The sequence below is a fragment of the Pleurodeles waltl genome, chromosome 2_2, assembly GCF_031143425.1.
Source record: "Pleurodeles waltl isolate 20211129_DDA chromosome 2_2, aPleWal1.hap1.20221129, whole genome shotgun sequence".
Lineage (NCBI taxonomy): Eukaryota > Metazoa > Chordata > Amphibia > Caudata > Salamandridae > Pleurodeles > Pleurodeles waltl.
Window position 1 is genome coordinate 110,035,697 of NC_090439.1, and position 576,716 is coordinate 110,612,412.

A 576,716-nucleotide genomic window follows, 5' to 3' on the forward strand; every position below is an offset into this window, starting at 1 on the left:
ATGTGTCCACGTTGCGCTTTGGGGCGTTTCCTGTCGGCGGCGCTAGGCCTACCCACACAAGTGAGGTATCATTTTTATCGGGAGACTTGGGGGAACGCTGGGTGGAAGGAAATTTGTGGCTCCTCTCAGATTCCAAAACTTTCTGAAACAGAAATGTGAGGAACATGTGTTTTTTTAGCCAAATTTTGAGGTTTGCAAAGGATTCTGGGTAACAGAACCTGGTCCGAGCCACACAAGTCACCCCATCTTGGATTCCCCTAGGTCTCTAGTTTTCAGAAATGCACAGGTTTGGTAGGTTTCCCTAGGTGCCGGCTGAGCTAGAGGCCAAAATCTACAGGTAGGCACCTTGCAAAAAACACTTCTGTTTTCTTTAAAAAAATTGGATGTGTCCACGTTGCGCTTTGGGGCGTTTGCTGTCGCGGGCGCTAGGCCTACCCACACAAGTGAGGTATCATTTTTATCGGGAGACTTGGGGGAACGCTGGGTGGAAGGAAATTTGTGGCTCCTCTCAGATTCCAGAACTTTCTTCCACAGAAATGTGAGGAACATGTGTTTTTTTAGCCAAATTGTGAGGTTTGCAAAGGATTCTGGGTAACAGAACCTGGTCCGAGCCACACAAGTCACCCCATCTTGGATTCCCCTAGGTCTCTAGTTGTCAGAAATGCACAGGTTTGGTAGGTTTCCCTAGGTGCCGGCTGATCTACAGGCCAAAATCTACAGGTAGGCACTTTGCAAAAAACACCTCTGTTTTCTTTCAAAAATTTGGATGTGTCCACGTTGCGCTTTGGGGCGTTTCCTGTCGCGGGCGCTAGGCCTACCCACACAAGTGATGTATCATTTTTATCGGGAGACGTGGGGGAACGCTGGGTGGAAGGAAATTTGTGGCTCCTCTCAGATTCCAGAACTTTCTGCCACAGAAATGTGAGGAACATGTGTTTTTTTAGCCAAATTTTGAGGTTTGCAAAGGATTCTGGGTAACAGAACCTGGTCCGAGCCACACAAGTCACCCCATCTTGGATTCCCCTAGGTCTCTAGTTTTCAGAAATGCACAGGTTTGGTAGGTTTCCCTAGGTGCCGGCTGAGCTAGAGGCCAAAATCTGCTGGTAGGCACTTTGCAAAAAACAACTCTTTTTTCTTTAAAAAAATTGGATGTGTCCACGTTGCGCTTTGGGGCGTTTCCTGTCGGCGGCGCTAGGCCTACCCACACAAGTGAGGTATCATTTTTATCGGGAGACTTGGGGGAACGCTGGGTGGAAGGAAATTTGTGGCTCGTCTCAGATTCCAGAACTTTCTGCCACAGAAATGTGAGGAACATGTGTTTTTTTAGCCAAATTTTGAGGTTTGCAAAGGATTCTGGGTAACAGAACCTGGTCCGAGCCACACAAGTCACCCCATCTTGGATTCCCCTAGGTCTCTAGTTTTCAGAAATGCACAGGTTTGGTGGGTTTCCCTAGGTGCCGGCTGAGCTAGAGGCCAAAATCTGCTGGTAGGCACTTTGCAAAAAACACCTGTTTTCTTTAAAAAAATTGGATGTGTCCACGTTGCGCTTTGGGGCGTTTCCTGTCGCCGGCGCTAGGCCTACCCACACAAGTGAGGTATCATTTTTATCGGGAGACTTGGGGGAACGCTGGGTGGAAGGAAATTTGTGGCTCCTCTCAGATTCCAGAACTTTCTGCCACAGAAATGTGAGGAAGATGTGTTTTTTTAGCCAAATTTTGAGGTTTGCAAAGGATTCTGGGTAACAGAACCTGGTCCGAGCCACACAAGTCACCCCATCTTGGATTCCCCTAGGTCTCTAGTTTTCAGAAATGCACAGGTTTGGTAGGTTTCCCTAGGTGCCGGCTGAGCTAGAGGCCAAAATCTACAGGTAGGCACCTTGCAAAAAAACACCTCTGTTTTCTTTCAAAAAATTGGATGTGTCCATGTTGCGCTTTGGGGCGTTTCCTGTCACGGGCGCTAGGCCTACCCACACAAGTGAGGTATCATTTTTATCGGGAGACTTGGGGGAACGCTGGGTGGAAGGAAATTTGTGGCTCCTCTCAGATTCCAGAACTTTTTGCCACAGAAATGTGAGGAACATGTGTTTTTTTAGCCACATTTTGAGGTTTGCAAAGGATTCTGGGTAACAGAACCTGGTCCGAGCCACACAAGTCACCCCATCTTGGATTCCCCTAGGTCTCTAGTTTTCAGAAATGCACAGGTTTGGTAGGTTTCCCTAGGTGCCGGCTGAGCTAGAGGCCAAAATCTGCTGGTAGGCACTTTGCAAAAAACACCTCTGTTTTCTTTAAAAAAATTGGATGTGTCCACGTTGCGCTTTGGGGCGTTTCCTGTCGCCGGCGCTAGGCCTACCCACACAAGTGAGGTATCATTTTTATCGGGAGACTTGGGGGAACGCTGGGTGGAAGGAAATTTGTGGCTCCTCTCAGATTCCAGAACTTTCTGCCACAGAAATGTGAGGAAGATGTGTTTTTTTAGCCAAATTTTGAGGTTTGCAAAGGATTCTGGGTAACAGAACCTGGTCCGAGCCACACAAGTCACCCCATCTTGGATTCCCCTAGGTCTCTAGTTTTCAGAAATGCACAGGTTTGGTAGGTTTCCCTAGGTGCCGGCTGAGCTAGAGGCCAAAATCTACAGGTAGGCACCTTGCAAAAAAACACCTCTGTTTTCTTTCAAAAAATTGGATGTGTCCATGTTGCGCTTTGGGGCGTTTCCTGTCACGGGCGCTAGGCCTACCCACACAAGTGAGGTATCATTTTTATCGGGAGACTTGGGGGAACGCTGGGTGGAAGGAAATTTGTGGCTCCTCTCAGATTCCAGAACTTTTTGCCACAGAAATGTGAGGAACATGTGTTTTTTTAGCCACATTTTGAGGTTTGCAAAGGATTCTGGGTAACAGAACCTGGTCCGAGCCACACAAGTCACCCCATCTTGGATTCCCCTAGGTCTCTAGTTTTCAGAAATGCACAGGTTTGGTAGGTTTCCCTAGGTGCCGGCTGAGCTAGAGGCCAAAATCTGCTGGTAGGCACTTTGCAAAAAACACCTCTGTTTTCTTTAAAAAAATTGGATGTGTCCACGTTGCGCTTTGGGGCGTTTCCTGTCGCCGGCGCTAGGCCTACCCACACAAGTGAGGTATCATTTTTATCGGGAGACTTGGGGGAACGCTGGGTGGAAGGAAATTTGTGGCTACTCTCAGATTCCAGAACTTTCTGCCACAGAAATGTGAGGAACATGTGTTTTTTTAGCCAAATTTTGAGGTTTGCAAAGGATTCTGGGTAACAGAACCTGGTCCGAGCCACACAAGTCACCCCATCTTGGATTCCCCTAGGTCTCTAGTTTTCAGAAATGCACAGGTTTGGTAGGTTTCCCTAGGTGCCGGCTGAGCTAGAGGCCAAAATCTGCTGGTAGGCACTTTGCAAAAAACACCTCTGTTTTCTTTTAAAAAATTGGATGTGTCCACGTTGCGCTTTGGGGCGTTTCCTGTCGGCGGCGCTAGGCCTACCCACACAAGTGAGGTATCATTTTTATCGGGAGACTTGGGGGAACGCTGGGTGGAAGGAAATTTGTGGCTCCTCTCAGATTCCAAAACTTTCTGCCACAGAAATGTGAGGAACATGTGTTTTTTTAGCCAAATTTTGAGGTTTGCAAAGGATTCTGGGTAACAGAACCTGGTCCGAGCCACACAAGTCACCCCATCTTGGATTCCCCTAGGTCTCTAGTTTTCAGAAATGCACAGGTTTGGTAGGTTTCCCTAGGTGCCGGCTGAGCTAGAGGCCAAAATCTACAGGTAGGCACCTTGCAAAAAACACTTCTGTTTTCTTTAAAAAAATTGGATGTGTCCACGTTGCGCTTTGGGGCGTTTGCTGTCGCGGGCGCTAGGCCTACCCACACAAGTGAGGTATCATTTTTATCGGGAGACTTGGGGGAACGCTGGGTGGAAGGAAATTTGTGGCTCCTCTCAGATTCCAGAACTTTCTTGCACAGAAATGTGAGGAACATGTGTTTTTTTAGCCAAATTGTGAGGTTTGCAAAGGATTCTGGGTAACAGAACCTGGTCCGAGCCACACAAGTCACCCCATCTTGGATTCCCCTAGGTCTCTAGTTGTCAGAAATTCACAGGTTTGGTAGGTTTCCCTAGGTGCCGGCTGATCTACAGGCCAAAATCTACAGGTAGGCACTTTGCAAAAAACACCTCTGTTTTCTTTCAAAATATTGGATGTGTCCACGTTGCTCTTTGGGGCGTTTCCTGTCGCGGGCGCTAGGCCTACCCACACAAGTGATGTATAATTTTTATCGGGAGACGTGGGGGAACGCTGGGTGGAAGGAAATTTGTGGCTCCTCTCAGATTCCAGAACTTTCTGCCACAGAAATGTGAGGAACATGTGTTTTTTTAGCCAAATTTTGAGGTTTGCAAAGGTTTCTGGGTAACAGAACCTGGTCCGAGCCACACAAGTCACCCCATCTTGGATTCCCCTAGGTCTCTAGTTTTCAGAAATGCACAGGTTTGGTAGGTTTCCCTAGGTGCCGGCTGAGCTAGAGGCCAAAATCTGCTGGTAGGCACTTTGCAAAAAACACCTCTGTTTTCTTTAAAAAAATTGGATGTGTCCACGTTGCGCTTTGGGGCGTTTCCTGTCGCCGGCGCTAGGCCTACCCACACAAGTGAGGTATCATTTTTATCGGGAGACTTGGGGGAACGCTGGGTGGAAGGAAATTTGTGGCTCCTCTCAGATTCCAGAACTTTCTGCCACAGAAATGTGAGGAACATGTGTTTTTTTAGCCAAATTTTGAGGTTTGCAAAGGATTCTGGGTAACAGAACCTGGTCCGAGCCACACAAGTCACCCCATCTTGGATTCCCCTAGGTCTCTAGTTTTCAGAAATGCACAGGTTTGGTAGGTTTCCCTAGGTGCCGGCTGAGCTAGAGGCCAAAATCTGCTAGTAGGCACTTTGCAAAAAACACCTCTTTTTTCTTTAAAAAAATTGGATGTGTCCACGTTGCGCTTTGGGGCGTTTCCTGTCGGCGGCGCTAGGCCTACCCACACAAGTGAGGTATCATTTTTATCGGGAGACTTGGGGGAACGCTGGGTGGAAGGAAATTTGTGGCTCCTCTCAGATTCCAGAACTTTCTGCCACAGAAATATGAGGAACATGTGGTTTTTTAGCCAAATTGTGAGGTTTGCAAAGGATTCTGGGTAACAGAACCTGGTCCGAGCCACACAAGTCACCCCATCTTGGATTCCCCTAGGTCTCTAGTTGTCAGAAATGCACAGGTTTGGTAGGTTTCCCTAGGTGCCGGCTGAACTACAGGCCAAAATCTACAGGTAGGCACTTTGCAAAAAACACCTCTGTTTTCTTTCAAAAATTTGGATGTGTCCACGTTGCGCTTTGGGGCGTTTCCTGTCGCGGGCGCTAGGCCTACCCACACAAGTGATGTATAATTTTTATCGGGAGACGTGGGGGAACGCTGGGTGGAAGGAAATTTGTGGCTCCTCTCAGATTCCAGAACTTTCTTCCACAGAAATGTGAGGAACATGTGTTTTTTTAGCCAAATTTTGAGGTTTGCAAAGGATTCTGGGTAACAGAACCTGGTCCGAGCCACACAAGTCACCCCATCTTAGATTCCCCTAGGTCTCTAGTTCTCAGAAATGCACAGGTTTGGTAGGTTTCCCTAGGTGCCGGCTGAGCTAGAGGCCAAAATCTACAAGTAGGCACCTTGCAAAAAACACTTCTGTTTTCTTTCAAACAATTTGATGTGTCCACGTTGCGCTTTGGGGCGTTTGCTGTCGCAGGCGCTAGGCCTACCCACACAAGTGAGGTATCATTTTTATCGGGAGACTTGGGGGAACGCTGGGTGGTAGGAAATTTGTGGCTCCTCTCAGATTCCAGACCTTTCTTCCACAGAAATGTGAGGAACATGTGTTTTTTTAGCCAAATCTTGAGGTTTGCAAAGGATTCTGGGTAACAGAACCTGGTCTGAGCCACACAAGTCACCCCATCTTGGATTCCCCTAGGTCTCTAGTTTTCAGAAATGCACAGGTTTGGTAGGTTTCCCTAGGTGCCGGCTGAGCTAGAGGCCAAAATCTGCAGGTAGGCACCTTGCAAAAAACACTTCTGTTTTCTTTAAAAAAATTGGATGTGTCCACGTTGCGCTTTGGGGCGTTTGCTGTCGCGGGCGCTAGGCCTACCCACACAAGTGAGGTATCATTTTTATCGGGAGACTTGGGGGAACGCTGGGTGGAAGGAAATTTGTGGCTCCTCTCAGATTCCAGAACTTTCTGCCACAGAAATGTGAGGAACATGTGTTTTTTTAGCCAAATTTTGAGGTTTGCAAAGGATTCTGGGTAACAGAACCTGGTCCGAGCCACACAAGTCACCCCATCTTGGATTCCCCTAGGTCTCTAGTTTTCAGAAATGCACAGGTTTGGTAGGTTTCCCTAGGTGCCGGCTGAGCTAGAGGCCAAAATCTGCTAGTAGGCACTTTGCAAAAAACACCTCTTTTTTCTTTAAAAAAATTGGATGTGTCCACGTTGCGCTTTGGGGCGTTTCCTGTCGGCGGCGCTAGGCCTACCCACACAAGTGAGGTATCATTTTTATCGGGAGACTTGGGGGAACGCTGGGTGGAAGGAAATTTGTGGCTCCTCTCAGATTCCAGAACTTTCTGCCACAGAAATATGAGGAACATGTGGTTTTTTAGCCAAATTTTGAGGTTTGCAAAGGATTCTGGGTAACAGAACCTGGTCCGAGCCACACAAGTCACCCCATCTTGGATTCCCCTAGGTCTCTAGTTTTCAGAAATGCACAGGTTTGGTAGGTTTCCCTAGGTGCCGGCTGAGCTAGAGGCCAAAATCTGCTGGTAGGCACTTTGCAAAAAACACCTCTGTTTTCTTTAAAAAAATTGGATGTGTCCACGTTGCGCTTTGGGGCGTTTCCTGTCGCCGGCGCTAGGCCTACCCACACAAGTGAGGTATCATTTTTATCGGGAGACTTGGGGGAACGCTGGGTGGAATGAAATTTGTGGCTCCTCTCAGATTCCAGAACTTTCTGCCACAGAAATGTGAGGAAGATGTGTTTTTTTAGCCAAATTTTGAGGTTTGCAAAGGATTCTGTGTAACAGAACTTGGTCCGAGCCACACAAGTCACCCCATCTTGGATTCCCCTAGGTCTCTAGTTTTCAGAAATGCACAGGTTTGGTAGGTTTCCCTAGGTGCCGGCTGAGCTAGAGGCCAAAATCTACAGGTAGGCACCTTGCAAAAAAACACCTCTGTTTTCTTTCAAAAAATTGGATGTGTCCATGTTGCGCTTTGGGGCGTTTCCTGTCACGGGCGCTAGGCCTACCCACACAAGTGAGGTATCATTTTTATCGGGAGACTTGGGGGAACGCTGGGTGGAAGGAAATTTGTGGCTCCTCTCAGATTCCAGAACTTTTTGCCACAGAAATGTGAGGAACATGTGTTTTTTTAGCCACATTTTGAGGTTTGCAAAGGATTCTGGGTAACAGAACCTGGTCCGAGCCACACAAGTCACCCCATCTTGGATTCCCCTAGGTCTCTAGTTTTCAGAAATGCACAGGTTTGGTAGGTTTCCCTAGGTGCCGGCTGAGCTAGAGGCCAAAATCTGCTGGTAGGCACTTTGCAAAAAACACCTCTGTTTTCTTTTAAAAAATTGGATGTGTCCACGTTGCGCTTTGGGGCGTTTCCTGTCGGCGGCGCTAGGCCTACCCACACAAGTGAGGTATCATTTTTATCGGGAGACTTGGGGGAACGCTGGGTGGAAGGAAATTTGTGGCTCCTCTCAGATTCCAAAACTTTCTGCCACAGAAATGTGAGGAACATGTGTTTTTTTAGCCAAATTTTGAGGTTTGCAAAGGATTCTGGGTAACAGAACCTGGTCCGAGCCACACAAGTCACCCCATCTTGGATTCCCCTAGGTCTCTAGTTTTCAGAAATGCACAGGTTTGGTAGGTTTCCCTAGGTGCCGGCTGAGCTAGAGGCCAAAATCTACAGGTAGGCACCTTGCAAAAAACACTTCTGTTTTCTTTAAAAAAATTGGATGTGTCCACGTTGCGCTTTGGGGCGTTTGCTGTCGCGGGCGCTAGGCCTACCCACACAAGTGAGGTATCATTTTTATCGGGAGACTTGGGGGAACGCTGGGTGGAAGGAAATTTGTGGCTCCTCTCAGATTCCAGAACTTTCTTGCACAGAAATGTGAGGAACATGTGTTTTTTTAGCCAAATTGTGAGGTTTGCAAAGGATTCTGGGTAACAGAACCTGGTCCGAGCCACACAAGTCACCCCATCTTGGATTCCCCTAGGTCTCTAGTTGTCAGAAATGCACAGGTTTGGTAGGTTTCCCTAGGTGCCGGCTGATCTACAGGCCAAAATCTACAGTTAGGCACTTTGCAAAAAACACCTCTGTTTTCTTTCAAAAATTTGGATGTGTCCACGTTGCGCTTTGGGGCGTTTCCTGTCGCGGGCGCTAGGCCTACCCACACAAGTGATGTATAATTTTTATCGGGAGACGTGGGGGAACGCTGGGTGGAAGGAAATTTGTGGCTCCTCTCAGATTCCAGAACTTTCTGCCACAGAAATGTGAGGAACATGTGTTTTTTTAGCCAAATTTTGAGGTTTGCAAAGGATTCTGGGTAACAGAACCTGGTCCGAGCCACACAAGTCACCCCATCTTGGATTCCCCTAGGTCTCTAGTTTTCAGAAATGCACAGGTTTGGTAGGTTTCCCTAGGTGCCGGCTGAGCTAGAGGCCAAAATCTGCTGGTAGGCACTTTGCAAAAAACACCTCTTTTTTCTTTAAAAAAATTGGATGTGTCCACGTTGCGCTTTGGGGCGTTTCCTGTCGGCGGCGCTAGGCCTACCCACACAAGTGAGGTATCATTTTTATCGGGAGACTTGGGGGAACGCTGGGTGGAAGGAAATTTGTGGCTCCTCTCAGATTCCAGAACTTTCTGCCACAGAAATGTGAGGAACATGTGTTTTTTTAGCCAAATTTTGAGGTTTGCAAAGGATTCTGGGTAACAGAACCTGGTCCGAGCCACACAAGTCACCCCATCTTGGATTCCCCTAGGTCTCTAGTTTTCAGAAATGCACAGGTTTGGTAGGTTTCCCTAGGTGCCGGCTGAGCTAGAGGCCAAAATCTGCTGGTAGGCACTTTGCAAAAAACACCTCTGTTTTCTTTAAAAAAATTGGATGTGTCCACGTTGCGCTTTGGGGCGTTTCCTGTCGCCGGCGCTAGGCCTACCCACACAAGTGAGGTATCATTTTTATCGGGAGACTTGGGGGAACGCTGGGTGGAAGGAAATTTGTGGCTCCTCTCAGATTCCAGAACTTTCTGCCACAGAAATGTGAGGAAGATGTGTTTTTTTAGCCAAATTTTGAGGTTTGCAAAGGATTCTGGGTAACAGAACCTGGTCCGAGCCACACAAGTCACCCCATCTTGGATTCCCCTAGGTCTCTAGTTTTCAGAAATGCACAGGTTTGGTAGGTTTCCCTAGGTGCCGGCTGAGCTAGAGGCCAAAATCTACAGGTAGGCACCTTGCAAAAAAACACCTCTGTTTTCTTTTAAAAAATTGGATGTGTCCATGTTGCGCTTTGGGGCGTTTCCTGTCACGGGCGCTAGGCCTACCCACACAAGTGAGGTATCATTTTTATCGGGAGACTTGGGGGAACGCTGGGTGGAAGGAAATTTGTGGCTCCTCTCAGATTCCAGAACTTTTTGCCACAGAAATGTGAGGAACATGTGTTTTTTTAGCCACATTTTGAGGTTTGCAAAGGATTCTGGGTAACAGAACCTGGTCCGAGCCACACAAGTCACCCCATCTTGGATTCCCCTAGGTCTCTAGTTTTCAGAAATGCACAGGTTTGGTAGGTTTCCCTAGGTGCCGGCTGAGCTAGAGGCCAAAATCTGCTGGTAGGCACTTTGCAAAAAACACCTCTGTTTTCTTTAAAAAAATTGGATGTGTCCACGTTGCGCTTTGGGGCGTTTCCTGTCGCCGGCGCTAGGCCTACCCACACAAGTGAGGTATCATTTTTATCGGGAGACTTGGGGGAACGCTGGGTGGAAGGAAATTTGTGGCTCCTCTCAGATTCCAGAACTTTCTGCCACAGAAATGTGAGGAACATGTGTTTTTTTAGCCAAATTTTGAGGTTTGCAAAGGATTCTGGGTAACAGAACCTGGTCCGAGCCACACAAGTCACCCCATCTTGGATTCCCCTAGGTCTCTAGTTTTCAGAAATGCACAGGTTTGGTAGGTTTCCCTAGGTGCCGGCTGAGCTAGAGGCCAAAATCTGCTGGTAGGCACTTTGCAAAAAACACCTCTGTTTTCTTTAAAAAAATTGGATGTGTCCACGTTGCGCTTTGGGGCGTTTCCTGTCGGCGGCGCTAGGCCTACCCACACAAGTGAGGTATCATTTTTATCGGGAGACTTGGGGGAACGCTGGGTGGAAGGAAATTTGTGGCTCCTCTCAGATTCCAAAACTTTCTGCCACAGAAATGTGAGGAACATGTGTTTTTTTAGCCAAATTTTGAGGTTTGCAAAGGATTCTGGGTAACAGAACCTGGTCCGAGCCACACAAGTCACCCCATCTTGGATTCCCCTAGGTCTCTAGTTTTCAGAAATGCACAGGTTTGGTAGGTTTCCCTAGGTGCCGGCTGAGCTAGAGGCCAAAATCTACAGGTAGGCACCTTGCAAAAAACACTTCTGTTTTCTTTAAAAAAATTGGATGTGTCCACGTTGCGCTTTGGGGCGTTTGCTGTCGCGGGCGCTAGGCCTACCCACACAAGTGAGGTATCATTTTTATCGGGAGACTTGGGGGAACGCTGGGTGGAAGGAAATTTGTGGCTCCTCTCAGATTCCAGAACTTTCTTCCACAGAAATGTGAGGAACATGTGTTTTTTTAGCCAAATTGTGAGGTTTGCAAAGGATTCTGGGTAACAGAACCTGGTCCGAGCCACACAAGTCACCCCATCTTGGATTCCCCTAGGTCTCTAGTTGTCAGAAATGCACAGGTTTGGTAGGTTTCCCTAGGTGCCGGCTGAACTACAGGCCAAAATCTACAGGTAGGCACTTTGCAAAAAACACCTCTGTTTTCTTTCAAAAATTTGGATGTGTCCACGTTGCGCTTTGGGGCGTTTCCTGTCGCGGGCGCTAGGCCTACCCACACAAGTGATGTATAATTTTTATCGGGAGACGTGGGGGAACGCTGGGTGGAAGGAAATTTGTGGCTCCTCTCAGATTCCAGAACTTTCTTCCACAGAAATGTGAGGAACATGTGTTTTTTTAGCCAAATTTTGAGGTTTGCAAAGGATTCTGGGTAACATAACCTGGTCCGAGCCACACAAGTCACCCCATCTTAGAGTCCCCTAGGTCTCTAGTTCTCAGAAATGCACAGGTTTGGTAGGTTTCCCTAGGTGCCGGCTGAGCTAGAGGCCAAAATCTACAAGTAGGCACCTTGCAAAAAACACTTCTGTTTTCTTTCAAACAATTTGATGTGTCCACGTTGCGCTTTGGGGCGTTTGCTGTCGCAGGCGCTAGGCCTACCCACACAAGTGAGGTATCATTTTTATCGGGAGACTTGGGGGAACGCTGGGTGGTAGGAAATTTGTGGCTCCTCTCAGATTCCAGACCTTTCTTCCACAGAAATGTGAGGAACATGTGTTTTTTTAGCCAAATTTTGAGGTTTGCAAAGGATTCTGGGTAACAGAACCTGGTCCGAGCCACACAAGTCACCCCATCTTGGATTCCCCTAGGTCTCTAGTTTTCAGAAATGCACAGGTTTGGTAGGTTTCCCTAGGTGCCGGCTGAGCTAGAGGCCAAAATCTGCAGGTAGGCACCTTGCAAAAAACACTTCTGTTTTCTTTAAAAAAATTGGATGTGTCCACGTTGCGCTTTGGGGCGTTTGCTGTCGCGGGCGCTAGGCCTACCCACACAAGTGAGGTATCATTTTTATCGGGAGACTTGGGGGAACGCTGGGTGGAAGGAAATTTGTGGCTCCTCTCAGATTCCAGAACTTTCTGCCACAGAAATGTGAGGAACATGTGTTTTTTTAGCCAAATTTTGAGGTTTGCAAAGGATTCTGGGTAACAGAACCTGGTCCGAGCCACACAAGTCACCCCATCTTGGATTCCCCTAGGTCTCTAGTTTTCAGAAATGCACAGGTTTGGTAGGTTTCCCTAGGTGCCGGCTGAGCTAGAGGCCAAAATCTGCTAGTAGGCACTTTGCAAAAAACACCTCTTTTTTCTTTAAAAAAATTGGATGTGTCCACGTTGCGCTTTGGGGCGTTTCCTGTCGGCGGCGCTAGGCCTACCCACACAAGTGAGGTATCATTTTTATCGGGAGACTTGGGGGAACGCTGGGTGGAAGGAAATTTGTGGCTCCTCTCAGATTCCAGAACTTTCTGCCACAGAAATATGAGGAACATGTGGTTTTTTAGCCAAATTTTGAGGTTTGCAAAGGATTCTGGGTAACAGAACCTGGTCCGAGCCACACAAGTCACCCCATCTTGGATTCCCCTAGGTCTCTAGTTTTCAGAAATGCACAGGTTTGGTAGGTTTCCCTAGGTGCCGGCTGAGCTAGAGGCCAAAATATGCTGGTAGGCACTTTGCAAAAAACACCTCTGTTTTCTTTAAAAAAATTGGATGTGTCCACGTTGCGCTTTGGGGCGTTTCCTGTCGCCGGCGCTAGGCCTACCCACACAAGTGAGGTATCATTTTTATCGGGAGACTTGGGGGAACGCTGGGTGGAAGGAAATTTGTGGCTCCTCTCAGATTCCAGAACTTTTTGCCACAGAAATGTGAGGAACATGTGTTTTTTTAGCCACATTTTGAGGTTTGCAAAGGATTCTGGGTAACAGAACCTGGTCCGAGCCACACAAGTCACCCCATCTTGGATTCCCCTAGGTCTCTAGTTTTCAGAAATGCACAGGTTTGGTAGGTTTCCCTAGGTGCCGGCTGAGCTAGAGGCCAAAATCTGCTGGTAGGCACTTTGCAAAAAACACCTCTGTTTTCTTTAAAAAAATTGGATGTGTCCACGTTGCGCTTTGGGGCGTTTCCTGTCGCCGGCGCTAGGCCTACCCACACAAGTGAGGTATCATTTTTATCGGGAGACTTGGGGGAACGCTGGGTGGAAGGAAATTTGTGGCTCCTCTCAGATTCCAGAACTTTCTGCCACAGAAATGTGAGGAACATGTGTTTTTTTAGCCAAATTTTGAGGTTTGCAAAGGATTCTGGGTAACAGAACCTGGTCCGAGCCACACAAGTCACCCCATCTTGGATTCCCCTAGGTCTCTAGTTTTCAGAAATGCACAGGTTTGGTAGGTTTCCCTAGGTGCCGGCTGAGCTAGAGGCCAAAATCTGCTGGTAGGCACTTTGCAAAAAACACCTCTGTTTTCTTTAAAAAAATTGGATGTGTCCACGTTGCGCTTTGGGGCGTTTCCTGTCGGCGGCGCTAGGCCTACCCACACAAGTGAGGTATCATTTTTATCGGGAGACTTGGGGGAACGCTGGGTGGAAGGAAATTTGTGGCTCCTCTCAGATTCCAAAACTTTCTGCCACAGAAATGTGAGGAACATGTGTTTTTTTAGCCAAATTTTGAGGTTTGCAAAGGATTCTGGGTAACAGAACCTGGTCCGAGCCACACAAGTCACCCCATCTTGGATTCCCCTAGGTCTCTAGTTTTCAGAAATGCACAGGTTTGGTAGGTTTCCCTAGGTGCCGGCTGAGCTAGAGGCCAAAATCTACAGGTAGGCACCTTGCAAAAAACACTTCTGTTTTCTTTAAAAAAATTGGATGTGTCCACGTTGCGCTTTGGGGCGTTTGCTGTCGCGGGCGCTAGGCCTACCCACACAAGTGAGGTATCATTTTTATTTTATTGGGGGAACGCTGGGTGGAAGGAAATTTGTGGCTCCTCTCAGATTCCAGAACTTTCTTCCACAGAAATGTGAGGAACATGTGTTTTTTTAGCCAAATTGTGAGGTTTGCAAAGGATTCTGGGTAACAGAACCTGGTCCGAGCCACACAAGTCACCCCATCTTGGATTCCCCTAGGTCTCTAGTTGTCAGAAATGCACAGGTTTGGTAGGTTTCCCTAGGTGCCGGCTGAACTACAGGCCAAAATCTACAGGTAGGCACTTTGCAAAAAACACCTCTGTTTTCTTTCAAAAATTTGGATGTGTCCACGTTGCGCTTTGGGGCGTTTCCTGTCGCGGGCGCTAGGCCTACCCACACAAGTGATGTATAATTTTTATCGGGAGACGTGGGGGAACGCTGGGTGGAAGGAAATTTGTGGCTCCTCTCAGATTCCAGAACTTTCTTCCACAGAAATGTGAGGAACATGTGTTTTTTAAGCCAAATTTTGAGGTTTGCAAAGGATTCTGGGTAACAGAACCTGGTCCGAGCCACACAAGTCACCCCATCTTAGATTCCCCTAGGTCTCTAGTTCTCAGAAATGCACAGGTTTGGTAGGTTTCCCTAGGTGCCGGCTGAGCTAGAGGCCAAAATCTACAAGTAGGCACCTTGCAAAAAACACTTCTGTTTTCTTTCAAACAATTTGATGTGTCCACGTTGCGCTTTGGGGCGTTTGCTGTCGCAGGCGCTAGGCCTACCCACACAAGTGAGGTATCATTTTTATCGGGAGACTTGGGGGAACGCTGGGTGGAAGGAAATTTGTGGCTCCTCTCAGATTCCAGAACTTTCTGCCACAGAAATGTGAGGAACATGTGTTTTTTTAGCCAAATTTTGAGGTTTGCAAAGGATTCTGGGTAACAGAACCTGGTCCGAGCCACACAAGTCACCCCATCTTGGATTCCCCTAGGTCTCTAGTTTTCAGAAATGCACAGGTTTGGTAGGTTTCCCTAGGTGCCGGCTGAGCTAGAGGCCAAAATCTGCTGGTAGGCACTTTGCAAAAAACACCTCTGTTTTCTTTAAAAAAATTGGATGTGTCCACGTTGCGCTTTGGGGCGTTTCCTGTCGGCGGCGCTAGGCCTACCCACACAAGTGAGGTATCATTTTTATCGGGAGACTTGGGGGAACGCTGGGTGGAAGGAAATTTGTGGCTCCTCTCAGATTCCAAAACTTTCTGCCACAGAAATGTGAGGAACATGTGTTTTTTTAGCCAAATTTTGAGGTTTGCAAAGGATTCTGGGTAACAGAACCTGGTCCGAGCCACACAAGTCACCCCATCTTGGATTCCCCTAGGTCTCTAGTTTTCAGAAATGCACAGGTTTGGTAGGTTTCCCTAGGTGCCGGCTGAGCTAGAGGCCAAAATCTACAGGTAGGCACCTTGCAAAAAACACTTCTGTTTTCTTTAAAAAAATTGGATGTGTCCACGTTGCGCTTTGGGGCGTTTGCTGTCGCGGGCGCTAGGCCTACCCACACAAGTGAGGTATCATTTTTATCGGGAGACTTGGGGGAACGCTGGGTGGAAGGAAATTTGTGGCTCCTCTCAGATTCCAGAACTTTCTTCCACAGAAATGTGAGGAACATGTGTTTTTTTAGCCAAATTGTGAGGTTTGCAAAGGATTCTGGGTAACAGAACCTGGTCCGAGCCACACAAGTCACCCCATCTTGGATTCCCCTAGGTCTCTAGTTGTCAGAAATGCACAGGTTTGGTAGGTTTCCCTAGGTGCCGGCTGAACTACAGGCCAAAATGTACAGGTAGGCACTTTGCAAAAAACACCTCTGTTTTCTTTCAAAAATTTGGATGTGTCCACGTTGCGCTTTGGGGCGTTTCCTGTCGCGGGCGCTAGGCCTACCCACACAAGTGATGTATAATTTTTATCGGGAGACGTGGGGGAACGCTGGGTGGAAGGAAATTTGTGGCTCCTCTCAGATTCCAGAACTTTCTTCCACAGAAATGTGAGGAACATGTGTTTTTTAAGCCAAATTTTGAGGTTTGCAAAGGATTCTGGGTAACAGAACCTGGTCCGACCCACACAAGTCACCCCATCTTAGATTCCCCTAGGTCTCTAGTTCTCAGAAATGCACAGGTTTGGTAGGTTTCCCTAGGTGCCGGCTGAGCTAGAGGCCAAAATCTACAAGTAGGCACCTTGCAAAAAACACTTCTGTTTTCTTTCAAACAATTTGATGTGTCCACGTTGCGCTTTGGGGCGTTTGCTGTCGCAGGCGCTAGGCCTACCCACACAAGTGAGGTATCATTTTTATCGGGAGACTTGGGGCAACGCTGGGTGGTAGGAAATTTGTGGCTCCTCTCAGATTCCAGACCTTTCTTCCACAGAAATGTGAGGAACATGTGTTTTTTTAGCCAAATTTTGAGGTTTGCAAAGGATTCTGGGTAACAGAACCTGGTCCGAGCCACACAAGTCACCCCATCTTGGATTCCCCTAGGTCTCTAGTTTTCAGAAATGCACAGGTTTGGTAGGTTTCCCTAGGTGCCGGCTGAGCTAGAGGCCAAAATCTGCTAGTAGGCACTTTGCAAAAAACACCTCTTTTTTCTTTAAAAAAATTGGATGTGTCCACGTTGCGCTTTGGGGCGTTTCCTGTCGGCGGCGCTAGGCCTACCCACACAAGTGAGGTATCATTTTTATCGGGAGACTTGGGGGAACGCTGGGTGGAAGGAAATTTGTGGCTCCTCTCAGATTCCAGAACTTTCTGCCACAGAAATATGAGGAACATGTGGTTTTTTAGCCAAATTTTGAGGTTTGCAAAGGATTCTGGGTAACAGAACCTGGTCCGAGCCACACAAGTCACCCCATCTTGGATTCCCCTAGGTCTCTAGTTTTCAGAAATGCACAGGTTTGGTAGGTTTCCCTAGGTGCCGGCTGAGCTAGAGGCCAAAATATGCTGGTAGGCACTTTGCAAAAAACACCTCTGTTTTCTTTAAAAAAATTGGATGTGTCCACGTTGCGCTTTGGGGCGTTTCCTGTCGCCGGCGCTAGGCCTACCCACACAAGTGAGGTATCATTTTTATCGGGAGACTTGGGGGAACGCTGGGTGGAAGGAAATTTGTGGCTCCTCTCAGATTCCAGAACTTTCTGCCACAGAAATGTGAGGAAGATGTGTTTTTTTAGCCAAATTTTGAGGTTTGCAAAGGATTCTGGGTAACAGAACTTGGTCCGAGCCACACAAGTCACCCCATCTTGGATTCCCCTAGGTCTCTAGTTTTCAGAAATGCACAGGTTTGGTAGGTTTCCCTAGGTGCCGGCTGAGCTAGAGGCCAAAATCTACAGGTAGGCACCTTGCAAAAAAACACCTCTGTTTTCTTTCAATAAATTGGATGTGTCCATGTTGCGCTTTGGGGCGTTTCCTGTCACGGGCGCTAGGCCTACCCACACAAGTGATGTATCATTTTTATCGGGAGACTTGGGGGAACGCTGGGTGGAAGGAAATTTGTGGCTCCTCTCAGATTCCAGAACTTTTTGCCACAGAAATGTGAGGAACATGTGTTTTTTTAGCCACATTTTGAGGTTTGCAAAGGATTCTGGGTAACAGAACCTGGTCCGAGCCACACAAGTCACCCCATCTTGGATTCCCCTAGGTCTCTAGTTTTCAGAAATGCACAGGTTTGGTAGGTTTCCCTAGGTGCCGGCTGAGCTAGAGGCCAAAATCTGCTGGTAGGCAATTTGCAAAAAACACCTCTGTTTTCTTTAAAAAAATTGGATGTGTCGACGTTGCGCTTTGGGGCGTTTGCTGTCGCCGGCGCTAGGCCTACCCACACAAGTGAGGTATCATTTTTATCGGGAGACTTGGGGGAACGCTGGGTGGAAGGAAATTTGTGGCTCCTCTCAGATTCCAGAACTTTCTGCCACAGAAATGTGAGGAACATGTGTTTTTTTAGCCAAATTTTGAGGTTTGCAAAGGATTCTGGGTCACAGAACCTGGTCCGAGCCACACAAGTCACCCCATCTTGGATTCCCCTAGGTCTCTAGTTTTCAGAAATGCACAGGTTTGGTAGGTTTCCCTAGGTGCCGGCTGAGCTACAGGCCAAAATCTACAGGTAGGCACTTTGCAAAAAACACTTCTGTTTTCTTTAAAAAAATTGGATGTGTCCACGTTGCGCTTTGGGGCGTTTCCTGTCGGCGGCGCTAGGCCTACCCACACAAGTGAGGTATCATTTTTATCGGGAGACTTGGGGGAACGCTGGGTGGAAGGAAATTTGTGGCTCCTCTCAGATTCCAAAACTTTCTGCCACAGAAATGTGAGGAACATGTGTTTTTTTAGCCAAATTTTGAGGTTTGCAAAGGATTCTGGGTAACAGAACCTGGTCCGAGCCACACAAGTCACCCCATCTTGGATTCCCCTAGGTCTCTAGTTTCAGAAATGCACAGGTTTGGTAGGTTTCCCTAGGTGGCGGCTGAGCTAGAGGCCAAAATCAACAGGTAGGCACCTTGCAAAAAACACTTCTGTTTTCTTTCAAAAAATTGGATGTGTCCACGTTGCGCTTTGGGGCGTTTGCTGTCGCGGGCGCTAGGCCTACCCACACAAGTGAGGTATCATTTTTATCGGGAGACGTGAGGGAACGCTGGGTGGAAGGAAATTTGTGGCTCCTCTCAGATTCCAGAACTTTTTGCCACAGAAATGTGAGGAACATGTGTTTTTTTAGCCACATTTTGAGGTTTGTAAAGGGTTCTGGGTAACAGTGCCTGGTCCGAGCCACACAAGTCACCCCATCTTGGATTCCCCTAGGTCTCTAGTTTCAGAAATGCACAGGTTTGGTAAGTTTCCCTAGGTGGCGGCTGAGCTAGAGGCCAAAATCAACAGGTAGGCACCTTGCAAAAAACACTTCTGTTTTCTTTCAAAAAATTGGATGTGTCCACGTTGCGCTTTGGGGCGTTTGCTGTCGCGGGCGCTAGGCCTACCCACACAAGTGAGGTATCATTTTTATCAGGAGACTTGGGGGAACGCTGGGTGGAAGGAAATTTGTGGCTCCTCTCAGATTCCAGAACTTTCTTCCACAGAAATGTGAGGAACATGTGTTTTTTTAGCCAAATTTTGAGGTTTGCAAAGCATTCTGGGTAACAGATCCTGGTCCGAGCCACACAAGTCACCCCATCTTGGATTCCCCTAGGTCTCTAGTTTTCAGAAATGCACAGGTTTGGTAGGTTTCCCTAGGTGCCGGCTGAGCTACAGGCCAAAATCTACAGGTAGGCACTTTGCAAAAAACATCTCTGTTTTCTTTCAAAAATTTGGATGTGTCCACGTTGCGCTTTGGGGCGTTTCCTGTCGCGGGCGCTAGGCCTACCCACACAAGTGAGGTATCATTTTTATCGGGAGACGTGAGGGAACGCTGGGTGGAAGGAAATTTGTGGCTCCTCTCAGATTCCAGAACTTTTTGCCACAGAAATGTGAGGAACATGTGTTTTTTTAGCCACATTTTGAGGTTTGCAAAGGATTCTGGGTAACAGAACCTGGTCCGAGCCACACAAGTCACCCCATCTTGGATTCCCCTAGGTCTCTAGTTTCAGAAATGCACAGGTTTGGTAGGTTTCCCTAGGTGGCGGCTGAGCTAGAGGCCAAAATCAACAGGTAGGCACCTTGCAAAAAACACTTCTGTTTTCTTTCAAAAAATTGGATGTGTCCACGTTGCGCTTTGGGGCGTTTGCTGTTGCGGGAGCTAGGCCTACCCACACAAGTGAGGTATCATTTTTATCGGGAGACTTGGGGGAACGCTGGGTGGAAGGAAATTTGTGGCTCCTCTCAGATTCCAGAACTTTCTTCCACAGAAATGTGAGGAACATGTGTTTTTTTAGCCAAATTATGAGGTTTGCAAAGGATTCTGGGTAACAGAACCTGGTCCGAGCCACACAAGTCACCCCATCTTGGATTCTCCTAGGTCTCTAGTTTTCAGAAATGCACAGGTTTGGTAGGTTTCCCTAGGTGCCGGCTGAGCTAGAGGCCAAAATCTGCAGGTAGGCACTTTGCAAAAAACACCTCTGTTTTCTTTAAAAAAATTGGATGTGTCCACGTTGCGCTTTGGGGCGTTTCCTGTCGCCGGCGCTAGGCCTACCCACACAAGTGAGGTATCATTTTTATCGGGAGACTTGGGGGAACGCTGGGTGGAAGGAAATTTGTGGCTCCTCTCAGATTCCAGAACCTTCTGCCACAGAAATGTGAGGAACATGTGTTTTTTTAGCCAAATTTTGAGGTTTGCAAAGGATTATGGGTAACAGAACCTGGTCCGAGCCACACAAGTCACCCCATCTTGGATTCCCCTAGGTCTCTAGTTTTCAGAAATGCACAGGTTTGGTAGGTTTCCCTAGGTGCCGGATGAGCTACAGGCCAAAATCTACAGGTAGGCACTTTGCAAAAAACACCTCTGTTTTCTTTCAAAAATGTGGATGTGTCCACGTTGCTCTTTGGGGCGTTTCCTGTCGCGGGCGCTAGGCCTACCCACACAAGTGATGTATATTTTGTTATCGGGAGACGTGGGGGAACGCTGGGTGGAAGGAAATTTGTGGCTCCTCTCAGAGTCCAGAACTTTCTTCCACAGAAATGTGAGGAACATGTGTTTTTTTAGCCAAATTGTGAGGTTTGCAAAGGATTCTGGGTAACAGAACCTGGTCCGAGCCACACAAGTCACCCCATTTTGGATTCCCCTAGGTCTCTAGTTGTCAGAAATGCACAGGTTTGGTAGGTTTCCCTAGGTGCCGGCTGAGCTAGAGGCCAAAATCTACAGGTAGGCACCTTGCAAAAAACACTTCTGTTTTCTTTCAAAAAATTGGATGTGTCCACGTTGCGCTTTGGGGTGTTTCCTGTCGCGAGCGCTAGGCCTACCCACACAAGTGAGGTATCATTTTTATCGGGAGACTTGGGGGAACGCTGGCTGGAAGGAAATTTGTGGCTCCTCTCAGATTCCAGAACTTTCTGCCACAGAAATGTGAGGAACATGTGTTTTTTAGCCAAATTTTGAGGTTTGCAAAGGATTCTGGGTAACAGAACCTGGTCCGAGCCACACAAGTCACCCCATCTTGGATTCCCGTAGGTCTCTAGTTTTCAGAAATGCACAGGTTTGGTAGGTTTCCCTAGGTGCCGGCTGAGCTAGAGGCCAAAATCTACAGGTAGGCACCTTGCAAAAAACACCTCTGTTTTCTTTCAAAAATTTGGATGTGTCCACGTTGCGCTTTGGGGCGTTTCCTGTCGCGGGCGCTACGCCTACCCACACAAGTGAGGTATAATTTTTATCGGAAAAAATGGGGGAACGCTGGGTGGAAGGAAATTGGTGGCTCCTCTCAGATTCCAGAACTTTCTTCCACAGAAATGTGAGGAACATGTGTTTTTTTAGCCAAATTTTGAGGTTTGCAAAGGATTCGGGGTAACAGAACCTGGTCCGAGCCACACAAGTCACCCCATCTTGGATTCCCCTAGGTCTCTAGTTTTCAGAAATGCACAGGTTTGGTAGGTTTCCCTAGGTGCCGGCTGAGCTAGAGTCCAAAATCTACAGGTAGGCACCTTGCAAAAAACACTTCTGTTTTCTTTCAAACAATTTGATGTGTCCACGTTGCGCTTTGGGGCGTTTCCTGTCGCGGGCGCTAGGACTACCCACACAAGTGAGGTATCATTTTTATCGGGAGACTTGGGGGAACACTGGGTGGAAGGAAATTTGTGGCTCCTTTCAGATTCCAGAACTTTCTGCCACAGAAATGTGAGGAACATGTGTTTTTTTAGCCAAATTTTGAGGTTTGCAAAGGATTCTGGGTAACAGAACCTGGTCCGAGCCACACAAGTCACCCCATCTTGGATTCCCCTAGGTCTGTAGTTTTCAGAAATGCACAGGTTTGGTAGGTTTCCCTATGTGCCGGCTGAGCTAGAGGCCAAAATCTGCTGGTAGGCACTTTGCAAAAAACACCTCTGTTTTCTTTAAAAAAATTGGATGTGTCCACGTTGCGCTTTGGGGCGTTTCCTGTCGCCGGCGCTAGGCCTACCCACACAAGTGAGGTATCATTTTTATCGGGAGACTTGGGGGAACGCTGGGCGGAAGGAAATTTGTGGCTCCTCTCAGATTCCAGAACTTTCTGCCACAGAAATGTGAGGAACATGTGTTTTTTTAGCCAAATTTTGAGGTTTGCAAAGGATTCTGGGTAACAGAACCTGGTCCGAGCCACACAAGTCACCCCATCTTGGATTCCCCTAGGTCTCTAGTTTTCAGAAATGCACAGGTTTGGTAGGTTTCCCTATGTGCCGGCTGAGCTAGAGGCCAAAATCTGCAGGTAGGCACTTTGCAAAAAACACCTCTGTTTTCTTTAAAAAAATTGGATGTGTCCACGTTGCGCTTTGGGGCGTTTCCTGTCGCGGGCGCTAGGCCTACCCACACAAGTGAGGTATCATTTTTATCGGGAGACGTGAGGGAACGCTGGGTGGAAGGAAATTTGTGGCTCCTCTCAGATTCCAGAACTTTTTGCCACAGAAATGTGAGGAACATGTGTTTTTTTAGCCACATTTTGAGGTTTGCAAAGGGTTCTGGGTAACAGTGCCTGGTCCGAGCCACACAAATCACCCCATCTTGGATTCCCCTAGGTCTCTAGTTTCAGAAATGCACAGGTTTGGTAAGTTTCCCTAGGTGGCGGCTGAGCTAGAGGCCAAAATCAACAGGTAGGCACCTTGCAAAAAACACTTCTGTTTTCTTTCAAAAAATTGGATGTGTCCACGTTGCTCTTTGGGGTGTTTGCTGTCGCGGGCACTAGGCCTACCCACACAAGTGAGGTATCATTTTTATCAGGAGACTTGGGGGAACGCTGGGTGGAAGGAAGTTTGTGGCTCCTCTCAGATTCCAGAACTTTCTTCCACAGAAATGTGAGGAACATGTGTTTTTTTAGCCAAATTTTGAGGTTTGCAAAGGATTCTGGGTAACAGAACCTGGTCCGAGCCACACAAGTCACCCCATCTTGGATTCCCCTAGGTCTCTAGTTTTCAGAAATGCACAGGTTTGGTAGGTTTCCCTAGGTGCCGGCTGAGCTACAGGCCAAAATCTACAGGTAGGCACTTTGCAAAAAACATCTCTGTTTTCTTTCAAAAATTTGGATGTGTCCACGTTGCGCTTTGGGGCGTTTCCTGTCGCGGGCGCTAGGCCTACCCACACAAGTGAGGTATCATTTTTATCGGGAGACGTGAGGAAACGCTGGGTGGAAGGAAATTTGTGGCTCCTCTCAGATTCCAGAACTTTTTGCCACAGAAATGTGAGGAACATGTGTTTTTTTAGCCACATTTTGAGGTTTGCAAAGGATTCTGGGTAACAGAACCTGGTCCGAGCCACACAAGTCACCCCATCTTGGATTCCCCTAGGTCTCTAGTTTCAGAAATGCACAGGTTTGGTAGGTTTCCCTAGGTGGCGGCTGAGCTAGAGGCCAAAATCAACAGGTAGGCATCTTGCAAAAAACACTTCTGTTTTCTTTCAAAAAATTGGATGTGTCCACGTTGCGCTTTGGGGCGTTTGCTGTTGCGGGAGCTAGGCCTACCCACACAAGTGAGGTATCATTTTTATCGGGAGACTTGGGGGAACGCTGGGTGGAAGGAAATTTGTGGCTCCTCTCAGATTCCAGAACTTTCTTCCACAGAAATGTGAGGAACATGTGTTTTTTTAGCCAAATTTTGAGGTTTGCAAAGGATTCTGGGTAACAGAACCTGGTCCGAGCCACACAAGTTACCCCATCTTGGATTCCCCTAGGTCTCTAGTTTTCAGAAATGCACAGGTTTGGTAGGTTTCCCTAGGTGCCGGCTGAGCTAGAGGCCAAAATCTGCAGGTAGGCACTTTGCAAAAAACACCTCTGTTTTCTTTAAAAAAATTGGATGTGTCCACGTTGCGCTTTGGGGCATTTCCTGTCGCCGGCGCTAGGCCTACCCACACAAGTGAGGTATCATTTTTATCGGGAGACTTGGGGGAACGCTGGGTGGAAGGAAATTTGTGGCTCCTCTCAGATTCCAGAACCTTCTGCCACAGAAATGTGAGGAACATGTGTTTCTTTAGCCAAATTTTGAGGTTTGCAAAGGATTCTGGGTAACAGAACCTGGTCCGAGCCACACAAGTCACCCCATCTTGGATTCCCCTAGGTCTCTAGTTTTCAGAAATGCACAGGTTTGGTAGGTTTCCCTAGGTGCCGGATGAGCTACAGGCCAAAATCTACAGGTAGGCACTTTGCAAAAAACACCTCTGTTTTCTTTCAAAAATGTGGATGTGTCCACGTTGCTCTTTGGGGCGTTTCCTGTCGCAGGCGCTAGGCCTACCCACACAAGTGATGTATATTTTGTTATCGGGAGACGTGGGGGAACGCTGGGTGGAAGGAAATTTGTGGCTCCTCTCAGAGTCCAGAACTTTCTTCCACAGAAATGTGAGGAACATGTGTTTTTTTAGCCAAATTGTGAGGTTTGCAAAGGATTCTGGGTAACAGAACCTGGTCCGAGCCACACAAGTCACCCCATCTTGAATTCCCCTAGGTCTCTAGTTGTCAGAAATGCACAGGTTTGGTAGGTTTCCCTAGGTGCCGGCTGAGCTACAGGCCAAAATCTACAGGTAGGCACTTTGCAAAAAACACCTCTGTTTTCTTTCAAAAATTTGGATGTGTCCACTTTGCGCTTTGGGGCGTTTCCTGTCGCGGGCGCTAGGCCTACCCACACAAGTGATGTATAATTTTTATCGGGAGACGTGGGGGAACGCTGGGTGGAAGGAAATTTGTGGCTCCTCTCAGATTCCAGAACTTTCTTCCACAGAAATGTGAGGAACATGTGTTTTTTTAGCCAAATTTTGAGGTTTGCAAAGGATTCTGGGTAACAGAACCTGGTCCGAGCCACACAAGTCACCTCATTTTGGATTCCCCTAGGTCTCTAGTTGTCAGAAATGCACAGGTTTGGTAGGTTTCCCTAGGTGCCGGCTGAGCTAGAGGCCAAAATCTACAGGTAGGCACCTTGCAAAAAACACTTCTGTTTTCTTTCAAAAAATTGGATGTGTCCACGTTGCGCTTTGGGGCGTTTCCTGTCGCGAGCGCTAGGCCTACCCACACAAGTGAGGTATCATTTTTATCGGGAGACTTGGGGGAACGCTGGCTGGAAGGAAATTTGTGGCTCCTCTCAGATTCCAGAACTTTCTGCCACAGAAATGTGAGGAACATGTGTTTTTTAGCCAAATTTTGAGGTTTGCAAAGGATTCTGGGTAACAGAACCTGGTCCGAGCCACACAAGTCACCCCATCTTGGATTCCCGTAGGTCTCTAGTTTTCAGAAATGCACTGGTTTGGTAGGTTTCCCTAGGTGCCGGCTGAGCTACAGGCCAAAATCTACAGGTAGGCACTTTGCAAAAAACACCTCTGTTTTCTTTCAAAAATTTGGATGTGTCCACGTTGCGCTTTGGGGCGTTTCCTGTCGCGGGCGCTACGCCTACCCACACAAGTGAGGTATAATTTTTATCGGAAAAAATGGGGGAACGCTGGGTGGAAGGAAATTGGTGGCTCCTCTCAGATTCCAGAACTTTCTTCCACAGAAATGTGAGGAACATGTGTTTTTTTAGCCAAATTTTGAGGTTTGCAAAGGATTCTGGGTAACAGAACCTGGTCCGAGCCACACAAGTCACCCCATCTTGGATTCCCCTAGGTCTCTAGTTTTCAGAAATGCACAGGTTTGGTAGGTTTCCCTAGGTGCCGGCTGAGCTAGAGGCCAAAATCTACAGGTAGGCACCTTGCAAAAAACACTTCTGTTTTCTTTCAAACAATTTGATGTGTCCACGTTGCGCTTTGGGGCGTTTCCTGTCGCGGGCGCTAGGACTACCCACACAAGTGAGGTATTATTTTTATCGGGAGACTTGGGGGAACGCTGTGTGGAAGGAAATTTGTGGCTCCTCTCAGATTCCAGAACTTTCTGCCACAGAAATGTGAGGAACATGTGTTTTTTTAGCCAAATTTTGAGGTTTGCAAAGGATTCTGGGTAACAGAACCTGGTCCGAGCCACACAAGTCACCCCATCTTGGATTCCCCTAGGTCTCTAGTTTTCAGAAATGCACAGATTTGGTAGGTTTCCCTATGTGCCGGCTGAGCTAGAGGCCAAAATCTGCTGGTAGGCACTTTGCAAAAAACACCTCTGTTTTCTTTAAAAAAATTGGATGTGTCCACGTTGCGCTTTGGGGCGTTTCCTGTCGCCGGCGCTAGGCCTACCCACACAAGTGAGGTATCATTTTTATCGGGAGACTTGGGGGAACGCTGGGTGGAAGGAAATTTGTGGCTCCTCTCAGATTCCAGAACTTTCTGCCACAGAAATGTGAGGAACATGTGTTTTTTTAGCCAAATTTTGAGGTTTGCAAAGGATTCTGGGTAACAGAACCTGGTCCGAGCCACACAAGTCACCCCATCTTGGATTCCCCTAGGTCTCTAGTTTTCAGAAATGCACAGGTTTGGTAGGTTTCCCTAGGTGCCGGCTGAGCTAGAGGCCAAAATCTGCTGGTAGGCACTTTGCAAAAAACACCTCTGTTTTCTTTAAAAAAATTGGATGTGTCCACGTTGCGCTTTGGGGCGTTTCCTGTCGGCGGCGCTAGGCCTACCCACACAAGTGAGGTATCATTTTTATCGGGAGACTTGGGGGAACGCTGGGTGGAAGGAAATTTGTGGCTCCTCTCAGATTCCCAAACTTTCTGCCACAGAAATGTGAGGAACATGTGTTTTTTTAGCCAAATTTTGAGGTTTGCAAAGGATTCTGGGTAACAGAACCTGGTCCGAGCCACACAAGTCACCCCATCTTGGATTCCCCTAGGTCTCTAGTTTTCAGAAATGCACAGGTTTGGTAGGTTTCCCTAGGTGCCGGCTGAGCTAGAGGCCAAAATCTACAGGTAGGCACCTTGCAAAAAACACTTCTGTTTTCTTTAAAAAAATTGGATGTGTCCACGTTGCGCTTTGGGGCGTTTGCTGTCGCGGGCGCTAGGCCTACCCACACAAGTGATGTATAATTTTTATCGGGAGACGTGGGGGAACGCTGGGTGGAAGGAAATTTGTGGCTCCTCTCAGATTCCAGAACTTTCTTCCACAGAAATGTGAGGAACATGTGTTTTTTTAGCCAAATTTTGATGTTTGCAAAGGATTCTGGGTAACAGAACCTGGTCCGAGCCACACAAGTCACCCCATCTTGGATTCCTCTAGGTCTCTAGTTGTCAGAAATGCACAGGTTTGGTAGGTTTCCCTAGGTGCCGGCTGAGCTAGAGGCCAAAATCTACAAGTAGGCACCTTGCAAAAAACACTTCTGTTTTCTTTCAAACAATTTGATGTGTCCACGTTGCGCTTTGGGGCGTTTGCTGTCGCAGGCGCTAGGCCTACCCACACAAGTGAGGTATCATTTTTATCGGGAGACTTGGGGGAACGCTGGGTGGTAGGAAATTTGTGGCTCCTCTCAGATTCCAGAACTTTCTTCCACAGAAATGTGAGGAACATGTGTTTTTTTAGCCAAATTTTGAGGTTTGCAAAGGATTCTGGGTAACAGAACCTGGTCCGAGCCACACAAGTCACCCCATCTTGGATTCCCCTAGGTCTCTAGTTTTCAGAAATGCACAGGTTTGGTAGGTTTCCCTAGGTGCCGGCTGAGCTAGAGGCCAAAATCTGCAGGTAGGCACCTTGCAAAAAACACTTCTGTTTTCTTTAAAAAAATTGGATGTGTCCACGTTGCGCTTTGGGGCGTTTGCTGTCGCGGGCGCTAGGCCTACCCACACAAGTGAGGTATCATTTTTATCGGGAGACTTGGGGGAACGCTGGGTGGAAGGAAATTTGTGGCTCCTCTCAGATTCCAGAACTTTCTGCCACAGAAATGTGAGGAACATGTGTTTTTTTAGCCAAATTTTGAGGTTTGCAAAGGATTCTGGGTAACAGAACCTGGTCCGAGCCACACAAGTCACCCCATCTTGGATTCCCCTAGGTCTCTAGTTTTCAGAAATGCACAGGTTTGGTAGGTTTCCCTAGGTGCCGGCTGAGCTAGAGGCCAAAATCTGCTGGTAGGCACTTTGCAAAAAACACCTCTTTATCCTTTAAAAAAAATTGGATGTGTCCACGTTGCGCTTTGGGGCGTTTCCTGTAGGCGGCGCTAGGCCTACCCACACAAGTGAGGTATCATTTTTATCGGGAGACTTGGGGGAACGCTGGGTGGAAGGAAATTTGTGGCTCCTCTCAGATTCTAGAAAATTCTGCCACAGAAATGTGAGGAACATGTGTTTTTTTAGCCAAATTTTGAGGTTTGCAAAGGATTCTGGGTAACAGAACCTGGTCCGAGCCACACAAGTCACCCCATCTTGGATTCCCCTAGGTCTCTAGTTTTCAGAAATGCACAGGTTTGGTAGGTTTCCCTAGGTGCCGGCTGAGCTAGAGGCCAAAATCTACAGGTAGGCACCTTGCAAAAAACACTTCTGTTTTCTTTCAAAAAATTGGATGTGTCCACGTTGCGCTTTGGGGCGTTTCCTGCCGCGAGCGCTAGGCCTACCCACACAAGTGAGGTATCATTTTTATCGGGCGACTTGGGGGAACGCTGGCTGGAAGGAAATTTGTGGCTCCTCTCAGATTCCAGAACTTTCTGCCACAGAAATGTGAGGAACATGTGTTTTTTAGCCAAATTTTGAGGTTTGCAAAGGATTCTGGGTAACAGAACCTGGTCCGAGCCACACAAGTCACCCCATCTTGGATTCCCGTAGGTCTCTAGTTTTCAGAAATGCACAGGTTTGGTAGGTTTCCCTAGGTGCCGGCTGAGCTACAGGCCAAAATCTACAGGTAGGCACTTTGCAAAAAACACCTCTGTTTTCTTTCAAAAATTTGGATGTGTCCACGTTGCGCTTTGGGGCGTTTCCTGTCGCGGGCGCTAGGCCTACCCACACAAGTGAGGTATAATTTTTATCGGAAAAAATGGGGGAACGCTGGGTGGAAGGAAATTGGTGGCTCCTCTCAGATTCCAGAACTTTCTTCCACAGAAATGTGAGGAACATGTGTTTTTTTAGCCAAATTTTGAGGTTTGCAAAGGATTCTGGGTAACAGAACCTGGTCCGAGCCACACAAGTCACCCCATCTTGGATTCCCCTAGGTCTCTAGTTTTCAGAAATGCACAGGTTTGGTAGGTTTCCCTAGGTGCCGGCTGAGCTAGAGGCCAAAATCTACAGGTAGGCACCTTGCAAAAAACACTTCTGTTTTCTTTCAAACAATTTGATGTGTCCACGTTGCGCTTTGGGGCGTTTGCTGTCGCGGGCGCTAGGCCTACCCACACAAGTGAGGTATCATTTTTATCGGGAGACTTGGGGGAACGCTGGGTGGAAGGAAATTTGTGGCTCCTCTCAGATTCCAGAACTTTCTTCCACAGAAATGTGAGGAACATGTGTTTTTTTAGCCAAATTGTGAGGTTTGCAAAGGATTCTGGGTAACAGAACCTGGTCCGAGCCACACAAGTCACCCCATCTTGGATTCCCCTAGGTCTCTAGTTTTCAGAAATGCACAGGTTTGGTAGGTTTCCCTAGGTGCCGGATGAGCTACAGGCCAAAATCTACAGGTAGGCACTTTGCAAAAAACACCTCTGTTTTCTTTCAAAAATGTGGATGTGTCCACGTTGCTCTTTGGGGCGTTTCCTGTCGCGGGCGCTAGGCCTACCCACACAAGTGATGTATATTTTGTTATCGGGAGACGTGGGGGAACGCTGGGTGGAAGGAAATTTGTGGCTCCTCTCAGAGTCCAGAACTTTCTTCCACAGAAATGTGAGGAACATGTGTTTTTTTAGCCAAATTGTGAGGTTTGCAAAGGATTCTGGGTAACAGAACCTGGTCCGAGCCACACAAGTCACCCCATCTTGAATTCCCCTAGGTCTCTAGTTGTCAGAAATGCACAGGTTTGGTAGGTTTCCCTAGGTGCCGGCTGAGCTACAGGCCAAAATCTACAGGTAGGCACTTTGCAAAAAACACCTCTGTTTTCTTTCAAAAATTTGGATGTGTCCACTTTGCGCTTTGGGGCGTTTCCTGTCGCGGGCGCTAGGCCTACCCACACAAGTGATGTACAATTTTTATCGGGAGACGTGGGGGAACGCTGGGTGGAAGGAAATTTGTGGCTCCTCTCAGATTCCAGAACTTTCTTCCACAGAAATGTGAGGAACATGTGTTTTTTTAGCCAAATTTTGAGGTTTGCAAAGGATTCTGGGTAACAGAACCTGGTCCGAGCCACACAAGTCACCCCATTTTGGATTCCCCTAGGTCTCTAGTTGTCAGAAATGCACAGGTTTGGTAGGTTTCCCTAGGTGCCGGCTGAGCTACAGGCCAAAATCTACAGGTAGGCACTTTGCAAAAAACACCTCTGTTTTCTTTCAAAAATTTGGATGTGTCCACGTTGCGCTTTGGGGCGTTTCCTGTCGCGAGCGCTAGGCCTACCCACACAAGTGAGGTATCATTTTTATCGGGAGACTTGGGGGAACGCTGGCTGGAAGGAAATTTGTGGCTCCTCTCAGATTCCAGAACTTTCTGCCACAGAAATGTGAGGAACATGTGTTTTTTAGCCAAATTTTGAGGTTTGCAAAGGATTCTGGGTAACAGAACCTGGTCCGAGCCACACAAGTCACCCCATCTTGGATTCCCGTAGGTCTCTAGTTTTCAGAAATGCACAGGTTTGGTAGGTTTCCCTAGGTGCCGGCTGAGCTACAGGCCAAAATCTACAGGTAGGCACTTTGCAAAAAACACCTCTGTTTTCTTTCAAAAATTTGGATGTGTCCACGTTGCGCTTTGGGGCGTTTCCTGTCGCGGGCGCTAGGCCTACCCACACAAGTGAGGTATAATTTTTATCGGAAAAAATGGGGGAACGCTGGGTGGAAGGAAATTGGTGGCTCCTCTCAGATTCCAGAACTTTCTTCCACAGAAATGTGAGGAACATGTGTTTTTTTAGCCAAATTTTGAGGTTTGCAAAGGATTCTGGGTAACAGAACCTGGTCCGAGCCACACAAGTCACCCCATCTTGGATTCCCCTAGGTCTCTAGTTTTCAGAAATGCACAGGTTTGGTAGGTTTCCCTAGGTGCCGGCTGAGCTAGAGGCCAAAATCTACAGGTAGGCACCTTGCAAAAAACACTTCTGTTTTCTTTCAAACAATTTGATGTGTCCACGTTGCGCTTTGGGGCGTTTGCTGTCGCGGGCGCTAGGCCTACCCACACAAGTGAGGTATCATTTTTATCGGGAGACTTGGGGGAACGCTGGGTGGAAGGAAATTTGTGGCTCCTCTCAGATTCCAGAACTTTCTTCCACAGAAATGTGAGGAACATGTGTTTTTTTAGCCAAATTGTGAGGTTTGCAAAGGATTCTGGGTAACAGAACCTGGTCCGAGCCACACAAGTCACCCCATCTTGGATTCCCCTAGGTCTCTAGTTTTCAGAAATGCACAGGTTTGGTAGGTTTCCCTAGGTGCCGGATGAGCTACAGGCCAAAATCTACAGGTAGGCACTTTGCAAAAAACACCTCTGTTTTCTTTAAAAAATGTGGATGTGTCCACGTTGCTCTTTGGGGCGTTTCCTGTCGCGGGCGCTAGGCCTACCCACACAAGTGATGTATATTTTGTTATCGGGAGACGTGGGGGAACGCTGGGTGGAAGGAAATTTGTGGCTCCTCTCAGAGTCCAGAACTTTCTTCCACAGAAATGTGAGGAACATGTGTTTTTTTAGCCAAATTGTGAGGTTTGCAAAGGATTCTGGGTAACAGAACCTGGTCCGAGCCACACAAGTCACCCCATCTTGAATTCCCCTAGGTCTCTAGTTGTCAGAAATGCACAGGTTTGGTAGGTTTCCCTAGGTGCCGGCTGAGCTACAGGCCAAAATCTACAGGTAGGCACTTTGCAAAAAACACCTCTGTTTTCTTTCAAAAATTTGGATGTGTCCACTTTGCGCTTTGGGGCGTTTCCTGTCGCGGGCGCTAGGCCTACCCACACAAGTGATGTATAATTTTTATCGGGAGACGTGGGGGAACGCTGGGTGGAAGGAAATTTGTGGCTCCTCTCAGATTCCAGAACTTTCTTCCACAGAAATGTGAGGAACATGTGTTTTTTTAGCCAAATTTTGAGGTTTGCAAAGGATTCTGGGTAACAGAACCTGGTCCGAGCCACACAAGTCACCCCATTTTGGATTCCCCTAGGTCTCTAGTTGTCAGAAATGCACAGGTTTGGTAGGTTTCCCTAGGTGCCGGCTGAGCTAGAGGCCAAAATCTACAGGTAGGCACCTTGCAAAAAACACTTCTGTTTTCTTTCAAAAAATTGGATGTGTCCACGTTGCGCTTTGGGGCGTTTCCTGTCGCGAGCGCTAGGCCTACCCACACAAGTGAGGTATCATTTTTATCGGGAGACTTGGGGGAACGCTGGCTGGAAGGAAATTTGTGGCTCCTCTCAGATTCCAGAACTTTCTGCCACAGAAATGTGAGGAACATGTGTTTTTTAGCCAAATTTTGAGGTTTGCAAAGGATTCTGGGTAACAGAACCTGGTCCGAGCCACACAAGTCACCCCATCTTGGATTCCCGTAGGTCTCTAGTTTTCAGAAATGCACAGGTTTGGTAGGTTTCCCTAGGTGCCGCTGAGCTACAGGCCAAAATCTACAGGTAGGCACTTTGCAAAAAACACCTCTGTTTTCTTTCAAAAATTTGGATGTGTCCACGTTGCGCTTTGGGGCGTTTCCTGTCGCGGGCGCTACGCCTACCCACACAAGTGAGGTATAATTTTTATCGGAAAAAATGGGGGAACGCTGGGTGGAAGGAAATTGGTGTCTCCTCTCAGATTCCAGAACTTTCTTCCACAGAAATGTGAGGAACATGTGTTTTTTTAGCCAAATTTTGAGGTTTGCAAAGGATTCTGGGTAACAGAACCTGGTCCGAGCCACACAAGTCACCCCATCTTGGATTCCCCTAGGTCTCTAGTTTTCAGAAATGCACAGGTTTGGTAGGTTTCCCTAGGTGCCGGCTGAGCTAGAGGCCAAAATCTACAGGTAGGCACCTTGCAAAAAACACTTCTGTTTTCTTTCAAACAATTTGATGTGTCCACGTTGCGCTTTGGGGCGTTTCCTGTCGCGGGCGCTAGGACTACCCACACAAGTGAGGTATTATTTTTATCGGGAGACTTGGGGGAACGCTGTGTGGAAGGAAATTTGTGGCTCCTCTCAGATTCCAGAACTTTCTGCCACAGAAATGTGAGGAACATGTGTTTTTTTAGCCAAATTTTGAGGTTTGCAAAGGATTCTGGGTAACAGAACCTGGTCCGAGCCACACAAGTCACCCCATCTTGGATTCCCCTAGGTCTCTAGTTTTCAGAAATGCACAGGTTTGGTAGGTTTCCCTATGTGCCGGCTGAGCTAGAGGCCAAAATCTGCTGGTAGGCACTTTGCAAAAAACACCTCTGTTTTCTTTAAAAAAATTGGATGTGTCCACGTTGCGCTTTGGGGCGTTTCCTGTCGCCGGCGCTAGGCCTACCCACACAAGAGAGGTATCATTTTTATCGGGAGACTTGGGGGAACGCTGGGTGGAAGGAAATTTGTGGCTCCTCTCAGATTCCAGAACTTTCTGCCACAGAAATGTGAGGAACATGTGTTTTTTTAGCCAAATTTTGAGGTTTGCAAAGGATTCTGGGTAACAGAACCTGGTCCGAGCCACACAAGTCACCCCATCTTGGATTCCCCTAGGTCTCTAGTTTTCAGAAATGCACAGGTTTGGTAGGTTTCCCTAGGTGCCGGCTGAGCTAGAGGCCAAAATCTGCTGGTAGGCACTTTGCAAAAACACCTCTGTTTTCTTTAAAAAAATTGGATGTGTCCACGTTGCGCTTTGGGGCGTTTCCTGTCGGCGGCGCTAGGCCTACCCACACAAGTGAGGTATCATTTTTATCGGGAGACTTGGGGGAACGCTGGGTGGAAGGAAATTTGTGGCTCCTCTCAGATTCCAGAACTTTCTGCCACAGAAATGTGAGGAACATGTGTTTTTTTAGCCAAATTTTGAGGTTTGCAAAGGATTCTGGGTAACAGAACCTGGTCCGAGCCACACAAGTCACCCCATCTTGGATTCCCCTAGGTCTCTAGTTTTCAGAAATGCACAGGTTTGGTAGGTTTCCCTAGGTGCCGGCTGAGCTAGAGGCCAAAATCTACAGGTAGGCACCTTGCAAAAAACACTTCTGTTTTCTTTAAAAAAATTGGATGTGTCCACGTTGCGCTTTGGGGCGTTTGCTGTCGCGGGCGCTAGGCCTACCCACACAAGTGATGTATAATTTTTATCGGGAGACGTGGGGGAACGCTGGGTGGAAGGAAATTTGTGGCTCCTCTCAGATTCCAGAACTTTCTTCCACAGAAATGTGAGGAACATGTGTTTTTTTAGCCAAATTTTGAGGTTTGCAAAGGATTCTGGGTAACAGTACCTGGTCCGAGCCACACAAGTCACCCCATCTTGGATTCCTCTAGGTCTCTAGTTGTCAGAAATGCACAGGTTTGGTAGGTTTCCCTAGGTGCCGGCTGAGCTAGAGGCCAAAATCTACAAGTAGGCACCTTGCAAAAAACACTTCTGTTTTCTTTCAAACAATTTGATGTGTCCACGTTGCGCTTTGGGGCGTTTGCTGTCGCAGGCGCTAGGCCTACCCACACAAGTGAGGTATCATTTTTATCGGGAGACTTGGGGGAACGCTGGGTGGTAGGAAATTTGTGGCTCCTCTCAGATTCCAGAACTTTCTTCCACAGAAATGTGAGGAACATGTGTTTTTTTAGCCAAATTTTGAGGTTTGCAAAGGATTCTGGGTAACAGAACCTGGTCCGAGCCACACAAGTCACCCCATCTTGGATTCCCCTAGGTCTCTAGTTTTCAGAAATGCACAGGTTTGGTAGGTTTCCCTAGGTGCCGGCTGAGCTAGAGGCCAAAATCTGCAGGTAGGCACCTTGCAAAAAACACTTCTGTTTTCTTTAAAAAAATTGGATGTGTCCACGTTGCGCTTTGGGGCGTTTGCTGTCGCAGGCGCTAGGCCTACCCACACAAGTGAGGTATCATTTTTATCGGGAGACTTGGGGGAACGCTGGGTGGAAGGAAATTTGTGGCTCCTCTCAGATTCCAGAACTTTCTGCCACAGAAATGTGAGGAACATGTGTTTTTTTAGCCAAATTTTGAGGTTTGCAAAGGATTCTGGGTAACAGAACCTGGTCCGAGCCACACAAGTCACCCCATCTTGGATTCCCCTAGGTCTCTAGTTTTCAGAAATGCACAGGTTTGGTAGGTTTCCCTAGGTGCCGGCTGAGCTAGAGGCCAAAATCTGCTGGTAGGCACTTTGCAAAAAACACCTCTTTATCCTTTAAAAAAAATTGGATGTGTCCACGTTGCGCTTTGGGGCGTTTCCTGTAGGCGGCGCTAGGCCTACCCACACAAGTGAGGTATCATTTTTATCGGGAGACTTGGGGGAACGCTGGGTGGAAGGTAATTTGTGGCTCCTCTCAGATTCTAGAACTTTCTGCCACAGAAATGTGAGGAACATGTGTTTTTTTAGCCAAATTTTGAGGTTTGCAAAGGATTCTGGGTAACAGAACCTGGTCCGAGCCACACAAGTCACCCCATCTTGGATTCCCCTAGGTCTCTAGTTTTCAGAAATGCACAGGTTTGGTAGGTTTCCCTAGGTGCCGGCTGAGCTAGAGGCCAAAATCTACAGGTAGGCACCTTGCAAAAAACACTTCTGTTTTCTTTCAAAAAATTGGATGTGTCCACGTTGCGCTTTGGGGCGTTTCCTGCCGCGAGCGCTAGGCCTACCCACACAAGTGAGGTATCATTTTTATCGGGAGACTTGGGGGAACGCTGGGCGGAAGGAAATTTGTGGCTCCTCTCAGATTCCAGAACTTTCTGCCACAGAAATGTGAGGAACATGTGTTTTTTAGCCAAATTTTGAGGTTTGCAAAGGATTCTGGGTAACAGAACCTGGTCCGAGCCACACAAGTCACCCCATCTTGGATTCCCGTAGGTCTCTAGTTTTCAGAAATGCACAGGTTTGGTAGGTTTCCCTAGGTGCCGGCTGAGCTACAGGCCAAAATCTACAGGTAGGCACTTTGCAAAAAACACCTCTGTTTTCTTTCAAAAATTTGGATGTGTCCACGTTGCTCTTTGGGGCGTTTCCTGTCGCGGGCGCTAGGCCTACCCACACAAGTGAGGTATAATTTTTATCGGAAAAAATGGGGGAACGCTGGGTGGAAGGAAATTGGTGGCTCCTCTCAGATTCCAGAACTTTCTTCCACAGAAATGTGAGGAACATGTGTTTTTTTAGCCAAATTTTGAGGTTTGCAAAGGATTCTGGGTAACAGAACCTGGTCCGAGCCACACAAGTCACCCCATCTTGGATTCCCCTAGGTCTCTAGTTTTCAGAAATGCACAGGTTTGGTAGGTTTCCCTAGGTGCCGGCTGAGCTAGAGGCCAAAATCTACAGGTAGGCACCTTGCAAAAAACACTTCTGTTTTCTTTCAAACAATTTGATGTGTCCACGTTGCGCTTTGGGGCGTTTGCTGTCGCGGGCGCTAGGCCTACCCACACAAGTGAGGTATCATTTTTATCGGGAGACTTGGGGGAACGTTGGGTGGAAGGAAATTTGTGGCTCCTCTCAGATTCCAGAACTTTCTTCCACAGAAATGTGAGGAACATGTGTTTTTTTAGCCAAATTGTGAGGTTTACAAAGGATTCTGGGTAACAGAACCTGGTCCGAGCCACACAAGTCACCCCATCTTGGATTCCCCTAGGTCTCTAGTTGTCAGAAATGCACAGGTTTGGTAGGTTTCCCTAGGTGCCGGCTGAACTACAGGCCAAAATCTACAGGTAGGCACTTTGCAAAAAACACCTCTGTTTTCTTTCAAAAATTTGGATGTGTCCACGTTGCGCTTTGGGGCGTTTCCTGTCGCGGGCGCTAGGCCTACCCACACAAGTGATGTATAATTTTTATCGGGAGACGTGGGGGAACGCTGGGTGGAAGGAAATTTGTGGCTCCTCTCAGATTCCACAACTTTCTTCCACAGAAATGTGAGGAACATGTGTTTTTTTAGCCAAATTTTGAGGTTTGCAAAGGATTCTGGGTAACAGAACCTGGTCCGAGCCACACAAGTCACCCCATCTTAGATTCCCCTAGGTCTCTAGTTCTCAGAAATGCACAGGTTTGGTAGGTTTCCCTAGGTGCCGGCTGAGCTAGAGGCCAAAATCTACAAGTAGGCACCTTGCAAAAAACACTTCTGTTTTCTTTCAAACAATTTGATGTGTCCATGTTGCGCTTTGGGGCGTTTGCTGTCGCAGGCGCTAGGCCTACCCACACAAGTGAGGTATCATTTTTATCGGGAGACTTGGGGGAACGCTGGGTGGTAGGAAATTTGTGGCTCCTCTCAGATTCCAGAACTTTCTTCCACAGAAATGTGAGGAACATGTGTTTTTTTAGCCAAATTTTGAGGTTTGCAAAGGATTCTGGGTAACAGAACCTGGTCCGAGCCACACAAGTCACCCCATCTTGGATTCCCCTAGGTCTCTAGTTTTCAGAAATGCACAGGTTTGGTAGGTTTCCCTAGGTGCCGGCTGAGCTACAGGCCAAAATCTACAGGTAGGCACTTTGCAAAAAACACCTCTGTTTTCTTTCAAAAATTTGGATGTGTCCACTTTGCGCTTTGGGGCGTTTCCTGTCGCGGGCGCTAGGCCTACCCACACAAGTGATGTATAATTTTTATCGGGAGACGTGGGGGAACGCTGGGTGGAAGGAAATTTGTGGCTCCTCTCAGATTCCAGAACTTTCTTCCACAGAAATGTGAGGAACATGTGTTTTTTTAGCCAAATTTTGAGGTTTGCAAAGGATTCTGGGTAACAGAACCTGGTCCGAGCCACACAAGTCACCCCATTTTGGATTCCCCTAGGTCTCTAGTTGTCAGAAATGCACAGGTTTGGTAGGTTTCCCTAGGTGCCGGCTGAGCTAGAGGCCAAAATCTACAGGTAGGCACCTTGCAAAAAACACTTCTGTTTTCTTTCTAAAAATTGGATGTGTCCACGTTGCGCTTTGGGGCGTTTCCTGTCGCGAGCGCTAGGCCTACCCACACAAGTGAGGTATCATTTTTATCGGGAGACTTGGGGGAACGCTGGCTGGAAGGAAATTTGTGGCTCCTCTCAGATTCCAGAACTTTCTGCCACAGAAATGTGAGGAACATGTGTTTTTTAGCCAAATTTTGAGGTTTGCAAAGGATTCTGGGTAACAGAACCTGGTCCGAGCCACACAAGTCACCCCATCTTGGATTCCCGTAGGTCTCTAGTTTTCAGAAATGCACAGGTTTGGTAGGTTTCCCTAGGTGCCGGCTGAGCTATAGGCCAAAATCTACAGGTAGGCACTTTGCAAAAAACACCTCTGTTTTCTTTCAAAAATTTGGATGTGTCCACGTTGCGCTTTGGGGCGTTTCCTGTCGCGGGCGCTACGCCTACCCACACAAGTGAGGTATAATTTTTATCGGAAAAAATGGGGGAACGCTGGGTGGAAGGAAATTGGTGGCTCCTCTCAGATTCCAGAACTTTCTTCCACAGAAATGTGAGGAACATGTGTTTTTTTAGCCAAATTTTGAGGTTTGCAAAGGATTCTGGGTAACAGAACCTGGTCCGAGCCACACAAGTCACCCCATCTTGGATTCCCCTAGGTCTCTAGTTTTCAGAAATGCACAGGTTTGGTAGGTTTCCCTAGGTGCCGGCTGAGCTAGAGGCCAAAATCTACAGGTAGGCACCTTGCAACAAACACTTCTGTTTTCTTTCAAACAATTTGATGTGTCCACGTTGCGCTTTGGGGCGTTTCCTGTCGCGGGCGCTAGGACTACCCACACAAGTGAGGTATCATTTTTATCGGGAGACTTGGGGGAACGCTGTGTGGAAGGAAATTTGTGGCTCCTCTCAGATTCCAGAACTTTCTGCCACAGAAATGTGAGGAACATGTGTTTTTTTAGCCAAATTTTGAGGTTTGCAAAGGATTCTGGGTAACAGAACCTGGTCCGAGCCACACAAGTCACCCCATCTTGGATTCCCCTAGGTCTCTAGTTTTCAGAAATGCACAGGTTTGGTAGGTTTCCCTATGTGCCGGCTGAGCTAGAGGCCAAAATCTGCTGGTAGGCACTTTGCAAAAAACACCTCTGTTTTCTTTAAAAAAATTGGATGTGTCCACGTTGCGCTTTGGGGCGTTTCCTGTCGCCGGCGCTAGGCCTACCCACACAAGTGAGGTATCATTTTTATCGGGAGACTTGGGGGAACGCTGGGTGGAAGGAAATTTGTGGCTCCTCTCAGATTCCAGAACTTTCTGCCACAGAAATGTGAGGAACATGTGTTTTTTTAGCCAAATTTTGAGGTTTGCAAAGGATTCTGGGTAACAGAACCTGGTCCGAGCCACACAAGTCACCCCATCTTGGATTCCCCTAGGTCTCTAGTTTTCAGAAATGCACAGGTTTGGTAGGTTTCCCTAGGTGCCGGCTGAGCTAGAGGCCAAAATCTGCTGGTAGGCACTTTGCAAAAAACACCTCTGTTTTCTTTAAAAAAATTGGATGTGTCCACGTTGCGCTTTGGGGCGTTTCCTGTCGGCGGCGCTAGGCCTACCCACACAAGTGAGGTATCATTTTTATCGGGAGACTTGGGGGAACGCTGGGTGGAAGGAAATTTGTGGCTCCTCTCAGATTCCCAAACTTTCTGCCACAGAAATGTGAGGAACATGTGTTTTTTTAGCCAAATTTTGAGGTTTGCAAAGGATTCTGGGTAACAGAACCTGGTCCGAGCCACACAAGTCACCCCATCTTGGATTCCCCTAGGTCTCTAGTTTTCAGAAATGCACAGGTTTGGTAGGTTTCCCTAGGTGCCGGCTGAGCTAGAGGCCAAAATCTACAGGTAGGCACCTTGCAAAAAACACTTCTGTTTTCTTTAAAAAAATTGGATGTGTCCACGTTGCGCTTTGGGGCGTTTGCTGTTGCGGGCGCTAGGCCTACCCACACAAGTGATGTATAATTTTTATCGGGAGACGTGGGGGAACGCTGGGTGGAAGGAAATTTGTGGCTCCTCTCAGATTCCAGAACTTTCTTCCACAGAAATGTGAGGAACATGTGTTTTTTTAGCCAAATTTTGAGGTTTGCAAAGGATTCTGGGTAACAGAACCTGGTCCGAGCCACACAAGTCACCCCATCTTGGATTCCTCTAGGTCTCTAGTTGTCAGAAATGCACAGGTTTGGTAGGTTTCCCTAGGTGCCGGCTGAGCTAGAGGCCAAAATCTACAAGTAGGCACCTTGCAAAAAACACTTCTGTTTTCTTTCAAACAATTTGATGTGTCCACGTTGCGCTTTGGGGCGTTTGCTGTCGCAGGCGCTAGGCCTACCCACACAAGTGAGGTATCATTTTTATCGGGAGACTTGGGGGAACGCTGGGTGGTAGGAAATTTGTGGCTCCTCTCAGATTCCAGAACTTTCTTCCACAGAAATGTGAGGAACATGTGTTTTTTTAGCCAAATTTTGAGGTTTGCAAAGGATTCTGGGTAACAGAACCTGGTCCGAGCCACACAAGTCACCCCATCTTGGATTCCCCTAGGTCTCTAGTTTTCAGAAATGCACAGGTTTGGTAGGTTTCCCTAGGTGCCGGCTGAGCTAGAGGCCAAAATCTGCAGGTAGGCACCTTGCAAAAAACACTTCTGTTTTCTTTAAAAAAATTGGATGTGTCCACGTTGCGCTTTGGGGCGTTTGCTGTCGCGGGCGCTAGGCCTACCCACACAAGTGAGGTATCATTTTTATCGGGAGACTTGGGGGAACGCTGGGTGGAAGGAAATTTGTGGCTCCTCTCAGATTCCAGAACTTTCTGCCACAGAAATGTGAGGAACATGTGTTTTTTTAGCCAAATTTTGAGGTTTGCAAAGGATTCTGGGTAACAGAACCTGGTCCGAGCCACACAAGTCACCCCATCTTGGATTCCCCTAGGTCTCTAGTTTTCAGAAATGCACAGGTTTGGTAGGTTTCCCTAGGTGCCGGCTGAGCTAGAGGCCAAAATCTACAGGTAGGCACCTTGCAAAAAACACTTCTGTTTTCTTTAAAAAAATTGGATGTGTCCACGTTGCGCTTTGGGGCGTTTGCTGTCGCGGGCGCTAGGCCTACCCACACAAGTGAGGTATCATTTTTATCGGGAGACTTGGGGGAACGCTGGGTGGAAGGAAATTTGTGGCTCCTCTCAGATTCCAGAACTTTCTTCCACAGAAATGTGAGGAACATGTGTTTTTTTAGCCAAATTGTGAGGTTTGCAAAGGATTCTGGGTAACAGAACCTGGTCCGAGCCACACAAGTCACCCCATCTTGGATTCCCCTAGGTCTCTAGTTGTCAGAAATGCACAGGTTTGGTAGGTTTCCCTAGGTGCCGGCTGATCTACAGGCCAAAATCTACAGGTAGGCACTTTGCAAAAAACACCTCTGTTTTATAAACAAAAATTTAGATGTGTCCACGTTGCGCTTTGGGGCGTTTCCTGTCGCGGGCGCTAGGCCTACCCACACAAGTGATGTATAATTTTTATCGGGAGACATGGGGGAACGCTGGGTGGAAGGAAAGTTGTGGCTCCTCTCAGATTCCAGAACTTTCTTCCACAGAAATGTGAGGAACATGTGTTTTTTTAGCCAAATTTTGAGGTTTGCAAAGGATTCTGGGTAACAGAACCTGGTCCGAGCCACACAAGTCACCCCATCTTGGATTCCCCTAGGTCTCTAGTTTTCAGAAATGCACAGGTTTGGTAGGTTTCCCTAGGTGCCGGCTGAGCTAGAGGCCAAAATCTACAAGTAGGCACCTTGCAAAAAACACTTCTGTTTTCTTTCAAACAATTTGATGTGTCCACGTTGCGCTTTGGGGCGTTTGCTGTCGCAGGCGCTAGGCCTACCCACACAAGTGATGTATCATTTTTATTGGGAGACTTGGGGGAACGCTGGGTGGTAGGAAATTTGTGGCTCCTCTCAGATTCCAGAACTTTCTTCCACAGAAATGTGAGGAACATGTGTTTTTTTAGCCAAATTTTGAGGTTTGCAAAGGATTCTGGGTAACAGAACCTGGTCCGAGCCACACAAGTCACCCCATCTTGGATTCCCCTAGGTCTCTAGTTTTCAGAAATGCACAGGTTTGGTAGGTTTCCCTAGGTGCCGGCTGAGCTAGAGGCCAAAATCTACAGGTAGGCACCTTGCAAAAAACACTTCTGTTTTCTTTCTAAAAATTGGATGTGTCCACGTTGCGCTTTGGGGCGTTTCCTGTCGCGAGCGCTAGGCCTACCCACACAAGTGAGGTATCATTTTTATCGGGAGACTTGGGGGAACGCTGGCTGGAAGGAAATTTGTGGCTCCTCTCAGATTCCAGAACTTTCTGCCACAGAAATGTGAGGAACATGTGTTTTTTAGCCAAATTTTGAGGTTTGCAAAGGATTCTGGGTAACAGAACCTGGTCCGAGCCACACAAGTCACCCCATCTTGGATTCCCGTAGGTCTCTAGTTTTCAGAAATGCACAGGTTTGGTAGGTTTCCCTAGGTGCCGGCTGAGCTATAGGCCAAAATCTACAGGTAGGCACTTTGCAAAAAACACCTCTGTTTTCTTTCAAAAATTTGGATGTGTCCACGTTGCGCTTTGGGGCGTTTCCTGTCGCGGGCGCTACGCCTACCCACACAAGTGAGGTATAATTTTTATCGGAAAAAATGGGGGAACGCTGGGTGGAAGGAAATTGGTGGCTCCTCTCAGATTCCAGAACTTTCTTCCACAGAAATGTGAGGAACATGTGTTTTTTTAGCCAAATTTTGAGGTTTGCAAAGGATTCTGGGTAACAGAACCTGGTCCGAGCCACACAAGTCACCCCATCTTGGATTCCCCTAGGTCTCTAGTTTTCAGAAATGCACAGGTTTGGTAGGTTTCCCTAGGTGCCGGCTGAGCTAGAGGCCAAAATCTACAGGTAGGCACCTTGCAAAAAACACTTCTGTTTTCTTTCAAACAATTTGATGTGTCCACGTTGCGCTTTGGGGCGTTTCCTGTCGCGGGCGCTAGGACTACCCACACAAGTGAGGTATAATTTTTATCGGGAGACTTGGGGGAACGCTGTGTGGAAGGAAATTTGTGGCTCCTCTCAGATTCCAGAACTTTCTGCCACAGAAATGTGAGGAACATGTGTTTTTTTAGCCAAATTTTGAGGTTTGCAAAGGATTCTGGGTAACAGAACCTGGTCCGAGCCACACAAGTCACCCCATCTTGGATTCCCCTAGGTCTCTAGTTTTCAGAAATGCACAGGTTTGGTAGGTTTCCCTATGTGCCGGCTGAGCTAGAGGCCAAAATCTGCTGGTAGGCACTTTGCAAAAAACACCTCTGTTTTCTTTAAAAAAATTGGATGTGTCCACGTTGCGCTTTGGGGCGTTTCCTGTCGCCGGCGCTAGGCCTACCCACACAAGTGAGGTATCATTTTTATCGGGAGACTTTGGGGAACGCTGGGTGGAAGGAAATTTGTGGCTCCTCTCAGATTCCAGAACTTTCTGCCACAGAAATGTGAGGAACATGTGTTTTTTTAGCCAAATTTTGAGGTTTGCAAAGGATTCTGGGTAACAGAACCTGGTCCGAGCCACACAAGTCACCCCATCTTGGATTCCCCTAGGTCTCTAGTTTTCAGAAATGCACAGGTTTGGTAGGTTTCCCTAGGTGCCGGCTGAGCTAGAGGCCAAAATCTGCTGGTAGGCACTTTGCAAAAAACACCTCTGTTTTCTTTAAAAAAATTGGATGTGTCCACGTTGCGCTTTGGGGCGTTTCCTGTCGGCGGCGCTAGGCCTACCCACACAAGTGAGGTATCATTTTTATCGGGAGACTTGGGGGAACGCTGGGTGGAAGGAAATTTGTGGCTCCTCTCAGATTCCCAAACTTTCTGCCACAGAAATGTGAGGAACATGTGTTTTTTTAGCCAAATTTTGAGGTTTGCAAAGGATTCTGGGTAACAGAACCTGGTCCGAGCCACACAAGTCACCCCATCTTGGATTCCCCTAGGTCTCTAGTTTTCAGAAATGCACAGGTTTGGTAGGTTTCCCTAGGTGCCGGCTGAGCTAGAGGCCAAAATCTACAGGTAGGCACCTTGCAAAAAACACTTCTGTTTTCTTTAAAAAAATTGGATGTGTCCACGTTGCGCTTTGGGGCGTTTGCTGTTGCGGGCGCTAGGCCTACCCACACAAGTGATGTATAATTTTTATCGGGAGACGTGGGGGAACGCTGGGTGGAAGGAAATTTGTGGCTCCTCTCAGATTCCAGAACTTTCTTCCACAGAAATGTGAGGAACATGTGTTTTTTTAGCCAAATTTTGAGGTTTGCAAAGGATTCTGGGTAACAGAACCTGGTCCGAGCCACACAAGTCACCCCATCTTGGATTCCTCTAGGTCTCTAGTTGTCAGAAATGCACAGGTTTGGTAGGTTTCCCTAGGTGCCGGCTGAGCTAGAGGCCAAAATCTACAAGTAGGCACCTTGCAAAAAACACTTCTGTTTTCTTTCAAACAATTTGATGTGTCCACGTTGCGCTTTGGGGCGTTTGCTGTCGCAGGCGCTAGGCCTACCCACACAAGTGAGGTATCATTTTTATCGGGAGACTTGGGGGAACGCTGGGTGGTAGGAAATTTGTGGCTCCTCTCAGATTCCAGAACTTTCTTCCACAGAAATGTGAGGAACATGTGTTTTTTTAGCCAAATTTTGAGGTTTGCAAAGGATTCTGGGTAACAGAACCTGGTCCGAGCCACACAAGTCACCCCATCTTGGATTCCCCTAGGTCTCTAGTTTTCAGAAATGCACAGGTTTGGTAGGTTTCCCTAGGTGCCGGCTGAGCTAGAGGCCAAAATCTGCAGGTAGGCACCTTGCAAAAAACACTTCTGTTTTCTTTAAAAAAATTGGATGTGTCCACGTTGCGCTTTGGGGCGTTTGCTGTCGCGGGCGCTAGGCCTACCCACACAAGTGAGGTATCATTTTTATCGGGAGACTTGGGGGAACGCTGGGTGGAAGGAAATTTGTGGCTCCTCTCAGATTCCAGAACTTTCTGCCACAGAAATGTGAGGAACATGTGTTTTTTTAGCCAAATTTTGAGGTTTGCAAAGGATTCTGGGTAACAGAACCTGGTCCGAGCCACACAAGTCACCCCATCTTGGATTCCCCTAGGTCTCTAGTTTTCAGAAATGCACAGGTTTGGTAGGTTTCCCTAGGTGCCGGCTGAGCTAGAGGCCAAAATCTGCTGGTAGGCACTTTGCAAAAAACACCTCTTTTTTCTTTAAAAAAAATTGGATGTGTCCACGTTGCGCTTTGGGGCGTTTCCTGTCGGCGGCGCTAGGCCTACCCACACAAGTGAGGTATCATTTTTATCGGGAGACTTGGGGGAACGCTGGGTGGAAGGAAATTTGTGGCTCCTCTCAGATTCTAGAACTTTCTGCCACAGAAATGTGAGGAACATGTGTTTTTTTAGCCAAATTTTGAGGTTTGCAAAGGATTCTGGGTAACAGAACCTGGTCCGAGCCACACAAGTCACCCCATCTTGGATTCCCCTAGGTCTCTAGTTTTCAGAAATGCACAGGTTTGGTAGGTTTCCCTAGGTGCCGGCTGAGCTAGAGGCCAAAATCTACAGGTAGGCACCTTGCAAAAAACACTTCTGTTTTCTTTCAAAAAATTGGATGTGTCCACGTTGCGCTTTGGGGCGTTTCCTGCCGCGAGCGCTAGGCCTACCCACACAAGTGAGGTATCATTTTTATCGGGAGACTTGGGGGAACGCTGGCTGGAAGGAAATTTGTGGCTCCTCTCAGATTCCAGAACTTTCTGCCACAGAAATGTGAGGAACATGTGTTTTTTAGCCAAATTTTGAGGTTTGCAAAGGATTCTGGGTAACAGAACCTGGTCCGAGCCACACAAGTCACCCCATCTTGGATTCCCGTAGGTCTCTAGTTTTCAGAAATGCACAGGTTTGGTAGGTTTCCCTAGGTGCCGGCTGAGCTACAGGCCAAAATCTACAGGTAGGCACTTTGCAAAAAACACCTCTGTTTTCTTTCAAAAATTTGGATGTGTCCACGTTGCGCTTTGGGGCGTTTCCTGTCGCGGGCGCTAGGCCTACCCACACAAGTGAGGTATAATTTTTATCGGAAAAAATGGGGGAACGCTGGGTGGAAGGAAATTGGTGGCTCCTCTCAGATTCCAGAACTTTCTTCCACAGAAATGTGAGGAACATGTGTTTTTTTAGCCAAATTTTGAGGTTTGCAAAGGATTCTGGGTAACAGAACCTGGTCCGAGCCACACAAGTCACCCCATCTTGGATTCCCCTAGGTCTCTAGTTTTCAGAAATACACAGGTTTGGTAGGTTTCCCTAGGTGCCGGCTGAGCTAGAGGCCAAAATCTACAGGTAGGCACCTTGCAAAAAACACTGCTGTTTTCTTTCAAACAATTTGATGTGTCCACGTTGCGCTTTGGGGCGTTTGCTGTCGCGGGCGCTAGGCCTACCCACACAAGTGAGGTATCATTTTTATCGGGAGACTTGGGGGAACGCTGGGTGGAAGGAAATTTGTGGCTCCTCTCAGATTCCAGAACTTTCTTCCACAGAAATGTGAGGAACATGTGTTTTTTTAGCCAAATTGTGAGGTTTGCAAAGGATTCTGGGTAACAGAACCTGGTCCGAGCCACACAAGTCACCCCATCTTGGATTCCCCTAGGTCTCTAGTTGTCAGAAATGCACAGGTTTGGTAGGTTTCCCTAGGTGCCGGCTGAACTACAGGCCAAAATCTACAGGTAGGCACCTTGCAAAAAACACCTCTGTTTTCTTTCAAAAATTTGGATGTGTCCACGTTGCGCTTTGGGGCGTTTCCTGTCGCGGGCGCTAGGCCTACCCACACAAGTGATGTATCATTTTTATCGGGTGACGTGGGGGAACGCTGGGTGGAAGGAAATTTGTGGCTCCTCTCAGATTCCACAACTTTCTTCCACAGAAATGTGAGGAACATGTGTTTTTTTAGCCAAATTTTGAGGTTTGCAAAGGATTCTGGGTAACAGAACCTGGTCCGAGCCACACAAGTCACCCCATCTTGGATTCCCCTAGGTCTCTAGTTTTCAGAAATGCACAGGTTTGGTAGGTTTCCCTATGTGCCGGCTGAGCTAGAGGCCAAAATCTGCTGGTAGGCACTTTGCAAAAAACACCTCTGTTTTCTTTAAAAAAATTGGATGTGTCCACGTTGCGCTTTGGGGCGTTTCCTGTCGCCGGCGCTAGGCCTACCCACACAAGTGAGGTATCATTTTTATCGGGAGACTTGGGGGAACGCTGGGTGGAAGGAAAGTTGTGGCTCCTCTCAGATTCCAGAACTTTCTGCCACAGAAATGTGAGGAACATGTGTTTTTTTAGCCAAATTTTGAGGTTTGCAAAGGATTCTGGGTAACAGAACCTGGTCCGAGCCACACAAGTCACCCCATCTTGGATTCCCCTAGGTCTCTAGTTTTCAGAAATGCACAGGTTTGGTAGGTTTCCCTAGGTGCCGGCTGAGCTAGAGGCCAAAATCTGCTGGTAGGCACTTTGCAAAAAACACCTCTGTTTTCTTTTAAAAAATTGGATGTGTCCACGTTGCGCTTTGGGGCGTTTCCTGTCGGCGGCGCTAGGCCTACCCACACAAGTGAGGTATCATTTTTATCGGGAGACTTGGGGGAACGCTGGGTGGAAGGAAATTTGTGGCTCCTCTCAGATTCCCAAACTTTCTGCCATAGAAATGTGAGGAACATGTGTTTTTTTAGCCAAATTTTGAGGTTTGCAAAGGATTCTGGGTAACAGAACCTTGTCCGAGCCACACAAGTCACCCCATCTTGGATTCCCCTAGGTCTCTAGTTTTCAGAAATGCACAGGTTTGGTAGGTTTCCCTAGGTGCCGGCTGAGCTAGAGGCCAAAATCTACAGGTAGGCACCTTGCAAAAAACACTTCTGTTTTCTTTAAAAAAATTGGATGTGTCCACGTTGCGCTTTGGGGCGTTTGCTGTTGCGGGCGCTAGGCCTACCCACACAAGTGATGTATAATTTTTATCGGGAGACGTGGGGGAACGCTGGGTGGAAGGAAATTTGTGGCTCCTCTCAGATTCCAGAACTTTCTTCCACAGAAATGTGAGGAACATGTGTTTTTTTAGCCAAATTTTGAGGTTTGCAAAGGATTCTGGGTAACAGAACCTGGTCCGAGCCACACAAGTCACCCCATCTTGGATTCCTCTAGGTCTCTAGTTGTCAGAAATGCACAGGTTTGGTAGGTTTCCCTAGGTGCCGGCTGAGCTAGAGGCCAAAATCTACAAGTAGGCACCTTGCAAAAAACACTTCTGTTTTCTTTCAAACAATTTGATGTGTCCACGTTGCGCTTTGGGGCGTTTGCTGTCGCAGGCGCTAGGCCTACCCACACAAGTGAGGTATCATTTTTATCGGGAGACTTGGGGGAACGCTGGGTGGTAGGAAATTTGTGGCTCCTCTCAGATTCCAGAACTTTCTTCCACAGAAATGTGAGGAACATGTGTTTTTTTAGCCAAATTTTGAGGTTTGCAAAGGATTCTGGGTAACAGAACCTGGTCCGAGCCACACAAGTCACCCCATCTTGGATTCCCCTAGGTCTCTAGTTTTCAGAAATGCACAGGTTTGGTAGGTTTCCCTAGGTGCCGGCTGAGCTAGAGGCCAAAATCTGCAGGTAGGCACCTTGCAAAAAACACTTCTGTTTTCTTTAAAAAAATTGGATGTGTCCACGTTGCGCTTTGGGGCGTTTGCTGTCGCGGGCGCTAGGCCTACCCACACAAGTGAGGTATCATTTTTATCGGGAGACTTGGGGGAACGCTGGGTGGAAGGAAATTTGTGGCTCCTCTCAGATTCCAGAACTTTCTGCCACAGAAATGTGAGGAACATGTGTTTTTTTAGCCAAATTTTGAGGTTTGCAAAGGATTCTGGGTAACAGAACCTGGTCCGAGCCACACAAGTCACCCCATCTTGGATTCCCCTAGGTCTCTAGTTTTCAGAAATGCACAGGTTTGGTAGGTTTCCCTAGGTGCCGGCTGAGCTAGAGGCCAAAATCTGCTGGTAGGCACTTTGCAAAAAACACCTCTTTTTTCTTTAAAAAAAATTGGATGTGTCCACGTTGCGCTTTGGGGCGTTTCCTGTCGGCGGCGCTAGGCCTACCCACACAAGTGAGGTATCATTTTTATCGGGAGACTTGGGGGAACGCTGGGTGGAAGGAAATTTGTGGCTCCTCTCAGATTCTAGAACTTTCTGCCACAGAAATGTGAGGAACATGTGTTTTTTTAGCCAAATTTTGAGGTTTGCAAAGGATTCTGGGTAACAGAACCTGGTCCGAGCCACACAAGTCACCCCATCTTGGATTCCCCTAGGTCTCTAGTTTTCAGAAATGCACAGGTTTGGTAGGTTTCCCTAGGTGCCGGCTGAGCTAGAGGCCAAAATCTACAGGTAGGCACCTTGCAAAAAACACTTCTGTTTTCTTTCAAAAAATTGGATGTGTCCACGTTGCGCTTTGGGGCGTTTCCTGCCGCGAGCGCTAGGCCTACCCACACAAGTGAGGTATCATTTTTATCGGGAGACTTGGGGGAACGCTGGCTGGAAGGAAATTTGTGGCTCCTCTCAGATTCCAGAACTTTCTGCCACAGAAATGTGAGGAACATGTGTTTTTTAGCCAAATTTTGAGGTTTGCAAAGGATTCTGGGTAACAGAACCTGGTCCGAGCCACACAAGTCACCCCATCTTGGATTCCCGTAGGTCTCTAGTTTTCAGAAATGCACAGGTTTGGTAGGTTTCCCTAGGTGCCGGCTGAGCTACAGGCCAAAATCTACAGGTAGGCACTTTGCAAAAAACACCTCTGTTTTCTTTCAAAAATTTGGATGTGTCCACGTTGCGCTTTGGGGCGTTTCCTGTCGCGGGCGCTAGGCCTACCCACACAAGTGAGGTATAATTTTTATCGGAAAAAATGGGGGAACGCTGGGTGGAAGGAAATTGGTGGCTCCTCTCAGATTCCAGAACTTTCTTCCACAGAAATGTGAGGAACATGTGTTTTTTTAGCCAAATTTTGAGGTTTGCAAAGGATTCTGGGTAACAGAACCTGGTCCGAGCCACACAAGTCACCCCATCTTGGATTCCCCTAGGTCTCTAGTTTTCAGAAATGCACAGGTTTGGTAGGTTTCCCTAGGTGCCGGCTGAGCTAGAGGCCAAAATCTACAGGTAGGCACCTTGCAAAAAACACTTCTGTTTTCTTTCAAACAATTTGATGTGTCCACGTTGCGCTTTGGGGCGTTTGCTGTCGCGGGCGCTAGGCCTACCCACACAAGTGAGGTATCATTTTTATCGGGAGACTTGGGGGAACGCTGGCTGGAAGGAAATTTGTGGCTCCTCTCAGATTCCAGAACTTTCTGCCACAGAAATGTGAGGAACATGTGTTTTTTAGCCAAATTTTGAGGTTTGCAAAGGATTCTGGGTAACAGAACCTGGTCCGAGCCACACAAGTCACCCCATCTTGGATTCCCGTAGGTCTCTAGTTTTCAGAAATGCACAGGTTTGGTAGGTTTCCCTAGGTGCCGGCTGAGCTACAGGCCAAAATCTACAGGTAGGCACTTTGCAAAAAACACCTCTGTTTTCTTTCAAAAATTTGGATGTGTCCACGTTGCGCTTTGGGGCGTTTCCTGTCGCGGGCGCTAGGCCTACCCACACAAGTGAGGTATAATTTTTATCGGAAAAAATGGGGGAACGCTGGGTGGAAGGAAATTGGTGGCTCCTCTCAGATTCCAGAACTTTCTTCCACAGAAATGTGAGGAACATGTGTTTTTTTAGCCAAATTTTGAGGTTTGCAAAGGATTCTGGGTAACAGAACCTGGTCCGAGCCACACAAGTCACCCCATCTTGGATTCCCCTAGGTCTCTAGTTTTCAGAAATGCACAGGTTTGGTAGGTTTCCCTAGGTGCCGGCTGAGCTAGAGGCCAAAATCTACAGGTAGGCACCTTGCAAAAAACACTTCTGTTTTCTTTCAAACAATTTGATGTGTCCACGTTGCGCTTTGGGGCGTTTGCTGTCGCGGGCGCTAGGCCTACCCACACAAGTGAGGTATCATTTTTATCGGGAGACTTGGGGGAACGCTGGGTGGAAGGAAATTTGTGGCTCCTCTCAGATTCCAGAACTTTCTTCCACAGAAATGTGAGGAACATGTGTTTTTTTAGCCAAATTGTGAGGTTTGCAAAGGATTCTGGGTAACAGAACCTGGTCCGAGCCACACAAGTCACCCCATCTTGGATTCCCCTAGGTCTCTAGTTGTCAGAAATGCACAGGTTTGGTAGGTTTCCCTAGGTGCCGGCTGAACTACAGGCCAAAATCTACAGGTAGGCACTTTGCAAAAAACACCTCTGTTTTCTTTCAAAAATTTGGATGTGTCCACGTTGCGCTTTGGGGCGTTTCCTGTCGCGGGCGCTAGGCCTACCCACACAAGTGATGTATAATTTTTATCGGGTGACGTGGGGGAACGCTGGGTGGAAGGAAATTTGTGGCTCCTCTCAGATTCCACAACTTTCTTCCACAGAAATGTGAGGAACATGTGTTTTTTTAGCCAAATTTTGAGGTTTGCAAAGGATTCTGGGTAACAGAACCTGGTCCGAGCCACACAAATCACCCCATCTTAGATTCCCCTAGGTCTCTAGTTCTCAGAAATGCACAGGTTTGGTAGGTTTCCCTAGGTGCCGGCTGAGCTAGAGGCCAAAATCTACAAGTAGGCACCTTGCAAAAAACACTTCTGTTTTCTTTCAAACAATTTGATGTGTCCACGTTGCGCTTTGGGGCGTTTGCTGTCGCAGGCGCTAGGCCTACCCACACAAGTGAGGTATCATTTTTATCGGGAGACTTGGGGGAACGCTGGGTGGTAGGAAATTTGTGGCTCCTCTCAGATTCCAGAACTTTCTGCCACAGAAATGTGAGGAACATGTGTTTTTTTAGCCAAATTTTGAGGTTTGCAAAGGATTCTGGGTAACAGAACGTGGTCCGAGCCACACAAGTCACCCCATCTTGGATTCCCCTAGGTCTCTAGTTTTCAGAAATGCACAGGTTTGGTAGGTTTCCCTAGGTGCCGGCTGAGCTAGAGGCCAAAATCTGCTGGTAGGCACTTTGCAAAAAACACCTCTTTTTTCTTTAAAAAAATTGGATGTGTCCACGTTGCGCTTTGGGGCGTTTCCTGTCGGCGGCGCTAGGCCTACCCACACAAGTGAGGTATCATTTTTATCGGGAGATTTGGGGGAACGCTGGGTGGAAGGAAATTTGTGGCTCCTCTCAGATTCCAGAACTTTCTGCCACAGAAATATGAGGAACATGTGTTTTTTTAGCCAAATTTTGAGGTTTGCAAAGGATTCTGGGTAACAGAACCTGGTCCGAGCCACACAAGTCACCCCATCTTGGATTCCCCTAGGTCTCTAGTTTTCAGAAATGCACAGGTTTGGTAGGTTTCCCTAGGAGCCGGCTGAGCTAGAGGCCAAAATATGCTGGTAGGCACTTTGCAAAAAACACCTCTGTTTTCTTTAAAAAAATTGGATGTGTCCACGTTGCGCTTTGGGGCGTTTCCTGTCGCCGGCGCTAGGCCTACCCACACAAGTGAGGTATCATTTTTATCGGGAGACTTGGGGGAACGCTGGGTGGAAGGAAATTTGTGGCTCCTCTCAGATTCCAGAACTTTCTGCCACAGAAATGTGAGGAAGATGTGTTTTTTTTGCCAAATTTTGAGGTTTGCAAAGGATTCTGGGTAACAGAACTTGGTCCGAGCCACACAAGTCACCCCATCTAGGATTCCCCTAGGTCTCTAGTTTTCAGAAATGCACAGGTTTGGTAGGTTTCCCTAGGTGCCGGCTGAGCTAGAGGCCAAAATCTACAGGTAGGCAACTTGCAAAAAAACACCTCTGTTTTCTTTCAAAAAATTGGATGTGTCCATGTTGCGCTTTGGGGCGTTTCCTGTCACGGGCGCTAGGCCTACCCACACAAGTGAGGTATCATTTTTATCGGGAGACTTGGGGGAACGCTGGGTGGAAGGAAATTTGTGGTTCCTCTCAGATTCCAGAACTTTTTGCCACAGAAATGTGAGGAACATGTATTTTTTTAGCCACATTTTGAGGTTTGCAAAGGATTCTGGGTAACAGAACCTGGTCCGAGCCACACAAGTCACCCCATCTTGGATTCCCCTAGGTCTCTAGTTTTCAGAAATGCACAGGTTTGGTAGGTTTCCCTAGGTGCCGGCTGAGCTAGAGGCCAAAATCTGCTGGTAGGCACTTTGCAAAAAACACCTCTGTTTTCTTTAAAAAAATTGGATGTGTCGACGTTGCGCTTTGGGGCGTTTGCTGTCGCGGGCGCTAGGCCTACCCACACAAGTGAGGTATCATTTTTATCGGGAGACTTGGGGGAACGCTGGGTGGAAGGAAATTTGTGGCTCCTCTCAGATTCCAGAACTTTCTTCCACAAAAATGTGAGGAACATGTGTTTTTTTAGCCAAATTGTGAGGTTTGCAAAGGATTCTGGGTCACAGAACCTGGTCCGAGCCACACAAGTCACCCCATCTTGGATTCCCCTAGGTCTCTAGTTTTCAGAAATGCACAGGTTTGGTAGGTTTCCCTAGGTGCCGGCTGAGCTACAGGCCAAAATCTACAGGTAGGCACTTTGCAAAAAACACCTCTGTTTTCTTTCAAAAATTTGGATGTGTCCACGTTGCGCTTTGGGGCGTTTCCTGTCGCGGGCGCTAGGCCTACCCACACAAGTGAGGTATAATTTTTATCTGAAAAAATGGGGGAACGCTGGGTGGAAGGAAATTGGTGGCTCCTCTCAGATTCCAGATTTTTCTTCCACAGAAATGTGAGGAACATGTGTTTTTTTAGCCAAATTTTGAGGTTTGCAAAGGATTCTGGGTAACAGAACCTGGTCCGAGCCACACAAGTCACCCCATCTTGGATTCCCCTAGGTCTCTAGTTTTCAGAAATGCACAGGTTTGGTAGGTTTCCCTAGGTGCCGGCTGAGCTAGAGGCCAAAATCTACAGGTAGGCACCTTGCAAAAAACACTTCTGTTTTCTTTCAAACAATTTGATGTGTCCACGTTGCGCTTTGGGGCGTTTGCTGTCGCGGGCGCTAGGCCTACCCACACAAGTGAGGTATCATTTTTATCGGGAGACTTGGGGGAACGCTGGGTGGAAGGAAATTTGTGGCTCCTCTCAGATTCCAGAACTTTCTTCCACAGAAATGTGAGGAACATGTGTTTTTTTAGCCAAATTGTGAGGTTTGCAAAGGATTCTGGGTAACAGAACCGGGTCCGAGCCACACAAGTCACCCCATCTTGGATTCCCCTAGGTCTCTAGTTGTCAGAAATGCACAGGTTTGGTAGGTTTCCCTAGGTGCCGGCTGAGCTAGAGGCCAAAATCTGCTGGTAGGCACTTTGCAAAAAACACCTCTGTTTTCTTTAAAAAAATTGGATGTGTCCACGTTGCGCTTTGGGGCGTTTCCTGTCGCCGGCGCTAGGCCTACCCACACAAGTGAGGTATCATTTTTATCGGGAGACTTGGGGGAACGCTGGGTGGAAGGAAATTTGTGGCTCCTCTCAGATTCCAGAACTTTCTGCCACAGAAATGTGAGGAAGATGTGTTTTTTTTGCCAAATTTTGAGGTTTGCAAAGGATTCTGGGTAACAGAACTTGGTCCGAGCCACACAAGTCACCCCATCTTGGATTCCCCTAGGTCTCTAGTTTTCAGAAATGCACAGGTTTGGTAGGTTTCCCTAGATGCCGGCTGAGCTAGAGGCCAAAATCTACAGGTAGGCACCTTGCAAAAAAACACCTCTGTTTTCTTTCAAAAAATTGGATGTGTCCATGTTGCGCTTTGGGGCGTTTCCTGTCACGGGCGCTAGGCCTACCCACACAAGTGAGGTATCATTTTTATCGGGAGACTTGGGGGAACGCTGGGTGGAAGGAAATTTGTGGTTCCTCTCAGATTCCAGAACTTTTTGCCACAGAAATGTGAGGAACATGTGTTTTTTTAGCCACATTTTGAGGTTTGCAAAGGATTCTGGGTAACAGAACCTGGTCCGAGCCACACAAGTCACCCCATCTTGGATTCCCCTAGGTCTCTAGTTTTCAGAAATGCACAGGTTTGGTAGGTTTCCCTAGGTGCCGGCTGAGCTAGAGGCCAAAATCTGCTGGTAGGCACTTTGCAAAAAACACCTCTGTTTTCTTTAAAAAAATTGGATGTGTCGACGTTGCGCTTTGGGGCGTTTGCTGTCGCGGGCGCTAGGCCTACCCACACAAGTGAGGTATCATTTTTATCGGGAGACTTGGGGGAACGCTGGGTGGAAGGAAATTTGTGGCTCCTCTCAGATTCCAGAACTTTCTTCCACAGAAATGTGAGGAACATGTGTTTTTTTAGCCAAATTGTGAGGTTTGCAAAGGATTCTGGGTCACAGAACCTGGTCCGAGCCACACAAGTCACCCCATCTTGGATTCCCCTAGGTCTCTAGTTTTCAGAAATGCACAGGTTTGGTAGGTTTCCCTAGGTGCCGGCTGAGCTACAGGCCAAAATCTACAGGTAGGCACTTTGCAAAAAACACTTCTGTTTTCTTTCAAAAAATTGGATGTGTCCACGTTGCGCTTTGGGGCGTTTGCTGTCGCGGGCGCTAGGCCTACCCACACAAGTGAGGTATCATTTTTATCGGGAGACTTGGGGGAACGCTGGGTGGAAGGAAATTTGTGGTTCCTCTCAGATTCCAGAACTTTTTGCCACAGAAATGTGAGGAACATGTATTTTTTTAGCCACATTTTGAGGTTTGCAAAGGATTCTGGGTAACAGAACCTGGTCCGAGCCACACAAGTCACCCCATCTTGGATTCCCCTAGGTCTCTAGTTTTCAGAAATGCACAGGTTTGGTAGGTTTCCCTAGGTGCCGGCTGAGCTAGAGGCCAAAATCTGCTGGTAGGCACTTTGCAAAAAACACCTCTGTTTTCTTTAAAAAAATTGGATGTGTCGACGTTGCGCTTTGGGGCGTTTGCTGTCGCGGGCGCTAGGCCTACCCACACAAGTGAGGTATCATTTTTATCGGGAGACTTGGGGGAACGCTGGGTGGAAGGAAATTTGTGGCTCCTCTCAGATTCCAGAACTTTCTTCCACAAAAATGTGAGGAACATGTGTTTTTTTAGCCAAATTGTGAGGTTTGCAAAGGATTCTGGGTCACAGAACCTGGTCCGAGCCACACAAGTCACCCCATCTTGGATTCCCCTAGGTCTCTAGTTTTCAGAAATGCACAGGTTTGGTAGGTTTCCCTAGGTGCCGGCTGAGCTACAGGCCAAAATCTACAGGTAGGCACTTTGCAAAAAACACCTCTGTTTTCTTTCAAAAATTTGGATGTGTCCACGTTGCGCTTTGGGGCGTTTCCTGTCGCGGGCGCTAGGCCTACCCACACAAGTGAGGTATAATTTTTATCTGAAAAAATGGGGGAACGCTGGGTGGAAGGAAATTGGTGGCTCCTCTCAGATTCCAGAACTTTCTTCCACAGAAATGTGAGGAACATGTGTTTTTTTAGCCAAATTTTGAGGTTTGCAAAGGATTCTGGGTAACAGAACCTGGTCCGAGCCACACAAGTCACCCCATCTTGGATTCCCCTAGGTCTCTAGTTTTCAGAAATGCACAGGTTTGGTAGGTTTCCCTAGGTGCCGGCTGAGCTAGAGGCCAAAATCTACAGGTAGGCACCTTGCAAAAAACACTTCTGTTTTCTTTCAAACAATTTGATGTGTCCACGTTGCGCTTTGGGGCGTTTGCTGTCGCGGGCGCTAGGCCTACCCACACAAGTGAGGTATCATTTTTATCGGGAGACTTGGGGGAACGCTGGGTGGAAGGAAATTTGTGGCTCCTCTCAGATTCCAGAACTTTCTTCCACAGAAATGTGAGGAACATGTGTTTTTTTAGCCAAATTGTGAGGTTTGCAAAGGATTCTGGGTAACAGAACCGGGTCCGAGCCACACAAGTCACCCCATCTTGGATTCCCCTAGGTCTCTAGTTGTCAGAAATGCACAGGTTTGGTAGGTTTCCCTAGGTGCCGGCTGAGCTAGAGGCCAAAATCTGCTGGTAGGCACTTTGCAAAAAACACCTCTGTTTTCTTTAAAAAAATTGGATGTGTCCACGTTGCGCTTTGGGGCGTTTCCTGTCGCCGGCGCTAGGCCTACCCACACAAGTGAGGTATCATTTTTATCGGGAGACTTGGGGGAACGCTGGGTGGAAGGAAATTTGTGGCTCCTCTCAGATTCCAGAACTTTCTGCCACAGAAATGTGAGGAAGATGTGTTTTTTTTGCCAAATTTTGAGGTTTGCAAAGGATTCTGGGTAACAGAACTTGGTCCGAGCCACACAAGTCACCCCATCTTGGATTCCCCTAGGTCTCTAGTTTTCAGAAATGCACAGGTTTGGTAGGTTTCCCTAGATGCCGGCTGAGCTAGAGGCCAAAATCTACAGGTAGGCACCTTGCATTAAAAACACCTCTGTTTTCTTTCAAAAAATTGGATGTGTCCATGTTGCGCTTTGGGGCGTTTCCTGTCACGGGCGCTAGGCCTACCCACACAAGTGAGGTATCATTTTTATCGGGAGACTTGGGGGAACGCTGGGTGGAAGGAAATTTGTGGTTCCTCTCAGATTCCAGAACTTTTTGCCACAGAAATGTGAGGAACATGTGTTTTTTTAGCCACATTTTGAGGTTTGCAAAGGATTCTGGGTAACAGAACCTGGTCCGAGCCACACAAGTCACCCCATCTTGGATTCCCCTAGGTCTCTAGTTTTCAGAAATGCACAGGTTTGGTAGGTTTCCCTAGGTGCCGGCTGAGCTAGAGGCCAAAATCTGCTGGTAGGCACTTTGCAAAAAACACCTCTGTTTTCTTTAAAAAAATTGGATGTGTCGACGTTGCGCTTTGGGGCGTTTGCTGTCGCGGGCGCTAGGCCTACCCACACAAGTGAGGTATCATTTTTATCGGGAGACTTGGGGGAACGCTGGGTGGAAGGAAATTTGTGGCTCCTCTCAGATTCCAGAACTTTCTTCCACAGAAATGTGAGGAACATGTGTTTTTTTAGCCAAATTGTGAGGTTTGCAAAGGATTCTGGGTCACAGAACCTGGTCCGAGCCACACAAGTCACCCCATCTTGGATTCCCCTAGGTCTCTAGTTTTCAGAAATGCACAGGTTTGGTAGGTTTCCCTAGGTGCCGGCTGAGCTACAGGCCAAAATCTACAGGTAGGCACTTTGCAAAAAACACTTCTGTTTTCTTTCAAAAAATTGGATGTGTCCACGTTGCGCTTTGGGGCGTTTGCTGTCGCGGGCGCTAGGCCTACCCACACAAGTGAGGTATCATTTTTATCAGGAGACTTGGGGGAACGCTGGGTGGAAGGAAATTTGTGGCTCCTCTCAGATTCCAGAACTTTCTTCCACAGAAATGTGAGGAACATGTGTTTTTTTAGCCAAATTTTGAGGTTTGCAAAGGATTCTGGGTAACAGAACCTGGTCCGAGCCACACAAGTCACCCCATCTTGGATTCCCCTAGGTCTCTAGTTTTCAGAAATGCACAGGTTTGGTAGGTTTCCCTAGGTGCCGGCTGAGCTACAGGCCAAAATCTACAGGTAGGCACTTTGCAAAAAACATCTCTGTTTTCTTTCAAAAATTTGGATGTGTCCACGTTGCGCTTTGGGGCGTTTCCTGTCGCGGGCGCTAGGCCTACCCACACAAGTGAGGTATCATTTTTATCGGGAGACGTGAGGGAACGCTGGGTGGAAGGAAATTTGTGGCTCCTCTCAGATTCCAGAACTTTTTGCCACAGAAATGTGAGGAACATGTGTTTTTTTAGCCACATTTTGAGGTTTGCAAAGGATTCTGGGTAACAGAACCTGGTCCGAGCCACACAAGTCACCCCATCTTGGATTCCCCTAGGTCTCTAGTTTCAGAAATGCACAGGTTTGGTAGGTTTCCCTAGGTGGCGGCTGAGCTAGAGGCCAAAATCAACAGGTAGGCACCTTGCAAAAAACACTTCTGTTTTCTTTCAAAAAATTGGATGTGTCCACGTTGCGCTTTGGGGCGTTTGCTGTCGCGGGAGCTAGGCCTACCCACACAAGTGAGGTATCATTTTTATCGGGAGACTTGGGGGAACGCTGGGTGGAAGGAAATTTATGGCTCCTCTCAGATTCCAGAACTTTCTGCCACAGAAATGTGAGGAACATGTGTTTTTTTAGCCAAATTTTGAGGTTTGCAAAGGATTCTGGGTAACAGAACCTGGTCCGAGCCACACAAGTCACCCCATCTTAGATTCCCCTAGGTCTCTAGTTTTCAGAAATGCACAGGTTTGGTAGGTTTCCCTAGGTGCCGGCTGAGCTAGAGGCCAAAATCTACAGGTAGGCACCTTGCAAAAAACACTTCTGTTTTCTTTAAAAAAATTGGATGTGTCCACGTTGCGCTTTGGGGCGTTTGCTGTCGCGGGCGCTAGGCCTACCCACACAAGTGAGGTATCATTTTTATCGGGAGACTTGGGGGAACGCTGGGTGGAAGGAAATTTGTGGCTCCTCTCAGATTCCAGAACTTTCTTCCACAGAAATGTGAGGAACATGTGTTTTTTTAGCCAAATTTTGAGGTTTGCAAAGGATTCTGGGTAACAGAACCTGGTCCGAGCCACACAAGTCACCCCATCTTGGATTCCCCTAGGTCTCTAGTTTTCAGAAATGCACAGGTTTGGTAGGTTTCCCTAGGTGCCGGCTGAGTTAGAGGCCAAAATCTGCAGGTAGGCACTTTGCAAAAAACACCTCTGTTTTCTTTAAAAAAATTGGATGTGTCCACGTTGCGCTTTGGGGCGTTTCCTGTCGCCGGCGCTAGGCCTACCCACACAAGTGAGGTATCATTTTTATCGGGAGACTTGGGGGAACGCTGGGTGGAAGAAAATTTGTGACTCCTCTCAGATTCCAGAACCTTCTGCCACAGAAATGTGAGGAACATGTGTTTTTTTAGCCAAATTTTGAGGTTTGCAAAGGATTCTGGGTAACAAAACCTGGTCCGAGCCACACAAGTCACCCCATCTTGGATTCCCCTAGGTCTCTAGTTTTCAGAAATGCACAGGTTTGGTAGGTTTCCCTAGGTGCCAGATGAGCTACAGGCCAAAATCTACAGGTAGGCACTTTGCAAAAAACACCTCTGTTTTCTTTCAAAAATTTGGATGTGTCCACGTTGCTCTTTGGGGCGTTTCCTGTCGCGGGCGCTAGGCCTACCCACACAAGTGATGTATAATTGTTATCGGGAGACGTGGGGGAACGCTGGGTGGAAGGAAATTTGTGGCTCCTCTCAGATTCCAGAACTTTCTGCCACAGAAATGTGAGGAACATGTGTTTTTTTAGCCAAATTGTGAGGTTTGCAAAGGATTCTGGGTAACAGAACCTGGTCCGAGCCACACAAGTCACCCCATCTTGGATTCCTCTAGGTCTCTAGTTGTCAGAAATGCACAGGTTTGGTAGGTTTCCCTAGGTGCCGGCTGAGCTAGAGGCCAAAATCTACAAGTAGGCACCTTGCAAAAAACACTTCTGTTTTCTTTCAAACAATTTGATGTGTCCACGTTGCGCTTTGGGGCGTTTGCTGTCGCAGGCGCTAGGCCTACCCACACAAGTGAGGTATCATTTTTATCGGGAGACTTGGGGGAACGCTGGGTGGTAGGAAATTTGTGGCTCCTCTCAGATTCCAGAACTTTCTTCCACAGAAATGTGAGGAACATGTGTTTTTTTAGCCAAATTTTGAGGTTTGCAAAGGATTCTGGGTAACAGAACCTGGTCCGAGCCACACAAGTTACCCCATCTTGGATTCCCCTAGGTCTCTAGTTTTCAGAAATGCACAGGTTTGGTAGGTTTCCCTAGGTGCCGGCTGAGCTAGAGGCCAAAATCTGCAGGTAGGCACCTTGCAAAAAACACTTCTGTTTTCTTTAAAAAAATTGGATGTGTCCACGTTGCGCTTTGGGGCGTTTGCTGTCGCGGGCGCTAGGCCTACCCACACAAGTGAGGTATCATTTTTATCGGGAGACTTGGGGGAACGCTGGGTGGAAGGAAATTTGTGGCTCCTCTCAGATTCCAGAACTTTCTGCCACAGAAATGTGAGGAACATGTGTTTTTTTAGCCAAATTTTGAGGTTTGCAAAGGATTCTGGGTAACAGAACCTGGTCCGAGCCACACAAGTCACCCCATCTTGGATTCCCCTAGGTCTCTAGTTTTCAGAAATGCACAGGTTTGGTAGGTTTCCCTAGGTGCCGGCTGAGCTAGAGGCCAAAATCTGCTGGTAGGCACTTTGCAAAAAACACCTCTTTTTTCTTTAAAAAAAATTGGATGTGTCCACGTTGCGCTTTGGGGCGTTTCCTGTCGGCGGCGCTAGGCCTACCCACACAAGTGAGGTATCATTTTTATCGGGAGACTTGGGGGAACGCTGGGTGGAAGGAAATTTGTGGCTCCTCTCAGATTCTAGAACTTTCTGCCACAGAAATGTGAGGAACATGTGTTTTTTTAGCCAAATTTTGAGGTTTGCAAAGGATTCTGGGAAACAGAACCTGGTCCGAGCCACACAAGTCACCCCATCTTGGATTCCCCTAGGTCTCTAGTTTTCAGAAATGCACAGGTTTGGTAGGTTTCCCTAGGTGCCGGCTGAGCTAGAGGCCAAAATCTACAGGTAGGCACCTTGCAAAAAACACTTCTGTTTTCTTTCAAAAAATTGGATGTGTCCACGTTGCGCTTTGGGGCGTTTCCTGCCGCGAGCGCTAGGCCTACCCACACAAGTGAGGTATCATTTTTATCGGGAGACTTGGGGGAACGCTGGCTGGAAGGAAATTTGTGGCTCCTCTCAGATTCCAGAACTTTCTGCCACAGAAATGTGAGGAACATGTGTTTTTTAGCCAAATTTTGAGGTTTGCAAAGGATTCTGGGTAACAGAACCTGGTCCGAGCCACACAAGTCACCCCATCTTGGATTCCCGTAGGTCTCTAGTTTTCAGAAATGCACAGGTTTGGTAGGTTTCCCTAGGTGCCGGCTGAGCTACAGGCCAAAATCTACAGGTAGGCACTTTGCAAAAAACACCTCTGTTTTCTTTCAAAAATTTGGATGTGTCCACGTTGCGCTTTGGGGCGTTTCCTGTCGCGGGCGCTAGGCCTACCCACACAAGTGAGGTATAATTTTTATCGGAAAAAATGGGGGAACGCTGGGTGGAAGGAAATTGGTGGCTCCTCTCAGATTCCAGAACTTTCTTCCACAGAAATGTGAGGAACATGTGTTTTTTTAGCCAAATTTTGAGGTTTGCAAAGGATTCTGGGTAACAGAACCTGGTCCGAGCCACACAAGTCACCCCATCTTGGATTCCCCTAGGTCTCTAGTTTTCAGAAATGCACAGGTTTGGTAGGTTTCCCTAGGTGCCGGCTGAGCTAGAGGCCAAAATCTACAGGTAGGCACCTTGCAAAAAACACTGCTGTTTTCTTTCAAACAATTTGATGTGTCCACGTTGCGCTTTGGGGCGTTTGCTGTCGCGGGCGCTAGGCCTACCCACACAAGTGAGGTATCATTTTTATCGGGAGACTTGGGGGAACGCTGGGTGGAAGGAAATTTGTGGCTCCTCTCAGATTCCAGAACTTTCTTCCACAGAAATGTGAGGAACATGTGTTTTTTTAGCCAAATTGTGAGGTTTGCAAAGGATTCTGGGTAACAGAACCTGGTCCGAGCCACACAAGTCACCCCATCTTGGATTCCCCTAGGTCTCTAGTTGTCAGAAATGCACAGGTTTGGTAGGTTTCCCTAGGTGCCGGCTGAACTACAGGCCAAAATCTACAGGTAGGCACCTTGCAAAAAACACCTCTGTTTTCTTTCAAAAATTTGGATGTGTCCACGTTGCGCTTTGGGGCGTTTCCTGTCGCGGGCGCTAGGCCTACCCACACAAGTGATGTATCATTTTTATCGGGTGACGTGGGGGAACGCTGGGTGGAAGGAAATTTGTGGCTCCTCTCAGATTCCACAACTTTCTTCCACAGAAATGTGAGGAACATGTGTTTTTTTAGCCAAATTTTGAGGTTTGCAAAGGATTCTGGGTAACAGAACCTGGTCCGAGCCACACAAGTCACCCCATCTTGGATTCCCCTAGGTCTCTAGTTTTCAGAAATGCACAGGTTTGGTAGGTTTCCCTATGTGCCGGCTGAGCTAGAGGCCAAAATCTGCTGGTAGGCACTTTGCAAAAAACACCTCTGTTTTCTTTAAAAAAATTGGATGTGTCCACGTTGCGCTTTGGGGCGTTTCCTGTCGCCGGCGCTAGGCCTACCCACACAAGTGAGGTATCATTTTTATCGGGAGACTTGGGGGAACGCTGGGTGGAAGGAAAGTTGTGGCTCCTCTCAGATTCCAGAACTTTCTGCCACAGAAATGTGAGGAACATGTGTTTTTTTAGCCAAATTTTGAGGTTTGCAAAGGATTCTGGGTAACAGAACCTGGTCCGAGCCACACAAGTCACCCCATCTTGGATTCCCCTAGGTCTCTAGTTTTCAGAAATGCACAGGTTTGGTAGGTTTCCCTAGGTGCCGGCTGAGCTAGAGGCCAAAATCTGCTGGTAGGCACTTTGCAAAAAACACCTCTGTTTTCTTTAAAAAAATTGGATGTGTCCACGTTGCGCTTTGGGGCGTTTCCTGTCGGCGGCGCTAGGCCTACCCACACAAGTGAGGTATCATTTTTATCGGGAGACTTGGGGGAACGCTGGGTGGAAGGAAATTTGTGGCTCCTCTCAGATTCCCAAACTTTCTGCCACAGAAATGTGAGGAACATGTGTTTTTTTAGCCAAATTTTGAGGTTTGCAAAGGATTCTGGGTAACAGAACCTGGTCCGAGCCACACAAGTCACCCCATCTTGGATTCCCCTAGGTCTCTAGTTTTCAGAAATGCACAGGTTTGGTAGGTTTCCCTAGGTGCCGGCTGAGCTAGAGGCCAAAATCTACAGGTAGGCACCTTGCAAAAAACACTTCTGTTTTCTTTAAAAAAATTGGATGTGTCCACGTTGCGCTTTGGGGCGTTTGCTGTTGCGGGCGCTAGGCCTACCCACACAAGTGATGTATAATTTTTATCGGGAGACGTGGGGGAACGCTGGGTGGAAGGAAATTTGTGGCTCCTCTCAGATTCCAGAACTTTCTTCCACAGAAATGTGAGGAACATGTGTTTTTTTAGCCAAATTTTGAGGTTTGCAAAGGATTCTGGGTAACAGAACCTGGTCCGAGCCACACAAGTCACCCCATCTTGGATTCCTCTAGGTCTCTAGTTGTCAGAAATGCACAGGTTTGGTAGGTTTCCCTAGGTGCCGGCTGAGCTAGAGGCCAAAATCTACAAGTAGGCACCTTGCAAAAAACACTTCTGTTTTCTTTCAAACAATTTGATGTGTCCACGTTGCGCTTTGGGGCGTTTGCTGTCGCAGGCGCTAGGCCTACCCACACAAGTGAGGTATCATTTTTATCGGGAGACTTGGGGGAACGCTGGGTGGTAGGAAATTTGTGGCTCCTCTCAGATTCCAGAACTTTCTTCCACAGAAATGTGAGGAACATGTGTTTTTTTAGCCAAATTTTGAGGTTTGCAAAGGATTCTGGGTAACAGAACCTGGTCCGAGCCACACAAGTCACCCCATCTTGGATTCCCCTAGGTCTCTAGTTTTCAGAAATGCACAGGTTTGGTAGGTTTCCCTAGGTGCCGGCTGAGCTAGAGGCCAAAATCTGCAGGTAGGCACCTTGCAAAAAACACTTCTGTTTTCTTTAAAAAAATTGGATGTGTCCACGTTGCGCTTTGGGGCGTTTGCTGTCGCGGGCGCTAGGCCTACCCACACAAGTGAGGTATCATTTTTATCGGGAGACTTGGGGGAACGCTGGGTGGAAGGAAATTTGTGGCTCCTCTCAGATTCCAGAACTTTCTGCCACAGAAATGTGAGGAACATGTGTTTTTTTAGCCAAATTTTGAGGTTTGCAAAGGATTCTGGGTAACAGAACCTGGTCCGAGCCACACAAGTCACCCCATCTTGGATTCCCCTAGGTCTCTAGTTTTCAGAAATGCACAGGTTTGGTAGGTTTCCCTAGGTGCCGGCTGAGCTAGAGGCCAAAATCTGCTGGTAGGCACTTTGCAAAAAACACCTCTTTTTTCTTTAAAAAAAATTGGATGTGTCCACGTTGCGCTTTGGGGCGTTTCCTGTCGGCGGCGCTAGGCCTACCCACACAAGTGAGGTATCATTTTTATCGGGAGACTTGGGGGAACGCTGGGTGGAAGGAAATTTGTGGCTCCTCTCAGATTCTAGAACTTTCTGCCACAGAAATGTGAGGAACATGTGTTTTTTTAGCCAAATTTTGAGGTTTGCAAAGGATTCTGGGTAACAGAACCGGTCCGAGCCACACAAGTCACCCCATCTTGGATTCCCCTAGGTCTCTAGTTTTCAGAAATGCACAGGTTTGGTAGGTTTCCCTAGGTGCCGGCTGAGCTAGAGGCCAAAATCTACAGGTAGGCACCTTGCAAAAAACACTTCTGTTTTCTTTCAAAAAATTGGATGTGTCCACGTTGCGCTTTGGGGCGTTTCCTGCCGCGAGCGCTAGGCCTACCCACACAAGTGAGGTATCATTTTTATCGGGAGACTTGGGGGAACGCTGGCTGGAAGGAAATTTGTGGCTCCTCTCAGATTCCAGAACTTTCTGCCACAGAAATGTGAGGAACATGTGTTTTTTAGCCAAATTTTGAGGTTTGCAAAGGATTCTGGGTAACAGAACCTGGTCCGAGCCACACAAGTCACCCCATCTTGGATTCCCGTAGGTCTCTAGTTTTCAGAAATGCACAGGTTTGGTAGGTTTCCCTAGGTGCCGGCTGAGCTACAGGCCAAAATCTACAGGTAGGCACTTTGCAAAAAACACCTCTGTTTTCTTTCAAAAATTTGGATGTGTCCACGTTGCGCTTTGGGGCGTTTCCTGTCGCGGGCGCTAGGCCTACCCACACAAGTGAGGTATAATTTTTATCGGAAAAAATGGGGGAACGCTGGGTGGAAGGAAATTGGTGGCTCCTCTCAGATTCCAGAACTTTCTTCCACAGAAATGTGAGGAACATGTGTTTTTTTAGCCAAATTTTGAGGTTTGCAAAGGATTCTGGGTAACAGAACCTGGTCCGAGCCACACAAGTCACCCCATCTTGGATTCCCCTAGGTCTCTAGTTTTCAGAAATGCACAGGTTTGGTAGGTTTCCCTAGGTGCCGGCTGAGCTAGAGGCCAAAATCTACAGGTAGGCACCTTGCAAAAAACACTTCTGTTTTCTTTCAAACAATTTGATGTGTCCACGTTGCGCTTTGGGGCGTTTGCTGTCGCGGGCGCTAGGCCTACCCACACAAGTGAGGTATCATTTTTATCGGGAGACTTGGGGGAACGCTGGGTGGAAGGAAATTTGTGGCTCCTCTCAGATTCCAGAACTTTCTTCCACAGAAATGTGAGGAACATGTGTTTTTTTAGCCAAATTGTGAGGTTTGCAAAGGATTCTGGGTAACAGAACCTGGTCCGAGCCACACAAGTCACCCCATCTTGGATTCCCCTAGGTCTCTAGTTGTCAGAAATGCACAGGTTTGGTAGGTTTCCCTAGGTGCCGGCTGAACTACAGGCCAAAATCTACAGGTAGGCACTTTGCAAAAAACACCTCTGTTTTCTTTCAAAAATTTGGATGTGTCCACGTTGCGCTTTGGGGCGTTTCCTGTCGCGGGCGCTAGGCCTACCCACACAAGTGATGTATAATTTTTATCGGGTGACGTGGGGGAACGCTGGGTGGAAGGAAATTTGTGGCTCCTCTCAGATTCCACAACTTTCTTCCACAGAAATGTGAGGAACATGTGTTTTTTTAGCCAAATTTTGAGGTTTGCAAAGGATTCTGGGTAACAGAACCTGGTCCGAGCCACACAAATCACCCCATCTTAGATTCCCCTAGGTCTCTAGTTCTCAGAAATGCACAGGTTTGGTAGGTTTCCCTAGGTGCCGGCTGAGCTAGAGGCCAAAATCTACAAGTAGGCACCTTGCAAAAAACACTTCTGTTTTCTTTCAAACAATTTGATGTGTCCACGTTGCGCTTTGGGGCGTTTGCTGTCGCAGGCGCTAGGCCTACCCACACAAGTGAGGTATTATTTTTATCGGGAGACTTGGGGGAACGCTGGGTGGTAGGAAATTTGTGGCTCCTCTCAGATTCCAGAACTTTCTGCCACAGAAATGTGAGGAACATGTGTTTTTTTAGCCAAATTTTGAGGTTTGCAAAGGATTCTGGGTAACAGAACGTGGTCCGAGCCACACAAGTCACCCCATCTTGGATTCCCCTAGGTCTCTAGTTTTCAGAAATGCACAGGTTTGGTAGGTTTCCCTAGGTGCCGGCTGAGCTAGAGGCCAAAATCTGCTGGTAGGCACTTTGCAAAAAACACCTCTTTTTTCTTTAAAAAAATTGGATGTGTCCACGTTGCGCTTTGGGGCGTTTCCTGTCGGCGGCGCTAGGCCTACCCACACAAGTGAGGTATCATTTTTATCGGGAGATTTGGGGGAACGCTGGGTGGAAGGAAATTTGTGGCTCCTCTCAGATTCCAGAACTTTCTGCCACAGAAATATGAGGAACATGTGTTTTTTTAGCCAAATTTTGAGGTTTGCAAAGGATTCTGGGTAACAGAACCTGGTCCGAGCCACACAAGTCACCCCATCTTGGATTCCCCTAGGTCTCTAGTTTTCAGAAATGCACAGGTTTGGTAGGTTTCCCTAGGAGCCGGCTGAGCTAGAGGCCAAAATATGCTGGTAGGCACTTTGCAAAAAACACCTCTGTTTTCTTTAAAAAAATTGGATGTGTCCACGTTGCGCTTTGGGGCGTTTCCTGTCGCCGGCGCTAGGCCTACCCACACAAGTGAGGTATCATTTTTATCGGGAGACTTGGGGGAACGCTGGGTGGAAGGAAATTTGTGGCTCCTCTCAGATTCCAGAACTTTCTGCCACAGAAATGTGAGGAAGATGTGTTTTTTTTGCCAAATTTTGAGGTTTGCAAAGGATTCTGGGTAACAGAACTTGGTCCGAGCCACACAAGTCACCCCATCTAGGATTCCCCTAGGTCTCTAGTTTTCAGAAATGCACAGGTTTGGTAGGTTTCCCTAGGTGCCGGCTGAGCTAGAGGCCAAAATCTACAGGTAGGCAACTTGCAAAAAAACACCTCTGTTTTCTTTCAAAAAATTGGATGTGTCCATGTTGCGCTTTGGGGCGTTTCCTGTCACGGGCGCTAGGCCTACCCACACAAGTGAGGTATCATTTTTATCGGGAGACTTGGGGGAACGCTGGGTGGAAGGAAATTTGTGGTTCCTCTCAGATTCCAGAACTTTTTGCCACAGAAATGTGAGGAACATGTATTTTTTTAGCCACATTTTGAGGTTTGCAAAGGATTCTGGGTAACAGAACCTGGTCCGAGCCACACAAGTCACCCCATCTTGGATTCCCCTAGGTCTCTAGTTTTCAGAAATGCACAGGTTTGGTAGGTTTCCCTAGGTGCCGGCTGAGCTAGAGGCCAAAATCTGCTGGTAGGCACTTTGCAAAAAACACCTCTGTTTTCTTTAAAAAAATTGGATGTGTCGACGTTGCGCTTTGGGGCGTTTGCTGTCGCGGGCGCTAGGCCTACCCACACAAGTGAGGTATCATTTTTATCGGGAGACTTGGGGGAACGCTGGGTGGAAGGAAATTTGTGGCTCCTCTCAGATTCCAGAACTTTCTTCCACAAAAATGTGAGGAACATGTGTTTTTTTAGCCAAATTGTGAGGTTTGCAAAGGATTCTGGGTCACAGAACCTGGTCCGAGCCACACAAGTCACCCCATCTTGGATTCCCCTAGGTCTCTAGTTTTCAGAAATGCACAGGTTTGGTAGGTTTCCCTAGGTGCCGGCTGAGCTACAGGCCAAAATCTACAGGTAGGCACTTTGCAAAAAACACCTCTGTTTTCTTTCAAAAATTTGGATGTGTCCACGTTGCGCTTTGGGGCGTTTCCTGTCGCGGGCGCTAGGCCTACCCACACAAGTGAGGTATAATTTTTATCTGAAAAAATGGGGGAACGCTGGGTGGAAGGAAATTGGTGGCTCCTCTCAGATTCCAGAACTTTCTTCCACAGAAATGTGAGGAACATGTGTTTTTTTAGCCAAATTTTGAGGTTTGCAAAGGATTCTGGGTAACAGAACCTGGTCCGAGCCACACAAGTCACCCCATCTTGGATTCCCCTAGGTCTCTAGTTTTCAGAAATGCACAGGTTTGGTAGGTTTCCCTAGGTGCCGGCTGAGCTAGAGGCCAAAATCTACAGGTAGGCACCTTGCAAAAAACACTTCTGTTTTCTTTCAAACAATTTGATGTGTCCACGTTGCGCTTTGGGGCGTTTGCTGTCGCGGGCGCTAGGCCTACCCACACAAGTGAGGTATCATTTTTATCGGGAGACTTGGGGGAACGCTGGGTGGAAGGAAATTTGTGGCTCCTCTCAGATTCCAGAACTTTATTCCACAGAAATGTGAGGAACATGTGTTTTTTTAGCCAAATTGTGAGGTTTGCAAAGGATTCTGGGTAACAGAACCGGGTCCGAGCCACACAAGTCACCCCATCTTGGATTCCCCTAGGTTTCTAGTTGTCAGAAATGCACAGGTTTGGTAGGTTTCCCTAGGTGCCGGCTGAGCTAGAGGCCAAAATCTGCTGGTAGGCACTTTGCAAAAAACACCTCTGTTTACTTTAAAAAAATTGGATGTGTCCACGTTGCGCTTTGGGGCGTTTCCTGTCGCCGGCGCTAGGCCTACCCACACAAGTGAGGTATCATTTTTATCGGGAGACTTGGGGGAACGCTGGGTGGAAGGAAATTTGTGGCTCCTCTCAGATTCCAGAACTTTCTGCCACAGAAATGTGAGGAAGATGTGTTTTTTTTGCCAAATTTTGAGGTTTGCAAAGGATTCTGGGTAACAGAACTTGGTCCGAGCCACACAAGTCACCCCATCTTGGATTCCCCTAGGTCTCTAGTTTTCAGAAATGCACAGGTTTGGTAGGTTTCCCTAGATGCCGGCTGAGCTAGAGGCCAAAATCTACAGGTAGGCACCTTGCAAAAAAACACCTCTGTTTTCTTTCAAAAAATTGGATGTGTCCATGTTGCGCTTTGGGGCGTTTCCTGTCACGGGCGCTAGGCCTACCCACACAAGTGAGGTATCATTTTTATCGGGAGACTTGGGGGAACGCTGGGTGGAAGGAAATTTGTGGTTCCTCTCAGATTCCAGAAATTTTTGCCACAGAAATGTGAGGAACATGTGTTTTTTTAGCCACATTTTGAGGTTTGCAAAGGATTCTGGGTAACAGAACCTGGTCCGAGCCACACAAGTCACCCCATCTTGGATTCCCCTAGGTCTCTAGTTTTCAGAAATGCACAGGTTTGGTAGGTTTCCCTAGGTGCCGGCTGAGCTAGAGGCCAAAATCTGCTGGTAGGCACTTTGCAAAAAACACCTCTGTTTTCTTTAAAAAAATTGGATGTGTCGACGTTGCGCTTTGGGGCGTTTGCTGTCGCGGGCGCTAGGCCTACCCACACAAGTGAGGTATCATTTTTATCGGGAGACTTGGGGGAACGCTGGGTGGAAGGAAATTTGTGGCTCCTCTCAGATTCCAGAACTTTCTTCCACAGAAATGTGAGGAACATGTGTTTTTTTAGCCAAATTGTGAGGTTTGCAAAGGATTCTGGGTCACAGAACCTGGTCCGAGCCACACAAGTCACCCCATCTTGGATTCCCCTAGGTCTCTAGTTTTCAGAAATGCACAGGTTTGGTAGGTTTCCCTAGGTGCCGGCTGAGCTACAGGCCAAAATCTACAGGTAGGCACTTTGCAAAAAACACTTCTGTTTTCTTTCAAAAAATTGGATGTGTCCACGTTGCGCTTTGGGGCGTTTGCTGTCGCGGGCGCTAGGCCTACCCACACAAGTGAGGTATCATTTTTATCAGGAGACTTGGGGGAACGCTGGGTGGAAGGAAATTTGTGGCTCCTCTCAGATTCCAGAACTTTCTTCCACAGAAATGTGAGGAACATGTGTTTTTTTAGCCAAATTTTGAGGTTTGCAAAGGATTCTGGGTAACAGAACCTGGTCCGAGCCACACAAGTCACCCCATCTTGGATTCCCCTAGGTCTCTAGTTTTCAGAAATGCACAGGTTTGGTAGGTTTCCCTAGGTGCCGGCTGAGCTACAGGCCAAAATCTACAGGTAGGCACTTTGCAAAAAACATCTCTGTTTTCTTTCAAAAATTTGGATGTGTCCACGTTGCGCTTTGGGGCGTTTCCTGTCGCGGGCGCTAGGCCTACCCACACAAGTGAGGTATCATTTTTATCGGGAGACGTGAGGGAACGCTGGGTGGAAGGAAATTTGTGGCTCCTCTCAGATTCCAGAACTTTTTGCCACAGAAATGTGAGGAACATGTGTTTTTTTAGCCACATTTTGAGGTTTGCAAAGGATTCTGGGTAACAGAACCTGGTCCGAGCCACACAAGTCACCCCATCTTGGATTCCCCTAGGTCTCTAGTTTCAGAAATGCACAGGTTTGGTAGGTTTCCCTAGGTGGCGGCTGAGCTAGAGGCCAAAATCAACAGGTAGGCACCTTGCAAAAAACACTTCTGTTTTCTTTCAAAAAATTGGATGTGTCCACGTTGCGCTTTGGGGCGTTTGCTGTCGCGGGAGCTAGGCCTACCCACACAAGTGAGGTATCATTTTTATCGGGAGACTTGGGGGAACGCTGGGTGGAAGGAAATTTATGGCTCCTCTCAGATTCCAGAACTTTCTGCCACAGAAATGTGAGGAACATGTGTTTTTTTAGCCAAATTTTGAGGTTTGCAAAGGATTCTGGGTAACAGAACCTGGTCCGAGCCACACAAGTCACCCCATCTTAGATTCCCCTAGGTCTCTAGTTTTCAGAAATGCACAGGTTTGGTAGGTTTCCCTAGGTGCCGGCTGAGCTAGAGGCCAAAATCTACAGGTAGGCACCTTGCAAAAAACACTTCTGTTTTCTTTAAAAAAATTGGATGTGTCCACGTTGCGCTTTGGGGCGTTTGCTGTCGCGGGCGCTAGGCCTACCCACACAAGTGAGGTATCATTTTTATCGGGAGACTTGGGGGAACGCTGGGTGGAAGGAAATTTGTGGCTCCTCTCAGATTCCAGAACTTTCTTCCACAGAAATGTGAGGAACATGTGTTTTTTTAGCCAAATTTTGAGGTTTGCAAAGGATTCTGGGTAACAGAACCTGGTCCGAGCCACACAAGTCACCCCATCTTGGATTCCCCTAGGTCTCTAGTTTTCAGAAATGCACAGGTTTGGTAGGTTTCCCTAGGTGCCGGCTGAGTTAGAGGCCAAAATCTGCAGGTAGGCACTTTGCAAAAAACACCTCTGTTTTCTTTAAAAAAATTGGATGTGTCCACGTTGCGCTTTGGGGCGTTTCCTGTCGCCGGCGCTAGGCCTACCCACACAAGTGAGGTATCATTTTTATCGGGAGACTTGGGGGAACGCTGGGTGGAAGAAAATTTGTGACTCCTCTCAGATTCCAGAACCTTCTGCCACAGAAATGTGAGGAACATGTGTTTTTTTAGCCAAATTTTGAGGTTTGCAAAGGATTCTGGGTAACAAAACCTGGTCCGAGCCACACAAGTCACCCCATCTTGGATTCCCCTAGGTCTCTAGTTTTCAGAAATGCACAGGTTTGGTAGGTTTCCCTAGGTGCCAGATGAGCTACAGGCCAAAATCTACAGGTAGGCACTTTGCAAAAAACACCTCTGTTTTCTTTCAAAAATTTGGATGTGTCCACGTTGCTCTTTGGGGCGTTTCCTGTCGCGGGCGCTAGGCCTACCCACACAAGTGATGTATAATTGTTATCGGGAGACGTGGGGGAACGCTGGGTGGAAGGAAATTTGTGGCTCCTCTCAGATTCCAGAACTTTCTGCCACAGAAATGTGAGGAACATGTGTTTTTTTAGCCAAATTGTGAGGTTTGCAAAGGATTCTGGGTAACAGAACCTGGTCCGAGCCACACAAGTCACCCCATCTTGGATTCCCCTAGGTCTCTAGTTTTCAGAAATGCACAGGTTTGGTAGGTTTCCCTAGGTGCCGGCTGAGCTACAGGCCAAAATCTACAGGTAGGCACTTTGCAAAAAACATCTCTGTTTTCTTTAAAAAATTTGGATGTGTCCACGTTGCGCTTTGGGGCGTTTCCTGTCGCGGGCGCTAGGCCTACCCACACAAGTGAGGTATCATTTTTATCGGGAGACGTGAGGGAACGCTGGGTGGAAGGAAATTTGTGGCTCCTCTCAGATTCCAGAACTTTTTGCCACAGAAATGTGAGGAACATGTGTTTTTTTACCCACATTTTGAGGTTTGCAAAGGATTCTGGGTAACAGAACCTGGTCCGAGCCACACAAGTCACCCCATCTTGGATTCCCCTAGGTCTCTAGTTTCAGAAATGCACAGGTTTGGTAGGTTTCCCTAGGTGGCGGCTGAGCTAGAGGCCAAAATCAACAGGTAGGCACCTTGCAAAAAACACTTCTGTTTTCTTTCAAAAAATTGGATGTGTCCACGTTTCGCTTTGGGGCGTTTGCTGTTGCGGGAGCTAGGCCTACCCACACAAGTGAGGTATCATTTTTATTGGGAGACTTGGGGGAACGCTGGGTGGAAGGAAATTTGTGGCTCCTCTCAGATTCCAGAACTTTCTTCCACAGAAATGTGAGGAACATGTGTTTTTTTAGCCAAATTTTGAGGTTTGCAAAGGATTCTGGGTAACAGAACCTGGTCCGAGCCACACAAGTCACCCCATCTTGGATTCCCCTAGGTCTCTAGTTTTCAGAAATGCACAGGTTTGGTAGGTTTCCCTAGGTGCCGGCTGAGCTAGAGGCCAAAATCTGCAGGTAGGCACTTTGCAAAAAACACCTCTGTTTTCTTTAAAAAAATTGGATGTGTCCACGTTGCGCTTTGGGGCGTTTCCTGTCGCCGGCGCTAGGCCTACCCACACAAGTGAGGTATCATTTTTATCGGGAGACTTGGGGGAACGCTGGGTGGAAGGAAATTTGTGGCTCCTCTCAGATTCCAGAACCTTCTGCCACAGAAATGTGAGGAACATGTGTTTTTTTAGCCAAATTTTGAGGTTTGCAAAGGATTCTGGGTAACAGAACCTGGTCCGAGCCACACAAGTCACCCCATCTTGGATTGCCCTAGGTCTCTAGTTTTCAGAAATGCACAGGTTTGGTAGGTTTCCCTAGGTGCCGGATGAGCTACAGGCCAAAATCTACAGGTAGGCACTTTGCAAAAAACACCTCTGTTTTCTTTCAAAAATGTGGATGTGTCCACGTTGCTCTTTGGGGCGTTTCCTGTCGCGGGCGCTAGGCCTACCCACACAAGTGATGTATATTTTGTTATCGGGAGACGTGGGGGAACGCTGGGTGGAAGGAAATTTGTGGCTCCTCTCAGAGTCCAGAACTTTCTTCCACAGAAATGTGAGGAACATGTGTTTTTTTAGCCAAATTGTGAGGTTTGCAAAGGATTCTGGGTAACAGAACCTGGTCCGAGCCACACAAGTCACCCCATCTTGGATTCCCCTAGGTCTCTAGTTATCAGAAATGCACAGGTTTGGTAGGTTTCCCTAGGTGCCGGCTGAGCTAGAGGCCAAAATCTACAGGTAGGCACCTTGCAAAAAACACTTCTGTTTTCTTTCAAAAAATTGGATGTGTCCACGTTGCGCTTTGGGGCGTTTCCTGTCGCGAGCGCTAGGCCTACCCACACAAGTGAGGTATAATTTTTATCGGGAGACTTGGGGGAACGCTGGCTGGAAGGAAATGTGTGGCTCCTCTCAGATTCCAGAACTTTCTGCCACAGAAATGTGAGGAACATGTGTTTTTTAGCCAAATTTTGAAGTTTGCAAAGGATTCTGGGTAACAGAACCTGGTCCGAGCCACACAAGTCACCCCATCTTGGATTCCCGTAGGTCTCTAGTTTTCAGAAATGCACAGGGTTGGTAGGTTTCCCTAGGTGCCGGCTGAGCTACAGGCCAAAATCTACAGGTAGGCACTTTGCAAAAAACACCTCTGTTTTCTTTCAAAAATTTGGATGTGTCCACTTTGCGCTTTGGGGCGTTTCCTGTCGCGGGCGCTACGCCTACCCACACAAGTGAGGTATAATTTTTATCGGAAAAAATGGGGGAACGCTGGGTGGAAGGAAATTGGTGTCTCCTCTCAGATTCCAGAACTTTCTTCCACAGAAATGTGAGGAACATGTGTTTTTTTAGCCAAATTTTGAGGTTTGCAAAGGATTCTGGGTAACAGAACCTGGTCCGAGCCACACAAGTCACCCCATCTTGGATTCCCCTAGGTCTCTAGTTTCAGAAATGCACAGGTTTGGTAGGTTTCCCTAGGTGGCGGCTGAGCTAGAGGCCAAAATCAACAGGTAGGCACCTTGCAAAAAACACTTCTGTTTTCTTTCAAAAAATTGGATGTGTCCACGTTGCGCTTTGGGGCGTTTGCTGTCGCGGGAGCTAGGCCTACCCACACAAGTGAGGTATCATTTTTATCGGGAGACTTGGGGGAACGCTGGGTGGAAGGAAATTTATGGCTCCTCTCAGATTCCAGAACTTTCTGCCACAGAAATGTGAGGAACATGTGTTTTTTTAGCCAAATTTTGAGGTTTGCAAAGGATTCTGGGTAACAGAACCTGGTCCGAGCCACACAAGTCACCCCATCTTAGATTCCCCTAGGTCTCTAGTTTTCAGAAATGCACAGGTTTGGTAGGTTTCCCTAGGTGCCGGCTGAGCTAGAGGCCAAAATCTACAGGTAGGCACCTTGCAAAAAACACTTCTGTTTTCTTTAAAAAAATTGGATGTGTCCACGTTGCGCTTTGGGGCGTTTGCTGTCGCGGGCGCTAGGCCTACCCACACAAGTGAGGTATCATTTTTATCGGGAGACTTGGGGGAACGCTGGGTGGAAGGAAATTTGTGGCTCCTCTCAGATTCCAGAACTTTCTTCCACAGAAATGTGAGGAACATGTGTTTTTTTAGCCAAATTTTGAGGTTTGCAAAGGATTCTGGGTAACAGAACCTGGTCCGAGCCACACAAGTCACCCCATCTTGGATTCCCCTAGGTCTCTAGTTTTCAGAAATGCACAGGTTTGGTAGGTTTCCCTAGGTGCCGGCTGAGTTAGAGGCCAAAATCTGCAGGTAGGCACTTTGCAAAAAACACCTCTGTTTTCTTTAAAAAAATTGGATGTGTCCACGTTGCGCTTTGGGGCGTTTCCTGTCGCCGGCGCTAGGCCTACCCACACAAGTGAGGTATCATTTTTATCGGGAGACTTGGGGGAACGCTGGGTGGAAGAAAATTTGTGACTCCTCTCAGATTCCAGAACCTTCTGCCACAGAAATGTGAGGAACATGTGTTTTTTTAGCCAAATTTTGAGGTTTGCAAAGGATTCTGGGTAACAAAACCTGGTCCGAGCCACACAAGTCACCCCATCTTGGATTCCCCTAGGTCTCTAGTTTTCAGAAATGCACAGGTTTGGTAGGTTTCCCTAGGTGCCAGATGAGCTACAGGCCAAAATCTACAGGTAGGCACTTTGCAAAAAACACCTCTGTTTTCTTTCAAAAATTTGGATGTGTCCACGTTGCTCTTTGGGGCGTTTCCTGTCGCGGGCGCTAGGCCTACCCACACAAGTGATGTATAATTGTTATCGGGAGACGTGGGGGAACGCTGGGTGGAAGGAAATTTGTGGCTCCTCTCAGATTCCAGAACTTTCTGCCACAGAAATGTGAGGAACATGTGTTTTTTTAGCCAAATTGTGAGGTTTGCAAAGGATTCTGGGTAACAGAACCTGGTCCGAGCCACACAAGTCACCCCATCTTGGATTCCCCTAGGTCTCTAGTTTTCAGAAATGCACAGGTTTGGTAGGTTTCCCTAGGTGCCGGCTGAGCTACAGGCCAAAATCTACAGGTAGGCACTTTGCAAAAAACATCTCTGTTTTCTTTAAAAAATTTGGATGTGTCCACGTTGCGCTTTGGGGCGTTTCCTGTCGCGGGCGCTAGGCCTACCCACACAAGTGAGGTATCATTTTTATCGGGAGACGTGAGGGAACGCTGGGTGGAAGGAAATTTGTGGCTCCTCTCAGATTCCAGAACTTTTTGCCACAGAAATGTGAGGAACATGTGTTTTTTTACCCACATTTTGAGGTTTGCAAAGGATTCTGGGTAACAGAACCTGGTCCGAGCCACACAAGTCACCCCATCTTGGATTCCCCTAGGTCTCTAGTTTCAGAAATGCACAGGTTTGGTAGGTTTCCCTAGGTGGCGGCTGAGCTAGAGGCCAAAATCAACAGGTAGGCACCTTGCAAAAAACACTTCTGTTTTCTTTCAAAAAATTGGATGTGTCCACGTTTCGCTTTGGGGCGTTTGCTGTTGCGGGAGCTAGGCCTACCCACACAAGTGAGGTATCATTTTTATCGGGAGACTTGGGGGAACGCTGGGTGGAAGGAAATTTGTGGCTCCTCTCAGATTCCAGAACTTTCTTCCACAGAAATGTGAGGAACATGTGTTTTTTTAGCCAAATTTTGAGGTTTGCAAAGGATTCTGGGTAACAGAACCTGGTCCGAGCCACACAAGTCACCCCATCTTGGATTCCCCTAGGTCTCTAGTTTTCAGAAATGCACAGGTTTGGTAGGTTTCCCTAGGTGCCGGCTGAGCTAGAGGCCAAAATCTGCAGGTAGGCACTTTGCAAAAAACACCTCTGTTTTCTTTAAAAAAATTGGATGTGTCCACGTTGCGCTTTGGGGCGTTTCCTGTCGCCGGCGCTAGGCCTACCCACACAAGTGAGGTATCATTTTTATCGGGAGACTTGGGGGAACGCTGGGTGGAAGGAAATTTGTGGCTCCTCTCAGATTCCAGAACCTTCTGCCACAGAAATGTGAGGAACATGTGTTTTTTTAGCCAAATTTTGAGGTTTGCAAAGGATTCTGGGTAACAGAACCTGGTCCGAGCCACACAAGTCACCCCATCTTGGATTGCCCTAGGTCTCTAGTTTTCAGAAATGCACAGGTTTGGTAGGTTTCCCTAGGTGCCGGATGAGCTACAGGCCAAAATCTACAGGTAGGCACTTTGCAAAAAACACCTCTGTTTTCTTTCAAAAATGTGGATGTGTCCACGTTGCTCTTTGGGGCGTTTCCTGTCGCGGGCGCTAGGCCTACCCACACAAGTGATGTATATTTTGTTATCGGGAGACGTGGGGGAACGCTGGGTGGAAGGAAATTTGTGGCTCCTCTCAGAGTCCAGAACTTTCTTCCACAGAAATGTGAGGAACATGTGTTTTTTTAGCCAAATTGTGAGGTTTGCAAAGGATTCTGGGTAACAGAACCTGGTCCGAGCCACACAAGTCACCCCATCTTGGATTCCCCTAGGTCTCTAGTTATCAGAAATGCACAGGTTTGGTAGGTTTCCCTAGGTGCCGGCTGAGCTAGAGGCCAAAATCTACAGGTAGGCACCTTGCAAAAAACACTTCTGTTTTCTTTCAAAAAATTGGATGTGTCCACGTTGCGCTTTGGGGCGTTTCCTGTCGCGAGCGCTAGGCCTACCCACACAAGTGAGGTATAATTTTTATCGGGAGACTTGGGGGAACGCTGGCTGGAAGGAAATGTGTGGCTCCTCTCAGATTCCAGAACTTTCTGCCACAGAAATGTGAGGAACATGTGTTTTTTAGCCAAATTTTGAAGTTTGCAAAGGATTCTGGGTAACAGAACCTGGTCCGAGCCACACAAGTCACCCCATCTTGGATTCCCGTAGGTCTCTAGTTTTCAGAAATGCACAGGGTTGGTAGGTTTCCCTAGGTGCCGGCTGAGCTACAGGCCAAAATCTACAGGTAGGCACTTTGCAAAAAACACCTCTGTTTTCTTTCAAAAATTTGGATGTGTCCACTTTGCGCTTTGGGGCGTTTCCTGTCGCGGGCGCTACGCCTACCCACACAAGTGAGGTATAATTTTTATCGGAAAAAATGGGGGAACGCTGGGTGGAAGGAAATTGGTGTCTCCTCTCAGATTCCAGAACTTTCTTCCACAGAAATGTGAGGAACATGTGTTTTTTTAGCCAAATTTTGAGGTTTGCAAAGGATTCTGGGTAACAGAACCTGGTCCGAGCCACACAAGTCACCCCATCTTGGATTCCCCTAGGTCTCTAGTTTTCAGAAATGCACAGGTTTGGTAGGTTTCCCTAGGTGCCGGCTGAGCTAGAGGCCAAAATCTACAGGTAGGCACCTTGCAAAAAACACTTCTGTTTTCTTTCAAACAATTTGATGTGTCCACGTTGCGCTTTGGGGCGTTTCCTGTCGCGGGCGCTAGGACTACCCACACAAGTGAGGTATCATTTTTATCGGGAGACTTGGGGGAACGCTGGGTGGAAGGAAATTTGTGGCTCCTCTCAGATTCCAGAACTTTCTGCAACAGAAATGTGAGGAACATGTGTTTTTTTAGCCAAATTTTGAGGTTTGCAAAGGATTCTGGGTAACAGAACCTGGTCCGAGCCACACAAGTCACCCCATCTTGGATTCCCCTAGGTCTCTAGTTTTCAGAAATGCACAGGTTTGGTAGGTTTCCCTATGTGCCGGCTGAGCTAGAGGCCAAAATCTGCTGGTAGGCACTTTGCAAAAAACACCTCTGTTTTCTTTAAAAAAATTGGATGTGTCCACGTTGCGCTTTGGGGCGTTTCCTGTGGCCGGCGGTTAGGCCTACCCACACAAGTGAGGTATCATTTTTATCGGGAGACTTGGGGGAACGCTGGGTGGAAGGAAATTTGTGGCTCCTCTCAGATTCCAGAACTTTCTGCCACAGAAATGTGAGGAACATGTGGTTTTTTTAGCCAAATTTTGAGGTTTGCAAAGGATTCTGGGTAACAGAACCTGGTCCGAGCCACACAAGTCACCCCATCTTGGATACCCCTAGGTCTCTAGTTTTCAGAAATGAACAGGTTTGGTAGGTTTCCCTAGGTGCCGGCTGAGCTAGAGGCCAAAATCTGCTGGTAGGCACTTTGCAAAAAACACCTCTGTTTTCTTTAAAAAAATTGGATGTGTCCACGTTGCGCTTTGGGGCGTTTCCTGTCGGCGGCGCTAGGCCTACCCACACAAGTGAGGTATCATTTTTATCGGGAGACTTGGGGGAACGCTGGGTGGAAGGAAATTTGTGGCTCCTCTCAGATTCCAAAACTTTCTGCCACAGAAATGTGAGGAACATGTGTTTTTGTAGCCAAATTTTGAGGTTTGCAAAGGATTCTGGGTAACAGAACCTGGTCCGAGCCACACAAGTCACCCCATCTTGGATTCCCCTAGGTCTCTAGTTTTCAGAAATGCACAGGTTTGGTAGGTTTCCCTAGGTGCCGGCTGAGCTAGAGGCCAAAATCTACAGGTTGGCACCTTGCAAAAAACACTTCTGTTTTCTTTAAAAAAATTGGATGTGTCCACGTTGCGCTTTGGGGCGTTTGCTGTCGCGGGCGCTAGGCCTACCCACACAAGTGATGTATAATTTTTATCGGGAGACGTGGGGGAACGCTGGGTGGAAGGAAATTTGTGGCTCCTCTCAGATTCCAGAACTTTCTTCCACAGAAATGTGAGGAACATGTGTTTTTTTAGCCAAATTTTGAGGTTTGCAAAGGATTCTGGGTAACAGAACCTGGTCCGAGCCACACAAGTCACCCCATCTTGGATTCCCCTAGGTCTCTAGTTGTCAGAAATGCACAGGTTTGGTAGGTTTCCCTAGGTGCCGGCTGAGCTAGAGGCCAAAATCTACAAGTAGGCACCTTGCAAAAAACACTTCTGTTTTCTTTCAAACAATTTGATGTGTCCACGTTGCGCTTTGGGGCGTTTGCTGTCGCAGGCGCTAGGCCTACCCACACAAGTGAGGTATAATTTTTATCGGGAGACTTGGGGGAACGCTGGGTGGTAGGAAATTTGTGGCTCCTCTCAGATTCCAGAACTTTCTTCCACAGAAATGTGAGGAACATGTGTTTTTTTAGCCAAATTTTGAGGTTTGCAAAGGATTCTGGGTAACAGAACCTGGTCCGAGCCACACAAGTCACCCCATCTTGGATTCCCCTAGGTCTCTAGTTTTCAGAAATGCACAGGTTTGGTAGGTTTCCCTAGGTGCCGGCTGAGCTAGAGGCCAAAATCTGCAGGTAGGCACCTTGCAAAAAACACTTCTGTTTTCTTTAAAAAAATTGGATGTGTCCACGTTGCGCTTTGGGTCGTTTGCTTTCGCGGGCGCTAGGCCTACCCACACAAGTGAGGTATCATTTTTATCGGGAGACTTGGGGGAACGCTGGGTGGAAGGAAATTTGTGGCTCCTCTCAGATTCCAGAACTTTCTGCCACAGAAATGTGAGGAACATGTGTTTTTTTAGCCAAATTTTGAGGTTTGCAAAGGATTCTGGGTAACAGAACCTGGTCCGAGCCACACAAGTCACCCCATCTTGGATTCCCCTAGGTCTCTAGTTTTCAGAAATGCACAGGTTTGGTAGGTTTCCCTAGGTGCCGGCTGAGCTAGAGGCCAAAATCTGCTGGTAGGCACTTTGCAAAAAACACCTCTTTTTTCTTTAAAAAAATTGGATGTGTCCATGTTGCGCTTTGGGGCGTTTCCTGTCGGCGGCGCTAGGCCTACCCACACAAGTGAGGTATCATTTTTATCGGGAGATTTGGGGGAACGCTGGGTGGAAGGAAATTTGTGGCTCCTCTCAGATTCTAGAACTTTCTGCCACAGAAATGTGAGGAACATGTGTTTTTTTAGCCAAATTGTGAGGTTTGCAAAGGATTCTGGGTAACAGAACCTGGTCCGAGCCACACAAGTCACCCCATCTTGGATTCCCCTGGGTCTCTAGTTGTCAGAAATGCACAGGTTTGGTAGGTTTCCCTAGGTGCCAGCTGATCTACAGGCCAAAATCTACAGGTAGGCACTTTGCAAAAAACACCTCTGTTTTCTTTCAAAAATTTGTATGTGTCCACGTTGCGCTTTGGGGAGTTTCCTGTCGCCGGCGCTAGGCCTACCCACACAAGTGAGGTATCATTTTTATCGGGAGACTTGGGGGAACGCTGGGTGGAAGGAAATTTGTGGCTCCTCTCAGATTCCAAAACTTTCTGCCACAGAAATGTGAGGAACATGTGTTTTTTTAGCCAAATTTTGAGGTTTGCAAAGGATTCTGGCTAACAGAACCTGGTCCGAGCCACACAAGTCACCCCATCTTGGATTCCCCTAGGTCTCTAGTTTTCAGAAATGCACAGGTTTGGTAGGTTTCCCTAGGTGCCGGCTGAGCTAGAGGCCAAAATCTACAGGTAGGCACCTTGCAAAAAACACTTCTGTTTTCTTTAAAAAAATTGGATGTGTCCACGTTGCGCTTTGGGGCGTTTGCTGTCGCGGGCGCTAGGCCTACCCACACAAGTGAGGTATCATTTTTATCGGGAGACTTGGGGGAACGCTGGGTGGAAGGAAATTTGTGGCTCCTCTCAGATTCCAGAACTTTCTTCCACAGAAATGTGAGGAACATGTGTTTTTTTAGCCAAATTTTGAGGTTTGCAAAGGATTCTGGGTAACAGAACCTGGTCCGAGCCACACAAGTCACCCCATCTTGGATTCCCCTAGGTCTCTAGTTGTCAGAAATGCACAGGTTTGGTAGGTTTCCCTAGGTGCCGGCTGAGCTAGAGGCCAAAATCTACAAGTAGGCACCTTGCAAAAAACACTTCTGTTTTCTTTCAAACAATTTGATGTGTCCACGTTGCGCTTTGGGGCGTTTGCTGTCGCAGGCGCTAGGCCTACCCACACAAGTGAGGTATCATTTTTATCGGGAGACTTGGGGGAACGCTGGGTGGTAGGAAATTTGTGGCTCCTCTCAGATTCCAGAACTTTCTTCCACAGAAATGTGAGGAACATGTGTTTTTTTAGCCAAATTTTGAGGTTTGCAAAGGATTCTGGGTAACAGAACCTGGTCCGAGCCACACAAGTCACCCCATCTTGGATTCCCCTAGGTCTCTAGTTTTCAGAAATGCACAGGTTTGGTAGGTTTCCCTAGGTGCCGGCTGAGCTAGAGGCCAAAATCTGCAGGTAGGCACCTTGCAAAAAACTCTTCTGTTTTCTTTAAAAAAATTGGATGTGTCCACGTTGCGCTTTGGGGCGTTTGCTGTCGCGGGCGCTAGGCCTACCCACACAAGTGAGGTATCATTTTTATCGGGAGACTTGGGGGAACGCTGGGTGGAAGGAAATTTGTGGCTCCTCTCAGATTCCAGAACTTTCTGCCACAGAAATGTGAGGAACATGTGTTTTTTTAGCCAAATTTTGAGGTTTGCAAAGGATTCTGGGTAACAGAACCTGGTCCGAGCCACACAAGTCACCCCATCTTGGATTCCCCTAGGTCTCTAGTTGTCAGAAATGCACAGGTTTGGTAGGTTTCCCTAGGTGCCGGCTGAGCTAGAGGCCAAAATCTACAAGTAGGCACCTTGCAAAAAACACTTCTGTTTTCTTTTAAACAATTTGATGTGTCCACGTTGCGCTTTGGGGCGTTTGCTGTCGCAGGCGCTAGGCCTACCCACACAAGTGAGGTATCATTTTTATCGGGAGACTTGGGGGAACGCTGGGTGGTAGGAAATTTGTGGCTCCTCTCAGATTCCAGAACTTTCTTCCACAGAAATGTGAGGAACATGTGTTTTTTTAGCCAAATTTTGAGGTTTGCAAAGGATTCTGGGTAACAGAACCTGGTCCGAGCCACACAAGTCACCCCATCTTGGATTCCCCTAGGTCTCTAGTTTTCAGAAATGCACAGGTTTGGTAGGTTTCCCTAGGTGCCGGCTGAGCTAGAGGCCAAAATCTGCAGGTAGGCACCTTGCAAAAAACACTTCTGTTTTCTTTAAAAAAATTGGATGTGTCCACGTTGCGCTTTGGGGCGTTTGCTGTCGCGGGCGCTAGGCCTACCCACACAAGTGAGGTATCATTTTTATCGGGAGACTTGGGGGAACGCTGGGTGGAAGGAAATTTGTGGCTCCTCTCAGATTCCAGAACTTTCTGCAACAGAAATGTGAGGAACATGTGTTTTTTTAGCCAAATTTTGAGGTTTGCAAAGGATTCTGGGTAACAGAACCTGGTACGAGCCACACAAGTCACCCCATCTTGGATTCCCCTAGGTCTCTAGTTTTCAGAAATGCACAGGTTTGGTAGGTTTCCCTAGGTGCCGGCTGAGCTAGAGGCCAAAATCTACAGGTAGGCACCTTGCAAAAAACACTTCTGTTTTCTTTCAAACAATTTGATGTGTCCACGTTGCGCTTTGGGGCGTTTCCTGTCGCGGGCGCTAGAACTACCCACACAAGTGAGGTATCATTTTTATCGGGAGACTTGGGGGAACGCTGGGTGGAAGGAAATTTGTGGCTCCTCTCAGATTCCAGAACTTTCTGCCACAGAAATGTGAGGAACATGTGTTTTTTTAGCCAAATTTTGAGGTTTGCAAAGGATTCTGGGTAACAGAACCTGGTCCGAGCCACACAAGTCCCCCCATCTTGGATTCCCCTAGGTCTCTAGTTTTCAGAAATGCACAGGTTTGGTAGGTTTCCCTATGTGCCGGCTGAGCTAGAGGCCAAAATCTGCTGGTAGGCACTTTGCAAAAAACACCTCTGTTTTCTTTAAAAAAATTGGATGTGTCCACGTTGCGCTTTGGGGAGTTTCCTGTCGCCGGCGCTAGGCCTACCCACACAAGTGAGGTATCATTTTTATCGGGAGACTTGGGGGAACGCTGGGTGGAAGGAAATTTGTGGCTCCTCTCAGATTCCAGAACTTTCTGCCACAGAAATGTGAGGAACATGTGTTTTTTTAGCCAAATTTTGAGGTTTGCAAAGGATTCTGGGTAACAGAACCTGGTCCGAGCCACACAAGTCACCCCATCTTGGATTCCCCTAGGTCTCTAGTTTTCAGAAATGCACAGGTTTGGTAGGTTTCCCTAGGTGCCGGCTGAGCTAGAGGCCAAAATCTACAGGTAGGCACCTTGCAAAAAAACACTTCTGTTTTCTTTAAAAAAATTGGATGTGTCCACGTTGCGCTTTGGGGCGTTTGCTGTCGCGGGCGCTAGGCCTACCCACACAAGTGAGGTATCATTTTTATCGGGAGACTTGGGGGAACGCTGGGTGGAAGGAAATTTGTGGCTCCTCTCAGATTCCAGAACTTTCTTCCACAGAAATGTGAGGAACATGTGTTTTTTTAGCCAAATTTTGAGGTTCGCAAAGGATTCTGGGTAACAGAACCTGGTCCGAGCCACACAAGTCACCCCATCTTGGATTCCCCTAGGTCTCTAGTTTTCAGAAATGCACAGGTTTGGTAGGTTTCCCTATGTGCCGACTGAGCTAGAGGCCAAAATCTGCTGGTAGGCACTTTGCAAAAAACACCTCTGTTTTCTTAAAAAAAATTGGATGTGTCCACGTTGCGCTTTGGGGAGTTTCCTGTCGCCGGCGCTAGGCCTACCCACACAAGTGAGGTATCATTTTTATCGGGAGACTTGGGGGAACGCTGGGTGGAAGGAAATTTGTGGCTCCTCTCAGATTCCAGAACTTTCTGTCACAGAAATGTGAGGAACATGTGTTTTTTTAGCCAAATTTTGAGGTTTGCAAAGGATTCTGGGTAACAGAACCTGGTCCGAGCCACACAAGTCACCCCATCTTGGATTCCCCTAGGTCTCTAGTTTTCAGAAATGCACAGGTTTGGAAGGTTTCCCTAGGTGCCGGCTGAGCTAGAGGCCAAAATCTGCTGGTAGGCACTTTGCAAAAAACACCTCTGTTTTCTTTAAAAAAATTGGATGTGTCCACGTTGCGCTTTGGGGCGTTTCCTGTCGCCGGCGCTAGGCCTACCCACACAAGTGAGGTATCATTTTTATCGGGAGACTTGGGGGAACGCTGGGTGGAAGGAAATTTGTGGCTCCTCTCAGATTCCAAAACTTTCTGCCACAGAAATGTGAGGAACATGTGTTTTTTTAGCCAAATTTTGAGGTTTGCAAAGGATTCTGGGTAACAGAACCTGGTCCGAGCCACACAAGTCACCCCATCTTGGATTCCCCTAGGTCTCTAGTTTTCAGAAATGCACAGGTTTGGTAGGTTTCCCTAGGTGCCGGCTGAGCTAGAGGCCAAAATCTACAGGTAGGCACCTTGCAAAAAACACTTCTGTTTTCTTTAAAAAAATTGGATGTGTCCACGTTGCGCTTTGGGGCGTTTCCTGTCGCGGGCGCTAGGCCTACCCACACAAGTGAGGTATCATTTTTATCGGGAGACTTGGGGGAACGCTGGGTGGAAGGAAATTTGTGGCTCCTCTCAGATTCCAGAACTTTCTTCCACAGAAATGTGAGGAACATGTGTTTTTTTAGCCAAATTTTGAGGTTTGCAAAGGATTCTGGGTAACAGAACCTGGTCCGAGCCACACAAGTCACCCCATCTTGGATTCCCCTAGGTCTCTAGTTGTCAGAAGTGCACAGGTTTGGTAGGTTTCCCTAGGTGCCGGCTGAGCTAGAGGCCAAAATCTACAAGTAGGCACCTTGCAAAAAACACTTCTGTTTTCTTTCAAACAATTTGATGTGTCCACGTTGCGCTTTGGGGCGTTTGCTGTCACAGGCGCTAGGCCTACCCACACAAGTGAGGTATCATTTTTATCGGGAGACTTGGGGGAACGCTGGGTGGTAGGAAATTTGTGGCTCCTCTCAGATTCCAGAACTTTCTGCCACAGAAATGTGAGGAACATGTGTTTTTTTAGCCAAATTTTGAGGTTTGCAAAGGATTCTGGGTAACAGAACCTGGTCCGAGCCACACAAGTCACCCCATCTTGGATTCCCCTAGGTCTCTAGTTTTCAGAAATGCACAGGTATGGTAGGTTTCCCTAGGTGCCGGCTGAGCTAGAGGCCAAAATCTGCTGGTAGGCACTTTGCAAAAAACACCTCTGTTTTCTTTAAAAAAATTGGATGTGTCCACGTTGCGCTTTGGGGCGTTTCCTGTCGGCGGCGCTAGGCCTACCCACACAAGTGAGGTATCATTTTTATCGGGAGACTTGGGGGAACGCTGGGTGGAAGGAAATTTGTGGCTCCTCTCAGATTCCAAAACTTTCTGCCACAGAAATGTGAGGAACATGTGTTTTTTTAGCCAAATTTTGAGGTTTGCAAAGGATTCTGGGTAACAGAACCTGGTCCGAGCCACACAAGTCACCCCATCTTGGATTCCCCTAGGTCTCTAGTTTTCAGAAATGCACAGGTTTGGTAGGTTTCCCTAGGTGCCGGCTGAGCTAGAGGCCAAAATCTACAGGTAGGCACCTTGCAAAAAACACTTCTGTTTTCTTTAAAAAAATTGGATGTGTCCACGTTGCGCTTTGGGGCGTTTGCTGTCGCGGGCGCTAGGCCTACCCACACAAGTGAGGTATCATTTTTATCGGGAGACTTGGGGGAACGCTGGGTGGAAGGAAATTTGTGGCTCCTCTCAGATTCCAGAACTTTCTTCCACAGAAATGTGAGGAACATGTGTTTTTTTAGCCAAATTTTGAGGTTTGCAAAGGATTCTGGGTAACAGAACCTGGTCCGAGCCACACAAGTCCCCCCATCTTGGATTCCCCTAGGTCTCTAGTTTTCAGAAATGCACAGGTTTGGTAGGTTTCCCTATGTGCCGACTGAGCTAGAGGCCAAAATCTGCTGGTAGGCACTTTGCAAAAAACACCTCTGTTTTCTTTAAAAAAATTGGATGTGTCCACGTTGCGCTTTGGGGAGTTTCCTGTCGCCGGCGCTAGGCCTACCCACACAAGTGAGGTATCATTTTTATCGGGAGACTTGGGGGAACGCTGGGTGGAAGGAAATTTGTGGCTCCTCTCAGATTCCAGAACTTTCTGCCACAGAAATGTGAGGAACATGTGTTTTTTTAGCCAAATTTTGAGGTTTGCAAAGGATTCTGGGTAACAGAACCTGGTCCGAGCCACACAAGTCACCCCATCTTGGATTCCCCTAGGTCTCTAGTTTTCAGAAATGCACAGGTTTGGAAGGTTTCCCTAGGTGCCGGCTGAGCTAGAGGCCAAAATCTGCTGGTAGGCACTTTGCAAAAAACACCTCTGTTTTCTTTAAAAAAATTGGATGTGTCCACGTTGCGCTTTGGGGCGTTTCCTGTCGGGGGCGCTAGGCCTACCCACACAAGTGAGGTATCATTTTTATCGGGAGACTTGGGGGAACGCTGGGTGGAAGGAAATTTGTGGCTCCTCTCAGATTCCAAAACTTTCTGCCACAGAAATGTGAGGAACATGTGTTTTTTTAGCCAAATTTTGAGGTTTGCAAAGGATTCTGGGTAACAGAACCTGGTCCGAGCCACACAAGTCACCCCATCTTGGATTCCCCTAGGTCTCTAGTTGTCAGAAGTGCACAGGTTTGGTAGGTTTCCCTAGGTGCCGGCTGAGCTAGAGGCCAAAATCTACAAGTAGGCACCTTGCAAAAAACACTTCTGTTTTCTTTCAAACAATTTGATGTGTCCACGTTGCGCTTTGGGGCGTTTGCTGTCACAGGCGCTAGGCCTACCCACACAAGTGAGGTATCATTTTTATCGGGAGACTTGGGGGAACGCTGGGTGGTAGGAAATTTGTGGCTCCTCTCAGATTCCAGAACTTTCTGCCACAGAAATGTGAGGAACATGTGTTTTTTTAGCCAAATTTTGAAGTTTGCAAAGGATTCTGGGTAACAGAACCTGGTCCGAGCCACACAAGTCACCCCATCTTGGATTCCCCTAGGTCTCTAGTTTTCAGAAATGCACAGGTATGGTAGGTTTCCCTAGGTGCCGGCTGAGCTAGAGGCCAAAATCTGCTGGTAGGCACTTTGCAAAAAACACCTCTGTTTTCTTTAAAAAAATTGGATGTGTCCACGTTGCGCTTTGGGGCGTTTCCTGTCGGCGGCGCTAGGCCTACCCACACAAGTGAGGTATCATTTTTATCGGGAGACTTGGGGGAACGCTGGGTGGAAGGAAATTTGTGGCTCCTCTCAGATTCCAAAACTTTCTGCCACAGAAATGTGAGGAACATGTGTTTTTTTAGCCAAATTTTGAGGTTTGCAAAGGATTCTGGGTAACAGAACCTGGTCCGAGCCACACAAGTCACCCCATCTTGGATTCCCCTAGGTCTCTAGTTTTCAGAAATGCACAGGTTTGGTAGGTTTCCCTAGGTGCCGGCTGAGCTAGAGGCCAAAATCTACAGGTAGGCACCTTGCAAAAAACACTTCTGTTTTCTTTAAAAAAATTGGATGTGTCCACGTTGCGCTTTGGGGCGTTTGCTGTCGCGGGCGCTAGGCCTACCCACACAAGTGAGGTATCATTTTTATCGGGAGACTTGGGGGAACGCTGGGTGGAAGGAAATTTGTGGCTCCTCTCAGATTCCAGAACTTTCTTCCACAGAAATGTGAGGAACATGTGTTTTTTTAGCCAAATTTTGAGGTTTGCAAAGGATTCTGGGTAACAGAACCTGGTCCGAGCCACACAAGTCCCCCCATCTTGGATTCCCCTAGGTCTCTAGTTTTCAGAAATGCACAGGTTTGGTAGGTTTCCCTATGTGCCGACTGAGCTAGAGGCCAAAATCTGCTCGTAGGCACTTTGCAAAAAACACCTCTGTTTTCTTTAAAAAAATTGGATGTGTCCACGTTGCGCTTTGGGGAGTTTCCTGTCGCCGGCGCTAGGCCTACCCACACAAGTGAGGTATCATTTTTATCGGGAGACTTGGGGGAACGCTGGGTGGAAGGAAATTTGTGGCTCCTCTCAGATTCCAGAACTTTCTGCCACAGAAATGTGAGGAACATGTGTTTTTTTAGCCAAATTTTGAGGTTTGCAAAGGATTCTGGGTAACAGAACCTGGTCCGAGCCACACAAGTCACCCCATCTTGGATTCCCCTAGGTCTCTAGTTTTCAGAAATGCACAGGTTTGGAAGGTTTCCCTAGGTGCCGGCTGAGCTAGAGGCCAAAATCTGCTGGTAGGCACTTTGCAAAAAACACCTCTGTTTTCTTTAAAAAAATTGGATGTGTCCACGTTGCGCTTTGGGGCGTTTCCTGTCGGGGGCGCTAGGCCTACCCACACAAGTGAGGTATCATTTTTATCGGGAGACTTGGGGGAACGCTGGGTGGAAGGAAATTTGTGGCTCCTCTCAGATTCCAAAACTTTCTGCCACAGAAATGTGAGGAACATGTGTTTTTTTAGCCAAATTTTGAGGTTTGCAAAGGATTCTGGGTAACAGAACCTGGTCCGAGCCACACAAGTCACCCCATCTTGGATTCCCCTAGGTCTCTAGTTTTCAGAAATGCACAGGTTTGGTAGGTTTCCCTAGGTGCCGGCTGAGCTAGAGGCCAAAATCTACAGGTAGGCACCTTGCAAAAAACACTTCTGTTTTCTTTAAAAAAATTGGATGTGTCCACGTTGCGCTTTGGGGCGTTTGCTGTCGCGGGCGCTAGGCCTACCCACACAAGTGAGGTATCATTTTTATCGGGAGACTTGGGGGAACGCTGGGTGGAAGGAAATTTGTGGCTCCTCTCAGATTCCAGAACTTTCTTCCACAGAAATGTGAGGAACATGTGTTTTTTTAGCCAAATTTTGAGGTTTGCAAAGGATTCTGGGTAACAGAACCTGGTCCGAGCCACACAAGTCACCCCATCTTGGATTCCCCTAGGTCTCTAGTTGTCAGAAGTGCACAGGTTTGGTAGGTTTCCCTAGGTGCCGGCTGAGCTAGAGGCCAAAATCTACAAGTAGGCACCTTGCAAAAAACACTTCTGTTTTCTTTCAAACAATTTGATGTGTCCACGTTGCGCTTTGGGGCGTTTGCTGTCGCAGGCGCTAGGCCTACCCACACAAGTGAGGTATCATTTTTATCGGGAGACTTGGGGGAACGCTGGGTGGTAGGAAATTTGTGGCTCCTCTCAGATTCCAGAACTTTCTTCCACAGAAATGTGAGGAACATGTGTTTTTTTAGCCAAATTTTGAGGTTTGCAAAGGATTCTGGGTAACAGAACCTGGTCCGAGCCACACAAGTCACCCCATCTTGGATTCCCCTAGGTCTCTAGTTTTCAGAAATGCACAGGTTTGGTAGGTTTCCCTAGGTGCCGGCTGAGCTAGAGGCCAAAATCTGCAGGTAGGCACCTTGCAAAAAACTCTTCTGTTTTCTTTAAAAAAATTGGATGTGTCCACGTTGCGCGGGCGCTAGGCCTACCCACACAAGTGAGGTATCATTTTTATCGGGAGACTTGGGGGAACGCTGGGTGGAAGGAAATTTGTGGCTCCTCTCAGATTCCAGAACTTTCTGCCACAGAAATGTGAGGAACATGTGTTTTTTTAGCCAAATTTTGAGGTTTGCAAAGGATTCTGGGTAACAGAACCTGGTCCGAGCCACACAAGTCACCCCATGTTGGATTCCCCTAGGTCTCTAGTTGTCAGAAATGCACAGGTTTGGTAGGTTTCCCTAGGTGCCGGCTGAGCTAGAGGCCAAAATCTACAAGTAGGCACCTTGCAAAAAACACTTCTGTTTTCTTTCAAACAATTTGATGTGTCCACGTTGCGCTTTGGGGCGTTTGCTGTCGCAGGCGCTAGGCCTACCCACACAAGTGAGGTATCATTTTTATCGGGAGACTTGGGGGAACGCTGGGTGGAAGGAAATTTGTGGCTCCTCTCAGATTCCAAAACTTTCTGCCACAGAAATGTGAGGAACATGTGTTTTTTTAGCCAAATTTTGAGGTTTGCAAAGGATTCTGGGTAACAGAACCTGGTCCGAGCCACACAAGTCACCCCATCTTGGATTCCCCTAGGTCTCTAGTTTTCAGAAATGCACAGGTTTGGTAGGTTTCCCTAGGTGCCGGCTGAGCTAGAGGCCAAAATCTACAGGTAGGCACCTTGCAAAAAACACTTCTGTTTTCTTTAAAAAAATTGGATGTGTCCACGTTGCGCTTTGGGGCGTTTGCTGTCGCGGGCGCTAGGCCTACCCACACAAGTGAGGTATCATTTTTATCGGGAGACTTGGGGGAACGCTGGGTGGAAGGAAATTTGTGGCTCCTCTCAGATTCCAGAACTTTCTTCCACAGAAATGTGAGGAACATGTGTTTTTTTAGCCAAATTTTGAGGTTTGCAAAGGATTCTGGGTAACAGAACCTGGTCCGAGCCACACAAGTCCCCCCATCTTGGATTCCCCTAGGTCTCTAGTTTTCAGAAATGCACAGGTTTGGTAGGTTTCCCTATGTGCCGACTGAGCTAGAGGCCAAAATCTGCTGGTAGGCACTTTGCAAAAAACACCTCTTTTTTCTTTAAAAAAATTGGATGTGTCCACGTTGCGCTTTGGGGCGTTTCCTGTCGCCGGCGCTAGGCCTACCCACACAAGTGAGGTATCATTTTTATCGGGAGACTTGGGGGAACGCTGGGTGGAAGGAAATTTGTGGCTCCTCTCAGATTCCAGAACTTTCTTCCACAGAAATGTGAGGAACATGTGTTTTTTTAGCCAAATTTTGAGGTTTGCAAAGGATTCTGGGTAACAGAACCTGGTCCGAGCCACACAAGTCACCCCATCTTGGATTCCCCTAGGTCTCTAGTTGTCAGAAGTGCACAGGTTTGGTAGGTTTCCCTAGGTGCCGGCTGAGCTAGAGGCCAAAATCTACAAGTAGGCACCTTGCAAAAAACACTTCTGTTTTCTTTCAAACAATTTGATGTGTCCACGTTGCGCTTTGGGGCGTTTGCTGTCGCAGGCGCTAGGCCTACCCACACAAGTGAGGTATCATTTTTATCGGGAGACTTGGGGGAACGCTGGGTGGTAGGAAATTTGTGGCTCCTCTCAGATTCCAGAACTTTCTTCCACAGAAATGTGAGGAACATGTGTTTTTTTAGCCAAATTTTGAGGTTTGCAAAGGATTCTGGGTAACAGAACCTGGTCCGAGCCACACAAGTCACCCCATCTTGGATTCCCCTAGGTCTCTAGTTTTCAGAAATGCACAGGTTTGGTAGGTTTCCCTAGGTGCCGGCTGAGCTAGAGGCCAAAATCTGCAGGTAGGCACCTTGCAAAAAACTCTTCTGTTTTCTTTAAAAAAATTGGATGTGTCCACGTTGCGCTTTGGGGCGTTTGCTGTCGCGGGCGCTAGGCCTACCCACACAAGTGAGGTATCATTTTTATCGGGAGACTTGGGGGAACGCTGGGTGGAAGGAAATTTGTGGCTCCTCTCAGATTCCAGAACTTTCTGCCACAGAAATGTGAGGAACATGTGTTTTTTTAGCCAAATTTTGAGGTTTGCAAAGGATTCTGGGTAACAGAACCTGGTCCGAGCCACACAAGTCACCCCATGTTGGATTCCCCTAGGTCTCTAGTTGTCAGAAATGCACAGGTTTGGTAGGTTTCCCTAGGTGCCGGCTGAGCTAGAGGCCAAAATCTACAAGTAGGCACTTTGCAAAAAACACCTCTTTTTTCTTTAAAAAAATTGGATGTGTCCATGTTGCGCTTTGGGGCGTTTCCTGTCGGCGGCGCTAGGCCTACCCACACAAGTGAGGTATCATTTTTATCGGGAGATTTGGGGGAACGCTGGGTGGAAGGAAATTTGTGGCTCCTCTCAGATTCTAGAACTTTCTGCCACAGAAATGTGAGGAACATGTGTTTTTTTAGCCAAATTGTGAGGTTTGCAAAGGATTCTGGGTAACAGAACCTGGTCCGAGCCACACAAGTCACCCCATCTTGGATTCCCCTGGGTCTCTAGTTGTCAGAAATGCACAGGTTTGGTAGGTTTCCCTAGGTGCCAGCTGATCTACAGGCCAAAATCTACAGGTAGGCACTTTGCAAAAAACACCTCTGTTTTCTTTCAAAAATTTGTATGTGTCCACGTTGCGCTTTGGGGAGTTTCCTGTCGCCGGCGAATGGCCTACCCACACAAGTGAGGTATCATTTTTATCGGGAGACTTGGGGGAACGCTGGGTGGAAGGAAATTTGTGGCTCCTCTCAGATTCCAAAACTTTCTGCCACAGAAATGTGAGGAACATGTGTTTTTTTAGCCAAATTTTGAGGTTTGCAAAGGATTCTGGCTAACAGAACCTGGTCCGAGCCACACAAGTCACCCCATCTTGGATTCCCCTAGGTCTCTAGTTTTCAGAAATGCACAGGTTTGGTAGGTTTCCCTAGGTGCCGGCTGAGCTAGAGGCCAAAATCTACAGGTAGGCACCTTGCAAAAAACACTTCTGTTTTCTTTAAAAAAATTGGATGTGTCCACGTTGCGCTTTGGGGCGTTTGCTGTCGCGGGCGCTAGGCCTACCCACACAAGTGAGGTATCATTTTTATCGGGAGACTTGGGGGAACGCTGGGTGGAAGGAAATTTGTGGCTCCTCTCAGATTCCAGAACTTTCTTCCACAGAAATGTGAGGAACATGTGTTTTTTTAGCCAAATTTTGAGGTTTGCAAAGGATTCTGGGTAACAGAACCTGGTCCGAGCCACACAAGTCACCCCATCTTGGATTCCCCTAGGTCTCTAGTTGTCAGAAATGCACAGGTTTGGTAGGTTTCCCTAGGTGCCGGCTGAGCTAGAGGCCAAAATCTACAAGTAGGCACCTTGCAAAAAACACTTCTGTTTTCTTTCAAACAATTTGATGTGTCCACGTTGCGCTTTGGGGCGTTTGCTGTCGCAGGCGCTAGGCCTACCCACACAAGTGAGGTATCATTTTTATCGGGAGACTTGGGGGAACGCTGGGTGGTAGGAAATTTGTGGCTCCTCTCAGATTCCAGAACTTTCTTCCACAGAAATGTGAGGAACATGTGTTTTTTTAGCCAAATTTTGAGGTTTGCAAAGGATTCTGGGTAACAGAACCTGGTCCGAGCCACACAAGTCACCCCATCTTGGATTCCCCTAGGTCTCTAGTTTTCAGAAATGCACAGGTTTGGTAGGTTTCCCTAGGTGCCGGCTGAGCTAGAGGCCAAAATCTGCAGGTAGGCACCTTGCAAAAAACTCTTCTGTTTTCTTTAAAAAAATTGGATGTGTCCACGTTGCGCTTTGGGGCGTTTGCTGTCGCGGGCGCTAGGCCTACCCACACAAGTGAGGTATCATTTTTATCGGGAGACTTGGGGGAACGCTGGGTGGAAGGAAATTTGTGGCTCCTCTCAGATTCCAGAACTTTCTGCCACAGAAATGTGAGGAACATGTGTTTTTTTAGCCAAATTTTGAGGTTTGCAAAGGATTCTGGGTAACAGAACCTGGTCCGAGCCACACAAGTCACCCCATCTTGGATTCCCCTAGGTCTCTAGTTGTCAGAAATGCACAGGTTTGGTAGGTTTCCCTAGGTGCCGGCTGAGCTAGAGGCCAAAATCTACAAGTAGGCACCTTGCAAAAAACACTTCTGTTTTCTTTTAAACAATTTGATGTGTCCACGTTGCGCTTTGGGGCGTTTGCTGTCGCAGGCGCTAGGCCTACCCACACAAGTGAGGTATCATTTTTATCGGGAGACTTGGGGGAACGCTGGGTGGTAGGAAATTTGTGGCTCCTCTCAGATTCCAGAACTTTCTTCCACAGAAATGTGAGGAACATGTGTTTTTTTAGCCAAATTTTGAGGTTTGCAAAGGATTCTGGGTAACAGAACCTGGTCCGAGCCACACAAGTCACCCCATCTTGGATTCCCCTAGGTCTCTAGTTTTCAGAAATGCACAGGTTTGGTAGGTTTCCCTAGGTGCCGGCTGAGCTAGAGGCCAAAATCTGCAGGTAGGCACCTTGCAAAAAACACTTCTGTTTTCTTTAAAAAAATTGGATGTGTCCACGTTGCGCTTTGGGGCGTTTGCTGTCGCGGGCGCTAGGCCTACCCACACAAGTGAGGTATCATTTTTATCGGGAGACTTGGGGGAACGCTGGGTGGAAGGAAATTTGTGGCTCCTCTCAGATTCCAGAACTTTCTGCAACAGAAATGTGAGGAACATGTGTTTTTTTAGCCAAATTTTGAGGTTTGCAAAGGATTCTGGGTAACAGAACCTGGTACGAGCCACACAAGTCACCCCATCTTGGATTCCCCTAGGTCTCTAGTTTTCAGAAATGCACAGGTTTGGTAGGTTTCCCTAGGTGCCGGCTGAGCTAGAGGCCAAAATCTACAGGTAGGCACCTTGCAAAAAACACTTCTGTTTTCTTTCAAACAATTTGATGTGTCCACGTTGCGCTTTGGGGCGTTTCCTGTCGCGGGCGCTAGAACTACCCACACAAGTGAGGTATCATTTTTATCGGGAGACTTGGGGGAACGCTGGGTGGAAGGAAATTTGTGGCTCCTCTCAGATTCCAGAACTTTCTGCCACAGAAATGTGAGGAACATGTGTTTTTTTAGCCAAATTTTGAGGTTTGCAAAGGATTCTGGGTAACAGAACCTGGTCCGAGCCACACAAGTCCCCCCATCTTGGATTCCCCTAGGTCTCTAGTTTTCAGAAATGCACAGGTTTGGTAGGTTTCCCTATGTGCCGGCTGAGCTAGAGGCCAAAATCTGCTGGTAGGCACTTTGCAAAAAACACCTCTGTTTTCTTTAAAAAAATTGGATGTGTCCACGTTGCGCTTTGGGGAGTTTCCTGTCGCCGGCGCTAGGCCTACCCACACAAGTGAGGTATCATTTTTATCGGGAGACTTGGGGGAACGCTGGGTGGAAGGAAATTTGTGGCTCCTCTCAGATTCCAGAACTTTCTGCCACAGAAATGTGAGGAACATGTGTTTTTTTAGCCAAATTTTGAGGTTTGCAAAGGATTCTGGGTAACAGAACCTGGTCCGAGCCACACAAGTCACCCCATCTTGGATTCCCCTAGGTCTCTAGTTTTCAGAAATGCACAGGTTTGGTAGGTTTCCCTAGGTGCCGGCTGAGCTAGAGGCCAAAATCTACAGGTAGGCACCTTGCAAAAAAACACTTCTGTTTTCTTTAAAAAAATTGGATGTGTCCACGTTGCGCTTTGGGGCGTTTGCTGTCGCGGGCGCTAGGCCTACCCACACAAGTGAGGTATCATTTTTATCGGGAGACTTGGGGGAACGCTGGGTGGAAGGAAATTTGTGGCTCCTCTCAGATTCCAGAACTTTCTTCCACAGAAATGTGAGGAACATGTGTTTTTTTAGCCAAATTTTGAGGTTCGCAAAGGATTCTGGGTAACAGAACCTGGTCCGAGCCACACAAGTCACCCCATCTTGGATTCCCCTAGGTCTCTAGTTTTCAGAAATGCACAGGTTTGGTAGGTTTCCCTATGTGCCGACTGAGCTAGAGGCCAAAATCTGCTGGTAGGCACTTTGCAAAAAACACCTCTGTTTTCTTAAAAAAAATTGGATGTGTCCACGTTGCGCTTTGGGGAGTTTCCTGTCGCCGGCGCTAGGCCTACCCACACAAGTGAGGTATCATTTTTATCGGGAGACTTGGGGGAACGCTGGGTGGAAGGAAATTTGTGGCTCCTCTCAGATTCCAGAACTTTCTGCCACAGAAATGTGAGGAACATGTGTTTTTTTAGCCAAATTTTGAGGTTTGCAAAGGATTCTGGGTAACAGAACCTGGTCCGAGCCACACAAGTCACCCCATCTTGGATTCCCCTAGGTCTCTAGTTTTCAGAAATGCACAGGTTTGGAAGGTTTCCCTAGGTGCCGGCTGAGCTAGAGGCCAAAATCTGCTGGTAGGCACTTTGCAAAAAACACCTCTGTTTTCTTTAAAAAAATTGGATGTGTCCACGTTGCGCTTTGGGGCGTTTCCTGTCGCCGGCGCTAGGCCTACCCACACAAGTGAGGTATCATTTTTATCGGGAGACTTGGGGGAACGCTGGGTGGAAGGAAATTTGTGGCTCCTCTCAGATTCCAAAACTTTCTGCCACAGAAATGTGAGGAACATGTGTTTTTTTAGCCAAATTTTGAGGTTTGCAAAGGATTCTGGGTAACAGAACCTGGTCCGAGCCACACAAGTCACCCCATCTTGGATTCCCCTAGGTCTCTAGTTTTCAGAAATGCACAGGTTTGGTAGGTTTCCCTAGGTGCCGGCTGAGCTAGAGGCCAAAATCTACAGGTAGGCACCTTGCAAAAAACACTTCTGTTTTCTTTAAAAAAATTGGATGTGTCCACGTTGCGCTTTGGGGCGTTTCCTGTCGCGGGCGCTAGGCCTACCCACACAAGTGAGGTATCATTTTTATCGGGAGACTTGGGGGAACGCTGGGTGGAAGGAAATTTGTGGCTCCTCTCAGATTCCAGAACTTTCTTCCACAGAAATGTGAGGAACATGTGTTTTTTTAGCCAAATTTTGAGGTTTGCAAAGGATTCTGGGTAACAGAACCTGGTCCGAGCCACACAAGTCACCCCATCTTGGATTCCCCTAGGTCTCTAGTTGTCAGAAGTGCACAGGTTTGGTAGGTTTCCCTAGGTGCCGGCTGAGCTAGAGGCCAAAATCTACAAGTAGGCACCTTGCAAAAAACACTTCTGTTTTCTTTCAAACAATTTGATGTGTCCACGTTGCGCTTTGGGGCGTTTGCTGTCACAGGCGCTAGGCCTACCCACACAAGTGAGGTATCATTTTTATCGGGAGACTTGGGGGAACGCTGGGTGGTAGGAAATTTGTGGCTCCTCTCAGATTCCAGAACTTTCTGCCACAGAAATGTGAGGAACATGTGTTTTTTTAGCCAAATTTTGAGGTTTGCAAAGGATTCTGGGTAACAGAACCTGGTCCGAGCCACACAAGTCACCCCATCTTGGATTCCCCTAGGTCTCTAGTTTTCAGAAATGCACAGGTATGGTAGGTTTCCCTAGGTGCCGGCTGAGCTAGAGGCCAAAATCTGCTGGTAGGCACTTTGCAAAAAACACCTCTGTTTTCTTTAAAAAAATTGGATGTGTCCACGTTGCGCTTTGGGGCGTTTCCTGTCGGCGGCGCTAGGCCTACCCACACAAGTGAGGTATCATTTTTATCGGGAGACTTGGGGGAACGCTGGGTGGAAGGAAATTTGTGGCTCCTCTCAGATTCCAAAACTTTCTGCCACAGAAATGTGAGGAACATGTGTTTTTTTAGCCAAATTTTGAGGTTTGCAAAGGATTCTGGGTAACAGAACCTGGTCCGAGCCACACAAGTCACCCCATCTTGGATTCCCCTAGGTCTCTAGTTTTCAGAAATGCACAGGTTTGGTAGGTTTCCCTAGGTGCCGGCTGAGCTAGAGGCCAAAATCTACAGGTAGGCACCTTGCAAAAAACACTTCTGTTTTCTTTAAAAAAATTGGATGTGTCCACGTTGCGCTTTGGGGCGTTTGCTGTCGCGGGCGCTAGGCCTACCCACACAAGTGAGGTATCATTTTTATCGGGAGACTTGGGGGAACGCTGGGTGGAAGGAAATTTGTGGCTCCTCTCAGATTCCAGAACTTTCTTCCACAGAAATGTGAGGAACATGTGTTTTTTTAGCCAAATTTTGAGGTTTGCAAAGGATTCTGGGTAACAGAACCTGGTCCGAGCCACACAAGTCCCCCCATCTTGGATTCCCCTAGGTCTCTAGTTTTCAGAAATGCACAGGTTTGGTAGGTTTCCCTATGTGCCGACTGAGCTAGAGGCCAAAATCTGCTGGTAGGCACTTTGCAAAAAACACCTCTGTTTTCTTTAAAAAAATTGGATGTGTCCACGTTGCGCTTTGGGGAGTTTCCTGTCGCCGGCGCTAGGCCTACCCACACAAGTGAGGTATCATTTTTATCGGGAGACTTGGGGGAACGCTGGGTGGAAGGAAATTTGTGGCTCCTCTCAGATTCCAGAACTTTCTGCCACAGAAATGTGAGGAACATGTGTTTTTTTAGCCAAATTTTGAGGTTTGCAAAGGATTCTGGGTAACAGAACCTGGTCCGAGCCACACAAGTCACCCCATCTTGGATTCCCCTAGGTCTCTAGTTTTCAGAAATGCACAGGTTTGGAAGGTTTCCCTAGGTGCCGGCTGAGCTAGAGGCCAAAATCTGCTGGTAGGCACTTTGCAAAAAACACCTCTGTTTTCTTTAAAAAAATTGGATGTGTCCACGTTGCGCTTTGGGGCGTTTCCTGTCGGGGGCGCTAGGCCTACCCACACAAGTGAGGTATCATTTTTATCGGGAGACTTGGGGGAACGCTGGGTGGAAGGAAATTTGTGGCTCCTCTCAGATTCCAAAACTTTCTGCCACAGAAATGTGAGGAACATGTGTTTTTTTAGCCAAATTTTGAGGTTTGCAAAGGATTCTGGGTAACAGAACCTGGTCCGAGCCACACAAGTCACCCCATCTTGGATTCCCCTAGGTCTCTAGTTGTCAGAAGTGCACAGGTTTGGTAGGTTTCCCTAGGTGCCGGCTGAGCTAGAGGCCAAAATCTACAAGTAGGCACCTTGCAAAAAACACTTCTGTTTTCTTTCAAACAATTTGATGTGTCCACGTTGCGCTTTGGGGCGTTTGCTGTCACAGGCGCTAGGCCTACCCACACAAGTGAGGTATCATTTTTATCGGGAGACTTGGGGGAACGCTGGGTGGTAGGAAATTTGTGGCTCCTCTCAGATTCCAGAACTTTCTGCCACAGAAATGTGAGGAACATGTGTTTTTTTAGCCAAATTTTGAAGTTTGCAAAGGATTCTGGGTAACAGAACCTGGTCCGAGCCACACAAGTCACCCCATCTTGGATTCCCCTAGGTCTCTAGTTTTCAGAAATGCACAGGTATGGTAGGTTTCCCTAGGTGCCGGCTGAGCTAGAGGCCAAAATCTGCTGGTAGGCACTTTGCAAAAAACACCTCTGTTTTCTTTAAAAAAATTGGATGTGTCCACGTTGCGCTTTGGGGCGTTTCCTGTCGGCGGCGCTAGGCCTACCCACACAAGTGAGGTATCATTTTTATCGGGAGACTTGGGGGAACGCTGGGTGGAAGGAAATTTGTGGCTCCTCTCAGATTCCAAAACTTTCTGCCACAGAAATGTGAGGAACATGTGTTTTTTTAGCCAAATTTTGAGGTTTGCAAAGGATTCTGGGTAACAGAACCTGGTCCGAGCCACACAAGTCACCCCATCTTGGATTCCCCTAGGTCTCTAGTTTTCAGAAATGCACAGGTTTGGTAGGTTTCCCTAGGTGCCGGCTGAGCTAGAGGCCAAAATCTACAGGTAGGCACCTTGCAAAAAACACTTCTGTTTTCTTTAAAAAAATTGGATGTGTCCACGTTGCGCTTTGGGGCGTTTGCTGTCGCGGGCGCTAGGCCTACCCACACAAGTGAGGTATCATTTTTATCGGGAGACTTGGGGGAACGCTGGGTGGAAGGAAATTTGTGGCTCCTCTCAGATTCCAGAACTTTCTTCCACAGAAATGTGAGGAACATGTGTTTTTTTAGCCAAATTTTGAGGTTTGCAAAGGATTCTGGGTAACAGAACCTGGTCCGAGCCACACAAGTCCCCCCATCTTGGATTCCCCTAGGTCTCTAGTTTTCAGAAATGCACAGGTTTGGTAGGTTTCCCTATGTGCCGACTGAGCTAGAGGCCAAAATCTGCTCGTAGGCACTTTGCAAAAAACACCTCTGTTTTCTTTAAAAAAATTGGATGTGTCCACGTTGCGCTTTGGGGAGTTTCCTGTCGCCGGCGCTAGGCCTACCCACACAAGTGAGGTATCATTTTTATCGGGAGACTTGGGGGAACGCTGGGTGGAAGGAAATTTGTGGCTCCTCTCAGATTCCAGAACTTTCTGCCACAGAAATGTGAGGAACATGTGTTTTTTTAGCCAAATTTTGAGGTTTGCAAAGGATTCTGGGTAACAGAACCTGGTCCGAGCCACACAAGTCACCCCATCTTGGATTCCCCTAGGTCTCTAGTTTTCAGAAATGCACAGGTTTGGAAGGTTTCCCTAGGTGCCGGCTGAGCTAGAGGCCAAAATCTGCTGGTAGGCACTTTGCAAAAAACACCTCTGTTTTCTTTAAAAAAATTGGATGTGTCCACGTTGCGCTTTGGGGCGTTTCCTGTCGGGGGCGCTAGGCCTACCCACACAAGTGAGGTATCATTTTTATCGGGAGACTTGGGGGAACGCTGGGTGGAAGGAAATTTGTGGCTCCTCTCAGATTCCAAAACTTTCTGCCACAGAAATGTGAGGAACATGTGTTTTTTTAGCCAAATTTTGAGGTTTGCAAAGGATTCTGGGTAACAGAACCTGGTCCGAGCCACACAAGTCACCCCATCTTGGATTCCCCTAGGTCTCTAGTTTTCAGAAATGCACAGGTTTGGTAGGTTTCCCTAGGTGCCGGCTGAGCTAGAGGCCAAAATCTACAGGTAGGCACCTTGCAAAAAACACTTCTGTTTTCTTTAAAAAAATTGGATGTGTCCACGTTGCGCTTTGGGGCGTTTGCTGTCGCGGGCGCTAGGCCTACCCACACAAGTGAGGTATCATTTTTATCGGGAGACTTGGGGGAACGCTGGGTGGAAGGAAATTTGTGGCTCCTCTCAGATTCCAGAACTTTCTTCCACAGAAATGTGAGGAACATGTGTTTTTTTAGCCAAATTTTGAGGTTTGCAAAGGATTCTGGGTAACAGAACCTGGTCCGAGCCACACAAGTCACCCCATCTTGGATTCCCCTAGGTCTCTAGTTGTCAGAAGTGCACAGGTTTGGTAGGTTTCCCTAGGTGCCGGCTGAGCTAGAGGCCAAAATCTACAAGTAGGCACCTTGCAAAAAACACTTCTGTTTTCTTTCAAACAATTTGATGTGTCCACGTTGCGCTTTGGGGCGTTTGCTGTCGCAGGCGCTAGGCCTACCCACACAAGTGAGGTATCATTTTTATCGGGAGACTTGGGGGAACGCTGGGTGGTAGGAAATTTGTGGCTCCTCTCAGATTCCAGAACTTTCTTCCACAGAAATGTGAGGAACATGTGTTTTTTTAGCCAAATTTTGAGGTTTGCAAAGGATTCTGGGTAACAGAACCTGGTCCGAGCCACACAAGTCACCCCATCTTGGATTCCCCTAGGTCTCTAGTTTTCAGAAATGCACAGGTTTGGTAGGTTTCCCTAGGTGCCGGCTGAGCTAGAGGCCAAAATCTGCAGGTAGGCACCTTGCAAAAAACTCTTCTGTTTTCTTTAAAAAAATTGGATGTGTCCACGTTGCGCGGGCGCTAGGCCTACCCACACAAGTGAGGTATCATTTTTATCGGGAGACTTGGGGGAACGCTGGGTGGAAGGAAATTTGTGGCTCCTCTCAGATTCCAGAACTTTCTGCCACAGAAATGTGAGGAACATGTGTTTTTTTAGCCAAATTTTGAGGTTTGCAAAGGATTCTGGGTAACAGAACCTGGTCCGAGCCACACAAGTCACCCCATGTTGGATTCCCCTAGGTCTCTAGTTGTCAGAAATGCACAGGTTTGGTAGGTTTCCCTAGGTGCCGGCTGAGCTAGAGGCCAAAATCTACAAGTAGGCACCTTGCAAAAAACACTTCTGTTTTCTTTCAAACAATTTGATGTGTCCACGTTGCGCTTTGGGGCGTTTGCTGTCGCAGGCGCTAGGCCTACCCACACAAGTGAGGTATCATTTTTATCGGGAGACTTGGGGGAACGCTGGGTGGAAGGAAATTTGTGGCTCCTCTCAGATTCCAAAACTTTCTGCCACAGAAATGTGAGGAACATGTGTTTTTTTAGCCAAATTTTGAGGTTTGCAAAGGATTCTGGGTAACAGAACCTGGTCCGAGCCACACAAGTCACCCCATCTTGGATTCCCCTAGGTCTCTAGTTTTCAGAAATGCACAGGTTTGGTAGGTTTCCCTAGGTGCCGGCTGAGCTAGAGGCCAAAATCTACAGGTAGGCACCTTGCAAAAAACACTTCTGTTTTCTTTAAAAAAATTGGATGTGTCCACGTTGCGCTTTGGGGCGTTTGCTGTCGCGGGCGCTAGGCCTACCCACACAAGTGAGGTATCATTTTTATCGGGAGACTTGGGGGAACGCTGGGTGGAAGGAAATTTGTGGCTCCTCTCAGATTCCAGAACTTTCTTCCACAGAAATGTGAGGAACATGTGTTTTTTTAGCCAAATTTTGAGGTTTGCAAAGGATTCTGGGTAACAGAACCTGGTCCGAGCCACACAAGTCCCCCCATCTTGGATTCCCCTAGGTCTCTAGTTTTCAGAAATGCACAGGTTTGGTAGGTTTCCCTATGTGCCGACTGAGCTAGAGGCCAAAATCTGCTGGTAGGCACTTTGCAAAAAACACCTCTTTTTTCTTTAAAAAAATTGGATGTGTCCACGTTGCGCTTTGGGGCGTTTCCTGTCGCCGGCGCTAGGCCTACCCACACAAGTGAGGTATCATTTTTATCGGGAGACTTGGGGGAACGCTGGGTGGAAGGAAATTTGTGGCTCCTCTCAGATTCCAGAACTTTCTTCCACAGAAATGTGAGGAACATGTGTTTTTTTAGCCAAATTTTGAGGTTTGCAAAGGATTCTGGGTAACAGAACCTGGTCCGAGCCACACAAGTCACCCCATCTTGGATTCCCCTAGGTCTCTAGTTGTCAGAAGTGCACAGGTTTGGTAGGTTTCCCTAGGTGCCGGCTGAGCTAGAGGCCAAAATCTACAAGTAGGCACCTTGCAAAAAACACTTCTGTTTTCTTTCAAACAATTTGATGTGTCCACGTTGCGCTTTGGGGCGTTTGCTGTCGCAGGCGCTAGGCCTACCCACACAAGTGAGGTATCATTTTTATCGGGAGACTTGGGGGAACGCTGGGTGGTAGGAAATTTGTGGCTCCTCTCAGATTCCAGAACTTTCTTCCACAGAAATGTGAGGAACATGTGTTTTTTTAGCCAAATTTTGAGGTTTGCAAAGGATTCTGGGTAACAGAACCTGGTCCGAGCCACACAAGTCACCCCATCTTGGATTCCCCTAGGTCTCTAGTTTTCAGAAATGCACAGGTTTGGTAGGTTTCCCTAGGTGCCGGCTGAGCTAGAGGCCAAAATCTGCAGGTAGGCACCTTGCAAAAAACTCTTCTGTTTTCTTTAAAAAAATTGGATGTGTCCACGTTGCGCTTTGGGGCGTTTGCTGTCGCGGGCGCTAGGCCTACCCACACAAGTGAGGTATCATTTTTATCGGGAGACTTGGGGGAACGCTGGGTGGAAGGAAATTTGTGGCTCCTCTCAGATTCCAGAACTTTCTGCCACAGAAATGTGAGGAACATGTGTTTTTTTAGCCAAATTTTGAGGTTTGCAAAGGATTCTGGGTAACAGAACCTGGTCCGAGCCACACAAGTCACCCCATGTTGGATTCCCCTAGGTCTCTAGTTGTCAGAAATGCACAGGTTTGGTAGGTTTCCCTAGGTGCCGGCTGAGCTAGAGGCCAAAATCTACAAGTAGGCACCTTGCAAAAAACACGTCTGTTTTCTTTCAAACAATTTGATGTGTCCACGTTGCGCTTTGGGGCGTTTGCTGTCGCAGGCGCTAGGCCTACCCACACAAGTGAGGTATCATTTTTATCGGGAGACTTGGGGGAACGCTGGGTGGAAGGAAATTTGTGGCTCCTCTCAGATTCCAAAACTTTCTGCCACAGAAATGTGAGGAACATGTGTTTTTTTAGCCAAATTTTGAGGTTTGCAAAGGATTCTGGGTAACAGAACCTGGTCCGAGCCACACAAGTCACCCCATCTTGGATTCCCCTAGGTCTCTAGTTTTCAGAAATGCACAGGTTTGGTAGGTTTCCCTAGGTGCCGGCTGAGCTAGAGGCCAAAATCTACAGGTAGGCACCTTGCAAAAAACACTTCTGTTTTCTTTAAAAAAATTGGATGTGTCCACGTTGCGCTTTGGGGCGTTTGCTGTCGCGGGCGCTAGGCCTACCCACACAAGTGAGGTATCATTTTTATCGGGAGACTTGGGGGAACGCTGGGTGGAAGGAAATTTGTGGCTCCTCTCAGATTCCAGAACTTTCTTCCACAGAAATGTGAGGAACATGTGTTTTTTTAGCCAAATTGTGAGGTTTGCAAAGGATTCTGGGTAACAGAACCTGGTCCGAGCCACACAAGTCACCCCATCTTGGATTCCCCTAGGTCTCTAGTTGTCAGAAATGCACAGGTTTGGTAGGTTTCCCTAGGTGCCGGCTGATCTACAGGCCAAAATCTACAGGTAGGCACTTTGCAAAAAACACCTCTGTTTTCTTTCAAAAATTTGGATGTGTCCACGTTGCGCTTTGGGGCGTTTCCTGTCGCGGGCGCTAGGCCTACCCACACAAGTGATGTATAATTTTTATCGGGAGACGTGGGGGAACGCTGGGTGGAAGGAAATTTGTGGCTCCTCTCAGATTCCAGAACTTTCTGCCACAGAAATGTGAGGAACATGTGTTTTTTTAGCCAAATTTTGAGGTTTGCAAAGGATTCTGGGTAACAGAACCTGGTCCGAGCCACACAAGTCACCCCATCTTGGATTCCCCTAGGTCTCTAGTTGTCAGAAATGCACAGGTTTGGTAGGTTTCCCTAGGTGCCGGCTGAGCTAGAGGCCAAAATCTACAAGTAGGCACCTTGCAAAAAACACTTCTGTTTTCTTTTAAACAATTTGATGTGTTCACGCTGCGCTTTGGGGCGTTTGCTGTCGCAGGCGCTAGGCCTACCCACACAAGTGAGGTATCATTTTTATCGGGAGACTTGGGGGAACGCTGGGTGGTAGGAAATTTGTGGCTCCTCTCAGATTCCAGAACTTTCTTCCACAGAAATGTGAGGAACATGTGTTTTTTTAGCCAAATTTTGAGGTTTGCAAAGGATTCTGGGTAACAGAACCTGGTCCGAGCCACACAAGTCACCCCATCTTGGATTCCCCTAGGTCTCTAGTTTTCAGAAATGCACAGGTTTGGTAGGTTTCCCTAGGTGCCGGCTGAGCTAGAGGCCAAAATCTGCAGGTAGGCACCTTGCAAAAAACACTTCTGTTTTCTTTAAAAAAATTGGATGTGTCCACGTTGCGCTTTGGGGCGTTTGCTGTCGCGGGCGCTAGGCCTACCCACACAAGTGAGGTATCATTTTTATCGGGAGACTTGGGGGAACGCTGGGTGGAAGGAAATTTGTGGCTCCTCTCAGATTCCAGAACTTTCTTCCACAGAAATGTGAGGAACATGTGTTTTTTTAGCCAAATTTTGAGGTTTGCAAAGGATTCTGGGTAACAGAACCTGGTCCGAGCCACACAAGTCACCCCATCTTGGATTCCCCTAGGTCTCTAGTTTTCAGAAATGCACAGGTTTGGTAGGTTTCCCTAGGTGCCGGCTGAGCTAGAGGCCAAAATCTACAGGTAGGCACCTTGCAAAAAACACTTCTGTTTTCTTTAAAAAAATTGGATGTGTCCACGTTGCGCTTTGGGGCGTTTGCTGTCGCGGGCGCTAGGCCTACCCACACAAGTGAGGTATCATTTTTATCGGGAGACTTGGGGGAACGCTGGGTGGAAGGAAATTTGTGGCTCCTCTCAGATTCCAGAACTTTCTTCCACAGAAATGTGAGGAACATGTGTTTTTTTAGCCAAATTGTGAGGTTTGCAAAGGATTCTGGGTAACAGAACCTGGTCCGAGCCACACAAGTCACCCCATCTTGGATTCCCCTGGGTCTCTAGTTGTCAGAAATGCACAGGTTTGGTAGGTTTCCCTAGGTGCCGGCTGATCTACAGGCCAAAATCTACAGGTAGGCACTTTGCAAAAAACACCTCTGTTTTCTTTCAAAAATTTGGATGTGTCCACGTTGCGCTTTGGGGCGTTTCCTGTCGCGGGCGCTAGGCCTACCCACACAAGTGATGTATAATTTTTATCGGGAGACGTGGGGGAACGCTGGGTGGAAGGAAATTTGTGGCTCCTCTCAGATTCCAGAACTTTTTGCCACAGAAATGTGAGGAACATGTGTTTTTTTAGCCAAATTTTGAGGTTTGCAAAGGATTCTGGGTAACAGAACCTGGTCCGAGCCACACAAGTCACCCCATCTTGGATTCCCCTAGGTCTCTAGTTGTCAGAAATGCACAGGTTTGGTAGGTTTCCCTAGGTGCCTGCTGAGCTAGAGGCCAAAATCTACAAGTAGGCACCTTGCAAAAAACACTTCTGTTTTCTTTTAAACAATTTGATGTGTCCACGCTGCGCTTTGGGGCGTTTGCTGTCGCAGGCGCTAGGCCTACCCACACAAGTGAGGTATCATTTTTATCGGGAGACTTGGGGGAACGCTGGGTGGTAGGAAATTTGTGGCTCCTCTCAGATTCCAGAACTTTCTTCCACAGAAATGTGAGGAACATGTGTTTTTTTAGCCAAATTTTGAGGTTTGCAAAGGATTCTGGGTAACAGAACCTGGTCCGAGCCACACAAGTCACCCCATCTTGGATTCCCCTAGGTCTCTAGTTTTCAGAAATGCACAGGTTTGGTAGGTTTCCCTAGGTGCCGGCTGAGCTAGAGGCCAAAATCTGCAGGTAGGCACCTTGCAAAAAACACTTCTGTTTTCTTTAAAAAAATTGGATGTGTCCACGTTGCGCTTTGGGGCGTTTGCTGTCGCGGGCGCTAGGCCTACCCACACAAGTGAGGTATCATTTTTATCGGGAGACTTGGGGGAACGCTGGGTGGAAGGAAATTTGTGGCTCCTCTCAGATTCCAGAACTTTCTTCCACAGAAATGTGAGGAACATGTGTTTTTTTAGCCAAATTTTGAGGTTTGCAAAGGATTCTGGGTAACAGAACCTGGTCCGAGCCACACAAGTCACCCCATCTTGGATTCCCCTAGGTCTCTAGTTTTCAGAAATGCACAGGTTTGGTAGGTTTCCCTAGGTGCCGGCTGAGCTAGAGGCCAAAATCTACAGGTAGGCACCTTGCAAAAAACACTTCTGTTTTCTTTCAAACAATTTGATGTGTCCACGTTGCGCTTTGGGGCGTTTCCTGTCGCGGGCGCTAGGACTACCCACACAAGTGAGGTATCATTTTTATCGGGAGACTTGGGGGAACGCTGGGTGGAAGGAAATTTGTGGCTCCTCTCAGATTCCAGAACTTTCTGCCACAGAAATGTGAGGAACATGTGTTTTTTTAGCCAAATTTTGAGGTTTGCAAAGGATTCTGGGTAAAAGAACCTGGTCCGAGCCACACAAGTCCCCCCATCTTGGATTCCCCTAGGTCTCTAGTTTTCAGAAATGCACAGGTTTGGTAGGTTTCCCTATGTGCCGGCTGAGCTAGAGGCCAAAATCTGCTGGTAGGCACTTTGCAAAAAACACCTCTGTTTTCTTTAAAAAAATTGGATGTGTCCACGTTGCGCTTTGGGGAGTTTCCTGTCGCCGGCGCTAGGCCTACCCACACAAGTGAGGTATCATTTTTATCGGGAGACTTGGGGGAACGCTGGGTGGAAGGAAATTTGTGGCTCCTCTCAGATTCCAGAACTTTCTGCCACAGAAATGTGAGGAACATGTGTTTTTTTAGCCAAATTTTGAGGTTTGCAAAGGATTCTGGGTAACAGAATCTGGTCCGAGCCACACAAGTCACCCCATCTTGGATTCCCCTAGGTCTCTAGTTTTCAGAAATGCACAGGTTTGGTAGGTTTCCCTAGGTGCCGGCTGAGCTAGAGGCCAAAATCTGCTGGTAGGCACTTTGCAAAAAACACCTCTGTTTTCTTTAAAAAAATTGGATGTGTCCACGTTGCGCTTTGGGGCGTTTCCTGTCGGCGGCGCTAGGCCTACCCACACAAGTGAGGTATCATTTTTATCGGGAGACTTGGGGGAACGCTGGGTGGAAGGAAATTTGTGGCTCCTCTCAGATTCCAAAACTTTCTGCCACAGAAATGTGAGGAACATGTGTTTTTTTAGCCAAATTTTGAGGTTTGCAAAGGATTCTGGGTAACAGAACCTGGTCCGAGCCACACAAGTCACCCCATCTTGGATTCCCCTAGGTCTCTAGTTTTCAGAAATGCACAGGTTTGGTAGGTTTCCCTAGGTGCCGGCTGAGCTAGAGGCCAAAATCTACAGGTAGGCACCTTGCAAACAAACACTTCTGTTTTCTTTAAAAAAATTGGATGTGTCCACGTTGCGCTTTGGGGCGTTTGCTGTCGCGGGCGCTAGGCCTACCCACACAAGTGAGGTATCATTTTTATCGGGAGACTTGGGGGAACGCTGGGTGGAAGGAAATTTGTGGCTCCTCTCAGATTCCAGAACTTTCTTCCACAGAAATGTGAGGAACATGTGTTTTTTTAGCCAAATTTTGAGGTTCGCAAAGGATTCTGGGTAACAGAACCTGGTCCGAGCCACACAAGTCACCCCATCTTGGATTCCCCTAGGTCTCTAGTTTTCAGAAATGCACAGGTTTGGTAGGTTTCCCTATGTGCCGACTGAGCTAGAGGCCAAAATCTGCTGGTAGGCACTTTGCAAAAAACACCTCTGTTTTCTTTAAAAAAATTGGATGTGTCCACGTTGCGCTTTGGGGAGTTTCCTGTCGCCGGCGCTAGGCCTACCCACACAAGTGAGGTATCATTTTTATCGGGAGACTTGGGGGAACGCTGGGTGGAAGGAAATTTGTGGCTCCTCTCAGATTCCAGAACTTTCTGCCACAGAAATGTGAGGAACATGTGTTTTTTTAGCCAAATTTTGAGGTTTGCAAAGGATTCTGGGTAACAGAACCTGGTCCGAGCCACACAAGTCACCCCATCTTGGATTCCCCTAGGTCTCTAGTTTTCAGAAATGCACAGGTTTGGAAGGTTTCCCTAGGTGCCGGCTGAGCTAGAGGCCAAAATCTGCTGGTAGGCACTTTGCAAAAAACACCTCTGTTTTCTTTAAAAAAATTGGATGTGTCCACGTTGCGCTTTGGGGCGTTTCCTGTCGGGGGCGCTAGGCCTACCCACACAAGTGAGGTATCATTTTTATCGGGAGACTTGGGGGAACGCTGGGTGGAAGGAAATTTGTGGCTCCTCTCAGATTCCAAAACTTTCTGCCACAGAAATGTGAGGAACATGTGTTTTTTTAGCCAAATTTTGAGGTTTGCAAAGGATTCTGGGTAACAGAACCTGGTCCGAGCCACACAAGTCACCCCATCTTGGATTCCCCTAGGTCTCTAGTTTTCAGAAATGCACAGGTTTGGTAGGTTTCCCTAGGTGCCGGCTGAGCTAGAGGCCAAAATCTACAGGTAGGCACCTTGCAAAAAACACTTCTGTTTTCTTTAAAAAAATTGGATGTGTCCACGTTGCGCTTTGGGGCGTTTGCTGTCGCGGGCGCTAGGCCTACCCACACAAGTGAGGTATCATTTTTATCGGGAGACTTGGGGGAACGCTGGGTGGAAGGAAATTTGTGGCTCCTCTCAGATTCCAGAACTTTCTTCCACAGAAATGTGAGGAACATGTGTTTTTTTAGCCAAATTTTGAGGTTTGCAAAGGATTCTGGGTAACAGAACCTGGTCCGAGCCACACAAGTCACCCCATCTTGGATTCCCCTAGGTCTCTAGTTGTCAGAAGTGCACAGGTTTGGTAGGTTTCCCTAGGTGCCGGCTGAGCTAGAGGCCAAAATCTACAAGTAGGCACCTTGCAAAAAACACTTCTGTTTTCTTTCAAACAATTTGATGTGTCCACGTTGCGCTTTGGGGCGTTTGCTGTCACAGGCGCTAGGCCTACCCACACAAGTGAGGTATCATTTTTATCGGGAGACTTGGGGGAACGCTGGGTGGTAGGAAATTTGTGGCTCCTCTCAGATTCCAGAACTTTCTGCCACAGAAATGTGAGGAACATGTGTTTTTTTAGCCAAATTTTGAGGTTTGCAAAGGATTCTGGGTAACAGAACCTGGTCCGAGCCACACAAGTCACCCCATCTTGGATTCCCCTAGGTCTCTAGTTTTCAGAAATGCACAGGTATGGTAGGTTTCCCTAGGTGCCGGCTGAGCTAGAGGCCAAAATCTGCTGGTAGGCACTTTGCAAAAAACACCTCTGTTTTCTTTAAAAAAAATTGGATGTGTCCACGTTGCGCTTTGGGGCGTTTCCTGTCGGCGGCGCTAGGCCTACCCACACAAGTGAGGTATCATTTTTATCGGGAGACTTGGGGGAACGCTGGGTGGAAGGAAATTTGTGGCTCCTCTCAGATTCCAAAACTTTCTGCCACAGAAATGTGAGGAACATGTGTTTTTTTAGCCAAATTTTGAGGTTTGCAAAGGATTCTGGGTAACAGAACCTGGTCCGAGCCACACAAGTCACCCCATCTTGGATTCCCCTAGGTCTCTAGTTTTCAGAAATGCACAGGTTTGGTAGGTTTCCCTAGGTGCCGGCTGAGCTAGAGGCCAAAATCTACAGGTAGGCACCTTGCAAAAAACACTTCTGTTTTCTTTAAAAAAATTGGATGTGTCCACGTTGCGCTTTGGGGCGTTTGCTGTCGCGGGCGCTAGGCCTACCCACACAAGTGAGGTATCATTTTTATCGGGAGACTTGGGGGAACGCTGGGTGGAAGGAAATTTGTGGCTCCTCTCAGATTCCAGAACTTTCTTCCACAGAAATGTGAGGAACATGTGTTTTTTTAGCCAAATTTTGAGGTTTGCAAAGGATTCTGGGTAACAGAACCTGGTCCGAGCCACACAAGTCCCCCCATCTTGGATTCCCCTAGGTCTCTAGTTTTCAGAAATGCACAGGTTTGGTAGGTTTCCCTATGTGCCGACTGAGCTAGAGGCCAAAATCTGCTGGTAGGCACTTTGCAAAAAACACCTCTGTTTTCTTTAAAAAAATTGGATGTGTCCACGTTGCGCTTTGGGGAGTTTCCTGTCGCCGGCGCTAGGCCTACCCACACAAGTGAGGTATCATTTTTATCGGGAGACTTGGGGGAACGCTGGGTGGAAGGAAATTTGTGGCTCCTCTCAGATTCCAGAACTTTCTGCCACAGAAATGTGAGGAACATGTGTTTTTTTAGCCAAATTTTGAGGTTTGCAAAGGATTCTGGGTAACAGAACCTGGTCCGAGCCACACAAGTCACCCCATCTTGGATTCCCCTAGGTCTCTAGTTTTCAGAAATGCACAGGTTTGGAAGGTTTCCCTAGGTGCCGGCTGAGCTAGAGGCCAAAATCTGCTGGTAGGCACTTTGCAAAAAACACCTCTGTTTTCTTTAAAAAAATTGGATGTGTCCACGTTGCGCTTTGGGGCGTTTCCTGTCGGGGGCGCTAGGCCTACCCACACAAGTGAGGTATCATTTTTATCGGGAGACTTGGGGGAACGCTGGGTGGAAGGAAATTTGTGGCTCCTCTCAGATTCCAAAACTTTCTGCCACAGAAATGTGAGGAACATGTGTTTTTTTAGCCAAATTTTGAGGTTTGCAAAGGATTCTGGGTAACAGAACCTGGTCCGAGCCACACAAGTCACCCCATCTTGGATTCCCCTAGGTCTCTAGTTGTCAGAAGTGCACAGGTTTGGTAGGTTTCCCTAGGTGCCGGCTGAGCTAGAGGCCAAAATCTACAAGTAGGCACCTTGCAAAAAACACTTCTGTAATCTTTCAAACAATTTGATGTGTCCACGTTGCGCTTTGGGGCGTTTGCTGTCACAGGCGCTAGGCCTACCCACACAAGTGAGGTATCATTTTTATCGGGAGACTTGGGGGAACGCTGGGTGGTAGGAAATTTGTGGCTCCTCTCAGATTCCAGAACTTTCTGCCACAGAAATGTGAGGAACATGTGTTTTTTTAGCCAAATTTTGAGGTTTGCAAAGGATTCTGGGTAACAGAACCTGGTCCGAGCCACACAAGTCACCCCATCTTGGATTCCCCTAGGTCTCTAGTTTTCAGAAATGCACAGGTATGGTAGGTTTCCCTAGGTGCCGGCTGAGCTAGAGGCCAAAATCTGCTGGTAGGCACTTTGCAAAAAACACCTCTGTTTTCTTTAAAAAAATTGGATGTGTCCACGTTGCGCTTTGGGGCGTTTCCTGTCGGCGGCGCTAGGCCTACCCACACAAGTGAGGTATCATTTTTATCGGGAGACTTGGGGGAACGCTGGGTGGAAGGAAATTTGTGGATCCTCTCAGATTCCAAAACTTTCTGCCACAGAAATGTGAGGAACATGTGTTTTTTTAGCCAAATTTTGAGGTTTGCAAAGGATTCTGGGTAACAGAACCTGGTCCGAGCCACACAAGTCACCCCATCTTGGATTCCCCTAGGTCTCTAGTTTTCAGAAATGCACAGGTTTGGTAGGTTTCCCTAGGTGCCGGCTGAGCTAGAGGCCAAAATCTACAGGTAGGCACCTTGCAAAAAACACTTCTGTTTTCTTTAAAAAAATTGGATGTGTCCACGTTGCGCTTTGGGGCGTTTGCTGTCGCGGGCGCTAGGCCTACCCACACAAGTGAGGTATCATTTTTATCGGGAGACTTGGGGGAACGCTGGGTGGAAGGAAATTTGTGGCTCCTCTCAGATTCCAGAACTTTCTGCCACAGAAATGTGAGGAACATGTGTTTTTTTAGCCAAATTTTGAGGTTTGCAAAGGATTCTGGGTAACAGAACCTGGTCCGAGCCACACAAGTCACCCCATCTTGGATTCCCCTAGGTCTCTAGTTTTCAGAAATGCACAGGTTTGGAAGGTTTCCCTAGGTGCCGGCTGAGCTAGAGGCCAAAATCTGCTGGTAGGCACTTTGCAAAAAACACCTCTGTTTTCTTTAAAAAAATTGGATGTGTCCACGTTGCGCTTTGGGGCGTTTCCTGTCGGGGGCGCTAGGCCTACCCACACAAGTGAGGTATCATTTTTATCGGGAGACTTGGGGGAACGCTGGGTGGAAGGAAATTTGTGGCTCCTCTCAGATTCCAAAACTTTCTGCCACAGAAATGTGAGGAACATGTGTTTTTTTAGCCAAATTTTGAGGTTTGCAAAGGATTCTGGGTAACAGAACCTGGTCCGAGCCACACAAGTCACCCCATCTTGGATTCCCCTAGGTCTCTAGTTTTCAGAAATGCACAGGTTTGGTAGGTTTCCCTAGGTGCCGGCTGAGCTAGAGGCCAAAATCTACAGGTAGGCACCTTGCAAAAAACACTTCTGTTTTCTTTAAAAAAATTGGATGTGTCCACGTTGCGCTTTGGGGCGTTTGCTGTCGCGGGCGCTAGGCCTACCCACACAAGTGAGGTATCATTTTTATCGGGAGACTTGGGGGAACGCTGGGTGGAAGGAAATTTGTGGCTCCTCTCAGATTCCAGAACTTTCTTCCACAGAAATGTGAGGAACATGTGTTTTTTTAGCCAAATTTTGAGGTTTGCAAAGGATTCTGGGTAACAGAACCTGGTCCGAGCCACACAAGTCACCCCATCTTGGATTCCCCTAGGTCTCTAGTTGTCAGAAGTGCACAGGTTTGGTAGGTTTCCCTAGGTGCCGGCTGAGCTAGAGGCCAAAATCTACAAGTAGGCACCTTGCAAAAAACACTTCTGTTTTCTTTCAAACAATTTGATGTGTCCACGTTGCGCTTTGGGGCATTTGCTGTCGCAGGCGCTAGGCCTACCCACACAAGTGAGGTATCATTTTTATCGGGAGACTTGGGGGAACGCTGGGTGGTAGGAAATTTGTGGCTCCTCTCAGATTCCAGAACTTTCTTCCACAGAAATGTGAGGAACATGTGTTTTTTTAGCCAAATTTTGAGGTTTGCAAAGGATTCTGGGTAACAGAACCTGGTCCGAGCCACACAAGTCACCCCATCTTGGATTCCCCTAGGTCTCTAGTTTTCAGAAATGCACAGGTTTGGTAGGTTTCCCTAGGTGCCGGCTGAGCTAGAGGCCAAAATCTGCAGGTAGGCACCTTGCAAAAAACTCTTCTGTTTTCTTTAAAAAAATTGGATGTGTCCACGTTGCGCTTTGGGGCGTTTGCTGTCGCGGGCGCTAGGCCTACCCACACAAGTGAGGTATCATTTTTATCGGGAGACTTGGGGGAACGCTGGGTGGAAGGAAATTTGTGGCTCCTCTCAGATTCCAGAACTTTCTGCCACAGAAATGTGAGGAACATGTGTTTTTTTAGCCAAATTTTGAGGTTTGCAAAGGATTCTGGGTAACAGAACCTGGTCCGAGCCACACAAGTCACCCCATCTTGGATTCCCCTAGGTCTCTAGTTTTCAGAAATGCACAGGTTTGGAAGGTTTCCCTAGGTGCCGGCTGAGCTAGAGGCCAAAATCTGCTGGTAGGCACTTTGCAAAAAACACCTCTGTTTTCTTTAAAAAAATTGGATGTGTCCACGTTGCGCTTTGGGGCGTTTCCTGTCGGGGGCGCTAGGCCTACCCACACAAGTGAGGTATCATTTTTATCGGGAGACTTGGGGGAACGCTGGGTGGAAGGAAATTTGTGGCTCCTCTCAGATTCCAAAACTTTCTGCCACAGAAATGTGAGGAACATGTGTTTTTTTAGCCAAATTTTGAGGTTTGCAAAGGATTCTGGCTAACAGAACCTGGTCCGAGCCACACAAGTCACCCCATCTTGGATTCCCCTAGGTCTCTAGTTTTCAGAAATGCACAGGTTTGGTAGGTTTCCCTAGGTGCCGGCTGAGCTAGAGGCCAAAATCTACAGGTAGGCACCTTGCAAAAAACACTTCTGTTTTCTTTAAAAAAATTGGATGTGTCCACGTTGCGCTTTGGGGCGTTTGCTACGCGGGCGCTAGGCCTACCCACACAAGTGAGGTATCATTTTTATCGGGAGACTTGGGGGAACGCTGGGTGGAAGGAAATTTGTGGCTCCTCTCAGATTCCAGAACTTTCTTCCACAGAAATGTGAGGAACATGTGTTTTTTTAGCCAAATTTTGAGGTTTGCAAAGGATTCTGGGTAACAGAACCTGGTCCGAGCCACACAAGTCACCCCATCTTGGATTCCCCTAGGTCTCTAGTTGTCAGAAGTGCACAGGTTTGGTAGGTTTCCCTAGGTGCCGGCTGAGCTAGAGGCCAAAATCTACAAGTAGGCACCTTGCAAAAAACACTTCTGTTTTCTTTCAAACAATTTGATGTGTCCACGTTGCGCTTTGGGGCGTTTGCTGTCGCAGGCGCTAGGCCTACCCACACAAGTGAGGTATCATTTTTATCGGGAGACTTGGGGGAACGCTGGGTGGTAGGAAATTTGTGGCTCCTCTCAGATTCCAGAACTTTCTTCCACAGAAATGTGAGGAACATGTGTTTTTTTAGCCAAATTTTGAGGTTTGCAAAGGATTCTGGGTAACAGAACCTGGTCCGAGCCACACAAGTCACCCCATCTTGGATTCCCCTAGGTCTCTAGTTTTCAGAAATGCACAGGTTTGGTAGGTTTCCCTAGGTGCCGGCTGAGCTAGAGGCCAAAATCTGCAGGTAGGCACCTTGCAAAAAACTCTTCTGTTTTCTTTAAAAAAAATGGATGTGTCCACGTTGCGCTTTGGGGCGTTTGCTGTCGCGGGCGCTAGGCCTACCCACACAAGTGAGGTATCATTTTTATCGGGAGACTTGGGGGAACGCTGGGTGGAAGGAAATTTGTGGCTCCTCTCAGATTCCAGAACTTTCTGCCACAGAAATGTGAGGAACATGTGTTTTTTTAGCCAAATTTTGAGGTTTGCAAAGGATTCTGGGTAACAGAACCTGGTCCGAGCCACACAAGTCACCCCATCTTGGATTCCCCTAGGTCTCTAGTTGTCAGAAATGCACAGGTTTGGTAGGTTTCCCTAGGTGCCGGCTGAGCTAGAGGCCAAAATCTACAAGTAGGCACCTTGCAAAAAACACTTCTGTTTTCTTTCAAACAATTTGATGTGTCCACGTTGCGCTTTGGGGCGTTTGCTGTCGCAGGCGCTAGGCCTACCCACACAAGTGAGGTATCATTTTTATCGGGAGACTTGGGGGAACGCTGGGTGGAAGGAAATTTGTGGCTCCTCTCAGATTCCAAAACTTTCTGCCACAGAAATGTGAGGAACATGTGTTTTTTTAGCCAAATTTTGAGGTTTGCAAAGGATTCTGGGTAACAGAACCTGGTCCGAGCCACACAAGTCACCCCATCTTGGATTCCCCTAGGTCTCTAGTTTTCAGAAATGCACAGGTTTGGTAGGTTTCCCTAGCAGCCGGCTGAGCTAGAGGCCAAAATCTACAGGTAGGCACCTTGCAAAAAACACTTCTGTTTTCTTTAAAAAAATTGGATGTGTCCACGTTGCGCTTTGGGGCGTTTGCTGTCGCGGGCGCTAGGCCTACCCACACAAGTGAGGTATCATTTTTATCGGGAGACTTGGGGGAACGCTGGGTGAAGGAAATTTGTGGCTCCTCTCAGATTCCAGAACTTTCTTCCACAGAAATGTGAGGAACATGTGTTTTTTTAGCCAAATTTTGAGGTTTGCAAAGGATTCTGGGTAACAGAACCTGGTCCGAGCCACACAAGTCCCCCCATCTTGGATTCCCCTAGGTCTCTAGTTTTCAGAAATGCACAGGTTTGGTAGGTTTCCCTATGTGCCGACTGAGCTAGAGGCCAAAATCTGCTGGTAGGCACTTTGCAAAAAACACCTCTGTTTTCTTTAAAAAAATTGGATGTGTCCACGTTGCGCTTTGGGGAGTTTCCTGTCGCCGGCGCTAGGCCTACCCACACAAGTGAGGTATCATTTTTATCGGGAGACTTGGGGGAACGCTGGGTGGAAGGAAATTTGTGGCTCCTCTCAGATTCCAGAACTTTCTTCCACAGAAATGTGAGGAACATGTGTTTTTTTAGCCAAATTTTGAGGTTTGCAAAGGATTCTGGGTAACAGAACCTGGTCCGAGCCACACAAGTCACCCCATCTTGGATTCCCCTAGGTCTCTAGTTGTCAGAAGTGCACAGGTTTGGTAGGTTTCCCTAGGTGCCGGCTGAGCTAGAGGCCAAAATCTACAAGTAGGCACCTTGCAAAAAACACTTCTGTTTTCTTTCAAACAATTTGATGTGTCCACGTTGCGCTTTGGGGCGTTTGCTGTCGCAGGCGCTAGGCCTACCCACACAAGTGAGGTATCATTTTTATCGGGAGACTTGGGGGAACGCTGGGTGGTAGGAAATTTGTGGCTCCTCTCAGATTCCAGAACTTTCTTCCACAGAAATGTGAGGAACATGTGTTTTTTTAGCCAAATTTTGAGGTTTGCAAAGGATTCTGGGTAACAGAACCTGGTCCGAGCCACACAAGTCACCCCATCTTGGATTCCCCTAGGTCTCTAGTTTTCAGAAATGCACAGGTTTGGTAGGTTTCCCTAGGTGCCGGCTGAGCTAGAGGCCAAAATCTGCAGGTAGGCACCTTGCAAAAAACTCTTCTGTTTTCTTTAAAAAAATTGGATGTGTCCACGTTGCGCTTTGGGGCGTTTGCTGTCGCGGGCGCTAGGCCTACCCACACAAGTGAGGTATCATTTTTATCGGGAGACTTGGGGGAACGCTGGGTGGAAGGAAATTTGTGGCTCCTCTCAGATTCCAGAACTTTCTGCCACAGAAATGTGAGGAACATGTGTTTTTTTAGCCAAATTTTGAGGTTTGCAAAGGATTCTGGGTAACAGAACCTGGTCCGAGCCACACAAGTCACCCCATGTTGGATTCCCCTAGGTCTCTAGTTGTCAGAAATGCACAGGTTTGGTAGGTTTCCCTAGGTGCCGGCTGAGCTAGAGGCCAAAATCTACAAGTAGGCACCTTGCAAAAAACACTTCTGTTTTCTTTCAAACAATTTGATGTGTCCACGTTGCGCTTTGGGGCGTTTGCTGTCGCAGGCGCTAGGCCTACCCACACAAGTGAGGTATCATTTTTATCGGGAGACTTGGGGGAACGCTGGGTGGAAGGAAATTTGTGGCTCCTCTCAGATTCCAAAACTTTCTGCCACAGAAATGTGAGGAACATGTGTTTTTTTAGCCAAATTTTGAGGTTTGCAAAGGATTCTGGGTAACAGAACCTGGTCCGAGCCACACAAGTCACCCCATCTTGGATTCCCCTAGGTCTCTAGTTTTCAGAAATGCACAGGTTTGGTAGGTTTCCCTAGGTGCCGGCTGAGCTAGAGGCCAAAATCTACAGGTAGGCACCTTGCAAAAAACACTTCTGTTTTCTTTAAAAAAATTGGATGTGTCCACGTTGCGCTTTGGGGCGTTTGCTGTCGCGGGCGCTAGGCCTACCCACACAAGTGAGGTATCATTTTTATCGGGAGACTTGGGGGAACGCTGGGTGGAAGGAAATTTGTGGCTCCTCTCAGATTCCAGAACTTTCTTCCACAGAAATGTGAGGAACATGTGTTTTTTTAGCCAAATTGTGAGGTTTGCAAAGGATTCTGGGTAACAGAACCTGGTCCGAGCCACACAAGTCACCCCATCTTGGATTCCCCTGGGTCTCTAGTTGTCAGAAATGCACAGGTTTGGTAGGTTTCCCTAGGTGCCGGCTGATCTACAGGCCAAAATCTACAGGTAGGCACTTTGCAAAAAACACCTCTGTTTTCTTTCAAAAATTTGGATGTGTCCACGTTGCGCTTTGGGGCGTTTCCTGTCGCGGGCGCTAGGCCTACCCACACAAGTGATGTATAATTTTTATCGGGAGACGTGGGGGAACGCTGGGTGGAAGGAAATTTGTGGCTCCTCTCAGATTCCAGAACTTTCTGCCACAGAAATGTGAGGAACATGTGTTTTTTTAGCCAAATTTTGAGGTTTGCAAAGGATTCTGGGTAACAGAACCTGGTCCGAGCCACACAAGTCACCCCATCTTGGATTCCCCTAGGTCTCTAGTTGTCAGAAATGCACAGGTTTGGTAGGTTTCCCTAGGTGCCGGCTGAGCTAGAGGCCAAAATCTACAAGTAGGCACCTTGCAAAAAACACTTCTGTTTTCTTTTAAACAATTTGATGTGTCCACGCTGCGCTTTGGGGCGTTTGCTGTCGCAGGCGCTAGGCCTACCCACACAAGTGAGGTATCATTTTTATCGGGAGACTTGGGGGAACGCTGGGTGGTAGGAAATTTGTGGCTCCTCTCAGATTCCAGAACTTTCTTCCACAGAAATGTGAGGAACATGTGTTTTTTTAGCCAAATTTTGAGGTTTGCAAAGGATTCTGGGTAACAGAACCTGGTCCGAGCCACACAAGTCACCCCATCTTGGATTCCCCTAGGTCTCTAGTTTTCAGAAATGCACAGGTTTGGTAGGTTTCCCTAGGTGCCGGCTGAGCTAGAGGCCAAAATCTGCAGGTAGGCACCTTGCAAAAAACACTTCTGTTTTCTTTAAAAAAATTGGATGTGTCCACGTTGCGCTTTGGGGCGTTTGCTGTCGCGGGCGCTAGGCCTACCCACACAAGTGAGGTATCATTTTTATCGGGAGACTTGGGGGAACGCTGGGTGGAAGGAAATTTGTGGCTCCTCTCAGATTCCAGAACTTTCTTCCACAGAAATGTGAGGAACATGTGTTTTTTTAGCCAAATTTTGAGGTTTGCAAAGGATTCTGGGTAACAGAACCTGGTCCGAGCCACACAAGTCACCCCATCTTGGATTCCCCTAGGTCTCTAGTTTTCAGAAATGCACAGGTTTGGTAGGTTTCCCTAGGTGCCGGCTGAGCTAGAGGCCAAAATCTACAGGTAGGCACCTTGCAAAAAACACTTCTGTTTTCTTTAAAAAAATTGGATGTGTCCACGTTGCGCTTTGGGGCGTTTGCTGTCGCGGGCGCTAGGCCTACCCACACAAGTGAGGTATCATTTTTATCGGGAGACTTGGGGGAACGCTGGGTGGAAGGAAATTTGTGGCTCCTCTCAGATTCCAGAACTTTCTTCCACAGAAATGTGAGGAACATGTGTTTTTTTAGCCAAATTGTGAGGTTTGCAAAGGATTCTGGGTAACAGAACCTGGTCCGAGCTACACAAGTCACCCCATCTTGGATTCCCCTGGGTCTCTAGTTGTCAGAAATGCACAGGTTTGGTAGGTTTCCCTAGGTGCCGGCTGATCTACAGGCCAAAATCTACAGGTAGGCACTTTGCAAAAAACACCTCTGTTTTCTTTCAAAAATTTGGATGTGTCCACGTTGCGCTTTGGGGCGTTTCCTGTCGCGGGCGCTAGGCCTACCCACACAAGTGATGTATAATTTTTATCGGGAGACGTGGGGGAACGCTGGGTGGAAGGAAATTTGTGGCTCCTCTCAGATTCCAGAACTTTCTGCCACAGAAATGTGAGGAACATGTGTTTTTTTAGCCAAATTTTGAGGTTTGCAAAGGATTCTGGGTAACAGAACCTGGTCCGAGCCACACAAGTCACCCCATCTTGGATTCCCCTAGGTCTCTAGTTGTCAGAAATGCACAGGTTTGGTAGGTTTCCCTAGGTGCCGGCTGAGCTAGAGGCCAAAATCTACAAGTAGGCACCTTGCAAAAAACACTTCTGTTTTCTTTTAAACAATTTGATGTGTCCACGCTGCGCTTTGGGGCGTTTGCTGTCGCAGGCGCTAGGCCTACCCACACAAGTGAGGTATCATTTTTATCGGGAGACTTGGGGGAACGCTGGGTGGTAGGAAATTTGTGGCTCCTCTCAGATTCCAGAACTTTCTTCCACAGAAATGTGAGGAACATGTGTTTTTTTAGCCAAATTTTGAGGTTTGCAAAGGATTCTGGGTAACAGAACCTGGTCCGAGCCACACAAGTCACCCCATCTTGGATTCCCCTACGTCTCTAGTTTTCAGAAATGCACAGGTTTGGTAGGTTTCCCTAGGTGCCGGCTGAGCTAGAGGCCAAAATCTGCAGGTAGGCACCTTGCAAAAAACACTTCTGTTTTCTTTAAAAAAATTGGATGTGTCCACGTTGCGCTTTGGGGCGTTTGCTGTCGCGGGCGCTAGGCCTACCCACACAAGTGAGGTATCATTTTTATCGGGAGACTTGGGGGAACGCTGGGTGGAAGGAAATTTGTGGCTCCTCTCAGATTCCAGAACTTTCTTCCACAGAAATGTGAGGAACATGTGTTTTTTTAGCCAAATTTTGAGGTTTGCAAAGGATTCTGGGTAACAGAACCTGGTCCGAGCCACACAAGTCACCCCATCTTGGATTCCCCTAGGTCTCTAGTTTTCAGAAATGCACAGGTTTGGTAGGTTTCCCTAGGTGCCGGCTGAGCTAGAGGCCAAAATCTACAGGTAGGCACCTTGCAAAAAACACTTCTGTTTTCTTTCAAACAATTTGATGTGTCCACGTTGCGCTTTGGGGCGTTTCCTGTCGCGGGCGCTAGGACTACCCACACAAGTGAGGTATCATTTTTATCGGGAGACTTGGGGGAACGCTGGGTGCAAGGAAATTTGTGGCTCCTCTCAGATTCCAGAACTTTCTGCCACAGAAATGTGAGGAACATGTGTTTTTTTAGCCAAATTTTGAGGTTTGCAAAGGATTCTGGGTAAAAGAACCTGGTCCGAGCCACACAAGTCCCCCCATCTTGGATTCCCCTAGGTCTCTAGTTTTCAGAAATGCACAGATTTGGTAGGTTTCCCTATGTGCCGGCTGAGCTAGAGGCCAAAATCTGCTGGTAGGCACTTTGCAAAAAACACCTCTGTTTTCTTTAAAAAAATTGGATGTGTCCACGTTGCGCTTTGGGGAGTTTCCTGTCGCCGGCGCTAGGCCTACCCACACAAGTGAGGTATCATTTTTATCGGGAGACTTGGGGGAACGCTGGGTGGAAGGAAATTTGTGGCTCCTCTCAGATTCCAGAACTTTCTGCCACAGAAATGTGAGGAACATGTGTTTTTTTAGCCAAATTTTGAGGTTTGCAAAGGATTCTGGGTAACAGAACCTGGTCCGAGCCACACAAGTCACCCCATCTTGGATTCCCCTAGGTCTCTAGTTTTCAGAAATGCACAGGTTTGGTAGGTTTCCCTAGGTGCCGGCTGAGCTAGAGGCCAAAATCTGCTGGTAGGCACTTTGCAAAAAACACCTCTGTTTTCTTTAAAAAAATTGGATGTGTCCACGTTGCGCTTTGGGGCGTTTCCTGTCGGCGGCGCTAGGCCTACCCACACAAGTGAGGTATCATTTTTATCGGGAGACTTGGGGGAACGCTGGGTGGAAGGAAATTTGTGGCTCCTCTCAGATTCCAAAACTTTCTGCCACAGAAATGTGAGGAACATGTGTTTTTTTAGCCAAATTTTGAGGTTTGCAAAGGATTCTGGGTAACAGAACCTGGTCCGAGCCACACAAGTCACCCCATCTTGGATTCCCCTAGGTCTCTAGTTTTCAGAAATGCACAGGTTTGGTAGGTTTCCCTAGGTGCCGGCTGAGCTAGAGGCCAAAATCTACAGGTAGGCACCTTGCAAAAAACACTTCTGTTTTCTTTAAAAAAATTGGATGTGTCCACGTTGCGCTTTGGGGCGTTTGCTGTCACGGGCGCTAGGCCTACCCACACAAGTGAGGTATCATTTTTATCGGGAGACTTGGGGGAACGCTGGGTGGAAGGAAATTTGTGGCTCCTCTCAGATTCCAGAACTTTCTTCCACAGAAATGTGAGGAACATGTGTTTTTTTAGCCAAATTTTGAGGTTTGCAAAGGATTCTGGGTAACAGAACCTGGTCCGAGCCACACAAGTCCCCCCATCTTGGATTCCCCTAGGTCTCTAGTTTTCAGAAATGCACAGGTTTGGTAGGTTTCCCTATGTGCCGACTGAGCTAGAGGCCAAAATCTGCTGGTAGGCACTTTGCAAAAAACACCTCTGTTTTCTTTAAAAAAATTGGATGTGTCCACGTTGCGCTTTGGGGAGTTTCCTGTCGCCGGCGCTAGGCCTACCCACACAAGTGAGGTATCATTTTTATCGGGAGACTTGGGGGAACGCTGGGTGGAAGGAAATTTGTGGCTCCTCTCAGATTTCAGAACTTTCTGCCACAGAAATGTGAGGAACATGTGTTTTTTTAGCCAAATTTTGAGGTTTGCAAAGGATTCTGGGTAACAGAACCTGGTCCGAGCCACACAAGTCACCCCATCTTGGATTCCCCTAGGTCTCTAGTTTTCAGAAATGCACAGGTTTGGAAGGTTTCCCTAGGTGCCGGCTGAGCTAGAGGCCAAAATCTGCTGGTAGGCACTTTGCAAAAAACACCTCTGTTTTCTTTAAAAAAATTGGATGTGTCCACGTTGCGCTTTGGGGCGTTTCCTGTCGGGGGCGCTAGGCCTACCCACACAAGTGAGGTATCATTTTTATCGGGAGACTTGGGGGAACGCTGGGTGGAAGGAAATTTGTGGCTCCTCTCAGATTCCAAAACTTTCTGCCACAGAAATGTGAGGAACATGTGTTTTTTTAGCCAAATTTTGAGGTTTGCAAAGGATTCTGGGTAACAGAACCTGGTACGAGCCACACAAGTCACCCCATCTTGGATTCCCCTAGGTCTCTAGTTTTCAGAAATGCACAGGTTTGGTAGGTTTCCCTAGGTGCCGGCTGAGCTAGAGGCCAAAATCTACAGGTAGGCACCTTGCAAAAAACACTTCTGTTTTCTTTAAAAAAATTGGATGTGTCCACGTTGCGCTTTGGGGCGTTTGCTGTCGCGGGCGCTAGGCCTACCCACACAAGTGAGGTATCATTTTTATCGGGAGACTTGGGGGAACGCTGGGTGGAAGGAAATTTGTGGCTCCTCTCAGATTCCAGAACTTTCTTCCACAGAAATGTGAGGAACATGTGTTTTTTTAGCCAAATTTTGAGGTTTGCAAAGGATTCTGGGTAACAGAACCTGGTCCGAGCCACACAAGTCACCCCATCTTGGATTCCCCTAGGTCTCTAGTTGTCAGAAGTGCACAGGTTTGGTAGGTTTCCCTAGGTGCCGGCTGAGCTAGAGGCCAAAATCTACAAGTAGGCACCTTGCAAAAAACACTTCTGTTTTCTTTCAAACAATTTGATGTGTCCACGTTGCGCTTTGGGGCGTTTGCTGTCGCAGGCGCTAGGCCTACCCACACAAGTGAGGTATCATTTTTATCGGGAGACTTGGGGGAACGCTGGGTGGTAGGAAATTTGTGGCTCCTCTCAGATTCCAGAACTTTCTGCCACAGAAATGTGAGGAACATGTGTTTTTTTAGCCAAATTTTGAGGTTTGCAAAGGATTCTGGGTAACAGAACCTGGTCCGAGCCACACAAGTCACCCCATCTTGGATTCCCCTAGGACTCTAGTTTTCAGAAATGCACAGGTTTGGTAGGTTTCCCTAGGTGCCGGCTGAGCTAGAGGCCAAAATCTGCTGGTAGGCACTTTGCAAAAAACACCTCTGTTTTCTTTAAAAAAATTGGATGTGTCCACGTTGCGCTTTGGGGCGTTTCCTGTCGGCGGCGCTAGGCCTACCCACACAAGTGAGGTATCATTTTTATCGGGAGACTTGGGGGAACGCTGGGTGGAAGGAAATTTGTGGCTCCTCTCAGATTCCAGAACTTTCTTCCACAGAAATGTGAGGAACATGTGTTTTTTTAGCCAAATTTTGAGGTTTGCAAAGGATTCTGGGTAACAGAACCTGGTCCGAGCCACACAAGTCACCCCATCTTGGATTCCCCTAGGTCTCTAGTTTTCAGAAATGCACAGGTTTGGTAGGTTTCCCTAGGTGCCGGCTGAGCTAGAGGCCAAAATCTACAGGTAGGCACCTTGCAAAAAACACTTCTGTTTTCTTTCAAACAATTTGATGTGTCCACGTTGCGCTTTGGGGCGTTTCCTGTCGCGGGCGCTAGGACTACCCACACAAGTGAGGTATCATTTTTATCGGGAGACTTGGGGGAACGCTGGGTGGAAGGAAATTTGTGGCTCCTCTCAGATTCCAGAACTTTCTGCCACAGAAATGTGAGGAACATGTGTTTTTTTAGCCAAATTTTGAGGTTTGCAAAGGATTCTGGGTAAAAGAACCTGGTCCGAGCCGCACAAGTCCCCCCATCTTGGATTCCCCTAGGTCTCTAGTTTTCAGAAATGCACAGGTTTGGTAGGTTTCCCTATGTGCCGGCTGAGCTAGAGGCCAAAATCTGCTGGTAGGCACTTTGCAAAAAACACCTCTGTTTTCTTTAAAAAAATTGGATGTGTCCACGTTGCGCTTTGGGGAGTTTCCTGTCGCCGGCGCTAGGCCTACCCACACAAGTGAGGTATCATTTTTATCGGGAGACTTGGGGGAACGCTGGGTGGAAGGAAATTTGTGGCTCCTCTCAGATTCCAGAACTTTCTGCCACAGAAATGTGAGGAACATGTGTTTTTTTAGCCAAATTTTGAGGTTTGCAAAGGATTGTGGGTAACAGAACCTGGTCCGAGCCACACAAGTCACCCCATCTTGGATTCCCCTAGGTCTCTAGTTTTCAGAAATGCACAGGTTTGGTAGGTTTCCCTAGGTGCCGGCTGAGCTAGAGGCCAAAATCTGCTGGTAGGCACTTTGCAAAAAACACCTCTGTTTTCTTTAAAAAAATTGGATGTGTCCACGTTGCGCTTTGGGGCGTTTCCTGTCGGCGGCGCTAGGCCTACCCACACAAGTGAGGTATCATTTTTATCGGGAGACTTGGGGGAACGCTGGGTGGAAGGAAATTTGTGGCTCCTCTCAGATTCCAAAACTTTCTGCCACAGAAATGTGAGGAACATGTGTTTTTTTAGCCAAATTTTGAGGTTTGCAAAGGATTCTGGGTAACAGAACCTGGTCCGAGCCACACAAGTCACCCCATCTTGGATTCCCCTAGGTCTCTAGTTGTCAGAAATGCACAGGTTTGGTAGGTTTCCCTAGGTGCCGGCTGAGCTAGAGGCCAAAATCTACAGGTAGGCACCTTGCAAAAAACACTTCTGTTTTCTTTAAAAAAATTGGATGTGTCCACGTTGCGCTTTGGGGCGTTTGCTGTCGCGGGCGCTAGGCCTACCCACACAAGTGAGGTATCATTTTTATCGGGAGACTTGGGGGAACGCTGGGTGGAAGGAAATTTGTGGCTCCTCTCAGATTCCAGAACTTTCTTCCACAGAAATGTGAGGAACATGTGTTTTTTTAGCCAAATTTTGAGGTTTGCAAAGGATTCTGGGTAACAGAACCTGGTCCGAGCCACACAAGTCCCCCCATCTTGGATTCCCCTAGGTCTCTAGTTTTCAGAAATGCACAGGTTTGGTAGGTTTCCCTATGTGCCGACTGAGCTAGAGGCCAAAATCTGCTGGTAGGCACTTTGCAAAAAACACCTCTGTTTTCTTTAAAAAAATTGGATGTGTCCACGTTGCGCTTTGGGGAGTTTCCTGTCGCCGGCGCTAGGCCTACCCACACAAGTGAGGTATCATTTTTATCGGGAGACTTGGGGGAACGCTGGGTGGAAGGAAATTTGTGGCTCCTCTCAGATTTCAGAACTTTCTGCCACAGAAATGTGAGGAACATGTGTTTTTTTAGCCAAATTTTGAGGTTTGCAAAGGATTCTGGGTAACAGAACCTGGTCCGAGCCACACAAGTCACCCCATCTTGGATTCCCCTAGGTCTCTAGTTTTCAGAAATGCACAGGTTTGGAAGGTTTCCCTAGGTGCCGGCTGAGCTAGAGGCCAAAATCTGCTGGTAGGCACTTTGCAAAAAACACCTCTGTTTTCTTTAAAAAAATTGGATGTGTCCACGTTGCGCTTTGGGGCGTTTCCTGTCGGGGGCGCTAGGCCTACCCACACAAGTGAGGTATCATTTTTATCGGGAGACTTGGGGGAACGCTGGGTGGAAGGAAATTTGTGGCTCCTCTCAGATTCCAAAACTTTCTGCCACAGAAATGTGAGGAACATGTGTTTTTTTAGCCAAATTTTGAGGTTTGCAAAGGATTCTGGGTAACAGAACCTGGTCCGAGCCACACAAGTCACCCCATCTTGGATTCCCCTAGGTCTTTAGTTTTCAGAAATGCACAGGTTTGGTAGGTTTCCCTAGGTGCCGGCTGAGCTAGAGGCCAAAATCTACAGGTAGGCACCTTGCAAAAAACACTTCTGTTTTCTTTAAAAAAATTGGATGTGTCCACGTTGCGCTTTGGGGCGTTTGCTGTCGCGGGCGCTAGGCCTACCCACACAAGTGAGGTATCATTTTTATCGGGAGACTTGGGGGAACGCTGGGTGGAAGGAAATTTGTGGCTCCTCTCAGATTCCAGAACTTTCTTCCACAGAAATGTGAGGAACATGTGTTTTTTTAGCCAAATTTTGAGGTTTGCAAAGGATTCTGGGTAACAGAACCTGGTCCGAGCCACACAAGTCACCCCATCTTGGATTCCCCTAGGTCTCTAGTTGTCAGAAGTGCACAGGTTTGGTAGGTTTCCCTAGGTGCCGGCTGAGCTAGAGGCCAAAATCTACAAGTAGGCACCTTGCAAAAAACACTTCTGTTTTCTTTCAAACAATTTGATGTGTCCACGTTGCGCTTTGGGGCGTTTGCTGTCGCAGGCGCTAGGCCTACCCACACAAGTGAGGTATCATTTTTATCGGGAGACTTGGGGGAACGCTGGGTGGTAGGAAATTTGTGGCTCCTCTCAGATTCCAGAACTTTCTGCCACAGAAATGTGAGGAACATGTGTTTTTTTAGCCAAATTTTGAGGTTTGCAAAGGATTCTGGGTAACAGAACCTGGTCCGAGCCACACAAGTCACCCCATCTTGGATTCCCCTAGGTCTCTAGTTTTCAGAAATGCACAGGTTTGGTAGGTTTCCCTAGGTGCCGGCTGAGCTAGAGGCCAAAATCTGCTGGTAGGCACTTTGCAAAAAACACCTCTGTTTTCTTTAAAAAAATTGGATGTGTCCACGTTGCGCTTTGGGGCGTTTCCTGTCGGCGGCGCTAGGCCTACCCACACAAGTGAGGTATCATTTTTATCGGGAGACTTGAGGGAACGCTGGGTGGAAGGAAATTTGTGGCTCCTCTCAGATTCCAAAACTTTCTGCCACAGAAATGTGAGGAACATGTGTTTTTTTAGCCAAATTTTGAGGTTTGCAAAGGATTCTGGGTAACAGAACCTGGTCCGAGCCACACAAGTCACCCCATCTTGGATTCCCCTAGGTCTCTAGTTTTCAGAAATGCACAGGTTTGGTAGGTTTCCCTAGGTGCCGGCTGAGCTAGAGGCCAAAATCTACAGGTAGGCACCTTGCAAAAAACACTTCTGTTTTCTTTAAAAAAATTGGATGTGTCCACGTTGTGCTTTGGGGCGTTTGCTGTCGCGGGCGTAAGGCCTACCCACACAAGTGAGGTATCATTTTTATCGGGAGACTTGGGGGAACGCTGGGTGGAAGGAAATTTGTGGCTCCTCTCAGATTCCAGAACTTTCTTCCACAGAAATGTGAGGAACATGTGTTTTTTTAGCCAAATTTTGAGGTTTGCAAAGGATTCTGGGTAACAGAACCTGGTCCGAGCCACACAAGTCCCCCCATCTTGGATTCCCCTAGGTCTCTAGTTTTCAGAAATGCACAGGTTTGGTAGGTTTCCCTATGTGCCGACTGAGCTAGAGGCCAAAATCTGCTGGTAGGCACTTTGCAAAAAACACCTCTGTTTTCTTTAAAAAAATTGGATGTGTCCACGTTGCGCTTTGGGGAGTTTCCTGTCACCGGCGCTAGGCCTACCCACACAAGTGAGGTATCATTTTTATCGGGAGACTTGGGGGAACGCTGGGTGGAAGGAAATTTGTGGCTCCTCTCAGATTCCAGAACTTTCTGCCACAGAAATGTGAGGAACATGTGTTTTTTTAGCCAAATTTTGAGGTTTGCAAAGGATTCTGGGTAACAGAACCTGGTCCGAGCCACACAAGTCACCCCATCTTGGATTCCCCTAGGTCTCTAGTTTTCAGAAATGCACAGGTTTGGAAGGTTTCCCTAGGTGCCGGCTGAGCTAGAGGCCAAAATCTGCTGGTAGGCACTTTGCAAAAAACACCTCTGTTTTCTTTAAAAAAATTGGATGTGTCCACGTTGCGCTTTGGGGCGTTTCCTGTCGGGGGCGCTAGGCCTACCCACACAAGTGAGGTATCATTTTTATCGGGAGACTTGGGGGAACGCTGGGTGGAAGGAAATTTGTGGCTCCTCTCAGATTCCAGAACTTTCTTCCACAGAAATGTGAGGAACATGTGTTTTTTTAGCCAAATTTTGAGGTTTGCAAAGGATTCTGGGTAACAGAACCTGGTCCGAGCCACACAAGTCACCCCATCTTGGATTCCCCTAGGTCTCTAGTTGTCAGAAGTGCACAGGTTTGGTAGGTTTCCCTAGGTGCCGGCTGAGCTAGAGGCCAAAATCTACAAGTAGGCACCTTGCAAAAAACACTTCTGTTTTCTTTCAAACAATTTGATGTGTCCACGTTGCGCTTTGGGGCGTTTGCTGTCGCAGGCGCTAGGCCTACCCACACAAGTGAGGTATCATTTTTATCGGGAGACTTGGGGGAACGCTGGGTGGTAGGAAATTTGTGGCTCCTCTCAGATTCCAGAACTTTCTTCCACAGAAATGTGAGGAACATGTGTTTTTTTAGCCAAATTTTGAGGTTTGCAAAGGATTCTGGGTAACAGAACCTGGTCCGAGCCACACAAGTCACCCCATCTTGGATTCCCCTAGGTCTCTAGTTTTCAGAAATGCACAGGTTTGGTAGGTTTCCCTAGGTGCCGGCTGAGCTAGAGGCCAAAATCTGCAGGTAGGCACCTTGCAAAAAACTCTTCTGTTTTCTTTAAAAAAATTGGATGTGTCCACGTTGCGCTTTGGGGCGTTTGCTGTCGCGGGCGCTAGGCCTACCCACACAAGTGAGGTATCATTTTTATCGGGAGACTTGGGGGAACGCTGGGTGGAAGGAAATTTGTGGCTCCTCTCAGATTCCAGAACTTTCTGCCACAGAAATGTGAGGAACATGTGTTTTTTTAGCCAAATTTTGAGGTTTGCAAAGGATTCTGGGTAACAGAATCTGGTCCGAGCCACACAAGTCACCCCATCTTGGATTCCCCTAGGTCTCTAGTTGTCAGAAATGCACACGTTTGGTAGGTTTCCCTAGGTGCCGGCTGAGCTAGAGGCCAAAATCTACAAGTAGGCACCTTGCAAAAAACACTTCTGTTTTCTTTCAAACAATTTGATGTGTCCACGTTGCGCTTTGGGGCGTTTGCTGTCGCAGGCGCTAGGCCTACCCACACAAGTGAGGTATCATTTTTATCGGGAGACTTGGGGGAACGCTGGGTGGAAGGAAATTTGTGGCTCCTCTCAGATTCCAAAACTTTCTGCCACAGAAATGTGAGGAACATGTGTTTTTTTAGCCAAATTTTGAGGTTTGCAAAGGATTCTGGGTAACAGAACCTGGTCCGAGCCACACAAGTCACCCCATCTTGGATTCCCCTAGGTCTCTAGTTTTCAGAAATGCACAGGTTTGGTAGGTTTCCCTAGGTGCCGGCTGAGCTAGAGGCCAAAATCTACAGGTAGGCACCTTGCAAAAAACACTTCTGTTTTCTTTAAAAAAATTGGATGTGTCCACGTTGCGCTTTGGGGCGTTTGCTGTCGCGGGCGCTAGGCCTACCCACACAAGTGAGGTATCATTTTTATCGGGAGACTTGGGGGAACGCTGGGTGGAAGGAAATTTGTGGCTCCTCTCAGATTCCAGAACTTTCTTCCACAGAAATGTGAGGAACATGTGTTTTTTTAGCCAAATTGTGAGGTTTGCAAAGGATTCTGGGTAACAGAACCTGGTCCGAGCCACACAAGTCACCCCATCTTGGATTCCCCTGGGTCTCTAGTTGTCAGAAATGCACAGGTTTGGTAGGTTTCCCTAGGTGCCGGCTGATCTACAGGCCAAAATCTACAGGTAGGCACCTTGCAAAAAACACTTCTGTTTTCTTTTAAACAATTTGATGTGTCCACGTTGCGCTTTGGGGCGTTTGCTGTCGCAGGCGCTAGGCCTACCCACACAAGTGAGGTATCATTTTTATCGGGAGACTTGGGGGAACGCTGGGTGGTAGGAAATTTGTGGCTCCTCTCAGATTCCAGAACTTTCTTCCACAGAAATGTGAGGAACATGTGTTTTTTTAGCCAAATTTTGAGGTTTGCAAAGGATTCTGGGTAACAGAACCTGGTCCGAGCCACACAAGTCACCCCATCTTGGATTCCCCTAGGTCTCTAGTTTTCAGAAATGCACAGGTTTGGTAGGTTTCCCTAGGTGCCGGCTGAGCTAGAGGCCAAAATCTGCAGGTAGGCACCTTGCAAAAAACTCTTCTGTTTTCTTTAAAAAAATTGGATGTGTCCACGTTGCGCTTTGGGGCGTTTGCTGTCGCGGGCGCTAGGCCTACCCACACAAGTGAGGTATCATTTTTATCGGGAGACTTGGGGGAACGCTGGGTGGAAGGAAATTTGTGGCTCCTCTCAGATTCCAGAACTTTCTGCCACAGAAATGTGAGGAACATGTGTTTTTTTAGCCAAATTTTGAGGTTTGCAAAGGATTCTGGGTAACAGAACCTGGTCCGAGCCACACAAGTCACCCCATGTTGGATTCCCCTAGGTCTCTAGTTGTCAGAAATGCACAGGTTTGGTAGGTTTCCCTAGGTGCCGGCTGAGCTAGAGGCCAAAATCTACAAGTAGGCACCTTGCAAAAAACACGTCTGTTTTCTTTCAAACAATTTGATGTGTCCACGTTGCGCTTTGGGGCGTTTGCTGTCGCAGGCGCTAGGCCTACCCACACAAGTGAGGTATCATTTTTATCGGGAGACTTGGGGGAACGCTGGGTGGAAGGAAATTTGTGGCTCCTCTCAGATTCCAAAACTTTCTGCCACAGAAATGTGAGGAACATGTGTTTTTTTAGCCAAATTTTGAGGTTTGCAAAGGATTCTGGGTAACAGAACCTGGTCCGAGCCACACAAGTCACCCCATCTTGGATTCCCCTAGGTCTCTAGTTTTCAGAAATGCACAGGTTTGGTAGGTTTCCCTAGGTGCCGGCTGAGCTAGAGGCCAAAATCTACAGGTAGGCACCTTGCAAAAAACACTTCTGTTTTCTTTAAAAAAATTGGATGTGTCCACGTTGCGCTTTGGGGCGTTTGCTGTCGCGGGCGCTAGGCCTACCCACACAAGTGAGGTATCATTTTTATCGGGAGACTTGGGGGAACGCTGGGTGGAAGGAAATTTGTGGCTCCTCTCAGATTCCAGAACTTTCTTCCACAGAAATGTGAGGAACATGTGTTTTTTTAGCCAAATTGTGAGGTTTGCAAAGGATTCTGGGTAACAGAACCTGGTCCGAGCCACACAAGTCACCCCATCTTGGATTCCCCTAGGTCTCTAGTTGTCAGAAATGCACAGGTTTGGTAGGTTTCCCTAGGTGCCGGCTGATCTACAGGCCAAAATCTACAGGTAGGCACTTTGCAAAAAACACCTCTGTTTTCTTTCAAAAATTTGGATGTGTCCACGTTGCGCTTTGGGGCGTTTCCTGTCGCGGGCGCTAGGCCTACCCACACAAGTGATGTATAATTTTTATCGGGAGACGTGGGGGAACGCTGGGTGGAAGGAAATTTGTGGCTCCTCTCAGATTCCAGAACTTTCTGCCACAGAAATGTGAGGAACATGTGTTTTTTTAGCCAAATTTTGAGGTTTGCAAAGGATTCTGGGTAACAGAACCTGGTCCGAGCCACACAAGTCACCCCATCTTGGATTCCCCTAGGTCTCTAGTTGTCAGAAATGCACAGGTTTGGTAGGTTTCCCTAGGTGCCGGCTGAGCTAGAGGCCAAAATCTACAAGTAGGCACCTTGCAAAAAACACTTCTGTTTTCTTTTAAACAATTTGATGTGTTCACGCTGCGCTTTGGGGCGTTTGCTGTCGCAGGCGCTAGGCCTACCCACACAAGTGAGGTATCATTTTTATCGGGAGACTTGGGGGAACGCTGGGTGGTAGGAAATTTGTGGCTCCTCTCAGATTCCAGAACTTTCTTCCACAGAAATGTGAGGAACATGTGTTTTTTTAGCCAAATTTTGAGGTTTGCAAAGGATTCTGGGTAACAGAACCTGGTCCGAGCCACACAAGTCACCCCATCTTGGATTCCCCTAGGTCTCTAGTTTTCAGAAATGCACAGGTTTGGTAGGTTTCCCTAGGTGCCGGCTGAGCTAGAGGCCAAAATCTGCAGGTAGGCACCTTGCAAAAAACACTTCTGTTTTCTTTAAAAAAATTGGATGTGTCCACGTTGCGCTTTGGGGCGTTTGCTGTCGCGGGCGCTAGGCCTACCCACACAAGTGAGGTATCATTTTTATCGGGAGACTTGGGGGAACGCTGGGTGGAAGGAAATTTGTGGCTCCTCTCAGATTCCAGAACTTTCTTCCACAGAAATGTGAGGAACATGTGTTTTTTTAGCCAAATTTTGAGGTTTGCAAAGGATTCTGGGTAACAGAACCTGGTCCGAGCCACACAAGTCACCCCATCTTGGATTCCCCTAGGTCTCTAGTTTTCAGAAATGCACAGGTTTGGTAGGTTTCCCTAGGTGCCGGCTGAGCTAGAGGCCAAAATCTACAGGTAGGCACCTTGCAAAAAACACTTCTGTTTTCTTTAAAAAAATTGGATGTGTCCACGTTGCGCTTTGGGGCGTTTGCTGTCGCGGGCGCTAGGCCTACCCACACAAGTGAGGTATCATTTTTATCGGGAGACTTGGGGGAACGCTGGGTGGAAGGAAATTTGTGGCTCCTCTCAGATTCCAGAACTTTCTGCCACAGAAATGTGAGGAACATGTGTTTTTTTAGCCAAATTTTGAGGTTTGCAAAGGATTCTGGGTAACAGAACCTGGTCCGAGCCACACAAGTCACCCCATCTTGGATTCCCCTAGGTCTCTAGTTTTCAGAAATGCACAGGTTTGGAAGGTTTCCCTAGGTGCCGGCTGAGCTAGAGGCCAAAATCTGCTGGTAGGCACTTTGCAAAAAACACCTCTGTTTTCTTTAAAAAAATTGGATGTGTCCACGTTGCGCTTTGGGGCGTTTCCTGTCGGGGGCGCTAGGCCTACCCACACAAGTGAGGTATCATTTTTATCGGGAGACTTGGGGGAACGCTGGGTGGAAGGAAATTTGTGGCTCCTCTCAGATTCCAGAACTTTCTTCCACAGAAATGTGAGGAACATGTGTTTTTTTAGCCAAATTTTGAGGTTTGCAAAGGATTCTGGGTAACAGAACCTGGTCCGAGCCACACAAGTCACCCCATCTTGGATTCCCCTAGGTCTCTAGTTGTCAGAAGTGCACAGGTTTGGTAGGTTTCCCTAGGTGCCGGCTGAGCTAGAGGCCAAAATCTACAAGTAGGCACCTTGCAAAAAACACTTCTGTTTTCTTTCAAACAATTTGATGTGTCCACGTTGCGCTTTGGGGCGTTTGCTGTCGCAGGCGCTAGGCCTACCCACACAAGTGAGGTATCATTTTTATCGGGAGACTTGGGGGAACGCTGGGTGGTAGGAAATTTGTGGCTCCTCTCAGATTCCAGAACTTTCTTCCACAGAAATGTGAGGAACATGTGTTTTTTTAGCCAAATTTTGAGGTTTGCAAAGGATTCTGGGTAACAGAACCTGGTCCGAGCCACACAAGTCACCCCATCTTGGATTCCCCTAGGTCTCTAGTTTTCAGAAATGCACAGGTTTGGTAGGTTTCCCTAGGTGCCGGCTGAGCTAGAGGCCAAAATCTGCAGGTAGGCACCTTGCAAAAAACTCTTCTGTTTTCTTTAAAAAAATTGGATGTGTCCACGTTGCGCTTTGGGGCGTTTGCTGTCGCGGGCGCTAGGCCTACCCACACAAGTGAGGTATCATTTTTATCGGGAGACTTGGGGGAACGCTGGGTGGAAGGAAATTTGTGGCTCCTCTCAGATTCCAGAACTTTCTGCCACAGAAATGTGAGGAACATGTGTTTTTTTAGCCAAATTTTGAGGTTTGCAAAGGATTCTGGGTAACAGAATCTGGTCCGAGCCACACAAGTCACCCCATCTTGGATTCCCCTAGGTCTCTAGTTGTCAGAAATGCACACGTTTGGTAGGTTTCCCTAGGTGCCGGCTGAGCTAGAGGCCAAAATCTACAAGTAGGCACCTTGCAAAAAACACTTCTGTTTTCTTTCAAACAATTTGATGTGTCCACGTTGCGCTTTGGGGCGTTTGCTGTCGCAGGCGCTAGGCCTACCCACACAAGTGAGGTATCATTTTTATCGGGAGACTTGGGGGAACGCTGGGTGGAAGGAAATTTGTGGCTCCTCTCAGATTCCAAAACTTTCTGCCACAGAAATGTGAGGAACATGTGTTTTTTTAGCCAAATTTTGAGGTTTGCAAAGGATTCTGGGTAACAGAACCTGGTCCGAGCCACACAAGTCACCCCATCTTGGATTCCCCTAGGTCTCTAGTTTTCAGAAATGCACAGGTTTGGTAGGTTTCCCTAGGTGCCGGCTGAGCTAGAGGCCAAAATCTACAGGTAGGCACCTTGCAAAAAACACTTCTGTTTTCTTTAAAAAAATTGGATGTGTCCACGTTGCGCTTTGGGGCGTTTGCTGTCGCGGGCGCTAGGCCTACCCACACAAGTGAGGTATCATTTTTATCGGGAGACTTGGGGGAACGCTGGGTGGAAGGAAATTTGTGGCTCCTCTCAGATTCCAGAACTTTCTTCCACAGAAATGTGAGGAACATGTGTTTTTTTAGCCAAATTGTGAGGTTTGCAAAGGATTCTGGGTAACAGAACCTGGTCCGAGCCACACAAGTCACCCCATCTTGGATTCCCCTGGGTCTCTAGTTGTCAGAAATGCACAGGTTTGGTAGGTTTCCCTAGGTGCCGGCTGATCTACAGGCCAAAATCTACAGGTAGGCACTTTGCAAAAAACACCTCTGTTTTCTTTCAAAAATTTGGATGTGTCCACGTTGCGCTTTGGGGCGTTTCCTGTCGCGGGCGCTAGGCCTACCCACACAAGTGATGTATAATTTTTATCGGGAGACGTGGGGGAACGCTGGGTGGAAGGAAATTTGTGGCTCCTCTCAGATTCCAGAACTTTCTGCCACAGAAATGTGAGGAACATGTGTTTTTTTAGCCAAATTTTGAGGTTTGCAAAGGATTCTGGGTAACAGAACCTGGTCCGAGCCACACAAGTCACCCCATCTTGGATTCCCCTAGGTCTCTAGTTGTCAGAAATGCACAGGTTTGGTAGGTTTCCCTAGGTGCCGGCTGAGCTAGAGGCCAAAATCTACAAGTAGGCACCTTGCAAAAAACACTTCTGTTTTCTTTTAAACAATTTGATGTGTCCACGTTGCGCTTTGGGGCGTTTGCTGTCGCAGGCGCTAGGCCTACCCACACAAGTGAGGTATCATTTTTATCGGGAGACTTGGGGGAACGCTGGGTGGTAGGAAATTTGTGGCTCCTCTCAGATTCCAGAACTTTCTTCCACAGAAATGTGAGGAACATGTGTTTTTTTAGCCAAATTTTGAGGTTTGCAAAGGATTCTGGGTAACAGAACCTGGTCCGAGCCACACAAGTCACCCCATCTTGGATTCCCCTAGGTCTCTAGTTTTCAGAAATGCACAGGTTTGGTAGGTTTCCCTAGGTGCCGGCTGAGCTAGAGGCCAAAATCTACAGGTAGGCACCTTGCAAAAAACACTTCTGTTTTCTTTCAAACAATTTGATGTGTCCACGTTGCGCTTTGGGGCGTTTCCTGTCGCGGGCGCTAGGACTACCCACACAAGTGAGGTATCATTTTTATCGGGAGACTTGGGGGAACGCTGGGTGGAAGGAAATTTGTGGCTCCTCTCAGATTCCAGAACTTTCTGCCACAGAAATGTGAGGAACATGTGTTTTTTTAGCCAAATTTTGAGGTTTGCAAAGGATTCTAGGTAACAGAACCTGGTCCGAGCCACACAAGTCCCCCCATCTTGGATTCCCCTAGGTCTCTAGTTTTCAGAAATGCACAGGTTTGGTAGGTTTCCCTATGTGCCGGCTGAGCTAGAGGCCAAAATCTGCTGGTAGGCACTTTGCAAAAAACACCTCTGTTTTCTTTAAAAAAATTGGATGTGTCCACGTTGCGCTTTGGGGAGTTTCCTGTCGCCGGCGCTAGGCCTACCCACACAAGTGAGGTATCATTTTTATCGGGAGACTTGGGGGAACGCTGGGTGGAAGGAAATTTGTGGCTCCTCTCAGATTCCAGAACTTTCTGCCACAGAAATGTGAGGAACATGTGTTTTTTTAGCCAAATTTTGAGGTTTGCAAAGGATTCTGGGTAACAGAACCTGGTCCGAGCCACACAAGTCACCCCATCTTGGATTCCCCTAGGTCTCTAGTTTTCAGAAATGCACAGGTTTGGTAGGTTTCCCTAGGTGCCGGCTGAGCTAGAGGCCAAAATCTGCTGGTAGGCACTTTGCAAAAAACACCTCTGTTTTCTTTAAAAAAATTGGATGTGTCCACGTTGCGCTTTGGGGCGTTTCCTGTCGGCGGCGCTAGGCCTACCCACACAAGTGAGGTATCATTTTTATCGGGAGACTTGGGGGAACGCTGGGTGGAAGGAAATTTGTGGCTCCTCTCAGATTCCAAAACTTTCTGCCACAGAAATGTGAGGAACATGTGTTTTTTTAGCCAAATTTTGAGGTTTGCAAAGGATTCTGGGTAACAGAACCTGGTCCGAGCCACACAAGTCACCCCATCTTGGATTCCCCTAGGTCTCTAGTTTTCAGAAATGCACAGGTTTGGTAGGTTTCCCTAGGTGCCGGCTGAGCTAGAGGCCAAAATCTACAGGTAGGCACCTTGCAAAAAACACTTCTGTTTTCTTTAAAAAAATTGGATGTGTCCACGTTGCGCTTTGGGGCGTTTGCTGTCGCGGGCGCTAGGCCTACCCACACAAGTGAGGTATCATTTTTATCGGGAGACTTGGGGGAACGCTGGGTGGAAGGAAATTTGTGGCTCCTCTCAGATTCCAGAACTTTGTTCCACAGAAATGTGAGGAACATGTGTTTTTTTAGCCACATTTTGAGGTTTGCAAAGGATTCTGGGTAACAGAACCTGGTCCGAGCCACACAAGTCCCCCCATCTTGGATTCCCCTAGGTCTCTAGTTTTCAGAAATGCACAGGTTTGGTAGGTTTCCCTATGTGCCGGCTGAGCTAGAGGCCAAAATCTGCTGGTAGGCACTTTGCAAAAAACACCTCTGTTTTCTTTAAAAAAATTGGATGTGTCCACGTTGCGCTTTGGGGAGTGTCCTGTCGCCGGCGCTAGGCCTACCCACACAAGTGAGGTATCATTTTTATCGGGAGACTTGGGGGAACGCTGGGTGGAAGGAAATTTGTGGCTCCTCTCAGATTCCAGAACTTTCTGCCACAGAAGTGTGAGGAACATGTGTTTTTTTAGCCAAATTTTGAGGTTTGCAAAGGATTCTGGGTCACAGAACCTGGTCCGAGCCACACAAGTCACCCCATCTTGGATTCCCCTAGGTCTCTAGTTTTCAGAAATGCACAGGTTTGGTAGGTTTCCCTAGGTGCCGGCTGAGCTAGAGGCCAAAATCTGCTGGTAGGCACTTTGCAAAAAACACCTCTGTTTTCTTTAAAAAAATTGGATGTGTCCACGTTGCGCTTTGGGGCGTTTCCTGTCGGCGGCGCTAGGCCTACCCACACAAGTGAGGTATCATTTTTATCGGGAGACTTGGGGGAACGCTGGGTGGAAGGAAATTTGTGGCTCCTCTCAGATTCCAAAACTTTCTGCCACAGAAATGTGAGGAACATGTGTTTTTTTAGCCAAATTTTGAGGTTTGCAAAGGATTCTGGGTAACAGAACCTGGTCCGAGCCACACAAGTCACCCCATCTTGGATTCCCCTAGGTCTCTAGTTTTCAGAAATGCACAGGTTTGGTAGGTTTCCCTAGGTGCCGGCTGAGCTAGAGGCCAAAATCTACAGGTAGGCACCTTGCAAAAAACACTTCTGTTTTCTTTAAAAAAATTGGATGTGTCCACGTTGCGCTTTGGGGCGTTTGCTGTCGCGGGCGCTAGGCCTACCCACACAAGTGAGGTATCATTTTTATCGGGAGACTTGGGGGAACGCTGGGTGGAAGGAAATTTGTGGCTCCTCTCAGATTCCAGAACTTTCTTCCACAGAAATGTGAGGAACATGTGTTTTTTTAGCCAAATTTTGAGGTTTGCAAAGTTTTCTGGGTAACAGAACCTGGTCCGAGCCACACAAGTCACCCCATCTTGGATTCCCCTAGGTCTCTAGTTGTCAGAAATGCACAGGTTTGGTAGGTTTCCCTAGGTGCCGGCTGAGCTAGAGGCCAAAATCTACAAGTAGGCACCTTGCAAAAAACACTTCTGTTTTCTTTCAAACAATTTGATGTGTCCACGTTGCGCTTTGGGGCGTTTGCTGTCGCAGGCGCTAGGCCTACCCACACAAGTGAGGTATCATTTTTATCGGGAGACTTGGGGGAACGCTGGGTGGTAGGAAATTTGTGGCTCCTCTCAGATTCCAGAACTTTCTTCCACAGAAATGTGAGGAACATGTGTTTTTTTAGCCAAATTTTGAGGTTTGCAAAGGATTCTGGGTAACAGAACCTGGTCCGAGCCACACAAGTCACCCCATCTTGGATTCCCCTACGTCTCTAGTTTTCAGAAATGCACAGGTTTGGTAGGTTTCCCTAGGTGCCGGCTGAGCTAGAGGCCAAAATCTGCAGGTAAGCACCTTGCAAAAAACACTTCTGTTTTCTTTAAAAAAATTGGATGTGTCCACGTTGCGCTTTGGGGCGTTTGCTGTCGCGGGCGCTAGGCCTACCCACACAAGTGAGGTATCATTTTTATCGGGAGACTTGGGGGAACGCTGGGTGGAAGGAAATTTGTGGCTCCTCTCAGATTCCAGAACTTTCTGCCACAGAAATGTGAGGAACATGTGTTTTTTTAGCCAAATTTTGAGGTTTGCAAAGGATTCTGGGTAACAGAACCTGGTCCGAGCCACACAAGTCACCCCATCTTGGATTCCCCTAGGTCTCTAGTTTTCAGAAATGCACAGGTTTGGTAGGTTTCCCTAGGTGCCGGCTGAGCTAGAGGCCAAAATCTGCTGGTAGGCACTTTGCAAAAAACACCTCTTTTTTCTTTAAAAAAATTGGATGTGTCCACGTTGTGCTTTGGGGCGTTTCCTGTCGGCGGCGCTAGGCCTACCCACACAAGTGAGGTATCATTTTTATCGGGAGACTTGGGGGAACGCTGGGTGGAAGGAAATTTGTGGCTCCTCTCAGATTCTAGAACTTTCTGCCACAGAAATGTGAGGAACATGTGTTTTTTTAGCCAAATTTTGAGGTTTGCAAAGGATTCTGGGTAACAGAACCTGGTCCGAGCCACACAAGTCACCCCATCTTGGATTCCCCTAGGTCTCTAGTTTTCAGAAATGCACAGGTTTGGTAGGTTTCCCTAGGTGCCGGCTGAGCTAGAGGCCAAAATCTACAGGTAGGCACCTTGCAAAAAACACTTCTGTTTTCTTTCAAAAAATTGGATGTGTCCACGTTGCGCTTTGGGGCGTTTCCTGCCGCGAGCGCTAGGCCTACCCACACAAGTGAGGTATCATTTTTATCGGGAGACTTGGGGGAACGCTGGCTGGAAGGAAATTTGTGGCTCCTCTCAGATTCCAGAACTTTCTGCCACAGAAATGTGAGGAACATGTGTTTTTTAGCCAAATTTTGAGGTTTGCAAAGGATTCTGGGTAACAGAACCTGGTCCGAGCCACACAAGTCACCCCATCTTGGATTCCCGTAGGTCTCTAGTTTTCAGAAATGCACAGGTTTGGTAGGTTTCCCTAGGTGCCGGCTGAGCTACAGGCCAAAATCTACAGGTAGGCACTTTGCAAAAAACACCTCTGTTTTCTTTCAAAAATTTGGATGTGTCCACGTTGCGCTTTGGGGCGTTTCCTGTCGCGGGCGCTAGGCCTACCCACACAAGTGAGGTATAATTTTTATCGGAAAAAATGGGGGAACGCTGGGTGGAAGGAAATTGGTGGCTCCTCTCAGATTCCAGAACTTTCTTCCACAGAAATGTGAGGAACATGTGTTTTTTTAGCCAAATTTTGAGGTTTGCAAAGGATTCTGGGTAACAGAACCTGGTCCGAGCCACACAAGTCCCCCCATCTTGGATTCCCCTAGGTCTCTAGTTTTCAGAAATGCACAGGTTTGGCAGGTTTCCCTATGTGCCGGCTGAGCTAGAGGCCAAAATCTGCTGGTAGGCACTTTGCAAAAAACACCTCTGTTTTCTTTAAAAAAATTGGATGTGTCCACGTTGCGCTTTGGGGTGTTTCCTGTCGCCGGCGCTAGGCCTACCCACACAAGTGAGGTATCATTTTTATCGGGAGACTTGGGGGAACGCTGGGTGGAAGGAAATTTGTGGCTCCTCTCAGATTCCAAAACTTTCTGCCACAGAAATGTGAGGAACATGTGTTTTTTTAGCCAAATTTTGAGGTTTGCAAAGGATTGTGGGTAACAGAACCTGGTCCGAGCCACACAAGTCACCCCATCTTGGATTCCCCTAGGTCTCTAGTTTTCAGAAATGCACAGGTTTGGTAGGTTTCCCTAGGTGCCGGCTGAGCTAGAGGCCAAAATCTGCTGGTAGGCACTTTGCAAAAAACACCTCTGTTTTCTTTAAAAAAATTGGATGTGTCCACGTTGCGCTTTGGGGCGTTTCCTGTCGGCGGCGCTAGGCCTACCCACACAAGTGAGGTATCATTTTTATCGGGAGACTTGGGGGAACGCTGGGTGGAAGGAAATTTGTGGCTCCTCTCAGATTCCAAAACTTTCTGCCACAGAAATGTGAGGAACATGTGTTTTTTTAGCCAAATTTTGAGGTTTGCAAAGGATTCTGGGTAACAGAACCTGGTCCGAGCCACACAAGTCACCCCATCTTGGATTCCCCTAGGTCTCTAGTTTTCAGAAATGCACAGGTTTGGTAGGTTTCCCTAGGTGCCGGCTGAGCTAGAGGCCAAAATCTACAGGTAGGCACCTTGCAAAAAACACTTCTGTTTTCTTTAAAAAAATTGGATGTGTCCACGTTGCGCTTTGGGGCGTTTGCTGTCGCGGGCGCTAGGCCTACCCACACAAGTGAGGTATCATTTTTATCGGGAGACTTGGGGGAACGCTGGGTGGAAGGAAATTTGTGGCTCCTCTCAGATTCCAGAACTTTGTTCCACAGAAATGTGAGGAACATGTGTTTTTTTAGCCACATTTTGAGGTTTGCAAAGGATTCTGGGTAACAGAACCTGGTCCGAGCCACACAAGTCCCCCCATCTTGGATTCCCCTAGGTCTCTAGTTTTCAGAAATGCACAGGTTTGGTAGGTTTCCCTATGTGCCGGCTGAGCTAGAGGCCAAAATCTGCTGGTAGGCACTTTGCAAAAAACACCTCTGTTTTCTTTAAAAAAATTGGATGTGTCCACGTTGCGCTTTGGGGAGTGTCCTGTCGCCGGCGCTAGGCCTACCCACACAAGTGAGGTATCATTTTTATCGGGAGACTTGGGGGAACGCTGGGTGGAAGGAAATTTGTGGCTCCTCTCAGATTCCAGAACTTTCTGCCACAGAAGTGTGAGGAACATGTGTTTTTTTAGCCAAATTTTGAGGTTTGCAAAGGATTCTGGGTCACAGAACCTGGTCCGAGCCACACAAGTCACCCCATCTTGGATTCCCCTAGGTCTCTAGTTTTCAGAAATGCACAGGTTTGGTAGGTTTCCCTAGGTGCCGGCTGAGCTAGAGGCCAAAATCTGCTGGTAGGCACTTTGCAAAAAACACCTCTGTTTTCTTTAAAAAAATTGGATGTGTCCACGTTGCGCTTTGGGGCGTTTCCTGTCGGCGGCGCTAGGCCTACCCACACAAGTGAGGTATCATTTTTATCGGGAGACTTGGGGGAACGCTGGGTGGAAGGAAATTTGTGGCTCCTCTCAGATTCCAAAACTTTCTGCCACAGAAATGTGAGGAACATGTGTTTTTTTAGCCAAATTTTGAGGTTTGCAAAGGATTCTGGGTAACAGAACCTGGTCCGAGCCACACAAGTCACCCCATCTTGGATTCCCCTAGGTCTCTAGTTTTCAGAAATGCACAGGTTTGGTAGGTTTCCCTAGGTGCCGGCTGAGCTAGAGGCCAAAATCTACAGGTAGGCACCTTGCAAAAAACACTTCTGTTTTCTTTAAAAAAATTGGATGTGTCCACGTTGCGCTTTGGGGCGTTTGCTGTCGCGGGCGCTAGGCCTACCCACACAAGTGAGGTATCATTTTTATCGGGAGACTTGGGGGAACGCTGGGTGGAAGGAAATTTGTGGCTCCTCTCAGATTCCAGAACTTTCTTCCACAGAAATGTGAGGAACATGTGTTTTTTTAGCCAAATTTTGAGGTTTGCAAAGTTTTCTGGGTAACAGAACCTGGTCCGAGCCACACAAGTCACCCCATCTTGGATTCCCCTAGGTCTCTAGTTGTCAGAAATGCACAGGTTTGGTAGGTTTCCCTAGGTGCCGGCTGAGCTAGAGGCCAAAATCTACAAGTAGGCACCTTGCAAAAAACACTTCTGTTTTCTTTCAAACAATTTGATGTGTCCACGTTGCGCTTTGGGGCGTTTGCTGTCGCAGGCGCTAGGCCTACCCACACAAGTGAGGTATCATTTTTATCGGGAGACTTGGGGGAACGCTGGGTGGTAGGAAATTTGTGGCTCCTCTCAGATTCCAGAACTTTCTTCCACAGAAATGTGAGGAACATGTGTTTTTTTAGCCAAATTTTGAGGTTTGCAAAGGATTCTGGGTAACAGAACCTGGTCCGAGCCACACAAGTCACCCCATCTTGGATTCCCCTACGTCTCTAGTTTTCAGAAATGCACAGGTTTGGTAGGTTTCCCTAGGTGCCGGCTGAGCTAGAGGCCAAAATCTGCAGGTAAGCACCTTGCAAAAAACACTTCTGTTTTCTTTAAAAAAATTGGATGTGTCCACGTTGCGCTTTGGGGCGTTTGCTGTCGCGGGCGCTAGGCCTACCCACACAAGTGAGGTATCATTTTTATCGGGAGACTTGGGGGAACGCTGGGTGGAAGGAAATTTGTGGCTCCTCTCAGATTCCAGAACTTTCTGCCACAGAAATGTGAGGAACATGTGTTTTTTTAGCCAAATTTTGAGGTTTGCAAAGGATTCTGGGTAACAGAACCTGGTCCGAGCCACACAAGTCACCCCATCTTGGATTCCCCTAGGTCTCTAGTTTTCAGAAATGCACAGGTTTGGTAGGTTTCCCTAGGTGCCGGCTGAGCTAGAGGCCAAAATCTGCTGGTAGGCACTTTGCAAAAAACACCTCTTTTTTCTTTAAAAAAATTGGATGTGTCCACGTTGTGCTTTGGGGCGTTTCCTGTCGGCGGCGCTAGGCCTACCCACACAAGTGAGGTATCATTTTTATCGGGAGACTTGGGGGAACGCTGGGTGGAAGGAAATTTGTGGCTCCTCTCAGATTCTAGAACTTTCTGCCACAGAAATGTGAGGAACATGTGTTTTTTTAGCCAAATTTTGAGGTTTGCAAAGGATTCTGGGTAACAGAACCTGGTCCGAGCCACACAAGTCACCCCATCTTGGATTCCCCTAGGTCTCTAGTTTTCAGAAATGCACAGGTTTGGTAGGTTTCCCTAGGTGCCGGCTGAGCTAGAGGCCAAAATCTACAGGTAGGCACCTTGCAAAAAACACTTCTGTTTTCTTTCAAAAAATTGGATGTGTCCACGTTGCGCTTTGGGGCGTTTCCTGCCGCGAGCGCTAGGCCTACCCACACAAGTGAGGTATCATTTTTATCGGGAGACTTGGGGGAACGCTGGCTGGAAGGAAATTTGTGGCTCCTCTCAGATTCCAGAACTTTCTGCCACAGAAATGTGAGGAACATGTGTTTTTTAGCCAAATTTTGAGGTTTGCAAAGGATTCTGGGTAACAGAACCTGGTCCGAGCCACACAAGTCACCCCATCTTGGATTCCCGTAGGTCTCTAGTTTTCAGAAATGCACAGGTTTGGTAGGTTTCCCTAGGTGCCGGCTGAGCTACAGGCCAAAATCTACAGGTAGGCACTTTGCAAAAAACACCTCTGTTTTCTTTCAAAAATTTGGATGTGTCCACGTTGCGCTTTGGGGCGTTTCCTGTCGCGGGCGCTAGGCCTACCCACAAAAGTGAGGTATAATTTTTATCGGAAAAAATGGGGGAACGCTGGGTGGAAGGAAATTGGTGGCTCCTCTCAGATTCCAGAACTTTCTTCCACAGAAATGTGAGGAACATGTGTTTTTTTAGCCAAATTTTGAGGTTTGCAAAGGATTCTGGGTAACAGAACCTGGTCCGAGCCACACAAGTCCCCCCATCTTGGATTCCCCTAGGTCTCTAGTTTTCAGAAATGCACAGGTTTGGCAGGTTTCCCTATGTGCCGGCTGAGCTAGAGGCCAAAATCTGCTGGTAGGCACTTTGCAAAAAACACCTCTGTTTTCTTTAAAAAAATTGGATGTGTCCACGTTGCGCTTTGGGGTGTTTCCTGTCGCCGGCGCTAGGCCTACCCACACAAGTGAGGTATCATTTTTATCGGGAGACTTGGGGGAACGCTGGGTGGAAGGAAATTTGTGGCTCCTCTCAGATTCCAAAACTTTCTGCCACAGAAATGTGAGGAACATGTGTTTTTTTAGCCAAATTTTGAGGTTTGCAAAGGATTCTGGGTAACAGAACCTGGTCCGAGCCACACAAGTCACCCCATCTTGGATTCCCCTAGGTCTCTAGTTTTCAGAAATGCACAGGTTTGGTAGGTTTCCCTAGGTGCCGGCTGAGCTAGAGGCCAAAATCTACAGGTAGGCACCTTGCAAAAAACACTTCTGTTTTCTTTAAAAAAATTGGATGTGTCCACATTGCGCTTTGGGGCGTTTGCTGTCGCGGGCGCTAGGCCTACCCACACAAGTGAGGTATCATTTTTATCGGGAGACTTGGGGGAACGCTGGGTGGAAGGAAATTTGTGGCTCCTCTCAGATTCCAGAACTTTCTTCCACAGAAATGTGAGGAACATGTGTTTTTTTAGCCAAATTGTGAGGTTTGCAAAGGATTCTGGGTAACAGAACCTGGTCCGAGCCACACAAGTCACCCCATCTTGGATTCCCCTAGGTCTCTAGTTGTCAGAAATGCACAGGTTTGGTAGGTTTCCCTAGGTGCCGGCTGATCTACAGGCCAAAATCTACAGGTAGGCACTTTGCAAAAAACACCTCTGTTTTCTTACAAAAATTTAGATGTGTCCACGTTGCGCTTTGGGGCGTTTCCTGTCGCGGGCGCTAGGCCTACCCACACAAGTGATGTATAATTTTTATCGGGAGACATGGGGGAACGCTGGGTGGAAGGAAATTTGTGGCTCCTCTCAGATTCCAGAACTTTCTTCCACAGAAATGTGAGGAACATGTGTTTTTTTAGCCAAATTTTGAGGTTTGCAAAGGATTCTGGGTAACAGAACCTGGTCCGAGCCACACAAGTCACCCCATCTTGGATTCCCCTAGGTCTCTAGTTTTCAGAAATGCACAGGTTTGGTAGGTTTCCCTAGGTGCCGGCTGAGCTAGAGGTCAAAATCTGCAGGTAGGCACCTTGCAAAAAACACTTCTGTTTTCTTTCAAAAAATTGGATGTGTCCACGTTGCGCTTTGGGGCGTTTGCTGTCGCGGGCGCTAGGCCTACCCACACAAGTGAGGTATCATTTTTATCGGGAGACTTGGGGGAACGCTGGGTGGAAGGAAATTTGTGGCTCCTCTCAGATTCCAGAACTTTCTGCCACAGAAATGTGAGGAACATGTGTTTTTTTAGCCAAATTTTGAGGTTTGCAAAGGATTCTGGGTAACAGAACCTTGTCCGAGCCACACAAGTCACCCCATCTTGGATTCCCCTAGGTCTCTAGTTTTCAGAAATGCACAGGTTTGGTAGGTTTCCCTAGGTGCCGGCTGAGCTAGAGGCCAAAATCTGCTGGTAGGCACTTTGCAAAAAACACCTCTTTTTTCTTTAAAAAAATTGGATGTGTCCACGTTGCGCTTTGGGGCGTTTCCTGTCGGCGGCGCTAGGCCTACCCACACAAGTGAGGTATCATTTTTATCGGGAGACTTGGGGGAACGCTGGGTGGAAGGAAATTTGTGGCTCCTCTCAGATTCTAGAACTTTCTGCCACAGAAATGGGAGGAACATGTGTTTTTTTAGCCAAATTTTGAGGTTTGCAAAGGATTCTGGGTAACAGAACCTGGTCCGAGCCACACAAGTCACCCCATCTTGGATTCCCCTAGGTCTCTAGTTTTCAGAAATGCACAGGTTTGGTAGGTTTCCCTAGGTGCCGGCTGAGCTAGAGGCCAAAATCTACAGGTAGGCACCTTGCAAAAAACACTTCTGTTTTCTTTCAAAAAATTGGATGTGTCCACGTTGCGCTTTGGGGCGTTTCCTGCCGCGAGCGCTAGGCCTACCCACACAAGTGAGGTATCATTTTTATCGGGAGACTTGGGGGAACGCTGGCTGGAAGGAAATTTGTGGCTCCTCTCAGATTCCAGAACTTTCTGCCACAGAAATGTGAGGAACATGTGTTTTTTAGCCAAATTTTGAGGTTTGCAAAGGATTCTGGGTAACAGAACCTGGTCCGAGCCACACAAGTCACCCCATCTTGGATTCCCGTAGGTCTCTAGTTTTCAGAAATGCACAGGTTTGGTAGGTTTCCCTAGGTGTCGGCTGAGCTACAGGCCAAAATCTACAGGTAGGCACTTTGCCAAAAACACCTCTGTTTTCTTTCAAAAATTTGGATGTGTCCACGTTGCGCTTTGGGGCGTTTCCTGTCGCGGGCGCTAGGCCTACCCACACAAGTGAGGTATAATTTTTATCGGAAAAAATGGGGGAACGCTGGGTGGAAGGAAATTGGTGGCTCCTCTCAGATTCCAGAACTTTCTTCCACAGAAATGTGAGGAACATGTGTTTTTTTAGCCAAATTTTGAGGTTTGCAAAGGATTCTGGGTAACAGAACCTGGTCCGAGCCACACAAGTCCCCCCATCTTGGATTCCCCTAGGTCTCTAGTTTTCAGAAATGCACAGGTTTGGCAGGTTTCGTTATGTGCCGGCTGAGCTAGAGGCCAAAATCTGCTGGTAGGCACTTTGCAAAAAACACCTCTGTTTTCTTAAAAAAAATTGGATGTGTCCACGTTGCGCTTTGGGGCGTTTCCTGTCGCCGGCGCTAGGCCTACCCACACAAGTGAGGTATCATTTTTATCGGGAGACTTGGGGGAACGCTGGGTGGAAGGAAATTTGTGGCTCCTCTCAGATTCCAAAACTTTCTGCCACAGAAATGTGAGGAACATGTGTTTTTTTAGCCAAATTTTGAGGTTTGCAAAGGATTCTGGGTAACAGAACCTGGTCCGAGCCACACAAGTCACCCCATCTTGGATTCCCCTAGGTCTCTAGTTTTCAGAAATGCACATGTTTGGTAGGTTTCCCTAGGTGCCGGCTGAGCTAGAGGCCAAAATCTACAGGTAGGCACCTTGCAAAAAACACTTCTGTTTTCTTTAAAAAAATTGGATGTGTCCACGTTGCGCTTTGGGGCGTTTGCTGTCGCGGGCGCTAGGCCTACCCACACAAGTGAGGTATCATTTTTATCGGGAGACTTGGGGGAACGCTGGGTGGAAGGAAATTTGTGGCTCCTCTCAGATTCCAGAACTTTCTTCCACAGAAATGTGAGGAACATGTGTTTTTTTAGCCAAATTGTGAGGTTTGCAAAGGATTCTGGGTAACAGAACCTGGTCCGAGCCACACAAGTCACCCCATCTTGGATTCCCCTAGGTCTCTAGTTGTCAGAAATGCACAGGTTTGGTAGGTTTCCCTAGGTGCCGGCTGATCTACAGGCCAAAATCTACAGGTAGGCACTTTGCAAAAAACACCTCTGTTTTCTTACAAAAATTTAGATGTGTCCACGTTGCGCTTTGGGGCGTTTCCTGTCGCGGGCGCTAGGCCTACCCACACAAGTGATGTATAATTTTTATCGGGAGACATGGGGGAACGCTGGGTGGAAGGAAATTTGTGGCTCCTCTCAGATTCCAGAACTTTCTTCCACAGAAATGTGAGGAACATGTGTTTTTTTAGCCAAATTTTGAGGTTTGCAAAGGATTCTGGGTAACAGAACCTGGTCCGAGCCACACAAGTCACCCCATCTTGGATTCCCCTAGGTCTCTAGTTTTCAGAAATGCACAGGTTTGGTAGGTTTCCCTAGGTGCTGGCTGAGCTAGAGGCCAAAATCTACAAGTAGGCACCTTGCAAAAAACACTTCTGTTTTCTTTCAAACAATTTGATGGGTCCACGTTGCGCTTTGGGGCATTTGCTGTCGCAGGCGCTAGGCCTACCCACACAAGTGAGGTATCATTTTTATCGGGAGACTTGGGGGAACGCTGGGTGGTAGGAAATTTGTGGCTCCTCTCAGATTCCAGAACTTTCTTCCACAGAAATGTGAGGAACATGTGTTTTTTTAGCCAAATTTTGAGGTTTGCAAAGGATTCTGGGTAACAGAACCTGGTCCGAGCCACACAAGTCACCCCATCTTGGATTCCCCTAGGTCTCTAGTTTTCAGAAATGCACAGGTTTGGTAGGTTTCCCTAGGTGCCGGCTGAGCTAGAGGTCAAAATCTGCAGGTAGGCACCTTGCAAAAAACACTTCTGTTTTCTTTAAAAAAATTGGATGTGTCCACGTTGCGCTTTGGGGCGTTTGCTGTCGCGGGCGCTAGGCCTACCCACACAAGTGAGGTATCATTTTTATCGGGAGACTTGGGGGAACGCTGGGTGGAAGGAAATTTGTGGCTCCTCTCAGATTCCAGAACTTTCTGCCACAGAAATGTGAGGAACATGTGTTTTTTTAGCCAAATTTTGAGGTTTGCAAAGGATTCTGGGTAACAGAACCTGGTCCGAGCCACAAAAGTCACCCCATCTTGGATTCCCCTAGGTCTCTAGTTTTCAGAAATGCACAGGTTTGGTAGGTTTCCCTAGGTGCCGGCTGAGCTAGAGGCCAAAATCTGCTGGTAGGCACTTTGCAAAAAACACCTCTTTTTTCTTTAAAAAAATTGGATGTGTCCACGTTGCGCTTTGGGGCGTTTCCTGTCGGCGGCGCTAGGCCTACCCACACAAGTGAGGTATCATTTTTATCGGGAGACTTGGGGGAACGCTGGGTGGAAGGAAATTTGTGGCTCCTCTCAGATTCTAGAACTTTCTGCCACAGAAATGTGAGGAACATGTGTTTTTTTAGCCAAATTTTGAGGTTTGCAAAGGATTCTGGGTAACAGAACCTGGTCCGAGCCACACAAGTCACCCCATCTTGGATTCCCCTAGGTCTCTAGTTTTCAGAAATGCACAGGTTTGGTAGGTTTCCCTAGGTGCCGGCTGAGCTAGAGGCCAAAATCTACAGGTAGGCACCTTGCAAAAAACACTTCTGTTTTCTTTCAAAAAATTGGATGTGTCCACGTTGCGCTTTGGGGCGTTTCCTGCCGCGAGCGCTAGGCCTACCCACACAAGTGAGGTATCATTTTTATCGGGAGACTTGGGGGAACGCTGGCTGGAAGGAAATTTGTGGCTCCTCTCAGATTCCAGAACTTTCTGCCACAGAAATGTGAGGAACATGTGTTTTTTAGCCAAATTTTGAGGTTTGCAAAGGATTCTGGGTAACAGAACCTGGTCCGAGCCACACAAGTCACCCCATCTTGGATTTCCGTAGGTCTCTAGTTTTCAGAAATGCACAGGTTTGGTAGGTTTCCCTAGGTGTCGGCTGAGCTACAGGCCAAAATCTACAGGTAGGCACTTTGCCAAAAACACCTCTGTTTTCTTTCAAAAATTTGGATGTGTCCACGTTGCGCTTTGGGGCGTTTCCTGTCGCGGGTGCTAGGCCTACCCACACAAGTGAGGTATAATTTTTATCGGAAAAAATGGGGGAACGCTGGGTGGAAGGAAATTGGTGGCTCCTCTCAGATTCCAGAACTTTCTTCCACAGAAATGTGAGGAACATGTGTTTTTTTAGCCAAATTTTGAGGTTTGCAAAGGATTCTGGGTAACAGAACCTGGTCCGAGCCACACAAGTCACCCCATCTTGGATTCCCCTAGGTCTCTAGTTTTCAGAAATGCACAGGTTTGGTAGGTTTCCCTAGGTGCCGGCTGAGCTAGAGGCCAAAATCTACAGGTAGGCACCTTGCAAAAAACACTTCTGTTTTCTTTAAAAAAATTGGATGTGTCCACATTGCGCTTTGGGGCGTTTGCTGTCGCGGGCGCTAGGCCTACCCACACAAGTGAGGTATCATTTTTATCGGGAGACTTGGGGGAACGCTGGGTGGAAGGAAATTTGTGGCTCCTCTCAGATTCCAGAACTTTCTTCCACAGAAATGTGAGGAACATGTGTTTTTTTAGCCAAATTGTGAGGTTTGCAAAGGATTCTGGGTAACAGAACCTGGTCCGAGCCACACAAGTCACCCCATCTTGGATTCCCCTAGGTCTCTAGTTGTCAGAAATGCACAGGTTTGGTAGGTTTCCCTAGGTGCCGGCTGATCTACAGGCCAAAATCTACAGGTAGGCACTTTGCAAAAAACACCTCTGTTTTCTTACAAAAATTTAGATGTGTCCACGTTGCGCTTTGGGGCGTTTCCTGTCGCGGGCGCTAGGCCTACCCACACAAGTGATGTATAATTTTTATCGGGAGACATGGGGGAACGCTGGGTGGAAGGAAATTTGTGGCTCCTCTCAGATTCCAGAACTTTCTTCCACAGAAATGTGAGGAACATGTGTTTTTTTAGCCAAATTTTGAGGTTTGCAAAGGATTCTGGGTAACAGAACCTGGTCCGAGCCACACAAGTCACCCCATCTTGGATTCCCCTAGGTCTCTAGTTTTCAGAAATGCACAGGTTTGGTAGGTTTCCCTAGGTGCCGGCTGAGCTAGAGGTCAAAATCTGCAGGTAGGCACCTTGCAAAAAACACTTCTGTTTTCTTTCAAAAAATTGGATGTGTCCACGTTGCGCTTTGGGGCGTTTGCTGTCGCGGGCGCTAGGCCTACCCACACAAGTGAGGTATCATTTTTATCGGGAGACTTGGGGGAACGCTGGGTGGAAGGAAATTTGTGGCTCCTCTCAGATTCCAGAACTTTCTGCCACAGAAATGTGAGGAACATGTGTTTTTTTAGCCAAATTTTGAGGTTTGCAAAGGATTCTGGGTAACAGAACCTTGTCCGAGCCACACAAGTCACCCCATCTTGGATTCCCCTAGGTCTCTAGTTTTCAGAAATGCACAGGTTTGGTAGGTTTCCCTAGGTGCCGGCTGAGCTAGAGGCCAAAATCTGCTGGTAGGCACTTTGCAAAAAACACCTCTTTTTTCTTTAAAAAAATTGGATGTGTCCACGTTGCGCTTTGGGGCGTTTCCTGTCGGCGGCGCTAGGCCTACCCACACAAGTGAGGTATCATTTTTATCGGGAGACTTGGGGGAACGCTGGGTGGAAGGAAATTTGTGGCTCCTCTCAGATTCTAGAACTTTCTGCCACAGAAATGGGAGGAACATGTGTTTTTTTAGCCAAATTTTGAGGTTTGCAAAGGATTCTGGGTAACAGAACCTGGTCCGAGCCACACAAGTCACCCCATCTTGGATTCCCCTAGGTCTCTAGTTTTCAGAAATGCACAGGTTTGGTAGGTTTCCCTAGGTGCCGGCTGAGCTAGAGGCCAAAATCTACAGGTAGGCACCTTGCAAAAAACACTTCTGTTTTCTTTCAAAAAATTGGATGTGTCCACGTTGCGCTTTGGGGCGTTTCCTGCCGCGAGCGCTAGGCCTACCCACACAAGTGAGGTATCATTTTTATCGGGAGACTTGGGGGAACGCTGGCTGGAAGGAAATTTGTGGCTCCTCTCAGATTCCAGAACTTTCTGCCACAGAAATGTGAGGAACATGTGTTTTTTAGCCAAATTTTGAGGTTTGCAAAGGATTCTGGGTAACAGAACCTGGTCCGAGCCACACAAGTCACCCCATCTTGGATTCCCGTAGGTCTCTAGTTTTCAGAAATGCACAGGTTTGGTAGGTTTCCCTAGGTGTCGGCTGAGCTACAGGCCAAAATCTACAGGTAGGCACTTTGCCAAAAACACCTCTGTTTTCTTTCAAAAATTTGGATGTGTCCACGTTGCGCTTTGGGGCATTTCCTGTCGCGGGCGCTAGGCCTACCCACACAAGTGAGGTATAATTTTTATCGGAAAAAATGGGGGAACGCTGGGTGGAAGGAAATTGGTGGCTCCTCTCAGATTCCAGAACTTTCTTCCACAGAAATGTGAGGAACATGTGTTTTTTTAGCCAAATTTTGAGGTTTGCAAAGGATTCTGGGTAACAGAACCTGGTCCGAGCCACACAAGTCCCCCCATCTTGGATTCCCCTAGGTCTCTAGTTTTCAGAAATGCACAGGTTTGGCAGGTTTCGTTATGTGCCGGCTGAGCTAGAGGCCAAAATCTGCTGGTAGGCACTTTGCAAAAAACACCTCTGTTTTCTTAAAAAAAATTGGATGTGTCCACGTTGCGCTTTGGGGCGTTTCCTGTCGCCGGCGCTAGGCCTACCCACACAAGTGAGGTATCATTTTTATCGGGAGACTTGGGGGAACGCTGGGTGGAAGGAAATTTGTGGCTCCTCTCAGATTCCAAAACTTTCTGCCACAGAAATGTGAGGAACATGTGTTTTTTTAGCCAAATTTTGAGGTTTGCAAAGGATTCTGGGTAACAGAACCTGGTCCGAGCCACACAAGTCACCCCATCTTGGATTCCCCTAGGTCTCTAGTTTTCAGAAATGCACATGTTTGGTAGGTTTCCCTAGGTGCCGGCTGAGCTAGAGGCCAAAATCTACAGGTAGGCACCTTGCAAAAAACACTTCTGTTTTCTTTAAAAAAATTGGATGTGTCCACGTTGCGCTTTGGGGCGTTTGCTGTCGCGGGCGCTAGGCCTACCCACACAAGTGAGGTATCATTTTTATCGGGAGACTTGGGGGAACGCTGGGTGGAAGGAAATTTGTGGCTCCTCTCAGATTCCAGAACTTTCTTCCACAGAAATGTGAGGAACATGTGTTTTTTTAGCCAAATTGTGAGGTTTGCAAAGGATTCTGGGTAACAGAACCTGGTCCGAGCCACACAAGTCACCCCATCTTGGATTCCCCTAGGTCTCTAGTTGTCAGAAATGCACAGGTTTGGTAGGTTTCCCTAGGTGCCGGCTGATCTACAGGCCAAAATCTACAGGTAGGCACTTTGCAAAAAACACCTCTGTTTTCTTACAAAAATTTAGATGTGTCCACGTTGCGCTTTGGGGCGTTTCCTGTCGCGGGCGCTAGGCCTACCCACACAAGTGATGTATAATTTTTATCGGGAGACATGGGGGAACGCTGGGTGGAAGGAAATTTGTGGCTCCTCTCAGATTCCAGAACTTTCTTCCACAGAAATGTGAGGAACATGTGTTTTTTTAGCCAAATTTTGAGGTTTGCAAAGGATTCTGGGTAACAGAACCTGGTCCGAGCCACACAAGTCACCCCATCTTGGATTCCCCTAGGTCTCTAGTTTTCAGAAATGCACAGGTTTGGTAGGTTTCCCTAGGTGCTGGCTGAGCTAGAGGCCAAAATCTACAAGTAGGCACCTTGCAAAAAACACTTCTGTTTTCTTTCAAACAATTTGATGGGTCCACGTTGCGCTTTGGGGCATTTGCTGTCGCAGGCGCTAGGCCTACCCACACAAGTGAGGTATCATTTTTATCGGGAGACTTGGGGGAACGCTGGGTGGTAGGAAATTTGTGGCTCCTCTCAGATTCCAGAACTTTCTTCCACAGAAATGTGAGGAACATGTGTTTTTTTAGCCAAATTTTGAGGTTTGCAAAGGATTCTGGGTAACAGAACCTGGTCCGAGCCACACAAGTCACCCCATCTTGGATTCCCCTAGGTCTCTAGTTTTCAGAAATGCACAGGTTTGGTAGGTTTCCCTAGGTGCCGGCTGAGCTAGAGGTCAAAATCTGCAGGTAGGCACCTTGCAAAAAACACTTCTGTTTTCTTTAAAAAAATTGGATGTGTCCACGTTGCGCTTTGGGGCGTTTGCTGTCGCGGGCGCTAGGCCTACCCACACAAGTGAGGTATCATTTTTATCGGGAGACTTGGGGGAACGCTGGGTGGAAGGAAATTTGTGGCTCCTCTCAGATTCCAGAACTTTCTGCCACAGAAATGTGAGGAACATGTGTTTTTTTAGCCAAATTTTGAGGTTTGCAAAGGATTCTGGGTAACAGAACCTGGTCCGAGCCACAAAAGTCACCCCATCTTGGATTCCCCTAGGTCTCTAGTTTTCAGAAATGCACAGGTTTGGTAGGTTTCCCTAGGTGCCGGCTGAGCTAGAGGCCAAAATCTGCTGGTAGGCACTTTGCAAAAAACACCTCTTTTTTCTTTAAAAAAATTGGATGTGTCCACGTTGCGCTTTGGGGCGTTTCCTGTCGGCGGCGCTAGGCCTACCCACACAAGTGAGGTATCATTTTTATCGGGAGACTTGGGGGAACGCTGGGTGGAAGGAAAATTGTGGCTCCTCTCAGATTCTAGAACTTTCTGCCACAGAAATGTGAGGAACATGTGTTTTTTTAGCCAAATTTTGAGGTTTGCAAAGGATTCTGGGTAACAGAACCTGGTCCGAGCCACACAAGTCACCCCATCTTGGATTCCCCTAGGTCTCTAGTTTTCAGAAATGCACAGGTTTGGTAGGTTTCCCTAGGTGCCGGCTGAGCTAGAGGCCAAAATCTACAGGTAGGCACCTTGCAAAAAACACTTCTGTTTTCTTTCAAAAAATTGGATGTGTCCACGTTGCGCTTTGGGGCGTTTCCTGCCGCGAGCGCTAGGCCTACCCACACAAGTGAGGTATCATTTTTATCGGGAGACTTGGGGGAACGCTGGCTGGAAGGAAATTTGTGGCTCCTCTCAGATTCCAGAACTTTCTGCCACAGAAATGTGAGGAACATGTGTTTTTTAGCCAAATTTTGAGGTTTGCAAAGGATTCTGGGTAACAGAACCTGGTCCGAGCCACACAAGTCACCCCATCTTGGATTTCCGTAGGTCTCTAGTTTTCAGAAATGCACAGGTTTGGTAGGTTTCCCTAGGTGTCGGCTGAGCTACAGGCCAAAATCTACAGGTAGGCACTTTGCCAAAAACACCTCTGTTTTCTTTCAAAAATTTGGATGTGTCCACGTTGCGCTTTGGGGCGTTTCCTGTCGCGGGTGCTAGGCCTACCCACACAAGTGAGGTATAATTTTTATCGGAAAAAATGGGGGAACGCTGGGTGGAAGGAAATTGGTGGCTCCTCTCAGATTCCAGAACTTTCTTCCACAGAAATGTGAGGAACATGTGTTTTTTTAGCCAAATTTTGAGGTTTGCAAAGGATTCTGGGTAACAGAACCTGGTCCGAGCCACACAAGTCCCCCCATCTTGGATTCCCCTAGGTCTCTAGTTTTCAGAAATGCACAGGTTTGGCAGGTTTCGTTATGTGCCGGCTGAGCTAGAGGCCAAAATCTGCTGGTAGGCACTTTGCAAAAAACACCTCTGTTTTCTTTAAAAAAATTGGATGTGTCCACGTTGCGCTTTGGGGCGTTTCCTGTCGCCGGCGCTAGGCCTACCCACACAAGTGAGGTATCATTTTTATCGGGAGACTTGGGGGAACGCTGGGTGGAAGGAAATTTGTGGCTCCTCTCAGATTCCAAAACTTTCTGCCACAGAAATGTGAGGAACATGTGTTTTTTTAGCCAAATTTTGAGGTTTGCAAAGGATTCTGGGTAACAGAACCTGGTCCGAGCCACACAAGTCACCCCATCTTGGATTCCCCTAGGTCTCTAGTTTTCAGAAATGCACAGGTTTGGTAGGTTTCCCTAGGTGCCGGCTGAGCTAGAGGCCAAAATCTACAGGTAGGCACCTTGCAAAAAACACTTCTGTTTTCTTTAAAAAAATTGGATGTGTCCACGTTGCGCTTTGGGGCGTTTGCTGTCGCGGGCGCTAGGCCTACCCACACAAGTGAGGTATCATTTTTATCGGGAGACTTGGGGGAACGCTGGGTGGAAGGAAATTTGTGGCTCCTCTCAGATTCCAGAACTTTCTTCCACAGAAATGTGAGGAACATGTGTTTTTTTAGCCAAATTGTGAGGTTTGCAAAGGATTCTGGGTAACAGAACCTGGTCCGAGCCACACAAGTCACCCCATCTTGGATTCCCCTAGGTCTCTAGTTGTCAGAAATGCACAGGTTTGGTAGGTTTCCCTAGGTGCCGGCTGATCTACAGGCCAAAATCTACAGGTAGGCACTTTGCAAAAAACACCTCTGTTTTCTTACAAAAATTTAGATGTGTCCACGTTGCGCTTTGGGGCGTTTCCTGTCGCGGGCGCTAGGCCTACCCACACAAGTGATGTATAATTTTTATCGGGAGACATGGGGGAACGCTGGGTGGAAGGAAATTTGTGGCTCCTCTCAGATTCCAGAACTTTCTGCCACAGAAATGTGAGGAACATGTGTTTTTTTAGCCAAATTTTGAGGTTTGCAAAGGATTCTGGGTAACAGAACCTGGTCCGAGCCACACAAGTCACCCCATCTTGGATTCCCCTAGGTCTCTAGTTTTCAGAAATGCACAGGTTTGGTAGGTTTCCCTAGGTGCCGGCTGAGCTAGAGGCCAAAATCTGCTGGTAGGCACTTTGCAAAAAACACCTCTGTTTTCTTTCAAAAATTTGGATGTGTCCACGTTGCGCTTTGGGGCGTTTCCTGTCGCGGGTGCTAGGCCTACCCACACAAGTGAGGTATAATTTTTATCGGAAAAAATGGGGGAACGCTGGGTGGAAGGAAATTGGTGGCTCCTCTCAGATTCCAGAACTTTCTTCCACAGAAATGTGAGGAACATGTGTTTTTTTAGCCAAATTTTGAGGTTTGCAAAGGATTCTGGGTAACAGAACCTGGTCCGAGCCACACAAGTCCCCCCATCTTGGATTCCCCTAGGTCTCTAGTTTTCAGAAATGCACAGGTTTGGCAGGTTTCGTTATGTGCCGGCTGAGCTAGAGGCCAAAATCTGCTGGTAGGCACTTTGCAAAAAACACCTCTGTTTTCTTTAAAAAAATTGGATGTGTCCACGTTGCGCTTTGGGGCGTTTCCTGTCGCCGGCGCTAGGCCTACCCACACAAGTGAGGTATCATTTTTATCGGGAGACTTGGGGGAACGCTGGGTGGAAGGAAATTTGTGGCTCCTCTCAGATTCCAAAACTTTCTGCCACAGAAATGTGAGGAACATGTGTTTTTTTAGCCAAATTTTGAGGTTTGCAAAGGATTCTGGGTAACAGAACCTGGTCCGAGCCACACAAGTCACCCCATCTTGGATTCCCCTAGGTCTCTAGTTTTCAGAAATGCACAGGTTTGGTAGGTTTCCCTAGGTGCCGGCTGAGCTAGAGGCCAAAATCTACAGGTAGGCACCTTGCAAAAAACACTTCTGTTTTCTTTAAAAAAATTGGATGTGTCCACGTTGCGCTTTGGGGCGTTTGCTGTCGCGGGCGCTAGGCCTACCCACACAAGTGAGGTATCATTTTTATCGGGAGACTTGGGGGAACGCTGGGTGGAAGGAAATTTGTGGCTCCTCTCAGATTCCAGAACTTTCTTCCACAGAAATGTGAGGAACATGTGTTTTTTTAGCCAAATTGTGAGGTTTGCAAAGGATTCTGGGTAACAGAACCTGGTCCGAGCCACACAAGTCACCCCATCTTGGATTCCCCTAGGTCTCTAGTTGTCAGAAATGCACAGGTTTGGTAGGTTTCCCTAGGTGCCGGCTGATCTACAGGCCAAAATCTACAGGTAGGCACTTTGCAAAAAACACCTCTGTTTTCTTACAAAAATTTAGATGTGTCCACGTTGCGCTTTGGGGCGTTTCCTGTCGCGGGCGCTAGGCCTACCCACACAAGTGATGTATAATTTTTATCGGGAGACATGGGGGAACGCTGGGTGGAAGGAAATTTGTGGCTCCTCTCAGATTCCAGAACTTTCTGCCACAGAAATGTGAGGAACATGTGTTTTTTTAGCCAAATTTTGAGGTTTGCAAAGGATTCTGGGTAACAGAACCTGGTCCGAGCCACACAAGTCACCCCATCTTGGATTCCCCTAGGTCTCTAGTTTTCAGAAATGCACAGGTTTGGTAGGTTTCCCTAGGTGCCGGCTGAGCTAGAGGCCAAAATCTGCTGGTAGGCACTTTGCAAAAAACACCTCTTTTTTCTTTAAAAAAATTGGATGTGTCCACGTTGCGCTTTGGGGCGTTTCCTGTCGGCGGCGCTAGGCCTACCCACACAAGTGAGGTATCATTTTTATCGGGAGACTTGGGGGAACGCTGGGTGGAAGGAAATTTGTGGCTCCTCTCAGATTCTAGAACTTTCTGCCACAGAAATGTGAGGAACATGTGTTTTTTTAGCCAAATTTTGAGGTTTGCAAAGGATTCTGGGTAACAGAACCTGGTCCGAGCCACACAAGTCACCCCATCTTGGATTTCCGTAGGTCTCTAGTTTTCAGAAATGCACAGGTTTGGTAGGTTTCCCTAGGTGTCGGCTGAGCTACAGGCCAAAATCTACAGGTAGGCACTTTGCCAAAAACACCTCTGTTTTCTTTCAAAAATTTGGATGTGTCCACGTTGCGCTTTGGGGCGTTTCCTGTCGCGGGTGCTAGGCCTACCCACACAAGTGAGGTATAATTTTTATCGGAAAAAATGGGGGAACGCTGGGTGGAAGGAAATTGGTGGCTCCTCTCAGATTCCAGAACTTTCTTCCACAGAAATGTGAGGAACATGTGTTTTTTTAGCCAAATTTTGAGGTTTGCAAAGGATTCTGGGTAACAGAACCTGGTCCGAGCCACACAAGTCCCCCCATCTTGGATTCCCCTAGGTCTCTAGTTTTCAGAAATGCACAGGTTTGGCAGGTTTCGTTATGCCGGCTGAGCTAGAGGCCAAAATCTGCTGGTAGGCACTTTGCAAAAAACACCTCTGTTTTCTTTAAAAAAATTGGATGTGTCCACGTTGCGCTTTGGGGCGTTTCCTGTCGCCGGCGCTAGGCCTACCCACACAAGTGAGGTATCATTTTTATCGGGAGACTTGGGGGAACGCTGGGTGGAAGGAAATTTGTGGCTCCTCTCAGATTCCAAAACTTTCTGCCACAGAAATGTGAGGAACATGTGTTTTTTTAGCCAAATTTTGAGGTTTGCAAAGGATTCTGGGTAACAGAACCTGGTCCGAGCCACACAAGTCACCCCATCTTGGATTCCCCTAGGTCTCTAGTTGTCAGAAATGCACAGGTTTGGTAGGTTTCCCTAGGTGCCGGCTGAGCTAGAGGCCAAAATCTACAGGTAGGCACCTTGCAAAAAACACTTCTGTTTTCTTTAAAAAAATTGGATGTGTCCACGTTGCGCTTTGGGGCGTTTGCTGTCGCGGGCGCTAGGCCTACCCACACAAGTGAGGTATCATTTTTATCGGGAGACTTGGGGGAACGCTGGGTGGAAGGAAATTTGTGGCTCCTCTCAGATTCCAGAACTTTCTTCCACAGAAATGTGAGGAACATGTGTTTTTTTAGCCAAATTGTGAGGTTTGCAAAGGATTCTGGGTAACAGAACCTGGTCCGAGCCACACAAGTCACCCCATCTTGGATTCCCCTAGGTCTCTAGTTGTCAGAAATGCACAGGTTTGGTAGGTTTCCCTAGGTGCCGGCTGATCTACAGGCCAAAATCTACAGGTAGGCACTTTGCAAAAAACACCTCTGTTTTCTTACAAAAATTTAGATGTGTCCACGTTGCGCTTTGGGGCGTTTCCTGTCGCGGGCGCTAGGCCTACCCACACAAGTGATGTATAATTTTTATCGGGAGACATGGGGGAACGCTGGGTGGAAGGAAATTTGTGGCTCCTCTCAGATTCCAGAACTTTCTTCCACAGAAATGTGAGGAACATGTGTTTTTTTAGCCAAATTTTGAGGTTTGCAAAGGATTCTGGGTAACAGAACCTGGTCCGAGCCACACAAGTCACCCCATCTTGGATTCCCTAGGTCTCTAGTTTTCAGAAATGCACAGGTTTGGTAGGTTTCCCTAGGTGCCGGCTGAGCTAGAGGCCAAAATCTACAAGTAGGCACCTTGCAAAAAACACTTCTGTTTTCTTTCAAACAATTTGATGTGTCCACGTTGCGCTTTGGGGCGTTTGCTGTCGCAGGCGCTAGGCCTACCCACACAAGTGAGGTATCATTTTTATCGGGAGACTTGGGGGAACGCTGGGTGGTAGGAAATTTGTGGCTCCTCTCAGATTCCAGAACTTTCTTCCACAGAAATGTGAGGAACATGTGTTTTTTTAGCCAAATTTTGAGGTTTGCAAAGGATTCTGGGTAACAGAACCTGGTCCGAGCCACACAAGTCACCCCATCTTGGATTCCCCTAGGTCTCTAGTTTTCAGAAATGCACAGGTTTGGTAGGTTTCCCTAGGTGCCGGCTGAGCTAGAGGTCAAAATCTGCAGGTAGGCACCTTGCAAAAAACACTTCTGTTTTCTTTAAAAAAATTGGATGTGTCCACGTTGCGCTTTGGGGCGTTTGCTGTCGCGGGCGCTAGGCCTACCCACACAAGTGAGGTATCATTTTTATCGGGAGACTTGGGGGAACGCTGGGTGGAAGGAAATTTGTGGCTCCTCTCAGATTCCAGAACTTTCTGCCACAGAAATGTGAGGAACATGTGTTTTTTTAGCCAAATTTTGAGGTTTGCAAAGGATTCTGGGTAACAGAACCTGGTCCGAGCCACACAAGTCACCCCATCTTGGATTCCCCTAGGTCTCTAGTTTTCAGAAATGCACAGGTTTGGTAGGTTTCCCTAGGTGCCGGCTGAGCTAGAGGCCAAAATCTGCTGGTAGGCACTTTGCAAAAAACACCTCTTTTTTCTTTAAAAAAATTGGATGTGTCCACGTTGCGCTTTGGGGCGTTTCCTGTCGGCGGCGCTAGGCCTACCCACACAAGTGAGGTATCATTTTTATCGGGAGACTTGGGGGAACGCTGGGTGGAAGGAAATTTGTGGCTCCTCTCAGATTCTAGAACTTTCTGCCACAGAAATGTGAGGAACATGTGTTTTTTTAGCCAAATTTTGAGGTTTGCAAAGGATTCTGGGTAACAGAACCTGGTCCGAGCCACACAAGTCACCCCATCTTGGATTCCCCTAGGTCTCTAGTTTTCAGAAATGCACAGGTTTGGTAGGTTTCCCTAGGTGCCGGCTGAGCTAGAGGCCAAAATCTACAGGTAGGCACCTTGCAAAAAACACTTCTGTTTTCTTTCAAAAAATTGGATGTGTCCACGTTGCGCTTTGGGGCGTTTCCTGCCGCGAGCGCTAGGCCTACCCACACAAGTGAGGTATCATTTTTATCGGGAGACTTGGGGGAACGCTGGCTGGAAGGAAATTTGTGGCTCCTCTCAGATTCCAGAACTTTCTGCCACAGAAATGTGAGGAACATGTGTTTTTTAGCCAAATTTTGAGGTTTGCAAAGGATTCTGGGTAACAGAACCTGGTCCGAGCCACACAAGTCACCCCATCTTGGATTCCCGTAGGTCTCTAGTTTTCAGAAATGCACAGGTTTGGTAGGTTTCCCTAGGTGCCGGCTGAGCTACAGGCCAAAATCTACAGGTAGGCACTTTGCAAAAAACACCTCTGTTTTCTTTCAAAAATTTGGATGTGTCCACGTTGCGCTTTGGGGCGTTTCCTGTCGCGGGCGCTAGGCCTACCCACACAAGTGAGGTATAATTTTTATCGGAAAAAATGGGGGAACGCTGGGTGGAAGGAAATTGGTGGCTCCTCTCAGATTCCAGAACTTTCTTCCACAGAAATGTGAGGAACATGTGTTTTTTTAGCCAAATTTTGAGGTTTGCAAAGGATTCTGGGTAACAGAACCTGGTCCGAGCCACACAAGTCCCCCCATCTTGGATTCCCCTAGGTCTCTAGTTTTCAGAAATGCACAGGTTTGGCAGGTTTCCCTATGTGCCGGCTGAGCTAGAGGCCAAAATCTGCTGGTAGGCACTTTGCAAAAAACACCTCTGTTTTCTTTAAAAAAATTGGATGTGTCCACGTTGCGCTTTGGGGCGTTTCCTGTCGCCGGCGCTAGGCCTACCCACACAAGTGAGGTATCATTTTTATCGGGAGACTTGGGGGAACGCTGGGTGGAAGGAAATTTGTGGCTCCTCTCAGATTCCAAAACTTTCTGCCACAGAAATGTGAGGAACATGTGTTTTTTTAGCCAAATTTTGAGGTTTGCAAAGGATTCTGGGTAACAGAACCTGGTCCGAGCCACACAAGTCACCCCATCTTGGATTCCCCTAGGTCTCTAGTTTTCAGAAATGCACAGGTTTGGTAGGTTTCCCTAGGTGCCGGCTGAGCTAGAAGCCAAAATCTGCTGGTAGGCACTTTGCAAAAAACACCTCTGTTTTCTTTAAAAAAATTGGATGTGTCCACGTTGCGCTTTGGGGCGTTTCCTGTCGGCGGCGCTAGGCCTACCCACACAAGTGAGGTATCATTTTTATCGGGAGACTTGGGGGAACGCTGGGTGGAAGGAAATTTGTGGCTCCTCTCAGATTCCAAAACTTTCTGCCACAGAAATGTGAGGAACATGTGTTTTTTTAGCCAAATTTTGAGGTTTGCAAAGGATTCTGGGTAACAGAACCTGGTCCGAGCCACACAAGTCACCCCATCTTGGATTCCCCTAGGTCTCTAGTTTTCAGAAATGCACAGGTTTGGTAGGTTTCCCTAGGTGCCGGCTGAGCTAGAGGCCAAAATCTACAGGTAGGCACCTTGCAAAAAACACTTCTGTTTTCTTTAAAAAAATTGGATGTGTCCACGTTGCGCTTTGGGGCGTTTGCTGTCGCGGGCGCTAGGCCTACCCACACAAGTGAGGTATCATTTTTATCGGGAGACTTGGGGGAACGCTGGGTGGAAGGAAATTTGTGGCTCCTCTCAGATTCCAGAACTTTCTTCCACAGAAATGTGAGGAACATGTGTTTTTTTAGCCAAATTTTGAGGTTTGCAAAGGATTCTGGGTAACAGAACCTGGTCCGAGCCACACAAGTCACCCCATCTTGGATTCCCCTAGGTCTCTAGTTGTCAGAAATGCACAGGTTTGGTAGGTTTCCCTAGGTGCCGGCTGAGCTAGAGGCCAAAATCTACAAGTAGGCACCTTGCAAAAAACACTTCTGTTTTCTTTCAAACAATTTGATGTGTCCACGTTGCGCTTTGGGGCGTTTGCTGTCGCAGGCGCTAGGCCTACCCACACAAGTGAGGTATCATTTTTATCGGGAGACTTGGGGGAACGCTGGGTGGTAGGAAATTTGTGGCTCCTCTCTGATTCCAGAACTTTCTTCCACAGAAATGTGAGGAACATGTGTTTTTTTAGCCAAATTTTGAGGTTTGCAAAGGATTCTGGGTAACAGAACCTGGTCCGAGCCACACAAGTCACCCCATCTTGGATTCCCCTAGGTCTCTAGTTTTCAGAAATGCACAGGTTTGGTAGGTTTCCCTAGGTGCCGGCTGAGCTAGAGGCCAAAATCTGCAGGTAGGCACCTTGCAAAAAACACTTCTGTTTTCTTTAAAAAAATTGGATGTGTCCACGTTGCGCTTTGGGGCGTTTGCTGTCGCGGGCGCTAGGCCTACCCACACAAGTGAGGTATCATTTTTATCGGGAGACTTGGGGGAACGCTGGGTGGAAGGAAATTTGTGGCTCCTCTCAGATTCCAGAACTTTCTGCCACAGAAATGTGAGGAACATGTGTTTTTTTAGCCAAATTTTGAGGTTTGCAAAGGATTCTGGGTAACAGAACCTGGTCCGAGCCACACAAGTCACCCCATCTTGGATTCCCCTAGGTCTCTAGTTTTCAGAAATGCACAGGTTTGGTAGGTTTCCCTAGGTGCCGGCTGAGCTAGAGGCCAAAATCTGCTGGTAGGCACTTTGCAAAAAACACCTCTTTTTTCTTTAAAAAAATTGGATGTGTCCACGTTGCACTTTGGGGCGTTTCCTGTCGGCGGCGCTAGGCCTACCCACACAAGTGCGGTATCATTTTTATCGGGAGACTTGGGGGAACGCTGGGTGGAAGGAAATTTGTGCCTCCTCTCAGATTCTAGAACTTTCTGCCACAGAAATGTGAGGAACATGTGTTTTTTTAGCCAAATTTTGAGGTTTGCAAAGGATTCTGGGTAACAGAACCTGGTCCGAGCCACACAAGTCACCCCATCTTGGATTCCCCTAGGTCTCTAGTTTTCAGAAATGCACAGGTTTGGTAGGTTTCCCTAGGTGCCGGCTGAGCTAGAGGCCAAAATCTACAGGTAGGCACCTTGCAAAAAACACTTCTGTTTTCTTTCAAAAAATTGGATGTGTCCACGTTGCGCTTTGGGGCGTTTCCTGCCGCGAGCGCTAGGCCTACCCACACAAGTGAGGTATCATTTTTATCGGGAGACTTGGGGGAACGCTGGCTGGAAGGAAATTTGTGGCTCCTCTCAGATTCCAGAACTTTCTGCCACAGAAATGTGAGGAACATGTGTTTTTTAGCCAAATTTTGAGGTTTGCAAAGGATTCTGGGTAACAGAACCTGGTCCGAGCCACACAAGTCACCCCATCTTGGATTCCCGTAGGTCTCTAGTTTTCAGAAATGCACAGGTTTGGTAGGTTTCCCTAGGTGCCGGCTGAGCTACAGGCCAAAATCTACAGGTAGGCACTTTGCAAAAAACACCTCTGTTTTCTTTCAAAAATTTGGATGTGTCCACGTTGCGCTTTGGGGCGTTTCCTGTCGCGGGCGCTAGGCCTACCCACACAAGTGAGGTATAATTTTAATCGGAAAAAATGGGGGAACGCTGGGTGGAAGGAAATTGGTGGCTCCTCTCAGATTCCAGAACTTTCTTCCACAGAAATGTGAGGAACATGTGTTTTTTTAGCCAAATTTTGAGGTTTGCAAAGGATTCTGGGTAACAGAACCTGGTCCGAGCCACACAAGTCACCCCATCTTGGATTCCCCTAGGTCTCTAGTTTTCAGAAATGCACAGGTTTGGCAGGTTTCCCTATGTGCCGGCTGAGCTAGAGGCCAAAATCTGCTGGTAGGCACTTTGCAAAAAACACCTCTGTTTTCTTTAAAAAAATTGGATGTGTCCACGTTGCGCTTTGGGGCGTTTCCTGTCGCCGGCGCTAGGCCTACCCACACAAGTGAGGTATCATTTTTATCGGGAGACTTGGGGGAACGCTGGGTGGAAGGAAATTTGTGGCTCCTCTCAGATTCCAAAACTTTCTGCCACAGAAATGTGAGGAACATGTGTTTTTTTAGCCAAATTTTGAGGTTTGCAAAGGATTCTGGGTAACAGAACCTGGTCCGAGCCACACAAGTCACCCCATCTTGGATTCCCCTAGGTCTCTAGTTTTCAGAAATGCACAGGTTTGGTAGGTTTCCCTAGGTGCCGGCTGAGCTAGAGGCCAAAATCTACAGGTAGGCACCTTGCAAAAAACACTTCTGTTTTCTTTAAAAAAATTGGATGTGTCCACGTTGCGCTTTGGGGCGTTTGCTGTCGCGGGCGCTAGGCCTACCCACACAAGTGAGGTATCATTTTTATCGGGAGACTTGGGGGAACGCTGGGTGGAAGGAAATTTGTGGCTCCTCTCAGATTCCAGAACTTTCTTCCACAGAAATGTGAGGAACATGTGTTTTTTTAGCCAAATTGTGAGGTTTGCAAAGGATTCTGGGTAACAGAACCTGGTCCGAGCCACACAAGTCACCCCATCTTGGATTCCCCTAGGTCTCTAGTTGTCAGAAATGCACAGGTTTGGTAGGTTTCCCTAGGTGCCGGCTGATCTACAGGCCAAAATCTACAGGTAGGCACTTTGCAAAAAACACCTCTGTTTTCTTACAAAAATTTAGATGTGTCCACGTTGCGCTTTGGGGCGTTTCCTGTCGCGGGCGCTAGGCCTACCCACACAAGTGATGTATAATTTTTATCGGGAGACATGGGGGAACGCTGGGTGGAAGGAAATTTGTGGCTCCTCTCAGATTCCAGAACTTTCTTCCACAGAAATGTGAGGAACATGTGTTTTTTTAGCCAAATTTTGAGGTTTGCAAAGGATTCTGGGTAACAGAACCTGGTCCGAGCCACACAAGTCACCCCATCTTGGATTCCCCTAGGTCTCTAGTTTTCAGAAATGCACAGGTTTGGTAGGTTTCCCTAGGTGCCGGCTGAGCTAGAGGCCAAAATCTACAGGTAGGCACCTTGCAAAAAACACTTCTGTTTTCTTTAAAAAAATTGGATGTGTCCACGTTGCGCTTTGGGGCGTTTGCTGTCGCGGGCGCTAGGCCTACCCACACAAGTGAGGTATCATTTTTATCGGGAGACTTGGGGGAACGCTGGGTGGTAGGAAATTTGTGGCTCCTCTCAGATTCCAGAACTTTCTTCCACAGAAATGTGAGGAACATGTGTTTTTTTAGCCAAATTTTGAGGTTTGCAAAGGATTCTGGGTAACAGAACCTGGTCCGAGCCACACAAGTCACCCCATCTTGGATTCCCCTAGGTCTCTAGTTTTCAGAAATGCACAGGTTTGGTAGGTTTCCCTAGGTGCCGGCTGAGCAAGAGGTCAAAATCTGCAGGTAGGCACCTTGCAAAAAACACTTCTGTTTTCTTTAAAAAAATTGGATGTGTCCACGTTGCGCTTTGGGGCGTTTGCTGTCGCGGGCGCTAGGCCTACCCACACAAGTGAGGTATCATTTTTATCGGGAGACTTGGGGGAACGCTGGGTGGAAGGAAATTTGTGGCTCCTCTCAGATTCCAGAACTTTCTGCCACAGAAATGTGAGGAACATGTGTTTTTTTAGCCAAATTTTGAGGTTTGCAAAGGATTCTGGGTAACAGAACCTGGTCCGAGCCACACAAGTCACCCCATCTTGGATTCCCCTAGGTCTCTAGTTTTCAGAAATGCACAGGTTTGGTAGGTTTCCCTAGGTGCCGGCTGAGCTAGAGGCCAAAATCTGCTGGTAGGCACTTTGCAAAAAACACCTCTTTTTTCTTTAAAAAAATTGGATGTGTCCACGTTGCGCTTTGGGGCGTTTCCTGTCGGCGGCGCTAGGCCTACCCACACAAGTGAGGTATCATTTTTATCGGGAGACTTGGGGGAACGCTGGGTGGAAGGAAATTTGTGGCTCCTCTCAGATTCTAGAACTTTCTGCCACAGAAATGTGAGGAACATGTGTTTTTTTAGCCAAATTTTGAGGTTTGCAAAGGATTCTGGGTAACAGAACCTGGTCCGAGCCACACAAGTCACCCCATCTTGGATTCCCCTAGGTCTCTAGTTTTCAGAAATGCACAGGTTTGGTAGGTTTCCCTAGGTGCCGGCTGAGCTAGAGGCCAAAATCTGCTGGTAGGCACTTTGCAAAAAACACCTCTGTTTTCTTTAAAAAAATTGGATGTGTCCACGTTGCGCTTTGGGGAGTTTCCTGTCGCCGGCGCTAGGCCTACCCACACAAGTGAGGTATCATTTTTATCGGGAGACTTGGGGGAACGCTGGGTGGAAGGAAATTTGTGGCTCCTCTCAGATTCCAGAACTTTCTGCCACAGAAATGTGAGGAACATGTGTTTTTTTAGCCAAATTTTGAGGTTTGCAAAGGATTCTGGGTAACAGAACCTGGTCCGAGCCACACAAGTCACCCCATCTTGGATTCCCCTAGGTCTCTAGTTTTCAGAAATGCACAGGTTTGGTAGGTTTCCCTAGGTGCCGGCTGAGCTAGAGGCCAAAATCTGCTGGTAGGCACTTTGCAAAAAACACCTCTGTTTTCTTTAAAAAAATTGGATGTGTCCACGTTGCGCTTTGGGGCGTTTCCTGTCGGCGGTGCTAGGCCTACCCACACAAGTGAGGTATCATTTTTATCGGGAGACTTGGGGGAACGCTGGGTGGAAGGAAATTTGTGGCTCCTCTCAGATTCCAGAACTTTCTGCCACAGAAATGTGAGGAACATGTGTTTTTTTAGCCAAATTTTGAGGTTTGCAAAGGATTCTGGGTAACAGAACCTGGTCCGAGCCACACAAGTCACCCCATCTTGGATTCCCCTAGGTCTCTAGTTTTCAGAAATGCACAGGTTTGGTAGGTTTCCCTAGGTGCCGGCTGAGCTAGAGGCCAAAATCTGCTGGTAGGCACTTTGCAAAAAACACTTCTGTTTTCTTTAAAAAAATTGGATGTGTCCACGTTGCGCTTTGGGGCGTTTGCTGTCGCGGGCGCTAGGCCTACCCACACAAGTGAGGTATCATTTTTATCGGGAGACTTGGGGGAACGCTGGGTGGAAGGAAATTTGTGGCTCCTCTCAGATTCCAGAACTTTCTTCCACAGAAATGTGAGGAACATGTGTTTTTTTAGCCAAATTTTGAGGTTTGCAAAGGATTCTGGGTAACAGAACCTGGTCCGAGCCACACAAGTCACCCCATCTTGGATTCCCCTAGGTCTCTAGTTGTCAGAAATGCACAGGTTTGGTAGGTTTCCCTAGGTGCCGGCTGAGCTAGAGGCCAAAATCTACAAGTAGGCACCTTGCAAAAAACACTTCTGTTTTCTTTCAAACAATTTGATGTGTCCACGTTGCGCTTTGGGGCGTTTGCTGTCGCAGGCGCTAGGCCTACCCACACAATTGAGGTATCATTTTTATCGGGAGACTTGGGGGAACGCTGGGTGGTAGGAAATTTGTGGCTCCTCTCAGATTCTAGAACTTTCTTCCACAGAAATGTGAGGAACATGTGTTTTTTTAGCCAAATTTTGAGGTTTGCAAAGGATTCTGGGTAACAGAACCTGGTCCGAGCCACACAAGTCACCCCATCTTGGATTCCCCTAGGTCTCTAGTTTTCAGAAATGCACAGGTTTGGTAGGTTTCCCTAGGTGCCGGCTGAGCTAGAGGCCAAAATCTGCAGGTAGGCACCTTGCAAAAAACACTTCTGTTTTCTTTAAAAAAATTGGATGTGTCCACGTTGTGCTTTGGGGCGTTTGCTGTCGCGAGCGCTAGGCCTACCCACACAAGTGAGGTATCATTTTTATCGGGAGACTTGGGGGAACGCTGGGTAGAAGGAAATTTGTGGCTCCTCTCAGATTCCAGAACTTTCTGCCACAGAAATGTGAGGAACATGTGTTTTTTTAGCCAAATTTTGAGGTTTGCAAAGGATTCTGGGTAACAGAACCTGGTCCGAGCCACACAAGTCACCCCATCTTGGATTCCCCTAGGTCTCTAGTTTTCAGAAATGCACAGGTTTGGTAGGTTTCCCTAGGTGCCGGCTGAGCTAGAGGCCAAAATCTGCTGGTAGGCACTTTGCAAAAAACACCTCTTTTTTCTTTAAAAAAATTGGATGTGTCCACGTTGCGCTTTGGGGCGTTTCCTGTCGGCGGCGATAGGCCTACCCACACAAGTGAGGTATCATTTTTATCGGGAGACTTGGGGGAACGCTGGGTGGAAGGAAATTTGTGGCTCCTCTCAGATTCTAGAACTTTCTGCCACAGAAATGTGAGGAACATGTGTTTTTTTAGCCAAATTTTGAGGTTTGCAAAGGATTCTGGGTAACAGAACCTGGTCCGAGCCACACAAGTCACCCCATCTTGGATTCCCCTAGGTCTCTAGTTTTCAGAAATGCACAGGTTTGGTAGGTTTCCCTAGGTGCCGGCTGAGCTAGAGGCCAAAATCTACAGGTAGGCACCTTGCAAAAAACACTTCTGTTTTCTTTCAAAAAATTGGATGTGTCCACGTTGCGCTTTGGGGCGTTTCCTGCCGCGAGCGCTAGGCCTACCCACACAAGTGAGGTATCATTTTTATCGGGAGACTTGGGGGAACGCTGGCTGGAAGGAAATTTGTGGCTCCTCTCAGATTCCAGAACTTTCTGCCACAGAAATGTGAGGAACATGTGTTTTTTAGCCAAATTTTGAGGTTTGCAAAGGATTCTGGGTAACAGAACCTGGTCCGAGCCACACAAGTCACCCCATCTTGGATTCCCGTAGGTCTCTAGTTTTCAGAAATGCACAGGTTTGGTAGGTTTCCCTAGGTGCCGGCTGAGCTACAGGCCAAAATCTACAGGTAGGCACTTTGCAAAAAACACCTCTGTTTTCTTTCAAACATTTGGATGTGTCCACGTTGCGCTTTGGGGCGTTTCCTGTCACGGGCGCTAGGCCTACCCACACAAGTGAGGTATAATTTTTATCGGAAAAAATGGGGGAACGCTGGGTGGAAGGAAATTGGTGGCTCCTCTCAGATTCCAGAACTTTCTTCCACAGAAATGTGAGGAACATGTGTTTTTTTAGCCAAATTTTGAGGTTTGCAAAGGATTCTGGGTAACAGAACCTGGTCCGAGCCACACAAGTCCCCCCATCTTGGATTCCCCTAGGTCTCTAGTTTTCAGAAATGCACAGGTTTGGCAGGTTTCCCTATGTGCCGGCTGAGCTAGAGGCCAAAATCTGCTGGTAGACACTTTGCAAAAAACACCTCTGTTTTCTTTAAAAAAATTGGATGTGTCCACGTTGCGCTTTGGGGCGTTTCCTGTCGCCGGCGCTAGGCCTACCCACACAAGTGAGGTATCATTTTTATCGGGAGACTTGGGGGAACGCTGGGTGGAAGGAAATTTGTGGCTCCTCTCAGATTCCAAAACTTTCTGCCACAGAAATGTGAGGAACATGTGTTTTTTTAGCCAAATTTTGAGGTTTGCAAAGGATTCTGGGTAACAGAACCTGGTCCGAGCCACACAAGTCACCCCATCTTGGATTCCCCTAGGTCTCTAGTTTTCAGAAATGCACAGGTTTGGTAGGTTTCCCTAGGTGCCGGCTGAGCTAGAGGCCAAAATCTACAGGTAGGCACCTTGCAAAAAACACTTCTGTTTTCTTTAAAAAAATTGGATGTGTCCACGTTGCGCTTTGGGGCGTTTGCTGTCGCGGGCGCTAGGCCTACCCACACAAGTGAGGTATCATTTTTATCGGGAGACTTGGGGGAACGCTGGGTGGAAGGAAATTTGTGGCTCCTCTCAGATTCCAGAACTTTCTTCCACAGAAATGTGAGGAACATGTGTTTTTTTAGCCAAATTGTGAGGTTTGCAAAGGATTCTGGGTAACAGAACCTGGTCCGAGCCACACAAGTCACCCCATCTTGGATTCCCCTAGGTCTCTAGTTGTCAGAAATGCACAGGTTTGGTAGGTTTCCCTAGGTGCCGGCTGATCTACAGGCCAAAATCTACAGGTAGGCACTTTGCAAAAAACACCTCTGTTTTCTTACAAAAATTTAGATGTGTCCACGTTGCGCTTTGGGGCGTTTCCTGTCGCGGGCGCTAGGCCTACCCACACAAGTGATGTATAATTTTTATCGGGAGACATGGGGGAACGCTGGGTGGAAGGAAATTTGTGGCTCCTCTCAGATTCCAGAACTTTCTTCCACAGAAATGTGAGGAACATGTGTTTTTTTAGCCAAATTTTGAGGTTTGCAAAGGATTCTGGGTAACAGAACCTGGTCCGAGCCACACAAGTCACCCCATCTTGGATTCCCCTAGGTCTCTAGTTTTCAGAAATGCACAGGTTTGGTAGGTTTCCCTAGGTGCCGGCTGAGCTAGAGGCCAAAATCTACAAGTAGGCACCTTGCAAAAAACACTTCTGTTTTCTTTCAAACAATTTGATGTGTCCACGTTGCGCTTTGGGGCGTTTCCTGTCGCGGGCGCTAGGCCTACCCACACAAGTGATGTATAATTTTTATCGGGAGACATGGGGGAACGCTGGGTGGAAGGAAATTTGTGGCTCCTCTCAGATTCCAGAACTTTCTTCCACAGAAATGTGAGGAACATGTGTTTTTTTAGCCAAATTTTGAGGTTTGCAAAGGATTCTGGGTAACAGAACCTGGTCCGAGCCACACAAGTCACCCCATCTTGGATTCCCCTAGGTCTCTAGTTTTCAGAAATGCACAGGTTTGGTAGGTTTCCCTAGGTGCCGGCTGAGCTAGAGGTCAAAATCTGCAGGTAGGCACCTTGCAAAAAACACTTCTGTTTTCTTTAAAAAAATTGGATGTGTCCACGTTGCGCTTTGGGGCGTTTGCTGTCGCCGGCGCTAGGCCTACCCACACAAGTGAGGTATCATTTTTATCGGGAGACTTGGGGGAACGCTGGGTGGAAGGAAATTTGTGGCTCCTCTCAGATTCCAGAACTTTCTGCCACAGAAATGTGAGGAACATGTGTTTTTTTAGCCAAATTTTGAGGTTTGCAAAGGATTCTGGGTAACAGAACCTGGTCCGAGCCACACAAGTCACCCCATCTTGGATTCCCCTAGGTCTCTAGTTTTCAGAAACGCACAGGTTTGGTAGGTTTCCCTAGGTGCCGGCTGAGCTAGAGGCCAAAATCTGCTGGTAGGCACTTTGCAAAAAACACCTCTTTTTTCTTTAAAAAAATTGGATGTGTCCACGTTGCGCTTTGGGGCGTTTCCTGTCGGCGGCGCTAGGCCTACCCACACAAGTGAGGTATCATTTTTATCGGGAGACTTGGGGGAACGCTGGGTGGAAGGAAATTTGTGGCTCCTCTCAGATTCTAGAACTTTCTGCCACAGAAATGTGAGGAACATGTGTTTTTTTAGCCAAATTTTGAGGTTTGCAAAGGATTCTGGGTAACAGAACCTGGTCCGAGCCACACAAGTCACCCCATCTTGGATTCCCCTAGGTCTCTAGTTGTCAGAAATGCACAGGTTTGGTAGGTTTCCCTAGGTGCCGGCTGAGCTAGAGGCCAAAATCTGCAGGTAGGCACCTTGCAAAAAACACTTCTGTTTTCTTTAAAAAAATTGGATGTGTCCACGTTGTGCTTTGGGGCGTTTGCTGTCGCGGGCGCTAGGCCTACCCACACAAGTGAGGTATCATTTTTATCGGGAGACTTGGGGGAACGCTGGGTGGAAGGAAATTTGTGGCTCCTCTCAGATTCCAGAACTTTCTGCCACAGAAATGTGAGGAACATGTGTTTTTTTAGCCAAATTTTGAGGTTTGCAAAGGATTCTGGGTAACAGAACCTGGTCCGAGCCACACAAGTCACCCCATCTTGGATTCCCCTAGGTCTCTAGTTTTCAGAAATGCACAGGTTTGGTAGGTTTCCCTAGGTGCCGGCTGAGCTAGAGGCCAAAATCTGCTGGTAGGCACTTTGCAAAAAACACCTCTTTTTTCTTTAAAAAAATTGGATGTGTCCACGTTGCGCTTTGGGGCGTTTCCTGTCGGCGGCGATAGGCCTACCCACACAAGTGAGGTATCATTTTTATCGGGAGACTTGGGGGAACGCTGGGTGGAAGGAAATTTGTGGCTCCTCTCAGATTCTAGAACTTTCTGCCACAGAAATGTGAGGAACATGTGTTTTTTTAGCCAAATTTTGAGGTTTGCAAAGGATTCTGGGTAACAGAACCTGGTCCGAGCCACACAAGTCACCCCATCTTGGATTCCCCTAGGTCTCTAGTTTTCAGAAATGCACAGGTTTGGTAGGTTTCCCTAGGTGCCGGCTGAGCTAGAGGCCAAAATCTACAGGTAGGCACCTTGCAAAAAACACTTCTGTTTTCTTTCAAAAAATTGGATGTGTCCACGTTGCGCTTTGGGGCGTTTCCTGCCGCGAGCGCTAGGCCTACCCACACAAGTGAGGTATCATTTTTATCGGGAGACTTGGGGGAACGCTGGCTGGAAGGAAATTTGTGGCTCCTCTCAGATTCCAGAACTTTCTGCCACAGAAATGTGAGGAACATGTGTTTTTTAGCCAAATTTTGAGGTTTGCAAAGGATTCTGGGTAACAGAACCTGGTCCGAGCCACACAAGTCACCCCATCTTGGATTCCCGTAGGTCTCTAGTTTTCAGAAATGCACAGGTTTGGTAGGTTTCCCTAGGTGCCGGCTGAGCTACAGGCCAAAATCTACAGGTAGGCACTTTGCAAAAAACACCTCTGTTTTCTTTCAAACATTTGGATGTGTCCACGTTGCGCTTTGGGGCGTTTCCTGTCGCGGGCGCTAGGCCTACCCACACAAGTGAGGTATAATTTTTATCGGAAAAAATGGGGGAACGCTGGGTGGAAGGAAATTGGTGGCTCCTCTCAGATTCCAGAACTTTCTTCCACAGAAATGTGAGGAACATGTGTTTTTTTAGCCAAATTTTGAGGTTTGCAAAGGATTCTGGGTAACAGAACCTGGTCCGAGCCACACAAGTCCCCCCATCTTGGATTCCCCTAGGTCTCTAGTTTTCAGAAATGCACAGGTTTGGCAGGTTTCCCTATGTGCCGGCTGAGCTAGAGGCCAAAATCTGCTGGTAGGCACTTTGCAAAAAACACCTCTGTTTTCTTTAAAAAAATTGGATGTGTCCACGTTGCGCTTTGGGGCGTTTCCTGTCGCCGGCGCTAGGCCTACCCACACAAGTGAGGTATCATTTTTATCGGGAGACTTGGGGGAACGCTGGGTGGAAGGAAATTTGTGGCTCCTCTCAGATTCCAAAACTTTCTGCCACAGAAATGTGAGGAACATGTGTTTTTTTAGCCAAATTTTGAGGTTTGCAAAGGATTCTGGGTAACAGAACCTGGTCCGAGCCACACAAGTCACCCCATCTTGGATTCCCCTAGGTCTCTAGTTTTCAGAAATGCACAGGTTTGGTAGGTTTCCCTAGGTGCCGGCTGAGCTAGAGGCCAAAATCTACAGGTAGGCACCTTGCAAAAAACACTTCTGTTTTCTTTAAAAAAATTGGATGTGTCCACGTTGCGCTTTGGGGCGTTTACTGTCGCGGGCGCTAGGCCTACCCACACAAGTGAGGTATCATTTTTATCGGGAGACTTGGGGGAACGCTGGGTGGAAGGAAATTTGTGGCTCCTCTCAGATTCCAGAACTTTCTTCCACAGAAATGTGAGGAACATGTGTTTTTTTAGCCAAATTGTGAGGTTTGCAAAGGATTCTGGGTAACAGAACCTGGTCCGAGCCACACAAGTCACCCCATCTTGGATTCCCCTAGGTCTCTAGTTGTCAGAAATGCACAGGTTTGGTAGGTTTCCCTAGGTGCCGGCTGATCTACAGGCCAAAATCTACAGGTAGGCACTTTGCAAAAAACACCTCTGTTTTCTTACAAAAATTTAGATGTGTCCACGTTGCGCTTTGGGGCGTTTCCTGTCGCGGGCGCTAGGCCTACCCACACAAGTGATGTATAATTTTTATCGGGAGACATGGGGGAACGCTGGGTGGAAGGAAATTTGTGGCTCCTCTCAGATTCCAGAACTTTCTTCCACAGAAATGTGAGGAACATGTGTTTTTTTAGCCAAATTTTGAGGTTTGCAAAGGATTCTGGGTAACAGAACCTGGTCCGAGCCACACAAGTCACCCCATCTTGGATTCCCCTAGGTCTCTAGTTTTCAGAAATGCACAGGTTTGGTAGGTTTCCCTAGGTGCCGGCTGAGCTAGAGGCCAAAATCTACAAGTAGGCACCTTGCAAAAAACACTTCTGTTTTCTTTCAAACAATTTGATGTGTCCACGTTGCGCTTTGGGGCGTTTCCTGTCGCGGGCGCTAGGCCTACCCACACAAGTGATGTATAATTTTTATCGGGAGACATGGGGGAACGCTGGGTGGAAGGAAATTTGTGGCTCCTCTCAGATTCCAGAACTTTCTTCCACAGAAATGTGAGGAACATGTGTTTTTTTAGCCAAATTTTGAGGTTTGCAAAGGATTCTGGGTAACAGAACCTGGTCCGAGCCACACAAGTCACCCCATCTTGGATTCCCCTAGGTCTCTAGTTTTCAGAAATGCACAGGTTTGGTAGGTTTCCCTAGGTGCCGGCTGAGCTAGAGGTCAAAATCTGCAGGTAGGCACCTTGCAAAAAACACTTCTGTTTTCTTTAAAAAAATTGGATGTGTCCACGTTGCGCTTTGGGGCGTTTGCTGTCGCGGGCGCTAGGCCTACCCACACAAGTGAGGTATCATTTTTATCGGGAGACTTGGGGGAACGCTGGGTGGAAGGAAATTTGTGGCTCCTCTCAGATTCCAGAACTTTCTGCCACAGAAATGTGAGGAACATGTGTTTTTTTAGCCAAATTTTGAGGTTTGCAAAGGATTCTGGGTAACAGAACCTGGTCCGAGCCACACAAGTCACCCCATCTTGGATTCCCCTAGGTCTCTAGTTTTCAGAAACGCACAGGTTTGGTAGGTTTCCCTAGGTGCCGGCTGAGCTAGAGGCCAAAATCTGCTGGTAGGCACTTTGCAAAAAACACCTCTTTTTTCTTTAAAAAAATTGGATGGGTCCACGTTGCGCTTTGGGGCGTTTCCTGTCGGCGGCGCTAGGCCTACCCACACAAGTGAGGTATCATTTTTATCGGGAGACTTGGGGGAACGCTGGGTGGAAGGAAATTTGTGGCTCCTCTCAGATTCTAGAACTTTCTGCCACAGAAATGTGAGGAACATGTGTTTTTTTAGCCAAATTTTGAGGTTTGCAAAGGATTCTGGGTAACAGAACCTGGTCCGAGCCACACAAGTCACCCCATCTTGGATTCCCCTAGGTCTCTAGTTTTCAGAAATGCACAGGTTTGGTAGGTTTCCCTAGGTGCCGGCTGAGCTAGAGGCCAAAATCTGCTGGTAGGCACTTTGCAAAAAACACCTCTGTTTTCTTTAAAAAAATTGGATGTGTCCACGTTGCGCTTTGGGGAGTTTCCTGTCGCCGGCGCTAGGCCTACCCACACAAGTGAGGTATCATTTTTATCGGGAGACTTGGGGGAACGCTGGGTGGAAGGAAATTTGTGGCTCCTCTCAGATTCCAGAACTTTCTGCCACAGAAATGTGAGGAACATGTGTTTTTTTAGCCAAATTTTGAGGTTTGCAAAGGATTCTGGGTAACAGAACCTGGTCCGAGCCACACAAGTCACCCCATCTTGGATTCCCCTAGGTCTCTAGTTTTCAGAAATGCACAGGTTTGGTAGGTTTCCCTAGGTGCCGGCTGAGCTAGAGGCCAAAATCTGCTGGTAGGCACTTTGCAAAAAACACCTCTGTTTTCTTTAAAAAAATTGGATGTGTCCACGTTGCGCTTTGGGGCGTTTCCTGTCGGCGGTGCTAGGCCTACCCACACAAGTGAGGTATCATTTTTATCGGGAGACTTGGGGGAACGCTGGGTGGAAGGAAATTTGTGGCTCCTCTCAGATTCCAGAACTTTCTGCCACAGAAATGTGAGGAACATGTGTTTTTTTAGCCAAATTTTGAGGTTTGCAAAGGATTCTGGGTAACAGAACCTGGTCCGAGCCACACAAGTCACCCCATCTTGGATTCCCCTAGGTCTCTAGTTTTCAGAAATGCACAGGTTTGGTAGGTTTCCCTAGGTGCCGGCTGAGCTAGAGGCCAAAATCTGCTGGTAGGCACTTTGCAAAAAACACTTCTGTTTTCTTTAAAAAAATTGGATGTGTCCACGTTGCGCTTTGGGGCGTTTGCTGTCGCGGGCGCTAGGCCTACCCACACAAGTGAGGTATCATTTTTATCGGGAGACTTGGGGGAACGCTGGGTGGAAGGAAATTTGTGGCTCCTCTCAGATTCCAGAACTTTCTTCCACAGAAATGTGAGGAACATGTGTTTTTTTAGCCAAATTTTGAGGTTTGCAAAGGATTCTGGGTAACAGAACCTGGTCCGAGCCACACAAGTCACCCCATCTTGGATTCCCCTAGGTCTCTAGTTGTCAGAAATGCACAGGTTTGGTAGGTTTCCCTAGGTGCCGGCTGAGCTAGAGGCCAAAATCTACAAGTAGGCACCTTGCAAAAAACACTTCTGTTTTCTTTCAAACAATTTGATGTGTCCACGTTGCGCTTTGGGGCGTTTGCTGTCGCAGGCGCTAGGCCTACCCACACAAGTGAGGTATCATTTTTATCGGGAGACTTGGGGGAACGCTGGGTGGTAGGAAATTTGTGGCTCCTCTCAGATTCCAGAACTTTCTTCCACAGAAATGTGAGGAACATGTGTTTTTTTAGCCAAATTTTGAGGTTTGCAAAGGATTCTGGGTAACAGAACCTGGTCCGAGCCACACAAGTCACCCCATCTTGGATTCCCCTAGGTCTCTAGTTTTCAGAAATGCACAGGTTTGGTAGGTTTCCCTAGGTGCCGGCTGAGCTAGAGGCCAAAATCTGCAGGTAGGCACCTTGCAAAAAACACTTCTGTTTTCTTTAAAAAAATTGGATGTGTCCACGTTGTGCTTTGGGGCGTTTGCTGTCGCGGGCGCTAGGCCTACCCACACAAGTGAGGTATCATTTTTATCGGGAGACTTGGGGGAACGCTGGGTGGAAGGAAATTTGTGGCTCCTCTCAGATTCCAGAACTTTCTGCCACAGAAATGTGAGGAACATGTGTTTTTTTAGCCAAATTTTGAGGTTTGCAAAGGATTCTGGGTAACAGAACCTGGTCCGAGCCACACAAGTCACCCCATCTTGGATTCCCCTAGGTCTCTAGTTTTCAGAAATGCACAGGTTTGGTAGGTTTCCCTAGGTGCCGGCTGAGCTAGAGGCCAAAATCTGCTGGTAGGCACTTAGCAAAAAAAACCTCTTTTTTATTTAAAAAAATTGGATGTGTCCACGTTGCGCTTTGGGGCGTTTCCTGTCGGCGGCGATAGGCCTACCCACACAAGTGAGGTATCATTTTTATCGGGAGACTTGGGGGAACGCTGGGTGGAAGGAAATTTGTGGCTCCTCTCAGATTCTAGAACTTTCTGCCACAGAAATGTGAGGAACATGTGTTTTTTTAGCCAAATTTTGAGGTTTGCAAAGGATTCTGGGTAACAGAACCTGGTCCGAGCCACACAAGTCACCCCATCTTGGATTCCCCTAGGTCTCTAGTTTTCAGAAATGCACAGGTTTGGTAGGTTTCCCTAGGTGCCGGCTGAGCTAGAGGCCAAAATCTACAGGTAGGCACCTTGCAAAAAACACTTCTGTTTTCTTTCAAAAAATTGGATGTGTCCACGTTGCGCTTTGGGGCGTTTCCTGCCGCGAGCGCTAGGCCTACCCACACAAGTGAGGTATCATTTTTATCGGGAGACTTGGGGGAACGCTGGCTGGAAGGAAATTTGTGGCTCCTCTCAGATTCCAGAACTTTCTGCCACAGAAATGTGAGGAACATGTGTTTTTTAGCCAAATTTTGAGGTTTGCAAAGGATTCTGGGTAACAGAACCTGGTCCGAGCCACACAAGTCACCCCATCTTGGATTCCCGTAGGTCTCTAGTTTTCAGAAATGCACAGGTTTGGTAGGTTTCCCTAGGTGCCGGCTGAGCTACAGGCCAAAATCTACAGGTAGGCACTTTGCAAAAAACACCTCTGTTTTCTTTCAAACATTTGGATGTGTCCACGTTGCGCTTTGGGGCGTTTCCTGTCGCGGGCGCTAGGCCTACCCACACAAGTGAGGTATAATTTTTATCGGAAAAAATGGGGGAACGCTGGGTGGAAGGAAATTGGTGGCTCCTCTCAGATTCCAGAACTTTCTTCCACAGAAATGTGAGGAACATGTGTTTTTTTAGCCAAATTTTGAGGTTTGCAAAGGATTCTGGGTAACAGAACCTGGTCCGAGCCACACAAGTCCCCCCATCTTGGATTCCCCTAGGTCTCTAGTTTTCAGAAATGCACAGGTTTGGCAGGTTTCCCTATGTGCCGGCTGAGCTAGAGGCCAAAATCTGCTGGTAGGCACTTTGCAAAAAACACCTCTGTTTTCTTTAAAAAAATTGGATGTGTCCACGTTGCGCTTTGGGGCGTTTCCTGTCGCCGGCGCTAGGCCTACCCACACAAGTGAGGTATCATTTTTATCGGGAGACTTGGGGGAACGCTGGGTGGAAGGAAATTTGTGGCTCCTCTCAGATTCCAAAACTTTCTGCCACAGAAATGTGAGGAACATGTGTTTTTTTAGCCAAATTTTGAGGTTTGCAAAGGATTCTGGGTAACAGAACCTGGTCCGAGCCACACAAGTCACCCCATCTTGGATTCCCCTAGGTCTCTAGTTTTCAGAAATGCACAGGTGTGGTAGGTTTCCCTAGGTGCCGGCTGAGCTAGAGGCCAAAATCTACAGGTAGGCACCTTGCAAAAAACACTTCTGTTTTCTTTAAAAAAATTGGATGTGTCCACGTTGCGCTTTGGGGCGTTTGCTGTCGCGGGCGCTAGGCCTACCCACACAAGTGAGGTATCATTTTTATCGGGAGACTTGGGGGAACGCTGGGTGGAAGGAAATTTGTGGCTCCTCTCAGATTCCAGAACTTTCTTCCACAGAAATGTGAGGAACATGTGTTTTTTTAGCCAAATTGTGAGGTTTGCAAAGGATTCTGGGTAACAGAACCTGGTCCGAGCCACACAAGTCACCCCATCTTGGATTCCCCTAGGTCTCTAGTTGTCAGAAATGCACAGGTTTGGTAGGTTTCCCTAGGTGCCGGCTGATCTACAGGCCAAAATCTACAGGTAGGCACTTTGCAAAAAACACCTCTGTTTTCTTACAAAAATTTAGATGTGTCCACGTTGCGCTTTGGGGCGTTTCCTGTCGCGGGCGCTAGGCCTACCCACACAAGTGAGGTATCATTTTTATCGGGAGACATGGGGGAACGCTGGGTGGAAGGAAATTTGTGGCTCCTCTCAGATTCCAGAACTTTCTTCCACAGAAATGTGAGGAACATGTGTTTTTTTAGCCAAATTTTGAGGTTTGCAAAGGATTCTGGGTAACAGAACCTGGTCCGAGCCACACAAGTCACCCCATCTTGGATTCCCCTAGGTCTCTAGTTTTCAGAAATGCACAGGTTTGGTAGGTTTCCCTAGGTGCCGGCTGAGCTAGAGGCCAAAATCTACAGGTAGGCACCTTGCAAAAAACACTTCTGTTTTCTTTAAAAAAATTGGATGTGTCCACGTTGCGCTTTGGGGCGTTTGCTGTCGCGGGCGCTAGGCCTACCCACACAAGTGAGGTATCATTTTTATGGGGAGACTTGGGGGAACGCTGGGTGGAAGGAAATTTGTGGCTCCTCTCAGATTCCAGAACTTTCTTCCACAGAAATGTGAGGAACATGTGTTTTTTTAGCCAAATTGTGAGGTTTGCAAAGGATTCTGGGTAACAGAACCTGGTCCGAGCCACACAAGTCACCCCATCTTGGATTCCCCTAGGTCTCTAGTTGTCAGAAATGCACAGGTTTGGTAGGTTTCCCTAGGTGCCGGCTGATCTACAGGCCAAAATCTACAGGTAGGCACTTTGCAAAAAACACCTCTGTTTTCTTACAAAAATTTAGATGTGTCCACGTTGCGCTTTGGGGCGTTTCCTGTCGCGGGCGCTAGGCCTACCCACACAAGTGATGTATAATTTTTATCGGGAGACATGGGGGAACGCTGGGTGGAAGGAAATTTGTGGCTCCTCTCAGATTCCAGAACTTTCTTCCACAGAAATGTGAGGAACATGTGTTTTTTTAGCCAAATTTTGAGGTTTGCAAAGGATTCTGGGTAACAGAACCTGGTCCGAGCCACACAAGTCACCCCATCTTGGATTCCCCTAGGTCTCTAGTTTTCAGAAATGCACAGGTTTGGTAGGTTTCCCTAGGTGCCGGCTGAGCTAGAGGCCAAAATCTACAAGTAGGCACCTTGCAAAAAACACTTCTGTTTTCTTTCAAACAATTTGATGTGTCCACGTTGCGCTTTGGGGCGTTTCCTGTCGCGGGCGCTAGGCCTACCCACACAAGTGATGTATAATTTTTATCGGGAGACATGGGGGAACGCTGGGTGGAAGGAAATTTGTGGCTCCTCTCAGATTCCAGAACTTTCTTCCACAGAAATGTGAGGAACATGTGTTTTTTTAGCCAAATTTTGAGGTTTGCAAAGGATTCTGGGTAACAGAACCTGGTCCGAGCCACACAAGTCACCCCATCTTGGATTCCCCTAGGTCTCTAGTTTTCAGAAATGCACAGGTTTGGTAGGTTTCCCTAGGTGCCGGCTGAGCTAGAGGCCAAAATCTACAGGTAGGCACCTTGCAAAAAACACTTCTGTTTTCTTTCAAAAAATTGGATGTGTCCACGTTGCGCTTTGGGGCGCTTCCTGCCGCGAGCGCTAGGCCTACCCACACAAGTGAGGTATCATTTTTATCGGGAGACTTGGGGGAACGCTGGCTGGAAGGAAATTTGTGGCTCCTCTCAGATTCCAGAACTTTCTGCCACAGAAATGTGAGGAACATGTGTTTTTTAGCCAAATTTTGAGGTTTGCAAAGGATTCTGGGTAACAGAACCTGGTCCGAGCCACACAAGTCACCCCATCTTGGATTCCCGTAGGTCTCTAGTTTTCAGAAATGCACAGGTTTGGTAGGTTTCCCTAGGTGCCGGCTGAGCTACAGGCCAAAATCTACAGGTAGGCACTTTGCAAAAAACACCTCTGTTTTCTTTCAAACATTTGGATGTGTCCACGTTGCGCTTTGGGGCGTTTCCTGTCGCGGGCGCTAGGCCTACCCACACAAGTGAGGTATAATTTTTATCGGAAAAAATGGGGGAACGCTGGGTGGAAGGAAATTGGTGGCTCCTCTCAGATTCCAGAACTTTCTTCCACAGAAATGTGAGGAACATGTGTTTTTTTAGCCAAATATTGAGGTTTGCAAAGGATTCTGGGTAACAGAACCTGGTCCGAGCCACACAAGTCCCCCCATCTTGGATTCCCCTAGGTCTCTAGTTTTCAGAAATGCACAGGTTTGGCAGGTTTCCCTATGTGCCGGCTGAGCTAGAGGCCAAAATCTGCTGGTAGGCACTTTGCAAAAAACACCTCTGTTTTCTTTAAAAAAATTGGATGTGTCCACGTTGCGCTTTGGGGCGTTTCCTGTCGCCGGCGCTAGGCCTACCCACACAAGTGAGGTATCATTTTTATCGGGAGACTTGGGGGAACGCTGGGTGGAAGGAAATTTGTGGCTCCTCTCAGATTCCAAAACTTTCTGCCACAGAAATGTGAGGAACATGTGTTTTTTTAGCCAAATTTTGAGGTTTGCAAAGGATTCTGGGTAACAGAACCTGGTCCGAGCCACACAAGTCACCCCATCTTGGATTCCCCTAGGTCTCTAGTTTTCAGAAATGCACAGGTTTGGTAGGTTTCCCTAGGTGCCGGCTGAGCTAGAGGCCAAAATCTACAGGTAGGCACCTTGCAAAAAACACTTCTGTTTTCTTTAAAAAAATTGGATGTGTCCACGTTGCGCTTTGGGGCGTTTGCTGTCGCGGGCGCTAGGCCTACCCACACAAGTGAGGTATCATTTTTATCGGGAGACTTGGGGGAACGCTGGGTGGAAGGAAATTTGTGGCTCCTCTCAGATTCCAGAACTTTCTTCCACAGAAATGTGAGGAACATGTGTTTTTTTAGCCAAATTGTGAGGTTTGCAAAGGATTCTGGGTAACAGAACCTGGTCCGAGCCACACAAGTCACCCCATCTTGGATTCCCCTAGGTCTCTAGTTTTCAGAAATGCACAGGTTTGGTAGGTTTCCCTAGGTGCCGGCTGAGCTAGAGGCCAAAATCTACAAGTAGGCACCTTGCAAAAAACACTTCTGTTTTCTTTCAAACAATTTGATGTGTCCACGTTGCGCTTTGGGGCGTTTGCTGTCGCAGGCGCTAGGCCTACCCACACAAGTGAGGTATCATTTTTATCGGGAGACTTGGGGGAACGCTGGGTGGTAGGAAATTTGTGGCTCCTCTCAGATTCCAGAACTTTCTTCCACAGAAATGTGAGGAACATGTGTTTTTTTAGCCAAATTTTGAGGTTTGCAAAGGATTCTGGGTAACAGAACCTGGTCCGAGCCACACAAGTCACCCCATCTTGGATTCCCCTAGGTCTCTAGTTGTCAGAAATGCACAGGTTTGGTAGGTTTCCCTAGGTGCCGGCTGAGCTAGAGGCCAAAATCTGCAGGTAGGCACCTTGCAAAAAACACTTCTGTTTTCTTTAAAAAAATTGGATGTGTCCACGTTGCGCTTTGGGGCGTTTGCTGTCGCGGGCGCTAGGCCTACCCACACAAGTGAGGTATCATTTTTATCGGGAGACTTGGGGGAACGCTGGGTGGAAGGAAATTTGTGGCTCCTCTCAGATTCCAGAACTTTCTGCCACAGAAATGTGAGGAACATGTGTTTTTTTAGCCAAATTTTGAGGTTTGCAAAGGATTCTGGGTAACAGAACCTGGTCCGAGCCACACAAGTCACCCCATCTTGGATTCCCCTAGGTCTCTAGTTTTCAGAAATGCACAGGTTTGGTAGGTTTCCCTAGGTGCCGGCTGAGCTAGAGGCCAAAATCTGCTGGTAGGCACTTTGCAAAAAACACCTCTTTTTTCTTTAAAAAAATTGGATGTGTCCACGTTGCGCTTTGGGGAGTTTCCTGTCGGCGGCGCTAGGCCTACCCACACAAGTGAGGTATCATTTTTATCGGGAGACTTGGGGGAACGCTGGGTGGAAGGAAATTTGTGGCTCCTCTCAGATTCTAGAACTTTCTGCCACAGAAATGTGAGGAACATGTGTTTTTTTAGCCAAATTTTGAGGTTTGCAAAGGATTCTGGGTAACAGAACCTGGTCCGAGCCACACAAGTCACCCCATCTTGGATTCCCCTAGGTCTCTAGTTTTCAGAAATGCACAGGTTTGGTAGGTTTCCCTAGGTGCCGGCTGAGCTAGAGGCCAAAATCTACAGGTAGGCACCTTGCAAAAAACACTTCTGTTTTCTTTCAAAAAATTGGATGTGTCCACGTTGCGCTTTGGGGCGTTTCCTGCCGCGAGCGCTAGGCCTACCCACACAAGTGAGGTATCATTTTTATCGGGAGACTTGGGGGAACGCTGGCTGGAAGGAAATTTGTGGCTCCTCTCAGATTCCAGAACTTTCTGCCACAGAAATGTGAGGAACATGTGTTTTTTAGCCAAATTTTGAGGTTTGCAAAGGATTCTGGGTAACAGAACCTGGTCCGAGCCACACAAGTCACCCCATCTTGGATTCCCGTAGGTCTCTAGTTTTCAGAAATGCACAGGTTTGGTAGGTTTCCCTAGGTGCCGGCTGAGCTACAGGCCAAAATCTACAGGTAGGCACTTTGCAAAAAACACCTCTGTTTTCTTTCAAACATTTGGATGTGTCCACGTTGCGCTTTGGGGCGTTTCCTGTCGCGGGCGCTAGGCCTACCCACACAAGTGAGGTATAATTTTTATCGGAAAAAATGGGGGAACGCTGGGTGGAAGGAAATTGGTGGCTCCTCTCAGATTCCAGAACTTTCTTCCACAGAAATGTGAGGAACATGTGTTTTTTTAGCCAAATTTTGAGGTTTGCAAAGGATTCTGGGTAACAGAACCTGGTCCGAGCCACAAAAGTCCCCCAATCTTGGATTCCCCTAGGTCTCTAGTTTTCAGAAATGCACAGGTTTGGCAGGTTTCCCTATGTGCCGGCTGAGCTAGAGGCCAAAATCTGCTGGTAGGCACTTTGCAAAAAACACCTCTGTTTTCTTTAAAAAAATTGGATGTGTCCACGTTGCGCTTTGGGGCGTTTCCTGTCGCCGGCGCTAGGCCTACCCACACAAGTGAGGTATCATTTTTATCGGGAGACTTGGGGGAACGCTGGGTGGAAGGAAATTTGTGGCTCCTCTCAGATTCCAAAACTTTCTGCCACAGAAATGTGAGGAACATGTGTTTTTTTAGCCAAATTTTGAGGTTTGCAAAGGATTCTGGGTAACAGAACCTGGTCCGAGCCACACAAGTCACCCCATCTTGGATTCCCCTAGGTCTCTAGTTTTCAGAAATGCACAGGTTTGGTAGGTTTCCCTAGGTGCCGGCTGAGCTAGAGGCCAAAATCTACAGGTAGGCACCTTGCAAAAAACACTTCTGTTTTCTTTAAAAAAATTGGATGTGTCCACGTTGCGCTTTGGGGCGTTTGCTGTCGCGGGCGCTAGGCCTACCCACACAAGTGAGGTATCATTTTTATCGGGAGACTTGGGGGAACGCTGGGTGGAAGGAAATTTGTGGCTCCTCTCAGATTCCAGAACTTTCTTCCACAGAAATGTGAGGAACATGTGTTTTTTTAGCCAAATTGTGAGGTTTGCAAAGGATTCTGGGTAACAGAACCTGGTCCGAGCCACACAAGTCACCCCATCTTGGATTCCCCTAGGTCTCTAGTTGTCAGAAATGCACAGGTTTGGTAGGTTTCCCTAGGTGCCGGCTGATCTACAGGCCAAAATCTACAGGTAGGCACTTTGCAAAAAACACCTCTGTTTTCTTACAAAAATTTAGATGTGTCCACGTTGCGCTTTGGGGCGTTTCCTGTCGCGGGCGCTAGGCCTACCCACACAAGTGATGTATAATTTTTATCGGGAGACATGGGGGAACGCTGGGTGGAAGGAAAGTTGTGGCTCCTCTCAGATTCCAGAACTTTCTTCCACAGAAATGTGAGGAACATGTGTTTTTTTAGCCAAATTTTGAGGTTTGCAAAGGATTCTGGGTAACAGAACCTGGTCCGAGCCACACAAGTCACCCCATCTTGGATTCCCCTAGGTCTCTAGTTTTCAGAAATGCACAGGTTTGGTAGGTTTCCCTAGGTGCCGGCTGAGCTAGAGGCCAAAATCTACAAGTAGGCACCTTGCAAAAAACACTTCTGTTTTCTTTCAAACAATTTGATGTGTCCACGTTGCGCTTTGGGGCGTTTGCTGTCGCAGGCGCTAGGCCTACCCACACAAGTGAGGTATCATTTTTATTGGGAGACTTGGGGGAACGCTGGGTGGTAGGAAATTTGTGGCTCCTCTCAGATTCCAGAACTTTCTTCCACAGAAATGTGAGGAACATGTGTTTTTTTAGCCAAATTTTGAGGTTTGCAAAGGATTCTGGGTAACAGAACCTGGTCCGAGCCACACAAGTCACCCCATCTTGGATTCCCCTAGGTCTCTAGTTTTCAGAAATGCACAGGTTTGGTAGGTTTCCCTAGGTGCCGGCTGAGCTAGAGGTCAAAATCTGCAGGTAGGCACCTTGCAAAAAACACTTCTGTTTTCTTTAAAAAAATTGGATGTGTCCACGTTGCGCTTTGGGGCGTTTGCTGTCGCGGGCGCAAGGCCTACCCACACAAGTGAGGTATCATTTTTATCGGGAGACTTGGGGGAACGCTGGGTGGAAGGAAATTTGTGGCTCCTCTCAGATTCCAGAACTTTCTGCCACAGAAATGTGAGGAACATGTGTTTTTTTAGCCAAATTTTGAGGTTTGCAAAGGATTCTGGGTAACAGAACCTGGTCCGAGCCACACAAGTCACCCCATCTTGGATTCCCCTAGGTCTCTAGTTTTCAGAAATGCACAGGTTTGGTAGGTTTCCCTAGGTGCCGGCTGAGCTAGAGGCCAAAATCTGCTGGTAGGCACTTTGCAAAAAACACCTCTTTTTTCTTTAAAAAAATTGGATGTGTCCACGTTGCGCTTTGGGGCGTTTCCTGTCGGCGGCGCTAGGCCTACCCACACAAGTGAGGTATCATTTTTATCGGGAGACTTGGGTGAACGCTGGGTGGAAGGAAATTTGTGGCTCCTCTCAGATTCTAGAACTTTCTGCCACAGAAATGTGAGGAACATGTGTTTTTTTAGCCAAATTTTGAGGTTTGCAAAGGATTCTGGGTAACAGAACCTGGTCCGAGCCACACAAGTCACCCCATCTTGGATTCCCCTAGGTCTCTAGTTTTCAGAAATGCACAGGTTTGGTAGGTTTCCCTAGGTGCCGGCTGAGCTAGAGGCCAAAATCTACAGGTAGGCACCTTGCAAAAAACACTTCTGTTTTCTTTCAAAAAATTGGATGTGTCCACGTTGCGCTTTGGGGCGTTTCCTGCCGCGAGCGCTAGGCCTACCCACACAAGTGAGGTATCATTTTTATCGGGAGACTTGGGGGAACGCTGGCTGGAAGGAAATTTGTGGCTCCTCTCAGATTCCAGAACTTTCTGCCACAGAAATGTGAGGAACATGTGTTTTTTAGCCAAATTTTGAGGTTTGCAAAGGATTCTGGGTAACAGAACCTGGTCCGAGCCACACAAGTCACCCCATCTTGGATTCCCGTAGGTCTCTAGTTTTCAGAAATGCACAGGTTTGGTAGGTTTCCCTAGGTGCCGGCTGAGCTACAGGCCAAAATCTACAGGTAGGCACTTTGCAAAAAACACCTCTGTTTTCTTTCAAAAATTTGGATGTGTCCACGTTGCGCTTTGGGGCGTTTCCTGTCGCGGGCGCTAGGCCTACCTACACAAGTGAGGTATAATTTTTATCGGAAAAAATGGGGGAACGCTGGGTGGAAGGAAATTGGTGGCTCCTCTCAGATTCCAGAACTTTCTTCCACAGAAATGTGAGGAACATGTGTTTTTTTAGCCAAATTTTGAGGTTTGCAAAGGATTCTGGGTAACAGAACCTGGTCCGAGCCACACAAGTCACCCCATCTTGGATTCCCCTAGGTCTCTAGTTTTCAGAAATGCACAGGTTTGGTAGGTTTCCCTAGGTGCCGGCTGAGCTAGAGGCCAAAATCTACAGGTAGGCACCTTGCAAAAAACACTTCTGTTTTCTTTCAAACAATTTGATGTGTCCACGTTGCGCTTTGGGGCGTTTCCTGTCGCGGGCGCTAGGACTACCCACACAAGTGAGGTATCATTTTTATCGGGAGACTTGGGGGAACGCTGGGTGGAAGGAAATTTGTGGCTCCTCTCAGATTCCAGAACTTTCTGCCACAGAAATGTGAGGAACATGTGTTTTTTTAGCCAAATTTTGAGGTTTGCAAAGGATTCTGGGTAACAGAACCTGGTCCGAGCCACACAAGTCCCCCCATCTTGGATTCCCCTAGGTCTCTAGTTTTCAGAAATGCACAGGTTTGGTAGGTTTCCCTATGTGCCGGCTGAGCTAGAGGCCAAAATCTGCTGGTAGGCACTTTGCAAAAAACACCTCTGTTTTCTTTAAAAAAATTGGATGTATCCACGTTGCGCTTTGGGGCGTTTCCTGTCGCCGGCGCTAGGCCTACCCACACAAGTGAGGTATCATTTTTATCGGGAGACTTGGGGGAACGCTGGGTGGAAGGAAATTTGTGGCTCCTCTCAGATTCCAGAACTTTCTGCCACAGAAATGTGAGGAACATGTGTTTTTTTAGCCAAATTTTGAGGTTTGCAAAGGATTCTGGGTAACAGAACCTGGTCCGAGCCACACAAGTCACCCCATCTTGGATTCCCCTAGGTCTCTAGTTTTCAGAAATGCACAGGTTTGGTAGGTTTCCCTAGGTGCCGGCTGAGCTAGAGCCCAAAATCTGCTGGTAGGCACTTTGCAAAAAACACCTCTGTTTTCTTTAAAAAAATTGGATGTGTCCACGTTGCGCTTTGGGGCGTTTCCTGTCGGCGGCGCTAGGCCTACCCACACAAGTGAGGTATCATTTTTATCAGGAGACTTGGGGGAACGCTGGGTGGAAGGAAATTTGTGGCTCCTCTCAGATTCCAAAACTTTCTGCCACAGAAATGTGAGGAACATGTGTTTTTTTAGCCAAATTTTGAGGTTTGCAAAGGATTCTGGGTAACAGAACCTGGTCCGAGCCACACAAGTCACCCCATCTTGGATTCCCCTAGGTCTCTAGTTTTCAGAAATGCACAGGTTTGGTAGGTTTCCCTAGGTGCCGGCTGAGCTACAGGCCAAAATCTACAGGTAGGCACCTTGCAAAAAACACTTCTGTTTTCTTTAAAAAAATTGGATGTGTCCACGTTGCGCTTTGGGGCGTTTGCTGTCGCGGGCGCTAGGCCTACCCACACAAGTGAGGTATCATTTTTATCGGGAGACTTGGGGGAACGCTGGGTGGAAGGAAATTTGTGGCTCCTCTCAGATTCCAGAACTTTCTTCCACAGAAATGTGAGGAACATGTGTTTTTTTAGCCAAATTGTGAGGTTTGCAAAGGATTCTGGGTAACAGAACCTGGTCCGAGCCACACAAGTCACCCCATCTTGGATTCCCCTAGGTCTCTAGTTGTCAGAAATGCACAGGTTTGGTAGGTTTCCCTAGGTGCCGGCTGATCTACAGGCCAAAATCTACAGGTAGGCACTTTGCAAAAAACACCTCTGTTTTCTTTCAAAAATTTGGATGTGTCCACGTTGCGCTTTGGGGCGTTTCCTGTCGCGGGCGCTAGGCCTACCCACACAAGTGATGTATAATTTTTATCGGGAGACATGGGGGAACGCTGGGTGGAAGGAAATTTGTGGCTCCTCTCAGATTCCAGAACTTTCTTCCACAGAAATGTGAGGAACATGTGTTTTTTTAGCCAAATTTTGAGGTTTGCAAAGGATTCTGGGTAACAGAACCTGGTCCGAGCCACACAAGTTACCCCATCTTGGATTCCCCTAGGTCTCTAGTTTTCAGAAATGCACAGGTTTGGTAGGTTTCCCTAGGTGCCGGCTGAGCTAGAGGCCAAAATCTGCAGGTAGGCACCTTGCAAAAAACACTTCTGTTTTCTTTAAAAAAATTGGATGTGTCCACGTTGCGCTTTGGGGCGTTTGCTGTCGCGGGCGCTAGGCCTACCCACACAAGTGAGGTATCATTTTTATCGGGAGACTTGGGGGAACGCTGGGTGGAAGGAAATTTGTGGCTCCTCTCAGATTCCAGAACTTTCTGCCACAGAAATGTGAGGAACATGTGTTTTTTTAGCCAAATTTTGAGGTTTGCAAAGGATTCTGGGTAACAGAACCTGGTCCGAGCCACACAAGTCACCCCATCTTGGATTCCCCTAGGTCTCTAGTTTTCAGAAATGCACAGGTTTGGTAGGTTTCCCTAGGTGCCGGCTGAGCTAGAGGCCAAAATCTACAGGTAGGCACCTTGCAAAAAACACTTCTGTTTTCTTTCAAACAATTTGATGTGTCCACGTTGCGCTTTGGGGCGTTTCCTGTCGCGGGCGCTAGGACTACCCACACAAGTGAGGTATCATTTTTATCGGGAGACTTGGGGGAACGCTGGGTGGAAGGAAATTTGTGGCTCCTCTCAGATTCCAGAACTTTCTGCCACAGAAATGTGAGGAACATGTGTTTTTTTAGCCAAATTTTGAGGTTTGCAAAGGATTCTGGGTAACAGAACCTGGTCCGAGCCCCACAAGTCCCCCCATCTTGGATTCCCCTAGGTCTCTAGTTTTCAGAAATGCACAGGTTTGGTAGGTTTCCCTATGTGCCGGCTGAGCTAGAGGCCAAAATCTGCTGGTAGGCACTTTGCAAAAAACACCTCTGTTTTCTTTAAAAAAATTGGATGTGTCCACGTTGCGCTGTGGGGCGTTTCCTGTCGCCGGCGCTAGGCCTACCCACACAAGTGAGGTATCATTTTTATCGGGAGACTTGGGGGAACGCTGGGTGGAAGGAAATTTGTGGCTCCTCTCAGATTCCAGAACTTTCTGCCACAGAAATGTGAGGAACATGTGTTTTTTTAGCCAAATTTTGAGGTTTGCAAAGGATTCTGGGTAACAGAACCTGGTCCGAGCCACACAAGTCACCCCATCTTGGATTCCCCTAGGTCTCTAGTTTTCAGAAATGCACAGGTTTGGTAGGTTTCCCTAGGTGCCGGCTGAGCTAGAGGCCAAAATCTGCTGGTAGGCACTTTGCAAAAAACACCTCTGTTTTCTTTAAAAAAATTGGATGTGTCCACGTTGCGCTTTGGGGCGTTTCCTGTCGGCGGCGCTAGGCCTACCCACACAAGTGAGGTATCATTTTTATCGGGAGACTTGGGGGAACGCTGGGTGGAAGGAAATTTGTGGCTCCTCTCAGATTCCAGAACTTTCTTCCACAGAAATGTGAGGAACATGTGTTTTTTTAGCCAAATTTTGAGGTTTGCAAAGGATTCTGGGTAACAGAACCTGGTCCGAGCCACACAAGTCACCCCATCTTGGATTCCCCTAGGTCTCTAGTTTTCAGAAATGCACAGGTTTGGTAGGTTTCCCTAGGTGCCGGCTGAGCTAGAGGCCAAAATCTGCAGGTAGGCACCTTGCAAAAAACACTTCTGTTTTCTTTCAAACAATTCGATGTGTCCACGTTGCGCTTTGGGGCGTTTGCTGTCGCGGGCGCTAGGCCTACCCACACAAGTGAGGTATCATTTTTATCGGGAGACTTGGGGGAACGCTGGGTGGAAGGAAATTTGTGGCTCCTCTCAGATTCCAGAACTTTCTTCCACAGAAATGTGAGGAACATGTGTTTTTTTAGCCAAATTGTGAGGTTTGCAACGGATTCTGGGTAACAGAACCTGGTCCGAGCCACACAAGTCACCCCATCTTGGATTCCCCTAGGTCTCTAGTTGTCAGAAATGCACAGGTTTGGTAGGTTTCCCTAGGTGCCGGCTGATCTACAGGCCAAAATCTACAGGTAGGCACTTTGCAAAAAACACCTCTGTTTTCTTTCAAAAATTTGGATGTGTCCACGTTGCGCTTTGGGGCGTTTCCTGTCGCGGGCGCTAGGCCTACCCACACAAGTGATGTATAATTTGTATCGGGAGACATGGGGGAACGCTGTGTGGAAGGAAATTTGTGGCTCCTCTCAGATTCCAGAACTTTCTTCCACAGAAATGTGAGGAACATGTGTTTTTTTAGCCAAATTTTGAGGTTTGCAAAGGATTCTGGGTAACAGAACCTGGTCCGAGCCACACAAGTCACCCCATCTTGGATTCCCCTAGGTCTCTAGTTTTCAGAAATGCACAGGTTTGGTAGGTTTCCCTAGGTGCCGGCTGAGCTAGAGGCCAAAATCTACAGGTAGGCACCTTGCAAAAAACACTTCTGTTTTCTTTAAAAAAATTGGATGTGTCCACGTTGCGCTTTGGGGCGTTTGCTGTCGCGGGCGCTAGGCCTACCCACACAAGTGAGGTATCATTTTTATCGGGAGACTTGGGGGAACGCTGGGTGGAAGGAAATTTGTGGCTCCTCTCAGATTCCAGAACTTTCTTCCACAGAAATGTGAGGAACATGTGTTTTTTTAGCCAAATTGTGAGGTTTGCAAAGGATTCTGGGTAACAGAACCTGGTCCGAGCCACACAAGTCACCCCATCTTGGATTCCCCTAGGTCTCTAGTTGTCAGAAATGCACAGGTTTGGTAGGTTTCCCTAGGTGCCGGCTGATCTACAGGCCAAAATCTACAGGTAGGCACTTTGCAAAAAACACCTCTGTTTTCTTTCAAAAATTTGGATGTGTCCACGTTGCGCTTTGGGGAGTTTCCTGTCGCCGGCGCTAGGCCTACCCACACAAGTGAGGTATCATTTTTATCGGGAGACTTGGGGGAACGCTGGGTGGAAGGAAATTTGTGGCTCCTCTCAGATTCCAAAACTTTCTGCCACAGAAATGTGAGGAACATGTGTTTTTTTAGCCAAATTTTGAGGTTTGCAAAGGATTCTGGCTAACAGAACCTGGTCCGAGCCACACAAGTCACCCCATCTTGGATTCCCCTAGGTCTCTAGTTTTCAGAAATGCACAGGTTTGGTAGGTTTCCCTAGGTGCCGGCTGAGCTAGAGGCCAAAATCTACAGGTAGGCACCTTGCAAAAAACACTTCTGTTTTCTTTAAAAAAATTGGATGTGTCCACGTTGCGCTTTGGGGCGTTTGCTGTCGCGGGCGCTAGGCCTACCCACACAAGTGAGGTATCATTTTTATCGGGAGACTTGGGGGAACGCTGGGTGGAAGGAAATTTGTGGCTCCTCTCAGATTCCAGAACTTTCTTCCACAGAAATGTGAGGAACATGTGTTTTTTTAGCCAAATTTTGAGGTTTGCAAAGGATTCTGGGTAACAGAACCTGGTCCGAGCCACACAAGTCACCCCATCTTGGATTCCCCTAGGTCTCTAGTTGTCAGAAATGCACAGGTTTGGTAGGTTTCCCTAGGTGCCGGCTGAGCTAGAGGCCAAAATCTACAAGTAGGCACCTTGCAAAAAACACTTCTGTTTTCTTTCAAACAATTTGATGTGTCCACGTTGCGCTTTGGGGCGTTTGCTGTCGCAGGCGCTAGGCCTACCCACACAAGTGAGGTATCATTTTTATCGGGAGACTTGGGGGAACGCTGGGAGGTAGGAAATTTGTGGCTCCTCTCAGATTCCAGAACTTTCTTCCACAGAAATGTGAGGAACATGTGTTTTTTTAGCCAAATTTTGAGGTTTGCAAAGGATTCTGGGTAACAGAACCTGGTCCGAGCCACACAAGTCACCCCATCTTGGATTCCCCTAGGTCTCTAGTTTTCAGAAATGCACAGGTTTGGTAGGTTTCCCTAGGTGCCGGCTGAGCTAGAGGCCAAAATCTGCAGTTAGGCAACATGCAAAAAACTCTTCTGTTTTCTTTAAAAAAATTGGATGTGTCCACGTTGCGCTTTGGGGCGTTTGCTGTCGCGGGCGCTAGGCCTACCCACACAAGTGAGGTATCATTTTTATCGGGAGACTTGGGGGAACGCTGGGTGGAAGGAAATTTGTGGCTCCTCTCAGATTCCAGAACTTTCTGCCACAGAAATGTGAGGAACATGTGTTTTTTTAGCCAAATTTTGGGGTTTGCAAAGGATTCTGGGTAACAGAACCTGGTCCGAGCCACACAAGTCACCCCATCTTGGATTCCCCTAGGTCTCTAGTTGTCAGAAATGCACAGGTTTGGTAGGTTTCCCTAGGTGCCGGCTGAGCTAGAGGCCAAAATCTACAAGTAGGCACCTTGCAAAAAACACTTCTGTTTTCTTTCAAACAATTTGATGTGTCCACGTTGCGCTTTGGGGCGTTTGCTGTCGCAGGCGCTAGGCCTACCCACACAAGTGAGGTATCATTTTTATCGGGAGACTTGGGGGAACGCTGGGTGGAAGGAAATTTGTGGCTCCTCTCAGATTCCAAAACTTTCTGCCACAGAAATGTGAGGAACATGTGTTTTTTTAGCCAAATTTTGAGGTTTGCAAAGGATTCTGGGTAACAGAACCTGGTCCGAGCCACACAAGTCACCCCATCTTGGATTCCCCTAGGTCTCTAGTTTTCAGAAATGCACAGGTTTGGTAGGTTTCCCTAGGTGCCGGCTGAGCTAGAGGCCAAAATCTACAGGTAGGCACCTTGCAAAAAACACTTCTGTTTTCTTTAAAAAAATTGGATGTGTCCACGTTGCGCTTTGGGGCGTTTGCTGTCGCGGGCGCTAGGCCTACCCACACAAGTGAGGTATCATTTTTATCGGGAGACTTGGGGGAACGCTGGGTGGAAGGAAATTTGTGGCTCCTCTCAGATTCCAGAACTTTCTTCCACAGAAATGTGAGGAACATGTGTTTTTTTAGCCAAATTGTGAGGTTTGCAAAGGATTCTGGGTAACAGAACCTGGTCCGAGCCACACAAGTCACCCCATCTTGGATTCCCCTGGGTCTCTAGTTGTCAGAAATGCACAGGTTTGGTAGGTTTCCCTAGGTGCCGGCTGATCTACAGGCCAAAATCTACAGGTAGGCACTTTGCAAAAAACACCTCTGTTTTCTTTCAAAAATTTGGATGTGTCCACGTTGCGCTTTGGGGCGTTTCCTGTCGCGGGCGCTAGGCCTACCCACACAAGTGATGTATAATTTTTATCTGGAGACGTGGGGGAACGCTGGGTGGAAGGAAATTTGTGGCTCCTCTCAGATTCCAGAACTTTCTGCCACAGAAATGTGAGGAACATGTGTTTTTTTAGCCAAATTTTGAGGTTTGCAAAGGATTCTGGGTAACAGAACCTGGTCCGAGCCACACAAGTCACCCCATCTTGGATTCCCCTAGGTCTCTAGTTGTCAGAAATGCACAGGTTTGGTAGGTTTCCCTAGGTGCCGGCTGAGCTAGAGGCCAAAATCTACAAGTAGGCACCTTGCAAAAAACACTTCTGTTTTCTTTTAAACAATTTGATGTGTCCACGTTGCGCTTTGGGGCGTTTGCTGTCGCAGGCGCTAGGCCTACCCACACAAGTGAGGTATCATTTTTATCGGGAGACTTGGGGGAACGCTGGGTGGTAGGAAATTTGTGGCTCCTCTCAGATTCCAGAACTTTCTTCCACAGAAATGTGAGGAACATGTGTTTTTTTAGCCAAATTTTGAGGTTTGCAAAGGATTCTGGGTAACAGAACCTGGTCCGAGCCACACAAGTCACCCCATCTTGGATTCCCCTAGGTCTCTAGTTTTCAGAAATGCACAGGTTTGGTAGGTTTCCCTAGGTGCCGGCTGAGCTAGAGGCCAAAATCTACAGGTAGGCACCTTGCAAAAAACACTTCTGTTTTCTTTAAAAAAATTGGATGTGTCCACGTTGCGCTTTGGGGCGTTTGCTGTCGCGGGCGCTAGGCCTACCCACACAAGTGAGGTATAATTTTTATCGGGAGACTTGGGGGAACGCTGGGTGGAAGGAAATTTGTGGCTCCTCTCAGATTCCAGAACTTTCTTCCACAGAAATGTGAGGAACATGTGTTTTTTTAGCCAAATTGTGAGGTTTGCAAAGGATTCTGGGTAACAGAACCTGGTCCGAGCCACACAAGTCACCCCATCTTGGATTCCCCTAGGTCTCTAGTTTTCAGAAATGCACAGGTTTGGTAGGTTTCCCTAGGTGCCGGCTGAGCTAGAGGCCAAAATCTGCTGGTAGGCACTTTGCAAAAAACACCTCTGTTTTCTTTAAAAAAATTGGATGTGTCCACGTTGCGCTTTGGGGCGTTTCCTGTCGGCGGCGCTAGGCCTACCCACACAAGTGAGGTATCATTTTTATCGGGAGACTTGGGGGAACGCTGGGTGGAAGGAAATTTGTGGCTCCTCTCAGATTCCAGAACTTTCTTCCACAGAAATGTGAGGAACATGTGTTTTTTTAGCCAAATTTTGAGGTTTGCAAAGGATTCTGGGTAACAGAACCTGGTCCGAGCCACACAAGTCACCCCATCTTGGATTCCCCTAGGTCTCTAGTTTTCAGAAATGCACAGGTTTGGTAGGTTTCCCTAGGTGCCGGCTGAGCTAGAGGCCAAAATCTGCAGGTAGGCACCTTGCAAAAAACACTTCTGTTTTCTTTCAAACAATTCGATGTGTCCACGTTGCGCTTTGGGGCGTTTGCTGTCGCGGGCGCTAGGCCTACCCACACAAGTGAGGTATCATTTTTATCGGGAGACTTGGGGGAACGCTGGGTGGAAGGAAATTTGTGGCTCCTCTCAGATTCCAGAACTTTCTGCCACAGAAATGTGAGGAACATGTGTTTTTTTAGCCAAATTTTGAGGTTTGCAAAGGATTCTGGGTAACAGAACCTGGTCCGAGCCACACAAGTCACCCCATCTTGGATTCCCCTAGGTCTCTAGTTTTCAGAAATGCACAGGTTTGGTAGGTTTCCCTAGGTGCCGGCTGAGCTAGAGGCCAAAATCTACAGGTAGGCACCTAGCAAAAAACACTTCTGTTTTCTTTCAAACAATTTGATGTGTCCACGTTGCGCTTTGGGGCGTTTCCTGTCGCGGGCGCTAGGACTACCCACACAAGTGAGGTATCATTTTTATCGGGAGACTTGGGGGAACGCTGGGTGGAAGGAAATTTGTGGCTCCTCTCAGATTCCAGAACTTTCTGCCACAGAAATGTGAGGAACATGTGTTTTTTTAGCCAAATTTTGAGGTTTGCAAAGGATTCTGGGTAACAGAACCTGGTCCGAGCCCCACAAGTCCCCCCATCTTGGATTCCCCTAGGTCTCTAGTTTTCAGAAATGCACAGGTTTGGTAGGTTTCCCTATGTGCCGGCTGAGCTAGAGGCCAAAATCTGCTGGTAGGCACTTTGCAAAAAACACCTCTGTTTTCTTTAAAAAAATTGGATGTGTCCACGTTGCGCTGTGGGGCGTTTCCTGTCGCCGGCGCTAGGCCTACCCACACAAGTGAGGTATGATTTTTATCGGGAGACTTGGGGGAACGCTGGGTGGAAGGAAATTTGTGGCTCCTCTCAGATTCCAGAACTTTCTGCCACAGAAATGTGAGGAACATGTGTTTTTTTAGCCAAATTTTGAGGTTTGCAAAGGATTCTGGGTAACAGAACCTGGTCCGAGCCACACAAGTCACCCCATCTTGGATTCCCCTAGGTCTCTAGTTTTCAGAAATGCACAGGTTTGGTAGGTTTCCCTAGGTGCCGGCTGAGCTAGAGGCCAAAATCTGCTGGTAGGCACTTTGCAAAAAACACCTCTGTTTTCTTTAAAAAAATTGGATGTGTCCACGTTGCGCTTTGGGGCGTTTCCTGTCGGCGGCGCTAGGCCTACCCACACAAGTGAGGTATCATTTTTATCGGGAGACTTGGGGGAACGCTGGGTGGAAGGAAATTTGTGGCTCCTCTCAGATTCCAGAACTTTCTTCCACAGAAATGTGAGGAACATGTGTTTTTTTAGCCAAATTTTGAGGTTTGCAAAGGATTCTGGGTAACAGAACCTGGTCCGAGCCACACAAGTCACCCCATCTTGGATTCCCCTAGGTCTCTAGTTTTCAGAAATGCACAGGTTTGGTAGGTTTCCCTAGGTGCCGGCTGAGCTAGAGGCCAAAATCTGCAGGTAGGCACCTTGCAAAAAACACTTCTGTTTTCTTTCAAACAATTCGATGTGTCCACGTTGCGCTTTGGGGCGTTTGCTGTCGCGGGCGCTAGGCCTACCCACACAAGTGAGGTATCATTTTTATCGGGAGACTTGGGGGAACGCTGGGTGGAAGGAAATTTGTGGCTCCTCTCAGATTCCAGAACTTTCTTCCACAGAAATGTGAGGAACATGTGTTTTTTTAGCCAAATTGTGAGGTTTGCAACGGATTCTGGGTAACAGAACCTGGTCCGAGCCACACAAGTCACCCCATCTTGGATTCCCCTAGGTCTCTAGTTGTCAGAAATGCACAGGTTTGGTAGGTTTCCCTAGGTGCCGGCTGATCTACAGGCCAAAATCTACAGGTAGGCACTTTGCAAAAAACACCTCTGTTTTCTTTCAAAAATTTGGATGTGTCCACGTTGCGCTTTGGGGAGTTTCCTGTCGCCGGCGCTAGGCCTACCCACACAAGTGAGGTATCATTTTTATCGGGAGACTTGGGGGAACGCTGGGTGGAAGGAAATTTGTGGCTCCTCTCAGATTCCAAAACTTTCTGCCACAGAAATGTGAGGAACATGTGTTTTTTTAGCCAAATTTTGAGGTTTGCAAAGGATTCTGGCTAACAGAACCTGGTCCGAGCCACACAAGTCACCCCATCTTGGATTCCCCTAGGTCTCTAGTTTTCAGAAATGCACAGGTTTGGTAGGTTTCCCTAGGTGCCGGCTGAGCTAGAGGCCAAAATCTACAGGTAGGCACCTTGCAAAAAACACTTCTGTTTTCTTTAAAAAAATTGGATGTGTCCACGTTGCGCTTTGGGGCGTTTGCTGTCGCGGGCGCTAGGCCTACCCACACAAGTGAGGTATCATTTTTATCGGGAGACTTGGGGGAACGCTGGGTGGAAGGAAATTTGTGGCTCCTCTCAGATTCCAGAACTTTCTTCCACAGAAATGTGAGGAACATGTGTTTTTTTAGCCAAATTTTGAGGTTTGCAAAGGATTCTGGGTAACAGAACCTGGTCCGAGCCACACAAGTCACCCCATCTTGGATTCCCCTAGGTCTCTAGTTTTCAGAAATGCACAGGTTGGGTAGGTTTCCCTATGTGCCGGCTGAGCTAGAGGCCAAAATCTGCTGGTAGGCACTTTGCAAAAAACACCTCTGTTTTCTTTAAAAAAATTGGATGTGTCCACGTTGCGCTTTGGGGAGTTTCCTGTCGCCGGCGCTAGGCCTACCCACACAAGTGAGGTATCATTTTTATCGGGAGACTTGGGGGAACGCTGGGTGGAAGGAAATTTGTGGCTCCTCTCAGATTCCAGAACTTTCTGCCACAGAAATGTGAGGAACATGTGTTTTTTTAGCCAAATTTTGAGGTTTGCAAAGGATTCTGGGTAACAGAACCTGGTCCGAGCCACACAAGTCACCCCATCTTGGATTCCCCTAGGTCTCTAGTTTTCAGAAATGCAAAGGTTTGGTAGGTTTCCCTAGGTGCCGGCTGAGCTAGAGGCCAAAATCTGCTGGTAGGCACTTTGCAAAAAACACCTCTGTTTTCTTTAAAAAAATTGGATGTGTCCACGTTGCGCTTTGGGGCGTTTCCTGTCGGCGGTGCTAGGCCTACCCACACAAGTGAGGTATCATTTTTATCGGGAGACTTGGGGGAACGCTGGGTGGAAGGAAATTTGTGGCTCCTCTCAGATTCCAAAACTTTCTGCCACAGAAATGTGAGGAACATGTGTTTTTTTAGCCAAATTTTGAGGTTTGCAAAGGATTCTGGGTAACAGAACCTGGTCCGAGCCACACAAGTCACCCCATCTTGGATTCCCCTAGGTCTCTAGTTTTCAGAAATGCAAAGGTTTGGTAGGTTTCCCTAGGTGCCGGCTGAGCTAGAGGCCAAAATCTACAGGCAGGCACCTTGCAAAAAACACTTCTGTTTTCTTTAAAAAAATTGGATGTGTCCACGTTGCGCTTTGGGGCATTTGCTGTTGCGGGCGCTAGGCCTACCCACACAAGTGAGGTATCATTTTTATCGGGAGACTTGGGGGAACGCTGGGTGGAAGGAAATTTGTGGCTCCTCTCAGATTCCAGAACTTTCTTCCACAGAAATGTGAGGAACATGTGTTTTTTTAGCCAAATTTTGAGGTTTGCAAAGGATTCTGGGTAACAGAACCTGGTCCGAGCCACACAAGTCCCCCCATCTTGGATTCCCCTAGGTCTCTAGTTTTCAGAAATGCACAGGTTTGGTAGGTTTCCCTATGTGCCGACTGAGCTAGAGGCCAAAATCTGCTGGTAGGCACTTTGCAAAAAACTCTTCTGTTTTCTTTAAAAAAATTGGATGTGTCCACGTTGCGCTTTGGGGCGTTCGCTGTCGCGGGCGCTAGGCCTACCCACACAAGTGAGGTATCATTTTTATCGGGAGACTTGGGGGAACGCTGGGTGGAAGGAAATTTGTGGCTCCTCTCAGATTCCAGAACTTTCTGCCACAGAAATGTGAGGAACATGTGTTTTTTTAGCCAAATTTTGAGGTTTGCAAAGGATTCTGGGTAACAGAACCTGGTCCAAGCCACACAAGTCACCCCATCTTGGATTCCCCTAGGTCTCTAGTTTTCAGAAATGCACAGGTTTGGTAGGTTTCCCGAGGTGCCGGCTGAGCTAGAGGCCAAAATCTGCTGGTAGGCACTTTGCAAAAAACACCTCTGTTTTCTTTCAAAAATTTGGATGTGTCCACGTTGCGCTTTGGGGCGTTTCCTGTCGCGGGCGCTAGGCCTACCCACACAAGTGATGTATAATTTTTATCTGGAGACGTGGGGGAACGCTGGGTGGAAGGAAATTTGTGGCTCCTCTCAGATTCCAGAACTTTCTGCCACAGAAATGTGAGGAACATGTGTTTTTTTAGCCAAATTTTGAGGTTTGCAAAGGATTCTGGGTAACAGAACCTGGTCCGAGCCACACAAGTCACCCCATCTTGGATTCCCCTAGGTCTCTAGTTGTCAGAAATGCACAGGTTTGGTAGGTTTCCCTAGGTGCCGGCTGAGCTAGAGGCCAAAATCTACAAGTAGGCACCTTGCAAAAAACACTTCTGTTTTCTTTTAAACAATTTGATGTGTCCACGTTGCGCTTTGGGGCGTTTGCTGTCGCAGGCGCTAGGCCTACCCACACAAGTGAGGTATCATTTTTATCGGGAGACTTGGGGGAACGCTGGGTGGTAGGAAATTTGTGGCTCCTCTCAGATTCCAGAACTTTCTTCCACAGAAATGTGAGGAACATGTGTTTTTTTAGCCAAATTTTGAGGTTTGCAAAGGATTCTGGGTAACAGAACCTGGTCCGAGCCACACAAGTCACCCCATCTTTGATTCCCCTAGGTCTCTAGTTTTCAGAAATGCACAGGTTTGGTAGGTTTCCCTAGGTGCCGGCTGAGCTAGAGGCCAAAATCTGCAGGTAGGCACCTTGCAAAAAACACTTCTGTTTTCTTTAAAAAAATTGGATGTGTCCACGTTGCGCTTTGGGGCGTTTGCTGTCGCGGGCGCTAAGCCTACCCACACAAGTGAGGTATCATTTTTATCGGGAGACTTGGGGGAACGCTGGGTGGAAGGAAATTTGTGGCTCCTCTCAGATTCCAGAACTTTCTGCAACAGAAATGTGAGGAACATGTGTTTTTTTAGCCAAATTTTGAGGTTTGCAAAGGATTCTGGGTAACAGAACCTGGTCCGAGCCACACAAGTCACCCCATCTTGGATTCCCCTAGGTCTCTAGTTTTCAGAAATGCACAGGTTTGGTAGGTTTCCCTAGGTGCCGGCTGAGCTAGAGGCCAAAATCTACAGGTAGGCACCTTGCAAAAAACACTTCTGTTTTCTTTCAAACAATTTGATGTGTCCACGTTGCGCTTTGGGGCGTTTCCTGTCGCGGGCGCTAGGACTACCCACACAAGTGAGGTATCATTTTTATCGGGAGACTTGGGGGAACGCTGGGTGAAGGAAATTTGTGGCTCCTCTCAGATTCCAGAACTTTCTGCCACAGAAATGTGAGGAACATGTGTTTTTTTAGCCAAATTTTGAGGTTTGCAAAGGATTCTGGGTAACAGAACCTGGTCCGAGCCACACAAGTCCCCCCATCTTGGATTCCCCTAGGTCTCTAGTTTTCAGAAATGCACAGGTTTGGTAGGTTTCCCTATGTGCCGGCTGAGCTAGAGGCCAAAATCTGCTGGTAGGCACTTTGCAAAAAACACCTCTGTTTTCTTTAAAAAAATTGGATGTGTCCACGTTGCGCTTTGGGGAGTTTCCTGTCGCCGGCGCTAGGCCTACCCACACAAGTGAGGTATCATTTTTATCGGGAGATTGGGGGAACGCTGGGTGGAAGGAAATTTGTGGCTCCTCTCAGATTCCAGAACTTTCTGCCACAGAAATGTGAGGAACATGTGTTTTTTTAGCCAAATTTTGAGGTTTGCAAAGGATTCTGGGTAACAGAACCTGGTCCGAGCCACACAAGTCACCCCATCTTGGATTCCCCTAGGTCTCTAGTTTTCAGAAATGCACAGGTTTGGTAGGTTTCCCTAGGTGCCGGCTGAGCTAGAGGCCAAAATCTGCTGGTAGGCACTTTGCAAAAAACACCTCTGTTTTCTTTAAAAAAATTGGATGTGTCCACGTTGCGCTTTGGGGCGTTTCCTGTCGGCGGTGCTAGGCCTACCCACACAAGTGAGGTATCATTTTTATCGGGAGACTTGGGGGAACGCTGGGTGGAAGGAAATTTGTGGCTCCTCTCAGATTCCAAAACTTTCTGCCACAGAAATGTGAGGAACATGTGTTTTTTTAGCCAAATTTTGAGGTTTGCAAAGGATTCTGGGTAACAGAACCTGGTCCGAGCCACACTAGTCACCCCATCTTGGATTCCCCTAGGTCTCTAGTTTTCAGAAATGCAAAGGTTTGGTAGGTTTCCCTAGGTGCCGGCTGAGCTAGAGGCCAAAATCTGCAGGTAGGCACCTTGCAAAAAACACTTCTGTTTTCTTTAAAAAAATTGGATGTGTCCACGTTGCGCTTTGGGGCGTTTGCTGTCGCGGGCGCTAGGCCTACCCACACAAGTGAGGTATCATTTTTATCGGGAGACTTGGGGGAACGCTGGGTGGAAGGAAATTTGTGGCTCCTCTCAGATTCCAGAACTTTCTGCAACAGAAATGTGAGGAACATGTGTTTTTTTAGCCAAATTTTGAGGTTTGCAAAGGATTCTGGGTAACAGAACCTGGTCCGAGCCACACAAGTCACCCCATCTTGGATTCCCCTAGGTCTCTAGTTTTCAGAAATGCACAGGTTTGGTAGGTTTCCCTAGGTGCCGGCTGAGCTAGTGGCCAAAATCTACAGGTAGGCACCTTGCAAAAAACACTTCTGTTTTCTTTCAAACAATTTGATGTGTCCACGTTGCGCTTTGGGGCGTTTCCTGTCGCGGGCGCTAGGACTACCCACACAAGTGAGGTATCATTTTTATCGGGAGACTTGGGGGAACGCTGGGTGAAGGAAATTTGTGGCTCCTCTCAGATTCCAGAACTTTCTGCCACAGAAATGTGAGGAACATGTGTTTTTTTAGCCAAATTTTGAGGTTTGCAAAGGATTCTGGGTAACAGAACCTGGTCCGAGCCACACAAGTCCCCCCATCTTGGATTCCCCTAGGTCTCTAGTTTTCAGAAATGCACAGGTTTGGTAGGTTTCCCTATGTGCCGGCTGAGCTAGAGGCCAAAATCTGCTGGTAGGCACTTTGCAAAAAACACCTCTGTTTTCTTTAAAAAAATTGGATGTGTCCACGTTGCGCTTTGGGGAGTTTCCTGTCGCCGGCGCTAGGCCTACCCACACAAGTGAGGTATCATTTTTATCGGGAGACTTGGGGGAACGCTGGGTGGAAGGAAATTTGTGGCTCCTCTCAGATTCCAGAACTTTCTGCCACAGAAATGTGAGGAACATGTGTTTTTTTAGCCAAATTTTGAGGTTTGCAAAGGATTCTGGGTAACAGAACCTGGTCCGAGCCACACAAGTCCCCCCATCTTGGATTCCCCTAGGTCTCTAGTTTTCAGAAATGCACAGGTTTGGTAGGTTTCCCTATGTGCCGGCTGAGCTGGAGGCCAAAATCTGCTGGTAGGCACTTTGCAAAAAACACCTCTGTTTTCTTTAAAAAAATTGGATGTGTCCACGTTGCGCTTTGGGGAGTTTCCTGTCGCCGGCGCTAGGCCTACCCACACAAGTGAGGTATCATTTTTATCGGGAGACTTGGGGGAACGCTGGGTGGAAGGAAATTTGTGGCTCCTCTCAGATTCCAGAACTTTCTGCCACAGAAATGTGAGGAACATGTGTTTTTTTAGCCAAATTTTGAGGTTTGCAAAGGATTCTGGGTAACAGAACCTGGTCCGAGCCACACAAGTCACCCCATCTTGGATTCCCCTAGGTCTCTAGTTTTCAGAAATGCACAGGTTTGGTAGGTTTCCCTAGGTGCCGGCTGAGCTAGAGGCCAAAATCTGCTGGTAGGCACTTTGCAAAAAACACCTCTGTTTTCTTTAAAAAAATTGGATGTGTCCACGTTGCGCTTTGGGGCGTTTCCTGTCGGCGGTGCTAGGCCTACCCACACAAGTGAGGTATCATTTTTATCGGGAGACTTGGGGGAACGCTGGGTGGAAGGAAATTTGTGGCTCCTCTCAGATTCCAAAACTTTCTGCCACAGAAATGTGAGGAACATGTGTTTTTTTAGCCAAATTTTGAGGTTTGCAAAGGATTCTGGGTAACAGAACCTGGTCCGAGCCACACAAGTCACCCCATCTTGGATTCCCCTAGGTCTCTAGTTTTCAGAAATGCAAAGGTTTGGTAGGTTTCCCTAGGTGCCGGCTGAGCTAGAGGCCAAAATCTGCAGGTAGGCACCTTGCAAAAAACACTTCTGTTTTCTTTAAAAAAATTGGATGTGTCCACGTTGCGCTTTGGGGCGTTTGCTGTCGCGGGCGCTAGGCCTACCCACACAAGTGAGGTATCATTTTTATCGGGAGACTTGGGGGAACGCTGGGTGGAAGGAAATTTGTGGCTCCTCTCAGATTCCAGAACTTTCTGCAACAGAAATGTGAGGAACATGTGTTTTTTTAGCCAAATTTTGAGGTTTGCAAAGGATTCTGGGTAACAGAACCTGGTCCGAGCCACACAAGTCACCCCATCTTGGATTCCCCTAGGTCTCTAGTTTTCAGAAATGCACAGGTTTGGTAGGTTTCCCTAGGTGCCGGCTGAGCTAGAGGCCAAAATCTACAGGTAGGCACCTTGCAAAAAACACTTCTGTTTTCTTTCAAACAATTTGATGTGTCCACGTTGCGCTTTGGGGCGTTTCCTGTCGCGGGCGCTAGGACTACCCACACAAGTGAGGTATCATTTTTATCGGGAGACTTGGGGGAACGCTGGGTGAAGGAAATTTGTGGCTCCTCTCAGATTCCAGAACTTTCTGCCACAGAAATGTGAGGAACATGTGTTTTTTTAGCCAAATTTTGAGGTTTGCAAAGGATTCTGGGTAACAGAACCTGGTCCGAGCCACACAAGTCCCCCCATCTTGGATTCCCCTAGGTCTCTAGTTTTCAGAAATGCACAGGTTTGGTAGGTTTCCCTATGTGCCGGCTGAGCTAGAGGCCAAAATCTGCTGGTAGGCACTTTGCAAAAAACACCTCTGTTTTCTTTAAAAAAATTGGATGTGTCCACGTTGCGCTTTGGGGAGTTTCCTGTCGCCGGCGCTAGGCCTACCCACACAAGTGAGGTATCATTTTTATCGGGAGACTTGGGGGAACGCTGGGTGGAAGGAAATTTGTGGCTCCTCTCAGATTCCAGAACTTTCTGCCACAGAAATGTGAGGAACATGTGTTTTTTTAGCCAAATTTTGAGGTTTGCAAAGGATTCTGGGTAACAGAACCTGGTCCGAGCCACACAAGTCACCCCATCTTGGATTCCCCTAGGTCTCTAGTTTTCAGAAATGCACAGGTTTGGTAGGTTTCCCTAGGTGCCGGCTGAGCTAGAGGCCAAAATCTGCTGGTAGGCACTTTGCAAAAAACACCTCTGTTTTCTTTAAAAAAATTGGATGTGTCCACGTTGCGCTTTGGGGCGTTTCCTGTCGGCGGTGCTAGGCCTACCCACACAAGTGAGGTATCATTTTTATCGGGAGACTTGGGGGAACGCTGGGTGGAAGGAAATTTGTGGCTCCTCTCAGATTCCAAAACTTTCTGCCACAGAAATGTGAGGAACATGTGTTTTTTTAGCCAAATTTTGAGGTTTGCAAAGGATTCTGGGTAACAGAACCTGGTCCGAGCCACACAAGTCACCCCATCTTGGATTCCCCTAGGTCTCTAGTTTTCAGAAATGCAAAGGTTTGGTAGGTTTCCCTAGGTGCCGGCTGAGCTAGAGGCCAAAATCTACAGGTAGGCACCTTGCAAAAAACACTTCTGTTTTCTTTAAAAAAATTGGATGTGTCCACGTTGCGCTTTGGGGCATTTGCTGTCGCGGGCGCTAGGCCTACCCACACAAGTGAGGTATCATTTTTATCGGGAGACTTGGGGGAACGCTGGGTGGAAGGAAATTTGTGGCTCCTCTCAGATTCCAGAACTTTCTTCCACAGAAATGTGAGGAACATGTGTTTTTTTAGCCAAATTTTGAGGTTTGCAAAGGATTCTGGGTAACAGAACCTGGTCCGAGCCACACAAGTCCCCCCATCTTGGATTCCCCTAGGTCTCTAGTTTTCAGAAATGCACAGGTTTGGTAGGTTTCCCTATGTGCCGACTGAGCTAGAGGCCAAAATCTGCTGGTAGGCACTTTGCAAAAAACTCTTCTGTTTTCTTTAAAAAAATTGGATGTGTCCACGTTGCGCTTTGGGGCGTTTGCTGTCGCGGGCGCTAGGCCTACCCACACAAGTGAGGTATCATTTTTATCGGGAGACTTGGGGGAACGCTGGGTGGAAGGAAATTTGTGGCTCCTCTCAGATTCCAGAACTTTCTGCCACAGAAATGTGAGGAACATGTGTTTTTTTAGCCAAATTTTGAGGTTTGCAAAGGATTCTGGGTAACAGAACCTGGTCCGAGCCACACAAGTCACCCCATCTTGGATTCCCCTAGGTCTCTAGTTTTCAGAAATGCACAGGTTTGGTAGGTTTCCCGAGGTGCCGGCTGAGCTAGAGGCCAAAATCTGCTGGTAGGCACTTTGCAAAAAACACCTCTGTTTTCTTTAAAAAAATTGGATGTGTCCACGTTGCGCTTTGGGGCGTTTCCTGTCGGCGGTGCTAGGCCTACCCACACAAGTGAGGTATCATTTTTATCGGGAGACTTGGGGGAACGCTGGGTGGAAGGAAATTTGTGGCTCCTCTCAGATTCCAAAACTTTCTGCCACAGAAATGTGAGGAACATGTGTTTTTTTAGCCAAATTTTGAGGTTTGCAAAGGATTCTGGGTAACAGAACCTGGTCCGAGCCACACAAGTCACCCCATCTTGGATTCCCCTAGGTCTCTAGTTTTCAGAAATGCAAAGGTTTGGTAGGTTTCCCTAGGTGCCGGCTGAGCTAGAGGCCAAAATCTACAGGTAGGCACCTTGCAAAAAACACTTCTGTTTTCTTTAAAAAAATTGGATGTGTCCACGTTGCGCTTTGGGGCATTTGCTGTCGCGGGCGCTAGGCCTACCCACACAAGTGATGTATAATTTTTATCGGGAGACTTGGGGGAACGCTGGGTGGAAGGAAATTTGTGGCTCCTCTCAGATTCCAGAACTTTCTTCCATAGAAATGTGAGGAACATGTGTTTTTTTAGCCAAATTTTGAGGTTTGCAAAGGATTCTGGGTAACAGAACCTGGTCCGAGCCACACAAGTCACCCCATCTTGGATTCCCCTAGGTCTCTAGTTGTCAGAAATGCACAGGTTTGGTAGGTTTCCCTAGGTGCCGGCTGAGCTAGAGGCCAAAATCTACAAGTAGGCACCTTGCAAAAAACACTTCTGTTTTCTTTTAAACAATTTGATGTGTCCACGTTGCGCTTTGGGGCGTTTGCTGTCGCAGGCGCTAGGCCTACCCACACAAGTGAGGTATCATTTTTATCGGGAGACTTGGGGGAACGCTGGGTGGTAGGAAATTTGTGGCTCCTCTCAGATTCCAGAACTTTCTTCCACAGAAATGTGAGGAACATGTGTTTTTTTAGCCAAATTTTGAGGTTTGCAAAGGATTCTGGGTAACAGAACCTGGTCCGAGCCACACAAGTCACCCCATCTTGGATTCCCCTAGGTCTCTAGTTTTCAGAAATGCACAGGTTTGGTAGGTTTCCCTAGGTGCCGGCTGAGCTAGAGGCCAAAATCTGCTGGTAGGCACCTTGCAAAAAACACTTCTGTTTTCTTTAAAAAAATTGGATGTGTCCACGTTGCGCTTTGGGGCGTTTGCTGTCGCGGGCGCTAGGCCTACCCACACAAGTGAGGTATCATTTTTATCGGGAGACTTGGGGGAACGCAGGGTGGAAGGAAATTTGTGGCTCCTCTCAGATTCCAGAACTTTCTTCCACAGAAATGTGAGGAACATGTGTTTTTTTAGCCAAATTGTGAGGTTTGCAAAGGATTCTGGGTAACAGAACCTGGTCCGAGCCACACAAGTCCCCCCATCTTGGATTCCCCTAGGTCTCTAGTTGTCAGAAATGCACAGGTTTGGTAGGTTTCCCTAGGTGCCGGCTGATCTACAGGCCAAAATCTACAGGTAGGCACTTTGCAAAAAACACCTCTGTTTTCTTTAAAAAAATTGGATGTGTCCACGTTGCGCTTTGGGGCGTTTCCTGTCGGCGGCGCTAGGCCTACCCACACAAGTGAGGTATCATTTTTATCGGGAGACTTGGGGGAACGCTGGGTGGAAGGAAATTTGTTGCTCCTCTCAGATTCCAAAACTTTCTGCCACAGAAATGTGAGGAACATGTGTTTTTTTAGCCAAATTTTGAGGTTTGCAAAGGATTCTGGGTAACAGAACCTGGTCCGAGCCACACAAGTCACCCCATCTTGGATTCCCCTAGGTCTCTAGTTTTCAGAAATGCACAGGTTTGGTAGGTTTCCCTAGGTGCCGGCTGAGCTAGAGGCCAAAATCTGCTGGTAGGCACTTTGCAAAAAACACCTCTGTTTTCTTTAAAAAAATTGGATGTGTCCACGTTGCCCTTTGGGGCGTTTCCTGTCGGCGGCGCTAGGCCTACCCACACAAGTGAGGTATCATTTTTATCGGGAGACTTGGGGGAACGCTGGGTGGAAGGAAATTTGTGGCTCCTCTCAGATTCCAAAACTTTCTGCCACAGAAATGTGAGGAACATGTGTTTTTTTAGCCAAATTTTGAGGTTTGCAAAGGATTCTGGGTAACAGAACCTGGTCCGGGCCACACAAGTCACCCCATCTTGGATTCCCCTAGGTCTCTAGTTTTCAGAAATGCACAGGTTTGGTAGGTTTCCCTAGGTGCCGGCTGAGCTAGAGGCCAAAATCTACAGGTAGGCACCTTGCAAAAAACACTTCTGTTTTCTTTAAAAAAATTGGATGTGTCCACGTTGCGCTTTGGGGCGTTTGCTGTCGCGGGCGCTAGGCCTACCCACACAAGTGAGGTATCATTTTTATCGAGAGACTTGGGGGAACGCTGGGTGGAAGGAAATTTGTGGCTCCTCTCAGATTCCAGAACTTTCTTCCACAGAAATGTGAGGAACATGTGTTTTTTTAGCCAAATTTTGAGGTTTGCAAAGGATTCTGGGTAACAGAACCTGGTCCGAGCCACACAAGTCACCCCATCTTGGATTCCCCTAGGTCTCTAGTTGTCAGAAATGCACAGGTTTGGTAGGTTTCCCTAGGTGCCGGCTGAGCTAGAGGCCAAAATCTACAAGTAGGCACCTTGCAAAAAACACTTCTGTTTTCTTTCAAACAATTTGATGTGTCCACGTTGCGCTTTGGGGCGTTTGCTGTCGCAGGCGCTAGGCCTACCCACACAAGTGAGGTATCATTTTTATCGGGAGACTTGGGGGAACGCTGGGTGGTAGGAAATTTGTGGCTCCTCTCAGATTCCAGAACTTTCTTCCACAGAAATGTGAGGAACATGTGTTTTTTTAGCCAAATTTTGAGGTTTGCAAAGGATTCTGGGTAACAGAACCTGGTCCGAGCCACACAAGTCACCCCATCTTGGATTCCCCTAGGTCTCTAGTTTTCAGAAATGCACAGGTTTGGTAGGTTTCCCTAGGTGCCGGCTGAGCTAGAGGCCAAAATCTGCAGGTAGGCACCTTGCAAAAAACACTTCTGTTTTCTTTAAAAAAATTGGATGTGTCCACGTTGCGCTTTGGGGCGTTTGCTGTCGCGGGCGCTAGGCCTACCCACACAAGTGAGGTATCATTTTTATCGGGAGACTTGGGGGAACGCTGGGTGGAAGGAAATTTGTGGCTCCTCTCAGATTCCAGAACTTTCTGCCACAGAAATGTGAGGAACATGTGTTTTTTTAGCCAAATTTTGAGGTTTGCAAAGGATTCTGGGTAACAGAACCTGGTCCGAGCCACACAAGTCATCCCATCTTGGATTCCCCTAGGTCTCTAGTTTTCAGAAATGCACAGGTTTGGTAGGTTTCCCTAGGTGCCGGCTGAGCTAGAGGCCAAAATCTGCTGGTAGGCACTTTGCAAAAAACACCTCTTTTTTCTTTAAAAAAATTGGATGTGTCCACGTTGCGCTTTGGGGCGTTTCCTGTCGGCGGCGCTAGGCCTACCCACACAAGTGAGGTATCATTTTTATCGGGAGACTTGGGGGAACGCTGGGTGGAAGGAAATTTGTGGCTCCTCTCAGATTCTAGAACTTTCTGCCACAGAAATGTGAGGAACATGTGTTTTTTTAGCCAAATTTTGAGGTTTGCAAAGGATTCTGGGTAACAGAACCTGGTCCGAGCCACACAAGTCACCCCATCTTGGATTCCCCTAGGTCTCTAGTTTTCAGAAATGCACAGGTTTGGTAGGTTTCCCTAGGTGCCGGCTGAGCTAGAGGCCAAAATCTACAGGTAGGCACCTTGCAAAAAACACTTCTGTTTTCTTTCAAAAAATTGGATGTGTCCACGTTGCGCTTTGGGGCGTTTCCTGCCGCGAGCGCTAGGCCTACCCACACAAGTGAGGTATCATTTTTATCGGGAGACTTGGGGGAACGCTGGCTGGAAGGAAATTTGTGGCTCCTCTCAGATTCCAGAACTTTCTGCCACAGAAATGTGAGGAACATGTGTTTTTTAGCCAAATTTTGAGGTTTGCAAAGGATTCTGGGTAACAGAACCTGGTCCGAGCCACACAAGTCACCCCATCTTGGATTCCCGTAGGTCTCTAGTTTTCAGAAATGCACAGGTTTGGTAGGTTTTCCTAGGTGCCGGCTGAGCTACAGGCCAAAATCTACAGGTAGGCACTTTGCAAAAAACACCTCTGTTTTCTTTCAAAAAGTTGGATGTGTCCACGTTGCGCTTTGGGGCGTTTCCTGTCGCGGGCGCTAGGCCTACCCACACAAGTGAGGTATAATTTTTATCGGAAAAAATGGGGGAACGCTGGGTGGAAGGAAATTGGTGGCTCCTCTCAGATTCCAGAACTTTCTTCCACAGAAATGTGAGGAACATGTGTTTTTTTAGCCAAATTTTGAGGTTTGCAAAGGATTCTGGGTAACAGAACCTGGTCCGAGCCACACAAGTCCCCCCATCTTGGATTCCCCTAGGTCTCTAGTTTTCAGAAATGCACAGGTTTGGCAGGTTTCCCTATGTGCCGGCTGAGCTAGAGGCCAAAATCTGCTGGTAGGCACTTTGCAAAAAACACCTCTGTTTTCTTTAAAAAAATTGGATGTGTCCACGTTGCGCTTTGGGGCGTTTCCTGTCGCCGGCGCTAGGCCTACCCACACAAGTGAGGTATCATTTTTATCGGGAGACTTGGGGGAACGCTGGGTGGAAGGAAATTTGTTGCTCCTCTCAGATTCCAAAACTTTCTGCCACAGAAATGTGAGGAACATGTGTTTTTTTAGCCAAATTTTGAGGTTTGCAAAGGATTCTGGGTAACAGAACCTGGTCCGAGCCACACAAGTCACCCCATCTTGGATTCCCCTAGGTCTCTAGTTTTCAGAAATGCACAGGTTTGGTAGGTTTCCCTAGGTGCCGGCTGAGCTAGAGGCCAAAATCTGCTGGTAGGCACTTTGCAAAAAACACCTCTGTTTTCTTTAAAAAAATTGGATGTGTCCACGTTGCGCTTTGGGGCGTTTCCTGTCGGCGGCGCTAGGCCTACCCACACAAGTGAGGTATCATTTTTATCGGGAGACTTGGGGGAACGCTGGGTGGAAGGAAATTTGTGGCTCCTCTCAGATTCCAAAACTTTCTGCCACAGAAATGTGAGGAACATGTGTTTTTTTAGCCAAATTTTGAGGTTTGCAAAGGATTCTGGGTAACAGAACCTGGTCCGAGCCACACAAGTCACCCCATCTTGGATTACCCTAGGTCTCTAGTTTTCAGAAATGCACAGGTTTGGTAGGTTTTCCTAGGTGCCGGCTGAGCTACAGGCCAAAATCTACAGGTAGGCACTTTGCAAAAAACACCTCTGTTTTCTTTCAAAAAGTTGGATGTGTCCACGTTGCGCTTTGGGGCGTTTCCTGTCGCGGGCGCTAGGCCTACCCACACAAGTGAGGTATAATTTTTATCGGAAAAAATGGGGGAATGCTGGGTGGAAGGAAATTGGTGGCTCCTCTCAGATTCCAGAACTTTCTTCCACAGAAATGTGAGGAACATGTGTTTTTTTAGCCACATTTTGAGGTTTGCAAAGGATTCTGGGTAACAGAACCTGGTCCGAGCCACACAAGTCCCCCCATCTTGGATTCCCCTAGGTCTCTAGTTTTCAGAAATGCACAGGTTTGGCAGGTTTCCCTATGTGCCGGCTGAGCTAGAGGCCAAAATCTGCTGGTAGGCACTTTGCAAAAAACACCTCTGTTTTCTTTAAAAAAATTGGATGTGTCCACGTTGCGCTTTGGGGCGTTTCCTGTCGCCGGCGCTAGGCCTACCCACACAAGTGAGGTATCATTTTTATCGGGAGACTTGGGGGAACGCTGGGTGGAAGGAAATTTGTTGCTCCTCTCAGATTCCAAAACTTTCTGCCACAGAAATGTGAGGAACATGTGTTTTTTTAGCCAAATTTTGAGGTTTGCAAAGGATTCTGGGTAACAGAACCTGGTCCGAGCCACACAAGTCACCCCATCTTGGATTCCCCTAGGTCTCTAGTTTTCAGAAATGCACAGGTTTGGTAGGTTTCCCTAGGTGCCGGCTGAGCTAGAGGCCAAAATCTGCTGGTAGGCACTTTGCAAAAAACACCTCTGTTTTCTTTAAAAAAATTGGATGTGTCCACGTTGCGCTTTGGGGCGTTTCCTGTCGGCGGCGCTAGGCCTACCCACACAAGTGAGGTATCATTTTTATCGGGAGACTTGGGGGAACGCTGGGTGGAAGGAAATTTGTGGCTCCTCTCAGATTCCAAAACTTTCTGCCACAGAAATGTGAGGAACATGTGTTTTTTTAGCCAAATTTTGAGGTTTGCAAAGGATTCTGGGTAACAGAACCTGGTCCGAGCCACACAAGTCACCCCATCTTGGATTCCCCTAGGTCTCTAGTTTTCAGAAATACACAGGTTTGGTAGGTTTCCCTAGGTGCCGGCTGAGCTAGAGGCCAAAATCTACAGGTAGGCACCTTGCAAAAAACACTTCTGTTTTCTTTAAAAAAATTGGATGTGTCCACGTTGCGCTTTGGGGCGTTTGCTGTCGCGGGCGCTAGGCCTACCCACACAAGTGAGGTATCATTTTTATCGGGAGACTTGGGGGAACGCTGGGTGGAAGGAAATTTGTGGCTCCTCTCAGATTCCAGAACTTTCTTCCACAGAAATGTGAGGAACATGTGTTTTTTTAGCCAAATTTTGAGGTTTGCAAAGGATTCTGGGTAACAGAACCTGGTCCGAGCCACACAAGTCACCCCATCTTGGATTCCCCTAGGTCTCTAGTTTTCAGAAATGCACAGGTTTGGTAGGTTTCCCTAGGTGCCGGCTGAGCTAGAGGCCAAAATCTGCTGGTAGGCACTTTGCAAAAAACACCTCTGTTTTCTTTAAAAAAATTGGATGTGTCCACGTTGCGCTTTGGGGCGTTTCCTGTCGGCGGCGCTAGGCCTACCCACACAAGTGAGGTATCATTTTTATCGGGAGACTTGGGGGAACGCTGGGTGGAAGGAAATTTGTGGCTCCTCTCAGATTCCAAAACTTTCTGCCACAGAAATGTGAGGAACATGTGTTTTTTTAGCCAAATTTTGAGGTTTGCAAAGGATTCTGGGTAACAGAACCTGGTCCGAGCCACACAAGTCACCCCATCTTGGATTCCCCTAGGTCTCTAGTTTTCAGAAATGCACAGGTTTGGTAGGTTTCCCTAGGTGGTGGCTGAGCTAGAGGCCAAAATCTACAGGTAGGCACCTTGCAAAAAACACTTCTGTTTTCTTTAAAAAAATTGGATGTGTCCACGTTGCGCTTTGGGGCGTTTGCTGTCGCGGGCGCTAGGCCTACCCACACAAGTGAGGTATCATTTTTATCGGGAGACTTGGGGGAACGCTGGGTGGTAGGAAATTTGTGGCTCCTCTCAGATTCCAGAACTTTCTTCCACAGAAATGTGAGGAACATGTGTTTTTTTAGCCAAATTTTGAGGTTTGCAAAGGATTCTGGGTAACAGAACCTGGTCCGAGCCACACAAGTCACCCCATCTTGGATTCCCCTAGGTCTCTAGTTTTCAGAAATGCACAGGTTTGGTAGGTTTCCCTATGTGCCGGCTGAGCTAGAGGCCAAAATCTGCTGGTAGGCACTTTGCAAAAAACACCTCTGTTTTCTTTAAAAAAATTGGATGTGTCCACGTTGCGCTGTGGGGAGTTTCCTGTCGCCGGCGCTAGGCCTACCCACACAAGTGAGGTATCATTTTTATCGGGAGACTTGGGGGAACGCTGGGTGGAAGGAAATTTGTGGCTCCTCTCAGATTCCAGAACTTTCTGCCACAGAAGTGTGAGGAACATGTGTTTTTTTAGCCAAATTTTGAGGTTTGCAAAGGATTCTGGGTAACAGAACCTGGTCCGAGCCACACAAGTCACCCCATCTTGGATTCCCCTAGGTCTCTAGTTTTCAGAAATGCACAGGTTTGGTAGGTTTCCCTAGGTGCCGGCTGAGCTAGAGGCCAAAATCTGCTGGTAGGCACTTTGCAAAAAACACCTCTGTTTTCTTTAAAAAAATTGGATGTGTCCACGTTGCCCTTTGGGGCGTTTCCTGTCGGCGGCGCTAGGCCTACCCACACAAGTGAGGTATCATTTTTATCGGGAGACTTGGGGGAACGCTGGGTGGAAGGAAATTTGTGGCTCCTCTCAGATTCCAAAACTTTCTGCCACAGAAATGTGAGGAACATGTGTTTTTTTAGCCAAATTTTGAGGTTTGCAAAGGATTCTGGGTAACAGAACCTGGTCCGAGCCACACAAGTCACCCCATCTTGGATTCCCCTAGGTCTCTAGTTTTCAGAAATGCACAGGTTTGGTAGGTTTCCCTAGGTGCCGGCTGAGCTAGAGGCCAAAATCTACAGGTAGGCACCTTGCAAAAAACACTTCTGTTTTCTTTAAAAAAATTGGATGTGTCCACGTTGCGCTTTGGGGCGTTTGCTGTCGCGGGCGCTAGGCCTACCCACACAAGTGAGGTATCATTTTTATCGGGAGACTTGGGGGAACGCTGGGTGGAAGGAAATTTGTGGCTCCTCTCAGATTCCAGAACTTTCTTCCACAGAAATGTGAGGAACATGTGTTTTTTTAGCCAAATTTTGAGGTTTGCAAAGGATTCTGGGTAACTGAACCTGGTCCGAGCCACACAAGTCACCCCATCTTGGATTCCCCTAGGTCTCTAGTTGTCAGAAATGCACAGGTTTGGTAGGTTTCCCTAGGTGCCGGCTGAGCTAGAGGCCAAAATCTACAAGTAGGCACCTTGCAAAAAACACTTCTGTTTTCTTTAAAACAATTTGATGTGTCCACGTTGCGCTTTGGGGCGTTTGCTGTCGCAAGCGCTAGGCCTACCCACACAAGTGAGGTATCATTTTTATCGGGAGACTTGGGGGAACGCTGGGTGGAAGGAAATTTGTGGCTCCTCTCAGATTCCAGAACTTTCTTCCACAGAAATGTGAGGAACATGTGTTTTTTTAGCCAAATTTTGAGGTTTGCAAAGGATTCTGGGTAACAGAACCTGTCCGAGCCACACAAGTCACCCCATCTTGGATTCCCCTAGGTCTCTAGTTTTCAGAAATGCACAGGTTTGGTAGGTTTCCCTAGGTGCCGGCTGATCTACAGGCCAAAATCTACAGGTAGGCACTTTGCAAAAAACACCTCTGTTTTCTTTCAAAAATTTGGATGTGTCCACGTTGCGCTTTGGGGCGTTTCCTGTCGCGGGCGCTAGGCCTACCCACACAAGTGATGTATAATTTTTATCGGGAGACATGGGGGAACGCTGTGTGGAAGGAAATTTGTGGCTCCTCTCAGATTCCAGAACTTTCTTCCACAGAAATGTGAGGAACATGTGTTTTTTTAGCCAAATTTTGAGGTTTGCAAAGGATTCTGGGTAACAGAACCTGTCCGAGCCACACAAGTCACCCCATCTTGGATTCCCCTAGGTCTCTAGTTTTCAGAAATGCACAGGTTTGGTAGGTTTCCCTAGGTGCCGGCTGAGCTAGAGGCCAAAATCTGCAGGTAGGCACCTTGCAAAAAACACTTCTGTTTTCTTTAAAAAAATTGGATGTGTCCACGTTGCGCTTTGGGGCGTTTGCTGTCGCGGGCGCTAGGCCTACCCACACAAGTGAGGTATCATTTTTATCGGGAGACTTGGGGGAACGCTGGGTGGAAGGAAATTTGTGGCTCCTCTCAGATTCCAGAACTTTCTGCCACAGAAATGTGAGGAACATGTGTTTTTTTAGCCAAATTTTGAGGTTTGCAAAGGATTCTGGGTAACAGAACCTGGTCCGAGCCACACAAGTCATCCCATCTTGGATTCCCCTAGGTCTCTAGTTTTCAGAAATGCACAGGTTTGGTAGGTTTCCCTAGGTGCCGGCTGAGCTAGAGGCCAAAATCTGCTGGTAGGCACTTTGCAAAAAACACCTCTGTTTTCTTTAAAAAAATTGGATGTGTCCACGTTGCCCTTTGGGGCGTTTCCTGTCGGCGGCGCTAGGCCTACCCACACAAGTGAGGTATCATTTTTATCGGGAGACTTGGGGGAACGCTGGGTGGAAGGAAATTTGTGGCTCCTCTCAGATTCCAAAACTTTCTGCCACAGAAATGTGAGGAACATGTGTTTTTTTAGCCAAATTTTGAGGTTTGCAAAGGATTCTGGGTAACAGAACCTGGTCCGAGCCACACAAGTCACCCCATCTTGGATTCCCCTAGGTCTCTAGTTTTCAGAAATGCACAGGTTTGGTAGGTTTCCCTAGGTGCCGGCTGAGCTAGAGGCCAAAATCTACAGGTAGGCACCTTGCAAAAAACACTTCTGTTTTCTTTAAAAAAATTGGATGTGTCCACGTTGCGCTTTGGGGCGTTTGCTGTCGCGGGCGCTAGGCCTACCCACACAAGTGAGGTATCATTTTTATCGGGAGACTTGGGGGAACGCTGGGTGGAAGGAAATTTGTGGCTCCTCTCAGATTCCAGAACTTTCTTCCACAGAAATGTGAGGAACATGTGTTTTTTTAGCCAAATTTTGAGGTTTGCAAAGGATTCTGGGTAACAGAACCTGGTCCGAGCCACACAAGTCACCCCATCTTGGATTCCCCTAGGTCTCTAGTTGTCAGAAATGCACAGGTTTGGTAGGTTTCCCTAGGTGCCGGCTGAGCTAGAGGCCAAAATCTACAAGTAGGCACCTTGCAAAAAACACTTCTGTTTTCTTTAAAACAATTTGATGTGTCCACGTTGCGCTTTGGGGCGTTTGCTGTCGCAAGCGCTAGGCCTACCCACACAAGTGAGGTATCATTTTTATCGGGAGACTTGGGGGAACGCTGGGTGGAAGGAAATTTGTGGCTCCTCTCAGATTCCAGAACTTTCTTCCACAGAAATGTGAGGAACATGTGTTTTTTTAGCCAAATTTTGAGGTTTGCAAAGGATTCTGGGTAACAGAACCTGTCCGAGCCACACAAGTCACCCCATCTTGGATTCCCCTAGGTTTCTAGTTTTCAGAAATGCACAGGTTTGGTAGGTTTCCCTAGGTGCCGGCTGATCTACAGGCCAAAATCTACAGGTAGGCACTTTGCAAAAAACACCTCTGTTTTCTTTCAAAAATTTGGATGTGTCCACGTTGCGCTTTGGGGCGTTTCCTGTCGCGGGCGCTAGGCCTACCCACACAAGTGATGTATAATTTTTATCGGGAGACATGGGGGAACGCTGTGTGGAAGGAAATTTGTGGCTCCTCTCAGATTCCAGAACTTTCTTCCACAGAAATGTGAGGAACATGTGTTTTTTTAGCCAAATTTTGAGGTTTGCAAAGGATTCTGGGTAACAGAACCTGTCCGAGCCACACAAGTCACCCCATCTTGGATTCCCCTAGGTCTCTAGTTTTCAGAAATGCACAGGTTTGGTAGGTTTCCCTAGGTGCCGGCTGAGCTAGAGGCCAAAATCTGCAGGTAGGCACCTTGCAAAAAACACTTCTGTTTTCTTTAAAAAAATTGGATGTGTCCACGTTGCGCTTTGGGGCGTTTGCTGTCGCGGGCGCTAGGCCTACCCACACAAGTGAGGTATCATTTTTATCGGGAGACTTGGGGGAACGCTGGGTGGAAGGAAATTTGTGGCTCCTCTCAGATTCCAGAACTTTCTGCCACAGAAATGTGAGGAACATGTGTTTTTTTAGCCAAATTTTGAGGTTTGCAAAGGATTCTGGGTAACAGAACCTGGTCCGAGCCACACAAGTCATCCCATCTTGGATTCCCCTAGGTCTCTAGTTTTCAGAAATGCACAGGTTTGGTAGGTTTCCCTAGGTGCCGGCTGAGCTAGAGGCCAAAATCTGCTGGTAGGCACTTTGCAAAAAACACCTCTTTTTTCTTTAAAAAAATTGGATGTGTCCACGTTGCGCTTTGGGGCGTTTCCTGTCGGCGGCGCTAGGCCTACCCACACAAGTGAGGTATCATTTTTATCGGGAGACTTGGGGGAACGCTGGGTGGAAGGAAATTTGTGGCTCCTCTCAGATTCTAGAACTTTCTGCCACAGAAATGTGAGGAACATGTGTTTTTTTAGCCAAATTTTGAGGTTTGCAAAGGATTCTGGGTAACAGAACCTGGTCCGAGCCACACAAGTCACCCCATCTTGGATTCCCCTAGGTCTCTAGTTTTCAGAAATGCACAGGTTTGGTAGGTTTCCCTAGGTGCCGGCTGAGCTAGAGGCCAAAATCTACAGGTAGGCACCTTGCAAAAAACACTTCTGTTTTCTTTCAAAAAATTGGATGTGTCCACGTTGCGCTTTGGGGCGTTTCCTGCCGCGAGCGCTAGGCCTACCCACACAAGTGAGGTATCATTTTTATCGGGAGACTTGGGGGAACGCTGGCTGGAAGGAAATTTGTGGCTCCTCTCAGATTCCAGAACTTTCTGCCACAGAAATGTGAGGAACATGTGTTTTTTAGCCAAATTTTGAGGTTTGCAAAGGATTCTGGGTAACAGAACCTGGTCCGAGCCACACAAGTCACCCCATCTTGGATTCCCGTAGGTCTCTAGTTTTCAGAAATGCACAGGTTTGGTAGGTTTTCCTAGGTGCCGGCTGAGCTATAGGCCAAAATCTACAGGTAGGCACTTTGCAAAAAACAGCTCTGTTTTCTTTCAAAAAGTTGGATATGTCCACGTTGCGCTTTGGGGCGTTTCCTGTCGCGGGCGCTAGGCCTACCCACACAAGTGAGGTATAATTTTTATCGGAAAAAATGGGGGAACGCTGGGTGGAAGGAAATTGGTGGCTCCTCTCAGATTCCAGAACTTTCTTCCACAGAAATGTGAGGAACATGTGTTTTTTTAGCCAAATTTTGAGGTTTGCAAAGGATTCTGGGTAACAGAACCTGGTCCGAGCCACACAAGTACCCCCATCTTGGATTCCCCTAGGTCTCTAGTTTTCAGAAATGCACAGGTTTGGCAGGTTTCCCTATGTGCCGGCTGAGCTAGAGGCCAAAATCTGCTGGTAGGCACTTTGCAAAAAACACCTCTGTTTTCTTTAAAAAAATTGGATGTGTCCACGTTGCGCTTTGGGGCGTTTCCTGTCGCCGGCGCTAGGCCTACCCACACAAGTGAGGTATCATTTTTATCGGGAGACTTGGGGGAACGCTAGGTGGAAGGAAATTTGTGGCTCCTCTCAGATTCCAAAACTTTCTGCCACAGAAATGTGAGGAACATGTGTTTTTTTAGCCAAATTTTGAGGTTTGCAAAGGATTCTGGGTAACAGAACCTGGTCCGAGCCACACAAGTCACCCCATCTTGGATTCCCCTAGGTCTCTAGTTTTCAGAAATGCACAGGTTTGGTAGGTTTCCCTAGGTGCCGGCTGAGCTAGAGGCCAAAATCTACAGGTAGGCACCTTGCAAAAAACACTTCTGTTTTCTTAAAAAAAATTGGATGTGTCCACGTTGCGCTTTGGGGCGTTTGCTGTCGCGGGCGCTAGGCCTACCCACACAAGTGAGGTATCATTTTTATCGGGAGACTTGGGGGAACGCTGGGTGGAAGGAAATTTGTGGCTCCTCTCAGATTCCAGAACTTTCTGCCACAGAAATGTGAGGAACATGTGTTTTTTTAGCCAAATTTTGAGGTTTGCAAAGGATTCTGGGTAACAGAACCTGGTCCGAGCCACACAAGTCACCCCATCTTCGATTCCCCTAGGTCTCTAGTTGTCAGAAATGCACAGGTTTGGTAGGTTTCCCTAGGTGCCGGCTGATCTACAGGCCAAAATCTACAGGTAGGCACTTTGCAAAAAACACCTCTGTTTTCTTTCAAAAATTTGGATGTGTCCACGTTGCGCTTTGGGGCGTTTCCTGTCGCGGGCGCTAGGCCTACCCACACAAGTGATGTATAATTTTTATCGGGAGACGTGGGGGAACGCTGGGTGGAAGGAAATTTGTGGCTCCTCTCAGATTCCAGAACTTTCTTCCACAGAAATGTGAGGAACATGTGTTTTTTTAGCCAAATTTTGAGGTTTGCAAAGGATTCTGGGTAACAGAACCTGGTCCGAGCCACACAAGTCACCCCATCTTGGATTCCCCTAGGTCTCTAGTTGTCAGAAATGCACAGGTTTGGTAGGTTTCCCTAGGTGCCGGCTGATCTACAGGCCAAAATCTACAGGTAGGCACTTTGCAAAAAACACCTCTGTTTTCTTTCAAAAATTTGGATGTGTCCACGTTGCGCTTTGGGGCGTTTCCTGTCGCGGGCGCTAGGCCTACCCACACAAGTGAGGTATAATTTTTATCGGAAAAAATGGGGGAACGCTGGGTGGAAGGAAATTGGTGGCTCCTCTCAGATTCCAGAACTTTCTTCCACAGAAATGTGAGGAACATGTGTTTTTTTAGCCAAATTTTGAGGTTTGCAAAGGATTCTGGGTAACAGAACCTGGTCCGAGCCACACAAGTCACCCCATCTTGGATTCCCCTAGGTCTCTAGTTTTCAGAAATGCACAGGTTTGGTAGGTTTCCCTAGGTGCCGGCTGAGCTAGAGGCCAAAATCTACAGGTAGGCACCTTGCAAAAAACACTTCTGTTTTCTTTCAAACAATTTGATGTGTCCACGTTGCGCTTTGGGGCGTTTCCTGTCGCGTGCGCTAGGACTACCCACACAAGTGAGGTATCATTTTTATCGGGAGACTTGGGGGAACGCTGGGTGGAAGGAAATTTGTGGCTCCTCTCAGATTCCAGAACTTTCTGCCACAGAAATGTGAGGAACATGTGTTTTTTTAGCCAAATTTTGAGGTTTGCAAAGGATTCTGGGTAACAGAACCTGGTCCGAGCCACACAAGTCCCCCCATCTTGGATTCCCCTAGGTCTCTAGTTTTCAGAAATGCACAGGTTTGGTAGGTTTCCCTATGTGCCGGCTGAGCTAGAGGCCAAAATCTGCTGGTAGGCACTTTGCAAAAAACACCTCTGTTTTCTTTAAAAAAATTGGATGTGTCCACGTTGCGCTTTGGGGCGTTTCCTGTCGCCGGCGCTAGGCCTACCCACACAAGTGAGGTATCATTTTTATCGGGAGACTTGGGGGAACGCTGGGTGGAAGGAAATTTGTGGCTCCTCTCAGATTCCAGAACTTTCTGCCACAGAAATGTGAGGAACATGTGTTTTTTTAGCCAAATTTTGAGGTTTGCAAAGGATTCTGGGTAACAGAACCTGGTCCGAGCCACACAAGTCACCCCATCTTGGATTCCCCTAGGTCTCTAGTTTTCAGAAATGCACAGGTTTGGTAGGTTTCCCTAGGTGCCGGCTGAGCTAGAGGCCAAAATCTACAGGTAGGCACCTTGCAAAAAACACTTCTGTTTTCTTTCAAACAATTTGATGTGTCCATGTTGCGCTTTGGGGCGTTTCCTGTCGCGGGCGCTAGGACTACCCACACAAGTGAGGTATCATTTTTATCGGGAGACTTGGGGGAACGCTGGGTGGAAGGAAATTTGTGGCTCCTCTCAGATTCCAGAACTTTCTGCCACAGAAATGTGAGGAACATGTGTTTTTTTAGCCAAATTTTGAGGTTTGCAAAGGATTCTGGGTAACAGAACCTGGTCCGAGCCACACAAGTCACCCCATCTTGGATTCCCCTAGGTCTCTAGTTTTCAGAAATGCACAGGTTTGGTAGGTTTCCCTATGTGCCGGCTGAGCTAGAGGCCAAAATCTACAGGTAGGCACCTTGCAAAAAACACTTCTGTTTTCTTTCAAACAATTTGATGTGTCCACGTTGCGCTTTGGGGCGTTTCCTGTCGCAGGCGCTAGGACTACCCACACAAGTGAGGTATCATTTTTATCGGGAGACTTGGGGGAACGCTGGGTGGAAGGAAATTTGTGGCTCCTCTCAGATTCCAGAACTTTCTGCCACAGAAATGTGAGGAACATGTGTTTTTTTAGCCAAAGTTTGAGGTTTGCAAAGGATTCTGGGTAACAGAACCTGGTCCGAGCCACACAAGTCCCCCCATCTTGGATTCCCCTAGGTCTCTAGTTTTCAGAAATGCACAGGTTTGGTAGGTTTCCCTATGTGCCGGCTGAGCTAGAGGCCAAAATCTGCTGGTAGGCACTTTGCAAAAAACACCTCTGTTTTCTTTAAAAAAATTGGATGTGTCCACGTTGCGCTGTGGGGCGTTTCCTGTCGCCGGCGCTAGGCCTACCCACACAAGTGAGGTATCATTTTTATCGGGAGACTTGGGGGAACGCTGGGTGGAAGGAAATTTGTGGCTCCTCTCAGATTCCAGAACTTTCTGCCACAGAAATGTGAGGAACATGTGTTTTTTTAGCCAAATTTTGAGGTTTGCAAAGGATTCTGGGTAACAGAACCTGGTCCGAGCCACACAAGTCACCCCATCTTGGATTCCCCTAGGTCTCTAGTTTTCAGAAATGCACAGGTTTGGTAGGTTTCCCTAGGTGCCGGCTGAGCTAGAGGCCAAAATCTGCAGGTAGGCACCTTGCAAAAAACACTTCTGTTTTCTTTCAAACAATTTGATGTGTCCACGTTGCGCTTTGGGGCGTTTGCTGTCGCGGGCGCTAGGCCTACCCACACAAGTGAGGTATCATTTTTATCGGGAGACTTGGGGGAACGCTGGGTGGAAGGAAATTTGTGGCTCCTCTCAGATTCCAGAACTTTCTTCCACAGAAATGTGAGGAACATGTGTTTTTTTAGCCAAATTGTGAGGTTTGCAACGGATTCTGGGTAACAGAACCTGGTCCGAGCCACACAAGTCACCCCATCTTGGATTCCCCTAGGTCTCTAGTTGTCAGAAATGCACAGGTTTGGTAAGTTTCCCTAGGTGCCGGCTGATCTACAGGCCAAAATCTACAGGTAGGCACTTTGCAAAAAACACCTCTGTTTTCTTTCAAAAATTTGGATGTGTCCACGTTGCGCTTTGGGGCGTTTCCTGTCGCGGGCGCTAGGCCTACCCACACAAGTGAGGTATCATTTTTATCGGGAGACTTGGGGGAACGCTGGGTGGAAGGAAATTTGTGGCTCCTCTCAGATTCCAGAACTTTCTTCCACAGAAATGTGAGGAACATGTGTTTTTTTAGCCAAATTGTGAGGTTTGCAAAGGATTCTGGGTAACAGAACCTGGTCCGAGCCACACAAGTCACCCCATCTTGGATTCCCCTAGGTCTCTAGTTGTCAGAAATGCACAGGTTTGGTAGGTTTCCCTAGGTGCCGGCTGATCTACAGGCCAAAATCTACAGGTAGGCACTTTGCAAAAAACACCTCTGTTTTCTTTCAAAAATTTGGATGTGTCCACGTTGCGCTTTGGGGCGTTTCCTGTCGCGGGCGCTAGGCCTACCCACACAAGTGATGTATAATTTTTATCGGGAGACGTGGGGGAACGCTGGGTGGAAGGAAATTTGTGGCTCCTCTCAGATTCCAGAACTTTCTTCCACAGAAATGTGAGGAACATGTGTTTTTTAGCCAAATTTTGAGGTTTGCAAAGGATTCTGGGTAACAGAACCTGGTCCGAGCCACACAAGTCACCCCATCTTGGATTCCCCTAGGTCTCTAGTTATCAGAAATGCACAGGTTTGGTAGGTTTCCCTAGGTGCCGGCTGAGCTAGAGGCCAAAATCTACAAGTAGGCACCTTGCAAAAAACACTTCTGTTTTCTTTCAAACAATTTGATGTGTCCACGTTGCGCTTTGGGGCGTTTGCTGTCGCAGGCGCTAGGCCTACCCACACAAGTGAGGTATCATTTTTATCGGGAGACTTGGGGGAACGCTGGGTGGTAGGAAATTTGTGGCTCCTCTCAGATTCCAGAACTTTCTTCCACAGAAATGTGAGGAACATGTGTTTTTTTAGCCAAATTTTGAGGTTTGCAAAGGATTCTGGGTAACAGAACCTGGTCCGAGCCACACAAGTCACCCCATCTTGGATTCCCCTAGGTCTCTAGTTTTCAGAAATGCACAGGTTTGGTAGGTTTCCCTAGATGCCGGCTGAGCTAGAGGCCAAAATCTGCAGGTAGGCACCTTGCAAAAAACACTTCTGTTTTCTTTAAAAAAATTGGATGTGTCCACGTTGCGCTTTGGGGCGTTTGATGTCGCGGGCGCTAGGCCTACCCACACAAGTGAGGTATCATTTTTATCGGGAGACTTGGGGGAACGCTGGGTGGAAGGAAATTTGTGGCTCCTCTCAGATTCCAGAACTTTCTGCCACAGAAATGTGAGGAACATGTGTTTTTTTAGCCAAATTTTGAGGTTTGCAAAGGATTCTGGGTAACAGAACCTGGTCCGAGCCACACAAGTCACCCCATCTTGGATTCCCCTAGGTCTCTAGTTTTCAGAAATGCACAGGTTTGGTAGGTTTCCCTAGGTACCGGCTGAGCTAGAGGCCAAAATCTGCAGGTAGGCACCTTGCAAAAAACACTTCTGTTTTCTTTAAAAAAATTGGATGTGTCCACGTTGCGCTTTGGGGCGTTTGCTGTCGCGGGCGCTAGGCCTACCCACACAAGTGAGGTATCATTTTTATCGGGAGACTTGGGGGAACGCTGGGTGGAAGGAAATTTGTGGCTCCTCTCAGATTCCAGAACTTTCTTCCACAGAAATGTGAGGAACATGTGTTTTTTTAGCCAAATTTTGAGGTTTGCAAAGGATTCTGGGTAACAGAACCTGGTCCGAGCCACACAAGTCACCCCATCTTGGATTCCCCTAGGTCTCTAGTTTTCAGAAATGCACAGGTTTGGTAGGTTTCCCTAGGTGCCGGCTGAGCTAGAGGCTAAAATCTACAGGTAGGCACCTTGCAAAAAACACTTCTGTTTTCTTTCAAACAATTTGATGTGTCCACGTTGCGCTTTGGGGCGTTTCCTGTCGCGGGCGCTAGGACTACCCACACAAGTGAGGTATCATTTTTATCGGGAGACTTGGGGGAACGCTGGGTGGAAGGAAATTTGTGGCTCCTGTCAGATTCCAGAACTTTCTTCCACAGAAATGTGAGGAACATGTGTTTTTTTAGCCAAATTGTGAGGTTTGCAAAGGATTCTGGGTAACAGAACCTGGTCCGAGCCACACAAGTCACCCCATCTTGGATTCCCCTAGGTCTCTAGTTGTCAGAAATGCACAGGTTTGGTAGGTTTCCCTAGGTGCCGGCTGATCTACAGGCCAAAATCTACAGGTAGGCACTTTGCAAAAAACACCTCTGTTTTCTTTCAAAAATTTGGATGTGTCCACGTTGCGCTTTGGGGCGTTTCCTGTCGCGGGCGCTAGGCCTACCCACACAAGTGATGTATAATTTTTATCGGGAGACGTGGGGGAACGCTGGGTGGAAGGAAATTTGTGGCTCCTCTCAGATTCCAGAACTTTCTTCCACAGAAATGTGAGGAACATGTGTTTTTTTAGCCAAATTTTGAGGTTTGCAAAGGATTCTGGGTAACAGAACCTGGTCCGAGCCACACAAGTCACCCCATCTTGGATTCCCCTAGGTCTCTAGTTGTCAGAAATGCACAGGTTTGGTAGGTTTCCCTAGGTGCCGGCTGAGCTAGAGGCCAAAATCTACAAGTAGGCACCTTGCAAAAAACACTTCTGTTTTCTTTCAAACAATTTGATGTGTCCACGTTGCGCTTTGGGGCGTTTGCTGTCGCAGGCGCTAGGCCTACCCACACAAGTGAGGTATCATTTTTATCGGGAGACTTGGGGGAACGCTGGGTGGTAGGAAATTTGTGGCTCCTCTCAGATTCCAGAACTTTCTTCCACAGAAATGTGAGGAACATGTGTTTTTTTAGCCAAATTTTGAGGTTTGCAAAGGATTCTGGGTAACAGAACCTGGTCCGAGCCACACAAGTCACCCCATCTTGGATTCCCCTAGGTCTCTAGTTTTCAGAAATGCACAGGTTTGGTAGGTTTCCCTAGATGCCGGCTGAGCTAGAGGCCAAAATCTGCAGGTAGGCACCTTGCAAAAAACACTTCTGTTTTCTTTAAAAAAATTGGATGTGTCCACGTTGCGCTTTGGGGCGTTTGCTGTCGCGGGCGCTAGGCCTACCCACACAAGTGAGGTATCATTTTTATCGGGAGACTTGGGGGAACGCTGGGTGGAAGGAAATTTGTGGCTCCTCTCAGATTCCAGAACTTTCTGCCACAGAAATGTGAGGAACATGTGTTTTTTTAGCCAAATCTTGAGGTTTGCAAAGGATTCTGGGTAACAGAACCTGGTCCGAGCCACACAAGTCACCCCATCTTGGATTCCCCTAGGTCTCTAGTTTTCAGAAATGCACAGGTTTGGTAGGTTTCCCTAGGTGCCGGCTGAGCTAGAGGCCAAAATCTGCAGGTAGGCACCTTGCAAAAAACACTTCTGTTTTCTTTAAAAAAATTGGATGTGTCCACGTTGCGCTTTGGGGCGTTTGCTGTCGCGGGCGCTAGGCCTACCCACACAAGTGAGGTATCATTTTTATCGGGAGACTTGGGGGAACGCTGGGTGGAAGGAAATTTGTGGCTCCTCTCAGATTCCAGAACTTTCTGCCACAGAAATGTGAGGAACATGTGTTTTTTTAGCCAAATTTTGAGTTTTGCAAAGGATTCTGGGTAACAGAACCTGGTCCGAGCCACACAAGTCACCCCATCTTGGATTCCCCTAGGTCTCTAGTTTTCAGAAATGCACAGGTTTGGTAGGTTTCCCTAGGTGCCGGCTGAGCTAGAGGCCAAAATCTACAGGTAGGCACCTTGCAAAAAACACTTCTGTTTTCTTTCAAACAATTTGATGTGTCCACGTTGCGCTTTGGGGCGTTTGCTGTCGCAGGCGCTAGGCCTACCCACACAAGTGAGGTATCATTTTTATCGGGAGACTTGGGGGAACGCTGGGTGGTAGGAAATTTGTGGCTCCTCTCAGATTCCAGAACTTTCTTCCACAGAAATGTGAGGAACATGTGTTTTTTTAGCCAAATTTTGAGGTTTGCAAAGGATTCTGGGTAACAGAACCTGGTCCGAGCCACACAAGTCACCCCATCTTGGATTCCCCTAGGTCTCTAGTTTTCAGAAATGCACAGGTTTGGTAGGTTTCCCTAGGTGCCGGCTGAGCTAGAGGCCAAAATCTGCAGGTAGGCACCTTGCAAAAAACACTTCTGTTTTCTTTAAAAAAATTGGATGTGTCCACGTTGCGCTTTGGGGCGTTTGCTGTCGCGGGCGCTAGGCCTACCCACACAAGTGAGGTATCATTTTTATCGGGAGACTTGGGGGAACGCTGGGTGGAAGGAAATTTGTGGCTCCTCTCAGATTCCAGAACTTTCTGCCACAGAAATGTGAGGAACATGTGTTTTTTTAGCCAAATTTTGAGGTTTGCAAAGGATTCTGGGTAACAGAACCTGGTCCGAGCCACACAAGTCACCCCATCTTGGATTCCCCTAGGTCTCTAGTTTTCAGAAATGCACAGGTTTGGTAGGTTTCCCTAGGTGCCGGCTGAGCTAGAGGCCAAAATCTGCAGGTAGGCACCTTGCAAAAAACACTTCTGTTTTCTTTAAAAAAATTGGATGTGTCCACGTTGCGCTTTGGGGCGTTTGCTGTCGCGGGCGCTAGGCCTACCCACACAAGTGAGGTATCATTTTTATCGGGAGACTTGGGGGAACGCTGGGTGGAAGGAAATTTGTGGCTCCTCTCAGATTCCAGAACTTTCTGCCACAGAAATGTGAGGAACATGTGTTTTTTTAGCCAAATTTTGAGGTTTGCAAAGGATTCTGGGTAACAGAACCTGGTCCGAGCCACACAAGTCACCCCATCTTGGATTCCCCTAGGTCTCTAGTTTTCAGAAATGCACAGGTTTGGTAGGTTTCCCTAGGTGCCGGCTGAGCTAGAGGCCAAAATCTGCAGGTAGGCACCTTGCAAAAAACACTTCTGTTTTCTTTAAAAAAATTGGATGTGTCCACGTTGCGCTTTGGGGCGTTTGCTGTCGCGGGCGCTAGGCCTACCCACACAAGTGAGGTATCATTTTTATCGGGAGACTTTGGGGAACGCTGGGTGGAAGGAAATTTGTGGCTCCTCTCAGATTCCAGAACTTTCTTCCACAGAAATGTGAGGAACATGTGTTTTTTTAGCCAAATTTTGAGGTTTGCAAAGGATTCTGGGTAACAGAACCTGGTCCGAGCCACACAAGTCACCCCATCTTGGATTCCCCTAGGTCTCTAGTTTTCAGAAATGCACAGGTTTGGTAGGTTTCCCTAGGTGCCGGCTGAGCTAGAGGCTAAAATCTACAGGTAGGCACCTTGCAAAAAACACTTCTGTTTTCTTTCAAACAATTTGATGTGTCCACGTTGCGCTTTGGGGCGTTTCCTGTCGCGGGCGCTAGGACTACCCACACAAGTGAGGTATCATTTTTATCGGGAGACTTGGGGGAACGCTGGGTGGAAGGAAATTTGTGGCTCCTGTCAGATTCCAGAACTTTCTTCCACAGAAATGTGAGGAACATGTGTTTTTTTAGCCAAATTGTGAGGTTTGCAAAGGATTCTGGGTAACAGAACCTGGTCCGAGCCACACAAGTCACCCCATCTTGGATTCCCCTAGGTCTCTAGTTGTCAGAAATGCACAGGTTTGGTAGGTTTCCCTAGGTGCCGGCTGATCTACAGGCCAAAATCTACAGGTAGGCACTTTGCAAAAAACACCTCTGTTTTCTTTAAAAAATTTGGATGTGTCCACGTTGCGCTTTGGGGCGTTTCCTGTCGCGGGCGCTAGGCCTACCCACACAAGTGATGTATAATTTTTATCGGGAGACGTGGGGGAACGCTGGGTGGAAGGAAATTTGTGGCTCCTCTCAGATTCCAGAACTTTCTTCCACAGAAATGTGAGGAACATGTGTTTTTTTAGCCAAATTTTGAGGTTTGCAAAGGATTCTGGGTAACAGAACCTGGTCCGAGCCACACAAGTCACCCCATCTTGGATTCCCCTAGGTCTCTAGTTGTCAGAAATGCACAGGTTTGGTAGGTTTCCCTAGGTGCCGGCTGAGCTAGAGGCCAAAATCTACAAGTAGGCACCTTGCAAAAAACACTTCTGTTTTCTTTCAAACAATTTGATGTGTCCACGTTGCGCTTTGGGGCGTTTGCTGTCGCAGGCGCTAGGCCTACCCACACAAGTGAGGTATCATTTTTATCGGGAGACTTGGGGGAACGCTGGGTGGTAGGAAATTTGTGGCTCCTCTCAGATTCCAGAACTTTCTTCCACAGAAATGTGAGGAACATGTGTTTTTTTAGCCAAATTTTGAGGTTTGCAAAGGATTCTGGGTAACAGAACCTGGTCCGAGCCACACAAGTCACCCCATCTTGGATTCCCCTAGGTCTCTAGTTTTCAGAAATGCACAGGTTTGGTAGGTTTCCCTAGATGCCGGCTGAGCTAGAGGCCAATATCTGCAGGTAGGCACCTTGCAAAAAACACTTCTGTTTTCTTTAAAAAAATTGGATGTGTCCACGTTGCGCTTTGGGGCGTTTGCTGTCGCGGGCGCTAGGCCTACCCACACAAGTGAGGTATCATTTTTATCGGGAGACTTGGGGGAACGCTGGGTGGAAGGAAATTTGTGGCTCCTCTCAGATTCCAGAACTTTCTGCCACAGAAATGTGAGGAACATGTGTTTTTTTAGCCAAATTTTGAGGTTTGCAAAGGATTCTGGGTAACAGAACCTGGTCCGAGCCACACAAGTCACCCCATCTTGGATTCCCCTAGGTCTCTAGTTTTCAGAAATGCACAGGTTTGGTAGGTTTCCCTAGGTGCCGGCTGAGCTAGAGGCCAAAATCTGCAGGTAGGCACCTTGCAAAAAACACTTCTGTTTTCTTTAAAAAAATTGGATGTGTCCACGTTGCGCTTTGGGGCGTTTGCTGTCGCGGGCGCTAGGCCTACCCACACAAGTGAGGTATCATTTTTATCGGGAGACTTGGGGGAACGCTGGGTGGAAGGAAATTTGTGGCTCCTCTCAGATTCCAGAACTTTCTGCCACAGAAATGTGAGGAACATGTGTTTTTTTAGCCAAATTTTGAGGTTTGCAAAGGATTCTGGGTAACAGAACCTGGTCCGAGCCACACAAGTCACCCCATCTTGGATTCCCCTAGGTCTCTAGTTTTCAGAAATGCACAGGTTTGGTAGGTTTCCCTAGGTGCCGGCTGAGCTAGAGGCCAAAATCTACAGGTAGGCACCTTGCAAAAAACACTTCTGTTTTCTTTCAAACAATTTGATGTGTCCACGTTGCGCTTTGGGGCGTTTGCTGTCGCAGGCGCTAGGCCTACCCACACAAGTGAGGTATCATTTTTATCGGGAGACTTGGGGGAACGCTGGGTGGTAGGAAATTTGTGGCTCCTCTCAGATTCCAGAACTTTCTTCCACAGAAATGTGAGGAACATGTGTTTTTTTAGCCAAATTTTGAGGTTTGCAAAGGATTCTGGGTAACAGAACCTGGTCCGAGCCACACAAGTCACCCCATCTTGGATTCCCCTAGGTCTCTAGTTTTCAGAAATGCACAGGTTTGGTAGGTTTCCCTAGGTGCCGGCTGAGCTAGAGGCCAAAATCTGCAGGTAGGCACCTTGCAAAAAACACTTCTGTTTTCTTTAAAAAAATTGGATGTGTCCACGTTGCGCTTTGGGGCGTTTGCTGTCGCGGGCGCTAGGCCTACCCACACAAGTGAGGTATCATTTTTATCGGGAGACTTGGGGGAACGCTGGGTGGAAGGAAATTTGTGGCTCCTCTCAGATTCCAGAACTTTCTGCCACAGAAATGTGAGGAACATGTGTTTTTTTAGCCAAATTTTGAGGTTTGCAAAGGATTCTGGGTAACAGAACCTGGTCCGAGCCACACAAGTCACCCCATCTTGGATTCCCCTAGGTCTCTAGTTTTCAGAAATGCACAGGTTTGGTAGGTTTCCCTAGGTGCCGGCTGAGCTAGAGGCCAAAATCTACAGGTAGGCACCTTGCAAAAAACACTTCTGTTTTCTTTCAAACAATTTGATGTGTCCACGTTGCGCTTTGGGGCGTTTCCTGTCGCGGGCGCTAGGACTACCCACACAAGTGAGGTATCATTTTTATCGGGAGACTTGGGGGAACGCTGGGTGGAAGGAAATTTGTGGCTCCTCTCAGATTCCAGAACTTTCTTCCACAGAAATGTGAGGAACATGTGTTTTTTTAGCCAAATTGTGAGGTTTGCAAAGGATTCTGGGTAACAGAACCTGGTCCGAGCCACACAAGTCACCCCATCTTGGATTCCCCTAGGTCTCTAGTTGTCAGAAATGCACAGGTTTGGTAGGTTTCCCTAGGTGCCGGCTGATCTACAGGCCAAAATCTACAGGTAGGCACTTTGCAAAAAACACCTCTGTTTTCTTTCAAAAATTTGGATGTGTCCACGTTGCGCTTTGGGGCGTTTCCTGTCGCGGGCGCTAGGCCTACCCACACAAGTGATGTATAATTTTTATCGGGAGACGTGGGGGAACGCTGGGTGGAAGGAAATTTGTGGCTCCTCTCAGATTCCAGAACTTTCTTCCACAGAAATGTGAGGAACATGTGTTTTTTTAGCCAAATTTTGAGGTTTGCAAAGGATTCTGGGTAACAGAACCTGGTCCGAGCCACACAAGTCACCCCATCTTGGATTCCCCTAGGTCTCTAGTTGTCAGAAATGCACAGGTTTGGTAGGTTTCCCTAGGTGCCGGCTGAGCTAGAGGCCAAAATCTACAAGTAGGCACCTTGCAAAAAACACTTCTGTTTTCTTTCAAACAATTTGATGTGTCCACGTTGCGCTTTGGGGCGTTTGCTGTCGCAGGCTCTAGGCCTACCCACACAAGTGAGGTATCATTTTTATCGGGAGACTTGGGGGAACGCTGGGTGGTAGGAAATTTGTGGCTCCTCTCAGATTCCAGAACTTTCTTCCACAGAAATGTGAGGAACATGTGTTTTTTTAGCCAAATTTTGAGGTTTGCAAAGGATTCTGGGTAACAGAACCTGGTCCGAGCCACACAAGTCACCCCATCTTGGATTCCCCTAGGTCTCTAGTTTTCAGAAATGCACAGGTTTGGTAGGTTTCCCTAGATGCCGGCTGAGCTAGAGGCCAAAATCTGCAGGTAGGCACCTTGCAAAAAACACTTCTGTTTTCTTTAAAAAAATTGGATGTGTCCACGTTGCGCTTTGGGGCGTTTGCTGTCGCGGGCGCTAGGCCTACCCACACAAGTGAGGTATCATTTTTATCGGGAGACTTGGGGGAACGCTGGGTGGAAGGAAATTTGTGGCTCCTCTCAGATTCCAGAACTTTCTGCCACAGAAATGTGAGGAACATGTGTTTTTTTAGCCAAATTTTGAGGTTTGCAAAGGATTCTGGGTAACAGAACCTGGTCCGAGCCACACAAGTCACCCCATCTTGGATTCCCCTAGGTCTCTAGTTTTCAGAAATGCACAGGTTTGGTAGGTTTCCCTAGGTGCCGGCTGAGCTAGAGGCCAAAATCTGCAGGTAGGCACCTTGCAAAAAACACTTCTGTTTTCTTTAAAAAAATTGGATGTGTCCACGTTGCGCTTTGGGGCGTTTGCTGTCGCGGGCGCTAGGCCTACCCACACAAGTGAGGTATCATTTTTATCGGGAGACTTGGGGGAACGCTGGGTGGAAGGAAATTTGTGGCTCCTCTCAGATTCCAGAACTTTCTGCCACAGAAATGTGAGGAATATGTGTTTTTTTAGCCAAATTTTGAGGTTTGCAAAGGATTCTGGGTAACAGAACCTGGTCCGAGCCACACAAGTCACCCCATCTTGGATTCCCCTAGGTCTCTAGTTTTCAGAAATGCACAGGTTTGGTAGGTTTCCCTAGGTGCCGGCTGAGCTAGAGGCCAAAATCTACAGGTAGGCACCTTGCAAAAAACACTTCTGTTTTCTTTCAAACAATTTGATGTGTCCACGTTGCGCTTTGGGGCGTTTCCTGTCGCGGGCGCTAGGACTACCCACACAAGTGAGGTATCATTTTTATCGGGAGACTTGGGGGAACGCTGGGTGGAAGGAAATTTGTGGCTCCTCTCAGATTCCAGAACTTTCTTCCACAGAAATGTGAGGAACATGTGTTTTTTTAGCCAAATTGTGAGGTTTGCAAAGGATTCTGGGTAACAGAACCTGGTCCGAGCCACACAAGTCACCCCATCTTGGATTCCCCTAGGTCTCTAGTTGTCAGAAATGCAAAGGTTTGGTAGGTTTCCCTAGGTGCCGGCTGATCTACAGGCCAAAATCTACAGGTAGGCACTTTGCAAAAAACACCTCTGTTTTCTTTCAAAAATTTGGATGTGTCCACGTTGCGCTTTGGGGCGTTTCCTGTCGCGGGCGCTAGGCCTACCCACACAAGTGATGTATAATTTTTATCGGGAGACGTGGGGGAACGCTGGGTGGAAGGAAATTTGTGGCTCCTCTCAGATTCCAGAACTTTCTTCCACAGAAATGTGAGGAACATGTGTTTTTTTAGCCAAATTTTGAGGTTTGCAAAGGATTCTGGGTAACAGAACCTGGTCCGAGCCACACAAGTCACCCCATCTTGGATTCCCCTAGGTCTCTAGTTGTCAGAAATGCACAGGTTTGGTAGGTTTCCCTAGGTGCCGGCTGAGCTAGAGGCCAAAATCTACAAGTAGGCACCTTGCAAAAAACACTTCTGTTTTCTTTCAAACAATTTGATGTGTCCACGTTGCGCTTTGGGGCGTTTGCTGTCGCAGGCGCTAGGCCTACCCACACAAGTGAGGTATCATTTTTATCGGGAGACTTGGGGGAACGCTGGGTGGTAGGAAATTTGTGGCTCCTCTCAGATTCCAGAACTTTCTTCCACAGAAATGTGAGGAACATGTGTTTTTTTAGCCAAATTTTGAGGTTTGCAAAGGATTCTGGGTAACAGAACCTGGTCCGAGCCACACAAGTCACCCCATCTTGGATTCCCCTAGGTCTCTAGTTTTCAGAAATGCACAGGTTTGGTAGGTTTCCCTAGGTGCCGGCTGAGCTAGAGGCCAAAATCTGCAGGTAGGCACCTTGCAAAAAACACTTCTGTTTTCTTTAAAAAAATTGGATGTGTCCACGTTGCGCTTTGGGGCGTTTGCTGTCGCGGGCGCTAGGCCTACCCACACAAGTGAGGTATCATTTTTATCGGGAGACTTGGGGGAACGCTGGGTGGAAGGAAATTTGTGGCTCCTCTCAGATTCCAGAACTTTCTGCCACAGAAATGTGAGGAACATGTGTTTTTTTAGCCAAATTTTGAGGTTTGCAAAGGATTCTGGGTAACAGAACCTGGTCCGAGCCACACAAGTCACCCCATCTTGGATTCCCCTAGGTCACTAGTTTTCAGAAATGCACAGGTTTGGTAGGTTTCCCTAGGTGCCGGCTGAGCTAGAGGCCAAAATCTACAGGTAGGCACCTTGCAAAAAACACTTCTGTTTTCTTTCAAACAATTTGATGTGTCCACGTTGCGCTTTGGGGCGTTTCCTGTCGCGGGCGCTAGGACTACCCACACAAGTGAGGTATCATTTTTATCGGGAGACTTGGGGGAACGCTGGGTGGAAGGAAATTTGTGGCTCCTCTCAGATTCCAGAACTTTCTGCCACAGAAATGTGAGGAACATGTGTTTTTTTAGCCAAATTTTGAGGTTTGCAAAGGATTCTGGGTAACAGAACCTGGTCCGAGCCACACAGGTCCCCCCATCTTGGATTCCCCTAGGTCTCTAGTTTTCAGAAATGCACAGGTTTGGTAGGTTTCCCTATGTGCCGGCTGAGCTAGAGGCCAAAATCTGCTGGTAGGCACTTTGCAAAAAACACCTCTGTTTTCTTTAAAAAAATTGGATGTGTCCACGTTGCGCTTTGGGGCGTTTCCTGTCGCCGGCGCTAGGCCTACCCACACAAGTGAGGTATCATTTTTATCGGGAGACTTGGGGGAACGCTGGGTGGAAGGAAATTTGTGGCTCCTCTCAGATTCCAGAACTTTCTGCCACAGAAATGTGAGGAACATGTGTTTTTTTAGCCAAATTTTGAGGTTTGCAAAGGATTCTGGGTAACAGAACCTGGTCCGAGCCACACAAGTCACCCCATCTTGGATTCCCCTAGGTCTCTAGTTTTCAGAAATGCACAGGTTTGGTAGGTTTCCCTAGGTGCCGGCTGAGCTAGAGGCCAAAATCTGCAGGTAGGCACCTTGCAAAAAACACTTCTGTTTTCTTTAAAATAATTGGATGTGTCCACGTTGCGCTTTGGGGCGTTTGCTGTCGCGGGCGCTAGGCCTACCCACACAAGTGAGGTATCATTTTTATCGGGAGACTTGGGGGAACGCTGGGTGGAAGGAAATTTGTGGCTCCTCTCAGATTCCAGAACTTTCTGCCACAGAAATGTGAGGAACATGTGTTTTTTTAGCCAAATTTTGAGGTTTGCAAAGGATTCTGGGTAACAGAACCTGGTCCGAGCCACACAAGTCACCCCATCTTGGATTCCCCTAGGTCTCTAGTTTTCAGAAATGCACAGGTTTGGTAGGTTTCCCTAGGTGCCGGCTGAGCTAGAGGCCAAAATCTACAGGTAGGCACCTTGCAAAAAACACTTCTGTTTTCTTTCAAACAATTTGATGTGTCCACGTTGCGCTTTGGGGCGTTTCCTGTCGCGGGCGCTAGGACTACCCACACAAGTGAGGTATCATTTTTATCGGGAGACTTGGGGGAACGCTGGGTGGAAGGAAATTTGTGGCTCCTCTCAGATTCCAGAACTTTCTTCCACAGAAATGTGAGGAACATGTGTTTTTTTAGCCAAATTGTGAGGTTTGCAAAGGATTCTGGGTAACAGAACCTGGTCCGAGCCACACAAGTCACCCCATCTTGGATTCCCCTAGGTCTCTAGTTGTCAGAAATGCACAGGTTTGGTAGGTTTCCCTAGGTGCCGGCTGATCTACAGGCCAAAATCTACAGGTAGGCACTTTGCAAAAAACACCTCTGTTTTCTTTCAAAAATTTGGATGTGTCCACGTTGCGCTTTGGGGCGTTTCCTGTCGCGGGCGCTAGGCCTACCCACACAAGTGATGTATAATTTTTATCGGGAGACGTGGGGGAACGCTGGGTGGAAGGAAATTTGTGGCTCCTCTCAGATTCCAGAACTTTCTTCCACAGAAATGTGAGGAACATGTGTTTTTTTAGCCAAATTTTGAGGTTTGCAAAGGATTCTGGGTAACAGAACCTGGTCCGAGCCACACAAGTCACCCCATCTTGGATTCCCCTAGGTCTCTAGTTGTCAGAAATGCACAGGTTTGGTAGGTTTCCCTAGGTGCCGGCTGAGCTAGAGGCCAAAATCTACAAGTAGGCACCTTGCAAAAAACACTTCTGTTTTCTTTCAAACAATTTGATGTGTCCACGTTGCGCTTTGGGGCGTTTGCTGTCGCAGGCGCTAGGCCTACCCACACAAGTGAGGTATCATTTTTATCGGGAGACTTGGGGGAACGCTGGGTGGTAGGAAATTTGTGGCTCCTCTCAGATTCCAGAACTTTCTTCCACAGAAATGTGAGGAACATGTGTTTTTTTAGCCAAATTTTGAGGTTTGCAAAGGATTCTGGGTAACAGAACCTGGTCCGAGCCACACAAGTCACCCCATCTTGGATTCCCCTAGGTCTCTAGTTTTCAGAAATGCACAGGTTTGGTAGGTTTCCCTAGGTGCCGGCTGAGCTAGAGGCCAAAATCTGCAGGTAGGCACCTTGCAAAAAACACTTCTGTTTTCTTTAAAAAAATTGGATGTGTCCACGTTGCGCTTTGGGGCGTTTGCTGTCGCGTGCGCTAGGCCTACCCACACAAGTGAGGTATCATTTTTATCGGGAGACTTGGGGGAACGCTGGGTGGAAGGAAATTTGTGGCTCCTCTCAGATTCCAGAACTTTCTGCCACAGAAATGTGAGGAACATGTGTTTTTTTAGCCAAATTTTGAGGTTTGCAAAGGATTCTGGGTAACAGAACCTGGTCCGAGCCACACAAGTCACCCCATCTTGGATTCCCCTAGGTCTCTAGTTTTCAGAAATGCACAGGTTTGGTAGGTTTCCCTAGGTGCCGGCTGAGCTAGAGGCCAAAATCTACAGGTAGGCACCTTGCAAAAAACACTTCTGTTTTCTTTCAAACAATTTGATGTGTCCACGTTGCGCTTTGGGGCGTTTCCTGTCGCGGGCGCTAGGACTACCCACACAAGTGAGGTATCATTTTTATCGGGAGACTTGGGGGAACGCTGGGTGGAAGGAAATTTGTGGCTCCTCTCAGATTCCAGAACTTTCTGCCACAGAAATGTGAGGAACATGTGTTTTTTTAGCCACATTTTGAGGTTTGCAAAGGATTCTGGGTAACAGAACCTGGTCCGAGCCACACAGGTCCCCCCATCTTGGATTCCCCTAGGTCTCTAGTTTTCAGAAATGCACAGGTTTGGTAGGTTTCCCTATGTGCCGGCTGAGCTAGAGGCCAAAATCTGCTGGTAGGCACTTTGCAAAAAACACCTCTGTTTTCTTTAAAAAAATTGGATGTGTCCACGTTGCGCTTTGGGGCGTTTCCTGTCGCCGGCGCTAGGCCTACCCACACAAGTGAGGTATCATTTTTATCGGGAGACTTGGGGGAACGCTGGGTGGAAGGAAATTTGTGGCTCCTCTCAGATTCCAGAACTTTCTGCCACAGAAATGTGAGGAACATGTGTTTTTTTAGCCAAATTTTGAGGTTTGCAAAGGATTCTGGGTAACAGAACCTGGTCCGAGCCACACAAGTCACCCCATCTTGGATTCCCCTAGGTCTCTAGTTTTCAGAAATGCACAGGTTTGGTAGGTTTCCCTAGGTGCCGGCTGAGCTAGAGGCCAAAATCTGCTGGTAGGCACTTTGCAAAAAACACCTCTGTTTTCTTTAAAAAAATTGGATGTGTCCACGTTGCGCTTTGGGGCGTTTCCTGTCGGCGGCGCTAGGCCTACCCACACAAGTGAGGTATCATTTTTATCGGGAGACTTGGGGGAACGCTGGGTGGAAGGAAATTTGTGGCTCCTCTCAGATTCCAAAACTTTCTGCCACAGAAATGTGAGGAACATGTGTTTTTTTAGCCAAATTTTGAGGTTTGCAAAGGATTCTGGGTAACAGAACCTGGTCCGAGCCACACAAGTCACCCCATCTTGGATTCCCCTAGGTCTCTAGTTTTCAGAAATGCACAGGTTTGGTAGGTTTCCCTAGGTGCCGGCTGAGCTAGAGGCCAAAATCTACAGGTAGGCACCTTGCAAAAAACACTTCTGTTTTCTTTAACCTGTTCTGTGCCTTGGACGAGATGATCTCGTCCAAGGCTACAGTTCCCCTGTGCCTTGGACGAGATCATCTCGTCCATGGCACAGGGGAACTTGGGGGCGCGCTAGCGCACCCCCCGTGCACCCCCCTTCCCCCCCCAGGCGGGGATGGAAGGGGAAGACCTTCCCCTTCCACCCCCGCCCCCCCCCCACGGCAATCCGATGACGTCAGCGCGCGCTCAGCGCGCTGACGTCATCGAGTGTTGCCGGCGCGCTGGAAGCCATTTGCTTCCAGCGCGTCTTCGGAGCAGGAGCTCTAAGGTGAGTCCTCTCCGTTTTTGGGGGGCGGGGGGTTTGAGAAAACAGACATGGGGGGAAAGGAAAGGGTTTTTCCTTTCCCCCTGTGTCTGTTTTCTCAAGATTCCTGCTCCACGATTGCGGGCAGGGCCCGCGATCGTGGAGCAGGAATCTCCACTAGCCACCAGGGATTTTCTGTTTGATTAAATTTGGGGGCGACCCCTTGGGCAAGGGTCGCCCCCCCCGGGGGCAATTTTTATTTGGATTTCGCCCCCCCCCTGGGGGCAGATCGGCCGTTTTTTCGGCGGATCTGCTCCCAGGGGGGGGGCGAAAACCACTAGACACCAGGGATGTATTGTTTTATGTTTGTTTTTGGGGGCGACCCCTTGGGCAAGGGTCGCCCCCCCCGGGGCAATTTTTATTTGTATTTCGCCCCCCCCTGGGGGCAGATCGGCCGTTTTTTCGGCGGATCTGCCCCCAGGGGGGGGCGAAAACCACTAGACACCAGGGATATCGTTTTTTGTGTGTGTTTTTGGGGGCGACCCCTTGGGCAAGGGTCGCCCCCCCCCCGGGGGCAATTTTTATTTGTATTTCGCCCCCCCCTGGGGGCAGATTCGCCGATTTTTCGGCGGATCTGCCCCCAGGGGGGGGCGAAAACCACTAGACACCAGGGATATATTTTTTTATGTTTGTTTTTGGGGGCGACCCCTTGGGCAAGGGTCGCCCCCCCCCGGGGCAATTTTTATTTGTATTTCGCCCCCCCCTGGGGGCAGATCGGCCGTTTTTTCGGCGGATCTGCCCCCAGGGGGGGGCGAAAACCACTAGACACCAGGGATATCGTTTTTTGTGTGTGTTTTTGGGGGCGACCCCTTGGGGAAGGGTCGCCCCCTGAAAGGGGGCACAGAGGTGTTGCCCATTTCTGCCCCCCTTGGGGTCCGATTGGCCAATTCTTTTACGCCCATCTACCCCGAGGGGGGCAGGATCCACTTAGGTACCAGGGACAACTTCTAAGTTCTTGGTGGTGGGGTGTTTGTCAACTGGCAAAGTATTTGTATTTGTGATTATAACAATTTATTTCTTCTTTTTCTTCTAGTTCAACGCTTTTGCTTCCTTTGCTGTGGATCTTTGAGGTTTTGGCAGTAGTTGTCCAGTGGTTTGCATAGTTGCATGTTTTAGGTAAGTGAACGCAATTTACTCCAAAGGAGTATTGTTGACATGTTTGTAGGTGGTGTACTAAATGCAGTATTGTGTGTTTGACATTGTCCTTAGATTTGAGCACAGTGGTGTTTGTGTTGTCATATGTCTAAATTGCTTTTTTCTTTTTTCTTTTTAGTGGGATATCATTGGTGATTGCAGAGTAGTTGCTTGGTGAGTAGCTATTTCAGGCAACTGTGTGGTATAGTTTTTTGTAGTACATAACTCTTTGTGATAAAGCTACACTTTGTTCATTACTTATTTTAGTGCTAGTTGTTGTTGGCAATCCATTTGTTGTTAGGATCATGGCTAGCCGCAAAGTGACCGCTCAGCAGGTTGTTCGCATGCTCTTTGAGTCGTCTTCAGACCATGATTACGACACTGACTCTGCATCTGAGGCAGAGGAGGAAGCAGGAGATTCTGGAAGTGAGTTTTCTGTCCAAGAGCATTCTTCTGATGAGGAAGCTACTCTCAGTGCAGATGAAGGGCCTGTGTTAGAGGAGGACATTGATGTGCCAAGAGTGCAGCAGCCTGGGGCTGCAGGGTTTCCCATTGGAAGACCTGACACCTGGATTGCCCCAAACATGGAGCAGCCACAGTTACCTGCATTTACTGGTCTCCCAGGGTGTAGAGTTAATACGGAAAACTTTCTGCCTGTCCAATTCTTTCACTTGTTTATGGACGATGTATTTTTGGAAGAGATTGTGGAGCAGACAAATGTGTATGCAGAGCAATATTTGCGGGACAACGCTGCCAGACTTAAGCCTCAGTCTAGAGCTACTCATTGGGTTCCCACATATCTGGAAGAGATGAAAAGGTTTTTAGGTTTGACTTTTTTGATGGGGTTGATCAGGAAGCCGTCACTGGCTTCTTATTGGTCTACTAGTCCCTTGATGGCAACTGCTATATTTCCTGCAACTATGACACGTAATCGGTATTTGCTTCTTCTTCGTATGCTGCATTTTGTAGACAATGCTTTAGCCTTGCCACGAGATCACCCTGATTGTGACCGCCTTTTTAAGATTAGGCCTGTCCTTGATCATTTTGTGGATCGGTTTTCAGAGGTCTATGTTCCAGGCAAAGAGATAAGTGTGGACGAGTCTTTGGTCCTTTTCAAGGGGCGTTTAGTTTTTAAGCAGTACATCCCTAGTAAGAGGGCACGGTATGGGATTAAATTGTATCTGCTGTCAGAAAGCAGTACAGGATATGTTTATAATTTCCGGGTCTACACTGGTAGGGATTCCAGTATTGACCCTCCTGGTTGTCCGGCCACTTTTGGAGTTAGCGGAAAAATTGTGTGGGAACTTGCTAGACGGCTGTTTAACAAAGGTCACCATTTGTACGTAGATAATTTCTACACTGGAGTGCAGTTGTTCAAGGAGTTGTTTAGGGTGGACACTGTTGCTTGTGGCACAATCCGTTCTAACCGCAAAGGCTATCCAAGGGAGCTTGTCTGTAAAAAACTTGAGAGGGGACAGTGCAGTGCCTTGCGGAATAATGAGCTGTTAGCTATGAAATTTTCAGACAGGAGGGATGTGTACATGCTATCGACCATCCACGATGAGAGTACTTCCCCTGTGGCTGTTTGGGGTCAGGTTGCGGAAGTGCGCAAACCTGCGTGCATTTTGGACTACAATAGGCACATGGGTGGTGTTGATAGAGTAGATCAGAGGTTGGAACCTTACACTGCTCTTCGTAAGTCGTATGTGTGGTATAAAAAGTTGGCCCTACATTTATTTCATTTGGCAACTTTTAATGCCTTTATTGTATACAAGGATTGTTCACCTGAGTCAAGGATGACTTTTGTTAAATTTCAGGAGTCGGTGATAGAAAGCCTTATTGTGGTGGAACCGGCAAGAGTTCCTAGAGTAGAAGTGGTGGAGGATGTGGCTAGATTGAAAGATCGGCACTTTCCAGATCACATTCCTCCCACTCCCAAAAAAGACATGCCCACAAAGAAATGTAGAGTATGTGCCCGGAGATCAATCCGGAGGGAGAGCCGGATGTACTGCCCCGAATGCCCTTCAAAGCCTGGGCTGTGTGTGCCCAGCTGTTTTAGAAGTTACCACACAAGGAAAAACTTTTGGGAAATACCGTGAGCGTAAGCTGTCTGTTTTATATTTTCATATGTTTCACGGTTGGCATCTGTCGTGTATTTAGTTTGAGGTTTTGTGTTTGTAGTTTAGTGCCTATTTTATAATTAGTAGTTTATTTGTTGTTTATAAATTAAAAAAAGTGATTGCGGTGTGCGTGGGGTGGCGCTTGGCTGGCGGTGTGCGTGGGGTGGCGCTTGGCTGGCGGTGTGCGTGGGGTGGCGCTTGGCTGGCGGTGCCAGCCAAACGGCAGTCCACACTCCCATCAGCTGGTGTGATTCTTGTATCAGGCATGTGGGCGTATGTAAGTGATGGGCCCTTGAGTGGCGCGGTCTGTCGATGTGAGTGTTGTAATGTGCTGGGCCCGTGGCTGGCGGTGTGAATGGTCTTGTGCGTGTCATGTATGAAAGGTGTGTGAATGGACTGTAAAGCGGTTGGTGCCTTGTCGCGGCTTTACAGCTCACGAGCTGTGAGTCATTGGTTCACTTTTTTGCCTTTCAGTTATTAGCAGTGCATTTCATTTTTGTGAAATCTCTTGTTAATAAAATTTGATCCACTGAACCATCACTCACCCTCGTGCCAAATCCAACCAGTATGTGTTGTAAAAAATGACAAAACCTGCTCCGCTGTAATCAGGCGTCGCAGCACACCTGTGACACGCTAGGTGCCTCGGGTGGGACCCCGATGATGAAGCATGCCACCAACTTGGTTGGTGGGTGAGGGGTCTTCTTCACATAACCTAAGTGTGTTTCTTTTCACTATTTTAGTGTTTGGCACATCACGGACGTATGTGCACACATCAAAATGATATATTGCAAAAATACCTCTCCCTTCTATCTCTTCAGGTTTTGGGCCTTATTCTGTTGCAGGCACCTGGCCCACCCACACAAGTGAGGTATCATTTTTATCGGGAGACTTGGGGGAATGGTGGGTGGAAGGAAATTTGTGGCTCCTCTCAGATTCCAGAACTTTCTGCCACAGAAATGAGAGGAAAAAGTGTTTTTTTGGCCAAATTTTGAGGTTTGCAAAGGATTCTGGGTAACAAAACCTGGTCCGAGCCCCGCAAGTCACCCCTCCTTGGATTCCCCTAGGTCTCTAGTTTTCAGAAATGCACAGGTTTGGTAGGTTTCCCTAGGTGCCGGCTGAGCTACAGGCCAAAATCCACAGGTAGGCACTGTTTTCTTCAAAAATTTTGGTTGTGTCCACGTTGCGCTTTGGGGCGTTTCCTGTCGCGGGCGCTAGGCCTACCCACGCAAGTGAGGTATCATTTTTATCGGGAGACGTGGGGGAACGCTGGGTGGAAGGAAATTTGTGGCTCCTCTCAGATTCCAGAACTTTCTGCCACAGAAATGTGAGGAACATGTGTTTTTTTAGCCAATTTTTTAGGTTTGCAAAGGATTCTGGGTAACAGAACCAGGTCCGAGCCCCGCCAGTCACCCCTCCTTGGATTCCCCTAGGTCTCTAGTTTTCAGAAATGTACAGGTTTGGTAGGTTTCCCTAGGTGGCGGCTGAGCTAGAGGCCAAAATCTACAGGTAGTCACTTTGCTAAAAACAGCTCTGTTTTCTGTGATATGTCCACGTTGTGTTTTGGGGCATATCCTGTCGCGGGCGCTAGGCCTACCCACGCAAGTGAGGTATCATTTTTATCGGGAGACGTGGGGGAACGCTGGGTGGAAGGAAATTTGTGGCTCCTCTCAGATTCCAGAACTTTCTGCCACAGAAATGTGAGGAACATGTGTTTTTTTAGCCAATTTTTTAGGTTTGCAAAGGATTCTGGGTAACAGAACCAGGTCCGAGCCCCGCCAGTCACCCCTCCTTGGATTCCCCTAGGTCTCTAGTTTTCAGAAATGTACAGGTTTGGTAGGTTTCCCTAGGTGGCGGCTGAGCTAGAGGCCAAAATCTACAGGTAGTCACTTTGCTAAAAACAGCTCTGTTTTCTGTGATATGTCCACGTTGTGTTTTGGGGCATATCCTGTCGCGGGCGCTAGGCCTACCCACGCAAGTGAGGTATCATTTTTATCGGGAGACGTGGGAGAACGCTGGGTGGAAGGAAATTTGTGGCTCCTCTCAGATTCCAGAACTTTCTGCCACAGAAATGTGAGGAACATGTGTTTTTTTAGCCAATTTTTTAGGTTTGCAAAGGATTCTGGGTAACAGAACCAGGTCCGAGCCCCGCCAGTCACCCCTCCTTGGATTCCCCTAGGTCTCTAGTTTTCAGAAATGTACAGGTTTGGTAGGTTTCCCTAGGTGGCGGCTGAGCTAGAGGCCAAAATCTACAGGTAGTCACTTTGCTAAAAACAGCTCTGTTTTCTGTGATATGTCCACGTTGTGTTTTGGGGCATATCTTGTCGCGGGCGCTAGGCCTACCCACGCAAGTGAGGTATCATTTTTATCGGGAGACGTGGGGGAACGCTGGGTGGAAGGAAATTTGTGGCTCCTCTCAGATTCCAGAACTTTCTGCAACAGAAATGTGAGGAACATGTGTTTTTTTAGCCAATTTTTTAGGTTTGCAAAGGATTCTGGGTAACAGAACCAGGTCCGAGCCCCGCCAGTCACCCCACCTTGGATTCCCCATGGTCTCTAGTTTTCAGAAATGTACAGGTTTGGTAGTTTTCCCTAGGTGGCGGCTGAGCTAGAGGCCAAAATCTACAGGTAGTCACTTTGCTAAAAACAGCTCTGTTTTCTGTGATATGTCCACGTTGTGTTTTGGGGCATATCCTGTCGCGGGCGCTAGGCCTACCCACGCAAGTGAGGTATCATTTTTATCGGGAGACGTGGGGGAACGCTGGGTGGAAGGAAATTTGTGGCTCCTCTCAGATTCCAGAACTTTCTGCCACAGAAATGTGAGGAACATGTGTTTTTTTAGCCAATTTTTTAGGTTTGCAAAGGATTCTGGGTAACAGAACCAGGTCCGAGCCCCGCCAGTCACCCCTCCTTGGATTCCCCTAGGTCTCTAGTTTTCAGAAATGTACAGGTTTGGTAGGTTTCCCTAGGTGGCGGCTGAGCTAGAGGCCAAAATCTACAGGTAGTCACTTTGCTAAAAACAGCTCTGTTTTCTGTGATATGTCCACGTTGTGTTTTGGGGCATATCTTGTCGCGGGCGCTAGGCCTACCCACGCAAGTGAGGTATCATTTTTATCGGGAGACGTGGGGGAACGCTGGGTGGAAGGAAATTTGTGGCTCCTCTCAGATTCCAGAACTTTCTGCAACAGAAATGTGAGGAACATGTGTTTTTTTAGCCAATTTTTTAGGTTTGCAAAGGATTCTGGGTAACAGAACCAGGTCCGAGCCCCGCCAGTCACCCCACCTTGGATTCCCCATGGTCTCTAGTTTTCAGAAATGTACAGGTTTGGTAGGTTTCCCTAGGTGGCGGCTGAGCTAGAGGCCAAAATCTACAGGTAGTCACTTTGCTAAAAACAGCTCTGTTTTCTGTGATATGTCCACGTTGTGTTTTGGGGCATATCCTGTCGCGGGCGCTAGGCCTACCCATGCAAGTGAGGTATCATTTTTATCGGGAGACGTGGGGGAACGCTGGGTGGAAGGAAATTTGTGGCTCCTCTCAGATTCCAGAACTTTCTGCCACAGAAATGTGAGGAACATGTGTTTTTTTAGCCAATTTTTGAGGTTTGCAAAGGATTCTGGGTAACAGAACCAGGTCCGAGCCCCGCCAGTCACCCCTCCTTGGATTCCCCTAGGTCTCTAGTTTTCAGAAATGTACAGGTTTGGTAGGTTTCCCTAGGTGGCGGCTGAGCTAGAGGCCAAAATCTACAGGTAGTCACTTTGCTAAAAACAGCTCTGTTTTCTGTGATATGTCCACGTTGTGTTTTGGGGCATATCCTGTCGCGGGCGCTAGGCCTACCCACGCAAGTGAGGTATCATTTTTATCGGGAGACGTGGGGGAACGCTGGGTGGAAGGAAATTTGTGGCTCCTCTCAGATTCCAGAACTTTCTGCCACAGAAATGTGAGGAACATGTGTTTTTTTAGCCAATTTTTTAGGTTTGCAAAGGATTCTGGGTAACAGAACCAGGTCCGAGCCCCGCCAGTCACCCCTCCTTGGATTCCCCTAGGTCTCTAGTTTTCAGAAATGTACAGGTTTGGTAGGTTTCCCTAGGTGGCGGCTGAGCTAGAGGCCAAAATCTACAGGTAGTCACTTTGCTAAAAACAGCTCTGTTTTCTGTGATATGTCCACGTTGTGTTTTGGGGCATATCTTGTCGCGGGCGCTAGGCCTACCCACGCAAGTGAGGTATCATTTTTATCGGGAGACGTGGGGGAACGCTGGGTGGAAGGAAATTTGTGGCTCCTCTCAGATTCCAGAACTTTCTGCAACAGAAATGTGAGGAACATGTGTTTTTTTAGCCAATTTTTTAGGTTTGTAAAGGATTCTGGGTAACAGAACCAGGTCCGAGCCCCGCCAGTCATCCCACCTTGGATTCCCCTAGGTCTCTAGTTTTCAGAAATGTACAGGTTTGGTAGGTTTCCCTAGGTGGCGGCTGAGCTAGAGGCCAAAATCTACAGGTAGTCACTTTGCTAAAAACAGCTCTGTTTTCTGTGATATGTCCACGTTGTGTTTTGGGGCATATCCTGTCGCGGGCGCTAGGCCTACCCACGCAAGTGAGGTATCATTTTTATCGGGAGACGTGGGGGAACGCTGGGTGGAAGGAAATTTGTGGCTCCTCTCAGATTCCAGAACTTTCTGCCACAGAAATGTGAGGAACATGTGTTTTTTTAGCCAATTTTTTAGGTTTGCAAAGGATTCTGGGTAACAGAACCAGGTCCGAGCCCCGCCAGTCACCCCTCCTTGGATTCCCCTAGGTCTCTAGTTTTCAGAAATGTACAGGTTTGGTAGGTTTCCCTAGGTGGCGGCTGAGCTAGAGGCCAAAATCTACAGGTAGTCACTTTGCTAAAAACAGCTCTGTTTTCTGTGATATGTCCACGTTGTGTTTTGGGGCATATCCTGTCGCGGGCGCTAGGCCTACCCACACAAGTGAGGTATCGTTTTTATCGGGAGACGTGGGGGAACGCTGGGTGGAAGGAAATTTGTGGCTCCTCTCAGATTCCAGAACTTTCTGCCACAGAAATGTGTGGAACATGTGTTTTTTTAGCTAAATTTTGAGGTTTGCAAAGGATTCTGGGTAACAGAACCTGGTCCGAGCTACACAAGTCACCCCTCCTTGGATTCCCCTAGGTCTCTAGTTTTCAGAAATGCACAGGTTTGGTAGGTTTCCCTAGGTGGCGGCTGAGCTAGAGGCCAAAATCTACAGGTAGTCACTTTGCTAAAAACAGCTCTGTTTTCTGTGATGTGTCCACGTTGTGTTTTGGGGCATATCCTGTCGCGGGCGCTAGGCCTACCCACACAAGTGAGGTACCATTTTTATCGGGAGACTTGGGGGAACATAGATTAGCAAAACAAGTACTATTGCCCCTTGTCTTTCTCTACATTTTTTCCTTCCAAATATAGGAGTGTGTGTAAAAAAGACATCTATTTGAGAAATTCCCTGTAATTCACGTGCTACTATGGTCACCCCGGAATTCAGAGATGTGCAAATAACCACTGCTCCTCAACACCTTATCTTGTGCCCTTTTTGGAAATGCAAAGGTTTTCTTGATAGCAATTTTTTACTCCTTATATTTCAGCAAATGAATTGCTGTATACCCGGTATAGAATGAAAACGTACTGCAGGGTGCAGCTCATTTATTGGCTCTGGGTTCCTCGGGTTCTTGATGAACCTACAAACCCTATATATCCCCGCAACCAGAGGAGTCCAGCAGACGTAACGGTATATTGCTTTCGATAATCTGACATTGCAGGGAAAAGTTACAGAGTAAAACGTAGAGAAAAATTTATGTTTTTTTCACCTCAATTTCAATATTTTTCTTTTTCAGCTGTTATTTTCTGTAGGAAACCCTTGTAGGATCTACACAAATGACCCCTTGCTGAATTCAGAATTTTGTCTACTTTTCAGAAATGTTTAGGTTTCTGGGATCCAGCATTGGTTTCATGACCATTCCTGTCACTGACTGGAAGGAGGCTGAAAGCACAAAAAATTGCACAAATGGGGTATGCCCCAGTAAAATGCCACAATTGTGTTGAAAAATTGGGTTTTCTGATTCAAGTCTGCCTGTTCCTGAAAGCTGGGAAGCTGCTGAGTTTAGCACCACAAACCCTTTGTTGATGCCATTTTCAGGGGAAAAACCACAAGCCTCCTTCTGCAGCCACTTTTCCAATTTTTTTGAAAAAAACGAAAATTTCACTGTATTTTGGCCAATTTCTTGGCCTCCTTCAGGGGAACCCACAAAGTCTGGGTACCTTTAGAATCCCTAGGATGTTGGAAAAAAAGGACGCAAATTTGGCTTGGTTAGCTTATGTGGACAAAAAGTTATGAGGGCCTAAGCGCGAACTGCCCCGAATAGGCAAAAAAAGGCCTGGCACAGGAGGGGGAAAAGGCCTGGCAGCGAAGGGGTTAAAAAAATTGGATGTGTCCACGTTGCGCTTTGGGGCGTTTGCTGTCGCGGGCGCTAGGCCTACCCACACAAGTGAGGTATCATTTTTATCGGGAGACTTGGGGGAACGCTGGGTGGAAGGAAATTTGTGGCTCCTCTCAGATTCCAGAACTTTCTTCCACAGAAATGTGAGGAACATGTGTTTTTTTAGCCAAATTGTGAGGTTTGCAAAGGATTCTGGGTAACAGAACCTGGTCCGAGCCACACAAGTCACCCCATCTTGGATTCCCCTAGGTCTCTAGTTGTCAGAAATGCACAGGTTTGGTAGGTTTCCCTAGGTGCCGGCTGATCTACAGGCCAAAATCTACAGGTAGGCACTTTGCAAAAAACACCTCTGTTTTCTTTCAAAAATTTGGATGTGTCCACGTTGCGCTTTGGGGCGTTTCCTGTCGCGGGCGCTAGGCCTACCCACACAAGTGATGTATAATTTTTATCGGGAGACATGGGGGAACGCGGGTGGAAGGAAATTTGTGGCTCCTCTCAGATTCCAGAACTTTCTTCCACAGAAATGTGAGGAACATGTGTTTTTTTAGCCAAATTTTGAGGTTTTCAAAGGATTCTGGGTAACAGAACCTGGTCCGAGCCACACAAGTCACCCCATCTTGGATTCCCCTAGGTCTCTAGTTGTCAGAAATGCACAGGTTTGGTAGGTTTCCCTAGGTGCCGGCTGAGCTAGAGGCCAAAATCTACAAGTAGGCACCTTGCAAAAAACACTTCTGTTTTCTTTCAAACAATTTGATGTGTCCACGTTGCGCTTTGGGGCGTTTGCTGTCGCAGGCGCTAGGCCTACCCACACAAGTGAGGTATCATTTTTATCGGGAGACTTGGGGGAACGCTGGGCGGTAGGAAATTTGTGGCTCCTCTCAGATTCCAGAACTTTCTTCCACACAAATGTGAGGATTATATGTTTTTTTAGCCAAATTTTGAGGTTTGCAAAGGATTCTAGGTAACAGAACCTGGTCCGAGCCACACAAGTCACCCCATCTTGGATTCCCCTAGGTCTCTAGTTGTCAGAAATGCACAGGTTTGGTAGGTGTCCCTAGGTGCCGGCTGAGCTGCAGGCCAAAATCTACAGGTAGGCACTTTGCAAAAAACACCTCTGTTTTCTTTCAAAATTTGGATGTGTCCACGTTGCGCTTTGGGGCGTTTCCTGTCGCGGGCGCTAGGCCTACCCACACAAGTGATGTATAATTTCTATCGGGAGACGTGGGGGAACGCTGGGTGGAAGGAAATTTGTGGCTCCTCTCAGATTCCAGAACTTTCTGCCACAGAAATGTGAGGAACATGTGTTTTTTTAGCCAAATTTTGAGGTTTGCAAAGGATTCTGGGTAACAGAACCTGGTCTGAGCCCCACAAGTCACCCCATCTTGGATTCCCCTAGGTCTCTAGTTTTCAGAAATGCACAGGTTTGGTAGGTTTCCCTAGGTGCCGGCTGAGCTACAGGCTAAAATCTACAGGTAGGCACTTTGCAAAAAACACCGCTGTTTTCTTTAAAAAATTTGGATGTGTCCACGTTGCGCTTTGGGGCGTTTCCTGTCGCGGGCGCTAGGCCTACCCACACAAGTGATGTATAATTTTTATCGGGAGACGTGGGGGAACGCTGGGTGGAAGGAAATTTGTGGCTCCTCTCAGATTTCAGAACTTTCTTCCACAGAAATGTGAGGATCATATGTTTTTTTAGCCAAATTGTGAGGTTTGCAAAGGATTCTGGGTAACAGAACCTGGTCCGAGCCACACAAGTCACCCCATCTTGGATTCCCCTAGGTCTCTAGTTGTCAGAAATGCACAGGTTTGGTAGGTTTCCCTAGGTGCCGGCTGAGCTAGAGGCCAAAATCTACAAGTAGGCACCTTGCAAAAAACACTTCTGTTTTCTTTCAAACAATTTGATGTGTCCACGTTGCGCTTTGGGGCGTTTGCTGTCGCAGGCGCTAGGCCTACCCACACAAGTGAGGTATCATTTTTATCGGGAGACTTGGGGGAACGCTGGGTGGTAGGAAATTTGTGGCTCCTCTCAGATTCCAGAACTTTCTTCCACAGAAATGTGAGGAACATGTGTTTTTTTAGCCAAATTTTGAGGTTTGCAAAGGATTCTGGGTAACAGAACCTGGTCCGAGCCACACAAGTCACCCCATCTTGGATTCCCCTAGGTCTCTAGTTTTCAGAAATGCACAGGTTTGGTAGGTTTCCCTAGGTGCCGGCTGAGCTAGAGGCCAAAATCTGCAGGTAGGCACCTTGCAAAAAACACTTCTGTTTTCTTTAAAAAAATTGGATGTGTCCACGTTGCGCTTTGGGGCGTTTGCTGTCGCGGGCGCTAGGCCTACCCACACAAGTGAGGTATCATTTTTATCGGGAGACTTGGGGGAACGCTGGGTGGAAGGAAATTTGTGGCTCCTCTCAGATTCCAGAACTTTCTGCCACAGAAATGTGAGGAACATGTGTTTTTTTAGCCAAATTTTGAGGTTTGCAAAGGATTCTGGGTAACAGAACCTGGTCCGAGCCACACAAGTCACCCCATCTTGGATTCCCCTAGGTCTCTAGTTTTCAGAAATGCACAGGTTTGGTAGGTTTCCCTAGGTGCCGGCTGAGCTAGAGGCCAAAATCTACAGGTAGGCACCTTGCAAAAAACACTTCTGTTTTCTTTCAAACAATTTGATGTGTCCACGTTGCGCTTTGGGGCGTTTCCTGTCGCGGGCGCTAGGACTACCCACACAAGTGAGGTATCATTTTTATCGGGAGACTTGGGGGAACGCTGGGTGGAAGGAAATTTGTGGCTCCTCTCAGATTCCAGAACTTTCTGCCACAGAAATGTGAGGAACATGTGTTTTTTTAGCCACATTTTGAGGTTTGCAAAGGATTCTGGGTAACAGAACCTGGTCCGAGCCACACAGGTCCCCCCATCTTGGATTCCCCTAGGTCTCTAGTTTTCAGAAATGCACAGGTTTGGTAGGTTTCCCTATGTGCCGGCTGAGCTAGAGGCCAAAATCTGCTGGTAGGCACTTTGCAAAAAACACCTCTGTTTTCTTTAAAAAAATTGGATGTGTCCACGTTGCGCTTTGGGGCGTTTCCTGTCGGCGGCGCTAGGCCTACCCACACAAGTGAGGTATCATTTTTATCGGGAGACTTGGGGGAACGCTGGGTGGAAGGAAATTTGTGGCTCCTCTCAGATTCCAAAACTTTCTGCCACAGAAATGTGAGGAACATGTGTTTTTTTAGCCAAATTTTGAGGTTTGCAAAGGATTCTGGGTAACAGAACCTGGTCCGAGCCACACAAGTCACCCCATCTTGGATTCCCCTAGGTCTCTAGTTTTCAGAAATGCACAGGTTTGGTAGGTTTCCCTAGGTGCCGGCTGAGCTAGAGGCCAAAATCTACAGGTAGGCACCTTGCAAAAAACACTTCTGTTTTCTTTAAAAAAATTGGATGTGTCCACGTTGCGCTTTGGGGCGTTTGCTGTCGCGGGCGCTAGGCCTACCCACACAAGTGAGGTATCATTTTTATCGGGAGACTTGGGGGAACGCTGGGTGGAAGGAAATTTGTGGCTCCTCTCAGATTCCAGAACTTTCTTCCACAGAAATGTGAGGAACATGTGTTTTTTTAGCCAAATTGTGAGGTTTGCAAAGGATTCTGGGTAACAGAACCTGGTCCGAGCCACACAAGTCACCCCATCTTGGATTCCCCTAGGTCTCTAGTTGTCAGAAATGCACAGGTTTGGTAGGTTTCCCTAGGTGCCGGCTGATCTACAGGCCAAAATCTACAGGTAGGCACTTTGCAAAAAACACCTCTGTTTTCTTTCAAAAATTTGGATGTGTCCACGTTGCGCTTTGGGGCGTTTCCTGTCGCGGGCGCAAGGCCTACCCACACAAGTGATGTATAATTTTTATCGGGAGACATGGGGGAACGCGGGTGGAAGGAAATTTGTGGCTCCTCTCAGATTCCAGAACTTTCTTCCACAGAAATGTGAGGAACATGTGTTTTTTTAGCCAAATTTTGAGGTTTTCAAAGGATTCTGGGTAACAGAACCTGGTCCGAGCCACACAAGTCACCCCATCTTGGATTCCCCTAGGTCTCTAGTTGTCAGAAATGCACAGGTTTGGTAGGTTTCCCTAGGTGCCGGCTGAGCTAGAGGCCAAAATCTACAAGTAGGCACCTTGCAAAAAACACTTCTGTTTTCTTTCAAACAATTTGATGTGTCCACGTTGCGCTTTGGGGCGTTTGCTGTCGCAGGCGCTAGGCCTACCCACACAAGTGAGGTATCATTTTTATCGGGAGACTTGGGGGAACGCTGGGTGGTAGGAAATTTGTGGCTCCTCTCAGATTCCAGAACTTTCTTCCACAGAAATGTGAGGATTATATGTTTTTTTAGCCAAATTTTGAGGTTTGCAAAGGATTCTAGGTAACAGAACCTGGTCCGAGCCACACAAGTCACCCCATCTTGGATTCCCCTAGGTCTCTAGTTGTCAGAAATGCACAGGTTTGGTAGGTGTCCCTAGGTGCCGGCTGAGCTGCAGGCCAAAATCTACAGGTAGGCACTTTGCAAAAAACACCTCTGTTTTCTTTCAAAATTTGGATGTGTCCACGTTGCGCTTTGGGGCGTTTCCTGTCGCGGGCGCTAGGCCTACCCACACAAGTGATGTATAATTTCTATCGGGAGACGTGGGGGAACGCTGGGTGGAAGGAAATTTGTGGCTCCTCTCAGATTCCAGAACTTTCTGCCACAGAAATGTGAGGAACATGTGTTTTTTTAGCCAAATTTTGAGGTTTGCAAAGGATTCTGGGTAACAGAACCTGGTCTGAGCCCCACAAGTCACCCCATCTTGGATTCCCCTAGGTCTCTAGTTTTCAGAAATGCACAGGTTTGGTAGGTTTCCCTAGGTGCCGGCTGAGCTACAGGCTAAAATCTACAGGTAGGCACTTTGCAAAAAACACCGCTGTTTTCTTTAAAAAATTTGGATGTGTCCACGTTGCGCTTTGGGGCGTTTCCTGTCGCGGGCGCTAGGCCTACCCACACAAGTGATGTATAATTTTTATCGGGAGACGTGGGGGAACGCTGGGTGGAAGGAAATTTGTGGCTCCTCTCAGATTTCAGAACTTTCTTCCACAGAAATGTGAGGATCATATGTTTTTTTAGCCAAATTGTGAGGTTTGCAAAGGATTCTGGGTAACAGAACCTGGTCCGAGCCACACAAGTCACCCCATCTTGGATTCCCCTAGGTCTCTAGTTGTCAGAAATGCACAGGTTTGGTAGGTTTCCCTAGGTGCCGGCTGAGCTACAGGCCAAAATCTACAGGTAGGCACTTTGCAAAAAACACCTCTGTTTTCTTTCAAAAATTTGGATGTGTCCACGTTGCGCTTTGGGGTGTTTCCTGTCGCGGGCGCTAGGCCTACCCACACAAGTGATGTATAATTTTTATCGGTAGACGTGGGGGAACGCTGGGTGGAAGGAAATTTGTGGCTCCTCTCAGATTCCAGAACTTTCTTCCACAGAAATGTGAGGAACATGTGTTTTTTTAGCCAAATTTTGAGGTTTGCAAAGGATTCTGGGTAACAGAACCTGGTCCGAGCCCCACAAGTCACCCCATCTTGGATTCCCCTAGGTCTCTAGTTTTCAGAAATGCACAGGTTTGGTAAGTTTCCCTAGGTGCCGGCTGAGCTACAGGCCAAAATCTACAGGTAGGCACTTTGCAAAAAACACCTCTGTTTTCTTTCAAAAATTTGGATGTGTCCACGTTGCGCTTTGGGGCGTTTCCTGTCGCGGGCGCTAGGCCTACCCACACAAGTGATGTATAATTTTTATCGGGAGACGTGGGGGAACGCTGGGTGGAAGGAAATTTGTGGCTCCTCTCAGATTCCAGAACTTTCTTCCACAGAAATGTGAGGATCATATGTTTTTTAAGCCAAATTGTGAGGTTTGCAAAGGATTCTGGGTAACAGAACCTGGTCCGAGCCACACAAGTCACCACATCTTGGATTCCCCTAGGTCTCTAGTTGTCAGAAATGCACAGGTTTGGTAGGTTTCCCTAGGTGCCGGCTGAGCTACAGGCCAAAATCTACAGGTAGGCACTTTGCAAAAAATACCTCTGTTTTCTTTCAAAAATTTGGATGTGTCCACGTTGCGCTTTGGGGCGTTTCCTGTCACGGGCGCTAGGCCTACCCACACAAGTGATGTATAATTTTTATCGGGAGACGTGGGGGAACGCTGGGTGGAAGGAAATTTGTGGCTCCTCTCAGATTCCAGAACTTTCTTCCACAGAAATGTGAGGAACATGTGTTTTTTTAGCCAAATATTGAGGTTTGCAAAGGATTCTGGGTAACAGAACCTGGTCCGAGCCACACAAGTCACCCCATCTTGGATTCCCCTAGGTCTCTAGTTGTCAGAAATGCACAGGTTTGGTAGGTTTCCCTAGGTGCCGGCTGAGCTAGCGGCCAAAATCTACAGGTAGGCACCTTGAAAAAAACACTTCTGTTTTCTTTCAAAAAATTGGATGTGTCCACGTTGCGCTTTGGGGCGTTTCCTGTCGCGGGCACTAGGCCTACCCACACAAGTGATGTATCATTTTTATCGGGAGACTTGGGGGAACGCTGGGTGGAAGGAAATTTGTGGCTCCTCTCAGATTCCAGAACTTTCTGCCACAGAAATGTGAGGAACATGTGTTTTTTTAGCCAAATTTTGAGGTTTGCAAAGGATTCTGGGTAACAGAACCTGGTCCGAGCCCCACAAGTGACCCCATCTTGGATTCCCCTAGGTCTCTAGTTTTCAGAAATGCACAGGTTTGGTAGGTTTCCCTAGGTGCCGGCTGAGCTACAGGCCAAAATCTACAGGTAGGCACTTTGCAAAAAACACCTCTGTTTTCTTTCAAAAATTTGGATGTGTCCACGTTGCGCTTTGGGGCGTTTCCTGTCGCGGGCGCTAGGCCTACCCACACAAGTGATGTATAATTTTTATCGGGAGACGTGGGGGAATGCTGGGTGGAAGGAAATTTGTGGCTCCTCTCAGATTCCAGAACTTTCTTCCACAGAAATGTGAGGATCATATGTTTTTTAAGCCAAATTGTGAGGTTTGCAAAGGATTCTGGGTAACAGAACCTGGTCCGAGCCACACAAGTCACCCCATCTTGGATTCCCCTAGGTCTCTAGTTGTCAGAAATGCACAGGTTTGGTAGGTTTCCCTAGGTGCCGGCTGAGCTACAGGCCAAAATCTACAGGTAGGCACTTTGCAAAAAACACCTCTGTTTTCTTTCAAAAATTTGGATGTGTCCACGTTGCGCTTTGGGGCGTTTCCTGTCACGGGCGCTAGGCCTACCCACACAAGTGAGGTATCATTTTTATCGGGAGACGTGGGAGAACGCTGGGTGGAAGGAAATTTGTGGCTCCTCTCAGATTCCAGAACTTTCTTCCACAGAAATGTGAGGAACATGTGTTTTTTTAGCCAAATATTGAGGTTTGCAAAGGATTCTGGGTAACAGAACCTGGTCCGAGCCACACAAGTCACCCCATCTTGGATTCCCCTAGGTCTCTAGTTGTCAGAAATGCACAGGTTTGGTAGGTTTCCCTAGGTGCCGGCTGAGCTAGCGGCCAAAATCTACAGGTAGGCACTTTGCAAAAAACACTTCTGTTTTCTTTCAAAAAATTGGATGTGTCCACGTTGCGCTTTGGGGCGTTTCCTGTCGCGGGCGCTAGGCCTACCCACACAAGTGATGTATAATTTTTATCGGGAGACTTGGGGGAACGCTGGGTGGAAGGAAATTTGTGGCTCCTCTCAGATTCCAGAACTTTCTTCCACAGAAATGTGAGGAACATGTGTTTTTTTAGCCAAATTTTGAGGTTTGCAAAGGATTCTGGGTAACAGAACCTGGTCCGAGCCACACAAGTCACCCCATCTTGGATTCCCCTAGGTCTCTAGTTTTTAGAAATGCACAGGTTTGGTAGGTTTCCCTAGGTGCCGGCTGAGCTACAGGCCAAAATCTACAGGTAGGCACTTTGCAAAAAACAGCTCTGTTTTCTTTAAAAAAATTGGATATGTCCACGTTGCGTTTTGGGGCGTGTGCTGTCGCGGCCGCTAGGCCTACCCACACAAGTGAGGTATCATTTTTATCGGGAGACTTGGGGGAACGCTGGGTGGAAGGAAATTTGTGGCTCCTCTCTGGTTCCAGAACTTTCTGCCACAGAAATGTGAAGAACATGTGTTTTTTTAGCCAAATTTTGAGGTTTGCAAAGGATTCTGGGTAACAGAACCTGGTCCGAGCCACACAAGTCACCCTATCTTGGATTCCCCTAGGTCTCTAGTTTTCAGAAATGCACAGGTTTGGTATGTTTCCCTAGGTGCCGGCTGAGCTAGAGGCCAAAATCTGCTGGTAGGCACTTTGCAAAAAACACCTCTGTTTTCTTTAAAAAAATTGGATGTGTCCACGTTGCGCTTTGGGGCGTTTCCTGTCGCCGGCGCTAGGCCTACCCACACAAGTGAGGTATCATTTTTATCGGGAGACGTGGGGGAACGCTGGGTGGAAGGAAATTTGTGGCTCCTCTCAGATTCCAGAACTTTCTTCCACAGAAATGTGAGGATCATATGTTTTTTTAGCCAAATTGTGAGGTTTGGAAAGGATTCTGGGTAACAGAACCTGGTCCGAGCCACACAAGTCACCCCATCTTGGATTCCCCTAGGTCTCTAGTTGTCAGAAATGCACAGGTTTGGTAGGTTTCCCTAGGTGCCGGCTGAGCTACAGGCCAAAATCTACAGGTAGGCACTTTGCAAAAAACACCTCTGTTTTCTTACAAAAATTTGGATGTGTCCACGTTGCGCTTTGGGGCGTTTCCTGTCGCGGGCGCTAGGCCTACCCACACAAGTGATGTATAATTTTTATCGGGAGACGTGGGGGAACGCTGGGTGGAAGGAAATTTGTGGCTCCTCTCAGATTCCAGAACTTTCTTCCACAGAAATGTGAGGATCATATGTTTTTTTAGCCAAATTGTGAGGTTTGGAAAGGATTCTGGGTAACAGAACCTGGTCCGAGCCACACAAGTCACCCCATCTTGGATTCCCCTAGGTCTCTAGTTTTCAGAAATGCACAGGTTTGGTAGGTTTCCCTAGGTGCCGGCTGAGCTACAGGCTAAAATCTACAGGTAGGCACTTTGCAAAAAACACCGCTGTTTTCTTTAAAAAATTTGGATGTGTCCACGTTGCGCTTTGGGGCGTTTCCTGTCGCGGGCGCTAGGCCTACCCACACAAGTGATGTATAATTTTTATCGGGAGACGTGGGGGAACGCTGGGTGGAAGGAAATTTGTGGCTCCTCTCAGATTTCAGAACTTTCTTCCACAGAAATGTGAGGATCATATGTTTTTTTAGCCAAATTGTGAGGTTTGCAAAGGATTCTGGGTAACAGAACCTGGTCCGAGCCACACAAGTCACCCCATCTTGGATTCCCCTAGGTCTCTAGTTGTCAGAAATGCACAGGTTTGGTAGGTTTCCCTAGGTGCCGGCTGAGCTACAGGCCAAAATCTACAGGTAGGCACTTTGCAAAAAACACCTCTGTTTTCTTTCAAAAATTTGGATGTGTCCACGTTGCGCTTTGGGGTGTTTCCTGTCGCGGGCGCTAGGCCTACCCACACAAGTGATGTATAATTTTTATCGGTAGACGTGGGGGAACGCTGGGTGGAAGGAAATTTGTGGCTCCTCTCAGATTCCAGAACTTTCTTCCACAGAAATGTGAGGAACATGTGTTTTTTTAGCCAAATTTTGAGGTTTGCAAAGGATTCTGGGTAACAGAACCTGGTCCGAGCCCCACAAGTCACCCCATCTTGGATTCCCCTAGGTCTCTAGTTTTCAGAAATGCACAGGTTTGGTAAGTTTCCCTAGGTGCCGGCTGAGCTACAGGCCAAAATCTACAGGTAGGCACTTTGCAAAAAACACCTCTGTTTTCTTTCAAAAATTTGGATGTGTCCACGTTGCGCTTTGGGGCGTTTCCTGTCGCGGGCGCTAGGCCTACCCACACAAGTGATGTATAATTTTTATCGGGAGACGTGGGGGAATGCTGGGTGGAAGGAAATTTGTGGCTCCTCTCAGATTCCAGAACTTTCTTCCACAGAAATGTGAGGATCATATGTTTTTTAAGCCAAATTGTGAGGTTTGCAAAGGATTCTGGGTAACAGAACCTGGTCCGAGCCACACAAGTCACCACATCTTGGATTCCCCTAGGTCTCTAGTTGTCAGAAATGCACAGGTTTGTTAGGTTTCCCTAGGTGCCGGCTGAGCTACAGGCCAAAATCTACAGGTAGGCACTTTGCAAAAAACACCTCTGTTTTCTTTCAAAAATTTGGATGTGTCCACGTTGCGCTTTGGGGCGTTTCCTGTCACGGGCGCTAGGCCTACCCACACAAGTGATGTATAATTTTTATCGGGAGACGTGGGGGAACGCTGGGTGGAAGGAAATTTGTGGCTCCTCTCAGATTCCAGAACTTTCTTCCACAGAAATGTGAGGAACATGTGTTTTTTTAGCCAAATATTGAGGTTTGCAAAGGATTCTGGGTAACAGAACCTGGTCCGAGCCACACAAGTCACCCCATCTTGGATTCCCCTAGGTCTCTAGTTGTCAGAAATGCACAGGTTTGGTAGGTTTCCCTAGGTGCCGGCTGAGCTAGCGGCCAAAATCTACAGGTAGGCACCTTGAAAAAAACACTTCTGTTTTCTTTCAAAAAATTGGATGTGTCCACGTTGTGCTTTGGGGCGTTTCCTGTCGCGGGCACTAGGCCTACCCACACAAGTGATGTATCATTTTTATCGGGAGACTTGGGGGAACGCTGGGTGGAAGGAAATTTGTGGCTCCTCTCAGATTCCAGAACTTTCTGCCACAGAAATGTGAGGAACATGTGTTTTTTTAGCCAAATTTTGAGGTTTGCAAAGGATTCTGGGTAACAGAACCTGGTCCGAGCCCCACAAGTGACCCCATCTTGGATTCCCCTAGGTCTCTAGTTTTCAGAAATGCACAGGTTTGGTAGGTTTCCCTAGGTGCCGGCTGAGCTACAGGCCAAAATCTACAGGTAGGCACTTTGCAAAAAACACCTCTGTTTTCTTTCAAAAATTTGGATGTGTCCACGTTGCGCTTTGGGGCGTTTCCTGTCGCGGGCGCTAGGCCTACCCACACAAGTGATGTATAATTTTTATCGGGAGACGTGGGGGAACGCTGGGTGGAAGGAAATTTGTGGCTCCTCTCAGATTCCAGAACTTTCTTCCACAGAAATGTGAGGATCATATGTTTTTTAAGCCAAATTGTGAGGTTTGCAAAGGATTCTGGGTAACAGAACCTGGTCCGAGCCACACAAGTCACCCCATCTTGGATTCCCCTAGGTCTCTAGTTGTCAGAAATGCACAGGTTTGGTAGGTTTCCCTAGGTGCCGGCTGAGCTACAGGCCAAAATCTACAGGTAGGCACTTTGCAAAAAACACCTCTGTTTTCTTTCAAAAATTTGGATGTGTCCACGTTGCGCTTTGGGGCGTTTCCTGTCACGGGCGCTAGGCCTACCCACACAAGTGAGGTATCATTTTTATCGGGAGACGTGGGAGAACGCTGGGTGGAAGGAAATTTGTGGCTCCTCTCAGATTCCAGAACTTTCTTCCACAGAAATGTGAGGAACATGTGTTTTTTTAGCCAAATATTGAGGTTTGCAAAGGATTCTGGGTAACAGAACCTGGTCCGAGCCACACAAGTCACCCCATCTTGGATTCCCCTAGGTCTCTAGTTGTCAGAAATGCACAGGTTTGGTAGGTTTCCCTAGGTGCCGGCTGAGCTAGCGGCCAAAATCTACAGGTAGGCACTTTGCAAAAAACACTTCTGTTTTCTTTCAAAAAATTGGATGTGTCCACGTTGCGCTTTGGGGCGTTTCCTGTCGCGGGCGCTAGGCCTACCCACACAAGTGATGTATAATTTTTATCGGGAGACTTGGGGGAACGCTGGGTGGAAGGAAATTTGTGGCTCCTCTCAGATTCCAGAACTTTCTTCCACAGAAATGTGAGGAACATGTGTTTTTTTAGCCAAATTTTGAGGTTTGCAAAGGATTCTGGGTAACAGAACCTGGTCCGAGCCACACAAGTCACCCCATCTTGGATTCCCCTAGGTCTCTAGTTTTTAGAAATGCACAGGTTTGGTAGGTTTCCCTAGGTGCCGGCTGAGCTACAGGCCAAAATCTACAGGTAGGCACTTTGCAAAAAACAGCTCTGTTTTCTTTAAAAAAATTGGATATGTCCACGTTGCGTTTTGGGGCGTGTGCTGTCGCGGCCGCTAGGCCTACCCACACAAGTGAGGTATCATTTTTATCGGGAGACTTGGGGGAACGCTGGGTGGAAGGAAATTTGTGGCTCCTCTCTGGTTCCAGAACTTTCTGCCACAGAAATGTGAAGAACATGTGTTTTTTTAGCCAAATTTTGAGGTTTGCAAAGGATTCTGGGTAACAGAACCTGGTCCGAGCCACACAAGTCACCCTATCTTGGATTCCCCTAGGTCTCTAGTTTTCAGAAATGCACAGGTTTGGTATGTTTCCCTAGGTGCCGGCTGAGCTAGAGGCCAAAATCTGCTGGTAGGCACTTTGCAAAAAACACCTCTGTTTTCTTTAAAAAAATTGGATGTGTCCACGTTGCGCTTTGGGGCGTTTCCTGTCGCCGGCGCTAGGCCTACCCACACAAGTGAGGTATCATTTTTATCGGGAGACATGGGGGAACGCTGGGTGGAAGGAAATTTGTGGCTCCTCTCAGATTCCAGAACTTTCTTCCACAGAAATGTGAGGATCATATGTTTTTTTAGCCAAATTGTGAGGTTTGGAAAGGATTCTGGGTAACAGAACCTGGTCCGAGCCACACAAGTCACCCCATCTTGGATTCCCCTAGGTCTCTAGTTGTCAGAAATGCACAGGTTTGGTAGGTTTCCCTAGGTGCCGGCTGAGCTACAGGCCAAAATCTACAGGTAGGCACTTTGCAAAAAACACCTCTGTTTTCTTACAAAAATTTGGATGTGTCCACGTTGCTCTTTGGGGCGTTTCCTGTCGCGGGCGCTAGGCCTACCCACACAAGTGATGTATAATTTTTATCGGGAGACGTGGGGGAACGCTGGGTGGAAGGAAATTTGTGGCTCCTCTCAGATTCCAGAACTTTCTTCCACAGAAATGTGAGGATCATATGTTTTTTTAGCCAAATTGTGAGGTTTGGAAAGGATTCTGGGTAACAGAACCTGGTCCGAGCCACACAAGTCACCCCATCTTGGATTCCCCTAGGTCTCTAGTTTTCAGAAATGCACAGGTTTGGTAGGTTTCCCTAGGTGCCGGCTGAGCTACAGGCTAAAATCTACAGGTAGGCACTTTGCAAAAAACACCGCTGTTTTCTTTAAAAAATTTGGATGTGTCCACGTTGCGCTTTGGGGCGTTTCCTGTCGCGGGCGCTAGGCCTACCCACACAAGTGATGTATAATTTTTATCGGGAGACGTGGGGGAACGCTGGGTGGAAGGAAATTTGTGGCTCCTCTCAGATTTCAGAACTTTCTTCCACAGAAATGTGAGGATCATATGTTTTTTTAGCCAAATTGTGAGGTTTGCAAAGGATTCTGGGTAACAGAACCTGGTCCGAGCCACACAAGTCACCCCATCTTGGATTCCCCTAGGTCTCTAGTTGTCAGAAATGCACAGGTTTGGTAGGTTTCCCTAGGTGCCGGCTGAGCTACAGGCCAAAATCTACAGGTAGGCACTTTGCAAAAAACACCTCTGTTTTCTTTCAAAAATTTGGATGTGTCCACGTTGCGCTTTGGGGTGTTTCCTGTCGCGGGCGCTAGGCCTACCCACACAAGTGATGTATAATTTTTATCGGTAGACGTGGGGGAACGCTGGGTGGAAGGAAATTTGTGGCTCCTCTCAGATTCCAGAACTTTCTTCCACAGAAATGTGAGGAACATGTGTTTTTTTAGCCAAATTTTGAGGTTTGCAAAGGATTCTGGGTAACAGAACCTGGTCCGAGCCCCACAAGTCACCCCATCTTGGATTCCCCTAGGTCTCTAGTTTTCAGAAATGCACAGGTTTGGTAAGTTTCCCTAGGTGCCGGCTGAGCTACAGGCCAAAATCTACAGGTAGGCACTTTGCAAAAAACACCTCTGTTTTCTTTCAAAAATTTGGATGTGTCCACGTTGCGCTTTGGGGCGTTTCCTGTCGCGGGCGCTAGGCCTACCCACACAAGTGATGTATAATTTTTATCGGGAGACGTGGGGGAACGCTGGGTGGAAGGAAATTTGTGGCTCCTCTCAGATTCCAGAACTTTCTTCCACAGAAATGTGAGGATCATATGTTTTTTAAGCCAAATTGTGAGGTTTGCAAAGGATTCTGGGTAACAGAACCTGGTCCGAGCCACACAAGTCACCACATCTTGGATTCCCCTAGGTCTCTAGTTGTCAGAAATGCACAGGTTTGGTAGGTTTCCCTAGGTGCCGGCTGAGCTACAGGCCAAAATCTACAAGTAGGCACTTTGCAAAAAACACCTCTGTTTTCTTTCAAAAATTTGGATGTGTCCACGTTGCGCTTTGGGGCGTTTCCTGTCACGGGCGCTAGGCCTACCCACACAAGTGATGTATAATTTTTATCGGGAGACATGGGGGAACGCTGGGTGGAAGGAAATTTGTGGCTCCTCTCAGATTCCAGAACTTTCTTCCACAGAAATGTGAGGAACATGTGTTTTTTTAGCCAAATATTGAGGTTTGCAAAGGATTCTGGGTAACAGAACCTGGTCCGAGCCACACAAGTCACCCCATCTTGGATTCCCCTAGGTCTCTAGTTGTCAGAAATGCACAGGTTTGGTAGGTTTCCCTAGGTGCCGGCTGAGCTAGCGGCCAAAATCTACAGGTAGGCACCTTGAAAAAAACACTTCTGTTTTCTTTCAAAAAATTGGATGTGTCCACGTTGCGCTTTGGGGCGTTTCCTGTCGCGGGCACTAGGCCTACCCACACAAGTGATGTATCATTTTTATCGGGAGACTTGGGGGAACGCTGGGTGGAAGGAAATTTGTGGCTCCTCTCAGATTCCAGAACTTTCTGCCACAGAAATGTGAGGAACATGTGTTTTTTTAGCCAAATTTTGAGGTTTGCAAAGGATTCTGGGTAACAGAACCTGGTCCGAGCCCCACAAGTGACCCCATCTTGGATTCCCCTAGGTCTCTAGTTTTCAGAAATGCACAGGTTTGGTAGGTTTCCCTAGGTGCCGGCTGAGCTACAGGCCAAAATCTACAGGTAGGCACTTTGCAAAAAACACCTCTGTTTTCTTTCAAAAATTTGGATGTGTCCACGTTGCGCTTTGGGGCGTTTCCTGTCGCGGGCGCTAGGCCTACCCACACAAGTGATGTATAATTTTTATCGGGAGACGTGGGGGAACGCTGGGTGGAAGGAAATTTGTGGCTCCTCTCAGATTCCAGAACTTTCTTCCACAGAAATGTGAGGATCATATGTTTTTTAAGCCAAATTGTGAGGTTTGCAAAGGATTCTGGGTAACAGAACCTGGTCCGAGCCACACAAGTCACCCCATCTTGGATTCCCCTAGGTCTCTAGTTGTCAGAAATGCACAGGTTTGGTAGGTTTCCCTAGGTGCCGGCTGAGCTACAGGCCAAAATCTACAGGTAGGCACTTTGCAAAAAACACCTCTGTTTTCTTTCAAAAATTTGGATGTGTCCACGTTGCGCTTTGGGGCGTTTCCTGTCACGGGCGCTAGGCCTACCCACACAAGTGATGTATAATTTTTATCGGGAGACGTGGGGGAACGCTGGGTGGAAGGAAATTTGTGGCTCCTCTCAGATTCCAGAACTTTCTTCCACAGAAATGTGAGGAACATGTGTTTTTTTAGCCAAATATTGAGGTTTGCAAAGGATTCTGGGTAACAGAACCTGGTCCGAGCCACACAAGTCACCCCATCTTGGATTCCCCTAGGTCTCTAGTTGTCAGAAATGCACAGGTTTGGTAGGTTTCCCTAGGTGCCGGCTGAGCTAGCGGCCAAAATCTACAGGTAGGCACCTTGAAAAAAACACTTCTGTTTTCTTTCAAAAAATTGGATGTGTCCACGTTGCGCTTTGGGGCGTTTCCTGTCGCGGGCGCTAGGCCTACCCACACAAGTGATGTATCATTTTTATCGGGAGACTTGGGGGAACGCTGGGTGGAAGGAAATTTGTGGCTCCTCTCAGATTCCAGAACTTTCTGCCACAGAAATGTGAGGAACATGTGTTTTTTTAGCCAAATTTTGAGGTTTGCAAAGGATTCTGGGTAACAGAACCTGGTCCGAGCCACACAAGTCACCCCATCTTGGATTCCCCTTGGTCTCTAGTTTTTAGAAATGCACAGGTTTGGTAGGTTTCCCTAGGTGCCGGCTGAGCTACAGGCCAAAATCTACAGGTAGGCACTTTGCAAAAAACAGCTCTGTTTTCTTTAAAAAAATGGGATATGTCCACGTTGCGTTTTGGGGCGTGTGCTGTCGCGGCCGCTAGGCCTACCCACACAAGTGAGGTATCATTTTTATCGGGAGACTTGGGGGAACGCTGGGTGGAAGGAAATTTGTGGCTCCTCTCTGGTTCCAGAACTTTCTGCCACAGAAATGTGAAGAACATGTGTTTTTTTAACCAAATTTTGAGGTTTGCAAAGGATTCTGGGTAACAGAACCTGGTCCGAGCCACACAAGTCACCCTATCTTGGATTCCCCTAGGTCTCTAGTTTTCAGAAATGCACAGGTTTGGTATGTTTCCCTAGGTGCCGGCTGAGCTAGAGGCCAAAATCTGCTGGTAGGCACTTTGCAAAAAACACCTCTGTTTTCTTTAAAAAAATTGGATGTGTCCACGTTGCGCTTTGGGGCGTTTCCTGTCGCCGGCGCTAGGCCTACCCACACAAGTGAGGTATCATTTTTAGCGGGAGACGTGGGGGAACGCTGGGTGGAAGGAAATTTGTGGCTCCTCTCAGATTCCAGAACTTTCTTCCACAGAAATGTGAGGATCATATGTTTTTTTAGCCAAATTGTGAGGTTTGGAAAGGATTCTGGGTAACAGAACCTGGTCCGAGCCACACAAGTCACCCCATCTTGGATTCCCCTAGGTCTCTAGTTGTCAGAAATGCACAGGTTTGGTAGGTTTCCCTAGGTGCCGGCTGAGCTACAGGCCAAAATCTACAGGTAGGCACTTTGCAAAAAACACCTCTGTTTTCTTACAAAAATTTGGATGTGTCCACGTTGCGCTTTGGGGCGTTTCCTGTCGCGGGCGCTAGGCCTACCCACACAAGTGATGTATAATTTTTATCGGGAGACGTGGGGGAACGCTGGGTGGAAGGAAATTCGTGGCTCCTCTCAGATTCCAGAACTTTCTTCAACAGAAATGTGAGGATCATATGTTTTTTTAGCCAAATTGTGAGGTTTGGAAAGGATTCTGGGTAACAGAACCTGGTCCGAGCCCCACAAGTCACCCCATCTTGGATTCCCCTAGGTCTCTAGTTGTCAGAAATGCACAGGTTTGGTAGGTTTCCCTAGGTGCCGGCTGAGCTACAGGCCAAAATCTGCGGGTAGGCACTTTGCAAAAAACACCTCTGTTTTCTTACAAAAATTTGGATGTGTCCACGTTGCGCTTTGGGGCGTTTCCTGTCGCGGGCGCTAGGCCTACCCACACAAGTGATGTATAATTTTTATCGGGAGACGTGGGGGAACGCTGGGTGGAAGGAAATTTGTGGCTCCTCTCAGATTCCAGAACTTTCTTCCACAGAAATGTGAGGAACATGTGTTTTTTTAGCCAAATTTTGAGGTTTGCAAAGGATTCTGGGTAACAGAACCTGGTCCGAGCCCCACAAGTCACCCCATCTTGGATTCCCCTAGGTCTCTAGTTTTCAGAAATGCACAGGTTTGGTAGGTTTCCCTAGGTGCCGGCTGAGCTACAGGCCAAAATCTACAGGTAGGCACTTTGCAAAAAACACCTCTGTTTTCTTTCAAAAATTTGGATGTGTCCACGTTGCGCTTTAGGGCGTTTCCTGTCACGGGCGCAAGGCCTACCCACACAAGTGATGTATAATTTTTATCGGGAGACGTGGGGGAACGCTGGGTGGAAGGAAATTTGTGGCTCCTCTCAGATTCCAGAACTTTCTTCCACAGAAATGTGAGGATCATATGTTTTTTAAGCCAAATTGTGAGGTTTGCAAAGGATTCTGGGTAACAGAACCTGGTCCGAGCCACACAAGTCACCCCATCTTGGATTCCCCTAGGTCTCTAGTTGTCAGAAATGCACAGGTTTGGTAGGTTTCCCTAGGTGCCGGCTGAGCTACAGGCCAAAATCTACAGGTAGGCACTTTGCAAAAAACACCTCTGTTTTCTTTCAAAAATTTGGATGTGTCCACGTTGTGCTTTGGGGCGTTTCCTGTCGCGGGCGCTAGGCCTACCCACACAAGTGATGTATAATTTTTATCGGGAGACGTGGGGGAACGCTGGGTGGAAGGAAATTTGTGGCTCCTCTCAGATTCCAGAACTTTCTTCCACAGAAATGTGAGGATCATATGTTTTTTAAGCCAAATTGTGAGGTTTGCAAAGTATTCTGGGTAACAGAACCTGGTCCGAGCCACACAAGTCACCCCATCTTGGATTCCCCTAGGTCTCTAGTTGTCAGAAATGCACAGGTTTAGTAGGTTTCCCTAGGTGCCGGCTGAGCTACAGGCCAAAATCTACAGGTAGGCACTTTGCAAAAAACACCTCTGTTTTCTTTCAAAAATTTGGATGTGTCCACGTTGCGCTTTGGGGCGTTTCCTGTCACGGGCGCTAGGCCTACCCACACAAGTGATGTATAATTTTTATCGGGAGACGTGGGGGAACGCTGGGTAGAAGGAAATTTGTGGCTCCTCTCAGATTCCAGAACTTTCTTCCACAGAAATGTGAGGAACATGTGTTTTTTTAGCCAAATATTGAGGTTTGCAAAGGATTCTGGGTAACAGAACCTGGTCCGAGCCACACAAGTCACCCCATCTTGGATTCCCCTAGGTCTCTAGTTGTCAGAAATGCACAGGTTTGGTAGGTTTCCCTAGGTGCCGGCTGAGCTAGCGGCCAAAATCTACAGGTAGGCACCTTGCAAAAAACACTTCTGTTTTCTTTAAAAAAATTGGATGTGTCCACGTTGCGCTTTGGGGCGTTTCCTGTCGCGGGCGCTAGGCCTACCCACACAAGTGATGTATCATTTTTATCGGGAGACTTGGGGGAACGCTGGGTGGAAGGAAATTTGTGGCTTCTCTCAGATTCCAGAACTTTCTGCCACAGAAATGTGAGGAACATGTGTTTTTTTAGCCAAATTTTGAGGTTTGCAAAGGATTCTGGGTAACAGAACCTGGTCCGAGCCACACAAGTCACCCCATCTTGGATTCCCCTAGGTCTCTAGTTTTTAGAAATGCACAGGTTTGGTAGGTTTCCCTAGGTGCCGGCTGAGCTGCAGGCCAAAATCTACAGGTAGGCACTTTGCAAAAAACAGCTCTGTTTTCTTTAAAAAAATGGGATGTGTCCACGTTGCGTTTTGGGGTGTGTGATGTCGCGGCCGCTAGGCCTACCCACACAAGTGAGGTATCATTTTTATCGGGAGACTTGGGGGAACGCTGGGTGGAAGGAAATTTGTGGCTCCTCTCTGGTTCCAGAACTTTCTGCCACAGAAATGTGAGGAACATGTGTTTTTTTAGCCAAATTTTGAGGTTTGCAAAGGATTCTGGGTAACAGAACCTGGTCCGAGCCACACAAGTCACCCCATCTTGGATTCCCCTAGGTCTTTAGTTTTCAGAAATGCACAGGTTTGGTAGGTTTCCCTAGGTGCCGGCTGAGCTAGAGGCCAAAATCTACAGGTTGGCACCTTGCAAAAAACACCTCTGTTTTCTTTAAAAAAATTGGATGTGTCCACGTTGCGCTTTGGGGCGTTTCCTGTCGCGGGCGCTAGGCCTACCCACACAAGTGAGGTATCATTTTTATCGGGAGACGTGGGGGAACGCTGGGTGGAAGGAAATTTGTGGCTCCTCTCAGATTCCAGAACTTTCTGCCACAGAAATGTGAGGAACATGTGTTTTTTTAGCCAAATTTTGAGGTTTGCAAAGGATTCTGGGTAACAGAACCTGGTCCGAGCCACACAAGTCACCCCATGTTGGATTCCCCTAGGTCTCTAGTTGTCAGAAATGCACAGGTTTGGTAGGTTTCCCTAGGTGCCGGCTGAGCTACAAGCCAAAATCTACAGGTAGGCACTTTGCAAAAAACAGCTCTGTTTTCTTTCAAAAAATGGGATATGTCCACGTTGCGTTTTGGGGCGTGTCCTGTCGCGGCCGCTAGGCCTACCCACACAAGTGAGGTATCATTTTTATCGGGAGACTTAGGGGAACGCTGGGTGGAAGGAAATTTGTGGCTCCTCTCAGATTCCAGAACTTTCTTCCACAGAAATGTGAGGAACATGTGTTTTTTTAGCCAAATTGTGAGGTTTGCAAAGGATTCTGGGTAACAGAACCTGGTCCGAGCCACACAAGTCACCCCATCTTGGATTCCCCTAGGTCTCTAGTTGTCAGAAATGCACAGGTTTGGTAGGTTTCCCTAGGTGCCGGCTGATCTACAGGCCAAAATCTACAGGTAGGCACTTTGCAAAAAACACCTCTGTTTTCTTTCAAAAATTTGGATGTGTCCACGTTGCGCTTTGGGGCGTTTCCTGTCGCGGGCGCTAGGCCTACCCACACAAGTGATGTATAATTTTTATCGGGAGACATGGGGGAACACGGGTGGAAGGAAATTTGTGGCTCCTCTCAGATTCCAGAACTTTCTTCCACAGAAATGTGAGGAACATGTGTTTTTTTAGCCAAATTTTGAGGTTTTCAAAGGATTCTGGGAAACAGAACCTGGTCCGAGCCACACAAGTCACCCCATCTTGGATTCCCCTAGGTCTCTAGTTGTCAGAAATGCACAGGTTTGGTAGGTTTCCCTAGGTGCCGGCTGAGCTAGAGGCCAAAATCTACAAGTAGGCACCTTGCAAAAAACACTTCTGTTTTCTTTCAAACAATTTGATGTGTCCACGTTGCGCTTTGGGGCGTTTGCTGTCGCAGGCGCTAGGCCTACCCACACAAGTGAGGTATCATTTTTATCGGGAGACTTGGGGGAACGCTGGGTGGTAGGAAATTTGTGGCTCCTCTCAGATTCCAGAACTTTCTTCCACAGAAATGTGAGGATTATATGTTTTTTTAGCCAAATTTTGAGGTTTGCAAAGGATTCTAGGTAACAGAACCTGGTCCGAGCCACACAAGTCACCCCATCTTGGATTCCCCTAGGTCTCTAGTTGTCAGAAATGCACAGGTTTGGTAGGTTTCCCTAGGTGCCGGCTGAGCTGCAGGCCAAAATCTACAGGTAGGCACTTTGCAAAAAACACCTCTGTTTTCTTTCAAAATTTGGATGTGTCCACGTTGCGCTTTGGGGCGTTTCCTGTCGCGGGCGCTAGGCCTACCCACACAAGTGATGTATAATTTCTATCGGGAGACGTGGGGGAACGCTGGGTGGAAGGAAATTTGTGGCTCCTCTCAGATTCCAGAACTTTCTGCCACAGAAATGTGAGGAACATGTGTTTTTTTAGCCAAATTTTGAGGTTTGCAAAGGATTCTGGGTAACAGAACCTGGTCTGAGCCCCACAAGTCACCCCATCTTGGATTCCCCTAGGTCTCTAGTTTTCAGAAATGCACAGGTTTGGTAGGTTTCCCTAGGTGCCGGCTGAGCTACAGGCTAAAATCTACAGGTAGGCACTTTGCAAAAAACACCGCTGTTTTCTTTAAAAAATTTGGATGTGTCCACGTTGCGCTTTGGGGCGTTTCCTGTCGCGGGCGCTAGGCCTACCCACACAAGTGATGTATAATTTCTATCGGGAGACGTGGGGGAACGCTGGGTGGAAGGAAATTTGTGGCTCCTCTCTGGTTCCAGAACTTTCTGCCACAGAAATGTGTGGAACATGTGTTTTTTTAGCCAAATTTTGAGGTTTGCAAAGGATTTTGGGTAACAGAACCTGGTCCGAGCCACACAAGTCCCCCCATCTTGGATTCCCCTAGGTCTCTAGTTTTCAGAAATGCACAGGTTTGGTAGGTTTCCCTAGGTGCCGGCTGAGCTAGAGGCCAAAATCTACAGGTAGGCACTTTGCTAAAAACAGCTCTGTTTTCTGTGATGTGTCCACGTTGTGTTTTGGGGCATATCCTGTCGCGGGCGCTAGGCCTACCCACACAAGTGAGGTATCATTTTTATCGGGAGACTTGGGGGAACATAGAATAGCAAAACAAGTGTTATTGCCCTTTGTCTTTCTCTACATTTTTCCATTCCAAATGTAAGACAGTGTGTAAAAAAGACGTCTATTTGAGAAATGCCCTGTAATTCACATGCTAGTATGGGCACCCCGGAATTCAGAGATGTACAAATAACCACTGCTTCTCAACACCTTATCTTGTGCCCATTTTGGAAATACAAAGGTTTTCTTGATAGCTATTTTTTACTCTTTATATTTCAGCAAATGAATTGCTGTATACCCGGCATAGAATGAAAACCCACTGCAGGGTGCAGGTCATTTATTGGCTCTGGGTACCTAGAGTTCTTGATGAACCTACAAGCCCTATATATCCCCGCAACCAGAAGAGTCAAGCAGACGTAAAGGGATATTGCTTTAGAAAATCTGACATTGCAGGAAAAAGTTACAGAGTAAAACGTAGAGAAAAATTGATATTTTTTTCACCTCAATTTCAATATTTTTTTCTTTTTCAGTTGTTATTTTCTGTAGGAAAGCCTTGTAGGATCTACACAAATTACCCCCTTGCTGAATTCAGAATTTTGTCTTCTTTTCATAAATGTTGCGGTTTCCAGCGTTGGTTTCATGCCCATTTCTGTCACTGACTGGAAGGAGGCTGAAAGCACAAAAAATTGTAAAAATGGGGTATGTCAAAATGTTGTTGAAAAATTGGGTTTTCTGATTCAAGTCTGCCTGTTCCTGAAAGCTGGGAAGCTGGTAATTTTAGCACCGCAAACACTTTGTTGATGCCCTTTTCAGGGAAAAAACCACAATCCTTCTTCTGCTGCCCCTTTTTCCCATTTTTTTGAAAAAAACGAAATTTTCACTGTATTTTGGCTAATTTCTTGGCCTCCTTCTGGGGAACCCACAAAGTCTGGGTACCTCTAGAATCCCTAGGATGTTGGAAAAAAGGACGCAAATTTGGCGTGGGTAGCTTATGTGAACAAAAAGTTATTAGGGCCTAAGCGCGAACTGCTCCAAATAGCCAAAAAAAGGCTCGGCACAGGAGGGGGAAAAGGCCTGGCAGCGAAGGGGTTAAAGTTATCAGTGGCCCGAACGTGGTTTATCGTGGAAGATTAATTCCATCTTTTAAAGTTATCAGCGGCCTTTGACATTGTTGATCATGTAAGATAAATTAGATCATTAGGCCCACATGGTCTTTCAAGGTCATGTTCTGAGCAGGTTTGCCTCCTTGCTCACCAGCAGATGTCAAGTAGAGATGACTGGGTACTATTGCTCAGACAAAGCTGGGTTGCCTTCTGCTTCCTCCATGGTTGGATTTTGGACACATGTCTATTCAGTCAGTTAATAGAATCACCTAAGTTTTGCCAAAAAAGATACAGGCCCTCATGACAACCCTGGCGGACGATGTTAAAGCGGCGGTAACACCGCCAGCAGGCCGGCTGTAAAAAAATGGGATCACGACCACGGCGGAAACCACTGAGAGAGCGTAGCTTTTGTACTCAATATTAACATGAAATGTTTATGAACTAATGCGTAATAATGCCGCATAGAAAAATGTACTAATGTATTTTGCTAAAACGCGTGCTTGAAATGTGCCCACGGGGAGTGACCGTCAATATATACAAGGACTAATGAAACTGACTAATAATGATGAAATGTTATGTTAAAGTAGGGTTTTACACCAATATTAAAGGGCTATATGCTAAAGTTCTGCTAATAAATCATTTGGCCTTAGTTAGCATGAGTCGAGGCCTAGTTGCCCGGTTTCATATTGAATGTGTTTTTCTAACATGCAGTGTGCTGACTTGCTGAAGGACATGAACTCGTATTTTCTAAAAAGCTAGAAGATGAATGTAACCGTAGTAGATCTGTTCACATGAAATTCGACTTGCTCAAGGAAACATTCTTGCTGAATGCAACAGTGTAGACTAACCCCAGGTACAAGGTCGCCTGAACCGGTACAGACAATGGAGCCACTGATTGAAGACGTTCAAAGGACCACGAGAGTATGAAATCATACCGGACATTCTACCCACTATAGACGTCAATCATAAGGACCAATAAACTACGTGAGAACTGTTATGGGGTGACAATTTTGATGAACTCGTCTGGAAGTCATTGGCTGGGGATAATGGGGTGCCAACCCTTAACCAATGGAGAATTAGGGGACTCTACAACAGAAAAGGGATGAAAACCTTTGACACAAGGAGCAACGTTAGACTGAGGGAGATAGACTAGAGATTAGTTAAGGAGATGCTATTGCGAATTACTATGACCCAGATACTTTGTCACTCTGCATAGAGACTTTGCTGTTTGGTTCTTTAAACCATCCTTGCCCTTATATTGCCCGTTTATACTTTAACTCCTTATGAGGGAAGAACCTTTTACCTTGCCTTATCGAGCTCTTGCTGAGTCCCTGATTGATGGCGAATCAACTGGTGTCCTGAAGACAAAGACAGGATCTGTATGTTGACCCAATACGGAGGGTAACTATATGACAATGAAATTGTGGTTGTCTGTTTGCTTTTCCTTTCTAGGTACCAACTGCTTCTTTTTGACAGAGACCTTAGTTAGAGGTTTTTCCAAATTGATGCTGCTAAATTGTTTTGCATGAAGCCCAACATGCCAATGCTAATTCGAGGTTAGTTAAGAGGTTCACTAAATGGATGCAAGTAGACAAATGACTGAATCTATGCTTTGTTGAAGGATGCACTAATGATACTCTGCTAAGGGTAACCTATGTTGACGTGTATGTTCTAATATTTGTGATTCTTGCATTCATGAAATCTTATTAGAGTTGTCATATTGTGACTATGCTAATGTGCTTTATGGTGCTTTATGGTTATAAGACTAATAAACTTACTAGTAGAATTGTAATCAATAGGGAATAAATATCACAAAATCGTACTAAACTGGTGTGGTTATTCATGACTGAAAGGTCATGGTAGTTCTGAGTCTTATTAATGTCTTTTACTAATGTAAATTGCCTTGTTATAGTAAATATTGGTGTCATTATTGATATACATTTTGACAAGCTATCTCGTCCTAAGGTGTCTTCAATCAGGGTCGAAAGATTCATTGGCCTAAAACGAGTCCCAGGGTGAATAAATTAGTCATAAAGGGACACGTTTACACCACAAACACAGACAGCCACTTTAACAGTCCGACCGCCACGGCGGTAACTACAAACACCGCGGCAGTCACCGCCAACAGACAGGCAGAAGACAATGTACCGCCCACCACATCACAACCCGCCAATCCGCCAGCTTTTCCGGGGCAGTACCAACGCCATCAAAAGCACGGCAGAAACAGGAATTGGAGGGGAAACCACTCACCTCTCGACACGCAACGAAGAACCAGGACGCCATGGAGCCCGAGTTACAGGTCCTGCCGATGCTGGTCTACCTCCTCATCTACCAGGAACATCAAAGACAGCGGCGACGATGACGGTGAGTACTGCACCTAGTACACAGGGGAGGGGGAGGAAAAAGAGAGTGACACACACACACGCAAGACCCCCATCCCCACCCCCACCTACAACACCATACACACAAACACATGCAACAACATTACATATACACCCCGTAACCCCCTGGAAGAACGCAAGGACAAAAGGAATAGAGTCAAATTAGTGATATATTAGAAATAGGCAGATATACTATAGAGCGTGGAAAACAGTAGTAACACAAATATACAATATGTACAAAAGGCCATACATTGTCCATTCACAAATGTCCATGGGCCACTGGGCCAAAAATCATGGGCCAAGCCCACACTTGACTCCTGCCTCAATACGGAGAGAACACTGCAGGGGCATCAGGTCATAAACACACAGACACCTCAAGGGGAAGGGGGGCACCTCAGCCAGAAGATGGGACAAACCCACTGCTCCTGGAGGGGGCTACATGCCCACAATGATGTCCTGGGGAGTGCAAAGCCACAGTCTCTCAAGTCTCTCAAATGGGTTGTTTTCCCACTGCTTGGTCCTGGGGAGTGCAAAGCCACAGTCTCTTTAGTGGATGGTTTACCCACTGCTTGGTCCTGGGGAGTGCAAAGCCACAGTCTCTCAAGTGGGTGGTTTGCCCATTGCTTGGTCCTGGGGAGTGCAAAGCCACAGTCGCTCAAGTGGGTGGTTTGCCCACTGCTTGGTCCCGGGAGTGCAAAGCCACAGTCTCTCAAGTGGGTGGTTTGCCCACTGCTTGGTCCTGGGGATTGCAAAGCCACAGTCTCTCAAGTTGGTGGTTTGCCCACTGCTTGGTCCTGGGGAGTGCAAGGCCACAGTCTCTCAAGTGGGTGGCTTCTCCTCCTGTTCTGGAGGGGGTTTGTTGCCCAGAGTGCTTCATCCTGCCAAGGATTGGGTGAGCAGATGGCTTCTTCCACTGGTTCTAGAGGGGGATTTGTGCCCAGTCTGCTTCATCTTGCCAAGGATTGGGTGAGTGGGTGCCTTTCTCCAATGGTTCTGGAGAGGGCTTTGTGCCCAGTCTGCTTCATCCTGCCAAGGATAGGATGAGTGGATGGCTTCTTCCACTGGTCCTGGAGGGGGCATTGTGCCCTGTGATGCAGATCTTGGGGAGTGCAAGGTCACATCATCATTGCCATCGTCAAAGAACTCACCTAACCCAAATCCAGCAACATCGACCCTCCACACTCCCAAAACCTCTCTAACTCCCTCTCCAACTACTTTCACTGCAAAATCGCAGACATACACAACAGCTTCACAGCATCAGCACCCGCCATCACCACCACCGACACAACCAACAACACAAAACCCTCCCTCACCAACTACACACCTGGACCCCCACCAACGACAAAGAAATCTGCAAAACCATGTACTGCATCCACTCAGGCTCCCCAACAGACCCTTGCTCCTACCACATTTTCAACAAGGCCAGCCAAATCATCGTTCCCCAGCTACGCGTCGTCATCAACAGTTCCTTTGACACCGCAACCTTCCCAGACGTTTGGAAGCACACCGAAGTCAATGCTCTTCTCAAAAAACCCAAAGCAGACCCGGAAGACCTCACGAACTACCGTCCCATTTCTCTTCTCCCTTTCCCCGCAAAGGTCGCTGAGAAGTTAGTTAACGCTCAACTGTCTCACTTCTTAGAAGAAAACAACATACTCAACGCCTCCCAGTCTGGATTCCGCAAGAACCACAGCACTGAGACAGCCATCATTGCCTTCACAGACGACATCAGGACCAGAGTGGACAAGGGCGAGACCGTCACCCTCATCCTCCTAGACCTCTCTGCAGCATTTGACACTGTATGCCACCAAACCCTCCGCGCACACCTTTTTGACGCCAGAATTCTACACAAGGCCCTGGATTAGCTGACTTCCTTCCTCGCTGAAAGAACCCAAAGAGGTCGCCACCCTCCTTTTCGGACTCCAGCCACCAAGATCATCTGTAGGGTCCCCAAAGGATACTCCCTCAGCACCACCCTCTTCAACATCTAGATGGCACCTCTCACCAACATCCTCCACCCCCACGGAATCACCATCATCTCATACACAGACGACACCCAGCTCATCATCTCCCTCACCAGGAACCCAGTCACTGCCAAGATAACCTGCACGCCGGACTCCTCGACATCGCCAAATGGATGACAGCAAGGCACCTCAAACTAAACTCAAACAAAACAGAAATCATAATCTTCGGCCCCAACAAGACGGCATGGATCGACTCCTCGTGGCCCACCACCCTCGGACCACCCACAACACCCACCACCCACGCAAGCAACCTTGGCATTGCTCTAGATTCATCTCTCTCCATGACCCAGCAAATCAACGCCATATCATACTCCTGCTTCAACACCCTTCGCATGCTACGCAAGACTTTCAAATGGATTCCTTTAGAAACAAGAAGAACAGTCACCCCCGCCCTCATCAGCAGCAGACTGGACTACGGCAAAGCCCTCTACGCAGGGAACACAGCCAATCTTCAAAGAAAACTCCAGCGAATTCAGAACGCAGCCGCACGTCTCATCCTCAACCTCCCTCACCACAAACACATATCCACCCACCTCAGATTCCTACACTGGTTGCCCATCAACAAAAGGAACATTTTCAAAGTCCTTGTCCACGCTCACAAAGCCCTCCACGACACTGGACCGCCTACCTCAACGAACGAGTAAACTTCCACATACCAACTCGACAGCTCTGCTCCGCCGACCTCACCCTCGCTACAGTCCCTCGCAACCAACGCACCACCTCCGACGGCAGATCCTTCTCCCACCTCACCGCCAAGACCTGGAACTCCCTCCCCACCAACCTACGCAAGACCCAGGACCTCCTAACCTTTAGAAAGCACCTTAAAACATGGCTTTTTGAGCAGTCACCGGCAACCCCCCCCACAGTGCCTTGAGACCCTAACAGGTGATTAGTGCGCTTAAGAAATTATTTGTTCGATTGATTGATTGAGTCTCTCACCTGGGTGTCACACCCACATGCTTTTTAGGGCCCAGGATGCACAACAGCCCATGGAGGCAGGACTACACACTGTCCGCCGGCGGTGACGGCTGCTCAGTGGTAGCAGTGGCGGTGCTGGTGTCAGTGCTGGCAGTGGTGGGGGAGGCTTCAGTCCATCCCCTGCAGCCTCAGTCGGCCGCCCACTGGGGCTGCTGGTAGTGGTGCTACTGTCAGCAGTGCAGGTGGCGGTGCTTGCGGCGGTGCTTGCGGCGGTGCTTGCGGCGGTGCTTGCGGCGGGGCTGCTGGCGGTGCTGGCCGTTGTGCAGGTACCGGTGCTGCCAGTGGTGGAGGGAGCCTCCAGCCCTTCTCATTCAGCCTTGGATGGCTGCCCACTGGGGATGCTGTTGCTGACAGTAGTGGTGGCAGCGGCGGTGCAGGTGGCGGTGCTTGCAGCGGGGCTGCTGGCAGTGCTGCACGCAGTGCAGGTGGTGGGGCTGGCGGTTCTGCTTGTGGGAACCAGGGCTTCACCTGCTTCCTCTGTCGGCTGAAGTGCCTTGCCTTCGATTTTCTTCCCCTTCCTCACCTTGGCTGATGCTGCTTTGCCCTTGGCTTTGTCAGCGGGAGGTTTGGAGGAGGCCTTGCTGGGTGGGTCGTCATCCATGCCCCTGCTGCATGCTGGCCCCTTCTTCACCTTGACAGGTGGCGGTATGGTTTGGTCCTTTGCAGGGGTTGGTGGTACAATGGATTTCCTGACGGGTGCCCCCTTTGAGCATCTGGGAGCTGCAGGGTCCACATTGGACGGCCACTTAATGGCTGAGGTGCTGGGCTGGGTTCTGGACACCCTGGCCCGAGGGGAAAGCCGGGGGAGGGGTAGGAAACAGGTCAATGTTAGCTAGGAAAAGTTTTTTAGACACACTGGGGCGGGAGAAGGGAGAGGGTTTGGGAGTAGAGGAAGAGGAAGTGGTTGTAGGAGGTGTCTGTCTGCTGAATTTGGGTGAAGGTGCATGTGCTGGATGCTGTTGTGAGGTGGATGGCTGTTGGGTGGGTGTGTGCTTGAGTTTGTGTACTTTGGGAGGAGGGGTTACAGACACAGTGGGAGAAGACACAGGGGTCGTGTGTATGGATGTGGGGGTGGTGACTGCTCGTGAGGGGTGTGTTGTGATGGGCGTGCTGGTGATGGTGGTAGTGGATGAGGATGTAGTGCATACAGGTGTGAGTGGAGACGATACTGGGAGGGAGGTGGATTACAAGGAGGAGGGGGACACAGTGGAGACAGTGGATGTTGGTGTGTCTGCATGGGGATGGTGCTTGTGTGAGTGCCTGTGGGATGATGTGTGGTGCTTGTGTTTGCCTGAACCACTCCTGTGTGTTGTCTTGTGTGCATGCTGGTCTGAATATGTGCTTGGGATAGGCTGGAGTTGAGGGGATTGGGACTGAGTAGAGGAAGTTGGAAGGGGGAGGCTAGACACAGGGACAATGGCTGCCATCAGTGCTGCGGCCAGAGCCTGAAATGCTGTCTGTTGGGCTGCCACGCCAGAGTGAATGCCCTCCAGGTATGCATTTGTTTGTTGCAAATGCCTCTCGATACCCTGGATAGCATTCAGAATGGTTGACTGCCCAACAGTGAGGGATCTCAGGAGGTCAGTAGCCTCCTCACTGAGGGCAGCAGGGCTGACTGGGACACGGCCTGAGGTGCCTGGGGCGAAGGAGATGCCCACCCTCCTGGGTGAGCGGACACGGGAAACACCCTGAGGGGCTGCTGGGAGGGCGGTGATGGTTGGGGGTGGCGGCTGTACCTGTTGTTAGGGTGGGCAGAGAGGTGTCCGCCACCGCCAGAGAGCTTCCATCAGAGGAGGAGTCGCTGTCTGTGATGTCCCCTCCTGTCCCCTCAGTGGATTCGGCCTCCAGGCCCATGTGGGATGCAGCTCCCTCCTTCGCCGGTACCTCTGCTTCTCCGCCAGATGATGCTAATGCACAAAAGGACAGGGTGACAAAACAAAAAGGGGGGGAGAGACAGAGGTTACTCTTGGTCAGTGCCAGAAACACCACTACTGTTGGCGGACACCACACACCGGGAGCAGCCCTATGCACTAAGCCATGCCCAACCCGTTCCTAAGATAGCCACCAGCCAATGGGGTACAATGCCTAATGCCATCAGCTAACCCAGAAACCCAAAGGACCCTGCACAGTAGTAGATTCCCAGTAACACTATTGGTGTAGGTGTGCCTCAGAGCCTGCCCAACAAGGGACCTACCCTGCCATCTTTGCCCTGGCCAAGGGGCACCCATAGCCTCCACTCCCCACCCAGGTAACTCTTAACGCGCGCACAGCAGAAGTCAGATTCACTACTCACCTCCTTGTGGCTACTGGGATGCCTTCAAGCGCCCATCTAACTTTGGATAGGCCACCGCCAGGATGCGGAACATCAGGGGGCTCATGGTGCGACGGGCACCCCTTCCTCGTTGGGAGGCCAGCCCCAGCTGGGCCTCCGCCATCTTCTTTGCCCAGCGGCGCAGGTCCTCCCACCTCTTGGGGCAGTGGGTGCTCTGCCCGTCAAAGACCCCCAGGGTCCGCACCTCCTTGGCGATGGCACGCCAAATACCCTTTTTCTGGAGGACGCTGACCTGCAGGGAAAAGACAGCAGAAAAGGGAATTTGTCACCCGTCCGGACCGTCACACTCATGGCCCACAAGATCCCACCCATCCCCTGACGCACATACATTTACCATCTTACATGCTGCACTCTGGCCAGGACCCCTCAGCCCCCCCCAACATGTGGCTTACAGACACAGCACTCCAGACATTCATGGCCCATGCATCATGCTCACAGTGTACTCACCTGTTTGTCTGGAGGACCGTAGAGTAACATGTTCTGGGGTAGGACCCCATCCACCAGATTCTCCAACTCCTCCACAGTGAAGGCAGGGGCCCTTTCCCCAGACACTCGAGCCAGTGTTGCTTCCAGACACAGGTCACAGCAGCACTTGCAGTGGAGGTCCTCTCCTGTTGATGGCTAGGTAGCAAGTGAGTGGATAGATAGAAAATGGAGGTGACGTCTGCGGCGGTGCATACATCACCGCCGGCGTACATCGCCATTGGCTCCCGGAACCCATAGGGCCCAATGATTACCAATGCGAAGTAGCATGGCGGTCATCGACCGCCTACCGCGACTGCCAAAACGCCAGCACAATTACCTCATTTCCACTTGTCCCTCCTCACAAGTCAGGCATCGGGCATTTCAGGGGACCACAGGGCATAGCACATAACTGCATCACAGCAGACATTGGCACGGCAAATGATTTTAGGATTCACATTTTGTTTCTGTAAAGTAAAAAAAAATTGTATTAGTGCAATAGATGTGGGAATGTGACCCTCTGCTCACCGTTCTCTTCCATAGGCTCCAACCGCTGAGGCTGCATATGAGATGGCGGCATCCTCCGGTGTACAGACCCCTGGTGGACCATTATCATTACCTACAGATTTGATCGTGCCAGAATCCAGGACCTGTGTGCCTAATTGGAGCCAGACCTGATGTGAGCTATCCGGCAGCCCACTGGTATCCCCCCTCTAGTATAAGTCCTGTCAGTGCTCCATTTCCTGGCATGTGGTTCCTTCCAAACAACAGTGGCCATGGCATCAGGGATGTCTCAGCCAATGTTCTCTAACGTGTTGACCAGAGTGTTGTCAGCCCTGCTGAAACACATGCGCAGCTACATCATGTTCCCCCAGGTGGAGGATTTGGCCACAGTGAAAACCGACTTTTATGCCCTGGGAGAAATGAGCACGTTTTCAGGAATAGAAAAAGCTATCACTCTATGAATGTGCAGATTGTGTGTTTGGCAGACCAGTACCTCTCCCAGGTGAATGCCAAATATCCTATCTCTGTGCATGACACCTTTATCGTAAGGAATAGCAGCATCCCATATGCGATGGGCCAACTCCAGAGGCACCGGGTGTGGCTAATAGGTGAGCCCAAGGTCCCCACACAGTATGAGTAGGTGTCTGGGTATGGGGTTATCCCTAAGGGTTAGTGTGTATCTAACAGGTATCCCTTGATATTTGCAAGTGCTTCTGGTTACCCCAACCTCTCATGGCTACTGACCCCAGTGAGGAATGCCAGGACAAGGGCAAAGGAACGTTACAATGAGGCACATGGGCGTTCAAGGAGGATTATAGAATGGACCTTCGGCCTCCTGAAGGCCAGATTCGGGTGCCTCCATCTGACTGGTGGATCCCTGTACTCCTCACCCAAGAAGGTGTGCCAGATCATCGCTGCCTGTTGCATGTTGCACAACCTGGCCTTGAGACGCCAGGTGCCTTTTCTGCAGGAGGATGAGCCTGGAGATGGTGTTGTGGCAGCGGTGGAGCCTGTGGACAGTGAGGAAGAGAAGGCAGAGGAAGAAGATGTTGACAACAGGAGCATTATTATTTTGCAATACATCCAGTGACACACAGGTAAGACATTGTACGTCCATATTACATTTCAGTTAACTATTGCACATTGTACAAGACAGCCTTCTACACTATGTCTCTAGCCACTGACTTTACCCTTTGCCATCTCTATTTTCATATCCCTGTGCCCCACTCTGGTTCATGCTATGTATACTGCTGCCCACTACAGGTCATACCAATGTATATATACCTGGACATGTGGATTGAAATGTTTACAGCTTGTTCACCTAATACATTTTGCAATCAATTGGCAGACTCCATACTTGTATTTCATCCAAGGGTGTTTATTTCAGTGCTCATAAGTAGAGGGGGATGTGCAATGGGCAGGGGTGATGGTGGAGGAAGGTCCAGTTAGAGTCCAGTCTCTTGGTATCACAGGTGCATTGTCCAAGGGGCATAGGAAGGGGAGTAATGGCAGTTCAAGGTGGACAGGGTGACATAGTCGGACAGAATGGTGACAATCAGGAGAGTCTTATATCCTGGCGGGGGTCTTGGCAATGTTTTCTGGATAGCAGGGACCGTTTGTTGGGTGGTTCTCCTTCTGCAGGGGGTGGGGTGCTGGTGGCCTGTTGGTCCTGTGGCGGTGCCTCCTGTTCACTAGTTCAGGCGGAGATGTAGGGTTGTTCATCGCTGTGGCGAATGTCAGGGGCCTGTTGTTGTGCCACTGCCTCCCTCATGGTGTTGGCCATGTCACCCAGCACCCCTGCAATGGTGACCAGGATGGTGTAGATGTTTGTTAGGTCATCCCTGATCCCTAGGTACTGTCCCTCCTGCAGCCGCTTGGTCTCCTGCAGCTTGGCCAGTATCTGGCCCAAGGTCTCCTGGGAATGCTGGTATGGTCCCAGGATGTTGGAGAGTGCAGCATGGAGAGTGGGTTCCCTGGGCATGTCCTCCCCCGTCGCACAGCAGTCCTCCCAGCTTCCCTGTTGTCCTGTGTCTCTGTCCCCTGAACCGTGTGCCCACTGCCACTGAGCCCAGGTCCCTGATCGTCCTGTGTTTGTGGGGTTGCCTGGGGTCCCTGTAGTGGTGGACACACTGCTGATTGACGTGTCCTGGGGACAGTGGCATGGGTCCGATGGGTGGGTGCTGTGCTGGTGTTTCCTGAGGGGGGAGGCTCTGTGGTGGGTTGGGACTGTGGCAGGGGAACTGACCGTCCAGAGGTCCCTGATGGGCCAGGTTGGTCATCCTGATCCAGGCGTGCAGAGCTGCTGTCATCACTGTGGGCTTCTTCAGGGGGTGGACTGGTTGTAGCTGGCACCTCCTCTCCGGTGACGTTGAGTAGGGGTCCTGTGGGGATGCAAATGCAGTGTTAGTGTATCTGTGTGTGCCATCTTGTGCATGGGTGTGTTTCCCTGTATGATTGTGATTTTCCTGTCAGCTTGGCCTTGTGTTCATGGTGGTTTTGTGGGTTGGGTGAATCTCTGTGATGGACATGCTGTGATGATGGGTGTCCATGCATTGGTGTTGCATGCAGGGCTTGATATTGTGATGGGTGGGTTGTGATGGTGGGGTATCTATGAGGTGGTGGAGTGATGGGGATGAAGGTAGGGGTAGGAGTTTGTGATGGCATGCAGGTAGGGTGGGGGATTTAGTAGTAAAGATTTGACTTACCAGAGTCCAGTCCTCCTGCTACTCCTGCAAGGCCCTCAGGATGCATTATTGCCAAGACTTGCTCATCCCAAGTTGTCAGTTGTGGGGGAGGAGATGGGGGTCGACCGCCAGTCCTCTGTACTGCTATCTGGTGTCTTGCAACCACGGAACGCACCTTCCTCATAGGTCGTTCCACCTCTTCCTGATGTCATCCCATGTTCTTGGGTGCTGTCCCACGGCGTTGACCCTGTCCACGATTCTTCCCATAGCTCCATCTTCCTTGCAATGGACGTCTGCTGCACCTGTGATCCGAATAGCTGTGGCTCTATCCAGATGATTTCCTCCACTATGACCCATAGCTCCTCAGAAAACCTGGGGTGTCTTTGGGTGCCATGGATGTGATGTGAGTGGTAGGTGTGAGGATGTGTGGGGTGATGTGTGGGTGATGTGGTGTGTGGTGTGAGGTGCGTGGATGGTGTATGGGTGATGGTGTTCTGTGCCTCTGATTGAGTGGGTGCTCCTGCCTTGTCTCTCTCTCAGTTGTCAAATCCTTTGGGTCGTAACGGGCTGTGGGTAATGTGGGTGTGTGTTTTATATTGGTGTGGGTGTGGTGTGTGTATGTGTGTCAGGTGTGTGTAGTTTGAATTGTCCAATGTGGTAGTGTTTTGTAAGTGTGTGTGTATTTTGAGCACTCCGGTGTGTACCAACAATGGTTTACCGCAGTTTAAAGACCGCCATGGTGATTCGTGGATCATGATACTGTGGGCGTGTTCCTGTTGGCGTAACGGTGTGGATTTTGGTACCGCCAGTTTATCACTGACCTTTGGTCTGGCAGACTTGTGTGGGTGTCTGTATAGTGGCAGATTTCTCTGTGTGGGTCATAATACCTGTAGCAGATTACCGCTGCGGTCACGGTATGTTGGCGGCCATCAGTACGGCAGTAGGCAGCATTTACCACCAGGGTTGTAATGAGGGCCACAGATCTTTTGGTACATCATTAAGCCAATAACACTCAACTGTATGTAAAAATCATCATCAAATGGATCATCGCCCTACATACTTACCTCATTGGAGTGCAGAAGTGGATGCTGGAGCTATTCCCCATGCTCAAAGAACTGAGGTACTCTTTTTCACATCTTTTCACAGGGGCAAGCTCAATCTCTCTATGCTGGACACAGTGGAATTAGATAGTTTTTCTCTTTCCCGTTCATTCTTGGTAAAAAAAAAAACTTGATCTTGCCTTCAGCCTTGGTTGTCACATAAATAAGGTGGCTAGATCTGTAATCTTGAATATAATTAGGCACTCAATCCTATCCTGCCAGCTGCAATAGAGGCCATTGTTATTGCTAGACTGGAATTTGGAAGTACAATACTGGCAGCTGCTTTCCAGTCATCTATTACACCACTCTAAGCAGTCCTACATTCCGTGGCCAGGCTTGCCTCCCCGTCTAACCCAACAGGCCCATATTGCACACTCTTCATTGGTTTCCCATTATGACAATGATTCATTTGAAACTCCTCTGCCTGTACTAGAAAGCCATCAGTCACATCAATCCTTCTCATCTAGATGGACATGCTCTCAATTTCAAGTGGGCTGAGAGGGATTTGAAGTAGGAATACTCTACAAATTCAGGATAGTATCTGCCCTTATATAATCATTCACCTGTGCAACTAGTACTTCCTTTAATGGCCTTCCCGAGACTAAAGACAGCCACCCTCCCTCCTCACTTTTTGAATAGAGCTTAAAACCCACCTTTTCCATAACTTACTAAACTAATCGATTTCTGGAACTAAGTTGATATAAGCCCTGATCTTTTGTTTATGGTGTTATTTATTGTGTTCTCTGGTTCAAGATTGCTTCAGTTACTGTTGTGTTGTAATGGACTTTTTAGGTACCTTTTTTTGAAGCGTTCAAATACCATACCCAATGCACGAAATGAGAGTTTTAAATCAAATAAAAGGAGGAGTTTAGAAGCCACAAAAGACTACTGCACCAAAACGTGTGGTTGTCTTTCCTCAACTAGTTGCTTAAGACTTTGCTTGGAAATTGTCAAGTAGGTCAAAGCTTTGGAAAGGACAGAGATCCCAGGCTACTTTAAATATCAGTTTTACAAGAAGGGTCATGGGAAGAAGTAGCCATTGAATTCATTTCTGCAGCAGAGGGGCGTGTATTGGGTGTTGCTGTGGGCATTCCACTGCAACACCCATTGCTTTTGACGCTACCTCAGACTTACAAAGAATCGTACACCTGAGGCAGCACTAAAAACAAACACCACGCAGGGCAGGGCACAACGAGGAGAAATACTTTTATTTCTCCTCATTTTCTGCTTTTTCTATGTGCACTTCATTCTGCAGCACACATAGAATGAGCAAAAGGCCATTAATGATTGTTTATGTGCAGGAGGGTGTTCCTTCCTGCACATGAACAATCATTTAATAATGACGATTTGCTACATCTACTTCTATGTGTGCTGCAGAATGCAGCACACATTGAAGTGCTAAATTGCCATTGTAGATTGTTTATGTGTAGGAAGGGACACCTTTGTGCCCATAATCATTCCCTTCAAAGCCGACACCCTTGCACTATGGTGCAAGAATGCCTGTGTTGGCGCTGGCAGATAAAGGAAGGAAAGGGAGGAAACACAGGGGTGCGCCATATTTTTGTAAATGCGGGGCATCCTTGCGTTTCAGAACTGACGCAGCAAGGTGCTGCCAACCTGTGCCAGTTCCATAGAAATTTGCCCCTAACTCTCCCCACAAAAATGAGTGCGGGATAAACCACCTGCAAAAACTAAACAACCAACAGTGTGGAGTGAAATCAAGTTAAAAGGAAATTCAACCCTCACAGTCTCACACTTAAGTAACAAAATATACAGAGCCAGCTTTCTCAGTCCAAACACGTACTGACATTGCTTCCCCTTTTGTCACTGCAGAGGAGAATGTGTACAATAAACAGATTAACTGTGCTGACCACTGACTAGGGTATCACATTGGAGTCTTTTGTTTACAGATGGCTCATGATGTTTTGAAGGGACTTTCGATGCGTGATTGTATTTTCAGCGGCTGTTAGTGTTTGCTTGCACTCAGTACCAGACAGCAACAGCCTGTCTCATGATGAAGCTGGCACTGCATGAAAAACTGTGTCTGAAAGTTACTAGCATTTTCTGTGGGTGCTGCAAACCTTTTTATTGTCCTTTTCGAGTTATATTTGTCATCTGAATCCTCGTGGAAACTGGAGCACTGGGATCTCAGAATGTCTCCGAGCGAGTAAAGAAAAATAGCTCAAATTAAATCCTATGTAGAACTGGATCACACCACTTCATTAATTAAAGTAGGCCACAGGCAAAATGCATAGCACACAGGTGGCGTGATTTCCACAAAATTAAATGTGAAGCAAAGGTGACGTCATATGCACTGTGACTCTTTTTACATTCTATCTCACAAATATTGCCCCAATGCGATGTTCTATTTTTCAAACAGCTTTCCACAGCATGTACTAACATGCTTAATATCCAGATGTGAACTGTGTAATATGCTATATATTACTATCCCTAGGTGGGCTGAGAAGCTGACTCACAAGAAGGGAACCCTCAAGTGTGTCATGATACCGCTCCCCTCCCTCAGTAACGGTAATCACTTTACTCTCAGCAGATGTGCATGTCCAGTTTAATTTATGCTATACTTTCACGTGAAGAAGTTATAAACAAAGTTGTATAACCATTTCCAGGGAGCAAGGGAATACATCTGTGCAATGAGATCACATTGCAATCACTAGCTTTGTGTGTATAGCCCCATTTGCTTCCTTCTGTCAACACATTCACTCTAGAATGGAACCTGGGAGACATTATTGTTGTCTACAGTCACTTACACCTGCAGTAATCACAAGAAATTTGAGATGTGCAGTACAGTAATACAACTGTGAAGACATGTTTATTCTCTTTTTCCAAATAACGTGCTATTTTGCCGCACTTATTTTCACTGGCACGGCATAAAATCCGTTACTGAACGTATCGAAACCTAAAGGGGAAAGAGGCTGCAGTTGCAGTTCAATTAAATTGAATTAATGTGTAGATCTAGCCATCCATAAGTGATGTTCTGAACTAGACATAACTTGTAAAGTAACTGATGCGTTTAATTTAGTCAGTACAAAAAGATTTTGCTAAGATTTATAGGAAATGTGTTGTATCTTTGTTTTTAATGTTATAATGTTATGAAATGTATTTCCCATGTTGTCGGGCTCGCGCTAGCTATGTGCGCGAGCCAGAGAACAGGGGAATGTTAGGTAGGGAATGTTCGTGGGAGTTGGGAGACGGTTGGTGGAGAGTGGACCGGAGGAGTGGATGTAACCGGTCCGTGTGCTTCAGCCGGGGCTCTGTATTAGGAGTAAACTAATTTTTCTCATCGTAATCTTACTGCCGGTGTTCTCTTATACTAATTAAGAAGCCCATCTCAACAAATTTGGCGACGTGTTGGCGCAGCCCCGGCTCTCATGCGTTCTCATTTTTCTCCGTTTGTGGATTTGTGAATCTGCAGACCCAAAGGCTGTTCACATTCCTTGTGAGTACTTCGTTTTGTTTTTGGGACGCGCACGCTGCAACCTTACTTCTGCGTATCACCAGATTTCTTTGCATCCTGATAGCCGTAGATTAACCGCGTTTATTACACCGTTTGGGTGTTATCAATTTGTTAGGGTGCCATTTGGGTTGGCATCTGCGGCTGTTATGTTCCAAAGGCTGATGTATAAACTATTCAGTAAGATGCGTGATGTATTTTTTTTTCAAGATGATATATTAATTATGGGAGATACGAAAGATAATTATGATGCTAAAGTTAGAATGGTTCTACAGGTGTTGGGAGATAATGGACTTACAGCAGAATATAGTAAATGCAAAATAGCTAGGCAAAGTGTGACATATTTGGGACACGAAGTAAGTGGTAAGGGCATCGAACCTAAAGCTAGTCTGGTACAGGCCAAAATAAATTCACCAGCACCTACAAACAAGGATGAAATTAGAGCATTTTTAGGCCTGGCGGAGTATTATGCCAAGTTTGTCCATAGTTTTTCTCAAAAAACTTTTCCCATTAGGCAATTGCTAAAAGATAAGTGTGTATTCAAGTGGTCTGAGGAGTGTGAAACGGCTTTTGAAATAATCAAAAGAGACATTATCCGGGCACCTGCTCTGCAAGGATTTAACCCAAACCTGCAAAGCATTGTTACTACGGACGCTAGCAGTAAGGGGTTGGGAGCTGTACTCTCACAGATGAATGAGAATAATAAGGAATGTGTAATTGCGTTTGCCTCCCGCTCGATAACTGATACTGAAGCAAAATAATCTGTCATTGAGAGGGAGGCTCTTGCATGTGTGTGGGGGTTGGAACATTTTCGAGCATTTGTATGGGACACTAATGTCATTTTGCGGAGTGACCATAAACCACTCATCAAGGTCTTAACGACTAAGGGTTTGTTCAAAGCTTCACCACGCATTGCCCGTTTATCCATGAGACTTTTAGATTACAAGTATGAGGTATGTTATGTACCGGGGGTCAAGAATAAAGTTGCTGATTTCCTAACTAGGATGCCCCTTGCCGGTACTGATGAAGATGTGAAGGAATTGGAAGATTGTTGGGTAGCTGATATTGTACAAGATGTTTAGGGTATTACTGAAGATGAATGGAATAAAGCTGTGGATGAAGATCTAGTTTTAAACAATGTTCAAATCATGTTGTGTGAGGGGTGGCCTCATAAAAAAAAATTGGATGAAAATGTAAGGCGATTTTGGGAGGTGAAGGATGAGATTTCTGTTGAGGGCAACAAGTTGATGTGCAATGGGAAATTTATACCTCCTGAAGTACTTAGGGATAAGGTTTTGGATTTGTGCCATGACGGCCATCTAGGAATATCTAAAACGAAAAGCAAAATTAAACAATTGTATTGGTGGCCAGGAATAGATGTGGCTGTGGAAAGAAAGGTAAGAGAATGTTTCCAGTGCAATGATTCAGAGAAAGCTTTATCAACATTTAGACCACCACTAGTTCCTATCAAGTGTCCTGACATGCCTTGGGAAAAAATTGCTCTAGATATTACTGGTCCTATACATGCGGATGGGGAGTGCAAATATATTGTGGTGATGTATGATCATTTTTCTAAGTGGCCAGAAATTAGTATTATGACCAAGGTAGATTCTGGGTCCATTGTGAATTTTTTAGATACGGTTTTCTTAAGAGAAGGTTTCCCCAAAGCTGTAATTACGGACAATGGGCCGCAATTCATTTCTGAAAAATTCAAGATTTTCTTATCGAGGTGTGGCATAAAACACATTACTACGTCCAACTATCACCCGGCTGGTAACGGTGCTGTTGAGCGCTTTAACAGAGTGTTGAAGAACAGCATACAGCTGGCAGAAAATGCAAAACTATGTTGGGAAAAAGAAGTATGGAGAACAGTTTGGTCATACAGGACCACACCTTGTAATTCTACAGGACACAGTCCTTTCGAGATTATGAGGGGTAGAGTTCCATTATTGAAGGATAACATTGGGTGGATGACAGATGGTAGGAAGAGCGGTTGGACTGTTGAAGATGTTAGGAACAACATTAAAATGGCGCAAACGCGTTCAAAAGAAAACTATGATGTAAAACACAAATGCAAGGCTGTGAATATACAAATAGGTGATTTGGTTAAAGTGAAAGTCCCAGGTTTCAAAAAGTATGGAATGGGTAAATTCTATCCGCCCTTGAAAGTTATGAAAATTTTGTGTAATGCAGTGCTACTCGAAGATGGGAAAGTGTGGCATTTAAGCAGGGTTTCTTCATATAAAGGAGGTGAAAAGAAGAGTATGATTGAAACCAACTGGTTAGTGGATGATGAAACTAGTAACGACATGTCCTCACAATGTGAGTTTGGGGTTCCAGTTCAACATGCCAATGAAGCACAGGTGGGTGGAGGCAACGGAAATCCTATACAAGATGATAGCGTAACGGAAGGAAGGGAAAAAAATGTTCGAGAAGGAGGTATGACAAGGGTAATGAGTAGGTTTAGTAGGTGTGGCAGGAAAATCACAAGACCGGGGAAGTTTAGTGAATATGTATGCAACTGAGTCCAAATTCTTTGTAAAACTAAATAATTTATGATAGGTTTCTTTTAGTCATTAGACATTGTTGGGTATTGTTGGAATGGTAACGATGTTGTGTTATTCATGGGATATGATATATATAAAAAAAAAAAATTGTGTAAGGGGGAAGATGTGTTGTATCTTTGTTTTTAATGTTATAATGTTAAGAAATGTATTTCCCATGTTGTCGGGCTCGCGCTAGCTATGTGCGCGAGCCAGAGAACAGGGGAATGTTAGGTAGGGAATGTTCGTGGGAGTTGGGAGATGGTTGGTGGAGAGCGGACCGGAGGAGTGGATGTAACCGGTCCGTGTGCTGCAGCCAGGGCTCTGTATTAGGAATAAACTCATTTTTCTCACTGTAATCTTACTGCCGGTGTTCCCTTATAGTAACTAAGAAGCCCATCTCAACAAAATGAACAGTACCTACAATGTAATAGATCAAAAGAGAAGAATAAACTAGGTGGTATATCAACCTTGAATTGACATTATGAAAGCCAGCATTCAGAACTGTGTTTTTCCAATGCTTGGTGTAAATAGTTCCAGGGGGAAAAAGATGAAAACCATATTTTCCTATAAGGTGTTGTTTCAACTTTAATAGCAGAGATAGGAATGCTGCCTCTGTAATTGGTCGACAGCGAAAATGTAATTAGCAATCTGCTCAAAGTTAACAAGCCTAAGGTCTAAATTAGATGTGTGTAGCAATGGAAAATCCTTGGAATTCTAGAGGAAATAAGAAACCAGGAGGACAAACCGCTGGTAGAATTATCTGTACTAAACTATTGTTTTCATGAAGGATATTCCACCAATGATTCATCTCTAGATTTAGGGGCATATTTATAATGCCCTAGCGCTACCTTGCGCCACATTAACGTCGTTATTTTGGGCGTTAGGGTGGCCTAACGAGGCTGAATTCCCACGTCGTATTTACAGGGTAGCGCAATGCATGCATTGCGCCACCCTGTAGCCCTTTGCGCTATTTATGCCTGTGCCAGGCATAATGTATGCAAAGAGGGCGTTCCACCATTAGGGGAGCCGGAAAAATGTTGTGAGGAAATCTATGAGATTTCCTTGTGCCATTTTTTTACGGCACCTTTAACGCCTGCTTAAAACCAGGCATTAAAAGAGGGCTTCCATTCTTTAGAATGGAGCCCTATGTACTCTGCAAGAGTAGCACCATATTTTGGCACTACTATTGCAGAGTACATCAATAGCGTCATGTGAAATGACACTATTGCCCCCTACCCTGCGCCATGGTGCACCGTATTTTAAATACTGCGCACACATGGTGGCAGTAGGACGGTGCTAAGGGACGCAGGGAAAGTGGTGCTGCACTCAGTGCAGCACCACTTTCCATAAATCTGCTCCTTAGTACTGCCTCAAGAAAATAGACACTAATCTATTTCCATCTCCAAGTTAAAGACCCTCATAACATATTCCTCATAACCTCCTGCGGGTCCATAAAGATTCCCTGGGATCTCTGACTGCTCGTAGCATCTGTAATCTCTGTATGAAAAGCTGTGTAGGAATGAGGAATAGGAGATAAGATGTATTAAATCCAATTTCTCCGTTATTCCTCATTTCTAAGTGGACACCCCAGAGTCTTACTCATAGTGAGCTTGTTTTTCTGATGCCTGGTTATACTGTTCCGGCTGATAATGGTAAGTCCAGGGGCCGGAAATACCTTAGCCATTGAAAGGCCACTCATACGGGGGGAGGGGCTCAATAACATCCTTATCTCTAACATCCATTCACCTCTAGGGCTCTCAAAATATCAGTATGAGTAGAAATCAAAATGGACTTTACCATGGCCCTTGGGTGCATAAAACCAAGGCTGACGCATATCTGCATCGGGAATACATGCTTGGTTAATAGGTCCTCGAAGTCCCCATGTAATATCTCTCCACTACCACATCACTCAGAGAATCTACTCACTTCTCTGGTTACCTATTGCAGCCAGCATGAAGGTCAAATGTGAGATGAAGATGTTTGTCCATAATTAAATGCTTTGCACATATATTGACTTTAAGATGCCACACGCAAATATATTTTCTGCACATTTTCAGTGTTTAAAACGGATTCTAGTTAAAATAGTTTTTTTTTTTTAAATGGTTCATGTTGGTTGTGACGTTGCTTTGTGGAACATTTATCTTTTTAGTCAAAAAGCTGAAACAATATGTGTAATGATTATTGTTCTGTTTTCTTATGCAGAAAATAATGTTTTTGTTCTTTGAGACTGTGTTGGAATTTCTTAATTTATTGTAGGTCTGTTTGCTGCACCCTCCCGTACAAGCAACCTTATGTCTTATTTGATAGTCTGAAGGTCAATATCAATGTTTGCTTGTGAGAAAGTTTTGTATATTTTATTGTGACTGAAAATGTGTCTTTTCTGGCTTCTCTTGATTTGTTGGATTTTTGGAGAAGTTACGTTACTTATAATTTTAGAATTCTGTTTATTTGAGAATGAGTTTGCAGCATTTTTGATCGACATGCTTTTTCAGCTTCCTTTAGAGCAGATGCCTTTATCTCTTGTCCGAAAGAGTTAGACTCTTGGACTGATACCTTCTCAACTTGTTAGACAAAGCTTCATTTGATTCCTATATACTGCCTTCAGAGGCTTTTCACGCTAACACTTTCTGCCAGACTTTGCCCCACCTTCCCAGAGTTTCCTTGAATTAGCTTAGTAGGGATTTCTCTTTGTGGGGATTTGGGTCTACTTATGGTAACTAAGCCAATTTATAATAGATTGTCTTTGCATTTGTAATTTTCAATTGCTTTGACTTATATTGACTAATGCATACATATATTGGCTATTGATTTACAACTAATTTGATGATTGGAATTTGTAAATCTTTTAATACAGCTTTATGATTTTGCAAATCTAATGTTCTCTGTCATCTTTGTGGGGCCAAATGTGTTTCATAATATTTAACTGTACTCATTTGTAATAAGTAGCCTCGGTCAGGAACTAAAGCTCCATCGGAGTGCAGTCTGAACCTGAGCTTACATCAAGATTTGTGCGGTGCAAAGTGCTGCATCAAAACCAGTAGCAGAGGATACTTTCCACTGAGGCCTAGGGAGTCTACATTTGCCTCAGAAATAGTTAAAATCTCAGTTTGTGTTCGCAAGCTTCCATTTTCCCATTCAGAGTACTGAGGCATACTGGCGTTCCCGTACTGGTTGTAGGGATCCTAGGAATATAAGTAGGGTTGTGCATTTTTCATTGTGAGTCGTTGAAAGTTGTGGTGGTTGAATTTTTGATGAGTTATTGTGTTTTGAGGTCTGGTGTCACATTTTTGTCTAAGGGGCTCCATGTTGAAGTTGAGAATTTAAATGCTTTTTCTCATATATTGCTTCTGCTTATAATGTAAATGTGCTTGCGTCAAAGAGTTGAAGTTTAGTTATAGGACTCGTTCTAATCCAAGATCCCGGATAGATACAGAGTTATATTTATGTTGTAACTTAACTTTAGTTACAGGTGAGGTGTTTGATTGTGAGGAGCCATCAGCCACACCAGGAGAGGGACTTATTAAACTACTGTTGTGATGGTGTACTAACAAGATTGTAGTATGGTTAAACATTTTTGCACAAAGGAGTAGAACGCGCTTGTCAGGGTGGTTTCCTGCTAGCTGAGAATTCCCTTGGTAAATTTCCCCCAGTGTGGCTGCTGCCTTTGGAGTATTCTTTAGTGGAACAGACAAGGGGTGTTGTTTTACTTTTGATTTTTGATGTTTTGCTTATGCGGAGCTGATCACTGTGGAGTCAGAACTGTTGTGACATGCTGTAAGTTAAGTCATAAGGTGTCAAACTGATATTAGTCAGTGATGCATGTACCACACTAAGATTGTTTGTAACAACATTGGGCACTGTGCTGTGAGTGGAGGAGTCAGTGGTATTGAGCTAGGATTGAATGCTTGTGTTGCTGAGTATTATATTGTGATTTGCTGGGTATTTTGATTGGAGTTTACTTATTTTGTGCTGTGTTACATACAGAACAAAGATGCAAGTCTTCCAGAAATGGAAAGATTTCTTGACAAATAATGTAAGAATACCTGTCTGTGACTATGAGGAGGTCATTCCAGAGGGCACACCTGCACATTACACAATGACTAAGGTCTGATTACAAACATGTATTTGGATCGTACAGTGGAATATCAATCAATCAGTCAGGGATTTGTAAAGCGCGATTGGGGACATAGGGTTTTACCCTGTGTTAGGATTTGGGTTTCTGGATTGCAGAGGTATCCGCCCTTTCCAAGCAGGAACCACAATCCTAGTAAGGGTAAGTCACTAACACACCCTAAATTAACCTGTGCTTACCCCCTGGCAGCTTGGCATAGAGCAGTCAGGCTTAATTTTAAAGGCCATATACTAAGTATTTGTGCAACACTTCAAACAGTAAAACAACGAAACTACCACACCTAGTTAGAAAAATAAAGTTTAATTTGAAGACCAAAATAAGATGAAAATGACAAAAATCCAATAAGCAGAAGTGGTGATATGAATTTTTAATGAATAACTCTATTTGTAGTGCTTAGAAGCATAAAGTGGCAACCAGGGCAATCTAGTCGCGCTAGACTGGGTCTAGTCTGAAAAGTCAGGCTAACAGCAATGAAGCGCGAGTGGGATACAGGGACCAGCCTTGGCCCATTGAAACAGTACCTTTGTACGGAGTTGCGTTGACGCCAAGAACAAGATGCAAGGAGCGAAGGAGGCAATGCTTTGGCATCAATTCCAAAGTCTGAGACCAGGGATATATCCTGTGACACTCCGTAACGCGGTTACTTGTTTTATACCTTCAAGATCTTTTGATTTGATTCTTGTTCAACATAATATGCCAATGAACTTCTATCAAGGATTTACCTATAAGAATTATTGAATAGCCTTGAGAAAGCCCCAGGTTCACATACCACCAGGGGGCAAAAACGCGTGTCGGCGTTTGTTCTCATCTATGTACTTCATAATAAATCTCCACTGGATTCACTGACTTGGCTGAACCTGCTTATTCAAATATGGCTTTGATGTGAAGACATGGACTATTAATTTGACATATGGGCTTACCAATATTTTGTTGTAGATCAATTCCAAAGATCTTGCCGATGCATTGGCTCTAACACACGCAAAGTCGAAGATGCATCGGGAATGGTGGCAATGTGTTGCACAGTCAGAAATTCAGTGTTCCTGATTCTCACCTCAGCAGTGATGTGCCGATAGCAGTGTGGTGTCCTCGATCCTCGCCACAGCGGTTCTGTGTCAGCATCAATGGAGATAAGTCAGTTCCGAGAGGCGTAACGGCATCCATAAGTGGATTTATGAAGGGAGCAGCACTTTATACCCATTTCCAAGGGCCCAGGACTGGACTGGTACCACTGGGCAGGGCACGACTTGCAGCAAGAAAAGTCCTGATGCTAGAGGTGAAGAGTTGGAAGTCTTTTATGTCCCTGAGACTTCAGAAGAGCAGGAGACAAGCCACCAAGCCCTTGGAGTCAGTCTGGTTCTGGGATCAAGTGTTGTGAGTCCAGTCTTTCTCATCCATGCAAGGAGGGCAGCAGTCAGCAGGTCAGCACAGCAAGAAAGCAGTTCTTCCAGAGCAGCAGTCCAGCAGAGTAGCAGTCCTTGTAGCAGCACAGCAGTTCTTCCTGGTCACAGGTCCAGAAGTGTAATGAATTGCTAGGGTCAGAAGTCCAGTTCTTAAACCCAATGGTGCCTTTGAAGTGAGTGGAGACTTCAAAGAAGGGATTTGAAGTTCACAGAGGTCCTCCCTTCTTGCCCTCACTCCAGACTCACTAGTGGGGGTTAAGCAGTCCTTGGTGTGGGGACACGGCATGGGCTATTCAGATGAAAATGTGAGGCTCTGCCCAGCTCCTTCCTCCTATTCTGCCCAGGATGGCCCATTAGGATGTTGACAGCCCATCAGTCACATCTAAGCTCCCTTCCTGTGTGGCTGTCTAGAGGTATTGCACAAGATCAGCTGCCTCCTCACCCCAGATGTGTATTGGAGACAGGCTGCAGGCACACAGAGCTGAGAGCAGGAATATGCAAACTTTCCAAAAAGTGGCATTTTCAAAATTGTATCTATAAATTTCATGGTTACTAAACATGATAGGTCTACTCCTTCCCAATCAGGAATTACAGCTTGTTAAGTGTAATAAGGAATCTCCAATGTTATCCAATGGAAGGGTAGCCCTCATAGTAGTGAAAAACAAATTTGAGAGTTTCTCACTGCTGGAACATGTAAAACTTAAAGGTGTATGTCCTGCCTTTTAATTACATAGTATCCTACCCAATGGGCTAACTAGGGCATAGGTTAGGGATGACATATATGTAATAAAAGAGGAGTTTAAGGCTTGACAAAGGGTCTTTCAATGCCAAGTCGAAATGGCAGGCATTGGACATGTTTTAAAGTGCTGCGTAAGTAGGTGGCATAAGGAGTGCTGCATGTCCACTAGTAGCATTTAATTTACACCCTTTGGTCACATGTAGTGCAGATTACTAGGGACTTATAAGTAAATTAAGCATGCTAATTAGGTACATACCAATCAAACAATGTTTGAGGGAGAGAGCAAGAGAGCACAAGCACTTTAGCACTGGTTAGCAGTGGTAAAGTGAGAAGAGTCCTCCTAAGGCCAGCAAAAACAAAGTTGGCAAAACAGGAGGGCTAAAGGTAAAAAGATAGGAGAAAACCATGCCAAGGATTCCAGATCTAACATGGAGGAATAGCTATACTTCCACCACTACTTTGTGGAATAAAGTTCCCTTTCTGCATCATCTGACCACTGCCTTGATAACCAACTTCTTGTATTCCTGCACCAGAACCTGATGTAGCATATATGAGCCTCTCTGATAACCTTTCTCTGCCACTTTAGTTTGCACCAACATGAATGTCTCCATAATCATCTTCAGTCTTACTTCCAAATCATCATTGCGATACTTTGTGTACCTCAATTCTCATCAAAGGTCTTAAACTGCCAGCAAATCACATTCTGCTGTATATGGGCACGAATCTCTGGACCCAATCCAGGTAAAATTGGCTTATTCAAAATCAACATATTTAATTTATATGTAATTCTATAGTAAAGTGGAACTGCCTGTGAATTAAATGCTACTAATGGGCCCGCAGCACTGATTGTACCACCAACTCAGGTATCCCTTTGAATAGGTCTCAGGCCTGCAATTGCAGCATGTGTGGGCAGTTTTAAACTGCCCTTTTGGCATGGCAAAATAAAACGTTTGTCAGGCCCAAACCTTCCTTTTTAACACATATTTAGGACAGGCCCTCGACAGCCCAGAGGGCATGGTAAAGTGCATTTAAAAAGTTGGACATGTACTTTTAAGTTTTATATGTTCTGGCAGTGAGAAACTACTAAAGTTATTTTCCCTACTGTGCAAAGCCTACCTCACCCGATAACACTAGAGTTACCTTATTACAATTAATAAGCTGTAATTTCCAAATGTGAACAGGTAACCAGAGGATGTTTGGTGTATTTGGAATTGTGATACAATTCCAACTTTTGGTAAAGTCGAATTTTAAATTACAATTTTGAAAATGCCACTTTTAGAAAGTTGGAATTTTCCTGCCTTAGCCCTCTGGTGCCTACAGCCTGTCTCTGGGTCACTTGACTGGGTGTAGATGACGGTTGGTCTTTATGTATTCCTTCTAGATAACCACACACAATGGGGAGCATAGGTGGACTTAGATGAACCATCACTGGCAGAATGGGATGGAGGAGCTGCCCTACTTACAATTGAATAGGTTGTGTCCTGTCTCCATACAAAGGGCTGCACCCGCCCTGTATTTAGTCTTGAGCCAGGCAAAGAAAGCAGGGCATCTATGCACTTCAAAGGCCTGCCTCTAGAAGCTTCTCCCCACTTCAAAGGCACAATGAGGTATATATACTGGAACCCAGGCACCACCACTTCAGTACACTTCTGGACCTTTGGATGATCTGCCAAGAAGAAGGATTGCTGTGCTGCTGAAAGGACTGGCACTTGGTTGTACTGTTTCTATGAAGGATTGCTGACCTGCTGTGCTGGCCTGCTGCCCTCTTGTCTGGGTGAGAAGGACTGGACCTGCATCTCTTGAAACCAGACCTTAGGCTTCCAGCAATTTTGCACCTGCACCTGCACTCTACTACCTGTGAGTCTACACTGCGCAGTGGTGCCGCCCAAGTCCTGAATCTTTGGAAGAGGGCTTAATGTGCTCTGCCAGCCTCTGCGGTTCCAGCGTAACCTAAGCATCTCCTCTGCTGAGCAGCATAAACCCGAGCAGAACTGACGCATTGCCACTGCTACATGGATTAGACCCGTCGCAAAAATATGCATCATCTCCGCACCCTCATTGGAACAGAGGTTGTGTGATGCATTTTGCCTCAGACCCTCACATCTCTCATTGACTGCAGCATCAACGATGATGCTGGACTCCACAGCGCAGGGTCGTAGCTCCTGAAGAACCGATGCATCGCCTCCACGGTGTGCCACATCCCTGATGCAGGACTTCACATCACAAGCCCCATGAACGTTATCCTTGATGATGATGATGCAGGCACTTGGATCGCAGTCTCGGCATATCTTGGAACTGATTCCTCACTGTAGCTGCAGAACCATATTCGACATGAGTCCGCACAACGCTTCACAAACCAGGATTTTCGGTACTTTGTTCAGCAGCCCTAACTGAGCCAGCCCGCGGTCCATCACAACCAGCCTGAACTTGTGACTTTATCCCGTCCGGCAGGACCAGATATCCACAGTTGGCTCTTTGTGCTTTTTGATGCTATTTTCACTAAAATCTTAAAAATTTCACATTTCTGTTTTTTCACGTTTTGGTCCTGTTTAATTTATTAGAAATTACTAAAGTTTTCTAAGTTTGTGTGAGATCTTATTTGTGTGGTGTTTTGCACTTTATTACTGTTTTGAAGTGTTGCACAAATACTTCACACATTGCCTCAAAGTTAAGCCTGACTGCTCTGTGCCAACCTACCAGAGGGTTGAGTGCAGGTTAATTTAGGTTTGGCTCATTCCTCACCCTGACAAGAACTTTGGTTGCTGCTTGACCAAGCTTCACATCTCAGTCAATCAGCAACCCAATTTCTTACACTCAGGATTCATATTGAAGAAAAATACTCAGTGTCATTATTGTAACAAGGTGAGCCACTGGAATCGAGAATGTAGGCTGAATTCCAACCGAATGCAAAATGATGTTCAGATGCCAAACATTAATGTGATGCCACTGCAAAATATGCAAATGGAAAGACCTCATAATGCCAGTATGCCCCAACCAACAGTAATGCACAAAATCTGAGTTTTAATATACAATCGAACCCAAAGGTTCAGAAAAACTCTTTGATAAGCTGTAAATGTTTCCAACAGTTCTGGGTATTGGATCTGGGTTCTGATCAGTCACATTGATGGTGACGGAAGGGAAAAGAAAATTGCATGTTTGGTGCAGATTTAGGGCCATACCAGAGTTAGGCATATGTAGACCGAGAGGTGAATGGCCACCCTGTATTATTCTTTGTTGATATTGGACCTGACACTGCTGCTGTTAGAACGGTAGTGGTCCAAAACCTACTCCTCTTGGGAAAACAAGTCCAAGTTGTAGGTATTTCAAATAAAAAGAGCACAAATCCAGTTTCAGCTAATGTTTCATGACAATTGAGGCTCCTGAGGATGACCATCAGTTCCTAATATGTTATTCTAGTCCAATCAATCTAATGGGCAGGGATCTACTCTGCAAACTCAACTGAGTGATAGATTGCACACCGGATGGTGCTGAGCTTCAGACACACAATGAAGATGCAGACTTTAAATTTAGAACACACGAATTAACCGTTGGGTTGTTCCCAGTTCTGGCAAGGGAAGATTTGCCTCCCGATTTAAGAGATTCAGTCAAAGAAGAAGTCTGAGAGGTTACTGGCAAATACATTTTTCTAATCAAAGATGTTGAAGCATCTTAAAGGATATACAAGGGAGTCTCTGCGGCTCACCTGTGAAGGGTTTGCATAAACCCAATAAGTGGAGGAATGTTCAGTATTTAAGAAAAGCCAATCAAATACTTTTTGAATGTAGCCCCTGGTATCGAATTCTACTCTGATACTTTTCCAAATAATGGTTTGTGGCCATTGACCTGTCAAGCATTCTTTTCCAGTCCTCTATGCAAGAATAGTCAGTTCCTTTTCCCTTTTGGATTCTAGAATAAAATCTTTGCATACAAAATCTTAGTAATTCTGAGCCACAATCTTTCCAATAGCATAACAGGAGCCTGGCACCTCATATGAATATGTTATGACTTATAATATATGATTTGACAAGTGACAGATCAAAAGGCTGTGGCTGTGAGGTGGGCATTATTAATAACTACTATAGAGTAAACTGGCAGTCCTTGTGAGTAGTCACAATGCTTGGCCACTTGTGTACCTGGATTATTATACCTTGCAAAAAACACAGCTGCAGATTTACTAAAAACGTTGATGCAATCAAAGAAAAGTAAATCAAACTATGATCAATGATGCAGAACAACCAGTACAGTAAAACAAATGTTGAAAGAGAGCAAAATCTGTACATAGATAGTAAACTGCCAGGGAAGGCTTCACAGAGTAGATGTTTTTTTAAAGGTATATCGAATGTGGAACGTGTGGAAGACGAATGGGCATCTGATGGCAACTTAAGAGGCATCATGGAGAATCAGGTACAGCAAGATGGGGTACAAGGTGGTGTGGGTTGTCCTAGAAATCCTTCAGAAGAAAATCACTGGGTGCAAGTGAGGCAAGTGGGAACATACAGTTGGAAGAGAGAGGACAACCTGTGGGAGTTAGATTGTGCATGTGTTTAAAGACCACAAAAATGGAGAAGGAAATTACCAGTGATCAACAAGGTGAAGTGGAGAGGTGTACTGCTAAATTGATTGCAAAGTATATGAATGGCAGAGTTAAAGACAACTTGAATGCCAAGGGAGTACTGAGCACAGAAATACAGAATTATATGAAAAATACAAATAAAAAATTATAGATCTGTAAATCACCAGTATTAGACATCAGTGAGATATGCTGGAAAAAAGAATGGAGATATGTATGATGCTAAGAGCAAATATACGTAAAGGTAACAAATGGCAAACAAGTGGGGAAAAGGTGACGGTGGTGGGAGCAAGGAGTAAAGATAGTGACCAAAGAAACATACAAACTGTGAAACATACAAACAAATAGTTTGAGAAATGCGATTAGATGCAAAGAAGCAGAGGACAGATTTCAGAGAAAAGGATATGGACCTAGAACCGGGAGGGGGCTCATTTGGGGGAAGTATGCATTTCAGAGTCTCAGTTAGGTGAATGAAAATGAGTGAGAAACAGAAAAGAAAGCAAAAATGTAGATGATCATTCTTAGAAGTAAGGTAGCGAAGTTATACACAGAGGGAATATAACAGGCTAAAACACTGGGGAGATGTGCATTGAGGAGATGTTAAAAACTAAAGAGATAACCCAAGCATAGGGAAGAATGGTAATTAAAAATATGTAAATGTTTGAAGAGATAAGGTGGACCAAACTTTGGGTAGGTGAGAGGCTTTAAAAGAGTCAAGCCTACAAACACTATCAAAAGTAAGCGAAAGTGTCAAAAATGGAACGGTGAAAAAATCTGCAGGATTTGAGGCGTCAGTGTGTAGCCAGAATGAAGATATTGTTTGGGTCAGGAAGAAAGGGCTTGCTAAGCAAAGGTTCTTGTGAAAAAAGACCGTTATGGATTTGTGAGCTGTGCCGGATGAGAGGTGGGGGTGAATTAAAAGAGAAACAAAGAAGGAGTCCATGAAAGATAAAGTAAGGCATTGAGAAAAGGTACTGAGGAAATCTAAAAATGGGATCTGTAAAGGATAAAATCAATCAGCCTAAAGGTTTATGAACTGGAATATGTGATGAGAACCTAGAATGGAAAGCAATCGTGAGTTTCTGGGAGTTGTTGCAAGATGGAGTTTGGTGTCAGGAAGCAGAAAAGTGGCAAGGAGCAAACATGAAGATACCCAAGCAGAGTGTCAAGATCTTCATAAATAGAAAATAGAGAACATGGAGGATGAGTGACAATAAGGGAGGAAGTGGGATGTGGTTGGAGAAATGCAGCACTGTCAAATGTAAGAATTATCATGAGTGACAAAGGAGAATTTGTGGGAATCAAGGAGCGATGAAAAGAATGGCCAATACAACCCAAGAAGCAAAGAGCTTGTGAGAAAATGAGTTAGTGGTGGTAAGAACAGCAACAATTGCTAGGTTATGAGGGAGTTCAAAATTCAGTTAAGCATAGAAACTAAAGAATAAACCTTAAAAAAAAGACAAGAAGAAATGCTATGTTTTTCCTTGGTTCGAATATAAGTTCAGATTTACCTGGTTTAATGAGCAGTGTGCCAGAGGATGAATGTACACATCTTAAAGCCTGGCTGTTCATTTATGTATGTCCATGTAAATATGCTTTGAGATCTGAATACTACAGTTCACAGCTTTACAGCCAGCTGAAATGTCGGTAACTGTGTCAGTCGTTGTATGTAATGAAGTCAAATACATTAAATTCTAGTTGAAGTTGAAGAGGTAATAATATTATGTCCTTCATTATTACCTAAGACAATTCCAAAAATGTTGAATTTTGAATGTTGGTTTTATTCCACACATTTTTCCCTAATTGTACCATTCTAAGAAATGTGACTATTAGCATAAAAGGAAGGACAGACCCTGTTACAATTTCCCTATTTCTATATACACAATCTAAGTATATACTACTAATTTCTGTATTGAAGTTTGACTTGTGCGTGCATTACTGTTATCTTAAGTACATTTCATGTACCTTATATCCATATCTACATATTACAACCAATCTATTTCTCTCCCAAAAAATATTCTAATTCATAGTCAGAATTGAGTCCAAATTCTACTGCTCTTAGACGCATAATCCAAATGGATTCCTTTCTCCTCAGGGCTAATTCTCTGTTTCCCCTCGGGGATTCTTGTTACTATGTTCAAACCCAAAGAATTTGGATTCCTTATCTACACCTGGTGCAGTACATGTCCTTGTATGCAGTGCAATGGGATAACGTTCATCATCAAGTCTGATAGCCCTCCAATGTTCTGCAATTCTAATCTTAAGGGACGAACCGTGCTCCCTATATATATTCGTTAAAATTTGCAAACTAACATATATATTACAAAGGTCTTATTACAATTAATGTGTGTTTGGATAGTATATCTGTGGTTCCTGTCTACACAGAAATCTTTTTTGGCTTGCCATGTCCATTTACAGACTCCACAACCTCCGCATTTGAAAAAAAACCTTATTATGTGTGTCCAACGAGTTGGCATCTATTCTGTTGCTCGGATAGCTAGGGCTGAGAAAATTATTCAGCGATTTCCCTTTACGGTATGTTACTTCAGGCTTTGTAATGATGTGATTCATTAGTGAAGGATCATGTGTTAGAATGCCCCAATGTTTTTTCATACTTCTCAATAACATGGCTGAATTTTCTGAATAGTCCAGTACTATCCTTATTCTATCCTTATCTCTCCTATCTATATTTGTCTGAAACTCTAAGGTTTGTTGTCGAAGTATTCAAAATGCCTTCCGTTGAGATTTCTTCACATTCTTTTCCTGATATCCCCTAGCTATAAAACGTTTTCCATGTCTTGAATACATCCATAAAAATCCATATCTTTACTGCAATTACGTCTTGCTCTTACCATTTCTCCAAATGGTATTGCTTCTAACTGATGTGTAGGTTGCCCACTAGTAGCATGTAATACTGAGTTACCAGAGGCCGGTTTACAATATAATTTCCTTTCAATCTTATTGTCCTCCACATATAGTTCCACATCTAGGAAATGCATACGTACCAAGCTGTACTGGTATGTGAATCTTACATTCACTTCATTACTATTCACAAAATCCCTTCATTTTATCCAAATTGCCCGTCCAAATTATGAAACAATCATCAATATATCTTCCCCAATATATGATATTTGTATGCCATTCTGCTGCTCCTCGTCCCCATAACCATTATTCTTCAAACCATCCTATAAATAGGGGGAAAATCTCGACCCCATCGCCACCCCCTGTTTTTGTCTATGCCACTAATTGTTGTAAAGGAAATAATTATGATTAAGAATTAAGTCTATCATTTCCAATAACATATCGGTGTGCGCAATGAAAATAAGGTTTGCAATAGAGCTAAGATATATTTGGACTAAATAACATAATTAAAATCATTTAGTTTATGTTCTTATTGGTCATATTACACAGAAGCTTTGATCTGCAACATATAAATTGACGGAAGCGGTGCGATTTGTTACGACAGAGTTATGAGAAGAAACTACACGGATGTGTAATGTCTTAGGACAGGAAGGGTTTCTAGATATAAGGGATATAAACGGATAAGATCACAGAGATCCCCATATCAGGGGTTCTGTTCCACTTGTGTGTGCATGCTTATATACGTAAGATGTGGAAGACGTTATGTGGGAATGGATCACATTGCATATAGAGGTGACTGATACTAAGGATAAATATAACTGGAAATACATATACTTATCAAGATGAGAGTAACTCATAAAATTGGTTTCAACCTATTAAGTTTAATAATTTACATAATGTGTTGCATGAGAATGAGTTATTGGGAGACATGGGAACGTAGGTTGGGTGTACATTTAAATACTATGTACCACATATTGTTTACAGCCTAAGAAAGCCCTGAGGAAGTCATTGGGTTACATTCCAGATGAAACACATGTTGGCTTGGCTGAAGTGGATGTGAAAGAAGAAAATAAAGAAGACTACATTGAACCAGTTGGGACTGAATATAATACGTGTATTTTTGTTAATTGATTTTGAGATGTGTGCTTTTTGTTATTGGATTTAGGGATAACAATCTATTGATTGCTATCGTACAGGGTTTTGGGTGGATTCCCTGTTTCAAGCACTGTCGGATGAAGGGATACTTTAGGAACATTGGATATAAAACCTGATATGTGATGTATTGTGAGCGGTAGACATCCTTACAAACCACCCCCATGTTTGCATTTGATCAAAGTTATGGGATCCTTTCTGATGAATACTGTCTGCGGAGGGGGAAACACAGGGGATGCCCCCTATCTCCACTACTCTTCCCGCTGCCATTGAAACCACAGAGGAATTGATTAAGATGCAATGAGTTGGTGAGATGCCAGCAATGAGATCTCAATAGAGAGGAAATCACGCCCTTTATGCAGATGATCTCCTTCTGTACTTGGTGGATCCAGACCACTCATTCCCCAGAGTCATGGAAATCCTAGGGAATATTGGTCGATATTCTGGTACACATACCAACTGGCATAAATCTATCATAATCTTATTAACACAGTGGCATACACCAGCAGATAGAGAGATGCCCCTGTGGTGATTGCCAGAGGGGCTTATTTATCTTTGGATAATCATCATGAGAGGCTCTGTTGAGTTCTAGAGGCACAACCTGGGAAGTGTTCTAGAGGATTATACGAGGGATATGACCCACTGGAGAACACTGCCACTGTCAATTATGGGAAAGGCGGCCCTGTACAAGATAATATTCCTCCGCAGGTTCTTGTACATGTTGTAAAATCTGCATTATAAAGTCCCAGAGACATTTTATGGAAGGGTGGAGGGACACTCAGTGTAGCTCTACAAAAAGTAACAAGGAATTAGTTCATAGCTCTCCTTAATTTGAAACTGAACTAGTGGCTCATTCAGTTATTGGTAGTCAATAAGTGGGCATTTTTCTCCCAAAGGAACTTGCACTTATGGCTGACAGAAGAACAATGGACAGCAGGTGTTACGTCAAGAATCTCTATGGCAAGGGAAATAGCACAGACTTACCATCCCCAAGGGAAACTGTGATTAAAGCTTGGAAGAGAGCCACTAAAAATATGGATGGGCTGCAAAACTGACACTTGAGACACCCCTGTGAGATTTCGACTCTTGCCAACCTGAAGGCTTTTGAGGGATATAGGTGGGTCTTACTGGGCATATCAAAGATAGAGGATGTTTGGGAGAGAAGTGAGATGGTGTTTTGAGGAACTCCAGAACCATTATGATTTGGCTTATAGCCAATTTCTGCAATACAGTTGAGACATTCACTGCTACAAACATACAGACCAGTTGAGGGACTTGCCAGGTGAGAATTGCCTGGAGAGTACAACGTGCTAGCACCACTGATACATGAACATGCTATCACCCAGATTTATAAGACATTAATAAGTAATTGTCAAGTCCTACAGGGCACCCTTAGGGAAATGGGAGAAAGAATAGGGAATGCTGGAAGATGAAGAGTGGGGAGAAGCATGCAGGCCTACCAGAGAAGGGGTATAAGGGCTGGATTTCGGCTGGTGCAACTGACTCTCCTACTTCATGAGATCGAGACTGTATAAAATGAGTAAGACAGATCATAACAAATGCTTTAGGAGATGTGGTGGGGTGAGGGCAATACTGCACACGGTGTGGGGATGTCCACGAATACAACCTTTTTGTTACCAGATACAAACCACATTGTCAAATACGAGTGAGAGGATCACTCTGCCCCACCATTAGCAACCTTGTGTATCTGAGGGGGATCAATTTAAACCCAAGTGTGCACTGCTGTTTTCTAATATAGCCCTCATGGTTGCAAGAAAGGATATTGCCCAAGAATGGGAGCAGCGTTAACTCACAGCTCTGAGAAATGATTCGCTAACATGAATTAGTGCAAGCAGCTTACAAAACTGTATACAAGGAATGAGGGTGCCCCTGTAAATTTGAGTACATTTGGGCAACATGGAAGATCTAATTTAATTGGTAGGTCACTGCTAGGAAAATGGACTGGGGAACAGATGGGGGGAATCACTAAGTTATCTGCTAGAACTGAGTTCACATTTTGAGGAACGGGATTAGTTGCTAAATGGAGTGTCTGATGCACCAACAGACTTGATTATTGTTTATGAATATTATGTACATGGGTGGTCTGGAGCGATATAGCAGTTTAAGGATGTTAAACATTACCTGACTGTTAAGTTGCTGGAAAATTGGAATAAACGATTTTATCAAAGAATCCCTACAGCATCCAAAGAAGTCCAAAATCATGCATTACTCCAAACACATGCTTTTAGTCCTTGTCCACAGTTACAATCTTTTTCTTGGCTAAGATACATATTCAAGTGAGTCCAAGGAGCTTAATAACTTGGGCAACTTTTACCTTGGGCAGGCGACAGCTTTCAGTGATTTGATACATAGTGAATGCAGCATAATTTGCAACCAGTATACCTTCATTGCTTACTTCTGCGTATCACCAGATTTCTTTGCATCCTGATAGCCGTAGATTAACCGCGTTTATTACACCGTTTGGGTGTTATCAATTTGTTAGGGTGCCATTTGGGTTGGCATCTGCGGCTGTTATGTTCCAAAGGCTGATGTATAAACTATTCAGTAAGATGCGTGATGTATTTTTTTTTCAAGATGATATATTAATTATGGGAGATACGAAAGATAATTATGATGCTAAAGTTAGAATGGTTCTACAGGTGTTGGGAGATAATGGACTTACAGCAGAATATAGTAAATGCAAAATAGCTAGGCAAAGTGTCACATATTTGGGACACAAAGTAAGTGGTAAGGGCATCGAACCTAAAGCTAGTCTGGTACAGGCCAAAATAAATTCACCTGCACCTACAAACAAGGATGAAATTAGAGCATTTTTAGGCCTGGCGGAGTATTATGCCAAGTTTGTCCATAGTTTTTCTCAAAAAACTTTTCCCATTAGGCAATTGCTAAAAGATAAGTGTGTATTCAAGTGGTCTGAGGAGTGTGAAACGGCTTTTGAAATAATCAAAAGAGACATTATCCGGGCACCTGCTCTGCAAGGATTTAACCCAAACCTGCAAAGCATTGTTACTACGGACGCTAGCAGTAAGGGGTTGGGAGCTGTACTCTCAAAGATGAATGAGAATAATAAGGAATGCGTAATTGCGTTTGCCTCCCGCTCGATAACTGATACTGAAGCAAAATAATCTGTCATTGAGAGGGAGGCTCTTGCATGTGTGTGGGGGTTGGAACATTTTCGAGCATTTGTATGGGACACTAATGTCATTTTGCGGAGTGACCATAAACCACTCACCAAGGTCTTAACGACTAAGGGTTTGTTCAAAGCTTCACCACGCATTGCCCGTTTATCCATGAAACTTTTAGATTACAAGTATGAGGTATGTTATGTACCGGGGGTCAAGAATAAAATTGCTGATTTCCTAACTAGGATGCCCCTTGCCGGTACTGATGAAGATGTGAAGGAATTGGAAGATTGTTGGGTAGCTGATATTGTACAAGATGTTTAGGGTATTACTGAAGATGAATGGAATAAAGCTGTGGATGAAGATCTAGTTTTAAACAATGTTCAAATCATGTTGTGTGAGGGGTGGCCTCATAAAAAAAATTTGGATGAAAATGTAAGGCGATTTTGGGAGGTGAAGGATGAGATTTCTGTTGAGGGCAACAAGTTGATGCGCAATGGGAAATTTATACCTCCTGAAGTACTTAGGGATAAGGTTTTGGATTTGTGCCATGACGGCCATCTAGGAATATCTAAAACGAAAAGCAAAATTAAACAATTGTATTGGTGGCCAGGAATAGATGTGGCTGTGGAAAGAAAGGTAAGAGAATGTTTCCAGTGCAATGATTCAGAGAAAGCTTTATCAACATTTAGACCACCACTAGTTCCTATCAAGTGTCCTGACATGCCTTGGGAAAAAATTGCTCTAGATATTACTGGTCCTATACATGCGGATGGGGAGTGCAAATATATTGTGGTGATGTATGATCATTTCTCTAAGTGGCCAGAAATTAGTATTATGACCAAGGTAGATTCTGGGTCCATTGTGAATTTTTTAGATACGGTTTTCTTAAGAGAAGGTTTCCCCAAAGCTGTAATTACGGACAATGGGCCGCAATTCATTTCTGAAAAATTCAAGATTTTCTTATCGAGGTGTGGCATAAAACACATTACTACGTCCAACTATCACCCGGCTGGTAACGGTGCTGTTGAGCGCTTTAACAGAGTGTTGAAGAACAACATACAGCTGGCAGAAAATGCAAAACTATGTTGGGAAAAAGAAGTATGGAGAACAGTTTGGTCATACAGGACCACACCTTGTAATTCTACAGGACACAGTCCTTTCGAGATTATGAGGGGTAGAGTTCCATTATTGAAGGATAACATTGGTTGGATGACAGATGGTAGGAAGAGCGGTTGGACTGTTGAAGATGTTAGGAACAACATTAAAATGGCGCAAACGCGTTCAAAAGAAAACTATGATGTAAAACACAAATGCAAGGCTGTGAATATACAAATAGGTGATTTGGTTAAAGTGAAAGTCCCAGGTTTCAAAAAGTATGGAATGGGTAAATTCTATCCGCCCTTGAAAGTTATGAAAATTTTGTGTAATGCAGTGCTACTCGAAGATGGGAAAGTGTGGCATTTAAGCAGGGTTTCTTCATATAAAGGAGGTGAAAAGAAGAGTATGATTGAAACCAACTGGTTAGTGGATGATGAAACTAGTAACGACATGTCCTCACAATGTGAGTTTGGGGTTCCAGTTCAACATGCCAATGAAGCACAGGTGGGTGGAGGCAACGGAAATCCTATACAAGATGATAGCGTAACGGAAGGAAGGGAAAAAAATGTTCGAGAAGGAGGTATGACAAGGGTAATGAGTAGGTTTAGTAGGTGTGGCAGGAAAATCACAAGACCGGGGAAGTTTAGTGAATATGTATGCAACTGAGTCCAAATTCTTTGTAAAACTAAATAATTTATGATAGGTTTCTTTTAGTCATTAGACATTGTTGGGTATTGTTGGAATGGTAACGATGTTGTGTTATTCATGGGATATGATATATATAAAAAAAAAAAAATTGTGTAAGGGGGAAGATGTGTTGTATCTTTGTTTTTAATGTTATAATGTAAAGAAATGTATTTCCCATGTTGTCGGGCTCGCGCTAGCTAGGTGCGCGAGACAGAGAACAGGGGAATGTTAGGTAGGGAATGTTCGTGGGCGTTGGGAGACAGTTGGTGGAGAGCGGACCGGAGGAGTGGATGTAACCGGTCCGTGTGCTGCAGCCAGGGCTCTGTATTAGGAATAAACTCATTTTTCTCACTGTAATCTTACTGCTGGTGTTCCCTTATACTAACTAAGAAGCCCATCTCAACAAAATGCACAGTACCTACAATGTAATAGATCAAAAGAGAAGAATAAACTAGGTGGTATATCAACCTTGAATTGACATTATGAAAGCCAGCATTCAGAACTGTGTTTTTCCAATGCTTGGTGTAAATAGTTCCAGGGGGAAAAAGATGAAAACCATATTTTCCTAAGAGGTGTTGTTTCAACTTTAATAGCAGAGATAGGAATGCTGCCTCTGTAATTGGTCGACAGCGAAAATGTAATTAGCAATCTGCTCAAAGTTAACAAGCCTAAGGTCTAAATTAGATGTGTGTAGCAATGGAAAATCCTTGGAATTCTAGAGGAAATAAGAAACCAGGAGGACAAACCGCTGGTAGAATTATCTGTACTAAACTATTGTTTTCATGAAGGATATTCCACCAATGATTCATCTCTAGATTTAGGGGCATATTTATAATGCCCTAGCGCTACCTTGCGCCACATTAACGTCGTTATTTTTGGCGTTAGGGTGGCCTAACGAGGCTGAATTCCCACGTTGTATTTACAGGGTAGCGCAATGCATGCATTGCGCCACCCTGTAGCCCTTTGCGCTATTTATGCCTGTGCCGGGCATAATGTATGCAAAGAGGGCGTTCCACCATTAGGGGAGCCGGAAAAATGTCATAAGGAAATCTATGAGATTTCCTTGTGCCATTTTTTTACGGCACCTTTAACGCCTGCTTAAGACCAGGCATTAAAAGAGGGCTTCCATTCTTTAGAATGGAGCCCTATGTACTCTGCAAGAGTAGCACCATATTTTGGCACTACTATTGCAGAGTACATCAATAGCGTCATGTGAAATGACACTATTGCCCCCTACCCTGCGCCATGGTGCACCGTATTTTAAATACTGCGCACACATGGTGGCAGTAGGACGGTGCTAAGGGACGCAGGGAAAGTGGCGCTGCACTCGGTGCAGCACCACTTTCCATAAATCTGCTCCTTAGTACTGCCTCAAGAAAATAGACACTAATCTATTTCCATCTCCAAGTTAAAGACCCTCATAATATATTCCTCATAACCTCCTGCGGGTCCATAAAGATTCCCTGGGATCGCTGACTGCTCGTAGCATCTGTAATCTCTGTATGAAAAGCTGTGTAGGAATGAGGAATAGGAGATAAGATGTATTAAATCCAATTTCTCCGTTATTCCTCATTTCTAAGTGGACACCCCAGAGTCTTACTCATAGTGAGCTTGTTTTTCTGACGCCTGGTTATACTGTTCCGGCTGATAATGATAAGTCCAGGGGCCGGAATTACCTTAGCCATTGAAAGGCCACTCATACGGGGGGAGGGGCTCAATAACATCCTTATCTCTAACATCCATTCACCTCTAGGGCTCTCAAAATATCAGTATGAGTAGAAATCAAAATGGACTTTACCATGGCCCTTGGGTGCATAAAACCAAGGCTGACGCATATCTGCATGGGGAATACATGCTTGGTTAATAGGTCCTCGAAGTCCCCATGTAATATCTCTCCACTACCACATCACTCAGAGAATCTACTCACTTCTCTGGTTACCTATTGCAGCCAGCATGAAGGTCAAATGTGAGATGAAGATGTTTGTCCATAATTAAATGCTTTGCACATATATTGACTTTAAGATGCCACACGCAAATATATTTTCTGCACATTTTCAGTGTTTAAAACGGATTCTAGTTAAAATAGATTTTTTTTTTAATGGTTCATGTTGGTTGTGACGTTGCTTTGTGGAACATTTATCTTTTTAGTCAAAAAGCTGAAACAATATGTGTAATGATTATTGTTCTGTTTTCTTATGCAGAAAATAATGTTTTTGTTCTTTGAGACTGTGTTGAAATTTCTTAATTTAATGTAGGTCTGTTTGCTGCACCCTCCCGTACAAGCAACCCTATGTCTTATTTGATAGTCTGAAGGTCAAAATCAATGTTTGCTTGTGAGAAAGTTTTGTATATTTTATTGTGACTGAAAATGTGTCTTTTCTGGCTTCTCTTGATTTGTTGGATTTTTGGAGAAGTTACGTTACTTATAATTTTAGAATTCTGTTTATTTGAGAATGAGTTTGCAGCATTTTTGATCGACATGCTTTTTCAGCTTCCTTTAGAGCAGATGTCTTTATCTCTTGTCCGAAAGAGTTAGACTCTTGGACTGATACCTTCTCAACTTGTTAGACAAAGCTTCATTTGATTCCTATATACTGCCTTCAGAGGCTTTTCACGCTAACACTTTCTGCCAGACTTTGCCCCACCTTCCCAGAGTTTCCTTGAATTAGCTTAGTAGGGATTTCTCTTTGTGGGGATTTGGGTCTACTTATGGTAACTAAGCCAATTTATAATAGATTGTCTTTGCATTTGTAATTTTCAATTGCTTTGACTTATATTGACTAATGCATACATATATTGGCTATTGATTTACAACTAATTTGATGATTGGAATTTGTAAATCTGCTAATCTTTTAATACAGCTTTATGATTTTGCAAATCTAATGTTCTCTGTCATCTTTGTGGGGCCAAATGTGTTTCATAATATTTAACTGTACTCATTTGTAATAAGTAGCCTCGGTCAGGAACTAAAGCTCCATCGGAGTGCAGTCTGAACCTGAGCTTACATCAAGATTTGTGCGGTGCAAAGTGCTGCATCAAAACCAGTAGCAGAGGATACTTTCCACTGAGGCCTAGGGAGTCTACATTTGCCTCAGAAATAGTTAAAATCTCAGTTTGTGTTCGTAAGCTTCCATTTTCCCGTTCAGAGTACTGAGGCATACTGGCGTTCCCGTACTGGTTGTAGGGGTCCTAGGAATATAAGTAGGGTTGTGCATTTTTTATTGTGAGTCGTTGAAATTTGTGGTGGTTGAATTTTTGATGAGTTATTGTGTTTTGAGGTCTGGTGTCACATTTTTGTCTAAGGGGCTCCATGTTGAAGTTGAGAATTTAAATGCTTTTTCTCATATATTGCTTCTGCTTATAATGTAAATGTGCTTGCGTCAAAGAGTTGAAGTTTAGTTATAGGACTCGTTCTAATCCAAGATCCCGGATAGATACAGAGTTATATTTATGTTGTAACTTAACTTTAGTTACAGGTGAGGTGTTTGATTGTGAGGAGCCATCAGCCACACCAGGAGAGGGACTTATTAAACTACTGTTGTGATGGTGTACTAAAGAGATTGTAGTATGGTTAAACATTTTTGCACAAAGGAGTAGACCGCGCTTGTCAGGGTGGTTTCCTGCTAGCTGAGAATTCCCTTGGTAAATTTCCCCCAGTGTGGCTGCTGCCTTTGGAGTATTCTTTAGTGGAACAGACAAGAGGTGTTGTTTTACTTTTGATTTTTGATGTTTTGCTTATGCGGAGCTGATCACTGTGGAGTCAGAACTGTTGTGACATGCTGTAAGTTAAGTCATAAGGTGTCAAACTGATATTAGTCAGTGATGCATGTACCACACTAAGATTGTTTGTAACAACATTGGGCACTGTGCTGTGAGTGGAGGAGTCAGTGGTATTGAGCTAGGATTGAATGCTTGTGTTGCTGAGTATTATATTGTGATTTGCTGGGAATTGCTGGGTATTTTAATTGGAGTTTACTTATTTTGTGCTGTGTTGCATACAGAACAAAGATGCAAGTCTTCCAGAAATGGAAAGATTTCTTGACAAATAATGTAAGAATACCTTTCTGTGACTATGAGGAGGTCATTCCAGAGGGCACACCTGCACATTACACAAGGACTAAGGTCTGATTACAAACATGTATTTGGATCGTACAGTGGAATATCAATCAATCAGTCAGGGATTTGTAAAGCGCGATTGGGGACATAGGGTTTTACCCTGTGTTAGGATTTGGGTTTCTGGATTGCAGAGGTATCCGCCCTTTCCAAGCAGGAACCACAATCCTAGTAAGGGTAAGTCACTAACACACCCTAAATTAACCTGTGCTTACCCCCTGGCAGCTTGGCATAGAGCAGTCAGGCTTAATTTTAAAGGCAATATACTAAGTATTTTTGCAACACTTCAAACAGTAAAACAACGAAACTACCACACCTAGTTAGAAAAATAAAGTTTAATTTGAAGACCAAAATAAGATGAAAATGAAAAAAAACCAATAAGCAGAAGTGGTGATATGAATTTTTAATGAATAACTCTATTTGTAGTGCTTAGAAGCATAAAGTGGCAACCAGGGCAATCTAGTCGCGCTAGACTGGGTCTAGTCTGAAAAGTCAGGCTAACAGCAATGAAGCGCGAGTGGGATACAGGGACCAGCCTTGGCCCATTGAAACAGTACCTTTGTTCGGAGTTGCGTTGACGCCAAGAACAAGATGCAAGGAGCGAAGGAGGCAATGCTTTGGCATCAATTCCAAAGTCTGAGACCAGGGATATATCCTGTGACACTCCGTAACGCGGTTACTTGTTTTATACCTTCAAGATCTTTTGATTTGATTCTTGTTCAACATAATATGCCAATGAACTTCTATCAAGGATTTACCTATAAGAATTATTGAATAGCCTTGAGAAAGCCCCAGGTTCACATACCACCAGGGGGCAAAAACGCGTGTCGGCGTTTGTTCTCATCTATGTACTTCATAATAAATCTCCACTGGATTCACTGACTTGGCTGAACCTGCTTATTCAAATATGACTTTGATGGGAAGACATGGACTATTAATTTGACATATGGGCTTACCAATATTTTGTTGTAGATCAATTCCAAAGATCTTGCCGATGCATTGGCTCTAACACACGCAAAGTCGAAGATGCATCGGGAATGGTGGCAATGTGTTGCACAGTCAGAAATGCAGTGTTCCTGATTCTCACCTCAGCAGTGATGTGCCGATAGCAGTGTGGTGTCCTCGATCCTCGCCACAGCGGTTCTGTGTCAGCATCAATGGAGATAAGTCAGTTCCGAGTGGCATAACGGCATCCATAAGTGGATTTATGAAGGGAGCAGCACTTTATACCCATTTCCAAGGGCCCAGGACTGGACTGGTACCACTGGGCAGGGCACGACTTGCAGCAAGAAAAGTTCTGATGCTAGAGGTGAAGAGTTGGAAGTCTTTTATGTCCCTGAGACTTCAGAAGAGCAGGAGACAAGCCACCAAGCCCTTGGAGTCAGTCTGGTTCTGGGATCAAGTGTTGTGAGTCCAGTCTTTCTCATCCATGCAAGGAGGGCAGCAGTCAGCAGGTCAGCACAGCAAGAAAGCAGTTCTTCCAGAGCAGCAGTCCAGCAGAGTAGCAGTCCTTGTAGCAGCACAGCAGTTCTTCCTGGTCACAGGTCCAGAAGTGTAATGAATTGCTAGGGTCAGAAGTCCAGTTCTTAAACCCAATGGTGCCTTTGAAGTGAGTGGAGACTTCAAAGAAGGGATTTGAAGTTCACAGAGGTCCTCCCTTCTTGCCCTCACTCCAGACTCACTAGTGGGGGTTAAGCAGTCCTTGGTGTGGGGACACGGCATGGGCTATTCAGATGAAAATGTGAGGCTCTGCCCAGCTCCTTCCTCCTATTCTGCCCAGGATGGCCCATTAGGATGTTGACAGCCCATCATTCACATCTAAGCTCCCTTCCTGTGTGGCTGTCTAGAGGTATTGCACAAGATCAGCTGCCTCCTCACCCCAGATGTGTATTGGAGACAGGCTGCAGGCACACAGAGCTGAGAGCAGGAATATGCAAACTTTCCAAAAAGTGGCATTTTCAAAATTGTATCTATAAATTTCATGGTTACTAAACATGATAGGTCTACTCCTTCCCAATCAGGAATTACAGCTTGTTAAGTGTAATAAGGAATCTCCAATGTTATCCAATGGAAGGGTAGCCCTCATAGTAGTGAAAAACAAATTTGAGGGTTTCTCACTGCTGGAACATGTAAAACTTAAAGGTGTATGTCCTGCCTTTTAATTACATAGTATCCTACCCAATGGGCTAACTAGGGCATAGGTTAGGGATGACATATATGTAATAAAAGAGGAGTTTAAGGCTTGACAAAGGGTCTTTCAATGCCAAGTCGAAATGGCAGGCATTGGACATGTTTTAAAGTGCTGCGTAAGTAGGTGGCATAAGGAGTGCTGCATGTCCACTAGTAGCATTTAATTTACACCCTTTGGTCACATGTAGTGCACATTACTAGGGACTTATAAGTAAATTAAGCATGCCAATTAGGTACATACCAATCAAACAATGTTTGAGGGAGAGAGCAAGAGAGCACAAGCACTTTAGCACTGGTTAGCAGTGGTAAAGTGAGAAGAGTCCTCCTAAGGCCAGCAAAAACAAAGTTGGCAAAACAGGAGGGCTAAAGGTAAAAAGATAGGAGAAAACCATGCCAAGGATTCCAGATCTAACATGGAGGAATAGCTATACTTCCACCACTACTTTGTGGAATAAAGTTCCCTTTCTGCATCATCTGACCACTGCCTTGATAACCAACTTCTTGTATTCCTGCACCAGAACCTGATGTAGCATATATGAGCCTCTCTGATAACCTTTCTCTGCCACTTTAGTTTGCACCAACATGAATGTCTCCATAATCATCTTCAGTCTTACTTCCAAATCATCATTCTCTCCCAAAAAATATTCTAATTCATAGTCAGAATTGAGTCCACATTCTACTGCTCTTAGGCGCATAATCCAAATAGATTCCTTTCTCCTCAGGGCTAATTCTCTGTTTCCCCTCTGGGATTCTTGTTACTATGTTCAAACCCAAAGAATTTGGATTCCTTATCTACACCTGGTGCAGTACATGTCCTTGTATGCAGTGCAATGGGATAACGTTCATCATCAAGTCTGATAGCCCTCCAATGTTCTGCAATTCTAATCTTAAGGGACGAACCGTGCTCCCTATATATATTAGTTGAAATTTGCAAACTAACATATATATTACAAAGGTCTTATTACAATTAATGTGTGTTTGGATAGTATATCTGTGGTTCCTGTCTACACAGAAATCTTTTTTGGCTTGCCATGTCCATTTACAGACTCCACAACCTCCGCATTTGAAAAAAAACCTTATTATGTGTGTCCAACGAGTTGGCATCTATTCTGTTGCTCGGATAGCTAGGGCTGAGAAAATTATTCAGCGATTTCCCTTTACGGTATGTTACTTCAGGCTTTGTAATGATATGATTCATTAGTGAAGGATCATGTGTTAGAATGCCCCAATGTTTTTTCATACTTCTCAATAACATGGCTGAATTTTCTGTATAGTCCAGTACTATCCTTATTCTATCCTTATCTCTCTTATCTATCTTTGTCCGAAACTCTAAGGTTTGTTGTCGAAGTATTCAAAATGCCTTCCGTTGAGATTTCTTCACATTCTTTTCCTGATATCCCCTAGCTATAAAACGTTTTCCATGTCTTGAATACATCCATAAAAATCCATATCTTTACTGCAATTACGTCTTGCTCTTACCATTTCTCCAAATGGTATTGCTTCTATCTGATGTGTAGGTTGCCCACTAGTAGCATGTAATACTGAGTTACAAGAGGCCGGTTTACAATATAATTTCCTTTCAATCTTATTGTCCTCCACATATAGTTCCACATCTAGGAAATGCATACGTACCAAGCTGTACTGGTACGTGAATCTTACATTCACTTCATTACTATTCACAAAATCCCTTCATTTTATCCAAATTGCCCGTCCAAATTATGAAACAATCATCAATATATCTTCCCCAATATATGATATTTGTATGCCATTCTGCTGCTCCTCGTCCCCATAACCATTATTCTTCAAACCATCCTATAAATAGGGGGAAAATCTCGACCCCATCGCCACCCCCTGTTTTTGTCTATGCCACTAATTGTTGTAAAGGAAATAATTATGATTAAGAATTAAGTCTATCATTTCCAATAACATATCGGTGTGCGCAATGAAAATAAGGTTTGCAATAGAGCTAAGATATATTTAGACTAAATAACATAATTAAAATCATTTAGTTTATGTTCTTATTGGTCATATTACACAGAAGCTTTGATCTGCAACATATAAATTGAAGGAAGCGGTGCGATTTGTTACGACAGAGTTATGAGAAGAAACTACACGGATGTGTAATGTCTTAGGACAGGAAGGGTTTCTAGATATAAGGGATATAAACGGATAAGATCACAGAGATCCCCATATCAGGGGTTCTGTTCCACTTGTGTGTGCATGCTTATATACGTAAGATGTGGAAGACGTTATGTGGGAATGGATCACATTGCATATAGAGGTGACTGATACTAAGGATAAATATAACTGGAAATACATATACTTATCAAGATGAGAGTAACTCATAAAATTGGTTTCAACCTATTAAGTTTAATAATTAACATAATGTGTTGCATGAGAATGAGTTATTGGGAGACATGGGAACGTAGGTTGGGTGTACATTTAAATACTATGTATCACATATTGTTTACAGCCTAAGAAAGCCCTGAGGAAGTCATTGGGTTATATCCCAGATGAAACACATGTTGGCTTGGCTGAAGTGGATGTGAAAGAAGAAAATAAAGAAGACTACATTGAACCAGTTGGGACTGAATATAATACGTGTATTTTTGTTAATTGATTTTGAGATGTGTGCTTTTTGTTATTGGATTTAGGGATAACAATCTATTGATTGCTATCGTACAGGGTTTTGGGTGGATTCCCTGTTTCAAGCACTGTCGGATGAAGGGATACTTTAGGAACATTGGATATAAAACCTGATATGTGATGAGATCTCAATAGAGAGGAAATCACGCCCTTTATGCAGATGATCTCCTTCTGTACTTGGTGGATCCAGACCACTCATTCCCCAGAGTCATGGAAATCCTAGGGAATATTGGTCGATATTCTGGTACACATACCAACTGGCATAAATCTATCATAATCTTATTAACACAGTGGCATACACCAGCAGATAGAGAGATGCCCCTGTGGTGATTGCCAGAGGGGCTTATTTATCTTTGGATAATCATCATGAGAGGCTCTGTTGAGTTCTAGAGGCACAACCTGGGATCTGTTCTAGAGGATTATACGAGGGATATGACCCACTGGAGAACACTGCCACTGTCAATTATGGGAAAGGCGGCCCTGTACAAGATAATATTCCTCCGCAGGTTCTTGTACATGTTGTAAAATCTGCATTATAAAGTCCCAGAGACATTTTATGGAAGGGTGGAGGGACACTCAGTGTAGCTCTACAAAAGTAACAAGGAATTAGTTCATAGCTCTCCTTAATTTGAAACTGAACTAGTGGCTCATTCAGTTATTGGTAGTCAATAAGTGGGCATTTTTCTCCCAAAGGAACTTGCACTTATGGCTGACAGAAGAACAATGGACAGCAGGTGTTACGTCAAGAATCTCTATGGCAAGGGAAATAGCACAGACTTACCATCCCCAAGGGAAACTGTGATTAAAGCTTGGAAGAGAGCCACTAAAAATATGGATGGGCTGCAAAACTGACACTTGAGACACCCCTGTGAGATTTCGACTCTTGCCAACCTGAAGGCTTTTGAGGGATATAGGTGGGTCTTACTGGGCATATCAAAGATAGAGGAGGTTTGGGAGAGAAGTGAGATGGTGTTTTGAGGAACTCCAGAACCATTATGATTTGGCTTATAGCCAATTTCTGCAATACAGTTGAGACATTCACTGCTACAAACATACAGACCAGTTGAGGGACTTGCCAGGTGAGAATTGCCTGGAGAGTACAACGTGCTAGCACCACTGATACAGGAACATGCTATCACCCAGATTTATAAGACATTAATAAGTAATTGTCAAGTCCTACTGGGCACCCTTAGGGAAATGGGAGAAAGAATAGGGAATGCTGGAAGATGAAGAGTGGGGAGAAGCATGCAGGCCTACCAGAGAAGGGGTATAAGGGCTGGATTTCGGCTGGTGCAACTGACTCTCCTACTTCATGAGATCGAGACTGTATAAAATGAGTAAGACAGATCATAACAAATGCTTTAGGAGATGTGGTGGGGTGAGGGCAATACTGCACATGGTGTGGGGATGTCCACGAATACAACCTTTTTGTTACCAGATACAAACCACATTGTCAAATACGAGTGAGAGGATCACTCTGCCCCACCATTAGCAACCTTGTGTATCTGAGGGGGATCAATTTAAACCCAAGTGTGCACTGCTGTTTTCTAATATAGCCCTCATGGTTGCAAGAAAGGATATTGCCCAAGAATGGGAGCAGCGTTAACTCACAGCTCTGAGAAATGATTCGCTAACATGAATTAGTGCAAGCAGCTTACAAAACTGTATACAAGGAATGAGGGTGCCCCTGTAAATTTGAGTACATTTGGGCAACATGGAAGATCTAATTTAATTGGTAGGTCACTGCTAGGAAAATGGACTGGAGAACAGATGGGGGAAATCACTAAGTTATCTGCTAGAACTGAGTTCAAATTTTGAGGAACGGGATTAGTTGCTAAATGGAGTGTCTGATGCACCAACAGACTTGATTATTGTTTATGAATATTATGTACATGGGTGGTCTGGAGCGATATAGCAGTTTAAGGATGTTAAACATTACCTGACTGTTAAGTTGCTGGAAAATTGGAATAAACGATTTTATCAAAGAATCCCTACAGCATCCAAAGAAGTCCAAAATCATGCATTACTCCAAACACATGCTTTTAGTCCTTGTCCACAGTTACAATCTTTTTCTTGGCTAAGATACATATTCAAGTGAGTCCAAGGAGCTTAATAACTTGGGCAACTTTTACCTTGGGCAGGCGACAGCTTTCAGTGATTTGATACATAGTGAATGCAGCATAATTTGCAACCAGTATACCTTCATTGCTGAAATGGAGAAATGGTTTGAGTCCCTACAGGATGTGTTGGCTGTCCACTACAGAAAATAACCTATATTCTCTCAAGTTCTCTTCTCCTGAACTACCTCCAGGTTAGTGGAGGCCTATACGACGTACTGGCTGTCCACTACCACAAATGAACTATTTTCTCTTCTCCTGAACTACCTCCGGGTTATCCAGCTTATCTCCCAAATCTCCCCACATTCCTCCCCACCTGCTATTCTTGTTAATCCAACCTCTGCCCATTTAGATCTTCTCAGACATTTTGTGTTCTATAGTCCATGAGGCAACAGCAGGATAGGGGTGGATGTGGTTCTGTCCAATTTCACACATCTTGCTTGTTCATTTCTGGGTATCCTTTGGTGGCAGATTAACACACACAGCTGTGTACACATGCACTTCATGAATTGTGAATGAAAACAAAAACAGGAGAGGGATGGGAGAGAATGGTTCAACAGCCCTTGTTGCATAGAGGAGCCTATAGAGATGGCATGTAGAAAATGTCATGCTTGCATGGTGCGGAATACCAAATCAAGTCAAAGTATGCATATGAACAGTAGCTTTACGATTCTGCATACAATAAATGTATTGTTTGCTCACATGACCATGAATAGACTTTGGATCATGCTAAGGCAGAAAATGACATTGCAGTTTGTTATGTGTGGAAGAGGTATGTTCCACCTGCCATCATTGATTCAACATTGTATTGCCAGTGCAAATCATAAAACAAAAAATCAGCTCATGAATTGTAAGGTACCATGTGGTTGTATACATGCAGCCCTTGAAGTCTGAGGAATGGTAAATAGTAGCTGATTGATTCCTTGAATTAATCTCAGCCACTGGTAATTATTCTGGGCTGCAATCCAGTCCATTATTTTTTGTCCACATTACCACCTTAGACAGAAATCGACTATTTTTTTGCTTAGCATCCCACCACAGGCAAGAACCACCCATATCAAATCAGCCTTGTTATTGCTCTGATAGGAGTACTCCTACCGAAACTGGTATGTCAGGTCCCCTCTGAGCAGGGACACAAGCAACCCCAGACCATTTTCAGCCTATTTGGGACTCATCAGTAGGTTGGTAACACATTGGGTAATAATGATCCTCAGTAGTGGCATAATGCAAAATGGGGTTCTACCTCCAGGCAACACCAATTCCATGACTGACTGAGATGCTTGAATAACATCAACTCAAAACTATTGCCTTCCAAATACATATTGTTTAGTCTTTTTTCATATGTACCTCTTAGAGAAGAAACTGTTCCTTTTCTTATTAAGCTGTTTGTTTCCTTGGAGCTATGCTCACTCCTTACTACAGACCAGTTTTTCCCTTTACAAAAATAAACAATATTAGATTTACACATTACATCATATTTAACATCACATGCACAAGAACCTTTTCAGATTATCAAGCACATGTAAACAATCACAGGAATTTTAACTTTGTAGGAAACTTCACTTTGTAAATGTTCTTTCTTTGTGTCGCATTATCACACGTTATGTCAACTTGTTGCCTGACAGAATCCTTTTGTTGTTTCATCAACTCACTGATTACAAAGTTTCCATATTCTCTTATTCCAATAGTTTCCAGTGGATCTATCTCTTTGTGCTGTTTTTCCTTTGTGAGACCAAATGGAGGATTCATAGATGTCTCACCAGTGAACTAGCAATGATCAGAACATTTTAATCTATGATTTTTGCTCTTGCAACAGCTGTGATTTCCGGATTGTACATCCGCACACCCACCTGAATTCTGGTATTGTCACAGAAATATACTCAGACCTTACCTGAGTATTCTCTGGCTCCAGGCGACATGCTTTTTCCGCTGGGGCTCATGATTGGTTGCTGAAGAGACAAAAGTGGCAATCTGTCTTGGGGCTCAAGTCATTTTAAGAATTGCCAGCAAGAAGAGCAGGCAAGAGATCCCTCCTAACACAGCACTAAATAAAAAGTGTGTGAGCCAGGCTAACAGTTCTGTTTTACATCAGGAGCCATCCAAGATGGCCACTGGCAACCCTCCTGAACTCCTCAGCACTTCCATTCCAATAAACCAGTGGCTCAACACAAGGTCCAATCAAACAGCAGCATTATTACAACACCAAATGGCCCATGTACCCAGCTTCATATAAGTTGCTCGGAAGCCTCATACCAGTTGCTTACCATATTTTGGCAGATTATCACCAGTGTACCTTCAGTCCTATGGCACAGTGAGCACAGGGCCCATATCTAGGCTTAAATGTTGCACTTAGGGAATTGTACTGAGGAAAAATAACGACTGATGGATAAACTGATTGAATTAATCTCAGCTGCTGGTAACTGGTCTTTTCCAATAGGAACAGTTCAGACTGAACTGCTTGGCCACTGGACTCAAAATATACTTCACTGACGTGGCCAAATTAGGTTGAAACCAGTATGAGGTTGCTTGTGTTCCTCTCTTGAGGAGTCCTGTCCTGGTAGTTTGAGCGGGAGTGTTCTTATTGGAGCAAAACCAATACTTATTTGTATAAGACGGTCTTTCTATTGTGACATAGTGGAAGAAAAAGAATGATCTCGAAGGTGACCCAAGTGATTGCCATTGGCTGAGATTAATTCAAGCATTCCTTCCACCACCTTCATGGCTGTTGTTGTAGATGCCGTATGTGTGATGAGTATGCAAAGACATGGGTCCCGTGCTCACTCTGCCACAGTACTCAAGCTACTCACTGACAAGAATGAAGTAGATCCAAACCAGCCTAGAATTGCTTGAGTTTCCATCTGGAAGAACCATCTGGAAAAACCCACCTGGCAGGTCAAGCTGAAGTATTCATATTCGTATTCGAGCAGGACCAAGATTGATTTGCACAGGGCAGGTCTCTGTCTAAGAGTGCATGGTGAGCAAAAAATGATGGTCTGGAATGTGACAATAAGTAATTGTCAGTGTCTGAAATTAATACAAGCACTCCTACCATTCATTTGTTGTTTGTTGCCCTACACGTCTGAACACTGACGGCCTGATTTAGATGTTGGCGGTAACGGTCTTGCCATCCATTTTTTGCCTGAAAACCCATCGGCCACAATGATGTTCCATCCGCCCTATTTAGATGTTAGCAGGAGTATAGGCAAAAGACTGCTGATGGTCCACCGTCACTGCCAAAAACCTCCACCTGCATCGACGGCGCCATATACTAAAGTGGCTGGCGGTAGAACTTCAGCCCCTTTTCCCGCTGAGCCAATAACTATGTGCATTCCCACCGACGCAACTGTGACGGCTAACCCTCTACACCTGAGTTGGCAGTTTGTGAGGGATAAAAGGATGAAATGCATATTTCTTCCACTTTTCCCATTTCCTGCCACCATGAACCCGGTCATACAAGTTCCGCCACTGCTGCTGCTTCTGGACCAAGGAGAATATCAATTCCATTGCTGCTAATACAGAAGGTAAGTCACTGTTATACCTGTAATCCTCAAAATTGCTTCTGTGCATTAGCACTTGACATGTGCATGTGTAAATCAATTTGACAAACAACATCATAATGATGTGCAATGCATATGTGTGTAATGTAGTACATACAAAATTGTGGCATAACACACCTCAAGATATCAGTAGCACCCACCAATCATGTACTAACTACACAATAAGTCACAGCAATCACAAATAGAAATGTGTCCATAAAAGTTTGTGCAATAAATTCCCAATGAATTCGAAATCATAAACATAAACAGTATGTCCAATAGAATTACTCAGTCTCATGATGATGTAGTATATCCACAGAATGTACTACCAAAGGTAACTCTAAACTGCAGACATGGCAGCGATGTATGAAGGTCACATGTCCTCTTGGTGTTTGCAATTTATGACAAACATTATCTGTCATTTCACTGTAAAGTGTCAGGTTACCTGTGTAATGCATATGTGCATTTTATTGACACAGCATGTCAAAATAAAGCATATACATTTGTTCTCTAGTCACAATGACAGAAACTCATTTAATTTTGGTGTAAGTGTCCAGTAACATGATGAATGCTTGCACCAAAACTATATGTCCATCACAAACGTACAACATTAATGTATGCATTTACAAAAATAACTAAAATATACAACCAGTGTCTGTCACTGTCATAAATGAGAGAAAGTAAATGGCACACACATTATCAGAAATAACATCATCAGCAAACAAATAGTAACAGTCCAAAAATAAGGCTAGGACAAAGGTACCCAAAATCAAATGATTTTTAGGATTAGCATAAGATTTTTCTCTCATTTAACTGGGTTATTATCAAGGAGTAATGTCTAAATTGTCCACAACTGGACATGTGGTCTTCAGGCCCTGAACTTGCCTTCTAATTTCACTGCCAAGTACAAACTCCTCAGGAAGGGAGGGACATCTATTGGGAAGAGAGCAGGCACCTCAATGATCTAATTTTGAGTGAAAGGGGGTCCTTGGGTTTTGGGAGGGGTGAGTTTGGGAGATGTGGGTTTGGTTTTGGGAGAGGTGGGTTTGGTTCTGGGAGGGGTGGGTTTGGGTTTGGAAGGGGTGGGTTAGAATGGTAATATCGAAGGGGTGGATTGGATTGTGGAAGGGGTAGAAAGACCTTTGGGAGGGGTAGATTTATGTTTGGGAGGCGTTGTTTGGGTTGTGAATGAAGTGGGTTGGGGTGTGGAAGGGATGGAAAGACATTTGGGAGGGTTGGCTTGGGATGTGAGAGGGGTCAGGACCAGCAAAGAAGAAATTCTTCCTTGGAAAAATGGGTAGGGTGGTTGGCAGGGAGTTTGAGTTGAGAGGTAGAAGAAGTGGTAGTGTCTGTTGAAGGTATTGGTGCATGGGGGGCTGGTTTATGTGCTGTATGTTTTGCTTTTTGTTTTTTACTGGGTGTCTATTGTGTGGGTGAGTATGGGTGTTTGCGTTTAGTATGTGTGTGTGTCGATGTGTCTGTTGTGGAGGGTGTATGTCATGATGGGTGTGCTGACTGAAGGTGTGCTGGTGGTGTGTGTGGGTGCTGTGGTGGCTCTGTTGATTGCAGGTGTGCTGATGGGGTGAGTGGGTGTTTGTGTTGTGGTGGATGTGCTAACTGCAGGTGTGCTGGTGGTGAATTTGGATGTCTGTGTCAAGATGGATATGATGGCTGCGGGTAAACTTGTGGTTGTGGTGGTGGTGGAGTGTGTGGTGTCAGCATGTGTGTGTCTGTGTTTTTTGCCATGCTTCTGTGTGTGTGAGGGTGTGTTGTTTGTGTGTGTGCATGTAAACGTATGTGTGTACTCTGGATAGGGTTAGGTAGAGGGCTTTTGGATGGGGAATGGGTGGGAGTTGTGGCAGGAGGTAGGGGTGGGTAGGAGGCTGCATTCATTGGGGAGGCCAAACCATGGAATTACCCCTGTAGGCCAGACAGGGTTCTATGAATGTCATCCAGGTAAGCCTCATATGGGTGTTCTGACCACTCAGGCCGTGGATGGCATTCACTAGTGTGGTCTCACCTACAGCGGTAGTATGTAAACGATCTACAGCCTCCTCATTGAGTGCAGCCTGAGACACTGGGATGGGGAGGTGTTTGCAGCACAGGTGACACCACCCCTTGTAGGGGTTGGCTATGGCCAATTGGGCGGAGCAAGAGGGAGGATGGGGATCGGAATGTGGATGGCAGATGATGATACAGGTGTAACAGTCGCTCCTGGGTCTGCCACCACTAGGGGCTGCCTTCATTCGAGGCCTCCGAAGAAGAAGTTGAGTCACTGGTGGCCTCTGTGTCAGTCCCCTCACCCTCAATGCCACTGGGTTCCTTGGTGTCTGTGGTGACCACACCTGAGCCACATTGGCCAGCTTCTTCCCCACCATTGTGTTTGCTGTCACTTTTGCCTTGCGGAGATGATGCTGAAAACACAGATACAACAGTCTGAGTGTATCTGTGTAAATACAATTGAACATTAACTTTTATTACATAACATTTGCTCAAAGTTTAGAAATTCCCCATGCTAGCTCCTAAATCATGTATGCCTTTGGGCCTGATTTAGAACTTGGCGGAGAGGAATACTCCGTCACAAAAGTGACAAATATCCGTCCTCCATTTTATCCTATGGGGATCGTAATATGGCGAACCAGATATCCATCATTTTTGTGACAGAATATTCCATTTGCCAAGTTCTAAATAAGGCCCTTTGGCCCATATTTATACTTTTTTAGCGCCGCATTTGCGCCCCTTTTTGATGCAAAACCAGCGCAAACTTACAAAATACAATTGTATTTTGTAAGTTTGCGCCATTTTTGCGGCAAAAATGACACAAATGCAGCGCTAAAAAAGTATAAATATGGGCCTTTGTCTCTTTTCCACTTGTAGTTCTCTTTATGACAAAAGGGCTTCAACAGCATGAGTAAACACATAGGTCTTGAGACATTTCGAATCCCCTGCAGTACAGAGCTAATATATATCCTCATTTCCAAATGAGTCATGTTTTGGGCTGGATATTGACTTCTCATGATGGGATACCACAACATCTATGTGAAGTAACCTTCCATCTGCAAATGTCCCTTTAAGTATCACATCTCTCTCCAGCATTAATTTCTCATCTGAACCATACTAAGGACACCAAAATGTTGCTTGGGTACATGTAAATCTCTAAACAATGTGGACACATTCCTATCTATTACAATGAATACAGTTTGGCATACACATTTATGTTGTGATACACAGACTGGCTAACATGCACGTTTGTGCAGGACAAAGGCTTCATGACTATCTGCTACTTTCCACACGAACTGGCTAGAATTTTGCTGTGAAACAGGTTTGAAACATGTTTCAGATAAAGGATGATGCCACTGTACACATTTCCATTCCTTTTGGTGCAGATGTTGTCATAGCACCAACTTACCAATGTCATATTTGATACATCAATTGTATCATGTGTGCATTTTGCCATGCCACCAGTAATAGGGCCTACATTACCTAACCACATTTGTGATGGAGCATCACATCTGACCTAGACCACTCCAACTGTCCCTAATTACATAGAGAAAATGCAGGTACTCCTTTGTTCTCATGCATCCATGTGTCTGCTCAATATTGTACTCGGCTTGTGATAAGGAATCTAGTGGAACCCTATAGCACAAAACAATACACAAACACAGCATCAGACGCCATCTGATGAACTTACACCTCAAGAAATTCTCATGTGCGTTGGATGTGTGTCGACCGTCATGTTGATGCCATACAGCATTGCTGAAAATAAAAAAAGATAAACAACAAAATACCTACAGACAATAACTTACCCCCTTGATGCTGCTGTTGGGCCCTCAACTGCCCATCAAGCTCCAGGTATGCCATTGCAAGGACGCAGGCCTTTATGGGGGTCAGGGTGCGATGTACTCGATTGGATCATTGGGATGACTGGCCAAGCTGGACTTCTGTTGACTTACAGGTCCAGCGTCGGAGGTCCTACCCCCTCTTCTGGCAATGCAGGCTGCATCGCTTATGGACCCCAGGGTCCACACCTTCTTAGTGATGGCCTCCCAGATATCCCACTTTTGATGGGCATTAACCTGTATGGATGACAGAAAATAACAAGAAAAGAAATCTTGAGTGATTTTGTTTGTCTGTAGTGCTGTGATACAATTTAGTTACATCACTCATATGCATTCACCAAATACTAAGTACATTTTTAAAAAACATTTAGAGGTTCCTAGGAAATACTAATTGGCAGTGATCTTTTGAATACCCTCAACACTTTCTATCTCCTCATGTTACCAATCCAGGCATCAAACATAATCTAGGCCAGGGCTACTAAGCCTTTCCTGTTATGAGACCCACTCCTGATCAGTCACAATCATTGTGAGCTACTAAAGTCTGAACAACCTGTACATTCTTTGCACATAACCCCACACACTGCTACATTGGCTTCATGCCTAGACTTCTAAGAGTCAGAAACCATGATTTGCATCACATACAGGCCCGTATTTATACTTTTTAGCGCCGAGTTTGCGCCGCTTTTTGACGCAAAAGCGGCGCAAACTAACAAAATACCATTGGATTTTGTAAGTTTGCGTTGCTTTTGCGTCTAAAAGCGGCGCAAATGCGGCGCTAAAAAAGTATAAATACGGGCCACAATGACTAAGGGCAGTGTGGAAGGGCTGATATGTGTCAGTGAGAGCATGGATTTAGGGAATATATGAACAAGTATGTGTAGAAAAGGGTCATACTTGTATGGATGATTAAAAGCATGTTTCTTTTGAACTTGCAGCACAGGAAACAACTTTCCCCATATGTGACCCCATGACACATTTAGCCTGTACAGTTAATCCTATTCCACAAAATGGGCAGTAATCCCACTTGACAGGGCAGCACCAGACAACTTCATAACTTTAGAGAATCTTCTTCAATTTAACAATTCTCTCATGTTGACATGGGCTATATGTTTTCACTTTTACTAACGGTAACCTGTCTACTGGCCACTGGTAATTAGGAGCCTGCAATTTGTTTGATGAAATCTAGAATTGTGAGGTACATGGACAGATATTTCTGCTTCTCCTTTCAGGTGACTTTCCATTTTCACGTACATACATTTCTAACATTGTCAAACAACAATCTGTCCCCAGCTAAATCATTCAATTTACTACACTCCAATCACAACACTTTACCAATGTAGAAAAAGGGACTAATTAGCCTGTAGCCAAAAAAAAACAGTTACTTAGTCAAACATTTTCCAATGACTATGGGAATGTTTTCTTCCTGAGTCCCCCCTCGTCTGTCCTAAAGAGAATGCACGTGGTTCAGAATGCTGCCACTCGCATACTTACGGACATCCCTACACATCTGTCTGCTAAACTGGCCTTGGCTTCTCTACATTGGCTCCCTATTGAACACCGCACTATGTGTAAAACCATGTGTTTTGTACAACGAGCCCTTCGAAACAAGGGTCTGTTTTTTCTCAGATGAATTGTTACACCCTACATCCCTCAGAGAACACTAAAGCCCTCATTACAACCCTGGCAGTAGGTGATAAAGTGGCGGTAATACCAGCAACAGGCCGGCGGTAAAAAAAATGGGATCACGACCACGGCGGAAACCGCCAACACAGACAGCCACTTTAACACACTGACCGCCACGGCGGTAGCAACAAACACCGTGGCGGTCACCACCAACAGACAGGCAGAAGACAATGTACCGCCCACCCCATTACAACCCGCCAATCCGCCAGCTTTTCCGGGGCCATCGAAAGCAGGGCAGAAACAGTGTTTGGAAGGGAAACCACTCACCTCTCGACACTCAACAAAGAACCAGGAGGCCTTGGAGCCCGAGTTACAGGTCCTGCCCATGCCGGTCTACCTCCTCATAAACTAGGAATATCAAAGGCGGCGGCGACGACCACAGTGAGTACTGCACCTAGCACACAGGGGAGGGGGGAGGAAAAAGAGAATGACACACACACGCAACACGCAACACCCTCACCCGAACCACACCCACAGCACCATACACACAAACACATGCATCAACAGTACAGTTACACCCCGTAACCCCCTGGAAGAACACAAGGACAAAAGTAATAGAGTCCAATCAGTGATATATTAGAAATAGGCAGATATAAGTAATGATTAGAAAAACAGTATTTACAAATATTTACAATATGTACAGAAGGATGTACATTGTCCTTTGCAAATGTCCATGGGCCACTGGGCAAAAAATCATGGGCCAAGCCCACACTTGACTCCTGCCTCAATACGGAGAGAACACTGCAGGGGCATCAGGTCGTAAACACACAGGCACCTCAGGGAGATGGGGAAGGGGGGGCACCTCAGCCGGAAGATGGAATAACGTCACTGATCCTGGAGGGGCTCCTTGCCCACAGCGATGTCCTGGGGAGTGCAAAGCCACAGTCTCTCAAGTGGGTGGGTTGCCCACTGCTTGGTCCTGGGGAGTGCAAAGCCACAGTCTCTAAAGTCTCTCAAGTGGGTGGTTTGCCTAGTGCTTAGTCCTGGGGAATGCAAAGCCACATTCTCTCAAGTCTCTCAAGTGTGTGGTTTGTCCACTGCTTGGTCCTAGGGAGTGCAAAGCCACAGTCTCTCAAGTCTCTCAAGTGGGTGGTTTGCCCACTGCTTGGTCTTGGGGAGTGCAAAGCCACAGTCTCTAACGTGGGTGGCCTCTCCACTGGTTCTGGAGGGGGCTTTGTGCCCAGTGTGCTTTATCCTGCCAAGGAAAGGGTGAGTGGATGCATATCTCCACTAGTTCTGGATGGGGCTTTGTGGCCAGGGTGCTTCATCCTGCCAAGGAAAGGGTGAGTGGATGGCTTCTTCCACTGGTTCTGGAGGGGGCTTTGTGCCCAGTGTGCTTCATCCTGCCAAGGAAAGGGTGAGTGGATGGCTTCTTCCACTGGTTCTGGAGGGGGCCTTGTGCCCAGTGATACAGCACTTGGGGTGTGGCAGTTCACATTCCCTCACCTGGGTGTCGAAGGCACAAGATTTGCAGGGAGCAGGTAGCATGATACTCCATGGAGGCAGGGCCAGACTCCATCCTGCAGCAACTAAGGCTGCAAACAGGTGGTAGTACTGGTGCTGGTGGGGGTGCTGCCAGTGGTGGTGAGAGGCTCCCGCCATCTCCTACAGCCTTAGATGGATGCACAATGGGGCTACTGCTGCTGGTAGTGGTCCTACTGTCAGCGGTGCAGGTGGCGGTGCAGGTGGCGGTGCAGGTGGCGGTGCTGCCAGTGGTGGAGGGAGGCACCAGCCCGTCTCCTGCAGCCTCAGACGGCTGGCCACTGGGGATACTGCTGCTGACAGTAGTGGCGGCAGCAGCGGTGCAGGTGGCGGTGCTTGCGGCGGGGATGCTGGAGGTGCTGGCTGCGGTACAGGTGGCAGGGCTGTCGGTTCTGATGGTGGCCACCAAGCCCTCACCTGGAGCCTCAGACACCTGAAGTGCCTTGGCTTTTCTGCCCCTTCTTCACCTTGGCAGATGCTGCTAGGACCTTGGCTCTGGCAGCTGGAGTTTTGGAGAAAGCCTTGCTGGGTGGGTCATGCTCCTTGCCCTTGCTGCATGCTGTCCCGTTCTTCACCTTGGCAGGTGGTGGAATAGTTTGGTCCTTTGCAGGGGTTGGTGGCACACTGCCTGGCCTGACGGGTGCCCATTTTGATCCTCTGGGAGTTGCAGGTACCACAGCGGATGCCAACTTGGTGGCTGTGAGGTTGACCTGGGTTCGAGACACCCTGGCCTGAGAGGAAGGATGGGGGGAGGGGTAGGGAACAGGTCAATGTTTGCCAGGAAAAGTTTTTTAGACACACTGGGATGGGAAGATGGAGAGGGTTTGCAAGTGGAGGAAGAAGGAGTGGTTGTAGGAGATGTCTGTCTGCTGAGTTTGGGTAAAGGTGCATGGGCTGGATGCTGTTGTGAGGTGGGTGGCTGTTGGGTTGTTGGGTGCTTGCATTTGTGTACTTTGGGGGGAGGGGTCACAGACACACTGGGAGAGGACACAGGGGACGTGTGCATGGTTGTGGGGGTGGTGACTGCTCATGAGGGGTGTGTTGTGATGGGCTTGCTGGTGATGGAGGTAGTGGATGAAGATGTAGTGCATGCAGGTGTGAGTGTAGACGGTTCTGGGAGAGAGGTGGACGAAGAGGAGGAGGGGGACACAGTGGGGGCAGTGGATGTTGGTGTGTCTGCATGGGTATGGTGCTTGTGTGAGTGCCTGTGAGATGAAGTGTGGTGCTTATGTTTGCCTGAGCCACTTTTGTGTTTTGATTTGGGTGAATGGCGGTCTGAAGGTGTGCTTGGGATAGGCTGGGGTTGAGGGAATTGGGTCTGGGTAGAGGAAGTCGGAGGGGGGAGGCTAGACACAGGGACAAGGGCTGCCATCAGTGCTGTACCAGAGCCTGAAATGCTCTCTGTTGGGCCGCAGTGCCAGAGTGAATGCCCTCTGGGTATGCATTTGTTTGTTGCACATGCCAATCGTCACCCTGGATGGCATTCAGTATGGTTGACTGCCCAAAAGTGGGGGATCTCAGGAGGTCAATAGCCTCTTCACTGAGGGCAGCAGGGCTGACTGGGGCAGGGCCTGAGGTGCCTGGAGCAAAGGAGATGCCCACCCTCCTGGGTGAACGGGCACCGAAAACACCCTGAGGGGCTGCTTGGAGGGCGGTGAGGGTAAGGGGTTGGCGGCTGTACCTGTTGTTGGGGTGGGCACAGAGGTTTCCGCCACAGCCAGGGAGCTTCCACCGGAGGAGGAGTCGCAGTCTGTGGTCTCCCCTCCTGTCCCCGTCGTGGTTCTCCCCTCGCCCTCCGTCCCACTGGTGCCCTCACCTTTGGTGGATTGGGTCTCCAGGCCCATGTGGGATGCAGCTCCCTCGGTCGCCGGTGCCTCTGCTCCTCCGCCAGATGATGCTAATGCACACCAGGACAGGGTGACAAAACAAAAATTGGGGGAAGAGACAGAGGAAACACTTGGTCAATGCCAGCAACACCACTACCATTGGCGTACACAACTCACAGGGTGCAGCCCTATGCACTAGGCCATGCTCAACCATTTACTAAGACACTCACCAGCTCATGGGGTACAATGCCTAACACCATCATCTGCACACCAGAAACCCACAGGACCCTGCCCAGTAGTAGATGCCAACTTACAGTATTGGGGTTGGAGCGCTCCAGAGCCTACCCAACAAGAGACCTACCCTGCCATGTTGGCCCTGGCCTAGGGGCACCCACAGCCCACATCCCCCGCCCAGGTACCTCCTAATGCGCGCAAAGTCAGGTTTCAGATTCTGTACTCACCCCCTCGTGGCTGCTGTGATGCCTTCAAGCACCCATTCAACTCCGGATAGGCCACAGCCAGGATGCGGAACATCAGGGAGGTCATGGGGCGACGGGCACCCCTTCCTCGTTGGGAGACCAGCTGGGTCTCCCCTGTCTTCTTTGCCCAGCAGCACAGGTCCTCCCATCTCTTGCGGCAGTGGGTGTTCCACCTGTGAAAGACCCCAGGGTCCGCACCTCCTTGGCGATGGCACGCCAAATACCCTTTTTCTGGTGGGTGCTGACCTGGAGGGACAAGACAGCAGAAAAGGGAATTAGTCCACGTCCGGACCATCAGACTCATTGCCCACCAGATCCCACCCATCCCCTGACGCACATACATTGACCACTTTACATGCTGCACTCTGGCCAGGACGCCTCTGCCCCCCCATAGATGTGGCGTACACACACAGCAATCCCTACATTCATGGCCCACGCATCATGCTCACAGTGTACTCACCTGTTTATCTGGAGGACCGTAGAGTAATGTGTACTGGGGAAGGACCCCATCCACCAGTTTCTCCAACTCCTCCGCAGTGAAGTCAGGGGCCCTTTCGCCAGGCACATGAGCCATGGTCGGTGCCAGACACAGGTCACAGCAGCACTTGCAGTGTAGGACCTCTCCTTTTGAAGGTCAGGTAGCAAGTGAGTGATTAGATAGAAAATGGTGGTGACATCCGCAGCGGTGCATACTGTCACCGCCGGCGTACATCACTATTGGCTCCTGGAACCCATAGGGCCCAATGATAAACAATGAGATTTTGCATGGCAGTCATCGACCACCTACAGCGATGGTACACAACGCCAGCGGAATTACCTCATTTCCACTTGTCCCTCCTCACAGGTCAGGCAGACGCCATTTTGGGGGGGTGTCACAGGGCATGGCACCTAACTGCGTCACAGCAGACATTGGCACATCAACTGACTCTTGAGTTCACATACTGTTTCTGTAAAGTAAACAAATCATCAATAGTGCAATAGATGTGTGAATATGGACCTCTGCTCACCGTTCTCTTCCATAAGCTTCAACTGCTGAGGCAGAATATGAGATGGCGGCATCCTCCGGTGTACAGACCCCTGGTGGACCTTGCGACAATGGAGGGCAGACACATTATCATTACCTACAGGCTTGATCGTGCCACAATCCAAGAACTGTGTGCCCAATTGGAGGCAGACCTGATGTCAGCTATCCGACAGCCCACAGGAATCCCCCCTCTACTGCAGGTCCTGTCAGTGCTCCATTTCCTGGCAAGTGGTTCCTTTCAAACAACAGTGGCCATGGCATCAAGGATGTCGCAGCCAATGTTCTCTAACGTGTTGACCATAGTGTTGTCTGCCCTGCTGAAACACATGCGCAGCTACATCGTGTTCCCCAGATGAGGATTCGGCCACAGTGAAGGGTGACTTTTATGCCCTGGGACATATCCCCAACATCATTGGTGCCATTGATGGTACACATGTGGCATCTGTTCCCCCCCCCCCCCCCCCCGGAGAAATGAACAGGTTTACAGGAATAGAAACAGCTGTCACTCTATGAATGTGCAGATGGTGTGTTTGGCCGACCAGTACATCTCCCATGTAAATGCCAAATATCCTGGCTCTGTGCATGACCCCTTTATCTTTAGGAATAGCAGCATCCCATAAGTGATGGGCCAACTCCAGAGGCTCCGGGTGTGGCTAATAGATGAGCCAAAGGTCCCCACCCAATATTAATTGGTGTATGGGTATGGGGTTGTTCCTAAGGGTGAGTGTGTGGCTATCAGGTATCCCTTGATATTTGAAGGTGACTCTGGTTACCCCAACCTCTCATGGCTACTGACCCCAGTGAGGAATGTCCGGACAAGGGTAGAGGAACATTACAATGAGGCACAGGGGCGTTCAAGGTGGATTATAGAAAGGACATACGTCCTCCTGAAGGCCTGGTTCCGGTGCCTCCATCTGACTGGTGGATCCCTGTACTACTCACCCAAGAAGGTGTGCCAGATCATCGTTGCATGTTGCATGTTGGACAACCTGGCCTTGAGACGCCAGGTGCCTTTTCTGCAGGAGGATGTGTCTGGTGATGGTCTTGTGGCAGCAGTGGAGCCTGTGGACAGTGAGGAAGAGGAGGCAGAGGAAGAAGATGTGGACAACAGAACCAATATAACTTTGCAGTACTTCCAGTGACACACAGGTAAGACACTGTAAGTTCACTTTACATTTCAGTTATCTGTTGGATATTGTACAAGGCAGCCTCTTTCCCTATGTGTACGGCCACTGAATGTACCCTCTCAGTTTTCAGATTGCTTTGCCCCACTCTGGCTTCTGCTATGTGTGCTGCTGCCCACCAAATGTCATCCTAAAGTATATTTCACTGTACATTTGAGTTGCAATGCTTGGATAATGTTCTACTAATACATTTGTGAATCATTTGACAGACTCCAGATTGGTATTTGTTCGAAGGGTGTTTATTTAGGTGCTCATAAGTAGAGGGGGATGTGCAAGGGGCTGGGCTGATGGTGCAGGAAAGTCCAGGGTAGAGTCCAGTCTCTTGGTATCACAGATGCATTGTCCAATGGGGCATAGAAAGGGGAGTAATGGCAGTTCAAGGTGGACAGGGTGACAGAGTGGGACAGAAGGGTGACTGGAGAGTCTTCTTTCCTTGTGGGGGTCTTGGCAGTGTTTTCTGGCTTCTGCCTGGATCGCAGGGACCATTTGCGGGGTGGTTCTCCTTCTGCAGGGGGTGGGGTGCTGGTGGCCTGTTGGTCCTGTGGTGGGGCCTCCTGTCCACTAGTGCCGGCAGAGGTCGAAGGCTGTTCCTCGGTTTGGCTACATTCAGGCGCCCGTTGTTGTGCCACTGCCTCCCTCATGGTCTTGCCCATGTCAGCCAGCACCCCTGCCATGGTGACCAGGATGGTGTATATTTTTGTTAGGTCATCCCTGATCCCCAGGTACTGTCCCTCCTGCAGCCGCTGGGTCTCCTGCAACTTGGCCAGTATCTGGCCCATCGTCTCCTGGGACTGATGTTATGCTCCCAGGATGTTGGAGAGTGCCTCGTGGAGAGTGGGTTACCTGGGCCTGTCCTCCCCCTGTCGCACAGCAGTCCTCCCAGCTTCCCTGTTGTCCTGTGCCTCTGTCCCGTCCCCTGAACCATGTGCCCACTGCCACTGACCACAGGTCCCTGATCGTCCTGTGTTTGTGGGGTTGCCTGGGGTCCCTTTAGTGGTGGACACACTGCTGATTGATGTGTCCTGGGGACAGTGGCATGAACCCGCTGGGTGGGTGCTGTGCTGGTGTTTCCTGAGGGAGGAGGCTCTGTGGTGGGTTGGGACTGTGGCAGGGGAACTGACTCTCCAGAGGTTCCGGATGGGCCATGTTGGTCATACTGATCCAGGCGTGCAGAGCTGCTGTCATCACTGTGGGCCTATTCAGGGGGGGACTGGATGTGGCTGGCACCTCCTCTCTGGTGATGTGGAGTATGGGTCCTGTGGGGTTGCAAATGCATTGTTAATGTCTCTGCGTGTGCCATCTTGTGCATGGGTGTGTTTTCCTGTATGATTGTGATTTCCCGTCAGCTTAGCCTTGTGTGAGTGGTAATTTTGTGGGCTGGGTGAATCTCTCTACTGGGCATGCTGTGGTGATGGGTGTCCATGCAGGTCTGTAATGGGTGTCCATGCATTGGTGTTTTGCACGCAGGGATTGGTATTGGGATGGGTGGGTTGTGTTAGTGGGGTATATGTGAGGTGGTGGAGTGATGGAGGTGAGGGTAGGGGTAGGAGTTTGTGATGGCATTCAGGTAGGGTGGGGGGGATAAAGTAGCTAAGATTTGACTTACCAGAGTCCAGTCCTCCTGCTACTCCTGCGAGGCCCTCAGGATGCATAATCGCCAAGACTTGCTCCTCCCATGTTGTTAGTTGTAGGGGAGGAGGTGGGGGTCCACCACCAGTCCTCTGTACTGCTACCTGGTGTCTTACTACCATGGAACCAACTTTCCCCGTAGGTCCTTCCATCTCTTCCTGATGTCATCCCTGGGTCTTGGGTGCTGCCCCACGGCGTTGACCCTGTCCATGATTCTCCGCCATAGCTCCACCTTCCTTGCAATGGACGTCTGCTGCACCTGTGATCCGAAGAGCTGTGGCTCTACCCGGATAATTTCCTCCACCATGACCCTTAGCTCCTCCTCAGAAAACCTGGGGTGTCTTTGGGGTGCCATGGATGTGGTGTGAGTGATATGTGTGAGGATGTGTGGGGTGATGTGTGGGGTGACGTGTTGGGGTGTATGCTGTGATGTGCGTGAATGGTGTATGGGTGATGGTGTTCTGTGCCTCTGATTGAGTGGGTGCTCCTGGCTTGTCTCTCTCTGTTTGATATCTATATTTTCACTGTAAGGAGTTGTGGGTAATGTGGCTGTGTGTTTTATATTGGATTGGGTGTGTGGGTGTGGTGTGTGTATGTGTGTCAGGTGTGTGTAGTTTGAATTTTCTAATGTGGTGTAGTTTTGTAAGTGTGTGTGTATTCGTGGGTCGTGATACTGTGGGCGTATGCCTACTGGCGTAACAGTGTGGGTTTTGCTATTGCCAGTATATCACTGACCTTTGGTGTGGCGGACTTGTGTAGGTGTCTGTATAGTGGCGGATTTCTCAGTGTGGGTCATAATATCCGTGGCGGGCACGGTATGTTGGCGGCCGTCAACACAGCGGTAGGCGGCATTTACCAACACAGTTGTAATGAGGACCTCAGATCTTCATCAGCTTTTTTAATGAATTCTTTTAGTCCTAAGAAATCCAGGTGGGGAGGTAGATTCTTTGCCTGTAGAGCAGCTAACCTTTGGAACTCCCTCCCCTTAGAGCTTCGCCAAGATACATCTGAACTTTCCTTTCGTAGGAAATTTAAAATTGCACTGTTCTCTGTATAGTCTTGATTCCTCTGTCTAGCAATGCCTCATTAGCGCTGCGAGGCGTTCTGGTAGCCATGCGCTTTACAAATCCCATAAACTAAACTAAACTAGAAAAAGGGACTAATTAGCCTATGACCAAAAAAAGAACCAGTTATTTAGTCAAACATTTTTCAATCAGACATATACCTGGTCCCCTGGGTTCCCATATAGCTGGTTGTACAGGGTCAGGACCTCCCTGGTAAGAAACTCCAGCTCCTCCGTGCTGAAGGCAGGTGTCAGGAATAAGGCTGTGCGCGGTCCAGGTCCCGCCCAAAACTCCGCTGTGTGGCTTTGCAGCGCTTTATGCGCACCACTTGTCATCCCCTCTTGTTCCAAAGGGGGTCAACAGCGTTGTCTGCCCTGTGGCAAAGCTCATAGAGCTGCCGGTTCAGGACATTGGTGGACAAGATGCACCTATCAGTGCTATTCCATGAAGGGACTACAATTCCCATGTTTTTAGAGGCAGCAGCCATCTTGGGGTGTGGCAGGCCTATAAAGCCCAGCCGCACCCAAGCACGTTGTTCACTATTTTGGAGACTTCGATGCAGTCAGACCTCGTGGGGGTTCCTCTGAAGAAGAGCAGATTTCCTGCATGGCAGATGGACGGCAAATCGGAGTGTCCTTGTTTCCATGGTGAATTCAGATACGAGTAGGTCGAACCAGTAGCAGTAAGGTCTTGAGGAGCCAAATCTTGAAGGGAATTGTTACTTCCAAACGGTAAAGTGCCCCTTAGCACAACTAGCAAAGCGTTTTCAGTTTTCAGAGTAAAGCAGCCTTGGCAGGACGATTAAAGCACTTCAGAGCACAGAAGTAAAGTTCTCCTTAGTACAACGAGCAAAGCGCTTCAGGACACACATGTAAAGAGCCTTGGCACAGCAATCAAAGCGCTTCAGTCCGCATTAGTAAAGCGCCCTTGGCACAACAATCAAAGCGCTTCAGTCCGCATGAGTAAAGCACCCTTGGCACAGTAATCAAAGCGCTTCAGTCCACATGAGTAAACCGTCCTTGGTATGGCAATCAAAGCGCTTCAGTCCACAGGAGTAAAGCGCCCTTGGCACGGCAATCAAAGCGCCTCAGTCCACATGAGGAAAGCGCCCTTGGCACCACAATCAAAGCTCTTCAGTCCACATGCATAAAAAGCCCTTGGCACAACAATCAAAGTGATTCAGACCACATGGTCCTTGGCATAACGAGCGTAGCGCTTCAGATGAAACAAAGGAAAGTGCTATCTGGCATAAGGAACAAAGCTCTTCAAGTTCAATGAGTAAAACTTTGCGGCCTTATAGTTGTGAATGTGAAAGCATTTTTGGAGATAAGCAAATTATAGTTTTCATTGTTTTTTGGAAAGCATAATATGTGAAAAGCACATTTAGGCCCTCATTACAAGCTTGGCGGGCGGCGGAGGCCGCCCCTCAAGGTTGGACCGCACTCCTGCCGGCCCCATTTTGACATCCCCGCCAGCCCATCGGGGATGTCGGCTGCAACATGGGAGCCGGCTCCTAACGGTGCCGGCAGTGTTGCAGCCGTGCGACGGGTGCAGCTGCACCCGTCACGCTTTTCACTGTCTGCTGTGGAGGATTAAAACCGCTGTGACAACCATGGCGGTAAACCACTGGTCCCGGCGGTGCGACCACGACGCTTCCACCATGGTTGTAATCCGCAAGATTGTACCACCAGCCTGTTGGCGGTACATTCGCCAAAACAGCCCTGGCGGTCTTTGACCGCCAGGGTTGTAATGAGGCCCTTAATTCTTTGAGATTTTCTAGGCCATGATCAAAGGTTTATGTTATGAATGCATAGATGTTACAGGATTTATATTCAGAGTATGATCATAGTCCAAAGCTCTTGCCATCTCTTGGTTCTGAGGTTGTAGTTTGTTCTTGTTCCATGATTCAAAGAAGGGGCTTTGCCCTCACTTCAAAAGGGGTCTCAATCTGATATCACGGAGACGCCGTTAGTCAAGAGTCTATTGATGAGTAATACTGCCATGAATGAGTAAGTGCATATTTGTTCTAACCTTTTCTTTTCAGATCTCTCTCCCTGCCGTTCTCTACCCCAATTCCCTTCCCCCGCCTGGCTTCATCATAACTCTGTGCTATAATAGCTTTCTGAGTTGGTGACGCCAGGAGGTGGGCCTTTTGTTCAGCAACGTGCAGATCCCGAGGAAAGGACACTGTGACAGCAGGGGACCTGTCACCTGCTTTGCTTGGCATCCTGATTCCCAGAGGACAGAAGCAGCAGCAAAAAATGAGGAGGCCTTGTTGGCTGCATTGTTAGAAAGCAAGTGAGCTTTTTTTCCATATGCCACTTACAGGTATATGGCGGATGTGATCTGTGACAGAGACAGGCACATCTATGGGCTTTCGTGCATAGCCGTCACACACACATTAGCCTATGGCAGGGTCTGTTGCGGACTGTTCTACCTACTATGTTGTCAACTTCCACCATCGGGAAGCCAATATCCTGATACCAAGGTCAGGCAGCCTACATTTTAGGGTGTGAAGCTGTGTTTTTTTAATTGGTACTGTGTCACCAGCACTCAAAACAGAGGCTGGTGTCTTTACAAATGTCAGATATGAACTATACTGTTTTGGCAAAATATGACACGTTAAAAAGTGAAGCGTGACTGTTTTTGACATCGAAAGTGCAGCGGGAAACGTAATATCTTCGTTGACAGTACTTCAAAAAAATTGCGTGCAAATAATACATTTCAAATGCATTATTTACACATAATTTAAGAAATAAATAATAAAAAAAATAGTTTTGAAGTTCAATAATTTGATAGCAATGTGAGTACGTTTGACACAAAGACTTTCCTAATGTTACCAAGACTTAGGGATGTTGATTATCAAAGTATGGTGTAACCATTTAAGCTGATATTTTACTTTCCATACATGAAGAACTTTGAACCCAGGCATGGGTAGGAGATGACACCCTCCAGTCTTCTGGCCATTTCCAGACCTTGCCACCATGGAAGAAAGGGATGTAATTGAGAGGTTCTGGTTGAATATGCAAACTATCCTGGATTTGTGTCACCAACTGGAGCCTATCTCCTGCCTCACAATAGGAATACAACAGCAATTACACCAATAGTGAAACTCATGATAGTACTTCATTTTGTGGCCACTGGCTCTTTTTAGTACACTATGGTAGTATCTGGGGGCATGTCCCAACCAACTTTCAGTGGTGTGCTACAAGAAGTCCTTTCTTCAATGCTGAGACACATCAACAGCTACATCCAGCTTTCATGACAACATGAATTGGCTACCCTGAGGGAAGAATTTTATGCTTTGGATGGACTACCACATGTGGTTGGAACAATAGATGGCACGCATATTGCCTCTACCACAATCGGAAGAACCTTCATTCCACCAATGTGGCAGTTGTCTGCTTACTGGATTTATACATCTCAAGTGTGTGTGCCTGCTTTCCTGTGTCAACGCATGATTAATTTGTACTAAGAAACAGCACCATACCCATGCCAATGTCACAACTTTGGTCTGGAGAGGGCCTGACTTGTTCATAAGTACAATATGACTTTAGGATAATTTGCTTGTATCCTAGTTTAGGAAGGTACAATGGCTTGATATGCTATTAAGCTATTGATATGTTACTTCTATTTAGGAGACTCAGCTTATCCTAACAGACCATGATTGGTAATAATAATAATAACTTTTATTCGGTATGAAAGAATTCATCCATTACAACAAATAATCACCAATACATTTGTTAATATAGCAGTAAAATCATATATAATAAAAACACCCATCAAGAATATAAACATATAAAACCTCATTCATAGAAAACAATAAGATAGAAAAATTCATTCTAAAAACTCTATATTATTACGCCAATTAATAGCTCCCTTCAGGAATGATCCCAGGCCCTTCCACACCAATACATCTGAGGCCATTTGCAATCACATAAAAGCAGGACGATATTGCACGAAACCCTTGGGCCTTAGGAGAGGTAATAAAAATCGAGTTCTAAACGGTGCATAAAAAACACAAAACAATGTAAAATGGGGCAAGGTCTGTTGGGACACCCCATCACAGGGGCAGGGTCTAATACATTTTGCCCCATGCTGACCTAGCGGAAAACACAGATTACTTCTGATGATCCCCAAACGGAATCGGGTTATAAGAGACCTTTCCCTCACATCCTTTATCTCTAAGAGATAGCGCTCAGGACCCACCCACATCTTTAGCATGATGAAATCCCTGATTGATTTTTTCCCTAAGGCCTCCCCCTCCCTCTTGGTCTCCTGGATTCTCAGAAAATTATCCTTAACCCATTTCTTATCACAACTAGTCATGCCCTCCGGATGGTCAAACAAATCAGGCCGCCCCAAATCATGAGCCATCTTCCTTATATGCATCAGCCAGGGAATATTCTTTACATTGTCGCAAGCCAAACAATCCCTTAAGATATCCCTATTAAGAGTGGCATATTCGTTACTCCAAATTGAGATCCATAGCAGAATGGGAGCCTACTGGATAGTGTCCTGTACAAACTCAAGCTCCAGTTCCAGATGAAGGCAAAAACCAGGGATGTTTTGTCCAACTCCCAATAGTCTTCTACAGAACCGATTTTCTTCCACCGTAAGGGCTCGGGTGTCCCCATACCCCCAAAGTGCTGCACCATACAGCAGGACAGGGAGGCATTTCCGCCTATAGATTTCAAGCAAAGGCTTGATAGGTTTACTACCTACCCTTACAGCAAAGTCAAAAGTCGCACCAACTGTTGCATGAAAAAGCACACCCCTTCTGGCAATACAGGGTTTCCAAGATCCTTTCTCATCAAAAATAACCCCTAAGTATGGAAACTCATGGACCCTACTAATACTTTGATCCTCCACTCTTAGCTCCCCCACCCTGCTCAAGGGTCTTCCACAGACCATAAAACGTGATTTCTTAAAATTGACCTATAAACCCAAAGCTGACATAAAGGAGGCATAAGCTCTAACTATTTCCCAGAGACCATTCATAGTGCGGGCCATGAGGACCGCGTCATCCGCGTACATCAGCACAGGGATATCAATACCATTCACCTTCGGGACATCCCTACAATGTTCCATCAAAAAAATCAGACAATCCATTTGTATACAGAAGGAACAAAGAAGGAGCCAGGACACACCCCTGGGGCAAACCCCTTGAAAGTTTAAAAGCCTCTGAGCATTCCCCATTAGGCCCCACCCTCACATTTGCAACCGTCCCAGAATGGAGATATCGAAGCAGCTCAACAATATTAGGATCCAACCCTAGCTGATTTAACCTCTCCCATAATATAGACCGGTTCACCTTATCAAAGGCACAACTAAGGTCCATAAAAGCAAGATAGAGCGTACCTTTCCTGCGTGTATTTACTGATCATCATCAGTAGGTTGAGACATTGTTCTCGTGTACCGAAGCCTTCCCTAAAATCATACTGGTCCCAGCTTAAAATATCATTCCCTATCATCCAGGCCTCCAGACACCTTAAAATAATCAGTCCCAGAATCTTCACAGAAGAGTCCAGGAGAGAAATAGGGTGATAAGACTTAGGATCATTTTGGTCGCCCTTTTTAAACACTGGGACAATACATGCCAGTCTCCAAGAGGCAGGAATACCCACAGTAACTGCTGCATTGAGAACATTTAAGAGAATAGGTGCCCATAACTGGGGGTTAGCTTTATACAAGTCAATAGGGATCGAATCCGGGCCCGGAGCTTTATTACTCGCACTACTCTGTATCGCATCCATAACCTCCTGGAGCGAAAACCTAATTGCTAGGTTGGGAACCATATCATACTCGTTCTCCCGGTTATTTCTTAGGGGAGTACCCTCAAAAATTCTACAAAAGTGAATTACCCAGGCCTCTGGGGCGATGTTAGAGCCAAGGCCCTCAGATGTTTCTGTTCCAAAGGAACCTCTATGTACCACTTTCCAAAACAAGCCAGGATCCTTCAGAGCTATGGCACGTTCTAGCTCTTCCCAGGCTTTATCTTTATGTTTTATCTTGCTATCCCTCAGGGCCCCTTTATACCTCATCTAGCTTCTTTTACGAGGACCCAATCTCTAGGATGTTTCTTAGTGGCCATCTTCAGGTTTGCCCTTGCAACATAACAGGTCTTGTCATACCAACCACATTTACGTTTACTGGGGTGGCTGCCTACTGAAAAAAGGCAGTCTCTCACTGCTGCATTTACTACTTTTATTGCATCCATAACAGTTTTAGGATTAGGATTCTCTGTCAAAAGTGTGTCCATAAATAAATGTACATTTTCCCCTACCACCCTTCCTACAACTTTTTGGGAATCCACTTGCTTCCACCCAAGCCGCCTACCCTGGTTCTTTATCTCCACTACTACAGGCCTACCTCGTCTTAATTTACGTACGGCCCCAGGGAGTTTAAAGGACGCTATAAGGGGATTATGATCACTGAAACACTCCCCTAGCACCTCGCCCCCAATCACAAGGTCTTTCATAGGTGGAGACATAAAAATATAGTCAATAGTGGATCCAGATCCTCTTCCCACATAGGTTGGGAGTTGATGAGTGCCTACGGCTTCTATATCACAAAAATTCAGAAGGCCCATCTTCCTGAGTTCCTTAATTTGAACCCTTCCTCTGGAGTCCTGCAGACCGTCCACTAAATAATCCTCGCAGTCACAGATAAAGGGATTAACCACAGTACTGAGCCTTCCCAACTTAGCATTAAAATCTCCAGAGACAATAGCACAGAATTCTAGCCCCACCTCCTCCATTCTGTGTTTCGAAACCTGAAGAACGGAGAACAGGGCCCCAATTTGGCACCCCACATCCCACACAGCGTTATAGAAGTTTACCAGCAAAATATTAAAATTATTGGAGAAAATTACCCATACCAGCAATATACCTTGGTGGTTGCAGTTAATTTGAAAAGCACCCACTATCTTAGAGAGGCGAATTAGGGTAACCATGCCACCTTTCGTGCGGCCACCAAGAGACTGCACAGCTGGAATTGCAAATCTGTCATACCCGTCCCACACAGACAACCCCTCCGACCAGGTTTCCTGAAGCATGATCACATCATAGTTAACCACACACCTAATCCACGCCTCATCAGATAATTTAGCATCATAGCCCGCAATATTCCATGAAATAAGATTACACTGTGGGGGCACCTCTTCCCGTATAGCCAGGGTCTCGGCGCATTGTCAGTCCACCCCTTCCAAGGATAAATTACTGTTGGTGACAGTTCTTCTACTGGTTGCCTGGAGGCTATTCTGACCCAGGGGGGGATTCCTACCAGAGACAGGAGACACCCCAGCACTCAATCGCATGTGGTCATAAAAATAACCCAGAGGGACCATACCTATTGTACCAGCTCTAAGAACAGCAGGACGATAAGTAGAAAGGAGCCTTTGACTCAGGGCTGGATATCTAACATTTATAATAATACAATCTTCATTCCCCACCTTATTTTTGGGCCCGACCCAGCCAATTCTTCTAGCAAACAGAATATCCTTGAAATCCTTACATGAAAAATCACAGTTCTTACTCAACCAATATCCAACCTTATTTGTGAGTTGGGCCGTAGACTCAGTTACCCCAGGAGCAAGAGCAGGTACATTCGTCAACACCACCACATAGGGGGCACAAGCGGGGGAGATCCAAACAGGCGAATAAAGGTCTGGCCATCGGTTGATTCAAATTATCGTTCCCAACCAGCTGTTGGCAAACACCCCCAGCTGCCACGGATTCAGGATCAGGCTGCCTACTACAGCTAAGCCTATTGACAGTCCTATCCGCCCTTAATAGAGAAGTCGGTGCAGCCGGAGCAATCTCAACATGAGCGCCCTGACCCCCAGATTTTCCAGGATTAACCAATAGCTGAGATGATTTTCCCAGAGGCCCCAACGACCCCGCAGCTTCCTCCTGCAGGAACAACTCCTCACTGGGATGGGATCGCCTGGTCGGGGCCACACATTCACCTACACAGGGCCTCCCTAGATTTCCTTGCAAAGATATCAAGGAAACTGCCTTTTCTATGGCCGATAATTTCACCACTAAGTGGGATAAAATCTCCTGGATCATTTTACGAAGTTTTGACATTAAAATAGTAACATCACAGCCCAGATGCTGGCAAGGTGCAGGGTCACTGCTCATACCCTTAGGGAGTTCCAAGAGAGATGTTTTCGACTTGGGCATCGATTTTTTTAAGACCTTTTTTTTCCTCTGGGGAGGGCTACATTTATCCATGGAGCAGGCCGGGGGAGAAGATAATAAAAGTCTTTTACTTCTTCTGGAGGGGCCTTGGCCACCAGAACCCTCTATTGTCTCTGTTAGCACAGTTTGAGGAGGCTCAACAGCAGCCATAACAACACCTTGGTCTCCCCCCGGATAAGCCACCTCCACATCCATGACCTCACGAGGACCACTATCTATTGGGGCCTGACACCAGTCCTCCAGTTCCATGGATAACCTCCTCTCTGCCAGATCAATCTCCTTTGTTACAACCCCGACAGCTCTTGCGAGGAAAGAATCCAATGTGGTGGTGCCACTTCCCTGTCTACTACCGCCACCACCACCACCCCCCAATGGACCAGTTATTGGACCTCTTTTCCTGCCCATTTTTACAATAAAAAAGTTTCAATAACAAAACAACAAACAAAACAAACTAATAGATAAAAGTTAAACTATTAAAAACCCACTAAAAAAGCTCCAAAATATACTCCAAATATTAGTAGATATAAATAGTCACCCTCCACTGGAGATGAAAGAGGGGTGGCCCAGCCCAGCCTCTGACGGGCGATGACGGGCGCAAGACGGGCCTGCCCTTGGCCCGCGCGCGTCCCGCGGTAGCGGGAGCGCGATAGCAGTTTTAAAGGGCTCCTGCCCTAAACTTGAATGACGCTGCCTCCTCCGTCAACGCGCTTCCCGCAGTAGCGGGAGCGCGATAGCAGTTTTAAAGGGCTCCTGCCATAAACTTGAACTACGCCGCCTCCTCCGTCAACGCGCTTCCCCTGATTGATAGCACCGCTGAAGAATACAGCAATGCCAGGGGAAGCCTGCTTCACTGAGGCCCTTGGAGGAAAATGGAGGTCAGTGGAGCGGGCTTTTGGGCTCCTCAAGGCATTGTTTAGGTGCCTGGACAAGACCGATGGAGCCTTCCTCTACTCACACGATAAGGTGTGCTAAATCACAGTTGCTTGCTGCATGCTCCACAACATTGCCCTGCGACAGAACATCCCAATATTCACAGAGGAGAAAGACCGTGAAGAGCCCACCCGGTGAGGATATTGAAATGCTCAGTAAAGACGACAGTGGTGAAGAAGAAGGAATTAACCTACATCAAGATGTTAATGGCCACTTCTTCACCTGAGTGTAAGTTTTCCTTTACATATTGTAACCTCCAATGTCTGGAACAACTTGTGAAATAGGGATCATATCAGTCTGCAATGGTAATTTGTTAGGAATGGTTATTTTAAGAAAATCCAAGGCAAAGATGTTAGTGGCTCACATTTCCCAACATTGACTAATGTGTTTATTGAAATAGATTAACTTAGCTTGTGCTAAGTATATGTGCCCTCCTAACTTGTAATTTGAGTCAAATTTAATATGTGAAATAACTAATTTTCCCTTGTTATTCTGTTTCAGGGTCCTTCACCATGCCATCTTCATTTGATCATTTCAAAGTTGTGACATTTGCTGGGACATGTTGCTGTTGGAAAATACAAAGTGCACATGTATTGATCCTGGGACAGTCACTCACTTGTGATGGACTAATCTTGTATAGAGACAACTTGTACTGTGATTGAATGGACATTCAGGAGATTGTATCAGACCTGTTTCCTGTGTGATGTTGTCATCGGGGCAATATGTGTCACTTAACTTGGTCAAATCACATGTGTATTTTAAGCCATTGTTCAAGCAATATGTGTATGTCAAGCCGCAGCATACTGTTCTTCCTTCACATTGGCTAAATCTTCAATTTGTCTTAGTGGAAGTAGCTGTTGATGTGTCTCCTCATACTGTAGTTGATAGAGCTTTTTTAGCACACCACTGAATGGTGGTTGTGTCATTGCACCAGATACTGTCATCGTTTCCTGTAATAGTCATGTGGCCTCAAACTGTGTTACTGCCATGATGTAGAATATTGGTGTTAATGATGTAGGATTCCTACTGTGAGGGTAGGATGTATGGCTCCAGCTGAGGTCATGCATCAATGATAGTTTGCCTATTTAATTTGATCTCATGCATTCCCTTTCTTCCATGGTTTCATGGTTGTGGAGTGCCCACCTCTAAATGGCACAAACCGGTTTGTGAAACTCAGCTCTGATTTCATCTGAGGCTTGTTGCCTACATTTGTATGTTACCAATACATTGGGATTTTGATGTGTTTTGTTTGAATGGAATGCGTAACACATTACCTCTTTCTAATGTCTAATTTTCCTTTGCAAATAAGTTTTCAAAATATTTGACAAAATTCTAGTGGAAGACAGACATGAAAAATGAAATGCCGCAATAGATGCAAAAAACAATCTTGTAGTGTGTGTGTCTAAATAATGTATTTGCCTGACACAAAGGAACAGAAAGGTGTTTCAAATAATGAGAAAATGGACTAACAAAAAGTCTTTCATGGTGGATGAAAGTATAGTAGTTGAGGCAAAAACAGTTCAGTGCTCAATGTACAAAATCCAACTGTCCTAAAAAAGGTAAACTTGTCCCTGAAATAGTCCACAGAGTGAATGCTAGATACACTAGAGGAAAATAGGATCTGTGTCTCTTGGGGTGGTGGGGGCGTCTTGCCATCCTCTCCTGGTGATCTCCATGATTGTAGCCTCTGAGAAGGGGGTGGCACAGGTGCAGGGACTGGGGTGGGAGGACAAAGCTCCTCCTGTGGAAGGGCCTCCCTGTTTGTGGGTGGCAGTGATGTACTTGGTCCAGATGTAAAAGAACCACAGACTGAGGCAGATGGTATGGGAAAAGGCTTGCACATGTGGTGATAGATATAAAAAAGCAGCCCAGTCAGGGAGTTCATTTTGTCATTGTGGTTGTGTATTTACAACATGAGCTTCCTCTGCACCTTCTTTATCTCCCTGAGCTTAGTAACCACCTGGCCCATTAATTCTTGGGACTCTTGTATTGCTTCCAAGATTCGTTCATTGGTGGTTTGGCTGATAAAGACCCCAGTGGCCTCACTTTCCTGGCCCACTGATTCCCTCCCACAATACCTACCCCCACTGCCCTGTGCCCTGGAGGCAGTGTGTCCCATCCCACTGGGTCTTGGCACAACTAGAGGCGGTGTTGGTGCTGTCTCAACAGCAGCCAGGACTGGGGGAGGGGCAAAAAATTGGTGTATCGTTCCTCATTACACAGGAAGTGGAGATATCCTGATATGTGGTTACAGATGGGGTGGGAGGTTTAGGTGTGGACCGTGTGTGGCTCACTGGAGCTGTCTGGCCAGACAGACCAGATAGACCAGGCTGCTCCCGATCATCCAGACTTGCAGGAGTGGGCCTCACTGAAGGCTTGATTCTGGTCTGGAGTGGAGGTGTATTGCGTGGCAGACAGTGGTGCATTGGTATCAGGTGGGGGGGTGGGTGGACCTGAGAGGAAATCAACCAATATGAAATTATAATATGATTTGTACCTCATATGTGTCTTTAAGTACAAATTAGGCAACCTAAAAAAGTTAAATCAAACTGATAGAATGATTAGGCCTTTGTGTGATTTTCATTATTTTACACATGCAAGCTGACTTACATAGATGCAAACTCCAGTGGTGAAGTTGTAGAGATGCCCTGAAATACAAAATGTTATTTCAGTAATTGTACATTCCATGTACCAGACATTCAACCCAGCACAGTGGAGAGCAGGTTAGAGTACTGGACCATTCCAAGGACTAGCAGGCTAAAAACATTAGACAAACTGTGATTCAACTTAATAGTAAAACTGACATTGGTCATCATATGGGCAGTGCAAAGTTCATTGTGTGTGGCCACAATAGCCACAGCCATAGTACTATGCTGAATGGGTTTTATGACGGACTCCCGCCGTCATGGGACCTTCGCTGATACTCTGTATAGCCATTTTAGTGCTGACTCTGGCCACGTTATTTCAGCAACTAGGCCTGCTGCTTGTGCCCTTTAGCCCAGTAACATTTTATTCTGCTTGATTTTATTATTTCATCATAGGCCACATGTGTGGTGTTATTTTGTTTTCTTTATCTAGTTGTTCTTATGCCGAGAAAAGCATTGCGTCTCTTAGCAAGAAATTGTTTTCACTTTCAGTTTTCCTCAAGGCTGCATTGAGCTAGGATTGCTGGCACAAGTGGTACACAGCATCTTGAATGTTCACAGAAACACACGTGTCCTTACGTGGGGACATTTTCTCAGAACATCAGCTGTTTTATTACAAAACACTTCTCTGTCACACGCGCAGTAGAGGGAGATTGCACCCAGATGACCAAAACTGCATGCTGATTGACTTTGCTGCAGCTGCTTGCTGAGACTACCAGTTCCCTGACCTACATGGGGATGGTGTCTCTATAGACAACAGGCTTCCCTGCTTAGGAATGTGTAATGATGTCTTCCCACCGGGGAATCCTGAAGGGTTGATTAGGGCTTATCATGCTGTGCTCTAACATAGCTTAGGTAAGAACCACATATATTACCCATAGTGACAGTATGGTGGGACTTTTCTTGTGTTTCACTTTTCTTGTCACCATTTTGCTTCTATTGTTTCATCATTCTAATTATTGTATTTCATGCCATTTTATCTAAGATGCAGCTGATCCAATCAATCTTATTGTTCCATTTCCTCCCTCTGTTTGTCTGTGTATGTATAAGATTAATGTTGCTTCTGCCCATGCTCGAGTTGCGGCTACTATTTCACCGTTATAAGCAAACTAATGTTGGCCAGGTCTATACAAAGAGATCAAGCAGTATGTCCTTTGCTGTGACATCTGTCAGCAAAAAAAAGGTCCACAGTCAACGCCCACAGGAGACACCCCTCTTAATTTCCAACAAGCCTCTGGAATGTGTGTACTTGGACCATTGTGATCCCTGACACCTGATGGTGCTTACAAATACATCTTAGTCACTGTTGACTCATGCTTCAGATTCCTATGGGTTTGGCCTGACTGCTCAAACTGTTATTAAAGATTTGCAAGTCTTTATCGACACATATGCAGTTGAGGCTTTCCATTCAGACCAGGGCCCTGCTTTCACCTCAATTGCATTCAGGGACTCCGTTGCTTCATTAGGGGTCCAACTGTATTATTTGTCTCCATATCATCCCAGGGAAATAGTGTTGTGAAGCGAATAAACCAGGATTTAAAGCAATCCTTAACAGCTATAGTATTAGGCAAGGGTTGTAGTTGGCTTAGTTACCTGTATTGTGTCCAGAGAGCACTTAATATTCTGCCCAGAAGGTCCCTGGGAGGGAGTACCTCATATGAATGCCTGTTCAGAACACAAATGTATGTTCCAGATCTTGATGTCCTGTTGCCATGGAGGAAGATACACCTTTTGACATAATTGAATGCGTCACTGTCATACAGGACTAACAACAGGTCCATGTTGAAAACGCATCTGCCAGTGCTGCCTCCTTGGGAATAGGGGATGCACCAATACCACCAACCGGCTAGATTCTAAATGTTGGGGATCTAGTGTGTAAAAAGATTGTTGTGAAAAAGGAATTGGGTATTTCTTCTCATGCACTGGTTCCAGTCTTGGGAATACACGGTACCAGAACTGTTATTCTACCACCACTGCCTGGTTCTAAAGAAAACTGCTTTGTCTCCATCGACATTGTCAGGCTACACCATAAGGCTGATCTTGCACAGCAGACCTACAGGTCTCCTAGATAGTACCTGAATCCCTCTCACTACGGACCAAGTTGTTCCCCTACAGGTTTTGAGCAGCAATGCTGGCACCTCTCCAAGCTTCGGAAGGTTCGAAAAATTACCTTTCATTAGTCCTGTTAATTTCTTCTGCAACAAGTAATGTTAACAATATTGAGCGATTTTACTCAAATTCAACTCAAATGGATGGAATAGTATAGTATGAAGCACTAAGGGAGACTTCTGCCAGCTCTCCTCTCCTAAACAAGGCTCCAGTTTTTGCACACACTGCTTCTGAGTACTTTGCAGACGTCTATGACTCTTTCACTGACTCATCTACCTCTTCTGCAACAAGACTGTAAAGAGCACGTAAACTGATAAATGGGCTCAAAACTAATTATTTATTATTCCATGGAACTATCTGTGGCTCTTATTAACTATACCTGCCTTTATTCTTTGGATTTGGTTTGTCATCATGTTTTTCCTACTGATACATGGTCATTACCTTCTTGAACGCTCTACATTTGAACTGGTGGATGAGGTCCTGAAACCACATTTTTCCTCCCATAAGGTTCGCAGAGATTTGGCCCTAGTGAACATTTCAGCCATACCAATTCCAGATGGTATTGTTTGGGATAAAGTACCCTGTGATATATATGTCCGACGGAGGTTATTCCAATTCCATATGCATTTAAACTTTCCATGAATTATGTGATAACACCTGGAGTTGTTTCTGATGATTAGAATGTAAAAACAGTTGTTTCTATGGTATGTGAATTAGAATATTTTACTGTGTATGAAAATGAAGATGTTTATCAATTGAAAGAAAATGTAGATATGTTCTGTTATAATTATTATTGACATCATTATATTCACAGAGCAAGTATGCCAAAGCCTATTTTTAATTATACACAATGGAAACATTGTCCGACTCCGCCAATGGGGAGTTTGTAAACATATTCTGAAAAGTTTGCATATTTTTCTGGGCATAATGTTAAAAATGCTGAGTCATATTTTTTTAAATTGCCAGTGTTGGACATGCCACATATTTTATTTACTGATACTAAATTAATTTATTCTGATTCCTTTGGTTACCGGTTGGCTATAGAAGGCTATGAATATTAGCTGAAGTCGATTGACTTCAAAAGAGTATGGGGAACTAAAAATTGGCAAGTAAAGAGAAAGGAAGCTTTAGTTAGAGCATGCCTGATACCTGTTCAAATGATATTTTTAAATTAAACTGTCCAACAGTCATGTTATTTAGGCTTTGCAAAAAGTAAGGACTTGAAACCGCTGAGTATCTCTGCCCCTGCTAAATTTTACAAATGTCAAAAGAACATTAATGCAACTGAAGATCAGCTCGATGAATGGGTCCATAAATGGAACATTAAACATATCACTTTCACGTCATGGTGGGTGGCTATTTTGATCAGGAGACAAAAATGGTTGTCATGCATGTTTTGTAAACTCCACCGGGGAGTTTAGAACAAATAGACCAGACCCTCGCTATGTGTCATCAGAACACTTGGGTATAGTAACAACGTACAGTGTAGGAAAAGTATGCCAGCAATGGCTAAAATGTTCTTCACTAGATGCTGTTAAGGAACGCTTCAGTCTCCTGTCTAACAACACAGACTTGCAGGATTTCCTGTTAGGCCCCAGAAGACAATGTAAAAAGCGCTTCTTATCTGCAGTTTATAATGGAATTTGGAAACTTTCTCAACAAGAAGCTGCTGCCCGGTTAAGGCAAATAGATCAGGAAAATTTGCAGAAAGCATTATGCATTGTAGATAATGGGATTAATACTTTGTCCAACTGCATATGCACTATAAACAACATTGTTTTTTCTGCAATAGACATCATATAAAGTGGCATGTCATTTTTACATGGACAGAGTCAGCTAAGGTCCATGATGCAGTTGGGTTGGACACTACAATCTATGAAATCAGGTCGCATTCCCTGGCAACATGTCACCACTAGCGATACATTTTCTGCATTAAATTTGATGTAACAGAAACAAATAATGGCTAAGAAGGAAGCAACATGTTATGCTGAACATCAAGAAATTAGAAAAATTGTGTTTTACTTTTGCTGAAATATCATTTGCTGAATGGTTAATACACAGAGTTATTAATCTGCCTATTTCAACACTGCAATTCACGTCCTGCTTGAAACACATTCCAGTAGGGAGATATGAAAGGCTAGGAGATAATCACACCCATGAGGTGTGGGAGATTTTCTTTTCACACAAATGTTTCAATGGCATGAAAGAGGTCTTTCTTAGCTGCAGTGAATGTAAGACTTCTGTGAGCCATTCGATGGTTTGTAAGGAGTTGTCCTTGCACGGGATGTGTAACGCTTCAGCAGTGAACTTAGCTCGCTATCGGAAGGGAGCTCCAGTCCCCTTGATTAGACCTGCATTCCACTTGCTCTCTAATGGGAGCTATGTGCTTCGTAACAGTGAGAGCTGTTGTGAAATGTGAGCCAGAATTGCTTACGTCATTTCAGTCTTCCAAATTGTCACCTGTTGCAGGAATGTTTTTTTCCCCCTGCACAACAGACGAAAGTAGCAGATATTTGGCCCCATATTCTACTTCAAATGTGAATTTTGACAAGTTGAGCAGACTAAAGGCTTTATTGTTTCAAAAACATGTGGTGCTGACATCTGCACACGAGACCTATGCGCTCCAAGTGGCGAGGTCATCTGCAGAAATACAGTCCTTTTTAAATACAAACGTTTTGAGACACTTTGGTGAACTCGTGGGACACATTTTTAAAGTGTCTAGTACTACTGGGATTGTACATTTCTTTAAGGCTGTTGGTTCTAGTTTTTTTCACACCTTGTCCTCTATATTTGGCTTAATACCTTCAGCCATACACTCAATATTTTTTAGTGTTTTCGGGGGATTTCCGATTATTTTATTTATAATGGGTGGCATCCTGCTGTTGCTATTTTTTATTCGTAATGCTTGCTTGTCCCATCACAACAAGGAGGACTGAAAGTGCTCTCGCCAGCGCAACTGTGTTGTGAACGCATATTGCAGTATTTCCGAGCACCACTACTGGAAGAACTGGAGTGCAGCTGGTCTCAGTCATCTAGAATGGTTTTGGATTGTGTGCAGCCCATGTTTCAATGCCTTTAGTGCCCTTTTGAATGTGCACTGGAAGTTTGTCTTTCTACGCTGAGCTTACTTTCATTGGATACTGTTGATGTTCTCGCTGAGGGCTCATTACCAGACATGAGCGTTGAGAGTACGTTTGCTCTGGGAAGCTGTCTATGAGTTGCCCTTCATGGATCATGCAGCTCTTGACTTAACAGTGGGCACAACACGGAATGCTGCTGACTCAGCAGGAGCTCAGGCTTTGGAACATGAATGCTCTTTGGTTTTCCTTGGCAACGATTTGGTCACATTACCACCTGCCAAAGTGGAAAATCTCCTTACTTCAATTGTCCCAGCTATAAATGGAGATTTTAAAAATGACTGACTTTTAAAATTTGGTTTCATTAATGCCACTGCTAAAAGGTTTTAAACTGACCCCTTCCAATATTTCATATGCTCAGGTGTGGGTTAGCTTATCGTTAATGGCATTTATGTATATATGTTTTAAAGAATAATATTTTAGTTGCTTTAATATTTTTAATATTAGGCTTCTTGACCACTTCCGAACCAGCAAAGGGAGGGTGTTGTATTGCCATTTTTCAGCTGTCTCTGGGCACGCTATTTTAGCAGCTAGGCCTGCTGCTTGTGCCCTTTAGCCTTGTAACATTTTATTCTGCTTGATTTTATTATTTCAGCATAGGCAACATTCGTGGTGTTATTTTATTTTGTTTATCTAGTTGTTCTTTCACCTAGGAAAGCATTGTGTCTCTTAGCAACACTTTCTTTTCACTTTGTGCTTTTCTCAAGGCTGCAGTGAGATAGGGTTGTCGGCACAAGTGGTACACTGAGTCTCTAACGTTCACAGAAACACACACATCCTTATGAGGGGACATTTTCTCAGAAAATCAGCTGTTTTATATTAAAAACACTTCTCTGTCCCATGCACGTTAGAGGAAGATTCCAGCCAGATGACCAACAGGCTTCCATGATCAGGTATGGCGAATGGTGTCTTCCCAGGGTGGAATCCTGAAGGGTGGATTAGGGCTTATCATGTTGTGCTCTAACATAGCTTAAGTAGGAATCATATATATTATGCATAGTGACAGTATGTTGGGACTTTTCCTGTGTTTCACTTTTCTTGTCACCATTTTGTTTCTATTATGTTTCATCATTCTTATGATTGCATTTCATGCCAGTTTATCTAGGAGGCAGCTTATCTAATAAATCTTATTGAACCATTTCCTGCCTATGTTTGTTTTTGCATGTGTGACAATAATGTAACTGAGAGAAAAGGATGAGATCTGATTTACCATGATTACCCTGAGAAGTCATCTTGTCATGTGCCCGGTTGCCACAAATCATCCCTGCTCTTGGGCTGAGATGAGGCGCAGCTAGCTGGCCGGAAACAGATTAGGCCATCAGTTGTCACATGGTGTGGGATTAGACTCAGTTCCCCACAATTCAGGAGATGCTGCTGCCTGAAATCAGCAGTCTCCTTAGGATAATGAGAGCCCATGCGAAAACACCGCCAGCATGACTGTATTATCTGAATAGGCTGTGTGGGATACCGCTGTCAAGACGGCGACGGTGGGCTTCTCGGCAGCATTAGTATCCGCTGAATCAGCTGGGCTATGCAGCTGATGTAATGGAGTACACTCCGTCGTGGCGGTCTTTGGCTTAGCCACAATACCTCTAAATATGGTGGGTTGAACACTGTTGACTTGAAGGTCTTTTCGTGCCTGCCGCCAACATGGTTTGGCGGTAACACTGCCAAGCTCTAAATCAGGCCCTGAGACATCTACTGGGTGTTGGTGTGCGTGTGTCCCTTTGCAAGGTGACATTGTGCAATATACTGCATGCACCGATCATCTTGCGCAGTACTTCAAGAAACTACAGTAGTACACCCCTGTGCAATTAAGACATCCGAGATGCAACATAACAATGCCAAACACATTCTCTATGATGCTTTGAGTCAGTATGCGTGCTCTATTACATATCTGTATATCTTTAAAGACACAGTGGTAAAACGTCCAATTAAATAACGTATTGTTGCTTTAACGGTGCTATTCAATTGTGCATTTTAATCTCCTTTCTACAGATTTTTTGTCTTTCTTGATTGTGTTTGCATTGTTATGCTGCCAATTATCTGTGTTTGTGAAATGTTTATCGTTTATTTTTATTGTCTTTCTTTGCCCGGTGGTCTTATTGCTAGCCTCCGCTGGATTTCTTCTTATTTTGTTGCAGCTTTTATGAGTAGACTGGTGTGGTGTGTGACTTACTTCGAGACTTGATAGGTGATGATTTGAGTCAGGTTGGCCTGTAGTACTATCTGTTTGGTACTGGGCGTAACATTTTCAAAATGGGTTTGACTTACATTTTGTAGGTGTGTCTGTGGATCTATATGGCCTTCACTGTGCTCCTCTTTTATTTTAACTCCTGGTCCATCCACTTTAGACGCAATATTCTCTGGTAGTGTCCTTTGCCAGACCACTTCCATATTTTCACTTTGGTAGTAAGTTCTTGTGGCTAGATAATTCCACATACTAAATAAATGTGTTCGCGCACAAGAGTAGCCCTACTGCTGAATATAAGAGACACTGTGAATTGCCATTACATGTATGTTGTTGTTGTATGATTAGCATATAATTCCACATTTACACAGATAGCTTTGGTATTTGGGTCCATGGCGTGGGAGAACTCCATCAAACCAGCATTAATAGCTTACAGGTGCCTTCCTTTCTCTCTACTCTTGCTTTCCAATATAAACCTTGTGGTTAGGTATAATACAGTTTCAACATCATCTTTTTATACACTCTTCTGTACCAGTTGCAGGTGGCCTTTTGGCATTGCAGAGACAGAGATGATGAGTGATTCGCCTCCTTAAATCTAATGGCAGAATTTAAAGCCACTCATTATGCTATTTTTTTCTTCAGTCTGGCTCAAAAATGGATCACTGACATCAGATTCTATTAGATGTAATTATTTTCATAAAATAATGGGATTACAGTTACATTGTCAAAGCATTATCTACTCTACACTTCCGGAATATATCATCCACCAGGTAGGCATTCCAGGAAGTCTTGGCAAAGTACAGGCACTGAAGAGGAAAGACCGATAATGCTAAATGCCAATGTCAAAACAAACTACTGAGCACTAAAATCCGTCCTCTTGGTTGCCGCAGATTTCTTAATTGGCCTTTCATGTTGGCACAAGATTTTAATGCATATCAAATGGAATGGATGGTTAGATTGGCCAAAGAGCCCCTCGTGTGGCATGGAATGTGATTGGCACAGGTGACAAAGCTCCAGGGCTTCACAGCATGGGAACTGATTGGAATATCTGAGTTATCCAGTCAAAGTTATATCAAAGTACGGTGACATGTGGGCTGGCACTCACATCAAAACCTTTGAGCAGTTACCTGATCAGTTGGAGATCCATCATACACACTTCTTTAGATTCCTGCACTTATGCCATACCCTACATTCATATTACAATTGTAATTGCATTTGTAGAGTGCTGAGTGTTCCTATCCAGGCTCATGATGCAGTCCTAACAAAGATTCCAGAGTTTAGCCCTCTGGAACCCAAAATAAAAACGCAATCAATGCTTATTAAAGGCATCTCCGTGGTATATGGTTTCCTGGTTCTTAATCCTCCCATTTCGCCAGGTAAAACAAGGTCCAATTGGGAACACGTTTTGGCGAAATGGAGGATGACAAGCGACAAAAATGGCAGCCTGTTTATTAGCTGTCTCATCGAGAATCAAAGTCATTCAGTTTAACTACTGTCACAGAGTCTACTAATCCCCAGATTGGCCGTGGAAAGTAGGCAAAGCCCCAAATCTGAACTGTCTATTTCCAATATAGCTGTTGGAGCATTTTATCACACCGTGTTGGACTGCCCCAGGGTTCACAAATACTGGCAGAACACGCATCCAACAATTGACAGAGTCCGTGGGACAAGGACCCCATTCCCTTTAGACACGTAGATGGCTTCACTGGGCGTGATGAGGGATTTAGGGGATCCTAAATCAACCCGTAACCTGTTGAGATTAGGGGTTTGATTGCAAAGCGTGACATCGCATGCATTGGAAAGCATCGCCCAAAGCCCCCCCGCTTCCCGCCCTGTTAGCGACGCCATGGTGGGAGAGTGCCCAGTTCTCATAACCTCCCATGCAGTTGGACACGTCATGACTGTAGCCTTCCTGTCTTTTGTTACCTCTGCATACTGGTATATGATATTGCTAATATCCTGGTGAAATGTGTGCACCACCTGCCTGACTGTTGTTTATCTTTTATTGTTTCTAATACAAATGCAATAAAAAGAGTTAGAAAAAAAGAAAAGAAAAAGTAACTCATAAAATGTAGAGGCGTTGTGCCATGCTTTGTTATGCAGGACAACTGAATTTGTTTCGAATTACATTGCATACTTTCTGCTGGAAATTACTTTTTTCCTGCCAACACGTGCAATGTGTGATGAAACTGGCCTGCACCATCAGCGTATGTTGTATAGAGAATTAATGCCACTGCCGACTCCTGACAACTCCATATTGCAAACAGCACCTTATACTATGAAGTTATCCAAGCTTTGAGTTGCTGGCCAATTTAAAAGTGCAACAAACAGACCTTGTTGGAAAAATAAAAGGAAGTCTATTTCTCCCGTTGCGTTAGGTAAGACAACCTTTATACAATTAAATCGTGAAGACTGATCTCAAATAGAGACCATACGAACATGTCAAACATGAACTGCAATCATTTGATGGAAACAAAAGAAAAAAATATAATCGCACCTCGGAAAATAGCAACAACAGGGATGCTGGTCAATGATGGTTTCCGGATAGTCCATGATGTTACTCAGAACCTTGAGGTGAAAAACAGATCCCTTTTTCACAGTCAATCATCACTACAATTATTTTATATTTGGATCCCAGCACGTTTCTATAAATAATAGACTTTTTTGTCAAAGGCAAAAAGGACAGGACAGTGTTTGTAAATACACGGCTTTATGTATTATTCCCATTTGCAAGCCAGTGACAGGTGCAAAGTTATTAATAGTGTGTGACAGGTGCAAAGCTTTTAATAGCGCAGCAGGTGTATTTTCACCAGGGCCCAGGTGCGTTATGGGCCCGAAGTCCCCAAACTACAATTTAATTTTACTGTCTAGCCAGCGGATGGTGGTGTGGTGGGGGTTGACACATATACCTTACCTGCATCAAGGCCCATGGCACCATTCTTACACCACCAGCTTCTCCTCTCTGGGCCTCACAGACATCATCCAGCCATGCAATGCTCAGGAGAAGTCTCCCTCCTGTGGGCCTTGTGCTCATGGTCCATCACTGAGAGGCACAGCAAAGCCGGGTTGGAGGGTGCAGAAGTTTCCCTCATTTTAATTGTTTGTTCTGCAATCTCCAGGAGGCTTCTGCAGAATGCCAACTGTCCAACTATTTTTGCTCGTTCGCCTAGGGACTGATGCTGGTAAGGAGGATAATCACAAGGGGATGTAAAATAAATAGGTAAGTTGGGAAGCCTGGAGCAAACCGGCCCAGCAGAATGTCCCTGCAGTGACACTTCACAGAGGTGCGAGAGGCCAGCATTTGTTAATACGGTAACTTGGAGGGAGGGCTTGCAGAACAGATGGCGACCTAGACAGACCAATGTAGCAAATCATTTACCTTTGGGGGTGGTAAAAATGAGAAAAATAAAATATATGAGAATGAAACAGCCCTAAAGTAGGAGGCGCCCCACCTAAAATGTTTACATTCAGATAATGGCAAATCAGTCAATAAGCTAGGTATAAAAAAGGAGAAAAGGAGAAACTACATTTGCCCCAGCTCAAACAATTTAGTCAAGTAAGAGACTCAAAGGTGAAAGCTAGGACAGCCTGTTTCAAGACTTCTAACTTTCCCATTGTTGCACGTTTTATCTGTTAAAGAGATGAGGGGCCTGTTTTAGAGTAAGGTTTTATGGGGTGATAACCCAAAAATGAGCTCAACAATTTTTGATACCCCCATGTAAATGTCTTCTCAATCAAACCACAAGTGCTTTACGGCCCAGCTTTACAAGAAATGGCACAAAACTATGCTAGTGAGTTTTGCGCCAAAAAATGTAACACAGCACAAAGACATTTCTTAGCGTCATGGGTGTGCCATATTTACAATGTGGCCCAACACAGCAGTAAGGAAACTGAGCGCCACAAAAAATAGTGCTCATTTTTGTGACGTGTTGCAAAAAAAATGGCCCAACAATGCAGGCATCCTTGCACTTATGCTCCATTGCTGCATGGATTGTTGGGCTGTGTGCTGTTGTCCATGAAGGGACACCTTCTTGAATGCACACATACACACATGGTGGATGCATCTTACTATGGATGGTGCAGGACAATGCACAAAAAACAAGAGGTGCCACGGAGGATACACATTGACAGTAGCCCCCTTTCATTACTGTTCCAACTCATGTAGGGTGGCATAGGGACCTGACACAGTCCCTAAAATGCAGACCTGACAATGCAACAGAAACAGCATGCTTCCATGGGTTTTGCATGGGAATACCACCACCAATACCCCTGACAGGCAGTGACTATTCAATGTACTGCAAGAAATGGGTCATATGTATATGCTAATGAAAAGCTGTGTAAGAGAGATGTGAAGGGATTTGTACATATGGACTTGCACAATGTGGCAAAGTGGCAACAGAGGTTCATCAAAATGCATGCCCTTGTTGTGCTGTGTGCAGCCAGGGGCACGTGAATGAGGGACTTGATGTGTGACTCAGTGCCATGAAAATTAGACAAAAATTATTGTCAAACAAATGACTAATCAGAATAGCTAGTACAGGTCAACAGTGACATATCTCTATCTCATACCTCCTGCCCAGCTGCCTGCCCTGGATTTCCAAGATGCCCTAGATGACCAAATGCCAACCATCAATCAAGACACTGGCCAGCAGATCCTAAGTGCCATCAGGACACCATATCCGGCTGCAGGGAGGACACAGAGCATTGCAGTGTCTCCAGGTGACCCACACCACAGAGCATACACACCACCTGCCAGCTCACCCAGAGCCCTGGACTACCAGGACCCAGACATCATTTTTCAAAGTCAAGTGGTAGGAGTCCAGCAGGAGCTGGCACAACATGTGCGGGTGGGGATGGAGACCATGGCAGGCAGTCTAACTGAAGTACAGTGGTGCCTCAGTCCCAAAAGGGATAACTCTGCTGCCATCAGAGGCACCCACTCCCCGCTGTGTGCCGCTGCGTAGACTGAAGCAGTCTCTGGCTGACTTCACTGCCGCCAAGAGTCAAGAGTCAGAGGCATGAACAAATGCCATACCAAAGTGGCACCAGTGATGTTGCTAACAGGCTGGGGGAAATGCACACTGTAATGAGGTCCATGCAGCAGGAGTTGGTATTCATCAATGAGTACTTGGCTGCCTACCACTGTGATGTTGCTGCTGTTTGAGAAACCAGCAGTTCCTCCTTGCTGCAATGATGCCTCACATCGTCCCATAGATGACAGATACTGGGACCTATCATTCCACTTTTTCTGCCCCTGATGTGTGTGTGCCTCCCTCAACTTCAAAACCAGCACAATCCCTGGCACAGGCGGCACCGCACACATCAGAGGATGAAGATGTGGAAGAAACATCGGTCACTCATAAAAAAGCCCAGTAGCTATAGTCTGTGGGAAATGGATAGTTAATCTTTGGCTCTGTGTTTCACATCATGCCAGTGTTGCAAAAACTATCTACGTCCCCACTTCTCCCTCCCACTGTTGACCATTCAGACCTATAGACTGTCAATGTTCCCCCATCCTACATAATTGCAATGCGGTCATCTCCTGACTGAAGCACTCCTCTCCCACACGTTTTATGACATTTTCCCCGAACCCTGGAATCTGTTGGGGCATCCAATGGATTGGGATCTCTACTGGGGTATTATCCCTGTGCTATGTACTGACGCCACATTTCACAATAGCACATGTAATTAAAGGCACTGTAAACATGATCTGTTATCACATCCATGTCTCAGGTTGGAACAAATTGCACTGAATGCATGTGTTGAAGCTAATACATTGAGGGGAATATGTACAAAGAAATGGTGATGTTCATTTCCATAAGTGAAGTTACTACACTGAGGTGTGTCATTCCCAAAGTGCAGGGTAGGGACGTGAGGAAAAGAGCAAAAAAAAGTGTGTGCTCACAGTAGCATAGATGAAATATCCACAGCCTAGTCCCAATGCAGTAATCCTAGCACCACACTCCAATGTGTGGCAGTGTTGCAGGTAGAGGTTGTTATATCTGCAGGAAGGTGTCCCTTCCAGATTTTTAACAGTCACCAATGTATACTTGCCCTTTTTATGTGTGTTGAAAAATTGTGCACACATAGCAAAAGCTAATCTCTGAAGCAAGAATTGTAAAAGCTGAAATTTGCCATGCAAACCCCACCCCTGGGCAAGTGTCAGTTCATTTCACATTGTGTCGGGTACACAAATCATTTGATATGTGATGCAGTGTAACACGCAATGGGTGTTGCATGGGTATGGCCACAGCAACAACTATTGAATGCCCCTCTGCAGCATTACCATGCTGCAGGGGAGCCAAAAGTCAAATGTGGTGTAGAGGCACCCAAAGTTCTACAGTGACAACACGAACATTGGTAAAAATAAAAGTCTTCAGCTCTGTAGTGTCACAAAAAATGACAGCACAGTTGCATTTGTGAATTTTACATTTGCCACTCAGTATCTTCCTAAGGAATATGGGTATCTTTGTGTCTGGCACGATGCCACATATACTGACTGCAACATCATTAGGGCAATTAAGAACTATGATGAGACCCAAATAATACCTGAGGCTTCCAAGCATGGCATGTGTCATGTAGCATGTGTGTACTGTGATACCTGATACCAAGTACAACACAAGGGGCTGGCCAAGCAAGTCTTGTTGTGACATTACAACATCAATTCAACAAAGACATGATGAATGAATGAAAATGTGAGAGGCAGGCATGAGTGACTCTGTACCAAAAGCTAGATTTAGAGGAAGTGCATTATCTAATTTGGTTTTGACACTGCAAGTCACATAACTTCATGACCCAGTAATATGCAGTGAGACTACCTGTGTCAGGATGTGTATTAATCCGCAACCAGAGTGTCACATACCTTGAAGAAAGCTGATGTCACACCATTGGCAACTTGACAGGAACTTCAGCATAGGAGATGCATATTGTCACATATGTCACAAAGTACTGCTATTTAAGTCACTTGAATGTGTCTTAAATGACCTGTAGAGATATATCACCTAGACATGATGGAGAGCAAGCTGGATAGTTCAACAAGATTTATTCAAATATATGCTCACTTCTGACTAAACAAGAACTAAGTGACCTAATTAAAATATACTGCCCTACAGTAACTTATCCCACCTTATCACTACAACTACCTTAGCTAATCTTAACCTATTCTAAACATCAGACGCCACAATTAAACATCAACCCCCTTAAAATACATACATTAGGAAGGACAACAGTGATTATAGCTAAACATTAACTAGCTACACATATAGGCTACACAAAAATATATTAATTTTGTTTTAATTACATATAACAGAGACCTAAAACATCACACCTCACCCACCAAACTATAACACTTACCACCACCAAACCCACCCCCTACTATAATACAACTATGTCCTAACACTAAGTACCCTATACTAACTAAGCTATCCTATTCTATCTAATAATCGCACCTACGATAAATAAATTCTGGACAAGGGGAAGGTAAGAATTGTCCAAAGTGCAACATGTTCACCTCAATGCTTCCTTTCGTTGGCCTGGTTTTCCCTCACAATAGTCAATATCTGATCGAGTTGATGCTCTACCCAAGCAATTCTATATTTTTGATCAGCCGGTTCACTTCTCAGTTCCTGTACACTGGGTGACTCCACATAGTGTGGGCCTGGCTGGGATCCTGCAGGTGCTGGCTGAACAGAAGGTGGCATAGGTCCAGACGATTGTCCTGCTTCTGACGGTCCAGCAACGTCTGGTCTCACTGAGCTGCTTGCTGGGTGGGTGACGGAAGCAGCATCTTCTCTTGGAGGTACCTAATGCAGGAATGCCCTCCAGGTCCCTGAAGCCTTTTCCCTGGCATAGAGAGCCTCCATGCACCTGTACCCCTTGTGGACCAGCTTGATGTGGCAATAGCGTTCCGCACGTCGGGCAAAATTTCTTTTTTCGTCAGGGGTCATGTTGACAGCTGCATGATAATTAGGACATGTCATGCAACTATCTGTTAGGCAAATGACCAACAGGCATGCATTGAAAACACCAACTGCTAACCTCTGACTCCTTGTGCGGCGAAAATCGACGCACAGCCTGTCGGAATCGATGCACAGCCTGCCCTACGGTGGGAAAATCACTGCATCGCCGAACCGGAATGACTCAGCCTGGTTCCCAGAGTGGAGATTGATGCAGCACCAGAGTTGCGACCGGAACTTCGACGCACAACCCACCGAATCAACACATCGCCAAGCCGGAACGACGCAGCCTAACTTCCTGTTAAGACGAATCGACGCAGCGCGTGCCATGCAACAGAAATTTCCCTGCATTGCCCTCCGGATCTAAGCAGCTCCTGTGACTTCGTCCTGCACAGCCAGGATTTCTCTGCATCATCCCCGGGGTATCAAAATACTCCGCAACCCGAAGAGATCCAAGCCTGCACGCCGGAAAGTGATGTAAAGCCCTTGCTGTGTGGAAAAGTATCAACGCATCGTCTATGTGCTCCCAGAGAAACCAACGCACAGCTCCCCGTTTTCCACGCATCTCCTCCTCTGCGGTCCTGTGTGGATAATTTAGATGCAAACCATGTACTTTTTGCTTGAAAGAGATTATTGTTGTTTTTAAGAACTTAAAACTCCTCTTATCATTACAAAAGTGATATTTCAACTTGTACTTATCACATCTTGATCGTTTTGGCTTAATCTACTCAGATAAATATTCTATATTTTTCTAAACTGGTGTGGTGTACTTTTGTGGTGTTTGCACTGTGTTGTTGCAGGATAATGCACAAATACTTTACACATTGCCTTCTAAGTTAAGCCTGACTGCTCAGTGCCATGCTACCAGAGGGTGGGCAAAGGATAATTTGGATTGTGTGTGACTTACCCTGACTAGAGTGAGGGTCCTTGCTTGGACAGGGGGTAACCAAACTGCCAACCAAAGACCCCTTTTCTAACAGTTTGTTGTCCTATTTTGAAACTTCTCTCCTGTAGTTAAGTGTGAATGGGTGGTTTCCCGATACACCAGGCCCTGTGATGCATCTTTGCATTTGCCCAACTTCACAGTTATGGTACACACACTGCAAGGGGCAACTAGGGGGTACAATGATGTAGTAATTTGTGAAAATATTCCTTACAGATACACTTTGACTGTGGACTTCCTCTCCATGTTTTATTCCACAGACTTTTTTTTGCACATACTCTGCATGGCAGGGCAGTTGTCAGACAAGAATGTCAGGCTACAAATCTCTGGTGTGCTCCATTTTAATGCCAGCTCTGAGCAGGTGTTTAAAATGGCACAAAGAAGTCTTTTAGATTTATTTGCACCATTTTGTGCCTCCCCCATAATGGAGGAATGCCTCCCTTGCATACACTATGCCTGGTGCAGGTATAATGTGGCTCAAGGGTTTACAAAGTGCATGCATTGTGCCAATTTGTAAATCAGGGGCTGCGATTTTGACCTCGTTGGGCCACGTTAGCTTAAAAAAAGTGTTGCTAATGTGGCGCAAGGAGGCGCTAGGCCCTCTTAAATCTGGACCTACGGATTCCAAATCATGGCCAAGGTCTACAAGCCCCAGGGGAAGGAGGTTCCCCCACGGGCCTTGCACTGAGAGACTAAAGGAAGAAGGCCCTAGGGATGCCTTTGATTACTTCAAAGTTCAAAGATTAATTTCTGCAAACCTGTGTTAGTGTCCTCAGATCCCAATCCTCCAATGCACAAAATACAGCCAACAGTGTGGTGCACAATTACTTTAAAGGCTGAACGTGCCCATGTCCATTTAACAAAGATCTGCTCCGTTTGTGTGAAGAAATAACTATTTGGTTACGCTAAAAAACAATCTACATTCCTTTACTAAACAGTTATTGATTGAAAATGTCCATTGTACAATTTATTATGCTAAACATGTGGAATGGGTCAGTTGATAGCATATATTTAATAGCAAACTATCCAGGCTCCCAGTTTCCCACTTTCTTAATATACTAAATTCAACACAGGCTTCAGTTTTACCCTTGCTTTCTCACTTTCAATGCATGTGCCATAAGAAAAAACAGATGTTATGTTATGCTGTATTTATTTGTAAAATGCACTTAAGTGAAGCTTAATCTACAGGAGGCAACATAACTAGTCTAGATAAAGAGAACTAGAAGTTATTGAGTAAAACGTCAGGTTTTGGTGGCTGTCTTGGGTTTTATTAAAATAGTTTCTGAGAGAGAAGCGAAATTGGAGAGTGTTCCACGATTTGGCAAAAAAGATGATGAGAAGAATTTGTCCACATATGTAACTGTTCTAGTTGGGGACGCGATTAGTGCAAAGTGATTGGTTGACCGTAAGGTTTCATTTGGCTGCTAAAGCTCAAATTTGGGGGCTAAAAAGGCAGAAGAGTGGGCATGTAAGGTTCTATGTACAGTTGCATAGACAACTAATCAAATGGGTAGCCAGTTCAGGGTTCTTCGGAATTATGATATGCTGTCTTGTCTTATGATAATAAATATGTGTCAGCCAGCGGCACTTTGCACAAGTTGAAGTTGATAGAGGAGTTTTACACTGTCAGCTTAATATATGGCCTCAGCATAATCTAACCTAGATTGATTTATGATGTAGACTAGACTACTGGTTTGTGTCAGTTGTCCATGTAAGATAAAAGTTTAGTCAGTATCTTGAGTTGAGAAAGCACATATCACTGTGTTTTAAGTGGTAGTTTGGCAGGAAGTAGATGCTTTGGGCATAGCAGAACCATCATTTTGGTAGGAGGTTTGATGACACCCAATAGCTTGTAAAAGCAAGACAGTTTATCAAAGTTGTTCATCCTTCATCAAGATTCCCATTTTCAGTCAGATTAGACAGGTTAAATATGATTTGGGTGTTGTCTATCTATGTAGAATCTGCTCCCTAGTTGGTAATTGGGAAAGCATAGGAGACTGTTGTTCTGATAAAATATGGAATAATTTCTTCAACACACTTGAAGCTCAGGAGATACAATCAGAGAAGTTGCTTTTCTTTGCTTTTCTGAGCTTATGTTTACAGGTGGTAGCTATGTTAATATGTTCTGTTGTTTTTTTACATCATAGTGTATATGTTATTATTTTGTACACATCCAGAGTGAGGGATTTTAATTCCATGGAGAACCAAGGATTTTGTTTTATTCTATCTAAAAATACCGAAAGAATTTCATCTGAGATTGTGGCTCTTTTGTTCTGCTGAAAAAAACAAAAGTGATGGTATGAATGCTTTAATGAATCTCAGACACTGGTCATTATTTGGGCAGAATTCCAGTCCCTGTATATTTACTGACTGTTTAACTGCTGTCAGGGACCAACCTTATGCAAATCAGTCGTGGTCCTTCTCAGATAGGTACAGTCAAACCATATCATTTCATGTCCATCCTCTATGGCAATGCAAGCAATCCCAGACTGGTCTCAGCCGTGCATTCTATTGCTCAGTGTGCTATGGGGTTTGCCTTTAGAGAAGAAGGAAAAGGTGAAGGGCATAATTCCTGAATGAATTTCAGCCCAGGTGTCACATAGGCTCTCATTCCCCTAATGAGGCTGCACGACTTGGGCGGCAACATCACCTGAATTGAGGGGAACTGAATCCAATCCCACACCATGTGACAACTGTTGGCCTAATCTGTTTCCATCCAACTAGCAGCACCTCACCTCTGCCCAAGAGCAGGGATGATTTGTGGAAACCAGGCGCATGACAAGATGACTTCTCAGGGAAATCGTGGTGGATCAGATCTCATGCTTTTCTCTCAGTTATATTAGTCTCACACAGGCAAAGACAAACAGAGGCAGGAAATGGTTCCATAAGTTTTATTGAATCAGCTGCGTCTTAGGTGAAATGGCATGAAATACAATAATTAGAATGATGAAACATAATAGAAGCAAAATGGTGACAAGAAAAGTGAAACACAGAAAAAGTCTGAATGTACTGTCACTATGTGTAATATATGCGATTCCTACATAAGCTATGTTAGAGCACAGCATGATAAGCCCTTATCCCCCCTTCAGGATTCCCCCCTGGGAAGACATCATCCCCTAAACCTGAGCAAGGAAGCCTGTGGTCTATAGAGATACCATCTCCATGTAGGCCAGGGAACCGATAGGCTCAGCAAGCAGCTGTACAAAGTCAATCAGTATGCAGTTGTGGTCTTCTGGCTGGAACCTCTCTCTAACATGCATGGGACAGAGAACTGTTTTTATAACAAGACAACTGATGTTCTGAGAAAATGTCCCTCCTTAAGGATGTGTGTGATTCTGTGAACGTTAGAGATGCGGTGTACCTCTTGTGCTGGCAACCCTATCTCGCTGCAACCTTGAGGAAAGCACAAAGTGAAAAGAAAGTCTTGCTACAAACACAATACTTTCCTTTTTTTTTTTTTTTTTTTTATTATATTTTTATTAGAACACACAGGGGGTTACATGTTTGCAACACACACAAAAAAAAAAAAAAAGTGAGTACCTCAATGTTGTCATACAGGAGAAACACGCATTCTAATCAATAATCAATAATCAAAGTTTCTGTTTTTAGAGATCTCATATAAGATTACTTATTTAGCTAATATATTCTCGGGGCCCAAGAGCCATGCAGAAAAAGGTGCCCAAACTCTAGTGAGTCTTTTACCGGCTGCTGCTCCTATTAGTTCATACAGGCTATTCTCCAAGTGATACATAGAGAAAAGTCGTGAAAACCATTGATTAAATCGTGGGGGGTTTACATCACGCCACAGAGATGCTATGCAGCTGCGAAATACCGACATTTCTATGAAGAGGAAGTATCTATCTCGACTATTACAGACTGAATGATCAACTCCCAGCAAAACCATTTGAGGTGTCAGATAGATAGCCTGTTTCAAGATTTTCTTCAATATATCGGATATCCCGGTAATCAGACCTTCCAGTTTTACACATTGAAAGAACATATGACAGAGATCTGCTTTCGGGCAACCACATCGCGGACACATGATTCCTACCGTTTTACCCCAGCTCGCAATCTTAGCAGGTGTGTAATATAGATTATACAATACCATAAAATGTTGAGCTTGCGGGCCCGCAGACAATAAAACAGTCCGTGCCATTTCCATAGACTCCCAAACCTCTGTCTCCTTAGCTCCAATCCGTCCTTCCCATTTTTTAACATGTAGAGCCAGGTCATCCTGTATAGCATTTAAAAGCAATGAATACATGTTTTTAATGCCGCAGCTAGTGGGGTGTCGTGAAACTTCCATTAGCTTAATCTTGTCTATGTGCCAACCTTGGGTCATACTAGTTAGTAAAAAGGCTCTAATCTGTAAAAAATTAAAAAAATCTATTTTTTCCAGCGCAAATTCCACACTCAGCTCCTCAAATGATTTGAAGTGGCTGCCAGAATGGAAAAGGTCCCCGACTTTATGAATGCCCCGATTACTCCACCTCAAACAATAATGGCCTTTAAATATCGCTGGAAGCATGGGAGTAATCCACAGGGGAGTGTAGTAGCAAATTCATCCTATACCTATCTTGCGCTTAACCTGAGTCCATGCCTTAAATGCAGCATAAATTACCCTAAATGTAACCTTCTTGTAGTAGCTGGGTTCCAGAATCCGCAGAAAGACTGCATCTGCTTCTTTGCCCAAAATCAGGGTATATATCGAAGGGAGAGCATCTTGCCCGGATCTATCCATAACATAAAGTGTCTCTGCATACTGCAGCACTGCTGCCAGATAATAGAGTTTAAAATTGGGAAGTGCCCACCCGCCTTTCTCTCTTGGAAGAGTCATATAGTGGAAAGCCCGGCATGGCTTTGTATAGGACCAAATGAAGCTATTAACCAATCCCTCTATTAGTTTGAACCAGTCTTGCCCAATCTCTAGGGGGATTGTTCTAAAGAGATAGAGTACTTTGGGTAGAAACACAATTTTTATCACGTTACAGCGTCCCATGAGTGACAAGTGTAGATTGTTAATGCGAGCAAGATCTTTCCAAGTCTTTGTTAAAATCGGGCCCATGTTTATTTTCACCACTTCGTCAAGGTTTACTGTGAGTTTAACACCTAAATATTGTACCTGTGTCAGCACCCGCTCATCCTTGAAATCTACTGATTCATTCACCAACATTTGGCATTTACTTTTGTTCAACAAATAGCCAGATCTTTTCCCAAACTACAGGGCTTCCTGCTCTATTTCCAATATAGCAGTCCTGGGGTCCGTGGTCACCACCGCAATATCGTCTGCATATGCAAAAATCTTAGTACACCCTCCTTTCAATGAAACTGGAATGATCCGATCATTCCTGATCATTCTCCTGATCAAGGGGTCAATATATATCGCGAAAAGCAATGGTGAACACGGGCACCCTTGTCGCGTGCCTCTCTGAATACTGATTGAGGTCGACTTTAGCCCGGCAACTTGTATCGTAGCCGTTGGTTTGTGGTAGAGCTGTTGAATTGCTTTAACAAGCCCAGGACCGATGTTGTTTTTACGCAGGACAGCCCATCGGGCCAGTGAACCCGATCGAAGGATTTTTCTGCATCTAACAAGATTACTGCCATGGGAAGCTTGGCTGTTGCACTAACGTCAAGTAACGTGATGACTCGTCTTATATGATCTGCCGTGCTCTTCCCCGGGATGAAGCCATGCTGCCATGGAGATACTAAACCTGAGATTACCAAACTCAGGCGGCTAGCAAGTATTTTAGCATAGATTTTGGCATCGCTATTAATTAGAGAAATTGGGCGATATGAACCAGGCTGAGTGGGTTCCTTGTCCTTTTTCAGAAAGACTACTATCTTAGCCTCCCCCCAGGAGGCCGGTTGAGGAGCCCCTGCTTGTACTTCAATAAATAAGTTAAGTAGCTGTTTACATATCTCCATAAAAAAAACCTTATCGAATTCTAGTGGAATTAAATCCCCCCCAGCCGCCTTCCCGCTTGCCAAGGCGCGAGTTGCTATATCCAATTCTTCCAATGTCATAGGTGCTTCTAAAGCTGCCTTATCTTCCTCTCTTAACTGATTTGATATCTCATTGCCCATAGCATCGATCCCTTCCTCTTCTTGGGACTGTTCTTCCTGGGTATATAATTTTTGATAGAATCGTCTAAAGACTTCCATAATCTCTGGACTGTTGTGTACCATCCGCCCCTCTTCATTCACTAAGCTTTTAATGCTCCCAAATACCTGCTTTTGTCTTATTCTTAAGGCCAGCTGTTGGCCCACTTTCCCACTATACTCATAGCATTTCTGACGATATACTAAAAATTTTGCAGCAACCTTATCCATAAAAATCTTGGTGGCTTCTGCCTTAATGATATTCACCTCACAAAGAATGTCTGAGATCTCTACTCCGCTGCAGATCACTTCCCCTAGTCGCTGCTCTGCTATAACCAACTTTGTCTGAACTAATTTTAACTGATCCATGCGTATTTTCTCCTTTCTTAACCCATAACTCAGGGTTTCTCCTCTGACAGCAGCTTTAAATGTATCCCAAACTGTCTGGCAAGAAGCAGAGCCCTGATTTATCTTAAAAAATTCCGGGATCCATTCCTTCATTTTTTGGATATACCCTGGATCGGCTAATAGTGCCCTATCAAATGGCCAAGATCTAGGCTGCGGGCCCTTTCTCCCAATCTCCAAAGTCAAAACCAATGGGTTATGGTCTGATATGATTCTAGGAAGCCTGTAGACCCCTATTTGGTTTTGTAGAGAGGCTGTCACAAAAAAGTAGTCTAACCTGACTAATTTCTTGTGCGGGACAGAGAAAAAGGTGAACCCTGCATCCTGCGGGCAACACAACTGCCAGACGTCGATCAAGCCATGATTAATGGCCAATGACTGAAGTGCCCTAAAAACTTTATTCTTTCTACCCAGGTAGAGTGATTGTTCCTGAATGGGTTCTTTATTATCTAGATGTATATTGAAATCTCCACACATTATAATAGGCGTTGCCCAGGTCGTAAGTTCTAAATTAAGCCATTCCAGTATCTCTGGATCATCTGTGTTGGATCCATAAATAGAACATAGAGTGAACCTTAGCCCCTTAACCGAACATTCCAACAGAACCAGCCTACCGAGTTTATCAGCAAATTGTTTATGTATAACCAAAGTACTGATCCGAGTTAATATCGCGACCCCTCTAGTGGTTGTGTGTTGTCGTGTAAAAACCGCTAGATTCCACCCATAAAACTCCATTAGCTGCTTTTGTGTACCTGGAATATGTGTTTCCTGCATACAAATAATATCAACATTCCATGACTTGAAAACCTCTCCTACAAGCTGCCGCATTTTGTTATTATTGAGCCCACAAACATTCACTGTGACAATACGTATTTCACTTTGCTGTCCCATTTTTGTGGATGTTGATCCTTCTGGCTCCCCTGTATGCCCCATTCAACTTTGCTGCTTTCACACCCTGACCCCTTTTCCACTGATAAGAACCATCCCCACTCCCCCTGCTGTGTGTCCCATTATCCTTTTTGTCCCTGTGACCCCCCACCCTCCTCTAACCCACCCCCCAACCCTTACCCCTACAAATGGAATCACCAGGCTCCTGAGCCTGTAAGATGGTGTTTGCCAGTCCCGTTAGCCCACCCATACGTAAAACACCTTCACACATCTATGGCCTGCCAATCCTTGCCCGCAGCCCCTCGTCTTCACCCTCCCGATCAAAAACCCTTGACCAAAAACCATCGAAAAAAGGCAAAAAAAAGAGATACCTAAATACAAAGAAAGAGAAAAAAAAAAGAATATAGGGGAGTAGAGAGCGGAGTAAAGAGGGAGTTTGCCTACCCCCAATCAGTATCACATACATTTACATATAAACTGCTATTTACGGCAATCCCTCCCCCCCCTTCTCCTGTACCCCCTGCACTTGACCGGTTTTCAGTTGCTGTACATATTCACCTGCCTTAATTTCTGAGAGAAAAAATCTTGTAGTTGTTTTGTAGACAACTTTTAGACGCGCAGGGCTTAACAAGTAGGCTTCCGCCCCCAACTCTTGGAATTGAGCAATCATCTGCCTGAGTCGCCACCGTCTTTCTACAGTGGCATGTGCAAAGTCTGGCCTACTAAAGAATGATACACCTTCCACCATCACCTTTGAATTGGGGCGAGCTTTTTCAAACACAGCCTGTCTCAATAAAAAATTACCAAAATACACTATAATAGCCCGTGGATAGCTCTGGTCTCTACCGGTAGAAGTCAAGGCTTGTTTTTTCCTCATTAACGGAAAACGGTGTGTTCTCTGAATCTCCTTTTCCCAATCCCACCCAATCAGGTCTGGGAATGCTTTCTTAAAAAGTGAAGCTATGTAGGCCCTAGTATCCTGCCCCTCAAGGTCCTCCGCTATACCCAAAATCCTCAAGTTATTCCGCCACTGGCGGTTTTCCGCATCTTCCAGTTTCCATTGAATATCCGAGATCTGCTGCCCTTGTGTCGTCGTCTGTGCTGTTGCTGCTTTAACTTCGACTTCCAACTCCTCAGTTCGAGTCTCCATGGTGGCAATGCATACACCAATGTCCTGGCAGGATTTAACCACTTTTTTAATGGATAATTGTAACTGTTTGTTTGCTGCTTTCATTTTCCTGCTCTCCCTCTGAGCCTGTTCATGATTTTGAACCATTGTCCTGTAAATAAGATCCAACGAGGGAGGCTCTGCAGGGCCACCCGTAGGGGGGTGGGGACACTAGAGTACTACAGGCCGAATCACTTTTCGAAAAGGCCTGCTGGGTGGCCGTATAATCCCACTGCATTTCACCATCATCCTCTTGAGGCTTAAGCGGGTCTCTCCTAAGCTTGGCCCCTGCACTGCTCCTAGCATCAATTTGCTCGACTGATTTTTTTCTGCATATTGAGTAGTTAGATACCCAGATACTTGCTGCAGAGCTACTCTCAATATCTGAATCTGTTAAAGGAATTTCTTCGTCTAAATCTGAGTCTCTAGACTGATCGGAGAGAGAAAAAAAGCTTTCTGCTATATCGAATGGCCCCTGATCAATGTTTGCTGGTTTCGCCTCTTTCCCCCTCTGGACTGGAGCTGGGGGGATAGTCTCATATATCGTTGAGGACTTAACCATACCCTCAGCCTGTTGCAAGTTTAACTTGCAGCTTAATGCACGAGGTTGTACTTCGCATTTCTCTGGATTAGACTCCTGAGGCCCCTGATTTAACTCTTTGGGTTCCTGCTCAGATAGCTTCTTGCACCCCATTGGGGGGGGGACCACCACCTCCCCATTATTTCCTGGACTTATACTGACAGTCTCTTGACTGAGTGGCTCCCTCCCCCCTGCATCGCATATAGGAGTGAGTACTTCAAGAGATGTAGATGCAACAGGTACCTGCTCATCATCGACTCCTGGCACGTTGGATTGCGAATCACATGCTGCCTTTTCCGTGGACCTTTGCTTAAGCCGCATCATGCTAGTAAACATTGTTGGAACCGAGTACCTTGCGTCTTTTTCCATGTCGGTTGTTTTATGCGGGCCCACTTTCATATGAGGATTGCTGTGCTCCTTCAATCCGGGGACCGGTAGCTTTTTGTCCTTTCTGGTTCCTCCTGGATCTTGGTTCTGCTGTGCCCGTAAGGAGCGAGGGGTCCTGTTTAACTTCGGCGCCATCCGGGCGTCCCACACACCCCACACGCCAACTAATGTTGCCAGGAAACGGCAGGGATCGCGCTCGGTCGAGAGGAACAGGAGCGTGGATCTAGGGCGAGCGCTGCGCTCGAATCTTCTTGCGGGGCCCTCCGGTGCTTGCTGTCGCGGCCACGATACTTGCGGGGGCCACCAGAAAGCCGTGAAGCGCCCGCAGCGGTCCGTGCTGCAGGCGCACGGCGTCCGCGGCATCCGCAGCTTTCGCAGGTGAATGGAAGCCGCGTGCGGTCAGGGGATGGGCTAGAGCGGTAGTGGCGATCAGCCGGGAAATCCGCCCGCCATCTTGGATTCCTTCAAGACCTTATTTACAAACACAATGCTTTCCAGGGCGAAAGAAAAAGTAGATAAGGAAAATAAAACAACACCACAAATGTGGCCAATTCTGAAATAATAAAATCGAGCAGAATAAAATGTCATTAGGCAAAAAAGGCACAAGCAGCGGGCCTACTTGCTAAAATAACGTGCCCAGAGATATCACTAAAATCGCTATACAACACAGTTAAATATAGTAGTAAGAATTTTAGTTGATTTTTGTTTTGCTCAGGACGCTACAGACAAGGAGCAACCCCATGCAAGTTAGCCACAATAATCCTTTAACAAATGTAGATAAGTACCAGCTTTTCTACTTTGCCCAATTTTTCTTCTGGTTTAGACATGAAGATAGCAGCCACAGCAGTAAAATACTGGGCAGGTGTCAACCTTGGAGGGCTGGCCTCCTTCCCCTCGGCGTTGCTGCTATGGTTCAACAATTTGAGACCCAAGGAAGAACGTTGGTTAGTGAGCCATGTTTGCAGCATCATTTAATTGCATTTGGATGTGTGATTTCCATGTTGCAGAACTGAGAAGAATCACTGCATGCAGGTGAAAGGTGATGTATCACAAAGTTGTTAAATGATTGTGCATCATGCTAATTTACAAAAGAAAATGCACTATAAAACCACCTAGGTATATACTAATAAATATGACTTCCAAATGCTGCAGAAGGAATTGATAGGAGCCTTGTAGCCACATCTCAGAACAAATGCTATTAGAGCCTTTCAACCTACATAATATTGCATTCTCATAGTATCACATTAACAATGTATATTTGGACTGTAAAATCCCACAATGTTAATCACTGTCAGAAAAAAACTAAATAATAATGCTTTATTTTTACAGCTCTCTGCTGTTATTTTCCTAGGGCAGACCAGTGGTTTATAATCTTTCAAATAAAAAAATATGGTTCAGAACCTAGATTTATCCCACTAGATCCTGTTTCTTAAATTTAAAGTGCTTGAGTGATACCTTTAACCGAAGTCAATCTATTTCCAATTGGTTTGTTTGCTTTCATATCTTTCTTGCTCACAAATCTTGTGTACCTTGCACTGCATATTTGGGAAACCATTTTGGACTTTTAATCTAAACTGGCTCCCTTTAAGGGCATCCCAGACGCTGCAGCATGCCTCAAAGCACCTGAAGAAATGTGACCATAATACCACCAACCTGACAGAACTCCACAACCTTCCCTTGGAAGCCCGCACTACCTTCAAAATCAAATGAATCTTCTACAAAATCAACACTACTTGCACCCCTGCTTTCTTGAAAGAGAAGCTCTGCACATCTGGTGACTCTCACCACACACACAAGCAGCTACAGTACAGATGTGCAAAAAATTAAATAAATCAGGCAAAAGGCCTTCTCCCGGTATGCACTGAGGACCAGGAATAATATTCCCATATTGATCAAGACAGACCCAACCTGGTTCCAATTTAGGAAACAGCTTAACAGGCACCCTGTTAAAAAACATTACATCACCGTACAGTAACACTCCATAAACCAGCTACATTGACTCTGTGCTTGCTTTCACCTTCACCTTGTACAGCTCTCTGGTTCATTCCAGCTAGGCTTGAACTATAATACGTACATACGTAATTATGTACTCATTTACTATTGAGAAAATGCCCTTTTTTCTGTGGTCAGTCACATTTGTTTGCTGAATTTTGTTCCAGGTTTTTACACACTGCACACTGAGGCACTGCGGCCAAGTGTATGTGCTCTAACCCCTAACACATGGTAAATTGGCTAATCCTTGACTGACATATTTAACTCCCCTGTAAGGCAATAGTATGTGGTGTAGAAACTATACCCATAGCATGGAAATTTAAATATCAACATGTGGGCTGTAGACGTATTGTGCTATCTACTAGTGTGAAAAGGAAAACATAGCTTCAGGCCTACCAATGTAGCTTGACCACTGCAGTTTAAATCTGCAGTCTGGCCTGCCAAAATAATCCTTTTGACAGGGGGGAACCCTTCCTTTTAAATATTAATAAGCCAGCCCTTTATAGACCTTGTAGCCCACAAGGTATGGTGCATGATATTTAAAAGAGTGACATGTAACAATTTAATTTTAACATGTCTCTTTATTGACAAAAGCCTCAAAGGCTATTTTCACTGTGGTAGGCTCTGGTTGTCCCATGAAGAAAACCATAGCAGTGATTAAAATGATTAAAATATTAATTCTGCTATCTCTAGGTTTGGGACCAGCTAGAAATATAGTTCAACAACTACTTTACTAGATGTTAAAAATCCAACTCAACGTTGAAGTTGGATTTTTAATGCATATTTAGGAAAAGTAACTTTTAGAAAGTGATATTTTCTCTACTTGAAGCACTTGCAGGCTAATTTGCATTAGTTCTCCAGCAGCTTCTCAGCCAGTGATAGACCTTAATGAGGGGTGAAAGCTGCTCCCAGGCAGAGACAAGAGCCTCGGCGTGGAGAGGTGTTTTTCTTCCTCTTACAAGAAGGCCAGTTAGGATGGATCCAAGAACTTAATGGACTGGTAAAGGGCTTAACCTTTCACAAATAAAGGTACAGTGAAACCTGGGGAAGCCAAATGCTGTTCCCTACTCTAAGCTGGCTCCAAACCCAGTGGGAAGCAAGCTACCCTCCAGAAGCAGTTTTGAGTGACCTCAAAGGAGGCAATACTCATTTCCCTGAAACATCTCTGGGTGGACACCCAGGCTCTGCACAAGTGAGAAAGGATTCCTCATTTGGATTTTAGGAGTAAGGTTGGTTAGTTTGGAGCCTGGAGTCAATCCCTCTCAAAGGCTAGTGCCAACCATAAATGGGGCACCTCAAGACACCTTTCGTAGAATACTTTCTGGACCTGTGGAAGAACAGAAGAAAGGCTCATCCTGCTGTGTGAGGATATGTGAAGGGCTGGACCCACTCCCACTTGTACCCAGGATAAAAAAAAGTGCAAGGGTCATTTGGCTGATCCCTGGTGTGGCTACAGGGACACAAGCTGCAAGAGGCCATTTTCCTGCAGTGACCAGAGACCACTTGCAACTGGAAGAGGACTGGACTGTGCTGGTGACCTACACTGGAGGGAGTCCTGACCTCTAAGTGCTGTCTCTGATGTCCTGAGACCCTTAGCGGTATCTAGGACACATCCTGAAATCTCTGAATTGGGTTGTCAGAGTTTTGCATGACCAAGACCAACCACTTAAGTCAATCCATCCAAGGTGAGACCACTTGGAACGTTTCTGAAAGAGAAAATCTGTTTCAGAGGACCCTCTGCAAAAAGGTATCCAGCCTTGTGGAAGTCCTCATCAGATACAGCCTGCAGTGTTGTCCAGCTGGATGACTCTGAGCTCTGAAAAGAATCTAAGGGGCTTATTTACAAGCCCTGGTCGCTGCCGGTGGGTCACTTTTTTGTGATGCACTGGTGGCGCATACTGCAGACCCATATCTACAAGGCCACAGAAAGCCGCTTTGCATTGCTTTTCATGGCCGAGCAGATATGGTGTAAGGCAATGCAGTCAAAGTCACTATGTTGAGTTATACTGCGTCAGAGACGTGTTCAATGGGTGTTGCTTTGGGTTTTCCACTCAACAACAAAGGGCTTTGACGTAGTCCCAGATTTACAAGGATCTGTAAACAAGGGAATGCGTCAAAATTCTATGCCTCCCAGGGGAGGTGCAACAAGGAGACGTATTTTCTATTTCTCCTAGTTTTTTCCTCATTGTGTGTGTGCTGCATTCTGAAGCACACATAGAAAGAGGAGAAAGCCTTCATGGATTCGTTTTGTGCAGGAAAGTGTCTCTTCCTACAGAGAAACAATCCTGTCTGCAACACAGGCATCCTTGCACTACGGTGCAAGGGCGCCTGCATCAGCGCTAGGCAGCCCATTGTGGGCCAGCATAGGGAGAGAGGACAGAAATGCATCATATCTTGTAGAAACATCGCATTCCTATCCTTTTCCTGTGGCACATGGCAGCACAGCAAGGTCTCTTGCTGTACTGCCCTGTGCCATGGAACTTGTAAATATGTCCCCAAGTACGAACGTAGAAACCTTGACTGGGCAAAGGCTCCAACAGTATCCGACCATCTCATGGATTTCCCTGGGCATGAAATTAGACTTTCTGCATTCTGAGCTTTTCCTAACAAAACCAATGGCTTCAGTTGGACCTTGCTCGACTCCTGTTTGACTTCAAAGAGACATTGCCAGGAAAAGCCTGCAACCATGGTCAACTGGAAGATTCTGGTTTCCAATTCCGACACTAAGGGCCAGATTTAATATAAAATGATGGTGCGCAGTGCTGCACCAAATTTAGCAGCATCATGCATCGTCATTTTAAAAATGCATGTTGGAGTTTGTGGTTTTGGTGTCGTTTTGTTTAAATTTTACTCTACTTTTACAAATTGGTGTGAAAATTTTATTTTGTTGTGTTTTTGACTTTTTCACTGTTTTAGTGCATCTAAATACTTTACCCATTTTCTCAAAGTTAAGCCTACATGCTCTGTGCCATAGTTACCAGGGATTGAGCTCAGGTTTAAATTGCTGAACGCTTTGTCTAGCTTTAAAAAGGTTAGTGACTTTATTACTTGTGGTTGACTACCATCCTCTCCAATTAATAATTTAACTTGTTACATCTGTAAACAATTTGAGTAAACATATCACATTTGAAGAGACCTGGACAAACCTGTTTCACCTGGTGGTTAATATTATGCATTTCCATTTAACAGAACTTAAAAATGTATATACTTAATTCATACATGCTAACAAAACGAGGGGAAATTAAAGCATTTCTCCTCGTTGCGCCATGCTAACACCACCTCTGGGGTGGAGTTAGATTTTGGTGCTGCCTCAGATTTACGAAAACTCGTAAACATGAGTCACCATCAAAATGCAATGGGCGTTGCTGTGGCATGCCAACAGCAACACCCATTGCACACCCCTTCCATGCAAAGTGCTGCATGTGAAGGGGCTGTATTTACAAGGTGGCGTTAAGCCACAAAAAGTGGCTTAACAGCACCTTGTAAATACAGCACAGGGTATTGCGCCACCGGAGCGTCACAAAAAATGACGCTCCGGTGGTGCTAGGGTGCTATGCCCCTAAGTCTGAAAATAAAACCCTTGACTGAGATATACCTCCTTGGTGTATCCAAACCACCACTGCCATCGATCTGAAATTGTGAATGGGTCCTGATCCACATCCAACAGTGACTTCTGATTGGCACTTTACTTCTTCTTGGCACTTTTTGCCTTAAATGTTTTTTTTTAAATCCTATCTCTGGTTTCCATTTAACAGAATTTTAAAAAGTATGTACCTAATTCATACATGCTAACATTTTAGAGGAGGCAAGTAGGAGATTCCCAAAAAATTATCTGGAGAATGTATTTCCCTATATTGACTTCTATTGAAGGAGAGGCAAATTCAAGCGGGAGGCAGCTAAAATAAAGCAATTTTTAGCTTGAAAAATCGTGAGTCTCCTGCCTAAATCATGTCTCTTGGCACGTGTGCTATCTTGTTAGGGTTATTATATTTATTGCTACAGTTTTACCAATATCTGCACTAATATAGCTGCTTCTTGCAAAGTCGCTTCAACTGTTGCAGAGTACTTACGGTCACTTGCACTTGATGGCACTTCCTCTGATGTCATTTCCTGTGACGTCACATCATAGACAAATTTGAGTAGCCTCACACATTCCCTTTCTGCCATTGGCCCCAAAAACCGTATTTACCAAAGGGACATGGTCGCACAAATATGTTTGAAGATGTCCATGGTGCTCCCGGCCCCTTCTTAATACGGAACCTAGTGTGCACTTTCTAACATGATTATTCAGTCTTTCAAATAAAGTTAAATGAGGATCAAAAGCAAAACAGTTTGACTACGGGTTGAATCTGTAAAGATAACACTGCATTTTGAAGAACCTGTATTCAGAACATGTAGGCCACTCGATTAATCTGGGGTGCCCCCAAGTGTGGATTTCTCATATGTAAAAGGCACCGAATTGGTGTCAGAAATACAGAGGGCTTTCTTCCTCTCAGGGTTGTTAACGCATAATTTTTACTAAAGAATATTCATGTATTCTGAGTGTTGAATTTGCATAGAAAATGAGTTAATGTAGAGAAATAATGCACACATTTGAAATCGCGCCTACTTGAGTGGCCACCAGTGTTCACAAAGTGTACTTAATAATAGATTATTAATGTAAAATGTTGGGCTTATGTTTGGATTAATGTAGTAGTATGTCATATTAAAGGTTATGTATTATTTATTTGCTTTATTACTCGTAGGCCTTAATTTAGCAAGGTCTTGGGCCTAGTTGCACAGCCACATGTCAAGCTGCATTTCTTAAGCAAATTATAAAATGTCTGCTAAGAGAATAAAATTGTGATTTTCCACTACGTCGACCTAATGATAGTAGCAAGAATTCTTTCCCATGAGAACTGCTTGCTAGAATATGCTGTACTAACTAGGTATTGTTGGAGGCTGGCCTGGTTTGTAGTGGTACCTTGGGTACTTAACCTTAAACCATGTCCAGTTTTCCCTTATTAGTGAAATGTAGTAGTGTTCTAGCAGCTTAGGCTGATAGAGGTAACTATAGCAGAGCAGGTTAGGCTGAACTAGGAGACATACAAAGCTCCAGCAATACATCTTATTGTTACACAGTACTTATACACAAGTAAAGACAATACTCAGTGTTACCAAAAATAAAGGCAGTTTTTTTGGGTGACACAAGGGCAAAAATATCTTAGAGGCAATACTTCTTCTGGAGGTAAATATTATACAAAATTGTAGGAGGCTGGCCTGGCTTGTAGTGGGTACCAAGGGGTACTTACACTCGGTGCCAGTTCCAGTTATCCCTTACTAGTGTAGAAGAGGTGTTTCTAGCAGCTTAGGCTGATAGAAGGTAGCTATAGCAGAGCAGCTTAGGCTGAACTAGGAGACATGCAAAGCTCCTACTATACCACTGGTGTCATATGCACAATATCATAAGAAAACACAATACACAGATATACTAAAAATAAAGGTACTTTATTTTTATGACAATATGTCAAAAGTATCTCAGTGAGTAACCTCAGTATGAGGATTCCAAATATACACAAGATATATGTACACAATACCAAAAATATGCAGTAATAGCAAAAGGAAGTAATGCAAGCAATGTAAAGTTACAGTAGATTGCAATAGGAGCACATAGGTATAGGGGCAACACAAACCATATACTCCAAAAGTGGAATGCGAACCACGAATGGACCCCAAACCTATGTGAGCTTGTAGAGGGTCGCTGGGGTTGTAAGAAAACAGTGAGGGTTAGAAAAATAGCCCACCCCAAGACCCTGAAAAGTAGGTGTAAAGTGCACCTATATTCCCCAGAGAGCACAGAAGTCGTGATAGGGGAATTCTGCCAGGAAGACCAACACCAGCAATGCAATCAAAGTGAATTTCCGGACCTGAGTACCTGTGAAACAAGGGGACCAAGTCCAAGAGTCGCGACAATGTCGAGAGAGGGCAGATGCCCAGGAAACAGTCAAGAAGACGGCAGGATCAGCGATACAAGGTTGCAGTAGTCGTCTTTTCTACTTTGTTGCGATTTTGCAGGCGTCCTGAGCAGTCAGCGGTCGATCCTTTGGCAGAAGGTGAAGAGAGAGATGCAGAGGAACTCTGATGAGCTCTTGCATTTGTTATCTAACGAATTCCCCAAAGAAGAGACCCTAAATAGCTAGGAAAGGAGGTTTGGCTACCTAGGAAGGAGGATAGGCTAGCAACACAGGTAAGAGCCTATCAGGAGGAGTCTCTGACGTCACCTGCTGGCACTGGCCACTCAGAGCAGTCCAGTGTGCCAGCAGCACCTCTGTTTCCAAGATGGCAGAGGTCTGGAGCACACTGGAGGAGCTCTGGGCACCTCCCCTGGGAGGTGTAGGTCAGGGGAGTGGTCACTCCCCTTTCCTTTGTCCAGTTTCGCGCCAGAGCAGGGCTGGGGGATCCCTGAACCGGTGTAGACTGGCTTATGCAGAGATGGGCACCATCTGTGCCCATCAAAGCATTTCTAGAGGCTGGGGGAGGCTACTCTTCCCCAGCCCTGACACCTTTTTCCAAAGGGAGAGGGTGTAACACCCTCTCTCTGAGGAAGTCCTTTCTTCTGCCTTCCTGGGCCAGGCCTGGCTGGACCCCAGGAGGGCAGAAACCTGTCTGAGGGGTGGGCAGCAGCAGCAGCTGCAGTGAAACCCCGGGAAAGGCAGTTTGGCAGTACCCGGGTCTGTGCTAGACACTCGGGGGATCAAGGAATTGTCTCCCCAATGCCAGAATGGCATTGGGGTGACACTTCCATGATCTTAGACATGTTACATGGCCATGTTCGGAGTTACCATTGTGACGCCATACATAGGTAGTGACCTATGTATAGTGCACGCGTGAAATGGTGTCCCCGCACTCCCAAAGTTGGGGAATTTGCCCTGAACGATGTGGGGGCACCTTGGCTAGTGCCAGGGTGCCCACACACTAAGTAACTTAGCACCCAACCTTTACCAGGTAAAGGTTAGACATATAGGTGACTTATAAGTTACTTAAGTGCAGTGGTAAATGGCTGTGAAATAACGTGGACGTTATTTCACTCAGGCTGCAGTGGCAGGCCTGTGTAAGAATTGTCAGAGCTCCCTATGGGTGGCAAAAGAAATGCTGCACCCCATAGGGATCTCCTGGAACCCCAATACCCTGGGTACCTCAGTACCATATACTAGGGAATTATAAGGGTGTTCCAGTATGCCAATGTGAATTGGTGAAATTGGTCACTAGCCTGTTAGTGACAATTTAGAAAGCAGAGAGAGCATAACCACTGAGGTTCTGGTTTAGCAGAACCTCAGTGAGACAGTTAGTCATCACACAGGAAACACATACAGGGCACACTTATGAGCACTGGGGCCCTGGCTGGCAGGGTCCCAGTGGCACATACACTAAAACAACATATATACAGTGAAATATGGGGGTAACATGCCAGGCAAGATGGTACTTTCCTACAATAATATATACTCTAGACACCAAAATAAGGTAAGTAATTAGACATAGGATAGTGCAAACAATAGGAAATGCTGTAGAATACAATGGGAGAAAATAGGTCTAGGGGCAACACAAACCATATACTAAGAAAGTGGAATGCGAATCACGAATTCCCCCCTAGACAAGTGTAGTGTGTAGAGAACACTGGGAGAGTGAGAAAATCACAAAGGTGAGTAAAATACCCCAACCCAGAGCCCAGGAAATTAGGAGTAAAGTACTGAAGGTTCCCTTAGGACTCACTACAAGTTGTGATTAGAGATATTGCAAGAACCAAGCAAGACTGAAAACAAAAGATGGTGGATTCCTGGACCTGAAGACCTGCAAAGAGAGGATACCAAGTCCAGAAGTTGGAAGAAGTTCCAGGAAGGACAGGAGCCCCTGCCAACCTAGAAGAGGGTGCAAAGGAAGAGTCTCCGGTTGGATGAAGACTGCAGAAATGCAACAAAGGGAGATGGCTGCGGGTTCCTGCATGATGCAATGGATGTCCCACGAAGAGATGTTGGATGCAGACGAGTTTCGATGATGGATTTGTCCAACAAGCCTTGGTTCAAGCAAAGTCGCAGATTGAGTCAAAGTGGCCCTGTCTGGACCCAGGAGGGACCTGGGGGCCTCAACTCGGACTGAGGAGGCAGAGGGGGCTCCCAACACTGGAGGGAACCCACAGATGACCAGGCAGCACCTACTGAGGTCCCAGGACACGGGGACAAAGAAGGTGCAAATTGCAGTTGTTGAAGAACTACAAAAGAAGGTCCAACGCCGCTGGAGGACAACTCAGCGATTTGAGCATCGCAGGATAGAATGCTGGGGACCTGGGCCAGGCTGTGCACAAAGGATTCTTGCAAATACTGCACAGGACCCTCAGGAGGTGAAGATGACGCGGTGCACAAGGGGAACTATCGCAAATGGGGAAGGTAAGCTCTTACCTCCTCCAAATTTGGACAGCACCATCTGTGCCCTTCAAAGCATCTCCAGAGGCTGAGGGAGGCTACCCCTCCCCAGCCTGTAACACCTATTTCCAAAGGGAGCGGGTGTAACACCGTCCTCCCAAAGGAAATGCTTTGTTCTGCCTTCCTGGGACTGAGCTGCTCAGACCACAGGAGGGCAGAACCCTGTCTGTGAGGTGGCAGCAGCTGTAGCTGCAGTGCAAGCTTCAGAGAGCTGGTTTGGCAGTACTGGTGGTCCATGGTGGAGCCTCGAAGATGCATGGAATTGGCTCCCCAATACCAGATTTGGAATGGGGGGACATTCCATGATCTTAGACGCCTTACTTGGCCATATTCGGGGTTACCATTGTGAAGCTACATATCAGTATTGGCCCATATGTAGTGCACACGTGTAATGGCGTCCCCGCAATCACAAAGTCCGGGGAATTGGCCCTGGACTGTGTGGGGACACATTTGCTAGTGCAAGGGTGCCTTCACACTTAGAAACTTTGCACCTAGCCTTCAGTAAATGAAGGTTAGGCACATAGGTGACTTATAAGTTACTTAAGTGCAGTGAAAATGGCTGTGAAATAGTGTGTGCACTATTTCATGCAGGCTGTAGTGGGAGTCCTGTGAAAGGGTTTGTCTGAGCTCCTTATGGGTGGCAAAAGAAATGCTGCAGCCCATAAGGACCTCCTGGAACCCCAATGCCCTGGGTACCTAGGTACCATATACTATGGACTTATAAGGGGGGTCCAGTGTGGCAACTGAAATTTGTAAATTAAGTCACTAGCCTATAGCGACAAATTTAAAAGCAGAGGGAGCATAAGCATTGAGGTTCTGATTAGCAGAGCCTCAGTGACACAGTTAAGCACTACTGACAACACACACATTAGGCCACAAACTATGAGCACTGGAGTCCTGGCTAGCAGGATCTCAGTGAGACAGGCAAAACACACTGACATATAGGATTTTCACTATGAGCACTGGGGTCCTGGATAGCAGGATCCCAGTGACACATTAAAAACACACTGACACACACTCACAAACAGGCCAAACATGGGGGTAACAATGCTAGAAAGAGGCTACTTTCTCACAGGTGTACTTAGTGTGTGTAAAGATGACCTTCCTAGGAGCAGACAATGGATGCACTGACTGGAGTATAAGCTAATTGCAAATTGCGACTTGCAATTTGCGAGTCCTTCCGACTCGCAAATTGCAAGTCGCACTTTGCAATGCAGAACGGTGTCTCAGACACCGTCTGCGAGTCGGTATGGGGTCGCAAAGACCCACCTCATTAATATTAATGAGGTGGGTCGCAAATTGCGGCCCCATACCGACTATGGGCACTCGCAAACATGGAGGCCTGCTGTAGTCAGCAGACCTCCATGTTCGTGACTGCTTTTAAATAAAGCAGTTTTTTTTTTTTTAAGTGCAGCCCGTTTTCCTTAAAGGAAAACGAGCTGCACTTTAAAAAAAATCCGAAACCTTTAGTTTCGGTATTTTTTCAGGGCAGGTAGTGGTCCCTTGGACCACTACCTACCCTGAAAAAATAATTTGTGGTCCATTCACAAAGGGGAAGGGGTCCCATGGGGACCCCTTCCAATTTGCGAGTGGGTTACCATCCACTTCAAGTGGATGGTAACTGCAACACCATTTGCGACCAAATGGTATTGCATACCACTGCGAATCGCAAATAGGAAGGGAACACCCCTTCCTATTTGAGATTCGGAAATGCATTTTGCGAGTCGGTCCCGACTCGCAAAATGCATTTCTGCATAGGAAAATGCGATTTGCGACTCGCAAACGGCAATTTTTGCCGTTTGCGACTCGCAAATCCTTTCCTACATCTGGCCCTAAGTTATGTGCTGTTAGCATTATTAGTATAGGGAGAATAAACATTCTAACTTTTACATAAAGGTGCGGTTATTCATGACTGAAAGGTCGTTGTGTATGAAAATTACTGACTTCTATTGATTGATGATGTTATTGATTGTTACTGCTATTGATTTGTATTAGTACGGGGCCTCATGGTGGGAACAACTCGAACCGCAGTCAAAAGGTCCATCGACCTACAAACGCGTCCCCTTATAAATTAATGTAAATTAACCAAATAAGGTCTGACGCGCTAACAGGCTTAAAACTAATGTCCGTCATTTTGCTGTCATTTTATTTTCAAAAACAGAGGGTTCTCATTCATTTTCAAAGTATCGTTCCCTCTTCGCAACCCATTAGTATCACACTGTGAGAGCGTTCTACATTCAAAGAAAACATCAAACAAGCTATATGTAAAGCGTAATACAAAACACTTGGGCCGAGGGAGTTAATTTAGGAGACATAATTTCAGTTTAGGTACTTGTCCCCAGTACATATATTCCTATAGTTCTGGATGTGAATCTAACAAGAGCGGTGTCTAGTAAGTTGTAGTACTTACCTTTAAATGTCAGTGAACAAAAAAATAATCTTGCTAAACATCAGTTACCATGACAACCTCTCGTACCCACCGAGTAGAATTTATTTTTTGCAGAAGGTCGATGGGGAGGTATTTTATTTAGTACACTCTTCAGAGCACACAATAGAAAGGGCACACAATCGAGATAGCCCCCCCTCAGTGCAATGCATTCTCTCGTAGAAATTAACAGTCGGGCAACGGTCTTTATTTTATGTTGCAAGTCCCTTTCTCATAAAGCCGTTCCTAAATACAATGGCCATTCGGCATGTTATTCCCCCAGTTCCCTCCCCCACCTGTTATGCAGTCGAAAACATATAAATTTAGGCCACGATCTAGAGCTGCAGAACAATAAATACTATGGGACAAACGCAATTTTAGAAATTCTTCTCCTGACTAGAGGCTTCCTTCTGAACGTGTCACGTGGGCTCGCGGAGAGAGCCGCCAACTCACAGCGTCACGTGGTTTTGAAGCGCGAGCTGCCAACGCTGGAATGCGCCAGCTCCGTGTTGATTATTGCCGGCCCCTCATTGTGGAGAGCCACAATGCTCGACGGCTGCACCTTCACGGGATCACAGATGACTCATTCTTCGAGCTCTGATAACGCCGAACAAATGCCTTTGTGCTATATGCAAACAAGAGTGGCCTTTGAGAGCACTGATAAAAAACCGTGTTGTACAGCTTGCTGGTGCAGCTGGCAACAACACCGTATGAATATGATTGACATCTGTAATGTGTTTCTCGTGTCTCTTGAATGTATAAACATTTCAGGTGTGTTGAGATGCCGAAGAACGCAGTTTTCCCAGATATTACACAATGAAAGCCACTTTATTAATTGTCACAAGACACAGTAGGGCTTTGTGGGGGGCACCTGTCCGACGGAGGTCTGTCCACCAGGGGCATTGGTGGGAGGTATCGCAGTCTAGATGATTGAGCTACATCCGTTAAATGATGTAGCCTAGCAGGTTTATAATCAGCCATTTTAGGGTGCGAGCTACCATTTTATGGGTGAGGTTCACTATGACAGCCCTCCATCTAGTCAGGGGTTTAGCCTTTAATAGCTATATTAGTGGCCTTTTTTCGCTGTTGGGGGGAGGGGTGGGGGGGGGGAGTGTCACGCAGCATACATTTACCACATTCTTTGTGATAGAAGAGTTCGTTGGTATGCGCTATATGGTGAACATCTCATCGGCAGAAAAAAAGTATTGGAAGCCATGAGGCTGCTGGCAGAACCCGCCCACCTTGATTTAGTGGTTGAAGGAGGCGTGCAACCTCGACCAGCGAGGCACGCCTTGAGCAGAGTGACAGCAGCAGTCCTCGCGTGCTCACCGCCCCACACCCGCAGGAGTTTCAGGGGGTGCAGGTAGGTGGAAGAGGACACCCACGTGCTATGGTGGGGAGGAGCCAGGGGGAATAAGTGGCGTGGAAGGCGGGCAGGGTTTTCTTCCATGGTGGGCCGGGAGGCTGAGGCGAGCCGGGGGGGGGGGTCAGACATAGGCTGGGAGGTGCTGCAGGGAATAACTGGCCAAAAGAGTGTTGTTTCAGGCAGCGAAGTGGCTCTACCCGGGCTGTCTGAGGCTGCGGGGGAGGAACGGCAGGGAGTACGGCCACGGGTAGGTTCTCAACCTCAGGACCTGTCCGGCACTGTGATGACAGTCCTTTGGCCAGTACTTGACCCATGATGCCTGTCCCTTAAATTGAGGAGGGTTTTTACGCCAAATGAGGCTTTTTCCTTTTGCGTAGCTGTTTATGTGAGTCCAGTCTTTCGTATGTATAACTAATAATTTATTTTTTTAGAAGAACTGTTTATTGTGGTCCTGATGAAACGCAATTTGATCCTTTTGGACAGCTGAGGCGTGAAACATGTCGACTTTTTAGTGGGGGTGGGAGCCATTCTCCTCGATACCCCTCTCAGTTAGAGTATAGAAACATCACTTTCCTGGTACTCCCTTTATTTTTAACCTTGTCCGAGGTCCGCACTCCTGAATAAAATTTGATTTAGCGGCCCTCAAGTCAATTTTAGCTCTAGTTCTCTCTGTTTTCCACAGTAGGTCTGACTCTTCATTTACTGACCCTTGTGGCACGCTTCTAAGGAAAGAACTCCGACACAGAGCCCCCTTGTAGGGGCCCGTCGGACATTGCAGCGCCAGCCCGACGTGGAGCAGACCCAATGATGAAGCATGACATCCAATGGATGTGTGAGGGTTCTTGCTTCTAAATTAGAAGTGCCCATCTTTCTTTAGGAACTCTGTGCTTATTTTGTTTGTAGAGGAACGCCAGGAAGCACATGCAGGCAGAGCAAAATAAAGAAAACCTGTGCCTCCTCCAGGTACTGGCTTAAGGAAAAGTGCAAGCACCAAATAGTGGCATGGTACACTCTGGCACACAGGAACTAGTGTGCACCAGGCAAAGGAGGGAGGATGCAGTCGGGGGGCAATGAAGGGTGGTGGGAGTCAGGAGGAATAATACTTTTGGGCGACCAGAGTCCGGATAGCCAAAGGTGTGAAGAGTCTGGAGACCCCCAGGAGATGCCATTTGAGTTGCTATAGGAAGGGCATGTGGCCCACTCCATAGTTGGGGGTAGTGAGGAGTAGAGGCAGGGTTCTGGGGCAGGGTCACCTCCTGTTGGTGGGAGGGAGAAGTGGGGAGACAGGGCCAGGATCTCCATGGCGGCTCAGCTGGGTGAGCTTCCATGGAGAGATGATGATGAGGAGGAGGGGAGTATGACAGCGGGAAGTAGGTGGCCTCCCAGGCAAGTATAAGCAAGGAAAAAAGGGAGCATTGCCCGGGAGCAGGTGCTGGGAGAGGAGTGGGAGGGATGAGCGGGCTTATCTATTACCAAGTCAGGAGCGGAGAGGGCTGCACAACGGTCTTACCAGGCTTTTTGCAGGTTGCTTACGAGAAGGAAGTTGCAGAGTCGGGAGAGCATTGGGTGGCTCAACAACCCATGGGGAAAAGCCCGCTTGGTGCGGGGCAGCCAGTCGGGCATCATCGTGGGACCCAGCAGTGAGCACCCAGTGTAAGTTGGTAATGGCCTCACAGGGGGAGTAGCTGAGCGAGAACAAGCTTATTCTGCTGGAGCGGTGAGTCAGAAGTCACAAGTGAGACACAGCAGCTTGAGTCAGTATGCAACTGCCCCTCTAGCTCAATGGATAGTTACTTTTGAGTGGATTTGGGGGTACCACGTAGTGTGGCAGGTACAAGTGGTGGAAGATTGAAGGAACTGGAAGGGGGCCGTAAAGTGCCCAAAACCGCAACTGGTGGTAGAACTGTGGCCCAAGTGAGCTGAGTGGAGAGCAAGGATTTTGATTATAATAAAGACAGACCAGAGGAAGGAGAAATAGTAGAAATGGAGAATGTGATGGATGATGGTTGAAGGGATGTGGGGGAGCGGGGAGTTGGGGGACGCCTATTGGTTCTCGCAGAAATATATTGCAGGACAAGTTGTGGCAGCACCAGGGGACCAAATAGAGGACGGCATCGCAAACACTGGCAAGGCAGCAGGCTTTCGTGCGGGTGCCGACCTTAACGCCAGGTAAGCAAAAAAGTGGTCGGAACCAGGAGTATAAAGTAGTGGAAGTTGAATGCGATAGAAACATGGATGAGGACATCTCATGAAAGTCAAATACATGAAAGATGCAGGAGTGGGGCCTGAACAGGGAGGCCAATGTTGTGAGACTCCACAGGTAAAGAACACAGAGGCACAGAAAGATAAAGAAGTTTGCCCCCTGCAGTAGGGATTGTGATTGGAAGGGCTGACGTTTAAGAGGGCAGGTTTAGTCTTTATGCACATGAATGGCAGTGTAGTCTCTGCCTTTCAATTGTTGCAGATTCTACAGACGGCCTTGCCATGCCTAGGAATTGCTGGACAGTATTTTGGAACTCATGTGTTTTGAATAGGGGCAGGTATGGAGGCAGGTGGCGAGGGTGGTCACGGGAGGCTATACAGTAAAGCAACTGGGAAGGTGGTCTTCAGAGTGCTTTCAGAGATATTTGCGGTAGACTGGGGGGAGGTGTTTTCCTAACATAATACATGACGCTAACATCTTTTTCTGTTGTAGGTTCAGTGCCAGGTCCTTTAGCCACAAAACTAAATGTGTGGATGGTGGGACACTCATTCGTCAGACAGGCAGCAAAAGAGGTCCGAACATCGAATGTAGCTATTTTGGGGTTAGACAAAGCATCTGGTATGGTTTCTTGGCATGGGAAATGAGGCATAAAATAGAGCGAATTGCTGCCGTTTTTAAAGAAATTGAAAAAGATATTGGTGACCCAGATATCTTGATTATTCATTTAGGGGAAATAATTTGGTGCAGGAGAAAGGTTTGGCACTGGTGAAACATATGAAACAAAGACTTTACAGAGATTAAGGGTCAGTGGTCTGGTTGCTTTCCGGTGTGGACTTAGGCGGTCATTACAACATTGGCAGTAAAAACCGCTTACCACCGCGCAGAAGACCGTCAACACACCGCCGCGGCCGCTGAATTCCGCCACAGCTATTATGACCCACAGCTCGGAATCGGCCAAAATTCAGACACCCACACAAGTCCGCCACACCAAAGGTCAGTGATAAACTGGCGATAACAAATCCTCCACCGTCACGCCAACAGAAATACGCCCACACTATCACGACACACAAATCCACACGGCGGTCTTTCAACCGCGGTATTCCATTGGCGGTACACACTGCCACGCTCAAAATACACACACTCTTACAAAACACAACCACATTGGACAATTCCAAATGCACACACCTGATACACATACACACACCACTCCCACATACCCAATAAAATATAAAACACACACCCACATCACCCACAAACCCTTACGACCACAAATCATGAACGAAGGCCAGAGAGAGACACCACCATCAACAATACAAGCATCCACAGGCACACAGCACCATCACCCACATAACTTCCACGCACCTCACACTACACCTCACTACATATCAGCACACTTACCACCCCACACATCACTTACACCACCCCATGCCACGGCAAAGCCACCCCAGGTTCTCGGAGGAGGAGCTCAGGGTCATGGTGTAGGAAATCGTCCAGGTAGAGCCACAGCTATTCGGATCACAGGTGCAGCACACCTCCATTGCAAGGAAGATGAAGCTATGGCGAAGAATAGTGGACAGGGTCAATGCAGTGGGACTGCACCCAAGAAATCGGGAGGACATCAGGAAGAGGTGTCATGACCTATGGGGGAAGGTGCGTTCCATGGTCTCAAGACAACACCTGGCGGTTCAGCGGACTGGCAGCGGACCCCCACCTCCTCCCCCACAACTAACAACATGGGAGGAGCAGGTCTTGGCGATTCTGCATCCTGAGGGCCTCGCAGGAGTAGGTGGAAGAATGGACTCTGGTAAGTCAAATCTTAACTATTACATCCCCCACCCTACCTGCATGCCAGAACATACCCCTACCCTCACCCTCACCCCCATCACTCCAACTCCTAACAAATGTCCCAACATCACAAACCACACATCCTAACACCAAGCCCTGCATGTAACAACAAAGCATGGACACCCATCACTAAAGCATGCCCACTGCACATACCCATACACCCTCCTAAACCATCATCACACAAGGTCCCACACAGGAAAAGCCCCGCTGGACCATGAAGGACCGCCAGCACAAGCCCCGTAGGTCTGCCAGCAGCTGAGTCACTGCAATGGAGAACGCCGTCTCAAGCACCGCTGAACAGGGCACTGCCGTCTCAAGCACCGCTGAACAGGGCACCGCCGTCTCAGGCACCGCTGAACAGGGCACCGCCGTCTCACGCACCGCTGAACAGGGCACCGCCGTCTCAAGCACCGCTGAACAGGGCACCGCTGTCTCAGGCACCGCTGAACAGGGCACCGTCGTCTCAAGCACTGCTGAACAGGTCACCGCCGTCTCAGGCACCGCTGGCCCATGAGCGCCAAGGGTACTGATGCTACTGAGTCTGTCACGGGTAGAATGAAGCACTTTGGGCACAATGCCCCCTCCAGAACCAGTGGAGAGATCTATCCACTACCTCTGTCCTTAGCAGGATGAAGCACTCTGGGCACCATGCCCCCTCCAGAACCAGTGGAGTCTGTCATCCACTACCTCTGTCCTTAGCAGGATGAAGCACTCTGGGCACCATGCCCCCTCCAGAACCAGTGGAGATATCTATCCACTACCTCTGTCCTTAGCAGGATGAAGCACTCTGGGCACCATGCCCCCTCCAGAACCAGTAGAGACTGTCATCCACTACCTCTGTCCTTAGCAGGATGAAGCACTCTGGGCACCACGCCCCCTCCAGAACCAGTGGAGACTGTCATCCACTACTTCTGTCCTTAGCAGGATAAAGCACTCTGGGCACAATGCCCCCTCCAGAACCAGTGGAGACTGTTATCCACTTGAGAGACTGTGGCTTTGCACTCCCCAGGATGGAACAGTCGGCAAGGCACCCACTGTATAGACTTGAGAGACTGTGGCTTTGCACTCCCCAGGATGGAACAGTGGGCAAGCCAACCACTGTATAGACTTGAGAGACTGTGGCCTTGCACTCCCCAGGATTGAACAGTAAGCATGTGGCCCCCTCGTGGATTTGGCATCGTGCACTCAACCGGCTGAGGTGCCCCCCCTTTCCCTTCCCCTGAGGTGCCTGTTTTTTTGCTCTTGTGTGGGCCTTGCCCATACTGTGTGGGCCCAGTGTTTCACGGAGCACAACCTGGACTACTATGCTTGGTATATATTTTGTACATGGTGTATATATATATTTTTGCCTACTTGATTTTAATAGATTACAATGGTTACCCTCATTTTCTCTTGTCTTTGCATTCTTCCAGGGGGGGTTGGGGGGTGTAACTGTGATGTATCAATATGCATTAGTGTGTGTGTTGTAGTGGGTGAGGGTGGGGGTGGGGGTGTTGCATGTTGCGTGTGTGTGTCCCTGTTTTTTCCCTCCTCCCTCCCCTGTGTCGTAGGTGCAGTACTCACCGTGGTCTTCGCCTCCGGCGTTCGTGCTCCTGGTAGAGGAGCAGGAAGACTATCGCAGGGAGAATTTGGAGTTCCGGCTCCATGGTGTCCTCGTTCCTCGTGGGGTGTGTAGAGGTGAGCGTTTTCCCTTCGGAATTCCTGTTTCCGACGTGTTTTTATCTGCGGTGAATCCGCCCCGGAAAAGGTGGCAGATTGGTGGGTTGTAATAGTGTGGGCGGTGCATTGTCCTCCGCCTGTCTGTTGGCGGTGACTGCCGCGCTGTTTGTCTGTACCGCCATGGCGGTCGGAGTGTTAAGGTGGCTGTCTTTGTTGGCGGTTTCCGCCACGGTCGTAATTGCAATTTTTTTTACCGCCGCTTTAACACCATCCGCCAAGGTTGTAATGACCACCTTAGTCTTTACCTAGGAGGGTTTGGAAGGGTGCTTATAGACCAGAGCTCTTAGAAAGCTCAACAGGGAAATGAGTTTTTGCATGGAATGGAATATTGGTTGCATAGCGCATACAGATCTGTACTATGATGCAGCAGAGTTCTTTCATGTGGACGGGGTGCACTTATTGAGATTTGGTACAAGGTTCTACCTACTGGAGATTAGGGATTTTGTGTCACAGACTGTTAGGGGTGTAGTTTAGGGAGAGTCTGGGGATAAGTGGGGTCAGAAAAAAAAATTCATGGATGCCCATTTGCCTGGTGGCGGATGCCCAGAAGGTTGGATGGGCCTCTGCAGAAGGTCATTGGAATTTACAAAGGGAAACCAGGCCCTAAGAGAAGAGTTCACAAAATCTATACAGAAAAAGAGCAGGTATTAAGGTTATTTGCACAGGAAGTTGCATTTAGTAACGTTCACAAATTCAAAGTTAAGCGGGGGGAAGTTCAAGTGTTATGGGTAACAGAAGTTAGTAATTCATGGGGTAGTTTTGGCAACGCAAAGGGGAGGGTGACATTTTAGGGGTGTGGGTAGGTGTTAGGCGAATGTTGAATGTATAATGAGGCCTATAGTTTTGTAAGGCAGTATGCTAAGGACAGTATTGTAATGTGCACCTGTTTCAATAAAGCAGCCATTTTCACACACAATTTTGGGTCAGTTATCTGTCTGTGCCAATTTCACCCAATAGGGCTTTTGGGGACAGCCGTCCGACAGGCGGTCTGTCCCCCGGGGGCATTGAGGGGAGGTAGCTCAGTCTAGATGACTGGGCTATGGTTGGGCTACACCCATCAAAGGATGTAGCCCAAAGGGTTTATAATCAGCCATTTTAGAGGGCTAGCCACCATTTTATGGGTGAGATACACAGTGGCAGCTCTCCATCAAGCTCTCCATTTAGCTTTTATTCCCCCCTTCCCATAAGGTAGGAGAGAAGGTAGAGTTGGTTTAAGGTGACATTGCAGGAACAGGTGCCTAGAGGAACAAGAGACTGTATTTCGGTTGTCCCTTGAAACAGGTGTGGGGTAGGCGATTGCCTAGAAGGTCATTGCAATTTACAAAGGGGAACTAGGTCCTAAGAGAGGAGTTCAACAAATTTTAAACAGAAAGAGAGCAGGTATTAACCCCTATTGTGCCTGGAACACGGTGGTCTCCTCCTCGCACACGGTTCCTGTGTGCCTAGGACGAGACCACCTCGTCCTGCACCGGGCCCACGTGGGCACCGCTAGCACTCCCCGTGTGCCTCCCACTCACACCCTCAGTCAGGGATGGAAGGGGAATTGCTTCCCTTTCCACCCCGACCCCCTGCCCCTCCCCCAGTGGCATCTGATGATGTTAGGACGTGATCGCTGGCTGGCTGGCAGCATGCATCTAGCGCGAAACGGAAGAAAAATGCTAAGCATTTCTCTTTCGCTCGGGAGGAGAGGGCGGTTAGAGTGCAATGCGATCGGGCAGCAGAAATGCCCACTAGACACCAGGGAGTTTTTTAATTCTTATTTACATATAAAGGGGGGCAACCCATTGGGCAAGGGTCGCTTCCCTGGGGGCAATTTCTTATTAGGCCTTTTCTGTCCCTATATTGATTAGGCTGATCTGCCCCCAAGGGGCGCAGAAGGCACTAGACACCAGGGATTTTTTTTCTTTTATTTCATAAGAGGAGTGACCCCTTAGGCAAGGGTCGCTTCCAAGGAGGGCAATAATTTGATTAGGCCTATTCTGCCCACCAGGGGCAGATTGGCCTATTTTGATTAGACCAATCTGCCCCCGAGGGGGCAGAAGCCACTAGACACCAGGGATTTTTTTTTAAATGAAACTGGCATAAGGTTGGCGACCCCTTTGGCAAGGGTCGCTCCCCAGGGGGCAATTTTTTTATTAGGCCTTTTCTGCCCTCCCTTGGGGGCAGACCGGCCTATATTGATTAGGCCAATCTGCCCCCAGGGGGGCAGAAGCCACGAGACACCAGGGTTATTTTTTATTTGTTTATATTGACACAGGGAGTCACTCCCCTGGGGGGACAACTTGTTTTTAGGCCATTTCTGCCCTCCTTGGGGGCAGATCGGCCTATTTTTATTAGGCCAATCTAGACACCAGGGATTTTTTTTTTGGCGCCAATTTCACGCAAAGGTAACGACCCCTTAGACAAGGGTCGTTCCCCTGGGGGGCAAATTTATTTTAGGCCATTTCTGCCCCCCTTTGGGGCAGATCAGCCTATTTTTGTAAGGCTCATCTGGCCCCCGGGGCGGGGGCAGAAATCCCACCAGAACCCAGGGAAGAATTGTTTTTAAAAAAAGAGGGTGGGGGTATGGCCCTAGCCCCACCCCAAATCAATGGGGACAAAGTTGTTCTGCCCACCGGTAGGCAGATGGGGCAATTACTCCAAATCCAGTCCCTGGTGCAGGGGGCCATAAAGCCTACTAGATGCCGGGGAATTAAAAAATAAAGTAGTGGGCTGGTGACTACCAACCAGTATGTGCATGGTTATGCCACCACCCCAACTGAAGGGGGTAACAGTCTTTCAGCTCTCTCCTGCACACTAAAACATGTTATCCCATGGCAAGCAAGAGGACATTTGATTATTTTGGGTTTTGGTTTTACATTGGGCCATGAGCGCTTGGCTAACTCTCAAAATCGTCCCACTTGGAATGGTGAGGGCTGCAGTTTATGGACTTTGGGACGCTGCCATGTAGAAAAATCCACAAAGACTTACACACATCTGAAAACTAAACATCTGGGTGAGACTAGGGTTGTGTGCTTCACATGCACCCTGCACCATTTTCTTACCCACAATGCCCTGTAAACCTCCAATTTTGTTGGAAATCGCACATTTTTCCCACATTTTTGTGATGGAATCTTCCGGAATCTGCAGGAATCCACAAAATTCCTACCACCCAGCATTGTTGCATCTATACCAATAGAAATTCTGCCCCACTTGCCAGCCTAAAAATATATTTTTTCAAACTGCCCTTTTAGATCCGCTTTGGTTCACTCTCAATTTTGACATGTTTTTGGCTCTTCTCTGTCACAGGCACTTGGCCCACCTACACAAGTGATCCCAGAAATGTGGGAAAAAATGTGATTTCTTTTGCTAAATTTAAGATTTACTGAGGATACTGGGTAAGAAAACACTGGGGGATCCACGCAAGTCACACCTTCCTGGACTCCCTCGGGTGTCTAGTTTTCAGAAATGTTTGGGTTTGGTAGGTTTCCCTATATGGCTGCTGAGCCCAGGACCAAAATGCAGGTGCCCCCTGCAAAAAGTGGTAGTTTTGTACTTGATAATTTTGATGTGTCCAGATAGTGTTTTGGGGCATTTCCTTTTGCGGGCACTAGGCCTACCCAAACAAGTGAGGTATCATTTTTATCAGGAGACTTGGGGGAATGCTGGATGGAAGGAAATCTGTGGATCTCTCAGATTCCAGAACTTACTTTAACTGAAATCTGAGGAAAAAGCTTTTTTGGGGCCAGATTTTGAGTTTTGCAAAGAATTCTGGGCAACAGAACCTTGTGAGAGCCCCACAAGTCACCCCATCCTGGATTCCCTGAGGTGTCTAGTTTTCAAAAATGTGTAGGTTTGGGAGGTTTCCCTAGGTGCCGGCTGAGCTAGAGGCAAAAAATCCACAGCTAGGCACTTTGCAAAAAACAGCTCTGTTTTCTTTGGAAAAATGTGGTGTGTCCATATTTTGTTTTGGGGCATTTCCTGTTGCAGGCACTAGGCCTACCCACACAAGTGAAGCACAGTTTTTATCAGGAGACTTGGTGGAACGTTGAGTGGAAGGACATTTGTGGCTCCTCTCAGATTCCAGAACTTTCTTTCACTGAAAGTTGAGGAAAAAGTATTTTTTGGCCAACTTTTGAGGTTTGCAAAGGATTCTTGGTAACAGAACCTGGTGAGAGCCCCATCTTGAATTCCCCTAGGTTTCTAGTTTTGAAAAATGCACGTTTGGTAGGTTTTCCTAGGTGCTAGCTGAGCTAGAGGTAAAAAACCACAGCTAGTCACTGAAAAAAAAACCCGACAGTTTTCAGTGTAAAAATGTGATGTGTCCATGTTGCATTTCCTGTCGCGGGCATTAGGCCTACTCATGCAAGTGAGGTGCCAATTTTATCAGGAGACATGGGGGAACACAGAATAGCAAAACAAGTGTTACTGCCCCTTGCGTTTCTCTACATATTTTCCTTCCAAATGTTAGACAGTGTTTAAAAAAGACGTCTATTTGAGAAATGCCCTGTAAATCACATGCTAGTATGGGCACCCCGGAATTCAGAGATGTGCAAATAACCACTGCTTCTCAAGACCTTATCTTGTGCCCATTTTGGAAATACAAAGGTTTCCTTGACACCTCTTTTTCACTCTTTATATTTCAGCAAATGAATTGCTGTATACAATGAAAACCCATTGCAGGGTGCAGCTCATTTATTGTCTCTAGGGACCTAGGGTTCTTGATGAACCTACAAGCCCTATATATCCCCACAAGCAGAAGCATTCAGCAGACAAAACGGTATATTGCTTTAAAAAATCTAACATCTCAGGAAAAATGTACAGAGTAAAACTAGGTGAAAATGGCTTTTTTTTCACCTCAATTTCAATATTCTTTTTATTCCAGCTGTTATTTTTTGTAGGAAAAGCTTGTAGGATCTACACAAATGACCCCTTTCTGAATTCAGAATGTTGTCTCTTTTCCAGCATTGGTTTCACACCCATTTCTGTCACTAACTGAAAGGAGACTAAAGGCACAAAATATAGTAAAAATGGGGTATGTCCCAGTAAAAGGCCAAAATTGTGTTGAAAAATGTGGTTTTCTGATTCAAGTCTGCCTGTTCCTAAAAGCTGGGAAGATTGTGATTTTAGCACCATAAATGCTTTGTTGATGCCATTTTCAGGGAAATCACCACAAGCCTTCTTCTGCAGCCCTTTTTTCCCATTAAAAAAATAATAATTCACTGTATTTTGGCTAATTTCTTGGTCTCCTCCAGGGGAACCCACATAGTCTGGGTACCTCTAGAAACCCTAGGATGTTGAAAAAAAGGGCGCAAATTTGACGTGGGTAGCTTACGTGGACCTAAGGGCCTTAGCGCGAACTGCTAAAAATAGCCAAAAAAACGCATGGCACCTGAAGGAGAAAAGGCCTGGCAGCGAAGGGGTTAAGGTTATTTCCATAGGAAGTTGCATTTAGTAATGTTCACAAGTTTGAAGTTAAGCGGGGTGACTTTTAAGTGTTATGAGTAACAGAAGTTTGTAGTTCATGGAGTAGTTTTGACAAGGTACAGGAAAGGGTGACATTTTAGGGGTGGGGGTAGGTTATAGGCAGATGTTGAATGCATAGTGGGGCCTATAGTTCTGTAAGGCGAGACGCCTGTTTCAATAAAGCAGCCTTTTTCACTCACATTTTAGGGTCAGGTGTCTGTCTGTGCTCATTTCACCCAAAACATATGCTTTGGAAATCTGGGAAATGGCATTGGCATGGGTTCTGTCTACATTTCCAAGAGGTTTTACACTTGCATATTTGTTATCTGGCTTTTATAATTTTATGTATGTTAGGGGAGGCGACAACCCTAAGCTAGCTGAACCGCAGATTTTATTCTTAAATTATGGGAGTGGCTGGAAGCAGTTACGTGTCCGGTAGGACAGCAGTCTCTGTGGGGCCCAAATATTCACAGGCCCCATTCCGACTAATGTCAATGAATATCTGTCAGAAATGGAGGGCTTAGGGGCCCCTCATCACATTCTGCATGGGACCCTCTTCATTTTGCATTATGCCACAGTGTAGACCTTTATGGTACCCTGAGGTTGTCTCACAGGCCTGCAGGAGTATGAGAAAAGAGTGGGACCATAACAGAGGAAAAGTGGGTCTTAGGTAGGGGGATTTCCCAAAATGTAACTACTTTATCAAACTGTTTCATATTGCACTATAGGGTGGGGCCTGGATTTGTATGTGGTAGCCAGGGAGAGGAGGCGCCAGCAGAATGAAATGGGGAGTATAGGAGTGCAAAATATTATGTGAGTAGTGTTCAGGGTATGTTATGAAGATATTCCCCTGAGTATAATAATTTGGTCACTTCTCTGAACAGCATCTGTTAGAAATGGTTCTCTAGTTGGCAGAGGTATGCACCCTGTCTAAGTAGAGACTACAACCCTAATCAGAGTAAGTCAGATATACACCCCAAATTAACCTGTGCTCACCGTCTGGTAGTTTGGCAAAGAGCAGTCAGGCTTAACATAAAAGGCAATGTGTAAAGTGCTTGTGCAACATTTAAAATGCAGTAACTCAATGGTCTTGGCGGTGGTTCCGGCGTAGAGTGCATTGCCGTATTTGAGGTGGCTGCTGACGAGGGCCTGGGTGACTGTTCTTCTGGCTTTGGTAGGGATCCACTTGTAGATTTTACAAAGCATGCGCAGGGTGTGGAAGCAACCCGATGAAACGGCGCTCACCTGTCGGTCCATTGAGAGCGATGAGTCTAAATGATGCCGAGGTTGTGGGCGTGGTCGGTGGGGGCGTTTCTGAGGGCGGTGAGCCACCAGGAATCATTCCAGGGTTAGTGTGTGGAGCCGAGGATGAGGACTTCTGTTTTGCCCGAGTTCAGTTTGAGGCAACTGTCTTTCATCCAGGCGGCAACAGCTTTCATTCCTTCGTGGAGATTTTTCTTGGCAGTGGTCGGGTTGTTGGTGAAGGAGACTATCAGTTTGGTGTCGTCGGCATAGGAGACAATGTTGAGTGCATGGCTTCTGACGATGGCGGCCAGTGGGGTCATGTAGAGCTTGAAGAGGGTGGGACTCAGCGAGGATCCTTGGGGGACGCCGGAGCTGATCTTGGTGGCTTCCGAGAGAAAGGGGGAGAGTCGGACCTTCTGTGTTCTGCCAGTGAGGAACGAGGAGCGCCATTGCAGAGCTCGGATGCCGGCGTCATGGAGATTTGTGCATAGCGTATCGTGGTAGACTATTTCGAAGGTGGCAGAAATGTCCAGGAGGATGAGGGTGGCGGTCTTGCCTCGGTTGAGGAGGGTGCGGATGCCGTCTGTGGCAGCGCAGAGGGCAGTCTCGGTGCTATGGTTGCTTCTGAATCCTGACTGAGAGGGGTCCTGGATGTTGCTGGCTTCCAGGAAGGCAGTGAGTTGTTTGTTGACCACTTTCTCAATGACTTTTGGTGGAAAGAGCAGCAGGGTAATGGGCCGGTAGTTCTTGAGGCCTGTCGGGTCAGCGGTGGGTTTCTTCAGAAGAAGTTTGATCTTGTTGTTTTTCCAATTCTCTGGGAAGGTGGAAGTTTCAAAGGAGCGGTTGATGGTATGCCGGAGTTGGGATGCAATGATGTCGCTGGCTTTGTTGAAGATATGGTGAGGGCAGGGGTCGGTGGGCGCTCCTGAGTGGATGGTTGCCATGATGTTGCGGGTCTCGTTGTCGGTGATGTTGCTCCAGCGGAGGAGGGCAGTGGGACCTTCAAGGGGCTGGTGCTGAGAGTCGTGGGGGGGTCCTGGGTGGTGAAGCTGTTGTGAATGTCTGAAATCTTGTGGTGGATGTAGTTGGCAAGGTTTTTTTTAGAGTTCTAGCGACAGGGGATGTCGGTGGAGTTGGGGTTGATGAACTCTTAAATGACAGTAAAAAAGTTTCTTGCTGTTGTGGGTGCTGTTTTTGCTGCGTTGTTTCTGGGTGAGTTTTATGGTGGTCCACACAATTTTAGAAATATAGAGAATATTTATCTGAGTAAAGCAAAACCAAAATTATAAAAATCCAATCAGTAGAAGTCGAGATATGAATTTTATAAAGATTAAATGTAAAATAGTGCTTAGAAGTCAGTGGCAGTTAAAGGTTTACTTGAGGGTGCTAAGGAGCAGTGCAAATCCAAAGTTCAGACGGACCAAATGAGGGTAGGCGGGCCATAGAACCCATGAAGGGTCTGATGAAATGGTACACTTGATGGAGCAAAGCGTTGACGCCGAGATCTCAATGCATCAGTATTTTCCACTCTGTCAGGTCACTGCAATGTCATCGGGCTCTGTTTAAGTGAATGTGATGTGTCATCGTCAAGCTGCCCAGAGCAATGTTGTTGGGCAGCACAGGCTGTGACACATTTGAGGTGATGCGTCAGTTTTTGCAAGAATCAGCGGTTGATGGTATGCTGGAGTTTGGGTGAGATGATGTTGCTGGCTTTGTTGAAAATGTGGTGAGGGCAGGGGTCGGTGGGCGATCCTAAGTGGATGGTTGCCTTGATGTTGCGGTTCTCATTGTCGGTGATGTTCCTCCAGCAGAGGAGGGCGGTGGGACGTTCGACGGGCTGGTGGTCAGAGTCATGGGGGGGCCTGGGTAGTGAAGCCATTGTAAATGTCTGCAATCTTGCGGTGGAAGTAGTTGGAGAAGTGTTTGCAGAGTTCTTGCGATGGGGGTTGTCAGTGGAGTTGGAGTTGGGGTTGGTGAACTCTTTGAAGATGGTAAAAAGTTCCTTGCTGTTGTGAGCGTTTTATTGATATGTTGTTGCAGGGTGAGTTTTATGGTGGTCCTCACAATTTTAGAAATATAGAGAATATTTATCTGAGTAAAACAAGACCAAAATTATAAAAATCCAGTCAGTAGAAGTCGAGGTATGAATGTTATAAATATTAAATGTAAAATAATGCTTGGACGTCAGTGGCAGTTAAAAGGCTACTTGAGGGAGCTAACGACCGGTGCAAATCCAAAGTTCCAACAGACTGCGATGGAGGGTAGGCCGGCTACAGAACCCATGAAGGGTCCGCTGAAACAGTACCTTTGATGGAGCTAAGCGTCGACGCTGAGGTCTCAATGCATCAGTATTTTCCACGCGGTCGGGTCACTGCAATGTCATCGGGCTCCATTTAAGTGAATGTGATTTGTCATCGTTGAGCTGCCCAGAGCAATGTCGTTAGGCAGCACCGGCTGTGACGCATTTGAGGCGATGCATCAGTGTTTGCAAGAATCAGCTGCAGAACCCAATTCTGAGGCACAGGACTGGAGAGGGGCACCTCAGGCAGGGGTAGGACGTACAAATGACAGAGTCCAGAAACACTAGGAGAGGTGAAAGCAATCTTTGATGTCCATGAGACTGAAGAAGAACTGGTGGCAAGCCAGTAAGCCCTTGGAGCTACTCTGGTCAGCAAGATAGGTCCAGTCCTGGTTCTCAGCAGGGCAGGGATCGGCAGCAGGGCAGCTGAACAATGCAGAGAAGCAGTTACTGGGAACAATCAGTCCAGGCAGGGTGGAAGTCCTTACAGCATAGCAGACTTTACTCCAGCAGAGTTCTTCCCTAGTCCAGTAGTCATCTAATTTCAGGGGATTAGAGCCCCAGTACTTACACCCAAAAGTGCCTTTGATGTGGAGGTGACTTCAAAGGCTCTCTCTGGAGTGTAGAGGTCCCCTTTTCATCCCAGCCCTGGCTCCAGACTATCAGTGAAGGTCAATTAGCTCTTTGTGTGAGTCTCGGGCTACTACCCTTTGAAGTGTAAGTGTAAGCCCTTCCAATTCTCCCTGCACAAGAAGACCCATCAGTATACATATAAATGCAGATGCAGCTAAGTGCCCTCTGTTGAGGGTGTCTGGAGGGAATGCACAAATGTAGCTGTCACCCAGCCTATACCAGAAGCATACTGGAAACAGGCTGTCAGGCGCCCAAGACAGTGAGAGCAGAGAAATGCCCACTTTCTATAATTGCATTTCTAAAATAGTAATAATAAATTTGACTTTAACAGTAAAGAAGATTTATCATTACCATTCCAATGATAAGAAACCTGGTGCAGCTACTTCTTTCGGTTCAGGAATTACAGGTTAAAAGTATATTAAGGAAATCCCAATGCTGGCCTATGAGAGTAGCAGGCCTCACAGTAATGAAAAATAACTTTGAGAGCTTTTCATTACCAGGGCTGGTAAAATTTAAAAGTATATGTCCTGTCTTTTACTTATGTAGCACCCTGCCCTATGGGCTACTTAGGTCCTACCTTAGAGGTGGCTTACATATAAGAAAAAAGGAATGTAAGGCTTGGCAAGGGGTTTTAAACGCCAAGTCTAAGTGGCAGTGAAGCTGCATAAACAGGTCCTGCAGTGACAGGCCTGAGACATGTTTAAAGGACTACTTAAGTTGGTGGCACAATCAGTGCTGCAGGTCCACAAGTAGCATTTAATTTACAGGCCATGGGTATAGGGACTACTACTTTACCGGGGACTTATAAGTAAATTGAATATGCCAGTTGTGGATACACCAATGTTACTGTGTTTAGTGGAGAAGCACATGCACTTTTGCACTGGTTAGCAGTGGTAAAGTGCTCAGATTCCTAAGGCCTACAAAAAGATACCGCAACAACAGGAGGTGAATGGCAAAACGTCTGGGGTAAGACCATCCTAACGATGCCAGCTCTAACAACATTCTATCTAATATTTTCTAGCAATTTGTACAAAATGTGTCAACATTTCAAGTAACCTAACACATCCTGAGAGGTATATGGTTATTTCTCTAAGATATGTTGAAAAACTTTAAAATACTAGGTCTAAATTCATTGTAAATTTGTTGAAGAGCACCAAATGTTTCAGACAGGGTTTGGGAGGACTGGAAATTGAAAGTACAATGTTGCTATGTTTCTCAGAATAAATCCAGTTTATAAAATTGAAAACACTTTGAGCAAGTGAGGCATACAGGGTATTTCGAGGGATGCAGGAGAAGGTTGCAGGTAGTTACCCTCTGAGAAATGTATGTTTTTCTCACAGTATTAGGGGATATTGCTTATATTTATTATTAACCTAAAAAAGCTTTCTTATATAAAGGTAACGCTCCTCTACCCCTCCTCCTTGGACCCCTCTCCCCACAAGATTCATGTTTAGGGACTCCAAATGCAGGTCCGGATTAGCATGGAGTAGTGCAATTTACACTCCATCCTTTACACGTCATCATTGCGCAAATTACACATTTACATTTGACATATTTACTGTGTGCCTTAATAAAATTAACATGTGTGGATATTTAGAGGTATTAATGAAATGTAATCCCTGAAAGATTGATGTTTTATCACCGTGTATAAACGAAGGTTCATATAAAGTGCTTCTGTGTATTCATTATTCATGTTAACATTTGGGTGGTCATCATAAACATGGCGGTAAATACCGCATCGCCGGTGGTGACGGTAACTACCGCCAACAGTCTGGTGGTCTGGACCATCAAATAGTAAAGCACATGAGAAACAGGCAGGTGAATGGCAAAATGTCTGGGGTAAGACCATCCTAACGATGCCAGCTCTAACAACATTCTATCTAATATTTTCTAGCAATTTGTACAAAATGTGTCAACATTTCAAGTAACCTAACACATCCTGAGAGGCATGTGGTTATTTCTCTAAGATATCTTGAAAAACTTTAAAATACTAGGTCTAAATTCATTGTAAATTAGTTGAAGAGCACCAAATGTTTCAGACAGGGTTTGGGATGACTGGAAATTGAAAGTACAATGCTGCTATGTTTCTCAGAATAAATCCAGTTTATAAAATTGAAACCACTTTGAGCAAGTGAGGCATACAGGGTATTTCGAGGGATGCAGGAGAAGGTTGCAGGTAGTTACCCTCTGAGAAATGTATGTTTTTCTCACAGTAGTAGCGGATATTGCTTATATTTATTATTAACCTAAAAAAGCTTTCTTATAGAAAGGTAACGCTCCTCTACCCCTCCTCCTGGGACTCCTCTCCCACACAAGATTCATGTTTAGGGACTCCAGACGCAGGTCCGGATTAGCATGGAGTAGTGCAATTAACACTCCATCCTTTACACGTCATCATTGCGCAAATTACACATTTACATTTGACATATTTACTGTGTGCCTTAATAAAATTAACATGTGTGCATATTTAGAGGTATTAATGAAATGTAATCCCTGAAAGATTGATGCTTTATCACCGTGTATAAACAAAGGTTCATATAAAGTGCTTCTATGTATTCATTATTCATGTTAACATTTGGGTGGTCATCACAAAGATGGCGGTAAGCCGGCGGTAACTACCGCCAACAGTCTGGTGGTCTGGACCACCAAATAATGAAGCACATGAGAAACAGGCAGAGGTCCATCCACCCACCACCATTTGAGTAGTCCTGCCATTGTCACCCTCAGCCCGGCCGAAAGGCCCTACCCGCCCACCAAATTATGAAACACCACACCGTCATCAGTTCCAGGGCGGAAAGCATGGCAGAAATGACCCATATAAAGGGAAAAAACTCACCGGAGGCACACAGAACAAGCTGACTCAAACATGGAGTGAGAGTTGGAAATAATCCCAGTGTTTCTCTTTGCCATATTTCTCCAGGACCATGACTGACAACGAAGACGATCACAGTAAGTACCGCAGCCTAGTACACATAGGAGGAAAGGGCACAGTTACACACCCACCCACCCCACCCATACCACAACGCACTCCCAACCCCTCATACCATCCCAAGCAATACATACCATAACAAAATGTACTTACCAGACACAAGCCAACAAATACCTACCCCAATGCACACATCTGTGCACACCACACACCCCCTACTATGAAACGCTGCACAACGGCTCAACATAGCACCAGCAGGTCTGCTGGGCACACAAATGTAATATATATATATTTTTTTTTTAACATTTTATTGGGTTTGGTACAAGTTTGAAATTAAACATTACAATATGATGAACATCCCCCCCAAGCAGAGCGACAAAATTTGGTAGTGGCCAATTATAGCGTTTCTAGTAGGCATTCTGTCTTTTTGCTCAAAGTTTCTACTTCGAGTCACACGTGAATTGGTGTTTTCACGAGCGATTTCCTTTATGTCTATTAATACAGTAAGGAATGAAACATTTCCATGAGGTGAAGTAGTGGCCCTCAAGATGCTGTTGACTCATAATTCTCCAATCGGGGGGGATCAACCCTCCCCTCTCCCCCCAACCTCCCAAACTGCCGCCCAAGTGTCTGGTAAGTGCAGTGTAGTAGTTATTATTTGTAAAAGCTTGGTCTCTACTGATGTGGTCTGGGGTATGCTTTGTTCATGGGTGTATGTGGTGCCTTCATGAAGGTATGCTGCACAAGGGTATGTGTGTTATGGCGGGCTACGGGAATCTGCGCCAAGCTGTTAGAGTTCTCCTACAGGTCACAGGGTTGTTGTGTTTCTTCGACACGCTGTTCCCATTCATCCACCATTGTACTCCAAGCTCTAGCCCTCTCTATGGGGCCCTGACCTCTCCGTGCCTCCCTATGTCGGATCATCTCTTCGGCTTTAGACCATCGGAGGACTTCTCTTGTCCATGCCTGTAATCTTGGGCCTGTCGCCGCTTTCCAGGTCATTGCTATCTCTCTTTTGGCTAAAACAAGGGCTAGGTCTTGAAAATGGTTAGTGGATTTGTGCTTGGGTTGATTCCGGTAGTTTCCTAGAAGGCATTGCCTGGGGTTTTCTGGCACCTCTTGACCGGTAACGTCAGAGAGAAGCTGTGTTATGCCATGCTAGTATTCCCGTAGTGCTGGGCAGTCCCAGAACATGTGAAGAAATTCCGCTCCCTCCACCCGACATCTGGGGCAGCTAGCCCCCGAGACCCCGAAGTGCCCTTTAATTCTGCCTGGTGTTAGGTACGCTCTATGCAGGACGTATATATTAATTAGTTTAAATCAGGTGTTTCTAGACGCTCTTGCAGTCCAGGATAGTGTTTCCTCCCATGCTTTTCTTCTATTGTTGCCCCCAGGTCTGCTTTTTAAGATCCGTCAGGGGGCAGGTCAAAGTAGTTTGGATTTTTCGATAGAGAGTGGTTACTGCTCCATGTGTCCCTGTAGCGCACATGAGGTACTGCGCAACCTCCGAAGAGGGCGGCTCTGTGCTCGCTACTCCCCAGTGTCTTTTCAGCGTGTTTGTGATTGCTCTAAGAAGCAAGAAATTCCACGCTGATATCTGGTATCTGACACGGAAGTCTTTGAACGGCAGCAGATGGTCAGTTTTGTATAACGCGCCCAGGGTTGTGGCTCCCGCTCTTTACCATCCCCTGATCGAGCCTCAGTTACCTTTATGTGGGAACATTAATAAACATCTCAGTAAAAGTTCAGGGGTGTAGGGTCTAGGGTATTGCGACTTGCGTAAATATCTCCTCCAGCATTTGTGGATGACCTCCAATTCCATGAGACCACTGGATCTCGTGCTGCTGAGGTCCAGAATGACTCTAGCCAATGCACGTAAGTCAGGAGTGAAAGATAAAATTTCACTTTTGGGCGCTGTTCGGGAGGCCATCCATCGGGTCAGCCACTGAAGTTGGTATACGCCTCAAAATCTGGGACAGCCAAACCACCCTCCTCGGTAGTCCTGTGCATCACCGCCAGTGAGAGCCTCCGCCTGCCTGTACCCCAAAATGAGCATTGAGTTCATGTTATTGAAAAAGCTACACGGTATCCACACTGGGAGGGCTATAAAAAAAATATAGTAGCCGAGGGAGGGCTATCATCTTTAAAAGTGCCACTCTGCATGCTACCGAGAGAGGCAGTGTAGCCCAGAACTCCATTGAGCCTTTGATACCTCTCAGCACTCTTTCGATATTGCCTTCGTAGAGGTTCTGGGAAGCATGATAAATATGGACCCCTAAATATTTGAGGCACCTAGGCTCCCTCTGTAGTTCTCCTAAGTCTGGGGAGGGGGGTTCCCTCCCTCTTCAAGTAGGAAGAGGCTGGATTTCTTCCAGTTTACTCTCAAGCCCAAAGGGTCTCCGAAGTTCTTTAGTAGCGACTGAGCCCTCTGCAGATCTTCCCTCACGCTTCTGAGAAAAAATAGAAGGTTGTCTGCGTATAGTGCTATATGATGGGTCTGGTCTGTAAGGGTGATACCTCTGTATGCACTACCCTCCCTAGCTTTGCAGGCCAGCGGCTCTATCGCTAGCGCGAACAGCAAGGGGGAAAGAGGGCAACCCTGCCTAGTTCTCTTTGCCACTTCATAACTATTAGAGATAATATCATCTGTGCGGATCTGGCCTTTGGGTTAAAGTACAGAAGTTTCATCCAGGAAATAAATCGGGTTCCCAGTCTGAACTTGCGGAGCACCTCGTATAGATACCTCCATTCCACACTGTCAAATGCTTTTTTGAAGTCAATGGCAAGAACTGCTGCCGCTTTTTTATCAAACCCATTTCCGTTCAACAGCGCTAAAAGGCGGCGTATATTTTGTGCTGTTTGGTGCCCTGGTATAAAGCCAGCTTCGTCCAAGTGTACTATTTGGGGCATGTGTGGTATGAGACGAGTCGCTAAAATTTTGCTTAATATTTTATAGTCTGTAGTTAGCATTGACAGTGGTCGGTAAGAAGCTACATCCGTCGGGTCTTTCCCCAGCTTCAAGAGTGGTATGATCAATGCTTCTCGTACAGATAGGGGAAAAGACTGGTTTTCAGCTGCTGTGTTATATACCACCACTAGTTTGGGCCCTAATTTAGAAAGAAAAGATAGCTAGAACTCTATCGGCAACCCATCTGGTCCTGGTGATTTATTACGTGCCATAGAGGTTATTGCTTCTTTTACTTCCGTCAATGTAATTGGTGCCCTAGTTTAAGCGCGTCTGGTGTTGAAAGCTTAGGTATCGGCAAATGGTGTAGGAAATTCTGGATTTTCTCTAGTGGAGGGTGCACTTTGCTAGTATACAATTTTGCATAGGATTTCCGAAATTCTTCATTAATGGCCAGTTGGGAGTTCACCGAGTTCCTTCAGGTGTGTTAAGTTCTATTATTACCAAGCTTTTCTTTGCTGGGTTCACAAGCCACGCTAATAATGTACTTGCTCGGTCTCCCTCTGCGTGTGATCGAGCTAAGAAAGCCCTGTAATCATAACAGCGCAGTCTATCGGTCGCTAGCAAAGATTTTTCCCGTGCAGTGGTGAGAGATTCCCTCAAGCTTGGGGTTCTGGGGCATTGTCGTTCTATGTCCCTCTGATTGCGTTCAGCTACTTCTAGATCGTGTAGTAGTGCTCGTCTTTCTCCAAATGCTACCGAAATACATTTCCCTCTGATCACCACTTTAAAGGCATCCCATTCTATTAATTTGGAGAAAGACGTCCTTCATTTGTGACAAAGTACGTGTCTATAGTTTCACCAATAACGTGCTTAAACGCCTCGTCCTCTAGCATGACTGGTTGGAGATGCCAGGTGGGTATAGGCGATCTAGTCTGGGACCAACTCAGTCTGACAAGAAGTGGATTGTGGTCTGAAATTGTTTGCGCAAGGTATTCGCTTGCTTGTACTGTCCTATGTACTTCTGGTGAGGCGAGAAAAGTATCTAATCTGACGTGTAAGTCATGCATGTGTGAGTAGAATGAGTATTCTCGGTCTTGAGTTTGTTGGACCCACCATATGTCTACTAATCCTCAGTTGTTTTGCCATCCACGGTATGTGTGCGCTGTGCAAACTATTGGGGAGGTGGGAGGGTGGGGGTGTGATCTGTCCATTGCTACTTCCGCTATGCAATTGAAGTCTCCTCCCAGAATTATCGTCTTTGATAGGTGCTCAGCTAACGTTGATGACAGGGTTGCCAAAAACTCTCCTTGATTTAAATTAGGAACGTAGAGACTACCTAGTGTTATCTCTTTATCGTCCAGTTTTCCTGATATTACGGTGTACGGGCCTAGTGGATCATTAATGGTTTTCATGTGTTGGTAGGGAATTCCTGCTCTTACACATATTAGGGTCCTCCTAGCGAAGGCGGAGTATGTTGTACAAAAAGCCCTGCCCCTCCAGCACTTCCGGAGAGCTTGGCCCTCTGCCTTATATAGATGTGTCTCTTGGAGCATTGCAAAGTGGATTCCCCTACTATTGAGGAAAGCGAATACTTTGTGGTGTTTGGCCATAGATCTAATCCCCCTAACATTCCACAATAGGCATTTCAGGTATCCTGCACTACCCATTTGACTGGGAGAAGATTCTATTCAACTCTTATAATTACATCTTACCTCGGACACTCGGCATAAACTGAAACATGGCTGAATAACAAAAAAAACAACTCCCCATCCCCAGGGCAAAGGACGTACTGTCTTTGCCCAAACTTTTAATTAAAAACCAAATTTAAGTTAGTATCCTATTTTCAGCCATGCAATGCACAGCTGTTGCGGGGGCGCTGTGTCTGTCAACTGGTAATCGGGAGCTCCAGGAATCCCGGGACCGATCCCCACGCACCAACTATCGATGAAGTGGGAGATGTGTACAAATGGCCTCTCAAGCAGGTTGTTAGTCGCGGTGCAGATGACAAAGTTCTCCTTGCTCACCTTGTTCTCTGATTGAACATCTTGTATTACGACTCAGGCATCTCGCTCTAGTGTTTACTGATCAGATTATCTCGTCAGCTGTGCTTGGCGTGACTCTGGGCAACAGTGCGCTCGACTGTGAGGAAGATGCAGTTGCACTGTCGGAGTCTGAATGTTCATCCTCTCTCTGAGTACTCTGAGGCGAGGTGGCTTCCGATCTCCCAGCTCCCCTGCCGATCATTGCTGCTGCTTCCAACGCCTGTCTCCTCGCCGTTTGGATCTCGTCTGCGGCGGGGGGGCCACCCCCGTAGGTTGTTTGCATCTTATTCGATCTGGGGCACCTCTGCTTCCTTTCATGCTGTGGGCTAGCGTTTAGTGCTGGGGTTGGTCTGGTCTCCAGCCATGTCCAAGTTTCCTCAGGTGTTGAATAGAATTCTGTACCCGTTGAATTAACTACTCTGAGCCTGGTAGGAAATTGCATTGAATAGGTAAACTTCAGTTCTCGTAACTTGCATTTCACTGCATTGAAGTTTGCTCTGCGGCGTTGCACTTTCCTCAAGAAGTCTGGGAAAATTGAGATCTTGCTATTCGCAATTTTTACTTCGCCTCGTTGTCTTGCCTGCCTCACTATGTGATCTCTGTCTCTGAAATGAAGTAATTTTGCTATCACTGGTCTTCAAGGAGACGCTGGGGGTGGCTTCCTGCCAGGTACTCTGTGAGCGCTCTCCAAAGCAAAAAAGGTAGACAGGCCCTCCGGGGCGAGCTCTGATCTCAGGCAGTTCTCCGGGAAGTCTATCATATTAGATCCTTCGCAGTGTTCTGGTAGACCTATAATTCTAATGTTATTGCATCTCGCCCTGTTTTCAGCGTCTTCTGCTCTGTCTTTCAGAATTTTGAGGCAGTCTTCTGCATTATTTCATCTGTTACTCGTTAGTGTCAAAGATGGAATTGTTTCCGCATGGTCCCTTTCAGTGGCAGATACCCTGTCTGCTAGCCTTTTGTGATGATCTTTTAAGAGACCCAAATCGATGCTCAACATGTCTATTTTAACTTCCAGTGCTGTTCGGGATGCCGCTATGGCTTGCAGTACATCCTTGAGGGTCGGTTCGTTGGGTTCTGATATTGGGGGTTCTGTGGTGTGGGGCCCATCTCCTCTGTACGTGTTCCAGTGTGTGGAGGTGTCCCTATGGTACAGTCCCTTTTTTTGATAGTGTTCCCCATCTTTGTTCTGCGTCTGAATTCTTTGGAGATTTTCGTTTATTTTATTTCAGGCTACGAAGTGCTTCTTTTGTACTCTGGGGTATCTCAACCGCCAAGTCTGTAGTTTCTCAGCCGTGTTTCATGCTCTGTTTGTCGCATCACAGCTACTGAATTGAGATAGTGACGCTATCTGGTTGTAGCGGATTTGTGGCCTGAAGCGTCTTTTTCTTATAGCAATAGACTTGACGTAGCACCGGCTGGGCACTCTTTTTATTTTTTTAAACCGCTAAGCGCCTGACGGGGGCGTCCGTCCTGCCTCCTCAAGCGTCCCAGAGCCCGGCGCAGCAGCTCGCCAGGAAAAATGGGTTCTTTTTCTGGGTCCCCGAAATATGGCACCTATCGGTGGGAGCGCTCTTAGGCGGAATTGCTAGTCCGTTCGTGGGTCCCTCCTTTGAGCATGGTGTGCGTTCCGGATCTCTAAGCCTATCCTGCTAGTGTTCCTTGCCTCTGTAGCAGTCGCCGCAAACAAAGGGTTTCAAAGCTCAGCCAGCGCGCTGCCTTATATTCGTGCTGTCAGGTTCCACCACCCGGTCGTGGTTGCCATTTTGCATGCGCATCAAGTTATTTTGAGAAGAGACCGTCTAAGAGAGCGGCCTTGTCCCTGTGATGTACAGCAGCTGAACCTTAATTCTGCTTAAGCATTCACTAGACTTCAATCTGCGGAGTACATAAGACGCCTCTGATGTATACTATGGCGCCAAGTTCTTTGCTCTCATTGTGTCTCGATGGTGTCTCAGACTGGATATCTTGCAGCACGGGTGCAAGATTGCTTATCTAGATTCAAACTAACTTTGCTGGGTGCACGCAATCTGTTTTTTAGGTTCTCTCGGCGTGAAGGGACTCATCCGCAAGCATCCATTGCGCCGCAGCACTAACCTTCTCCTTAACACCTGATGCTCATCGGTCCTCGCAATTTCAATGATGGCTCACTTGCGCCAAGGAGCATTCCGCGTTCGTTTTATATGGTCGAGTGTGTTGGTCCAGGAAGTACCCTACTCGGGTCTCCCCGATCACCTTGATCATGACGCCTCTGCACTCCAAGCCGCGTGAACCTGTCCTGCGGCTCTCTCCACCACTCCGTCTGTGCGCCCGCACCTACCTCTGCACCTCGGTCCGCTCGTGTGCAGGCCCCACCTCAACTCCTGGTCCGCATTCTGGGTCCCAGGATCTGTCTTCAGGTTCGTTTGCGGCTCCGTTATTGTGCTGCTCTTGCTGCCGATGTTTCTCGGCATTCATAGGAAGGATACGCCTCGTGTGTGCGCCGGTGAGGTCCGACGCCCGATGGCGGTCATCATTTTGAGCACGGTGCCAGTTGCAATTAAAGTTTACTTTTTGGGGGTTGGGACGCCACTTTTGGAATCACTTTTGCTAGTACCCTGGTCACGGGTGTGTCATCAATCCGCTCCACTCTGGAGATCCTTTGAGGATTGGTTGTGGTGGTGTAGAAGCAGTCGCGGGCCCCGAAGCTCCCGTACTCTGCTGCCTACGCCATGCTGGTCTTGGCCACACCCCACTCAAATTTAATAATAGGAAATAATAAAAAAATGTCCACACAAGGTCATATGCCAGTCCATCTTAAATTCCCGGAAGGGCAAATATAGGCTACACTTGACTCCTACGATGGCAAAGGAAACTCCACTGAGAAGGGGCATCTATGGGGCGGCCAGGCACCTCAAGAATCGGGGCAGTGGGTGGCAGGGTGGTGAGTCAGGTTTTGAAGGGAGGATCTTAGGCCTAGGTTTAGGAGGTGGAAGTGGAGAGGGTTTGGGCCTGGACCGGTGGGTGGCAGAGAGACCTGGGGCAACAGAGGGCTTCTTCTTTCCTGGGGAAGGGGCACTGGACTGGGAAGGGCGGACTGTTGAGGACTTTGAAGAGGAAGGATTGGACTGGGCTAGGGCATGGGAACTTATAGGGACAAGACGGGGGCAGTGGGTTCAAACAGGTCAACACATGAGAGGAAAAGTTTCTTAGGTGCAGTTGGAGGGGATTTGGAGGCAGGTCTGGGAGTGGAGGTTGAGGTAGTGGTGGTACGAGGTGTAGGTGTGCTGGGCGTGGATACAGGTGCCTGTTTAGTCTGCTTATGTATGGTGGATGTGTGTGGTGTGGATGAGTGTGAGCGTTTGAGTGTTTTGGGAGGAGGGGGGTGGACACAGTGGGAGAAGACAGGCTCCCAGTGTATATGGATGTTGTGTGGGTGTCTGCAGGTCTGGTGAGTGTGCTGCTAGTCTAGTCGTGGTGAGTGCAGGTGTGGTATCTGGTGTGCATGACTGGATGTTAGCTGTTGTTGTGACTGCAAGAATGGGGGCAGCAGCAGTGACTGGGTGCAGTGCATGTGGGTTTGCATGGTGAGGTGACAGACAGGGAAGCGGGAAGGTTGACACATTGGGGGAGGTGGATGTTGTTGTGTGAGCTTTGGTATGTTGGGTGTGTTCCTGTCTGTGGTGGGAAGTGTGGTGCTTGTGTTTCTCTATGTGCTTCTTGTGTGTTTATCTGTGTGCATGGCTATCTGTATGTGTGCTTGGGATGGGTGAAGGGACTGGGGTGCTGGAAGGGGTAGAGGTGGTGGGAGTGGGGACAGAAAGACCAGGGACAGCGGCTGCCGTCAAAGAGGAGGCCAGAGCCTGAAAAGATCTCTGTAGGTCAGACATGGCACAGTGAATGCCTTCCAGGTATGCATGGCATTGCTGCATCTGAGATGCTAGCCCCTGGATGGCATTCATGATGGTTCTCAGGAGGTCAATAGCCTCCACTGTGAGGGCAGCAGGGTTAAATGGGTCAGGGGATGAGGTGCCTGGGGCGAAGGAGACGCCCACTCTCCTGGGTGAGAGGGCACGGGCAACTCGGTGGGGAGCAACTGGGAGGGTGGTGATGGTATGGGGGTGGCGGATGATGTCAAATTATGGGTGCGCCCAGTAGGGTCCACCACCACCAGGGAGCTGCCATCGGAGGAGGTATCGGAGTCACTACCTCCAGTAGTAGTTTCCTCCCCAATGGTACTCCACTCACCCTCCAACCCACTGGTCCCCTTGGCGTCGGTGGACTCTGACACATCGGTCCCGTGGGCTGCAGCATCCCCACTCACCGGTGCCCCAGCTCCCTCGCCAGATGATGCTAATGTACACAGGGACATAAGAGCACAGGGGAGGGGAAAAAAACCAAGAAAGAAGTATGTCAATTCCAGGAAATATGTACATGTTGTGACACATACACTCCCACTTAGCTCAGGCACAAACCCCCAGCAGACACAACACATGTTATGAATGTGCCACTGACTGATAGGCATGACCCCACAGTACACTACATTCCTATCCTGCCCCACTACTCTGATACACTGTGAAATGGACCAATGAGAGACGATGCCAAGCCAACACATCTGCAAGTCCATGAGGCTACATTGAATACAATGGCCCAAACAGGGGACCCCTCACAGGCCTACAGACCCAGCCAAACTATATAGGACACTATCCCATGGCCGTGAAGGGGGCAGGACCACAGGAACACACCTGTCTATGTGCCTGGCACTAGTAGGCATGCACCCCTTAGCATCTAACTACACTCATCATAGTGGCATCACAACAGTGTTGGTACTCACCCCCTTGTGGCTGCTGTGCTGCATTCAAGCGCCCATCCAAATCGGATAGGCCTCTGCCAGATTGCAGGCCATTAGTGGGGTCAGGCTCCAACCGGGCACCCCTTCTTTATTGGGAGGCCTTCCCCAGCTGGGCCTCTCCGGTCTTCCTGGCCCAGCACCTCAGGTTCTCCCATCAATTCTTGCAGTGGGTGCTCCACCGGTTGTAGATCCCCAGGGTCCGCCCTTTCTTGGCAATGGCTTGCCACAGTCCCCTATTGTGATGAGGGATGACCTGCATGGGACACAGAGAGTAAAGAAACAGACGTCAGTGTGGGTGCCCCATACACAAATGCCATACCCGTTCAAACTGACATGGCCCATGGAGACATACATATGGACAATTTTCAAGCTAAGGAGGCTGTCATTTTGCATCCACCACACCTCCATAGCCTGGACGGAGGCCTCATCCGTGGCTCCATTCCTTCTCCCCTTCATTGAGTGCTGACATCAGTACTGGTTCCCCACATGTAATCATGGTGGGAAGTGTGTCTACACTGTGATGCCATTATGTCTGAGACACCTAACCACACATTAGCCTTACAGGTTACCTCCTTCTTTGTGTCTGTGTATGTTACATATGTGTTGCTTGTAAAACATGAATTCTGTTACCATGTGATGCAAGTGTATGTCCAAACTCACTGTGTCTTACCTCCTCCCCCATAGGTACAGACCCATGTGGCGAGGGAGAGCCCCATCTGTTTACAGACCCAAGGTAGATCTGGCCACCATGGAGGAACGTCACATCATCATAACTTAACGACTTAATCGAGCTACAAACCTTGACCTCTGTGCAGAAATGGAGCCTATTCTGAAGTCGCCTAATAGAAATCACCATGCTATACTTATACCTGTACAGGTACTATCTGTGCTCCATTGTTTGGCCACAGGCTCATTCCAAGTGACTGTGGGCATGGCTGCAGGGGTATCTCAGCCAGTTTTCAGCCACATCCTGTCCAATTTCCTGAGTTCATTCGTTTAATACCTGCAAAATTAAGCCCAGTTTCCCCAAAGGGCTGATCTCACCACCATTAAATCAGGATTCTAAGCCTTTGAAAATATCCTGCATGTGTTTGATGTCATTGATGGTACCCACATAGCCCTCATACCCCCAAGAGTAAATGAACAGGTGTTTCGGAATCATAAAAACTATCACTCAGTGAATGTCGAAGTGGTGTGTACTGCTGATCAATACATTTCACATTTCAATGCAAGGTTCCCAGGATCAGTCCATGATTCATTTGTCCTGAGAAACAGCAGTGTACCACACATGATGGGACAACTACAGGGGGACAGAGCTTGGCTCATAAGTGAGTGTGTATGACACTGGATCAGTTACATAGCTGACAGCTAGGGTGTATGCAAGTAAATTGTGGCCCATATTTATACTCGGTTTGCGTTGAATTAGCGTATTTTTTTTAATACTAATTCAGTGCAGACCTAACTCCATATTTATACTTTGGCGCTAGACATGTATAGCGCCAAAGTTATGGAGTTAACGTGGTTTTCTGGATGGACGTCAATGAGATGCAAGGTAGGCGTTCCCGTCCAGAAAAGGATAATATGACTTTTGCGCCATATTTATCCCCCGTACTAAAATCTAGCACGGGGCCTTAAATAATGGCGCTAAGCTTGCTTAGCGCCATTATTTAACGCCTGGGCATGGGCAGGCTTAAGGGGACCTGTAGGCATATTTCCATGGTCAGAGACCATGAAAAGAGCGCATAGGTGCCCTTCCCTGGCCCCAGGGACACCCTCACCCACAATAGAGGGACACCACAGGACTGGGGACCCATCCCTGGTAAGTCCTAGTAAGTATACAGTATATATTTTTTTATATAACCCCGTTCGGGGTCATGACTTGGGTCCCCTGGGCATGGCCATTGGGTTGATGGGCATAGCTCCTGCGTTTACTAAGACAGGAGCCATGTCCATAGGGTTGTTTGCCAGAAAATGGCGCTACACTGCTTAGAGGCAATTATTCTGCCTCTAAACAGAGTAGTGCCATAATTTGGTGCACAAGCCCCGCTTTCCCCTTCACCCCCCCACCCTGTTAGCATCCTTTCCAAGGACACTAACAGGGCGTTAGCGCCATTCCATAAATATGGCACCCGGCTGGTGTCTGGGAATGATGCTAACCGGCGCTATAATTTTTCACGCAAAACTGCCCTAATGCAGTTTTGCGTGAAAAAGTATAAATCTGGCCCTATGTGTGTTTCAACCCTCTTTCGCCCACTTTTGCAGGGAATTCTGGCTACCCCAACATGCAATGGCTCCTGACACCTGTGAGGAATCCAAGGACAGATGCAGAAAGGAATTATAATGAGGCACATGGTCAAACTAGGAGGGTGATTCAGTGGACCATAGGACTCCTGAAAGCAAGATTTTGCTGCTTCCATCTCTCTGGAGGATCCCTGTGCTATGTCCCTGACAAGGTGTGTAAAATAGTGGTGGCCTCTGCATGCTGCACAACTTGGCTGTAAGGAAAGCTATCCCACTTCTGGAAGAGGAGGATGGTGTCCAACCAGCCCTGCCACCTCAGAGGAGGGATGAGAGTTATGGTGAAGAAGAGGGGGAAGACATCAACTCCAGGACGCAGCTAATCTGGCTATACTTCCAGTGACTCTCAGGTACAGTTCCTATGATGCTGATGGCTTCACTGCATTGTTTCATGGTGACTCATGTAGTAAGTGCTGTGGTGTCATTTACCAGTGATATGGCAAAATCATGACTGAAGTGGCAGATGCCAGTTAGCGAGATGGAATGTACAGTGTGACACACTTCAGACGCTAGTCTGTTAGATCCCCTTCTGTAATAAAAGCAGCATTATGATGGTAACTGGCTAATGTATTCACATTCCCAACTGATTGCTCATATTGATTAAGGACAGATATTTTGAGTGAACAGGTGTATTTACTCCAAGTCAAAACATCCATGAGTGTTGGGACAGTGGAAAGGAGTGGGCACATGGTGAACAACATGCTCAGGTACATATGCTCAGCTGTTGGTAGCACAGGGGTATAGTCCATGGGGCCATTGGAAGATGGTGAGATGGCAGTGGCATGTCAATGAGGTAGCTCAGTGGCACACAAGGGAGACAGTTCAGGGAAGAGTCACTTGCTGGCGCTGGGCTTGGTCTTGGCTGGTGTTTCAGTGGGATGTCTGGGTCTGAGGGCACGTTTACAAGGGTGAAGCTGGGCTGCAGGATTAAGGGTGCTGGTGTCCTGTGAGTCCTCTGGCAGTGCCAGCAGTCCAGTAGATGCTGCAGATGTAGATGGCAGGACAGTGTCCTAGCTAGTGTAAGGGGCCTGCGGGTGGGTGGAGGACTCAGGCTGAATGTTTGTCTGGTGCTGCAGCACCCCTTCAATGGAGGCAATGGTAGCATTGAGCTGTTTTCATTGCTCCATGGCCTCCTGGTGGTGTGATACCTGCAGCCCCTGATTCTGCTCCAAGGTGGCCAGGATCTGGCCCATCCTGTCCAGGAAATTGTGGTATGCTCCCAGGACCCCAGCAGTGACCTTCTGGGCAGCAGCATCTCTCCTTCGGCCCCCACCCTGAGCCACTGATATCCTCCCATTGGCCCTAGCCCCCTGTTCCTGTGTCCCCTGCACAGGTGTGGCAGTCCCACTTGCAGTTGGCCCTTCATCATCCTGCCTGATGGTTGGTGGAGACTAGTGCCTCTGTACATGTGGGTAGCGAGTCCGTGGCCTGGTGACACTGGTGTGGGGTCATTTTGCCAGAGCTGATGGTGGTGGCTGAGTGGTAGGGGTGTCAGTGGTGTCCTGGATGGGGCTTCTGGAGGGTGACTGTCCAGGGCTGTGGGATGAACCACGGATTTCCTCTGTGTTCAGACATCCCTCTGCACTCTCCTAAGTGGGGCCTTCGTCTTCAGGTGGATGACTGGCAGTCCTTGACATCTCCGTCCAGGTGGCATGGGTGGTGGTGCCTGTGTGTGAGAGAATAGAGATGTGGTTGTCCTGCACTTTGTTGTAAGTTGCAGCAATGGACAGCAGTAATCAGTGGTTGAATTCCCATGTAGTGGATTGCAGGGTCCCTTTGTGTTAATTTTGATGCATTTATTGAGGGGGGTGGTGGTGCATTGTGGGTGTTGTAGTGCTCCTGAGATTACATGCATGGGTTGGTCACTATGCACCGGGGGATGGATGGTGATTTGTATGGGGAATTGTGGGCATGCAGGTGACTTGGATGTGAGTGTGTGGGTGCTGTGGGCTGGGTAAGGGGTGGGGGCATGGTGGTAGTGAGAGGGATGGGGTGATACATGCATTACTTGTGTGGTGACTGTTAAGGTATTGTAGTTGACTTACCCGAATCCAGTTCTCCAGTGAGTCCAGTGAGGCCCTCGGGTGCAGGATAGCCAGGACCTTCTCCTCCCAGTCGGTGTATTAGGGAGGAGCCCCACCAGTCTTTTGTACAGCGATGTTGTGCCTAGATACCATGGAACGGACCTTCCCGCGCAGGTCGTTCCATCTCTTTCTGATGTCATCTCTTGTGTGTGGATGGTTTCCCACGGCATTGATCTTGTTGACTATCCTCTGCCATAACTCCATCTTCCTGGCCAAGGGTGTCTGCTGCACCTGTGTCCCGAACAGGTGCGGCTCGACCCTGAGTATTTTGTCCACCATGGTCCTTAGCTCCCTGTCTGTAAAGCGGGGGTGCTTAGGGGGTGCCATGGTGTGTGTTGTGGGTGGTGTGTTGTAGGTGTATTGGTGAGGGTGCTGTTGTGTGGTTGGGTGTGTGGCTTGTGATGGTAGGTGTGCAATGTATGAGTTTTGGTGGTGTTTTTGTGTGCATGATGGTTAGTTCAGTGTATGCGTTTTGTGTGGTCAATATCTGTTGTGCTATTGGCATTGCAAAGGATTGTGGGGTGTGTATGTGTGTGTTTTAAAGTGTTGTGGATGTGTGTCAGGTGTGTGCTTTTCAAACTTGCCAATGTGTGCATTTGTTGTTGGCGGGTCCCATTGCTGGCCGGGGCGGTCCATATCACCAATCGTCGTTCGATATTTACTGTCTGACTAGCTGATTCGTGCATCATTATTTGGTGGTGGGGGATTTGTCTGCATGGCAGTGGCGGGGTGAGGTCTACTGCCTTTCTGCTGTCGTTGGCCCTGGCGGTGGGTGGAGGTTGCAAGATTTTTGGAGGTTAGTCTTTTTGGCATCATTATACGGCGGTATGCAGTTCACCGCCACTGGCGGTCTTTTGTTCACCATCTGCACAGCAGTTGGCGGTGATTGTCGCCAAGTTCATAATGAGGAACTTAGGGCCAGATGTAGGTAGGAAAAAATTAGCGAGTCGGAAATTGCAAGTCATTGCGACTTGCAATTTCCGACTCGCTAAATGGTATCAAAGAAGAAAAAGCGACTTCATTTTGCGACTCGCAAATGAAGTCGCACCGCAGATTGCGAGTCCGCTGTTTGCAAGGTCGCTTTTTGCGACCGCGCTAAAAACGAACACGCAAATTACGAGTGGGTGTCGCAAATTGCGACTGTGCTGCAAATTGAATGCAGGTGCAGCAGAACTCTCTGGAAAACACTTCCTGGCTCTTGATGATGACATCACAGCCAGGAAGTTTACTAGTACACTTGGGAGGAGGGAGGACCACACCCATTTTCAACTGCTGCACTGCAAACAGGAGGAACAGCAGCTACCATGGCAGACACTCCTAGAAAGGGCAAATTGAAATTTGCTGAAAAAGAACTGGAGGTGCTGACTGAGGAATGCTGCCAGCACCATGAACAACTTTTTGGGAGGGCAGCCCTCAGTGTGCCAGAGGTGGAAAAGAAAAGGATTTGGGCAGAAATACAGGACAAGGTCAACTCCATGGGTGTGAGCCACCGGAGAATAGAAGAATTGAAGAAACGGTGGTATGACCTGCACTCCCAGACCAAGGAGAGGGTGGCAGAGTGGCTCCGGGAGATGAGGGGCACTGGAGGGGGACCATCCACTATACCACCACCCACACCCTTGGAGGAAAGAGTGGAGGAGACCTTGGAGCCAGAGGCAGTATCCGGGATGGGAGAGTTGGACACGTCAGACCCAGGACCATCAACCGGTGAGTACCATGAGACATGCATGTACACCCATATCTGCCATGCCCCCACCCACCTTGTACACAGCAGCATGCACAACCAAAATAGCTCCATTTCAGAGTAGCAACCACCTGCATGGTGCATTATGGGCAATGTAGTCAAGTAGGCAGTTTATAGGCAACGGTTTATTAGGAAGTATATAACAGATGGTAGATACTGACAGTGTGTTCCTTATGTCCCACAGGTCTCCCACACGACACCACCTCCAGCCATAGCGTCCAGGGGCCACAGGTCAGCCACCAGCCTGCACAGGACTCAGGACCAGCCACCACAGGGACCTGCACCACCCAAACACAGTCCCCTTCTGATACACCAGTGGCCATACTGGTGAGTGAGCCAGCACCCGGTCCCAGCCACAGTGCCGGTGTCCAGGACACGGAGCCTCCACTGCGTCGCAGGCGACGTCTAAATGTCCCTCCAGCGCCGCAGGCTGAGTCAGGGGACGCCTCCATGTCGGCCGCCGAGGCTGCACTCCTACGTGGTCAGCGCCTGCAGACACAGGAGATAAGGAACATATCAGGGGCTATGCGGCACATGGAACAGAACCAGAACACAGGGCTGCAACTGGTACACACGGAGCTGCAACAGCTAAATACCCATGTTAACGACCTTGCGCTCTCAATGAGACAACTGGTGTCAGAACTCATCACTGAGAGAGAGGGTGCAAGGCGCCGTGACAGGCAGCTCATACACCGGCTGGACCGCATGTCTGCCTCCATCGTCAGGCTGGCTGTGAACACCACTGGCCTGTCACGGCGCATGGTCAGCCTCCAGGTGGACATGGGCCACTTCGCCAGTGATGTGGCACGTGGGCTGGGACGTCTTAGCCACGCAGTTGATCTAATGGAGGCACAACAGGTGGCTAGGGGCGCGGCAGACACGCCGCAGGACAGCGAGGAGGGCTCCACAGCTAGCAGTGTCTCAGCCAGTGACACCAGGGTGTTGCGCAGTGGTAGCGCAAGGCAGGGCACTGCTGACACACCAGGAACCAGCCATGCTGGGCGAGCCCGGCGTAGAGTGTGAGCTACGCACTGTCTTGGAGTAGAGGCACATGAGGTTAATGTGTCCTCATACCAGGTGGACTTTTACAGCCCCTGAACTGTAGTATATGTAAATAGTTTTTTTGGTGCACATTATTAAATTCCTAGTTTATTCCACTTCACACCTGGACTCTTTGTGTGTGACATTAGTGAGTGTGGTGACAGTTAGCACATACCTTCCAAAGTATTGGTTTGCAATGTGGTTCAGTCTCTGTCTGCCTTGATTTGCAATGCTTCTATCCCCATGATGGCGATGTGGTAGCTCTTGCTCATCATCCTCCGAATCTGGGTCTTCTGGGGTGAGAGGTAGCCCACGTCTGGTGGCAATGTTGTGCAGTACAGCGCATGCGCCAACAATCTTAAAAGCTGTTATTGGGGTATACTGGAGGGCACCTCCACTTCTGTGGAGGCATCTGAATCTTGCCTTCAGCAGTCCAAAGGTCCTCTCTATGATATTTCGGGTCCTCCTATGTGCACTGTTGTATCGCCTCTCTGTCTCATTGCTGGGTGTCAAGTACGGGGTAAGTATCCATGGTCGTAGTGCATGTCCACTGTCACCTGTTTGGCACAAAAAGTACACTGTTAGCTGGGCATTGATGGGTTCCACATTGACCTGTGTGTATGTCTTCAAGATGTATTCAGCTATACCTAGGGGGTATCCGTCTCCAAACTCCCCACGTTCTAGGCGTTGGTGTATCCCACAGTGCCTGAAAATGTAGGAGTCATGTGTGCTCCCTGGAAATTTGGAAACCATGTCAGTGATAACATAATGGGCGTCACATACCACCTGGATGTTCAGTGAGTGGGTACACTTCCGGTTGCGGAACAGATATTCCAAATTTGCAGGAGGGCATATTTGTATATGTGTCCCGTCTACACACCCTATGGCATGGGGGAAGTTAGCAATCCTGTAGAATTCCAACTTGGTGCTGTTGATTTCTGCCTCATTCCTGGGTAGGTATATGTATCTGGACATGTGTGTGTGAGTATGGCATCTAGGAATGCTCTGAAGAACCGTGAAAGTGCACTTTGGGATACCCCACCTGCCACGGCAATGACCCCCTGATAGCTACCCGAGGCCAAGAGGTGCAGTGAGCATAGCACTTGCACATGTGTGGGGATGGCGCAGCCGCGCACAGTCTGGCGTTGAAGCTGCGGATTGAGTAGATCTATTAAATCTAGTATTGCTGCACTGCTAAGTCTGTATTTATGATATATCTCCTCCTCAGTTTGTTGGAAAAGTGTCTGCCTGGCTCTGTATATCTTCTCCTGTCTCTGGCTCCTCCTCCTCATCTGCTGTGTGGTGTGGGCTCTCCTCCTCCTTGCTATCACATATATCTCCGCCATCTTGAGTAACCGAGGTGCCTCTGGGTCTCCTTTTATACTTTGGTTATGGTTACCACCTGCTCTGAGTTAGTGGTAAATTGTCTCCTTTTATACTTTGGTTATGGTTACCACCTGCTCTGAGTTAGTGGTAAATTGGAAGTGCAAAATTGGCTTTTTGCGACTAGTCCCAATTTGCGAGTGGCGAATTGGATATGGTTTGCGACTCGCAAATTGTAACTTCCTATTTGTGGGTCGCAAAATGCGGTCGCTATTTTTGCGAGTCGGTAATGGCTCTCGTCGCATTTTGCAGAGCACACATAGAAACGGTTAAAAATGAGGAGAAATAAATATATTTCTCCTTGTTAGTCCTCTCCCTGGGCAGAGTATCTTTTTGGTGCATTTCCAGGTTTACAAGTGCTTGTAAATTCTTGAATGCATCAAAATTCATGGAGTTTGTGTGGGAACACCCATGCAACACCCATGTAAATCCCTTCATGGAGCAGAGTAATGTAACACAGCGATTTGGGCTGCGTTACATTACTCAAGATTTATGAAGCCACTCAGGGCCATGCGAGGTGGCCTTGGGTGGCATCATAAATCTTCCTTAAAGTTTGCATCGCTCTTGCACTACTTTGCGTGCTGCAAAAACGACACAAACCAGGCCATCAATATGGCCATAAATGTTTAGTTAAAGTCAGGCTAACTTAACTGACTGAAGGCCTCAATTCTAAATTGTGTTTTGCTTGAATGGTGTCCTTTTCCTTTGCAGGTGTATTTCAAGGCTTCATTAGCTAGAGAAAAGGAGTATTGCCTTACATATTAGTTTTGCTGATATTTCTGAGACAATAAATCTTGGCAAGAGATGTGAAGATTTAATGAGCAGCTGAAGCCTCCTAATCATTGTGTACCAGGAACTTAGGATGCCCAAAGTCGTATTAACGGTCCGGGATCTGTGGGATGAGAAAATCAAGTAGTGGTACAAATGCATTTGATGGATCTGAAGCCGATTTGTCCTTGGAGGGGAGGAAACTGATAACTTTCATGTTGGATATTCTGCTTCTTTTAATTAATGCTCATGCTGTTAGAAGTTAAGACAGACTTCCCTTAGATGTTGAGAGGGAAGGCCTCTCTGCTTCCCTCCTTCTTGCAAGTGTGAAGCTTTATGCTAAACACTTATTCCTTTTTCTGGAGGACTTTTACTAAAGCCCTCGATATGCTGACACATTCTCACATTTCCAAATTCCCTTAAGATTCCATTCCAACCATTCATATTTCTGATTTAGAATTCAGACTAGATCACTTAAGAATCATTTAATGTTTAGAAGAGAGAGAAGGGGTTTCTTTATGGAAAGCCTATTTCTAATTCTCAGTTTCTGTATCACTGTGGTTATTATTGCCTTGCATCTTAAAGTGATGAGACAGAACTGATTGCGTTATTTCAGCTTGCCAGCTGTAATGCTGTACCTCATAAATATTTCCATGCCTTGCATATACATTGGATTGATTATTGATTGGAAATAAATAGTTAAACTTACATTTCCAATTTTAGGTCCTTATTTTGTGGCCAAATGAGCTTCACAGAAATCTAAATTGTTTATCATTGCTGATGCACTCAGCGTCTCCGTAAAAAGATCCAGCCACTGAAAGAATTAAAATACGCTTCACACAGGCTTGCAGATGGTAGCAGAAGATGGTTCTGTTACTAGACAGTGGGAGTCATTGTATTTGTATGAGAGCCCAGTTTGCCCAAGTCCATTCCCCATCCCATGGTCCATGTCCTGATTCGGAGGAACAGCAGTATTCCAAAAATTTGGAATGAAGTTTAGCAGGGGAGAACTGAGTATCAATAGGGTCAAGCATTGCAATTGCTTTTATCTTGTTGCGATGTTTTGCTGAGATTGTGTGATGTGATGTGGGGGTGTTTTGAGCTGTCAAGTGGATGAGAAGTGCTTATGCAAAGAAGTTGAAGGAGTCATCGGGCTCAACATAGCATAAGATCCCTCGATAGTAATAAGTTACCAGTGTAGATTACACTGTGTTATAATTGTCTGCTAAGTTTTGTGGTGTTAGTTGTGGGACAGTAAGGTCTGGTTGGTGTGGTCGATCCTTTTGCGCAGGGGTGAAGCTTTGCTAATCCGGGTGATTCCTGCTGGTCATGGTTACTCTCAAGTGTGAGTCAGAGTAGGCCAGAAAGTGTCACTCTGGACCATTTCTTGAGTGATTGAATACTATTGATTCTTTGAGTAGACGCATTTGTTGAAATATTGCTTGGCTTTGTTATTGTGCTTGTATTGTTACATTTGTGTAGAATTGTAAAGGAGGGTGACCGTCTGCGAGAAGTGAGAAAGACGTCATAGTGTGTCACGCTGACATCTGACGGTTGGTGTGGAGCCACACTGCTATTGGTTGACTACATCATAGAGTGCTGCACTGTTATTGGTTGTTAATACTGAACAAGAATTGTGGACAAAAAAACATTATTTCCAGGATTAAATTTGAAATTCTGTCTGTGATTGTTAAACTTCTTGTGGGAAAAATGAAACTCTTTAAGACTATAAGAGATTTGATTAGAGGAGACGTGAGAATTCCTGATTCGAGAGGGAGAAGAGGCACCACCAGAAGATACTCCAGGTCATTTAATGGCTGTAAATGTAGGACTTCATACATGTATTTGGCTGAGTAAGTGGAATAAGGTTATAGAGAAGGAAGGTGCATTGATGTTTCCATGCTATGGCACAATTAATTTGAGAATCATTAAAAGTTTGAGAAGGATATTGTACAAAATTAAGCTACCTCCTAGACCTGCACAGTTTAAAGCACTTAGGGCCTGATTGACGCCGACTTTGCGTCATTTTTTTATGCAAAAGCATCACAAATGTACAAAATATAATGAGATTTTATACGTTTGTGCCGCTTTTGCATCAAAAAATTACGCAAAGGCGGCACTAACTTTTCATAAATCAGGCCCTTAATGCTTGGAAGCCAATAGCTCATGTTAGTGAAAGGGAAAAATATCAGGGAAGTGAGTAGTTGTGCAAATGCTGGATGGGATGCAGAACAGAAGCAATGGAGGACTGCTATGATAGAAGGAACTAGATTGTACCTTGTGTTAGCGAGTGAAGAATTTGAGGAAAAGAAACATAGGAAGAAGAAGAAGGGGGAAAACAAATAATCCAGAGAATTCAGGCAAAGATTGTGATAGTGATTCTAGCAATGAGACTCTATATGTGTTGTTAGAAGATCCACCTCCATATAATGTGGCCAAACCAGAAGGAATGAATGGTACAGTAGCCAGTGTAAACTCCAGCATAGCTACAGATCCAATAAATTGAAGTCACAACCAGACAGTAGAGGGCATTAGTGTCTCTGTTAACTCAACAGTTCCTGATACCCCAGATGTGATTGCTGTTCCAGTCACCATTGGTCCTACAGTTCCCTTGTATAAACCTGATTCAGCAGGAATCACAACACATACCTTGACAGTTCCTACCGGAGGTGGGATGTCAGCTAATGCTTCCGTAGTCCCAGGAGTGGGAGAAACTACTTTAGCCCAGACACAGGTGAATACTCCTTGTATTGTTTCTACACTGTTAAACATGAACCAAGCAGGACTTACTCCTGTGGGAGAGTCTACCCCAAGAACACAAAATCCTAACATGCCAATTTGGAATTCACCTCAATGTATGGGCAACAACTGCCCCAGAGAAAGAATACAGAGCAATACCAACTCATAAGCATTGATGATCTGATTAGATTTTTCAATGGGTTCCCAAGAGAGAGAGTAAAGGTTCAGGATCAGGCAGAGAAATAATTCAGACCTTGGTGAGGGAAAATGCGGTGGATGTGGTCAAATTAAAGTTAGAATTGGATGAGATGATACTCAGAAATCTAAATCTTTCCCGATTAGACACTCATCAAGAGGATGAGCATGTGTTTTTGTGTAAAGATGTTACTAAATGTGCAGGACAAGCTCCTGATACATTGTCTGAATTAACCAAAACATATGAGATACATTTAAACTGAACAAAGTCATTGCAGAAACGTCATTGTTTGTGTTTTGGTGAGAGTGGCATTTGCAGCATGAGAACATCAGGAATGAAAATGAAAATCAAGGATTTTATAGGTAGCTTATGAAAATGGAGTGAGGGGGAAAAATGGGAAATCAGATGGAAGAAAAAGAAAGAACAAAAATAGCGAAAGAAAGGCCTGATTCTGTCTTTACAGGATGGAGTGGGCGGTTCAAATTTTCCATTGAGGGAAGTGCCTGGTGGAGGTTATGTCCATGTGCCTTAGAGTAGGAGTGATCTTGCGTTATTCACTAACATTTTCCAAAATCAAATGAAAAAACTGTGAAATGGTTTCAACAGGTTTAACGGTTTGTGAAGATTTCCCAAGTCTTTTGGGTGGATTTGAATACCTTCTTTGACAGTGTAGTGCAGTGTGACTTGTGGGCATAATATAATGTGGCTTTAGAGTGACCAGAAATGGAGCCTCAGAGAAATTCAGTAACAAATGTCCCTCCATCAGTGGTGATGAAAAAGTGTCAGTAGGTGATAACCTTTTAAAAAGGGAAAATACCAACCAAAGATATTGATTGGGTTAAAACTGAGAGCACCACCCAAGAGCTCAAGAGTCAGTGCATGCTTATTAGGAGAGATTGTTTTAGGTGTTCAAGCAGCACAGTGGAATGGAGACGCTTGAAGCCAGGGTGCTCCCAGGCAGACTGATAGCCTGTGCAGGCTCTCTCCAGTCCGGCAACTGTGTAGCTGGGCTGTAGAGAGACCTGTGCACATGTGTGTTTGGCCGGCCTGAGACATCCGGCCAAACACACATGCACACTGAGGGGAGTGCACAGTGCATTTTTCCCATCCTCGTCATACCCTATGGCCCGCCCCTTTAACAACCAAACGATAACGAACATAGGGCCTCATTACGACCCTGGCAGGCGGCAGAACACTGGCGGTAATGCCGCCAACAGGCTGGCGGTGTTCCGCCAGTGTATTATGACCGTGGTGCATTAACCACGGCCATACCACCCCCCTGGGGATTATGAGTCCCCAATCCCACTGCCATGGAAAGGCTGGCGGTAAGCGCGACTCGGGGTGCCACTGGGGACCCCTCCACTGCCCATGCACTTGGCATGGGCAGTGCAGGGGCCCCCGGGCACAGCCCCTTCACGCATTTCACTGCCCGAATTTCGGAGTAACAATCTCGTACAGCCATAGAACATACCGAGAATGCAAAATGATAATGTTTCCCAAGCTCCAGTGATGCAGGTTCTACAAGACCTAGTGCCATAAAAAATGCAAATGGTCTCCAATTTAATTCAAATGCAGTCCCAAATATAAACCAAACCTCCTTCCAAAATCAGAATACTCTTCTGACCAGTCACAACGACGGTGCCTGAGGGGGAGGAAGATTTTGTACTTGGTGCAATCTTAGAGGTAGACCAGAGAGGTCCATTCATAGAAGGTGAGGTTAATGTATACCCCTTATAATTTTTTATCGATAGTAGTTCTACCTGCTTTACAATTAGAACAGTGGAGGTTCCAAACCCTCCCCTCTCGGGACAAATAATTCAAGATGTAGAAGTTGTAAATGAGCAAATGACATACCCTGTAACAGAAGAAGTACCTGTTAAAATTGTGTCCTATGAGGAGAATCACCAGTTTGTGGTGTGTGAATCGAGTCGTGAGTCTACCCGAACGTGATTTGTTATGCAAGTAAAATTGTTCTATCTATTGCACCCCAAAGGGTGTTGAGCTCCAGACCAATGATGATTGTGTAGGACCCGATTCACAAAGGTAAACTTAGATGTTTGGTTTAAACTTAGACCAAACATCAAAGTTTATGACTTTAGGAATTCACAAAGGACATTTGCGAGTACTATCTTTAGGTTTGCACTTGGGTGGATCCATGTAAGTCACCCATTATGGGCTTACAGAAGCCTAGCGGAAAGTACCGCATAGTGCAAGACCTGAGAAGGATCAGTAGTATTGTCATTACCTGTTGTCCCGTGATACCTAATCCAGCTGTGATTTTTGTTTCAGATTCCAAGTGAGGCTGAGTGTTTCACTGTCATTGATCTGTGTCAGGCATTCCTTTCTGTTCCCTTGCATGAGGACATCCAGTACCTTTTCACCTTTCGGTTCAGAACTGTGTCCCACAAAGGTATAGAGAGAGCCGCACAATTTTGAACCAGATCCTCAAAAAAATCTTGAGGCCCTAATCCTGCCCTGTAATTCTGTCCTAATTCAGTATCTTGATGACCTGTTGGTAGCATCTTATACTCATGAAACTTGTAAACGAGACACCATTGCATTACTGAATCACTTAACTGAGAATGGACATAAAGGGGGTAATTTCAACCTCAGTGGTCTTTTCACTGTATGTTACAATAAAATGTATACTGGCATCAGTGTGCATTTATTGTGCTGAGAAGTTTGATACCAAACTTCACAGTTTTCAGTGTAGCCATTATGGTGCTGTGGAGTTCATGCATGACAGACTCCCAGACCATATACTCTTATGGCTACCCTGCACTTACAATGTCTAAGGTTTTGCTTAGACACTGTAGGGGCATAGTGCTCATGCACTTATGCCCTCACCTATGGTGCACCCTGCCTTAGGGCTGTAAGGCCTGCTAGAGGGGTGAGTTATCTACACTACATAGGCAGTGTGAGGTTGGCATGGCACCCTGAGGGGAGTGCCATGTCGACTTTGTCGTTTTCTCCCCACTAGCACACACAAGCTGGCAAGCAGTGTGTCTGTACTGAGTGAGGGATCCCCAGGGTGGCATAAGATATGCTGCAGCCCTTAGAGACCTTCCCTGGCATCAGGGCCCTTGGTACCAGGGGTACCAGTTACAAGGGACTTATCTGGATGCCAGGGTGTGCCAATTGTGGAAACAAAAGTATAGGTTAGGGAAAGAACACTGGTGCTGGGGCCTGGTTAGCAGGCCTCAGCACACTTTCAAATCAAAACTTAGCATCAGCAAAGGCAAAAAGTCACGGGGATAACCATGCCAAGGAGGCATTTCCTTACACAACCCCCCCCCCCAAACGAAAGAGGATGAGACTAACCTTTCCCAAGAGAGTCTTCATTTTCTAAGTGGAAGAACTTGGAAAGGCCATTTGCGTTGGCATGGGCAGTCCCAGGTCTGTGTTCCACTATAAAGTCCATTCCCTGTAGGGAAATGGACCACCTCAACAGTTTTGGATTTTCACCTTTCATTTGCATCAGCCATCTGAGAGGTCTGTGGTCAGTTTGAACTACAAAGTGAGTACCAAAGAGGTATGGTCTCAGCTTCTTCAGGGACCAAACCACAGCAAAGGCCTCCCTCTCAATGGCACTCCAACGCTGCTCCCTGGGGAGTAACCTCCTGCTAATGAAAGCAACAGGCTGGTCAAGGCCATCTTCATTTGTTTGGGACAAAACTGCCCCTATCCCATGTTCAGAGGCATCTGTCTGCACAATGAACTGCTTGGAGTAATCTGGAGCTTTTAGAACTGGTGCTGTGCACATTGCTTGTTTCAGGGTGTCAAAGGCCTGTTGGCATTCTACAGTCCAGTTTACTTTCTTGGGCATTTTCTTGGAGGTAAGTTCAGTGAGGGTTGTCACTATTGATCCATATCCCTTCACACACCTCCTGTAGTACCCAGTCAAGCCAAGGAATGCCCTGACTTGAGTCTGGGTTTTTGGAGCTGCCCAGTCCAGAATAGTCTGGATCTTAGGCTGGAGTGGCTGAACTTGGCCTCCACCTACAAGGTGTCCCAAGTAAACCACAGTTCCCTGCCCTATCTGCCATTTGGATGCCTTGATATAGAGGCCTGCTGATTGCAGAACCTTCAAAACCTTCTTCAGGTGGACCAGGTGATCCTGCCAGCTGGAGCTAAAGACAGCAATATCGTCAAGATAAGCTGTACTAAAGGACTCCAAACCAGCAAGGACTTGATTCACCAACCTTTGGAAGGTGGCAGGGGCATTCTTTAAACCAAAGGGCATAACAGTAAACTGATAATGCCCATCAGGTGTGGGGACTGCTGTCTTTTCTTTTGCTCCTGGTGCCATTTTGATTTGCCAGTACCCTGCTGTTAAGTCAAAGGTACTTAAGAATTTGGCAGCACCTAATTTGTCAATCAGTTAATCTGCTCTTGGAATGGGATGGGCATCTGTCTTGGTGACAGAATTAAGTCCTCTGTAGTCCACACAAAACCTCATCTCTCTCTTTCCATCTTTGGTGTGAGGTTTGGGGACTAAGACCACTGGGCTAGCCAAGGGGCTGTCAGAGTGCTCAATGACTCCCAGTTCCAGCATCTTATGGACTTCCACTTTGATGCTTTCCTTAACTTGGTCAGACTGTCTGAAAATGTTGTTTTTGACAGGTATGCTGTTTCCTGTGTCCACATCATGGGTACACAGGTGTGTCTGACCAGGGGTTAGGGAAAAGAGCTCAGCAAACTGTAGCAGGACCTTCCTACAGTCAGATTGCTGCTGGCCAGAGAGGGTGTCTGAATAGATCACTCCATCAACTGAGCCATCTTTACCAAAAATTCTGGAGCTGTTGGCTGGCCTCAAGGTTTTTGCTTGTCTTTTCCATGTACTCTGCCATCCTTGAACGTAGGCCAAGTACATAGTCCACTATATCTTGCTTAGGCTCATGAAGAGGTCTCTCCCAGCCTTCTTTCACAAGAGCTAGTGGTCCCCTTACAGGGTGGCCAAACAGAAGTTCAAAGGGTGAAAACCCTACTCCCTTCTGAGGCACCTCTCTGTAAGCGAAAAGCAGACATGGCAAGAGGACATCCCATCTCCTTTTGAGTTTTTCAGGGAGCCCCATGATCATGCCTTTCAATGTTTTGTTGAATCTCTCAACAAGACCATTGGTTTGTGGATGGTATGGTGTGGTGAATTTGTAAGTCACCCCACACTCATTCCACATGTGTTTCAGGAATGCTGACATGAAGTTGGTACCTCTGTCAGACACCACCTCCTTATGAAAACCCACTCTGGTAAAGATACCAATGAGTGCCTTGGCTACTGCAGGGGCAGTAGTTGACCTAAGGGGAATTGCTTCAGGGTATCCATTAGCATGATCCACTACTACTAGTATGTATAGGTTCCCTGAGGCTGTGGGAGGTTCAAGTGGACCCACTATGTCCACACCCACTCTTTCAAAGGGGACCCCCACCACTGGAAGTGGAATGAGGGGGGCCTTTGGGTGTCCACCTGTCTTACCACTGGCTTGACAGGTGGCACAGGAGACACAAAACTCCTTGACCTTGTGGGACATGTTGGGCCAATAGAAGTGGTTGACTAATCTCTCCCACGTCTTGGTCTGTCCCAAATGCCCAGCAAGAGGAATATCATGGGCTAAGGTCAGTATGAACTCTCTAAACTCCTGAGGCACTACCACTCTCCTAGTGGCACCAGGTTTAGGATCTCTTTCCTCAGTGTAAAGGAGTCCATTTTCCCAATAGACCCTAAGGGCCATATTTATACTTTTTGACGCAAAACTGCGCTAACGCAGTTTTGCGTCAAAAAAATTTGCGCCGGCTAACGCCATTCTGAAGCACCATGCGGGCGCCGTATTTATTCAATGACGTTAGCCGGCGTTAGCCGCCGGCGCTGCCTGGTGTGCGTGGAAAAAAATGACGTACACCAGGCAGCGCCGGCGTAGGGGAATATGGAGCTTGGGCGCCCAAAAATGGGGCAAGTCAGGCTGAGGCAAAATTATCGCCTCAACCCGATTTGCGCCATTTATTTCGACTCCCAAACCCCATTAAAATGACTCCTGTCTTAGCAAAGACAGGAGTCATGCCCCCTTGCCCAATGGCCATGCCCAGGGGACTTCTGTCCCCTGGGCATGGTCATTGGGCATAGTGGCATGTAGGGGGGCACAAATCAGGCCCCCCTATGCCACAAAAAAATTACAAAAACATACTTACCTGAACTTACCTTAATGTCCCTGGGATGGGTCCCTCCATCCTTGGGTGTCCTCCTGGGGTGGGCAAGGGTGACAGGGGGGGTCCCTGGGGGCATGGGAGGGCACCTCTGGGCTCCTTCCGAGCCCACAGGTCCCTTAACGCCTGCCTTGTCCAGGCGCTAAAAAACGGCGCAAAAGCGGCTGGACGTCATTTTTTTTGACCCGCCCACTCCCGGGTGTGAATTTTGCCCGGGAGTGTAAATACGGCGCACATGCCTCGGAGTCACTTTTTTAGACGGGAACGCCTACCTTGCATATCATTAACGCAAAGTAGGTGTCCACGCTAAAAAATGACGCAAACTCCATAGACTTTGGCGCTAGACGCGTCTAACGCCAAAGTATAAATATGGAGTTAGTTTTGCGTCGGAATTGCGTAAAAAAAACGACGCAATTCCGGCGCAAACAGAGTATAAATATGCCCCTATGTGTTCCTGTTTTCTTTCCATTGGACTCTTCAGCAGCTTGCTGCCTAAGGCCTTCAAGAGAGGGACAGGTTTCTTGCCCCTTACACAACTGTTCCCTTGATGGTCCCCCTGGGCCTAAGAGCTCAACCTGATAAGGTCCTAACTCCATAGGCTCAGTTCCCTCAGAGGGCAGAACTTCTTCCTGAGAAGAGAGGTTCTCCTTTTCTTGTTGTGTTGCAACTGGTTCCCCAGTTGTCTTTCCTTTTCTCTTGGTAGGCTGGGCCCTTTTTCCAGGCTCCAACACTACTTTTTCACCCTGAGCCTTGCACTGTGCCCTTGTCTTGACACACACTAGTTCAGGGATACCCAGCATGGCTGCATGGGTTTTCAGTTCTACCTCAGCCCATGCTGAGGACTCCAGGTCGTTTCCAAGCAAACAGTCTACAGGGATATTTGGGGAGACCACCACCTGTTTCAGGCCATTGACCCCTCCCCACTCTAAAGTTACCATAGCCATGGGAAGTACTTTAGTCTGATTGTCAGCGTTGGTGACTGGATAAGTTTGTCCAGCCAGGTATTGACCAGGGGAAACCAGTTTCTCTGTCACCATGGTGACACTGGCACCTGTATCCCTCAGGCCTTCTACACTTGTCACATTAATTAAGAGCTGCTGCCTGTATTTTTGCATGTTAGGAGGCCAGGCAGCCAGTGTGGCTAAATCCACCCCACCCTCAGAGACTAATGTAGCTTCAGTGTGACACCTGATTTGCTCTGGGCACACTGTTGATCCCACTTGGAGACTAGCCATTCCAGTGTTAGCTGGAGTTGAGTTTGAAGTGGAACTTTTCTTGGGACAGGTCTTGTCTCCAGTTTGGTGTCCAGGCTGATTACAGCTACGACACCAGGCCTTTTTGGGATCAAAGTTTTTACCCTTGTATCCAAAATTGGATTGTGAAGAGGTTCTGGGCCCAACCTCCTGTGCAGGTTTTTGGGGGGCCTGTAGAAGGCTCTTTACTATTTTTCCCTTCGGATGTCTCAACACTCTTCCCCTGGGGAGGCTTTGTGACCCTTTTCTTTCGGTCACCCCCTGTGGAAGTCTTGGTCACCCTAGTCTTGACCCAATGGTCCGCCTTCTTTCCCAATTCTTGGGGAGAAATTGGTCCTAGGTCTACCAAATGCTGATGCAGTTTATCATTTGAACAATTAATTAATAGGTGTTCTTTCACAAATAAATTGTACAGCCCATCATAATCATTTACACCACTGCCTTGAATCCAACCATCCAGTGTTTTCACTGAGTAGTCCACAAAATCAACCCAGGTCTGGCTCGAGGATTTTTGAGCCCCCCTGAACCTAATTCTATACTCCTCAGTGGAGAATCCAAAGCCCTCAATAAGGGTAGCCTTCATGAGGTCATAGGACTCTGCATCTTTTCCAGAGAGTGTGAGGAGTCTATCTCTACACTTTCCAGTGAACATTTCCCAAAGGAGAGCACCCCAGTGAGATCTGTTTACTTTTCTCGTTGCACAAGCCCTCTCAAAAGCTGTGAACCATTTGGTAATGTCATCACCATCTTCATATTTAGTTACAATCCCTTTAGGGATTTTCAACATGTCAGGAGAATCTCTGACCCTATTTATGTTGCTGCCACCATGGATGGGACCAAAACCCATCTCTTGTCTTTCCCTTTCTATTGCTAGGAGCTGTCTCTCTAAAGCCAGTCTTTTGGCCATCCTGGCTAGCAGGAGGTCATCTTCACTGAGGCTATCCTCAGTGATTACAGAGGTGCTGGACCCTCCTGTGAGGGAAGCAGCATCTCTGACTATCACATTTGGAGACAGGGCTTGATGGGCCCTGATCTCCCTAATTAGGACTGGAGGGGGGAATTCTCCTCCAAATCACTAGCTTCATCCTCTAGGAGGTCATCCTTAGAGGGGTTGGCTTTGGCAAACTCTGCCAGCAGCTCCTGGAGCTGTACTTTGGAAGGGTTTATGCCAGCTTTAATATTTTTTAGTTTGCAGAGAGACCTTAGCTCCCTCATTCTAAGATGGAGGTAAGGTGTGAGGTCGAGTTCCATTACTCTCTCTTCTGCATTAGACATGTTTCTAAAAGTTGGAATACTTTATAAGAATCTAAAACTATCTCTAGAACTTAATTCAAACTTTCACAAAACTTTTAAACTCTAAAAGAAATGCTAACAGGGACTAACACAAGGCCCTAGCAGGACTTTTTTTTTTTTTTTAGAAAAATAGCTCAAATTTCAAAAATCTGTTTCTAATGACAATTTTTGGAATTTAGTTGTGTGATCAGGTATTGGCTGAGTAGTCCAGCTAATGCAAAGTCTTGTACCCCACCGCTGATCCACCAATGTAGGAAGTTGGCTCTGTATGCACTATTTCAAAGTAAGGAATAGTATGCACAGAGTCCAAGGGTTCCCCCTAGAGGTAAGATAGTGGTAAAAAGAGATAATACTAATGCTCTATGTTGTGGTAGTGTGGTCGAGCAGTAGGCTTATCAAAGGAGTAGGGTTAAGCATTTGTTGTACGTACACGAGCAATAAATGAGGAACACACACTCAAAGACAATTCCAGGCCAATAGGTTTTTTTGTATAGAAAAATATATTTTCTTAGTTTATTTTAAGAACCACAGGTTCAAGATTTACATGTAATACTTCAAATGAAAGATATTGCAGGTAGGTACTTTAGGAACTTTGAATTAGCAAAATAGCATATACAGTTTTCACATAAATCACATATAGCTATTTTAAAACTAGACAGTGCAATTTTCAACAGTTCCTGGGGGGAGTAAGAGTTTGTTAGTTTTTGCAGGTAAGTGAACCACCTACAGGGTTCAAGTTTGGGTCCAAGGTAGCCCACCGTTGGGAGCTCAGAGCAACCCCAAAGTTACCACACCAGCAGCTCAGGGCCGGTCAGGTGCAGAGATCAAAGTGGTGCCCAAAACGCATAGGCTTCAATGGAGAAGGGGGTGCCCCGGTTCCAGTCTGCTAGCAGGTAAGTACCCGTGTCTTCGGAGGGCAGACCAGGGGGGTTTTGTAGGGCACCGGGGGGACACAAGTCCACACAGAAAGTACACCCTCAGCAGCACGGGGGCGGCCGGGTGCAGTGTGCAAACACGCGTCGGGTTTTCAATAGGTTTCAAAGGGAGACCAAGGGGTCTCTTCAGCGATGCAGGCAGGCAAGGGAGGCCTCCTCGGGGTAGCCACCACCTGGGCAAGGGAGAGGGCCTCCTGGGGGTCACTCCTGCACTGGAGTTCGGATCCTTCAGGTCCTGGGGGCTGCGGGTGCATAGTCCCTACCAGGCATCGGGTTTTGTGAAGCAGGCAGTCGCGGTCAGGGGGAGCCTCTGGATTCCCTCTGCAGGCGTCGCTGTGGGGGCTCAGGGGGGGCAACTCTGGCTACTCACGGTCTTGCAGTCACCGGGGAGTCCTCCCTGAAGTGTTTGTTCTCCACAAGTCGAGCCGGGGGCGTCGGGTGCATAGTGTCAAGTCTCACGCTTCCGGCGGGAAACGCAAGTTGTTTCAAAGTTGCTTCTTTGTAGCAAAGTCGCAGTCTTGGGTGAACAGAGCCGCTGTCCTCGGGAGTTCTTGGTCCTTCAGGATGCAGGGCAGTCCTCTGAGGCTTCAGAGGTCGCTGGTCCCTGGAGAGAGTGTCGCTGGAGCAGTGTCTTTAGGAGTGGGGAGACAGGCCGGTAGAGCTGGGGCCAAAGCAGTTGGTGTCTCCGTCTTCTCTGCAGGGCTTTTCAGCTTAGCAGTCCTCTTCTTCTTAGGTTGCAGGAATCTGGGTTCCTAGGTTCTGGGGAGCCCTTAAATACTAAATTTAAGGGCGTGTTTAGGTCTGGGGGGTTAGTAGCCAATGGCTACTAGCCCTGAGGGTGGGTACACCCTCTTTGTGCCTCCTCCCTGAGGGGAGGGGGGCACATCCCTAATCCTATTGGGGGAATCCTCCATCTGCAAGATGGAGGATTTCTAAAAGTTAGAGTCACCTCAGCTCAGGACACCTTAGGGGCTGTACTGACTGGCCAGTGACTCCTCCTTGTTTTTCTCATTATCTCCTCCGGCCTTGCTGCCAAAAGGGGGCCGTGGCCAGAGGGGGCGGGCAACTCCACTAGCTGGAGTGCCCTGTGGTGCTGTAACAAAGAGGGTGAGCCTTTGAGGCTCACCGCCAGGTGTTACAGTTCCTGCAGGGGGGAGGTGTGAAGCACCTCCACCCAGTACAGGCTTTGTTACTAGCCACAGAGTGACAAAGGCACTCTCCCCATGTGGCCAGCAACATGTCTGGTGTGTGGCAGGCTGCTAGAACTAGTCAGCCTACACGGATAGTCGATTAAGGTTTCAGGGGGCACCTCTACGGTGCCCTCTGGGGTGTATGTTACAATAAAATGTACACCTGCATTAGTGTGCATTTATTGTGCTGAGAAGTTTTATACCACACTTCACAGTTTTTAGTGTAGCCATTATGGTGCTGTGGAGTTCGTGCATGACAGACTCCCAGACCATATACTCTTATGGCTACCCTGCACTTACAATGTCTAAGGTTTTGCTTAGACACTGTAGGGGCATAGTGCTCATGCACTTATGCCCTCACCTATGGTATAGTGCACCCTGCCTTAGGGCTGTAAGGCCTGCTAGAGGGGTGACTTATCTATACTACATAGGCAGTGTGAGGTTGGCATGGCACCCTGAGGGGAGTGCCATGTCGACTTTGTCGTTTTCTCCCCACTAGCACACACAAGCTGGCAAGCAGTGTGTCTGTGCTGAGTGAGGGATCCCCAGGGTGGCATAAGATATGCTGCAGCCCTTAGAGACCTTCCCTGGCATCAGGGCCCTTGGTACCAGGGTACCAGTTACAAGGAACTTATCTGGATGCCAGGGTGTGCCAATTGTGGAAACAAAAGTACAGGTTAGGGAAAGAACACTTGTGCTGGGGCCTGGTTAGCAGGCCTCAGCACACTTTAAAATCAAAACTTAGCATCAGAAAAGGCAAAAAGTCACGGGGGTAACCATGCCAAGGAGGCATTTCCTTACACTCTGGCCCTCTCATTCATAATAGTGAGTATGTTTTGACATTATTGGAAGCTGTATAGCTTCTTGCACAAAATTATGTTGTGAGGTGCTCTGCTTAGCGCAGTGGTAATTATGTGCCGCGGGCAACCGGTATGCTGATGAGGTTACTCTATACTGTGCATAAGGGTCACAATCCTTCAATGGCAAGTACGTGAATGAATCCAAAGGTGAGACAAACTAAAACCTTTTGTTGTCAACAACTGATATCTGGGAGGAAGTGAAGAGATTACAGCAGAAAGTATCAGAAGCAGAACAGCAGCGTTGGATTAGAGCAGGATGTGTGAGGAGAGATGATGACATATGGGTTTCTGTAAATGGCAGACCGGTGTTGCCCGACAGCATGCTATCCCCAATGGCAGGCATTTCCATAGACCCCCTCATATTTGGAGGGATGGCATGGCAAGGTTTTTTATACAGCACTGGTTCAAGTCATGATTCAGGTTGGTGACAGAAAAATTGTGCCACAGATGTGTGCCAACAGATGAACGTAGGGAAAATAACTCCAATTATACTGAACCACATAGGAAGATCAGGAAGGCCATTGGACAGAATGCAGATAGACTTCATCAAAATGCCTGTGTAAAATGGTATAAGATATGTCTTGGTGATTGTGTGTATCTTCTCAAGCTGGGTGGAGGCCTACCCGACCAGGAGAAATGACAGCCTCACAGTAGCCACTTGAGTTAAGATGGTTGATACTTATGTTTGGTTTCCTGATTTTGCTTGAGTCAGACTGAAGAACTAATTTCAATAATAAGGTCCTGAGAATGTTGTGTGCAGCATTATAGTTGGAGCAAAGACTATGTTGCAGTTATCGTCGACAATCTGTTGGCATTGCGGAGCAGGTGAAACGGGATGTTGAAAGCCAGATTGGCCAAAGTATGTGCATCAACATCTCTGAAGTGGCCAGATACTTTGCCTGTTGTGTTAATGAGCCTTCACAGTGTCCTTGACAGAAAAACAGGATTGTCACCTCATGAGATAATCATGGGGCGAGCCGTGAGACTGTCTGCAGTGCATGCAAATCGTCTTATCAATATTACAGATGTCATGGTTCTTGACTATTGCAAGGGACTAGCTGATATAGTCTGTTTTGTGTCCCATTAGGTTAAGGCTGTTACCACCTCTCCATGTCTGGAGCAGTGTCATGATCTCAGTCCTGATGTCTAGGTCCTGTTGAAGAGGCGTGTTAGAAAATCATGTCTGGAGCCAAGATGGCATAGAAAGTAACAGGTTGTCCTAGTGACGAACACAGTTGTTAAGTGTGTCTGTCTTCCCGGCTGGATTCATGCAGCCCACACTCAGAGGGTGGAGTGTCCCCTTGATGACGTTACACTCTCTCTAAAAGTGCAACCCACAACTGAGACACCGTGGAATGAGAGTGCACAAAGTACAGAGACTCTGCAAGAGCCTGTGATTGCACATCCTATGCCTGAAGGGGTCTTGATAAACTGACATTTGAGGAATCTTGGCCTGAACCGCTTCCTGCAGGAAAGTAGCCTCTTTCTAGCATGGTTACCCCCACATTTGGCCTGTTTGTGAGTGTGTGTCAGTGTGTTTTTACTGTGTCAGTGGGATCCTGCTAGCCACCATGGACCCCCAGTAGTGCCAAACCAGCTCGCTGATGCTTGCACTCCAGCTACAGCTGCTGCCACCTCACAGACAGGGTTCTGCCCTCCTGGGGTCTGGGCAGCCCAGTCCCAGGAAGACAGAACAAAGCATTTCCTCTGAGAGCACCCACCCTCTCACTTTGAAAATAGGTGTTACAGGCTGGGGAGGGGCAGCCTCCCCCAGCCTCTGGAAATGCTTTGAAGGGCACAGATGGTGCCCTCCTTGCATGAACAAGTCTACACCGGTTCAGGAACCCCTTCTCCCCTGCTCTGGCGGGAAACTGGACAAAGGAAAGGGGAGTGACCACTCCTCTGTACATCACCACCCCAGGGGTCGTGCCCAGAGCTCCTCAAGTGTGTCCCAGACTTCAGCCATCTTGGTTTGCAAGGTGTGGGGGCACTCTGGAGGGCTCTGAGTGGCCAATGCCAGAAGGTGACATCAGAGACCCCTCCTCTTAGGTCCATACCTGAGAAGGTAGCCAATCCACTATCAGGGCTATTTAGGGTCTCTCCTGTGGGTTCTCTTCAGATTCTGCTTAGTAGTTTCCTTCAGGAATCCTCTGCAACAACTTCAGACTCCTCTGACCTCGAATCAAATGCAGCCTGCTCCAAGAAACGCTGTAACTGCAACAAAGTGTCTACAAGAGTCACTTTTCTTCAGCAACCTCAGCTCCAAGTCAGCAACTGCAACAGTTTCCACAATGTACATGCTCTGGGGACTCCCTGTCTTCATCCTGCACCAGAAGGGCTGAAGAAATCTCCTGTGGAGTGACAGAGTCACTCCCCTGCTCCAAGCAGGCACCTTCCAAGGCAACAACCGGTACCCTGGGACTCCTCTCACAGTGACGAGTGTGCTCCTAAGGATGCAGAGGGTGGACATCATCAACATAGACTGTCCTGAGGTCCTGCTGATGCAATTTGGAGAAGGTAAGACCTTGCCTTCCCCGAGAGCGGCAGTACCCCTGTGTACTGCTTCTTCGCCTCCTGAGGCCTCTGTGCACTCTTTGCAAAATTCCTTTGTGCACAGCCTGGCCCAGGTCCCTAGCACTCCTTCCTGCGACGCTCAACTCGCTGAGTTGTTCTCCGGCGGCATTGGGCCTTCTTTTGTTGTGCTGCATCAACTGCGTTTTGCACCTCCTTTGAACCCAGGTCCCGGCGGCTCCTGGGGGTGCTGGCTGGCATCCTGAGGGCTCTCTAAAGTGCTGAGAGCCCCCTCGCCCTCCTCACACAGAGTTGAGGCCCCCAGGTCCCTCTTGGGTCCATCCAGCACCATTTTGACGCAAAATGCACTTTTGTTGTAGCCAAGGCTTGTTGGTGCCTTCCAACACGAAATCTCATCTGCAACGATCTTCATGTCGTGGGATATCTTTTGCATCATGCAGGAAACCACTGGCATCTTCCTAGGGTGTATTTCTGCAGTCTTCAACTCTTTTGCACCCTCTTCTGGGTTGGCAGGGACTCCTGTCCTTCCTGGAACTTCTTTCGACTTCTGGACTTGGTCCCCTTCCTTTGCAGGTCTTCAGGTCCAATAATCCAGCAGTTGTTCTTTGCAGACTTGTTGGCTGCTGAAAAATCCCCAAAATGAGGTGTAGTGTGTCCTAAGGAAACTTACAGTACCTTATTCCTGCTTTTCTGGCCGCTGGGGTGGGGTAATTTGCTTACCTTTACTGTATTCTTACTCTCCAGCGATTCTGCACACACTACACTTGTCTAGGGGGGAATTTGTGATTCACATTCCACTTTCTTAGTACATGGTTTGTGTTGCCCCTAGACCTATTTTCTCTCATTGCATTCTATAGGATTTCCTACTGTTTGCATTGTTCTATGACTATTTACTTGTCTAATTTTGGTGTCTAGTGTATATATTGTGTATAATACTTACCTCCAGAAGGAGTATTGTCTCTAAAATATTTTTGGTACTTGCATGAGCTTTGCATGTCTCCTAGTTCAGCCTAAGCTGCTCTGCTATAGCTACCTCTGTCAACCTAAGCTGCTAGAACACTACTACATTCACTAACAAGGAATAACTGGACCTGGTGTAAGGTATAAGTTCCCAAGGTACCCACTACAAACCAGGCTAGCCTCCTACACTACCCGAGCCAGAGCCAGACCCTGACAAAGCGCCTACGGATGTGCCATGCCAACTGAAACTGAGGACACTTGGCCAACGAGACAGGAAAGCCTTAGAATGAGGACTGAACACTGTCCCAGAGGATACTGAGGAGTCTGACCTTAGTGGCAGCAAAAGTGAACAACCAGCACTCAGGAGATCAAAAAGAACCAGAGTGCCATGTCGGAGGTACCCTTCCCCTGAATGGACATATTTTGCTTATAATGATTATGGAGGGGAAACCTGTGATTTGAAAGACCAAAGTGAAACTGCAGTTGAGTCTCTGTAAATGTGGACTGCAACCTAAACTGAGTTTAATCTGTACTCTCATTGAACAAACTTAGTTGAAATATTACAGATCATTTGAATGGAACTATGATTTTAAATAATAAAAGGGACATTGTTTAAAAAGATTTAAGAAGAGTCCCCAGGCCTGAGGTAAGAGAAGGAGTGTAAATATGCCCGATATATACTGATGTAAAGGTGTGTTTATTCACCATCAGCCATTAAATGAAGTTCCCTCACCTGGTCATGCATAACTGTCACCACAACCCCTCATGGAATTCCCATCTCTATGAATTCCATTTGAGCAACATGGTAACCTGCATTGGGCAAGCAAGCAACTCAGTACAACAGGTGTAATTTAGAAGAAGACGGAGTAGGTCTAAGGAAGTGTCATGAACATTTTGTACATAATTTAATTTCACGATGATTGAACTTAGTTTTGCCATTTGCACAAATAGAAACATACAGAGAAGACTCTATTTGCTGCTCATTTCTACTCAAATGTCTGATTCTAAAACAGTTATGGAAACTAATAGCACACATAAATGTAGATATATGTTGGGAGGAGTGTTGCTTATCAATGTTGTAGTATTAATAATTATTTTCAAGAAGTGTCTTCACCTACACCTTCTTCAGTAGCTGAGCTTAGGCCAACTATTACCCCTTTGAGCCTGAATCATATGCACAATAGTTTGCATGCACTAGATCATAAGGCTTTAAATGTAGATGCATCTACAGGAAATTTTTCTTCAAATGTTTATTTTAAATTGCTTTATGAATTGACACTATGGATGCAAGGGACTGCCGTGTATGTGCACAATTGCCTGCATCAGCTGCAGTGGGCATTACATACCATCAGATTCCTCTGACGTATGGTGTTACTTGTGGTCTTTTATTGAGTATTTTCTATGGACAGAGTCCTTTCCAGTATTATTTCTCAAATTAAGATTTAGGGCCTGATTTAGATATTGGCAGGCAGGCTAGTCTGTCACAATGATGACAGATATCTTGTTCTATGAAATCTAAATCCCATAGGACATGATGGGATTCAGATTTTAGCGGATGGGATATCCGCCACCATTGTGACGGGGTAACCTGTCCACCAGTATCTAAATTAATCCCTTATTTTTTTTCAGAAGTTCCCATACGTGAGCATTTGAATCGTCGATGACCACCAAAAAAATTTTACTTGCATTTTGACAGAGAAGAAATGTCTCAATTTAATTGAAGTTGGGAGGAGAGATATGGCATATAAGTCAAAGACAGACAAGGACCAGCATAAGTGGGCTAGAGAAGAAATTGAGTATCAAGTGGCAGGGAAGTAAGCAGCATTGACTTTCAATTGGAAACAAAAAGGGAAATTCTGCCTACTTATAGATAAAATCTTCAGTTGACTCTATATTCATGGGAAACAGTGAGGGGCATATTTATACTCTGTCTGCGCCGAATGTGCGTCAAAAAATTTGACGCACATTCAGCGCAAACCTTGCCCCATATTTAAACTTTGACGCCCGAGCTCGTGGCGTCAAAATCCCGCCGTGTGCATCATTTTCTGGATGCGGGAAACCGCCTTGCATTAATCATATGCAAGGTAGGCGTTCCCGTCCAAAAAATGACTTAAACGCCGGTGTGTCGTATTTATGCTACCGGGCAAAAATCCCACACGGCCGGGAGGCGGAGTCGGAAAATGACGCACAGCCCGATTTGCGTAAAAAATTAATGCCTGGGTCAGGGCAGGCGTTAAAATGGGGCAAACACACCTGTATTTAATCAGAACACACAGAAGCAACAGCAGAGCAGCAAAATGAAGACATGGAGGTGCTTGTCATCCAGCGTGCACGCAGACGCAGAGCACAGCAACAACAACTGTAGCTACCACAACACCAGCAGGGACACCAAAGGCAATGCAGAAGGCAGGAGAGGATATTCCGCACCAGGACAACCCTTCATGGCCTCAGGGAACATGACATCATCCAGAGGTACAGGTTGAACTGGCAAGCCATTCATCAGCTGCTGCACAACATTGAGCCACAGTTGGCACCCAGCTTGCTGACACCCCACACCACCCCAACAGAAACCAAGCTGCTAGCTGTACTACACATGTTGGCAAGTGGCTCCTTTCAAACCACTGGCGCCCTGGTTGCTGGGATATCACAGCCATCATTCTCCGCCTTCCTACCCAAAGTACTGGATGCCATCATCGGACTCACACCCCACCACATCTGCTTCCCAAACACACAGCAGAAGCAGCAGGAGACAAAACAGGGGTTTTACCTCATTAATGGATTCCCACACATCCTTGGTGCCAATGACTGCACACATGTACGCCTTGTGCCACCTGCTGCAACTGAACACCTATACCGCAACAGGAAGCACACACACTCCATCAATGTGCAGGTCATTGTGGATCATCAAGGATTGATCACCAATATTGTGGCAAAATATCCTGGGAGTGTACATGACTCATTCATCTTCCGTCACTGTACCATCAATCAACACTCCCAGGATGGATGATATGGCAATGGACTACTTGTTGGTAAGTACAGAAACCTACTTATATACACACTGCACAGCAACCCTCTAGGACAAACAACACATACACCACGACAGCGACATGTGAACAGGTTGTGACACCGCTAAGCATGTTTGATAGGTCGCAGTGAACATGTCACACATCTGAAATTAGTGTACAGTCCAATGTCAAGATGTCAATGTTCACAACGTATGGAGAGGTTTGGCTAATTGTCACCTTGCAAAATGTAAGCGTCTCACTGATGTTTAAATTAATCCATTGCATATGTCTAAAGGTATGGGATGTCCAGGGTACATAGATGCTAACGTGTTACCACCACTGTCAAATTGAATCTGTGTATGGAACTATCATCTCACCCCCAGTGAAGACACAGGAACACCTGTATCACAAGTCACAATGCTAGGGAGTGCACACTGTACTGCAAATCCCAAAACATACTACTGACAACCGGTCAGCCTGCAAACACTCGTTCAGCCAAGGAAACAACCCAATGCAGATGGTACATCCTGGGAGCCTAGGAATCAACAAAATAACACAAAAGAGTCACAGACAACACAAGACAACTACTGCCATTCAAGGTGATATTAATGGGGCAAGGTACATCACCATGATCCCAATCATTTTCTCTTCTAGCTGATCGGGGGTATGGGATCCAGCCATGGATTTTGACACCATTTGGCAACCCAAGCACTGCAGCAGAGCGTGCCTACAATGAGGCACATAGGAGGCCACGCACCATAGTCGAGAGGACCTTTGGCATCCTCAAGTCGAGATTCAGGTGCCTTGACATCACTAGTGGCAGCCTCCTATATTCACCAGAAATGGTCTGCCAGATCATTTTAACATGTGCTATCCTGCACAACATTTGCGTATGAAGGAACATTCCCCTATTATAACCACAGCCACAAATGCCTGAAGAGGAGGAAGAGAAGGATGCTGGCCTGCAACATGAGGGGGGACAACAAAACACAGCTGCTGGATTGCATAGGCGCAAACATATTGTGAACAATTTCTTTTGAAACAACTCACCATCACCACTCTATCAACATATGTAAATAGACACCGATAATAATCACCATATTATGGTCTCGGTAATCATTTTTGCTCACCTTTATCTCTAACTATCAGAATAAGAGTGTAGCCTCATGGAGCATTGCTGACATACCGATCAGGACACAGAAATTTCCAAAGCAATTGTGATGCGTATTATACAACAGTCACATTCACACACACTGTAAATGACATATATCCTGTACATTTCACCTTTGATGGGCAATAGCAGAGGACCACACCTATTTCACACATACATGTTGGCAACATGGTTCATCGCAGCATATGGCACACAACTAAGAGACCATCAGTCAATAAGGGAAAAAAAAGCCTCATACATGAGGCAGTGGATGTGCTATTGCATTTGTAACAGGAATGTATGACCACACCCTTGACAGCAGTAAGTCGTACAGCACCTATCTTTGCAAGGACTATCTGTGACTAGAGTTCCATATAAGCAGAACATAGACAGCACAAGTGCCACACCTATGACAAGCACTGTGCACATGACATTCCATGTACATGTCAGCCCATGTCCTAACTCCTGACACACCCATGCTCCTGGTCTCATCCCACCTGTCTTAAAAGGTCCCTGGAATGGTAATATGTGTACCCAGATATTCCTTCCTCTACACACACACAGACTAACAATAGTAATCCAGTGTGCTTCACCCTTTCGTATGGAATGACATATTCATAGTACATCTGTCTGCATGGACGTCAGGTTAAATAATGCACTGGCTTGTAGTCTCTAAACCCTGTTATCACCTGTAGATTGCTTCCCATGTGAAAGGTACTGTTGGCCATTTGAACTCAAATCTCACCTACAAGACTTGTGAGAAACTGATGCAGCGCACACCTGTGAGCACCCCCATGCAGACCACCCATTTGAACATGCACTGCCCTTGCAAATGCTTGGAACAGCATAGAAGCTGCCATTTTGTCGATTACACTGTTATGCATTGCTAGAAAAATAAGCCGTGTAACACAGCCCTTGGGTTTATGTGTCACCTTCCAAAACACAGGACAAACACAGTTTTCCATGTCAACTGTCTTTTCCTTCCTCTGACCAGTCTTAGTCAGACCACTGAGTATGTACCTTGTGAAATTGCTGGATCCTGATTGACCCTGCAGCCTGTCAGCCTGACTGGCACCTGTCTGTGTGTTACCCTAAAGGTTCCTCGTGGCTACATGTGTAGCATACTTGCTTTCCCAATCCTCACATTCCTCCAGGGGTATTTTGTCAGGTGCTTCCTCAATGCATACTCAAATACATTGTATAGCATTATCTGCTTTTTTATTGTACCATAATTGGGAACTTGTCTCCAAATACCCAAATCATGGCCTATCCCTTGTCTGGGTCTCATGTATGCATGAGTGACAAAGTGTGACAGTGTACCAGGGCCGTATGCACGGATTGGGTATGGTGCCTCCAGCAGAACCAGCAACCTCTGAAAATGTGCATGAAAAGTCCACACATGTTAGGACCCTGAAAGTTCACACGCTGAATCACATTACTCACAACATATTGATGGCCTGTGCATGCTGAATAGCTGCAAGATTAATCAACATAGAGGCTATGATGTTCCCAGATGCAGTGGGAACTTTACAGGCCAACCTTTGTACAAATGTTGTAATGACACCTGCCGGAACATGACTCCTGAGATATGATCTCACTCAGCACACCAAGGTTGCCCTGTTGACAGTCTCATAACACGTCTGCAGTGACAGGGTGGGACCATCCCCATGTAGATTCTTATGTCCTCATTGGCTTTACTTCCATTGATCTCTGAAGGATACTCAGTAGATACAGGAATAGCCGCCACTGACTCATGATGAGACCTGGACATAACTGTGACAACATAGACCCCTAAAAATATACAGGATCAACATTGGACCACACACATGAACCAGACACCTCTGTGCAATTGATCACTGGAAATATGTGGCCACATGCTGCTTCGGCTGCTGGTCCACCGCTGCCACAGGAGAGTTGTGGCTCAGTCATATGACCACAACTGTGACGTGATATTATATTTGTGGTTCACCTTTGGCTTTCCGTGTCAATAACATGGTACCCACTTAGTCTGTACATGTGCCTGACTCACGGTGGGTTCACCAACAAGTGCCTAGGAAGCAGTATCCAAAATTCCAGGACATGTGATGGGCAAGTTTGGGACCATTGACATGAACAAGCGTCTGCCATCTATCCGGTGCATGCTTTGACATTTGTGGTGTTTACGTTACCCAAAAACTAGGAAGTCCACACAACAGATGTTGCTACATGTATGACTAACACATGTCCTCTCTCATTTCCACACTGACTTGCGTTGGAAGGATGGACACATTGACTTCACATTCATACAAGCATATTTGCAATAATGCATCTTGTGATGCACACACACTGGGTCAACAACTACATTAGTACCAATGCACACGCATTGAGCCATAGGCATTGAGGTATTGTACTTATGTGCGTCACATTGCTATCCTCTCCTGACGCCAAACATATATGTAGGCCACACGTATGGTCATCTAGTACGTCAGTCAAGAGTTAAAATCCTGTAAATGAAGTAGCGGATCATGGTCCGCAGTAGTATGATGTCTCACATGTGCTCATACACCGTCATGACCAAAGTGGGTGCAATCAGCCTATCTCAGTTGTGTCACAAATGTAAAATAACATTAAAATTGTAAAATGACCCAAACCCAGTTAATGACCTGAAATTCTGACGCATACGCGTAAAAAATGACGCTTAAGCCCGAAAAACAATGCATAATGCCCTGAAAACACCATTGACTCTTCCACACTGTACCTCAGAAAATTGGTCAAGTGTTAAACTATTTCCAAACATATGGATGCAGGCTCATTTCTACTCTTGTGCGTCGCAAACAATGACGCCCAGACTGTATGCGTCAATTTTTTTTTACGCATAACGATAAAAACGGGTGCCATTTTAGGCAGGAAGTGATGTAATAGGATATCCTGTTTACAGATCATGTACAGTGGGTTGACTTTCACTTTCACTTTGCAGTCTGTGATACTTCCTGACTGTGTGGCTGTGTTGAGAGGTTTGTCTGGTCAAATTGTGTTTTTGTCTCCTGTGTGGTCCATTTTTTGTCATTTTGTGAATACAAAATTGTTGTTGTATCCTGTCTGAGTGTTTTTGTGTACAATTGTGTTGCATAGTATTGTCTTTGTTTTGTTGGGAGTCTGTTGTGGGTGGTGTTAGTTTGGGTCTAGTTGGGCTGTTTTAGTTGTTTAGTTTAAGTTTTTCATATTCTACTTTCCCCCTATTCTCCTTTGTTCCCCTTTGTCCCCTATTTATCTTTTGTTGCTAAGATGTTGGGTAGGCCATGTCTTGGCAAGATGGGTGAGGAGGAGCTGGTTTGTTTTATATGGCTGGTGTGCCATTTCCTCCCCCTTATGATTGAGGCAGGTGGGCGGGTGATACAGGGGTATCACACTGAGGCACGGAGGCTCCAGTGAGCAATGGTCTTGCATCACCTGCAACGCATTTATCGGACACCAAGGAATGACCACGAGGTGAAGCACCGCTGGGCTGACCTCATTTCCAGGAAGGAAGATCTGCCGGACCACCTGGGGATTGTGATTGGTGGCCCTGTTGGTGGGTACAAATCATGTAAATGTGCACGATTAAATGCTCTGTAGTGACATCAGGTGATTTGTACAATATCTGCTGGCAATGTTGTTGAGTGTGTGGAATGCTTTGGAAACATACAGGGTCAATTATGTACTATGTTAAGGACCACAATTGCTAGCTGTTAGGAAGCAAGAGCTCTACAAACTTACTGAATACTTTTGCTTTATGTAAGTTTGTGCTGCCTTTGTGTCAAACAGCAACACAAATCAGGGGCCAATTATGTATAGATATAGGTCACATTTGCCTGTGAGGTATAGAAATTTCCAATTCACTACCAACATTTGTTGACGCAACAGTTAGACTGACTTTTGAAACACTACATGAGGCTGAAAATGAGTGCAGGCTTCACGTCAATTGATGATAGCAATGTGGCCCAAACATATGTCTCATGTGTGTCTGGTGAGTGTGTAAGGAAAGCGATCACGGAAATTCCAAAATTCTTAGGGATTATTGTGGCCCTTCTTCATTTCGGATACATGTCAGATCTGGATTTGGAGACGTAGGGAACAAGTTCTAGCTGCCCTCCGCTAACATCTTAGACTAGTATTTGGTGTTTGTTGTTCCACCTTTCATTTAGGGATGGCTGGCCCAAGGTATGCACATGGGTTCATACCTCTATGGTTGGTACAACTCATCGTGGCTGGGCCACATCAAATGAAGAAACTGTAACAACATGAGGACTAACAACTGTCCCTGCCCCTCTGTACATTGTACCTGTGTGTCATAAATTTGTCATGGGCACAATGGCTGGTTGACTGGTAATGCACTCCTCAAGGAAAGTGGCTTTGGATGTCTCTCTTGGATACACATGATGAGAAGAATACATGCCATTATTATGTCTGCTCACTAATGAAGGAGCATGTTTGCCACCACATGATAGTTAGGGCCACTGCATGTGTGCAGAAATGTGTGTAACACTCACTGGAGACCCATGGTATGTACATGTTAGCTGTGCTATATCAGATGCAGTATCATCATGTCTGAGTGGCTTTACTTACGTAATCTTACACATAGTATTTGTCTTTGGAATTGTTGGACAGTGCACAGAAATTGAGCACATTTCTCCATTCCATGCCTTACAGGTGGACCGGCACCCTACACTGTTGGCGAGGTGGCTAAATTCGAGGACCCAGACAACTCCAGTAGGTGTTGATATGTCTGTTATGTGTTGTGTTTGCTGGTGATGTGTGATGGACTCCTGTGTTTTGAACACATAGCAAGGTGTGATGCGCTGGCCAATCATGTGTTTTGTTCCATGAGTGGAATTGCATTTTACCACCATCTTTGAGTTGACCAATCCTTATCCTATTGTCTTATTTAGGGTTTCTAGGTCAGTCCTGTAGGCCCCGCAATGTGAATGGGGATGAGTCATGTAGATAACACTTGTATCAGAAAGAGTCGCACTGGACCTAATTTGTGATTTAGTCAGTCTGTCAGACCCACATTCTCCCAGAATGGGGCTGCTAAATGCTTACCCACAGACCTCTGCTTCCCAATTCACTAATGTACTTATTAAACTGTAGGTTGAACGTCATAGCAGCATGTAGCTCCACATTTAGTGCTACGAGTATGTGGCACTTGAGTGCAATGGCCTAGGTGTGCATGCAACTTATGGCCAGGGGTGTTCTTGCATCTCTGTGTTTGCTGTAAGTCATGGCTTACTGGAAGTATATGATGTGGACAAAGGTCTGCATTTCCAGACATGTGTGGCGCTGGGATTGGTCGGGGTTTGCTGTCTCCTATTAGTAGATACTCCTTACCTGTGGTGTGTGTGTTGAGCCGAACACATGTCCAGCTTTCCTAAGCTTCCTGGGTGTCCATGTTGTTTAAAATTGTTAGTCCACCCCCACCCTCAAACACAGGCATGGGTTTGTGAATAGTGTACCTAGGACTGATGATACAAGTTCGGTACACAGACATGTAAATCAGTGAATCTTTTGTCTGAACCTAGCATACACACTCATTTTACCCACATGAGTACTATACTAGTAAGTCCATTTACAACTTGCAGATCATGTGGCCCTAGATTTCCATCCCGTACAATGACATTTTTGTAGCCCTGGCATTGGCGGAGGATGTGCTGCATGATTGTTAGCTGACAACTGGCAGAACTATGATGCCAAAATCATGCCAATTGTCACCCATCTTGTAGGGTTTAGATGTGCTATGTGTGATAGAACCTTTGTAGGCTGGCTTGCCATGTACTTCCTCAGGGACAATCAATGATCTGTATGATGATATGAGCTGTTACAAGTACAATAGATGTATTGTCTGATTGACTTCTTGTGCCATTTTACATAATGCAGTGCCTAATGTTAGTTTTTCTATTTGTCTTCACAGCTGCAAATATGACACCCATCCAGGTCAGGGAGTTTCAACGGTGGGCAATGAGGTATCAGCACCTCCTTCAGGTAGAGTCTGGGTACCGAAGAATGGGCAGCAGATACCGGCACGAACAGGCCTCCGGAGCCTGGAGGGCGTTCGCACAAGACGGCCCTTCTTTGCTCACCACAGCCACCTCCAGCACCACCACCACTACCACCCAAGTGGCACCACCAGCAGCTGGGACAGTTGCGGCAACCACCTCAGCAAGTGCTCCAGGCCATAGCACAGCACCACCTGCAGGGCAGCCCATAACCATGGACACTACATGGACCCACACTTCCTCAGCTGGCACCCAGGCCACCCCAGCTGCAGCTATTGACCCTGCTGCTTTTGTACAGATGCAGCGTAAATTGGACTGTGTCCTGTGTAAAATGAGTCGACTGCGGCAGGAGGTGTGACATGTAAACCGGCGGGTGCGGTCAATCAAGAGGAGCCTCCGAAGGGCCAACCTGTAGCAGTGTTGACGGACATGATTCCCTCCCCTCCCTCCTCTTTCCTGATTCTTAGACTTTGTGGGTTTAGGGGGCTTAGTGTTAGGTTAGTATAGGATGTTAGTTTAGTTAGTGTTAGTGGGTGGGGGATGGGGGGTCCTGAATATTTCTACTGTTTCTGTTTGAGTGTGTGGGTGGGTGGGTGTTTGGCAATGTTGGGGTTCTTGTGTGTTTAAAAAAACCAATAAAAAACAATATATATATAAAAAAAAAATGTAAATACAGAAAAATATATATTTGTTTAGTATAGGATAGTATGTGTTTAGGTTAGTGTCTGTTGTCCTCCCTGTGTCCCGTCTCATAAGGGGGCTGGGGGGCTGATGTTTAGAATGTTTTGTTAAATGTGATAAGTAAGTTGAGCTTAGGTTAGGTAGGGACAGTTGTGGGTAATGAGTAGTTAGAGTAGATTAGGGTAGGTAAGGCTTTTCCCCGAGTTTTCACTTCTGTTTTTACAGTTTAATAAATATGTAGTAAACCCTTTACAGTATGTGTGGCATGCTTGTAGATCAGGGCCTTGGCATGAGTGTACAGTATTTCTTTTGTATTACATTTTGTGACCTATGCCGCAAACAAATCCCAAATGAGCTGTAACATTGGCAGCTACCCCAAAGCTACCTTGCAAAGATTAGACCATTCATTGCAACCACCAATCACAGTTACTATGGATCCCAACGTGTTTTTTTCATTAAGTATGTTTTCAATGTCACATACAGTGCTTCCAGATTTATGATTGGGGACACTGTGTTATGTCTGACTGCAGTCTGATGTCCAAGGAAACCCTTATAAGGTTAGTTGTAGTAAGCTTTCTTGTAGTATAGTGTACATGACTCATATAGATCATTTGTTACACTGTTCAGCATGATTACTTATTTGGATGTAAACTCATACACCTCCATTCATACAGTTTGGTGACTGTTCCCTTAGATTTGTGGGCAATGTTACATGTGTTAGTTTTGCATGGATGCAACATTTTGAAGGCACTATTTTATGGTTTAGATATCCCTTGAGGAAGCATTATTCTGTCCAACACAGCATTATGGTGTATAGTTTCTCTTTTCCTCAGATATTACCCTCAGGCAGGGCAGAGTATGGTAGAATCCCGGCCACTGTGCATAGTTATGAGCCTACATTATTTCAGGATAGTTGTATTGACAAGCTCTGTAATTTGACAGGAGGCAAAATTCAGTGGTGTACTGCACGGTTGATGTGTCACATTACACAGAGGCAAAGTTGTTGTGTAAGTGCTATTTATTGAAAAGTGCTGTAGTGCTATATGTACATTGTCCATGATTGTGAGTCCATTATAGTGACATCTTCCAGTGTGATCCTACACAAGTGCTAAAGGACAATTCATTGGACATGCTGGGGTGATGTGTCAGACAGTGCAGAGGGACAGGATTTGCCAATTAGTTAGTGAGAGACAATCACAAGGCAGGCTGACAAGATAGACAGTGGTTTGCAGAACAGTGCTTGAGTACAGTTGTTGCAAGACTGGCATGTTACGAAGTGCAGGACCTTGGTAATAGGTGGCCATGTGGCAGGGACTACTGCTTCCGGGTACTTTTACGTGTGAAGGTGATCTGCTCCATGTCTTCATCTTCTGATGTGTCTGTTGCCTCCTCTGTCCTTGGTGGTGTGGTTGTGAAGGGGCAACACACACCTCAGTGTGTGTAGACATGGAGTCAGACATCCTGGTAGCTGCTACCTGTGGGGGTCTTAGGGGCAGAACTGCTGCAAGGAGGATCTGCTGGTTCTTAAGAATAGCAGCCACATCACAATGGTAGGCAGCCAGGTCGGCCCTGAGGGGGTCATGATTGCATTCGTGCATGCAGTGGAAAGTTTGGGGTGCGAGGTGTTGTGGCAACTCCCTTACTGCAGTGGTGAATTCCTTTACAGTTTGTTGTAGTCCTTGCAGGATGGATGTTAGCACTTGCATGGCTGCTGCCTGATCTGCAGATGACATCATGCACGAATGCATCCCCTCAAGGCTGGCTGCCATATTTTGCATCCCTACCCGCACATCCTTGGCCAGCTCCCGCTGTACTCTGACTACAGTTCTCTCGAAGCTGGTGCCTGTGTCATCTGAGTCCTCAGCTGTATTGGAGCTGGCAGTTCTTACAATTTGGGTGGTGGGTGGGTCCTCTGTGATGGCTGCTTTTTCTGTGCTCCTCCTTGTGACTGAAGGTGGGGTCTGGAGGGTTCCAAGGACATCTTGGAGGGTCTGGTGGCTGATGTTTGTCAGCTCGTCATCCATGTCATCAGGGTAGTTCTGGACAAGCAAATCCGCAGGAGATCCATCGTCTGCAATAAAATAGGGTACAATTAGTGTGTCTGTGTTGTGGCATTTGTGATGTGACATGCCTGCCTTGTGATGATGTCACATTGTGATCTTGGTTCCTGTTCATTGTTCCTGTCTTTCATATTAGCATTCTCTCAGTCCTATGCCCCACCTGCATGTCACATGTATTGTGGTCAGTTATTAGACTTGTCGGCATCATCTCCTCTAGGTGTTGGTTTTGGCCAAATAGTGATTTGCCACCTTCTTGTCCTTCTCAACCCTTAGTCTACTTCCATTCTCATGGTGTGACCTTTCACTGGCTGTGGGTGCTCTGATGGCACTAGCAGCACACTTAACAATCTGGACCTGCCCCAGCATCTGATCTTTCACATTCACTTATATGTAGATGAAATGTAGCGTATACTATGCATAGCATTGTTATGGCATGATATGGATGTCAGCATTGGTAATGTGTACAGCTGATGTAGGTGAATGTGTGGTACATTGGATTGCCCTGATAGTCGTAGCAGTGTGCTATTTCCTCCTCTGACTGTGCTGGTGTATTTCAGCTACCAGTTACATGTGTCCTCCCCCTCAATGCTGTTGTCTGAGCAGTATGACATTTGGGATGTTGCATTGTGACCCAGGCACAGAATGGACCCTGACAAATTCAGCATGGGTGTGACCTTAGTGCTGTGTAGCTCCTAATGTTGAAGACATTGGCTGATGTTTGCGGCAACTATGGGCATTCACATTTGACAGGACTGGAACATTTGTCTTGTTTCACGGGATTGTTAACGCTGTCATCCTAAACCCTCTAATTTAGGTGTGTATGATCCATGGGGATGTTACTGCCATTTGCTACTTGAGCTGCACACACAGCGGAGGTGGTAGTGGCAACTGTTGTTAATGTTACATTCCAGTTGTCGGTATGGCTAGAGGTTGTTAATTGAGCCCTAGTTAATGTAGGGGGTATAGTGGTTGACGTTTGACGGGATGTCAGTTTGATGTTGTGCCCTTCCCTGCTGGCGTGGCTTTACCTTTGCTACATCGTTGGCATGGCAGCATACCCCCATGGAACTGTTGTTGGTGTTGTGGTGTGCCCCAGCTTTTCTCTGTACAGGCCATGCCCCGTGCCGTACCCCTTTATCCATGCCACTCCATGTATATGATGACTTCCATGCATTGTATAGTCGGTATTCCCCCCCGTTGCAGTTAACATTAGTGCATTTTAGTTTCCCATGCGACATACCCTGCATGTGTGTTGTCTCCTGGTAGTCTGCGCTGTCCATTCCTTGAATCCCAGTGACAATCTCCTCAGGGATGACGGCTGCGACCATCTCCTCCATGTGGTCCAGGGGCTCCTGGTGTGCTGGACTCCCACCTCCAGTCTGCAGTGCTGCCTTCCTGTTCCCAGCCATCTTTTCCTTGGTCCTGCGCTTGCAGTCATGCCAGCGTTTCTTTCACTCGATGACTGTTCTGCGTACTTCTGCCACACTGTTAATCTTGTCAACAATTTGTTGCCATATTGCCTCTCTCCTACTGATTGGCAACTTTGAAGTGACAAACAGTTGGTGCTGGTGTTCCGTCACCTCTTTTACCAGGATTTCTTGCTCCTCTGCACTGAAGCGACACTTTCTTTTCTTCTTCTCCCTGTCCTGGTTCTTGTGTGGGTCCTCCTGGCTGGTTCCTGGTCTGTTTTCATCTTCCTGGGGTCTGTACAGGCATCTGGAATCCATTTTTGCTCTCCTCTACTGAAATGGCTGTGTTTGCGGGGAATTTTGACGCTATTGCGTCAAAAAACGCTGCAAATCCGGTTTGCGGGGTCGTAAATCGTCTCACAGTCATTTCCGCCGCATTAACTTCATTTTTCTTTACAACATGACGCTGCAGTGTGCATAAAAAAAAAAAGACACCTGTGGTTTTCGCCGCCGTGCGTCAAAGTATGAATTTGATGCTCGCACGGCGCACAGTAATGGCGTTAGTCGGCGGTAATATTTTTGACGCAAAACTGCGTCGCCGCAGTTTTGCATCAAAAAGTATAAATATGGGCCTGAATGTGATCACACATTTGAGGTTAGAGGAAATTAGGAATTATTCTTGGCAGGTAAAGATCCTGTTATTCCTGGAGTTTACTATATTTCTAGAGAACATGCATATTTCACGTTGCGCAAGTGATAGTAAGGCATATGTTATTTAGGTGTATTCTTCCCAAAAATATATAATGTGGAACATTTTAATGATCTCGTATGGGAAGTAAGTTCTAGACCTAAACGAGGTGCTAGTGTTGGAGAATTAGTGGGAGACATCTTTGGTACAAATATTCTATCTGTAGGTATGATTTTACATGACATAAAGATTAGAAAGTTGTCTACCACAGTGGGTAAACTGTCCCACAGTATGGCAGGAGCCTTATTGTTTGTAGATTCTGAAATGGTAGCTATACGATCCATGGTCTTGCAAAATCGTCTTCTTCTAGACATCCTTCTCACAAAAGAGAGCAGAGTCTGCAGGATGTTGCACCTACATCCTTGACAAGAACAAAGACTTGAAGTTATATATCAAGAAGATTACTAGGTTGAAGGAAGCTTTGAAGGAATTAAAAGCTACAGGTGATCGAGAAGCAATTGTAGATGGGTTTTCTAGGATTGGCAGATAGTTAGGAGACCTAGGAATTGTGAATAGTGGGTTCTGTTTGGGACCTTTATCATTACTGCTATCTGTGCAATAAGTATGTTCATCATCTTTAAGGGATATAAATATGTAAACGCAAGAAAGGAAAGACAAAGGGATTGAAAAAAACCTAGAATGGATATGGAAATGGAGGAGAGTCAGTGTAGATTTTATGATGACCTTAAATATCTGGAAAATACTAGGCAAAAGTTGTTGAGAATTAAAAGATTTTGACTTGATCTTACCTGATATGGGTTCACATGTGGGATATTATGATGGCCTACATCGCCATCAGAAGGGGGACAAGAGTAGCACAACTTAAACTCCATCATTTACTTGTCATTATTGCGCAAATTACGTATTTATATTTGACATCATATTTACAATGTGCCTTTATAAATGTATTATGTATGCATATTTAGACGTATTAAGTTAGAGATAGATTGGCATTAGTGTTGTTCATGATTTCGGGCAGTGAGGGTCACAACCAGGGTTTATGACATCCCCTGGTAATCATGGAAAAATTGAAGCTTAATAACCATGCATGTTAACACCTCGGGTACCCTGGATGAGCTGGTCTTGCCCTCGGCCCTGGTAGCTGTGTGCTGAGGACGAGACCAGCTCATCCTGCACCCGGCTCATGGGGGGATCGCTAGCACTCCCCCCATGGGCCTCCAACCCCCCTACACTGGGCAGGGATGGAAGGGGAATCGCTTCCCCTTATACCCCTCCCCCATCGCCCCACCCCCAGTGACGTCTAATGACGTCTGACCTCATCAGAGATCGCCCCATTCCAGCGCGCTTGGAAGAGAAATGCTTGCATTTCTCTTCCGATCGGGAGATACGGGCGGTCAGAGAGACATGAAAGAAAAGGAAAGGATTTTCCTTTCCTTTCATGTCTTTCTGAGCATAAACCGATCGGGCTACAGAAATGGCCAATAGATACCAGGGAGTTTTTTTTAATTTTATAAACAATGAAGGGGAGCATCCTTTTATTAGGCCTTTTCGCCCCCCCTCCCCGGGGCAGATCGCCGATTTTAATTGGGCCAATCTGCCCCCCAAGGGAGGCTTGGGGGCAGAAGCCACTAGGCACCAGGGATCTTTTTTTTAAAACTTTTTTAGGTGCGGGGAGCGACCCCCTAGGCAAGGGTCTCACCCCTAGGGGAAAACTTATTGTAGGGCAGATCGGCCTATTTTCTCAGGCCAATCTACCTCCAACGAGGGCAGAAACCATTAAACACCAGGGATTTTTTTTGCACCAATTTCATTCAAGGGGAGCAACCCCCTTATGAAAGGGCCTCTCCCCTGGAGGGCGAATTTCTTTCAGACCATTTATGCCCCCCCTTGGGGGCATATCGGCCTACTTCTACTAGCCTGATTTGTCCCTTGGGGCAGAAACCTCTTACTCTCCAGGGATTGGTGTGTGTGTGTTTTGTTTGGGGGGGCAGCCCCTTGAGCAAGGGTCGCTCCCCATGGGAGCACATTACTGTTGGCCATTTCTGCCCCCCTAGGCAGATCGGCCTATTTTTGTAAGGCTCATCTGCCCCCAAGGGGAGCAGAAAGTCCACCAGACACCAGGGAAGAATTCTTTTTAAAAAAGGGTGGGGACAAAGTTGGGCAGATAGGGCAATTACCCCCAATCCACTCCCCCGGGGATGGGGGGGCAGAAAGCTTACTAGATGCCAGGGAATAAAAAAAAAAAACAATAGTGGGGTGGTGGCTACCAACCAGTATGGGCATGGTTATGTCCCATCCCCAAATTAAGGGGGTAACAGCCTTTCAGCTCTCCCCGCACACTAAAAGATCTTAATCCAACAGCAAGCAATAGGCATTTGATTATTTTGTGTTTTGGTTTAACATTTGGGCCACGAGAGCTTGTCTAACTCTGAAAATTGTCCCACTTGGAATGGTGAGGGCTGCACGTTTTGGCCATTGGGATGCTGCCATGTAGAAAAATCTATAAGACCTAGACACATCTGAAAACTAATCATCTGGGTGAGTCAAGGGTAGTGTGCTTCATGTGCACCCCACACCATTTTCTTACCCACAATGCCCTGCAAACCTCCAACTTTGCTTGAAATCACACATTTTTCCCACATTTGTGCGATGGAACCTTCCGGAATCTGCAAAATTCCTACCACCCAGCATTGTCGCACCTATACTGATAGAAATTCTGCCCCACTGGTCAGCCTAAAGACATTTTTTCCAAACTGCCCTTTTGGACTCGCTTTGGTTCTCCCTCAATTTCAACATGTTTTTTACTCTTCCCTGTCAAAGGCACTTGGCCCACCTACACAAGTGAGGTATCATTTTTATCCGGACACTGACGGGAATGTTGGGTGGTAGGAAATTTGTGCCGGTGCAGTGAACCCACACAGAAATGTGGGGAAAATGTGATTTTTGTAGCTAATTTTGAGGTTTGCATAGGTTTCTGGTAAGAAAACATTGGAGGATCCAAAACAAGTCACACCTCCCTGTATGTCCTAGGGTGTCTAGTTTTCAGAAATGTCTGGGTTTGGTATGGTTCCCTAGATGGTTGCTGAGCCCAGGACCAAAAACGCAGGTGCCCCACCTGCAAAACAGATAGTTTTTGTCAGGAAAACTATTGCCAGCGTTGTTAAGTTCTTCCCTCAGCAAAAACAATTCCCCTTTTCCTTGTACCCATGTTGGTTTGCAGCGACGTCTTCACTCTCGGTGGCTCTTGTGGAAGCTGTTCTGAGAACTAGCTTCTTCAGGTTTAACTGCCACTCAAGAGGGTGGCTGCAAATCCTTGTGAGGTCAGCGCTCCAGTGCTTCTACCTTAGCCTCGTGCTGAAGCTTCGCTCCAGCTGTTTCTCTCTGGGAGCCCTGCACTTCAACTGTCATCCTGAGGAGAACGAGCAGTGTTCGTGAGGTGCTTCATTTCATAGAGAATTCTGCTAGTTTTGAGTAATTCATTCTTTTTCTGGTTAGGGTGTGCCCATTTTGGAAATACAAAGATTTCGTTGATACCTATTTTTCACTCTTTATATTTCACCAAATGAATTACTGTGCACCCGGTATACAATGAAAACCCATTGCAAGATGTAGCTCCTTTATTAGCTCTGGGTACCTAGGGTTCTTGATGAACCTACAAGCCCTATATATCCCTGCAACCAGAAGAATCAAGCAGATGTAACGGTATAGTGCTCTCAAATATCTGCCAAAGCTGGAAAAAATTATAGAAGAAAACGTGGACAGAAATGGTTCTTTTTTAACTTCAATTTCAATATTTTTTTGTTTTAACTTTTTACTTTCTGTAGGAAAACCTTGAAGGATTGACACAAATGACCCCTTGCTGAATTCAGAATTTTGTCTACTTTTCAGAAATGTTTAGCTGTCCGGGATCCAGTATTGTTTTCACCCCCCTTTGCTGGCACTAATTAGAAGGAGGCTGAAAAAAAGAAACAGAGTAAAAATGGGGTATGTCCCAGTAAAATGTGAAAATTGTGTTGAAAAATGTGGTTTTCTGATTCAAGTCTGCCTGTTCCTGAAAGCTGACAAGATGGTGATTTTAGCAGCACAAACCTTTTGTTGATGCCGTTTTTAGGGAAAAACCCACAAGATTTATTTTGCAGCCCTTTTTTCCATTTAGAAACAAAAATGACACTTTAGCTGTATTTTGGCTAATTTCTTGGTCTCCTCCAGGGGAACCCACAAACCCTGGGTACCTCTAGAATATGTAGGATGTTGGAAAAAAGGACTCAAATTTGGCGTGGGTAGCTTATGTGGACAAAAAGTTATGAGGGCCTAAGCATGAATTGCCCCAAATAGCCAAAACTGGCTCAGCACCTGATGGGGAAAAGGCCTGGCAGCGAAGGGGTTAAGGTTTATATAAAGTGCTTATATACATTCATTATTCATGTTTTTTACATTTACTCTTAAAGTTGCACGTATTGAAGTAAAATGTATTCTTCTTCACGCTTATGTTTAATTTGAAAGTTAATGTGTGCAAATATATCTGAGTATTTGAAATGCACACTGTGGGCCTGATTCACAAAGATAGAGTTAGACTAAAAGTTCTAACTTAGACCAAAGTCTTACTTTACTACTTTTCAGTATTCACAAAGGTAAGTTTAGACCAAAAGTCAAATTTAGACCAAAAGTCTAACTTTACTACTTTTCGGTATTCACAAAGGTAATTGACTACTAGTAACTTTACTACTAGTAAACTTAGACTTTTGGTCTAAACTAGATTTTTCGTGTAACTTTACTTTCGTGAATTCCAAAGAGTAGTAAAGTTAGACCTTTTGTCTAAGTTAGACTTTTGGTCTAACTTTACCTTTGTGAATCGGTTCTTAAATGTTTAGTTAAAGTCAGGCTAATGTAACTGACTGAAGGCCTTAATTCTAAATTGTTTTTTGCATGGATGGTGTTCTTTTCGTTTGCAGGTGCATTTCAAGGCTTTGTTAGCTAGTGAAAAGTAGTATTGTCTTATGCATTCGTTTTATTGTTAGTAAAGACTGAGAGAATAATTCTTAGCAAGAAATATGAACATGTAATGAGCAGTTGAAGCCTCCTACTCATCGTGTACCAGGAACATAGGATGCCCAAGGTCGTAGTTGCCAACTGGGATCTGTGGGATGACAAGTTAAAGTGGTGTTGCAAAGGCAGAGGATGGATCCACAGTCAATTGGTCCTTGGAGCGGAGGAAACTGATAACTTTAATGTTGGAGAAATTGCTTGTTTTAATTAATGCTTATACTATCAGAAGTTAGGACAGACTTCCCTTAGATTTTTAGCGGTACAGACCTCTCGGTTTCCCTTTTTCTTGCAAGTGTGAAGCTTTATACTAAACATGTATTCCTTTTTATGGAGGAGTTCTAGTGAAGCCCTTGCTATGCCTACACCTGCTTGCATTTCTGAAGTCCCTTAAGATTCCATTCCAAAAATCCTTATTCCTGATTTGGAATTCTGACTAGATGACTGTAGAATAATTTCACATTTAGAAGAGAAAGCAGGGGGTTCTTTATGGAACACCTCTTTCTAATGCTCAGTTTCTGTATTGCTGTGGTTGTTTTTGCCTTGTATCTTAAATTGATGAGACTGAACTGTTTGCAATATTTCAGCTAGCTAGATGTGATTCTGTACCTTTTCATTTCCATGACTTGCATATACATTGGATTGATTACTGATAGGAAATAAATCATTTAACTTAAATTTCCGATTTTTGGTCTATATTGTGTGGCCAAATGGGCTTCCCAGAAATCTTAATTGTTTAATATTCAGGGGTCTGGAACTTAATAAAATATCTGTTTGTCCATGGGACAGGTTGCTTCATACATCGACTTGCCCTGTAATAAAATCCACTTGTCCCTTTGGTGCCAGGTAGTCAGTGTAGCATCAAATTATGGCAGTAACCTCATTATATTAAACCTCTGATTATAGCCTCCCTAAATATGCCAGGACTCATACTAAAGTAGGATTTAAATTGAGCAATTCCCTTATACTGCTACTTTTTCACAGATATACATACTAGGGCTAGAGGTAGCGGTAAGGAACAGTTTCAGGGTTGGAATGCCCTTTTGAGTCTGTGCAAACCTACGAACTTGCATGTTTTAGGAATTTTCAACAGCGCTTCTCTAATCTTTTCCCATACTGAGAAAGGTTGGAAATTTACTCCTGACAAGGCCAGAAGTAAAATTCCTTCTAAGGTTGGGAAAAAAGTGGTTGGAGAAAAAGTGAACTTGTACACACAGTCAACAAAGTTTCGCATAAGCAAATCGACTCATGCATATTTGCTCATGCTCAAAGGCAGTTCATAAATATTTTGTAGAGGTACGATTTCCTGGCCCAATTGAAACTGCAACTGAAAGCTGCGAATCTGCACTAATGCAAAGACATATACCATCGGATTCAGAATTGGGCCCATAATTAGGGCTAGCATTAACCAAGACCTTTTTTATTATTTATTCTATCTCTTTCTCTTTCTATCTACAGGCTTCACTGTGAGTGATGACATTCTGCTGTTTCACAAGGAGCATATCAGTGCACAAAGTAGTTTTATTCAGTACTAGGAATGTTGTGTCAATGTAAACGTTTTGAGAAAAAAAAAATGTTTTATTTTTGCCAACGTGTTTTATAATGGTGAGGGCTCGGCAGCTTCCAGAGCTATAAAGTTGTACAAAAACCATGTCAAAACAAGACATGCATTGACAAAATCAAAAGGCTGACCACCAATGTCACAACTTTTGGCTTTGCCATTGCTTGTTTATTTTCGTAAGCCTGCTGACACTTGTTAGCCTGATTGTCCAGTAAGAACACTTTTTTGAAAATACTAGCATACATCAACACATTCTACTAAATGATGCTTCAAAGAAAAGGTACATACGATTTCATAGTAGTTTTTTAACAAAATGTTTATTCCCTAGTTGCATTTTTTGTGAACAATTTATTTTGAAAGCAAAGAACCACCAATCTTGATTTCAATATTCTGCAAATATTTCCATCTAATCAGAGAGCATTATGGGAGCATTATACATAGCCTGATATTGTTAAACTTTGCAAACCTGCCTATACATTCTTAGACTGGAACCACTGTCAGTAGTGCGGTTGGAGGGTTACAACACGTTCTTAGAGCATTCACCCTAAAAATAAAGGCATTGCTTTAATGAACCATAAATACAAGTTCGAACAGCATAAACACATGAATACAAATGTTATCTTAACTGCAAACAGCACCTTTCCCTGATCCATAAAGTACTTTCAACTGATGGCTTCCCAAGGACAAAATAGTCATGAAAGCTTGTTGTCCTTGACCCCAAACAACATGTATTGGGAGTTGGGTTATAGGAATTCCACACACCTTATATTGTTGCTTCCATCTACCTCTGCTTCAACATAAAAAGACCTGTCTGATGAGAGAGTGAAAACATGCTTCGTGCATGCTGGCAAACTCAAGTGTATTTTAAATGCATTATTTCTCCTCTGGACTTTCAGGAGTACTAAAGAGAAGAGAGGCTTCCGTAAAAGCAGTCAGATCCAGCACAGTTTATTCACGAATAAGCATATTTTCTTCCTGCCATCACAGAGGTCTGTAATCCAGTTTTAATTTACAAAAGAATAAGTAGCCATCTGTAAGCAAAACCTAAACATTTGTTAGCTGGCTACCAGTTGTTGCCATTTGTGATTGTACCGGGCCAATATTTTCTCCTTTCATGCAGCTTAAATTTACTCCGCACACTGTAATGTGAAGAAAAAGGGAATAACACAACATGCCTCAAAATACTTTTAAAAGTGTCACAAGCAGTGCTATAACAGATTAAGGTGGTCATTACAACCCTGGCGGTCGGTGTTAAAGCGGCGGTAATACTGCCAACAGGCCGGCGGAAAAAAATGGAATTACAACCGTGGCGGAAACCGCCAACAAAGACAGCCACTTTAACACTCCGACCGCCACGGCGGTACAAACAAACAGCTTGGTGGTCACCGGAAACAGACAGGCAGAGGACAATGTACCGCCCACAGTATCACAACCTACCAATCCGCCACCTTTTCCGGGGCAGATTCACCGCAAACAAAAACACGGCGGAAACGGGACTTGGAAGGGAAAACGCTCACCTCAACACACCCCACGAGGAATCCGGACGCCATGGAACCCGAACTCCACATGCTGCCAGCCCTTATCTTCTTGCTTCTCTACCAGGAGCACGAACGCCAGCAGCGAAGACCACTGTGAGTACTGCACCTACGACACAGGGGAGGGGGGAGGGAAAAAACAGGGACACACACAAGCAACAAGCAACATCCCCACCCTCACCCACGACAACACACTGTAGGAAGCTGGCCTGGCTTTTAGTGGGTACCAGAGGTACTTACACCTTGTGCCAGGTCCAGTTATCCCTTATTAGTGTAGAAGAGGTGTTTCTAGCAGCTTAGGCTGATAGAAGGTAGCTATGGCAAAGCAGCTTAGGTTGAACTAGGAGACATGTAAAGCTCCTACTATACCATTGGTGTCATATGCACAATATCATAAGAAAACACAATACACAGAAGTACTAAAAATAAAGGTACTTTATTTTTATGACAATATGCCAAAAGTATCTCAGTGAGTACCCTCAGTATGAGGATAAGTTATATACACAAGATATATGTACACAAACCAAAATTATGCAGGTAATAGCAAGAAAAGTAATGCAAGCAGTGTAAAGTTACAATAGATTGCAATAGGAGCACATAGGTATAGGGGCAACACAAACCATATACTCCAAAAGTGGAATGTGAACCACAAATGGACCTCAAACCTATGTGAGCTTGTAGAGGGTCGCTGGGACTGTAAGAAAACAGGGAGGGTTAGAAAAATAGCCCACCCCAAGACCCTGAAACGTAGGTGTAGAGTGCACCTACTACCCCCAGAGAGCACAGAAGTCGTGATAGGGGGTTTCTGCAGGAAGAACAAACACCAGCAATGCAACAACAGTGGATTTTTGGACCTGAGTACCTGTAAGACAAGGGGACCAAGTCCAATAGTCGCGACAGTGTCGAGAGTGGGCAGGAGCCCAGAAAATGCCAGCTGAGGGTGCAAGAAAGCTGCCACCTGTTGGAAGAAGCTTGGAGTTCTGCAAGAAAGAAGAGGACTAGGAACTTCTACTTTGGAGGATGGATGTCCCACGTCGCGATGAAGCTTGCAGAGGTGTTCCCACGCAGAAAGACCACAAACAAGCCTTGCTAGCTGCAAGGCTCGCAGTAGAGGTTTTTGGGTGCTGCTGTGGCCCAGGAGGGACCAGGAGGAGACAGAGGGGGTGCCCAGCAACTCAAGGGGGCCCTCACAGAAGCAGGCAGCACCCGCAGAAGTACCTGAACAGGCACTAGGAAGAAGAGTGAACCGGAGTCCACGCAAAGTCACAAAAGGGAGTCCCACGACACCGGAGGACAACTCAGAAGGTTGTGCACTGCACGTTAGAGTGTCGGGGACCCAGTGTAGGAAAGTACCATCTTGCCTGGCATGTTACCCCCATATTTCACTGTATATATGTTGTTTTAGTGTATGTGTCACTGGGACCCTGCCAGCCAGGGCCCCAGTGCTCATAAGTGTGCCCTGTATGTGTTCCCTGTGTGATGACTAACTGTCTCACTGAGGCAGATGCAAAGGCTGAGGGGCTGCTGGGAGGGCGGTGCTGGTAGAGGTGGTGGCGGCTGTACCTGTAGATGCGGGGGGCACAGAGGTTGCCACCACCACAAGCGAGCTCCCATCAGAAGACGAGTCTGTGTCACTGGTGTCAGCTCCTGTCCCCGCTGAGGAGCTCCCCTCACCCTCCGTCCCACTGGTGAACTCCGAGTCCGTTGTCTCACCCTCCAGGGCCATGAGGGATGCAGCTCCCTCCTGCTCCGGTGCCACTGCTCCTCTGCCTGATGATGCTAATGCACACAAGAACAGGGGAGGGGACGACAGAAGAAAGACATGTTGAGTGCATGCATTACCGCTACCGTTGGCGGACACGACAGACACAGAAGCCCCCTGCACTACGCCACGCACTTAGGCTCCACTGTTCAATCCCTGGGAAATGGCCTACAAGGCTATGGCCGACATCTGCACACATGGATGACACAGGAGCCTTACTTGGTGTACTTGACACTGTACACAGGTGGGGTGGGGTGCTACAGGGTCTGCCAGAACAAGGGGACCTAACTAGCATACTCACCCTGGCCTAGGGAAACCCACAGCCCACCTCCCCCACCCAGACACCTCCACTGCGCGCAAAATCAGCAGAATGAGAGTGTACTCACCCCCTTGTGGCTGCTGTGATGCCCTCAAGTGCCCATCCAACTCCGGGTACGCCACTTCCAGGATCCTGAACATCAGTGGGGTCATGGTGCGACGTGCACCCCTCCCACGTTGGGAGGCCATCCCAGCTGGGCCTCCGCTGTCTTCTTGCTCCAGCGGCGAATATCCTCCCATCTTTTACGGCAGTGGGTGATCCGTCTGTGGTGGAGCCCCAGGGTCCGGACTTCCTCGGTGATGGCACGCCAAATATCCTTTTTCTGGTGGGTGCTGACCTACAGGAATTGTACAGGGGGAAAAGTTATTACCAACTGCACCATCACAGTCATCGGCCCCCACCCCTACCCTTGCCATGTGGTGCATGCATTCACCTTCGTTTCATGCACGCCTCAATCTCCCCACCCCCCATCTTTCATCCACCCCACTCCACACAGGCATAGCCCATACAGCATGCTCCCAGTGTACTTACCTGTTTGTCTGGAGGACCGTAGAGTAAGGCGTACTGGGGGAGGACCCCATCCACGAGTTTCTCCAACTCCTCCAATGTGAAGGCAGGGGCCCTTTCCCCAGACGCACGTGCCATTGTCTCCTCCAGACAGAGGTCACAGCAGCACTTGCAATGTAGAAGATCAGGTATCGAGTGATTGAACAGATAGAAAATGGTTGTCACGTCCACAGCGGTGCGTACCGTCACTGCCGGCGTACATCCTCATTGGCCCCTGGGACGCATAGGGTCCAATGTTAACCAATGCAGAATTGCGCTGTGGTCTTCGACCCCCTACCGCAATGGTGTACAACGCCAGCGCAGTTACCTCACATCCCATTGTCCCACTTTACAGGTCAGGCAGCCGCCATTTCAGGGGCCCACATGGCTTAATTTTTAACTGTGTCACACATACCTAGGCCTTGCCTCAACACCCATACAGGCCAAATTTCGGATCATGATTCGTGTTCTGTGTAAGCTGTGGGTACGTACCTCTGAGTTGGTTGACTCTGTGCTCGCTGTTGTCCTTCATAGGCACCGTCCGCTGGGACATGTGAGGAGAAGGCGGCATCCTCCGGTGTACAGACCGCTGGTGGACCTGTCGACAATGAAGGAAAGACATGTGATCATCACCTACAGGCTTGATCGTGCAACAATCCTGGAACTGTGTGCCCAGTTGGAGCCAGACCTGATGTCAGCTATCCGCCATCCCACAGGGATCCCCCCTCAAGTGCAGGTGCTGTCAGTACTCCATTTCCTTTCAAGTGGTTCCTTCCAAGCGACAGTGGCCAAGGCATCAGGGATGTCTCAGCCAATGTTCTCCAACGTGCTGACCCGCGTGTTTTCTGCTCTGCTGCAACACATGCGCAGCTACATCGTTTTCCCTCAGGTGGAGGATTTGCCTACAGTGAAACCTGACTTCTATGCCCTGGGACATATCCTCAACATCATAGGTGCCATTGATGGGACACATGTGGCATTGGTACCCCCCGTGGGAGTGAACAGGTGTACAGAAACCGGAAGAGTTATCATTCCATGAATGTGCAGATGGTGTGTTTGGCAGACCAGTACATCTCCCATGTGAATGCCAAATTCCTTGGCTCAGTGCATGACGCTTACATCCTGTGGAATAGCAGCATCCCTTATGTGATGGGTCAACTCCAGAGGCACCGTGTGTGGCTATTAGGTGAGCACTTGGAAGCAAGTCAGTGGGAATGGTTGTCAGGGTCTGGGGATATCCCTACAGGTTAATGTGTGTCTAACAGTTGTCCCTCGCCATTTGCAGGTGACTCTGGTTACCCCAAACTGTTATGGCTACTGACTCTAGTGAGGAATCTCAGGACAAGGGCAGAGAAACGCTACAATGAGGCCCATGGGCAAACTCAGTGGATTATAGAGCGGACCTTCGGCATCCTGAAGGCCAGTTTCAGGTGCCTCCATATGACAGGTGGATCCCTATTCTACTCACCAAAGGTGTGCCAGATCATCGTGGCCTGCTGTATGCTTCACCACTTAGCTTTGCGGCGACAGGTGCCTTTTCTGCAGGAGGATGGTCCAGATGGCGGTGTTGTTGCAGCTGTGGAGCCTGTGGACAGTGAAGACGAGGAAGCAGAAGAAGAGGACCTCGACAACAGGAACTCGGTGATCCTGCAATATTTCCAGTGAGACACAGGTAAGAATACAAACCTGCCTACTACATGTTCTTTAACACTACTACCTCTCTACTGTCTGTCGTTTTCACCCATTATATGGTCACTGAGTTGTCACTTTCCCTTACGGTTTCACAGATGTGGGTCCCACTGTGTGACATCTGCTGTGTTTCCTCATGGACTAGAGCTGTGTGACATAGGTATGTTGACATTACATTTGAAAGAGCGTTTTGGCACTGTAATTGCTAATACACTATTTCGAAATCACAGACTGACTCCTGATTGTTTTGTGCTTCAAGGGTGTTTATTTAAGTGCTCAATATTGGAGGGGGTTGTAAAATGGTGAGGGGTGATTGTGGAGGAATGTCCATGGCAGAGTCCAGTCTATTAGTCTCACAGGTGCATTGCCCAAATGGACTTAGGAAGTGGAGCTGGGGCAGTTTGAGGAAGGACAGGGTGACAAAGTGGGACAGAAGGATGACATTCAGGGTGGTCTCATTTCTTGGTAGGGGTCTTGGCATCGTTCTCTGTCTTTGTCCTGGATCTCAGGGACCGTTTGCGGGGTGGTTATCCCTCTGCAGGGGCTGGGGTGCTGGTGTGGTGGTCCTGTGTCGGGGCGTCCTGCCCACTAGTGCCGGCGGTGGTGGTGGGCAGGTCATCATCCAGGCTAGTGCCAGGGGCCCCTTGTTGTGCCACAGTGTCCCTCCTGGTGTTGAGTACTTCCTTCAGCACCCCTACGATGGTGCCCAGGGTGGAATTGATGGATCTGAATTCCTTCCTGAAGCCCAAATACTGTTCCTCCTTCAGCCGCTGGGTCTCCTGAAACTTGGCCAGTGCCCTTGCCATCTTCTCCTGGGAATGATGGTACACTCCCATGATGTTGGAGAGGGTCTCGTGGAGAATGGGTTCCCTTGGCCTGTCCTCCCCCTGTCGCACAGCAGCCCTCCCAGTTCCCCTGTGTTCCTGGGCCTCTGTCCCCTGGACCATGTGCCCACTACCACTGCCCCCAGGTCCCTGTTGTTGTTGGGGTGGTGGGTTAGCCTGGGTTCCCTGTAGTGGTGGACACAATGCTGATTGACGTGTCCTGGGGACAGAGGTATGGGCCCGCTGGGTGGGTGCTGTGCTGGTGTTTCCAGAGGGGGGAAGCTGTGTGGTGGCCTGTGCCAGTGTGAGGGGAACCGACTGTCCCGAGGTCCCAGATGGGCCGGGCTGGTCATCTAGATCCAGTTGGACAGAGCTGCTGTCATCACTGTGGGCCTCTTCTGTTGGTGGTGTGTACATGTGTGGACCCTCCTGTCCGGAGACGTTGGGTAGGGGTCCTGCAGGGGTATAAAAGTATGTTTATTACATCTGTGTGTGCTATGGTGTGCAAGAGGTGGGTGACCGTGTACCCGGGTGCTTGCATTCCTGTGTGGGACCTTGTGTGATGGTGGTTTAGGGGTGTGTATGGGTATGTGCAGTGGCCATGCATTGGTGATGGGTGTCCATGCTTTGGTGTTGCATGCAGGGCTTGGTGTTGGGATGTGTGGTTTGTGATATTGGGACATTTCTGAGGAGTTGGAGTGATGGGGTGAGGGTGAGGGTGGGGTTATGTGATAGCATGCAAGTAGGGTGGGGGATGTAATAGTTAAGATTTGACTTACTAGAGTCCAATCCTCCATCTACTCCTGCGAGGCCCTCAGGATGCAGAATCGCCAAGACTTGCTCCTCCCATGTTGTTAGTTGTGGGGGAGGAGGTGGGGGTCCGCTGTCAGTCTGCTGAACCGCAAGGTGGTGTCTTGAGACCACAGAACGCACCTTCCCCCGTAGGTCGTTCCACCTCTTCCTGATGTCATCCCTATTTCTTGGGTGCTGTCCCACTGCGTTGACCCTGTCCACTATTCTTCGCCATAGCTCCATATTCCTCGCAATGGAAGTGTGCTGCACCTGTGATCCGAATAGCTGTGGCTCTACCCAAATGATTAAATTCACCATGACCCTGAGCTCCTCCTCAGAGAACCTGGAGTGTCTTTGCCATGCCATGGGGTGGCGTGGGTGATGTGTGGGGTGTTGTGCGTAGTGATAAGTGCGGTGATATTTAGTGGTGTGTTGTGTGAGGTGCGTGGTAGTTCTGTGGGTTATGGTATTGTGTGCCTGTGGATGCTTGGTAGTTGTTTGTGGTGTCTCTCTCTGGCCTTCTCTGGGTAATTTTTGTCGTAGGGGTTTGTGGGTGATGTGGGTGTGTGTTTTATATTGTATTGGATGTGTGGGAGTGGTGTGTGTATGTGTATCAGGTGTGTGTATTTCGATTTGTCCAATGTGGCTGTGTTTTGTAAGAGTGTGTGTATTTTGAGCGCAGCAGTGTGTACCGCCAATGGAATACCGCGGTTGAAAGACTGCCGCGTGGATTTGTGGGTTGTGATAGTGTGGCCATAGTTCTGTTGGCGTGACGGTGGAGGTTTTATTTTTGCCAGTTTATCACTGACCTTTGGTGTGGCGGACTGTGTGGGTGTCTGAATTTTGGCAGATTCCGAGCTGTGGGTCATAATAGCTGTGGCGGATTTCCGCGGCGGTGTGTTGGCGGTCTTACCGCCAATGTTGTAATGACCACCTAAGTGTAATCCAAGTGCAGGAATATAAGGAATGGTGCTCCCTTTTCTTAAAGCTAGGCAATGTATGAGACAAGGCCGTATATCTCAGTTAGGCTACCACTCTGGATATCACTGGCCTGTGACAACAGGAAGTCCCACTTTCCTTTCAGTCTCACCTACTGAGTGACCTTATCTATCCCCTTGTTATAAATGTTAAACAAACCTCTATTGTGAACCTTATGAAATTTGTATTGTTCTGGATTTAAAGAATGAATGATCTGTTTGTAACAAGACCAACCGATTACTGATCAGGTTGAATCTCACATGCTCCCACTATACTTCTCAGCTATCACTGAGACCTGGATTGAGAAACAAATTCAGCCTCACCAGCATCTTTTCACACGGACTATGCTACTTTCTCCCATATACTTCACTACACCTGCAAAGGTGGTGGAGTAAGCATTTATTTTAATAGATCAATAAGAGATCTTTATACAAGCATAACCCACTCCCCATCCTCTTTTCAATATCATTGCACAGCAGTCATTGTCACCATTATAGGCAAGATTGGGCCGTCTTTCACCATCAAGAAACTAGTTACTAATCCTTAAATAAACCTGACAGTGTCCTCAGTTTTTCACTCCTCACTATTTTACCTAAATCATAACAAAACAATTCAGAGCACTTTGTTCTCTTAGTTGTTATCTGACCGCTTCCCTATCAACACACTCTCTGTATTTAGACGTAAATGAGGCAATCCATGCATGCACTAAAATGAAATATAATGTAACATACTGGTAATATCTGACACATTGATCATTTCCTTACCCACTTTCAACCCATCTCTCTCTGACCATGCCTTCATAAAATGTAATTTCTAGTCAGTATCACTTCTGCCCCCTCCCCATGCACATGACCAATATTGTTATTTGAAATAAAGAAATAGTCTCTGGATTCCCACCGAGCATTTCTGATCTTAATCCACAATGACCTATCACCACTGCCACACTATGCCCTGCACACATTTTCCCTGGCTGCATTTCACCCACATCCCTGAAAATCACCTAACATTTACTCCTTGAAGACCAAGATTAGAGCAATTCTTCACGAATAATGAAAAATATAAGTGTACTCTGTAGGAAATTGTTTTTTTAAATTAAGGACAGGTGAATGAAGACCCTTCTCAAACAGCAACAAGAATCCCTGTTGTAGTGAAACACAAAAGTCACTAAATTAACCTGTGCTTATTCCTCTGGTAGCTTGGCAAAAAAACTGTTAGGCTTAACTTAGACACACTGTGTTAAGTATATATGCAGCTGACAAACAGTAATGAAGTGCAAACACAAGAAAAATCCCACAGCAATTTAAAAACATAGAGTAAACTTTATCACATAAAATTGATACCAAAATAAAATTCAATCAGTAAAACAAGAAGTATGAATTTTTATCATTTAGAGTGAAAAATAGCACCTAAATGATCAAAGCACTATCTGTGAGGATCTGGTCGTGCAAGACTAGGGTAATTAGAGCCAACCATGGTTGAGTGAGGTTCACCTACATGAGAGGATGGGCTTGTTCTCTGCTTATCTTCAGACTTCAAAAACAATTGAAGAAAAGTTCCAGAGAATGTAAAATTCAATGGTCCAAGCTAGTTGGCAGTGACTACTGGATTAAATTGTGGTGCAGATTTGTGCATTCAGAATTTGTCACTTTTTTGGAATTTGAAAATCTATAGCGGGATGAAGCCACAGGCGGTAACCAATGAAGGCCTCATGAGGCTGGACAACTTTTCTGAGAGGTCCTGCTGAACAGGATTTGATGCTGTGGAGAACGTAGCAGGAGCTACTGCAAAGTGAGGCCAACCAGCCTTGCACCTCAGCAGGATCGGTGAGCAGGTAGGTCTTGGTCTCCTGTTAGTTCTCAGGCTACTTTTTGAGTAGACTTTTTCTAAGTTTCAGGTTTTGGCTGGAAGATCACCTTTAGCAGCACTTCCAGGGGTCCAGAGCTGGTTGGGTACCACTCAGGGGCCAGGACTCACTCCAGACAGAGGCCAGGTGCAGAGTTCAAAGGACTCTGGAGATTATTATGTTCCTGTAGCTCACACAGGAAGCCAGCCAACTAGCCTATGCCATCACTCTGATAGTCCTGGGATCAAGCATCAAGGCAGGTCTCAAGCAGCAGGGACGCCCTCTGAGGGGACAATGCAAGCTTCAAGCAGCAGGGCAGTCCTCTGGTAGAAGTAGGGCAGTCCTCTTTGGTACAACACAGGCTGCAAACAGCAGAGCAGTACTCTGAAGTACAAGGAATCCTTCTGGGGGGGTCCTCCACAGGTCGGGGAGTGTACTGAAGAGTTTGTGGGAGGGTCTAAAATGTATACCTTGTGCCAGCCTTTGAAAGTGTGGGAAACCTCTAAGCTATCCCATCCATCTGATTATGGAATTTCCTTGCTTTCCCTTCCCAGGCTCCAAGTGGTATAGGGTGACAAAAGGCTGATGTCAAGTTCCTTTCTGAGTGTGCTGGAGGCAGTTCTTTGAAAGGTAAGTGGAGAAGGGAACAGCTTCCTCCCTCCTATCTCGGCAGGATTGCCTATTCTGCCAATACCTATGCCCCCTTTGTCTCACTGACCGGGAGGAATACACAATTGTCAACTGCCAACTATTCACAGTCATGTGACCCAGAACACAGACTGCAAGCACCAAATGGTTAGGACATGAAAATGGAAACTTGCTAAAAGTGGGATTTTCACAATTGTGACATAAAACCTAACTTTACCTTAAAAGCTGATTTTATCCTGCAATTCGTTTGAGACCAAAATGCCATTTAAACCTGTTCCCAATCATAGGTTAGCACTTATTAAATGCAATAAGGTAAGCCAATGTTATCAAATGGGAGAGGTAGGACCTACAGTAGTGAAAAAAGAAATTAGGAGCTTTTCACTACTCTGCCATGTAGAACGCAAACACACATACTGTTTTTACACATATATCTGTTTATGGCCTATTTAAGGGGCGACTTATATGTACTAAAAAAGAAGATTTGGGCCTGGTAAAAGGTTTATTTTTCCAGGTTGAATTGGCAGTTTAAAACTGCACACAGGCTGCAATGACAGGCCTGGGACATGTTTTGAAGAGCTACCTAAGAGGGTGGCACAATGATTGCTGGAGTAGCATTTAACAGACCCTCAGTATGTATAGTGACACTAAACTAGGGACTTGTAAGTGAATTCAATGTACCAGTTGGGTGTCAGCCAATTTTACCATGTTGAAAGGAGAGAGCACAAGTACCTTATCACTGATTAGCAGTAGTAAAGCGCACAGATTCCTAATGCCAACTTAAAGGATATCCAGACAACTGGAGGGGTGAAGGCAGAATGTTTGGGGGGTGACCCCACAGGAGGGCAAGCCCAATTTAATGCTTATAAATTAGCCATAGATGCATTATCCCTGATCCTAGGTAATTCAAATGTTGGGTACCAAGCTCCATTTCCTCATTGTGATCCCAGTTTAATAACCTGTATGTCCTGTAAACATCTTATTCTCTTCTCCTTTTGTACCTTCCACATAATCATTGCTCATCACATTCATTGTGCAGCTTCCAGACTTTACAACCACTTCACTGGTGAAGCTAGTCTCTTTAATAAAATATTGATATCCTGACTGCGCTCCATCTGATCCTTTCTCTTCACCAGCCATGAAGTATCTTACTATCATATCTAAAGTTCAGCCATTCTGTTATATCTAGTACTCACTGATAATGATCCAAATACCATAGTATTTCCTTTAAAAAAAGTCCATGGCGGGTACATCCCACCCTCCTAACAAATGTCTGTTATCTCAGGTCTCTTTATTTATTTTACTGAAATGCCTTATTTTCAACTTTCAACTGTCTTAATCTATTTCCCTCATTTACTGACTTTCACAATTCCCTTCAAGCAGGCTGTGTGCTTTCTTATCTATATAAATACTGTTCACACATGTAATCATCTTTATCCCATCAGCCCATCATAATAATTTTTCATCCCTCCTTCTAGTTCTTAAACTTTTTCTGGTGTATGATCACTACCTTCCCTTAACTCTCTTGGCATCACTGGCTCTTCCCTCAATGGTTTTCATCCTGTCTCTCTGACCACTCCTTCACAGACTATGGGTATCTAAACTCACCTACTGCACTACCAGTCAGTGTCCTCCAAGGATCAGTCCAGAGTCCACTCTTGTTTTCTCTGTACAGCACTTCTCTTGATAAAATAATCTCAGTTTTTGGTCCCTCCTTCCATCTCTACACCAAAGATCCTAATTTTGTTCACTTTTCCGACACCCTAGACTCGCCATTTGTGCATATCAGATTCCCTTAGTTCTGTCTGTTTTCTGATGGTAATGCAATCTTTCAGGCATAACTCATTAAAGACGGAGCTCATATGCTTTCCTTCTTCCACTGCACCCATGTCTTTACCTTATTCCATCAACTTTCCTCTGACTATAATTACCTCTTCCAAAATATTCAGGGCCGTATTTATACTCCGTTTGCGCCGAATTTGCGTCGTTTTTTTCGACGCAAATTCTACGCTAAACTAACGCCAACTAACGCCATATTTATACTATGGCGTTAGAGGCGTATAGCGCCAAAGTTCCCGGAATGTGCGTAATTTTTTAGCGTGAACCCCTTCCTTGCGTTAATGATATGCAAGGGAGGCGTTCCCGTCTAAAAAATGACTCCCAGGCCTTTACGTGGTATTTATACTCCCGGGCAAAAGAGACGCCTGGGAGTGGGCGTGGCTAAAAACGGCGCATTTGCGCCGCTTTTTAACGCCTGGGTCAGGCATGGCGTTAAGGGACAAGGGGGCTCAAAATGAGCCCAGAGTGCCCTCCCCTGCCCCCAGGGACACCCCCTGCCACCCTTGCCCACCCCAGGAGGACACCCAAGGACGGAGGGACCCATCCCATGGACATTAAGGTAAGTTCAGGTAAGTATTTTTTTTTTATTTTTTGTGGCATAGGGGGGCCTGATTTGTGCCCCCCTACATGCCACTATGCCCAATGACCATGCCCAGGGGACAGAAGTCCCCTGGGCATGGCCATTGGGCAAGGGGGCATGACTCCTATCTTTACAATGATAGGAGTCATGTTGATGGGGGATGGGCGTCGAAAATAAATGGCGCAAGTCGGGTTACGATGATTTTTTCGACGTAACCTGACTTGCCCCATTTTAAGACGCCCATGCGCCATTTTCCCCCTACGCCGGCGCTGCCTGGTGTACGTGGTTTTTCTCGCGCACACCAGGCAGCGCCGGTCTGCTTGCGCCGGCTAACGCCATTCAATAAATACGGCGCCCGCATGGCGCTTCAGAATGGCGTTAGCCGGCGCAAAACTTTTTGACGCTAAACTGCGTTAGCGCAGTTTAGCGTCAAAAAGTATAAATATGGGCCTCAGTGTTCTCTTTAGCCCACCACGAACATGGAATCCTCCTTCACTACCACTGTTGCTGTGGCTTGTTTATTACATAAAGAGAACATCTGCCCATTCATTCAACATAGTCAAAACACTGATCAATTCCCTTGTAAGCAGTAAACTGACTAGTCTGCCTATTGGCCTCCTTGGAATCTCATTTGCCCCATTGGACAAGGTCTAAAAGCTTGCTATAAGAAAACTTTACAAACTTCTCATGTACACTCCTACCTCATCCTTCTGCACTGGGTAGACTGGTTATCTGTGAGAAAGACCCTCTACAAGCTACTGATTCATGTATTTAAAGCCCTGACATATCTTCTAACTACATTCCTACCCTGTTGAACTTCTAAAATGCTACCTATAACCTGCACTCTCCCACCCAGAACCTTCTGCATCACCCAGACTACCTTGCTCTACACTAGGTTAGGATTCTGCATTAAGGAATCTTATTTGCAAAAAAACATTTTTATTAACAATATGTAAAAGCCTATCTTTAAATAACACATTTATTAAACCTTGACATTTTGTAGTAGGTAATCATAATTACATACTATAGGCCTACAAGTGAAGTAAATACATGCTGATTTAAGTAAGCCTAACTGTTGATGCTATGTTAACTGAAAATAGTGCATTAACATTTAAAGGCCTGTTTTTCATATTGAATCGTTATTTGCCATTAGATGTTTTTCTCTTTAGCTGCAGATGTTGGAACTTTCCATAAGCCTTCTGTTAGTCAGTGCATAGGCATTTATTTTGTATTAGACAACTGATCATGAGGTTCCCACTTGGAGGACAGCAGGCAACAGAAATGAGGATTCATGAGAAGAACAGTCTGCAGAATGTGAACGATGTAACTGTTCAATGACTAACGTCTAAAGACTCTTGTATGAGTGTGAGAAGCTGGAGAGTTTACCTATTCCCAGGGTTTACTACAGTCCCACTGGATAATGCAGGAGGCAAAAAGACACTTGTTGCTATTTGGAATATTTGTGTTTATATTAGTGCGGGTTCCCTAGAGCAATGCAGGACATTTCCTCTGAGGGTTTTTCCTTGAGACTTGTTCCCTTTGAACTTCTCTCCCTTGCAGTGGCTGGAGACTCATCTTTGAGATTTCTTCATACCCCTCTTCACAGGAGTTTGCTTAGCCTATTTATTTTATGTCTGCTGATTTATAGCTGAGAATAGTTTCCAGCAGCAAAGGATGTGTGCTTATGCATTGATTCTGTCATCAGTACTCCTTATTGAGTATCTGAACTGGCATCTTACTTTTACCTTATTCCAATATATTTAGATTATAGAACTTCCTATATGGAACATACTTGGTGATATTATTACAATATTTATTGTTATCTTGACTAATATTCTATTTTACCTGATATTAAAATATCAATTATTAGGTTATGATCATTTCTAATGCTTAAAAGACTGAGGGCCTTATTTAGATCTTAGTGATGGGAATACTCCATCACAAACGTAATGGATATCCCGTCCGCTGTACTAAGATCCCCATAGGATATAATGGGATCGTAATATGGCAGATGGGATAGCGATCATGTTTGTGATGGAGTATTTCCCTCCAGCAAGATCTAAATCAGGCCCTAATTCTTATTTAAAAAATTGAGCAAAACTTAAGACATTGAAAAATAAAACTCTTTAACTCACACAAAACTCTTTTTATTGACTGTTCTAAAAGTCATTAACAATTTAATGCATTGTTGGTTTGATGTAGATGATTGCTCCTTAACACTTCTCCTTGTCGATGAGCAAAGGTCCATACACCAGTGGCGAGGATTGTTTAATGGTTACACTCAAAGATTAAGATATAGGAAGCCCTGCTCCATCAGTTCTCACCCCTACTGGCCCCATTTCAATGGAATACCGTTACTCTAGTTATCAGTGCCAGTTCTTTATGCAGGGCTTTTAATTAGCTATTCAAAATCAAGTCCGCCAGCTAGTAGACAAAAGCTGATTTATGCCCATATCGTTTTCAAATATTTTACCTGTGTATATTTCAGCCTTTTTGTCTTTGTTGATTATAAATTTACATTAACACGTATGTTTTTGTTGCTTTTGCTCACAAAACAGAACCTCTCAGTACAAATTCTGAATCTGGCTTTTGTTTCCATCCAGCCTCATCTTATGGTGCATGCACAAAACTGGAGAGCTAATGGCCCCCCTTGGGTCTCCCTCTTTTAGAAACATTGGAGCTCTGGCACAGGTAAAATAATGTATGACTGTGTGCCAGGGAAGGAAAGGCAGAATAGGTACACCTTGTGTTTGTGCCAGGAAAGGTCAGGAGCATGTAGCAAGATGAAATGCATGGACACCATGGTCTGAATTTCATGAGGATGTTATATACATGAATTATGGATTATGAAACTACAATGCATAAGGTAATGCACTGCGTCTGTCAACAAAACATGTTCATAAGTTATTTTCTTTCTTTTTGGAAGCGGCTCGATAAATTGATTCCATTTTCCTTCCCAGAAAATGATCTTCCTATTCCAAGTAGATGACTGGACAAGCTTTCCAATGCAATAGCTATATTTTCAAGGACTAATTGTGATCTTCATATGAGAGCTGAAATACTAAGATGCATGAGTTATAGTACGGTTTGCTCAGGGTGCAATTTATAACTTAAAATTATATAATTTTTCAATTGTTATGGTTTGTGTAGTTTAAGTTGGTTTTGTATAGAAATAATAAATTACGTTTTCCTAACTACAACTAATCTTAAACCCTTAGTTTTTTAAATTTATTTTGTATGTTTTTTTGTAAAAATAAATGGTTTGAATCACAAAATGTTGTATATTATACTATTAAGTCTCTTCACTTTGTTTTGTCACAGCGCACTTTCGAGAAAGGTCAAAAGTCATTATGAGCGTCAGCATCTGTGTGATTATTTTGCTTTAATTTGTGCTTCCTCGAAACTACTGCGGTACCTCCTTCATTTTTTAAAATTATATTAACACCAAAGAAATATATTTTATTTAAAATGTGGATTTCAGGGTTTCATGGGTAGTTACGTTTGTTAATGGTATTTGTGTTAGTATTGTAACTGTAGGTTGTGTTTGAGAACTATACAGGTACCACAATAGTATTGAGATACTACAGTGGTACTTTCACTTTTGTAAAACAGCATTTAATTAGTTTAGAATTCTGTCAATTGTAGGAAACAAGAGGTGTATACCCCCTATACCCATTCTTTGTGATATCTTCCAAAAGAAAGCTGTGCTGTTTGGAAGAGTGAATATCCTTTCTTCAAAACCAGCTTCCAACTTTTGAAGACCTTCAGTGCCTGAAAAAGATGATCATGTGCTATTACAAGAGGAGGAACAAGGGGTGGAGCAGAATAAGAAACTATAGGAACTGATTTTGTGGAATTTCTTTTTCTTTCCACCTGGAGGGAAAGGTGAACTCAAACCTGGTAACCTACAACCTAAGCAGCAAAGTTATTTCCTGTCGGAACATGAAACAGTTCTCATTCAGTTAGCCGGGAATAAGAAAATGCTTCCAGGCAATTCATTCCATCAGGTTGGCTTGTGCGTAAATAAGGTGTCAGAAGAAGATAGAAGAGGCAGACGCAGGAAGATTGGCAGTGGCCACTTCTTTGGCTACTGCAACACCTTCAACTTCTTCTGCTTTGTCAACACCTCCTTCACCACTTGCTGCATCTGTCCCACCAGTAGCACCTTCTACTTCTGCTTCATGAGCACCTCCACCACCACTCCGTGCATCTGTCCCTTGATCTGTACCTTCTCCTGATACCACTGTGGTGATACATCTGTTGAGGCAGAATACAGAAATGACAGCGCAGTATGGCAGCACTGCAATATACTATCTCCTCTGCTATACTGTCATTGTTGCAGGAGAAAGAGATATCACCATCCATTGTGAGCTTTTCATGACTCACCAACGTCCTCCTCAACAGCCTTATTTTTTTTTTCTTTCTTGTCCTCCTTTGTCCTGTTAAGACTACTATTATGGTCAGTCCTTATGACCTTGTAAAAAAAGGAAAACTTCCAGAAAAAAAGTTTTTTTTTAAAAAGAAGAAAAAACTGTTCTTTTCAGAACTAACCGAATGTCTCAAAAGGTTAAGGATTTTTACCAATATTTACCATATTCTTTAGTTTTCAGAAATACTAAATTGTAATTAACATAGAGATAAATCATAAGTGTGAAGTAAGTTAAACTTGTGCCTTATGGTGGCTTCACAGTAGATCTTTTTTAACCAATTTTTATTAGTTTTTGCATAGTTATATAGATGTGTATCAGGTACAAGTGCATACAATTAGCAATATCATATCAACTGTTTCTGAAACAAAAAGAGGGTCTGAACATGCTGAGACAGAAATATTACACAGCAGGAGGTACTGATTCTAAACATCACTTAGATGTATAATACATTAAAACAACTTTAATTGCCAGGTCATAACAGACATGTTGATAATGCTATTTATGACATAGGGGGTCATTCCGACCCTGGCAGTCATAGACCGCCAGGGCCGGGGACCGCGGATGCACCGCCAACAGGCTGGCGGTGCATCCAGGCCAATTCTGACCGCGGCGGTAAAGCCGCGGTCAGAAAAGGGAAACCGGCGGTTTCCCGCCGGTTTTCCCCTGGCCTGAGGAATCCTCCATGGCGGCGCTGCAGGCAGCGCCGCCATGGGGATTCCGACCCCCTTCCCGCCAGCCTGGTTCTGGCGGTTTTGACCGCCAGAACCTTACTGGCGGGAACGGGTGTCGTGGGGGCCCTGGGGGCCCCTGCAGTGCCCATGCCAATGGCATGGGCACTGCAGGGGCCCCCTAACAGGGCCCCACAAAAATTTTCAGTGTCTGCATAGCAGACACCGAAAATCGCGACGGGTGCAACTGCACCTGTCGCACCCTTTCCACTCCGCCGGCTCCATTTGGAGCCGGCATCCTCATGGAAGGGGGTTTCCCGCTGGGCGGGCGGGCGGCCTTCTGGCGGTCGGCCGCCAGCCCAGCGGGAAACTCAGAATGACCGCCGCGGTCTTTCGACCGCGGTACGGTCTTTCGACCGCGGTACGGTCTTCTGGCGGTTCCCGCCAGGCCGGCGGCATCCGCCGCCGGCGGGGGTCAGAATGACCCCCATAGTAAGTAAGAGTGTCGGCCTGTATATGGAAATCCTAAAAAATGTTTATCAGAACTAATAGAGTGGAGACGAGACAACAGACATGCACTACGCAATTACCAGTATACTCTTTTAAAGGCAATCAAGATTAAAAAAAATAAAAGGGGAGAAGGTTAGAAGTGCATTTATAAATGTAGATGAGTTCAGCAGCTGTCAAGTGTTCACTGAAGGTTAGGGCTTGTCCAAAAGCACCTGTAAGTTGCCTAAGAGAGTGTCCTACTCCAGTCCTACAGTGACCTTGCATAGGCCTCAGGCTTCTTCCCATCAGAGAGCCACTGATTCAGTCCTGCCCCACTTGGATGTAGCTGCATGCCACTGAGTAAGCCCCGGTAGTATACTAGTCTTCCAATGCATTGCAATTGTCCTGTGTACCATCAGTGAAGCCAAGTCAAGAAAGTAGTTGGTAGTGCTTCCTGATTTCTTGTGCTTAAATATTCCCAGTATAGTGATTTCCATGGAACACAATACCTCCCACCCAGTGATATTTGTCAGAATGTCTGTAGTTTCCCACTAGAGCACCATCGCTACTGGCCAACTCCCAAACATATGTGCTTTATCAGCGTTATGATTGCCACACCTAGGATAGTTTGAGGTGGTACCATATATCTTGTGTAAACACACCAGTGTGAGGTATGTCCTGTTCAATATGTTATGCTGAATATATTGAAATGTTGCATTGACGAAGATTTTGCGTGGGAGCACTAGAACCCTATCCCATTCCTTCTGTGTTAGGGCATGACCAATGTCACGTTCCCATGCTTGTCAGGTGGACTGTGGTGGGTCTTGTCAACATCAGGGCAGTGCGCGCTTTACGGGCAACTAGAATGCAAAAACCAAATAATTTCAAGCTAACATAATTTATGCATTGTGCTGATATGATGTTGTTTAACCTTTTGCATTGCAGAATTTAATCCTGAGGACTTATGTTCAGCATGCACATAAATACTGTTCTCATGTAATGTACTGCTGCAGGCTTTCAGACTGTGTCAGGGTGTGGTCCCTTTCCAGGGCCTTCTAGAAGCTTTCCCTGCAGCATGTCTGGGTGTGGTTGGTGGGCTGGGCTAAGACTCTTTAAAAGGGATCCAGCCCAGCTCCACGTGCTCACTATTCAGAGGTCCTAGTGCAGAGCAGCAGCAACTTCCTGAGCTCCTGTTCCGGCAGCCTACTTTGATCCTCCAGGCCTTGGCCTTTTTTCTCTTTCATTGGTGATCCTAGATCAGGGCGGTAAGACGGAGGTTGGGCTGGGCCCCCGACCCCGTTATCGAAAACTCTGGAGTTCTTGGGCCTAATCTTTGCATGATAATCTAAAGTACTTTTGTGCCTGTGAATGTGCGCTTGGTAGTTTTGAGGCATTTGCATGCGGACATTTGAATTGGCAAAGCGCGCAATTCGTTTTCTCGTGTTTGATTCATGATGTTCATTGTGCGCTACCATTCCTTGACAGTTACATGGTGGCATTCGAATCGGCAAGACGCGCAATTTGTTTCTTGTGCTTAAAATCACAGTGTTCATTGCGCGCTACCATTTTTAAGGCATTTACTTGGTGGATTTTGAGTCGGCAGGTCGCATGATTTATTTCTCAAGTCTAATTTGTGTTGTTCATGGTGCACAATCAACCTATGGTATTTTTACTACCTATGTAAAGATCTGCAATGTGCGCAAGTCATGTTCCAGCAATTTTAGAGAACAAAGAACCAGGTTCCCAGATGTAATGTTGTGTGTTCCTAATATGTTTCTCAAACACGATTCATATGATGGTTTAGAAATCATTCAGATTCTTTCCTGATCCTCATGTAAATGATAATTCTTGAATTTGAAAATTGCATTTAACCTTTCTTGATTCCCTCACAGGTATCCAGTCATCTTGAAGCCTAATCATTTTAAGTTTATGCTTAGGTTGTCCATGTTTTCATAATGACAATGCTTAGAGTTATAGCCTAGTATTGATATTAATATGATGTAATTTTGATATTGTGTGTTTAAACCTTTTTGCTTCCTACAGGTCTCCTTCCCAGCTGTTCCCTTCCTAATCCCCTTTTCTCCACTTGGACTCTCTTAGACTCTGTGACAATTCTAATCAGAGTATTGGAGCTGTTTTGTGGTGGAAGTGTTGGGAACGTGCACAGACTCCAAGGATCTGGTGACTCTGACAGAATAGTGAGCCCAGGAATTATTATCCTCCTGGTTTGTGTATGTTCTCAACATGGCCACGCTGGACGAGCTAGTCAAGGCTATCACTCAGCTCCAAGCAGAGGTGGTATCATCAAAAGATTTGGCAACTAGCCTAGCTGAGAGAGTGAGTCAGTTACAGGATAAGGTAGAAAAGAAGGAACAAAATCCTCCAGGTGTGTCTTGGCCAGGCCCTTCTTCTCAGACTTCTGGAGGTAATCCGACTAACATTTCCCTCAACGTTCCTTCAGCCATTCCTTTAGCTCCCCCAGAATGTTTCTCAGGTGACCCCTTGAAAACGCAATCTTTCCTGGTTCAAGTGGAATTACACTTCACCTGCAGACCACATACTTTCCCCGATGCCCAGTCCAAAGTAGCTTTCTTGTTATCATATCTGTCTGGAGATGCAGCTACCTGGGCTATTCCTCTTGTGCAGAAAGACAGTCCCCTGTTATACAACTGTAGAAACTTTGTTCGTGAGTTTGAGCGAGTTTTTGATTGTAGAACTGTAACACTGTCAGCAGATCGTGAATTATTAGACTTACGCCAAAGGAATCATGACTTAGGTGGTCATTACAACCCTGGCGTTTGGTGTTAAAGTGGCGGTAAGACCACGAACAGGCCGGCGGAAAAAATTGGAATCACTACTGTGGTGGAAACCGCCAACAAAGACAGCTACTTGAACGCTCCGACCGCCATGGCGGTACAAACAAATAGCTTGGCGGTCACCGCCAACAGACAGGCGGAGGACAATGTACCGCCCACAGTTTCACAACCTACCAATCCACCACCTTTTCCGGGGCGGATTCACCGCGAACAAAAACACGGCGGTAACAGGCCTCTGAAGGGAAAACGCTCACCTCAACACACCCCACGAGGAATCCGGGCGCCATGGAACCCGAACTCCACATCCTGCCAGCCCTTATCTTCTTGCTCCTCTACCAGGAGCATGAACGGCGGCGGCGAAGACAACGGTGAGTACTGCACCTACGACACAGGGGAGGGGGGAGGGAAAAAACAGTGACACACGCAACACGCAACACCTCCACCCTCACCCACTACAACACCCACACTAATACAGCATGATACATTACAGTTACAACCCCCAAACCCCCCGGGAAGAATGCAAGGACAAAAGGAAATGAGTGTAACCATTGTAATATATTAAAATACAGTACGCAAAAATATATATATATACACTATAAACAAATATATACACCAAGAATAGTAGTCCAGGTAGTGCTCAATTGAAGTCCGTGGAATACTGGGTCCACATGGTATGGGCGAGGCCCACACCCAATCCCCGAAATGACGGTGAGAACACCGCAGGGGCATCAGATAGCAATAAAACAGGCACCTCAGGGGGAAGGCAAAGGGGGGGCACCTCAGCCGGTTGAGTGCACGAAGCCAAATCCACGAGGGGGCCACATGCCCACTGTTCCATCCTGGGGAGTGCAAAGCCACAGTCTCTCAAGTCTCTACAGTGGGTGGTTTGCCCACTCTGTAATCCTGGGGAGTGCAAAGCCACAGTCTCTCAAGTCTCTACAGTGGTTAGGTTGCCCACTGTTCCACCCTGGGGAGTGCAAAGCCACAGTCTCTCAAGTCTCACAAGTGGGTGGTTTGCCCACTGTTCCATCCTGGGGAGTGCAAAGCCACAGTGTCTCAAGTGGATAAGAGTCTCCCCTGGTTCTGGAGGGGGCTTTGTGCCCAGAGTGCTTCATCCTGCTAATGACTGAGGTAGTGGATGTTTGTCTCCACTGGTTCTGGAGGGGGCTTTGTGCCCAGAGTGCTTCATCCTGCCAAGGACTGGGGTAGTGGATGTTTGTCTCCACTGGTTCTGGAGGGGGCCTTGTGCCCAGAGTGCTTCATCCTGCTAAGGACTGAGGTAGTGGATGTTTGTCTCCACTGGTTCTGGAGGGGGCACGGTGCCCAGAGTGCTTCATCCTGCCAAGGGCAGAGGTAGTGGATGTTTGTCTCCACTGGTTCTGGAGGGGGCCTGGTGCCCAGAGTGCTTCATCCTGCCAAGGACAGAGGTAGTGGATGTTTGTCTCCACTGGTTCTGGAGGGGGCTTTGTGCCCAGAGTGCTTCATCCTGCTCATGACGGACTGAGTAGTGTCAGTGCCCTTGGCGCTCATGGGCCAGCGGTGCTTGTGGCGGCGGTGCCCTGTTCAGCGGTGCCTGTGGTGGCGGCGCCCTGTTCAGCGGTGCTTGTGGCGGCGGTGCCCTTTGCAGTGACTCAGCTTCTGGCGGTTATGTCTGGCCCAGCGGGGTTGGTGCTGGCGGTCCTTCATGGCCCAGCGGGGCTGGTGCTGGCGGTCCCGTCCTGGGCAGCAGGGCTGGTGCTGCCGGTCCTGTCCTGGGCAGCAGGGCTGGTGCTGGCCTCCTGGGCAGCAGGGCTGCTGCTGGCGGTGGCCTCCTGGACAGCAGGGCTGGTGCTGGCCTCCTGGGCAGCGGGGATGATGGCGGTGGCCTCCTGGGCAGCGGGGATGATGGCGGTCTTCTCCGCCGTGCTGCTCTTCCCAGACTTGCTGACTTTCTTGTGGGCCTTCTCCACCTTGGAAGGTGTCGCAGCTGACTCCACACTCCCACCTGTACCCCTGGGAGCGGCTTTGGTGGCTGAAGTCTTCCTCCTCTCCCGCCGGGCACTGGCCAACTTTTCATGCTTGACAGGTGGGGGACTGTCTGTGCTGTGGCTCCGTGCCACACTGGCTGCCCTGGTGGACGGTGCACTCCAGATTCCGATAACTACAGGCACCACTGGTCCCGGAGATGTTGTGGTTGAGGTGCTAGGTTGGGCCCTGGAGAGTCGGGTCCTAGGAGACGGACGGGGTGGGGGAGGTGAGGGAAAGAGGTCAAGGTTGGACAGGAAAAGTTTCTTGGGAACACTGGGACAGGTAGCTGGAGGGGGTTTGGGAGTGGAGGAAGAGGTTGTGGTTGTAGGAGGTGTTCGTTTGGTGACTTTGGGTGAAGGTGCATGCGCTGGAGGCGTCGTGAGGTGGATGGCTGTTGGGTGGGTGTGTGCCTGCGTTTGTGTATCTTGGGAGGGGGCATCACAGACACACTGGGAGAGGACACAGGGTACGTGTGAATGGTAGTGATGGTGGTGACTGCACGTGAGAGGGGTGTGGTGGTGGGTGTGCTGGTGATGGAAGTAGTGGCTGTAGATGTAGTGCATGCAGGTGTGAGTAGAGACGAGACAGGGAGGGAGGAGGGAGACGAGGAGGAGGGGGACACAGTGGAGGCAGTGGATGTTGGTGTGTCTGCATGTGTGTGATGCTTGCATGAGTGCCTGTGGGATGTGTGGTGCTTATCTTTGCCAGATCTTCCCTTGTGTGTTGAGGTGTGTGCATGCTGGTCTGAAGGTGTGCTTGGGATAGGCTGAGGTAGAGGGGATTGGGTCTGGGTGGAGGAAGTGGGAGGGGGGAGGCTAGAGACAGGGACAATGGCTGCCATCAGTGCTGAGGCCAGAGTCTGAAAAGCTCGCTGAAGGGCCGCCTGACCAGAATGAATGCCCTCCAGGAATGCATTTGTTTGTTGCAACTGCCTTTCTACACCCTGGATGGCATTCAAAATGGTAGACTGCCCAACAGTGAGGGGCAGCAGGGGTGACTGGGGCAGGGCCTGAGCTGCCTGGAGAGAAGGTGATGCCCACCCTCCTGGGTCAGCGGGCACGGGGCAAAGGCAGAGGGGCTGCTGGGAGGGCGGTGCTGGTAGAGGGGGGTGGCAGCTGTACCTGTAGATGCGGGGGCACAGATGTTGCCGCCACCACAAGGGAGCTCCCATCAGAGGACGAGTCTGTGTCACTGGTGTCAGCTCCTTTCCCTGCCGTGGAGCTCCCCTCGCCCTCCGTCCCACTGGTGAACTCCGAGTCCTTAGTCTCGCCCTCCAGGACCATGTGGGATGCAGCTCCCTCCTGCTCCGGTGCCACTGCTCCTCCACCTGATGATGCTAACGCACACAAGAACAGGGAGACCACAAAAAGTGGGGGGACGACAGAAGAAAGACATGTTGAGTGCATGGATTACCGCTACTGTTGGCAGACACGACAGACACAGAAGCCCCCTGCACTACGCTGCACACTTGGGGCCCACTGTTCAATCCCTGGGACATGGCCTACAAGGCTATGGCCAACATCTGCACACATGGATGACACAGGAGCCTGACTATGTGAACTTGGCACTGTACACAGGCGGGGTGGGGCGCCACAGGGTCTGCTAGAACAAGGTGACCTAACTAGCACACTCGCCCTGGCCTAGGGAAACCCACAGCCCACCTCCCCCACCCAGACACCTCCACTGCGTGCAAAATCAGCAGAATGTGAGTGTACTTACCCCTTGTGGCTGCTGTGATGCCCTCAAGCGCCCATCCAACTCCGGGTACGCCACCGCCAGGATCCTGAACATGAGGCAGGTCATGGTGCGACAGGCACCCCTCCCACGTTGGGAGGCCATCCCCAGCTGGGCCTTCGGCGTCTTCTTGCTCCAGCGGCGAATGTCCTCCGATCTCTTACGGTAGTGGGTGCCCCGCAGGAGTGAGCAGGTGTACAGAAACCGGAAGAGTTATCATTCTATGAATGTGCAGATGGTGTGTTTGGCAGACCAGTACATCTCCCATGTGAATGCCAAATTCCCTGGCTCAGTGCATGACGCTTACATCCTGCGGAATAGCAGCATCCCTTATGTGATGGGTCAACTACAGAGGCACCGTGTGTGGCTATTAGGTGAGCACCTGGAAGCAAGTCAGTGGGAATGGTTGTCTGGGTCTGGGGATATCCCTACAGGTTAGTGTGTGTCTAACAGTTGTCCCTCGCCATTTGCAGGTGACTCTGGTTACCCCAACCTGTCATGGCTACTGACCCCAGTGAGGAATCCCAGGACAAGGGCAGAGGAACGCTACAATGAGGCCCATGGGCGAACTCGGCGGATAATAGAGCGGACCTTCGGCCTCCTGAAGGCTAGGTTCAGGTGCCTTCATATGACAGGTGGATCCCTATTCTACTCACCAAAAAAGGTGTGCCAGATCATCGTGGCCTGCTGTATGCTTCACAACTTAGCTTTGCGGCGACAGGTGCCTTTTCTCCAGATGGCTGTGCTGTTGCACCTGTGGAGCCTGTGGACAGTGAGAAAGAGGAAGCAGAAGAAGAGGACATCGATAACAGGACCACTGTGATCCTGCAATACTTCCAGTGAGACACAGGTAAGAATACAAACCTGCCTACTACATGTACTTTAACACTACTACCTCTCTACTGTCTGTCGTTTTCACCCAGTGTATGGTCACTGAGTTGTCACTTTCCCTTACGATTTCACAGATGTGGGTCCCACTGTGTGACATCTGCTGTGTTTCCTCATGGACTACAGCTGTGTGACATAGGTATGTTGACATTACAATTGAAAGAGCATTTTGTCACTGTAATTGCTAATACACAGTTTTGAAATCACAGACTGACTCCATATTGTTTTGTGCTTCAAGGGTGTTTATTTAAGTGCTCAATATTGGAGGGGGTTGTATAATGGTGAGGGGTGATGGTGGAGGAATGTCCATGGCAGAGTCCAGTCTATTAGTCTCACAGGTGCATTGCCCACATGGGCTTAGGAAGTGGAGCTGGGGCAGTTTGAGGATGGACAGGGTGACAAAGTGGGACAGAAGGATGACATTCAGGGTGGTCTCATTTCTTGGTGGGGGTCTTGGCATCGTTCTCTGTCTTTGTCCTGGATCTCAGGGACCATTTGCAGGGTGGTTCTCCCTCTGCAGGGGGTGGGGTGCTGGTGTGGTGGTCCTGTGGCGGGGCGTCCTGTCCACTAGCGCTGACGGAGGTGGTAGGCAGTTCATCGTCCAGGCTAGTGTCAGAGGCCCCTTGTTGTTCCACAGTGTCCCTCCTGGTGATGAGTACTTCCTTCAGCACCCCTACGATGGTGCCCAGGGTGGAATTGATGGATCTGAGTTCCTCCCTGAAGCCCAAATACTGTTCCTGCTGCAGCCGCTGGGTCTCCTGAAACTTGGCCAGTACCATTGCCATCGTCTCCTGGGAGTGGTGGTATGCTCCCATGATGTTGGAGAGGGCCTCGTGGAGAGTGGGTTCCCTTGGCCTGTCCTCCCCCTGTCGCACAGCAGTCCTCCCATTTCCCCTGTGTTCCTGGGCCTCTGTCCCCTGAACGGTGTGCCCACTACCACTGCCCCCAGCTCCCTGTTGTTGTTGGGGTGGTGGGTTAGCCTGGGTTCCCCATAGTGGTAGACACACTGCTGATTGACGTGTCCTGGGGACAGAGGTATGGGCCCGCTGGGTGGGTGCTGTGCTGGTGTTTCCAGAGGGGGAAAGCTCTGTGGTGGCCTGTGCCAGTGTGAGGGGAACCGACTGTCCAGAGGTCCCCGATGGGCCGGGCTGGTCATCTAGATCCAGTTGGACAGAGCTGCTGTCATCACTATGGACCTCTTCTGTTGGTGTTGTGGACATGTGTGGACCATCCTGTCCGGTGACGTTGGGTAGGGGTCCTGCAGGGGTATAACGGAATGTTTATTACATCTGTGTGTGCTATGGTGTGCAATAGGTGGGTGACCGTGTACCCCAGTGCTTGCATTCCTGTGTGAGACCTTGTGTGATGGTGGGTTAGGGGGCTGTATGGGTATGTGCAGTGGCCATGCATTGGTGATGGGTGTCCATGCTTTGTTATTGCATGCAGGGCTTGGTGTTGGGATGGGTGGTTTGTGATATTGGGACATTTGTGAGGAGTTGGAGTGATGGGGTGAGGGCGAGGGTGGGGCTATGTGATAGCATGCAGGTGGGGTGGGGGATGTAATAGTTAAGATTTGACTTACCAGAGTCCATTCTTCCATCTACTCCTGCGAGGCCCTCAGGATGCAGAATCGCCAAGACTTGCTCCTCCCATGTTGTTAGTTGTGGGGGTCCGCCGCCAGTTCGCTGAACCGCAAGGTGGTGTCTTGAGACCACAGAACGCACCTTCCCCCGTAGGTCGTTCCACCTCTTCCTGATGTCATCCCTATTTCTTGGGTGCTGTCCCACTGCGTTAACCCTGTCCACTATTCTTCGCCATAGCTCCATCTTCCTAGCTATGGAGGTGTGCTGCACCGGTGCTCCGAATAGCTGTGGCTCTACCCAGACGATTTCCTCCACCATGGCCCTGAGCTCCTCCTCAGAGAACCTGGGGTGTCTTTGCTGTGTCATGGGGTGGTGTGGGTGATGTGTGGGGTGGTGTGTGTAGTGATAAGTGTGGTGATATTTAGTGGTGTGTTGTGTGAGGTGCGTGGAAGTTCTGTGGGTGATGGTATTATGTGCCTGTGGATGCTTGGTATTTGTTTATAGTGTCTCTCTCTGGCCTTCTCTCAGTAATTTTGTCGTAGGGGTTTGTGGGTGATGTGGGTGTGTGTTTTATATTGTATTGGGTGTGTGGGAGTGGTGTGTGTATGTGTATCAGGTGTGTGTATTTGGAATTGTCCAATGTGGTTGTGTTTTGTAAATGTGTGTGTATTTTGAGCGCGGCGGTGTGTACCGCCAATGGAATACCGCGGTTGAAAGACCGCCACGTGGATTTGTGTGTGGTGATAGTGTGAGCGTATTTCTGTTGGCGTGACGGTGGAGGATTTGTTTTCGCCAGTTTATCACTGATCTTTGGTGTGGCAGACTTGTGTGGGTGTCTGAATTTTGGCGGATTCCGAGCTGTGGGCCCTAATAGCTGTGGCGGATCTCCGTGGCGGTGTGTTGGCGGTCTTCTGCATGCCGGTAAGCGGCATTAACCGCCAATGTTGTAATGACCGCCTTAGTGTCATATTTAGCCAACTTTAATCGGCTGGTCACTGAGACATCCTGGCCTGAAGAAAAACAAGCGGCCTTGTTCTACAAGGCACTCAAAGAGGAGCTAAAAAATATCCTAGCTCAAATCGACCCGCAACCTACAGACTGTCAAGAATTGATAAACCTTGTCTTGAGGCTTGATCATCGTTTAACAGAATGAAAAGGAACACGCAAAACGACTGAAAAATATTCCTGGCGTGTTCACGATAACAGAGACTCAAGAACTCCGAAAGAAAGAACGCCGGAACCGATGGAAATTGGAACCATCAGGAGACCTTTGACCAAAGATGAAAAGGACCTACGTAGAAAGAATGGACAATGTCTCTATTGTAGGCGCAAAGGTAATTTTGCCAAAGATTGTCCAATCAAACCAAAGAGCAAACGAGGTCCAGTTCAGAAGGTTGCAGCCAATGCACAAGTCGAGTCGGAAAACTAAAGCACCCAAGCTGCAGAGAAGGGTTGCTCTTGGGTGTCACCATGGACCCTTCATAATCTAGACATCTCAAACTGGGAATAAGAGTTTAGGTTAAGAAAAATACCTATTTCAAGAAGGCTCTAGTTGATTCTGGGGCTACCGGGAACTTTGTTGACGCCCAACTGGTTCGTGCATGGAAGATTCCATGTATTGAAAAGAAGACCCCAGAAATCATTGAGGCAGTCGATGGAAAACTCTTGACTGGAGGTCCAGTAACTCTCCAGACTGTCCCTTTGTCGGTGATTTGTGAGGATAAGAATCAAAGAAAGAAACATAAAGAGAAACTCATCCTTGACATGATCCATGCTCCCCAGTACGGGATTATCCTTGGCTTACCGTTGTTAACTCATCACAATCCAGAGATTAATTGGGCTGAATGAAAGGTCGTGCTCTCATCTGCGCTATGTAAATAACAATGCCTCCAAAAAATTTAAGTATCAAACGTTTGCAACTCTTACATAGCTACTGCCGTGGAGAAAGAAGTTCAATTGCCCAAACAGTATTCATCTTACGAAGATGTATTTGATGAGAAAGAAGCAGAAAACCTACCTCCTCATAGATCTTATGACTGTCAAATTGATCTAGTCCCAGGTGTGATACTTCCCAACTGTCGTGTATATGCCCTGTCAGAACATGAAAATCAACACTTACGAAAATATCTAGATCAGTTCTTGGAGAATGGTTTCATTCGCCCTTCTAAGTCTCCTGCAGCTTCTCCTTTGTTTTTTGTTCCGAAAGCAAATGGAGAACTTTGAATTTGTATTGACTACAGGGGATTGAACAAAGTCACCATCAAGAATAAATATCCTCTGCCCCTTATTCCGGTCTTACTGGAGCAAGTAAAGAAAGCAAAAATCTACACAAAGCTTGATCTTCAAGGTGCTTATCATTTGGTCAGAATGAGAGAGGGTGCTGAATGGAAAATAGCGTTCAAGACAAGATATGGCCTTTTTGAATACACTGTCATGCCTTTTGGTCTGTGCAATGCTCCTGCAGCATTTCAATTATTCTTGAATGACGTTCTTAGAGAGTACCTCGACATATTCGCCATAGTCTACATCGATTACATTTTGATCTACTCAGACAATGAAAATGAACATGTCCCCCTCAAGGAATGGTGATTTCAGAAAAGAAAGTAAAGCCCGTATCAGATTGGCCCACCCCAAAGACTGTTCGTGATGTACAATGTTTCCTGGGGTTTGCAAATTTTTACCGTAGGTTCATAAATCATTTCTCCCAGACAGTGGCTCCAATCACTAAGTTATTAAGAAAGAAGGAGAAATTTGTAAGGTCTCCAGAAGCTGTCCAAGCCTTTTCAACTTTGAAAGAAGTTTTCTCCACTGCCCCAGTCTTGACTCATCCTGACGCAGATCGACCCTTCATAGTGGAAGCTGATGCTTCAGATGTGGCAATAGGAGCAGTCTTGTCGCAACGAAACAAGGACACTGGTCAACTTCATCCTGTAGCTTACATGTCTCGGAAGTTGAATGAAGCTGAACAGAACTGTCATTACTGAAAAAGAGCTTCTGGTGATTCGTGACGCTTTTAAAGAATGGAGACATCATTTTTTGGGTGCCAAATACACTGTCACGGTATATACTGATCATCGCAATCTTCAGTTCATGAGTTCCACCAGACTTTTGACTCCTCAGCAATTACGCTGGATGCTGTTTTTTGCCGAATTTGACTTTGTGGTAACCTTCCGGCCTGGTAAAGACAATCACAAAGCTGACGCTTTGTCCTGCCAAGAGTCTACCACGTTGCCTGCAGTTCAAACCTCCAGAGCTATCATTGCTCCCGACAAAGTCCTATGGATCATAAAAACTGAATATTTCTTTGAAGACATCCTCAATTCTTTTACTGTTGAGAAATGGCAAGTATGGGCCCAAGCAGATCCCAAAAGGTCAATCAAGCAAGGATTACCTTTTCATGACGCTCGTTTGTTCGTGCCCACTACCAAACTTCGCAAGATAGTGTTTCACTGGTTGCATGTTATACCTACGGCAGGTCATCCAGGTACTCCTAAAACTCTTGAATTAATCCAACGATATTTTTGGTGGCCTACCCTAACAAAAGATGTAAAAGCAATGGTAAACAACTGCGAAGTCTGTGCTTGCACTAAAACGAGTAACTCAAAACCGAAAGGGTTGTTACTTCCACTCCCAACCCCAAGTCGTCCGTGGGAGCACATTTCTTTAGACTTTATCACCTGTCTACCAGTGGTTCAACAACATTCAGTAATTCTGGTGGTAGTGGATAGTCTCACAAAATATGGACATTTCATTACCTGTAAGAAATTGCCCACCTCCAGTGAACTGGCAACTATTTTACTGAATAGAGTGGTTCGCTATCATGGACTGCCAAAAATGATCCTCTCTGATCTGGGGTCGCAATTTGCCTCCAATTTCTGGAAGCCATGGTGTAAAACACTCCAAGTGATATCTACACTATCTACTAGCCACCATAATCAAACAGATGGTCAAACGGAGAGACTAAATCAGACTTTGAAGCAATACCTACGTGCTTACGCTGAAAAGGCACTTCATTCTTGGACATCGATGCTCTGGTTAGTTGAGTTAGCCTACAATACCTCATTCCACACTTCAAGTGGTGTGGTGGCCAGTCCACAATGAGGGATTTAGCCCAGTTTACTCCGAATCCTGAAGCAAAACATAATTCCTCCAGGGTCACCTCAAGGTGTCCTGTTGGATATCACGGATGTATATGAACAAATCGTCCGCATAGAGACACTGTGCAGTTCATCCCCCATGGAGATGCCCACATTCGTCCATTGCGTTGCAGTCATTGGGCAAGTGGATGCATTACTAGTGCGAAGAGAAGTGGTACAAGGGACACCATTGGCACGTTCCCCTGCCAATTTATATTGGGTATGAAATGAGTTGTCCTATCTTAACTCCATCCATAGGGTTTGTGTATGAGGCGTGAGAGTCGGCCAGTGATGCCCATCGTAAAGAGACTGGCAAACATTATCTCCAATTCCTGCATAGCAAATTATTTCTCTAGGTCTAATACTAGGCAAGCCTCATATGGCCAGTAAGCTGACGCATATTCCATCACTCTGTGGAGTCTACGGATGTTTAAGGCTGTTGAGCGTTTAGGGATGAAGCCATTTTGGTCCACATTGACCAACTGTATGTTGTAATCTATTCCTAACATGGAAAGCGGGCAATAGGACATCACCTGGAGTGGGTCCCTGTCTGGTTTTGGCAATAATACAATCAAGGACTCTCAAAGCATTACAGGTAGACGGCCCTTGGCTAGTGTGCACTGATATAACTCCAGAAGTTTGGGAACTAAGAGGTCCTCATAGACCTTATAGAGCTCAACTGGAAGGCCATCAAGTCCAGGGGTTTTACATGTAGGTGATCCGAGGATGGGACCTCTAAGCTCCAATTCTGTTATGGGTGCCTGGAGGTCCTCACAAGTCACAGGATCTAGAACAGGCAGCGTAATTCCCTCAAGGAATGTACATATGGGATTCCCAGTCAAGGACTGGGGGATTGTACAGCAATTTGTAATGTTCTCTGAATGTGGCATGAATATCCAATTAGCTAGTGACCAAGCAGGTAAGGGATTGACAAATTATGGTTATCAGGGCAAGTGGTGTCACACTATGGCGTAGCCAAGCCAGGAGTTGGCCCGGCTTATTGCCTTCTGCATGCATTTTGGCTTGGTAGGCTGATTGATGGCAGGGGTTCCGTTATCCTCAAACTCCAGTGTATGCAGGGATTCTCCAGGTGGGATAAGCCATTATGGAGACCTGTTCTTGCCCCCACCACTGCGTTAATGCAGTGACCACAAAATACCACTTGTAGGCCTTCCCATTCTATGGGTCTCATAGTGGCAGTGCCCCAGTTCTCCTCCATGTAGCAGGATATTGCTTCTCAGGTTGAGTCTCGGAATATGACATACTCAAATAGATTAGGTTGAAGACACCATGTGGGGAGGGGATGGTGGGACACTCCCCACTCGAAATGTAGCCGGAGTGGGTTATGATTAGAGAAGGCTCTCCCGAGATGTTCAGCTCTGAGAATTTGTGAGTGAACAGCCGAGTGACATAGCATATAGTCCAGACGCATGTACAAATCATGAGGAGGAGAATAATAAGAGTAGTCACTCAGGGTGGATTGTAGGGTGCGACAACTATCTATGAGGTTCCAATGTGATTCATTGGGCTGAGCCTGCATCCGGTGCTATGGTGGGAGAGTTTGACAATGGAGGGTGTGAGAGATCCAGGTTGGGGTTGAGGACACAGTAAAAGTCTCCATCAACCATGCATGCGATGTGCACCCATTTTGTGAGAATGATTGAAAGGTGGGCCAGAAACGCTGGCTGTGCTACGTTTGGTGCATAGATGCTGCCTAGGAGGAGAGGGTGGCCATCCTTCTGCCCCTTCATGAATACGAATTGTCCCTCAGGGTCAATCTCTGTGGCAAGGCAGTGGAAGGGAACTGTGGGCTGAAGCCATATGAGGGTGCCACGGGCTAATCCCAAATATGTGGTGGGGTAACATTGACTGCACCATGGCTTCTGCAATTGGATGTCCTCCTCACCCACAATGTGTTTTTCATGAAGAAATGCAATCTGTGCACTACTCCGCTTAATGTATTGCTGGACAAGGTGTCATTTACAAGCTGTTCTCATGCTTCTAACATTCAAGCTGATTATTTGTAGTCTACTCGTGTCACCATGGTGGTAAGGAGGTGTGCTCAGCTGAGGGCTGGAGTGTGTTGTGCTGTATGACCTTCTTAACCTGCAAAATAAAACCCTCAACTCCCCTCCCAGGGCAGTAGTGTGAACGGCAACTACCCAAACATTGAACTAACAGACTCATGACTTGTGAACTTCAATAGCTGAGCCTCCTTAAAGACTCCAGCCAAGGGGAGTGACTGGTGGAGTGAGGCAACTTGAAATCCTGATCCCGTGTCAGGTCAATGGAAAGTGAGTATAGGGGGCCCTCAGACCTTGCATAGGAACCATTACGACTGTGAAATGCAAGATGAAGACAAGGTAGTCATTGTATGAGTGGCCCACAGGGGGGCGGCGGTGGCATGTTGTCGTCAGGCGAGCATGTCTGTTGTTTGTGGAGTGACAACAGGTAGAGCCACTGAAGAGGAGCTGATCAATGAGGAGGTGAAGCCAGTTTTCGATAGTGAATCTTCTGTGTCTGAGGGGATTGGCGCTATGAGGCCAGAGTATTCACTGCTGATAGCACCTGAATTTGTTCCTCGCAAGCCTGGGCCAGAGAGAAGGTCTCACCCTTGTGAGCCTTCTCACCCTCATGGTCCTGCTGCCACCTCCTTTGACCCTGTTTCTCAGTATGAGGGTGCTGCATAAGTGTATTTTGGGTTGAGGTCTCATAATGGCACTGTTCCACCCTGTTCTGTGAAGATATAACTGGGCTGATTCGGCAACACTTTGAGCTTCGCCAGAAATAGCAAGGAGTATGAGGAACATTTCTTGACTCCCAGGAAGGAGGCTGTACGAAGCTGCACCATAAGTGTCTAATTTGGAAATAAATAAATCCATGCATTATCATAGCGTAGTGGTGCAGAAGTGCGAGCCCCCTCCAGTTTGGCTTCCTCATCTCTGAAGTTTATAAGGCAGACCACAACCGCCCGGGAGGTGATTCCGGCAGCAGCCTTCATGCTGGGACTCAGTGGACACACTCCAATAGATAGTGAGCGGACAGCATTGCAGGGGCTATCACTTGTTCCAGCCATTTCTCAGAGAAGGTTACTGGGTCAAAGCCCTCCACCCCTCAAGAAAATCAACAATTCTGAATTTGTTGCATTGAGACCTCCCTTAAGAGTCCTTCATATTGTTTTCCAGTTCTCTGAGTTTATTGGCCAGAGAGTGGAACTGCTTCTCAAGACCAGAGACAGTAGGGCGGATTTCTTCTAATGTGCGTTCTGTTTGGGTGACACAACATCAAAGATTTTTGTGGTCAGCACAGAGTAACCCCACCTCCACTGCTTATGGCATTTACAAAGGTAGCATTCGAATCGGCAAGACGCGCAATTCTTTCCTCGTGCTTAATTCATGTTATTCATTGTGCGCTACCATTTCTTGGCAATTGTATGGTGGCATTCGAATCGGCAAGATGCGCGATTCGTTCTCTTGTTCTTTAACCCTTGATATTCATTGTGCGCTACCATTCCTTGACAGTTACATGGTGGCATTTGAATCGGCAAGGCGCACAATTAGTTTCTTGGGGTTAAAATCACGGTGTTCATTACGCGCTACCATTTTTAAGGCATTTACTTGGTGGCTTTTGAGTTGGCAGGTCGCGTGATTTATTTCTCGAGTCTAATTTGTGTTATTCATGGTGCACAATCAACCTATGGTATTTTTACTACCTATGTAAAGATCTGCAATGTGCACAAGTCATGTTCCAGCAATTTGAGAGAACAAAGAACCAGGTTTCTAGATGTAATGTTGTGTGTTCCTAATATGTTTCTCAAACACGATTCATATGATGGTTTAGAAATCATTCAGATTCTTTCGTGATCCTCATGTAAATGCTAATTCTTGAATTCGAAAATTTTATTTAACCTTTCTTGATTCCCTCACAGGTATCCAGTCATCTTGAAGCCTAATCATTTTAAGTTTATGCTTAGGTTGTCCATGTTTTCAGAATGACAATGCTTAGAGTCATAGCCTAGTATTGATATTCATATGATGTAATTTTGATATTGTGTGTTTTAACCTTTTTGCTTCCTACAGGTCTCCTTCCCAGCTGTTCCCTTACTAATCCCCTTTTCCCCACTTGGACTCTCTTAGACTCTGTGACAATTCTAATCAGAGCATTGGAGCTGTCTTGTGGTGGAAGTGTTGGGAACGTGCACAGACCCCGAGGATCTGGTGACTCTGTCAGGTCTTGAGGGGTGTAAGCTAGGGCTTGTGTGAACCATGTCATGTATCTACTTCTGTTTCACATAATGTGGAGTGCGCGCACCAGGGGATTTGTATCCAGTTCAGTGTCTGTGATGTGCCAGAGATGTTGCATTTTAGCCATTAGTGTCTTATATGCCAGAAAGTGGTCAATCGATAAGTTGTGAGTTGCCTATAGTTGCTTAAATGGGATAAGGACAGTGTCTGGAACAGGGAGCCAAGTGTGTCCAACCCCCCCCTTCTTTCCCATGTCACCACACCCCCTTTCCTCATTAGTTCTCTAAAGGTCAGATAAAGTGAAGGTGTTTCACCAGTGGGTACTGTGTGAGTGCTGGTGACAAGTGCAGACTTCTGAGGTAGCTGGTGTGCATTATTCTTGTTGTTAAGCCATTTTGGGAGTCTGCCTTTCGGTAGGAATGCCACTAGGACCACTCATACGGCTCAATTAGGTAGAAGCAGCCCCAGCTATTCCAGGTGATGGCCTACTAACCATTGAGATTGCAACTATGCAGCCAAGTAGTAATGTTCAAAATTGGGGCCCCCACTTATCGACTGGCAGTTGGAGCTTATACAGCGCAACACAACATCTGCCTTTGTTTCAAATTAAGTTTCCTAGCATGCCATGGAGACAAGTGCAAAATGTGGAATGAAGTATTTATACCAGGAGATTCTGGAAGTAATAAAGAAGGTGAGGGAGCATCACCATTTGGACAGTGATACCCGGCCCAGAACAGTGAGTGGGAGCATGCTCCAGAATGACACTTGTGGGCTTACAAAATACACTCAAGACCAGAGACAGTAGGGCGGATTTCTTCTAACGTGCGTTCTGTTTGGGTGACACGACATCAAAGCTTTTTGTGGTCAGCACAGAGTAAACCCACCTCCATTGCTAGTGCATTCACCTGGTTACGTAAATCTTGCTTGGTGTCAGCTATGGCTGCCAGGATCTGATCAAATCTATCATCCACTGGGGTCACAACTGCATCTATTCCTTCCACTCTCTGCTCTGGCAGGTCTGGAGACAGCGTCCCACTGATGGAGTCCTGCCTCCATCTCGTTGCGCCCATGTCCCGCAGGCGAGCAGCTTATGGTGCACGTGAGGCACACTAGTCTCATAAGAGCCCCCATCCCAAAGGTAGGTTTCCAGCAGGGAGACCACATTGCTGCAGTGAATGCCGATGAGCTCTGCAGACCTGCCAGTCCTCAAGCACACAACAGAGGATCCTGTGGCAAATCAGCATGAGCAGTCTCAGCAGGCTCACCAGGGTCTTGGTTCTGTAGTCCAGTGATGATCCTGGTCCAGACAAGTTGGTGGGAGTGGGGCCCCTCGCACAATTGGCCACAAGTGTATGATGGCATCGGTGGCTGTAGATGTCTCAGGGAAGGGCTCTGAGGGCAGAGATCCTCTCAGTACACAGAGCCGTCTCACCTCTCAGAGTTACGGGCTAGGTTGGTCTAGAGAGAGGGGCACGAGCACACCAGTCTTTCACCCTCTGTGCAGCAGAGTATATGGTATAGGTAAAAAGGGATGGCGTTAACGTGGGAGGTCACTGATCATGATACATGGGGCCTTCAGTGACATCATGGGTCGCTGGGTGATCAACGTGCCAAGGATACACTCCCCCCTTTGAGGATCGTCACTTATTTCAAATCTCTCCCGATCAAGGGAGCCCCCCTAGGGTGGGTCGCAGGGCCCAGCGCACAAAGGAAGAAGGCATAGGAAGGGGTTCAGATCATGCTCTGCTCAGTCATTTTCCTCACCAGTCCAGATTGAGCTCAAGCTCCTTCAGCATTGAGGTAGCATTGGAGTGAAGGAGCAGAGATCCCCAGTCTTATTTCTCCTATGGCCTACCACCTAGGCACCCAAGGAGCTATCAGGGGCCCCAACTGCTGAGGAAAGCTAGTGTGCAAACCACTCCCTGGCACAGCAAACAGAGTTTGAGTATCTCGGGGTGTCAATGAAAGGGGAGAGGGGAAGGACCTTAGCCAGGATGCAGTTTGGGCCCACTCCCCTGACATGTCAGCAAGTGTACTCACTGTGGCCAGATATTGTATTGTGCAGGCAGTGACTTAATTTCATCAGCCAGGCAGTGCGTGACACTGAGGGCCATATTTATACTTTTTGACGCAAAACTGCGCCGGCGCAGTTTTGCGTCAAAAATATTACCGCCGGCTAACGCCATTTTGGTGCACCGTGAGGGTGTCAAATTTATACTTTGACTCATGGCGGCGCAAACCGCAGGTGGGAGTCATTATTTTTGACGCACACCGCAGCTTCAAGTCGTAAAGCAAAACGACGTTAACGTGGCGGAAATGACTGTGGGTCAATTTACGACCCTGCAAACCGGATATGCGCGGTTTCTTGGCGCAATAGCATAAAAAAAAAACGCGAAGACTGCCATTTCACCAGAGGAGAGCCAAAATGGATCCCAGATGCCACTACAGACCCCAGGAAGATGACAACAGACCAGGAACCAGCCAGGAGGACCCACACAAGAACCAGGACACTTATAAGAAGAAAAGAAAGTGTAGTTTCAGTGCAGAGCAGCAGGAAATTCTGGTTAAAGAGGTGACGGAACACCAGCACCAACTGTTTGTCACCTCAAAGTTGCCAATCAGTAGGAGAGAGGCTACATGGCAACAAATTGTTGACAAGATCAACAGTGTGGCTGAAGTACGCAGAACAGTCATCGAGTGCAAGAAACGCTGGCATGACTGCAAGCGCAGGACAAAGGAAAAGATGGCCAGGAACAGGAAGGCAGCACTGCAGACTGGAGGTGGGAGTCCTACACACCAGGAGGCCCTGGACCACATGGAGGAAATGATCGCAGCCGTCATCCCTGAGGAGATCGTCACAGGGATTCAAGGACAGGACAGCGCAGACTACCAGGGTAAGTCGCATGAGGAATTAAAATGCACTAATGTTAACCGTAAGCAGGAGGGATACTGACCACAAAATGCATGGAAGTCATTATATACATGGAGAGGCATTGGTAAAGGGGGATGGAATGGGGGCATGGCCTGCACAGACAGAAGCTGGGGCACACCATTACACTACACCAACAGCAGTCCCATGGGGGCATGCTGTCATGCCAACGATGGAGCAAAGGGAAATCCACGCCAGGAGGGAAGGCCACAACGTCAAATTGACATTCCGGCACACGTCAGCCACCATTCCCCCTACATTACTAGGGCCCTCTTAACAACCTCTAGCCATACCGACAACTGGAATGTAACTGCAACAACAGTTGCCACTACCAATTCTGCTCTGTGTGCAGCTTAAGTGGCCAATGGCAGTAACCTCCCCATGGATCATACACACCTAAATTAGGGGGTTGAGGGTGACAACTTCAACAATCCCCTGAAACAAGACAAAGGCCCCAGTACTGTCAAATGTCAATGCCCATAGTTGTTGCAAACATCAGCCAATGTAAACTACAATAGGAGCAACACAGCACTAAGGACATACCCATGCTGCATATGTCAGTGTCCATCCTGTGCCTGGGTCACAATTTAACGTCCCAAATGTCATACTGCTCAGACAACAACATTGAGGGAGGGCCACATGTAACTGGTCACTGAAATACACCTGCACAGTCAGAGGAGGAAATAGGACACTGCTACGAAAATCAGGGCAATCCAATGTCCCACACATTCCCCAACATCAGCAGTACACATTACCAATGCCAACATCCATATTGTGTCATAACATTGCTATGCATAGGATATGCCACATGTCAAATACATTAAAGTGGATTTGAAAGATCAGAGATTGGGGCAGGTCCAGATTGTTGAGTGTGCTGCCAGTGCCATCAGAGCACCCACTGCTAGTGAAAGGTCTCACCATGAGAATGGATGTAGACGGATGCTTGAGTAGGACAAGAAGGTGGCAATTTTCTATTTGGCCAAAACCAACACCTAGAAGAGATGATGCCGACAAGTCTAATAACTCAGTAACATACATGTGACATGCAGGTGGGCCATAGGCCTGGGAGAATGCCCATCTGAAGGACTGGAGCAATGAACACGAAACAAGATCACAATGTGAATTCATCACAAGGCAGGCATGTCACATCACTCATGCCACAACACAGACACACTAGTTGTACCCTGTTTCATTGCAGAGGAAGATGGATCTCCTGCGGATATGCCTGTCCCAGATTACCCTGATGACATGGATGACAAGCCGATAAACATTCCCCAGGAGACTATCCAAAAGGTCCTTGAAACCCTCCAGACCCCACCTTCAGTCACAAGGAGGAGCACAGAACAAGCAGCCATTGCAGAGGATCCACCCACCACCCCAATTGTAAGACCTGCCAGCTCCAATACAGCTGAGGACTCAGACAACACTGGCACCAGCTTTGAGAGAACTGTAGTTGGAGTACAGCAGGAGCTGTCCAAGGAGGTGCGGGTGGGGATGCAAACTATGGCAGCCAGCCTTGAGGGGGTGCGTTCGTGCATGATGTCATCTGCAGATCAGGCAGCAGCTATGCAAGCCCTAACATCTATCTTGCAGGGACAGCAAAAAACCCAGAAGGAAATCAGCACAGCTGTAATACAGTTGACCCAATACCTACAACAGCAATCCTGTCAACACGTGCACGAATGCAACATTGAACCCCTCAGGGCCGACCTGGCTGCCTTCCATTGTGATGTGGCTGCTATTCTCAAGAACCAGCAGATCCTCCTTGCTGCAGTACTGCCCTTAAGACCTTCACAGGGAGCAGCGACCGGGATGTCTGACTCCACGTCTTCTAACTCTGAGGTGTGTGTTGCCCCTTCACAACCACCAACAGCAAGGACAAAGGAGGCAACACACACATCAGAAGAAGAAGACCTGGAACAGATAACATTCACAAGGAAAAGTACCCGGAAGCACTAGTCCCTGCCACATGGCCAACTATTACCAAGGTCCTGCGCTTTGTAACATGCCAGTCTTGCAACAACTCTACTTAATGACTGTTCTGCTTACCACTGTATATCTTGTCAGCCTGCCCAGTGATTGTCTGTCTCCTACTCTTTGGCAAATCCTGTCCCTCTGCACTGTCTGAAACATCAACACCAGCATGTCAAAAGCATTTCCGTAACCCCTTGTGTAGGATCACAATATAAGATGTCACTATAATGGACTCACAATCATGGACAATGTACAGATAGCACCACAGCACTTACACAACAAATCTGTCTCTGGGTAATGTGACATATCAACTGTGCAGTAGATAACTGAAATGTTCCTACTGTCAAATTACGTAGCTTGTCAATACAACTGTCCTGATCTTATGTAGTCAGATAAATCTGCACAGTGCCCATGATTGCATCATACTCTGCCCATCCTGATGGACATATCTGATGAAGTGAGAAACCATATGCTGTGTTGGACAGAAGAATGCTTCCTCAAGGGATATCTAAGTCATCAAATAGTGGCCGCAAAATGTTGTCACCATGCAATACTAACACGTATAACAGTGCACACTATTCTAAGCAAACACTACAAAAACTGCATGAATGAAGGTGTCTGAGTTTACATACAAATAGGTAATCATGCTGAACTGTGTCACAAATGACGTATGAGAGTCATGAAGACAAGAATACAAGAGTGCCTACGAGAACTCATCTTATAAGGGTGTCCTTGATCATCACACTGCAGTCAGACCTAAAACTGTTCCCCCAATACCAAGTCTGGAAGCACTGTTTGTGACGTAGAAAACACACTTATCAACAGAAACACATTGTCATCCATATTAACTGTGATTGGTTGGTTGCAACGAAGGGTGGAAACTTTGCAAGGTAGCTCTGGGGTAGCTGCCAATCTTACAGCTCAGTTGGGATTTGTTTGTAGCATAGGACACAAATGTAATAGTACAAAATTCTTGTACACTGATTCCAAACCCAGGATCAAGTATCATTTAACACATACTGTTAAGGGTTAACCAAATATTTATTAAATGCTGATCACAGAAGAGGAAACTGAGGGAAAAAACGTACCTACCCTAATCTACCCTGACTTCTCATTACCCACAACTGTCCCTAACGAACCTAAGCTACACTTACTTATCACATGTAATGAAACGTTCTAAACATCCACCCCCCTTATGAGACGGCACACATGGAGGACAACACATACTAACCTAAACACATACTATACTATCCTAAACAAATATATATTTATTATTATTTTTTCTTTTTGTTTTTCTTTGTTTTTTATTAAACACACAAGAACCCCAACATAAGCCAACACATGTAATAAGAAAAAATAGAAACAATCAGAACCCCTCCACCCCCCACCCACTAACGCTAACTAAACTAACAGCCTATACTAACCTAACACTAAGCCCCCAGGCCCACTAACTATAAGAACAAGGAAAGAGGAGGGAGGGGAGGGAATCATGTCCATATCAAAAACAGTCTAGAGGTTGGCCCTGCGGAGGGTCCTCTTGATTGACTCCACACGCCAGTTAATGTGGCGCACATCCCGGCTCAGGTGGCTTAACTTGCGCAGCACACGGTCCATCTTCCGTTCCATGTTGTGGAAGGCTGCAGGGTCAACAGATGGAGCTGGGGCAGTCTGGGTACCGGTGGAGGAGGTCTGTGTGTGTGTGGAGCCAAGGCCAGTGGGCTGTCCTGCACCTGTAGCAATGCTGGGGCCAGGAAGTCCAGCAGATGTAGGCACAACAGTCCCAGCTGTGGGTGGGGCCACCTGGCTTGAAGTGGTGGTTGTGCTGGTGGTGGCTGTGGTGAGCAAAGTAGGGCCACCCTGTGGGAAGGCCGTCCATGCCCTGGAGGCCCGTTCATGGCGATATCTACGGGCCATCCTCCTGAACCCAGACTCCACCAGCAGGATGTGCTGGTATCTCATGGCCCGCCACTGGAATTCACAGACCTGGTCTGGAGTCATGTTTGCAGCTGTGAAGACAAATGCAAATATTCTACATTAGTAACTGCATTGTGTGAAATGGCACAAGAAGTTAATCAGACAATACATCTACTGTACTTGTAACAGCTCATATCACAATACAGATCATTGAATGTCCCTGAGGAAGTACATGGCAGGCCAGCCTACAAAGGTCACATCACACATAGCACATCCATAACCTACAAGATGGGTAACAACTGGCTTTGACTTGCCATCTGAGTTCTGCCAGTTATCAGCTAACAATCATGCTGCATATCCTCCGCCAAGACCTGGGCTACAAATGTCAGTGTACGGAATGCAAAACTAAAGCCACATGGTCTGCAAGTTGTAACTGGACTTGCCAGTATAGTACCAAGTGCCAAACCTGAGTGTGTATACTAGGTTCCAACCAAACAGTCACTTATTCACATGTATGTGTAACATACTGGTAGCATCAGTACTAGGTACCCCATTCACAAACCCATGCCTGTGTTTGAGGGTGGGGGGGTGGATAAACAACTATCAATTTCCAACAACATGTACACCTAGGACTGTATAGAAACCTCCACACATGTTTGGCTCTACACAAACACCACAGGTAAGGTCCATCAACAATTAGGAGTCAGCAAACCCTGGACCAATCATAGGGCCACACATCAGGAAATGCAGAACTTGGTACACAACATATACTTCCAGTAAGGCCTGACTTACATCAGACACAGAGTTGCAAGAACACCCATGATCATGATTAGCATGCACACCTAGGCCATTGCACTCAAGTTCCACATACTTGTACCACTACATGTGGAAGTACATGCTGCTAGGAGGTTCTACCTACAGTTTAATAAGTACCTTGGTAAATAGGGAAGCAGAAGTCTATTGGAAAGCAATTTGCTGTACCAATCTTGGAGAATGTGGGTCTGACAGGCTGACTAAATCTGAGCTGACTTCCATTGCGACTCTTGTTGATACAAGTGTCATCCACATGACTCACCCCAGTACTCACGGTGGGGCCTACAGGAATGGCCTACAATCCCTAGATAATACCATAGGATATGCATTGGCCAACTCAAAACATTTGAGAAACTGAAATCCCACTCATGGAACAAGACAAATGATTGCCCAACGCATCACACCTTGCTATGCGTTCAACACACACGAGTCCATAACCAGCAAACACAACACATAACAGACATATCAACACATACTGGAGTGATCGGGGTCCTCAAATGTAGCCACCTCTCCCACAGTGTAGGGTGCCGGTCCACCTGTAAGGCATGGAAGGAAGAAATGTGCTCAAAATCTGTGCACAGAGCAACAATTTCATTAACATATACAATGTGTAGGCTGAATAAGGAAATGGCAGCCATTCAGACATGATGATACTCCATCTGATATATCACGGCCAACTTGTACATAGCCTGGGTCTCCTGTGACAGTTACACGTATATCTGCACACATGCATTGGCCCTAACTATCATGTGGTGGCAAACATGCCCCGTCATTGGTGACCTGAAAAAAATATGGATTGTAATCGTCTCATCATGTGCATCCAAGAGAGACATCCAAAGCCTGGTTACTTGAGGACTGCATTACCAGTTAAACATGCTATGTGGCCATGACACATTTATGACACATAGGTACAATGTACAGAGGGAGGGGCAGGGACTTTTGTAAGCCCTCCTGTTGTTACAGTTTATTCAATTGATGTGGCCCAGCTATGGTGATTTGCACAAACCATGGAGATGTGAACCCATGTGCATACCTTTGGACTGCCATCCCTAATTGGAATGTAGCACAACTAACTCCAACAAACATTCTAAGAAGTTAGCTGAGGGCCCCTTACACCTTTTCACGATGTTTCCAAATCCAGATCTGACAGGTCTCCAAAAAGATAAAGGACCACAATAATCCCAAACATTCATAGTACTTCCGTGAACGCTTTCCTTCCACACTCACCAGACTCACATGAGACATATGTCTGAGCCACTTTGCTATAATCAATTGACGTGAAGCCAGCACTCCTTTTCTGCATCGTGTAGTCATTCTAAAGTCAGTCTAGCTATTGCGTCAACAAAGTTAGCCAATATGTTGGTACAACTTTACTTCTCTGGCAAAATTGCCCTATATAGACATGATTGGCTCCTATTTTGTTTGGTTGTCTGACACAAAGGCCGCACCAATTTACTTCATGGAAAAGTATCCTGTAAGTTTGCTGAGCACGTGCTACCTGACAGCTAGTAATTGTGATCCTTACCAAAGTGCATCAATTATCCCTGTATGTTTCCCCAGCATTACACACCAGCAAGTTAGCTGGCAGACATAGTACAAATCATCTGATGTCACTACAGAGTATTTAATCGTGCACATTTACATGATTAGTACTCAACAACAGGGCCACCAATCATGATTCCCAGGTGGTCCAAGAGATCCTGCTCCCTGGTGATGAGGTCAGCCCACCAGTGCTTCAGCTGGTGGGCACTCCTCTGGCTGGCATACACACGCTGCATGTGATGCAGCACCTTTCCCCACCGGATTCTGCGCGCCTCTGTGTGATACCCTTGTATCACCCTGCCTCGATCATCAGTGGCAAGAAATGGCACACAAGCAATATGAAGCCCCCAACTCCTCTTCACCCATCCTGGCAAGACGTGGCATACCAGACATTGCAGAAATGTGAAAGGGAATAGGGGTTAAAGAAATAGAAAGGGGAAAAGGGGGAAGGTAGGGGTACAAATACAGAAGAAAAGTAAACTTAACCACTAAAAGAGCCCAACTATCCCCAAACTACCACTACCCACAACAGACTCCCACAAACAACAAAAACACTAGGTAAATGGACAAATGTACACAAAACACAGTAGGACAGTATACACCAACAATATTTATTTCACAAATTGACAACAGAGACAGCACACAGGACAAAAAAGCACAAAATCTTAGGACACTACTCTCCACACAGCCACACAGTCTAGAAGAATCATAGACTGCAAAGTGAAAGTGAAAGTACACCCACTGTACATGATCTGTAAACAGGATATCCTATTACATCACTTCCTGTATAAAATTCCGCCCTTTTTCGCGTTATGCGTCATTTTTTTGTCCACCAACACTGTATTTGCGTCATTTATTTTGACGCACAGGAGTGAAAATTAGCCTGCATCCAAATAATAGTACATGACCTGTACAAATATCTGGATGCGGCCTAAAGTTCACTCCTGTGCATCAAATGACGCAAATACAGTATTGGTGGACTAAAATGACGCATAACGCTAGGAACGTCAAAATTTCAGTGCATGAACTGGTTTTGGGCATTTTTTCTGTTTTTATGTAATGTTACATTTGGGACACATTAGAGATATGCTGATTGCACCCACTATGGTGTTGATGGTGTAAGTTCACATGTGTGACATCATATTGTAGCGGACCATGATCCGCTACTTCCTTCACAGTATTTTTACGGTTGGCTGATGCACTAGATGGCCATATGTGTGGCCTACATATATGTGTTGCACAAATAAGGCATGTTTGGCATAAGGAGAGGATAGCACTGTGACGCACATATGTACAGTATCTAAATGCCTTTGGCTCAATGTGTGTACTGTGGCAACTAATGTATTTGTTGACCAAGTGTGTGTGTATCACATGAAGCATTATTGTACATATGCTTGTATGAATGTGACGTCCATGTGTCCAATCCTTAGATGCAAGTCATTGTGGAAATGAGAGAGGACGTGTTAGTCATACATGTAGCAACATCTGTAATGTGGACTTCCAAGATTTAGGGTAACGTAGACACCACATGTGACAAAGCATGCACCAGATAGATGGCAGACGCTTGTCCATGTCAATGGTCCACATTTTCAACATCCTATGTCCTAGAGTTTTGGTAACAGCTTCCTAGGCACTAGTTGGTGAATCCCACAGTGAGTCATACACATGCACTGAGGAAGTATGTTGTAGTTTAGCAGCGATTAGATTAAGCATTAGCAGAAGACATCTTGTATTTAGTAACTATTGTGAACATTTTGCGGAATCTATTTTGTATTCATGGTAGCCATTTTCTCTGCCACATGCTGCCATGTGCTCACCATGTGCTCTGTCCTACCTTGCTGTTAACTACTCTTGAAAATCTGCCTAGTGACAAGTTATATTTAGCATCTCCCACTTTTGCACATGCTCAGTAAGGTCTGCAGCTGTTAGTCCTTGAAAACTGTCAGCTCCTCCTACCTGTCGACTGTGCATTTCCACATGACCTTATATGTATAGAAGTCTTGCTTCTATAATTGTACCACCTCCTTTTAGCCCCTGCGTGGGTATAAAAGGACCATGCTCTCTCAGTTCAGTGTGCTACTTCAAACATTACCGAAGGGTGCTGTTTGAACTGTAGTACCACCTCATGAGGTTAATAAACTTTGCCTTTTTTTTCAGTTTCTGTGCCAACTTCTTCCTACATGGTCTGAGGACTTTGTGCAGAGAAAGGTGAACCCCTTGCATTAGTAGGCCTTGCTGAGGCTTACTTCAACAAATTGGCGCCCAAACAGGGACTCATCGGCGACTCGGATGCCCAACGGATTGGTCGCGACGTAGGATTGGGATCTCGCTGTGGAGGATCAATGCCTGAGGAGACCCGAGTCTTGGCAACCACTGCGTTTTTCCCTTCTTTCTGATTTGACCATCCAGGTGGCGCCGGTCCTCGACTGAGATCCTTTTTGTTCATTCGTCATGCAGTGACCATTTGGTCGATTTTAGAACTTGGCAGTTGGAACCTGGACTCTGTGATTGGTAAGAGCCGTTTTACGGCACTTGCTGTGGGTTTTGATGCCTTTGTTTGGTAATGAAGTTTAGCACTATTTACTGTGGCTCTCGTGTTTTGGGTGACTAGTCAACTTGTGTACTTTGAATTGATACATAAATTGCAATTTATATAGGCAGGTAATGAGGAGAATTTTCTCCAATTTAATTTTGATTTGAACAGCACCTTAAGTGCTACTTTGATTATAATATTGCATATTCTGCACTATTTTTGGCATGCCTGTTTTTAGTACACTTTGTAGGATGTGTTGCTTTTGTAATGGTACCAATTTGAGACTGGAAGAATCGCAACCGGCACCCCCAGAGGGGACGCCAAATAGAGATATGTATGTTAAACACGGTCTTTCTTCTATAATGTACAGCACATTATGGAATAAATACACTCGTGCGGATCCTGAGTTACGTTGGCCTATGCATGGGTCATTTGATTTGCGAAAGATTGAGTATGTGGAACAATGTATGTGTAAGCAAAAGTCTAGGCAAAATATGTTTGACTGTGTATGAATGTGGGAGAAAGAAGTGCGTGGATGAGTGAAGCGTGAGCAAACCTTGCTTGAGCAAGAGCAGCGGAAGAATGTATATGTGAAAGCATTGGAAATGAGAAAGAAAAAAAGAAATGACTTAAAGGCGATAGAAGAGAAAGAACGTAAGTTACAGGTAACTGGCCAATACACAGTTAGGCAACCTCTCTATCCAATCCTTAATAAACCGCACAATGATTTTTTGTTACTATATCGCCCTCCACCTCCGTATGTCGTTCCTTCTGCCCCTCATGAGTTAGGTAAGGTTTCCAGTTCAGAGCAACAGAAAGTGCAAGGCAGTCGCTCTATGTTGCCTGCTGACCGTGCGTCTGAGCTTAGATCTATTGCTCGTAAAACAATTCGTAGCGTTATCTCTGCTTCTGAACTTTTAGACAACATGAAAGGGTGGACGGAAAAGGAGCAGCTATATTTTACTGAGGCATTTAGCACAGAAGTTATTGAACTATCTCGGAAATATTCTGATGAGTTAGAGCCCGATGATGTAGCAGCTGATCATAAGCAAATGCGTGATGGTCTTTTTGTTTTCTCCCAGGTGGCTGATGCAATCAGGCGTTTGGTGAAATTATGTGTTGCAGCAGACCGCTTGCAAGAGGAGAAAAGGGCTGTGGACGTAGTTGCACGGACATCTCAGACCGATGGGGTGCAAGCTTCCATCTTCGGAACAGATAAGACTATGATAGTTCACGCGAAACCAATGCGGGAGGCCGCGCCTTTGTATGTTCCTCCTAAAGGATTGGGTACAAGTGATGATAAAACTTCTGTTGATGCTAAGGGTTATTTTATTTATAATTGGGTGTATACTCCTTGGAATAGGGCAGATGTAATGGCACTTAAAACAGCATTACCTGACCCGCAGAAAAATACAGCTGCCTTTTATGAGGAAGTTGAGGGAGCAATTAGTTCTTGTACTATGACTTTGGACAACTTGATTCTTTTGTTTTGCCCGAAGGTGTGGCTCTCATACAATATGTAGATGATATTTTGTTGGCAGCTGATACCCCTGAGCAATGTGAAAAGTGCACTTTGTCCTTACTTTCTTTTCTTGCTTTACACCATCATAAAGTGTCAAGACAGAAATTGCAATATTGTAGACCAAAGGTAACCTATTTAGGTCACCTTTTGTCTAAGGAGGGCCGTGCACTTACATCAGATCGTATTCAAGCAATTTTAGACACAACAGTGCCCTCTACTCAGAAAGATGTTCATGCATTCCTTGGTCTTACTTCTTTTTGTAGGCAATGGATATTAGGGTTTTCACACATTGTCAAACCTTTGCTAGCACTTTTGACTAAAGATACTCCAATGCCCGTCCCATGGACAGATGAATGTGAGACTGCTTTCCGGCAGCTACGGCAAGCCCTTTGTTCAGCACCAGTGTTAGATACTCCAGATTACATGAAGCCTTTTGCACTTTACGTACATGAGAAAGATGGATGTGCATTGTCAGTTTTAGTACAGACACATGGCGATAAGCAGCGTCCCTTTGCATATTTTTCAGCAGTACTTGATCCTGTCGCTCGAGCGTTGCCTGGGTGTTTTCGTTCAGTTGCCGCAACAGCTGTGTCAATACGTCAGAGTGAAGGGATAGTTTTCTCACATAAGCTGTTGGTGTTAATACCCTATGCGGTTGATGCTCTTTTAAATCAAACAAAGACACAACATTTAACTAGCGCTCGCCTGATAGGCTATGAATTGACATTGCTGGCTCCTCACATTACACTGAAGAGATGTGCAACACGAAATCCAGCCACTTTGTTGCCATATCCGGTGACTCAGCCTCAGTCACAAGAAACACATGATTGTGTATTCCTTACCGAAGAACAGACAAAGGGTCGTATTGATTTACAAGATATGCCCCTTCCAGATGTAGACAGGGAATTCTGGGTTGATGGGTCTTGTTTGAGGTTGCCAGATGGTACGACCTCACCTGCATATGCAATCACCACAATACACACGGTAGTGGAGACAGCTCGTATACCACAGAAGTCAGCTCAAGCAGCTGAACTAATAGTTTTGACACGAGCATGGGGGCTTAGTACTGACTTATGTGTGAACATTTATACAGACAGCCGCTATGCTTTTGGAGTGGCTCATGATTTTGGTTTGCTTTGGAAGGAGAGAGGCTTTCTCACATCCCACGGGATGCAGATAATGCACGGAGAAATAGTGCATAACCTCTTGACTGCATTGACATATCCAAAGAAACTAGCTATTGTGAAATGTAGTGAACACAAGAAAGTGACCGATAAGATAGGGCAAGGTAATGCTCTTGCAGACCGCATAGCATGTGAGACTGCGATGCAGCGAAGTGCTACTTCTATGTATGTAGTGAAGTTACAAGCTGAACTTTGGCATAATGCTAGACAAGACGTATTAGATATACAGAAATCTGCTTCTGTGAAAGAACGTGAGCAATGGTCTGAAAATGGAGAATTGGATGATGAGGGCTGTTGGCGGAATAAGCAGATGGATAAATGGAAATTGCCTATAGCTTTTGTACAACCTATGGTTCAGATGGCACATGGGCTGGCACATGTTGGAGCTTTAACAATAACAAAGTTGCTTACGCAAGTTTGGGAGCATCCAGAAATTTCCAGTACAGCTAAGAGAGTAGTACAGTCTTGTTTGATCTGTTTACAATACAATCCTGGAAAAGGGACACGTACTCCTGCGGGAGGGTTTGCTACACCAACTGCACCTTTTGAAGTTCTACAAATGGATTATGTTCAGCTTGAACACTGCAACAATTTAAAGTATGTCTTGGTGGTGGTAGGTGCCTTCAGTAAATGGATAGAGGCGTACCCCACAAAGGATAATACTGCCATTACCACAGCGAAGGTGCTTTTGAAAGAATTTTTCCCTAGGTTTGGTGTTTGCAGACTTTTATGGAATGATAACGGACCTCATTTTGTTGGGGAAGTTATTAAGTATGTCCTGAGAGGATTAGGGATCAAACAGAAGTTCCATGCGGTTTTTCACCCACAATCAGCAGGGTTGGTGGAAAGGTATAATGCTACTTTGAAGCTGAAGTTAGCAAAGATACAGGCTTCCACATCCTTAACTTGGTCGGATGCATTACCGTTGGCATTATTGTCTATTAGGTCAGTGCCATACTCTCGAATTGGCCTTACTCCCAAAGAAATAGTGTTTAGGATGCCAATGAATATTTGGGGAGTTCCTAAGCCAAATTCTGTATATGATGTACCTTCTGTCCTGATGAATGATTATTTGGCACAGTTAACCGACAATTTGGTTTCTATTCATCAACAGGTTGGAGAAGCACTTCCTGACAGATCTACAGGTGAAGGCCATGAACTCCGACCTGGTGACCAGGTGATGATTAAGTCCTTTGAAAGATCAAGCAGCTTGGAACCAAGGTGGCGAGGCCCAGAACAGCCTCGCCACCCGAGGCCCAGAACAGGTGCTCCTTGCGACAAGGACAGCAGTTCGAGTGACGAACCGAAAGAATTGGGTCCATAGTACTCACTGCAAGAGAGTGCTACCTACCTTGGTGGAACCTGCTGTGCTGACCGATCATCGAGAGATTTTGACTACGGAGAAAGGCCGTACTATATCACCTGACGAATCTGCAGAGGTCTTCCCGGACCATACGACTTCTGGAGTGTCGCGATATAATTTGAGACCGAGGAAAGAATCTGAAAATGTTTTGAAAAAAACTGGTTGAGCTACTGCCCTGGGTTAGTGAAACGGAGAGCCAATGTGCCAAGGGGGGATCAGCCATGCATTAGAGTAGTGACATCCGTCTTGGCCCGTGGTGAAGAAATCAGCGGCTGCCCAGGGATAAGAGCTCCAACAATTGTTTTTAATTCATTTCTAAAAGGGTCGATTATCACTGTTGCTCAAATGAATAACAAACTGATCATTAGTACTATGGGGTTTGTTGTTATTTTGGTGGTTATAGCAATAATCACCTGGTTTGTTGAAAAGAAGTCTCCTGCTCGTGAGTTTTTTGTTGCCACTACTCCAGTACCAGAGGATCACTATTACTTTACGCTTCCCTATCAGGAGCAGAAGCACCATCAATCGTACTTCAATAATATTTTCATTCAGATGTTGCATCATCCTCATAATGCTGCAAGTACTACTAACTGTTGGGTATGTGGAATGATACCTGCGCATCAAAAGAAAGGAGGAACACCTTTCATTCCTCTTCCTTTTTCACACAATCGTTCTTGTCAAGCTTGGTACACGCTTTTGTTTGCATCTGGAAAACGTACAGAGGGCGGACTTCTTTTTCGCCTTAATAAAGTATGCTACCAAGACAAAGATGGGTATCCCCAAGCCAAAGGAACTAAATGGGAATGGGAAGAGTATCAACCGGACAATGTTTCAATACTATATATCTTCACAAATATAAGAGACTCCGACAAGAAAGAACAATTTGTGATTTCTGTTACAAAAACTAAAGCAGATTTATGTATACGTAGCATTGGGCGAATTCCAGTGGGGATAAGCGATTGTACCTTGATTTGAACTATTAAGGGTGTAAATAATAGTCGTCTTACAGCTTCACATAATACATATTTTGTTTGTGGTAACTATGGATATTACCAACTACCTGTTGGAAGGTCAGGTGTGTGTAATGATTCCAATATTTTTCACATGCTGTATCTGTATTCAGTGTGGTCCAAAGTTCTGCTCCATGTGTATTACTGCTTGTATGCCTACCAAAAGAAATATTACAGAAATGAAAGCACAACATATGTTAGATAAGGAAATAGCTGAAATGATGAGCATAAACATACAAGATGAATATTTAGATTATTCTAGAAAGACGAATGTCTTCAGGAAATGCTGAAAGGGTCGTCTGTTATAGTTTAGCAGCGATTAGATGAAGCATTAGCAGAAGACATCTTGTATTTAGTAACTATTGTGAACATTTCGCGGAATCCATTTTGTATTCATGGCAGCCATTTTCTCTGCCACATGCTGCCATGTGCTCACCATGTGCTCTGTCCTACCTTTCTGTTAACTACTCTTGAAAATCTTCCTAGTGACAAGTTATATTTAGCATCTCCCACTTTCGCACATGCTCAGTAAGGTCTGCAGCTGTTAGTCCTTGAAAACTGTCAGCTCCTCCTACCTGTCGACTGTGCATTTCCACATGACCTTATATGTATAGAAGTCTTGCCTCTATAATTGTACCACCTCCTTTTAGCCCCTGTGTGGGTATAAAAGGACCATGCTCTTTCAGTTCAGTGTGCTACTTCAAACATTACCGAAGGGTGCTGTTTGAACTGTACTACCACCTCATGAGGTTAATAAACTTTGTCTTTTATTTCAGTTTCTGTGCCAACTTCTTCCTACATGGTCTGAGGACTTTGTGCAGAGAAAGGTGAACCCCTTACACTAGTAGGCCTTGCTGAGGCTTACTTCAACAAGTGGGTACTATGTTGTTTGCCCAGACAGACAAAGGTGAATCACAAATGTATGATGACACCACAGTTGAGGTCATAGAAGTGAGCCACAACTCTCAAGTGGCTGTGGTGGACCAGCAGACGAGGCAGCACGTGTCCACATATTTCCAGTGATCAATTGCACATAGGTGTCTTGTTCATGTGTGTGGTCCAATGATGATCCTGTATATTTTTTGGGGTGTAATTTGTCACAATTCGGTCCAGGACTCATCATGAGTCAGTGGCAGCTATTCCTGTATCTACTGAGTATCCTTGGTTGATCAATGTGAGTAAAGTGGATTAGGACATGGGAACCTACATGGGGATGGTCCCACCCTGTCACTAAAAATGTGTAATGAGACAGTCAACAGGGGAGCCTTGGTGTGCTGAGTGAGATAATGTCTCAGGTGTCATGTTCCAGCAGGAGTCTTTACAACATTTGTACACAGGTTAGCCTCTGCAATTCCCACTGCATCTGGGAACATCATAGCTTCTGTGCTGATGATTCTCACAGCTATTAACCACACACGGACCATCAATATGTTGTGAGCACTGTGATTCTGTGTGTGAACTGTCAGGGTCCTGACATGTGTGGATTTTTCATGGACATTATCAGAGGTTGCTGGTTCTGCTGAAGGCCCCGTACCCAATCCCTGCATACGGCCCTGGGACACTGCCACACTTTGTCATTCATGCATAAATGAGACCCAGACAAGGGATGGGCCATGAGTTTTGCTTTTCACAGAGGATTTAACTCAAATGGTACAGTTAAAAGGCAGATGATACTATACAATGTATTTGGGTATGCATTGAAGAAGCCCATGCCCAATACCCCCTGATGAAAGAGAGGTTTGCTAACGCAAGTGTGGTACATATGTAGACACAGGGATACTTTAGTGTGACACACAGACAGATGCCAGTCAGGCTGACAGAATGCAGGGTGATTCAGGATCCAGCAATTTGACAAGTTACATAATCTGTGGTCTGACTAAGACTGTTTGGAGGACGAACTAGACAGTTGACATGTCAAACTGTGTATGTCCTGTGTTTATGAAGGTGACAAATGAACCCAAGGGCCGTGTTACACAGCTTAATTAGTATCAATGCTTAATGGTGTATTTGACATAATGGCAACTCCTATGCTGTTCCAGGCATCGGCAGGGGAAGTACTTGTTGAAATGGGTGGTGGCATTGGAGGTGATCACAGTTGTGGGCTGCATCTGTTTCTCACAAGTCCTGTAGGTGAGATTTGCATTCTAATGGCCAACAGACTTTTTCACACGGGAAGCAATCTACAGGTGCTAACAGGGCTTAGAAACTAGAAGACAGTGTATTAATTGACCTGACGTCCATGCAGTCAGATGTTCTATGACAATGGCATACCATAGGAAAGGGTGTAGCACACTGGATTGCTATTGTTAGTCTGTGTGTGTAGAGGAGGGAATTCCAGGGACCTCTTCAGACAGGTGGGTTGTGATCAGGTGCATGGGTGTGTCAGGAGTTAGGAAATGGGCTGACATGTACATGGAATGTCATGTGCGCAATGCTGCTCATATGTGTGGCACTTGTGCTGTCTACGTTCTGCTTCTATGGAACTCTGGTCACAGATAGTCCTTGCAAATATTGGATGCAGTTGGACTTACTGCTGTCAAGGGTCTGGTCAGACATTCCTGTTACTGATGCAAAAGCACATCGACTGCCTCATGTATGAGGCTTGTTTTCCCCTTATTGAGTGATGGTGTCTTAGTTGTGTGCCATATGCTGCGTTGGACCTTGATTTCAACATGTATGTGTGAAATAGGTGTGGTCCTCTGCTATTGGCCTTCAATGGAGAAACGTACATGATATATGTCATTTACAGTGTGTGTGTATGTGACCATTGTATGTTACGCATCACATTAGCTCTGGGATTTTCAGTGTCCTAATCAGTATATCAGCAATGCTCCACGAGGCAACACTCTTATTCTGATAAGTAGAGATGAAGGTGTGCAAAAATGATTAGCCAGACCATGATATGGTGATTATTATAGGTGTTTATTTAAATTAGTTCATTAAAGTGGTGATGGTGATTATATTTAAAAGAAATTGTTGATGATATTTTGCCGCCTGCGTATACCAGCGGCCGTGTTCTGTAGTTCCCCCTCATGTTGCAGGCCACCATCCTCCTCTTCCTCCTCTTCAGGCATGTGTGGCTCTGGTTCCAGGAGGGGAATGTTCCTTTTGATGCAAATGTTGTGCAATATTGCACATGTTAGGATGATCTTACAGACCATCTCCGGGGAATATAGGAGCCTACCACCAGTGATGTCGAGGCACCGGAACCTTGACTTGAGGATGCCGAAGGTCCTCTCGACTTTGGTGCGTGTCCTCCTATGTGCATCATTGTAGGCACGCTCTTCTGCAGTACTCAGGTTGCCAATAGGTGTCATTATCCATGGCTGGATGCCATACCCCTGATCAGCTGCAAGAGAAAATGAATGGGATCATGTTGATGTAGCTGGCCCTATTGAAATGACCTTTCATGGCAGTAGTTGTCTTGTGTTGTCTGTGACTCTTTTGTGTTATAATGTCGCATCCTAGGCTTCTAGGATGTACCATCTGCATTGTTTTGTTGCCTTGGCTGAAAGAGTGTTTGTCTGCTGATTGTTTGTCAACAGTATGTTTTGGGATTTGCAGTACAGTGTGCCCTCCCTAGCATTGTGACTTGTCATCCAGGCGTCCCTGTGTCTTCACTGGGGGTGAGATGATAGTTCCATACACAGGTTAAAATTGACAGTGTTGTTAACACATTCATATCAATGTACCCTGGACATCCCATACCTTTAAGACTTATGCAATGGATTAATGTAAACGTCATAGGGACACTTACAATTTGCAAGGTGACATTTAGGCAGCCCACTCCACACGTTGTGATCATTGACGTCTTAACATTAGACTGTACACTAATTTCAGATGTGTGACAGGTTTACTGCAGACCTATGAAACATGGCTAGTGATGATACGACCTCAGTGTGTTCCTGTTCACATGTTGCTGTTGTGGTGTATGTGTTGTGTGTCCTAGAGGGTTTCTGTGCAGTCTATATATAAGTAGGTTTTTGTACTTACCAACAAGTAGTCCATTGCCATACCGTCCATCCTGGAAGTGTTCATTGATGGTGCAGTGACGGAAGATGAAGGAGTCATGGATACTCCCAGGATATTTAGCCACGATGTTGGTGATCAATCCCTGGTGATCGACAATGGTCTGCACATTGATGGAATGTGTGTGCTTCCTGTTGCGGTAGAGGTGTTCAGTTGCAGCAGGTGGCACAAGGCGTACATGTGTGCAGTCACTTGCACCAAGGACGTGTGAGAAGCCACTAATGAGGTAGAACCCCTGTTTTGTTTCCTGCTGCTTCTGCAGTGTGTTAGGGAAGCAGATGTGGTGGGTGTAAGTCCAATAATGGCATCCAGTACTTTGGGCAAAAAGGCAGAGAATGATGGTTGTGATATTCCGGCAACGAGGTCACCAGTTGTTTGAAAAGAGCCACTTGCCAGCATGTGAAGTACGGCAAGCAGCTTGGTTTCTGTTGGGATGGTGTGGGGTGTCAGCAATGTGGGTGCCAACTGCGGTTCAATGTTTCGCAGCAGCTGCTGAATGGCCTGCCAGTTCAACCCGTACCTCTGGATGATGTTGTGTTCCCTGAGGCCATGAAGGATTGTTCTGGGGCGGAATATCCTCTCCTGCCTTCTGCGCTGCCTTTGGGGTCCCTGCTGGTGTTGTTGTAGCTGCTGTTGTAGCAGCTGGGCTCTGCGTCTGTGTGCACGCTGGATAAGAATCACCTCCATGTCTCCCTTTTGCTGCTCTGCTGCTCTGCTGTTGCTTCTGTGTGTTGTGATTAAATACAGGTGTGTTTGCCCCATTGTAACGCCTGCCCTGACCCAGGCATTAATTTTTTACACAAATCGGGCTGTGCGTCACTTTCTGGCTCCGCCTCCCGGCCGTGCATCATTTTTGCCCGAAAGCATAAATACGATGCAAGGCTGTTTAAATAATTTTTTGGACCGGAACGCCTACCGTGTATATCACTAACGCAAGGCGGGTTGCCGCATCCAAAAAATGATGCACACGCCAGAATTTTGTCGTCCGCGGGTTTGGGCATCAAAGTTTAAGTACGGGGCAACGTTTGCGTTGAATGTGCATCACAATTTTTGACGCACATTCGGCGCAGACGGAGTATAAATATGCCCCAGAAAATTAGTTTGATCTGAGCACCAATTGAAGGACCACTGGGAAAAATGGTAAGTCAACCTGAACTATTTGGCTCAGACTCATTCTGCTAATATTTCTCTAATTACTAGAATGGAGAAAAGGAAAGCAAAAAGAAGCCCACAAGGGGTGATTAAAACATACAAAAGACTAGTCCCTAATATGGCCAAAACTGCATGATTAGTGATATTGAAAATCTTATTGGGGAGGTCAAAACACTATTGAATAAAGAAAACCTGCTTAGTTCGTATTGAGAAGGGCCCCAAGGTACCTGTTATCTTCAAAAAGAAAAAAGGGGACAAATGTAGCACCTGATACAAGGGGTCCACTGCCAGTTTTAACTGTATCACAGACTTGTGTAATTTTGGACTCCACACAGTTGAAAGAAGCCGGCCCTAGGTCTTGCACACTTGATCCAGTTTCACTTGATAGTGATCCAGCAGGTGAGATGGGTGGGGATACACCGGCAGTAGAACTTATTGCTGAGAATGATTGATTGAATTGGTTTATTCCGCAGTTATTAAAGGGGAAAGATAAAAGAAGTTCTTGTAGTCATGCTCAACCATGTGAACGATCAAAGGATAATAATAATGTAGCCTGTATTAGCTCTAATTGCCAGGGAGAATTAACAGAACTAAAGGGTTATGTGAAGCAATTGGTGAATTAAGTATCCGGAATGAGAACACAAATGGAAAAAGTAATAGACAAAGTTAACATATTATTGACTCTAGGGAATAACGTTGAGGAAGTGGATGTGGAGTGTGAGAGGATTCAGGATGCAGTCAAGACGGACTATGCTAATATGATAGTGGAGGAGCGCACTAGGACTCAGCAGGGTATTACATGACCACATAGGGGGAACTGCCAGGGCCAGATACACCAACCAAGTTGTGAACATTTACGTACAAGAAATACGGGGGTCCACTTAGATGCTCCCAAACAGCTGAATACTGAGCACCAAAGGCAAAGTCAGTGAATGAAGGTGCAGTGCCTGGGGGTGTGTATGTAGAGGGAACAGACAGGGAGGCGGAAGAGGTGGGAACATTGGGGGAAGTGGATGTTGCTGTGTGTGCATGTGTATGTTGGCTGTGTAAATGCTTGTGGTGGGAGGTGTGGTGCTTGCGTTTTGAAGTGTGCTTCTTGTGTGTTGAGGTGTGTGCCTGCGTGTCAGATTGTGTGCTTTGGACGGGTGAAGGGAGTGGGGTGCTGGAGGGGTAGAGGAGGTTGGAGGGGGGGCAGAATGACCAGGGGCGGCGATGGAATGGGGGGTGGTGGAAGAAAACACAGTAGGTGTGGGCCCACTAGGGTCCGCCTCTGCCAGGGAGACCCCATCGGAGGAGGCATCGGAGTCACTACCTCCTCCCCTGTGGTACTCACCTCGCCCTCCAACCCACTGGTCACCTTGGCGTCGAACGACTCTGCCTTCGAGAATCCATGGGCTGCTGCATCCCCACTCGCCCATGCCTCAGCTCCCTCACCAGATGATGCTGATGTACACAGACAACACAAGGGAACAGTGATGGGGAGACCAAAAAGCAGAGACAATTGAAAATAGCTGAGTGGAGTGAACATAGTGGTTCATACATACACCCACCCAGAAGACCCTCCAACAGGCAGCACCTACCGCTATACCCATGGCTATGCCCCGACTAGTGCCCAGAACAGTGCTCTACAGCCATTCCCCAAATAACTTAAGGACACGACGTGTAGGAGACCTGACCAAAACACCCCTACTCCCCACGGGGGCCATGATGTAGATTGACATCAATCAGAGTACCTGCAACCAAGCAGCATAAACCAGAATGCACACACAGACATCCATCAAGGGTCAAAAATATTGTATGTGTACTCACCCCCTTGTGACTGCTGTGCAGCCTTCAAGCGCCCTTCCAGGTCTGGGTAAGCTACCGCCAGGATGCATAGCATAAGGGTGGTCAGTGCCCAAGGGGCACTCCTTCCCCGTTGGGAGGACTTCCCCAGATGGGCCTCGCAGATTTTTCATGCCCAACGCCACAGGTCTTCCCACCTCTTCCTGCGGTGGGTGCTCCGCTGGTTGTAGACCCCCAGGGTCCGCACTACCTTGGCAATGGCATGCCAAAGTGCTCTCTTCTGGTGGGCACTCACCTAAAAGGAACACACAGAAATGTAACACAGAGGTCATGCACTGGCCAAACATATCCACCTGGCTATACTTTCACTATGGGATGGACAGTACAAACGGACTAACTGCACATACACATGCAGCATGTCAGGAATCCTGGCCCATCCAGGGTCAGAGGTTCACACATGTATGCTGCCAACACCAACCATTACACACATCCATGGACCCCAATCCTCCTACTCACCTGTACCTCTGGCCATCCCTAAAACTTGGTGTACAGGGACAGAACCCCGACCACGAGCCTCTCCAATTCCTCTTCCGTGAAAGCCGGGGCCCTTTCCCCTGCAACACGTGCCACTTCCATGACCAGAGGCAAGACACAGCAGTACACTCAGTGGAGTACCTGCTTGCACGAAATCAGGGAGTCAAATGAAGTTGGGGTGATAAGTTTGCATACGCACCACAGCGGTGTGCACCGTCACCGCCGGCAGTGATCATGATACACTAGGATTCCCCATTGACATCCATGTTAACCAATGAATTTGCGCACGGCAGAAAACACCGCCTTACGCTGTTACGTCAACCGCTAGCGGTATGAGGTCACTTCCACAATGACAGCTCTGGATTACATGGGGCAGACATTTTGGAAAAAACTACGCATTTATGAAAATCCCATCTGCACAATGCAGGCCAGACTGTTCCCCAAACACCCATAGGCATGTGACAATTAACATTACCTCACCTGACAAGCCCTGATCTATCATTGTGGTCAAGTTGATGTTATGTCATACACATAATGCATTTGTGTCACGACAATCAAGCCAGAAGTGCACAATGACTGACAATGTGTGCCGATATGTGTTTGTTCCTCACACGTGTTTCCAACTCCTCCTAGGTACAGACCCTTGTGGCGAGGAAGGGCCCCATCGGTGTACAGACCACTTGTGGATTTGCAGACCATGGTGGAGTGTAACATCATTATCAATTACAGACTCACCCATGCAACTATTCTTCAACTGTGTGCATTACTGGATCCTGCACTGACACCGGCAAATCGTGATCAGCATGCCATCCCTCCTGAAGTGCAGGTGCTTTCTGCACTCCATTTCCTGTCCATGGGCTTTTTTCAAGTGACAGTGGGCATGGGTGCTGGTTTTACACAGCCAATGTTTAGCATTATACTGACAAGATTCCTAAATGCATTTGTATGACACCTGCAGTCCTCTGTGAGGTTTCCCCAAAGTACTGACCTCCCTGCCATCAAGTCGGACTTCTATGCCTTTGCCAAAATACCCCATGTGATAGGTGCCATCGATGGCACCCACATACCTATAATCCCCCCAAGAGTAAGTGAACAGGTGTACGGAAAACGGAAGAACTTTCACTCAATGAACATTCAATTGGTGTGTACTGCAGACCAGTACATCACAGATTTGAATGCCATGTTCCCTGGTTCAGTCCATGATTCATATGTGCTGAGGAACAATAGTGTGCCACAGAAGATGGAAAAACTACAAGAGGACAGAGGGTGGATTATAGGTAGGTGTTTCTGTCACTCATTGCCACCTAGCAGACAGCCAGGCTGTCTGCCGCTGAGGCTTGTAATTTTAAGTTGTGTTGTGCACCTTTTTTTAGGTGATTCTGGCTATCCCAACTTGCGTTGGCTCCTGACACCAGTGAGGAATCTTGGAACAGATACAGAGAGGAATTACAATGAGGCCCATGAGTGTACTAGGAGGGTGATAGAGCACTCAATAGGTCTCCCGAAGGCTAGATTTCGTTGTTTACATATCTATGGTGGTTTCCTGGCCTATGGGCCTGTAAAAGTGTGTAGAATAGTGGTGACCTGCTGCATGCTGCACAACGTGGCAGTGAGAAATTCTATCCCCCTGTATATCCAGACCAGCTTCCTCAGAGAGCGGATCAGAGTGATGGTGATGATGAGGAAGGGGAAGAAGTAAATTCCAGGACCCTACTGATACAACTCTACTTCCAGTAACTATGTGGGACAATTGGATGAGATTGGTGTCTGTGCATCATACTTGCAGTGTGCCTTGTCATCTGGGGGGTTGGAATATACTTATTCCCACTGTGTCTAGATCTGCATAGGACAGAATACAATGTAGTTTATTTTTTTCTATACATATTTAGGCACAACAACATGTAAGGCGAGTGGTGCATTTCATGCTACGCAGGTACAAAGAAAGGAGTTATCAACCAGTTGCATCCATACTTCAATTTGTTCACACATAATGCCAGTTGACATTGTAACTGGTGTGGTATGTGTTTTTTTTGGTGCAAGGATAAAATTGTGCTAATTACAATGATGGCAGTGGGCCAATGGTGGTTATCCAAAATGACAACATGGTGGCAGCATTGTTGTCAGTATTGGTAGGTCCATCCATGCTTACATGAGTTTTTAATTATTGGTACCACTGTTTGGTGGTTGATTGAGTGAGATAGTTGGTGGACAGTTTTTTGCAGTGTCACTTCTTAAAGGGGTCCTTGTTCTTCGCAGGTGTTCCTGTGCCATATCTTGGCCTGAGGGTCCATTTGGGCGCCTGTTGTTGGCCTGTAGGGTAGGTATGAGATGGATGTCCCCTGTGTTTCCTCAGAGTGTAGTACATGTGTAGTTGCTGCTGATGCTCTTATTGTCCGGTCTGTCTCATGTGCTCTAGTGGGGTCTTCCTGTTCTGTGTGGGCCTCAGGCTGTGTTTGGACAAGCTGCAGCAGCGCACCTGCTATGCTGTCCATTGTGGCATTGTGCAGTTTCCTCTGCTCCATGGCCTCTTGGTGATGTGCTTGCTGCATCCTCTGACTCTGCTCCAGGGTGGATACTATCTAGGCCAATCTGTCCTGGGTATGGTAGTAGGCTCCCAGGACCTCTGAGATCACGTCCTGGGCTGCTGCATCCATCGTGTGGCCTCCCCCCTGGACCAGTGATGCCCTCCCACTGGGCCTAGCCCCCTGTGCCTGTGTTTCCTTGTACAGGTCTAGTGGTACCACTTCTACTGGGGCCATCGTCTTCCTGACTGTTGGTAGGGGGTGACTGTGGCCTCTGTACCTGTGTTCCACCAGTCTGTGGCCTGGATACACAGGTGTGGGGACGGTTGCCCTGGGCTGATGTCATTGGCTGGGTGGTAGGGGTATCAGCGGTATCCTGGGTGGGGCTGCTGGATGGTGACAGTCCAGGACTGTGTGAGGGGCCAGCCTGCTCATCAGTGTCTAGGGTTCCATCTCCAGTGTCCTGTGAGGTGCCTCTGTCTCCCTGGGGGGCACTGCCACTCCTTGGCTTGTCCGTCAGGGTGGCATGGTTGGTGGTGCCTGTTGGGGGAAATGGACATGTCTGTTACATTTGCATGGTCGGATGGAGGCCTGGGAGGGTTTGTGCAGCTTACACACTTAGGGGCCATGCAGGATGCTTTGGTGGGGTTAACATTGCTTTTAGCTTAGGATGTGGAGGTGCATTGTGGGCGTTTTAGGCCATTTTGTTTCCTTGCAGTGGTGGGTGGCTGTGCCCAGGGGGAGGGATGTGGGCCTGTTAGTGAGTTTGTGGGCATGCAGGGGGAATGGATTCAGTGCCTGTGGCCTGGGTGGGGTAGTGGTCCTGGTGGGTGTTGGAGGGGTGGGGTGGTGCATGCATTCCAGGTGTGATGGATATGGGGTAAATTTAGACGACTTTCCCGAGTCCATTCCTCCAGTGAGTCCAGTGAGGCCCTCAGGGTGCAAGATGGCCAGTAACTTTTCCTCCCAGTCAGTGTAGTCGGGTGGTGTTGGTGGAGGTCCTCCCCCAGTCTTCTGGACTGCAATGTGGTGCCTGGATGCCATGGCCTTGACCTTTCCCCGCAGGTCATTCCATCTCTTGCGGATGTCGTCCCTGGTGCGTGGATGGTGTCCCTCTGCATTGACCCTGGTGACAATCGCCTGCTATTGCTCCATCTTCCGGGCGATGGGTGTGTGCTGCACCTGAGCCCCGAATAGTTGTGGCTCGACCTTCAGGATCTCGTCCACCATGGTCCTTAGCTCCCTTTCTGTGAAGCATGGGTGTTTGGGGGGTGTCATGGTGAGTGTCGTGAATGGTATCTCGTGTGGATCTCGGAGAGGGTGCTCTTGTGTGGTTGGGTGTAAGTATTGTGGATTGTGGCGTTCGGTGTCTGCTTCTGGTGATCTCTGTCTTCGTTGGCCTACTTTTGATGCAAAGGATTGTGAGGTGTGTCTGTGAGTGTTTTATGGTGTTGTGGATGTGTGTCAGGGGTGTGGGTTTCTAACGTATCCAATGTGTGCACTTCTTGTTGTGTCCACTTGCCACCCGTGGCGGTCTGCACCACCAACGGTCGCTCGGCATCCACTGACCGCCAAGGTGATTTGTGCATCATTATTTGGAGGGTGGGGTGTGGGTGTGCTCAGCAGTGGCGGGGTGGGAGGTCCAGCATTTCCGCCGACAAGGTCCTGGCGGAGACTGGTGATTTTTGTCAGAATCACGTTTTTGGGTCATTATATGGCGGGTTTCTGTTCACCGCCAATGGCGGTCTTCTGTTGACCGTCGCCACGTCGGTCGGCAGGATTTACCACTGTATTCATAATGACCTCCTAAATTTGCTGAGATATTAGGTTTGAGACCTACGATGACTTACGATGAACAATGGGAAGCAGTCAATTTCTTTTGATTAGTATGTATAACAGGTCTCCCTCATATCACCAGGACTCTCCCACCATACTAGGTTTAGATGATTTTCTTCAACAGTCTGAGAGCATTTCTTCTTTTTCTGCCCTAGCTATACTGCATTGGTTGATTCCAGTATGTCAGATTTCAGGTACATATGATAGATAGGAAAGATATAAGATATAAGTAGGATCCTTAAGCACTGAATGGTTAGTTTTTGCACTTTCTAGATTTTTATTATATGCCTGGAGATTAACAAGTAAGCTACTGAAATAGGGGGCTAAGTACTGCTAGCGCACCTGGTCCTTAGTAAGTAAACTTACAAGGGGAAGCGTATAGGCAGATGAACCTTTTGATTTGCATGGAGTATCCTAGCCATGTAGTAACCAATGTTCATCAATAATCAATATACAAATCAATAACCACTAAGAGAATCATTTACTATTAGACAATTATATCAACATTTCATGAATACCCACAACTCAATATATGTTTTAACAATTTGTATTTCCCTATTAGTTACAATTCTAGTTCATAAGATTAACTCACACTTTATTCAATCAGCTCAGAATTCGTTTATTAGCGAGCACCAATAACACAATCTAATCAGAACTTGAGAAAACACGTGCTCTAATGCTTCAGCATAAGCTAACAAGGATGAATATGACAACATCAATAGCAGAGTTCAGCAATCAGTTTGTCAATCATTTGTCACTGTCAACGTCACCCACAGAATTCCTACCTAACCCAGATTAGCATCAGCATGTGGGACTTCATGCGAAAACAATTTAGGAACATGAATTTGGAAAACATCTAGCTAATAGAAAAACTATAAAAGCAGCGCAGTTGGTACCTAGAAAGAAAGGCACAAAAATGTATCAGTCACATTGTCATAGGCCCAATAACACAATCTCGAACCGCATCTCTTGACGTCAGCATTTCACCCCTCGCATCTGAAGTTTTAGCCCCTTGTCATTACTTTTTATTAGAGTTTTTCAGTCCATCCTCCTAATTCCTAATTGGTCAATTAATCACCATATGTGACACCATCCAATACATTAAATCCTACAAATCTCTGAATTCTAATATTTCTCCATTCTCAGTTCATTGATTGGTTCACTGTACGATGTCCTCATCATCCGGCTCATCAGGTATCGAAAATGTTGCATCTTCCTCTTCAGTCAGTGTCTCTATTGTTTGAGTCCTGGGAAAGTACATCTTCTCTACTCTACACATAATTGTATCATTTTGATTCCATCATCTCCTGTCCGTCGGTACATTGCAGAAAATTCTAGTTGAGCAGGCTTTAACATTGGGTGGTTTAAGGTTAGTTTAACATGGTCGCTTTACCCCAGCATGCTCAAATATTTCAGCTTCTGCATGAGGCTTGGCAAAACCAGGCCACAACTTCGGCTAAGTTAACTCTACAATATAATGCAAAACATAGGTTATATATCTCATTATGGCACATTACTACATTATTATTACACATTTTCATTATTTCACGCATTTTTTAGAACAAATTCATATAAGTGGCTGTCATTCTCCGTGGGCACATTTTCAAACGTGCACATTATTTTCTGTACAATTAATTTCTCTATGATTTTTTTTTGTTAACCAAAACACATAAGCATTCATTAATAAATTCTAATTATTATATCTGCTTCAACAGTCCCTCCTCTGGTGACTAAATACTGTATGTCATCACACCCTTCTTTTCACCATTATTTTCACAATTCAGTTTCTGAATACCCCATTCCAAATTTGACTAAGCCAATTTCCAACTGAAGCAAATAATTTTCAACCTTTTCCCAAACACCTCGTTGCTTCAATTCCTTCAAATCCTTATTTGAGTTAGTCAGATTAGTAAGTAAGTCTCTTATCTCCCTATCATTGTCCGGAAGATACGAGAAACAATGCATAGCATTAATCATCTTACAGACTCTTCCGTCTTTTTGCTAAAAGAATGTCTAAAGCAAGCCTATTTTGAAGCTTCATAGCTCTATCAGTGGCTAATTCAGTATCTATCTGGAGTATTGCTCCTGTAAAGTTTGTCAGCATATTATCCACAATACTAGACAACTTTCGTATCTTGATCGAATTCAGAATGACTCCCACTGAAGGAATCACTGCACCAAAGATATCTCCCCCAATTGCAGAAGAGGTTTCCCTCCTCTGTCGCTTGTGATGTAATTCAGTCAATGTCGGAAACTTCTTTAAGTCATCTATCTGATACATCTTTGGGAAAACTATCCCCAAATAACATGTCCCACACCATCCTCTTTGAAGACGGTAATAAGCATTAAGTCCACAAATATAACAGATCCCAGGAATCGCAGGGTCCTGACCATTCAACATAAAAGTCCATTTACTCTGAAACAAAAACACATGCCTACATTCACTTGTACCCACAAATAAAGTGTCAGTGTGTCATTTTGGCCTATATATACAAAGCTTCCCTACGTGTAATGCATCTAATGCTAATTTCCCTTGCGTTTTAATAGCAGTGTAGGCATAATCATTTTTGTAAGTCCTCTTCTCTAAACCCTTTTCTAATTTCTCCTTTAGTGCTTTTCTCCTATCATCAGTATGCCGTTTGAAGCTTGTCTCTAAAGGTGTAAGCAAGCACGTTAAGTTGTTACGATGCACATAGGCTGTCCCAAATGTTAATGTAGGCTCAAAGAATCCTCTAACTAGCACTATATCATGTTCTATAGCTATTTTACTCAGATATTTAATAATAGGAACAAATGAAAACACCTTGTCATAGTTAGAATAAAAATACTGTATATACTCTTGGTTATAGAACCTTGTTAGTAGCAAACTACAGTTTATTCTATAAGTTACACTATGATATGTAACACCTTCTTCGACTGACGAAGGAACTTGCGTACACACAAGACAATTCGCATCCATTGTCTCAACATACTCACTCAACAAGCGATAGAAAACATTAGAAAAAAGCTCTCCTTGAGCATTAGTATATTCATGCAAATATTTCTCATCTAACTTAAACCTCTCTAAAGTTGTTAGTGTAGTAGTTTCAGGATCAAAAGTAATAGTAGCTCTTTTCATATCATGAACAGACATTCCCACAATCATCACTATAAACTTTATTCCACACATAACTGCCAATCCAACACTCATTTATCTACAGTTCCTAGCAATTCTATCTTGATTATTTAGCTCAGCCATAATCTGTAAAGAATCAGAAAGGAGAAGTAACTCTTAGATAAAGTGCAATAAAAATCAAAAATGAAGAAAAATTATTTTCTCACAGTTCAGTTTCACATCCAGGAACCCTTCTCCTTTGTCAAAATCGATTAGCAGCTTGTCACATCCAGTTTTTCAATGTCAAATCAGGTTATCAAAGTCTCTTTCAGTTTTACTTTCAAACAGTCTCTTTTGTAAGTTTTTTTTCAGATTAGATCAACAATTCAGCTCCTTGATCACCTTCAGGTTACATCAAAGTACTGACTCAGAACTTCTCTATCAAAACAAAAAGACATAAACTTGTGTTGGCATTCATTGGTCCTGTTTAGCGTTGACTTGCTATTCTCTTTCTTTTCAACTTCGCTCACCACTTAGTTCTCCTTCACTCAATTCTTCTTTTCTTGTAGTATCCACTTCTTCCTCTCTTGTTTCATTTATGACCAATTCCTTTTTCTTCACAATCTGCAATTCAGGCCAATTATCTCCTTTTCTTGTTCCTTCTGTCAATATTCTTCTCAAGATTGGACTCTTCTCCTTCTCTTTCTCTATGGTGTTTTCTCTTGATGGACCTGCAACAGGCTCAGGAGAAGTCGGCTCACCTTGACTTTGACCCGTCTCAACTCTTTCCCCCTCTTGGTTTGGCACTTGCTCAGTCTGCTTCTCAGCACCATCTGCTTCTGGGCGAACCTCTGCCGAGCTAGGCTCTCCTGCTGAATCCGTCAAGATTGGTTCTTCTGCACCCTCCTGTAATTCTTCACTCTCGTCTCTTACGGGGGTAATGGAACCATCTTCCACAAGCTCTGGCTCTGCTGGCTCCTTTTCTGGTTCAGGTGCAGCGACCTGTTTCCCTGTTGTTGGTGCTCTCAACAACGCTTCTTCATGATCTGGTGGACATACCACTCTCTTTCTATGGCTCGCGTATATCCGGTTCGGGAGTCCTGAACACTTCACAGCTGTCGTAGCTGTTAACACCACCTGATAAGGACCCCTCCAACGCAGCTCCAAACAGATCTTGCGAACATGCTTTCTGACAATGACCCAGTCACCGGCTCCCAGGTTGTGCCCTGGATCGTGGAAGGGAGGCAGGGTGGTGGCCTGCACCAGCTGAGAGAAAGAGCAAACCACATCAGCCAGACCTTTGCAGTAGTCCAACACCATATCATCTGTAATGTTTACAAGTGCATTGGCTGGAACTGCTGATAACCTCATTGCTCTGCCCATGAGGATCTCATGGGGCAACAGCCCTGTCTTCCTGTCAGGTGTGTTTCTCATCAACATCAACACCAAAGTCAATGCATCTGGCCATTTCAGATTAATAGCTGCACACATCTTTGCAATTCTTGATATCAAGGTACCATTCATCTGTTCCACCAGTCCTGATGCTTCAGGGCGATAGCTACAATGCAACTTTTGCTCGATGTTTAGTGCTGCACATAATAGTTTAATCACCTCGTTATTGAAGTGAGTTCCCCTATCTGATTCTAAAGAGATCCGAAACCCGAAACGTGGCATCAACTCCCTAAGCAACATCTTTGCTACTGTGAGACTGTCATTCCTTCTTGTAGGGTATGCTTCAATCCAGTGACTAAAAACACACACTATCTGCCGTACTTCAGACCTCCACACGTAGGCATTTCAATGAAATCCAATTGCATTCTGCTGAATGGACCTCCTGCTCTTCTAATGTAGCTCAAATTCACCACTGTCCCTTTTCCCAGATTTAGTTGCTGACAAACTATACAGCGATGACATACTGCCTCTGCTGCCTGTCTGAACTTAGGGTTAAACCAGTCTATCTAGAACAATCTAACCATGACATCCCTTCCAATGTGTGCCTGACCATGATAATATCTGGCCATTTGCAACAATAAATTATTGGGCAGGACCATCTGACCCTCCTCAGAAACCCAAATCTCATCAGGACGTTGGACACATTTGAATTTGTCCCAGACACGTTTTTCTTCCTTGTCAACATTATTTTGCAATGCTTTCAACTCTTCTAGAGTATCGATCACTTTCAATGCAAAACTTCTACATGTATTATCTTCTTCTGACATCAATTCCCACTTGTCTTTGAACGATGTACACTTCAATGCACAAAACCTTGCGACTTGATCTGCATATCCATTTCCAAATGAGATGTAATCTTGTGCCTTTTGATGCGCACTGCATTTCACCACGGCAATTTCTTCAGGTAAATGTAATGCATACAGCAATTCTTTTATTCTGTCGCCATTTCTTACTGGTGAACCAGTAGAGATCAGGAAACCTCTTTGCACCCACAATTGGCCAAAATCCTGAATAATTCCAAATCCATATTGGCGGTCAGTATAGATTGTGACCCTCAGTCTTGCAGAAATTTGGCACGCTCTAGTAAGAGCTACCAATTCTGCCACTTGTGCATAATATACCCCTTAAAGCCAGGAAGCTTCTAATGTACCTGTGATTGTGAATACAGCATATCCTGCTCTTATTGCCCCCGTACCATCTCTGAGACATGAGCCATCAACAAAGACAATTTGGTCATTTTCTTCCAATCTAGTATCCCTGATATCAGGCCTTGGTTTTGTACACAGTTCAGTTACCTCAAGACAATCATGCTCGATGTCTTCCTCCTTTTCCATTTCAAAAGTATCACTTTTAACTAATGTTGCTGGGTTCAACACTATACATCTTTTCAATGTTACATCTGGAGCACCTAATATGCTCGTCTCATACCTTGTCAGTTTTGCACCAGTCAAATACTGTGCTTTCATCCTTGTCAGTAAAATGTCAACAGAATGAGGTACCATTACTGTCAAAGGGTATCCATCACTACTCCCTTACATTGAGAAAGGCTTTGACCAACTGCAGCAACCCCATGCAGACAACCTGGTAAAGCTGCTGTGACTGGGTCCAAGGTAGCTGAAAAATAGGCTGCTGGGCGATAAGCACCTCCATGGACCTGTGTCAAAACAGACAAAGAACAAGCATCACGTTCATGACAAAACAATGTGAATGGCTTTGTGCAATCAGGCATTCCTAATGCTGGAGCTCTGCACAGACTCAGTAAACGCTTTCATCTGATCCTCATCTAATGTAATGGGGACAGTAACCTCCTTATGTATCAGTTGCTGCAATGGTTTGGCAATCTAAGCAAAATTGGGAATCCACTGTCGACAATAACCTACCATTCCCAGAAACATTCTGACATCTCTCTGTGAGGTCGGAGGACTTCTCTGCAATATCATTGTAATCCTCTCTCTGGAGATTCTCTTTGACCCTTTCTCAATCTGGTGTCCCAAGTACTTTACTGACTTCTGAAGTACTGCAATTTCAAAGGTGACACTTTATGTCCAAACTTTCTCAAATGATTCAACAGGGCAATCGAGTCGTACTTACACTTGTCCCCTGTCCTGAATGCAATTAGCAAATCATCAATGTACTGCACTAGAGTCGATTGGTACAGTAGTTCCAATGACTCTAAGGGTCACATGTATCATGAAGGCCTTTTGCGATTCGGAAATAGTGATTTTTAAGAAATCGCTATTTCCGACTCGCAGAATGCCATGTATCACATTTGCGAATCGGTAATAGCGATTTCTTAAAAATCGCAAATGCTATTACCGAATTGCAAATTGCGATACTGGCCCCATTCGCACCTATGGGCCTGTTGGCCCATATCTGCAAATTTTTTGCATTTCCAAAATTGCGATTTCTTAACCAGAAATCGCAGTTTTGAAAATGCAAAACCCCAGGGTGCTTGGGGCCTAAGGCCCCCTCTGCTGCACCCCAAAACATTTTTTGGGGACATGTAAGGTGCACACATGCCAAAAGGGCATGAGTGCTTTACATGTACATTTTAAAAATGCATTTTAAATGCATTTTTAAATTTTGCACATGGTTACCACCAGGCTCAACCTGGTGGTAAATAGCGATTCCTAAATGCCCAAATCACATTTAGGAATGGCTTCATACATGTGCTAAGAAATCGCAAATAAGGAACCCTTATTTGCGATTTCTTATTTAGAGAGTCGCAATTTGCAACTCTCTAAACAGGGTTGCAATTTTAAGGAATCGCTATTTTAGCGATTCCTTAAAATTGCGTTCAGAATGTCTTTCATACATTCTGAACTGGCTTTTTGCATTCGCAAACGGGTATTCGCACCGTTTGCAAATGCAAAAAACCTTGGTACATCTGGCCCTAAATTCTTTTTCAGGATCTGACGGTGACTCTGTATACCCTTGTGGAAGTGTGCACTAGCTGTAGACTCAGTCTAGGAATTTGAAACTAAAAAATAAACTGACTGTCCTCATGAAGAGGCACAGAAAAGAAAGCTTGTGACAAGTCGACCACTGTGAACCACTCTGCATCGCATGGAATCTGAAACAGTATCACTGCTTGGTTCGGCACTACAGGACAACACTTGACCACCATGTCATTTACTTTTCGCAAGTCCTGCACAATGTGTGCTTTCCCACACGGCTTCTTCAAGCCCATTATCGGTGAATTACATGGACTGCTCAACACTTCTTTCAAAACCCCTTGTTTCAGAAAATCTCCAATTATCTGCGCCACTTTCATCAGAACATCTCCTGCCATGTTATACTGTGGAACCTGTGGAAACACTACATTTGGCTTCAAAGTAATCTTAATCAGTTCCACTCCCTTGATTAGGCCCACTTTTTTACCTGTCAGGTCACACACATTCTCCTGTACTGTTCCCTGCATGTCTGCATGCAATTCTTTCACAGTAAACATCGGGAAAAACTCAATCAACGGGTACTCTTCATTAACATTTTCCTTCTCAATTTCAGGTGCCTGTTCTTCCTCATCATCACTATTAGTCTGAACCTCTATTACTGCAGTCGAACAACAAATGGAACAATTGGTCTTGCATAACAAGTCCCATCCCAGTAGAGGTACTGGACTTGAGTCGCAAACTACAAACTTATGCAGTCCCTGGAAGTTGCCAATCTCAACTTGTACTGGATCTGTGATCGGATTTGTCAATTGTCTGTTTGCTACCCCCACAACCTGAACTGTTCTGCCTCAAAGAGGTAAGTTCGGAACTTCTGCACTTCTCACTGTAGAGCATGTAGCTCCTGTGTCCACCTGAAATGAAACTCTGTGACACTTCACCTTGCCCTTTACAAAAGGTCCTCTCTGATCTACTGCGAAGGACGCTGCAAAGCATACATAGCTCTTCATCCGAACTAATACTCATCCATTCATCGTTTATTTCATTCTCACTATGTAACGGGAATTGGTGCACTGTGTCATTACTTCTGTCTTGTCTCTGACCTGTGACCTGCTGAGTAAGCATCAGCTGTTGCTGTTCCATCGGTGCTTGAGGTATCTGCATTTGCTGTCTAGGTACCATGGGAAACTGCTGCTGCATTGGTTGTAACTGTGTCACTTGTCCACGCGGCACTTGCACCTGCTACATGGGTTGAAAATTCTGCACTTGATTTTGAACATTCGGATTAAGGCCCATATTTATACTTTTTGGCGCAAAACTGCCCTGGTGCAGTTTTGCGTCAAAAATATTACCGCCGGCTAACACCATTTCAAGGGCACCGTGCGGGCGTCAAATTTATACTTTGACGCCTGGCGGTGCAAACCACAGGTGTAAGTCATTTTTTTTTACGCACACCGCAGCATCAAGTCGTAAAGCAAAACGACGTTAACGCAGCGGAAATGACAGTGGGTCGATTTACAACACCGCACACCGGATATGCAGCGTTTTTTGACGCAATAGCGTCAAAATTCCCTGCAAACATAGCCATTTCAGCAGAGGAGAGCCAAAATGGATCCCAGATGCCTGTACAGACCCCAGGAAGATGACAACAGACCAGGAACCAGTCAGGAGGACTCACACAAGACCCAGGACAGTTTTAAGAAGAAAAGAAAGTGTCGCTTCAGTGCAGAGGAACAGGAAATTCTGGTTAAAGAGGTGACGGAAAACCAGCACCAATTTTTTGTCACCTCAAATTAGCCATTCAGTAGGAGGGAGGCTATATGGAAACAAATTGTTGACAAGATTAACAGTGTGGCAGAAGTACGCAGACAGTTATCGAGTGCAAGAAACGCTGGCATGACTGCAAGAGCAGGACCAAAGAAAAGATGGCCAGGAACAGGAAGGCAGCACTGCAGACCTGAGGTGGGAGTCCAGCACACCAGTAGGCCCTGGACCACATGGAGGAGATGGTCGCAGCCGTCATCCCTGAGGAGATCGTCACAGGGATTCAAGGACAGGACAGCGCAGACTACCAGGGGACAACGCACATGCAGGGTAAGTCGCATGGGGAATTAAAATGCACTAATGTCAACTGTAAGCGGGGGGAGGATACCGACCACAAAATGCATGGAAGTCATCATATACATGGAGTGGCATGGGTAAAGGGGTATGGCAAGGGGGCATGGACTGCACAGAGAGAAGCTGGGGAACACCATTACAGTACACCAACAACAGTCCAATGGGGGCCTGCTGCCATGCCAACGATGGAGCAAAGGTAAAGCCATGCCAGGAGGGAAGGGCACAACATCCAGCTGACATCCCATCACACGTCAGCCACTAAACCCCCTACATTAACTAGGGCCCAATTAACAACCTCTAGCCATACTGACAACTGGAATGTAACAGTGACAACAGTTGCCACTACCACCTCCGCTGTGTGTGCTGGTCAAGTAGCCAATGGCAGTAACGTCCCCATGGATCACACTTAAAGTAGTGAGTTGAGGATGACAACTTCAACAATCCCCTGAAACAAGACAAAGGCTCCAGTCTTGTCAAAAGTGAATGCCCATAGCTGCCGCGAACATCAGCCAATGTCATCAACAGTAGGAGCTAAACAGCACTAAGGACACACCCATGCTGCATATGCCAGGGTCCATCCTGTGCCTGGGTCACAATACAACATCCCAAATGTCATACTGCTCAGACAACAGCATTGAGGTGGAGGACACATGTAACTGATTGCTGACATACACCTGCACAGTCAGAGGAGGAAATAGGACACTGCTACGACTATCAGGGCAATCCAATGTACCACACATTCCCCAACATCAGCTGTACACATTACCAATGCTAACATCCACATCGTGCCATAACAATGCTATGCATAGGATACGCTGCATGTCAACTACATATAGGTGGATGTGAAATATCAGAGACTGGGACAGGTCCAGATTGTTAAGTGTGCTGCTAGTGCCATCAGAGCACCCACAGCTAGTGAAAGGCCTCACCATGAGAATGGAGGTAGACGGAGGCTTGAGTAGGACAAGAAGGTGGCAATTCACTATTTGGCCTAAAACAACACTAGAGGAGATGATGCTGACAAGTCTAATAACTTAATACAATACATGTGACATGCAGGTGTGCGATAGGCCTGGGAAAATGCCCATCTGAAAGACTGGAGCAATGAACAGGAAACAAAATCACTATGTGAATTCATCACAAGGCAGGCATGTCACATCACCAATGCCACAACACAGACACACTAATTGTACCCTATTTCATTGCAGAGGACGATGGATCTCCAGCGGATATGCCTGTCCAGCAATACCCTGATGACATGGATGACGAGCTGACAAACATCAGCCAGCAGACCATCCAAGATGTCCTTGGAACCCTCCAGACCCCACCTTCAGTCACAAGGAGGAGCTCACAACAAGCAGCCATCACAGAGGACCCACCCACAACAGCAATTGTAAGACCTGCCAGCTCCAATACAGCTGAGGACTCAGATGACACAGGCACCAGCTTTGAGAGAACTGTAGTCGGAGTACAGCGGGAGCTGGCCAAGGAGGGGCAGGTGGGGATGCAAACTATGGCAGCCAGCCTAGAGGGGGTTCGTTCATGCATGATGTCAACTGAAGAACAGGCAGCAGCTATGCAAGGGCGAACAACTATATTGCAGGAACTTGAAAAAAGGCTGAAGGAAATCAGCACAGCTGTAATACACTTGACCCAACACCTACAACACCAATCCTGTCAACGCGTACACGAATGCAACATTGAACCCCTCAGGGCCGACCTGGCTGCCTACCATTGTGATGTGGCTGCTATTCTTAAGAATCAGCAGATCATCCTTGCAGCAGTACTGCCCTTAAGACCTTCACAGGTAGCAGCGACCGGGATGTCTGACTCCACGTCTTCTAACACTGAGGTGTGTGTTGCCCCTTCACAACCACCACCACCAAGAACAGAGGAGGCAACACACACATCAGAAGAAGACATGGAACAGATCACCTTCACACGGAAAAGTACCCGGAAGCACTAGTCCCTGCCACATGGCCAACTATTACCAAGGTCCAACACTTTGTAACATGGCAGTCTTACAACAACTGTACTCAATGACTGTTCAGCAAACCACTGTTTATCTTGTCATCCTGCCCAGTGATTGTCTCTCACTTACTGATTGGCAATTCCTGTCCCTCTGCACTGTTTGACACATCACCCCAGCATGTCAAATGCATTTTCCTTTACCACTTGTGTAGGATCACAATGGAAGATATCACTATAATGGACTCACAATCATGGACAATGTACATATAGCACTACAGCACTTTTCAATAAATAGCACTTTCACAACCACTTTGTCTCTGTAATGTGACACATCAACTGTGCAGTAGATAACTGAAATGTGCCTCCTGTCAAATTACGTAGCTTGTCAATACAACTGTCCTGAAATTATGTAGGCAGATAACTTTGCACAGTGGCCTGGATTGCATCATACTCTGCCCTTCCTGAGGGTAATATCTGATGAAAAGAGAAAACATACGCCGTCATGCTGTGTTGGACAGAATAATGCTTCCTCAAGGGATATCTAAGTCATCAAATAGTGGCAGCAAAATGTTGTCACCACTCAATACTAACACATATAACAGTGCCCACAAATCTAAGCAAATACTAAAAAAACTGCATGAATGAAGGTGTCTGAGTTTCCATCCAAATAAGTAATCATGCTGAACAGTGTCACAAATGATGTCTGTGAGTCATGAAGGCGATACTACAAGAGTGCTTACGACCACTCACCTTATAAGGGTTTCCTTGAACATCACACTGCAGTCAGACCTAAAACAGTTCCCCCAATACCAAATCTGGAAGCACTGTTTGTGACTTTGAAAACATACTTATTGAATAAAACACGTTGGGATCCATATTAACTGTGATTGGTGGTTGCAATGAATGATGGAATCTTTGCAATGTAGCTCTGGGGTAGCTGCCAATCTTACAGCTCAGTTGGGATTTGTTCGTAGCATAGGTAGGACACAAATGTAATAGAACCAAATTCATGTACACGTATGCCAAGGCCCTGATCAACAAGCATTTAACACATACTGTAAAGGGTTCACTATATATTTATTAAACGGTAATAACAGAAGAGGAAACTCGGGGAAAAGTCTTACCTACCCTAATCTACCCTAACTACTCATTACCCACAACTGTCCCTAACTAACCTAAGCTAAACTTACTTATCACATGTAACGAAACGTTCTAAACATCAACCCCCCACCCCCCTTATGAGACGGGACACATGGAGGACAACAGATACTAACCTAAACACTTACTATCCTATACTAAATAAATACATATTTTTTTGGTAACCACACAAGAACCCCAACATAGCCCCCCACGACACACTCACCAACACACTGAAAAAGCAATAATAAAAATAATCAGGACCCACCACCCAATAACACTAACTAACCTAAACACATACTATACGATCCTAAACAAATATATATTTATTCTTTATTTATTTTATTTTTTCTTTGTTTTTTATTAAACACACAAGAACCCCAACATAAGCCAACACATGTAATAAGAAAAAATAGAAACAATCAGAACCCCCCACCCACTAACACTAACTAAACTAACAGCCTATACTAACCTAACACTAAGCCCCCTATGTCCACTAAGTATAAGAACAAGGAAAGAGGAGGGAGGGGAGGGAATCATGTCCATATAAAAAGTCTAGAGGTTGGCCCTCCGGAGGGTCCGATTTTTGGACCGCACACGCCTCTTCATATGGCGGAACATCCCGGCTCAGGTGACTTATTTTCCGTAGGACACGGTCCATTTTTCTTTGCATTTCCTGAAAAGCTGCAGGGTCAACTGTAGCAGCTGGGGCGGTCTGGGTACCAGCTGAGGATGTGTGTGGGCATGTAGAGTCTATGCATGTGGGCTGCCCTGAAGGTGTTCCACTGGTAGGGCCTGGAGCAACTGCAGATGTTGGGACAACAGTCTCAGCTGTGGGTGGTGCCACCTGGATGGAAGTGGTGGTTGTGCTGCTGGTGGCTGTGGTGGGCAAAGTAGGGCCACCCTGTGGGAAAGCCCTCCATGCTCCGGAGGTCCGTTCACTCCTGTATCTTCGGGCCATCCATCTGAACCCCGACTCTACCAGCAGGATATGCTGGTAATGCATTGCCCGCCTCTGAAACTCACAGACCTGGATGGGTGTCATGTTTGCAGCTGTGAAGACAAAGGCAAAAAATTAACATTAGGATCTGTATTGTGTGAAATGGCACAAGGAGTAAATCAGACAGTACATCTACTGTACTTGTAACAGCTCATATCATCCTACAGATCATTGAATGTCCCTGAGGAAGTACATGGCAGGCCAGCCTACAAAGGTCGTATCACACATAGCACATCCAAACCCTAAAAGATGGGTAACAACTGGCATTAATTTGACATCAGAGTTCTCCCAGTTGTCTGCTAACAATCATGCAGCACATCCTGCGCCAATGCCAGGGCTACAAATGTCAGTGTACGTGTTGGAAATCTAGGGCCACATGATCTGCAGGTTGTAAATGGACTTGCAAGTATAGTACTCATGTGCTGTACCTGAGTGTGTATACTAGGTTCCGACCAAACATTCACTGATTTACATGTCTGTGTAACATACTGGTATCATCAGTCCTAGGTACACTATTCACAAACCCGTGCCTGTGTTTGAGGGTGGGGGGTGGAGAAACAACTAACAATTTCCAACAACATGGGCACCCAGGAAGCTATAGAAAGCTGGACATGTGTTTGGCTCTACACACACACCACAGGTAAGGTCTATCAACAAATAGGAGACAGCAAACCCTTGACCAATCCCAGCGCCACACATGTCTGGAAATGCAGACCTTTGTCCACATCATATACTTCCAGTAAGGCATGACTTACAACAGACACAGATTTGCAAGAACACCCATGGTCATGATTTGCATGCACACCTAGGCCATTGCACTCAAGTGCCACATACTTGTAGCACTACATGTGGAGCTACATGCTGCTAGGAAGTTCAACCTACAGTTTAATAAGTACATTAGTAACTAGGGAAGCCGAAGTCTGTGGGTAAGCATTTAGCAGCCCCATTCTGGGAGAATGTGGGTCTGACAGGCTGACTAAATCACAGATTAGGTCCAGTGCGACTCTTTCTGATACAAGTGTTATCTACATGACTTATCCCCATTCACATTGCGGGGCCTACAGGACTGACCTAGAATCCCTAAATAAGACAATAGGATAAGGATTGGCCAACTCAAAGATGGTGATTAAATGCAATTCCACTGATGGAACAAGACAAATGATGGGCCAGCGCATCATACCTTGCTATGGGTTCAACACCCAGGAGTCCATCACACATCACCAGCAAACACAACACATAACAGACATATCAACACTTACTGGAGTTGTCGGGGTCCTCAATTGAAGCCACCTCGCCCACAGTGTAGGGTGCTGGTCCACCTGTAAGGCATGGAAGAAAGAAATGTGCTCAAAATCTGTGCACTGACCAACAATTTCAAAGACAAAAACTATGTGTAAGATGACATAAGTAATTAAAGCCACTCAGACATGATGATACTGCATCCGATACAGCACGGCTAACATGAACATAGCATGGGTCTCCTGTGAAATTTACACACATATCTGCACACATGCAGTGGCCCTAACTATCATGTGGTGGCAAACATGCTCCATCATAAGTGAGCAGACATAATAATGGTGTGTATTTGTCTCATCATCTGCATCCAAGAGAGACATCCAAAGCCTGGTTACTTGAGGACTGCATTACCAGTCAAACAGCCTATGTGGCCATGACACATGTATGACACATAAGTACAATGTACAGAGGGGTAGGGACTTTTGTAAGCCCTCATGTTGTTACAGTTTCTTTATTTGATGTGGCCCAGCTATGGTGATTTGCACCAACCATAGAGATATGAATCCATTTGCATACCTTTGGCCTGCCATCCCTAAACGAAAGGTGGAACACCAAACACCAAATACCAGAGTAAGAGGTTAGCTGAGGGCACCTTACACCTTTTCCCATGTTTCCAACTCCAGATCTGACATGTATCCAAAATGATGAAGGACCACAATAATCCCTAACATTCACAGAACTTCAAAAAACGCATTCCTTACACACTCACCAGACACACATGAGACATATGTCTGGGCCACATTGCTATCATCAATTGACGTGATGCCAGCACTCAATTTCTGCATCATGTAGTGTTTAGAAAGTCAGTCTAGCTATTGTGTCAACAAAGGTTGCCAATATTTTAGAAAATCTATACTTCACTGCCAAATGTGACCTATATAGACATGATTGGCTCCTATTTTGTGTTGCTGTCTGACACAAAGGCGGCACCAAATTACATTAAGCAAAATTATTCTGTAAGTTTGCAGAGCATGTGCTTCCTGACAGCTAGCAATTGTGGTCCTTCACATAGTCCATCAATGACCCTGTATGTTTCCAAAGCATTCCACACAGTCAGCAACTTAGCCGGCAGATATTGTACAAATCATCTGATGTCACTACAGAGCTTTTAATTGTGCACATTTACATGATTTTTACTCACCAACAGGGCCACCAATCACAATTCTGAGGTGGTCCAGCAGATCTTGCTCCCTGGTGATGAGGTCAGCTCAGCGGTGCTTCAGCTGGTGGTCATTCCTCTGGCTCCCATACACGTGCTGCAAGTGATGTAGGACCTTTCCCCACCGGATTCGTCGTGCCTCAGTGTGATACCCCTGTATCACCGTGCCCCCTGCCTCGATCATGAGTAGGAGGAAATGGCACACCAGCCACATAAACCCCCCAAGCTCCTCCTCACCCATCCTGCCAAGACGTGGCCTACCCAACATCTTAGCACCAAAAAGGGGAATAGGGGATAAAGTAGAACAAAGGAAAAAAGGGGGAAAGTAGAAGTACAAAAAAAGTAAACTTAACAACTAAAAGAGCCCAACTATCCCCAAACTAGCACTACCCACAACAGACTCCCTCAAACAACAAATACAATACAATACTGGACAATTGTACACAAAACACACTCAGACAGTATACAACTACAATATTTATTTCACAAACTAACAAGTAATGGAGCACACAGGAGACAAAAGCCAATTTCACTGGACAACACTCAGAACACAGCCACACAGTCTAGAAGAATCACAGACTGCAAAGTGAAAGTGAAAGTACACCCACTGTACATAATCTGTAAACAGGATATCCTATTACATCACTTCCTGCATAAAATGGCCACCATTTTTATCGTTATGCGTCATATTTTTTCACGCATACAGTATGTGCATCATTTTTTTCTTTGCACAGGAGTAAAATTTAGGGCGCATCCATATATTTGTAAATAGTCTTAACACTTAATCAATTTTCAGGGCATTATGCGTCTTTTTTCAGGCATACGCGTCATTTTTTGATGCTTGTGTGTCATTTTTTGACACGTATGCATCACAATTTCAGGGCATGAACTGGTTTTGGGTATTTTTTCTATTTTAATGTAATGTTACATTTGTGACACAACTGAGACAGGCTGATTGCACCCACTTTGGTGTTGATGGTGTATGTTCACATGTGAGACATCATACTGCAGCGGACCATGACCCGCTACTTCCTTAACTGGATTTTGACGCTTGGCTGACGCACTAGATGGCCATATGTGTGGCCTACATATATGTATTGCACAATTTGGGCATGTTTGGCATCAGGAGATGATAGCAAGGTGACCCACATGAGTACAAAACCTCAATGCCTATGGCTCAATGTGTGTGCAATGGCTACTAATGTAGTTGTCGACCCAGTGTGTGTGCATCACAAGATGCATTATTGCAAATATGCTTGTATGAATGTGAAGTCAATGTGTCCAAACCTGAGATTCAAGTCATTGTGGAAATGAGAGAGGACATGTGCTAGTCATACACGTAGCAACATCTGTTGTGTGCACTTCCAAGATTTTGGGTAACGCAGACACCACAAATGACAAAGCATGCACCGGATAGATGGCAGATGCTTGTTCATGTCAATGGTCCACAAGTTGGCCATCCCATGTCCTAGAATTTTGGTAACTGCTTCCTAGGCACTAGTTGGTGAACCCAAAGGGATTCAGGCACATGCATAGACGAAGTGGGTACCATGTCATTGGCCCAGACAGCCAAAGGTGAACCACAAATGTAATATGACACCACAGTTGTGGTCATATTACTGAGCCACAACTCTCCAGTGGCAGTAGTGGGCCAGCAGACGAGGCAGCACATGTCCACATATTTCCAGTGATCAATTGCACAGAGGTGTCTTGTTCATGTGTGTGGTCCAATGTTGATCCTGTATATTTTTAGGGGGGTTTGTTGTCACAGTTACGTCCAGGTCTCATCATGAGTCAGTGGCAGCCATTCCTGTATCTACTGAGTAACCTTCGGAGATCAATGTGAGTAAGGTGGATGAGGACATGTGAACATACATGGGGATGGTCCCACCCTTTCACTGAAGACGTGTAATGAGACTGTCAACAGGGCAACCTTGGTGTGCTGAGTGAGATAATGTCTCAGGTGTCATGTTCCGACAGGTGTCATTACAACATTTGTACACAGGTTGGCTTGTGAAGTTCCAACTGCATCTGGGAACATCATAGCCTCTGTGTTGATTAATTTAGCAGCTATTCAGCAAGCACAGCCCATCAATATGTTGTGAGCAATGTGATTCAGTGTGTGAACTGTCAGGGTCCTAACATGTGTGGACTTTTCATGGACATTATCAGAGGTAGCTGGTTCTGCCTGAGGCACCATACCCAATCGCTGCATACGGCCCTGGTACACTGTCACACTTTTTCGTTCATGCATACATGAGACCCAGACAAGGGATGGGCCATGATTTTGGTATTAAAAGACAATTTTACTAATATGGTACAATTAAAAAGCAGATGATGCTATACAATGTATTTGGGTATGCATTGATGAAGCACATGACAAAATACCCTCTGAGGAATGAGAGGTTTGCTAACGCAAGTGTGGTACATATGTAGCCACAAGGAACCTTTAGGGTAACGCACAGACAGGTGCCAGTCAGTCTGGCAGGATGCAGGGTCAATCTGGATCCAGCAATTTCACAAGGAACATAATCAGTGGTCTGACTAAGTCTGGTCGGAGGAAGAACAAGACAGTTGACATGGAAAACTGTGTATGTCCTGTGTTTTTGAAGGTGACACATAAACCCAAGGGCTGTGTTACACGGCTTAATTAGTAGCAATGCATAATGGTGTATTTGACAAAATGGAAACTTCTATGCTGTAACAGGCATCAGCAGGGGCAGTGCATGTTCAAATGGGTGGTGTGCATGGAGGTGCTCACAGGTGTGTGCTGCATCAGTTTCTCTCAAGTCCTGTACGTGAGATTTGAATTCAAATGGCCGACAGTACCTTTCACACTGGAAGCAATCTACAGGTGATAACAGGGCTTAGTAACTACAAGCCAGTGTATTAATTGACCTGACGTCCATGCAGTCAGATGTACTATGACAATGGCATAACATAGGAAAGGGTGTAGCACACAGGATTAGTATTGTTTGTCTGTGTGTGTAGAGGAGGGAATATCGGGGTACACATATTACCATTCCAGGGACCTCTGCAGACAGGTGGGTTGTAACCAGGAGCATGGGTATGTCAGGAGTTAGGAAATGGGCTGACATGTACATGGAATGTCATGTACGCAATGCTTGTCATAGGTGTGGTACTTGTGCTGTCTATGTTCTGCTTATATGGAACTCTAGTCACAGATAGTCCTTGCAAAGATTGGATGCAGTTGGACTTACTGCTGTCAAGGGTCTGGTCATACATTCCTGTTACCAATGCAATAGCACATCAACTGTGTCATGTATGAGGCTTGTTTCCCCCGAGTGATGGTGTCTTAGTAGTGTGCTGTTGGAAAATGGGTTATTGGTAGGGCAGGTAGGTACCTACACCTAGCAACAAGCCACAAACCTCCACATAAGTACAGTTAGGTCTCAGTAAATTAATCCCAGCTCTACCCTTGGTAGCTTGGCATCGAGCGTCAAGGCTTAACTTAGGAGACAAAGTGTAAAGCATTCAAATATCACCAAACAGTAATTAAATAAAACACAGGAAACAGTTTAAAAATCCAAAACCAATTTATAAAAATAGCTTATATTTTTATCTTTAAAATGACACAAAAACGATTAAAATCGGTTCAGGGGAACCGGAGATATGAATTTTTAAAGTATTATTATTTTCTAGCGCTTAGAAACAAAAAGCGCCAATCGGGTCATCTGGTTGCACCAGGACCGGGGCAAAGTCAAACTTTCAGGCCGACCGCGATGGAGCCCTGCTCGGCTACAAGTCGCGGGAGGCCTCGGTTAAAAAGTTACCTTCTGACTTAGTCTCTTTTTTGATGTTTTTCTTCCCCGGGACGAACCTGCCAGTTGGATCCGACCTCCTGGAGCCCTTGTCCGGATACGCGAAGTCGGTTTCCTCGGTGGTGATTTTTACCTTCGGACTTAGTCGTTTTTTCGAGATGAAAATCCTTCGACCGGGGTAAACCTGGATCTTGATCCGACGTCCGTGGAGACCTTCTCGGATACGATGGCTGGAAGGTCCCGGTCAACTTTTTACGTTCGGACTTAGTCTCTTTTTTGGATGTTTTTCTTTACCGGGACGAACCACGAAGTCAGGCCGGGTCGCGGTTGAGGCAAGCCGGCTAGAATTTCCGCGTCGGGTCGGTCACTTTATGGAGCTTTTTTTCAAAAATTCTCCAATCTTTTCGAAACTTCTGGGGCTTCACCCAGATGTTCTTTTAAGGTTCTTTTGGGGTCCACAACTCACCCCAAGGGTCCAGAAGTTCTGTGATGGTCCTTGGGGGGTGCGGACTTCAACTCCCAGAATGCACCTGGCGCAAACTCCTTTTTGGCCACTGGACAGTGGTCAGCTGGTCGCTTTCTTCAGGAGTTGGTGCAGGGGACTCTGGTTTAGCAATTTTTCACCTGTAGCAAACAGGGAGTCCCTCCTTGAACCAGTTGAAGCCAGGCAAAGTCCTTCTTGTGGTGAAGCCCAAGTGTGCAGCTGGTGCAGTCCTTCTGAGTGCAGGGTCCAGGTGCAGGCCAGGGGTCCAGCAGGGCAGTCCTTCTTCTTCTTTAGTTCCTTTCTTGTTGAATTCTGGAGGGGATCTGAGGCGTGGGTGCAGGTCTGCCAGTTTTATCCTTGCTCCTGGGTGAAAAGCAGGGGGGCCCTGGTTCTCCAATCAGGGACAGGGTCGTCCCCCTGTGATGACCACTTCCTGGGAAGTGTGGCAAAAATCCATCCCAGAAGGCAACAGTCTCCAAAAATCCAAAATGGATGAATCTGATTTTTGGAGGTTACATCTGGCTGAGCCCACCCACTGGTGTGGCTAAAAATCATAAACACACCCCTCTCCTGCCCTCTCCTAATCTAATCAAGGGAGCACCTAATTGTCTGGGGTTGCAGGATGTGGGGGTGTTGCTGGGTGCTGCAAATGTCCTTCTCTGCCTTTGAAGACCAGTTTGGCAGCCCTCCCCCTTCCTGCCTCACCATCTGCTGAGGGGAGATTCTCTCCCCAAGCACATTCCTTTGTGTGAAGTCAGGCCACTTCACACCTCATCAAGGTAGCCTTTGCAGAAGCTGCTGCAGGCTGGCCAATCAGAGCACAGCAGCAAAAACAATGCAGAGCTGAAATTGGCAACTTTTTAGGTAAAGTCTAAACTTTTTACCTGCACTAGTTATATTAAATCCAACAACTGGAAGTTGTGGGATTTATTACAACACTCAATTTGATACCAAATTCTTGGTATGTAACATTTAAGGAGACTTTAAAATTTAAAATAAAGTCTGCCTATTCTAGCCTATGAAGGCCATTTACTTCAATGAGGGAAAAACGAATTTGGCTGTTTTTACCTCACCAGGGCTTATAAATCTATTTTTATAAAATCCCTGCTTATAGTTACATGGCACCCAGCCCTAGGGGCACATAGGGCACACCTTAGGGGTGACTTATATGTAAAAATAAGGTAGTTTAAGACTTTGGAAGTACCTTTAATTCCAAAGTCGAATTTGCATATAACTTTAATTTAAAAGCAGCCAGCAAGGCAGGCTTGCTTTTAAAATGACACTGGGCACCTCAGCAATGCACCTAGGTGTGCACCACCTATGCTGTGGTCCCTAAACCTACATGCCCTACCATATACTAGGGACTTATAGGTAGGTTAACTTAGCCAATTATAATTAGCCTAATTTGCATATCCATTTTACACAGAGCACAGGCCCTGGGACTGGTTAGCAGTACCCAGGGCACCATCAGAGTCAGGAAAACACCACCATAAAGTGGAAAATGGGGGCAAAAGGTTATGGGGCCTCTGCAATCAGCCCTAGTTTCTCACATGTGCCATATGCTGCCATGAACCATGTTGCCAACATGTATGTGTGAAATAGGTGTGGTCCTCTGCTATTGCCCTTCAAAGGTGAAATGTACAGGATATATGTCATATGCAGAGTGTGTGTATGTGACTGTTGTATGATACGCATCACAATTGCTCTGAGAATTTCTGTGTCCTGATCGGTATATCAGCAATGCTCCGTGAGGCTACACTGTTATTCTGATGGTTAGAGATAAAGTTGAGCAAAAATGATTACCCAGACCGTGATTTGGTGATTATTAACAGTGTTTATTTACATTAGTTAATACAGTGGTGATGGTGATTAGTTTTAAAAGAAATTGTTCACGATATGTTGTTGCCTACGCAATCCAGCTGCCATGTTTTGTTGTTCCCCCTCATGTTGCAGGCCAGCATCCTCCTCTTCCTCCTGTTCAGGCATGTGTGGCTCTGGTTCCAAGAGGGGAATGTTCCTTCTTATGCAAATGTTGTGCAGGATGGCACATGTTAGAATGATCTTACAGACCATTTCCGGGGAATATAGAAGGCTACAACCAGTGATGTTGAGGCACCTGAATCTCGACTTGAGGATGCTGAAGGTCCTCTCGACTATGTTGCATGTCCTCCTATGTGCGTCATTGTAGGCACGCTCTGCTGCAGTGCTTGGGTTGCCAAATGGTGTCATTATCCAAGGCTGGATCCCATACCCCTGATCAGATGAAAAAGAAAATGAATGGGATCATATTGATGTAGCTTGCCCCATTGAAATCACCTTGCATGGCAGTAGTTGTCTTGTGTTGTCTGTGACACTTTTGTATTATAGTGTTCCTTCTTAGGCTTGTAGGATGTAACATCTGCATTGTGTTGTTTCCTTGGCTGCTGACCGGTTGTCAGCAGTATTTTGGGGGATTTGCAGTACAGTGTGCACTCCCTAGCATTGTGACTTGTGATACAGGTGTCCCTGTGTCTTCACTGAGGGTGAAAGGATAGTTCCATACACAGATTAGTATTGACAGTGTTGTTAATACATTCACATCAATGTACCCTGGACATCCCATACCTTTAGACTTATGCAATGGATTAATTTAAACATCATTGAGACACTTACATTTTGCAAGGTGACAATTAGCAAACCACTCCAAACGTAGTGATCATTGACGTCTTAACATTAGACTGTACACTAATTTCAGATGTGTGACAGGTTAAATGCAGACCTATGATACATGGCTAGTGATGTCTCGACCTCAGTGTGTTCCTGTCCACATGTTGCTGTCGTGGTATATGTGTTGTGTGTCCTATAGGGTTGCTGTGCAGTGTGTATATAAGTAGGTTTCCGTACTTACCAACAAGTAGTCCATTGCCATACCGTCCATCCTGGAAGTGCTGATTGATGATGCTGTGACGGAAGATGAATGAGTCATGGACGCTCCCAAGATATTTTGCCACGATGTTGGTGATCAATCCTTGGTGATCAACATTTGCCTGCACATTGATGGAATGTGTGTGCTTCCTGTTGCGGTAGAGGTGTTCAGTTGCAGCAGGTGGCACAAGGTGTACATGTGTATAGTCGATGGCACCAAGGATGTGTGGGAAGCCACTAATGAGGTAAAACCCCTGTTTTGGCTCCTGCTGCTTCTGCAGTGTGTTTGGGAAGCATATGTGACAGGGTCTGAGTCCAATGATGGCATCCAGTACTTTGGGCAAAAAGGCAGAAAATGATGGCTGTGATATTCTGGCAACCAGGGCACCAGTTGTTTGAAAAGATCCACTTGCCAGCATGTGAAGTACAGCTAGCAGCTTGGTTTCTGTTGTGATGGTGCGGGGTGTCAGCAAGGTGGGTGCCAACGTGGCTCTATATTTCGCAGCAGCTGCTGAATGGCCTGCCAGTTCAACCTGTACCTCTGAATGATGTCATGTTCCCTGAGGCCATGAAGGGTTGTTCTGGTGCAGAATATTCTCTCCTGCCTTCTGTGCTGCCTTTGGAGTCCATGCTGGTGTTGTGGTAGTTGCTGTTGCTGGTCCTGGGCTCTGCGTCTGCGTGCATGCTGGATAAGAATCACCTCCATGTCTCCCTTTTGCTGCTCTGCTGTTGCTTCTGTGTGTTCTGATTAAAAACAGGTGTGTTTGCCTCATTTGAACGCCTGCCCTGACCCAGGCGTTAATTTTTTACGCAAATCGCGCTGTGCGTCATTTTCCGGCTCCGCCTCCCAGCCGTACGGCATTTTTGCCTCGAAGCATAAATACGACGCGCGGCCGTTTAAGTCATTTTTTGGACGGGAACGCCTACCTTGCATATGATTAAGGCAAGGCGGGTTGCTGCATCCCAAAAATTACGCACATGGTGGGATTTTTACGTCCGCGGGGTCGGGCGTCAAAGTTTAAATATGGGGCAAGGTTTGCGCTGAATGTGCATCAAAATTTTTGACGCACATTCGGCGCAGACAGAGTATAAATATGCCCCACAGTCCTCTCATTCTAGGGACTTTCACAGTGTGAAGTGTATTGACATTACCACCTTGCTGAACAACACCATCCTGCACCATCAACGGACACTCCCGCGTCCAGTGTCCCATGTTTCCACACAGATGACACTGTAACATCTTTTTCATCCCTTGCACATCACTCTGAACCACTACAGTACTCAAATCCGGACCACGAGTCATATTGACTCCATGACTCCTACCTCTCACCTGAGGTTGGAACATGACAGTTCCCTGCTGCTGCGGTAATTGTTGCACTAAAGCTCCTTGCACTCCTGTTTGAGCTGCCTTAATCTGCATCACCATCGCCTTCTCCTTCAACTTTTTCTGCTTCAACTCAATCTCATCACTACAGTATTTTGCATACTGCAACTCCTCATCAATCGTTTTTCCTGGCCAAGAAATCAAATGACTCTTAATCATCTGCCCTATTTCAGGTCTCAATCCTTCGTCGAACCTGAACACAAAGTGCAGCATGTCTTTCGGCTCAATTGCTTCTTTACCACTGCACTCCTTGAACGCTTTCAGCAATCTCTCACAGTAGGTATGTATTGACTCTTTTGCCTCCTGCACTGTCCTGTCAATTTTTTGCCAGTCAATATTTTTAGGCGAAATTCTCGTGTTCAGGAACTCAATCACCTTATAATAATGTTTCATCACTTCAGGTGATGATGCACCCGTAACTCTATCCCCTTCCGGTTCACTTGTCGGCCAATTCACTGATCTCTTTCACTCAACCCACAAGTCAGCTGGAACCACTATTTCCAACAAAATATTCAAGTCTTCCCACAGACATATAGAAAGCTTCACAAGTCTGTCTGTCTGCTGGTACCACTCAACCGGTTTCTCTCTCAGTTTTGGATAATCATTTGTGAATGACAGATTATCACTCCTGTGCTATGGGACATGAACAAACTGCCCTCCTGGAATTTCTCTCATCAGTAAAATCTTTACTGGATTCCTTTCTTTCTGTACACCTTCAGACCCTTCTTGTGAATCTCGTTTCCGTTTATCCTTCTTCTTTGCCCATCTGCCTTCCCACTTCTCCAATGCTCACCAAATCTGAGCATTCTGCAATAACTCTTTTAGATGCACTTTCATCCCTGCTGACCTCATATGTTCAAAGTCTCTTGCCTCAAAATCTAACCTGTAACTCCTTCTCAAGTGTTTCGTTCTCTCAATCTCTATGTCATGCTTGTCTGCTAGATCTGCCAATTACTGATGTATCTTGCCCACTTCTCTTGTAATCCTCGGACACAAATACCTCAGCTCTTCTTCTGTATAGGATTCTGACCTATTCACTCCCATCACTCCCTCAACTAGCTCGGTTATTTCGGTAGCCAGCCTTAAACGATTTATCTGCTCTTCACTCTTAGACGCATTTCGATGAGTATTCAAACTATCCAACCACTCATTCAATTGCTGTGCTGTCAATCCCTGTAATGAGATATTACTTGCATTCGGCAAAGGCACCTGTTGTACCACGGCACCTGAAGTCTGTGGTGTCAAAAGCTTCAGACTCTGACTTGCACGCGGACCATTTACCGCATCTGGAAGTGCAACAAGTGGACTAAGATCCATTAATGGTCTAGATCCATTAAAGGTCTGATCCATAGACGATGTCACCTGCACATGATCACTCACCCCCTCCTCGCGAGGCTCTGTGACATTTCACCCTGTTCTCCTGTATTCGATTTCTTCTGCGCAAACAATGGAACCACTGGTCCAACTGTAATCAGCAGTGATATCCCAACTAGTGCTGCTCTGACACCCACATTTGGTGAAAGGGCTACTCCCATTCTCTGATTCATTACTGGTGTCATATCTGACTGTGTCACTGTCATTGGAGTGAACTTCGGCAAACCCTGTGGCTGTGCCAGAGGCAACAACATTGGAGTTGGCTCAGTCTGAACTAGCATTGGCCTCAGAAGCACTTGCTCCGACGGCACCACTAAGTTCGAAGTTGTCTCAAGAATTGGTACATCTGGATCAATTCTTTGTATCAATGGTGGGTGCATCTGTGCTTGGACCACTGAAGTAGTCACTGCATTAGGAGTACGCTGCACTACCCCTTGTACCTGCCCATTATTTGTCTGCACTGGTCCCACTGTTCCCGTCACTTGAGCTGGAGCAGTCAGTACAGAACTAGTACTTGGAGCTTCCTCATGCGCTGCATGTGGCGGAGGTCGATCCCCCAATATCTGTGTAATAAGATCCTCAACATCTGAATCTTCTTCTTCTACATAAGTCTTTTTCTTTTTCTTATCTCCTGAACTCTTATCATTCTTGTCAGTATCCTCTTTTTCTTCTGACTCATCCTCCTCTGTAATAGCAGGAAACAACCTAACACTCTGTAACGTTGTCATTCTCCACTTCTTTTCTGTTCCCAATCCCACCTTGCTTCTGCCAAGGACTTCTCTACCTTCCTTATTCTGCTCTGAAATTTCATCTCTTGCTGCTGTCTGGCTAAGAGCTCCCAAACCGCTAAAGCCTCAAACTATGCTGGTCTCGGAAGTGGCTTAGTCTAATTTAATGTCATTCGCAACTGATCCAAAATTCTCAAATTAAACGTTTGATGCTCTGGAAACGCTAAAGCTCCCTGTTTCTCTGTCAATATGCACCACTGCTTTAACCAAAGGCATGGCGCGACACATCGCTCCTCCATCACAATGAATGCCGGAGAATTCTCCGGTGGGGTCGGCTCCCCAGCTGTTGCCTTAATGTAAGAATCACCCTTCACGGCACTTCTGAATGCTTTGAAAAACTTCATCTTTGCTATCTTTTGTGTATCCGATTCAATAAGGAAATGACTTTTACTCCCAAGATTCCTTTCACTCGCTTACTCAACCAACTACCTCTTACGGATGGCTGCCAATCCGCTCGCTATTCTTCTCACTAACCAACCTATCCCAGCGTGGCTCACTCTGACGTTACACTCACACACTGCGGCTGACAAAGTCTTGCGGCTTGTCCTCCTAAACTCCAACTCACACAAAACTAATGCAGATTATTGCGAGCATTAACCAAAACCAATAATCAAAACAAATCAGCTGATTTACTACAGGAAGGTACACAATCGCTTCAGAGACCTTACAGATTTTCAATGATGGGACTCTCGCTCATGCAGCTATTCCTCTTTCTCAGTCTCCCACATCCGCAAGCAACATTTGACCCGCAAATTTCACTCTCAACTGATCAAAGGGTCTGTCCTGGTGCACATAGGACTTGCCAAATCTCAGTCAAAAAATTTCTCTTACTCTCTTACTCGCTTAACTCACTCTCTGACTTGTTGACCACGCCCGATCAACCTAGTAAACCAGACAGAATACAACATATAGCCAAGTGTCTCCTTATACTCTAGAGTCTTAGACCATGCAGGGTCCGTATATCACCAACAACCACGTGGACAATTTTTGAGCACAAAGTGCCACACACATATGAAGTTAGACGACTTCCCTACTCTCATACAGCGCATTCCTACTAAACCTCAACTGGAGTACTCAAACTCCCTACCTTTCTCACATACGTCACAATTCATCTGCGATCTGCATAAGGCTTTGCAAGCGCAACCTACCATTTTCACACTATCACAAATATGCCAAGAACATACCCAACTTTACTAGCGGGATCCAGGATCTGGGAAAGTCATTTCTGTGCTTAAGGGGACATCATCTTTGCTACAATTGCTATTATGAAAAACAAAAATTCAAACCTCATAAAATGAACAACTAACCCTAACTTAAACTACCACCATAAGCACTAATCACCACATAACTAGTTCTCCAAGGAAACTAACCATAAAGCAGCTACCAAAAACTGCTAGCGTGCCTGGTCCTTAGTAAGTAAACATACAAGGGGACGCGTATAGGCCGATGAACCTTTTGATTCACATGGAGTATCCTAGCAATGTAGTAACCAATGTTCATCAATATACAAATCAATAACCACTAAGAGAATCATTTACTATTAGACAACTATATCAACGTTTCATGACTAACCACAACTCCATATACGTTTTCACAATTTTTATTTCCCTATTAGTTACAATTCTAGTGCATAAGGTTAACTCAAACTTTACTCAATCAGCTCAGAATTAGTTTATTAGCGACCACCAATAACACAATCTAATCAGAACTTGAGAAAACATGTGCTGTAATGGTTCAGCATAAGCTACCAAACATGAATATGACAACATCAATAGCAGAGTTCAGCAATCAGTTTGTCAATAATTTGTCACTGTCAACGTCACCCACAGAATCCCTTCCTAACCGAGATTGGCATCAGTATGTGGGACTTCATGCGAAAACAATTTAGGAACATGAATTTGGAAAACATCTAGCTAATAGAAAAACTATAAAAACTCTGGAGTTGGTACCTAGAAAGAAAAGCACAAAAATTAATCAGTCACATTGTCATAGCTATCTATCCGCGGAATGGATCAGCAACAAAGTCAGTCTTCATTTTCAGGTCGTCAATAGATCAGCAACGCATCAGGTTTTCAGGTGCATAAGCCCAATAACAGAATCTCAAACCGCGTCTCTTGATGACAGCATTTCACCCCTCGCATCTGAAGTTTTAGCCCCTTGTCATGACTTTTTATTCAAGATTTTCAGTCCATTTCCCTATTTGGTCAATTAATCACCAAATGTGACGCTACTAAATACATTCAATTCTACAAATCTATGAATTCTAGTATTTCGCCATTCTCAGTTCATTGATTGGTTCACTGTACGATGTCCTCATCATCCTGCTCATCAGGTATTGAAAATGTAGCATTTTCCTCTTCAGTCAGTGTCTCTATTGTTTGAGTCCTGGGAAAGTACATCTTGTCTACTCTACACATAATTGTATCAATTTAATTCCATCATCTCCTGTCCGTCAGTACATTGCAGAAAATTCCAGCTAAGCAGGCTTTAACATTGGGTGGTTCAAGGTTAGTTTAACATGGTTGCTTTTCTCCAGCATGCTCTAATATTTCAGCTTCTGCATGAGGCCTGGCAAAATTAGGGCACAACTTCGGCTAAGTTAACTCTACAATATAATGCAAAACAAAGGTTATACATCTCATTATGGCACACTACTACATTATTATTACACATTTTCATTATTTCACGCATTTTATATAATTTTAGTACAAATTCGGATAAGTGGCTGTCATTCTCCGTGGGCACGTTTTCAAATGTGCACATTAATTTCTCTACAATTAATTACTCTATGAATTTGTTTGTTAACCAAAACACATAAACATTCATTAATAATTTCTAATTAACATACCTGCTTCAACGGTACTGAGAGTGTTTTAAGTATAATCTTTATGTTTAATTTTCTTATTCATAAAGGAGGGGATTTTAAGACACTTTATGGGTCATTTTATGAGTCTTTTCAATCCAATGTTGTTATTATTATATCTGGAACTATGTTATATTTTATCCTCAGTGATAAAGTGATTTTATGATTATTATAAGGTTCATATCAATTTTTTCAGAGAAAACTATATTAACAATCCATTACAAGGTAATAAAAGGCACAGTCAATTTTTGCTCATGAGGATATTTTTACTAAAATTGTGTAAAATATGTCAAAACTGCTGCTAATAATTATAAGTCTAAACAAATATCAGTTAATGTATGTACTGTATTAAAACTGTTCAATAAAAGTTGAACTACCCCTAGTCATCACAAGTCCAACATACAAGTATTTACTGGCTCTGAGAGTACTGTGTTAAGAGTCTAATTGATGTTTAAAATTGCTGCTAGATGCTTTAATGCACAGAACTGATTTTTATCTCCTCTTTGACATCCTGAATGAATTGATGACTAACTATAACTATATGTGCGGAGATAATGTGCAAAAAAATTAATGAATATATTTAATGTGTTGACCTCCCTTGTGTGGGAGATAGTTGATGATCTTTTAAGGTTTATTTTATGTATTTTGTATACGTGCATCTTTTCTCTTTTTTTTTTTTAACGAATTAAGAATATTCTAGTAATATTCATGCCCTGCCATTGCAGGGAGTTGATTTCTCCATTTATAGTCCAAGGTCGAGGGAGAGGAGGGGCCCCAGCAGCACAACTCTCTCAAGGAGAAGGCCTGGTCCCCCATCTCGATCCCCACGTGGCTGCATGGGCTCACTCGTCAGCCCGCAGGCAGGCCGGCATAGCCCCTGCATCATAGGGGGAAGTCCATTAAATGTCCCGCCTATCCAGGTGTGCAATGGGGTCCCTTGGGGTGGCGCACCCCAGTTCAGCGAGGCCCCTTGTTGCAGTCTGGGACACGGACAACAGTCAGGCCATCCGTCGCTCTGCTTCCCCGGCCCGCCATGTGTCTTCGAGGCATTCTGAGCACAGGTGTGGATGCTAGCCACCAGGGCCAGGACATGGCTCTTCAGGGTCCCTGTGAGTGCTGCTTCCCGCGGGCAATTCAGTTTAGGCAAATCCAGCTGAAGACCAGGAGGATGTGGACAGATTGGGGTCTGGTCGCAGAGATGACCTAAGGTGCGTCAACCATCTTGCAGCGGTCGGTCACACTAAGCGGCTTCAGAGTATATGGTAAATTAATAATAGGCTACTGCAATGATATCTGATTGCATTTCATAAACATAACACAAAGTCGATTCATCAATGTTTTCTTTTTATGTGTTGTCTGACAAAACTACCATTTCTGTTACACAATTGTGTCAACATTTAGAATACTACAGTTCAAGATGATCATAGGGTAGTAGTCATCATGAAACACGGAAGAAAAGCGATTCAATTGGATTGTGAAAACGTCTATAGATGCTCTGCAGGTCCAACTGTTAATGGAGCTATTTAACTATTTTGATATATGTAAAAGCATAGAAGACAACAATACCTGGTGAAGATTTTTAGCAATGTCATCACCCATACCAGGCCCCATGATGACAAATCTCCTGAAGTATCTAACTACAACACATAGGTATCTATTTTGTGTTATAACCGTGGTAATATAACTAAGCTTTTGGCAGTTTACTTAAAGTTAAGAGTAGTATCATTACAGTCTGTGCAACCTGTGTCATTCTTTAAGTGGATTGTGTAGTGTCTAGATGCTGCAATCTCTCCATGATGGAACATTATTGCACTAGTAGTATTATAAGTGAGCCCAGAATAGACGTTTGGGAAGCAGAAAATAAATTTAGAAATATATCTTTATTTTCGTTATTTACAGTACATCTTTGAATCATAAAAAAAGACATATCTGATTACCATTGTTCATTTAAGCATGTAGACACGTTCTGATTAACAGTCTGGAAATAAGTTGTTTTGCAGAGCTTTAGATACTACATTTTTAATTGAATATATTTGCAGTGAAGGATTGGTAGATATACAGATCTTTTAACGTTTTTAACATTGGAGCATGAATGTAGACAATCTAAGCAATTATGTTCCCAGGAGTAGGTTATATACAAACAGGTCACATCTCTGGTGAGTTTTGGTGACTTTTATTCCTAGAACAGCCACACAGAACTCTTGAGCATCTTGTGCTCATTATTAAGAAATTGAATAACACCTCCATACATATCTGCCGTAATTTACAGTGCACTTATAATATAGTATATGTGATTGAGAGATAATTTGTATGAAGATTTATCAACGTTTTTGCGGGAACATTTATCTATATGGTGGTAGTTATATTCTTTGAGAGACGGTAGTTAAAAGAAGTTTAACAATTACATTGCTGTAGATGTCCTGTCATTTCGGTGTGTTAGTTTTCCTGTTTTTTTAAGGAGTTCCAAACCTTATTTGCCATTGTATTGTAGAGGATAATTTTCAAGCACCCCTCAGTATGTTCAAATCAGTTACTCTGAATATGAGGTGCCTTGTCCTCTAGTCCTCAGCCATGTTGGGGGCAGATGAGTCAAAACAAGTAGCTGAATGGCAGAGGCTCTTGCTTGGAGGTCAGGATGGCTCAGAATTACCATAAAATCGCTGCTTGCAACTTCCTGGTTAAAAGTTTTTTTTTATTACCCTGTTTGTCATTTTTTCTGCCCTGGGAGCAGAATCTCCACCCCAGGAGCAGAATCTTCACACTCAGGCAGAGATTCCCCAATCAGGCCGAAATCCAAGATCTCCATACAGGAAATGACAAACAGGAAATGAAAAGCAGGAAGTTCAATAGAGGAAGTTTCAAGCAGCCATTTTATGTTCATCCGCACCTTCGAGCAAGATCCACAGGTCTCCTGATGCTCTGTGTCACTCACCTGCCCCTAACATGGCTGAAGGACTTGAGGAAAAAGCACCCCTTTAATTGAAATTGAATTAAACATGCTAGCTGAGTGGGTGACTGATAAATACCCTCAGCTTTTTGGGGGCCCAGAGGAACAGCTGACCAATGCATTATGCTCCAGAATCTGGGTAGATATCACAGTGTGCTACAGTACAGTGGGCATGTACCATCAGCGGGCCAAGTCTTGTCGCAAGCGCTGGAAGGACTTGCGACAGTGCGCCCAAAGTAAGGCCCAAGAGTTATTGGGCTTGTCCTGCCAGCCCCACTTACACAGGTCCAGCCTAAGCCCACTGTACAGGAGGGTCCTGAAGATAGCCTGGGCAACCCTCCATGTTCAGCTGGGAAAGTTTGAGCAGCAGAGACCTGGAAAGCACGTGAACAGCATTATGGCCCTCATTACAACATTGGAGGTAAGTGCCCCTTACCGCCATGCTGACTGCCGCCAACATACCGTGAGCGCTACCTGCATTACGACCCACACATGGAAATCTGCCACTATACAGACACCCACACAAGTCCGTCAGCCCAAAGGTCAGTGATAAATTGGTGGTACCAAAACCCACACCGTTACGCCAAAAGAAATACGCCCACAGCATCATGACCCACGGCGGACATTCAACCGCGGTAAACCATTGGCGGTGCGCTGCGCTCAAAATACACACACACAAATAAAACTACACCACATTGTACAATTTAAACTACACACACCTGACACACATACACACACCACACCCACAAAACTATAAAACACACACCCACAATACCCACAACCCCTTACGACCCAAACATTTAGGCAAGTGAGAGAGAGACAAGCCAGGAGCACCCACTGAATCTGAGCCACAAAACACTATCACCCATACACCATCCACGCACCACACAGCACACACTAACACATCACCTCAAACACCCTTACACATACCACTCACACTACATCCATGGCACCACAAAGACACCCCATGTTCTCAGAGGAGGAGCTAAGGGTCATGATGGAGGAAATCATCCAGGTAGCAAAGAGCTATTTGGATCACAGGTGCAGCAGACATCTATTGCAAGGAAGATGAAGCTATGGCGGAGAGTTGTGGACAGGGTCAATGCCATGGGACAGCACCCAAGAACAAGGAATTAAATCAGGAATAGGTGAAAGGACCTACGGGGGAAGGTGCGTTCCGTGCTAGCAGGACACGAGGTAGCTGTACAGAGGCCTGGTGGTGGACCCCCACCTCCTCCCCTACAACTAACAACATGGGAGAAGCAAGTCTTGGCGATCATGCATCCTGAGGGCCTCGCAGGAGTAGCAGGAGGACTGGACTCTGGTAAGTAAAATCTTTACCACTTTATCCTCCACCCTACCTGCATGCCATTACAAACAACAACTCCTACCCTCACCCCATCACACCACCACCTCACATATACCCCACCATCACAACCCACCCACCCCAATACACTAGTGACAATCACTTAGCCCAACCAAGCACAACTCACACAAGCCAAAGCTGCCTTGCTAATAACAACCATAGTGGGAAACATATCCATGCCCAAGATGGCACACGCACATAAAATAACACCGCATTTACATCCCCACAGGACCCCCACTCAACATCACTGGAGAGGAGGTGCCAGCCACATCCAGTCCCCCCCCTGAAGAGGCCCACAGTGATGACAGCAGCTCTGCATGCCTGGATCACGTTGACTAACGTGGCCCATCAGGGACCTCTGGACAGTTGGTGACCCAGCCACAGTCCCGACCCACCTCAGAGCCTCCCCCCACAGGAAACACCACCACAGCACCCACCGAGTGGGCCCATCCCTCTGTCCTCAGGACACGTCAATCTGCAGTGTGTCCACCACTACAGGGACCCCAGGCAACCCCACAAACACAAGAGGATCAGGGACTTGGGGTCAGTCGCAGTGGGCACACGGTTCAGGGTACAGAGGCACAGGACAACAGGGAAGCTAGGAGGACTGTTGTGCGACAGGGAGAGGTCAGGCCCACGGAACTGACTCTCCACGATGCACTCACAAACATCCTGGGAGCATACCACCATTCCCAGGAGACAATGGGCGAGATACTGGCAAAGTTTCAGGAGACGCAGCTGCTGCAGGAGGGACAGTACCTGGGGATCAGGGAGGACCTGAGGGACATCCACACCACCCTGGTCATCATTGCAGGGGTGCTGGCAGACATGGCTAACACCATGAGGGAGGCAGTGGCACATCAACGGGCCCCTGACACTAGCCAAACCGGAGAACAGTCCTCCACCGGCGCTAGTGGACTGGAGGCCCGCCACAGGAACAACAGGCCACCAGCACCCCACCCCCTGCAGAAGGAGAACCACCCCGCAAATGGTCCCTGTGATCCAGGCAGAAGCCAGAGAACATTACCAAGACCCCGCCAGGAAATAAGACTCTCCTGATTGTCACCCTTCTGTCCCACTCTGTTACCCTGTCCACCTTGAACTGCCATTGCTCCACTTCCTATGCCCCCTTGGACAAGGCACCTCTGATACAGATAGACTGCACCCTACTGTGGACTTTCCTCCATCATCAACCCAGCCCATTGCAATACCCCCTACACTTATTAGCACCTAAATAAACACCCTTGGAACAAATGCAAGTATGGAGTCTGTGAATTCTATGACAAATGTATTAGTTTCACAAACTGTATACATTGCAATTCAAATCTACTGTAATATTTACATGGTATGACCTGTAGTGGGCAGCAATAAACACACCAGGAGCCAGAGATGGGCACAGAGATCTGAAAATAGAGATGCCAAAGGGTTTCTGTAAGTGGCCATAGAAATAGGGAAATCAGGCTGCCATGTTCAATGTCAAACACAAAACTGCAATGGAAGGTGAAGTTACAGTGTCTTACCTGTGCGTCACTGGAAGTACTGATGAATTAGTTTACTTCTGTTGTCCATATCCTCTTCCTCTGCCTCCTCTTCGTCACTGTCCACAGGTTCCACCGCTGCCACACAACCATCCCCATGATCTGGCCTTCAGGAGGCCATAGGTTCTGTCAATGATCCTCCTTATTCACCCATGTGCCTCATTGTAAAGTTCCTCTGCCCTTGCCCTGACATTCCTCACTGGGGTCAGTAGCCATCAGAGGTTGGGGTAACCAGAGTCACCTGTAAAGATCGAGGAATTACCTGTTAGCCACACACTCACCCTTAGGGCCAAAGCCACACCCATATACCTACATCAACTGGGTGGGGACAATGGGCTCACCTATTAGCCACACCCTGTGCCTCTGGACTTGAGACATCGCATATGGAATGCTACTATTCCTTGAGATAAAGGCATCATGCACAGAGCCAGGATACTTCGCATTGACATGGGAGATGTACTGGTCCGCCAAACACACCATCTGCACATTCAGAGAATGAAAGCTTTTCTATTTCTGGACACTTGTTCATTTCTCTGGGGGGAGGGGGCAAATTCAATATGTGTACCATCAATGGCACCAATGATGTTGGGGATATGTCCCAGTGCATAAAAGTCAGCCTTCGCTGTGGCCAAATCCTCCACCTGGGAGAATACGATGTAGCTGCGCATGTGTTTCAGCAGGGCAGACAACACGCGGGTCAGCAGGTTTGAGAACATTGGCTGAGACATCCCTGATGCCATGGCCACTGTCGCTTGGAAGCCAGGAAATGGAGCACTGACAGGGCCTGCACTAGAGGGGGGATACCTGTGGGGTGGCGGATAGCTGAAATCAGGTCTGGCTCCAAGTGGGCACACAGTTCTTGGATTGTGGCCCTATCAAGTCTGTAGGTCAGGATAATGTGCCTGTCCTCCATTGTTGCCAGGTACACCAGGGGTCTGTACACAGGGGGATGTCTCCATCTCCTATTCATCCTCAGTGGTTGAACTCTAAGGTGAAAAACGGTGAGCAGAAAGTCATATTCACACATATGTCAATGATAATATGCATTTCTTCCTTTGCAGAAACAGTATTTTAACTTGTGAGTCAGTTGATGTGCCAATGTCTGCTGTGACGCAGTTAGGTGCCATGGCCTTTGCCCCCCTGAAATGGCGGCTGCCTGACCTGTGAGGAGAGACAAGTGGAAATTAGGTAATTCCGCTAGCGTCGACGACCGCCAAGCAACATCGCATTGGTTATCATTGGCCACTATGGGTTCCAGGAGCCAATGGCAATGTACACCGGCGGTGACGGTACGCACCGCCGTGGATGTGACCACCATTTTCTATCTGTGCACTCACTTGCTACCTGACCTTCAACAGGAGAGGACCTACACTGCAAGTGCTGCTGTGACCTGTGTCTGGAAGCGACAATGGCTCGAGTGTCTGGGGAAAGGGTCCGTGCCTTCACCTCCGAGGAGTTGGAGAAACTAGTGGATGGGGTCCTACCCCAGTACACTTTACTCTATGGTCCTCCAGTCAAACAGGTGAGTACACTGTGAGCATGATGCGTGGGCTATGAATGTATGGATTGCTGTGTGTTTAAGCCCCGTGTAGGGGGGGTCTGAGGGATCCTGGGGAGAGTGCTGCATGGATGGTGGTCAATGTATGTGCATAAGGGGATGGGAGGTATATGGTGGGCCATGAGTATAACAGCTAGGACGGTATGAGTAATCCTTTTTCTGCTGTATTTTTTCTGCAGGTCAGCGCCCATCAGAAAAAGGGTATTTGGCGTGCCATCCCCAAGGAGATGCAGACTCTGGGGGTCTTTGACAGGCGGAGCACCCACCTCTGCAAACAGTGGGAGGACCTGCACCGCTGGGCAAGGAAGACGGCGGAGGCCCAGCTGGGGCTGTCCTCCCAAAGAGGAAGGGGTGCCCATCGCACCCTGACCCCCCTGATGTTCAGCATCCTGGCGGTGGCCTATCCAGAGTTGGATGGGCGCTTGAAGGTATCACAGCAGCCACAAAGGGGTGAGTACAGATTCAGAATCATGACTTTGCACGTGTTAAGTTGTTACCTGGGTGGGGGATGTGGGCTGTGGGTGTCCCTAGGCCAAGGCGAACATGGCAGAGTATGTTCAATGATGGGCAAGATCAGATGCAATGGCATTAGGCATTGTACCCCACGGGCTGGTGACTAGCATTGTAACTGGTAGTGCATGGCCTAGTGCATAGGGCTGTTCCTTGTGTCTTGTGTACGCCAGCGGTAGTGTTGTTGCTGGCAATGACCAAGTGTTTCCTCTGTCTCTCCCCTCTCTTTTGTTTTGTCACCCTGTCCTTGTGTGCATTAGCATCATCTGGCGGAGGAGCAGAGGCACTGGCAATGGAGGGAGCTGCATCCCACATGGGCCTGGAGGCCGAATCCAACGACGGTAAGGGCACCAGTGGGACGGAGGGCGAGGGGAGCACCACGATGGAGACAGGAAGGGACACTACCGACAGCGACTTCTCCTCCGATGGAAGCTCCCTGGCGGTGGCAGACACCTCTGTGCCCACCCCAACAACAGGTACAGCCGCCACCCAGTACCAGCACCGCCCTCCCAGCAGCCCATCAGCATGTTTCCCGTGCCCACTCACCCAGGGGGGTGGGCATCTCCTTCGCCCCCGGCACCTCAGGGACTGCCCCAGTCAGCCATGCTGCCCTCAGTGAGGAGGATATAGACTTCCTGCGATCCCTCTCTGTTGGGCAGTCAACCATACTGAATGCCATCCAGGGTGTAGCAGGGCATTTGCAACAAACAAATGCATGCCTGGAGGGCATTCACTCTGGCGTGGCGGCCCAACAGAGAGCATTCCAGGCTCTGGCCTCCGCGCTGATGGCAGCCAATGTCCCTGTCTCCAGCCTCCCTCCTCCAGCTTTCTCTACCCAGTCCCAATCCCTTCAACCCCAGCCTATCCCAAGCACACCTTCAGACCAGCAATCACCCAAATCAACACACAGAAGTGGTTCAGGCAAACACAAGCACCACACTTCATCTCACAGGCACTCACACAAGCACCATCCACATGCAGACACACCAACATCCACTGCTTCCACTGTGTCCTCCTCCTCCTCGTCCACCTCCCTCCCAGTAGCGTCTCCACTCACACCTGCATGCACTACATCCTCATCCACTACCTCCAGCACCAGCACGCCTATCACTACACGACCCTCGCTGGCAGTCACCACCCCCACATCCATGCACACGTCCCCTGTGTCCTCTCCCACTGTGTCTGTGACCCCTCCTCCCTAAGTACACAAACACAAGCACACAGACACCCAACAGCCATCCACCTCACAACAGCAACCAGCCAATGCATCCTGCACCCAAACACAGCAGACGGACACCTCCTGCAACCACTCCCTCTTCCTCCACTCCCAAACCTTCACCCTCTTCCCGTCCCTGTGTCCCTAAGACGCTTTTCCTTGCCACCCTTGACCTATTCCCTCCCCCTCCCCTCGTCCTTCACCTCGGGCCAGGGTGGCCAGAACCCAGCCGAGCACCTCAGCCACCCCGTCCACGGCCACTGTGGTTTCTGCAGCTGTGTGAGGCTCCAAGGAGGCATCCGTCAGCCCAGCCAGTGTGCCAGCACCACCTGCCAAGGCCAAGAAGGGTCCGCCACCTAGCAAGGGCAAGAAGGGGACACCAGCCAGCAAGGGGAAGGAGGCACAACCAGCCAGCAAGGGCAAGACAACGACTCCAGCTGGCAGAAGCAGGGTGGCACCACCATCTGCCAAGGACAGGAAGGGGCACAGACCACCAGCCATGGCACTTCAGCCATCCGAGGCTGCAGGTGAAGGCCTGGAGGCTACCACCACCACTGCCTGCACTGTCGCGTGGGCTATCATTATCCAAAATGAGACTACTGGATTTCTAGGCAGCAGGATCGATAACGGTGTGGGGGACTGAGTCTGACCCACGTGTATAGAACTCTGTCACCCTAAATCAGTTTTTTGCTCCGGCTAACTAGCAGTGCCTCATTTCTCCCATGGGGAAGAGATGATTGGGCAGCCGAGCGCATTACATCTTTGGAACTTCTCAGGGAAGTCGTGGTCACTCAGATCCAAACCAACTCTCTCATTCACAGTATGATCTCATATACAAATGACAAAGACAGTATAGGTTTTATATAATGTTTTAATAAAAACGACTGTATTTTAGATAATAAGGCGTGAGCCGCAATAACCAGAACCATACAACACAGTAGGATTGAAATAGTCACCAGGAGAGTAAAACATAAGAACA